General features: G+C 38.9%; 5 protein-coding genes, 2 long non-coding RNA genes and 4 other non-coding genes across 35 annotated transcripts in view; 8 read left to right on the top strand and 3 right to left on the bottom strand.

Moving 5' to 3' along the window:
• The window catches only part of MAGI2 (membrane associated guanylate kinase, WW and PDZ domain containing 2), a 1,406,842-nt gene extending 1,146,018 nt beyond the window's left edge, over positions 1-260,824 (top strand). For 5 of the 16 annotated variants that reach the window (XM_070469808.1, XM_070469807.1, XM_070469815.1 and 2 more), the window contains 14 exons: positions 6,088-6,726; positions 55,154-55,185; positions 62,406-62,595; positions 71,016-71,057; positions 77,976-78,067; positions 86,723-86,915; positions 93,773-94,033; positions 118,516-118,701; positions 120,555-120,729; positions 126,391-126,610; positions 127,013-127,156; positions 173,077-173,215; positions 187,802-187,954; positions 257,988-260,824. In XM_070469808.1, the coding sequence (XP_070325909.1) occupies positions 6,088-6,726; positions 55,154-55,185; positions 62,406-62,595; positions 71,016-71,057; positions 77,976-78,067; positions 86,723-86,915; positions 93,773-94,033; positions 118,516-118,701; positions 120,555-120,729; positions 126,391-126,610; positions 127,013-127,156; positions 173,077-173,215; positions 187,802-187,954; positions 257,988-258,637 (3,116 nt within the window). In that variant the 3' untranslated portion in view covers positions 258,638-260,824. Of the gene's footprint in view, positions 1-6,087; positions 6,727-55,153; positions 55,186-62,405; positions 62,596-71,015; positions 71,058-77,975; positions 78,068-86,722; positions 86,916-93,772; positions 94,034-118,515; positions 118,702-120,554; positions 120,730-126,390; positions 126,611-127,012; positions 127,157-173,076; positions 173,216-174,714; positions 174,890-182,697; positions 182,809-187,801; positions 187,955-257,987 lie in introns of those variants that run through there. The other 11 variants (XM_070469816.1, XM_020903164.2, XM_020903019.2 and 8 more) reach the window with 9 other exon arrangements.
• Positions 251,245-258,748, bottom strand: LOC139035894 (uncharacterized). 3 transcript variants are annotated; one of them, XR_011488547.1, is made up of 4 exons: positions 258,660-258,748; positions 257,394-257,558; positions 254,941-257,089; positions 251,245-254,410 (listed from the first exon to the last, which is right to left on the bottom strand). It is a non-coding gene; the product is annotated as an uncharacterized lncRNA (long non-coding RNA). The 3 variants fall into 3 exon arrangements; XR_011488550.1 differs by having other exon boundaries at positions 251,245-252,575; XR_011488548.1 differs by having other exon boundaries at positions 251,245-255,019; positions 255,495-257,089.
• Positions 260,825-308,162: 47,338 nt separating the features above from the next.
• PHTF2 (putative homeodomain transcription factor 2) lies at positions 308,163-439,793 on the bottom strand. 4 transcript variants are annotated; one of them, XM_070469825.1, is made up of 18 exons: positions 439,640-439,791; positions 398,964-399,043; positions 361,565-361,621; positions 354,943-355,012; positions 354,217-354,375; positions 350,621-350,786; positions 349,548-349,712; positions 339,356-339,542; positions 337,687-337,842; positions 332,047-332,265; positions 324,502-324,630; positions 322,772-323,044; positions 322,411-322,542; positions 320,120-320,206; positions 316,072-316,227; positions 314,757-314,852; positions 311,223-311,348; positions 308,163-310,556 (listed from the first exon to the last, which is right to left on the bottom strand). In XM_070469825.1, exons 2-18 carry the CDS (start codon positions 399,006-399,008, stop codon positions 310,536-310,538), a joined length of 2,244 nt encoding a protein of 747 aa, XP_070325926.1. In that variant the 5' UTR covers positions 399,009-399,043; positions 439,640-439,791; the 3' UTR covers positions 308,163-310,535. The 4 variants fall into 4 exon arrangements, with proteins under 4 accessions (XP_070325926.1, XP_070325933.1, XP_070325931.1 ...); XM_070469832.1 differs by lacking the exon at positions 349,548-349,712; XM_070469830.1 differs by lacking the exon at positions 361,565-361,621.
• On the top strand, positions 379,739-380,647 carry LOC110143913 (small ubiquitin-related modifier 1). Its single transcript, XM_020903716.2, has one exon. It carries the CDS (start codon positions 379,869-379,871, stop codon positions 380,166-380,168), a length of 300 nt encoding a protein of 99 aa, XP_020759375.2. The 5' UTR covers positions 379,739-379,868; the 3' UTR covers positions 380,169-380,647.
• On the top strand, positions 431,292-431,364 carry TRNAR-UCU (transfer RNA arginine (anticodon UCU)). The gene has a single exon. It is a non-coding gene; the product is annotated as a tRNA-Arg (tRNA).
• LOC139036687 (U6 spliceosomal RNA) lies at positions 433,015-433,121 on the top strand. Its single transcript, XR_011489517.1, has one exon. It is a non-coding gene; the product is annotated as a U6 spliceosomal RNA (small nuclear RNA).
• Positions 439,794-440,141: 348 nt separating the features above from the next.
• Positions 440,142-444,041, top strand: TMEM60 (transmembrane protein 60). Its single transcript, XM_020880320.2, has 2 exons — positions 440,142-440,356; positions 443,355-444,041. The coding sequence occupies exon 2, from the start codon at positions 443,405-443,407 to the stop codon at positions 443,804-443,806; it is 402 nt and encodes a 133-aa protein (XP_020735979.1). The 5' UTR covers positions 440,142-440,356; positions 443,355-443,404; the 3' UTR covers positions 443,807-444,041.
• A 7,779-nt stretch (positions 444,042-451,820) lies between these two features.
• Positions 451,821-530,187, bottom strand: RSBN1L (round spermatid basic protein 1 like). The gene is made up of 8 exons (XM_020880308.2): positions 529,571-530,187; positions 488,847-488,963; positions 481,545-482,185; positions 466,784-466,921; positions 462,903-463,045; positions 459,545-459,712; positions 453,942-454,050; positions 451,821-453,857 (listed from the first exon to the last, which is right to left on the bottom strand). The coding sequence occupies exons 1-8, from the start codon at positions 530,136-530,138 to the stop codon at positions 453,216-453,218; spliced, it is 2,526 nt and encodes an 841-aa protein (XP_020735967.1). The 5' UTR covers positions 530,139-530,187; the 3' UTR covers positions 451,821-453,215.
• TRNAG-UCC (transfer RNA glycine (anticodon UCC)) lies at positions 504,149-504,221 on the top strand. The gene has a single exon. It is a non-coding gene; the product is annotated as a tRNA-Gly (tRNA).
• A 38-nt stretch (positions 530,188-530,225) lies between the features above and the next one.
• On the top strand, positions 530,226-552,245 carry LOC110129144 (uncharacterized). 5 transcript variants are annotated; one of them, XR_011488436.1, is made up of 3 exons: positions 530,226-530,794; positions 541,734-551,672; positions 551,847-552,245. It is a non-coding gene; the product is annotated as an uncharacterized lncRNA (long non-coding RNA). The 5 variants fall into 5 exon arrangements; XR_011488431.1 differs by having other exon boundaries at positions 536,188-551,672; XR_011488432.1 differs by having other exon boundaries at positions 530,226-541,889; positions 542,714-551,672.
• Positions 552,246-564,845: 12,600 nt separating this feature from the next.
• LOC139036632 (small nucleolar RNA SNORA57) lies at positions 564,846-564,994 on the top strand. Its single transcript, XR_011489456.1, has one exon. It is a non-coding gene; the product is annotated as a small nucleolar RNA SNORA57 (small nucleolar RNA).
• The last annotated feature ends 11,722 nt before the right edge of the window (positions 564,995-576,716 follow it).

The raw sequence follows: 576,716 nt of genomic DNA, 5'->3' as shown, positions 1-576,716 counted from the left end.
CCAGACCTCCCTGTCCATCACCAACTCCTGGAGTTTGCCTAAACTCATGTCCATCGAGTCAGTGATGCCATTCAACCATACATCCTCTACCATCTCCTTCTCCTCCCACCTTCAATTTTTCCCATCATCAGGGTATTTTCCAATGAGTCAGTTCTTCACATCAGGTGGCCAAAGTATTGGAGTTTCACCTTCAACATCAGTCCTTCGAATGAACAACCAGGACTGATCTCCTTTAGGATGGACCGGTTGGATCTCCTTGCAGTCCAAGGGACTCTCAAGAGTCTTCTCCAACACCACAGTTGAAAAGCATCAATTCTTCTGCACTCAGCTTTCTTTATAATCCAATTCTCACATCCACACATGACTACTGGAAAAACCATAGCTTTGACTAGATGGACCTTTGTTGACAAAGTAATGTCTCTGGCTTTTTAATATGCTGTCTAGGTTGATCATAACTTTTCTTCCAAGGAGTAAGCATCTTTTAATTTCATGGCTGCAGTCACCATCTGCAGTGATTTTGGAGCCAAAACAAAATAAAGTCTGCCACTGTTTCCCCATCTATTTGCCATGAAGGGATGGGACCAGATGCCATGATCTTAGTTTTCAGAATGTTGAGTTTTAAACCAACTTTTTCACTCTCCTCTTTCACTTTCTTCAAGAGGCTCTTTAGTTCTTCTTCACTTTTTCCCATAAGGGTGATGTCATCTGTATATCTGAGGTTATTGATATTTCTCCAGGCAATCTTGATTCCAGCTTGTGCTTCCTCCAGCCCAGCGTTTCTTATAATGTACTCTGCATATAAGTTAAATAAGCAGGGTGACAATATACAGCATTGGCGTACTCCTTTTCCTATTTGGAACCAGTCTGTTGTTCCATGTCCAGTTCTAAGTGTTGTTTCCTGACCTGTGTACAGAGTTCTCAAGAGGCAGGTCAGGTGGTCTGGTATTCCCATCTCTTGAAGAATTTTCCACAGTTTGTGGTGATCCAACAGTCAAAGGCTTTAGCATAGTTAATAAAGCAGAAATAAATGTTTTTCTGGAACTCTCTTGCTTTTTTGATGATCCAGCGGATGTTGACAATTTGATCTCTGGTTCCTCTGCCTTTTCTAAAACCAGCTTGAACATCTGGAAGTTCATGGTTCACGTATCGCTGAAGCCTGGCTTGGAGAATTTTGAGCATTACTTTACGAACATGTGAGATGAGTGCAACTGTGCAGTAGTTTGGACATTCTTTGGCATCACCTTTCTTTGGGATTGGAATGAAAACTGACCTTTTCCAGTCCTGTGGCCACTGCTGAGTTTTCCAAATTTGCTGGCATATTGAATGCAGCACTTTCACAGCATCATCTTTTAGGATTTGAAATTGCTCAACTGGAATTCCATTACCTCCACTAGCTTTGTTCATAGTGATGCTTCCTAAGGCCCACTTGACTTCACATTCCAGGATGTCTGGCTCTAGGTGAGTGATCACACCGTTGTCATCATCTGGGTCATAAAGATCTTTTTTGTATAGTTCTTCTGTGTATTCTTGCCACCTCTTCTTAATATCTTCTGCTTCTGTTAGGTCCATACCGTTTCTGTCCTTTATTGAGCCCATCATTCCACTGACCATTGAGGAAGGTTTTCTTATATCTCCTTGCTATTCTTTGGAACTCTGCATTAAAATGGGTATATCTTTCTGTTTCTCCTTTGTTTTCCACTTCTTTCTTTTCACCGTATTTGTAAGGCCTCCTCAGAGAGCCATTTTGCTTTTTTGCCTTTCTTTTTCTTGAGGATGGCCTTGATCCCTGTCTCCTGTACAATGTCATTAACCTCCATCCGTAGTTCATCAGGCACTATAGCGCCTGACCTAGTCTCTTAAATCTTGTCCCTTAAATCTATTTCCCACTTCCATTGTATAATCATAAGGGATTTGATATAGGTCATACCTGAATGGTCTAATGGTTTTCCCTACTTTCTTCAGTTTAAGTCTGAATCTGGCAATAAGGAGTTCATGATCTGAGCCACAGTCAGCTCCCAGTCTTGTTTTGCTGACTGTATAGAGCTTCTCCATCTTTGGCTGCAAAGAATATAATCAGTCTGATTTCGGTGTTGACCCTCTGGTGATGTCCATGTGTAGAGTCTTCTCTTGTGTTGTTGGAAGAGGGTGTTTGCTATGACCAGTGTGTTCTCTTGGCAGAACTCTATGAGCCTTTGCCCTGCTTCATTCTGTACTCCAAGGCCAAATTTTCCTGTTACTCCAGGTGTTTCTCGACTTCCTACTTTTGCATTCTAGTCCCCTATAATGAAAAGGACATCCTTTGGGGGTGTTAGTTTAGAAGGTCTTGTAGGTCTTCATAGAACCATTCAACTTCAGCTTCTTCAGCATTACCAGTCGGGGCATAGACTTGGATTACCGTGATATTGAATGGTTTGCCTTGGAAACAAACAGATTATTCTGTTGTTTTTGAGATTCCATCCAATACTGCATTTCAGGCTCTTTTGTTGACTATGATGGCTACTCCATTTCTTCTAAGGGATTATTGCCCATAGTAGTAGATATGATGGTCATCTGAGTTAAATTCACCCATTCCAGGCCATTTTAGTTCGCTGATTTCCCAAAATGTCGACATTCACTCTTACCATCTCCTGTTTGACCGCTTCCAATTTGCCTTGATTCATGAACCTAACATTCCAGATTCCTATGCAATATTGCTCTTCACAGCATCAGACCTTGCTTCCATCAACAGTCCCATCCACAACTGGGTGTTGTTTTTGCTTTGGCTCCATCTCTGCATTCTTTCGGGAGTCATTTCTCCACTGATCTCCAGTAGCATGTTGGGCACCTACTGACATGGGGAGTTCATCTTTCAGTGTCCTATCTTTTTCCCTTTTCATACTGTTCATGGGGTTCTCAAGGCAAGAACACTGAAGTGGTTTGCCATCCCTTCTCCAGTGGACCATACTTTGTCAGAACTCTCCACCATGTCCTATCTGTTTTGGGTGGCCCTACATGGCATGGCTCATAGCTTCATTGATTTAGACCAGGCTGTGGTCCATGTGATTAGATTGGTTAGTTTTCTGTGATTGTGCTTTCTGTCTGTCTGCCCTCTGATGCCCTCTCTCAGTGCCGACTGTCTTACTGAGGTTCCTCTGACCTTGGACGTGGTGTATCTCCTTACAGACCCCGCTCCTGACCTTGGACGTGGGGTATCTCCTCACAGACCCCGCTCCTGACCTTGGACGTGGGGTATCTCCTCACAGCCCCCGCTCCTGACCTTGAACGTGGGGTATCTCCTCACAGCCCCCACTCCTGACCTTGGATGTGGGGTATCTCCTCATGGCCCCCTGCTCTAGAGATTAAACATTATGTAGGGATTTTTTTTATGGGTACCTAGATATAGCATAAAAATATAAAGATGTGTGAATAACAAACCTCAAATGCGGGACAATGGTTACCTTTGAAAAGGGCAGTAAGGAAAGGCAAGTGGAAAAAGATGCCACCGAGGGGGTCTTCAACTAATATGAGCGATGTTCTCATCATTAAGCTGGATGATAGTGCACAAGTATTTATATTCTTTCAACTTTCAGTATGTAAATATATATAACAGCTTTAAAAATAGAAGAGACAGGAGAAGATGAAAAAAATATCTGGTTCAAATACATCTCTGGGACTCTAGGATGACCCTAACCAGCGTAAAATGATGCCAAAGCATCCTCAGTGGCTCCAGTCTGTTGAGAAGTCATAGTAGCAGAGAGTGAATGTCCATCTCCGTTCAGTCCTAAGTCATGGCCCAGTGTCCCACTCATAACATCAGCACCTTCTGTGATAGATGTAGCTGAAGAATGAAGTGCCATCTGACCAGTCATATGGTCTGTGACATTTTCCAAAGTCAGACCTAAACTGGATCACTGAAAATACTATTTTGCTTTGTTTGGTTGGTTTTCCTTTTCTGTCTCTGTATCTTTTAACACTTTCAAGCAATTCTGTGGCATTTGGTAACTGTTAACTGAGTGTATATATAGTTAAGGGCATTTTACTGACTGTTCTATTCATAGAATTACTTATTTTTAAAATGTGTTTTGGGCTTCCCTGATGGTTCAAATGGTAAAGAATTCGCCTACAATGAAGGAATCCCAGGTTCGATCCCTGGATTAGAAAGATCCTTTGGAAAAGGAAATGGAAACCCACTCCTGTGTTCTTGCCTGGAGAATCCCCATGGATAGAGGAGCCTGGCAGAATACAGTATATGGGGTCACAAAGAGTCCTATGTGACTGAGCAACTAACACACACACAATATATTTAGTGGAGAAATCATTTTATAGCAGAGAGCTGAGAGAAACCAAAAAGTATTTAACTCTGAAAGTTCACCTTTTTCTTTATTTTTGATATTTGCAGTTTTGATGGGCAGTGATGTCTCAGAATGAGATTCCTAGCCATTTATACTACCCATTTTAGAATTATCCTGATAAACTGATATCTGTTGAATTATTCACTTGACATTCTGTGAAACTATGTCTTTTCATATCTCACGTACTCTTCAGCATCATCAGACACAGTCTCAGTGTGCAAGTTCACTTCTCAAATGTTATCTTTTTTGAGGATATAAATACCAATCCATGGTAGAACAGTGCTCCAAAAATAAAATTATTATTTATACATGATTGAATTGTTTTTAACAATGTTTACATTCAGGACAATTTTAATATCATAAAGTTACATTCTGACCAGTGGTCTTCAGTAACTCCATGATTAAATTCATTGGGGGAGATTCCTTGGCTGTCACATGGTTAAGACTCCACACTTTCACTGCTGAGGGCCTGGGTTCAATCCCTGGTCAGGGAACTAAGATGCCACAAGCAACATGGCACAGCCAAATACAATATTAAAAATTCATTGGAATGAAAAGACAAATGCCTTTTTTTTTAAAGATCTATAGAAATATCAATTTATCTGAGATCAGAGGTTGAATCTATGGCAGCTTCCTATTTTAGACCAGAGTCTGAAATCCTCTTCATCTTATTTTGAAAGTGAAAGTGAAAGTTGCTTAGTAGTGTCCTACTCTTTGCTACCCCATGATCTATACAGTCCATGGAATTCTCCAGGCCAGAATACTGGAGTGGGTAGCTATTCCCTTCTCCAGGGGATCATCCCAACCCAGGGACTGAACACAGGCCTCCCGTATTGCGGGTGGATTCTTTACCATCTGAGCCACCAGGAAAGGCCAAGAATACTAGAATGGGTAGCTGTTCCTTTCTCCAGCAGATCTTCCCGACCCAGGAATCTAACAAAGGTGTCCTGCATTGCAGGCAGATTCTTTACCAGCTGAGCTACCAGGGAAGCCCCATCTTATTTTAGCAACAATAATGTTAATAATGGTCCACACTTACTGAGCACTCCTGTGTGTCAGGCATTGCACCAAGCCCTTTTTCTGCATCATCTCACTTCATCCTCACAACAACTTTACAACTGTGGCTCAAAGCAGGTAAGTCACCTGCCCAGATCTTAGCACAGATCTGCTAAGTATAGAGCTGGGATATGGAGCCAGAATCCTGAGCCCAAAATCTATGCCCTAGACATCTACCTGTGTTCACATGGAACCTTTGCAGTTGCAGTTTACTATAGGAGAATAAAATAAATGGGGAAAAAAAGACCACTGACTCAGTAAAATGATGCTCAAAAACCCAAATACTGGGCTTTATCATCTGAAACTTGTTTCTACCACTTCTCAGTAACTTGAAAATTCTGTTAACTGAATTGCACTGAAAATGAAGATGAAAAAGAAACAAAGAATGTGTCCTTCTTCAAGGTACACATTCTTCTAAACGTTTCTGTAGCTTTATTCCTGTATATGAAGTTGTTTCTGAACTTCAGGAATAACCAAATAGCATTTTTTTTCAGCATTTCCTCACTATATTTGTTGTCAGACCTGTTGTAACCTTGACTCACTTACAGGGAATTTAGATACTATTATAATTGATTTTCTCACTGCTTACTAAGAAACAGAGCACCTCTTTCACTAGTCTCACAAATAATTCCATTTCTCTATGTCAATGTTAATTGAACTTACCTCATGTTGTCAATCTCTTTCTTTTTTTCCCTTGCAGGTGATGTCATTGTCTATATTAACGAAGTTTGTGTCCTTGGACACACTCATGCAGATGTAGTCAAACTTTTCCAGTCTGTTCCTATTGGTCAGAGTGTCAACTTGGTATTGTGTCGTGGCTACCCTTTGCCCTTTGATCCTGAAGATCCTGCTAACAGCATGGTGCCACCCCTTGCAATAATGGAGAGGCCACCTCCAGTGATGGTCAATGGAAGACATAACTATGAAACATATTTGGAATACATTTCTCGGACCTCACAGTCAGTTCCGGATATAACAGATCGGCCGCCTCATACTTTGCACTCAATGCCAGCTGATGGTCAGCTAGATGGCACGTATCCACCACCTGTCCATGACGACAATGTATCTATGGCTTCATCTGGGGCCACCCAAGCTGAACTTATGACCTTAACCATTGTGAAAGGTGCCCAGGGCTTTGGCTTCACCATTGCAGACAGTCCTACAGGACAGCGGGTGAAACAAATACTTGACATTCAGGGATGCCCTGGCCTGTGTGAAGGCGACCTCATTATTGAGATCAACCAGCAGAATGTACAGAACCTGAGCCATACGGAAGTAGTGGATATACTTAAGGACTGTCCCATTGGAAGCGAGACTTCTTTGATTATTCATCGAGGAGGTAAGATAAATGCTGGCTTAGCAATCAGTATACAGGTGAAATTGTAGAACCTTTATAATAATATTGAAAAAATGGAAGTTTCTTTGGGGCTGAATGAAATTGTACTTTTTAATTTTAATTTTTTATTGACTATAGTTGATTTATAATGTATTGATTTCTGCTATAAAGCAGTGATTCAGTTTTATATGTATATTCCTTTTCATGTTCCTTTCCATTATGCTTTATCACAGGATATTGAATATAGTTCCATGTGCTATACAGTAGGACCTCGTTATTTATCCTTTCTGTATATAATAGTTTGTCTGCTAATCCCAAATCCCCAGTCATTTCCTTCCCCACCCCTCGCCTTTGGCAACCACAAGCCTGTGAAATCATACTGTAAAAGTTGAAGGTAAGAGTAGTAGAGAAAAATATGAGTCCAGGAAGCTATGCTTTTGAATTTTGAGAACATTTCTCCTATTTTATATTAAACACAATAAAAATAGTGCTTTCAGTCTTACAAACATCTACTGCTATGGAGAATTCCCTAGCAGTCCACTGGTTAGAACTCCAAGCTTTCACTATCAAGGGTACAGTTTCAGTCCCTGGTCAAGGAACTGAGATCCCGCAAGCTGTAAAGTGAGGCCTATGTATGTGTGTATGTGTGTGTGTGTGTGTGTGTGTGAATATATATATATATATATATATTGCTGTGAACTGAGAGGGTAAAGATTGAATCCCCGAGTATGAATAGGTTATATTCCAAAACTTCATTAACATATCAGTTGTGGAGCTTCCAACTGGTTTCCATTGACTAAAGTAAGAAACTTGATTTTTCTCAAGGAAACAAGGCTCTGAACTGTCCATAGGCATGCATGCTAACAGGTAGAAGCTGGTTGAACTCCTTCCAAGCTCAAGTACAGTGTTGATAATCCCCATAAGGACCAATGGGAACAGTGTCCGAATAGAAAAATCTTTTCAGAGTGGTGAATAGGGTTGCTCAGGACACTTCTTCGGTACTTACAGGAGCACTTCATCAGTACTTACCTTAGCACCTTCTGTGACCTGGGAAGAAAGTTATGGAACAGGGTTGGGGCTGAAGTTCTGAGCTGGGTGTCCCACGTGAAGTATGGAACTGGAAGCAGCGAGGACTGTGGTAGGAGCTCTGAGCCCTGGAGGTGTCTTCCCTTCCCCTGCTCTGGGGGGAGGGAGTGGGGCTAAGTGGAGGGCCCCTCTGCTCTTGATTACCAGTGAAACTAGGAAGAAAAAGGAGGGGAGGGTCAGAGACAGAGAGGGTACTTGAAAACAGTATAAATGAAGGGGTTCCGGCAAGTCCTGGTTTTCTATTTACCAATTTGGGGACTTAAGACACTCAGTCCATGAGTCTGAGATGTCTCATCTGTTACATTCTGATGATAGTACTACCTATGCTTATGGTACTGTTCTTAATGAAATGGCCCACGATAGGTGCTCATTAAATGTCTGTTGTCTCTAGATTGCCATCAGAGCTACAGCAGGAATGGGTCAGAAGGGGCAGTACTGGGAGGAAATCTTGCGTGAAGAGCACACATGTGGCAAACATATGTGACTGTCTATTCAAAGCATTAAAAACAGCAGGAAGGCCCTGACAGTCTGAAATGCAAATGAAAGCAGTCAAAGCTGAAAGAAGCACCTTTTATGATGTTTTTTGCCCTTTCTGCAGGTGTTTCCCGGTATTTACATTATTGATTTTTGTTTAAAACCATGATATGAAATACTAGGCATAGTATTTCACAAATAGGCATAGAGTACAAAGTACTACGTTCCTATCTTAAACACAGAAATTAATATGATAGCAAAAGTCTTAAATATGACCTTAAAGCATTATTACAAAATAGCACTTGATAATGTGATAATTCAATATTGACAGTATATTTTGATTTTCCACTGCTTAAGATTAAAACAAATACCCTTAATTAAAAAGCCATACTTTTACAATGTGCAATCAAAATTAAATCTTTAAGACAGATTCTTGATATCAAATGGTATAGCTGAAAATCACTGCAATATCCTCTGTATGAGTCATAGAAATAAGTCTGGACACATTTTTGTATGTAATACCTTTTTAAAAGGCATGATATAGTAGGAAAAAAGTATTCTGCAATCATTTTTTCATTTATATATATATATATGCCCATATATATAATAAATGTTTGGGCTTCCCAGCTGGCGCTAGTGGTAAAGAAACTGCCTGCCAATGCAGGAAACATAAGCAAAGCGGGTTCAACCCTTGGGTTGAGAAGACCCCCTGGAGGAGGGCAAGGCAACCAACTAAGTATTCTTGCCTGGAGAATCCCCATGGTCAGAGGAGCCTAGTGGACTACAGTCTGTGGGGTCACAAAGAGTTGGACACAACTTAAGTTTAGCGTGCATGCATAATATATACTCATATTAGTGCTGTTTATACCTTTACTGAAAACATATCTGTGTGCCAGCTGTCAGCAGACCACCCTATTCTTGTTCGTTCTTTTCCTCTACTCTCCAGCATCTCCATTTAATCCTCACGTATTCAAAGTTTATGTTGTGTTTTTCTTTTTTTTTAATTGAGACATAGTTGATCTGCATTATTGTCTTAGCTTCAGAGGTACAGTGTGTGTGTGGTGGGGGGTGTGTGGGGGGTGTGCAGTCAGTCGTGTCTGACTCTTTGCAACCCTTTGGACTATAGTTCACCAGGTTCCTCTGTCCGTGGGACTCTCCAGGCAAGAATACTGGAGCAGGTTGCCATGCCCTCCTCCAGGGGATCTGCCCAGCCTGGGGAGACTGAACCTGTGTCTCGTGTGTCTCCTATATTGCAGGTGGATTCTTTACTCACTGAGCAGTACAGTATAGTGATTGAGTATTTTTGCAGATGAATATGGAAATTAAGTGTTCAAAGTTTTGTTTGCATTTTGTTTGTGTTTGGGATGAGGAATTTGTTTTTATTTTGTGGCTAGTGTAGAATTGCAGAATGTAGTACCCTGTGATGTTTAAAGTACTTCTGGTCAAAAAACCTGTCATGTTTTCCTCAGATTCCTACTGTTTGAACTCAACTGTCTGGAATTAATAGGAACTAACATGTTTTATGATGAAAATCACTTAGTCTTACCATAGGCTACTCATAAGTGCTTATAGCCTCACTCAGATAAGCATAAATTTTCAAGAGCAAATTCATGCACCTAGGTCTTTATATCAGGATCATCAATTGTTTTAAATTATTTACTAGGATTTTTTAATTTATAAAGTGGTTATGTGGTTTAATTTTCTCAAACAAATAGTGTCAGAAGGTATATAATGAAAAGTAATTCTCTTTTTCCAGGATTTTAGTCCTCTTCCTAGAGGTAACCATATCATTTATATATACACACTTCCAAAAATGTTGTGGTCTTAACTAACATGTATGTTAATATATGTAGTGTGTTTAACATAAATGGAATGATATTTATTATACATACACATGTCTGGCTCTGAATAACTTGACTATTAAGGTGTATTTTATTTTTTAACAAACATCATTGTGGTATTATTTACATACCATAGAATTCACCAATTATGTGTGTGCTCAGTGGCTCAGTCAACCCTGAGTTGTGAGTGGTCTGAGTGCTCTTGAGACCAACTCTGAGACCCCATGAATTGGAGTCCTCCAAGTTCCTCTGTCCATGTAATTTCCCAACCAATAATACCAGAGTGGGTTGCCATTTCCTACTCCAGGGGATTTTCCCAGTCCAGGAACTGAGCCCATGTCTGCTGCATCTCCTGCTTTGGCAAGTGAATTCTTTGCCACTGCACCACTAGGAAGCCTCAGTTATTAATGTAAGTATATATTTCAGTAGGTTTAGCTGTGCAGCAATCACCATAATTCTTAGAACATCCATCATCCCAGTTCCCTCAGCCCCTAGATAATCACTCTGGATAGTTTGCTTTTCTAGAAATTTTTGTATGTGGAATCTTACAGACTGTAGTTTTTATTTAAGATAACACTGTTGCAATCTACCCATGTAGGGAAAAGAACGAATACTTTGTTTCTTCTGATTCCTGAGTAGTATTACATTGTATGGGTATACATCTTTAAAAAATCTGTTCACCAGTAGATGGACATTTGAGTTATTTTCAAGTTTGGCATTTATAAGTAACACTGTTGTGAACATTTACGTATAAGTATTTGTGAGTGCATATATTTTCTCTTTCATTGAGTAAATACCTAGGGGTCTGTTGGGTTATTTGATAAGTATATATTTAAAGTATTCAGAAATAGCCAGAATGTTTTCCAAAATGGCTATACCATTTTACATTCCCACTACCAATGTGTAAGGTTTACATTCTGCCCATTGTTGCCCATGTTTGGTGTTGTTAGTCATTTTGACTATAGCCTTCTTTAGGTATAATGATGCCTTTTCTGATTTTAATTTATATTCCTCTAATTTTTTCATATGTTTACCATGGTATGTTTTCATATGTTTATTAACATTAATTATCTTCTTTGGTGACTTGCCTATTCAACATTTTGCTCATTTGTATATTTCTTGAGCTGTCTATCTTCATATTAAGTTGTAAAAGTCCTTTTTACACTCTGATTACATGTCTTTTCGAAGATGAATGATTTACAGATATTTTCTCCTAATCTGTGGCTTGTTTTTTCATTTTCTTAATGCTTCCTTTTGAAGAGCAAAAGTTTTTTTGATGAAATCCAATTTATCGTTATTTTCTTCTATGAATCTTTCTTTTGTGTTAGATCTAAGAAATCTTTGTGTAATCCAAGATCACAAAGTTTTCCCTGCTTTCTTCTAGAACTTTTGTAGTTTTAGCTCTTACATTTAAACCTGTAAACCATTTCAAGATAATTTTTGAGCATAGAATAAGGTAATATCTAAGGGCATTTTGCTATCTATAGATTTCCAATTGTTCTAGCACTATTTGTTTAAATTAAAAAAAAAAAAACTGTCCTTTCCCTTTGGATTTCTTTGGCACTTTTATCAAAAATGAATTGGCATAAATGTGGTTTGTTTCTAGACTCTATTCTATTTCACTGACCTATATGTCTATCCCCATGGGCATACCACACTCTCTAGACTAGCTTTATATATAGTCTTAAAATCAAGCAGTATGAGTCCTCCAACATCTGCCCCCTTTTTCAAAATTATTTTGGTTATTCTAGACCCTTTGTATTTCCATATAAATTTTAAGGTCGACTTTTAAAAAATTTTTTTTACTAAAAGACCTGCTGAGATTCTGATGTTGCATTGAATCTATAGAACAAGTTTTGAAGAATTGCCAGTGAATCTCTCCATTCATAAATATGGTACATCTCTTCATTTATTTGAATCTCCTTTAATTTCTCTTACAATGGTTTGTAGTCCTTAATGTACATATCTGTATAGTCCATGGAGTTGCAAAGAGTCAGACATGACTGAGCAACTAACCCATACACACATCCTTACCTCACTGCTGATTTTAGTGATAAGGCATTTGCTTTTCACCATTAAGTTTTTTTTTTTTTTAATGTGGTTTTTATATTTTGTGTGGTCAGAGCACTCAAGAGGATTATTCTCTTGTTCTCTGTCTATCCTTCTCCAGGGGATCTTCCCAACCAAGGAATCAAAACCAGCTCTCCTGCATTGCAGGAAATTCTTTACAATCTGAGCCACCAGGGAGCCCTAGATATCTCTAGAATCTTGCTTTAGGCATGTAAACTCCACCGTCCATTAAACCATTGATGTCTCTGTTGCTGACTCCTGTTTGTTTCCTAGGTCTTAAAGCTGGGTAAGCAACGGACTTGTAGGCCTGTGGGGTGCGTCTCGACATATGCCCTTTATCAGGTTGAGAAAATTCCAATCTTCTATTCGTAAATTATTGAGAATCTTTTTTTTTTATGAATGCATTAAAAATTTATTATAAGAAATTTATTGAGAATCTTAATAATCAACATGTCTTGACTTTCACCAAATATTTTTTCCACAACTAATTGAGATGATCATGTAGTATTGTTCTTCATTAATAAAGTGCTATACACTATATGATTATCTAAATCTTAAACTATTATCATTCCTGGGATAACCCCATTTGATTATGGTGCAGAATTCTTTTTGTATGTTGCTAGATTGTGTTTGCTTGTGTTTTATTAAGAATCTTTGAACCTACGGAGAGGAGATTTTCTGTAATTTTCCTTTGTCTGCTTTTTTTTTTTTTCAGGATAATGTTGGCCTTTCCCTCTGTTCTCTGAGTTTGTGTAGTATTAATATTATTTCCCCTTAAAAGTTTGGATAGAATTCACCAGTGAAGACATCTAGTCTGGGTTTTTACCCAGAAGATTTTCAATTACTAATTAAATTTATTTTATCAGTTTAGGTCTATTCTAAGTTTTGGATTCATTGTTTTTCTATTTTCTAGTTCAGTTATTTTCACTCTGATCTTTAACTTTCTCTGTTCTACTTATTTTATCTTTGATTTACTTTGCCTTTTCTGTCACCCTGAAGTGAAAGCTTAATGACTCTCATTCTCTCTAATAAAATTATTTAAAGCTATAAATTTCACTGTAAGCACTTCATTAGCTGAATTCCATAAATTTTTATATTTTGTGTTTTTTGTATTCAGCTCAAGAAATCTTCCTATTTCCTTTGTGATTTATTTTATAAACCATAGGTACTTAGAAATGTGTTGTTTATTTTTTAAGCATTTAGGATTTCCCAGTTTTCTGTTGATCTAATGATTTCTACTTGGAGGATAATATATTTTATATGATTTCAGTCCTTTTAAATGTGTTGAGACTTGTGTTATGGACTAGTGTCTTGCTTTTTTTTAACTTAACAATTTATCTTAGAGGGCTTTATATATTCAGAAATACACCTCATTATTTTTTATAGCTATTTAATCACCACTAATGGATATTACAGTTGCTTTCCATTTTTATCTGTTATTAAAAAGCGATGTACCTTTGCACATCTATCTCTACATGAAAGAGTAAATCTCTTATAGATCCATCTCTTCTCTCAACAAATATTTCTTGAGTGCCCACTATGTACTAGGCATTTTGGGGGGACTGGAGGTAGAGCAGTATACAAAGTCACTTCCTTTTTTCCATGTAGTTGGCATTCCTTTGGAGGGTGACAGATAAAAATAGATAAATAAATAAATATGTGTCCACATAAATCTCTCCTTTATTTGTCACATATCTCCTTACCCCATGGAGTTTTACTCTTGAATATTAATTTTATAATCAGTTATTTACCCCGAGTTATCTTCATGTTTCTTATATTTATTTCAGTTCATCTCATAGGATATGGGAGCATATAATCATACTGCCTACAAATAACAATCACTGTGCCTCCTCCTTTCCTATTTGCATACCTCTGCTTTGTCTTATTTAATACATCTGTTATTTCTTGAACATCGTTAGTTGACGAAGATGATTATAGAAATTCTTATCCCTGGCTTATATGAAAACTGTCTCATTTTACACAAACACACACTGACTTTGTTTATCATGTTAAGGAAGTACCCTTCAATTCTGATTTCATTAGGAATCTTTATCAAAATTGGATAATGAATGTTATCAAAAACCCAAAAGGCATCTATGGTTATGATCATTATTTTCTCCTTTGAATTATCATTGTGAATAAATTACATTAAGAAATTTATTAGTAATGACCTATCATTTCTAGAATAAAATGTATTATGCATATAACACATCCCTAAATTCTCTTTATGTGTAATTTTGCATCAACATTAGTAAATGAGATCTGTCACAAGTTTGGGGGATGGGGGCATTGTTTTGGTTTGTTCAGTTATACTGGTGTCATAAAAGCAATCGATAGTTTTCCTTCTCTCTCTGCCCTAAAACAATTTAAGTAACATTGAAGTTTTCTATTTCTTGAGGCGATAATATAATACACCTTTGAAATTATCTAGTTCTAGTGAGTTGGATTTTGGTTTTGGCTTGGCTTGATTTTGTAAGGAGAGGGATACCCTTTTACAACTTTCTCAATTTCTTCCATGGTAATTAATCTTCTTAGAGTTTCTGTCTTGGCTGGACTTGGTTTTTTATATAATATATATTATAGCCTACAAAATTGTTTCTTTTATTCATGTTTTCAAATGCATTTAAATAGAATTGAATCAAGTATCTTCTATTTTTTTTATTCCATTTTCCCCTTGACCTAAGACTATTTCTATTATTCTCATGTCTTACAGGTGCTGTTATCTTGATTATAGATTGGCTAATAGTTTTGCTGTTTCAGTGGTTCAGGAAACATATTAGTTTATTTATAAATAATTTGTTGACTGATACTCAGCCTAGTATTGTAGGGTATTGTTACATATTCTACCCAAGGAGGTTGTTATGTGGTGTCTGGGATAAAGCAACTCCAGAGTGATTACTAATTCCTCATCATGTATTTTACTCTTACTTATATTAAAATGCAACAAAGTTCCCTACTTAATTTGTGAGTCTCCCATAAACTGTAGTTGGTTAATATTTGAAAATTGCTCTTCTTTTTTTTAGAAAATATGATACCAGAAGTTTTCACTGTATCAGAATATTCCCTTCTCATGCTGACAATATAATAAATAGTATCAGCAATGCACATATTCCCATTGCTTTACATTCAATAGAATTCAGAGTATTTGAGAGGCAGCATAGATTATAACAAAATTTTGAGGGCAAAGCATAAAAATCATGAACACAGAATTATGTCTATGTAGAGAACCCCTGCTTTGAAATTTCAAAAAGCATGCTATCAAGAACATTGTAATAACAAGTTTTAAATTGCACAGAGAAAATGTTAAAAATAAAGCTATAAGAAGTATTGACATTTTTAACAATACTAACATTTTTATCTAAAACAAATGTGTTTGTCTAAAAATAGTTTCAAATTCACATGAAAATTTCAAGTATAGTACACAGAACATCATATACCACTTACCCACATTGTTGTTAACATTTTGCCCAGTTCTCTGAATGTGGGTGTGTGTGTGTGTGTTTATGCATTGGTGAATGTATGTTTCTGAACCATGTAAGACTAAGCTGTAAACATCATGCCCATGACCCCAGATATTTTAGTGTTTGTTTCACGTCACTATTTGGAAAAATGTATTAACAGCTAGTTAGTTAAAGTTATAAAAGATGCTTTTAAAAAACCACTTAGAAGTTTAAAACTATCATTACTACCACAGCAATGAAAGACTTAAGAGGTCATCAAAAGCTATTTTGACTAAAATAAGAGAAAGTCAGTACTCACCAATAATAAGGACCTGTCACTGGAATATTTCTGAGAGAGAGAAGCACTCATTATTTGAAAAGATTAAGTGATTTTCACCTCCAGAGATTAGGTGAAAAAGTGGATATTACACAATTAATATTATGTAATCCACCATTCCACTTGATGTCAGCAGAAAACAATAAACATGACACAACAAACAAAAAACAAATCCATGTCATGAGGTGTGAATGACCATGACTTACTGGCTGTTGTATTAACAAATATGCCCTGGGCCTCAAAAGCGCAATAAAAGTCTATTTCTCACTTATATGATTTCCAACACTGCACATTCCTGAATCACAGGTTTTCTAGGCAACTATCCTCCATACAGTGGCTCAGGAAACCAGGCTTCTTCTCCCTCGTTCATGCTTTAAGGCCTTGAAGGCCCCCACCGGGCCCTCTCTAACCCAGTGGCAGATAAAGCAGAAACGAAAGAACAGAGGATCATGCAGGAGGCTGTGGGCCCAGCCCCAGGAGGTGTGTGTATCACTTTCTCATATAATTAGTTGACCAGATCTCAGCTTTGGCCCCGTTAACCATCAGAAGCTGGGACATGTGGTGTTCCTGTGTGCCCAAGAATAAGGGAATGGTTTGGGGTCACACACATAGTAGACACTCTGCCCTTGATATTTCTAATATGCTGCCTACACCTTGACCTGCACATCAGGGATTATAACTACCGATTATGCCAAAGTGTGAGATGAAATCTTTTTTATAACATGATATTGTAATATGACTCACTCTAAGCTTTTCGGATACACTTAAGCAATTAGTATGTGTTTTAAAGTTCACAAGGTCTCCTCACATTTCCCTCTTTAAATCAACTTTCATAAGTAAAGAAACTTAGACTCAGTGTTAAGTAACTGGCTCAAGTTCAGTGAATGCATGTGTAGATAGAGGGGTGGACAATTTATAATCCCTAAATATAAGAAATATGAATAAACATCAATGACAGGGTACCTCATCATAATGTGGAAAATGTCATGGATGTCACAATCTATACACCAAACATGGACCTTGTTGCACAGATGACCCTTGGAGTGAGAGAGACAGGATGGTGAGAATATTTGTAGAGTTGTCACACCACTTACAAGTAGCAAAAATAGAACTCAAATCTTTGTTTTCTGACTGCTGTATCAGTGTGTTTTACATTATGTCAGCTTCCCAAAATTTTATGGACATCAAGCTTTGATGGCTCTTGCTTAGATAAGTAGGATTTATTTATTCACTTAAGTATTTATTGAGAACCTATTGTGTGCTCACTCTGGTCTAAGTGCTAGAAATATATCAGTAATCAAGACAAAGTCCCTGTCTCAAGAAGCTTATCTTCTTGCAGGGATCAGGTAATAAAGAAAAAAATATATGTTAGGGATAAGAATGAAGAGGAACTGAGGAGCAGAGTAAAAGAAAGAATGGTGGGGAAAGAAGAAACTTCTCTTTTAGAAACAGTAGTCAGGGAAAGACATCTGTGCAAAGACCTAAAGAAAGCAAGGGAGCCAGCCATGCGGACATCCAGGGAGAACATTCCAGGCAGAGGGAAGGCCCTGAGGCAAGACGTGCTTGGTGTAGAACATTCCAGGCAGAGGGAAGGCCCTGAGGCAAGACGTGCTTGGTGTAGACAGTAGCAAGGAAGCTCATGCCAGCTGAGTGCAGAAGAGACGCAGTGTTGGCTGAGGTCAGCAGATTGTTGGGTCTGTAGAGAGGCAGATAATGGAGAGCCTTATGTAGTCATGGCCCGTAGAGAGGACTTTAAGTTCTACTTCTGAGTGAAATGGAAAGCCTTTGGAGTGTTTGTGCAGAGGAGGGATGTGATATAAGATTTTAAAAGACTCACTCTGGCTGCTGCATTGAGAATAAACTGTCGGTAGACAAGGATGGAAACAGGCAAACAAGGGTGTTGGCTTTCACAGCAATCCAAGGAGAGATGAGGAGGTTGGAAAAGGATGGTAGGAGTGGAGGCAGTAAGAATGGATTCTGAATATATTTCAAAGGAAAAGTTATAGGGTTTGTGATGGATTGGATAGGGAATATTGAAGAAAGAGAGGAATAAAAGACTATAAGGTTTTTGACCTAACCAGCTGGACATGATGAGTATGATGGATGGAAATGCTCATGCAGGGCTGCAGGGAAATCAAGAATCCATTTGGGGGCATGCTAAACTTGAGATTCCTTTTAGCTTTCCAAGTGGTGATGGCTGGTGTGTAGAGGGTGTTTAAAGCTGGATACTGAATGAGAACACCTAGGGCTTGAATATGAGGAAAGAACAGAAACACTGAGGACTGAGGCCTGAGGCCTGGGACCTCCAACTTTAGAGTCATGAAGAGGAGGAGTGAGCAGCCAAATGTTAAGAAAGCATGACTTGTGAGATAGGGGTACTGGTTGTTTTATGAAGGAAAATTCTTCCAGATAGAAAGTGTGAACAATTGTACCAAGTGCCGAGTAAGATAGGGCTCAGAATTTAACATTGGATTGGCAACAGTATCAAATATTTTGAGTTTACATGACCTTTCAAGTAACCGGGAGAAAAAGGAAAAACTAAAAAAAAAATTGTTTTTTTCTTGATGTGTTGGGGAGAAATCAGCATCATTGTTTTGGTCTCATAGAAACAAAGCCTCTCGTATTCGAACCTGTAGAGTGCATTTATTTCATGTACTGTGAGATGGTAAATATTCCAAAAAAGGAAAGTATACATTTTTCTTTTATAATTACCCTGTGCTCAGTCTGTCGCTGTTTCCACTGATGCCCCATTTATTTGCCATGAAGTGCTGGGACCAGATGCCATGATCTTTAGTTTTCTGAAAGTTGAGTTTAAAGCCAAGTTCTTCACTCTCTTTCACTTTCATCAAGAGGCTTTTTAGTTCTTTTTCACTTTCTGCCATAAGGCTGGTGTCATCTGCATATCTGAGGTTATTGATGTTTCTCCCAGCAATCTTGATTCCAGCTCGTGCTTCATACAGCCCAGTGTTCCTCATGATGTACTCTGCATAAAAGTTAAATAAACAGGGTGACAATACACAGCCTTGACGTAATCCTTCTATTTGGAACCACGTTGTTCCATGTCCAGTTCTAACTGTTACTTCCTGACCTGCATACAGATTTCTCAAGAGGCAGGTCAGGTATTCTGGTATTCCCATTTCTTTGAGAATTTTCCAGAGTTTGTTGTGGTCCACATGGTCAAAGGCTTCAGCATAGTCAATAAAACAGAAGTATAAGTTTTTCTGGAGCTCTCATGCTTTTTCGATGATCCAACGGATGTTAGCAATTTGATCTCTGACTTTTCTAAATCCAGCTTGAACATCTGGAATTTCATGGTGGAAAGAGTGACAGACTTTATTTTGGGGGGCTCCAAAAATCACTGCAGATGGTGACTGAGGCAATGAAACTAAAAGACGCTTGCTCCTTGGAAGGAAAGTTATGACCAATCTAGACAGCATATTAAAAAACAGAGACATTACTTTGCCAACAAAGATCTGTCTAGTCTAAGCTATCATTTTTCCAGTAGTCATGTATGGATGTGAGAGTTGGACTATAAAGAAAGCGGAGTGCCAAGAATTGATGCTTTTGAACTGTGATGTTGGAGAAGGCTCTTGAGAGTCCCTTGGACAGAAAGGAGATCCAACCAGTCCATCCTAAAGGAGATCAGTTCTGAATATTCATTGGAAGGACTGATGTTGAAGCTGAAACTCCAATACTTTGGCCACCTGATCGAAAAACTGGCTCATTGAAAAGACCCTGATGCTGGGAAAGATTGAAGGCAGGAGGAGAAGGGGATGATAGAGGATGAGATGGTTGGATGGTGTCAGCAACTCAATGGACATGAGTCTAAGTAAACTCCGGGAGTTGGTAATGTAAAGGGAGGCCTGGAGCGCTGCAGTCCATGGGGTCGCAAAGAGTTGGACACAACTGAGCGACTGACCTGAACTGAACTGAACTGTGTTCAGTCACTCAGTCATGTCTGACTCTTTGTGGTCCCATGGACTGTAGCCCACCAGACTCCTGTGCCCATTGAATTTTCTTTTTTTTTTTTTTTTTTCATTTATTTTTATTAGTTGGAGGCTAATTACTTTACCATTGAATTTTCCAGGCAAGAATATACTGGAGTGGGGTGCCATTTCCTCCTCCAGGGGATCTCCCCAACCCAAGGATCCAACCCATGTCTCTTGCATCTCCTGCATTGGCAGGTGGATTCTTTACCACTAGCGCTACCTAGGAAGCCCCATAATTACCTTAAATTATCTTTATTTTCTGCCATTCAACTCATGTCAGATCATGTGTTTATCACCAAGAACTAGCATCCCTATTTGTGCTGTGTCCAAGTTAGTTCTTTGGTAGGTTCCAAAAGAGTCAGGGGGTGGGGGATGCTGCTATACTGCTTAATATTTTATATGTATGGGTTAGTTGCTCAGTCGTGTCTGACTCTTTGCAACCCATGGAGCCCACTGGGCTCCTCTGTCCATGGAATTCTCCAGGCAAGAATACTGGAATGGGTTGACAATCCCTTCTCCAGGGGATCTTCCAGACCTAGGAATTGCACTTGGGTCTCCCACATTGCAGGCAGATTCTTTACCATTGAGACAGCAAGGGAACATTTTATGCAAAGATGGGCTCAGTAAAGGACAGAAATGGTAGGGACCTAACAGAAGCAGAAGATATTAGGAAGAGGTGGCAAGAATACACAGACGAAAGGTACAAAAAAGATCTTCACAACCCAGATAATCATGATGGTGTGATCACTCACCTAGAGCCAGACATCCTGGAATGTGAAGTTAAGTGGGGCTTAGTAAGCATCATTATGAACAAAGCTAATGGAGGTGATGGAATTTCAGTTGAGCTACTTCAAATCCTGAAAGATGATGCTGTGAAAGTGCTGCAATCAGTATGCCAGCAAATTTGGAAAACTCAGCAGTGGCCACAGGACTGGAAAAGGTCAGTTTTCATTCCAATCCCTAAGAAAGGCAATGCCAAAGAATGCTCAAATGACCGCACAATTGCACTCATCTCACATGCTAGTAAAGTAATGCTCAAAGTTCTCCAAGCCAGGCTTCAGCAATATGTGAACCATGAACTTCCAGATGTCCAAGCTGGTTTTAGAAAAGACAGAGGAACCAGAGATCAAATTGCCAACATCCACTGGTTCATCGAAAAAACAAGAGAGTTCCAGAAAAACATCTATTTCTGCTTTATTGACTATGCCAAAGCCTTTGACTGTGTGGATCACAATAAACTGTGGAAAATTCTGAAAGAGGTGGGAATAGCAGACCACTTGACCTCCCTCTTGAGAAACCTGCATGCAGGTCAGGAAGCAATAGTTAGAACTGGACATGGAACAACAGACTGGTTCCAAATAGGAAAAGGAGTACATCAAGGCTGTATATTGTCACCCTGCTTATTTAACTTATATGCAGAGTACATCATGAGAAATGCTGGGCTGGATGAAGCACAAGTGGAATCAAGATTGCTGGGAGAAATATCAATAACCTCAGATATGCAGATGGAAAAAAGTGAAGAAGAACTAAAGAGCCTCTTGATGAAAGTGAAAGAGGAGAGTGAAACAGTTGACTTAAAGCTCAACATTCAGAAAACTAAGATCATGGCATCCGGTCCCATCCCTTCATGGCAAATAGATGGGGAAACAGTGGAAACAGCGGCTGAATTTATTTTTCTGGGCTCCAAAATCATTGCAGATGGTGACTTCAGCCATGAAATTAAAAGACGCTTACTCCTTGGAAGGAAAGTTATGACCAACCTAGACAGCATGTGAAAAAGCAGAGACATTACTTTGCCAACAAAGGTCCATCTAGTCAAGCCTATGGTTTTTCCAATGGTCATGTATGGATGTGAGAGTTGGACTCTAAAGAAAGCTGAGCACAGAAGAATTGATGCTTTTGAAACTGTGGTGTTGGAGAAGACTCTTGAGAGTCCCTTGGACTGCAAAGAGATCCAACCATCCATCCTAAAGGAGATCAGTCCTGGGTGTTCATTGGAAGGACTGATGCTGAAGCTGAAACTCCGATAATCTGCCCACCTGATGCAAAGAGTTGACTCACTGGAAAAGACCCTGATGCTGGGAAAGATTGAGGGCAGGAGGAAAAGGGGATGACAGAGGATGAGATGGTTGGGTGGCATCACTGACTCAATGAACATGGGTTTGGGTGGACTCCAGAAGTTAGTGATTGACAGGGAGGCCTGGTGTGCTGCAGTTCATGGGGTCGCAAAGAGTCGGACACAACTGAGTGACTGAGCTGAACTGAGCTCTTCATTTAGCGCTTATGAAGTAGGAGATGGCATTCAGTGTATCCAGAAGATTCTTGGAGCTGAATGACTTTTTCGACTTTTCATCCTAAAGCTCAAGTACTATAAAAATACAGATTTTAAAACTGCAGACTATTTCATACAAAAATTATCCAACCCCACCCTTACCCATATATACACATCAATTAATCAACAATATATCAATTAGTTTTCTTTAAAAATATATCTGGCCGTTTCTATATATAAATGGATAAATGGACAAAAGGTCTGTGGTTGGTGAATACAATCTACATGTGACAAGATATAATTTAGTTATTGTGACTTAGTATTTACCGTTTTTACCCCATTTTCTAATTCGAGGTACCCTACATGCACAGAAAGGGGCTTTCCAGGTGGTTCAGTGGTGAAGAATCCACCTGACAATACAAGAAGCTCAGGAGACACAGGTTGGATCCCGGCGTCAGGAAGATCCCTAGAGAGTGAAATGGCAACCCACTCCAGTATTCTTGCCTGGGAAATCCCATGGACGGAGGATCCTGGTGGGCTACAGTCCATGGGGTCACAAAATGGGACACGACTGAGCATGCTCATGCACATAAAGGGTATATTAAGATTTATAGTCCCACATTCACCAGTATAAATATAAATAATTGCACTAATGGAGATTTATGGAAATGTCAATTCAGGGAAACTACTCATTTTTTAAAAAATACTAGCTAATTTCCCTCAAAAGCAGGGACTGTATCTTTTGCCCTACTTTTTCCTCAGAGCTTGGCGAGTTTACATGTTAAGTTATTTTATTCTATTATGACACTAGGAAGAGAAGGACACTTATAAAACTAAATTAGGAACATGCATGTGTGAGTCAAATAATGTAGCTGAGTGGACTAAAATGGACAAAACTATTATTTTCTCCTGTCTAGGCTTTTAAACATCCTTAGCATCTCTCTTTTCTCTTTGGTCATACACCAAACCTTTACCTAAATTTTCTTTCTTCCCCTTCTTTATTTAGTTCACAAGTGTCACAGCTGCTGTTCTAAATATGGGGACATCCAGTAAACAAAATAAGTCCTTGATCTTAGAGAGCTTACTTAAAATCTAATGGGTAATAACAGGCGAACCTGTAAATTAATCCACCAGCTGTGAGAGTTATATGACTATAAAGCCTGTCATACAACATCTTCACTTAGAAAACAAAACAGGCTTACTGGCATTAAATGATGAAAAAAGCTCATGTAACTAGAATCAACATACCAGGTTTCTAGTATAATCTGTGCTACGAATTCACATGGCTACTTTGAATGTGTCACTTAAGTTCTTTGGGTACCAGCTCCCTGTTTACAAATTGAAAAGAATCTGTAATGTCCATATTTTCTCATAAACTCTACAATTCTCAGTGTTTCTGAACCATGAGCTTACTTGGCTATAACTGTGCATTCATTCATTAGCTGGGGACACCAGGAGGAAGGAGCTGTGAAAAATAGTTTTATTTTTAATGTGATATCTCTAAACATATCTCATGCTTCCTTCTAATCCACTATCATAATTCCCTTGAGTTTACAAACCAAACATTTTCTAACCTACAAAACTTGGCAATAGTAGAATTAGGAATTTTGAGAAATGTCAGAGGAAAGAAGGAAAAAAGTGAAGATGGCTATAGCCAAAAATTCAGAAGCTTCAGAAAAATGAGAACATTTACTATTATGTGGAATATGTTTGATCAGTTCATGCAAATTATTTTTGTGTGAGAGGAGAGAATATTAAAGTCTTTTCATTGAGACTTTAAAAAGTTATAAACTCAGATCTGAAAATGACCAGTATACAATAAGCTTACTTGAGTAAATTTCAAAGTCTCCTGATTTTATAAATCTTAAAATAAGTAACCAACACACATGCACACACACACATTCCTCACTCTTTGCCACTATATTGTAATATATATAGAAAATTATGCTGATCATGTCAAAATGTGCTCACTCCCTCGAGTGCTAGTTGCTAATGCATGAGAGCAGAAAGTTAACTGGACTGAGTGCAATTAAAGTTCTTGCACCTGTGCAAGAGAATTCCGGATGGTAAACTTAGAAAGTCTTGTCATGAAGACTGCTGAATCATAGCACCTGCGTGTAGGCTCTTACTTGTTGAATAAATTAATGAAATCACCTACAGCATTATCTTGCTATAAAACATTGTAATGTCATGTTCATTTTTTTCATATTTCAGAATACAAATATAGACTTTTAATGAATATATATCCTATCAAAAGTGCAAATGAAAATAATTATAGTTATTATACCATATTAATGGGAATTATGATAATTGCCCTAAAACTTAAAGAAAATGTATTATTTTGCCTCTCCTGCTAATTAACATTATTTCACAATGTGTGGTACATTAATGGAGAATTTTGTAGTGCATTAGATAAATCAGTTTTACATTTCCAGGAGAGTGAGTTTTAATGAGCATTAGAATACATTTCAGTTCAGAAACAGTTTTATGTTACAAAGCATCTTCTACTGGTAGACTGGGAAGAGTTGCACCAGACTGACACCCACTTAAAATATGGAATGATTTTAGTGAGGGAAGCATGTGCTGAGTGCTTCAGTCGTGTCCGATTCTGTGCAACCCTGTGGACTGTAGCCCGCCAGGCTTCTCTGTCCATGGGAATCTCCAGGCAAGAATACTGGAGTGTTTTGCCGTGCCCTCCTCCAGGGATCTTCCTGACCCAAGGACTGAACCTGCGTCTCCTGTCTCCTGCATTGGCAGTGGGTTCTTTACCACTGGCGCCACCTGGGAAGCCCAAGGAAAGCATAGATGAATCCAGTTCAACTAAATGGCTATAAACTTATGATGAATATTGCATTTTAGCTGTGTATATTTTCCCTATGTTTAAAACCTACCCAGACCACATATGCCAACAATCTAACATAAGTTTGAGGGTCTGCTAAATCCCATATGGAATACCTTGCCACTTGGCATATAAATCCCCACTCCTATATAAAGAAAATCAAATGAAAATGAAAACAGTTGTACCATTAAATACATTCTTTAGATCTACATTTAGCTGAACCTAATCTAATATTCATCATTCCAAGTGTGTATCGATAAGTTCCTCTCTCAGTTCTCAGAAACCAGCTTACATAGGCCCATCCTTTCTTCCTCAACTCTGGATTTTCCTTATAGATCTTCTATTCAAAGCCACCAGCTTCACCTTGGTCTTCAAAGAAGCCACCACTATTCACTCAGAGAATGGCTTCATTCACATTTTTTATCATGGCCATTATTACAACTTTTCTTTGGGCATCTTACCCTTAGCCTACATACCTGCTGGAATTTATCCCATACTTTAAGAACCTTTTCTTAATTCTGCATTACCCTTCAGCCATGGCTCTTTCTCTTTTCTTTAATTCTCAGATAATTTTTTTGAAATACCATCCCTATATGTGTCGACATACACCCCACCTTATTCCATAAGTCATTTAAGATCATTTTCCTGGAGGAATAGGCTTTACTTAACATCTGCACTTTCTCACTGTCCCAGTACCTTTGACCCGCTGTTTTCTGACTTCCCTCCCCATTGCACTACTGAAAATGCTCTAACGTTAACAGTGGCTTCCTATGTGTCCGTTGAATACTTCTCATTTCTTTCAGAATCTCGCCTCCCCAGTCTCTTCTAACTGTCTTCCAGTTCTCTGTTTCTTCTCAGACTCCTTTAATGAATCCTATGTCTTTGTTCATCCCTCAAAAACTGAGATTTCTCAGATTCTGTTCTTTTTAATACTTTTGTTCTTAACCTTATAGCTTTACCATCGCCACAGCCACCTACATGATCTTAGTGAATTTTATAGTTTTATGTTCCCTCTTAATGCCCTCCTGTGCTTCTCCATGATCTTGAGAGAACCAAGACCAGTTCTTTATCATACATACAAATCCTTCATCAATTGGTCCATACTAGCCTCTTTAGCTTCATGTCACATTCTTCATTCCACAAATAGCGTCTGCCATTTTTCAGACACCATTTGAAATTCTATCATATAGCAGTGTACAAAACAGATTTAAAACCCCTGCCTTCATGGACTTTATATCCTCCTAGCAACATAAAACTATTGTTTTATTATTCATTGTCATAGAAAATTATTTCTTTATACATGAAAGATACCTTCTGTTTTGGGGTTTGATTTTTTTCAAATTCTTGTTTACCCTTGAGAATTCAGATCAAATATTACATCTTCTAGGATGACTCTCCCAGCCTTCTGCACTTCCCCTGGAAGCTTTATAAATATATCAGGTCAAAATTTTCTGTTAAGTCATGGCATTATCCCTCTTCAGAATTTATCAGGAGAATCCCAGAAAGACACATTATTCCTTTCAGGTTGAAAGAGCCAGCGTGCCCTTTAATCAATTATAAGTGGACTGCTAGTCCACAGGTTGATCAGTTGAACTCTGTTAATAATCCATACGTCATTTTCCTGGCATAGTGAAGGGGATCATTTATTGCTTCAAACAGCCTTGCTTACATATATTGTGAAAAATGAATAAATTTAGTATATTATTCTTATGTATTAAAATTCTGCTGTTAGTCTAATTATAATACTATTCTAAAAATAGATACAAATCCAGCAACACAACCACACTTTTCCTTTTAACTTCTATTTTTTTCATAAACTAAGGATCATCCTTTTAACAGAAGATACAAGCAAGAAGACATAATTTCTACATATCCACCTATTTGCATTTAGCCAATAGCATTCAACTATTTAGCAGATATGCCCTTGGTTCAAAAAAGACTCTTAAGGTCATGAGTTTGCTTGCCAATATTGTTTGAAGCTACATGCTTTCCAACAGTATAATAACACATGATTTCTTGTTCCCTCCTTTTCTCCTGTGTGGATTTTCTCTTGTGGTTTTCTAACAGTGGTTCCCATTGCAGTCTGTCTCATCCACGCCTATCTCCAGGAGTGTATTGATACAGGGTAATTTTCAGATTATATTATGAAAAAAAGTCCTCAGGATCAGAGTTTGAAATAAAACTCAGTTTATATTTTATTTCTAAGACCTGCATTGCAGGCTCAAAGAAGACAAGTACTCGTCAGTCAACAGCTGGACTTCCATCACAGTGGTTCTCAACATAATCCAAATTATAGGTTTTCCTTAGCACATAGAATTGCTCTGTGTTCAACAAAGGGGAAAGGAGGTCTTATAATGTTACAGGGCAGCAGAAGGAGAGAGAACTTTGTCATCTAAGTGAGCAACTTGAGGAACACTATTTTGAAGAAAGTTATCAGTTACACCAGGGGAAGAAGTCATGAGATTTGTTCAATAAATCTTTAAGGATACATAACAGTGTTAGAGTGCTTGTCTGATGGAATAAGACATTAATTTTAGTTGCAATTTTAACTTCAAGAATACATGACTTGAATTTCTGTTTGTTATTAAGGCTACTTTTCTTCAGTTACCATAACGACTGGGCCCTTACTGCCATTTAGCACCCAGGGGCCAGGAATGCTAAAGCTACTGCTGTGAAGGATAGGCATACACGTCCAAAAATCTCATCCAAAACGCCAGTCCGTATTATTTCTGTTGAAGAATATCCTGACTGCCCTAACCAGGGATCTTCTCTGCACCTGTTGCCTTGGTTCTTTTAGCCACTGGCAGAGCCTGCTGACTTCTCAGGTAACCTGAAAGCAGCAAGCACCTTGCTCTTCAAAATGTGCTTGAGGACCACCATCCGCATTGCCTCTGAGACCCTGTAATTTCATCTTCCACCTCAAACCTCATATTCTGCATTTTAACAACATCTCCCAGGAGATTCATATTCAAATTAAAATTTGCTTCCTCAAATATGCAATTTTGTCTGTGGAATGGTTGATCCTGGCTTAGTGACAGCATCTCCTAAGAGATTTACGCCAAATTAATAAAGACCTCCCCAAAGGCTCCTAAGAAAAGTTCAACAAATGTCCCTGAACCACGGGAGTTTATGAAAATTGGTTAATGACCCTTGTGAGGCATGTGTCTTAACAACACTGAAAGATTGCCTGGGGGGAGCACGGAAAGAATCTCTGAGCAGGTAAACTCCTGAGACAGCCAGGCCCACGGGAGAGTCATGCTCTAGGGTTTTCGTTCAACCAAGAGATGCCCAGAATCTGAGCTGGTGTCAGATGAAGGGATCAGGGGCCTCCCAATTGTTCCTTTTTAAATCAAACTGCCCCTGAAAGTCTCACTGAATAAAAAGACACTTTTTGATATTTTTCTTGAGAACCTAGAATTTAAATTTACTCCAGAAAATTGTGAAATTATTTACTAAAAACAGGAATTTGATTGATAGATGGCAAATGTGAACTGTAGCTCACATATGTAACATAAAGTTTGTTTATAAATGGTACATTTGCTAAAAAAAAAAAAAAAGTACCAGCAAAAGAAACTCAGATCCACTTCTTATAAAATGCTTAAACAGGGAAAAAAAAAAATGCTTAAACAACATTAATTCTAACAGAGAAATAAAACCTTGTTGCCAAAAGAAGTGATCAGAAATTGTGCTTATCACTCCTGTCCTTTGAAAATCGTATGGTATAAAAATGGCTCTACATACCACATGTAGTTATACTTAAATCGTTATGGTTATATCAAAAAGTAGCGTGGTACTCTAAATCTGAAATGTCTGAAAATTCTTTAATTCAAAGCAGCAGTCCCAACTGTTAGGAAGAATGTAGCCATGCTACTTCTTCAGGCATGAGGAGATGTGCACAGGGTTTGGTCTCATTCATCCCAGTGCTGTTCCCCTGAACCAAACTTAAAGGCTTTCTTCAACTTGGGAAATTAATAAGGACCAAAGCGGAAAAAAAGAATGTGTTGATCTGAGCAGTTCTCAAACACATAATTTAGGCACATTAAACACTGCCACGTGCAAATAATTGTTTTTTCTGTGGATCACCAGTCCCTGTTCACTAGATGTTCGTGGACCCTCAGCTCAGAAAAATCTGTGTCTGGAATCCCAGCTTTCACCTAATGTCCTTGTCCATTTCTCCAGAGTCCAGTGCACACGTGCTAAGTCACTTAGGTCGTGTCCAACTCTTTGCGACCCTGTGGACTGTAGCCTACCAGGCTTCTCTGTCCATGGAATTATCCAGGCAAGAATTCTGGAGTGGGTTGCCATTTCCTCCTCTAGGGGATCTTCCTGACTCAGGGCTCCAGCCTGCATCTCTTACAATTCCTGCATTGGCAGGCAACTCCTGTGTCTCTTCACCATAGCGCCACCTGGGAAGCCTGCCAGAATCCAGGCTCCCTCTCCAAAGAAATATGCAGTGTGGCCCCTGTGGATGTCCTCCTCTTTGGGTACAGGTCTTGTAAGATAGATTTATTCCCAAGGAGCCTGCTTTGCTGTTATTGTCTCTTTCTATTAGAAACCTGGCTTGCTTGTTCTCAAACATGACATAAGAGGAAAAGACATTGTCCCCATCCTTGGCAGGGTGACACAGAGCTGTCCTAGCAAGACAATAGGGTTGCCTTCTCCTGACCCCTCACAAGGCCACACCAGAGTGATGGCTTCTTTGTCAGGTGGCTTAGCCATTTGTCCAGGCTACACACAGCTCTGCCTCTGGTTTCCATCCCATCTAGAGTGAAGGAAACCCCACCAAAGCCTGATTTCGTTTCAGTGTGATGGTGCTGGGAGGTGGTCCAGCATAGTTGTTAGGAGCACAGCCCTTGAGCACAAATCTAGATCTTAACTTGACCCATGGGATCTTGGACATATTCCTTTAGATCTACAAAACTCAGTTTTCTCACCTGTAAAATGTAGCAACTCATGTGTTTGTTGTGAGGATTAAACAAGAAAATCCACATAAAGTGCTTCTCACAGCACCTGACATAGAAGAGCTACTCACTAAATTTTGGCCAATGTTGGAAGTTAGAAGTCCTCAGTTTTCCCGTTCCACTCCTTACCTTTAGAATGTGGTGATAATTTGCAAAATACAGATGATGGTCTATGTCATAGATCAGAAACTACTAGACTTTTTCTTCTTACGTGGGTCATATTCTAGCCTCAATTGATTGGCACTGGCAAAGGGCCCCTGTGGGCACAGTTTTCCAGATAGTTCCTCCTTGAAGATGCTTTTTTGCTTAATTCAGTGTGTTGAGTTTATATAGAGCCTTGAGAAATACATTATATATGCCCTTCAGAACTGATTGCTGATAAAGAAAAAAATCGTCTCTCCTGAATTTGCCATCAATAGCAAAGGCCTGAGCAACAGAGGCTTTCTTTGGGGGCAGAAACATAAAAAATATTTTCTTTTTACATTTTAGTCGTGTACACATTATATTTAATAACGAGTGTGAATTTCTTTTCTTCCCCATGAATACATTTCTATTTTTACTGAGTTCAAGTTAAATAAAAATTTGCTGCATCTACTGATATTCTGAATAGCATGCATTTTGAATGCAAACACTCAGAATCCCCAGGTTTTTAATTTTCTGCATCTGTAAAGATTCTAAATGCTGATTAAAAGCATAGAGTTCCTGTTATTGGTATTCACCCCTTTGGTTCCAAGTCTTATAAAATTGATTCCTAAGGAGCCTGTTCTGTCACTCCCCACTTCCTGTTAGAATTTCACTCCTTGGCTGCCCAGTACTGACTCAAAAAGTTAAAACATCTTAGCCGTTGTAGATGTGGCAATTCATAGCTCTTTGTTAGTTTCTTTAATGTGATCAGAAATTCTGCTTCACTGGTTCCGGAATTTCTATTTTCCATAAACTCCAGGCCCAGGGCGACTCTGATTCTAGTGGTCTAAGAAGTGTAACTTTGGGAACAAAGATCCAGACCAGGAGTCAGCAAACTATGACCCACCAGCCAAATTTGGTCTACCACTTGAACTAAGAATAGTTTTTTTAATTTTTTCCAACTTTATTGAGATATAACTGACATATAGTGGGCTCCCCTGCTGGCTCAGATGGTAAAGAATCCGCCCACAATGCAGGACACCTGGGTTCTATCCCTGGGTCACGAAGATCTCCTGAAGAAGGGGATGGCTACCCATTCCAGTATTCTTGCCTGGAGAATTCCATAGACAGAGGAGCCTGGCAGGCTACAATCCATGGGGTCACAAAGAATCGGACACTACTGAGCAACTAACACTTTCACTTTCAATTGATATATAACATTGTGTAACTTTAAGATGTACAACACTGTGATTTTATATAGGTATCTATTGCAAAATGATCACTACAGTAAGTTTTGTTAAATCCAGTTTTTGCATTTTTAGCTGTTTAAATATGTCAAAATAAGAACACTATTTTTGACATGCAAAAATTATAGAGAATCCAGATTTCAATGTCCATAAAATTTTGTTAGAATACGGACACATCTGTTTGTTTCTGTACCGTCTTTGACCAGTTTCTTGCTGAAGTGGCAGAGTTGAATCATTGCAACAAAAACCACACAGCCTGCAGAGCCTGAAATGTTGATCTGGCCCTGGACCAGCAAAGTTGACCAGCCTCTGATCTAGGTATTCACAGTGACTAATGATGCTTGTTCTTGAGGATTTTTAAAGGCACCTGAGTAAGAAGTTGTTGCAATGCTTCTTTGGCACACCTTCAGAGGTGACAGGAAAGCAGCGGCAGTGCCGAGTCGGAGGGAGGGAGGAGGGTTAGCCGGGCTTTACACCCCATGGGAAAGAGAAAACAGAGTCTACCTGTGAAGTCTACCTCATTTCATTAAGGAGATGGAGCTAAAACACACAGAACAACCAAGAAAGGATAGAATATGGGCTATATTTACTTAAAATAGAAATCCTGGGATACAAATAAAAGCTAGAGGACTTAAGGAAAAGAATTACCTGAAGGTAAGACTGAAGATGGACAGGATTTAAGGCTAAATGGCAGAGAAAGAGGAAAGAGACTTCCCACATGGAATAGCTTTGTGAGCCATGAAAACTTAGATATGAGAAAACCTACAGCCAGTTAGAGGAACTTTGGGGGATCAGCCCAGCTCCAGTGAAAGTTCATGCTGAGAAGTCATCAGAGATAATGTTGGGTCAGTGAAACAGAGACGGAGCCTGCAGGGCTTTACTGACCCAGCAGGAGAGCTAAGACTTGTTCTGGTGGGAAATGATGAACAAATGTAGATGCTTCATCAAGGAACTATGTGATGAACATGTGTTAGGAAAATGGTTCTGGCAACAATGTGAAATTAGATTCAGAAAAAAGGGGGAAAAAAGTAGCTAAGAAGTCTATTTTTATTTTTCAATGAATATTCAGTTATACTTTTATAGCCCTTTTTACACCAACTGTACAAGAAAAGAATAAGACCAAAACTGTGCAGAGAGGTGGAAGCCTTAAATAAATAGACTTATGTCCTAAACTTTTCTAAAAGATCTTTTAAGTCTCCCTTTTTAATAATGGTGTCCCACAAAATATCTATAATCAAACTAAAGGCTTTTTAAACCAGTCCATTGGACCACGCCTCTCCAGGCCCTGCAGTTTTTGATATGTGCATGTCCTCATTTACAGGAGACTAGGTTCTCTGATCCTCCAGCCTCGCATGTAAACATCCAGTTAAATTCCTATTCTGATAGAAGTCTTAACTGTTCATTGAGTTAACAATTTTCCCCTTGAAAAGCCACTTTTATGTTTGTAAACCTCACAGAGGAAGATACATACACACAAGCTTTTTTTTTTTTTTTTACCTGGCAGAAAAAGGTAGTTACCTCTAAAGTTTATGATGGCAGCTATTCAAAGGCAGAATGTGATGTTACACAGTACTTTAGCAGTGAAAGTATAATTTCAGTAGTGGGAGACATTCATGTAAACAGACACAATTACCCAAATTGGACTTTGGCCAGAATATCTGAATTAACTGAAAAAAGTCTCGTTCCTTGGAAGTGGCATAAGATCACTAATAAGCATGGATGTGAAGTCCCAGCTTTAAGTTGGTGAAAGGCTCAGGTATAAAGTTGAAATAAGGACAGTGAAGCCTTGTGTTTTGTGTATCACCAATTAATTTGCCTACCATACCAAAGTCTCTGTGAGAAGTTGTTGCTACCCCCTTCTTTTTGTCTTTTTTGTATACATCTTACACTTCCTCTCCTTGTTCTCTGACAGACAGTTAAACTCACAATGCTGGAGGCCAGGCAGGACCTGGACAAGGCTAGGGGGCACCATTCACAGAATCCATGTCCTAGACCTGTGAGCGTTAGAATACACACCATGGACCAGTATCATCCAGAAGCTCAAAAAAAGATGCAAGGAAATGAAATAAGCATTTAAAACTTGTTAATAGCAAACTAACTCAAATCTTTTTATGTCTATTGAAGCAAATATTTTTACCAGGGCCTTGTATTTTTTAATTTTAATTTTCTAATAATTTTTGGAGGATTAAATTCTTTTTTTTAATGGTCATTTGTCAGACATGTTTGAGAAGCACTGTCTTATCTTAGACCTTCTATAATGTAAACAGTGTCCCCAGGATTTGTGCAGAAACCAAGGTCTGCCACTGGACACCCAAAGAACTAAAAGAATTTTAATTTCTCTAGAAATATTTTAGTCACATGGAGAAGAGTGGACTATGATGAAATGAAGCCATTGCCCAGAATGCTTTGTAGGTCAGGGTGTTTGAGAAGAAATTAGCCTCTCTGGTCAGCCCTCATCAAATATGGATTTGGTTTTGAAGCAGTCTTACCCCAACCAATTAGACTGTTCTGCTTTAGGAACTGTGCCCTAAAATAGCTCTACTTTAAAACTCTGAGGTGCAGAGAGATGAACGTTTGGATCCAGACACATAGTAAGTGCTCAACAAATATTTTTTAGTTAAGTATTCTTTTTATAAATGCTAAGAAAATTAGCATGGAAAGGGTCTTCACCAGACTGCTGTCTGGATTGAGTCTCTTGATAAGAGGCACAGTGGTCCTCCTGATGGACTGACAGGAAAGCCTGCTGGTGCAGGTAAACGAAAAGTTGAAATCTCAGAAAATAGAGGGGAAAGAATTCAAGCCAGAGGTCTGCTGTGTCCTGACAATTGGTTTTTGGGTGAGCAGTCAGGATTGTGTTTGGGGGGAGGTGTTGGGGGCTGCACTGGGTCTTAGTTGTAGCACACGGGATCTTCTGTCTTCATTGGGCACGCTGGATCTTTAGTTGTGGCACTTGAACTCATACTTGCAGTATGTGGGACCTAGTTCCCAGACTAGGGATTGAACCCAGGACCCCTGCATTGGGAGCTCAGAGTCTTAGCCACTGGACACCAGAGAAGTCCCAATATTGGGTCTTAGAGTAATAGTGGAACATCCCAAAAAGGGACTTGAGGGACACCATACTCAGAAACACAGACCAGTAGGTCATTTGTTTCCAGGACATGTGCTGGGCCAATGCCAGCTGAGCTCGTTCTTAGCAAGTGGGAAATGAGCAGAGAAGGAAAATAGACCTGTTACCCAGCTGGAGATGACAGACTAGGGTCCGGAGGACATTCTGGCATGACTTGCAGTGTGGTGACTTGAAACTGAGTCACACACAGAGAGCTACTAAATTTCCAGAAAATTATTCACCATGAGGCTTTGACTCTTTGGAATTGAGACTCTTGAAACAAGGCAAAAGAAGGAACACTATGCAATTACTTATTAATACACTTCTACCCAAAAAAACACACTGGATGAAATAAAGCCAAAAAGTGTATTTATTACTCCTTCTGTAAAATGAAAAGGATTATGAAGAATAATGAAGGGAGATCACTCTCTCTCACCCACACAAAATAACAACTCACATTAGAAGTTGTCTCTGGGTAAAAACTTTCCTTCTAACTATTTTAAGGAAAGAGTAATTATTTATTTTCCTCCTGTATAAATTGCTGTTTTTTGCTCCACCCCCTAGATGAAGCAGAACAATCCGAAACCATAAAAATACCAACCGAACAAGCGCTTCTGTTTCACAGGGAAATCTGTCTACTCTTTCTTCTTCAGTAATTGAGACTGAGAATCTCAGTGTTTGCATAACATTGCCTTTGACTCAAGCACTCTGGGGCTTTACATGAACTTAAATCAAGAGTTGGTAAACATACAGAGGGCAGTCGCTTCTGCACGTCAATTGTACCAAGTCTCTATCAGCTTAAAAGGTGTGGGGGCAATTTTGTTTTAAAATAGTATTCTAAATGCCTGGAAAAAGCAGTGGCTGTGATAAGAATAGACTTAATAATAATGGCGGGCATCCCCAGTGGCTGAGCGAGTAAAGAATCTGCCTGCAATGCAGGAGATGCAGGAGACATTGGTTTGATCCCTGGGTGGGAAGATCCCCTGGAGGAGGGCATGGCAACCCTGTCCAGTATTCTTGCCTGAAGAATCCCATGGACGGAGGAGCCTGGCAGGCTGTAGTCCATGGGGCCACAGAGTCGGACAACTGAACCAACTGAGCACAGACACAATAATAATGACACACACAGCAGTGATATTTTATACTCATCCAATCCCTTCCCAGTTATTGGATTCAAAAATGAACAAGTTCTGTGCTCAGCTTCTGCTGACTTTCACACCATAAATATATATATATATATATGCTCATCATAATGCAAAAAAAAAAGGAGAAGCAATATAAAATACTACTCATAAGTCATAAAAAAGAGAGGTTTGTGGCAGTCAGTGCTTTTGGTGAAGTTGGGTCTTTATCACACCCTTAATGGTGTTATTTGATTATACAGCATATTTATTAATATTTAATATTGCTTTTAAATTGTTGATTAATATTCCTTAAACTATTTGATAATATATTCCTTAAATTCTTTGTTACTATTTCTTCAAAGTCTCAGACCTCTTGAAAGTTATCTTCTCTTCTAAATCAGAATGTGATACCACCATTTATAACTTCCCTCTTTATAAGTACTTTAAGAAAAGAGTTCCTATTTCCAGAAATCTCAAAGCTGACTCTCTTTAAAAAGAAAGAAAGAAAGAAAACACACCTCTCTGCATGGTTCTCCAGACTTATAGGTCAAGTATGGGAAAGCATTTTTTTAAGTACAGAAGACTCTTGAAAGGGGAGAACATTTTACCTAAAGGTGACATAATGAATGGCCTAGGGATCAGAGTGAGAAAGCATACATGTTTTTCTAATCTTCCTAAAGAGAGAGTGATGTCATTAAAAAATATAGGTTGAGGACTCACAAACCCCAGGAGTGGCAGCTGCACACCCAGAGATGCTGGGAAGGGCGAGAGAAGGGGGCGGGCTACCTGCTTCACATCCTGGACTCTCCAGGCAGCAGCTGGATTATTGATGATCTGCAAAGCTTTCAACATTTGTGTTGTTCCTGATCATGTTTCATGGAGTAGGCTTTTTTCTGTCTGATTAGTTTCTGATTATTTCTTCAATCCAGGGTAAGAATATGACCCACGCCCTCAAGAGACTTATACTCTGATGTTCCAGTCAGCACAGCGTAGACTGTGGTATCTGACAGATCCAGGGCTCTGATTTCATCATAGCCTCTGTATGGACCTGAGGAAAACCTAGGAGTCCTTTCTCTGAGTTTGAATCATAAGCTTCTTATGAACTTTCTTATGTCCTTGTTCAATAGAGAGAATGGTTAGAGAGGACAAGAGTAAAGGAAAGGAATGACTGTTCTAGAGATAATTTACAGTAGTGTAGGCAGGAAGTTATGTGGCACCTTCAGGAATGATGAACTGTGGAGGAGGAAGGAAAAGGTTAATATGGGACAAGTCCAAGATTTCCGGCTTGGGTGATTGTCCGTGCCTTTTATAGATTCAGGGACTGTTGAAGGTAAAGCAGGCTTTACAGGAGAGAGACTAGCGTGTAGCATTGGAGTCCTATAGAATGGCCAGTGCAGATACAGATGGGACGCTTGGGCTTGGCCTCAGGGGAAGGATGGGCGAATTTAGAAGCAGATTAGAAATCTTAAACAACAGGAGAAGCCCTGGGGGTAAATAAGCTCACCTCAGGGGAGTGTGACAGTAAGAGGAGAAAGGGGGCAAGGACAGAGGAAACAGGGGTGACAGATTCAGTGGCATCAACTATTACCTTGTCTTAGCAAGTCAGCTGTCCAGACAGTCACTGTGCTGTTCCTGCAGCTTTCATCCAATAGCTGTTGGTTTAATGATGAGCAAGTGAATGAACGAGTGAGTAACAGTTGAGAGAGAAACAAGGGAGCCGTGGGGCTGAGAAGTGGAGATAGTAGAGGTCAGGGTAAGAAAGACAACACTACCAATTATCCTCATGCAGACAGAAACTAAAGCCAGGAGAGTGAAGGAGATCCCGAGGGAACAGGTGTAAAGGGAGAGAATGAGGACTTAGGAGTGAACGCTGATCTCATTAAAAGGTAGACACTGCAGGTTCTCCGCGCTTCTCTGTAAAACATTAGTCATCATTAGTCAGAGCAGCCCATCAGCAGGAGCAGCGGCTGTAGCCACAGTTTGACCTTCATCCGCACAGAGGGAAGATGATGTTCTGGTTCTCCTTCATGTGGGAGGCAGATGAAGATAGAGGAAGCATGAAATATCGGCTGTGATGAAGTACCAGGTTCAGCAGAAGCACGTTACCAGCCGGGGAGGGGTATCTTGTACAGTAAAACATGGTTCTCCACTGGTTAATTCCATTAGGAAAAATCTAGGTAAATCCTTTCCACTCCCCACTAAAGCAGGACCAGGGGTGAGCATGAGCCCACAGCACCAGTGAGTCTTCAGAAAGCAAACAAGATCCACCAAGTTCCTAAGTGGGTCCAGGTGACATCAACATGATTTATTTGTCCTCTGCAGGGGACAGAAGGTGGCTCAAGCTCTTTCAAACCCTATTTATCTTTACATAATGAGGTCATTAGAAATCTGAAAGCTTCCATTTTGGGGGCTAGGTATCTTTTTTTAAAGTGACTTAAAGATAATGGGAAATTACTCAAAAATAAGCTGACAGCTTAATGGAATTCTGTTCAACTGAAAAGTATTTATTGTGGGGTCACTAGGAATTAATCCTTAACAAATTCTTAACAATAATTCTTAGTTTTGCCAGTGAAAAATGTGATCCTTGCCTTCACTAATTTCCTTAAGATTAAAACCATAGCAGATCATGATTTTATTTGGCTCAGAGGTCATCTAGTGACAGAAGAATTTAAGAGCTGATTTACCTCCTTCTCTGAAAGATCTGTATCATTTCTGATGTTCATGCACAGCTAGCAGTTAAGTCATCAGCTCTGTGATGATCCAGTGAGACGCATTCTGTGTCCACATCTGTAAAATGAGAAATCAGGTGGCTAGAGGGTCCTCTATTCCCCACACACACATTGTGCTATCAACATATAACACAGCTGTCAGGAGTCAAGCATGGCAACCCGGAAGTCTTCGTTTCACCCTGTCGTCTCTGAAATAGGATGAAACGATGACATTTTGGAAAACGTTGGAGTTGTGAAAGGCTTTGTTCTCTGCCCAGCACCCCTGACTTCTTCAGTTCCAGATGTCTTTTTCTACCCTTTCCAGTTATTCCAACCTATCCTTGTAGGACTTCACAAGGTCTCTGAGTTAAATTCCTTCTCTAACTAGAACAGCACCTTGGGAGTATGCCCCTTCTAGCAGTGTCTCTAAGGCACAGATAAGAACATACTAAGTCAAGATGTATGTGGTAACTCTCAACCCTGACAGCCCCCAGTGTCATGTGCCCCCAGGTGGTCATTGCTGCTGGTTGCTTCTGTCCCATCAACTGTAAAACCAATAAATAATGCCCAAATAGATGCTGCAGATCTACTTGCTGATCTGGCAGATCTTAGGACAAGATCATAGCAATGAAAATTGCATAAAAATCTGTCATGGTTCTGTGATACACTGTTTGTTGGAAAAGAACTCTAGACTTGGAGTCAGAGAAGATGTGAGCTTGAACTGGTTCTGCCACCTCCCTCTTGCATGCCTGTAGGCAGAACACTGTCAGAACCTGCTTTTTCTGTAAGATGCATGTAATCATGCCTTCTCCCCAGGGATTTCATAAGGAATATATGACAGTATACCACAAAATGCCATTTAATTTATAAACTACTAGAGAAATAAACTTTTTCTCAGAAATTATTTTATTTTAGTATTAGTAAAAATTCATTTTGATTTTTCTTTTATTCATGCAACAGATATTTAGCGGGCACCTGCTATATGCTAGGTGCTGTGTTAGGAACTGGAGAATCAACAGGGAACAAAACTACAGCTACAACCCCAGTCATCAGGGAAATCTTAAACTCATGGGGAAGAGAATGCATTATCACAAGAAGCAATATTCTTACCAATTAGTGACCTTAGCTGTGGAAATGGGAGGAAAGAGGAGTGTTGAGAGGATCATGGAGCTGAAAGTCTTTAGTCATGGGATTTGCTTTAGAGAGGCCCTGCGTGCCCTCCCTAAGAAGTAACCCCAGGAACCAAGATCTAAACAATAAACAGGGGTTAACCGAGTGCTGAGAGAAGGGAAACAGGTTCAAAGACCTCATGGTGAGAGGGAGCCTGGACAGTCTGAGGGACTGAAAGAAGGGTCCTGACACTAGAGTAGAGAGAGCAAAGGAGGCGGGAGTCCAGACCAGGTCAAGTCTAAAAAGAGGGTTGGGAAACAACAGTCAGGTTCTGTAGCCAAATTCCACTTGGTTCTTTCCAGCACCAGGAAGCTGATTACAAAGTTTTAAATATAGGTGCAACATGGTAGGATTCAGGCTCTGAAAAAAGATCACTGTGAATATATTGTGTGTCACAGATGGAACCGAGTGGCAGTAGTTCAGGCAGTACTTAATGGTAGGTTGGTACGAGGCTTCCCGGGTGCTGCTAGTAGTAGAGAACCTTCCTACCGATGCAGGAGACCTAAGAGACCAGGATTGGGAAGATCCCTGGAGGAGGGCATGGCAACCTACTCCCCTATTCTTGCCTGGATAATCCCATGGACAGAGGAGCCAGGTGGGCTATGTAGCCCATAGCGTCGCGAAGAGTTGAACACAACTGAAGTGATTTAGCACACATGCGCAGATTCAGATGCATCATTGGAGGTGAGAACTGAGAAATAATGTGCTTCCCCGATGACAGAGGATAAGATGGCTGGATGGCATCAGCGACTCAATGGACATGAGTTTGAACAAGTCCGGAAGCTGATGATGGACAGGGAAGCCTGACGTGCTGCGGTCCATGGGGTCGCAAAGAGTCAGACACAACCGATAGACTGAACCGAACTGAACCGATGGCTCAGTGATAAGGAATCCACCTGCAATGCAGGAGGCACTGGTTCAACCCCTGCGTCGGGAAGATCCCCTGAAGGAGAAATTGGCAACCCCCTCCAGTATTCTTGCCTGAAAAATACTGTGGACAGAGGAGCCTGGCGGGCTACAGTCCATGGAGTCGCAAAGAGTTGGACATGACTGAGCACACAGAAACTAAAAACTCAAAAAAAGTAGGAAGTAATAACCACAGGACTTGAAAGTAAGTTGAATTGCAGTAGTACAAGTTGAGATATATTTAATACTGTACTTATTCTTTGAATCAACAGTTCAAATCATGACCCAGGGTAAATGGTGATATTTTCCTTGTCAAGACATTATGACAAAGTGCTTAAAAAATTTCCCTACTTGATTTAATGACTATTTATTTTTCTCTAAGGCACGTTTTTTTAGTTTTATTGAGGTATAGTTGACAAATGAAATTGTACATCATGGTGATTCGACATACATATACATTGTGAAAAGATTTCTCCCATCTAGTTAATTAACACATCCATAGTTGTTAATACTGTATTGTGTAATGAAATTTGCTAAGAGAATTTAAATATTCTCACTTCCCCCCCAAAAAAATTATACTTTTCTCAAAACTGACACTATGACCAAGCACTAATGCTATTGAACACTACCTGCCTTTGATCCCTTTTTCCAGTTAATATTATGATTCTTACACTTTTTTATGTATCAGTGAGAAAAAAATTAGCATGTTTACTTGAAACCTGTAGCAGAATAACAAGGCTAATGCCTGTAACTGCTGTGCCTTTGAAGTTTATCCCAGTCTTATTCATAACATTAATTGGAGAATTCTTTCATTAACCAAAGGCAGGCCACATGCTGTGCATTTTGAAAGGTCAAATCTCTGAAAGAATTGTATTTCATTAAGGAAATCTCAGCACTGATATGAATAAAAATAGTCTCCACTTTAAAGCAGGGTGGCAAATACATGCCCCACATGTATCGCATGCCACCCTTCTGTCCTCCCTTTCCATGTTTGGGATGCTAATTGATAAAGGTATGATTTTCTGCTGAGGCTTTTGAGAATCCTCCTCAACACGGCTCTCCAGGCAGTCAGTTGATCAGAGCTGGCATCAGAGTTGGAGCTTGTTTGTCATCCTTGTTTTAAGACTATGTAAATCCTCTGTTCCCCCAAAAGCAATTACTTTAAGGACATATTTATTCAGTTTTTCCTCCCACCACAGATAAGCTTTGCCAGTTTTCATCTCCATGGACTTTTGGTCCTTGTCTTCTTAACTCATCTGAGCTCACAGGCAGTGGTGGATGTTTCCAGTCAGCCGACTGTCCTGCCTCAAGCACCAGTGTCTCTTATTCTCCACCCCAGAACTTTCTGTGGCACTACAGGTGTTTCCTCAGCCTTACACAGGGAGAACCCCGAAATGCAGGAAAGTTAGCACCCCGGAAGAGCAATACTCAGTGAGGAGCACCCATTTCCCCAGAGGGAGAGGAGAGTCAGAGCACAAATGCCTTGGCCGCGCCACTCCACAGGAGCAGGTTCTGATGTGTGTTCCCCAGGGCTTCTCAGAAGAGCCACAGGGGGAGTCCCAAATTGGTCCCCAGTTCACTTTCCACATTATTTTTGCTTCCTGGGGTAACCCAAGTCCTCACATCAGGGCCTGCTTTTGGGAAAACCCAAACTAAAATGGGCATCTTCTGTCTTCATATTACATAAAACATTGATTCACAGACTGTAGTCAGTGAAGTACGTCCCAATGATCTTGGACTGAGATATGGACTCTGACCCTCCGCTCCACAGCAGACCCAGTCAAACCATGTGTCCTTTATGCAGAGACCCACAGGACAACCCGAAGAGTGAGAATGGGTGGAGGGGGAGAGAAAGAAACTAACTCAACTGCACCATCAATTCCCACCACAAGCAAACAAAATTTTTATCTGTTTTGTGATTGACTGAAAAATACATTCCAAGGACAGTCCTATTTGTACTTTTTCTCTGCCCACCTTGCTTAAGTGATGCTAATTAGGGATGCCAGAACTTTAAATGAAGATGGAGCCTTAGCTTGTAAAGTTAGAGCAGGAGATAAGCATCAGTTCTGTCTATATTTCAGATGTTAGTTTATAAATAATAATATATAAATACATAATACATAAGGTTATATTTGTATATATAACACATAGACAAATAGAGATAAAATTGTTCTTTTTAAGAAGTTCTATTTAAGATCACATCAGGGCAATGAATTGTCTATATGCTTTCTCTGAATTGCTCAGTAAAGTGCCAAGAATACATAGAAAAGAAAATGTCAGGGATTCACAGATTCTAGCACTTATAAGGCTGCTGAGATACTGCTCAGTTGTGCTTAAACTTCTTCCCTCCTGAACAATCATTCTCATTTCCCTACAACTCTCTTTCAACAAATTCTGAAGTCTCAAATACCAGAGTGCAGCATAACAGGAAGCAGAGAGGCAAGGGCGATGAAAAATTGCCTCCTGGGGCAGCGGTACAATTACATTAAGCACCAAAGATGGAGGTAGAACTATAAGAGTCCTTTGGGGTAGTAAATAGAGACCATCTCACAGTTTTACAGCACAAATGTTTCTTGCCAAACCATGCAAACAAAATTATGAAGTTGTGTCAAAGAGAACGCTCCGTACAGTCCAGAAAAGCTAAGCGACACCGTTGCCAGTGGAAGTCTGGCTACAAGCTGTGCACATGTGTTCACTGTTGTATGAACTCCAAAATGGGCATTATTTCACACAATTGAGTGAGCAGCAATAAGGCTATGAACCTGAATCTGGATAAATCTTCCCTTACAAAAAAAAAAAAAGAAAAGTAACACCCAGCATGGAACATACAACAAAAAGCTAAGCATGTAAGAAAGGGATAATTATAAGTAGACTTCAAGATCAAACTTCATGACACTGAAATAGATTTACTGTAGACAACAGAAGAAATTGAGAAAACATGCTTGGAATCCTCAGATGCTAGAAGGTATGACATTTTAAAAAAAAACAGAAATGGATAGAGCAGGATGAAATGCAAAAATCAAGCAAAGTGATGCTTAATGAAGTAAGAGGGTCATAATAAACAAACCCGGAGGATTGAAATTATCTCAGAAGATTATGTTCACTAGAATCAGTAAAATGTATAGCTGATCGTTGTTGTTTAGTTGCCCAGTTGTGTCTAACTCTTTTGGGACCCCATGGACTGTAGCCTATCAGGTTCCTCTGTCCATGGGATTTCCCCAGGAAAGGATACTGGCGTGGATTGCCATTTCCTTCCTAGGCGATCTTCCTGACTGAAGGATCAAACCTGCATCTCCTGCATTAGCAAGTGGATTTTTTACCACTAACCCACCAAGGAATCCTGTAGAACTGATACTGTAAGCAGTTAATGGTGTAGAGACCCAATTGAGCAGTTTCCCAGTTACAGAACAGTAGATCTTCAGCTTTGTTCCATCTTAACTGCAATCACATGTACAGTACTCTTCTACCAGTAATATTGGTCCTTATCTCAAGATCCTTAACTTTAATCACATCTGCAAAATCCCCTTAGCCATGTAAAGTAACACATGTGCCAATTTTAAAGACTAGACTGTAGGAGGCCATTATTGTACCTACAAAATCAAACATCATGCTGTTTCTGAAAAAATTGCATACATATACTGACAACCAAAATTCAAAACCCCAAGATGGTTTTATTAATCCTTTTATACCATTATAACCATGGTATAAAAGGAATTGTAGGAGGAGGAATCAAGATGGCAGAAGAGAAGTACATGGAACTAACCTTCCACAAATGCATCAAAAATACATCCACATGTGGAACAATTCTCACAGAATATCTTACTAAACACCGAGAAAAGGAATTGTGCTTAGTCGTATCCAACTCTTTGTGACCCTACAGACTGTATCCTGCCAGGTTTCTCTGCCCATGGAATTTTCTAGGCAAGAATACTGAAGTGGGATGCCATTTCCTACTCCAGGGGATCTCCCTGACCTGGGGATTAAACCCACATCTCTTGTGTCTCCTGCATTGGCAGGTGGATTCTTTACCACTAGCACCACCGGGGAAGCCCGAACAAAAGGAATAGGTGAGCGTTAAAAACAGGTTAGTTGATTAAGCCTGAATAATTATTATATAAATAGTTATAGGAAAATGTAAATCTAGGAACAATTTTAAACATTTTAAAAATCATGATATTGAATGTAATCATTGTAAACCAGGGATACAGTTTACATAGAGCACAAAGCCTGTAGAGTGAGGTAAAAGTGGGCCACCTTACTTCTCTAACCAGGATAGGAGGAACTTAATGGAGAATCATAGTAGGATGAAAATAACTATTTACTTTGTTTAGCAGAGCAAAATAAGCCATACTCCATATTTTGGGGCTTCCTTTGCAGCTCAGCTGGTGAAGAATCCCTGTAATGCAGAAGACCTGGGTTTGATCCCTGGGTTGGGAAGATCCCCTGGAGAAGGGAAAGGCTACCCACTCCAGTATTCTGGCCTGGAGAATTCCATGGACTGTATAATCCGAGGGGTCGCAAAGAGTCAGACACCACTGAGTGACTTTCACTTTCATACTTTCATATAGCAACAGGGAACTTGTAAGACCTTAAGAGTCAATTTAAAAGGCCTTAAAAAGGAATGTTAAAAGAGCAAAAAAGTAAAACAACTAAGAGGATAAAATAATAAATCCATTGTGACAATAAATTGTTGAACACCTTTCTGAAAAGTGGGCCTCTGTTTTGCAGAAAAAGAATTCAGAATACATCAAAGCCATTAAGTGGAACAATGCACCATTTTAAATTGATAAAATGTAAAGTGCACATTTATTTACTTATTTACTTCCCACTGCAATAGTCCCTGGGGAAGGCAATGGCACCCCACTTCAGTACTCTTGCCTGGAAAATCCCATGGACGGAGGAGCCTGGTAGGCTGCAGTCCATGGGGTCACTAAGAGTCGGACATGACTGAGCGACTTCACTTTCATTTTTCGCTTTCATTTTTCACTTTCATACATTGGAGAAGGAAATGGCAATGCACTCCAGTGTTCTTGCCTGGAGAATCCCAGGGACGGGGGAGCCTGGTGGGCTGCCGTCTATGGGGTCGCACAGAGTCAGACACGATTGAAGTGACTTAGCAGCAGCAGCAGCAGCAGCAGTAGTCCCTATTATTATCGTCTTTGTTACAGATAAGAAATCAGAACCTTGATCAGGGGGCTCACTTACGGCCACCCAGGCATAAGCCATAAAAGAAACCCAGAGTCTCACTCAGAGCCTGGAGCTTGATCCTGGGGGACACGCCCTGCCAAGTATGTGTGTGACCACACAGCTAGTGACGGGTGGAGCTGGGACTAGAGCCCAGGTCAGCGTTATCCCCGCTTCTGTGTACACCGCCTCTCCACTGTGCTGTGCCAGAAGTTGTTTTTCTGTTCCTATCTTTGTCTCATCCCCATGAACCAAACATTTTGACGCAGGTTAGTTGTATTCTCTGCTCCAGTGCCCCTGCATACTCAGAGCCCCTACAAACCCCCACCGCCTTTTACTCTCAGCCACCGTGAGTGAATTCTCCTGCTCAGTCCCATCCCTGCCCCATGAGGTAGATCCTGGAGGTTTTCCCCAAAGATCTGCTCTGGCCTCTTGATAAGGACTTGGATGCTGGCGCTCTCTCAATTAACATTAATTTCTCCCCTCGGCACTCTGGATCCTAGCTCTTATCTCCTCATGAAATAATTCCACCAGTTATCTCTTCTCCTCAGTCTTCAGACTCTGTCTCTGTTCAGGTACCATCTCATCTACATGCATGCTTCTTCAAAAGGAAGTCTTCCCTTTATTGGCAGCTTTATTCCTCCCATAGCCACTATGACACTTCTCGGTTCCACTTCCTCACTTCCCATCATTCAGACCCATTGAAATCTGATTTCTGCCTCTGTTCTAGCAATCAACTACCTCCACTGTGGCCGCCTGTGACCCTCCTGTTTGACAAACTTAAGGCCTTATTTTATGAGTATTTGTTTACTACTTCTTGAAACCTTTTTCTTACTTGACTTTCAGTTACGTCTCAGATACTTTCATTCATTCTACATACCTTGAAGTGGTCTCTTTTCATGCCACACAATTTTGGTGTCTTGTTTTAAGTTTAACCTAACATATTATGTCTCTAATCCTGATAATCTCTATTAAGCTCCAGACAAGAAAGCCAACTACTGCCTGACTTTACCTGAACCCAAATTCACTAAGGTTGAGACTTCAAAATGTAGTTCGATTACATTTAAATCCAAACTCCAGAAGTCACCTCAAACTCATTTTGCCTATAACCTAACTTTCTAGACTCCATTCAAAGAAACATTTTTCCTATATTTTTTATCTCGGCTAATGAAACCATCCAATTTCCCAAGTTAGAAGTCATCATGGATTTCATCTTCTCCTTTATACTCCTCCACGCCAAGCATATCATCCTGAGTACCTTGTGACTCTCTTGCTATCCTCCTCACTCTTCACTACTACTATTAATTCATTAAAATATGTCTATTGAAGTATATGCTATGTGTCAGGCATTGTGCTAAGTACTGGGAATATATTGTGAACAAAATAGATATGATCTCCCCTAGTGGAATTTATACTCTAGATGGAGAGATGATTATTAAACTAACAATCTTACAAATACAATTACATAAATATGATTTCATAAACATATTTCTAAATAGTGATTAAATTCCATATGAAGAAAAATAGAGAATGCAATGAAAAATTATTGTGAATGACTTAGATTTAAGATGAAAGGTCAGAGACATCTTCCCTGAGGAAGTAGTGTTTAAGCTGACACATAAAGAAGAAGCCAGAGGTGATTTGGTGGAGGGTTAAAAAGGATAGGTAAATGACGGAGATTATGCAGAGGCTCTGTGATTAGAGAAGCCTGGCTTATATTCAGTGAATTTCAGTGAGTGAAAGGAAATAACCCGTGAGGAAAAAACTCTGGGGAAAGTGTGTGTGTGCTAAGTTGTTCAGTCATGTCTGATTCTTTGTGACCCTATGAATGGTAGCCCACCAGTCTGCTCTGTCGAAGGGATTCTCCAGGCAAGACTACTGGAGTGGGTTGCCAAAACTTCTCCAGGAGAGTGGGCAGGGACAAACTTATATAAGTCCTTAGAGGTTTTGTGTTTTATCATAAATGTGTGGGAATCCATTTAAGGATTTTAAGCATGATCAGATTCTGTGACATCAGCAAATTTACTGTAGCTTCAGTTGAGGTAAAAATGATGGTGAGCGTGGGTTATAATGGTGACTGTAGAGATGGAGAGAAGTGGGTTTGAAATAGATTTTGGCGATAGAATAGACAGAAGTTGGTGATAAAGAAGTGAGGGGAAAGAGATTAAGAATGACTTCAGGTTCCTGCCTTTAAAATTTGGAAAGGCAGGTGAAATTTTCCCAAATATTGAACACATAAGACAAGAAGTAGAAGGGAAGGTCGAAGCTTCCATTTTGCTGTGTTGGGTCCGTGGTGCTTGTGACACACCCGCAACTTAACAAATATTTATTTAATGTTGGTGTAATTTAATGACTAAGGTGTTTAATCGCTCTTAAATTACTTAAAGATGTTTCTAGATGGGTTTCTCAATAAAAGAGAATTTAATGCTACATATCCATTATTATAAAGAAAATTGTTCTCAGAACTGGACTCTTCTGTTTGGGAGACTGATATCCTTCCACATTTCCGTTGCCAACTGTTTACAGCTCACCATACGCACATGGAGTGGTTTCTCTCTTCTTTGCCCTTGGTCTTGTTCAGAGCGTAAGCCTTTGTAGTTGCTAATATTTTCAGCAGGCCTCACCTCAGTCTGAGTTTTAGCCTTGCTGACACAATTTTTCCTCTTCCAGTGTGTTGCTTTATTCCTGTTCAAGGCTATTTACCTGGCCTGCTTTAATTTTGAACGTATCCTTTATGTAATTGAGTTTATCAGAAGACATGCGCAGGCTTACCCTTTTTCAATACCCACTGGGATTACTTGAAATGGTCAGATTGCTCTCTCCATAAAGAACAAAGCCCTGGGGGGAAATGGCCTTCTGAAAAACAGCTTTATAGTGTTTATAAGTAAAACACTTTTATTTAAAAGATGCAGAAAGGATCATTTTTAAAGCATTGCAGAGAACGCCTCAGCTCTCCACACAAAAATGGATTCTGTAGGCCAAAGATGGCAACTAATTTGAAATTTTCTTTGCAAATTGAATAATTTGCTTGACTGAAACATGGGGATGTTGAGGTTAGGGTACCACCAGCAGTATCTTAATGGAAAGGTTGTTTCTTAGCCTAGGTCAGTTTCATTAAGAAAAACTGCCCTTTTACTGATATGAAACAGCTTAAACAAATTTTCTAAGGTAACTGCAGGGTTTAACTCATTTAATGAATTTTAATAAGAAATACATGATCAGTCAAAAACCTGGGGAAAAAAATGAATAACACTGAACTAGTTTTAATGGAAATTAGCACATTACTCTGCTGGCTTACATTTACTAAAGGCTGAATTTTTGATGGAAATTTTGCCAGGCTGTAGGAAATTGGGAGGATCTTTAAATTAAAGATTAACTGTATTAGTGGTATTTTTCTCCCTTAAATTAGCCTTAACTGGAGGCTTTTTAAAACCTTGGGTCTTTCTCCCCTTTGGGAAACTTAAAAAAAAAAAAAAAAAGGATGATTTCCTCTATAGGAAGAATTTCTCACTGTCCCTGAAATATTTTCAGGAAGTAGTAGGGACATGAATCTCCATTATTAGTCACAATCTTTTATAAGAAATGATCTTTTAAGAGTTGGGAGGGTCTGTGCAAGTGGCCAGGTGAGTTTTCTGACCTCCAGCAGGGTACCAAAGGGACTGTGAAAAAAATTTATCGTTCTCACTTTCTCTTTTTTTTTCTCACATTCATGTGATATGTGTGTACTTTTATTCTCCCTTTCTTTTTCCACCTCTTTTTATTGCTTTACTTTTTTATTTTTTAAATAGTGATAAAATATATTATATGTGACATAACATTTGCCATATTAACCATATTTAAAGTGTATAGTTGTTGTTTAGTCACTCAGTCGTATCCAACTCTGCGACCCCACGGACTGCAGCACACTAGGCTCCTTTGTCCTCCACTATGTCCCAGAGTTTGCTCAAATTCATGTCCATTGAGTCGGTGATGCCATTCAACCATCTCATCCTCTGTTGTCCCCTTCTCCTGCCCTCAGTCTTTCCCAGCATCAAGGTCATTTTCAGTGAGTCAGCTCTTTGCATCAGGTGGCCAAAGTATTGGAGCTTCAGTTTCAGCATCAGTCCTTCCAATAAATATTCAGGGTTGGTTTCTTTTAGGATTGACTGGCTTGATCTCCTTGCAGTCCAAGGGACTCTCAGGAGTAGTGTTAGGTATATTTAATTGTTGTATCTTATTTTTCAAGCAAACCAGAACAAAGCTTTTAGTAACTCAGAGCATGGACATCTTTGTGCTACAGACCTTTAGTTCAAAATGGTTCCTAGTCCTTTTCTGTCACTTAAAGAAAAAGAGAAATAGAAAGTGTTTCTCCTACATCTCTGTCATCTGTAGTAAATGTGGATTTTTCTATAAAATGCATGAAATTAATAATAGTTTTCAAAGCCAGGGTCATATGTTGTAGCAAGTACTTCAGTTAAAGAAAAAATCATCTCACATTCTGCAAATGGTAGTTCAGTATATCAAACAGACTATAGAGGCATATTGAAAGATTTAGTCCTGTTTAGGAAATTAGTAGAAATCCCAAAAAGTTGCATTGGCCTAATTCCAAAGTGAAGATATCATGATGGCATTCTCTGATTAAGTTGGTCTTCATTGTATTTTGAACCCTTATTTGAAGTGGGGAGTTTTAAGAAAGTTCATCGTCTTGTGCCCTGTGAAAATAATTATTATATAATGATTTAAAAAAAAAAAACTCTTATCAAACAACTCACTAACGCATGCTAGAAAGTGACTCTCCCTTCAGAGCTGCAGTAAATATACTGATATTCTTTCATTTGGGGTATCGTGTCAGAAGTAGTTTCTGAAAAAAGCCACTTTGGGAACTTTCTTATGATAAGGCACTATTGCTAACCAGTCATCACACTGTTTGAAAATGTTCCTTTGCGGCACTGACATTGGCCACACAGAGTTTGTATCACCTGAGGTGAGACATTAGGTAGAAATTTCTCCTTATGAACAACCAACCAACGCAATCCAATGATGTGCATAGAATGTTTTCTGATTTCTCCTAAAACAAGGTTCCTAACAAAAAAACACTGGAGAGGGTGCAAAAATGGGAAATACTAAATATTTTCTGGATTTTTACTTAATTGAGTGGGTATTACCTACAATAGACATTGTTATTGTGTTTTTATTTTTAACTGGTTACCCAGGTCTTATATAAAATGTTCCCTATATAGGGTGTTCAAATTTAGAAAATGAAAATGTAGACTTCCCAATTAAATTGAGTTTCAGATAAACAAGTAATTTTTAATATAAGTATGTCCTATGCAGTATATGTCTCATGCACTCAGTATACAGGACATACCAAAAAGTTATTCATTGCTTATCTGAAATTCACATTTAACTGCGCAACCATAGTCCTATAATTTATTAAAATTGTATTTAGTTGATATGTAAAGTTGATTTAACTTTCAGTATGAAACTGGTTTTGTCTTTTCTCCTCTTCCATTTTTAAGCATCAGAATTTCTTGTTTAAGCTATTTGTACTGTGTTTCTGTTTCTCTGCCCATCTAATTGTGCTTTTACATGAGGAATTTAAAATATATTTTAACTTTATTTCTTGTTCTAAAGAAGACAAATTTTAGAGATCTAACTCAGTTTTGTGTTGTCATATTAAATGTATTGAAATTTCCATATTGGCTGCATCTAAATTTTCCCATTTATTCTCTTACTTTTTTCCTTTTTTAAAATGTCTCTACTCATGTTTCAGTTAGCTTATAACTATTTCTTGAGATCTTTCATTTCTATTGTCTTTAGAGTTAGAATTAAATAATGTTTGGATTCATACACAGACATATCAAACACACTTCAATAAATGATCAGTATGGAAAACAGGTCAAGTTGTTATAATAAATAAATAAATAAATAAATAAATTTTTATTCCATAAGAGAATTATAATATACCACATTCTATAGAAGTAGGGGAAATAAAGGCCAGAAATAAACTAAAATATAAAGCAAGTTTTATTAGTATTTTAAAGAAAAAGCTCTTTTTTATGAATTTGCCTTTGTAAAAAGGACTATCAGCTCTGAAAGGCTTGAGAAAAAGCTATCAATATTCCTCATCCTGTATCCCTGTGAGTGTAGGTGGTGAGACACCCAAAAGTAATTGTCTCAATAAACCAAGCCTGTCTTCCTTCTGTGACCTATTTTGGCCAGAATGATTTCAGAAAAATAAAAATTCCAGAAATAAGGATTTAAAAGTCCTTATTTTGTTTGGGGTATTTTATGTTAATTGCAATAGACTAGATTTCTTAGAGGTGTAATCCCTATGAAAATTTATTGTACATTTACAATCATTTGACCCACATTAGTATAGCATTTGACCTACATTATTTGACCCATGCTATTCACACATTGCAGAAGGAAATGGCAACCCACTCTAGTGTTCTTGCCTGGAGAATCCCAGGGACGGGGGAGCCTGGTGGGCTGCAGTCCATGGGGCCGCTAAGAGTTGGACACGACTGAGCGACTTCACTTTCACTTTTCACTTTCATGCATTGGAGAAGGAAATGGCAACCCACTCCAGTGTTCTTGCCTGGAGAATCCCAGGGATGGCGGAGGCCGGTGGGCTGCCATCTATGGGGTCGCACAGAGTCGGACACGACTGAAGTGACTTAGCAGCAGCAGCAGCATTATAGCATTTATGGAGCTCTTCCAATGAAGTCAAGCAGAAAACTGGAAATTAATCATGTAGAAAACATGCTTTTATCAATTAATTGGGCCAAATTGGGTATACCCAAAATAGATGTTTTCTTTTCTTTCATTATTCTTTTGAATTTTTATTTACACAATTATCAAAACAGCAAACTGCCAACCAATTAAATCTTTAAAGAAGAATTACATATCTTTTTATATAATTTATTTTTAATTGTAGGATAATTGCTTTACAGTGTTGTATTGCAAAATAGATGTTTTCTGTTCATCTTCATTTAAGTGTTTATAGCATGATTGCTAATTTGCCAAAGGAACTCTGAGACTCACGTAGGTCATTTGTTTTTAAGGAAATCCGTTGCGATACTATCTCTGCTACTGAAAATGACTTATTCTGAAGCAAGCAGCTTCTTTCTGACAGTGACTCAGAAAGTGAAGCTGCTGCTTCAGCGATCGAAGCCTCTTCCTCACACCTCAACGTTAGACATACTTCAGAAACTGCCATAATGGGCACAGTGGAGAAGTCCTGGGCCATGCCAGTAGTCTGAGGTCAGACTGAATAAAACAACCTCAAAAGAAGAGGAAGCCAACGTACCAGTGATGACAGGTGGTCAAATTAAATGGCCCTCTCTCCTTGTCTGATCTTAACCAATGTCCCTATTATGCCATTTCAGTTCTGGCACTGTAACTGCCGAGAGGACCCATGATTATACATTTTCCACAGGAGAGATAATCATCTTTTAAGATAATGCCCCATGTGGAGATGAGAGCTCCATAAAAAGAAACCATTTTCAATACATCTGTAAATCTAAGAAACTTCCAGCACCTAGCAAATGTAAAGCAGCAAATACTCAAAATCCATTCTGGCACGGCAGGAAGGAGAAAGAGGAGGAACACAGAGAAAGCAGAGGAAATCTCTGAATGCTTTAACACTGGAGAATGTATAAATGACATCTTTTCTCAAAAGAACCGTTGCTGGCAATTCCATGAAATAGCAAATAAATTTTATCCTTCAATGAAAATAATAGTTAATTGGTCAATAGGTCACAATGCTTTTCACTTTTATAATGATTGGTCAAATTGTTTTCATTGGCATTTTACAGAGTGAGTCACAGAGATATATTTATTTATCTGTAGTTTTACTCTCAGCTATTATCAAAAAGGATGTGATTAAATCCTTGCAATTAAATTGTAATCAAGCCACACATTGAATAGAACTTTTTTAATAGTTGGAAAGAGAAATAAGAACATACATACAGAGTATACAAGAAAGTAAACCAATTCCACCCATCTCCTTAGGTAAGATAGTTGTTATACTTCAGCATTAAATTTAACTCTGTTCCAAGGAAAATTGAGGAATATAATGGCTTACATGCTTTCACTCTTTTCATAAAATGCAGCATCAGCTATTTACAATGTTTGTGTTGAGGTGCAGTTAGTATTTAAATTAGTATTTATACTGTGCCTGAGTTGGATTGCTTCAGCATCTAGATAAGTGTGTGTCTAGTTTTCTATGGATATTTCCTATAAATGGAAATGGTTGAAAACCATGGCCCATTCTATGCCAGTCCAAGTTTTAAAGGTAATAAACATTACATGGCATATTTTCAACATTCCATTTTTTATTAGACATTTTATCAGACACCACCTAATATTAACATGAGTGAAGTCATGGAAAGAGGGGAGAGATGGTATGAGAAGAAAGTAATTTTGTTCTGTATGCTAGATTGTGTTTTGGCTTGCTGGGATCAGTATATGATAAAATAATAACAATAAAGGAAAAAGGAATTAATCTGTCCTTTACTTTTAATTATCTTAAAGGTCATTCAGATCAAACAAAGTCAGTCCAACTGTCACATCATTTGTGATCATTGAAAGAGCTCAATGAGTTGAAAAAATCCTGTCTTTGATGATACATGATTCACTCAATTAACAAACATTTTTAGCCACTTCATGAAAAACATTGTGCTGTCCCTAGAGCAGAGGGATAATAAAATAGATATCTGCTGTAGAGAAAAAGTCAGTGGGAGAAACAGCCATGTGCAATTATAGTAGACTCTGATTCATGATATGGGTATATACATTATTTATAAATTTAGGATTAATGAAGACTTGTTGATTGATTTCTAACCACATAAAGCAGGTACATAAAGCAGCTCAGAGGTTAAAGCGTCTGTCTGCAATGCTGGAGACCCAGGTTCGATCCCTGGGTCAGGAAGATCCCCTGGAGAAGGAAATGGCACCCCACTCCAGTATTCTTGCCTGGAAAATCCCATGGACAGAGGAGCCTGGTAGGCTACAGTCCACGGGGTCGCAGAGTCAGACACGACTGAGCGACTTCACTTTTCCTTTCAAAACAGGATTATTTGTTATACTAATCACAGGTGTTAACCTTTAAAAGTCTCAATTTCTATCTATATTCTGTATGTCCCTCTCTACCCTTCCTCACTATTTCTCATTCTCTCTCTCTCTCTCCCTCTCTCCCTCTCTTCCCACCCCACCCACCCACACCCACACCCACACCCACACCCAGCTAAGACTGTGCCACAGAAAGCCCGAAGGATGACTCAGCCTTAGCTCTTGTAAAGTGACTCATCTTTTGCCACACAGTTCCTCACCATCCCTGGGCTTCAGAATCCTCAGCTGCTGAATAAAGAAATGTTCCTAGAATCATTAATATGATTCCAATAAAATTGGTCCCTTTGAAAAAAAACTGTGCAGCCAGGCAGAATGTGGTGTTGTTGTTGTTTACTATTAACTTATATAAAGTACTTGCGGGAGTCTTAATATCATGCTAACTGTAAGTGGTAGTGGAATGTATTTTCAAAGTTCATATATTTTTTTTTTTTTATTGCAGGTTTCTTTTCTCCATGGAAAACCCCAAAGCCTGTAAGTTGAAATTCTTCTTTATTACTAGTTATGATTACAATTCCACTAAATAATATTTGAATTGGGTAACCTCAAAATTCCTTCCTCCTTTGAGATTTTTGATGTCAAAAGAACAAATTCTCTGTGAAAAACTAACTTATCTTACTTTCCTATATAGTTCTGGTTTTTTTTACATTTTTACAATACAAGCATTAACACTGTTCAGTATGGTGTGCTGAAAATTCTTTAGAAAGCTTTGTTTTTACCATCAGAAATACCAGAGTTTCTTACTGCATTGATTTTTTAAAACAATACAAATTATAGACCCAGATGTCTTGACCCACAAATTATATCTGATCCTCAAGAAATTTAGCTATATATATATTTGTGTTTATATTTACATTTTAATGCATACATGTATTTACATGTGTGTCTGTGAAAAAAAATTGTGTTTTTCCACCATACCTGACATCACTCAAAGTGGTGCTCTGAACTTTCAGAAACTGGTGATCTCTGCCGTCTCTCTGAGCCTAGTTTCTTTATCAGCTGTCCTGAAATGTTGATGCTAATGTAGGAGACTGGTATTTTATTAATCTTTTTGTGACACAAGTTTAGCCAAGTTGCCTTCCCAGCTGGGAGGATCTTTACTTGCCATTAGGTTAAACTAGTTTGTCCAAGTCCCAAGAGCTAGGACTAGCTTTCTGGGGTCCCATTCTATGTTGTGTTAGAATAGCTGACCCTAACTGAGATGCTAAAACCCACAAGTGGAAGACAGCTGTGGCAAAGTGATTCAAGTTAACAACAAAAAACAAAGCAATAACCCGATATGCAAAACAGAAAAAGAGACTCAGACGTATAGAACAGACTTGTGGACTCTGGGAGAAGGCGAGGGTGGGATGTTTCAAGAGAACAGCATCGAAACATGTATATTATCTAGGGTGAAACAGATCACCAGCCCAGGTTGGGTGCATGAGACAAGTGCTCGGGCCTGGTGCGCTGGGAAGACCCAGAGGGATCGGGTGGAGAGGGAGGTGGGAGGGGGGACTGGGATGGGGAATACCTGTAAATCCATGGCTAATTCATTTCAATGTATGACAAAAACTACTGCAATGATGTAAAGTAATTAGCCTCCAACTAATAAAAATAAATGGAAAAAATAATAATAATAAAATAAACATATGGCCCTTTCCAAAAATAAATAAATAAATAATTAAAAAAAAAACAAACCTCAAAATCTCAGGGAATCACATCTTCCACCTACTTTTCTTTCCACTCACAGTAAGTAGCTCTGACATCCGTGGCCCCTAGTTTCGCCAGTAGGTAGGGAATTCTTGGGTTAATTTTATGCTCCTTTTTACCCCCTTTTACTGAAGGTATATTTAAGTGCTTCATTTTCTCATTCTAGAAATGGACATAATTTGATTTTGCATATTTTTCAAGTGCAAAAACTGGCTTAGTTAAATAACATGGCTTTAAAATTATTTGAAGACATGTGAAAATAAAATATTATTGAGCCCTGGAGTATGCCTGAGGTCCAGGTTTCTCTCAAAGATGAGAAAACTAGGAGCTGGTGATGAGAGGCCCGTGCTCTCAGAACTTTCACACCACGCATGTCCTCATTTGGGATTCAGCTCATCTGGTCCACAGAGAATATCAGATGAGAAAACTAGTCTTCCTTGGGCCTAGTTAAACTATTTAGTGATACATGTGATTTTGAAAATAAGTATTTAAAAATATTTAAAATGAAATTTGTTTTGCCTTGACCAAAATCTGAATAATCCCTTCCTTTCACCACCAGAGTTAAATATCTGTGTTCTGTGGTTACACATATCTTTATCTAATTTAACAAGGAATCTTGCAACCTCATCATGGTGCTACAATTATGTAATCTACTTATTTCTTTGTAGGTACCACATTTATACAAATGATGCCATTTGGCATAATTATAGTATTTGCTGTCATAACACTAATTACATCCACACTCAATAATTCCAAAAATGGGTTTTCATAGAACTCAGTTTAAAATTAATTCTGAACCCAGGCATCCCTCCAAAAGGTAGGACTTGGACTTCCAGGTACTAAGCTAAATGAAGATAGAGGACTGTCAGTGTAATGTCCTCCATGCATCTTCCAGAAACTCTTCAGATTAGGGACTCTGGTGACAGGACATGTGTACAGTGGTTTAGGGTGCAGGCTCTGAAGGCTTACTGCCTGTGTTCAAACTGTGCTTCTCCTTACTAGCTAGGTTGCCTTCGACTAACTGCTTAAGCTTTCAGTATTTCAAGTTCATCTATAAAATGGGGATAATAGTAATACTCCTCTCATGGTTATTGTAAAGAGTCTATGACTTAATCCATGTAAGGTGCTTAAAGAAGAGCCTCTGACATGCTCAAAAATATAGAATACTGTCCTTCTAGAAAGTAGACCTTCCATGAATAAACTCTTAATTAATTAATCACTCAATGAATGAACATAGTTTGCAAAACTATTTACTTAAACAAATATATAAATACATACCCACAGTATTTGGATTTATACACTCTCTCCTTTGAAGAAGAATGATGACATTTTTAATCAAGATAAGGAAATGTTATCCCAAGTGAGATCACCCCTTCTCCTGGTCCTATGTCACTGCCTGACCTTCTTCTGTCCTACTGATCCACATCTAAAACTAATTCACATCAAGATAGTCACTTCTGTTTAACAAGTAATACACTAATTGTAGTGAGTTCTTGTTCTCTTCATCTGGAAGGAATCCAAGTTCATTCTTCAAGTACTGAATCAAGCCAGATGTCTTCATCTCCCAGCCCTGCCCTAAAATAGTAAGGAAGTTTGTTTAGACTCTCCCAGATTCTACAGGTAGCAAGCAGTTTCTAGTTTTCATGGGGAGGCCAATTTACCTTGTTCACAAGCTCTCTATTCTCAATGTGCATCCTAGAATCAGAAGGTGGGTTTAAAAAAATCGACCACGCCAAGATTGATTTTTTTTCTGTTTTACTCTTTGATATCCCATCATGGATTATATGTCCACTCTGCCCACTTCTATCTCAGTGACTATACTTTCATACAGTTAAAACATTCACTCACTCATCAAGGAGAATAGAAATACAGGTCTTCTCTCAGATAAAGAAAACAATTTTGTTTCCATTTTTCCTTACTCTAGTGAAGTGTTTATAAACATTGGCATAGGTAAGGACACAGCTAGGACTGGAAAGTTCCAAGCCTTGTTGACAGGTAAACACCTGGCAGGTAACACAGCTCTTCAGAGGTCAAGGCCAGGAAGACATTAGGTAGAATAAGGAGTTGGGGTAAGAATCTAGGTGGTTTATGAATATTGAGAGGAACTAGTTCGATCCCTGGGTTGGGAAAATGCCCTGGAGAAGGAAATGGCAACCCACTCCAGTACTCTTGCCTGGAAAATCCCATGGACAGAGAAGCCTGGTAGGCTACAGTCCATGGGGTTGCAAGGAGTCAGACACGACTGAGCGACTTTACTTACTTACTTACTTAGTGAGCACAAGGTAACCCAGCTGGAAAGCGAAAGTGCAGAGACCAAGGTAACTAAGAAAGTATTGGGAAGTCAATAGAGTTGCTCAGTCATGTTGGACTCTGCAACCCCGTGGACTGTAGCCTGCCAGGCTTCTCTGCCCATAGCATTCTCTAGGCAAGAATACTGGAGTGGGTTGCCATTCTCTTCTCCAGGAGATCTTCCCAACCCAGGAATGGAACCCACATCTCCTGCATTGCAGGCAGATTCTTTACTGTCTGAGTTACCAGGAAAACCCTTAGTACCTATGGCTGATTCATGTTGATGTTTGGCAGAAATCAACAAAACTCTGTAAAAGCAATTATCCTTCAATTAAAAATAAATTTTAAAAAAAAAGATAAGATGCTGTTAGATCAGCACATCAGCTCCAGTGAGCAGGGGTGGGGGGTAGGGGGGGTTTGATCCCACAGCGAGGGGTTTCCACCATGGTCTTCTAGGCCTGAACTTCAAATGACTTGATAAGAGGGTCGGGGAGTGAAGGACTATGAGTCTTCTTTTTCAGTAATTTCATGGGCACTGTGATAATCTGCTCTACAGTCTTACAATCCCTGACAGAGTGACTCGAGGGTTGATTAATGTCACAGCAAGACACTGTGAATGCTTTACTAAGCATGAACTGGACTCAACAAATTTCTCCATCTCCGTGCTGTGGACATTGTAGAATTTTTCTATCTGCCACAGAAACTTTCCTAAACAATGCCAAAAGCATTATTTATTTTGTAGATTTAAGAATGTTTTTTAGAATACTAATATTTCACCTGAAGCATGTTTGCTCCAGTGATTGTACATGAACAATATATATACTAGCAAGACTTATGGGAGAATCAGATAACCCTCCATGGAAGATAGGAGAAATAGACATTTGCTGAAGCCCTTTGATGACAAGTGGGATACTCAGTGATTCAGACCATATTTCTAATTTATTTACTTTTTAGAATTAAGTATCTTACGTTTGGAAACAGAAGGGAGAAAGTCATAGCCAAAATGCACCCACATGATACCTGAAGTCAGTTAAAATGAAAAATAAAAAAGAATATGCCTTTAGCCACAGTGTGGGTCTTCCTGTCAGAGCACAGGCACAGAGAATGAATGACCAAAGGAACCTACAATGGCTTCCCAGGGAAATTTTACTTTCAAGTGAATTATGAAGTGCGTCTTTAAAGATTTTTACTAACTGGGAGCGAAAGGGTCACTGAGCAGAAAATTAGCCAGAACTCTAAGCAAACTTACCAATTATTCCCCTCAATGTATTATTATGTTAGAAGAAAAAAGGACCCCCATTATAGTTATAGATTTGTTTTTGACCCAGAGTCGGGCGCTGACAGCTGCTGGGCCTCTCTGTGCTCCTAGGGATCATGTTTAATCTTAGGGAGTTGAACTCAGCTAGGGGTTTTCCGTCTTTGTTAGTTATAGAACCTTTGTTCAAATGAAATCTTGGTCAGTAGCCCATAAAGAAAACAAATTAAAATGAAGCCATTTGTCTTAGTTTCTTCTGAAAGCTATAATAAAATAGATTAGCGTCTTATAAAAACAGAAATATATTTCTTTTAGTTCTGCAAGCTCGAAGTCCAAGATGAAGGCACCAGAAGATTCAGTGTTGGTCAGAGCCTACCTCCTAGATGGCCATAACCTCACCTGGCACTTGGGACTACAGAGTTATCTGGGGTCTCCTCTATAAGGGCACCAATTCTATTCATGAAAGCTCCACCTTCATGACCTAATTGTCTCCCCAAAGCTCCACCTCCTAGTAGTGTCACCATGGGTGTTAGAATGTCAGTATATGAATTTCAAAAAAGCTCAAATATTCAGGCGTTATCACCAGCAGTACTGAGAGAAGGATCAGTGACCCATTTCCTGCCCAGTTTGCTGAATGGTCCAACCCCTGCCACAATCCTAGGTACATAAGTGGGTCACAGAGACCTTTGTTACATGCTATCTCACATCCTCTCCAACTTTAAAACATATATTGTTGATAGGTGACAGCTGGCATTGAAGCCCTAACCAAACAATAGCTGTTATAAAAACAAAAGCAGTGACAGTGCAGTAGAGACTAGAAAGTTATAATCCTGCCAAGCTCAAAATAGTGTGTATCAAAACTGGTCTTCAAGAAAGAACAGGTGACCATATTTTATTGATTTCATCCATTCACCAAATTTGCATTTTCTGAGTACTTGCTGTGTGTTGATGATGCCACAATGAGAGAGACTATATCCCCTGCAATCTCTGTCCCCAGCATCATCTAAGTGTGGAGACAAAGGTGGGCTTGCAATTACACTTGAGTGTGAGGGGTAGGTGGTGGGTACCATGGGAGCAGCCAGGAGGGACAAGTAACCAGATCAGGAATGGTCAGCAAAGGCCTTCTGGGGGAGGGGCCTCATCTGAATCTAGTAGCCAGATATAATGAAGATGAGAGTTGGAAGAGTGCAAAGTAGGTAAACTTTGCAAGCAGAAAAAGAAATAAAATATGCAAGGGAGAGAACCTGTAGGGTTCTAGGGAATGAGAGGAGGGACCATCAGTGGAGATGAGAAAGAGGATCAGCTGGAGAGCCGCCTGCCCCACTCAAAAGTGGCGTTTATCCTGAGGACTACACTCAGTGCGGAATTTCAGACAAGAGGGTACCCTAATCTCATTCTACACACAGCAGGTTTAGTCAAAACTGAAAAGCTGAAGTTGAGTTTGAAAGAGAAATCGATTGGTTGTTTAAGTTGGTTGTGTAAACAGGTGATCTTGGTGAACGTGGCTTTCTCCTTGATAAAAAGAAATGAATCCTCACTTTATCTCTTGGGGCTATAGTGATGATCAAAGAAGATAATGTAAATGAAAGAGTTTGGTGAACTAAAAAGTATTCTACAGACTGTTAATAAATCATGATGGTGGCAGCAGCAGCATTTTGGAGAAGAAACCACAAGATCAGCAGTAAATGAAGCTTCATAGAAGACTTTGAACAATTCAGAAACCCCAAAGGGTTGTATAATTATTTATCAACCTTGAGGAAAGTGATAGAATGTTCAAGTATAGGAAGTAGTTTGGATGTGTATAGGTGTCAAATGAATACCTGCAGACTATTTTCTTCTTCCGTAAAAATGGTGTCATGAATTGGAGTCATCTTAGAAAAGGAACAATACCATACAGTTATAAGCACTTACAGATAAATTATCTTGAAATACATACAGTGTCTTATTTTATACTGGACTTCCCTCGTGGCTCTGATGGTAAAGCATCTGCCTACAATGTGGGAGACCCAGGTTCAATACCTGGGTTGGGGAGATCTCCTGGAGAAGGAAATGGCAACCCACTCCAGTATTCTTGCCTGGAAAATCCCATGAACGCAAGATCCTGATAGGTAAGATAAATTATCTTGAAATACATACAGTGTTTTATGTTATAAGGAGAAAAAAAACAGATTCAGAGAGATTAAGTGATTTGCTGAAAATTACTAGCTGGTAGGTGACAAGGTTATGAAAGTTGGCATTCAAAAGTCAAGCAACACATGTATTTATAACCATCTATGGTGTTTATTATATAGCAATAGAATTTTTTCTTTCAAGGCACTTATACCAAAGTTTTGAATGTTTTGTAAAAGAAAAGTCTGCAGGACAAGGAAGTTGAACTTAAATGTGAGGGCTGTGATGTGTGACAAGGCAAACAGCAAGAAAGAGTTCATTGTCAGTCATCTTCTCTGTTCTCTTTCAGATAATGGACCGATGGGAGAACCAAGGCAGTCCTCAAACGAGTTTATCTGCTCCGGCCATACCACAGAACCTGCCCTTCCCGCCCGCCCTTCACAGGAGTTCCTTTCCTGACTCAACAGAGGCCTTTGACCCAAGGAAGCCTGACCCATATGAGCTCTACGAGAAATCGAGAGCCATTTATGAAAGTAGGCGTAAGTGAAAGCCACATAAAACAAGAGCGTATTACAAATAGCTGAAGCCCTGCCAGGGAATTTATTGAGGCTGGAATGATCTGGTGTGATTTTATATTTTGCGGTTCAAAACCTATCTCTAAAGTAAAGCCAGCTGATAAAAACTTTTCCTTAAAAAAGAAAAAAATCTATGTCAGCTCAAAAAGAGCTCATATCTTTTGGGTTTAAATTTTGTTTCCTCCTTTTTCTCCCTAAATCCTTTAAGAAAATCTGAAATGTGGGGGGAAAGGGGGGCAAAGGGTAGGCAGTAGGGAAAGAGATGACTAGCTTAAGCCACCAGATAATAAGAAGAAATAGTTAGGATTTTTATGTTTAATCTGATCTTAGTCTGAAGCATAGATTTTCTTAGAGCATGAATGCAGTCACTGAAGATTTTAGGAATGTGATTAAAGTGTCAACCAAGTCCTTCCAACTCATGATGGTGAAAGTAATGGCTCTAAAAGCAGGAAAGAGCAGGTGCCAATCGTTTCTACCTGAACTTTCTGTTTCTTGTTTAATGCACTGGGGCCCATTTGAAAGTTGAGTCATAAAATATCATGTAGGCACTTGTCAACCTATTTAAAAGTCTTCTAAAATAATTTCATTGCACTTTATAAATATTAGAAAACAAAGGTTTTTAATATTGCATATGCATTCACTGAGCCACTTTCTACCACCTAACAGGTCATCTCTTTTGAACATTAAAGAACAGGAATCAAAATGGCTTGAATGTATAATCTATGAAGGAAATGCACAGTATGAGATTAACTTGAGGAATGGCTTGAGAAAACTAGCCGAGAGAGCAGGGTTTGGTTCCTGGTGCTCCTGTTTACAGTCTGCTGATCTCCTCTGTTTGGTGTTCCACCAGTGTCTTCTTTCCACCTTTATCATCTGAAGCATGAATAGCAAGTTTTAAATTGTGTGTGATCTCAGAGGATCTCAAATCTGCTTACTCTTTGATGAGCTCAGGGGCTGAGAATTATATGCCCAGCTGGTAAGGGGGAAAGTAGACATAATACCCTTTCCCCATCCTCTACAACTCTCTGTAAAAGTAATTTTACTTGATGAACTAGTTAGGACAGCAGGCCATTGAGAAATCACTGTCATCAAAATGAACCTCCCCGCCGCCAGCACTACCCCTGCCACTCTTTTAAAAATAATTGGCTGTGTCAGGGCTAGTGTATTTCACTTTTCTCCTTCTGGCTGAACAACTAAAATGTTTTTAAAGGGCTCTGTAGTTAGAATGTCTTTGCTCTGATAGAATAAAGAATCTTTTTTCACTGTGTGATAGAGAGTATGAATTCATGGTGTTAACGGTCATTATTACTGAAAAAATAGGAACAATTTCAGCACGGTTCTTAATACCTGTACTACTTCAGTAATCAAGTATTTATTAAATACCTACTCGACCTTTAGCACCATGAGGAGACACCCAAGTTGAGTTCTATGTCCTGCTGTCACTAACTGGAAGATAAGAAAAATAAGTGTAAACGAGTAGACATCAGGATATAGGAGAAGTCCTAACTCAGAAGGTAGAACATATCCTCCTGTCCTTGCTTGCTGAATTTTGTGGTTACCTTTAGGGAACATCAAGAGATGCTTCCTCCTATTTTTGTCCCTTCATTAGTCATTTGCTTCCATCCTTTTGTGGTTTCCTGACCAATGCAAGCTTTATTATTCAAGACAAAGGCAGTGTTGCTGTTTATTCTGTCTTTTCTTTATGGTATCTAATGCTCTTTGTGGAAAGGAATGGTGTATGACCTTCTTTTAACCCTGAACAAATTCTGATTTCTTTATCTAGCCCCTGCAATGCTCCTTCTGTTCATTGCCTTTCCACTCCTCACCTGTGACAAACCTCGCAAACCAATCTGCCTTAACCTCCATGACTTTCTTTTTCAGTCCCCCTCTGGGAATTCTGTACACCTTTGTGTCTGCAGCCACTTGAACAGCAGACATCCTGACTGCCCGCCCCACGCCCCTGCGCGTCCATCAGAGCCCAGCCTGCGCCTCTGCTGGGACCTCTTTCATTGTTCCTCCCCGCCACCTCCCCGCGCTTCTATCTTGTTTTCTCAGCTCTCTCTAATGTTTCCAAGGACACAGTGATGTTTTCAGGGTCACAACTCTTAGGAGCCAAAAGAGCCATTTTCTTTCCCATCCTCTCTCTGTCCTGTTATTTTGTAACACTAAATGGAGTGTGAATGAAACACAGAAATCATGTCAAGGTAAGAAAAGCTCTGCTCTGAAGATTAAGGAAACAAACAAAAGAAAAACACATGGCACCACTTTCTCTAATCTCTGGATAGCTGATCAGTTCGCTTTGCTTTTCTCAGCTTCACATAGACCTTCGCCCCGTATCCATATCCTGTTTCCAAGTGTGAAAAAGTCTCATTATCTCTTTTAAATTTTTAGAAAAATGCCAAAAATACATTCTTTTAATGAACAGAGGAAAAGCTCAGTCTATTTCTCATCATCTTTTAATAGTTTTGCTGTTTTTTAAACCATTGTAAAATGTATGCATCCAAACAAAAGGCCCATATTGAGCCACTCTATTCTTTTGAATTACATGCGTAATATTTAGGTGTGAGTCCTTTTATTCTGTACCTCCGAACTGTTTCCTAGGAGAAAAATCAGTGGGACCAAGGAAAGTATGGAAGGGAATCCTAACCAGAGTGTCTAAACCAAGTCTTTTCACATTTTCCTTGACCTGTAATGACCTCATGGTATCCTCTTTTACAATGAAATCTAACGCTGAGCAGATTTTTTTTTATTTGTTTTTATTAGTTGGAGGCTAATTACTTTACAATATTGTGGTGGTTTTTGCCATACATTGACATGAATCTAAAAAGAATTCATTTGAATCAGTTCTAATGAGATGGATGAAACTGAGCAGATTTTTTTTTAATTCATGTTTAAAACTGAGTTGCAGTTACCTAATAAAAGAGTGTACCTGCACCCACAAGCTTCTGCTCTACAGAGCTACAGAATGTTTGTTACATCCAGTCTGTCAAGATGTATTTGGATTCAAATTACTCCTCTGCAAATGATGGAAACTTATCGAATGATGTAAATGGTGCTGTGCCTCATTTGGCTCATAATTAGATTATGCTGACATTTTAATGTGCGTGCACAGGACATCTTAATAAAGATGTATTCCTGGGAGGAAAAATACTGTGATTTTAAATAAATAAAGACAGCCGTAAGATACTAGAGCCACAGGAAACAGAACATGGCAGGTACATGCTTAAGAAAGGAAAAACTAGAAACACCTCGTGTCCTCATAAGATCTTCTTACGATGACATAGGACTTGAGAGAAAGAAGATTCTTCCATCTAGCAGGCCAGGAAATGCCTCTGTTTGCAGAGCATCAGGCAGAGTGCCCAGAGGTGGCAGCCCCAGGCTCTGCATCAATCAGCAAGACTGTATGAAGCACAGTGTGTGTCTGGAACTCTGCTGGGCACTTCACAAGAGAAAAATCACAAGACATAATCTCCACTCACATGAGGCTTACAGTGAAACTGGGGACACAAACATAGGAAAGCAGTTCCTGAATGGCATTTTATTATGTAACAGCGAATAACTATCAGTATTTTAACATGCAAAATGTTGCAATTGATACAGAAATAGTTTAAATATAATTAGACAACTAACCCTATCATTTTTCATTCCATGTTCAGAATTGATGTCTTCAATTAAACATCTTTTAATTATCAAAATCTCATTAGTTCTTACTGGCAAGCTCTATGCAAAAAGAAAAATTTTCCTGATTAACTTCATTCCACATAAGCTTATAAACATAGTAGAAGAACCATGCCTAAAAAGTCCCAAAAGAAATTTTGACCAGTGGGGTTTCTGGGTTTTCATGTTAGCTTTTCAAGTGCTGACACCCTATATTATTACTGGAAATTCCCAGAAAACAGCAAAAATCTACCCACCCTCATCTCCATCCAAGACTTTTAGATAAATATCAATTTCCTTTGTGTAACAGTCTCTGTTGATAATTGACTTCTTGCTGTTTCCATTACTTGGATTTTTTTAAATTGAAAGAGGAAAATACCCACCTTTGTGTAATGAGATAAGCCATGCTATTTTTAAGTTTTCCCTTCTCTGTCCTTTTCCCATAAATCTCATGAAAGAAGGACTTTAATTTTCTTTGCAGTCACAAGATGAAGGGCTTGAATTGTCTCGGTTTGTATGTGAACATTCTAAATGTTGGGCTCCGTACACCATTTCTGACTTTGAGGCGAAAAGACTATTTCTAAAGATCCTTGCTGCCTTCTGCCCTCCCACCTCCTCCTGCCATTTGTTCTCTATATGTGTTTACATCATTGTGTCAACCACGTATTTCTAATATGATAGGAGACAGTGTGTAATGCCCTGCTTACCTCAAGACCATCTGGGGTGACTCTGCATGCCATTTGCCTGGGAGAGCCCTGCTCTATGTTGCCTGGTATAATTAGTAGCTCCCTTTAACACTGCAGATTGTCCTCACTGAATGATAAATTATATGACTTTCCTTTACTACATAGTCCGTTAAAGAGATAGATATCATTACTGTCCAAGAAAAGCATATATCTAAATATACAGGCTGTGAATACAAATTTTAAAGCCTAATCAGATAAATAATTTCTTTCAAACTGATTTATTTGGCTCCCTGAATGTTTGTCCATACATCTTTTATCCCTAATTTGAGGTAAAGATGTGTGTAGTGATTTGTTTCAGTAGCCAAACACCCAGAGAACTCCTTCCATGCTCAGAAAACTATGCAAATGTGCAAGTCCAGAGCATACAGACTAAGTAGAAAAAGTAGGTGGTGAGGCTTCACTAATCTAAGTGGAGAGAAGTTCTCATTCTTATCACAGAGAATAAATCAGATTCATCATCGCAGTAATCACAGGACCAAAAAAGAGTTAACTTTGTCTGTCTTTCTACTCCTAAGACAGATTGTACTTACTTAACTGCAGGAAAGTGGCCATACTGGCTCCTCTTTTTAATGCAAGGGAATACAAAGTGCTTCCCAAAGAAATGAGTGTGGCTCACTTTGGAATCTTACAAAATAAGATTGTGATCATGCCAAGGAACTTGATAATTCAGGAATGAGGGCCGTGTCCTGCTGCTTCATTTTTCTATAATTCAGACTTATTTTAGAGCTTGTCCCCTCAGTTCATGGGGCCATTTCTTGAACACACTCCACACTGCAATCTCAGAAGCTAGAGCAGCCAAGCCAGTGAAAACAAAGAGAGACAGAGAGGAAAACCCCTTGTTCCCTGAAACACTTCCCTCATGATTCCATCCCTTAGTAGGAACCCAAGGTGGATTATGACTGAAGTTGTTCAAACTTCTCTTCACATTGAACCTTGGTTATTATAAACAAACAATTTATAAGGCACAACATGTCCATACTCCTTTGCAGTAAGATATCACTCAAATGTAGGATTGTAAAAGACTGAGGGATCCATATAGTACAATGTGCTTTCTGGTAGGACCTCCTTAGAACAGAAATTCCCCTGGAATTTCTTCAAAATAAGCTCACACAATCAATTTTTCTTTTGAGAAATAAGGAAGCATTAATCTGTAATAAGAAATGAGTTTTGTGCTGAAGGTAGCAATCAAGAGCAACCACAGGCCAGTTAAATAGCATAATGAAGGATGGCTACAAGACTGTTTTTAGTACTATGTTTGAAATGAAATTATAATTCATAGCTGATCAAAAATGGACCATTGTGTTTTTCACATCTATGGCTTTTATCCTGCACTTTTGTTGTTCATTGTGGAGTTCTTTCGGGATTGTAATGCACATGTAATTCATAACATCTTAAATGGGTGGTTGTATTTCTAAATCATCTTCTTTTTTTCTGCTGCTCTTTCCTTGTTATTAGTGAGCAAGGGTTGTAGTTAGCAGTGTCTCCCATCCTAATGGCAGAGCCATTTGGAAAGCTGGGGTAGTGTAAAAATATAATTCACTGCAGCTCGTCACTTGTAAAAATATAATTCACTGCAGCTCGTCACATGAGACCCCAAATGGAAACAACGGTGTGAACCACAGCCCACAAGGTAGATGCACAAGATGTACTGAGCTCAGAGCCAGAGCTCCACAGCCCGTGCACGTGCTTCTGCGTGAGCCTTCTTCTCTCCAGTCTCCTCTGCCCATGTGACTAAATATTCAATACAGTCAAACTGGAAACACCAATAGTTTAGGGAAGGTTTAGATAGAGTGGTGGCTTCCATAGCAGCAGGCAGCTGTTCAGTAATCATAAACAGCTACCTTGATTTCTAGAACATCCACATGTCTGAACACAGCTAGATCAAGCCCTGACCACATGTGCTTGGACATTGCTGATGTCCAGTGGCCTGTGGGTGGTCCAGTACCACCCGCAAATGTCCTCTGGAACACTACCTTATTTTAGTGAAAAATCAAAATAAGATGATATGCAAATGTTGAAGCACTTTTACAAGTGAGTTTAACATTAGAATCATAAAAAGACCAGAAAAATTTAATAACATCATCATTTAAAATATCCTCTATTGGGACTTTCTTGGCAATGCAGTGGTTAGCACTCTATGCTTCCAATGCAGGGCATGCAGGTTCAATCCCTGGTCAGGGAACTATGATCTCGTATGTCATACAGCACAGTCAGAAATAAAATTAAAAAAGAAAAAAAAACACTCCATGGGGCAAGTGAGCATTAAAAAAAGTCCACAAGTGTACAATGAAGGTTAATTTCCTATACCTTGTTCAGGAAAATCACTATTGCTGTCTTTAATATAATTTATGTTATGGTTTAATCTGTGAAAAAAAATTGCCTTTCAGCTGGAGTTTCTGATATATCACATTGTGCGTCACTTTGCAGTTAGAGTATGTTGGTAAAGGAGTCAGTAAATCCAGTTAAGTGTGCTTGCTGTTTTTCATATGTAAATTTTATTTTGAAAATCTAATTTCAAAAATAATATTTTTCAGTAACTTTGTAAATAACTATGGTATTATATTTCTAACAGGTTCCTTTCAATAGAGAAAGAAATAGCTAAGTAATAATGATAGTGAAATAAAAGTTAGGTTGGAGAGTTGTTTTTCCCCTGTATTTTAGAAATTAGATTCAATCTGATAGCTTATAAATTCATTTAATTCACTAGTTTAAAACTTGATGCTCTGGGACTCAGGCAGGGGATAAAAGGGGATGGAAATTCAAGAAGTAAATTCTAAAATCAGTCCTTGATTGGAAGTTAGTTTGTCAGAGCATTTTGGTGGTAGCACAAGTTGACAATGTAACCCAGAGTACTTTCATGATTAAAAATGAGACCATCGGGGCTGCAGTAAACTGAGTGTGATTGCTGAATGGCAAGCAGGTCCTAGTGAGATGATGATAGTATAAAGATTATGGTGTCACTGTTACAACTAATGGGGGTGTTTAAAAGGGCACAGTCTTCCATCCCTGTTATAGCTCCGTCTTTATGATAAAAGAATATTTCTCAATTCATAATCCTAAGCAGTTACACTAAACAGGGAGGTTTTTTAAACAATAACAGTTTTGCTGGAGAGCTAATTTCCTGTGAGAATGCAGATTGCCTAGCAGGGAGTTTCATTCTCCCCACAGCAGTGAGACTAGCTGCGCAGGGTACCCTGGGGAAGCCTTGTCATCGCCCTCAAGAGGCTTCTATTTCATTTTCAGTGTTGCATAGTGAAGCAAACAAAGCTCAGTAAGAAAGCAGTCAGAACTTGGTCTTCTAATTTTTTAAGTTTAATGATAAAATACCCATTTTTCCATAGTATTTCATATGCACATTATAGAATATATATAGTAATTTATACTCATGTCCATAAACGTTTATGTTATATGTAACATGTTATGGTATCATAGTTCTCATGAAGGATCCCTATTGCTAAAATAAACCAATTTTATTCAACTATTTATATATAACTTCAACTATCCAAATAATTATAAGGATCAAAATATTTGGACTGGTGTACCTAAATCAGCATAATCATTGATTGAACTTTTCACTTTCCATTTTGATATTTGGTGACACAATATCATAATGTGATTTCAAAGATCTTTATTTATTGTGTGCATATTTTGGGTTCTGGATTGACTTTACTTTCAAATCAGCATTCTTATCGTCAGAATCAAAGCTTAATCTTTGGAAATGGTGATTCTTTTTTTTCCATTCTGATCTAAAAGAATTCAGGCATTTGCCTGCATGTAAAAGAGATACATTTGTTGACATATTCTTATACATAAAACAGGGTAAATCTGTCCATTAACTCCATGGATTTCAGAGAAAAAAGTCATGAAACACAAGAAAAAGATTGGGGGTGAGTTCTAATTACAACCAAAAAAAAGAAAAAACGATGAATTTTTAAATGCCATAAATGAATTTCAATTTTAATTCCCCATTTTCCCATCCAGAACAAGTGCCACCAAGGACCAGTTTTCGAATGGATTCTTCTGGCAAGTATTCTTCAGTACTCACAGTCCTGTGAATGAAATGTCTTCCATTTTGTGTAACAAATCATTCTTCTGAGTAGTATCAGTTTTTTAGTATATAATCACCATGCTAATTTCACTCACCCACATAAGCATATATTTAAGGTAGAGGGCAAGTCTCACCAAATTTGACCTATGTGGCAGCCAAGGAAACAAACAAAAGTCAAAGGAAAACAACCATTTATTCATTAAGTTCTTTCATAAAATGCTTTAGTAAAAGACTAGATTAAAAAACCAGGTACCAAAGGAAGCTATCAGATTAACTAAATCATACTATCCAATTGAGAAGCTTCTAGACACTTGTGGCTACTAGGTGCTTGAAATGTGGCCCCTCTGAGTCTGGATGTCCTGTAAGAAGTGTGTAAGATCCACACTGAATTTCAAAAACTTAGTACCAAAAAAAAGAAAAAAAAAATGTATGATATCTCACTAATTATTTTTGTGTTAGTACTTAAATAGTATTTTGGATATGTTAGGTTAAGCATATTATTAAAACTGTATCTGTTTCTTTTTGCTTTCTAAAATATGGCTACTAGACTTAAATAACCTGTGTAGCTTGCATTTTGTTTATATTGAAAAGCACTGGACTAGATAATTAAAATAAGCTAGAGTATCTCAAAAGATTTGCAATTCAGACATTTCCATAAGACTTACTAGAAATTACTTTACTTAAAAACTACTAGAAATTTTGCTAATGTAGAATGAAATTATTTTCACATCAGTTAAATACTGATAACCATTTTTTTTAAACCATGCCAGTTATAAAGTGCTACATTTTGGAAGTATTTTAAGTTAGAATAGAATAGTTTGAAGCTTAAGAGCTTTTAGTAATAATTAAATTACTTAAATATTTTTGACCTAATCTGAAAAAATGTTTATTAATTTGGTTTAGGCTGAAATATTTTGTTTTATGGAAATAAAGGAAGAAAAGGAAGATTTAGATCTTCTTACTCTTAAGAAGTACTTTGTACAGCTGTTTAGACCGCTGGATTGAAAGCCAGAATACTGAAACAATTGTAGAAAATAATGTTTCATAATAATAGTACTATTTCAGGTCTGTGGGCTCACAATACACATCTCTAGAGTGTTTCCATGATGACAGCTCATTATCCATCTCAGCATGTTCTAACACCCCTTGGAGAATATATGTGCTTGAGATCATTTCATTCTGTAAGTTTCCATGTCATTTTTTTGGATTTGTAGAAAATATGGAAAATATTGCTCAGCATTTTGTCCTCAGATAATGTGTAAAGTATTTGGCTTAGCTTTGTCTGGAATTTTTAAAGACATAACTATATATATTATAAATTTAACATAATTTATATATATAATAATAATATATATTTTATACCAACTATAAAATCCTTGTAGTTTTTAAGAGTATCTTAGAACCAGAGGGAAAATGAGACCTAGTAATTACAGGTGCAAAATGAAGGCAAGATTTAATTTGAGATTCTGAATCTTAGCTTATGGCCACAACAAGCACATTTTATGCATTTCTCAGCTTCTGAATAATACCTTATTTAAAACCAAAAGAAGAAAGAGAAGAACTATGTTTATGTAATATCTTAGATAACCTTGATATATGGGCAAAATGATTCCAAAATATATATTACTTGAAAGAGGAAAGTTTTAATATAGTTTGAGTGTATTATGCTACCATGCAATCCAGATTTTCAGGTTAAGAACCAATCCAAATATTTTGTTAAGTGTCCACACAAGTTAGGAAACTATTCTGGAAAATTATGACTCCATCCAAAATAAATAGATCTTCTATACTACTTCTCATATTTATAAAAAGTTCTTTACCAAGCTATTTGTCATGATTTTGACTTGAATCTGTTTATTATAATTGTAAGTTATTTTGCTAACTTTAACTGAATAAGATGCCCTAGGCAAAATTAATGATAGGAAGTCCTAATGTAATTAGGAAGCTAAGTGAAATCTCAATAGTAGAATAGTGTGGTTTATCAGGTTCACTAGATTGGAAACAATTAAATTTAAGACACATTTATTTAGCAACTCGTGCAGGCTATTCATAATGGAATATTATAAACAAACAAAGATAATTATACCATCACCAGGGTAGAATGTTAAGAAGAAACAATGAATCCATAGTCAGGACCTTTGAGTGGACAGCTCCACCCAAAGACAAGAAAACCAAGGTATGGAATATCACAGAAACCAAGACTAGAAATCGCTTCTGGAAGGAGGTCTTTTTTCTTGTTTAGAAACAAAAGAAATCCAGGATCATAAAGGGTTTATTGACAGTATTAAATGAGACATAGAAATCAAGCAGAATGAACAAAGAAAAAATGGCCATTGGATTTGGTCGTTAGGATGTCATCAGTGACCTTAGAGCAGTTCAGTAATGCCAAGAGCACAGAAACCAGACTGGCAGGACTAAGTCAGAGAGGAAAGAGGGAAGGCTTGTGTCCAAGAGAGAAAAGGATGGGGAGAGCAGGGGAGTATTCAGGATAGGAAAATCTGACTTAATTTGAAAATTCTGGTTATCTGAAGAGAACCATATGCAGAGTGGGAGATGGCTTCTACTATGGCTAAACCATGTCTGGTCATGTTCATATCACCAAAGGTTATAAAGAGGAAAAAAAAGAGGAGAGAAGTGATTCTTTTAAGGCAGATATATACTAGTTATTGATCTGGTAATGTTAGATATGAGCAATAAAAGTTATTTAATTCCTGTTTAACTTATTCTGTATCTGGAGTTCTTTGGAAACAACCTTTGACCTTTGATTCCTTCCCAGTACTGTCTTTCCTAGATTTCTTTATGAGGAAAAGCAAAAAAAAAAAAAAAAATTTTCCAGTAGAAGAAAAATGGAATGAATTCATTCTCTGTGCCAGACTGTGGTAATAAGCCTGTGGTGCTTACATTTAATTAAAACATGAAAGGGGATTCAAGTACCAGAATTTAATTGACATGTTTACAACAGCATCCCATGTGCCAAATTAATCCATAAAAATGCCATTCTTTGCATTTTTGAAGCTTGAATACGTTAACAAAATTAATCAGTTGTGTTCAGTTGCCCATCCTTTTCCCTGAAACTGTGCATGAAGCCATGTCTTTCAGAAGCTAGACCAAGGGTACATATAGCATGTGAAGTCTTCCTGGAGTCTTAATGCAAAATAAGAATCTGCTTTTGGAATGCTGCTTTTCTTTATTATGACAGAGGTTGCCCTGCTACCTGGATGTAGTTTTTTCAATATTAGTGAGATCCCAGGATTAATCAGTACTTGAAAATTCCATCACCATAGCTTGTCGCAGGGGTCATGCAAAGTCCCACCTGGGACAAGGATCTTCAGATGTTTTATTTCATAATGCCTGAGGATCCCAAGACCCACCTCTAAAGAACCAGCAACACTGGCCATGGCTAGCCATTGAACACCAGTATCCAAAGAGTTTTCTGACTCTTTTAGTCCATTTCTTAACAACCACTGTCTCATCTTGAGTTACACCAAGCCATGCCTGAGAGCACCTCTCATGGTTTCGCAAACAGAAAGAATAGGAGGAAAAATAAGAGAAGAAAAAGAGTACAAATACAAAAAAATAAGGCAGAAAAGGAAAAAAAAAGAATGTTGGTGGGGGCATGACTGAGTGACATCGAGTGACTCAGGTCCCACTGAGTGTTCTCCCAACCCCCTCATCTAACAACCTGCTAGGTGCATGGTTTGTAAACCAACTGGAGAGAGAAGTGAGGATTGTGAAACAGTGGGATGAGGACTGGCCCTCGGATTTCTTTGCTTTAAGTCTTTACACTGACAGGGGAAGAGATAAAGCAGGTTACAGTCATTTTAAACATGTCATCACACCAGAAGAGCAACTGAAGAAAAGTATCAGAAACATCATAATCTTTCAAGAGAGCTAACAAAGTGGGGAGGAAGAGTAACGTTTCAAGCTTTGTGAAGGTAATTTTAGTTACTTTCTGAAGCCAGACTCAAATGGGTAGGGGAAGGAAGGAAAAACCAAAGAAAAAGTGTCTTTCTGAAAGCTCTTATTTTCCTTACACACACACAAAATACTACTGCCTTAGGCACAATCTATCATTTAAACTTTTTTATCCAGTTGACTATTTCTCTTAGGTTTCCATGCCCTGCAGCCTCTGAGTCTGTGTTCCAAAATTAACCAAAAAATAAAAACTAAATCACATCTGTGGCAGACTTCTCTAATGGGTCTCTCTTTGCCTCTCTCTGTGTGTACATGTACCATGAAACTAGCCATCTCAGCCTGGAAGAATGGAAGGTGAAGATGACATGGTTGGCGTGTTTTGCCCCAGGTTTGAAATCAGAGCAGTCAGAGCAATAGTCAAGAGAGCAGAATGTCACCAAAGTGCACACAGAGAACAGGGGAAAGAAAATATGTGCTCTGCTTACTTCTTCAGAGTTAAATAAAATGAACTAGCAAACATCTGTATTTTTCTCCTAATTAAAAAAGAGTCCTGAATCATTCATTAAGGAAAAACTTTCCAAATCTCCCAGGAATCACAGGATTCTCTGACACAAGACAACTCCCTTGTATGTTGGCACATCTCAAAATTCCATTACTGGGACTGTTACAATTTCAGCATTTCCTTGGGGGGAAGTTTCACTTAGCAAATAAAACAGATCACACAGTAAACTCCTTTTAGAGCTCCTCATGTGATATGGATTGGTGCTGAAGCCACTGGAGGAACAATTTCTCATCATACTCAGCAGCAATGCAAAAATGAGAATATCTATAATTAGATGGTGGGTTCTGGTTTAACATGCTAGCTCTGTCATTTTAAGTGACAAAAGTATATCATGCTTTCTTTGTAATTTTTTATATATGGTCTAGAGTCCACTAAGCCTAAAGTAACCTGGAGAAGAGATTGATGTAAGCAGTCATACCATAACCAAATTTTGGAGGTTTGAACAGTGATTGGGCATTGTCTGTCGTCTCCCTTTGCCTTTCTGCCTCCCTTTGGAGGAGTAATGATACCTGCTGTGGTTTTGTAGGGCTGCTCCACCTGCTCCAGAGCCCTGAAGTTTTAGCACACTCCCCAATATGTGATTCCATATATGATGTTCTAGACCTCAGGATAAACTGAGCTCAAAAGTCAATTGAGACTCGTAGAGTATAGGGCAAAGGTTTCATTTTCCTTTTACCACATGAGTCTAATTAACTGTTTAATAGGAACTTAATTCTGCTAAGTTGTCTTATCTTTCAAATATGAATGATTATACAATTCATAAAGGATGACTAATGGATGTGGAAATGCAGTTGGTTATTACTCTTTGATTTTTGTATTCATCATTGACTGAGAAAGCCTTTGGTTATACATGCATCTAGCCATAAAAGGACATGAAAGTCATAGTCTTGGGTGATATATACATATGTACATAGGTGCCTGATTCAGCTCTTTTTTTCCCCTTGAGAGCACTAGACACACACTTGTGCCTAAATTTCAGAAATAAGTGACTTGCCTTCCACGTATCACTGGGAAATCACAGCCAGGTGGGCGGGCACAAAGGCAAGCCCCATATCGTTGTACTTTGCTTACCATCTCACTTTAGCAGCTTCACTTACTATAGACTCTAGAAAAGATTGCCAGGCCATCACCAACTATTACTATGACCATATGTCCAAATGACTAAGACATAGCTTCCTGTCCCTTGAGGAGTCTCATCTGAAGTCGATCCCAATTTCCAGAACCATCCTGATTAAATAATAAGAATTTAACATTTAACTGAATAATTGCTTCTGTCAGTTTTAATACCTCCTTTAAACCATTAAGGCCCAGAGATCACAAATACTTCTTAAGCAAAGGATGGTATTAATAAGTATTCCCCAAAGTTGCTGATTATTGATTAACATCCTAACAGTGGTTTTGAAAGTATGCACAACCCAGTCGTGATTGAGACATTTGCCCTTGAAGAAGATTCAAAGGGCCAGGGGCAAGGGAGAAGCTTAAATCCTATTTAAATCACATGCTCCCTTAAAAGTCAAAAGATTTCTTATGGTTTTAGCTTGTTTTTTCTAGAATTGAAAATGACATTCAGAGGAATTTCTCATCTTATTTTTCAGTACATTTCTGTTCTTTCGGCTAACTACAGAAAAGTATCCCTCGTCAACTTTATTTTGAATGTGTTTCTGAAGTCAGCAGTCAATCTACTAGTGGCTTCCACATTTTAAAATGTTTGAGGGATAAGAGTTCACTTAGACTCAGTTAAATTTCTAGTAATAAGTTATGAGAAACCTGAAGGAGCTTTTCAGGAAATTAAAACTACACTCCGACCTCAATAGAGAACAGTTTCAATTTTATGTTTTCTAATTTTAATGATTTTAAAAGAGACAGCTTCTATTAGGTGTAAGTTTATACCCCTCAGCATGCACGTGCACGCGCACACACACACCCTCTAAATGGGGTACATCAAATCATAAACAGCTATTAGTAAATTACTAGATTATCCTTTACCAGGCAGTTCCAGGGCATCGCCGTCTGTTCTCTCATACTTCTAAAACAATCATCCTAGTCAGAGTAACATCCCCAAAGTGGCAGCCAATCTTCAAGGGCAATCTCAATGATTTCAGGAAAATAAAGAATTACAGAGGCATTGATTTTTTTTTTTCTGACTCAGAAAATGTGTGTGCTCTTTCCGCCTATGGAATACACTAGTAATGTCCTTGGCTGGTCACTGTTAATCCAGGGACTACCTAATTTTGGAATCTGTACTTTTTTGTCACCATATATATATATATCTTTTTATTTCTGTGCTCGTCACTGACTCTTAACAGCACTCTCATCAATCACATCCACAAAATTAATTTATCATTGGTGTGTCCAGTTCCCCAGGGGGTAGGGAAGAGGCAGGATTCATTACTCAATGGGATCTCCTTTATGCCAGGTCCAGATTATAAGGAGCTGGATGTTCACCTTCGCAGGATGGAGTCTGGATTTGGCTTTAGAATCCTCGGGGGAGATGAGCCTGGACAGCCTGTGAGTTGAATTATCTTTATTTCTACACTTTGGGTTATATTATATATGTATGGCTGAGGTGAAGTATCATTCAGTGTGATATGATAAAGGAAGTCTTTTAGGACTCACATAAAAATTTCTGAGGTTTGTGTTTCTTGCTATTTAAGTTTCCAAAACTTGCCAGTGTTTCCATGTCAGTAAATCATCATGCATCAATGCACATTTCATTGAGAGAGAGACATTACTGTTTCTTAGAAGGGATCGGATTCCTCTTGAATGTTTCAGTTATTTAATTGTATTGGATACCCAGTCTCTTTGGGCAGCAGCTCACAGATAAACATGCAATATGACAGAAGATGTATGTGAGGAGATGACTCAGAACCACAGGCCTGTGTATGTTTTCAATCAGAACTACAGGAAAGAGAAAATGTGGGGATCAACATAAGTAAAATCAAGTTCAACACTGCAGAGTCTCACCAGATTTGAATTAGGTGATTACAGTTAGAGGATGTTCACGAACTCAGCTTCAGTTGGCAAAACATTGGGAATTTGGAAAGGGCTCTGAAGAAATTCTGTATAAATACATCTGAGTGAAAATATTAAGTAACAGAGTTCATTAATATACAGAAAAAAAAAAACAGCAAAGCTAGACTTCTGACCACATATTAAAATAACAGCCATAAAACACTCATTGTGTTTTATGATACAAAGGCTGTACCTTAATCGTACCTAGTATGACTAAGTTGGGCTTCCCTAGAGACTCAGATGGTAAAGAATCTGCCTGCAATGAAGGAGATCTGGGTTCAAGCCCTGGATTGGGAAGATTCCTTGGAGAAGAGAATGCCTACCCACTCCAGTATTCTTGCCTGGAGAATTCCATGGACAGAGGAGCCTGGGGGGCTACAGTCCACGGGGTCACAAAGAGTCAGACATGAGCGAGCGACTAATACACACACACAAGACTGAGTCAGGTTCATAAAAAGTTCATAAATGGTCTTTAGGCCCTGAAATACAATCAAGTCCTTTCCTATATATAAATGCAAGTATAAGATTAAACTGCAAAATAAATGTAAGGGGAAATAACAGAGTTCCAGTTCTTCTCAAAATGCTTACTTCAATGCAGTCTTTGAGATACACAATTCTTACTTCTTACTCTGCTGGACACTCCTACCCCTATAGGCTCATGCTTGTCTGCTTTGTGGGTAAACTCGCACCATATTCACAGCACCGTTTTCCCTTCACACACCTCCCCCTCTTGAGAGGTAGAAGGGATTGCATGACTAAGTCACAGGGAAGGCATAGCATCAGCTGGTTCGAGAAGGGAAAGGCCTAGTTGAACTTAGCCTGGCGCAAAAGCAATAACAACAGAAGCGATGGAATTGTTACCCAAATGAAACACATATTGCTCAGAATGAAGCTCAGGTGTGTGAATGCAGTATGGTCACCATCCAGCCTCAGGACAGCTTTCTACTGGGTGAGAAGACAGGATCTCAGGTTCCCAACCCTTCCGAACATTGACTTTGTGCTCTCTGTCCTTTCTCCCCTCCAGTGGGCGGGCATCCAGTATTTATGATAAGCCTCCTCAGATTGCAGGTTTTGCTGATTATCCTTATTGCATTTATTTGGATTTACTCTGGTTTATTCTTTCATTTGAATAATTTAAAACACAATCAGGCTTCAAGTTACAATTTTACAGTTAAACCATAAAGTAGAAGCCTAAATCTCCCTGTTGCATTCAAAGCCAGAATGTACTGTCTTGAAGGCCGGAATGTTGCACCTCCGAAAGACCATGTCAGGAAAGGTGAGTCTACCATAAATCTCCCGTGTGCCTTTCCTTCCTGCTTTCCTCCGCTGTAAGTTCAGAGATAACATGCAAACAAAATGCACTAGCCTCATTTAGTTGCTATTGTGTTACAAAGGGAGAGGCGTGTGAGGTGACTTGGTCCCAAACCACAGGAGGTCTCATAAATTATATCAGATGGGTTTCTGCCTCCATGTAGATGAAATGATATTGACATCTCATGGTGCACATTAAACACGACAGCACGGCTTTCGGCAAATAATGAACAGCAGGACCCCAGCTCAAACAAAGTGTATGGGCATTTTTCCTGCAAGAGGAAATACTTTTCACAGTTAAATAACAATAGAAATAGAAAGAAATAAAAAATTGCCACAAAGGAATGAAAATGAGATTTCCAGCTGTGATCTGAAAAGAGATGGGAAGGCATCAAGATGAAAAGGCTTGGAAAACACTGCAGTGGAGAAAGGCCTGTGTGGAGAAAAACTGTGCATGGGAAGAGAGAGCTGATGATAGACATAGGCCTTGGCATGAGGGTCCAGTGCAAACTCGTGAAAGAGTTTCAGAAAGCAAGAGCCTGAAATCTGCTTGCCACCTTGTCAAGTTGCCCTGGGCTATAATTACTGCAGATCAGACTTGCTGGGTTTAGACTGACATTAGGTAGTATTGGGAAAGAATTAAAGCCTGATTCAAAGGACTGCAAAGGTGGTTTGGGTTTTCTTTGTTTCTTAGTTTTTGTTCTCTTTGTGTGTGTGTGTGTTAGTTTTCTCCCTGCCTTATGGGGATATCAGCCACTTGAATGTGAATTGCTATTATTTCATATCAAATACTTCATTTTGTTCTGTGCCCTTACAGCCTATAAGATAAAGTAGAGCTGTAGAGGTTTTGCTTTTCTTTCTTTTTTAGAGAAGACAGTTGAAAAGATAACGCCAGATCAGATGTTTGGAGAATGGGGGTGGTGGGGGGAAGGTTGGGGAAGAAGAGGGTCTTTCTTGATCTGTTTTTCCACAGAGTTGTTCCTTCAGGGCCAAAGCAAGAGAGGCAGGCTAAAGAACTCTCTCAAGACCAATGAGAAAGCTGATGAGTGGGGCTGAAGTGTCCTCAGAGGTTGAAGGATCCAGTGAGGTCAGAGGGAGGTGAGGAGTGGAGTGTTTGCTGGGAAGGCTCACTAACCAGTGGAGCCAGGGGTCACCAAGGGCAGAAGGAAAATATAGACCGATGGGTTAGGGAGCCCTGACCATGCCCTCAGCAGACCTGGAAAGTGACCAGTGCGATGGGGCAGGAGGCTCAAGCCAGGCACCAGAGGGAAGGCCCTTCGGTGAACACAGAGTATGACCAGTGAATCACTCTGTGGCCAGCAGACCAGATGAGAACACTCAGAACCTTGCTGCTCAGAGTGTGTCAGACTAGAGACCAGAGGCAGCCAGCACCTCTTGGGAGCTTGGGAGGCATGCTGAATCTCAGGTTCCACTCCAGGTTGTAGAATCAGGCTCTCGGGGTAAGTGCGGAATTCTAACAAGCTCATGGTGTGATTCATGTGCACTGTAAAGTTTGAGAACTACTGATTTAAAGGATCAGATATTCTGAGGTATGTTTTCAAGAACTTAGATGAACATAAGAATATATATATATATATATTTGTGGAAGTCAATATGAGTTACAGTGCAAGAAGGAATCATAGATTATCTAGTCCCTGAAGTTCCAGTGGCAGATAGGAAGTAAACCACTCAAATGTGTCAAGTGTACAAAGCATATTTGAATTAAAGGGGAAAAAGTGGGTTATTTTCTTTCCTGAATAGATGCACAGAGCTGGCTCTGTGTCAGCAGAGAAACACAGGGTGCGAAGGTGCACATTGGCCAAAGGCTAAAGGACACCACCGGTGAGAGCCAGAAGCAGAGACAGTGTAGGTGGTCAGCCTATTCCCAGCAAAGGCAGCAGCTCCTGAAAGAAGCAGCCAGTGTGGCTCATGTATGTGACTCATGGGCGAGCAGCCCTGACGCCACCCCAGTCCCCATGCTCAGTTCAACTCAAGCTTGTTTCTTAACCATAGCAACTTTTTTTTGAAACAAGTGAGGATGGATTATACAATCTAATTATACAATAATATATATATATACATATAATAATTATGCAATATATATAATAAGCTATGTTGAAGTGTTATATTGAATACATTATAAGTGAATTTGTAAGATTTGGTGGAACAAACTGAAGATTGAAGATTAAACCTTTAAGTTTAAAAAAAAAAAAATATGTCCAGTGAACTTCAGGCTTTGCTCAGATGTCAGCTTCTCAATGAGTCCTGCTCTAATCTGCCCTAACCCCACCTCAGCCACAAACTTGACACCCACCCAACATCCTACCTTGGTGTATTTTTTTCCACAGTACATGCTTACTAACACACAGCATATTTTTTTATGTTTCTTTTCTGTATGACTACTGGAATGACTCTTTAGGATGGGGATTTTTGTTTATTGTTCACTGAAGTGTTCCTAGCACCTAGAAGCATCCCTGGACTCCATGAATATCTGCTAGATAAATGAATTACTTAGTGAGGAGAGTACTTCATATCACAGCAAGCAAATAGAAAAAAACAGATGCTTTACTGGGATTCTCTGTTTAATGGATGCTATTAAACTAGTCATACAGAAGATAACTTCAAGAGTATTTCTTTGCTGTTTTCCCACAGCAGGAGAGGTGTGAGAATTTTCTGATCTGAAATTTTGTTTTTGCTATTTTTGTAGAGGGCCCAATTGCAATGTTAGCTCTTAGTTGTAACCTATTTTTTTACTCCTTTTCATGAGTTAGAATCAAAATTACAACTGAATGGTGATAATTAAGCTAAGAATTTCACTAGCCATTTTTTCTCTATGCCTAGCTGTAAGCTCTCCCACTGAGGCACACAGGAAAGTTAAAGGTTGAAGCCTTTTCTTTGGGCTAACCCAGCCAAATGCAGCTCTTCACAGGGCTGTGGAAAAACATAAACATTCATTTTAACTGGTTTTTGCACAAAGCACTTACTAAATCTTTGAAGTGCTCCATAGTGGGTTGAATCTTTTGAAGAATAGATTGGACCATCTTTGAAAGAATCTTGTAAATTCAGGCTGGCATAATGATAAGGGAAAATGGAAAATATCAGAAGCCTGCCTGACTGCTGGCCTACAGCAAATGGGCACAGCCCAGTCAATCCAAGGCCGGAAATGGGATTCCCATGACAGCTGTAATGAATCAGTCATCAGAGCACCAATATTGAACATGGGAGCAAACCTACTCCCCACTTCCCTATTCCCATCCCCCAGGAATAGGGGGAAATAGCCATGGTGAGAGGAGAGTGGATTTTCATTCCTATTCAGTGAACCAAGAATATGAAGTCCTCCGGAGAAAAAGAAAACTCTCCAGCCCATAATTTCGCATATTAACTGAGAAGGCCTGGACATTCCGATCTGCTGGCTCTGCCGACAGACCGCACTGAGCAGTGTGACCAAGTAGGAAGACGAACCTGAAGACATGTGAGCCTGCTGGGCACGATGGACCAGCTGCAAATTAACTGGAATCCACAGAGCTGAGATTTGAGAGAAATTAGTGCCTGAAAGAAATCAATCTGTGAACAAAGGCTCGTTTTATAAAGACTTAAAATACAACCTAGAATATAGCCTCTGTAATAGTATCAGACTAATGATAGCCACTGCTTTCAGATGCTGTGAACCTAAGCCGCCTGGCAAAAGAAAGTACTCCTTTGAACTCTATTGTCCATGAATTGGAAAAATTGTAGGTTTAAGAGCAAAACTAAAATACTTAGTGCTGTTGTCTTTCCTCTGTGACAGAAAAAAAAATAAAAGCCTTGCTAATGGACACTAATTGGAGTGTTTCTAATGGGAAATAAGAAAACTTACCTTGTTGTGCCTTTCATTGCAGTCCCCAGTTCAGGGATTTATGACAGTATGCACGTTTCCCAAATGTGTACCTCCAAACTTCCTGGTATAGTTGTCATTTAAACAGCAAGGCATTTCAGGCGGCAGGCAGAACTGGGGACATCCTTTGTGAAGGGATATGCTCCTAGAAAATGTTCAAAGAAACAGAGCAAAAATCTGGAGGAGATTTTTTTATTTTATTTTATTTTATTATTTATTTGGTTGCATTTCAGTATGCAGGATCTTCAGTCTGCATTGCAGCATATGAACGCTTAGTTGCAGCATGTGGGATCTAGTTCCCTGACCAGGTATGAATGCAGGCCCCCTGCACTGGGAGCTCAGTCTTAGCCACTGAATCACCAGGGAAGTCCCTGGAGAAGATTTGCCTGAGTTTTTAAAGTAGATAAACTGTTCAACTGAGAGACATTATTGGGGGGCTGGGGGGGCTCCAAAATCACTGCAGATGGTGACTTCAGCCATGAAATTAAAATATGCTTCCTCCTTGGAAGAAAATCTATGACCAACCTAGACAGCATATTAAAAAGCAGAAACATTATTTTGCCAACAAAGGTACATCTAGTCAAAGCTATGGTTTTTTCCTGTAGTCATGTATGAATGTGAGAGTTGCACTCTAAAGAAAGCAGAGTGCCAAAGAATTGATGCTTTTGAACTGTGGTTTTGGAGAAGATTCTTGAGAGTCCCTTGGACTGCAAGGAGATCCAACCAGTCAATCCTGAAGGAAATCAGTCCTGAACATTCATTGGAAGGACTGATGTTGAAGCTGAAACTCCAATACTTTGGCCAACTGATGTAGAGAACTGATTCATTTGACAAGACCCTGATGCTGGGAGAGATTGTAGGTGAGAGGAGAAGGGGACGACAGAGGATGAGATGGTTGGATGGCATCACCAACTCGATGGAAGTGAGTTTGAGTAACCTCCAGGAGCTGACGATGGACAGGGAAACCTGACGTGCTGCAGTCCATGGGGTTATAAAGAGTCGGACTTCATAAATCACAGCAGGATCCTCTATGACCCACATCCCAGAATTTTAGAAATAAAAGCAAAAATAAACAAATGGGACCTAATGAAACTTAAAAGCTTTTGCACAACAAAGGAAACTATAAGCAAGGTGAAAAGACAGCCCTCAGATTGGGAGAAAATAATAGCAAACGAAGCAACAGACAAAGGATTAATCTCAAAAATATACAAGCAACTCCTCCAGCTCAACTCCAGAAAAATAAATGACCCAATCAAAAAATGGGCCAAAGAACCCAACAGACATTTCTCCAAGGAAGACATACAGATGGCTAACAAACACATGAAAAGATGCTCAACATCACTCATTATCAGAGAAATGCAAATCAAAACCACAATGAGGTACCATTATACGCCAGTCAGGATGGCTGCTATCCAAAAGTCTACAAGCAATAAATGCTGGAGAGGGTGTGGAGAAAAGGGAACCCTCTTACACTGTTGGTGGGAATGCAAATTAGTACAGCCGCTATGGAGAACAGTGTGGAGATTTCTTAAAAAGCTGGAAATAGAACTGCCATATGACCCAGCAATCCCACTTCTGGGCATACACACCAAGGAAACCAGATCTGAAAGAGACACGTGCACCCCAATGTTCATCGCAGCACTGTTTATAATAGCCAGGACATGGAAGCAACCCAGATGCCCATCAGCAGACGAATGGATGAGGAAGCTGTGGTACATATACACCATGGAATATTACTCAGCCATTAAAAAGAATTCATTTGAATCAGTTCTAATGAGATGGATGAAACTGGAGCCCATTATACAGAGCGAAGTAAGCCAGAAAGATAAAGACCATTACAGTATACTAACACATATGTATGGACTTTAGAAAGATGGTAATGATAACCCTATATGCAAAACAGAAAAAGAGACTCAGATGTATAGAACAGACTTGTGGACTCTGGGAGAAGGCGAGGGTGGGATGTTTCAAGAGAACAGCATTGAAACATGTATATTATCTAGGGTGAAACAGATCACCAGCCCAGGTTGGGTGCATGAGACAAGTGCTCGGGCCTGGTGCACTGGGAAGACCCAGAGGGATCGGGTGGAGAGGGAGGTGGGAGGGGGGTCTGGGATGGGGAATACATGTAAATCCATGGCTAATTCATTTCAATGTATGACAAAAACTACTGTAATGATGTAAAGTAATTAGCCTCCAACTAATAAAAATAAATGGAAAAAATAAATAAATAAAAAAAAATAAAGAGTCGGACTTGACTGAGTGACTGAACTTAACTGAAATGAACTGTCCAGGGAAAGTCAGCCACAAATTCTGCTTTGTTTTGATTTGTTATCTCCTTATGTCCAGCTTTTCAAAGCAAGATAAAAACTAAAAGATGAAAAGCATTTTGAACCTTTTATCTGAATTTAATAATATACAGCAGCCAGTTTGCCCTGACACATTTCAAGAGCTCACTATGCGCCCTGAGCAAAGTTAAATGCTTCCCATGTGCTGTTTATTTCACATCTTCCAACAGTTCCGTAAAGTAGGTCCTATTATTTTATTTCCCCATTTTGCAGGTGAAGCAACTGAGGCTTCAGAGGTACAAAGGCCTTGCCCATGGCCACAAATAAAGAACTGGAGCTAGGATTTCATCCCCAGCTTGTTTCATTTTAGAGCCAGTGTGCAGTGCCAGTAGCATCAGACATTTGGAGTTAAGGGTGGTAACTTACAAGCCAGCTAGCAAGTATCCCCCAAACTTTATGGCCATGAAGAGCAAGTTCAAAACATCTGTTTTTCTAAGAGGAGTTAGCAACCTGGAAGAGTTAAAAGAGCATCCTTTCAGCCTCTCATTTTTCATTTTTCAAGTACATACTCAGCAGGTAGAGAGTATAAAATCTTCCACTAAATTACTACATGCATACATAGGAAGGAAAAAGAAAGTTTGAAACATAAATGTTCTTTTCTTCTCACTGCTTCTGTAGATTTTGATCGGAGCCGTCATCGCCATGGGCTCAGCTGACAGAGATGGCCGCCTGCACCCAGGAGATGAGCTCGTCTATGTGGATGGAATTCCAGTGGCTGGAAAGACCCACCGCTATGTCATTGACCTTATGCACCATGCAGCCCGAAATGGGCAAGTCAACCTCACTGTGAGAAGAAAGGTGCTATGTGGAGGTAGGTAGCTCGAACGAGCAGCAGGAGTTGGGTGTTAGGTGGTATAATGCTTTGTGAGTCGTGGTCAGAACACTGGAGACAACATTTTAAATCAGTTTCCATATTATGAGGGAAAAGACCAACCTAGATATTCCAAATGTAACAATGAAGTTGAAAGTGCAGATTTTCACCTCACTAGTATAATACATTTCTAAGCAGTCTTTGAGGCTGACATTTTTCATGGAGTCATTAAAAAATTCCTAGCAAAGCCTGGGGCTAATTTAAGATGTGTATACCCTTTGCTTTTTAGTAGGTGCTAGTTATAAGAAGAACATTATAGTAGTGAAAAATATAGCTTTTGAAAATGTTCTTCATTGTGTTTACAAGCCAAAAACCTCAGTGTTTTGATACCATAATAAGGCAACTAGGGTGGAAAACTAGCTTCATTTATAGAGTCTGATAAAAGGTAACAATAAAATGATTACCCTGATTTAGAAAAATACAGCTATATGTCACTCTGAGAAAACACAGTTCATATAACTCCAAAGTTACGAAACAGAGAAATTAGAAGTAATTATTCCCTTTGCAACCGTTTTCTCAGCTTCATAAAAGAATCCACAAAGACATACTTTTAAAAGTCAGCCCTCTTAGTCATATTATGATGATTCAGTTTCTCTCTCTTTACCATGTCTCAACTCCCTCAAAAAAGATTTATATTTGTAAGAATTATGTTCATTACAAGCATTATACTTTTTTTTATCATCTGAGCACTCAGTAACATTGGGAATATAGTTCCAAACCACAAGTGCGTTGCTCTGTGAACTATAGGAGTGACAGTGCCAAAGATGTTCTTGCTTAGCTACCTGCTGCTCCTCGTGCAGAATGATCAATGCTAGAATTAGGAGGGAACTTAGGAAGAGCAACATGAAATCCCTCACATAACAGATGACAAATCAAGGCCCAGGGGTTCAGTAAATCACCCTGTGTTCTGCAGTGAGTCAGTGATCATGCAGAGACCCATCTTTCCAGCCAGGGCTTCTTTATACCATTTCCGGTTCCCTTCGACACTCTACAACTAACCCCATGTCCAGTGAATTCAAGGACATTAGACCAACCTTTAGCAAATGTCACTGCCTAACATAAGGACTCTTCCACATGCGCTATTATCATAACACGTTTGAATTCTTTAAAAGGCCATCAGCTAATTACAGGCTCTGAACCACTCAAAAAAATAAGGTTTGCTAGTCAAATTAAAAATCCTTTTTGAGTCTTCTAGAAACTAGATTTAGAACAAGAGCCATCACTTAAAAGGCTAAGTCAGAAGTACTGTTAGCCCTTACCCATAGAGACTGCTGTAGATCTTATATCATACGGAGATTTTGCTAAGAGGTGCCATTTGTCTTCAGAAATTCATGGCAGACCACTTGACCCAGTGAAGTAAAGCACCTTGAATTATGCCTTAACCTTGGGCAAGGTGCCAGGAGGGAAGACAGTGTTTGCTTGGTTAACATTTAACTGTCTCTCACCCTCCAGAATGATTTTTAATAAAACGTTTGCTGTGGTATATGTTCTGTAACCCAAAGATAAATTAGGAAGATACTTGATTTACAAGGAAATATACTGGAAATTACAAAAACCAGTGCACCAACATAATTTCATGCTCTTCTTGCCACCAGCTGATCATTGCAAATTAAATTTTGTTCTAATCAACCCAAGCTATTGGAGTGTATGCCAAATACTGCAAAAATGTATTCTTGCAATTTCTGGATTGTGTGACTTCCATGAAGATGCTCTTTGATGCAGTTCTTACCAACTTTACTCATTTAGGCGTTCAAGTGCATTTCAAGTGCATTTAATTTTTGAAAATGTTCTACTGCAGACTGCTCATTCACACCAGAAGAGTTTCCAAGTTAGTTCAACCCACTCTTCCTTGAAAGCTTTATGAGTATTAAAAACGATTAAGTTCAGCAAAGGATACTTCGATGGTAAAGTCAATGCCTCGAAATAGGATGGGACAGATTTTAAAAATATGCACAGGAAGACAACCTTTCTTCATAGCTGCCATTTCTTCAACAGTGAGAAGAGATAGCTGCAAATGGATATGGGAATGGAGATGTTATTTCTAGGGTTCTTATTATGGTTAAAATTATTATGCATTCCTAAGCCAAGGCAGTGGGGTACAAGCCTGACTTATGATGAGATGGTTCAAACCCAAGGGAAAATGAGCAATTAAATAATGAAGAGACAGAAGATGAAAAAGAAGACAGGCGGTGTCACCGACTTCTTGCATAAAGGAGGACTGTAATGGAAAAAGAGCTGAAAGAAGGAAGGTCATAGAGATTATACCCTTTAGCCTTATGCTTGCTTCGGCTTGTTCACATGTCCTGCTTCACCTCAGAAGACCCTAGGCAGTGGTTTCCTAGCTGATGCTCAAGAGGGGGGAAGAAAAAGTTGATTATGAGAAATATAGACCAGTTAGTTACATTGGGAAAAATGAAAATAACAGAGAAACCTGCTTCAAATGTTAACATATACATTATGTATGTTACATACATAACACACTAAAGATAGAAAGGAGCAATTTTCAATTAGACAATGGCAAACTAGACACTCAAAAGTGAGAAATTGTGGAGTAAAGGATGAAAACATCCAATGATGTATCCAATTTTATCAGATAATTTTAGCACAGATCTTGCACCTTAAACTAGTTTTGAGATTTGTCTTATCCATGCCACTAGCTCCAATATTTAGCTGTTTTTTCCCCAAGGATAGTAGAAGAGTGGCTTTAATTGTTACACTGAAAGTATAAATATTTATATGTCTCAGCTTTGAGATGCTCAATATAGTGACACATTATTTCGAATACATACTATTCATCTGAGAGAAGAGTGTCTCTGAGGAGTTTCATAAAGTGTAAATCTAGAGGTGATGATGTACAAGAAAGTTTTATGATTCAATCAGAACTTGTTAGAGTCCATCTTAAAGCTATCAGCATCTTTTCGCTAACACCTAAGGGAAAGCTTCCCTTGTGGCTCAGCTGGTAAAGAATCCGCCTGCAGTGTGGGAGACCTGGGTTCGATCCCTGGGTTGGGAAGATCACCTGGAGACGGGAAAGACTATCCAGTCCAGAATCCTGACCTAGAGAATTCCATGGACTGTATAGGCCATGGGGTCACAAAGAGTTGGACACGACTAAGCGACTCTAACTTTCAAGGGAGAGTATGATTCTTGGCCCGATGCTGAGAAAGGGAAAAGTCTTCTTGACAACTGGGTGAAAAGTTCAGTCAGTGTTTAGGGTACTGGTGAATTTCCTGCTCCTGGCTGCTATACTTTTTGTCAGTTCTAGATGCAGTCCCTGATTCTTTGTCTGTAAGCATTTAAATAAGTTGTCTGCCCTGCTGAGCATAAAGCAGGAGTACATAAAATCAAATGCCTGTGGGTGGGCCGGCCCCTAACGTGGGGAGGGCCCCAGCCTGCCAGGCACCGCAGGGATGCTCTGTGCCTGCGGGCACTCCGGCGCACGTGTCTGAGCTCTACCACGCACAGACCCCATTGCCTCGGCCATGCCTCAAGACTCACACATCTGCAGTGCTGTCATACTTCCGGGGAACAGTCCTGAGAAGAGACCCAGGCACACCTGAAAGCAGGCAGGGTCTGCTTGGTTACAGAGTCTGAGAGTTCTGATACCCACCGGGTGATCTTGAAGGGAAACAAGGTCTCTGACTGAACAAGTCCCTTTGGCCCTGCATGCTCCTCACTCCTCGGGTAAATGAGTAAATCAGGAATGTACAGGAGACACTGGGGAGTGGTTGAGACTGTGGGGCCTTGCACATTTCATACTCAGTCACGGGGGCAGCAATTGCCCAACTCTGATTATTGGAAGCTTCCCAGGTGGCGCTAGTGGTAAAGAACCCACATGCCAATGCAGGAGACGTAAGAGACGCGGGTTTGATCCCAGGTCTGGAAGATCCCTTGGAGAAGGGCATGGCAACCCACTCCAGTATTCTTGCCTGGAGAATCCTATGGACAGATGAGCCAAATATTTCAAGAGAAACTAGAAATCCAGCTTTCTGTAAAATCTCCCTATTTAAAAATAATGACAATTAATTTTAATAATCAGTTAAACTCTAGGCCAGCACTGTGCAGGAATCATTAATAGGTCTGCAGACCAGGAGCAGCTCCTGGTCAGCACTTGACTGTTCTTGTCAAAACTACCTCAACCTGGAGGACGTTATCAATGACGCCTGCCTTCCCAAACAGACTCTCTCTCCCAGTCAGCACAGTGATGATTTCCAGTATATCTGGTGAGGACAAACAGAAGCTAAACCTAAAAATTAATTATTTGATTTGAGTAGATATTAAGTGAATGAATTTTGTATACTCATTTGGCTGTAAGCCAGAAGGATGAGTCAGGGATACTGGAAATTAGTGGTGTTGTTTTTTTTTTTTAATGCACATGGTATTTAGTCACTTTCTGACATTTTACTATATTATTCTAAAACAGTTATTCATGCTCCATACCAGGAAGTATTGTTGAAAAGAAGATAAGCTCATTTGGGTCTAGAGACAGCCAAGTATAAAAATGGTATGGAATCAGTTCTATTCCTCAAAGCCAACCGTCGGAAGTTTTCTTAACTCCCTGGTTTTAAATGTGCTCGTGGTGTTAAAGATAAAGAACATTGTTGGAGACGATGAAAGAGACATCCAGAAGCAATAGAAATGTATTCTGTTAATGTATTTGACTCCTTCACTCACCCAGGGACCACTTGCATTGACTTAGACAATGATTGTCTTTCTTGCTCGCTTTAGAACCAGTGGCAGAGCCACTGTGAGTCATTTACTGCAAAGACGGATAATTTTTCTTTGTTGCTGCCGTACTGACGATTGCAGCTCTCAACCCCCTAAAATATGACAGCCAGAAAATGAGATCTTTCTTGTCCCTGCCTATGACATTTAGTTACTGATTTGGTCCAGTAACTCGGGGAGCTTTTCAATTTAACGTTGCAGCATAATAATTGTTTGTTTTTCTTCTTCCTGACTATCTCTAATCACTTTATTTCCAACTTGTGCAAGGACTGATAAAGGACATGTGTGCTTCACCAAGACAATAGCAGCTTGTCTTTGGTTGATGTTTTCTAGTGGAGAGGGTTCATTTTACAGGCAGTTTGAAATTCTGGTAGAAAAGAGGAAAAAGCTTTGACATTGACATTTTTTGTTGTTTTTCTTTTATCACTTCAGTACATTTCTTACAGATGAATGGCATCTATTTGCTTTATTTTATTAAAACCTGATTAAGTAAATATCACAGAAAAATTCAAATGTATCAAGTGATAATAAGCAGCAGCCTGGATCTTCTTCATTTTGTACTTACAGATGAGAAATGAATACATTTTTGTAAAGATCATTTGTAAAACTGAGTATTTTAGCAAATGCAGTTCCATTTTCTGTAGGTATCAGTGTAACAAAACATCTCTTATAGTCAGTGTTCTTGCTCCCTGATTTTTGAACTGACTTTGATTTTTGAAATGAAATTATTTTTCATTTCAGAATGTAATTGCAGCTTAAGTAAGAAGCCCTCATTGGAACTTTGGCTAATTATTTTTAACTTGCCATATGAGACAACTTCCAGTATGCTAAATAGGAAACCATATCTAAAGACCCAAAAAGGAATCATTAATTATCATTATTTTCATCATTATTTTCTATCTTAATGTCCCTCTATTCCATAAATATCTTTTGAATACAGATGGACAGGGAGGCCTGGCATGCTGCAGTCCATGGAGTCGCAAAGAGTCAGACACGACAGGGCTACTATACTGAATCAAATTGTAAGATGGAGATGAAATGGTCATTTTTCTAATTACAGCATTCTACATGCCTGCTTAAGTTTTTTTCATCAGAATACCAGAACCTAGGTATTACTGTAAAATAACAAAATTCTTTCTTGGATGATAGATCAACTTTCAATTTAAAACCTAGCTTCTCTTGGCTGCCAACTTTCTGTCATTTCCCCCTGAAAATATCCTTGCTTTCTCATGGAAGTATTGGCTTGGTTTATCTGGTTGATATAAACTATATTTTGTAATAATACAGAATGTAAGTGAACAAGTCTTCTACCACCTCCCTTAGAGATTCAAAGTTCATCATTCCTTAGCCTGATATCATTGTTAGGTTTGATCCTAGAGTGAGCAAAGTAAGTGTTTCTCACCTATACAAAGTGAATTAACACTTCAAGGCTAACAGGGTCTCACAATATTAAATAAAACCATGGCTGTTTAGAAAATTGCAATAGATCCCTTATGTGGACCTCCCCTGTTAGCCCCAGCTATAATCAGCATTTCTCGAAGTGTAGCCTTAAAACCTCATCTAGATTCCTGGGCTCAGTTTTTCCTGTATCTACTGAAAAAACTCCTTGTGTAGACTTTGAAGATGCATATTTCGTACTAGTTCTTTAAGTAAGTTTTATGTGTAGTACAGTTTAGGATTCTGCCTACCTGTTTGATGGTCTTTTATGATCTGTCTTAAGATCAATTATTGTCATGAAACTAAGAAGCCCTATATTTCAAACTAGGTGTTATCTAGGGCGGTTGTGCTTTTACCAAGGATAATTTATAAACAAGTAATAGCACAGGGGGACTTGAGGAGGGGTTTTACTTGCATTTGCTGAGAAGGGTAGAAGGGGACAAGACCTAGGGGCCTCCATAACCAGGTTCGTAGCCTTTTAAATACTCATCACATCCAGAGACTGGGAGAACAGAAGCCAGTCAGCCAGTCTTGTAACAATACAGTGTGTGGAACCACGTCCAGTGCACAGAAGATGCTCGTGCGTTCAGACTCTGGCTAAATAACCGGGTACCTGTGTATGATGTGTGTTCCAGGGGAGCCCTGCCCAGAGAATGGGAGGAGTCCAGGCTCCGTGTCGACCCACCACAGTTCTCCTCGCAGTGACTACGCAGCCTACACCAACACCTACAACAACAGCAACCACGCCGTCCCCACCAGCAACGCCTCTCCCCCCGAAGGCTTCGCCTCCCACAGCCTGCAGACCAGCGACGTGGTTATTCACCGCAAAGAGAACGAGGGTTTCGGCTTTGTCATCATCAGCTCCCTGAACAGGCCAGAGTCTGGATCCACTATAAGTAAGTGACCACTCTGCCTGCTTTTGAATAAGAGGTCATTTTTTCATTGTCTGGTGGTGGGGATCCCAGACAAGCAGACCAGAGACCTGTTGTGTTCATAAATAAATGTGCAGCCTGAAAGTCACAGGCTATGGGTACAACTAAGGCGTCTTTAACACTTGATCAGTCAAACTGCTGACTTTGGCTTAGAAAGAATGCAAGACTACCACTGATGTCCCCCCAAACCCACAACTCCCATGAAAGCTCTTCATTCATTTAATACTGGGAAGAAGATAAAGCAGAGTGATGTAGGAGTCTTGATGTGAGGAAAGGGGCACTCCTGTTCCTTAGAATGACGGATATGAGACCAAGACATAGAGCTCGGCAGGATCCAGGCCATGTAGGGCCTCACACACCCTTGTGAAGGAGTGTAGATTATAGATTAAACCCTTGGGAGCCATTGAAAGATTTTAAATGGTAGACAGATATCTAACTTAATGTTTTTAAAAGATGAATCCAGCTACTTATTAAAAATGAAATCAGAGGAGAGAGAGCTGGAGTGGAAGTGTGAGACACAGCGAGGAGGCCTTTGAGTCCTGTGGATCGTGCCAATATTCTATAATGGATAAAATATCAAATCACCATGCTGTGCACCTGGAACTGATGTATTATTGTAGGTCAGCTACACTTTAGTAAAAAATAAAGAAATAAATTTTACAATAAGTAAATCACTTAATAAGACAGCCCTGGAGGGCCAGAGGTTCTAGTGCCTTTCTTTAGGGTAGAAGTTGTGGAATGGGGGAAGTGGATGATTTCACCTTCAGAGGTTCCTCCAAATCTCTGGTTCCAAGAGTCTGTACAACAGGTGACAGCCAGAGGTTATATTTCTCTTCTGATCAAGCATCTTTGCAGATTCTCAGCTTCTGCAGTGGTTTTCCTTTCAGCCACACTATTTCAAAAGTTACTTGTCAGCCAGCAAGCTATAGGACAGAAGTGATAGGAGAACTTGTTCAATTTTTATGTTGAAGTGATTTAGCCCAAAATGCTGTGAACAGAAACACCATAATAGAGAACAATAAGAGAAAGAAAAAAAAAAAAATTGAGTCATGTTGTGGTCCTAAGTTTCGTATGAATTGTAGTTGTTACCAGCACATGGCAGGGGGTGCAGATGTCAAACAATGCTCAAGAAATCAAATTGTTGAGCATGAATACGACCTTTTTAATGATAAAGTTAATGTTAGCAAAATACTACCAGCACTAAATGCCAGAGAATTGCCCTGTTTAGCTTTAGCTTTGATGAATTCACGAGTGGAAACTATAGAAGCATTAAACCTCATTGAATATGTACGGAAGCTAAATGCATACATCTGAAAGTACAATTTCACTTATCTTTTTCTTCACGATAAGCCAAAGAAATAAATCCAGTCCTTAAGCATAGAGTAAAAGCAGGATTCTGTCAGTGTGGTGGATTCACCAAGATTAAAAGGACACAAGCCTAAAGATTTTCATGAATTATATAAATAGTCTTCCAATAATTTATACTTGGGGAAAACATTCACAGAGAGCTTTTGTCGCTATTCCAGTCATTCAAGTTGTTTGTCGAGACAGGATACCTAAAGAACTGAAATAAAACAAAGTATACTGCCACAATGATAGTGTTAAGAATGTACATAAGGTCTCATTTTTATTTGAAGTGTGACAGCATAATTGCTAAATGTATAGGAGGATGTGTGTACATACACACAAGCACTTATTACGTAAAGAAGCCACAGATGATTTTTCTCTTGCAGAGAAGATCCGTGCATGGACAGATTTGGAAAACACCAGGTACCAATGCTTACAATTAAGTGGAGATTTGTCTTTCTGCCAAGTGACTTTAGACTGACCTCAAAAGAGTAGTTCTACCCCTTTTGGAAATGGTATTATTTTATATCACTCTGGAGAGTGGAAATAGATTCTAGAGTTCATGATACTTCTTAGCTTCTTTTTTTTTCACATATTTATTTCTTTTAAGAAAATTGAAACACACACTGTCCCTGTGTTCCATAGGAAGAATAGCTATTACACTGATAGCACATAGTGTTTACAGCCTATAATCTGCAACATGCAGCTAAAAGGTTCCTAGACCTAATACTGTTTTATACTTAACTTTCATAATAATTTTCAACTCTAATTTTGGAGAGAAAGGCTAAGCACCTCCTTCTTGTGCCACACAGCCACTGTTAGAGATCAAGGCTTCCTGGGCTCCGCGAGGCGGGGAGAATCTGATGCTCTCAGGAGTCACAATCATTCCCTGGCTGTGTCATGTTTCTCTTAGTTTCTTATCTGAGCACAAGAGCTTGAACACATTTGTAGTTTATTTTAAAGGCTACTGAAACGCTTTCCTTAATGGACAGGCGCTGTTACTTATGCCTTTGATAAGTGTACCATCACATTTAGGCGAGGAAGTGGTGTGGCTATCATCATACTGCCTGCATGTAAAGCCTGGCTCATCATTTACTAGTTGTGTGACCTTGAAGAAGTTTCACAACCTTTGTGGACTTTATAGTTTCCTTGAATGAAAAGAGAAAGTAATTCTAATACCTGTGTCATCAGGTTGCTATGAGGGTTGAGTGAATTAGTACATATGAGTGCTTAGAAAAACTCTGGCTCAGAGTAAGCACTAAGTATGCCCTTGCTGCTGCCTTGACCACCTTGCCTGCTAGGAATCATCACGTCATTCCATCAGCTCACTCTTCTCAGAGTGCAGTGTTCACGCTGGCTCTCAGTTCAGCCTGCCATTTGTCAGTGCCCCCCACTCTCCCAAAGCAGCTAGATCTGAGCCACAGATGAGCGTCTCTGGGGGCCAGCACCCCCTCTCCCATGCTGACCTTCTGGATGCAGTCTTCCCGATCCCCTGGGCCAGCAGGAGGGGCAGTAAGAGCAGCAGTGTCAACAGCCACAGCAGACCAGCAGAACTTGCTGAGGCTTCAGGCAGGAAGTCTCCCCAGACTTCACTAACCAATGGACTAGAAAAGGCATGGCAGACGTCAGAATTCAGACTCAAAGCTGTAGCTTTTAGAATATCCTGCAAGCCTGATGTCTCTATTGACTGTATCAGAGAAGAGCAGAGATATGGAGACCCCGTGTAAGCTTCCCTGCCCTCCAGACAAAGAAGGGAGGCCAGATGTTTAGCCAATTGGGAACTTTGAAAACCAGCAAGCTTCCTGAACATTTTTGTCCCATTATCCAAAATATTGTTTTTGTTTTTCAGACCTTAGAATTGAACTCAAGGGAAAACAAAGTGGTTTGCAAACCAGAACCTAGGGTAACAGCGAACTATAACAGGCATTTGCACTTAAAAGTGTTTGAAAGGATTAAAAAGAAATTTTATATAGAAAGCTGTTCATGGCCATGTTATTGATGAACATTGGAAGCTGGAAATAATGTTAGGAGTTTCTCCAGAACCAGAAACATTGGTATATTTGGAAAGTCAAGGCATTTGCTGCCCATGACTGACTTTCCTGTCATGCTTGCTGAGGTTTTGTACCCAGGATAAAGAAGGCTCAGGTAGGCTTCTGACCCAGAGTGGATCAAATGCCTGCTCTATAAAAATGCCCCAGTGGCCATGTGCAGTGGGGTTGACAGATCAGTCTTTGGGCCTCCCTAGTGGAAGGTCTGAGTGTGACATCCTGGTTTTATTACAGAGCTATAACCTGTCACCACAGATGCTTCTTGCTGTGACCCCAAAACCTCTTTTCCCACCAGAGGTTCCCAAGAAGGGCTTTGACGCAGCTGAGGAAATAAAGTGATGCTTAGTGTCCTGCTCTTATAAAACCTGTGAGGAAGGTTATGTTGAAATGTATGGAGTCAACATGCCCTGGCAGCTCGGATGCATATCAGTGGTGGAGGCCGGCAGCCTGTTGAGGGAATTCATAAACTTCGGTGCAAACAGACTGAAGGTCAGGCATGCTCAGGACAGCAACCATAACCCCCAGGCAGCATCAGTAGAGGAGCAAGCACTTCAGCCTTTCTTTCCCTTATTCACATTGTCCTAATGTGATCAACTGGTTTCCGTGTCTTTACTGGAAATACCTCACTGGCCAACATGATGCTGGCTCTTCATCTTTCAGCGCTGGGTGAGAGTCGGAAATCCTTTTTCCTCACATGAATTCTCTCTGGCACACGTGGGGAGTACAGACTAAGTCACTGTTGCCTTTTGCCCACTGCTGTCTATTCTAGGAAAAAGTTCTACCTTTGATAGAATGCCCTGAGGACTCGCAAAGTTCTTAATGATATCCATAGGCCCTAGTGTTGAAAAATTATTCTGGAAATTCAGAAGCTTATCCAGGGGGTTCTTTTGTGACATTTTAAGTGTAATTTACCAAAACGGATTAAATAAAACTGAAAAATCAGTAAAGAAATTTTTTTTCCACATAAACTCATCCCACCAACCATGCAGCCACTGAATAGTCATTTGAGTTTAGGAGAGGTACAAATTAAAACCTAAAACCAAGACTTCTGTAATTTTGCCCTAACACAGAGAGATTCAAAATAAATGAAAAGTGCATTGGACAAGTCTGAGCCTCTCTCCAGCTCATCCTCTGACTACTGTGTCCCTTGAGTGAGTCATTTGGTTTTCCTATGCCCATTCCTTGTGTACGTGATCAGGAACGATGGTCTTAATAGCCTCTTTCAGCTCTAAATTATATTATGCCATGAATCATCATGGAAATAAGGTATTTGGTTAGGTTTGTCTGTGTGTGAAAAGCCTTGGATTAGTTTGAGGCCTGGCTTGTATTTTTCATTGCCTTAAGTTATCACTTTAAACTTCTGTTACTTTCATTTTTGTTATATTTTTAGGGTGCTCCTCACACTTTCATTTATTTTGTTCACTTTATCCTTTGTCAGGAAATGATCTGAAACTTACCTTAAACATTAAACTCTTAAACATACCTAACTAGCTCCCCTTTTAAGGAATTTTAAGGCAAGATTTCCCTCCTTCTTTCACTTATAAAATGATAGCATTTGTATATTGCACTGAGGTGAAATGAATGAGGCTGATGGAGGCAAAAGCCAACCACGCCATGGGGCTCTGCCCCTCACCTCAGCCGGCCATCCTCGGGAAGCAGTGGCTCTCGGTGTACCTGGACCTTCAGTGGAACGCTTGTTTTCATGTCCCGTAGTCACAAAGGTCTGCCCTAAAGTGAAGTCTCTGAGGGGCTTCCCAGGCGGCATCGTAGCAAAGAATCCTCCTGCCAATACAGGAGACACAAGAGACGCCGTTTCAATCCCTGGGTCAGAAAGACCCCCTGGAGGAGGCCGGGCAACCCACTCCAGTATTCTTGCCTGGAGAATCCCATGGACAGAGGAGTCTGGTGGGCTACAGTCCACAAGGTCACAAAGAGTCAGACACGACTGAAGTGACTCAGCATGGACGCACAAACATCAGCTATCAGTAAGCGGCCCATCTTGCATTTTATTGCTTTGCGTTATAGCAGTGGGTTTTCTTCCAAACTCTATACTGAGGTTTGTTCGGTGATCACCTTAAAAATAGAGGCAATTGGTGCTATTCATGCTGCTGCTGGGACCCTGGACTTTTCTAAATCCACAGTACCCCAGAAGTCCTTGCCGGAAGGTTTCTGAAGTTATACCCGTGCAGTAGAATTACAAAGCGAATCCCGTTGGTTTCTCTGTTTGTCATTGGTTTGCAAAAGCAAGTTCCCTTTCAGAGTTCTCAGTCAGCTTTATAAATAAAACTAAATATAAATAAATACATATAAACTAATAATAAATAAATATATATAATAAATATATAAATATATAATAAATAAATAAATATAAACTAAAATATTCCCTTAATCCTTGAATGAATCTCTACTTTGAATTCCTTTAATGACATAGTGGCTTTTGCTTTGAGTTTTATGCTGAAAGTAGTTCGCTCAGAAGGTATGATGGTGTCACCCACACTGTTAATGTGGTGCTTTTGTAACAGAAGAAATATGGTGGAGCAGAGGACTAAATATAAAACACTAGTTTTCCTTCAAATATCCGCTTCTAAATGTAACTCATGAAACTATATGATAAGCAAATGTCTTCATAATCTTCTAGAAAATCTACATGTTAATACATAAAAAAGATAATAAGGTGTTCAGTCTGCACTGATGTACATATGTTTTAAGGCAAACCCAACCTTTTCGCATTTATATGTGTGACTTGATTTCTGCTTTAGGAAGTAGCCGGGGGCTAGGGTCTGAGTGGAGTGCAGTTTTGTTTGTTTGTTTGTTTTAATTTATTTATTTACTTTACTTTACAATATTGTGTTGGTTTTGCCATACATCGACTTGAATCCGCCATGGGTGTACATGTGTTTTTAATGAAGCAAAGTTCATCCAGAGAGGTAGCAATTTCTGTGTATGATCCAGTCTTCCCATAATAAGTCCTTGATCATAATACCCCTGATAAAAAATATCTACAGAATAAACGTCAAACACACCTCTCTTACATGCAAGACCCTAAGTAATGTAAGTGCAGCCCCTTTTTACCAGTAGCTCCTCACGGTTCCGCTCCATCAAAGCTGGTTTAGTTATCCCTCAAAGACAACTTTTGCTTTCCTGCCCCGTAGTCCATGTTTTGGCTGCTGCCACTTGAAATACCTTCTTTTATCCGCTAATAAATGTTATCAAGCTTTTCCCCAGGTACTGTACTAAGAATCTTCCACTGTATTTAATTTTCACATCAACCCTATGAGGTAGAAAAGTGAAAGTTGCTCAGTCATGTCCGACCCCATGGATTATACAGTCCATGGAATTCTCCAGGCCAGAATACTGGAGTGGGTAGCCTTTCCCTTCTACCAGGGGATCTTCCCAACCCAGGTATCGAACCTAGGTCTCTCGCATTGCAGGCGGATTCTTTACCAGCTGAGCCACAAGGGAAGCCCATGAGGTAAAGACTACTGCCCAAATAAACATCTCTTACAAGCAGCTCAAAAATCTCTTCTTAATTTCTGAATAAGAGTCTGCCTGAAGCCTCACCCTTCTTTCTTAAGTGTTTTCTGCAGTTCTTATATGAAATTCTTCTTCATTTTGGTTTTTTTTTTGTCTTGAAACCTCTTGATTGTTGTCTGCTCTGTGATTTCCTTTCTCTTATCATGACTTATTACTCTCACTGTCATTTTACTTTTCATATGTTTTGCTAACCCTAAATGGAAGTTCCTTAAGGGCAAGAAATTATGACATTTCTTTAAATCCCTTACAGTTCCTGGTAGTATGCTCTTCAGGGATTTGTCACATAATTTATGTTGGTGGGATAGGGTTGGATTGGACCCTCATACAGTGATCCAGCCCTGCCCTCATCAAAATATGAATGTTCTCTGCTCCAACTCTCTATACACCTAAACCTAGCCGTCCTGTCCCTTAAAGGCAGCAAGACATATCTCTGAGAATGATCATAGAACTCAGGGAAGGAAATGTTTGCAAGTTGGTCCTTGTGCAGCCTGAGAAATTATACCATAGGAGAGTGAGACTGTAACAAGGTCCCATATTCTATACAGATTTCCCATCAGTTGTACTTAGCCTAAGTAAATGATTCCACAGCAGCTAAGGGCCTGGTGAAGTCTTAGGTGAGAGAGCCCTCTAAGAAATCAGGCCCTGGTGAACCAGGGAAATGCCCCGGGAAGACCTCTAATCATGAGTGTCTGGGTCGCCAAACCCTTGTGCTCTGAAGGGCCAGGCTGCAGGCCTCAGTGTTCTCCCCGATCCCCCTTGTCCTGGCACCGACTGTTCTGGAAATGGCCATCCATCTGTATGAACACCATCTCAGTGATAATGATACCATCCTAAGCAGGATGGTTTGGATGGCAGCCCAAAATCCTTAGAAAAAAGTATGACTTCAAATTATTTATTCACTTCACAGTCCTCGTTAACAAAGTAACCCCTATCTGTTTCAAGTGAACGACCTCTGAATCACATTACTTCTTCATAGGATCATACCCAACTAAAACCAGATGACTAGAACCTATTGATTAAATTCAATTATTTTTTCAGTCCTGCACATGACTAGCTTTGTTCCCAAATTAAAACTCGGCTGCCTAGGTCTTAACAGTAAACAGACTGGCAAGCAACAACAAAACGAGAAAAGATTTTGCATCAAACTCTAAGTCCTCTGATATCCAAACATCTACACATGTATTGACTAAAATGCAAAAACAAATGTAAGCATTTTATTTTCTTAGCACTAACAAATTTAAAGATCATTAAACTGTAAAATAATAATAATAAATCCAGAGAGACACAGCATCATTATTATTTATTTTCAAGAAGAGGAACAGTGCAACCTATCAAAAAAGAAAAAAAATCTGTGAGTGCTCATATTGCATTTTTTAAAAATATTCTTGACCATTTTTCTTATCTGAATGGAGCTCATAAATCATAACTTTTCCCCACTAGGAGTTATTTTTCAGGAGGTTTTTATCATTACGTCCAAAGTCTCTCTCCAGGCAGCAGCAGAAGGTGAATGTCTTCTTAGCTATTGTTTCCTCTGGGCTTACATCCTGCAGGGCCTTGTTATTCCCTGGATGGTACAGGGAGATCACAGCTGTGAAAAGAGCCCAGACTAGGTGCACAGGAGCCGCCTCTACCAGCAGAAGATGCCCATGAGGTTGAAACAAATTCTGAGGCTACAGTTCACTTTTGCAAAAGGCATATTTTCTTTATAATCCATTCAGGGCCTCGTGTTGGATTAAATTCTCTGTGATTTTGTTTTTCTTCTTTTTTCCCAACAATCAGCTGTGTAAAAAAAGCTGATTCCACAAAGACAACTATTTTAAAAGCATGTTGTTAAGTGAACACAGTACTGTTATTTAATCCCCATTTTCTAGCTATGTTGAAAGAGTGTCATTAGGGAATATTTTCCCACTTAGGCTGGGATAAATAGCATTTCTCTTTGCGCCCCTGCTTTCACCAAGGACTCAGAGAGTGCCTATACCCAAATCCTCCATGCCATACCAAATCCTGGTAAGAGTTCTCTTTGTTTGTTCACTTGACCACCAATAATTTTGACATTTATGCTGGATTTTTTCCCAAACAAACCATTGGCAGTCTTTGGTTAGAATTATTCCTAAAGATTAATCAGTCAGCCTCCTCTGGGTTGATGATCACTAGGCATTCCAAATGTGTACACTGTGCCAAAGAAAATTAACTAAATAGTGGGGCCTGCTACTGGCATATTCATTTCCCAGTCTGATCTCTTCCAGATCCTCTTTCTCTAAGCCAGACAACAGTTTGCTCCACAAACATGCCCAGATGTTGGGCACCTGATGAACCCATCTGCTTTCTCAAGGCTGAGGTGCCCAAAACCTTCTGTTTGGAGACTGTTCACAATATAGGTATGTTTTTATGGACTCATCATAGAGAAGGGTCTCCCAGTAAACAAGAGCACATAGTTTAAAGGGTGTTCTGAGAGAGAACAGTTGAAGGAACATGAGGTAGAAGAATATTTCCACTTAGACATCTTCATTCATATGTGTTTTAGACGTGCTAGATGAACAGCAAGATGAAACTTAGCTTAAATTCCTGTAGACATTTGATAAAATTCAAATACAATAGGACCTTTATTGTATTGTTTGCCAAGTGTCTTAGCCTGTGCAGACTTCTCTAATAGAATGCCACACACTGGTAGCTTGTAAACACCAGCTTATAGAAATGTATTCCTTGCAGTTCTGGAGGTTGGGAAGTCACAGTCCTGGCACTGACAGATTCAGAGACTGGTGAGAGCTGGCTTCATAGACAGTGTCTTCTCACTGCCCCTCAGATGGTGGAAGGGATAAGGGAGCTCTGTGTGGTTCCTTTCATAAGGGCACTAATCCCATTCATGAGGGCTCCAATCTCATGACCTAATCACCTCCCAGGGCCCCATCTCCAAATAATTGTCACTTTGGGGACTAGGTTTCAACATATGAATTTGGAGAGGACACAAACATCCAGTTGCTAGTATAAAGTTAGCCACTGATAGTGATGCTTCCTGGGGCTTAGTGGTTAAGAGAAGGCTGATAGGTATACTTTCAGCTCCAATCAGTGTATATCCTCACAAGCTTTAAAGCAGGCCTCCTAGTACCTAAGTTCGTATCCTAGCTGAGTTTATACACAACTGCATCTTCCATACTTGAGAAACTAATGCAAGCTATTACCCAAACATGTTTTCCAAATAAAAGACCTTGGATACATCAGGATCTCCCTACTTCCACTGCCAAGGCTTAGAAGAGGCTCTAGATTAGCACGTTGCAGTAGAACTTTCTACAGTGATGCCAGTGTTCTGTCTTGCACTAAACAATACTGTAACCACTAGCCATGTTCATGTGGTTAGGGAGCACTGGAAATGAGACTACTGTGGCTGAGGAATTAGATTTTTAATTGTCTTTCAATTAATGGAAATGGCTGTTTGTGGCGAGTAGCTACCATGTTGGGCTGCACAGCTCTGAGCGTTGCAGTGGCCTTTAATGTCCTCCCTGCCTCCAGCCTTCTTCCCACCCTCCCACCCTTAGTCCAACCTTCATACCTCCACTCTGGTACGCCTTCTAAAACAAGTCTGATGATATCATGTCTCTCCTACATCATTAGTGACTTCTCATTTGGCCTTCAGATAAATTCCAAACCCTTGGCCACAACCACTAAGGCTTGCCATGATCTGTCCCCTCTCACCTTCTTCCTGAGGCTCAACTGTTTATGCTGGTGGCAGCCCTGTACCCACACTGCAGACTCACAGATCTGTGCCTTTGCGAGTCACATCACCTGGGACTGTGATGCTCTCCCCAGCCTTGCCCACCTGGAAGAGTCCTGTTCACCTTTCAAATGCACGCTAGGCAGCATTTCCTCCTCCTTTACTGTCCTCTTCCCACCTACTTTCTCCTGCTCATTTGACAGTACTTCTTTTAACTACTCTCTATTTATTTCCACCCAAAACCCTTTCTTTATCACTCCCTGATTTTTTTACTTTTCTCTCATTTTCAAGGTTTACTTGTAGATAGTAAACTGTACCATTTTTAGTCTATAGCCTGAATTTTGACAAATTCTGTGCCTGGTTTTGTAACTACGACCACAGGGAAGTCAAGCCCTCCACCCACTCCCAGCCCAGGCAGCCACGGATTTGTTTTCTGTTCTGTAATTTTGCTTTTTCCCATGTAAATGGAATCACTCAGTATGTAGCCACTTAGCAGAATGCATTTTAGATACACTCAGGTTGTTTCATGTGTCAATATCAGATCCTTTTAAATTGCTGAATAGTATTCCTTTGTGTGAATGTACCATAGCCTGCTTATCCATTCCCAGTTGAAAGATATTCTGGTTGTTTCTTGTTTGGGGTGATTATGAATAAAGCAACTACGTACCTTTTCATACAGGTTTTGTGTGAAAATAGGTTTTCGTTTTACTTGGGTAAATATCCAGGGGTGGAATTGCTGGTTCATGGGGTACCACTTTCCAGCATGACTGTTTTATTTTGTACTTCCCTGGATGAGGGCTCCAGATGAGCCACATCCTTGCCAGTACTTCTGTTTCCAGGCTTCGTTGATTTTTTTTTTTTTTTTTTTTTTTAGCTATTCCAATAGGTGTGTAGTGCTTTCAAGTTACATTTCTTCTCTAAAACTAATAATATCGAGGATCTTTTTATGCACACTTTTGCCATCCTTATACCTTCTTTTTCACTTTTGGTCTCTTCCCTGTAGACTGTAATTGGTGTTTCATTTTGGACAAGGGAACACATTTTGAGGTTCTTCAGCCTTTGTTTTTTCAATTCTCAATCATTTCTCCTGGTAGAGTAATAAAAATCATCCTATGATGATGACCTCAAGTGAAGTTATTATGAAGATGTATGTCTGCTTAGTAAAAATGAAAATACATATAATTGCTATACTTTAAAGTACAAGGGATTAGATAAAATACATATAAGCTGAAATTCAAATGAAGTTAAAATGTGTAATAGTTGGATAAGAAAGATAAGGGTAAGAAAGAAAAATTATATGCAGTAATGGTCTCACGTTTCAGATAAGGAAACTGACATGATTTATTTGGCCGTCCAGAGGTCACACTGAAAGTTGTTTTCAAATTAATGTATGATCAAGATCTTCTAGCTCTTGAACCCTTTGCTTGAGGGTCTATTCATGTTTTATCCAGTCATGCAAAATTTCATTATTTCAAGTTAAAACATGACATACCTGTTAGTGAAACTTTGACTTCTGTGAGAAACTAAGAAGCCAATAAATATTCATGTAATCTTCTGGATAACATATTGAAAAGGACAGCTGGCTCAGGAGGGATCATTTGCCTGGGTTAGTATCTGTTTCCGTTTACATTAAGAAAATATTGCAAGAAGTTATTATCTACCTGAGGGCTTAGGGGAATACAATGAAAAGCTGATATTGCACCTGATTGCTTTTGACATTTACCTATTGTAACAGGGAAACTGTGTGAAGATAGCCAAGTGACTTTTTACAAAACACAATTTCAGAAGCTATAAAAGGAAAACGGAGATGGCAGAGATAGAATACGCTGCATCTGTAAAAATGAGAAACATGACTTGTCAGCAACACCTGCTTGTAACTATCAACCATTTCTATTGGGCCTGCTGAGAAATTACTGAAAGCCAAGTACATTGATGGGTGTGAGTTCTCAAAGGCAGTTGAGACATATAGAGGAAAGAAAGTGTGGTTTCATTGAACATTTTTAACACAATACCTGGAGTCGATGAAATGTAATTTTATGGCATGTTCTGAACTCTTGAAAAGAAGTCAGCTATCTTTTATATTTTATCTGTCAGGGCTACAGGAAACAGCAGGACTTTTAAAGTTTGGGTCCATAAAATATTGATATTTTTTTCCCAAATAGATTCCAAGTCTTTAACTGGTATGCCAACATTGATTGCAAAAAATAAAATAAAATTTACAGAAGATATTTTCAAGTTCTAATTAATGATGTCATTAAGATTTATCTTTTCCCATTTCTTAGACACCAATAAAATGGTGGTAAATGAAGAAGAAAGGGATGGCTATGAATGGGGAAGATACTTTAAAGACAAAAATATGGCAACTCATTTAGTAAGACAAAGGAAACCAAAAAGAGAAATGAAAAGCACTGATCTGCCCATTTTCTCTTAGAAACTCAGACCAGCTCAGAACTTTGAAAACTGGGAAGAATGGAAAACAACAACCATGGCCACCGGACATGAAATTTGTATTTTTAAAACAGAAAAGCAAGCAAATTAATGAAAGAATAAAAGGAAAAATGGAACAATAGCAAACTTCAAAGATCACTCACATACACAGAGAATATTACCATCATAAAATAAGTATAGAATGCTATAAAAAAAAAAAAAGAATGATATGATTAAAGAAAGAATTCTTAGGAATCAGAAATATCTTGCCTAAAGTTAAAAATTCAACAGAAGGATTGAAAGTTAGAGTAAAGGAATCTCACCGGCAGTAGTACAAAAAGAAACAGAATGAAAGAGATGATAAAATTAGCAGGTCAATCCAGGAAGTCAATGTCTAACTACCAAGAGTTTCACAGAGAGAGAGCGGAGAAACAGAATAGAAGTTATCAAAGATTATTATAATAAAAGTTCCCTAAAGCAACACTAAAAGAAATGTCTCCATAATGAAATGAACCAAAATGCATCACTGCAAAACTTTAGAACACAAAATGTACAAGGACAATAGTAAACATTTCTGAAAGGAAACAGAAAAATAAGTAGGTTATATACAATTCCTAAGGAGTTCAGACATCTCAGTAGCAACATTGGATGTTAGAAGACAGCAGATTTCTAAGGGAAAAGGGGTTTTTCAACCTCAAATTTCATACAACCTAGAATTCAAAGCCAGAGTTTTATTTCAAATGAGAAAGTAAAGCTGAAGATGTTTTCAAACATTAAATACTGAACCATTACTTTCTCCATTGTATAGTTTCTACAGGAAGATACTATAGGATGTGCTTTAGCAAAAGGAAAGAGTGCATCAAAAAAAGACTCAGGATTTACTATGTATTCCACCTTGGAGAACAAAAGGGATTCACCTGGGGTTTGCTTGTGTTTTTTTGACAAAATAAATTCAAATTTTAATTTTTTTTAATTTTTATTGAAATATAAAATGTTGTGTTAGTTTCTGCTATATAGAAAGATGAATCTGTTACACATATACATATGTCCCCTCTTTTTTAGGCTTCCTCCCTATTTAGGTCACCCCAGAGAACTGAGTGGAGTTACCTGTGCTATTCAGCAGGTTCTCATCAGTTATCTCTTTTATACATAGTAGTATATATGTATCAATCCCAGTCTCCCAGTTCATCCCCCCACCTCTCTCCACCTCGGTATCTGTAAGTTTGTTCTCTACGTCTGTTGTCTCTATTTCTGCTTTGCAAGTAAGTTCATCTGTACCATTTTTTTAGATTCCACATGTAAGCAATAGTCTCTTCCTGACATACTTATTCTATATGATAGTTTCTGGGTCTGTCCACATCTCTGTAAATGACACAACAGTGTTTCTTTAATGGCTGAGTAATATTCCATTGTATATATGTAACACATCTTGTTTATCCATTTCTCTGTTGATAGTTTGGTTGCTTCCATATCCTAGCTATTGTAAATAGTGCTACAGTGAACTTTGGGGTACTTTTTTCTTTATAAATTATGGTTTTCTTCAGGTACATACCCAGGAGTGAGATATCTGGGTCATATAGCAGCTCTATTTTTAGTTTTTACTCCATAACGGGAAAATCTTGGGTCACTGATTTAACTCAGTGGTGGAAATATGTATCCTTTTCAGAATTTTTGGAGGAAAATACAAAAAATGTTGAGTAGAGTTGATATTTGACTTAAAAGGACACATTTTCTATGTCAATTTCAGGCCAAAACAGGTGATAAAAAGAAAGTCCCAGCTGCCTGGAAATTAGCAAGGGAAAAAAGGACTTCTTGGGATATACAGTAAAGTGAAATGTATTTCTACGGTAATATCTGGAAATGGAAGTGTTTCCCTATCTTCTCCCTCTCCAGCTCCACATACCCACATGCATGCCTTTCTGGCCACCTGCAGATTTGAGGGGCATGACTATTCTGAAGTTTCTTTAGCTCCTGCCACTCTCATGTCTAGATGTTTTGTCAGATGATGAGGGATATAAATAGTATGCAAAGAATACACAAACTCCTTCAAATGTGGTGTGTTAGTCACTTAGTCGTGTCCGACTCTTTGGGATCCCGTGGACTGTAGCCTACCAGGCTCCTCTGCCCATGAGCACCCGGGTCTCCTGCATTGAAGGCAGATTGTTTACTGTCTGAACCACCAGGGAAGCCCTGAAATGTCGTGCTAACAGTAAAAACCTACTTAAAGAAAGAGAAAGAAGGACATATGCTTAGTAGATGCTCAGTAATGAGTGACTTACATGAATATTTAATGAAATAAGAGAATTAAGGTAATTTTTAGGCCTCTTGAATCAACACGCAAAGAATCAAAGACCTTTAGGAATATAAATAGCAGCAATTATTTGGACTATCTCTTCTAATGATGTGCATGGGAATGAGAGATGCAGCGACCACTGGAGAAAAATTGTTTTTGCTCCTTCCTCCACCATCCTTTGTGATAATTTTTCTTGATAACATACCATATTCTCGTTTACACCTTCCATTGCAAACACTGAAATGATACCTAGTGGTATGAAGACAAAATATACTATGAGTATAGTCACGTTGTTGTTGTTACTGTTCAGTAGCCAAATTGTGTCTGATTCTTCGCAACCACATGGATTGCAGCACCCCAGGCTTCCCTGTCCCACACCAACTCCTGGAGTTTGCCCAGGTTCATGGCTATTTAATCGGTGATGCCATCCAACCAGCTCATCCTCTGTTGCCTTTCCCTCTGTCTTCTCTCTCTCCCAGCATCAGGATCTTTTCCAATGAGTCACCTCTTCGCATCAGGTGGCCAGAGTATTGGAGCTTCAGCTTCAGCATCACTCCTACTAATGTGTCTTCAGGGTTGATTTCCCTTAAGATTAACTAGTTTGATCACTTTGCCTTCCAAGGGACTCTCAAGAGTCTTCTCCAGCACCACAATTCAGAAGCATCAGTTCTTCAATGCTCTGCCTTCTTTTCTGTCCAGCTCTCACATCTGTACATGACTACTGGAAAGACCATAGCCTTGACCAATATGGACTTTTGTCAGCAAAGTGATATCTTTGCTTTTCAACACACCATCTAGGTTTGTCATAGCTTTCCTGCCAAGAAACAATTGTCTTCTAATTTCATGGCTGTAGTCACCATCTGCAGTGATTTTAGAACCCAAGAAGAAGAAATCTTACTGCTTCCTCCTTTTCCACTTCTATTTGCCTTGAGTGATGGGACTGGATGTCGTTATCTTAGTTTTTTTAATACTGAGTTTTAAGCCAGCTATTATTTCACTCTCTTCCTTCACCCTCATCAAGAGGCTCTTTAGTTCCTCTTTGCTTTCTGCCATTAAGGTGGTATCATCCACATATCAGAGGTTGTTGAGTTTCTCCTGGCAATCTTGAGTCCAGCTCGTTACTCACCCAGCCTGGCATTTCTCATGATGTGCTCTGTGTATATGTTAAATAAACAGGGTGACAATAAATAGCCTTGTTGTACTCCTTTCTCAATTCTAAACAATTCAGTTGTTCCATTCATGCTTTTAACTGTTACTTCTCAGATAAGATGGTCTGGTATCCCCCTTCCCCATCTCTTTAAGAGTTTTCCACATTTTGTTATGATCCATACAGTCAAAGGCGTTAGTGTAGTCAATGGAACAGAGGTAGATGTTTTTCTGGAATTCCCTTGCTTTCTCTATGATCCAACGAATGTTGGCAATTGGATCTCTGGTTCCTCTGTCTTTTCTACACCCAGCTTGAACATCTGGAAGTTCTTGGTTCACGAAATGCTGAAGCCTAGCTCAGAGGATTTTGTGCGTGACCTTACTAGCATGAGATGAACATGAGTGCAAGTGTTTTGAACATTCTTTAGTACTACACTTCTTGGGAATTAGGATGAGGATTGACCTTTTCCAGTCTTATGGCCACTGCTGGGTTTTCCAAATTTGCTGAGATATTGAATGCAACACTTTAATAACATCCTCTTTTAGAATTTTAAATAACTGCTGGAATTCCATCACCTTCACTAGTATTTTATTGCCAGTAGAGTTTTCCAAGGCTCAGTTGACTTCACACTCCAAAATGTCTGGCTCTGAGTGAGAGACTGCACCATCATGGTTATCAAGGTCAGTAGGAAGATCTTTTTTGTACTGTTCTTCTGTGTTTTCTCTCCATCTCTTCTTGATCTCATCAGCTCCTGTTAGGTCTTTACTGTTTCTGTCCTTTATTGTGCCCATCTTTGAATGAAATGTTCCTCTGATAACTCCAGTTTACTTGAAGAGATCTTCCAGAAGTCTAGAGATTTCTTGAAGCGATCTCTAGTCTTACCCTTCCTGTTGTTTTCTTCTATTTCTTTGTTCACTGAAGAAGGCCTCTTTGCTATTCTCTGGAACTGTGGGTTTAGTTTGGTATACCGTTCCCTTTCTCCCTTGCTTTTTGCTTTTCTTTCCTCGGCTATTTGTAAAGCCTCCTCAGACAACCATTTTGCCTTCTTGCATTTCTTTTCCTTGGGGATGGTTTTGTTTGCTACCCCCGAAGAATATTACGGACCTCTGCCCATAGTTCTTCAGGTACTCTGTTTACTAGATCTAATCCATTGAATCTACTTGTCACCTCCATTGTATATTCATAGCAGATTTGATCAATTATATAATTTTCAGCACCCATGTTCATTTTCAGTGGAAAATGAAAGCATGATGTCCTTATTTAGAAATTATTAAGAAGATGAGGATGTTGAAAGTACACCACTGAACCAAACACAAGACCCCTTTGAGTGTAGAAATCTATGTATAGGTCACACATGCAGGAAACTGGGCCTGTGCCTACAAGTTCACCAAATCTTTCCAAACAAGATGAGGTTGCTAACTCAACCTCGTGTTCCAGGATGGGATGGTCAAGTAATAGCTAATTACATTTCCTAATGCAGTGAGTTTTCTTTTGGTTACCAGTTCACTGTCAGGAAAATAATAGCATAAATGTAAGGTACAGTTGATGAGTGTCCACTCCTCTTCAGCCATGTGGTTAACTTTTTAAGTGGTCTTTCTGCCCCTTGAAACACGAGTTCAGCAGGCTTCCCAAAATGCCGGTGGTGGGGCCCTCTCTCCATTCTCTCATCTGACTGTCTTGCTTGTTACCAACTGCAGGGTAGCTAGACTGTTCAACCACAAGAGAATGACTGATGGGAGCTGGGGAGGGGAAAGTGTACTTTTGGAATCTGCAGTCCTTAAAACACCAGCTGCTCGGTTTTGGATTGCAAGTTATTTGGCTATGAAATTCAGAGAAGACGTTTTCATTTTTGGAAATCTGAATTTTACAGACTTCTAGAGGAAAACAAGTCATGCAGTCTGTTTTTTTCTTAATTTTACCACAATTTTTTTTAAATACCAAACACATGTTTTCCCCACATCTTCGCCCCCTAACAACCTAGAAAATCTCTTTCGAAGGACGTTGTGTCACACTGCAGGAAGGGAGAGAATCTAGCTGAATGGGCTTGTCACCATAGAACATTCTCATTCGGGACTTCTAGGAAGGAGAGAGATGGAAAATGAGCAAGATTAGCACTAGGCTTAGCTTTCTGAAGAATCCCCCCCCCCCAAAAAAAAAAATCAGAATCCATCATCATATATTAGAAATATCCTGTGACAATTACTCTTCTGTTGTTCTGTATATCTGGAGAAGCTGGGCAAAGGCATCATATTTAGGCTCTCGGGGAAACATGGAAGCATAATGATGGTTGGAGGGACCCCATCCACATAGCATCCTCTCTGTGCATCTCCCTGCATGGATATGACGGCACCCCCTTTACTGTCATGAGTTTTTCACTAAGGGAGCTGCCACTTAGCCTAGGGGCCATGTGCTCTGTCTTCCCCAGAGTGGCTTCCTTTTCCTTATCACTCTGTAAGTCCACACCTGGACGCAGTAATCCATCCCACCTTTCTACTCTTGTATGTTACCTGCACCACACATTTTCCACTTGTGTTTTGTTTTAAATATTTGATATGATTATCCCTGGTCTATGCAACTGGACTGGGAGTTTCTTGAGGGCAAATGCCATGCATTTATTTTATTATTGTCTTCCCCACTGTACCTAGCATTTTGCCTGCTACTCAGAAGATACTGTGCAGGAACATGTTATTGATAGAACTACTGATTTTCCTACCCTGACCCACAATTTTAAAACTAGGCAATAGATAATTTTCACAGGTGATTTTAAGAAAACCAACTGGAATCATCTAGTTAAAAAAAAATTCTTTTCGTGTCAGGTCATAGATTCTAGACCCAGACTAACTTCTGTCGCCTCTTTAAGCTAATGGCATGTTGTTTAACCTTCACAAATTAGTGGAATTGTGAGCTAATGAGAATTGATACTGTTGATTGCCTTTGAAGAATTTATTTTTCTCACTTTCATTTCAGAAACTTCTCCCTTGTAAGTTTGACATGAATGATGCAGAATTCACTTTCCCCATCTAATGCTTTCCTCAACATACAACTCTACTCCGTGGGGTCCGATAACAAGGAAATAATTAAAAATGTAAACATGAGTCACAGGTTCTTCCTTTTCTGAAATGAGATACATATAAAACAACAAGGAAATATTAGGGGAAAAGGTGGAGGAAGATCCACTATTCCCTTCAGTAGGATGATGCAGCTAAAAATTCCATGACTAACCCATCACCAAAAGATTCCAAAAATATACACCACCAGAGCAAGAAAAGTCCTCCCACCTTCTGATGGGAACTGACCCAAGGGAGAACACAAGAGCTCAGTGGTTGTCCAGTGACTGAAGGTGTCTGGATAGACCATAGTAGGTCCCAGAAGAGAAACCCACAGCCAGAAGGGAGGATCGTGGCTTCCTGTCGTGGTTATGGCTAGACACCCAAAGAATCCAGACCTTTAGTGCTAACTTAGAGACCATCTGGTCCAACTGATTATGTCTGAATTTTCTTACTAAAACAAGTTTGCGGTGTTGAGCATTGCCAGAGAGTCAATTCATCTACAGGAAAATACGAAACACATTGCAGTGTAAGTGCACGGTGGTGTTTTACCCAAAAACCAATAAAGAAGAAAAAGATTGGTTTCTTTTTCCCATAATTTATGTGATTTGCAATTAAAGGAAAATTTCTAACTAGTAATATGTTGTCTCCTTTCCAATGTCAGTATGCCCAAAGCCTCGTGACATATTGCAGCTTTTCCCAAATATCTGTGTATCTTAAGAACACTGTGTCAAGAGGCTTGATCCAAAGACTTGATTTATGTTGCTGCCTGACAGATGATGTCTGGGAGGCATGCCGTCTAAATGCACTGCACTCCAGCAGTTACCTTAATCATCAATTCTCAGAGAATTAATGACCATCATTCATCCCAATAATAGAAATCAAGGTCAGGGCCTTTTCCATGCTCTGTAATCTCATTAACTATGCACAGAAAGTCCTTAGGTCACAAGCTCTGTAGACCTCATGACTGAGTGAGTGGAGCTGCACCTTGTTTCCGGAGTGAGCCTCCTCTGAGCCTACCCCGTGTTGCACAGTAGCAGTTGATGTCCTCATGTATGGAGGGGAAATGCTGGTAAAGGGCAGTGAGGCTGTCTGCACCTGCCAAGAGTTTCAGGTACTGGTTTTATGACAGTAAATGCCAATAGCAAACTATTTGAATAAAGCCATTCCAGGCACTTCAGTGATGGGGCATCTATTTCTGCATTGTGTACTCATTCAGATATTATGTAAGTCACTCCATCATTCCAGGACATTGTCGTAGAATTTAGTTTTCATTCTTTTATCTTGGTTTTTAGTTTTTATGCTACCTGCCCTAATAAAGTGAAAATGACCTTGAAAGAATTATCACCATACAGATACTTAGAATGAAACTTTCATCTTAAAATCTCAAGCATGGTTTCCTAAGCTGTTTCACCAGGCAGTCCTTCGCTTCTAATAATTCAAATTGCTTTCAGCCTCTTGTGGCTCAGCTGGTAAAGAATTCACCCTCAAGGCAGGAGACCTGGATTCGATCCCTGGGTTTTCCCTTCTCTTCCCTGGAGAAGGGAAAGGCTACCCACTCCAGTATTCTGGCCTGGAGAATTCCGTGGGCTGTATAGTCCATGGGGTCGCAAAGAGTCGGCCACAACTGAGCGACTTTCACTTTCACTCTGTCACATATTTAAAAAAGAAGGGAGTAACCCCAAGTTTCCAAGTCATAGGCTTTGACATTTTTTGTTGTTGTTTTCTCAACAGTTAAATAAGCATGATTATTAAATTTTTACAGCTGTTTCACATTGAAGCTGTAAGGAGTTAAAATAAGTGCCTAATACAGTGCCTGGAAATTAATAAATAGTAGCATAGTGTGCCTGTGTGCGTGTATGTGAAATCTTGTTTTGAAACATTTGGAGTTTTATGCCCAGTAAATTCTAAATGATGCGCAGTAATGGTGGGGAGCAGAGGCATGAATAATTCAAAAGAGCAAGTCATCTAAATATCATTTGTATGTGTTTTGAAATGTATTTTTTAATTTCATTTCAAATGTGACTGTTTCTAATACCCAGAGAAATTGCCTCAAAAGAATGACACTGCGATGTGAAGTCCTTGCTAAATGGGATCTGAGGAGCTGTCCAATTTTCCTGTTTTCTCCTCTCCCTGCTGCCCTCTTCTCCCCTTCCTTTCTCCTCCTTCCTTGCCTTTCAAAAGAGCTGCCACAAAGAAACCGCTTCAAGCAAACCTCCTGCCTTTCACCCTCCTCTGGATCAGGGCCAGTGGTGAAGCATTTGTGACTCTCTCCTTAGGGGCAGCCTGCACTCCCCAAATTAAAGCCCCAGGTGCTCAGGGAGCACCCGAGCGGAGGGAGGAGTTGGTGATGGTGAGAGAGGCAGTGCTGGGCTCTGTTAAGGACACAGGCTGTGGCATCTGGCAGTCTGGAATTGTACACCCCAGTTAGCCTCTGTGACCTTGGGCAGACTGCAGACTGTTTAATGCCTCAGTTTCCTACGCTGTAAACATGCAGGGATAACACTGTCAGCTGTCTCATAATTTACTGAAGATAAAGTTGTATTTATCTTAGCGTAGTTAAAAGTGTGTGTATGTGTGTGTGAGAGGTTCAATGCAGATAATGCATCATATACAGAAGAGATCTGTATTATGCTCATTTTCCTTTGGATAATTAACGCTTAACTTGTGAGTTAGTGTTTTCCTGTAGAGATTGTTGCAACACCTTTTTTGTGAAACCTCAGAAAAGCGAACAGGACTCTTGACCTCAGCTGGTGTCTCTGTTTTCCATAAAACATACCTCTCTTTCCCAAATGAACTGTTTACCCCTGTTGGTACTTAGGGAATACTGCTCTGTAGTAAGCAGTATTCCTTCCATTTTAGCCGTGTTACAGGTTTGCCCCATGCAGACAGAATTTCATCTGGTGCCAATATCCAAACACACACATATCAATAGTGATGTCACTTTAAAATAACAGTAATAGAAAGAATGAATGAAGAGTTAATACTTACAGAGCAATTCTTAATGCCAAGGACTGTTTTAGTCATTTTATGTATGATAACTCATTTAATTCTCAGAATCATCCTGTGAGTTCAACTATATTACTATCCTAATTTTACTTTTGAAATACAGAAAGTCAGAGAGGTCAGATAGTTGTTTAAAGGTCAGGATAGATAACAATATTACATAATGTGACCAGGGAGATCTTATCATTTATTGACTGATCCAGGATACTCTTGGCCATGAAAGAATGCAAAAACAGGAATGAAAGTTCACTCTATTTATGATTGAAGGCCAGACACCTTGCAATACCCATATCATGTGACACAATTAGTAAATGAATGAGTTTTTATTACATTTCTGCTTGAGCAATGTATTGTCCTAAGATTCTCAGAGGATGATCATCAGTATGCTGTAAGTAAGTTTTTCCTAATTAAAGCCATTCATGCTTATGGTAAATAAAAATGTGTTTGAGCTTCCAACATGATGAGTTTCACTTCAGAGACACAGGCTCAGCCAATATTTTCATATGCTACCTATAACCTTTCACAACAGAAATATGATCAAGGTATTGGTTCATTAACTCTCTGATTGTCCTCCCTTACCATGGTCATTAGTTGATGTTCTGCCTTTCACTGTATCTCAGACACAAGATTGAAAGTTTAAGGAACAGACATCCCTGGGGCATAATGAATGGTGAAGTATGTCTTTGCCTCTTTATGCAGATGAAATCTGTCCCTGACTTCCACAGGGAGTGCAACAAGTCATTGACAGGCAGGTTCCCCACTGGGCTCCTGTCTTGAAGGGAAAAAGGAAAAGAAACAGGTTTCTATACGGTCAGCACCTTGAGGGCATGCATAAGGACACCATGCACTGTTGATATCTGACCCCAAAAATAGTTAACCTCTGGGAACTCAGACACTGACTTTGAACACAAATCAACCCATTAGAAAATCTGTATCCCCATACACCTGGCTCTCCCCATGCTTATAAATAAACAATGACAAAATGAGTTGTCATTGTTTTAAAGAGACATATACCATATTCCATTAATTGTAATACACATTTTTCATATTTTAACATTTCAAAAATCAGAGAACATGCTTTGTCAAATGGAGTTACTGTTTCAATGCTAGAAGTTTGTTTTTTTTTCCTATTTTTCTTTCTTGTGGTTCATAAAAGAAAAGTGTATCTTAGTGGAATTTTAAATTTGACGAACTACATTACATACCAGATATTAACAAGATCTTAGCACCACTTGCACTGACTCAGAAAGAATAAGTAATAGTTGAAAACTGCATCAGCCTTTAACCTTAATAGTTGGGTAGGAAGTTGATCATAACTTCTTCATCAGCTGGATAATTCCCATATAAGTAAGTATTTCTTCCCTTTCCTGTTTTCTCCTCTTAGTAAAATAGAAGAGGGTAGATATAAGTTCCCAGGTGTATTGTGTTTTTCTAAACTGTATTTTTGTCTCTAGAGTATGAGCTCTTTGGGTACTGTATTCTACGTCCCTGGTTCTAAATTTTTTGTATGTATTGGAATCTCTTGAGGAGCTTCTTAAAAATCCATTATCCTCCCCTTCTTCCTGAACATTCTGATTCACAAGGTCTAGGATGAGACTCAAAGAGATGTATTTTTAATCCTAGGGTGATTATAATTTGCCTCAAAGTTTGAGAATCTCTGGTGCATGTGTTTGGAATTGGCCCATCACAGAATTTAGTCTTGACTGTAGAAACTCTGGTCTCAGCTATATGCACAGGGCTGTATTTGATAGAAAAGATCATAGTCTCGAGAGACTGACAAAAGGCAGAATTCTGACATCATGTTGTTTCCTATGCGGCAGGCACTCAAAGGTAGAACTTATACTGGTAATGGCCCTCATACCTGTTTCTGTTTGGGATGTTTTTGTAGCTGTGCCACATAAAATCGGACGCATCATTGATGGGAGTCCCGCAGATCGCTGTGCAAAGCTAAAAGTGGGAGACCGGATCTTAGCGGTGAACGGTCAGTCTATCATCAACATGCCTCATGCAGACATCGTGAAGCTCATCAAGGATGCGGGTCTTAGTGTCACCCTTCGCATCATTCCTCAGGAGGGTGAGTGCCTGAACTGGGGTCCGGGAGCTCACCTGGCTGCAGTCAGGGATATCAGAATGTCCAAAGTTGTTATCCAGTTTTGCAAAAACTAACACTCTGAGGCAACTCATATCCTATTTACTCGTTACCAGTGATTCCAAGATCAAGCTATATGGTGTTGTAGATAACTAGTGTGAATCCCAAGACACCGGGTTATTCAGTCATTCCCTTTGGTCCCAGGAGTACTGTTTTTATGGTTATATTAAGCCAGAACCCGTTCAACAGAGATGATAGAGTTACAAATCTGAAGGAAAAAAATATTCATGTTAACACTTAAGCTCTGGAGGATTCTTCAAAGTCAGATTGATTTTGAAAAGCTTGAGGAAGTTTTGTGGTAAAAAGAGAGCTCATTTAGAAAATGTTGCATCTGATAAGAATTTTAAATTCCCACCTAGCCTTTTGAATTTCTCTGTACAAGGACTCCCCCCTGAGGCTTGAAGAGTCATAAGCATCACAACACACAGTCATGCCTTAAAGAGCAACGAAATTCTGAGCATCAATTTACCATCAGTTCACGATTTCCAGACACAGTGGGTTCATTACTAGTTTGAGGCTGCTGACTCAGTACTGTTACTTGAGGATTCAGTCTTTGGAGCTCACTGGTGATTGGACCACAGTGTCCCACATGGAGAGGGATGGGTACAGTCACCTTGGACACCTCTGGTTTCCTCCATCTCCTGATTTCATCTGGGGCTATCTAACAAGCAAGCATCAAGTAGCCACCTGACTTTAAATATAAAACAGCTGTCCTCAGCAGAGATGATCTTGTCCCACCAGGGGGCATTTGGAGATGCCTAGAGACCTTTTTGGTTGTCATGTCTGGGGTGGGGATGCTACTGCTCTCCAGTGGGGAAAGGACAAGAATGCTCCTCCATACTCACCCTACAGAGCACAAGACAGCTCACCACAGCGTGGAATCATCTGGCTCCAAGTGTCCATGGTGCTGAGGCTGATACAGGTGGAAAATAAAATTTTAAATGTAGGGTGGGAGCAAAGAAAGAGGAAAGTGGTTTATAAGGGAACACTAATATATCACTTTTTTGTCACCCAGGGAAAAAAATAACCATTTTAACCTGTTATATGCAATCAACATTATGTATAAAATATTCAACAGGAGTCAACTTCAAGCAAAATTGGTTGCAAAAACCTGATTTGCTTCTCCCTTTTCCTATATGAAATATGTCTCTCCTGCTCTTAGTCCAGTACAGAGAGATAATTTCAGATGAAAATTTGATGCTACAAGAAAGACCAAGAAGCAGTTTTAACAAAGAACAACTTACTAACTTTCCTCTGTCGAATGTTCTTTCTGGAGAAATGGAGTGCAGAGAGTGTTATTAGGAAATAAGACTAACAAGTAACTGAAGAAAGGATTGTGAAAAGCATTTTGTTTTCTTGCAGTTAATTCCTTATCCAAACTTTAGGATACTGGTAGGACTTCTCATTACAACCAAAATGTAATGGCTAAAACACTTTGCCTCAGCAAGTAATGCTAGAACAAGTAGAATATATTTTAGAGTCCTTTGAATTATTTTTCGTAGTTTTAATACTTTTTATCGTAATCTTTTCTTCTGACAAAGGACGAGAGGTTTTTGTTCATAACCTTGTTCAGCAGCCTTATTATTTATGAAAGAATACTAATTCCAGGAGGGTATTAGAACTTGCTAAGTTTAAGCTGTTATCTTAAAGCCTAACAGAAATTGCAAGAACCATAGCCTTGTGTCATGTGAGGAGGCAGAGGAACCATCTCTGGCCACCTCTTGCCCTTTATCAAATGCCAGCCTGACTTCATTTGCCTCTTTGGTTTCCCACTGCAGAACTCAACAGCCCCGCTTCAGCACCCGGCTCAGAAAAGCAGAGCCCCATGGCCCAGCAGCACAGCCCCCTGGCCCAGCAGAGTCCTCTGGCCCAGCCCAGCCCGGCCACCCCCAACAGTCCCATCGCCCAGCCAGCTCCGCCTCAGCCACTTCAGCCTCAAGGACATGAAAATAGGTAAAGTTTCCTCTGTTTTTTCTAATTTTGAATAGTGAGGGAAGTATAAGGAGAGAGTTTGGGACAGGGCAGAACGCAGGCAGGAGAGAGATTTTCAAAAAGTAAAAATTACCACGTGCACCTTTGTGTGATTTTGAGATTGTGTATGTGTTATAAACAGTTTCGTTAGCAAATGTAGATGTCCGTCCTTCACAATAAGAGAAGCTTTCCTGAGTAAACAGTGCATGATTGCAGATAAGTAAGGGGCTAACTAGCTGAAGAGCACATTAAAGAGAGTAATATATACAGTAGCCGGTAGCATATAGTAAGACCCTTTGGCAGGAGGGAGCGTGCAAGCATGAGGGAGGAAATAAGGCCAGTGTCGGGGGTGAGGGAGAGGGAGCATGGGTGGTGGGGACCCGTCCTAAAGGGTCCTGTAGGCATGTTATAGATTCTGATCTTTATCTTAAGTGTAGCAAAGAGGTTTTTGGAGGGTTTTAAACTGAGGACTGACATCTTTGGATTAGCTTTGCAAGACTATCTCTCAGTTGGCCCCTTAGAGAGCAGACTGGAGGCTGATCGAGATGAATGTGGTTAGATGTGGCCGCCATGTCCACCAAGTTGCTGATGGCCCAGAGAATAACGGTGGCATGGAGGGGGAAATGCTGAAGAATATGTGAGCATGAATATAGGTTAGTGTTTTCACTGCATTTTACTTTATGTCCACCTACCAACAGTCTAATGAGATCCTTCCATCTCACATCATGAACAAATGTGATCAGGTGCTATGAACCTCCAGAACAAAAGGATTCCATAGAAAATCAATGCTGTCGTCCTATTGAGACTTGTGTGTAACAGGGAGCCTGAATTAGGTGGAGCCATTAAAGGAAGAGATGAGGACATGTTACCATGTTGTTTTCACCCTTTCAAAGGAGAAAAACAGAACAACCCACAGGAATATCTCTGAAAATAAAACCCTCACTGGTCCTTTCGTGATTCTAATGTTTTCTGAACATCTGCTACCCATCTCTTGCCTCTCCTGTTAGTGAAGATGAAGTGAGACCCAGTTTTTGAGTCCCAGAACTCTCTAGGTTTATCACTCAGAATGTTGCAAAGCAAATATTTTCCCTGTGCCACAAGTGTTCTTTCCATGAAGCCCAGTCCTATTCTGATTTCTCCCATTTCCTTTCTTGGAGAAGTAAATGTCTGTGTCCTCTGCTGTTTATGGTTTTAATATGTTCCAGAGAAGAACAGACTAAGCCCCAAAGAGTAAATGATACAGAGGCAAGAATCCGAGAGTCCATGAGAGGAGTATGTCCTGGGTGCCTCAGTAATAAGTCCCCAGTGTGCTTGCTTTCACCATGTATGCTTTGGACAGATCACACTGACTTTCCCCAGGATTCATTTTAGACTTGGGAGGAGGGATCCAAGTGCTCCTGCAGTTCCTGAGCCAGCATCAGAGTCAGCTGCTTCTTGGCTCTGCCTCTGTCAATTAGCTTCCCAGACACCATTCCATCTTCCCTTTGTGGATTAGACTTTGCTGGAATCAGGCTCTTGCTTCTGGCCTGGAGGTGGGTAATCTCATCGCTGGAGTGTAATAGTTCAGAAGGGAGAATGGCGCTGGGGAGAGGCCTCTGCCCTATCCCCATCAGCTACTAGTTACAACACGGACTCAGCCCTTGTCACAGAAACAGCAGCCTTTGGATGTTTTTTTGTTTGTTTTTTTGCCTGACTTCAGGATAAAATATTTCCTAACTCTGGGATTAACAGATTGATCCAATTTGTTTTATAGATTACTAACAGATTTACCCAGGATTCTGAGCTGTTTTTGCTTCAGTAGTATTAAATGTCTGGAACGTGCCCATTCCAATTCCAGGGCCCTTTTCCTGAGACTCACGTTTCCTGGCTTAACTTTTTGATTGCCAGTGGGTGGATCTTTTCCAAATGAATGAAATAATTCTAAAATCTTACAGAACCGTTTTTCTAGAACCACTTTTCTAGCTTCATTTCAAGATGTTCATGGTGTCAGGGAGAAACTCTGCCTTTTTCTAGATCAGGCTACAGATGTCTGCAAGGCAGCTTGTATGCCAAGCACAGTATGAATTTCCTATTAGTTCGTTTGTACAAGTGCCCACCTACATGTCAAGTTGAGCTAGTTTCCTTGTTAAAGTGTGATAAAATAAAATGACAATCTGCTTGCAAATTTTCTTATATGAGTTAGAAGAAATGAATATTTTACCCTGTCTTATTTACTCTTGAATTGGCTTTCTCCTGACACGCTGCACACCTCTATTCACTTCTCTCTTAACATCCTTTTGGTGTGTGCTCAGGAAACAAAATAGTTTTGATATGAACATAAGCAAAACATTGCTCAAGGAGAAGCGTTTTTTGAAAACAATGAAGAGCCCTTGTGTAATCTATTCAAAAACAAAGTATAAATAGCACAGTTCACCTTCCCAACAAAAGCAGTCATTATTTACATGTCTTAAATATCAAGGTCAGTGGAAAGCATTAGAAATTGACTTCTTTCAGAGACTTTGTACACTCGATGCTGAAGACTGGAAGCAATTCTTGAAAGGCCCACATGAGGCAAAATCCCACCGTAATATCCCCTACCACATGAGCAGCATTTTTTTATTCTGGAACTTATACCATAAAATTCTCCTAGAATTTACCATTAGCAATCTGGTTTTATCATCTCTAAAGTCTCTTTAATAATGTAATTAGTAGCTACAAAGAGTTATACTAGTGTACAACCTACAAAAGTTATCCTTTCATAAGTAAGGGAACTACCATCAGTAAGAGAAATAGCAATAACCTCAGATATACAGATGACACCACCCTTATGGCGGAAATCAAAGAAGAACTAAAGAACCTCTTGATGAAAGTGAAAGAGGAGAGTGAAAAAGTTGACTTAAAGCTCAACATTCAGAAAACTAAGATCATGGCATTCGGTCCCATCACTTCATGGTAAATAGATGGGGAAACAATGGAAACAGTAACAGACTTTATTTTGGGGGGCTCCAAAATCACTGCAGATGGTGACAGCAGCCATGAAATTAAAAGACACTTGTTTCTTGGAAGAAAAGCTATGACCAACCTAGAGAGCATATTAAAAAGCAGAGACATTACTTGCCAACGAAGGTCTGTCTAGTCAAAGCTATGGTTTTTCCAGTAGTTGAATTGGACTATAAAGAAAGCTGAGTGCCAAAGAACTGATGCTTTTGAACTGTGGTGTTGGAGAAGACTCTTGAGAGTCCTTTGGACAGCAAGGAGATACAACCAGTCCATCCTAAAAGGAAATCAGTCCTGAATATTCATTGGAAGGACTGATGCTAAAGTTGAAACTCCAATACTTCAGCCACTGATGTGAAGAACTGACTCATTTGAAAAGACCCTGATGCTGGGAAAGATTGAAGGTGGGAGGAGAAGGGGACAGCAGAGGATGAGATGGTTGGATGGCATCACCGACTCAATGGACATGAGTTTGAATAAGCTCCAGGAACTGGTGATGGACAGGGAAGCCTGATGTACTGCAGTCCATGGTGTCGCAGAGTCAGACATGACTGGGCGACTGAACTGAACTGAAGTAAGGGAACTCTTAAGAGACTTTGAAAAATAATAATAACAATCCTGAATTTTCCTTAAAATAAACTGTTTCACAAATTCAGAGTAACAACTTTTGCCCTCACTAGTATGTTGTTCACTTAAAAGTTAGCAATACTCATAAAAATTTGTGTATTTTTCTTATTAGAGAATTCTTCAGTGTGTTGTTCAATGTAAAATCCCGATACATGGCACTGTCGAATGAAATTTGAATGCTGAGAGGCAGGCTTGGATGACAGCTGTTACAAGTTCTAACTGCCCCTATTTCTAGGCTCTGGGGAGACTCTTAACATTTCACCCTCTTTTGCTGTACTTCATGACACATCTGGTTGGAAAGGAAGCTCATAATGGATATTTCATACCAGCACCACAGAGATAATGAAAATAAAGTGACTGTGCTATAGCTTAAAACAATGTGACATCTAAACCACCAAGCAAACCATTTCTAGAAAGGAACCGACACCCGCCAACGAATGTCACCGTCTAATTCCTTTTGTTTAATTCATGCATTTGCATAGTTAAGTGTCTTTTTCAAAGCGTCTTTTAAATAATTATGTTCTCAGCATGCACACTCTCAGTAGGTGAGTGGACAGCTTGCTGAAGTATAAAGCAAAGCCTGAATTGTGCATCTTGCAAAAGGAAAGTGTCACTTCTGTTAGTTAAGTCACTAATGGGAACTACTTAACCCTTTATTAAAGTAACTGCATTGCTAACCCCCTTCGAAGCCCCAGATAAAAACACATCTACTGCCATTTACTGTCAGTGTGTCCTCAACAAATCTTGGATTACACTAAGGCAGTTGTTCAGGTGAGACATTCTTTAAAATGTTTAATACTCATCAGACCATAAGTCAGTAAAAAACAAATAAAACCAGAACTCATCTAGTCTTAGATGGTGAGAGGTAAAAATTCTGCTGGTTTGAACCCATTTCCCTGAGACATTTGAGTTTTTCCTTGTTGCTAAACATTTTCTCAAATCCTCCATATTAACTCTAGATAAAATTATTATTATACAGAATGTATTTTTTAATCGACCTATATCCCTAAGTAACTCATTATGTAGAACACTGTTCTGGCAATTGGCAATGAACTATAGAGTTCAGTAGCCTCTACACATGTTAATAATTTTTTTGCTTTATCTTATTAATGATCCCATAATGGTAGGCAGTGACTGCTTTAGCCCTTTTGGGACCTGGAAACTCCTCATTTTAGAGCAAGTTGGATCTACAAAACAGAACTAAAAAACTAGTTTTGGCCTCTTTTGCCAAAAAGTCGGACATGACTGAGCTGAACTGAAGAGTGACTTTCTCCCTGATTTGTAGTTAGTGATTATACTTTACTTTCACTCCCTTAACCTCTGTAAGATACTAAAAATTCTGCAAGCTAACAGGTTAAACTCACCTTAAATTAGATATTTGTAGGGCTTCACTGGTGTCTCAGATGGTAAAAAATCTACCTGCAGTGCACGAGACCTGGGTTCAATCCCTAAGTTGTGAAGATCCCCTGGAGGAGGGCATGGCAACCCTCTCCAGTATTCTTGCCTGGAGAATCCCCATGGACAGAGGAGCCTGGTGGGCTCCAATGGGGTCACAAAGAGTCAGACACGACTAAGAGACTAAGCACACAGCACAGGGTATTTAGAGATCACTTAAAGTGTGTTTTCATGAAGTAATGAATGCTGTGTATGTGTGAGAGAGAGAGAAAGAAAAATTCAAAGGGTTTACTGATATTAATTCAGACTGCTGTTGGGGTATGTTAAGTATGTGAGTTAAGCTGCAGTGGCACAGCTTTTAAATAGCCAAGTCAAAGAAGGTGATCCATGAGTCCTTTTTCACAAAGTTCTGATTGACCATCACTTTTACTTTGATTTCTTAAGCGGCCAAGTGAAAAGTATATAATATGGCATTTGTCAAAAATTTTAAAATAATGCTTATCATTTATTTAATCTTCTTGTAATCCTGAATATGCAAAAGAACCACCAAGAGGTATGGCCTGTACATGCTTGGAGGTCCTGAGATCATTCTAATCTCTTTAGAATCCTGAGATACCAAAGCAAGTATCATTTCCATTCATTTAGTTACAGGTCAGAAGTAAAAGCGAGGCAAGATGTGAAACCAGACATCCGGCAGCCTCCGTTCACGGACTATAGGCAGCCTCCACTGGACTACAGGCAGCCCCCAGGAGGGGACTACCCGCAGCCCCCACCCTCGGACTACAGGCAGCCTCCACTGCTGGACTACAGGCAGCACTCCCCAGACACCAGGCAGTTCCCGCTGTCAGACTACAGGCAGCCCCAGGTACCTCAAAGACCCCACTATGTTTATTTCATTTTTCTAATCAGCAGACCTATAATTCTCACCCAAATGCACACGACTCTGGTGCATTTATTTATGGTGCTCAGCAGCAGTGAATGAGAAAATTCAGAGAGATAACACCACTGAGGCCTATGTGCAATAGTTACATGTTTTCCACACAAATGGATAAGAACTAAAGTCCACAAGCTATGCAGCAGTTCTTTTAATGACCAAGGAAACTGTTCTGATCTGCTCAAACCTTTGGAATGTTGTCTTGAAGTCAGATTACTCCTCACGATATCTTGTCAGTTGGATCCCAGTAACTAAGAGAGAACAGAGGGACTGACCGCAGAAGCTTCTCTGATATTAAACAATTGTTTATTCCATTTCTCCCCAACCCCAAAGGATTTTGATTATTTCACTGTGGACATGGAGAAAGGAGCCAAAGGATTTGGATTCAGCATTCGTGGAGGAAGGGAGTACAAAATGGATTTGTATGTGCTGAGATTAGCAGAAGATGGGCCAGCAATAAGGAATGGAAGGATGAGGGTAAGAATGTTCTCTTTTTATAGAATTGCTTAATTCTGAAAGAAATGCCTATTGTGGTATTGATGCAGTGCTAAAGCCCACTATTATTCAAACTGACTTGATGTACATGTTGCCTTCTTTCCATTTCACAGTCCAGTATTCTAAAGGTTTGGCCAAACATTGTATAAGACTTATCTCTCATTTTCTTTCTAATGGCTTCTAATTGACAACTCTCAGTATGATGGTTTACATATATGTTTCTCTAAAAAGCAAATTAAAGAAAATGGACAAAGTAAGCAAATCTAAGAGATACCTTGAAATGCAAATGTGGCTCCATAATCTTTTGTGTGGTTTGAGGATTGAGTTTTCATCTGAGATTGAATCTTCTGAAATTTATTTTTAGCATCATGCTGTTTTCTTCACATGGTTTTGTTTTTCTTTGGAAATATTTCTTTTGAGTTGACTGACTTTGGGTTTGATATTGGGCAAAAAGAAGCAGGAGAAAGGGGGATGAAGCTTCTTGGATACGTGGTGCCCTTAAAATGGTAGCAGCCAAAAATTTTCCAATTAGAGTGTAAGTTAAGGGTAGATTTTTAATATAATAGTTACTTTGAGGCATCTAGTTGATGCATAACTAATTCTTCACCTACGGGTACAAAGCAACACTTGCTAGAAGTACAGCACATTAGTCAGTTTCTCTCTATAAAATGTCACCCAGGAAGCACACAATAAAGGTTAGTTATTATAAGTAAAATCTAGAATCATTCTTGTCCTCCCTCCTTGCCCTTTAAGTTAATACAGAAAAGCTGTGGTTCTTGGGTTCTAGAGACTCAGAGTCTTCTGCTGTTTTACCAACCAATTGCTCCTGGCAATGGAATGAACCTGTTATTCCTGCCACCAGGTCTGCCATTTCTGTAGTCTCATTTTCGAGTCAGTGAATCATCCACAGTGCAAAAGTAGAAAGAGCAAATGTGCCTATTTTTCTCCCTTCCTTCACAATCCTTTGACAACTGGCGAGGCTCCAGGGGATTTGAACCCAGGCAAGGCTGACTGCAGAGAATAACAGCCCCTGCCCTGATTTAGCCCCAACCTCCTCTTAACATCCTCTATGTGTGGTTTAGGATCAGTCTCTACCTGGTTTCTTGGCTCCCAGCTTCCCTGAACAGAAGGGCACTTCCTTAACATGCTGCAAAGCCAACTCACAAGTGGTTCAATAGAACGAAATCAATCTCTGCAGTGCAGGTGAACACAACACAGCGCAGAAGCCGTGAGTGAAATGACCGGAATTCCGTGAGAGAGGACCGCCCCACCACCAGCCCATGCGTGGATTTTAGAGTTGTGGGCTGCAAAAGGTGGCCACATTTTATAACAAATGGTCTAATTGACTTTTCAATATATTCAGTTCTCCCAAGGCATAGAAGCCTAAATATAGAAGCACTCTTACGTAAAATGAGTATTCTTTCTTGTAGAATTTAAACCAGAGCAGTAGTTCTCTGCTGTGTGGTCCCTGGCATCAGCTTCCCCGAGAGGGGGCAGGTTAGCTAGTAACACAACATGGAGCCGCGTCTCCTGGATGCGCATCTCAGAGCCACTGAATCAGAAACTCTAGGATTGAGGCCACCAGGCTGTGTTCGTGCGATCCATCTCCCGATGATTCTGGTACAAGGTGACGTTTGAGAACCGCTGAGCTAGAGGGAAGCTGTGGCGACATAGGTACGGCACAGCGAGGATGTGTGTGACCCAGGCTCTGTTCATTCCCCCTGGATCCTGTCCAGGGAGTTTTCCATTCTGTTCCCCTGGTTTACCTCAGGTCTCTAAATCCATGTAAACACAGATTTAGAATTCTGTAGACAGGTGCTCAATTTTATGAAAGCTGTTTTTCTTCTGGCAGGTGATAAAAATGAGTCTTCTACCTGGGTTTCAAAAAACGGTACTTTCACTCCTTGTCAACGATTATAAAAATCAGCAATATTTCCTCATTTTCGGTGTCATTTTTATATAGCAACGTATTCTTCCTGTGTACAAGCTGTCCAAAAAGAAGTTATCCGGCCAGTTTTAGATATTATGGGTATTTATTTTGGACTACTATATACATGTATATTTCTAACATTTAATTCTCAAGGAAAACAAGTCGCTTGAGAGTCATAGAAATTCTGTGCATCAGATTTTACTGGTTGATTTTATCTCTAATCTTTAAAACAAGGCTAGGACTTGTCAGGGATGAATGGATGACTTTTTTCTGCTGTTATGGTTATACTTAATATTCAGACATTGTGGGGTTTTTTTAACTCATGGATTCTTATGGCACCAACAGAGAACTTGTCTAGAGTGACCAGCTCCATGTCAGGGAAGGAAACTACTTCACCATATAAGTTCAGAAGTATTTGTGTTAGCTACTTTGAATTTGGTAAATATTTCGTATCTGCAAAATTAAAGGTCAGCAATTGCTCTTGATCATAGCACATAATTAATTCAGATTTTATTTTCATGTTTGGTATCAAATTTCATCACTTAAAACTAATCTTTTCTACCTTCATTAGTATTTACTAATTAGCAATAATGTTTATTCCACAGATATGTTTAAATTATTTCAGCAAGGAACAGGATAGATTAATATTTGCACAACTCAGTGGTTTGACTATTTATTTTGTTTGTTTGATTACTTTAAAATCATGCATAAACTGGATAACATATAGGTTACCAATGTGAGAATTTAATAATAAAAGTGATTAGGAATTCATTTTTCATCTTACTATAAAATCCCCCCTTTATATCATTGTTGCCCAGATCTATATGTGAATCTGGGCAACAGTGGTAAGATCTACATGTTTATATATATATATATATCTTAAAAATCTGTGCAGATGATCCTTATAATGCAGCTGCTCATTCCATGGGTATTATGGCCTAGTTTAGAAAGTTCCAAGACCTCTGAGAAAAGTAGGTGAACTAGACATGCAAGAGCTACATTAAAAATAAGTTCAAGACAAGAAGCTAGCACAAATTTTTCCCAACCTTTAAACCAGTCAGGCATGCTTCTCCTTGTGATTTCTTCACCTTCATTCTTAATGCATTGTTGACTAAACATGCTTTTTGTGGTCAAGTAATCTTGGAGGACTATAAAGCTGCCCCCACCTTTTTTGTGATCAGAAATAGAAGGGAAAGTCAGGAAGTATCTGATAATAGCAGGGTGTCTTAGATTAAACTTAGTACAGTAAAATTGCCCAACTCAGAATTACTACACAAGAGCCAGGTGATTCTGAAAAATCATTTCATGTAACAGTTAATGAATTTCTGTGCCTGAGAATTAGGGCCGTAACACTACTTTTGAACACTGAGTTAATGCACAGGTGTTAGCCTCTGAACCTGAGACTTTTCCTGGGTGTTTTATGTTAGTCTTGCTTGTAGGACAGTCGTCATTTGTGCCAGTTTAGTAGTACAGGACTTTGCTGAGATTACCGAGAAGCCAGGTAAAGTGAGAGTCAAAGAAGGTGTCTAGCACCGGTGTGAAAGCACCCCCTTACACCGGGGAGTCTAATAAATGATGGCACGGATATGGATTTGTAAAGAATGTCCTTAGGCATCTGAGTGACCTCCTGGGCATCCAAGAGAAATGCCAAAGATCTTCCCTCCTCAGGGGTTCTCTCATGGATTTGGTGAGAGACAGGTAGGCATATCCCAAAAGTGGGTCCCAGGTGAATTACTTCACTCTAGTCTTTCTGGGCATCTGCAGCAGAGACAGTTATCTGAGCAGAGACCTTTGGCAAATTAGACTGTCTGACTTTCAAATTGATTAAGAAGTACTCGCAAAGAACATGATTTTTTTTTCTTCCTTGAAAAGTATTATACGCTTACTCAACTTTTTGGTTAAATAAACTCTTTCTTTCCACTTGATGAAACAAGAGTCAGATCAGGCAAGCATCCTGATCGTACTTTTCCTGGTAAGGTCAATGGATTCTTTAATACCAAAAGCAAACCACACTCAGAAAGTAGTGAGGAAAATAGTGACTCTTTCTGAGGGTCAAATTTACAAAGCAAGTCTAGATACAGGGGAGAGGATAAGAAAATCTTTTTCAGAAGATCAATTTGATGCTTATTTAAAAAGTTTCTAAAAACCCCTTTATCAGAAACATATAAAGGTAACAATAAATGAATTTAAAGATTTATTAAAAATATAACTATTTTGATCCCTTCTAAACCCACAGCCCTGCTCTCAGTCTCCAAAATAAGCAAACATGATGTAAATGGCAACCCACTCCAATATTCTTGCCTAGAGAATCCCAGGGACAGAGGAGCCTGGCAGGCTACATACAGTTCATGGGGTCACAAGAGTCAGACACGGCTTAGTGACTAAACCACCACCAACAACCGTTTAACATCAGTACCTAAGAAACAGGACGGATTATATCTGTTAATGCCATATAGACTTGTTGGGAAAGTGTAAGCAGTGTTTCGGGAAGTAGAATTGATTTTTCTTATTAAGACAAAGAAGGGAGGTATTAATTTGTGAGTGACTTATGTTATTGAGAGACTTATACATGAGAATATGTCATGAAATGGAACTTGAATAGCATAGTGCAATTAGAATAAACACTAAGAAAAACAATGTGAAACATAATTACAAGAAACACTGATTTTATTTTAAAAAATTAGAGAGTAGCAAGTTTTGACTTTAATTACTAGCTAATGTTTTAACACTATGTAATAAAAATTAAACACACAAAACAATCTGTAAATGTAGAAAATACGGGGAATGGGAAATAGAAACATAATCATCTTGTCTGATTGCTCTTCCTCAGTCATTCAAGAAGGGTGACATCAGAAGAGAAACACAAATGACATTAAGATTTCAAGGAAAAGTTTAAGAAAGGATTAGAAAATATTAATAATCTGTTTTTAAAAGAAGACTTTTTAAGTTTATAAAAGAGTCTAATAAAGTTGAGAGGGATAAAATGTTCATAACTAATGAATAAATCTCTGGTACAAAGTTCTCAGGGACCCAATCTAATTAAAAACTGAGTATAAATAGAAAACACAGGCAAAGAATAATGAATGTATGAAGTAATTTACTGGTGAAGCTCAGTGAATCAGGAATCTAAGAAATCAAGAGACTTCTGGAGGGAAGAGATAGTGCTTAAATAAAAATCAGAGTCAAGTTAGAAGACATCTGAAAAGAGAACAAGTTTGAAAGGTAAAATGTTTCCTTGAATATTTACCTTGAAAAGGTAAACTATTTTCCTGTTTCCATAAAAGTATAATACATTTCCTAATCCAGAAAATACTTTTTTTATTTTAGAGAAATAACATCACTTTTAGCTTCGCCACCTTAATAACTGGGTAGTAGCTATCTGTGCCTACTTAGCATTGCATAAACTTATTTATAAAATGGTTTATCTTCTTCCTGAAACTCATATGTGACAAAGTCAGCCAGCAGTGGGCCTTGGGATCACCTACAAAAATTTGTAAGGCTGAACAATGTGTGAAAAAGATACTGCTTACCCATCATTTTCTTTCTTTTTTAATGAAAAAGCAACTTCCCTGTTAGCAGCTTCTCTGAAATTCATCACCTCTCCTGTTTACCAGACACGGCTAGCCTGTGACTACAGAAAGAAAGTATTCTACTTTATATTGTTTTAACTAAACATAAAACCAGAAGAACATTTCTAACATATGTAATAATATAGACACTAACAATGATTCAAGCGCCCATGAGCCCTTATCCCAGTTTAAACGAGCAGAACATCTCCCGTCTCCCATGATTCCATTCTCCTCCCACTTTCCAGCCCCCAGAGGTAACCAGCACCCTAAATGTTACCATCCCTTCTGGTCTTACCAAGCATGTGTGTACCTCCCAACTATATCATTGAGTCTTGTACACTTAGTGAGCTTTACATGAATGAGTCTTACTGTACGTGTTCTTCTCTGTGGTTTGCTATTTATACTTTATGTTCATAAACACTCATACAAGTTGATGCATGAAGATGTAAATTATTCCATGGTATAAATATGCTACAATCTCCATTAGTTATAAATGGAGAGTTGAAGTTTTCTGTATTAGTGGACACTGGATTTTTTCCAATTTTTTTTTTTTTGCACCTAATACTATCCTTGTATATACTTCCTGCTGCACATATGCACAACTTTCTCTAGACTAGACTATATACCTAGGAGAGTATATATTTAACTAAATAATACAAAGATATTTTCCTAGGCGGTTGTACAAATTTATACTCATACTGGCAATATGAAAGTTTCCCTTATTTTACATCTTCACAAGACTTATACTTCAGGCTTTTAAATTCTTATTCTGGTAGGTAGAAAATGATATATAAATGCAAATATAAACCTCTTTCTTGATTACAAATAATACTTATTTTCTTTTCTTAGGTTTATTGCGCTTTATTTCCTCCCAAATAAAGATGCCTATTCATATCTTTACCCCATCTTCTGTTAAATTATTCCTTCTTTTCATATTGATTTTGAACCAAGTGTTTATATGTTCCTGATGATGATTTTTCATTGATTGATGTGTTGGAAATATCTTATTCCACCTTATGGCTTTTAGTTTCACTTTCATTAAGATGCCCTTTCATAGACAGATCTTAATTTTAGTGTAATTGACTTAATCATCCTTTTCTTTTATAATTTCTGCTGTCTGTGTCATCTTTGAAAAATCACTCCCTAAGTCATATTCTTTTTTTTTTGATTACATAAGTCATATTCTTGAAGACCCCCTACATCTTCTTCTAAAAGTCTTATAATTTTGCTTTTTCATATCTGTCTTTAATTAGGTAGAATTTATTTCTGTGTGTGGTAAAAGGAAGAAATCCAATTTCAGTTTTTCAATATGGATAACCACCTGTCACAGCATCATTTATTGGGTATCCTCTCATTTCCCTGAAATCTGCAGTGACAGCTCCATAGTAAATACGATGGGCTGTTTATAGATTCCTTATACTGCTCTCCTGGTCTGTTTGTCTTTTACCTACATCAATACTATACTTATCTACCTTTTAATAAGTCTTGAGTTTTGATGGAGAAACTTCCTATCCCCTCATCCCCAGACATACATCTTAATTCTTCAGGAGTGTTTGAATGTTCTTGGATCTTAGCCCTTCCATATAAAATTTTAGCAGTTTCTTGTCCTATTGGGGTTTTTATTGGAATTGCTTGGAATCTATAAATAAAAGTGGAAAACCTTACATCTTTATAATATTGAGTCTTTCTATCTGTGAGCATGATATAATCTATTTATTTTGATTTTCTATAAAGTGCTTAAAGTTTCATAGTATTTTCCATAATTTTGATAGGTTGAGTCTAAGCATTTGTACATTTTCTTAATACTTTTACTCTTGTATTTTAATGTAATATTGAAATTAACTGTACCAATAAAAAGAAAAACAATTGATTTCTCTATATTGACCAGTTGTATCATACAAAATTACTAAATTCATATTAATTCAAATAACTTATCTGTAACTTCCTCTAGGTTTTCTACATAGATACTCAAATTTTCTGTGTCTTTCTTTTAAAGCCTTTTATTTATTTTTATTATTTTATATATTTATTTACTTAGTTTTCAGTATGATGCTAAATAGAAATGGTCAAATAAGCACTCATATTTTATTTCTAATCTTAAAGGGAATGCTTTCACCATTAAGCATAATGTTGAATGAATTTATATAAATAACCTTTATGAATTAAGAATGTTCCATTCTATAGATAAGGAAGTCTTGGTACATATACACAATGGAATATTACTCAGCCTTAAAAAGGAACAAATTTGTGTCCGTTGAACTGAGGTGGATGAACCTAGAGCTTGAGAGAAGTAAGTCAGGAGAAAAATATCATATATGAATGCATATATATGGAGTCTAGAGAAATGATACTGATAAACCTATTTACTGGACAGAAATAGAGACACAGAGCACAGACTTGTGAACACAACAGGACCAATTGAGAAAGGAGCATTAAAGCATGTACATTTCCATATTAAAATAGCGAGTGGGAAGCTGCTACATAGCACAGGCAGCTCAGCCCGGTGCTCTGTGACAATCTAGAAGGGTAGGATGGGGGGTGGGGAGGGGTGGAGGTTCAACAGGGAAGGGATGTATGTATACTCAAGGCTGATTCACACTGTTGTATGGCAGAGATCAACACAACATCTTAAAGCAATTATCTTCCAAGTAAAAATAAATTTAAAAAAAAGAATATTCCATTCTGTTACTAGTTTGCTAGATAGTTAATTATGAATACATGTTGAACTTTGTGAACTATTTGTACATCCACAGAAAGAATATACCCTTTCCCCTTTAATATGCTACTACTGATGCTGCTGCTAAGTTGCTTCAGTCGTGTCCGACTCTGTGCAACCCCATGGATGGCAGCCCATCAGGCTCCCCCGTCCCTGGGATTCTCCAGGCAAGAACACTGGAGTGGTTGCCATTTCCTTCTCCAATGCATGGAAGTGAAAAGTGAAAGTGAAGTCGCCCAGTCGTGTCTGACTCTTAGCGACCCCATGGACTGCAGCCCACCAGGCTCCTCCGTCCATGGGATTTTCCAGGCAAGAGTACTGGAGTGGGCTGCCATTTCCTTCTCCCTTTAATATGCTGATTAATATAATTAAGAATATTATTCATATATTAATGGAATTTTATGTTAAATCATTCTTGATTTCCTCAGATAAGCTATATTTATTAATGATAATCTTTTTGATGCATCATTCAATTCAATTTTCCGTTATTTCCTTTAAACTTTTTGCAGCTATATTCTTAGGTAAGATAAGACTGTAATTTTCTTTTCTTGAAGTGTTGGTGAATCATTTCAACATTAGTGTTATACTAGTCTTATTAAGTGAGAAAAATAATCCCTTTTGTTATTGTCATCATTGTTGTTATCTGAAAAAGCTTATGTAAGTTGAGAATTGTCCTTGAATGTTTGGTAGAACGAACCGGTAAATCCATCCAGGTCTAATATATTTTCTTTGTGTGAAAATTTTAAACTACATTACGTTTCTATAATAATTAGAATATTCTTCAGATTCTCTGTTTCTTCTTGGGTCAATTCTGATAATTTTTTTCTGATAATTTATTTCATCTTAGTTTTCAAATTTTCTATAATATTATCTTATTATATTTTTAATAACTAAAGATTTATGTTTATGTTCCTGTCTCATTTATCTGACTATTGCTTATGTGTGTATTCTTTCTGTTTTTCTTTGTTAATCATGTCAGGGGATTTGGCCAGTTTTTTATTCTTTTAAAGAACCAACTTACATATTTGTTCTCTGACTTATTCATTTATTTTTATATTTGGTATTTCCATGCCTCCGTTTTCTTCGGGTCAACTCTGTTCTTATTTTTCTTGTTCCTTAAGTTGAATGCTTAGATCAGTAGTTCTGAAGTTTTCTTTATTTCTATTAATAATGTACAGATTTAAGGCTGTAGTTTCAATATATAGTATGCTCATTTTTTTTTTTTAAGTTCTAAATATATTCTGATTTCCACTATGACTCATTCCACTGTTTCTTTCTTCGTGCATGGATTATTTAGAAGGTGTGTTTGGTTTTTATTCCTAAAAGTATGGGAATTTTTTGGTTAGTTGTCTCTTCTTGATTTCTAATGCAATTCCATTGCCATAAGAGAATATATTCTATACGATTTCAATCTTTCAAATTTGTTGTGGCTTACTCTTTGAGCTTATGTGTATTCAGGTTTTTTATATGATCCATACGTGCTTGAAAAGAATGTGCCTTCTGTAATTATTGAGTGCAATATTCTATAGCTGTGTTTATTGGATAAAGCTTAGGTATTGTGTTATTCAAATATTCTCTATTCTCAATAATTTCTGTCTATCTGATATGTTAAATATTAAACTAGGTGCTTTAAACTTTTTTTTGTTAAAAATCTTGTACATTTTTCTTTGATCTTTCAAGCTTTACTTTATGTTTACTCTGTTATTTGGTACTCAGATATTTGTTATATTTTCCAGATGAATTCAATCTTTTATCATATGCAACAACCTGTCACATCTCTGTCAGTGCTTTTTACTTTCAAGGCTGTTTTGTCTGATATTAGTAAGTACACCAGTTTTCCTTATCTAGGGTGTCTTCTATCCTTTGCTTTCAACTTTCTGTGTCCTTATATTTTATGTGTTTCTCTGGTCTATGTAGCTATTTTTGTGTTTTTTAAACAATATGTCTTCACTAAAACATTAGTAGTCAATTTACATTAATTTTGATTACTAATAATATTTGATCCTATTGTTTATTCTGTTCCTTTGCTGTCTCACTCTTTTTGTTCTTTTTAGCTTACTTTGAATAAGTCTTTGGGTGTCCAGTTTATGCAGGTATCTCCTATTTAACTCCACATTTATAGCCCCAAGCTGTATTTTCTATCCCTGATGCCCATCCACCAAAATAGAAACAGGTTTCCCAGGAAAGGTAAAACTCTGTTTGGCATTTGTTTGTCTCCTAAGAGTCCTACCTACATTCACTTTGTTTTTGTCATCAGAGGATTCTTTAGTTTCTTGCCTATTCAAGAATGGTAATTTGGGGTATCTAACCCAGCATTTTGCTAGAAGCAGGTTTATGTCACATATATCCTTAATGACCAAATTATGGTTGCTAAAACTATCTCCTGTCTTAGAACTGGCAATTAGTCTCCCTCTCAGTGTCTCTATGTAAGAACCCCTGGGGGTACCCCACGTGTGCCAGCTGCAGTCGTTCTGGAGCCTGTCTTCTCCAGCTCCAGTCCCACTGTCCTCTGCCCGTATAGCCACTGATGGGTTCTTGCTCCAGCCCTGCTGAGACCGCCACAGCGTGGCGCCTGAGTGGGTCCAAGGTGTCTGGCCCCTTTGATGTGCGCTCTGCTGGGTTCCGGGCAGAGAGAAGCATGGCTTCCTCCTCACCCCCAGCCACGTTTTGCCTCCTCAGCACTCCAGTAGCTCTGGTTGGCCCCCGGTCTCACAGAGCTTAGGGGTGGTCACAGACTCAGCGCCTGCAGGAACCAGGCAGGGAACAGAACCGGTGAAGAACACAGGGCCTGTGGCCTTCCTAAGGAGCCACTTCTACTGCCAAGGCCAACTGTGAATCTGTCGGAATGCTGTCTTCCTCCTTCTAAGTCTTCAAACTTTCAAGAGAGCAAAAATCTGTATTCTTAAGAATTAACTAGACTTGAAAAAATTTTTCATTTAAAACACCTGCGCAGGCCAAACAAGTCTCCAGAAGGTGGGGGGTTCACAGCTACCCCATTTCTGTCAGCTACTGTAAACAGATCCTGAAGCAGGGGGAGGCAGAATGGCTGAGGACAGGGATGGGGAAGCAGCTCCCATTCTGGGGAGCCAGTGCGGTCAGCCAGAAGTATGCTGCTGTAACAAGTACTCCTGTTGTTTCTTACTCCAGTAGTACTGCTGTAACTTTTAGGAGAAGCGAATGCAGGACTGCTCAAAATGTTTCAGCATTGTGCATGGTGAGGAAAATCTTGGGAAAATTTTGATCTTTTGCCTCCTCTTTGTACTTGAAATTTTAAAGATGGTTTTCACTCCTAGAAAACTTATTTTGATGGCCCAAAATGATTTTGTGTTTGTCATCTCCTGCCAGATCCTAGGGAAATCATTTCTGAGAGAGGCCATGTTTGGTAGGGTGCAGATTCCTGCTGACTGTGCAGAAGAACCCAACCTTGTCTCCCATGAACCAGTATTGTTTGTCTAGGCCATGAATGCATGGGCCTGCATAGCTGCCTGAATCTGGGGAGGAGCCCTTTTCATATCTAGCTTGAATCCTGCCGTTGAGTTTGAGTAGCATGACATACTGTCTTGAATTAATATGCCCTTGAGTCTAGAGAAACAAAGCAAAGAGTCTGTCTCCCTTAGCAACAAGAGACTCTCTCACACAGAATTTCCCTGCAGGAGGAAAAAGTTAGGTTAAAAACAGTGAGATACACCCATCCATGAGTCTTGAAGAGACTATCTCTGGTAATTGACATATGTCTGTGAAGAACTACATTCACTTCATTTATTTTTAATCATCTAATCTAAGATACTTTCATTGTCACTTAAATTCACTCAGTTTCTTCCTTACCTTGAAAGTTGGCTTAGAGGGAAGTTCTTATCTGTCTTAGTGATTTCTTAGGCCACTCCCTACGTTGGTTCATTTCCTTCTTCCTCTGTCTACTCCTCCCTTATCAGGAAATATGGGGTACTAAAAATGGTGGGAACCTGGGAGACCTGATATTCAAACATTGGCTCAACAACTCACTGCCTGTCTAGCTCTGACCTTGGACGACTTAGCCCATCATACAGCTGTTTCTATAGCTCCAACCAAATACCAGGCCTCTTGTGGGCAGCTTCAGGGGTACCCACATTGGGGGGAAAAGTGTCCTCCTAGCCCGCATGACCAGTTGAATCAACCCTAGCAACTCATAGAATGATAGCATGTCCACATATCCCATAAGTTATTTAATAGAATCAGTTTTATTCATCTGTAAAATGGGGAAATACTTTCCAGGAAGGGGAAAGTGTCTGCTTCAATACTCCTGAGTTTCTATCTGTTCTTTCTATTTCTCCTTCTCCTTCTCCTCAAGGCTTATGCTTCTATTAAAATACTCAGTAGTCCAAGCTGGAGATACAGAAAGCATTTTTTTAAAGTAAATGTAGAGATCAAGAGGCCATGAAAGCTTTGAAATAAAAATCAACCTGTATTTACCTCCCCACTCCCCCTGTCTATTAGATAAAGTGGCTCCTTTTGAAAATGCAAATCTGGTCTATCTGCCCAGCACTTAAAAACCTTCAGTGGCACCCCATTTCTTTCAGGGTAAAGATCAGACCTGCCCAAGGCTATCCATGCCCTGCATGTTCCAGCCCTGCCTCCCTCCACAGCCTGGCTCACCTGGGCTCCCCTACTTTCCATGCAGCTGACAACCAGACCCTCTCAGTCTCTGATAGTTCACATGCTTCCCTCTCCTCTTCACCAGATTGTCTCCTTGTCCTTCTCATCCCAGCTCAAGCATCTCATCCCCAGAGAAGGCTTCTCTTCTCCCCTCTCTGATCTGGTCACATCTGCCTGTCACAGGCGCTTCATAGCATCTTTCCTGCTGCTCGTTTTACATTTATGTGTGATTGTGTTATGTTTGTCTCTCTAGAATATAAGCTCTATGGGAGCAGGAGCCACGTTGCTCTCTGCTCCCCACTGTACCCCTGTGCCTGACACATGGTGAATGCTCAATAAATATTTACTGCTGAATGAATGCATGAACAGAAGCCTTTGAAGTGCAGGATACAAGCAAGCTCACTAAGTTTCGGGGGTTTGTAATTTCCTCGATTCTGTCTCGTTGCAACAAAAATTTGAAGCAATGGACGGACCAGTGTTACAGCTCAGTTTTATTTAGAAAGTAAAGGAAAATACATCCTTGAGGTATGAGGGCATGCCAACCCAAAAGACACGAAAAGAAGAGAGGCCTCCGGCCCAATTTTAGCTCCTCTTTTTATGTTTTTTTCTCCTCCCCCTGAGCCTGCCCTCTGTAAATTAGACTTGCCAAGAATGCTGTTTGTTTTACCTGTGGTCCTCACTCCGGTCCTCCTGGGGCCTTCCTTTGTTCTATTTTTGCAAGCGTTTCCCTTCCTTTTCTTTTAATCACTGCCATTCTGGGCTCCTTTTTCCTATTCTAACTACCTAACATTAAGTAAATGACCACAAAGGCACCTGATGGACCAGGCCATGGGATTTCATAGATAAGTAAGTTTATGAACACACAGGGCAAATTCAGTCTAACTCATGGTGAGCTTCTTATGCCCTAGTGCCTCATTGTAAAGGCACCATTGTTTTGAGGCTGTGTTTAATTATTACAGATTTTGAAGTGTCAGGGAGATAGTATATGTAAAACCTTACTGTGCCTAATATTATTTAAATACCCTTAATCTTAAATTACATGACAGTTCATGTCTTGCTTTCCTCATCTGTAAACTCCTTCTCACCAAATGTGAATGACAAGGTAAGAGTGGAAAATAAAGTAAAATAAGGTCAAACAGGAAATAATGAAGAACCTCAAAAGCATGAGGTATGCGAAACATGACAGAATAATGGGTTGCAAGACAGGTGTGCTGAAGCCTATTAGGAAAGGTCCACAGGAGAGCAGCGCAGTTGGCTGAATGATGGGAAAAACAGAGCTTGGCAGAATATTCCAACTCTGCAGAGCTGAGTTCCTATCAGGTCAATGCAGATAAATGAGGTAAGGAGTTGATAAAATCGAGAGCAGGAGAGAAGAGAGATAACAAGTGCTTAAGAGAGGAATAAAGCAGTCCAACTGGAGAATCAAAGCAGTTGTCTGGGCTCAGGTAGATCATTTCAGGATCACTGCCTTGCAAAGATCACCTACCCGATGTTTCATCACCTCTGGGTGCTGACACTCAGTAAACACAGAAGGCTTATCCTACATGAAGCGTGAGCCTTCACATGTCATCACAGCCCTTATCACTCAGCCGCCCATCGTCTCTCAGCCATCGCCCTGAATCACCCTTCAGCTCATCTGCAAACGTAAGGCTTTCCCTTTATTGTTTGATTCTGCTCTGTGCCTTTTACGAAGAAAAAGAAAAACCCCTCACAAATATCAAATCCATTACCTTTCTATTTTCAGAGTCTGACCTATGAACACTTAAATGTGCTATGCGAGTTCCTCTCAGGAATGAGGGAGAGCGTTGCCTTGATTAGAGAAGGAGCCATAGGCAGCAGGGCCTGCTCCCTGGCTCTAGACACCATCGTCAATTATCTAAGGCTCATTATCCCACGTGGGGAGGGCTCCAGTTTCTCTGCCCTGTTTCTTCTTCTATGGGATGCCCAACTTTAAACCATTTCAAAAGCAGCATCCCATGAGGGCTAGTTAAAGGTTTGATAAGGAATCAAAGGGTTAGCGTTAGGATTGCATCTTGGTGGGGAAAGACACAGAAGAAATTGAATAAATTGGAAGTTAGGAGAATCATTGCATTTTAATTATTCTTTTTTTTTTCCTGCCTATGGAAAAGAATGAGAACATTTACAAACCACTGCTGTGATCTCACAAACACATTTTACTTGCCTCTTCAGTGAGAGGAGGGTTTGTGAGTATAGATTCCTCTTTTCTACTAAATCATCATTTCTCCATCTGTATCTGAGAATAAATCAAGATTTCTTCCCTCTTCATTCTTACAAAGTGTCTTCCCAGTGTTTATGCAAATTGGTATTCTGCCTGAGATTTTTTTTTTTGGTCATCCCATCTTTACCGTAGACCTAAAGCTTTTCTTCTGAGTAGGTAGAGAATCACGTGGTTTGCTCTGTCTACTCCTCCACTTCTCTTTTAATCAGGAAAATGGACACAAAATACATCTTGAGCCTTATGCACACAGGACTTTGCACAGCAGAGCAAACAGTACCGCCCTTATCTTGACACAACACCATCTTAGTGTCTCATGTCTTTGTGTAATGATTTGCCACTAGTCTTTAGGACACTGTCAGCAATATTAGTCTCTTGCAGGATGTAAAGGAGATTCTTCAACCTATTAGCATGACTTTGCCTTGTTCTTCTTGAGAGAAGAACAATTGAGCCCAGAAAGGGAAGTTAAGGTCAAATGAACAGCAGAGCAATTCAGAAGCTATCAAGAGCCAGGCTCTCTGTCTTCAAATGTGAGTCCAGGTCATTCGTGCTTCTTATCTGGGGCGCCCTGGTGTGTTGCCCTTTGGCAAAACAGCATCCTCAGTCCACAGCCTGTTCATTCGCTGGGGCTCCTGCCTGGTGCATGCGCTATTGAACAAAGAAGTGGCCTCTGTTCCTGCCTGCAGAAGGTTGCTGCCTCCTTCTCTGGGATTAAAAGGTCATTATTGTGTCTGGCTCCTGACTGATTCAACTTGACAAGATATTGGTTCTTCAGTAAGTTCTTCTGTATATTGGAATCCAGCAGCTATTTTTGACCCTGTGTAAAACAGCAGAATCTCCTAGGCAGGCTTGTCTCATTACTGGCCAGCTTGAGGAGTTGTGGGCTGACATTCCTTCTAAATGCCTAACCTGAATTTCTGACTGCCTGTTGGATGTCCAAGGCACTCATTTTTCATTTCAAACCAGCCACCACTTCTTGACACGATGCCATCTTAGAGTCTCACTTCTTTGCGTAATGATATGCCAAAGCAGTGACTATACCACTAGTCTTTAGGACACTGTCAGCAGTATTAGTCTCTTGCAGGAAGTAAAGGAGACTCTTCAACCTGTTAGGATGACTTTGCCCTGTTCTTCTTGAGAGAAGAGTGATTGAGCCCAGGAGGGAAGTTAAGGTCAAATGTAAAGGAGCCTGGTGCACTGGGAAGAGCCAAAGGGATCGGGTCGAGAAGGAGGTGGGAGGGGGGACCGGGATGGGGAATACATGTAAATCCATGGCTGATTCATGTCAATGTCTGACAAAAACCACTACAATATTGTAAAGTAATTAGCCTCCAACTAATAAAAATAAGCGAAAAAAAAAATGTAAAGGAGCAAAGAGAGGCAATATTAATGACTACTGAAAAGTGGGTCATTTCCAAATATCATCTTCCTCGCTAAAGAGAGAACAAGCAAGGAAGACTGAGAGGTGTACCTGATACCAGAGGGACCTGGGGAGCAAACTGTTGAGCTAGTGCTTGGAAGTAGCTACTCAGAGCATGCTAGGTCCGAGCAGAGGCTGGCGTGAAGGAAGCCAAAGTACAGTGCCTCAATCTGTCTTTCTGGAAAGCGATATATACTTCAAGGATGTTATTGTTGTTTAGTCGCCCAGTCATCTCCAACTCTTTGCAACTCCATGGACTGCAGCATGCCAGGCCTCCCCACCCCTCACCATCTCCCAAGGTTTGCCCAAGTTCATGTTCATTGAATCCATCCAGCCATCTCATCCTCTGACACCCTCTTCTCCTTCTGCTCTCAATCCTTCCCAGCATCAGGGACTCTTCCATTGAATTGGTTGTTCTCATCAGTTGACCAGAATACTGGAGCTTCAGCTTCAGCATCAGTCCTTCCAATGAATATTCAGGGTTTATTTCTGATGGGTTTGATCTCCTTGCTGTCCGAGGGATTCTCAGCCTTTCTAGCACCACAGTTCAAAGGCATCAATTCTTTGGCACTCTGCCTTCTTTGAGGTCCAGTTCTCAGAACCATAAGTGACCACAGGGAAGACCATAGCCTTGACTATATGGACTTTTGTCAGGAGAGTAGTGTCTCTTCTTTTCAACACACTGTCTAGGTTTCTTACAACTTTCCTGCCAAGAAGCAATCATCTTCTAATTTCATGGCTTCAGTCATCATCCACATTGATTTTAGAGCCCAAGAAGAGGAAATCTGTCACAACTTCCACCTTTCCCCCTTCTATTTGCCATGAATTAATGGAGCCAGATGCCATGATCTTAGTGTTGTTTTTTTTTAATATTTAGTTTTAAGCCAGCTCTTTCACTCTCCTTCTTCTCATCAAGAGGCTCTTTAGTCCCTTTTCACTTTCTGCCATTAAGGTAGTATCATCCTCGTATCTGAGGTTGTTGATGTTTCTCCTGCCTATCTTAATTCCAGCTTGTAACCCATCCAGCCTGACCTTTCACAAGAAGTACTCAGCATGTAAGTTGAATAAAGAGGGTTGACAACACAGCCCTGTTATACTCCATTCTCAATCCTGAACCAAGCAGTTGTTCCATAGGGTCTAAATGTTGCTTCTTGTCCTGCACACAGTTTTCTCAGCAGTCAGGTAAGATGGTCTGGTATCCCCATCTCTTTAAGAGCTTTCTACAGTTTGTTATGATCCACACAGTCAAAGGCTTTAGCGTAGTCGATGAACCGGATGTAGATGTTTTTCTGGAATCCCCTTGCTTTCTCTATGATCCAGCAAATGTTGGCAATTTGATCTCTGGTTCCTCTGCTTTTTCTAAACCCAGCTTGTATGTCTGGAAGTTCTTGGTTCACGTAATGCTGAAGCCTAGCATACAAGATTTTAAGTATCCATTAGCATGGATAATGAGTGCAATTGTCCAAGTATTTAAAAATTCCTTGGTACTACCCTTCTTGGGAATTGGGGTGAGGATTGACCTTTTCCAGTCCTGTGGCCACTGCTGGGTCTTCCAGATTTGCTGACATATTGAGTGCAACACTTTGATGGCATCACCCTTTAGGGTTTTGAATAGCTCTACTGGAATTTCATCATGTCCACCAGCTTTATTGACTGCAGTGCTTCCTAAGGCCCACTTGATTTCACACTCCAGAATGTCTGGCTCTGGGTGATTGACCACACCATCATAGTTTTCCAGTTCATTAAGATATTTTTTTGGTACAGTTCTTTGTGTATTCTTTCCATCTCTTCTTGATCTCTTCTCTGTCTACTAGATCTCTACCACTTCTGTCCTTTATTGTGCCCATCTTTGGGCAAAATATTCCCTTTATATTTCTAACTTTCCTGAAAAGATCTCTGGTCTTTCCCCTTCTATTGTTTTCCTCTATTTTTATGCACTGTTCATTGAAAAAGGCCTTCTTGTCTCTCTATGTGATTCTTTGGAACTTTGCGTTTTGTTGGATGTGCCTTTCCATTTCTTCAAGGATCCTTATGTCAAATCCCAAATTATACATTCTCGTCTTTAATTTCACTGCCATTGTCACAATACAGACCCTCATCTTTGTTAGCTTGAAATGTCCCTGTAACCAGATCGGTCCCATTTGTCTCCCATTTCTCCTGTTCATTCTTCATACTACCACCCAAATGATATATTCCTAAATTGCAGGTATAATCAAATATCATGTCTCCTCAAAAGTTTTCAACAACTCCCCTTTGCTTGCAGCATTAGATCTAGGAGTGTTAAGACTTTTTGTTTTGTTTTTTTAGTTGTTTCATGTTTGGTCTCTCTCGCTCTTTCTCTCTCTTTGTCTCTTGGAAGGTCATTTTTTCCACTACAGTTTTCCATTTTAACATGCTACTCTATCCCCCCAGTTTATACTCCAGTCATTGCTAATTGTAGGACACGCTATGCCATTTCACACTTGCATGTCTTTCCTCATCTTTTCTTCCCAGGTGGAATTTCCTCTCTGTCTAATTCTGTCATTCAAACCCTATGAATCTTTCAGGAGCCAGCTCATGAAGCCTTCACTAAGTCCTGCTTCTCACTCTCTCATTCAGATAAAGTACTCCCATCACACACTTTTGAATACATTTTTATTGTGAAATGTAGTAAAATAGAAAAGAAATTATAGAATATATATGTGCAGTTTAACAACAAAGATAAAATAAGAACCTGCAAACCAATATCTAGCTTAAGAAATAGAGCATTGCTAATATATTTGAAGCCTTCTCTATCTCCTCTCCCTCCATGCCACCTTCTGCCTCAGGTAACTTCTATTCTGAAATCTGTGTTTATCATTCCTTTGCTTTTCTTTATAAGTTGCCATATGTGGACATAGCCCTCAACAATATACTGTTCAGTTTCACTTATTTTTGAACTTTATCAGCATAGAATTATATTTTTTATATTCTCTTGAAATTTTTAGCTCAACATTGTGAATGCCACCCATTGTCAATGTGTATTACTGTAGTTTATTCCTTTTCACTACTGTGTGCGGTTTCCTATAATATGAATATGAATTTATTTATTCATTTCCTATTGATGAGCATTGCAGTGGTTTCCAATTTTTTAGTATCAGAGCCATCACTATTATCAGCATTCATGTAAAGGTCTCCTGGTACACATGTGCAAGGTTTTCTATCAAGAAAAACTCCTGCATCTATTCCTAGGAGTAGATTTGCAGAGTCCTGGGATCTGAGCAACTTCAAATTGACTAAATAACCCCAGAAAAATTTCCTAAGTGTTGGTACCACTATATTTACTCCTATATACTGCGTATGATTCCCTGTTGCTTTATATCCTTGTCAAGATTTGATATAAAATCAATATTAAATTTTTGTTAGTGTAGTAGATGTGACATGCTATATCATCATGGTTTTAATTTTCTTCCAGATTACTAATGAACATCTTTTTATGTGTCTGAGTCATTCATTTTCCTCTTCTGTGATTTGTGTGTTGATATATCTTGCCCATATTTCTATTGTTATTGTTGTTTTTTCCTTATTGATTTTTATACATGTTGGATATTGTGTTTCTGTTGGTTATATGCATTGCACATATCTTTTCTCAGTTTGTGGCAGCTCCCTCTCCTTTATGGCCCATTTTAATGAAATCAGATTCTTAAATTTGGTATAATCAAATATATCAATATTCTGAATTATTTGCATTTTGGTTATTTAAGACATCCTTTCCTATCTCACAGTCATAGTTTTTTCTAGGAATTTAATCAGTTCTAATGAGATGGATGAAACTGGAGCCCATTATACAGAGAGAAGTAAGCCAGAAAGATAAAGACCATTACAGCATACTAACACATATATATGGACTTTAGAAAGATGGTAACGATAACCCTATATGCAAAACAGAAAAAGAGACACAGATGTATAGAACAGACTTTTGGACTCTGTAGGAGAAGGCGAGGGTGGGATGTTTCGAGAGAACAGCATCGAAACATGTATATTATCTAGGGTGAAACAGATCACCAGCCCAGGTTGGATGCGTGAGACAAGTGCTCAGGGCTGGTGCACTGGAAAGACCCAGAGGGATCGGGCAGAGACGGAGGTGGGAGGGGGGATCAAGATGGGGAACACATGTAAATCCATGGCTGATTCATGTCAATGTATGACAAAACCCACTACAATATTGTAAAGTAATTAGCCTCCAACTAACAAAAAAAAAAAAAAGAAGAAGACAGGAAAAATAAAAAAATAAATAAACTCAAAACCCCTAAGGGATTCATTTTCGTGTGTCATGAGGTAGAGATTCATCCTGAAAGATGTTTAACCACACTTAGTTCATTTTAGTGTACAGTTAAATTTAGTATGTGAGATTGTAAACACCTGGGGGTGCCGCATTTTATCATAGTCATCTCTCTGTCCTCCACTGTCTTAGCACAACTCTTTCTACTCAGTGGCCACTCAGGAGGGTCAGAATATCGTGGCCATTGGATGCCTTCCAGTGCCCCTGTCCTTACACTGTGCTTCTGATAACAAACTCTAGGAAGAAGACCCTATAGCAAGGAACATAATGGCTTTTTCTCCATCTTATCAGACACCTCCCCTTCTCCGTCCCATCCCCTGAAAATGTTCTTATAAGCTGCTCTCTTATTCTGTTCCACATGTGCACAGCCAAAGATTGGAGCTTCCAGATATCAGGGCACACAGTCAATGGCCAGCCAGTTTTATTTTGGCTACAGTAGCCTAATAGTGCACCTCCCAGGAGTATTGTAGGACTCCAGGGACAGGCCTCAGCACTGTGGAACTGATCCCAGCCTGCATTCAGATAATCCAGCATGGCTCAGACATCACAAATCATGGAGAAGTATCTGTTGTGTTTTGAGGTGCCAGTTTCCTTAACCATAGGCCAGCAGCAAAATGGAAATCCCAATGGATCTGCTTTGCTTTTCAACCACCAGAGTGGTTAACATGGAACTAAATACAAGTGTGAAGTTCTTTTCTGAATCATACAAGCATGAAAGGGAAATACTTCAATTCCCAGCCTCTATCCATGTATGATTTTTCCATGCTTTCATTTCTGAGCAGTTGAGCATATATTTATTCAGTATTTGTCAGAATAAACGTTTATGGAACATGCAGAGAAACACTCGGCAACACTGTGAGTGGCAGAGTAGTGTGAAAGAGAGAGCTTGGGTTTGGGCAGATCCCAGCTCAGTCACTTACTTAACTGAGTAACCTTAACTTCCTCATCACCAAACTGGAGATGAAGACATACCTACCTTGCAGAGTTTTTATAATAATTAAACAAGGTAATTAGTATAAGTGCACAACCCTGCCTGGTATGTTTCCAATAATGAATAAACTAAGGATGATGACAATGAAAACAAGAGGGAGGAGGAGGGATGATGATTAATTGTGATGAAATGACCCAATGCCTGCTCTTTGGAGATGCATACTTTATGACCACTACATGGATCAATAACTCAGAAACAAAGCCGACTGTGATAAGAGCTATAATTATAACCATATTTTCCAAGCCAAAAACTGAAGTGTGGTTTGACAAATAAATGGATCCAAGAGCATATTAGAATCTAGTATTAGAAATCAGGATTGTTTCAGAATATCTGAGACTGCTGCTGCTGCTGCTGCTAAGTCACTTCAGTCGTGTCTGACTCTGTGCGACCCCATAGACGGCAGCCCACCAGGCTCCGCCGCCCCTGGGATTCTCCAGGCAAGAACACTGGAGTGGGCTGCCATTCCCTTCTCCAATGCAGGAAAGTGAAAAGTGAAAGTGAAGTCACTCAAGAGACTAGCAGTCCCTAAAGCTGTAATAGAAGCACTGATCATTTGTGATAAGGAAGTTTTGTCTTAGAATTCCTTGGAAAGATGATATTTGAGTGGGGTTCTGATGTCCTTTCAACAGGTTCTATGAGGAAAGAGGAGGAATTCCAGATAGCAGAGAAAGTATCATGAAACAGGCTGGACAACGTGGCCATATTCCCCAGATGCCTTTTTATCATATAGAAAATATTGTAGATAATCCTCAGGACTCCAGAGACTCCTCTGGGGTGGGAAAGGAAGCTGGGTAAATATGCAGGGGTAAAGTGAGCAGGAACCTGAGTACCACCTCACACCTGCATCTCTGTTCCAACAAAGCAGCTTTGCTTTTTCTCAATTTGTTTTACAATGTTACAGGAGTATAGTTGATTTATAGTGTTATGTTAATTTCAGGTATACCGCAAATTGATTCAGTTATCCATATACCTATAGTAATTATTTTTCAGATTCTTTACCCATATAAGTTATTGCTGAGTATTGAGTAGAATTCACTATGCCATATAGTAGGTCCTTGTTGATTATCTATTTTATATATAGGAGTGTATGTGTGGGTTAATCCAAAAACTCCTGGTTTATCCCTCCCTGCCATTTCCCCTTTTGTAACCACAGTTTGTTTTCACAGTCTGTAGGGTGTTTCTCACAAATAAATAAGTAAATATGTTTATTTGTATCATTTTTAATTAGATTCCACATGTGAGTGATACCATATTTTTTTCTGGGTCTGACTTCACTCAGTATGATAATTTTTAGGTCCATCCATGTCACTGCAAATAGTGTTATTTTGTTCTTTCTTATGGCTGAGTAATATTTCATTGTATATATGTACCACACACCTGCTTTATCCATTCCTCTGTCAATGGACATTAAGGTTGCTTCCAAGTCTTGGCAGTTGTGAATAGTGCTGTGGTAAAACACTGAGGTGCATGCGTCATTTTGAATTATGGTTTTGTCCAGATATATGTCCAGGAGTGGGGTTGTTGGATCATATGATAGTTCTATTTTTAGTTTTTTAGGGAACTCCCATACCATTCTCCATAGTGGCTATACTAATGTACATCCCCACCACTAGTGTAGTAGGGCTCTCTTTTCTCCACACCATTTCCAGCATTTATTGTTTGTTGATTTTTTTTGTTGGTGGCCATTCAGAATAGTATGAGGCAATACCTCATTTAGTTTTGATTTACATTTCTCTTATAATTAGTGATATTGAGCATTTTTCATGTGCAAAGTAGCTTTGCTTTTATGTATGCCTTTCTGAAGTAAAATTTCATTTGTAAAAGACTTTCCATTGCTTATTGAAAAGAGGGGGAACCATAGTATTGGCAGCGTCCTTAGCCTTTGACTTGTTTTCTGTAACTAGTCAATGTGGCATTTTTGGTGATTCTTTGATGTCTTTTTCTCCAGTTACTTGTGTTGCAAAATTGTCTGAGTCCTACTTGGGACAGAGGTCGAGAGTATCATGGATATTTTTGAGGTACAGGATCAAACTTTGTTTTGAAGAGAGGGAGTGCAAGAAGAATGTAGAGCAAGTATAACCCAGCCCTGAATGCAGAGCTTTGTGTCCTGGGATGGAATGAATCCATGTAAATGTTCCATTTAGCTCATAGATATCAAGTGGTAATAAAACTCAATTTGGAAAAGGTAAACTAGAAAATAGAAATAAATTGCAAATGCTCAGATTGTGGCTTAGACTCTTTTTGTGGGGAAAAGAAGTCTTTCTGAATGTCACCTAGGAGTTTAGGTAATGACCTTGAACAGATACCCCAAGAGGAGTGCTGGTGGGAAATGTACGCAATACAACATGGCAGCCTCCTAGCCTGGCCCCAGAGGGATGCACTGAGTAGGCAAGTTCCTCATGTCTAAACTTCTTAAATTTCCGAAGGTAAATTTAGAGAAGCCTCTAGAGGGAAAAAAGCAATTCAGATGTGTCATATGTGAAACTACACAGAATGCCATCATCTAAGAATGTTGTCACTGTAAGAACAGCTTAGGAATCAGTGAATCCCAGAGTTTTTAAGCTCTTGGCTGTTTGCATCCACACTCATTTGTGCTGGCCCTTTTTTAAAGCTAGCCACACTGTTATCACTGGCACATCAAAGTGTCCTGGAATGGAATCAATCCATGTAAATGTTCCATTTAGCTCATAGATATCAAGTGGTAATAAAATTCAATTTGGAAAAGGTAAACTAGAAAATAGAAATAAATTGCAAATGTCCAAGAGAACATGGCCACAGTTAGAAAAATGAAACCAAAAAAAAGTATATTATAGCTTTCTGTGCTAACAAAAATAGTGCTTCTTGATGCAGCAAGGAGGCTTATGGAATAAGAGTTTAGAGAAACTCATACTTTATACAGTTCTTTATAGACCATATTAGATGACATAAATGTTCTATTAGAGAGACAAAATCCTACCTTTTTAATGGTATGTCATTGCTTTGAGAAATTATTGAGGATATCTAATTTGGAAAGGGGCAGATGGGCTTTAAAAAGTTCCCTAGGTAATTCTGATGCATACCCCTGAGTAAAACCCACTTTTAAATAGGCTGGAATAGCAATTGAGCATTAAATGGATCACTATTGTAAAATATACAATGTAAGTAAAAAAAAAAAAAAAGTTAATCCTTTATAACTCCTTTATAACTTAGTTGTTTCCTAAGTATTTCACTAAGAAAGTTACAATGGTTAAAATAATTCCACTTTTATTTATATGATTTAAGTCTTTCCAAAAATACTTTTAATGTTTTAAAGACCTCTTAAACAGCTATGGATTAACTTCTAGTAAAAACTTTGTCTGCAAATTACAATTAAAATGTTTGAGTTAGCAATTGGTTCCTAATGTATTTCATAATACTTTACAAGTGAGGTGAAAAGATTAAGTGTAGGTATTGCTCTCAAACCTGAAACTCTGATAATTATTCACTGTGTATAACCTAAAGATGTTAGGAATCATTTGTATATGAAAATGAGGGTGAGTGTAAGATTCTAAAAATATCCAGTCTTACAAGATTTCAAGATTTATGTCTATGGCTATAGGAATCAAAACAATGGGAATGTTGGCACTGATGAGGCCAGGTTAACTAGAGGACACTGTGAAAAGCTTAGAAAACCAACAGTGGAGAGCTGGAGACTCATATTTGACTGAGGCAGCATTGCAAACAGGAGGTAAAGGACAGATTCTCAGTAACCACAGCTAGGACAAATGGATACCCATGCCGATACAAATAAGTCTACTTCATACCCTACACAAAAGTCAACTCCTGGTAGATTAAAGATTAAGTGTGAAAAGCAAACGCCAAAAATTTTAAAAGAAAATATAGAAAAATCTATGTATTTTATCTGACTTGAAAAGGATTTTTTAAACAAATCACAAAAAGCCCAAACCACCATCAAGGAACATTACTGATAAATGTGATTCCATTAAAATTTTAAGCATCTCTCTGACAGAACACCATGAAACAAGTGAAAAGAAAAGCCTCACATTAAGGGAATATATTTGAAATACATGAAAGTGACAAAAGTATGCTCTCCTGAACATATAAATAACAAAGAGCTTTTATGATTAATAACAAAAGATAATGCAATGCAAAAATTGGACAAAGTACATGATGAATAATTTATGAAAGAAGAAATCAAAATGGCTAATAAACATCTGCAAAGATGTTCAACATCAGGAAAAAGCAAATTAAGCAGTATGAGCACTTTATCTCCATCAGATTGGCAAATGTTGAAAAGTCTGGCAATTCCAAACACTGGCAAGGATGTGGGGAACTGGGAACTCTTATTCACTACTGATGTTAAAGTAAATTGGTGCTGCCACTTTGCAGAGCAATTTGGCAACAACAAAGACATTTGAAGATGCTCAGATATGCTATATGTCAGCACTCCACTGACCTATGCATGTAACCTGTTCTTCCTCATACACACCAGGAGACGTTTACAACAATGTTTACTGCAGCATAGTTTTTAATTGCAAATATTGGGGGCTGTTGGAGGGACAAATTCTAATATGCATCTGTAGAACAACAACAAAAAGAACTAAAGAATGTTTATATGATGAAGTATCATATAGTAGTTGGAATGAATGAACTCCAAAGAATAGCAAGGACAGATAAGAAAGTCTTCTTAAGTAGACAATGCAAAGAGATAGAGAAAAACAATAGAATGGAAAAGACTAGAGATCTCTTCAGGAAAATTAGAGCTTCCAAGGGAATATTGCATGCAAAGATGGACACAATAAAGGACAGAAATGTCAAGGACTTAACAGAAGCAGAAGAGATTAAGAAGAGGTGGAAAGAATATACAGAGGAACTGTACAAAAAAGTTCTTAATGACCCAGATAATCATGATGGTGTGGTCACTCACGTAGAGCTAGACATCCTGGAATGTGAAGTCAAGTGGGCCTTACGAAACATTACTACAAAGCTAGTGGATGTGATGGGATTCCAGCTGAGCTATTTCAAATGCTAAAAGATGATGTTGTTAAACTGTTGCACTTAATATGCCAGCAAATTTGGAAAACTCAGCAGTGGCCACAAGGCCTGGAAAATGTCAGTTTTCATTACAATCCCAAACAAAGGTAATGCCAAAGAATGTTCAAATTACTGTATAATTACATGCATTTCACATGCTAGCAAGATCATGCTCAAAATCTTTCAGGCTTCAGCAGTATGTGAATTGAGAACTTCCAGGTGTACAAGCTGGATATGAAAAGGCAGAGGAACTGGTGATCAAATTGCCAACATCTGCTGGATCATAGAAAAAGCAAAGAAATTAAAAAAAAAAAATCTACTTCTGTGTCATTGACTACACTAAAGCTTTTGTGTGGATCACAGCAAACTGTGAAAAAATCTTAAAGAGATGGGACTATCAGACCACCTTACCTGACTTCTGAGAAACCTATGTGCAGGACAAGAAGCAACAGTTAGTACTAGACATGGAACAACAGAGTGGTTCAAAGTTGGGAAAGGAGTCAAAGGACAACGTGTGTCAAGGCTGTATATTGTCACCCTGCTTATTTAACTTATATGCAGAGTACATCATGAGAAATGCCGGACTGGATGAAGCACAAGCTGGAATCAAGATTTCTGGGAGAAATATCAGTAACCTCAGATATGCAAATGATGCCACTTTATGGTAGACAGTGAGGAGGAACGAAAGAGCCTCTTGAAAGGTGAAAGAGGAGAGTGAAAAACCTGACTTAAAACTCAACATTCAAAAAATTCAGATCATGGGATCCGGTCCTATCTCCTTATGGCAATTAGATGGAGAAACAGTGGAAACAGTGACAGACTTTATTTTCGGGGGCTCCAAAATCACTGCAGATGATGACTATAGCCATGAAATTAAAAGACACTTGCTCCTTGGAAGAAAAGCTATGACAGACCTAGACAGCATATTAAAAAGCAGAGACATTACTTTGCCAACAAAGGTCCGTCTAGTCAAAGCTATGGTTTTTCCAGTAGTCATGTATGGATGTGAGAGTTGGACCACAAAGAAGCCTGAGCGCTGAAGAATTTATGCTTTTGAACTGAGCTGATGAAGAAGTCTCGAGAGTCCCTTGAACTGCAAAGAGATCAACCAGTCAATCCTAAAGGAAATCAGCCCTGAATATTCTCTGGAAGGACTGATGCTGAAGCTGAAGCTCTAATACTTTGGCCACCTGATGGAAGAGCTGACTCATTAGAAAAGACCCTGATACAGGGAAAGATTGAGGGATAGAGGAGAAGGGGGTGACAGAGGATAAAATGGTTGGATGGCATCACTGACTCGATGGACATGAGTTTGAGCAAACTCCAGGAGATAGTGAAGGACAGGGAAGCCTGTCATGCTGCAGCTCATGGGGTTGCAGAGAATCAGACAACTTGGCAACTGAACAACAACAATATCCAGTACATGAATAAATTTCAACAACAAAATGATGTAAAACCAACTTGCAGAATTACATATGTAATGAGAAATATAAACATTTGCAATATAATGTATTGTTTATAGATCTATACATATGAAGTAAAAGTCCTAAAAAATGAGAAAAGAATGAGCATCAACTATAGAATAGGGGTTACCTTTGTGGGGAGGGGAATAAAATCAGAAACCATTCAGGGAACTTCAACTCTATCCATAAGGTTTTCTTTTTATACCAAAGAATTAGAAGCAAATGTCACACAGTATTAACTTGATTAAAATCTGGTTGGTGAGTGCAAGGGTAGAAATGTTATTACTCTCAACTCTTAAATGTTTTAAATAGTACATAATTTAAATAAAAACAAAAGAAAATGTTTATCCTAGATTCATTAATTAGAGAAGAATTCTCAAAAAGTCAAGTGTGAACTGACCCTATGCACAGATCTGTTAGTGTATAAACCATACAAATAGTTGTCTTTCCTAAATTTAAAGGTCCATTGGTGGTCAAACTTTTTCAATAAAGGGCCATGGAGTAAATATTTTTGGCTTTGTGGACCATATAGTCTCTGATACAACAGCTCAACCATATCATATTAGTATAAAAGCATCCATAGACAATAAATAGGTACATGAAAGAATATGACTGTGTTCCAATAAATTTTACATTAAAAAATAAAAAAGAAAAAAAAAGCAGTGGGCTGAATTTGACCTAAGGGCCATAGTTTACCAACCCCTACTCTAAATTCTTAGAGCCCAAAATCCCAAACGTTACCTTTCGGTACAGGCTGCTGCTGCTGCTAAGTCACTTCAGTCGTGCCCGACTCTGTGTGACCCCATAGACGGCAGCCCACCAGGCTCCTCTGTCCCTGGGATTCTCCAGGCAAGAATTCCGGAGTGGGTTGCCATTTCCTTCTCCTTTGGTACAGGATAACCCCAATCTTTAGTATTGTATACATTCAAGGTTAAACTAATGTTTATTGAATGCTTGCCATGGCTCAGGCACAGTACTAAGTTTGCATGTCTTTCTCATGTGAACTTCTCAACGATTCTAAGAGATAGTCACCATGAGATAGACACCATTATCATCCCCATTTTCAGATGAGGAAACTGGGACTTAACAGAGGTTGAATGACTTCTCTAACATTTCTGAGTTCATAAGTGATGTTAATCATAAAACACAAGCCCAGGGCTCCTAATCCCCCCAAAGCCTGTACCGTTAATCCCACTGTCACACCACTCCATCTCCAGTGTCCATCATGCCTTCACTACATAAATTATCTAATGGAAACAATCACAAATTAAAAATCGAAACATTGTGTCAGAATAAAACCTGGTATATTAGATTTTAATAATAATAAACATACACATTTAGTCAGTAACCTGTTTCTTTTCAGAAACTCTTATCTAATAAAGACTTTAAAAAAGAAATGAAAATAAGGTCACTTTTCAGTTATCCAGAATGTACCTGAATAAGTACAATTAATAGGCAATCCACAAGCTTCATCCAACCCCCTATTTTTATTCTGTTACTCATCTCCAAGTGGTATGATGATGTAAGATGCCAGCTTGGATCTTTCCAATTATCTAGGAAATGGTGACTCAGGCCATAGCTGAGGATAAAAGACTGAGTTCCCTGCATTCCATTTAGAGAATCACCAGGGGTGACTGATGGGGTCTGCTGTGGGAACTGCTGTCTCACAGGACCGGCCCTACTGATGCATCCTCCCCTGCACTCTTCCAGGGGAGAGTAAAAGCAAGAGCTCTTACTGCAGACAAAACAGGGTTTATGAAGCATCCATCTTTCTTCTCCCTATGCTGCTGCCCACCCCCCATGAGGGAAAGAGATATCAGACACATCCTGTTGCCTTCCTTCAGAGTTAGGGATGCTCAAACCATCTTGGCCTTCTACCCCATGGGAGACCCATGACTGTTTCTTGCTTTAAAGCAACCGAGCTTTCGAATCAGTAGATGACCTGGAAAAGGAAAAAAAAAAAAAGGAAAGATGAAATGTTAAAAGAGGGAACCTGCAGGTGGGTTAACCTTCACTTCCACCATTTCCTGTGGGTTGAGTGGACACAACAGAAGGTGATTGGAGGCATAAGCCATCTTTCTGGAGGAATATTTTCTGCACAGAGGGACCCATGCTGAAAGAGGCTATAGGTCGTATTATCCATAGTGGAGGAAAGGGATGCCAAGTGGAAAAGAAAGGAAGGAACCTCAACCGTGTCTCACAATGTGGGGATATATCAAGTCTTCCAAACAAGTGACCCAAAACATCCTCAAGAGAGAGGCAGCATTTGGATATCCTTGAATCAAAATTCCCTGAGGTCAGAAATCTTTTCTTCCTTGATTTCCACCATATCCCCAGCACCAAGAACAGTTTCTGACACAAAGTGAACACCCAGCTCAGATCTGCCACGTGGAAAACAGAAACAAAAACAGAGCCACCAGTAACTCTTGATCACTCAGGAGAATGTCTCCGCTCTTACGTAACCCGCCGTGGGAGCTTCTCTAGCAGCCTGGAGAGATGAGGAAGAGTGAGGAGTCTGGGAGAGAAGAGAACAAGATCCTTCCCTGCTAAGTCCCTCAAGCCTTCTGCTTAGTGGGGCAGGGGTGGTGAACTGAAGTGAGCTTGCAGTGCTAACTGTACTATACTTTTCAATAGCTAAAAGTGCTGAAAAATAATGGAAATGGAATACTACCCAGCAGGGAAGGGCAAGGGGAATTAACAGAGCACAGTTGGCAGCAGTTATTGGAAAAATAAACCAATCATACATCCATACCTCAGTGACCAGGAACACTTCAGCCAAACAAGTTGCATTAATAATGTGATATCCTTGGAAAATGTAAGTGATTAGAAAAGAAGGATTCTCCATCAGGACAACCCTACAGAATTGTTTTTCTAGGGATGATGATGAATTCGGATGTTTCCATTCACATGTTTATATTCAGTCCTTTTGGTGACAAGTGGCCCATATTTGTCAAATGACTAGATGGCCTCACATCAATAACAATGCAAGACTGAACAGAGATAACATAGGAAAGGTCAGCTTCCAAAAGCATCAGTATAATGATGACTTCAGATGCATTTGAGGGGCCATCACCAAGAGATAACCGAAGATTACTAGAAAGTGTAGGAAACCGAATTGGAGAGGTGACAAGGGTCATAGTCCAAGGCAGAAACCAAGGACAAAAACACAGAAAATTCACTCGAAATTGGAAGACAGGATCAGAGGAAGCATAATGAAGTAGATCCAAGTCATTCTTGAATGTCCAGCCACATGAACTATTAAAGGAACCTGGCCAACCCACATGAAGGGGCACTATTGATGACGTGGGACAGCTCAAGTAACTAACCATGTAGAGATCAACCTGCTGTCTTGGCATCAATGGCACTCAGTATGCAGTATTCATACGTTAAATCAGCTCCCAATTTTTAAAAAAAATTGTGATTTCATTCCCCAAAGTTAATTTGAATTTTTCTTTGTTTTCTCTAGCTCATGGAGAGTATCTTTGCTTTGTTTATTTGTTTGTTTTAGAATTAAATAATTCTTCTAATATGCCTAGAAAGTATCTTGCTAAAGCTTTGTTCAAAAAGTGTCAATTAACGTGAAGGGTCCAATTTTTCATCTGAGTGGTTCACAACTGTAACAAGATCTTGGACAATTAATTGAGAGTTTAGTGTACAGATAGAAATGTCAGTGTAAATACTCACACGGAGACCTGAAAATAATTTTGAGTCTAGTTAAGATGCATGATAGCATAATATCACTTTACTTCCCTTTTTCAAAATAATTAATTATGAGACTTAATTGTTATTAATTATGCTATATTTAGCACCAAGTGGTACCCTGAGCTCTGAAGATGGAGGGTTTCTCTTATATCAGATTCTCAAACACAGCTCTTATGACCTCACGTCAAATTGCATTTCTTTTCTCCACCCACTATTCTCTGCATTTCTTCCCATGTGGGGTCATTTTTTAGGAATTTGGTAAAGCAGTAGAGGGAGCAAAATGATCGTGACTCAGGATAGAGGTGGGAGAGTCTTTTTTGAAAACAGCTGATTTACCATGGGATGTCCATGGAATTCTGAGTACCACCACAGTTACACTAATCAGACAGTTATTAACTTAAACTGCAAAGGGGGTAGAGTTCAAAAAGTGCATGGCGAAGCTACAATGAACCAGAGGCTTTTTATTCTAGCAATTTACGAAAGCTTTACATTTTTATTTCCAATTAACCTATCAATACTGATATCACTTAAATACTCCTAAGGAATGTTATCTCCTTATTATTGCCAGAAAACATGCTGCCCAATTTCATAGCTCAGCTGTTCTCATGCATGGATGGACAATCTGAATTAACTTGAACAGGAACAAGATTTTTAGACACTCGGCTTCTTTCCTAGTAGTAAATTTTAAGTAATTAATATGTGACTTTAAGTAGTAAAGGAAATTGGATAATGTTTATTTTGTGCATCAAAATAATAGTAATACACTGCTATTCTTTCTATTTATTCAGTGTTAGCATATCAATAGAAAAATTATTGTAATCCACACATTCAGTGCCAGGATAATTGAATATGGTAGCGATGAGTAAAAACCCTCTGGAGAGCTGTCTTAAAATTAAGCTATTAAAGAAGATGGTGTTTTCAATATAACCAAACAAAGACAGTCGACCCCAGAGACATGAGTTTTTCTGCCTTGTTATACAGACTCTTTTTGCATATTAAAATCGGACCCAAGGACATCCATTATTCTGCTGATCTGAAACTTTGATGCTAAAAAACTAACTTTTATTCATGTAGAAAGTACCTGAAGTGATCAGGGAAGTTTAGAATGTTAAATACTAACTAGATCTATTTACAATTATAGGTTGTTCTCATTACACCATTAATCAGACCTTCTTTCTCATCCTACACATGCTTGAATGAACCTGGACTTCCAAACTGTTTATGACACATGATTGTGTGTATACTTTTAAAAAATAGCCCAAAGGTTAGTAATAAATCACAAACATCTTACATAGTGTCTTGTTCCTATAGAAGGAACCTTTGTGAACTAAATAAAAACCCACAGGTGAGTCACTCTCCCCTCCTCAGTGATGCTGAAGCAACTTGAGAAGAATAGGGAGCTGTGGGTTTGGGAATTAGGGAATCTATGTCTTGTCTTGTGACCTCTGCTTATGAGCCATGTGGCCTTTCACAAAGCCCTATTCTTCCCTCAAGTTCAGAGTCCTCACCTTAAAGTAAAGATAATAGAAAGCAGAGATGAAGGGACTAATAAGATGGGCCCTCACTGGCCCTGTATATGGTTTAGTGTGTGTAGTGGGTGTCTTGTTAGCAGCTGCTTCCTTGATTTACTTTACCCCCAAATCAATTAGCTGCTCATTTCTCTCTCTCTCTCTCTCTCACATACACGCACCAGTCAGTACTGCTAGATGCTACAAAGGATATTGTAGAAGTGTAAATCATGATCTCTGTACTCAAACGGTGTACTTTGGGAGGGTATAATTATGTCTCATATGAATTTACTGTCCAGTGCTTCTCACAGGACTCAGTAAACACAAAAATAATATGTCTGCTTTCAGCCAGCTTTTGCCCGCACAGGCATGGTTATATCAGAAAGAAAAGAGTTGCTTCCACCTTGTGGCTGGGTCTTCTTTAGCTGGTTCCTGGCAAAACCCTGCTATTGCTAAGCTTAATTCTCATGGCAAGTAGAAGACTGTATTATTTTTACTTTAAATACTTTTTCACCTTTATATTATAACAGAGATTACAAATTTCTCTTTAGTCCTTGTTATGGCATTCAAGGTTAGCCTTGGCCAAACTGTGGTAGGCAGCATTTATTCATTCACCTGAGAAATGCTGATGAAGCTCTTATCCTGTGCTCGTCACCTCAGCCAACAGTGGAAAAACGAGTAAGCACAGAACTGCCCTCAAAGGTTCTGACCCCAGAGCCACTCGCCCTCGAACTCCCCCACATCCCCAACTCCTCAAGGACTTTCCTCCTCCCACTAATCATCTTATATCTTACACAGTAATAACTTCTGTCCTCGCTGCAAGTTTTATTATCTGCTGTTTTTAAGGCAGTGTAGATGGAACAAAGATACGACCCCTCTTTCCAGGAGTCTATACTTCAGTAGGTGCAGACATGGTAGGAGAACAAATACACATATGATGAGAATAAGAGAGGCGTAGTCAGGGAGACATAACTATACCTTGTAAAAGAGGCATAGTCAGTATGCAGTGGACACCTAGAGAAAGGTGGTGACATCTCCCCTTGGAGGGACCAGAGGTGGCTTCATGGAGGAGTTGGGCAGAACCCAATTGCAAGATAAGACAGGAGGATTGGGGAGAACGGCAAGAAAAACTGGCAGAGGCGATGGCAAGAACAAATATGCAGAGCTGGGAGCACCCAGTGAAGAGTGGAGGAGGAAGCAGCCAGCCAGATTAAACCCAGAGAGTGGCAGGAATGAGCTGGAAGGCTGGGGACACCAGATCCTGGATGATCATCACACCGTGTTAAGGGTCTGGATTCTGTTCAGGAAGTTTGGGGAAGGAGGGTAGGTGTGTGTGAAGGAGAGAGACCACAGCAGAGGTGAGCTTCAAAACATGAAGGTGGCAGCCACGAGGACCAGAGGAGGAGGGAGAGGAGAGAAACGGAGAGTGGAGAATGGAGGCAGGAGAATTGACAGGCTGGAGACCTGGAGGGAGTAGGATGGATGAGGACTGGAAACTGACTAGATGCAAAGGCAACTCTGAAATCTTTAGCAGTTTGAAAAAGTAGGTATAATTCAGTAACCCTGATGCCACTTGTCTTTCTATAACATTATCTTAAGAGACTATCTATATAAAAATGGAATATTAAAACAATAAAGCCTTCCAAAAATAGCTTCTCCAATGTGGACAAAATTACCACCACATGATTTTTATTTCTTGTCCTTGAATTATTTTGTAAAGCCTTTGTCTTAGTCCCTTCAGGCTGCTATAACAAAATACCATTGAGTGAGTGGCTTCTTATAGACAACAGAATTTATTTCCCATAGTTCTGGAGGCCAGAAGTCCAAGATCAAGGTAGCAGCATATTTAATGTCTGGTGAAAGTCTACTTCCTGGTCCTGTGTCTTCACAAGGTGAAAGGACAAGGGACCTCTCATAGGTCTCTTTTATAAGAGCACTAATCCCGTTCATGAAGGCTCTCCTCTCAGGACCCAATCACCTCCCAAAGGCCCCACCTCCAGATGTTGTCACCTTGGAGGCTAGGATCTCAGTGTGTGAACCGGGTGGGGGATACAAGTGTTCAGATCATGGGAACCTTCATATGTCATGTCATATTCATCCATGGCTTTAAAATCTATCCCCATCCCACATGCACCCCACCCCAGTGTTGGTGCTTCTTTTGTTTTACCTCCTCCCAAATCTAGTCTCTTCCCTCCTATCCCTATTCTGCAATCTTGGGAATTGATCACTATATCTGCATCACCCAAACTGTCTTGCCCTCTGGTTTCCTGTTGGATTGAAGATAAGAAGCACTGATAAGAAGCACTAGTAGGAAATCAGAGGGCAGTGTGTTAGCTTTCTATTCCAGCTGTAACAAAGTACTGCATACTTATTGGCATAAGACAGCACACATTTTTTATCTTACAGTTTTAGAGGTCATAATTCCAAAGCATTTTCAGTGGGTTAAAAATCAAGTTGTCTTATCAGCAGGTCTGTTTCCTCCTGTAGGATCTCGGAAAGAATCCATTCCCTTGACTTTCCAGCTCCTGGAGCCACTTGTATTCCTTGGCTTGTAGCCCCTTCCTCCATCCTCAGCGCCAGCAGCAGATCATCTTCCCTTATCCCTGACCTCTGCTTCAGCCCCGACTCTCTTCTCTGTCAGACTTTGACCCCTGTGATTACATTGGGTCCACTTAGAGAAGCAGGATGGCCCTCCCATCTCAAGATCCTTAACTTATTCACATCTGCAAAGTCCCTTTTGCCAAGTAATATATTCACAGATTCCAGGGCCTAAATGTTGATGTCCTTGGGGGGATGTTACTCCGTCAGCCTCAGAAATGTTGATCCATTCTTACCCCTGTTGCTCCCTGCCGTGGTGCCCTGGGCCCAGCGGTGGCAGAGGAATAGATGCTGTTGGCATCTGCCCTCTTTGGTTGTCTTAACCCTGCTCACACCTCTGACATAGTCCCACCATTAAATTCTTTTTAAAAATCCCAGCTGACTGATACACCCATCTGGGTATACCTTTCACTGTAACTCACACTGTAAACATCAGGTCTGGAATTGGTATGTGCACATATGCACACACACACACACAGTAAATGCAAAGGCAATATGCAAATAGGTCAGCTTCAGGGAAACAAGAATTGGTTATCCTCTGCCTATATAGCAGTCACCACACAATGACCAACACTTGCATCTGAAAAATAAATCTGTCTGATTAGATAAGTATGCAGAATAATAATCCCTCATTTTCTCTCAATTACATCCATAGGTAAGGGAAATCACAGCCTATATTAGGGCCACAGTGGAAAGTTTTCTTTTTGATTTGCTTTTGTTTATTTTTCAATCAACCAGGGAAACTGACTTCATGACCTAACATAAGTGATTTCCAAGAAAATGAATAAGCCACTAGCTGAGCCACCAGTGATAGCTTTCTATTCTTGCTCAGGCAGATAATTTTAAGATATTTCCCCAGTCTCCTCTTCTTGCCTGAGCAGTCAAAACAGTGTATGAAAATGGAATGGTTGTGTTTATTTTTTGCTTCGTAGAAAATATTTTGCATCAACCAGCTTGTCTTTAAAATCTTCTTTGCATTTCTGTTTGTGGCCATATAGGCAGTTATCACCCTGTCCTGGCTTAGGGTTTGGATTAGCTGCTCAACATTCAAGGAGGTTTCTTTTTGTAAGAACTACTTGTCAAAATCATAGAATAAAAAATAGCATTAACATCCTATAGGAATTCCTAAAAGGCAGTACTTACCAAACCAACAGAAGATTTTGGGAGTCTTTAACCTCTCAGTGACATTTTCAGAAAACCACTTCCCTCATTTCTCCATGAAATACATTTCCAACCCCTCAGGGCTTCTCTCCTAGATTCATTGTGAAGAATCTACCATTGTGTTTCTTTTCTTTTTCTCTCTTCTACCATTATGAAGATGATGAAGATAGCTACTACAATTAATAATCAAGTTAATATTTAAATAGAGTTTACAAGGCGCTTATATACACTTTATATTATTTGATCACGGTCAAGTCTGGCTGATGCATATCACGAAATCAGATTTAAAACTTTTTATACATCTTGCTGAACTTGATTGAAACAATAAGGAATGTGGAGTCAGAACACAGCTTCTGAAGAACCCTTACTTTCAATTGTTCCTTCATCCACTGAAGCAAAATATATGGGTATTCCCCATGTGATGGAGTCTCCGCCCTTAAGGAGCCTACAGTGTTATGATAAGCAAAGGCCAACACCATCCCTTGGTGTCTATGGAGATTGGTTCGAGGACCCCCACAGACACCAAAATCCAAGAATGCTCAAGTCCATCATATAAAATGGTATCGTATTTGCATATAAACTACTTACATGCAATATGTTTCCTTATATTTTGCATGTAAAATATATAAACTACTTATATACATCAATGATCATACTTTATCACCTCTAGAGTACTCATTATACCTCATATAATATAAATGCTACATAAGCAGTTGTAAATACAATGTCAATGTTAAGTAAATAGTTGCCAGGCATGCCAATTTCAAGTTTTACTTTTTGGAACTTTCTGGAATTAAAAATGTATATATATTTGACACTAACACCTAGGGAAATGAAGAGCAAACTTTTAAAGAAATACTTAGGAAAGGTACCCAACCCGAACTATAAGATCATAGAAGGCTTCCTGTATGCAGGCATACCTGAGGTTTCTCCTAAGGATTGAGTAGGATTTAGTTGTTGTTTGAATGGGGAAGGGCAGATTCTAAAATGAAACCACATATGCAAAGGTACATAAAGAGAACCACTCCGCCTGGAAAGTATTTATAAGGCAGGAAATGGATGATCTGAGGAAGGAAGACATCAGCACCAATTAAAAGCCCTAGAAGAGTGAGATTTAGGGGCAGGGGGAAGCAATCTAATAATATCCCCTAATGAGATTAGTGTTAGTAATATTTGACAAAGGAAAAGGAAGTTTTGGTGATAAAGATACCAAATTATAATTTAGAATTGACTTCCGCAATTGGGCTACTGTGTCATCTTTAAATTTCACATACATTTCCATGTTTTAATTTAGAGAATTGTAAAAGTAAGAATGAGAAATGGAAACTGCTGAATAAGGAGCTCCCCCTGAATCTCCACCAAAGCGACCCCCTGAGTGAGCAGCGAGGGCACCACCCCTGCCCAAGTCAAAGACTGAACATTTTTTGAGTTGTTACTGAATCTTTTCTAAAGAGAAGATACACACATTAAGAAAATGTGGAGTAAGTTACCCCACTCACATCAAGGCTCTGCAGACTCATAACTTCTTTTTCCCCTCTGGTTCCTCTCTCCTTCATGACCCTTCCAAGCAGGTATGTGCTCAGGTAGGAACTACCCTTGTGGCTCAGAGGGTAAAGCGTCTGCCTACAATGCAGGAGACCGGGGTTTGATCCCTGGGTCGGGAAGATCCTCTGGAGAAGGAAATGGCAACCCACTCCAGTACTCTTACCTGGAAAATCCCATGGACAGAGGAGCGTGGTAGGCTACAGTCCATGGGGTCGCAAAGAGTTGGACACGACTGAGCGACTTCACTTCACTTCACTTCATAACCCTGGTGAAGAACTTTTCTGCAGATCCACCAGGGCTTTTTCACACTTCTCTTTGGACGAAATTTCGTAAGAAATGTTTTCTTTTTAAATGATTACAGTCAAAACATAGAGTCTCAGACAGACTTCAACGTATAAAATACTTGAAGCAAATAAAGTCCACAGAATTTTGGTGTTGTCAAAATTTCAATTTCAGTCTGTACTTCAATTTCCAAGGGTATAGAAATTTTTTCGGGAAAAGTGTGCTGACTTAATGGGCTCCTGTGCCTTGCTGAGGCAGTTGTGCAGCACAGTTTATAACCAGAGCCAGGTCCTGTAACAGACACTTGGGTCCTGTCTGATTCAATCAACAGTCTAATGGAAGACGTGGGAAAGTGAAACAAAGCACTCAGTGTAACCCCTTAGGAAAGATTTATACTGTAATAGTCATTAAATAATATCTAACAAAGGTTAATTGTGAAAAAAACCATAATCTAGTAAAGGTCACTGTTGAGGTGAAAATCAGCCTGTCCTTGGCCCAGCAGGGCCCTTACAGACCAGGTGTCCTGTTGTCATAGCACCAGTGACAATGCCTCTGGCAGAAGTGAAGACCCGAATTCTAATTTTGTTTTTCTGATTTTGTTTAGACTCAGCCTCCTTTCTTCTTTCTCTTGATCCTTTAGCATTTGTTTCCCATAACAATAACATATCTGTCTCTAGCAATTTCTATAGGTCACCTTTACCGAAACCTCATTCGGTCTCTTGTAATACTGTTGAAATTGTTGTGGTTTGGCTGCAAGTGCCTAAGGCAGTATTTCAAGAAGGCTTTATGGTATGCAGAGGTGCTCGAAAGCTGAGTTTTCTGTGTCATGAAAACGAAGACGGTTACTATAACTGAAAAGCAAACCTAAAATTCATTTACTCAAACATGATTAACTGAAGGCCTACTTGTTGGGAATTGCGACAGGTATAGATGACACGGAGGCAGTAGGCACTTTCCCTGCTCATGAGGGATCTAGAGTCAGTGGGAGAAACCAGCCTCTAAGGGAAGAATTATGGCAAAACTATCCTGTGACCTCGGACCATTAGCCACACAAATGGTCCACAACTAAGTCTTTCATGAAACAGTGAATAGAGGCATCAACTATTTTTTGGCATAAAATTCTAAAGGAGCTCAATTCCTCACACCTACTTATAATCTAGGATCACTTCAGTCATGCATAATCATATGAAATAGATTCTTGTGGTATAAAGGCAGTGAACTGATTGCAGCCAGTCAGGAATGTTTGTGGAGAAACCTGAGGAAGCCTTGAGTGGAAACTACCATGATTAGGGGCTACAGGAAGTCCAGAATTAATATAGTCCTTGTAAAGATTTAGTTGAGTCAAACCAAATACTATCTACAAAAATGTGTACAGCATAGAGCTTATTTTTTTTCTTACATCCTGGACTATTAATTGCTTAAGAAATACTAAAATACTGAAACTTCGGGAAATTTCCTGGTGGTTCAGTGGTTAGGACTTGGTGCTTTCATGGCTGGGGGCCCAGACTTGATCCCTGGTCAGGGAAGTAAGATCCTATATGGCATGGCCAATATATACATATATGCTGAAACTTTTACCTTTACCTGCCTTGGCTTTCCAATAAGAGAAGTTTTACCTGCAGAGCCTCAAGCCAGTTCAAGGACTTAGTAATAATTTTGTTAGGGAAAAAAACCTGCAAAGATGTGAATAGAAATGTGTGTGTAGAAATGCAGAACTTGTTAGTCTGGGCCAAGATGGCAGTCTTCTCTCACTCTGCCTTGCCCCTAAGACACCACTGTGAGGTTGTCAGTTTCCCAAGGGGATCGCAGATACAAGTATTTCTTCTACAGGAAAAAAAAAAGAATGCCTAGAATTCATGTTCTATCCTTTGGTTAGTTTCCTACATTTAACATCTCCTTGATCCCTATAAAACAATATGCACATTCCTGAATTATGTCTGTGGCTGTCTGTCCATCTGTCTGTTTCTTTGTCGTCCTCACCGCCTCCATTCTCTCTCTCCTCCGCCATCCCTCTCTCAACTCTTAACTCAAACTCAGTACTTTAAAAGTTCTCTAAGAACAAGTAGAGGAGATCTTCAAAGTTTCATTTTAGTACCACAACTCAGTTGAAGATGAAGATAGCTTCAAGTGGTGAAGCATGTAGAAAAAGAAGACTACATTAGAGTCACAGCTGGTCTTTTTCTTCATCCCTGAACAACCTACACATTTTCTATTGTTCCTTTTTTTTTTTTTCTCTTGTGTTGAAAACTGTTTTTTAAATTAATTTATTTATTTTAATTAGAGGCTAATTACTTTACACTATTGTAGTGGCTTTGCCATGCATTGACATGAATCAGCCATGGGTGTACATGTGTCCCCCATCCTGATTCCTCTCCCACCTCCCTCCCCATCCCATCCCTCAGGGTCATCCCACTGCACCAGCCCTGAGCGCCCTGTCTCATGCATTGAACCTGGACCGGTGATCTATTTCACATATGATAATATACATGTTTCAATGCTATTCTCTCAAATCATCCCACCCTCTCCTTCTCCCACAGAGTCCAAAAGTCTGTTCTTTATCTCTGTGTCTCTTTTGCTGTCTCGCGTATAGGGTCATCGTTACCATCTTTCTAAATTCCATATATATGCATTAGTATACTGTATTGGTGTTTTTCTTTCTGATTTACTTCACTCTCTATAATAGGCTCCAGTTTCATCCACCTCATTGGAACTGATTCAGATGAGTTCTTTTTAATAGCTGAATAATTATCATTTTATCACTTATCAAATTAACTCCCCCAAATAATTCACGTGCCATATAGGAAAAGAACCCTTCAACTGGCCACACCCAGCATCTGAATGAAAGTCAGAAGGTAATGAGAACCTCTTCTTTCCCTGGAAAATTCATTTTCTTATTCATCTGAATGCTCACAGGATGAAAGTGAAAAGAATCACTTCTCAAATTTGTTTATGGAGTTCCATGTCAAATAGCTGTGTATAAGACTGATATTGGACTGAAAGTGAAGAGTAAACCTTTTTAGCATTTGTGTCATTTCACAAGCATAGATGTGCATCTCCTGGCTGGGCCTGGACTGTTTGTTAAATCTCTGACACTAGGTCCAGATGAGTTTAACCACTTTTGCAATATGCCCGGAATACCTATAAGATTCACATCTTCAACAGTCGCAGCATTTCCATCTCATCACCCAACCAGCATCTATCCCACTACCACCACCACCAAGTTTTTTTTTCTGAATTTGCCAAGATCTTGGACTGTTTCAAACTTCCATTGCTCCCATTGAGGCAGGAAGACTGTCTCCCTGGCTCCCTGGAATGGTTAGAGGCTTGGGAAAATCTTAGACAAGGGGCTAAGGACCTTCAGTTCAACCAGCATCAGTTATTTTCTTCTTCTGAGGGGATCCCACATGGAGTGCTGCCAAGCCAAGAGGTCAGCTCAGACTTCCAAAATCTCAATAAAAATCTTTCCAGAGCCCAGTCCTGAAAATTCCACACCGGAGACACCACGCCCAGCCCCGTGAAACCCTTGAAACCTCTGTTCCTCCAACTCCTGCACAATCTTCCAACTCACCACCTCTCCCTGGCTATTTTTTCCTCCCTTAATTCTCATGGCTCTTAGTAAGGGAAAGGGAAAATAACAAATAGAAAAGAGAATGAAAGCATCAAACTTTCTAAGTGTGGCTATTTAATATTTCTATTACACCATAAGAATCCTTCTATACAATTCTTGTTGAAATGTCAGTCTTGAGAGAGAAGTGTCCTCAGGCAGTGGTGTCTGTCAAGGTTTGAGTTTTGGATCAAGAGTACATATAACCCCCTCCCGCCGTGGGTCTCAAGATGTGGCCTCATTCATTCATTCATTCATTCATTTACAAGTATGTACAGTGAACCCCATACAAGATAAATAGTCGAACAGGATTTAGTCCCTGCCCTCATTTACCCTGTGATTTTCTTCCCCACATCTCCCAGTTTCTCATCTGAATAAACAACATAACAGCCTCACAACTTCAACTCCTTTCCTCAATCTCCTACTTTCTCTCCAGTCCACTCTTCATACTGAAGTCTCAGGGAAATTTCTAAACACCGCTCTACCGGCAGTTCCCCCAAATATACCAAGCTTTCAGATCTCAGGCTCTTTGCAAATGCTGTCCTCTCAACCTAGAATGTTTTTTCTCTTCCTTTAGCAGGGGAACTCCTGCTGAAACTTCAGAATTCAGTTGAGATGTCACTAGCTGTAGGAAGCTCTCTCTGACTACCAGCCACATTTATTCTAATTTAGATGCCCCTCCCTTCTCTTCCCTTGGCACTTTTTGTATACCTCTGTCATAATAAATATGTATTGAATAGTAACTGTCTTATTTACCCACTTATATTACCCACTTACTCCCCAACTAGACTGAGAATGTGTTGTAAATAAAAACTATACTTTTTGTCACTGTTTATCCAATCTCCCAGTAGACTGTCCAAGACATAATAAGTGCTCAGAAATTGTTTGATGAGTGAAGAAGTTCAAAGTCTAGGAAGGAAGACAAAGAGGCATAATTCCATAATGAGGTGTGACAGATAACAGAGTGGGGTGCAGTGATGACTGAGCAGAGGGATTGCATACTTCTGCTTGAGGAGAAGACAGGGTCTAGGACGTCATCCCTGGGGAGAAGAGCGTGGGTTGGCCTTGAGGGAAGATTGGGAAGGCACCAGGCCTATAGGGAAGACAAGGCAAGGGAACAGTGGCATATGGAAGGCCCTAGCCACCTCAGTGAGTATGATGCATCTGGGGAGATTTCCCTCTGAAGAATGACGCTGGTGAGCACATGAAGATGTTGGTGGGAATAATCCTGATGGAAGCAGGAACTGAGCTAGGAGCTCATCAGGACCCCCAGGTTTCTACCTTGGGTGAATGGTGGTGCTGTTGTCCAGGATGAGGAATTGAGAGGACAGACTATCTGGGGAGAAAGATGGTGAGCCCAATCGACTGGTGTTGAGCTGGAGTGGCCTGCGGGACATCCCAGTGGAGGAGAGGTTTAGCAATCAGTTAGGTATGTGAACCTGGAGAGAGAAGCCAGGAATGAAGACTCTATTCTAACAGCTTCACTGAAACCTGTGCTTCACTTCTACAATGTGATGCTGTGCCTTGTGGTTTCAGTCACGGGCGAGGACTGCTGAGAGAGGGATAATTGGTTCCATACCTGACCTCAGGCTAGCTGCTGGACTTCAGGCTGTGCCTCGTGCCTCCTGGGAAAGCAGACCTGAGGAAAACTGGTGCAAACCTTGGCCTAAAACAAATTCATTTAGCCCTGTCTTTAGTGATTCTTCTATGCGGAGTTTGTGCCATTGAGCAGTACTTGAAACAGTGCTTCCAAAGGCCACCGAGCACACGAAGTGGGGAGCCTTTACCTTCATTACACGGACGTCCTCACCGCTTAGGGAGGCCTGTAGTAAAGAACCTACTTGCCTGCCTGCTGATGCAGAGACATGGACTGAGCCCTAAGTCAGGAAGATTCCCTGGAGGAGGGCATGACAACCCACTCCAGGATCCTTGCCTGGAGAATCCCGTGGACAGAGGAGCCTACAGTCAGCAGGGTCACACAGAGTCAGACATGACTGGAGTGACGTAGCACACGCACAAGCACATGCATCACTTCCTTGATATAATAAACACGTGTTTATTCTCCCCTCCCCCCCACTTTGTTCTATCCTTTGGCTGTTGTGACAGCAACTTTTTGTTCCTGTTCTGGTCCAGCCTATAGCACTCACTTTGATAGTGCTCCCTTAAAAGGGGCTTATTTGTAATTCTGTCTGCATTATCAAGTTCAGGGACCCACCTAAAATAGCATTTTTGCAAAGCAACTCATTGTGCTTTTTCCTGGCTAATTTGTCTTAAGTGACTTGCACTGAAATGAAACATATTTTAATTCAGAGGTTCCTGACAGTAATAGTACTGTGGGAGTTATATGATGTGCTCATGGTTGAACCTCTTTTATTCCAAATATCTATTCACAAAGGATAATGGGAGCTGCTTATGGAACCCATGCATGCTAAGTTGTTTCAGCTGAGTCCAACTCTTTGCAACCCCATGGACTGCAGCCCACCAGGCCCCCCTGTCCATGGGATTCTCCAGGCAAGATTAGTGAAGTGGGTTGACTTGCCTAGGTATTGTCAACAATTCAAGAGGAATTGGTATTTAACCAAAGAGTTTCTGACAGTCAGATGTGAGAATGGCAAAGATTTAGCAAGGGCATTAGTCATGTATGGAGGATGGAGTCATTTTTAATTCAAGCGACTGTGATAGAATATTCATCATCAAACTTGAATATCAACCAACCACTATTTACAAAGAAGGCAATATCACAACAGCACCCAGGGAAATGTAAATAAATGATGCATAACAAAAATTCTCAGAGAAGCCCAAAAACCAATCATTCCATCCAACACATTGAATTAGATCCTACCCTGTGTTCAATGAAAAGTCCTTAAAATATTTACTTCTTGATTCAAAGCGAAGATGCCAGCTTTTTTTGAACTGCAGCATCAAACACATCCCATAATTTTTTAAGAAACTCCTGAATAGTTTTATTATGACCTCTGTCATACTGGCTAAATATAAGTGGCATATCATCACAACCTTCATGGTCTAACATTTGAATTTCTACAAAGATAAATAAAGTTTGGTGGTCAGATTCAGAATGCAGCCAGGATTTAGCCTCTACTAAGAAGCAGCAGGCTACAACCAAGCCTTTCTTTTGCTCTCTGGAAACTGGTCTTCTATGGGTGCTTCTCTGTTGGAAATGCAACTTGAATAAAACCATCTTTGACTAACATGATGTTTCTTTAATTAACAGGTAGGAGATCAGATCATTGAAATCAATGGGGAGAGCACAAGAGACATGACCCATGCCAGAGCAATAGAGCTCATCAAATCAGGCGGAAGAAGAGTGAGGCTACTGCTGAAGCGCGGGACGGGACAGGTCCCGGAGTATGGTACGTTTCACATTTTGATTCATGTTTTTTCTGTTTCTTCTGTGTCCGTAAATGCCTATGCTTATTTATAAAGCTACATAAGTTCTCTAATTCTACCTAAATATATATTTAGTGATCAGAGGACATAGATCTATACACGTGTGTATATTTAAGGACAAGGTATATATTATATGTTTGTGAGCTCTTTCTTTTGCTCCCTTATTTAGGTAATGTTGAAAATAGCAAATGTAGGACCTTTCAAGGCATCTCTGAGTGTGCTGGGAGATCTGGCTAAATTTATATATTAGAACTTCTGTTATTTGACTGATAGTCCTCTGTTCATTTGAGTCCACAGTAATTTATCAATTATTTCCTAAAATGACTTGTGCATCAGACTGTCCTGTGGGATATGTAACCTGGGCCAAGGGACCAGCAAAACCAAATCTTCAGGCTATGAAGATTAAAATGGAAACTTCAGTTCAGGCAGTGGTTGCATTGCCTTGGAGTTCAGGGATATTCCAAAAGTTCACTCTTATGTTGTGTATCTAGATGCTTGTGAGGAAGGCTTTACAGTGCATTTTAATTTATAGATCTGCCTTCAGAAGTTTTTAATAGTGTTATTTCCCAAAAACCCATTTAAAGTACAGCCAATATCATTACCCTAGTATGTCAGAAAGTGTTATGTAATCTTTACATGAGAAACAGAGAAACCTTGGCTTGTCTTTAATCTCAGGGAGTGACAGAGAGACAGACAGACATCAGTCAAGAGTAGCACAGATAATAAGTGTCCCAATTAGGGAAATAAGATCTAACCACTGATCTGAATAAGTAGCTCAGGATGTTGATCTAGATTAAATTGATTCCCATTTTCACTCTTCCATTCTTAAAAATCTAAGTAGTACTTTTTCCTCTTAAATTGTGCTTTCTGCCTATGTTACCTAATAATTGACTGAACACTTATTTAGTAGGACAGATATAATTCTGAATTCAGTTTAAATATCTGAATTCAAAGGCCCTTAAATACTTTATATTTCCAGGATCTTGAACATACTGAAAGCCTACAAGAAGGGCTGGCAAGTTCTCGCATTAAGAGTAGGACAGCATTTAGATGTTTCTAGGGCTGGCCATATGCCCAGGGAAATATTTCATCCCAGCTTCCCATCCTTAATACTTGGATCTAATAAAATATTTTTGATTATTAATATTAGCAGTAAGCACAGACTTAAGCCTGTTCAATGGCATTGGCATTCTTCCCTTTATAAAGAATCTGAACTCTTGAAATAGAATCATTTTTTGTACCCTGGGGCATGAAGGCATTCAGTAATGCGAAACCAACCAGTGAAATTCTATCACTTCTACAGAAGGCCTTGCTTTCAAGGTGTGTTTCACTCCATGCCAAGACCTATTATCTATACCCAGGAATTCTCATAGAATTAATGTTATTCTTATTGTTCTAACAAATTAATATTTAAAAAGTTAATCTGAACTTGGCTGTCCTGAACTTTCTATTCTTTTTGTAGAATCACTGTTTGGTCCTTATTCTGAGCACCCACCACACCAGCTGCTGCTCTACAGAGAGCAGTTAAAACAGTCTGCCGACCAACATGTGGCATAACTCAGACTGTGATGCATCAGCACGAAGCTGCCTTGAGGCATAAAAATAAAAATATGTTTCTGAACAGCATGAAAATCCAAGACCATGTCAACATTATCCCATTAATTCTTAACATCATCTGAAAATATCTAGTTAAAGTTAAATTCTAAAATTAACCAATATTGTTAACTCTAATAGTATTGCAGAATTTCTTCTAAATATATTCTTCTAAAATGTAGTATAAAATCATACACACTGGTAGCAGTAGAGCTTATCAGCTACTTTTGATGTTAGATTTGACATGGATTGTGACTGTAATTTTAGAGATTATGTCATAAAAGAACAAATTTAATACAGTAAAGCAATCTCCTTTAGGGAAGTAAATGAACAGTTATAAACTAAGTAAACATTAGTTCTTTAGGAAATTCTAAGCCAAAATTATGTGTGAAAAACCAAGAGGGTAGGGATCAGATCAGCATTTTTGAGGATAATGCCATCAAATGATATTTCTGGAATCTCACAGTGCCTCATGAAGGGGCTGTTTTAGGGATCCCCAAGGCCATCCCACATTCAGGTATTTGCTTTTAAGACTCCTAGAACACAGAATATAGTTGTGGTCACAGCTCAGATTTATGACACTGATGTATTAATAGTAAGGGTACCCAATAGAATCATAAGGAAGAACAACACAGGTGGAATTGGAGGAATCCACATGCAGGCTTCCTTCTGCTTTCTCTGTCTCCCATGAGGGGTCACCCAGAGAGCATTCTTCATGCAGCAATAAGAATGCAGCAGCATATGTGTGATAATATTGCTGCCCTGATGGTATGGCTGCCCCGGGTAGCTCATAAGAGACTCAGTGCCCATGGTTTCTCCTGGGGGCCTGTCATGCTGGCATCCTCTGCCTGGCACATACCAGATTCCCAGACTCCCAGAAGGACAGCAGGTGCTGAGCATAAACCACATTGCTTGTGCAAACAGTTGAGATACAGTGAGAGACTTGTATCACTTAGGAAAGGTTTATATTAGTGAGGGAACGAATTACCAGTCACGTTCCCGGATGCCAGCCCAGGACCAGATTGGCGAGGAGGCCTTTCTGAGATATCAGTCACAGGCCTGCTCTGGAAATGCATTCTGACTGAGCAACTGAACTGATTGAACTGAACCATGAACAAACCACAAAGTGGCCACATTCACAGACTCTACAGAGGCCCCCAGTGTCTGAGGAGTTCTTGCAGCTAAGGAACATCGCAATTCCTCCAGCATCAGTTAAATCGACTATCTCACGACAAAGAAATTTTTTTTGTTGTTCAAGATAGACTGGAGTATATTTTTATTAAGGTACTTTTATGAAAATTTTTATTAAAATATACTCTAGTCTATCTTGGACATAAAAAAGTGGGAGAGTGGCTAGGGGTGCAGGTAATAAAACAAAATGATAGCAACAAGAGCAGTGAAAGAAAACGCTTGGACTTACAGTAGATGTAACCAAAAATATAATCCACTTTGTCCAAATGCACCCTAATAACAGGAAAACTGATTTCTCTGTCAACTATGAGTTTAATCCTATGTTTGTTTCCTTTGTTTGCCCTTTAAGATCCCAAATTTGGCATAAAATTCAATCTCAAAAGATTGTTAAAGGGAGTTTATCAGAATCTAGAGGAGACTTTACCTGTTAGGGAAGTGTTCAGGCTTAACCCCACCCCGGGGAGAGTGAACTCTGAAGGGGAAGAGACTGGCAAACAGCAGGCTAGGAAGGGGTTTAGGTGATAACCCTCTGATAAACCCTACCTCTGATACCTGCAGAATTCAGAATTCAGAGCAGCTCTGAAGCTGTCCCTTATCTGGACTTTTGGACATGTCAGGGGAAAGCTGATCTCAGTCAAGAGAAATACAAAAATTCTGGCTCAGAGTCCTTAAGGTGGTTTGTGACAGAGAGATAAGCACAGGTACAATGGGAAGAAAAAAAATACCCCAGGTAATCTGTCAGATTGTTGACTAAACAAAGTCAGTGTGACGCCAAGTGAGCTGAGGAAGGGAATAAATATGCTGCAAACATGCCATCCATAATTACCATGAGACTAATCGGCAGATACACCTCAGCCGATCCAGAGGCAAGAATAAGCAAAGGCAGCCAGTAGCAAGCATACTGGCTGCTCACAGAGGTGGCTGAGCAGCTGGGCCAGGGGAGGGGGGATAATAAGGGCTTCGAAGGAGAAGCTGCTTTCATAGTTAAGTCCTTGCAAGAGCAGCTCAGGAGATAGGCACTTCAACTGCACTCTAGTCCTCCGGATAAGAATCTGTTGATTGTAAACTCAGTAAGAGCTTGGGTACCCCCTCCCCTGACACATACATCTCAACACCTGGCAGGAAGAAGGCGATTTGACTCCACCATACGGAGGAAAGGATCAAAAATGGATGCAGCAGAAGCAGTGCTCTCCTTAACACGGACTGTTGCAGTTCCAATGAAATCTAAAAAGGCTAAGAGAAAAGAAAACAGGGATCCTGATTCTAAAGCTGCATAGGAATATATTATGCAAATTACCTCCTTCCTCAGCATTAAGGGACTGTAAGCAATGTTCACTTGAGGTACACACTGAGCCACAGAGCCAGGGCCTTGGTAAACAGAAGTGCCCCTGGAGGAAAAAGTGTCCTCCACCGGCAGTTCAGGCCAATGCAGCCTTCCCCTGGTAATACCTGCTGTTCAGATCTCATCCAAAAAAATTATGCCTTCCAGTCCTGGTGGTCTGGCCTGTTGATTCTCTTAAGCAGCATTGCAGGTCTTTATGACAAGAATGCTGAAGCAAGTTTGATTGTAAATGGCCTCAGTGGTCTTAGGAGGCCAGACAGGGTTCCCAGGAGGAAGCACGATTCTCAGAATGCCCAGGGACAATTAACACTAATGTCCACATCTCCCTTTGGGGAAAGAAATCATCAATCCATGAGTTAGACTTCTTCTTGCACTACCATTTTCAAAGTTAATTGCATCTTTGATAGGTGTTGACTGATATAAGGCCTATGATAAATGAAATTGTTTACATTTTATAAGTGTAATAAAACTGCATTAGGTAAGAAAAGATCTGTTTGAGCCATACTGTATTCATACTCTAGCTGAAGAAATGAATGGGCTAAATAGTTAAAGGCCTTCCTTTAATCAGTAAACGAAAATGATTTCTAGTAGTATCAGAGCAACAGATTAAGCAGTACCAGTCTCTACTTATATGGCAATTAACATTATTTTTTCATTTATTCTTCTTTAACAATGTGCATTGGCATGTGACTATTATAAGCATGCTCCTATAATCTTGTTAACAATTATTTGTTCAAGTCGTTTCTTCCTCTGATCACACAAAGGTCAACTCTAGACATTGTACTCCCACCAAATAAATATTCCATGTGAGGTGAGGCAGATCCTATAACTATTATCATTAACTAATATCATTACTATTTCCTCAACTAAATCAGGATTTTCCTGAGCACCTACTATGTTCAAGGCACTTTGCAGGCACTGAAAGGAAGACACAGTCCTGGCCTTCAGTGAGCTGACAGTCTGAAATGAGGATATGTGTAACAGTTGATTTTAATAGAGGGGTGACTGATTAAAATGTCTCTAAGGATCTACTCTAATGAAAAAATTATTAGGTTTTTATTAGTTTCACTAGGTATATGTGGCTTCAATAAATACATCTAGAGGGTTAAGGATCTTTGAAAAGTCCTTGGCTTCTTTTGTCTGTTAAGCATTTCCTTTGTAATATTTATCCTAATAATTGGTACTTTTCTGAAGAAAGAACTCACTGAGTATGGATAAATTTCTGCTTATACCTTGGCTGAATTATTCTCAGTTCCAAGTTAGTGAGACAGAATTCTCTTGAACAAACTTGCTAATCGTTGCTCTTGCCCTCCTGTGGCCCCCAGCGTGCAGCCTGGAGCGCTAACCTCGCAGCCGGAGGCGTCCACAGTGCAGACGTGGGGAGAGTTTCTGCTGCCTCTGCCTCTTCCGCAGAAACCACGTTTATGGGAACTTTAAGTGGGCCCATAGCCTTTGCACTATTTCACCTGCATTTTTAATAGGGCAAAGGGCGGCTGGCTTCAATAATAAATTCTGAAACTTGATTTCAGCTTCTGACATTCATGGTTGAGTGTATCTCCCTTTTCCATGAGTGGTTCCACAAATCACTCCAGTTCACCCTGACTGAGCCAGACCAGGGAAGAGGACAGGCTGTCAGGCAGTACTCTGGCTGCATCCTGCAAGAACAGAGTCCTTCCTTGGCTAGAAGGCTCCAGACTGCTCTCTTCAGAATTTAGGGAATCCCAGGAAATGTTCAAACCCTGAAACTTCCAATAGATTCCTGTTTCATGGAGTCAGACGCAGGGGCTTCCTTGAAGGATACCCAATTCTTTTCCCCACTGCTCAGCCAAAACCTCATTTATTAAGGTGCTTTAAGGATGAGAGTGAAATCCCATTTCTTCACATTGTTTTATTGGAAACCCTGGACTATGATGATATTCCTTCTTGATAGTTTTTCCAACATACACTCTTCTCTCTCAGGATATGTTAAGTGACCCACTTCCCCCAGTTGACACTTGTTAGGTATTTAAGACTCTGATAAAATATATTGGACAGAAGTAACCAAGAAATCAACCAAGAGAAACCAGTTTTGCTCTTGAGGTCTGACCTCCTTCAGTTCAGTACGTTGTTGGAGGAGACAAATGAGTGAACAGCTATCTTTCCCAAACCCCACTGAGAAGGACTCCACATGCATCTTGGAAAACCTAAAAAATCCAACTCCTCCAGTAAATCATGCTGGACAGTTGGATTTAGGTTCTGACAAAACTTTCTCTTGCCTCCCCTAATATGAAGCTGAGCTCTCCTGGGCAAGGGCTGGTTCTACCACAGTCCGGGGAGAAGACAGCCTCTTAGACAAAATGCTGATGAGTTCCATAAGAACATTGAAATGAATCTCAGAGAAGTCACAGAATCGAGAAACGGTTTGTTTGTTTGTTTTTTATATGGTGAGCAGAGAGTAGGTAGGAGTGGAGATCAAAGCATTAAGGTTAAGAGGAAAGAAAGCTCACACATCATGGTTTTACATCTGCACACACACACACACAGAGGATTGGGTCGATTTGGCCCAGCACTCTGTATTTTTCAAGTGTCATCCCAGGCAGTTTCATGCCATGGAGACAGCTGGCTTTGTCTCCTGTAGCTCTCCTGTAAAGACCCGAGGAGTTTCTACTTCTTGTCCTCTCTGTGTCTTTGTGGACCTCCCGCTGTATAAGCCTCACCCCTCAACCCAGCTACCCCTTGGCCCATCAAATCTGAATCACTCTCCATTGCAATTGTTAAAAGTCAAGAAAGGAGACAAGATTTTCCTCCCTTTTTTCAGTCTTAGACTTTTGTGACAATCTCGGCTCCGCTCCCACCCTCCTCACTGAGACAGTCTGACCTGTGTTCATAGCACGATGGTGTTGATTCAAGTCAACCTTGTGATCCCTCAACTACACCCGTTATGAAGCTGGTGCTAAATGCCAAAGCCATTTTCTCCACTGTCTTGATTGTTCTCTTGTCTCAAAATAGAAATGACACAGAAGATGTTGACCCCTGTGAGGGAGTCTGCTAACAACACCCTGTTATCCAGGTGCTCAGAGTGGAGTTTAACATCATAAGACAAATTCTTGGGTAGATCCAGCCAACCGCCACAACCAGCAAACACCAGGTCTCCAGAGCAGCCCTTAAGCTCTGGGGTCCTTAAGTCCTATCCCACTGTTCCCAAAGCAAGTGATTCATTTTAAACTAAAGTGCTAAAAACCCCTCATTTCTAGTGAAAGAAATAGTCCATAAGGTTGGATTTTTTTTTTTTGTTATTTGAGAATTCTGCCTACAACTTTGCTCACAGATAGGGTTACCCTGATGCCTTGTTCTGACAAAGACTTCCCAGGTTTTCTTTTCAACCGAACTCCCTCAGACAGGACCAAAATAAGATTACATAATGCCTTACTCCAGGCTTGAATTATATGCTCTAATTGTAGCAAAATCTCTATGAACAGTGAGAATCACACATTCTTCAACATGCTGTTTGGATTCAAAAAAAAATTTTAATAGAAACAACAAACAGACACTTAGCCTGGACTAAACAGCTGTTTACTCTAAGGTAGCTCAGACATTTGCTTAGAGAAGAGCCTGCATTTACACTCCCGTCCCGAGGTCTCCAACAAACAGTGATCCTCATCAGGATCCTGGGTTTTCAGACTGAACACGGGTCTTAGGACTCATGGCACATGCACTGAATATGCCGAGCACAGGATGCAACACTGTTTTTCACATTTCACTGTAATTTCTGTTAGAGTTTTCACAGCTATTTTCCCCACCATGTTCTGGGCTCTTTTGTTTGACCCTCTGGCCCCAACGTTTCCTAGCACATGTAACTTTCAAGCCCAGTAAAGGCCACGTTTAGAATTAAATGAGACCCTTTTGTGCTTGATCGTAAAACCGCTTGATGTATTTTGTACAAAATTACTTGCATCTTGGCAGGGCTAAGTGGTAAACTCAGTTAATAAATCCTGAGACTTCATTTCCCTCCTTACATTCATTGTTAAGCGGTAGTTTCCACACCACAGAGAGCCTCTGCTTTCCCTTTCACTTCAAATTGTTTGTCCAGGTGGCCCTAGTTGTAAAGAATCCGCCTGCCAATGTAGGAGATGTAACAGATGTGGGTTCGATCCCTGGGTTGGGAAGATCCCCTGGAGGAGGACATGGCAACCCACTCCAGTATTCTTGCCTGGAGAATCCCATAGACAGAGGAGCTTGGTGGGCTACAGTCCATAGGGTCCCAAAGAGTCAAACTAAAGCAACTTAGCACAGCACACCCCTGAACACAGCTGCGTGGTGAAAAACACCCCAGGAGGGGCATAATGAGACATCCATGTGGGGGCACTATCTGTTTTGTGTGTTGAAGCGCATGGAGCAAGTTAGGTGTTGACATGAGGGCTGGGAGAGGGGTAGTATCATAAGAATATACTGGCAAAGAGGGGATCAGGCTCCCAAATGTCTGAGTTATGTGGATTCAGTACTTCTGATCCAGTAGCCCCACACCACCCTCTACCTCGCACTGTATGGAGCTAAGACAACATGGCATTGAGTGCTGCAGGGACTGGTTATTACATCTCCCAGGGCCTGTCTGGTGGAGATCACTGACAGCCCAGGATTTCTAGTACCGTCTTTTTGTCGGTAAAGAACTGAAGCCCAGGAGCTGAGATAGGCCTAGACCAAGGCAGCCGCTAAGAGGCAGGTTTCAGAGTACAGTCCTTGGACAGGCGAATACAGCCACATAGAACAGGCAAAACCTGGCTGTGTTTTCTTCAGCTCTTTTTTTTTTTTTCCAGAAAACAATTACGGCCATCAAGTCAACTATGAAGTTTGAATCTAAATGAGCAAATTGTTACAGAAGAGAGGAGCTATAAGGAGTTATGAGATTATTAGAGAAAACATAAATATAAACATAGGCAAACCATGGCTTTAATTTGAGGGTTTTTCAAAATTTAGAAACATGATTACTGTGACTTCTCAAATGACAGCTGGTCTCACTGAAGCACTCTCATTATGAGAAAATTCTGCAAAAATTCTGATATGATTTCAAGATGTTTTAAACACTTGTGCCTCCTTAAAAGCACCTCAGGATGCCCTCAATATTTTGAGAAAAAAAATCTATTTTTGGAATACACACGTAGCTCAGTCTTTCACTAATTTCACTTGCTGCATGCTTGATAGGGTCAGCTTTACTTAAAGTCTTTATTCTTACTGCCTAGATAATTTTTATTCAGCTACTCTAAACGTACTAAGCAATCTTGATTCTAACAGTAATACTATATCTTTGTCACTGGTTCTGTTAATTCTAATGATTGGTCCTAGGCTATTCCTCCCCTTCCTTTAGGAATGGTACCTTCCAGTCTCTCCATGTGCATGAAAAGTGACAAGCATGGGTCCCCATATTTCTACTTATTGGGCCACCCTAAAGACACGGTTTGTAAACTCTGCATGAATATTATCTTTCTCTAATGAGCTTTGGTTTTGCATATGTTTTTAACTGATGTATAATGCTCTATCTTTCATAGTAGCTTGTCTAATTACTGCTAGAGCTCTGGAAAATATTTATAGCTGAGACCTTATAAGTGGTGAGGATAAGATTTGTGGATTCAGGAAAGTTAGAGATGCACTCATTCCTGGGTTCCAGCCCAGTGAGGTCCCAGCAGGAAGGAAGGGCTGGGAGGGGGCGTACAGCAGAGGCAGCACTGGGTGAGCTCCGCGCACGCAGTTCAGAAAGCAATCCCTGGGCATCAGTGCAGAAAAACAACATGTATTTTCTCTCAGCCCACGTTTGGTTTGGCCAGCTCCCACGAGGCCACCCTTTCTATGCCAGACGGAGGGAGCCACAGTCATCAGACATGTTAGCCCTAGGAACCCAGAACTCCCCGCAGTGTTGTGCTATCCCCCAGCCTGTATGTGCCAGTTATTCATTCAGGACTGGATCTTCTAACTCTCCCTCTGCATACTCAGTGATGCACCCAGTTTAAGGGGAAAAAACAGTTGTGATTTTTTTTTTAAAGTAGTCCTAAGTTTGTATCTAACGATTTCAAAGTGAACATTCTCATGCTATATTTTAGCATAACATTTGGTCAAAATTCTTAAGGAAATTAAGCATCCTGTACATACACACGCACACACACACACACACACACACACATACACACACACAAATAAAGCAAAATATAAATAGCAGCCTTGCAAATATGGTTCACGCAACTTTTCACCCCTCAACTACATCCCCAGAGCAGCCCCCATGTCCACTGTCAAATCTTGCAGTAGATCTGTGACTACCAGCACAGTTTTTAAAAACTGCAATTTTAAAATGTCAGTTTAACTTTTCAGAAGTAGTTTTCCCACAGTTTGCCATGGTAACAGGAGTCAGACTGACACACTTCTCAATTCTGACTTGATTCTACCCACCCTTACACTCTCTGAGCCATGGCTAAGCATCTCTCCAACAAAGGTTTTTAAGTTGGTCTTCTGAATGTTCTCTGAAATACATTTTTCAATTGTTAATAACCCTACTAGTTGCCATGTAGGACTGGTTTGAATTAAGAATGAAAGGAAATATTATTCTCTAAGTGAATTATTGAATTGGCCTATTGTGGAACATTTCCTTATCAAATACATTTATGTGGATATGTGCCTACACACCCACACACACACCCCATCACAATCATTCCCTGAAGATGTCTACAAAGACATAAGTTTTAAATGAATCATTTGTCTAAAGTGTCTCTCAAGGATAAGTTATTGATCAGGGGAAACCTAAATTAGGGCATAAAGAAGACCATTGCAATGTACTAGAAAAAATAAAAAACCATGGAATCATTATTGGGGACATCTAGTCCAGTGACCATGCTTTAAAGAGGTATAGATTCCTGTTTCTGACAAAAGAAGTATATATGCTTGTCATATAATTTACTTTAACTAGTTTGCAATCCATGCAGGTTAAGATGTCCTGAATCAATTCTCTAGAGTCACTAGCTAAAAACCAACAATGAAAGAACTGGAGGGCTTTTTGTGGTCTCAGTTCAGTTCCACCAACATCTATCAGGCACCTTGCTTGGTGCTAGGGAGATAAGGATTAATGAGAGAGTCTCTCCCTCTGTGCATTCGAAAGCAGGAAGGAGTGATGGGGAGAGAACGAGGTAAGGGGACAAGTAAGGACAGCATCAGCAAAGAGCCCAAGGGACACAGCACCTGGGATCTGCTGAGCAGAGTTGTAGAAGATTCTACTCCACCTAAGACGTGATATGTTAGCTGGGCCTCGAGTGACAAGTATGATTTCACTTGTGTGGGCACGAGGGACAGTGGCTCTTATACTGGAGAAGTAGGAAAAGGAGAGGGATGGACTGAAAGAACTTAAAATGGGGCTCAATGAAAAGGGCCTTCTATGCCACACAAGGGAATTTGAATTTTATATAATTATATGTCATCAAAAGAATTAAGTGGAAGGGTGAAACTATATGTATTTGGAATTGTGCCTCAATAGTATTTAAAATGGGTGTTTATAGGAAACTGGAGACAATTAAAATGTTATTGTAAAAGTTGAAGCAAATGATGTGAGGACCAGAATTAGGGAAGTGGTGATGGAAACAGCATATTGGAAACAGATTTCAGAGCTACCTCAGGCATTTATTGACGGAAATAAAGCTTGGTCAATAGTGAATACAAAGGTAGGGTGCAGGGAGCAGAGCTGTGGCCGGAGTTGAGTGGAAATGATGCCACATGGGTGAAGGAGCAAGTTTAGGAACAAAGATGACGAGGTTAGCTTCAGATTTGTGAATTTCTGGTGCCGGGAGGACCCTTTCCGGAAGAGCCCAGGCGCAGGGCACTAGGATGTGGTGCTCCAGGGCGGAGCATTTTGGGAGACCTGGAAGGGACCATCCTGGAATGGGACGAGCTCTCCCCAAGAGACCCTGCTGCGTAGAGAGGAGAGGAGAGTATAATCAGAGAGGAGAGGAGAATCCGCCAGGCGCAGTCACATCTGAGTGGCGAGTGAGGGAAGTCAGTGAAGAAGACCAGGAGAGGGCAGTCTGAGAGCCAGGGACCTCTTCCAGAAGAGAAGATGGAGGGCAGCCAGGGTGGGGGTTCAGGGAGGCCACAGGGAGAAAGACCTCTGCCTTGAAAGGGAATGCAGAGGCAGTTAGGGAGCAAAGGGGAGGGGCAGGGCCTAGAACCTGCGGGTTTAGCACAATGCAGGTGCACGGATCCACTAACGCCAACGTTGTGAGGACGGTGGGAAGGGGCCCTCGGCTGCTCCTCTGCAGGGATCTCCCCACAGGCCTTCCCCACACACTGCCCCATGGTCGGAGCCACACTGGGAACCCACCCAGCAAGACCATGGGTGCTCAGATCCAGCCCTGGGGCAAAGGCCTGGCTTTTCTGGTTTGGTTTTTCAGAGGGCAGGGGTAGGTAGGATACAAAGATGAATAAGACACCAATTCTACTCTAAAGGAACTCTGTATGTAGGGAATGTTTAAGAAAAACAGAGTGCTCATTGTTTACAAAAAATACTCTTTAATCACCATCTTGTTGAAACCATTCTCAAATGTACTGTGTTACATTCTTGGGTTGAGGCACACAGTATCCTGAAAATGGGCATGCTCTTGAGTTCCCCTTTTCCCCTAACACATTCGGCATTTGAAATCTGGATTTCATCATCAGGACTCCAGTGAAAAGCATCCCCTCAGTGGTCACCAGCCTCACCATAGTAACAACATCCAGTGATGGAGTCAGCCCTTCATCCCCTTGGGACGGCCTGTAAGCTGAGACTAGTGGTCAGTGTATTAGCTGAATTTTCTCCTTCCTCTTCGGTTGCTCCTCGGGGGTCTCCTTCAACTGTCTTCTCATGCAGTGACACCCCATCCCCAGCCCCTCCCTCGAGACCTCATCTGTTCTCATGGTTCCACCCGTCACCACCATGCAGATGACTCCGATGTCTGTTTTGCCATCTCTGACTTCATTCCCAAGACTTCCACCTGCCCTCTCAACATTTCTCTCCAGATGCCCCACACGTATGTGTTCAAAATTGCATACATGATGCCGCCTCCTAAACTCCTCCTCCTCTTGAATCACCTATTAATTAAGAAACCATCAACCCTCCTTGTTGCCCAGCTCAAAACCATCTGAGTGCCTTCACACTCATACATATGTATGTATGTATATATATATACACATATATATATATACAACCAGTTCCCCATTCAAGTGATTTTACTTCCGCGTTTCTCTTAAGGGCCCGCTCCTCCCTTCCTCCTGTCGTTCTGTTCCTGTTCAGGCTCATTCTACAGGGTGAAATAGCCTCTACTTGTTTCCCTGCTACTGTGGTGAATCCCTGATCACTGATGCCAGAGCAATTGATTGTCCTAAAGGACCGCCCGACTTGGGGACTTTTCTCACACACACACAAAATGTTAAATGAGTCCTCAGAGCAAACCTGATTCAGCCCCATTCAAATCTGTCTTCTCTCTCCTCTCCCACAGTATCCTCTTACCCAGATGTGCTGCTGAGACACTTGGCATTGTCCTGTGTTTCCACCTTGGTTAGGCTCATGCTGATCCCTTACCTTGGAAAACCCTTTCCCCAAGCCATGTCCTCCTTCAAAAACCAGGTTGAAGGCTGCCTTCTCCATGAATCCTTCCCCAAATTCATCAATCAGAAGTAATTTCTTAGTCCTTTGAAGTCCCATCGTTCCTAATACATCTTTTCTGTTCCCTCTGACTCTGTTTTGCAACAGGGTTATCAGTGTTCACATGTTCTCCCTTTTATGGAATTCAAATACTGGTTATTACCTTGGGTTCTTATAACAGTGCTTTGCAGAGAGAGTGAACAAGTATGTGAATGAGTAAATAAGTCTTGCAGCATCATTAAGTCATCATTCTATATCAAATTTCGGGTAGATTGCCTCTCTCTACATCACTTAGTTGTTCTTCTGGAGCTTTATCTTGTTCCACTGCCATCTCATTTGGTCTAAATTTCTACTGGTATTTTTATGTATATGGAAGATTTCTTACATTTTTTTACCTTGGAGAAGTGGTCCTCTGTAGGGGTGTGCTGCATGTCCTAGCACTTCCCTCCCCTCAATCACTCAAGGGCCCAGGGACCAGCCTGTCCCCAGTGTCTCCAGACTCAATTCCGGATGCTGCTGGGTTGTGGTTTTCTGGTTTCTGGTGTCTGCCGCCTTGTTGGAGAGTCGCCCTAGAGGCTTGTGAAAGGCTTCCTAGTGGGAGAGGCTGTGCTGGCCCACTGGTGGGTGGGGCTGGGTCTTAGCTCTCTGCTGGGCAGGGCCTTGTTAGGGGCGTGTCTACTCACTGGATTCTTAAAGAAGCCTGTCTGCCGCTGGGTTGGGGCTGTGTTCTGATCCTATTGGTTGTTTGGCCTGAGGAGTCCCAGCATGAGCCTAAACATTGTTCCATGGGGTCAGGTCTTGGTCCTAACTACTCCAGCTGGATGTCTGCCTCCACTAAGAGTTCAAGCAGAGGAACACTCCCTGATATTTCCACCACCAGCTTTTATGAACCCAGAGAGAGAGCCACAGCCGCACCCACCTCCCCAGGAGACCCTCCAAGACCAGCAGGTAGGCCTGGCCCAGGCGTGAGACCTTGTGTGCGCCCCCCCAGAGTGGGGTCTCTGGGACTCCTGCGCTCAAGCCCTACTCTGACGGCTCCTCTCCCCACTGCCAGACCCCCCGCTGCCCCAGGCTGGGGAGCATCGCGTGGGGCTCGGCGCGCTCTGCTATGGGAGACCTTCTGCAGCCTAATTGTTCTCCAGTTCGTGCGTCACCCACCTGTGGGGTATGAGATTTGATTATATCGCACATGTGCCCTGCCTACCATCTTGCAGTTTCTTCTTTATGTCTTTAGGTGTAGAATGTCATTTTTTGTAGATTCCAGTCTTTTTGATTGATGGTTCTTCAGCAGTTAGTTGTTATTTTGGTGCGCTCGTGAGAGGAAGTGAGCAAATTTCCATGCAGGCTTTTATTGGAGGCATAGGAGGATGGCCCAGATTTCGACTGACCATCTCAACCGAAATCAGAAGCAGATGTTTATTTGTTTGTTTAGAACTTTCTGATTATTTTGCTTATTTTCTTGTAATATATTGCTTTCTGTTCAGAGTTGAATGTAGAAAAACTGGCTAATTGAATGTTCCAAGTAATTGTCTCTGGTTAACCTAAGTTTGGGCTTCCCTGGTAGCTCAGACAGTAAAAGAATCCATCTGCAATATGGGGGACCTGGTTTGGGAAGACCCCCTGGAGAAGGGAAAGGCTACCCACTCCAGTATTCTGGCTTGGAGAATTCCATGGACTGTATAGTCCTTGGGGTTGCAGAGAGTCGGATACGACTGAGTGACTTTCACTTCACTTCACCCTAAGTTTTGTTTCTATAAGGTGTTTTCTTTCACATGGGTAGCTGTGACCTATGTTAACCCAGCTACTCATTAGAATCACCTGGGGGACTTCATTAAAAAATAGAGGCTCCTCCCCAACCAATTAAAACAGACTGCGCCAGGAGTGATGATAGTGCGAGGTATGCTGCTTTTTTTTTTTTTTTTTTTTTTGAAACATGCCCTCAGTCAGTGCACTGAGCAGCCTGAGTGGAGAATCACCAATCGATCAGATAAGTAGGAATATTATATAGGGAGGCTGTTACATTAAGTTAGGGAATTCAGGGAGGGGGTAATGAGGTGCTGAAAATAGCAGAAGTAAAATGCAGAAGTGACAATATCAAGAGTCTTGAAAGAATAATCATTAAGACTTGGTGACTGTTGACATAAAAAGAATGAGAATTAGGAGAACTCAAAAATTATCCCCGGACAAAATCCCAAGTATTTGGGAAGATGGCACAGCCTTTGTCAAGGGGGAAAATAAATGGGAAAATTCAGAAATGATGCCGTTGACAAACTGGGTGGCCTTTCAGGAATTACTCAACTTCTCAGGGCCTCCATTTTCTCACCTATACAAATGATAGGATTTGGGTTTTTTGATGTCTCAGTTCCTTTCAAGTTCTAGCATTGAAAGTAATGAATGAACTAATCTGGGATAAAAAGCCATATGGAATTTCAGGATGTGTGTGGACATTTAAATAGTGATTCACAACAAGCAAGTGAATCAGAGCACTGTGGCTTCAGCAGATGGGGTCTCCAGGGAAGAGCCCAGAAAATTGAGGTTGAAGGGTAGGTCAGGAGAGGACACTGAGAATTTAGAATTTGCCTCGTCACCTGCTCCAAGTTCTGTGTTATTGCCTTGCTTACGCTGTGACTGGTGAGCAGGGACACAGTGCCTGCTGCCCCTTATCACCTTACCATTAATGTGTGGACACAATCATTTTTCACAGGACTACTAGGAGTTGCTGTCATATACAAGGTTTTTCTGGAGAAAGATCGCCTCTTATTAACAGTGCCTTTGAAAACTGAATTGGGTCATTTTGTAATTCATTATGAAAATTTACTAACAGAAAAAAAAGTAGCAGGATATCTTAATAGCTCTTTTTTATATTTAAGATATCTCTGTGTTTTCATATCAAGTGCCAGGAGGGAGAAAAATTATATTTTACAAGTGAAATACATCTGTTCAGTTGGCCTTTTCCTATTATTTCTATCAATAGCTTATCACCCCTGGGCATACAGAAATCAATATCTTTAGCTTTTTTTCAAAGTGAAATTTTAGGCAATGTCCAGGGGAGGGGAAAAAAAAAAAAACCCTCACTGCTTATTCAGCATGGAAGTGAAATGTTGATTGCCTTTCAGCTATCAAATACAGTGAAACCAAGTCACAGTCTTTCCATACCCAAAGCTGTGGAGCCCACAGAAGCTCTAGCTAGAAACCCCTGGTTGTGTTAGGTTGGACCACAGAGATACACAAATAGCCAATAAGCATATGATGAGCTATTCAACATCACTAAGGATCAAGGAAATGCAAATCAAAACCATAATGAAATATCACCTCATATCTGTTTGGCCACTATTTGGGAAAAAAAACAAAAACAAAAATAGCAAGTTTTTGGCAAGGATGTAGAGAAATGAGAACCCTTGTGCAATGATGGTGGGAATGTAAAATGGTGCAGCCACTATGGAAATAGTATAGAGATTTCCAAAAGATTAAAGATAGAACTGCCATATGATTCAGCATTCTCACCTCTGGGTATATATCCAAAAGAATTGAAAACAGAATCTCAAAAATATTTGCACACTCATAGTTCATTGCAACATTATTTGCAATAGCTAAGAGGTAGTGGCAACATAAATGTCCATCTTTGGACAAATAGATAAAGAAGTAGAATATTATTCAGTCTTTTAAAAAAAAAGAAATCCTGACACATGCAACAACATGAATGAAACTTGAGGACATTATGCTCAGTGAAATAAGCAAATCATATAAACACAAATACTGCATGATTCCATTTATATGAGGTACTAAAGTAGTCAAGTCTTAGAATGTCAAATGGTGGTTAACCAGGTTCAGGGTAGTAAGGGGCATTGTTCAACAGGCACAGGGTAACAGTTTTATAAGATGAAACAAAAATTCTAGAGGACTGTGTATAAATAACAGTACTGTTGCTGTTGTTCAGTGGCTAAATTGTGTTCAACTATTTGTGACCCCATGGACTGCAGCATGCCAGTCTTCCCTGTCTCCCAGGGTTTGCTCAAATACATGTCCATTAAGTCAGTGATGCTATCTAATGATCTCATCCTCTGTCACCCCCTTCTCCTCCTGCCCTCAATCTTTCCAAAAATCAAGGTCTTTTCCAGTGAGTTGGGTCTTCACATCACATGGCCAAAGTATAAAAGCTTCAGCATCCATCCTTCCAGTGAATATTCAGGGTTGATTTCCTTTTGGATTGACTGGTTTGATCTCTTACAGTCCAAGGGCCTCAAGAGTATTCTCCAGCACAGTTCAGAAGCATCAGTTCTTTGGCACTCAGCGTTCTTTATGGTCCAACTCTCACATCCATAATTGATTACTGGAAAAACCACAACTTTGACCATATAGACCTTTGTCTGCAAAGTGATGTCTCTGCTTTTTAATACGCTGTTTAGGTTTATCATAGCTTTCCTTCCAAGGAGCAAGCGTCTTTAAATTTTATGGCTGCAGTCACCATCCGCAGTGATTTTGAGCCCAAGAAAATAAAATCTGTGTCTGCTTCTAATTTTTCCCTATCTATTTGCCATGAAGTGATGGGACTGGATGCATAATCTTAGTTTTCTGAATATTGAGTTTTAAGCCCACTTTTTTTTCTCTTCTCTTTCACCCTCATCAAGAGGCTCTTTAGTTCCTCTTCACTTTCTGCCATTACAGTAATGTCATCTGCATATCTGAGGTTGTTGATATTTCTCCTGGCAGTCTTGATTCCAAGGTGTGATTCATCTAGTGTGGTCTGGCTAGGTGGTCTGGTCTGTGATTCATCTAGTCTGGCATTTCTCATAATGTACTCTGCATATAAGTTAAGTAAATAGAATGACATTATACAGCCTTGTCTTATTCCTTTCCCAATTTTGAACCAGTCCATTGTTCCATGTAAGGTTCTAACTGTTGCTTCTTGACCCACAAACAGGTTTCTCAGAAGACAGGTAAAGTGGTCTGGTATTCCCGTCTCTTTAAGAATTTTCCACAGTTTATTATGATCCACACAGTCAAAGGCTTCTGAGTAGTCAATGCAGCAGAAATAGATGTTTTTCTGGAATTCTCTTTCTTTCTCAGTGATTCAACGGATGTTGGCAATTTGACCTCTGTTTCCTCTTCCTTTAAACAGCACACCTAGTTTCTTAAACCCAGCTTGTATATCTGGAATTTCTCAGTTCATGTACTGCTGAAGCCTAGCTTAAAGGATTTTGAGCATAACCTTAGAAAGTGAAAGTGAAGTAGCTCAGTCGTGTCCAACTCTTTGTGACCCCATGGACTGTAGCCTACCAGGTTCCTCCATCCATGGTATTTTCCAGGCAAGAATACTGGAGTGGGTTGCCATTTCCTTCTCCAGGAGATCTTCCCGACCCAGGGATTGAACCTGGGTCTCCCGCACTGTAGACAGATGCTTTACCGTCCGAACCACCAGGGAAGCTGGTTATGCACCGGGGAGCATAACCTTAGTAGCATGCAAAAGGAGCACAGCTATATGGTAGTATGAACATTCTTTGGCATTCCCTTCTTTTGGATTGGAATGAAAACTAAGCTTTTGTAGTCCTGTGGCCACTGCTGAGTTTTCCAAATTTGCTGACATATTGAGTGCAGACTTTAAACAGCATCATCTTTTAGGATTTGATATAGCCCAGCTGGAATTCCATCACCTCCACTAGCTTTGTTCGTAGTAATGCTTCCTAAGGCCCTCTTGACTTCACACGTCACGGTATCTGGCTCTGTGTCAGTGACCACACCATTGTGGTTTTCTGAGTCGTTAAGGCCTTTTTAGTGTAGGTCTTCTGTGTATCCTTGCCACCTCTTCTTAATCAAGTGTGCTTCTATTAGGTTCTTACCATTTCTGTCCTTCATCATGCCCATCCTTCCATGAAATGTTCCCTTGATCTCTCCAACTTTCTTGAGATCTCTCCATCTTTCTTGAAGAGATCTCAAGTCTTTCCCATTCTATAGTTTTCCTCTATCTCTTTACATTGTTCACTTAAATAAGACTTTCTTATCTCTCCTTGCTATTCTCTGGAACTCTGCATTTAGTTGGATGTATCTTCTCCTTTCTCCTTTGCCTTTCATTTATCTTCTTTTCTCACCTATTTGTAATGCCTCCTCAGATACCATTTTGCCTTCTTGCATTTATTTTTCTTGGGATGGTTTTGTATGATGTTACAAGCCTCTGCCCATGGTTCTTCGGACACTCTGTCTACCAGACCTAATCCCTTGAATCTGTTTGGCACCTCTACTGTCGAATCATAAAGGATTTGATTTCGGTCATACCTGAATGGCCTAGTGGTTTTTCCTACTTTCTTCAATTTAAGCCTGATTTTTGCAATAAGGAACTAATGATCTAAGCCACAGTCAACTCCAGGTCTTGTTTTTATTGACTATATAGAGCTTCTCCATGTTCAGCTGCAAAGAATATAATCAGTCTGATTTTAGTATTGATCATTTCGTGATATCCATGTGTAGAGTTGTCTCTTGTGTAGTTAGAAAGGGGTGTTTGCAATGACCAGTGTTTTCTTGACAAAATTCTGTTAGCCTTTGCCCTGCTTCATTTTGTACTCAAAGCTAAACTTGCCTGTTACTCCAGGTATCTCTTAACTTCTTACTTTTGCATTCCAACCCTCTATGATGAAAAGGACATCTTTTTTGGTTTTAGTTCTAGAAGGTCTTGTAGGTCTTCATAGAACTGGTCAACTTCAGCTTCTTCAGCATCAGTGTTTGGGACATACATAGCCTTGTATTACTATGATGTTAAATGGTTCACCTTGGAAACAAACTGAGATCATTCTGCCATTTTGAAGTTGCACCCAAGTACTGCATTTTGAAGTCTTTTGTTTGACTATGAATGCTACTCCATTTCTTCTAAGGGATTCTTGCCACAGTAGTAGATACTATGGTCATCTGAATTAAATTTGCCCATTCCCATCCATTTTAGTTCACTGATTCCTAAAACATCAGTGTTCACTCTTGCCATCTCCTGCTCGACCATGTCCAATTTACCTTGATTCGTTATTTTTACAGCATCGGACTTTACTTTCACCACCAGGCACATCCACAACTTGAGTGTCATTTCCACTTTGGCCCAGCCTCTTCATTTTTTCCGAAGCTATTAGCAATTGCCCTCCAATCTTCCCCAGTAGCATATTGGACACCTTCCAACCTGAGGGGCTCATCTTCCAGTGTCATATCTTTTTTTTTTTTTCCTGCCTTTTCATAGTGTTCATGGGGTTCTCATGTCAAGAATACTGGAGTGGTTTGCTATTCCCTCCTCTAGTGAGTCCCATTTTGTCAGAACTTTTCACTATGACCCATCTACCTTGGGTTCATGCCCTGAAGAGCATGGCTCATAGCTTTATTGAGTTACACAAGCCCTTTCACTACGACAGGCCTGTGATCCATGAAGAGGATGTACAATACCATAGTGTATGTTTAAAATTATTAAGATAATCAGTTTTACAAATTAAAAAAAAAACAGTGCCACATAGGGCTCTTATAAGAACCAGCATCTCTAAGGCTTAGTAATTCAAAACACAGAGGACTTCTCTTTGAGCTTTATTTCGTAAAATGTGCTGAAGTGTGCTTCCCTCCAGGCCGTTAGATGAAAAGCCTCAAGTTTCTTAAAGGAGCCGTCAGCTGGAGGGAGCAGCTTGTTGCAGAAGGATTGACATTAGTATCCATTTCCCCTCTAGAGAGTTTTCTGTCTTGCTTCTCTCATTGCTGCTGTTTCGGTTCTTGCTTTTGGGTGATTTTGGAAGAGGGTAGCATTGGGGTTCCACTGGGACAATGAGGAAGTAGGACTGCACCTGTAGAAAAGGAAATTCCAGAGTCTCGTGACATTTCAGAGATCATTTAAATATTTCCGTTCCTTTGCATTCCACCTCTTTTCACGAAGGCCTCTTTGAGGCAATATTCAGTTTCACTGAAGAAGAGGAATATCAATTGTCCTGCCAGCCGAGATATCAAAACAGACAAATGCTAATAGAACACACAGCCCTCATTCCCCACCCAGAAGCTCAGTGACTCAGTGACAAAGCGAAAGCATTCCCATCTGTCAGGAGCCTCCCGTGGCGGCTGCAGCCCTCGCCACAGTGACAGGTGATGGAAGTGGAAATGCCTTCCCAGGTTATTTAGTTATTGCAAAATGTGCTGTGAAGAGCATGGCATCCTTTGTGCCTTTCTGTGACCTTGTTTATGAAAGTTTTTGTGAGGCTATTATTTGTTCCATCAATTAGCAAGCCCAGAGCCCCACACGGGCCCCTGAGAGAACTGTTTGCCTCCTGAGGGCAGAAGCCACGACTGCTAGCGCAGTGGGTCTGAGCTTCATACCAAATGGTGCCTTGTGCTGCACTGTATGAATGAATGAGTGAATGAGTGAGTGACTAGAAAGGACATATAGCAGCAGTCAGGCCCTGCCCTCCAGGAGATTGTGGTCTATTAGGAAAAGATAAAAAAGAGAACAAACTTAAGAGAAGGAACTTAAAAGTAATGAGAACACACAGTACATACAGACACTGAAATGAGGAGGATGCCCAAAAAAGTAAGTTGAGTTTGTGGGAGACTTTTTTAAAGAGAATTCCTACCTTTCCAGTCTGTGAAAAAATACATTCTTTTAACTAACTGCAACAGCTTTTGCCTGTGTTTATACTGAACGTCTCTATTAAAATATGTGTGTGTGTGTGTGTGTGTGTAAGAGAAGGTGCAAAGGAAACTCAATTCATAAAGAACATAGTGTTGGATCCAGCTGATTCTGAGGCAGACCCCACAGGAGGATGTGTGCACTTGAAAACTCAAAAAGCCAGAACTTACCATCCTTTAACACCTCACAGCAGCTGGAAGTTCAGTTTGGACAGCTGAACAGAACACCGAAAAACCCGATCACCTCCGTTTCCTAGCAAAGGGTAAACAATTTCCAGCAGAAAGTTTCTTTCTCTCCTCTTGCTCACTTCTCATCACCCTCCTCCATCTGATCTGTCCTCAGTCCACCCACCCCAGAAAATGGATGCTTCCGCTTCAAAGGAGGAAAAGGACAGGGTGTAGGGGAAGTGAGTCACAAACCGCTGCCCAGGCCAAAGACCCGAGAGGAAAAAATACAGGGAGACATCAACTATGTTTTTCCAAACTCCTAGTTAATAGTTTTCTCCTGAGAGAAAACATTTAGCCTCACTTTCCCGTCTCCAAACAGAACATGTTCCTGCGGCAGGTACCTGGCCTGTCTGTCCTCTCAGGTCCTCCTCCACCTTTGGGACCAGTGTGACCAGGAAAGTCAGAGGAGGGAGAGAGGTGGGACCCTCACCTGGAAACTTGCTAGTTCAGAGGCGCCATACCCTGGGACTCTCTCTGTATTGGGTCTCTTCACCAAGTGTTCCAGGGCACCGCCTTCATGAACAGCTAACATTCAGAAATGAACTCAAGACAGAAATTTAAAAAAGGATGGATCTTAAATCTCAATTGTGAAACTGTTCCTATTGTCATTCTGTGGCTGCATTTATCCTCCAGTGATGCCACAAAGGGCATCATTGTTTAAGATAACTTTTACTGTTTTTAACACAATAATACATACTGGTTATAGAATATCTCAAAGAAATTATAAAAACGAGGAAAAACTTCTTCCTCTCTCTTGAAAATGTAACCATTTAGTTTGGAAACCTGCTTGATTCATTTCCCAATCTGCTTGCCTCTCCACAATAGAAAATACTCTTCTACACATCATTTTGCACAACTGCTTAGCACTTTGTTATAAAGGTTTATCGTTCAACCAACCTCCTATTTGAACTTCTCTTATTTTTTTTCTGATTTGTCCACTCTTGTGAAAATTACTGAAGAGTATCTTTGTAACTGTATCATCTGTCCATGGGACTTCCTAGGCAAGAATTCTGAGGTGGGTTGCCATTTTCTTCTCTAGGGAATCTTCTCAACCCAGAGATCAAATCCAAGTCTGCTACATTAGCAGGTGAATGCAAGAGACACAGTTTCAGTCCCTGAATCAAGAAGATCCCTGGAAAAGTATCTCCAGTATACTGGAAATACTGGAAAAATACTCCAGTATTCTTGCCTGGGAAATTCCATGGACAGAGGAGCCTGGCGGGCTACAGTCCAGGGGATTGCAAAGAGTCAGGCACATCTTAGTGACTAAACAGCAGCAGCAGCAGCTCCTTCTTCCCATGTATCTTTAGTTGCTCAGGATAACTTTGGAAACTAAAACCGCTGGGGCAGAGTGTCTGCATTCGCACAGGAGGGTACACGAAGTCAGAGAATCATGTGGACCCATGTGGGAGCTACTCCTGGGTGATGGAGTAAACTTTACAATAAAGTATCTTTTCCAACAGCCAAGCATTTATGAGCTCCAGCAGAAGCCTCGTGATCTAGTAAAAAGTGCCGAGAGCTAAGAGTCAAAGTTGGGCAGGAAGGCCAGGCTGCCCCACACGCCCCGCACAGCCCCTCAGGCCCCGGCCCCGCTCTCTGGGGCTCCCACAACTCATGGGTAACCTGGTGACTAGGCTGAACCACAGGTTCTCTGACCATCCCTCAGGCTGGAGCACAAGAAGGCTCCACTCAAAATTGGAAAACAGTGCAGCCCAACAATTGCTTCGTATTTATGTCTACCTACAGTTGGTTTTACTGTTATCGTCGCTTCCGTTTTGTTTAGTTTGTTTTTAAACAACACTGGCAATATTTCTCAGAGAAGCAGACGGCTGTGTGTTTGCAGTTTTATAATACACTTCCTTGACAGTTCAAAAAATCCTAGGCCTTCTCGGATAACTTCGAAGTTGTCTGCGTCTGTGTATCGTGTTATGTTGAGGAGGCGCAGTCAGTCAAGGGGAGGCCCCGGCCCAGGGCTCCGCTGCCATCGCTCTGGGTTCCTTCCAGAGGGTTCTGGGCAGTGAGAGCTCTGCAGGTACTCAGCGCGGGTGTTGGGCGGTTCGCTCACCTCGGCGGCCTGGCCTGTGGCGCTGGGCCTGCTGGGCCTGGAGCTCCCGGGGCAGTGACAGAGCAGCCTGACATCCTAGGGAGGGGCGGCGGGCAGCAGGAGCCTGTGGCTTCTGACTTCAGAGCTATCTGTCCTCTGGCACAGCAGATTCTGAGGCTCGTTCCTCTTGACTCAAGTGTGGAAATGCTTCCATTTGGGAAACCGACTGAGATGGTAATATTTAAGGGAACCCGTGGAGCCCATGGTATCTAACTATCACTCTTCCTGTGCCTTCACCTCTAAATATGTGCTGCTTCACTAAGAAAGTTCTTATGAGATGATGTTTTCAAGCAAGCAGGTCTCTGAGAATTCCTTAAATTAGATCAAGACATGGAGAAAGCAATGGCACCCCACTCCAGTACTCTTGCCTGGAAAATCCCATGGACGGAGGAGCCTGGTGGGCTGCAGTCCATGGGGCCGCTAAGAGTCGGACACGACCGAGCGACTTCACTTTCACTTTTCACTTTCATGCATTGGAGAAGGAAATGGCAACCCACTCCAGTGTTCTTGCCTGGAGAATCCCAGGGACGGAGGAGCCTGCTGGGCTGCCGTCTATGGGGTCGCACAGAGTCGGACACGACTGAAGTGACTTAGCAGCAGCAGCAGCAGCAGATCAAGACAGATCAGACCCCTGGGAGAATCATCTCCACATTGCAGTTCAGAAATCTAAGATGCAAGAGGAATTTCTGATCACACTAACCTACAAAGCCGGTGTAGAAATGAACATTTCCATTTCCTTGCCTTCTCCCCATTCATTCAGTAAAGTTTCCAGCTGAACAACAGTGACCGAGGGGAAATGCCCCTGTGTCATCTAGTTGCTGTCCAAAGCAGACACCCTTGGCACTTCCAAAAAGAGCTGTCTTATGGAGCACCTTGACTGAGCTGAGAATATTCATTCCTGTTCAGTCTTCACTTTAAATAGCCACTGTCTTGTTTTTAGCAAGATGGGCTTAATTTGAAGAGCCTATAGTGTGGGGGGAAGAAAACGAGTAACTAAGTGAATTGAATGCTGGTCAGTAACATTGGTCTAAAATCATCAGGCAGTTTAAGGTCCCTATTTCTTACATAAACAGATTTATGGCTAAGGGTAAAAACTATTCAAGGACAGAACGGAGTATGAGAATGTTATTATACACACAGAGCTCTAGCACTTAATAAATATGTAATAGCTAACAAAGAGAGCTGAGACAACTTCCTAATATAGAAAATTTGGACAACTTCTACCTGGTGATATAAGAAATTTTCTCCATTGTGAAAGATTTGTTGGCCTTTTACATAGGTATCAGGCAGCCTTCATTATCAGTACCAATGTATAAAGTGGTATTTAAAGAGAAAAATAGTGGCATATTTCAGAGGCCAAAAGATTCAAAGATCTTAGAGTGAGTTTTTCCAGGAGGACAAATGTGTGGAAAATTACAGATATAAATTCTGAAGCACATCGATGTTCAGTGAGACACTAAATACTTGAAGTTCTCATTTTCCCCTTCTGAAATGAATAAGAAAACATGGAGACATTCCTGCCATGTTATAATGAAAGCATCACATTGAGAGTTTTTCTCAGTCAGGGATATTGATAGAGGATGTCATCAGGCACAACCTGGCAGACTGTATCCTTGGAACCGATGGGTTTTGTTTATCATGTTCAAATGGATCCCCCAGCCGCCCACCTCCACGATCCGGGTGGAGAGGAGACGGTAATGGTTGTTAGGTGCTTGACTGCCAGCCACTAAAACATCATGAAATTGCAGTTCTGTCTGCAACCATTTGTTAGAAGCTAGAGCTGATTACAGGCGCGAGGACAGAGCCCCCACCATAATTTGTGGTGGAAGAACAGCTCAGAGAGGAATTCAGCCAAGCAGGAATGGCTAAGAAGCACTAGCCAAGAAGTGAGCACGAAGTGAAACTTCTAGAAGGAAGAAACTTTGGCTACGGGCCTTAGCCCTATGTGTTCTGAGCCAGAGATGAGTTTAACCTCCTCTCCTTCCTCATCTTTGACCTGCTTTGCAGTTGGCACTGACCATTCCCGGGAGAAGCCCTTTACAGATCAGACTGGCAACTGTGGCAGTGATGAGATTGTTGTGATTATGAGACTGCCTCACATCTTTTATTCCACAGGGTCTCTTTATCATCACATTGTGTCCTTAAAACAAACGCAGTGCATCATACGTTTGAAGCGGAGAGGACAGAATAAATTAAAAATTAATTTTGAAACCATTTTTTAAGAATTTCCCTGCCTTCTTTATGGCTATAAATTCCTCAGAATGCCTCATAACTAAGAGAAGAAATCAATGAAACTATTTATGTTTGAGATCCATTTTTGGGTGAATGGAGAACCCAGGATAAACCACTCCTCCAACACAAAATAGGTATGAAATGAAAATCTAGTTTACATAAATATGAGGCTATCAAGGAGAAATGTCATAGAAAGAAAAAAAAAAACTGGAAGGAAATTCAGATTTTAATAGTATCTTTTTTCTGAGTAGCAAGAAATACTGCCCAGATTATACACCTCTATATATTATCCAAAGTGTCTCTAATATATTTTAGTATTCAGAGAACAAGGAGAAGGAAGATGAGAGACTGACTCCTTCAGAGGGTGACTGATTCATTTCTCTAGATTATCATATGTAGATATATGTATGGGTGAGAACATGAGTTATATACACAGGACTTTCAGACAACTCCTGGGGGAATCACCATGTTCTCCACCCAGGCTTTCTTTCTGAAATACTATCCGTATAAAAAGCAAAGCAGTACCCCAATTTAACATACTGTGCATGGAGGAGACATTCCAGTGAGGACATCATAATATCCACATTGTTACCCATTGAATTGCAGAGCGCATTCCAAAATGTCACCTGGGTGAGGCTTTCTCCTGAATTGGTTCATTTCTTAAGTCGAAGTTTTTCGTGCAAGATACTTACCTTACCACTGAGAGGAACAGAAGATGAATGAGCCATGCTTCCTACGTAGTAGGCATGACCCGAAAAAGCCAATCAAAAAATAAATATCAGCCAACAGATGCTCAGAAGAGATGAGCAAAATGCATCTTTCCCTGTGAGGTTATCAAAGAAGACTTCCCAGAATGTGGTGGCATTTGACTGAGCCTTGAACGAATAGGCTGACTTTTTAGGAGGCAGAGAGGGAGTGGGCAGTCCAGTCATAGGCGAAATCAATCAAAGCGAGGGCTTGAGAGTTAATGCAGGGAAAACAATTTGACTGGAGGGTAAGGTGCATGCTGGAGAAGCAGCGGGAAGGAGGGAAAGCTGGAAAGCCTACCATTCAGCCTCAGGCCATGCCATGAAGATAGAGCAGCGGGGTAGCAAAGAGAGGCTGGAGGTGGAGGCGGCAGTGGCCACGTGCCAACCACCACAGCGCTGTAGAGAGAGCAGACTCCAGGCCTCAACTAGGGCAGGAGTGGAAAGGCAGGCAGAGACACGGGGAACTGCCAGGACTGTATTAAGGGCCGGTGGGAGAAGACCACCCTGAGGCTGGGCTCTTGAGTGACTGACTGGCAGAGGAAAGAAAGCAGGGAGTCAGATGGCGGCAGCTCATCCTTAGCAAATCCAGGGAGGCTCAGCAGCCTCCGAAAAGGCAGCATGCCGCCACGCAGGATCTGGGCTGGCGCTTTTATAGGCTCACCAGGAGATAATCCCGTTCATTTTCTTCTCTTCAGGCAGTTCCACGCCAGAGCTTCCCCAGACAGCTGAGCTAGACGTATACCTAGCAAAGAAAATTCTTCTCCCTCCAACCCCATTTTAAGTTTTCACAGGAGAATGTATTTGCAGATTATCTAATTCGTCCTGCCCCAATCTATTTTCCTTCCCTCTTAAGATGATACACACAGAGCTCATTCCTTGGTTCTTTATAAAAGGGCCCAGTCTCTGACTAGTCAGTATCCTAATTTTACATCCTGTCGATGGGGATGTGGTCTATATATTTTATAAACATGGATAAGCAGTTACCTGGCTATTTAGCTAGTGATGCACAATGTCATTAAACTACTTTATATTACCAGTTAATATATTTAATATTTAATGTTATAAACTAACATGCAGTAAGCAATTCCTAAATATTTTAGTCCATATACATTTTCATCTGGGAAGAACATTTTATTAGCATATTTGTGATACCATCTCAAAACTTAATATGGCTTAATTCTATTAATAAAAACTACTTTTAAAATCTTTATCTTTTTCTAATTATAGCTTTTGATTTCATTATCTCCTGCTTGGCAAATAAGGGTTGCTGTAGCTGTCTTGCAGTTGGTCCATAGCTAGCTTTGTTCTTTTTATATCTATCATAAGTTATTTGGTAAAGGAAGTTGATTGAAAGCAGCAGCTCCCCGTGTGGCCTCATGACTTGACTGTAGCCCAGTTTGTCAGAGCTCTGAGCAGATACTTAGCTTTTAGTTTATTCTCTTCCATGGTCATGACCTTTAGCCCACAGAAGCCATGTTGAAAGCAATTCAAACTGGATGGTCAGCAGCCTTACCTATGATGACCCAGGTCATCTCATCAACATCTTTACTGAACCTGATACTGGAGACATTCCTACTTCTGAACGTGAGATCCTTCGCTTGGTATTAAGTTCCTAGCTCCTCAGTTTCTCAACTGTGGACTCATCATCCAGGCTCTGCAGATACAAGACTGGCAGGACCAGGGCAGGAGGGATCATGTGGTTTTTTTACCTTGATGTTCACAACAAGGTTGCAGAACTGCTGAGTGTTCAGTAGAGCCAGTATCCTAAGACATATCAGAACTCATCATGGGAGGGCTGCTGGCAGGGAAGAACTAAGAAATAGGGAATGGAGATCTCATATCCCCCATATAGATGTTAAGTTCCATGGGATAAGGCTGCAAGGAGCCTGAATATTCCTGTAGAGGTTTGCTCCTTGCCTGAAAGCAAACCCCCAAAGGGGAAGAGAGAATGCCTGTCTGTTCACCAGGAAACAAGCTCTCCCAGACCTTGGTGGCTAATCAGGGAGTTGTCATAATCACCAAATGTTTTCAGTTACAGGTAAAGCCAACTTATTTCAGAGTTAAGTCAGAATGCATTGATTACAGAAAAGCTGTTCTTTGAGCTAACTCTGGTTCCTACTAGGAAAGTTTTTGAGCCAAAAAGAAAAGTGCAGTAGCCAAGGATGAATTGCTCAGAAAGCAACTGAGTTTTTCCCCTCACACTGTTTCATATATTAAAGTAAGCATAACATGACTGAGAAATAAGCATATGATGCTACTACAGCTTTTTTTTTTTTACTTTTTTAAGAGGAAACCTCAGGTCAGTCTGTCTTAAGGGAAGTTGGTCAAAGAAATGGTAAAGCAGGAAGGTCAAGTGATCTTGAAAAGTTAAAACATCTCTAATTCATCTAGGCTGATTAATTTTAATATTAAAGTGCTTTCACTGTATCCATGTTCTTTACTAAGAGAGTTGCATGTAACTGTAAAGGAAACAGGCTCATGTTAGATGAATCTTCCATCTCAGATGAAGGGAAAATTAACTTACCCCATGTATATACATAACCTTAAAATTGTTGACTGAAATTGAAAAGGCTCATGAAAGTGCCATCATTACTCAGGTACTTTCTCTCTAAAATACATTTCTAAGGAATTGTCCTATGTCTTCATATCAGTCAGTATATAACTCTATTGATGTGCTTAACAAATTGTACTGTACTCCTTTCTTTAGGTGCCCTCCCTTCATTAGAATGTGAGCTGCGTGAGGTCAGGAAGAACAGGTTTTAAATTCATTTTCCTATTTCTAGTTATGAGCACTTCACTCTGCCTTAGGGATATGAATAGGCTACTCAGCGTGTGGCTGAATGAATAGATGGATGAAAAGAAACTAAGGAGTATCAGACCCCCAACCAGAGATCTTTAAATGGCTGTTTCTGTTCCATATACCTAAATCTCTGCCACTAAGATACATCCTGAAGCATCTGAGGGGGGAGTTTCCCAAGCAAAATCTCTAGAGTCTTAAGTTTCCATCCACATTTGACATTTATCCCCACTTGTAGCAAATGATAACACTGAAGTTTTTTGAATGTCATATTGACTTTGCCACTGATTCTCGGACTCCATCTCTTGGTGGGAGCCTCTGTTTGCCAAATATACTGCCTCCCAAGTGATATGTTAGCTCCACAAGGGCACTGATGATGTCTTGTTGACCTCTGTATCCTGAGTGCTACCACTGATAGTTACTCCAAAGATATCTGTCAAATGAGAAATTAAAGATTTCTCATTCTGCTGCCATCTAACCAGTCCTCTATACTGCTGTGGAAGAAAAGACAGAAATAAAAAGCAATACTAGAGCCCTGCATTAAGAATGGGTGGTTCCCTTGTGTTCAGCAAAAGGTGGAACTAGAGTCTGAGGAGATACTAATACCACTTCATATGGCTCTGAAATTTTGTCATTCTGTCCCTGGAACGGCAGTGACAACAACCAACCTGTTTTCCTCATGGCTATGTTGAGAGAGGAGGAAAAAGTCTCTACTGTTCCCTGCACACAGACACTCACACTTCCTCTCTTTATACGCATGCATACACATGCCTGGAGGATTCCATGGATGGGGGAGCCTGGCGCACTACAGTCTGTGGGGTTCCAAAAGAGTCGGACACAACTGAGTAACTGAAGAACAACACATACACACAAAGACCTCCTACTTAAAAGAAGCAGTATTTCCACTTAGAAATAACTGTTGTCAGTCTTACTAAGAGAAAGAATGCCCAGGGAACTTTGGATCCTGAAAGGGAATAGTAACAGCGCTATAAATTTAGGGAGGAGAAATCATATTATTTTATTAAATATTTCTCATAAAATAATGGAATAAAAATGACCTCCTCATAATAGACGTACAAGTTATGACACAAATTACCTTTTTCTCCCCATTTACCTTTAATCAAGCTACCCCTGGGAAGATGAAAGAGCAAAGAGATTGAGCTTGAACTTGAAAGAGAGAAGATTTATACCTCAGTAATTGTCTTGATCCATTAATTGTCATTATTCTTTTTGCATTTGCTTTAGATTAGAGTTTGGCAAAAATCAAACTTGGTGAAGGTAATAGTTATACCAGAGTATATTGGTTCTCAGTTTCTAAGTTTTTGAGGCAAATTTACATCTCTTAAGGTTTATACTTACTTCTCAGTAAATTGAGGACACCTTTGTCCTAGGGAAAGGCACTGCCAAAAATAAAGTGCAAGGCTGATTAGCATTCACTCTTTCCTAAAACAGCAGTGTGGCAAGTTGTCCGTGAAGACGGTGGCCACACATCCAGTTAAAACATCTTTGACTCGCTTGACTCATTGAAACTTAGATGCTAAAAAAGAGGAAAGTGCTAACAGACCATCCTCTAGGGCTCTCTGAATCCATAAGCCTAATCTAGCTTTGCTGGTTATTTTAAGTGTCTATAAATGGAGAACTTGACCAATCCATTCTACCCCCAAAGGTCAATAGAGCATCTGTACTTTTACAACAAATTTTTCTAAAACTTCAGTTCCCCGTGCAAATTTCTCTTGGTCTTTAAGGCTGATAAGCAGCTCCAGAGAACAGGCTCCCACACAGATGCACCCCCTCTCAGACTCCACTGCCACACACAGAACCGGTAGGGGCCATGCAGCTTACTTGGCTATAGCCAAAGCCTTCTGTAGCAATTTCAGTTGCTAAAATGTAGCCCCCCAAATTTTTACTGTTTTTAAAAAGTTCTTGTCAGGTAATACAAATAAGAAAAATAATATATCCCACTCGATGTTTGTGTAGCGTCTTTACTTCATACAAGGCAACTTTAAAAAGGAAAGTAATTAATATTTAACAGTTAAGAAAACTGAGGCCCAGATAAGTTTGTCCAAGGTCACAGAGCGAGTAAGCAATAAACAGGGTACTTAAACCCATCTTCTAACTTCAAAGCATAGTGTTCTTTTCACTCAGCTGTGCCCTGCTGGCCTGATTCAGAGGCTTTACTCAGCTTAAGAGGATGCTGGTATATTCCTGCATATTGTATATATTGATGTATGGATGAAGTCCTGGTCTTGAGGGTCTGGCAGTTGTGTCATTTAGCTGCATTTGACATCTCCAGGGTTCACCCCCTGTAATACTGTAGATATGGATAAAGCTGACTCATTCAGAGTAATTCAAGGCAATTCAGTCCAGTCAGGCCTTCAGAGAGTCTCCAGAGAACAGGGTCTTTGTGGTCAACCAATAATAACAAGAACATTTAATTTACTTTGCATTTACTTTGTATCGACTATGTGTCTGGCACTCTAATGGGTGACGTGGTTATTGAGCTCCCTCAAACTTTATAACAGCTCTGGAGTTGGACACTACAACTCCTCATTTTTTTTTAACTCATTTATTTTTTGGCTGCATTGAATCTTCATTGCTGTGCCCGGGCTTTCTCTGGTTGTGGCGAGCAGGAGCTACTCTTCATTGTGGGGCATAGACTTCTCATTGCGATGGTTTCTCTTGTTGTGGAGCACAGGCTCTAGGGCACGCGGGCACAGTACTTGTGGCTCATGGGCTTAGCTGCCCCACAGCCTGTGGGATCTTACTTCCTGCACCAGGGATCGAACCCATGTCCCCTGCATTGTCAGGAGGATTCTTAACCACTCGACCACCAGGGAAGTCCAGTCCTCTCATTTTCCTAAGAAGAAAGTCAAGGAGTAGAGAGTGCTGGTTGGCCTTGACTGGGGAGGCTGATCAGAGAGTAGAATCAGGGCAGCTGGACTCCACAGTCCAGACTTCTAAAAGACGTGTTACAACAGCCCAGAGGAATCCATGCCCTCCTAATCAGCTCCAGCCCTCCAGAGACTCCTGAAATTTAACCAGACTTAAAGCCTTTATAAAGAATACTGTCCTAAAAAACAACAGCCAGCCCCCTTGGCTTATGGCCTGCAATGTTTGCCAGGACAGAGAAGAGCTGGCATTTTATTAGCACAGTGACACTACCCTCTCATTCTTCTTCGGGTCATTTATCGAGCCATGTAAATGTAGCCAAAGAACATATTCCTCAACCACTGGGAACCTGAACAAATGCCCCATGACCCTGACTTTGGAGTCAAGAGTCTAAAATCAAGTCTCTAAAATCCATATTAGAGGAAGAAAAGATAAAGACTTGAAATACATGTACTGATTTGAGATCAGACGGAGCCATTTAGGACCTGTGTCTTCTGTACTGCTTTGAGTATGCATTTTAACGGAATCACCCTTTGATTTGAAAACAGCCCCTGGCAAAAGGAGCAGAAGCACCTCCTCAGGCCTTCCGTGCATTTCATCCCCTCCAGACCTCCGCAGCTCCTCCGCACAGCAGCCTCACCCCTAGGAGCAGGGTTCTGTGAGGCCCTTTAAAGGAACCACTGAGGGGGGCAGCAGGGCATGGAGTCGGGCAGATTCTGACCTCAGCCAGCCAACTGGCATTCACAGGGCTGGGTTTCTAAGTTGACTGAAGGCTTCTTAAGCAGCTTTGCACACTGGTTACAGAGGTCTTCCACCACCAGCATTAGTTCCTAGTGACTGGCTCTGAGGGGTCATGGTGGGTGGATTTTTCTTTCCAAGGGCGCTTGTGTTAAAGCATGCAGGTTTCAGGTGAGGAGTGACATGGTCTCTGGTGCTAAAAGCAGCCTGAGATGGTTCTGTCTTCCCCCAACAACACACCCTGTGTGTTCAGCAAAGCAGCTGATGGTGGAATCAAATGATGCAGAGGAGGTGATGGGGTGGGGGAGGGTGGGGCACAGTGGCAGCCACAGGCATACCTTGAGGCTCTCCTCCAGTGTCCTTGATCCCTGTGACCTCCTAAAGACCCCTGAAAGATTAACACCCCACCCCACCCCATCAGTGCTTTAGTAGTTAAGCTGTTTGGAGGCAGGTCACCTGAGTCCAACCAGATTGAGCAGAGAGTGATGTAAATACAAAAGAGTGCTTAGTCTTCTCAGATGAAAAGGGATTCTTATTACCAACAAACCAAATGCTTCCTATCAGCATTTCTAAGACTGCAGGTCTTTGCCCTGTCTGCTGATTGGAATCACCTGCCACGCTTTACAAAGAACCCAAATTTGAGTCTCATCTCCAGAGCCCAGGGACTGGTCCATGGTGCCTCTGCTGGGGGAGAAACCCACCCACCATATTTCAAGTGCAGGTGAAGGAGGATCCCCTCATTCCCAGTGTAGGAACCACCGTATGAACTCGAGTGGGTGAGCTTGCCAACCCAGGGAAAGTTGAGCAAAGCGTAGAATGAGGCGCCCGGGTCCCACCCCAGGACTGAGCTGTGAGGAGGAACCGGCGGCTCAGCTGGGAGTTCGCCAGGATATGCCTGTCCTCCTCCAGTCCACGCCAGGCCACGCAGCACATTCTGTGTGGTGGCCTGCGGAGGGGATGGGAAAGAACTAGCATCGTGCTCTAACTCCTTCCTGCATGTGAGGTGACCCAAGGGAAGTCATTTGCTGTCTGGCACTTTCCTTTGGAAAATACATACAAAAATAACTGTTACCCACAAGCCCTAGACAAGTGCCCTAAGAGCAACAGTGGGATGGCTGGGGAAGGCACTGGCAAAAGCAGCCCATTTGCAGGAATTATTATCATTATGAATAATAACTTGCCTTTTGAAGTCTAGTGTCTGTTAGAATGTCTTCATGTGTGCTGGGAGCGGTCCTCTAAATGACTCGACACATTAGTGTGAAGATTAGTCCCCCAACCTGTGGAACAGTATTAGCAGATCACTATGAGGTTCATCTCTCAAAATCGCAGATTCAGGAAGCAAATCTCAGGTGGCAGGTATGCAGTTGGGTCCATTCCACCAAGGTTAAGGGCAAAGAATTAGCAGCATCTTAATTACTCATCCACCGGGGTACATACACTTCAAGGCTGAGCCAGAATGCAGGAAGCTGTTGCCCTGCAAGGACCTCCCTACATTTTTCAAGCAATTTCTCCAGTTCATTTGTTTCAAGCACCTTTGAATTTCTCTGGCATAATCACCCTACCCTTTGTCAACACAAAGTGATCGTTTAAACGACTCAATCAGATCATGCCATGGGCAACTATTTCCGTTTATTATGATTTATTGCCTGTTTAGCACCAGTGTGCCAGGCACATTCAACAGCAAAGGAAGCTTCGGAAATGATTTTTCCTTCTGCTCTGAAGGCCTACAAAATAAAAACAGCCTGCTCAGAGTAAAGGAAAGATTATCCTCACTGATGAGGATCAGTGACTAAGGACATTTTGGGAAGGAGGTTTAATTTTCCAGATGAAAAAGAACAAGATTTTCTCATTGCCATTGATCCTCCTGTTGACCTAGGGCACAGAGTAAATTGATTAAAGAGAGAGGGAATTCCCGGTTTTTCACCAGGCCAGGAAGAGATTTGTCTGGGTGAACTGAAGTCACATAATCCCATTGAAGGCAAGAATCTGGCTTTATTAGTCTTGATTCCCAGCACTGGCCCTACACTGGCACCTTTGGGCACTGAACAAATGCTTAATTAATCGATCAATTCAAGTGTGAGAGCTCAGACCACTTATTATCCCCATCACTGATCACATCTACCATTTAGAGAATTGAGGTTTTTTTGGTAACAGCTGTTATGCCCGATGTCCGAATCCCTGAGCGGGAAGAGAGAAGGCTTCCAAGACAATGCAACTCGCATAAAAGGGAAGTTTATTGCTGACTCGAGTCAGGGCTCCTGCTGCGCGTCCAACGCAGTGGTACGGGGTCAGAGAGCGCTGAGCCCAAGCTGTTACCCAATTTATAAGGTGTGCATAAGCAGTTGGTAGCTGACTTAAGCGGATTGGTTACGTGTTTGCAAAGTAATCTTATTGGCCCAAACCTTCACAGGCTCTTTTCAAACTTGGGCATTCGTGGGCTTTTCAGCTTTCCCCTGATAGGTTCCCTTTTTCTTACTAGGTGCATGTTGATTGGCTGGCTCCAGGTGGCCTGATAATCATGTTACCCTGGAAAACCAGGCCTACTCCTAATCTAGGCTGCCTGTCATGGCGCAGCCTCACATTCCCCCCTGTCTTGTTGTTTCTGTAGAGGAATCTTTCTCTTCATCCTGGGCTACCATCTGATGTTGTTGCCTCAATACCATAATCTGAATGGTATTTAGGCGTTCTTTAATAAAAGACATTAACCGGTTTAAAATGCAAGGGCCAATCGTTAGTGTCAATAACAGTACTATAAGTGGACCCAGGAGGGTGGAAACTAAAGTGGTCAGCCAGGGGGAGCGTTGAAACCAAGACTCAAACCATGATTGTTCATTTTCTCTTTCTTGTTTTCGCCTGCTTAGGCCTTCTCTAACTTTTTGAAGAGATTTCTGTACTACTCCTGAATGGTCAATATAAAAACAGCGTTCTTCTCCTAGGGCTGCACATAGTCCTCCTTGTTGTAAGAACAGCAGATCTAAACCCCTTCTATTTTGTAACACTACCTCAGCCAGAGAACTTAAGGATTCTTGGAGGTGGGAAATGGATTTCTCGAGTTGTTCAATATCTTCATCTATTGCAGCCCTTAACTGGTTATACTGTTTATCTTGGAGCGTTAAGGCTGCAATTCCACTTCCAGTTCCTATAGCCCCCAACCCCAACAAGACAGTTAAAGTGAGGGCAGTGCCGGGTTCTCTTTTTACCCTATACTGACCTGGTGTCTCTAGCCTTGGTTGCAGTTCTTCTTCTGGGTAATAGTTCAGCCGGGGGATTAGATGGACTAGGACACAGAAATCTTGGGAGGTTTTTAGTGCTGCCTGATGGACACATGGAGTTAGTCCGGCGGAGCAAGCCCACCACCCATTTTCTGGTGGGATGATCCACTGGTGAGTGGAATCAGTGAGGTTAGTCATAAAGACTGTGTGATTACATAGGTGTTGATAAGTCTCAGGGATAGCTCCTATGCAGGTGCCTATACCCATAATGGAGCTTACTGTCAGGCGGCCCGTACCAGGTTGTTGCTGCCATCTACAGGCTGAGACATCGGCTGTCACAATGAATCCTGAAGAAAAAGCAACTGCCTCATAATAAGGAGGCCTAATATTATAGCAGAGCCAGCAGCCATTTGTTAAGTCTGGACGAGAGGCATTAAGGGTAAGGTAAGCTGAGGAGATCATTTTTATAAGGGGGCCTGTAGCGGGGGACATGTCAACTATGGGGGGAGCTATGGGGTGTGGAGTGGATCCAGTATCCCGACTTTGGTTCTGGGAGGGAGGTTTTGGGGTTGTCCTCTGGGAAGAAGGTTTTGGGGCTGTCACCTGGTTTGGTCCCAAAGCTACCTTGGGGGCCAAATAGAGTGGTCCCAGTTGTAATTTGAGCTCAGACCGGAATCCATTATCGGATCCAGTCTGATAAAGACGTAGGCCCCAGGCTCTGCCTACGTCCCACCTGGTAAATCTTTTTCCCTCATCAGTGAACTTAATCTGTAATGGAAAACATTGTCCAGGTTTAGACAACAACATCTTACATGGTGGGAAATCTTGGGGTAATTTTACCTGAATGAGGTCTTTAACGGGATTGGTGAGCCAATGGACCGTTCCTGTAGTTTCACATCCCCAAGCAGTGCAATAAAAAGAATCAACTCCCCCACATCTTGCAATTTGGTTCCGATCCCTTCCTCCCCCCGGACAGACATATACGGGTGTTGGTTTTGTGCATGGTGTGTTTCCCTGGAAGGCCCAGTCAAAAAGGCCGAGGGTTTCAAACTGAGGGCTTCCGATGAAGTCATTCAGTTGACTGGGACCGTGGAAGCCATTAATGTCGGCTGCCAGGACACACAAATCAAAGGTCAATTCAGGCCACCATGTTCCTTTGGGGGCTACGTTGGAACTCGAATTAAGTAGTCCTCCGGTCTCAGGGTTGTAGACCACCCAAGTCATGTTAACCGGATGATGAGGGTTCTGGCTGGTCGCTCCTGGGTCGATGAGAGCCGCCATCAGCAGGAGAATTAGGAGGCCTCCCGTCGAACAAGTTTCAGTTTCAAAGGATTTGATGGGTGAGCACTCCGCTTCCATTCTGCTCGCTTTTTCCTGTTTTTCCGGAGTGGCTTGCCGCACGTGATTGCAGTGAACCCAGGGTCCAATCCCGTCGACCGTAACAGCAGTAGGAGTGGTAAGGAGAACAACATAAGGGCCTTTCCATCTAGGTTCTAATACTTTAGATTGGTGCCGTTTTACCCAAACCCAATCACCTGGTCCAATATTATGTGAGGGGATGGCCCCCTTATCTTTGACCCTCGTGTATCTCTCGAATCAATTTCCAAACATGGTTATGCATCTTACTTAATGCCATCAGAGTTTGCTGGAATTGTCCCCAAGTAGGGGGTGGCAGGCATTTTCCCTCGAAAATAGGACACACAGGAGGGGGTCTTCCATACAGAATCTCAAAAGGGGTAAGATTCAGCTTATAAGGGGTGTTATGCGCCCGAAAGAGTGCGAAGGGAAGGAGGGTCACCCAGTCCCCACCAGTCTCTTATTGCCGACTTTGTCCGATTCATTCTCTCAACCTGTCCTGAGCTCTGGGGATTATATTCACAATGTAACTTCCATTTTTTCCCTAGAGCTTGGGCCAGCCCTTGTACAATCTGGCTCACAAAGGCAGGTCCGTTATCAGAGCCCATAGTCACTGGCAGCCCGTGCCTAGGCACTATCTCCTCTAAGATCTTTTTAGCAACCACTATTGCTGTCTCTCCCTTAGTGGGGAAGGCTTCTACCCATCCCGAGAAGGTATCTACCAGAACCAACAGATAGCGGTACCCGTACTTGCCTGGTCTTACCTCAGTGAAATCTATCTCCCAGTGTTGCCCTGGCTCTTCCCCTCGGTACCTCATTCCTGTGTGCTGCCTTTTCTCTGTCCTCATCAGCTGGCACGCTGTGCAAGCCTAGATTATCTCTCGTACAGTTGCATTTTGTCGAGGGAACCTCAGGCAGGCCGTCTGGAGAAGTGTCAAGGTCTTTTTCTCTCCCAAGTGTGTAGTTGCGTGCAGGTGTCCACACAGGTGACGACCCAGGATGGCAGGCAATATCAGGCTGTTGTTTTGATCTCGGTACCATCCATCTTTGTCATCCTTCTGGAGGGTGGTATCCTCGTTGATCCAGGCGAAATCAGGGAGGGAATATTCGGGAACTGGTGGCAAGGCCCCCATACCAGGAGGTGGAAGTCCCACGGCTAATATGGGGGCAGCGTAGTCCCAGCTAGCTGCTTCTCGAGCGGCCGCATCAGCGGCACGATTGCCCCGCGCCTTAGGGTCTTCTCCTTTGTGGTGACCGGGGACATGTACTGTAGCTACTGCCCAGGGCAGTTGGACAGCTTTCAGGAGCCTGCGAATCTCGGGCAAATTTTTGACCTCCTTTCCCTCAGCTGTCCGAAATCCCCTTTCTTGGTATATTGGACCTTGAATATGGGCAGTGCTGAAAGCATATCGGCTGTCAGTAAAAATGGTGACTTCCCTTTGGCTTGCTCCAGAGCCTGTATTAGGCCAATCAGTTCTGCTTTTTGCGCAGAAGTGTTTGGGGGAAGTGTCTCAGCCCATATCATCTGTCCTGAATCATCAACTATGGCAGCTCCCGCCTTCCTTTGCCCATCTCTTACATAGCTGCTCCCATCGGTGAACCATACTAGCTTACTGTTGTTTAGCGGTACATCGGTTAAGTCTTTTCGTGCTGCCAGGGCCTCAGCCAGTATCTCACTGCAATCATGGAGAGGGTGGTCTTTCTCTGGGTTAGGTCGGAGCATGGCTGGATTCAGGAAGCAAGGGGTCTGAAAACGCACCCATGGGGCATCAAGCAGCAAGGCCTGGTAATGTGTCAAGTGGGCATTGGAGATCCACTTACCCGGCGGCTGCTTTAAAACCCCTTCGATGGCGTGGGGGGTGTAAACCCAGAGTTGCTGTCCATACCTCAACTTGTCGGCTTCACGGACGAGGAGGGCAGTGGCTGCAATGATGCGAAGGCAAGGGGGCCACCCAGCGGCCACCGGGTCTAATCGCTTTGAAAGGTATGCCACCGGCCGCTTCCACGGTCCCCATTGTTGCATCAAGACCCCCTTTCCTATTCCTTGCTTCTCATCTACAAACAGCTGGAATGGCTTATTTGGGTTAGGCAGGGCAAGGGCTGGGGCTTCTAGTAGGGCCCGTCTGAGTGTCTGGAAAGCCTGTTTCATTGACTCAGTCCAAGTCCAGTTTGGGGTCTCTTTACTTCCCTCATACAAGGGCCGGGCCTTCTCAGCAAACCCCATGATCCACAGTCTGCAATATCCAACAGTCCCCAGAAACTCTCTCACCTGGCGGGGGGTCTTGGGCTCTGGTATCTGCAATATTGTTTCCTTCATGGCCTGGGTTAACCACCTTTGCTCCTGCCTGATCTTATACCCCAAATAGGTGACCTCTTGCCGGGATATTTGTGCCTTCTTTGCGCTAGCGCAATACCCCAAGGTGCCTAGAGTCTGTAAGAGGTCCCCGGTGGCATGGCTGCATGCCTCCTCTGTGGTTACAGCCAACATAAGGTCATCTACATATTGCAGCAGGATGACCTCTGGGTGGCGAGTCCTATATTCATAGAGGTCCTCACTCAAAGCCTCATTAAACAAGGTAGGGGAGTTCTTGAACCCCTGTGGGAGGCGGGTCCAAGTTAATTGTACTACCAGTTGGCCTTCCCCCTCAGTCCACTCAAAGGCAAATATCTCCTGGCTCTGGGCCGCCAGGGGTAGGCTGAAAAAAGCATCTTTTAAGTCCAACACAGTGTACCAAGTGTACTCAGGTAGTAAACTGCTCAGGAGGGTATACGGGTTAGGGACAGTAGGGTGTATGTCACTCAACCATTTGTTGACTTCTCGCAGGTCTTGGACAGGTCTGTAATCTGTCCCCCTGGCTTCTTCACCAGCAGTAAGGGGGTGTTCCAAGGGGATTGGCACCGCTTGAGAATTCCGGCATCCATGAGCCGTTGAATGTGGGGAGTGATCCCCCGCCGAGCTTCCTGGCTCATGGGGTACTGTCTCACTCTCACAGGAATTGCCTCGGCCTTTAGCTCGATGACGACTGGATGTCTCTGTTTGGCCAGTCCCATTCCTGCTGTTTCTGCCCAGGCCAATGGGTATTTATGGACCCACGGTTGTACATCTGGTGCTATGACCTCTGAGGACTTAGGCGCAAAAAGTCTGTATTCATCTCTTAAGGCTAGGGATAAGACATGTATCAGCTGTCCAAGTCCATCCGTGACTGACATTCCCCCAGGGTCAAAATGGATCTGAGCATTAACTTTAGTCAACAAGTCTCTTCCAAGTAGAGGGGCTGGGCATTCTGGTATCACCAAAAACGAATGGGACACCTGGTGGGTCCCCAGATTTACTTTCCATTCTGTGGTCCAACAATATCTTTTTGTCCCCATGGCTCCCTGCACCAAGCTGGTTTTCTTAGACATTGGTCCCAGTTTTTGATTTAAAACAGAGTGTTGGGCGCCAGTATCTACCATGAAGCCAACGGATTTCCCCTCCACACGTATGGTTACCCAGGACTCGGGGAGGGGTGCCGAGTCTTGACTCCCCTAGTCACTGTCTTCCCCCGCATATAGAACTCGAGTTCCAGGGGAGATTCTCTCTGGGTTGTTCCTCTCTTCAGGTCCCTCTTAGGGCACTTGTTTTTCCAGTGTCCCCGTTCTTTGCAGTAAGCGCACTGATCTTTCTTTAGGGCCTGCCTTTTTGGTCTCTCTTTTTCTCCCGTCTGGGGGTCTCGAGGCTCCCTCAATTCTGTTCCGGCCTTCATCCCCGCAAAAAGAATCTGGGCTAGCTCCCTCTGGTTCTTCCGGCTTTCCTTCGCCCTATGTTCCCTATCTTCCTTCCTGATCTTCTCAGCTAATTCCCTTTCCTCTCATTGAATTCGCTCTTCCCTTTCTTCTGGGGTCTCTCTATTATTAAATACCTTTTCAGCTGCTTTCAGTAATTCTTGTATTGTCTGTTCTCCCAACCCCTCTATCTTTTGTAATTTCCTCCTAATATCTGGGGCTGCCGGATTCACAAACGCTAACAGAACTGCAGCGCATGACTCCTCAGCCTGGGGGTCCATAGGTGTATATTGCCTGAAAGCTTCCATCAGCCTCTCTAGGAAGGCTGCCGGGCTCTCAGTGGGCTCTTGCCTTACTAAATTTATTTTCGCCAAATTTGTCGGCTTTCTAGCTGCAGCCCACAGGCCAGCCATTAGAGTCTGGCGGTACACTCGGAGACGCTCCCTACCTTCCACCCTCTCAAAATCCCAGTTAGGCCACAACAGAGGAAACCCCTCATCTACTAGATGAGGCTGGGCGGTTGGTCTCCCATTGGTCCCCAGGACCTGCTTCCGTGCCTCTGCCAAAATTCACTCCCTTTCTTCCGTGGTGAAGAGTACCTGCAACAGCTGCTGACAGTCGTCCCAGGTGGGGTTGTGAGTGAACAAAATGGAATCTAAGTGGTCAATGAGGCCTTGGGGTTTCTCTGAGAAAGGAGGGTTCTGGGTTTTCCAATTATACAGGTCACTCGTGGAAAAGGGCCAGTACTGATAGGTTCGCTCTCCGTCCAGGTTAGCTGGTCCCACTCGGACGGGGAGCGCCTGAACAGTAGATGAAGGTAACTCTGGGTCCCCAGAGTCTTGTCCACCCCTAGTTCTCCCCCGGGTCCCCAATGCTGGTCCCCCCTCACGGTCGGTTCCTGTTGGCCCTCTTATTCCTCTCGGTTCACCTGTGGGAGCTTCTCTCCTCGGAGAGAATTGCAAGGGGGGGCACATATGGCGGAGGCCTTATCTCCGTCTCTAGATCTATCAGGTTTGGATAAGATGATTCCTGAAGGACTGGTTTTGGGTCCTCTTTCTTTTTGGTTTCTTCCGAGGGGGTCTCCATCACCAGGACCTGTGAATTGAAGAACTAGGAAATTTGTAAATGAAAGGTTTTAACCACTTATGCGGATTTTCCACTAGATCTTGCCAGACCATGATATAGGGGACCTGATCTGGATGGCCCCAGGGATCAGGAGCCATAGTCTTCTCCTTCATGGCCTGTATGATGGACGGTTGAAAGGTGCCTTCCGGAGGCCATCCAACCCGGAAGGCGGGCCACTCTACAGAGCAAAAGTTTATTAATTTACTTTTTTTGACTAGTAAAGACAAGTTATGGGCCCTGGCCCTGACATCCGAAAAATGGTCAGTCATGAGAGAAAGTGGGGTAGATTCCCCCTGACCCATGTTTCAAGAATAAATGGTAGGGGAGAGAGAGAGAGAAGTCACAGAACGACCACCAAAAAAATCCTACCGGGAGTGGTGGCAGCCAAGAGGTTGGACTTATGGTATGCTTTTGGAACTGTTTATGTGCCTGCGTCATTGCACGGAAGTTTTCTTGCTGGGGGCGGGCACCCTAGAGGTTTCTAGCCCGTTCTGTGGCCCCCTTATCCTCTCACGGGAGTCTTCAAGTGGCAGGCGCCCTAATGGCCTTTAAGTGCCTGACCCGTGCCCACACAAAGAATTTTAGGCCACGTCCTCAGTTAGGGATGTTAAAGGAGAGTTTCACCCGATCGGGCTCCCGTTACTGAGGCTCACTTATTGTAGGGCCTTCAGAGTCCACCAGAGTGTAGCCCTGGCCGGGACTCATCAATTGCCCCCACAACCGTTTGCCTGTTCACTGAAACTCCCAAAAATAAAAGGAGTTGAGGGCAGATCAGAGAAGAAGAGGAAAGGAGAGTAAGTCAGAAGAGAGAAGAGAACGATGCACCAGAAGAGAATGAGACCAGAGACAATGCCAGCACACACACACAAACACGGAGGGTTGTAGACAAACACACGGATAGACAAATGTCGGCCGACAACATAGCGCTGGGTTTTCGGGCCCCCTGAGTCCTCTCGCCTCCCAGTACAAGGTTTATCTTACCGAATGGCGTCCACTGTTCACCAGACTCGGGATCAGGAGAGGAACTCCCCTTCCCGCAGAGCCGGCAGCCTTCCAGCGCACTCGCTGGCCTCGGTCTTGCACCGGCTGGAACGTCCAATCCATTCCCCCTTTATAGAAAGCTTTCTCCTGTCCCAGATACCTTCCTGCTTCTCATCAGGGCCTCGGATTTACACTGGAATTTCCTGTCCTGCCTGAGCACCGGTGCTATATCTATCCTTCCCCTCTGCCCCGGAAGTGTTCTCTCTCCCCGGTCAAGGGATCCCGGACGAGTCCCCAAATGTTATGCCCAATGTCCGAATCCCCGAGTGGGAAGAGAGAAGGCTTCCAAGACAATGCAACTCGCATAAAAGGGAAGTTTATTGCTGACTCGAGTCAGGGCTCCTGCCGCGCGTCCAACGCAGTGGTACGGGGTCAGAGAGTGCTGAGCCCAAGCTGTTACCCAATTTATAAGGTGTGCATAAGCAGTTGGTAGCTGACTTAAGCGGATTGGTTACGTGTTTGCAAAGTAATCTTATTGGCCCAGACCTTCGCGGGCTTTTTTCAAACTTGGGCGTTTGTGGGCTTTTCAGCTTTCCCCTGATAGGTTCCCTTTTTCTTACTAGGCGCATGTTGATTGGCTGGCTCCACGTGGCCTGATAATCATGTTACCCTGGAAAACCAGGCCTACTCCTAATCTAGGCTGCCTGTCATGGCACAGCCTCACAACAGCTTTTCAGGGAAGAGCCTGTCACCATTTCCCCTCAAGTGGTTGCCAGAAAATGATAGGAGCCAGGTACTGAGAGGTGGGTTTTGAACAGCTGACAGCCTCAGGAATATACTAACAGGATTAACAGGCTCAAGTTCTTAATAACAACAGCCAGCTAACTTCCTTTTTAAAATGTCCTATTAGTATTAACCATCAAATCATTTATAAAAATTAAAAAGCACTGTCTATCAACACATCTTTCAGAGACCCTGTCTCCAGTCATACCTGGGGCAGACAGGCATGATTGCTGTCCTGTCCTGAATGAAACACTGAGAGTTAATACGCCAGTAACATGGCATGATTGTGCTTGGTTAAAACACCACTAACTTAGCCAATAGTCTCTTTAGCTTCACAAGCAAAAGCCTGCCTGGGAGGCGTAGACGTTCCGACTCATCCTTGAGCCACCCTTCACTCCAGCCTCTATTCACCGGTTACTTCTTTTCTCAACTTTGGGAAAGCGCCCCCTGCCATTCACAGAATGATCTCACAGGCTAAACTGGCTCTTTTAGAGCAGTTTCTCAAGCTAGGGAACTCATTAAAATGCAGATTCTTTTTCTTTTTTTAAATTTATTTTTCATTGGAGGATAATTGCTTATAGTATTATGTTTATTTCTGCCATACATCAACATGAGCTAGCAATAGGTATACCGATATCCTATCCCGCCTGAACCTACTTCCCACCCTATCCTACTCCTCTAGGTTGTCACAGAGCACTAGGTTTGAGTTCCCTGTGACATACAGCAGTTTCCTACTATCTATTTTACCTTAAGTAGTGTATATGTTTCCATACTACTCTCTCTCTCTTTGTCCCACCTTCTCCTTTCCCCACTGTGTCCACATGCCTGTTAATGTCTGTGTTTCCATTGACGCCTCGCAAATAGCTTCATCAGTACCATCTTTCTAGATTCCATATATATTCATTAATGTATGATATTTGTTTTTCTCTTTCTGACTTGCTTCCCTGTGTATAACAGGCTCTAGGTTAATCCACCTCTTTAGAACTGATTCAAGTTTATTCCTTGTTATGGTTAATAGTCTATTATATGTATATATACCACAACTTTTTGATCCAGTTATCTGTCAGTGGATATCTAGATTGCTTCTATGTCCTAGCTATTGTAAGTAGTGTTGCAATAAACATTGGGGTACATGTCTTTTTCACTTATGGTATCCCCAGGGTATATGCCCAGTAGTAGGATTATTGGGTCATATGGAAGTTTTAGTCCTTGCTTTTTAAAGGAATCTCCATACTTTTCTCCATAGTTTCTGTATCAGTTTACATTCCCACCATAGTGCAAGAGGGTTCTTTTCTCCACACCCTCTCCAGCATTTATTGTTTGTAGATTTTTTTGATGATAGCCATTCTCACTGGTGTGAGGTGATACCTCTTTGTAGTTTTGATTTGCATTTCTCTAATAATGAGCAATGTTGAGCATCTTTTCATGTGTTTGTTAGCCATGTGTATATCTTCTTAGGAGAAATGTCTGTTTAGGTCTTCTGCCCATATTTTGATTGGATTGCTTGTTTTTCTGGTATTAAGCTGCATGAGCTGAAAACATAGGCAGGACATTCCTTGACATAATCACAGCAAGATCCTCTATGACCTACCTCCTAGAATAATGCAAATAAAAACAAATAAATAAGTGTAATCTAACTAAACTTAAAAGCTTTTGCACAGCAAAGGAAACTATAAACAAGGTGAAAAGACACCCCTCAGAATGGGAGAAAATAATAGCAAATGAAACAACAGACAAAGGATTGATTTTCAAAATGCATGTTCTTATTCCTTGAATCTGAGATTGAGGCTTGAGATTCTGCATTTTCAACGAGCTCACAGGTGATGCCAATATTGCTGGTCCATGGAACAGCTTAAATAACAAAGTTTTAGCAATTCGTACAAAATTTTTCCTACATATTGTACATGGCATGGAATATCTTTACTTTTTTTTTCATTTAGCAAGACAGTAATGCGATAAAAGGTAACTAAATAAGAGTTGTGTAACATTGAGTGATATTACCTATAGATACAGACATTGACACATATACATTTATTTCAAGTATACCCGCTTTCCACATTTCTCTAAATCACCGTGGTTGGCTGCAGTCTCACCTTTAGGAGAGGAGAGTGAGTGATCTCTAAGTGATATTCATCTTTCATTCAAGTGCTATTTATTGAACACCCAATATGAGCCCACAGCTGTATTAGATACTGAAGTTGTAACAGTGGACAAGACAGATCACTGTCTAATAGGATTTGTATTGGAGGAAGAGAGACACACAAATTAGGGTAAACACTGTGAAAGAAGAAAAGGAGCCTAAATAAAGAAAATGGCCACTTTGGGCGAAGTGGTGAGAGAGGCCAGTGTGAGGAGATGACACTGAAGCTGAACGGTCTGCTCATGTGAAACAACAGCGGCCCGAGTGTTTGGGTTCCAGCTGTGTGCATGGCCGAGGGAGCCGCTCCTTCCTTGGCAGCAAGTGGGTATTGAATAGAAGAAGCCGCTGCACAAGTTTGGCCCTCAGCTCCGCGTCGGCATCACGGCCAGCGGTTCACCGCCCACCCCTCGAACTCAGCTGCGCCGTTCTTTCCCCAGCCAGCCTCTGGTCCCCTCCTGTCTGCAGCCCCATGCAGCCACTGCACTAGCGCCCCCTGCAAGCTTGCCGACACGGGTGGCATTTTCTCCTTGTGCACAGACCCGCGAAAATCTGGGGGCTGATCAACCATCCACCACAGTGATAGTCAAATAGAGTTTCTGGTATTTCTTCTCAGTTCAGTTTCATTTTTTAAAAAGAGACTCCAACAAAAGACCCTTATCTTTTGCTAAAACAAAATTAAACCTGCTGGAAATTGAACATTATGAGACCAAAATGCTGCAGAAATTGATACCTACTGTTTGTTTCTAGGAAGAGCAGGGACTTTGTGTGCGGAGGAAAAATTCCTAGGCAGTCTTTTTCAGAACCCAGTGAGAACTATCTTTTTTAAGGAAAGGCAAACTCACTGCGTGGATGGATGCCTTGTGGGCTCTGGTTCCTTCTCAGATGAATTATCCAGGAGATGGATCTACTAGGGTCTGTATTTGTTCATCCTTCTCTGGGGCCGTAGCTCTGCTCTCAGCATCTTCTGCAGGATGTGTGAGAAACAAGAGATAAAACTCACCTTGCCTTTTTGCTTCTCATGGGAACTGTGAAAGTTACAGAAAGGCTAAAAGAGTGGAAGAGGACAATCTCTGAACAAGCTAGCTAACCTCTCTGAGGCTCAGTTTTCTCATCTATATAATGGGGGTAATGCCAGTATCTACATCAAAGATATGCTGTGAAATTTGAATGACAGAATGCACATACAACATTTAGCACAATAGTAAGTGCACAGTGAATGTTAGCTGTTTTTTACCATTATTTTTATTATTTACAAGTGCTTGCTGCCACTGCTAAGTCACTTCAGTCATGTCCGACTCTGTGCAACCCCATAGATGGCAGCCCACCAGGCTTCCCTGTCCCTGGCATTCTCCAGGCAAGAATACTGGAGTGGGTTGCCATTTCCTTCTCCAATGCATGAAAGTGAAAAATGAAAGTGAAGTCTCTCAGTCGTGTCCAACTCTTGGCAACCCCATGGACTGCAACCTACCAGACTCCTCCATCCATTGGATTTTCCAGGCAAGAGTACTGGAGTGGGGTGCCATTGCCTTCTCCTTACAAGTGCTCACTGTGTGCCAAAAGCTGTGATAGATGCTTGTTTAATGTCTACAAAAGTTTGGGTAATTTTAAGTTTCATAGTAGATATCCAAGGAAGTTATTATATCACTTAGGCTCAGAGAAGTTGAGTACTTTTCCCAAAGTCACACAGCCAGTCAGTAGTAAAGCTAGGATTTAAGTCTACACCACCTCGATTCCATATCTCCATCCATGCTTTTTCATGGGTGTTCATGAACACTGACATTACAAAGTCAGGCTCAAACACTCCAGTGGCTCCCCGACACCTGGATAATGAATGAACTCCTTCACATGCCTGCAAATGAAAAAGCTCACCATCACCTCCTCTTCCATTACTTTACTCCTCACGTGCTTGGATAGTCTATTTGGAGCCACTCATACACTGTGCACATAGCACAAAACTTGAGCAAACAAATAAGTGTGTGCAAATATGAATGCCCAGGAGTCAGATTTGTGTGGCTGACTCTGAAAAACAGAGGAGCTTAGTTTGAGGTGTGTATGCATAAGAGATTTGTTTTTTCTTCCTTTTTCCAAGGTAGGCAAGAACTGAACATGATTGAAGGTGGAAGAGAAGCAACCACTTGAGAGAAAAAGGCTAATTATTAAGGAAATAGGGGATGATATTGCTGCTAATAATAAAACTATAATTAATCTAGTTTTCACTTGAAGACCATTTTGGCAGGGAGGCTTTCCTGAACCCCTAAATGAGGTCAGCTCCCCCATTAAATGCTTCTGTAGCAGCCTTTACTTTTTTATGCTTTTCTTTTGATAATGCATCATATTTGAAATCACTTGTTCTGTATCTGCCTCATATAACAAGTACGTAAGGGAAAGACCATCATCCTTGTTGATTGTGGATTCCCAGCAATGAACACAGTGCCTGGCACACAGCAGATGTTCAATTATTATTAATTAACTGCAAGATTAATAGTATTTGTCTTCCCTGAGAGCAGTAGTGTTTCTCCTTGCCAAAACCAGCAAGATAAAAAGAAATTTCATTTCATGCTATAGGACTCTAAAACAACTTGATACTCTAATTGAGGCAGCAGACAGTAAGTTTTAGTTCCAGCTTCAGTGAATTGATTCACTTGTTAGTGAAGGAGGGGGAACTGCCCTTATCACTCTCCTGCATTTAAACCCTCCCCACTGTCTTTAGGTTGAAGTTTTCACTCCTTAGTTGGTACCCACAGTTCCTAGGCACCCAGTCTGCCTCCCCAACCTCCTCCTCCATCATGAGCCCAGACGGGCACTTCTTACCGTTTCCACAACCCGCTGAGCTCTTGCTGATCCCACTTTCTTGAATATTCTTTACTACATTTATTTTTAATTTTTTTTAACAGCAAAAACATTTTGTATTGGGATATAGCTGACTAACAATGTTGTGGCAGTTTCAGGTGAGTAGCAAAGGAACTCAGCCAAACATATTCATGTATCCATTCTCCTCCAAACCACCCCCCTGAACCCGCCCTCACCATCCAGGCTGGCACATAGCATTGAACAGAGTTCCATGTGCTATACAGTAGGCCTTTGTTGGTTATCCATTTTAAATATACCAGTGTGTACATGACCGCCCCAACTTCCCTAACTATCCCTTCTCCCCAGCAACCATGAGTTAGTTTTCTGAGTCTGTGCATTTCTTTTTATTTTGTAAGTAAGTTAATTTGTATCATTTTTTTTACATATAAGGGATGTCATGTGATATTTCTCCTTCTCTGTCCGACTTCACTCAGTATGACACTCTCTAGGTCCAACCATGTTGCTGCAGATAGCATTGTTTCATTTTTTAAATGGCTAAGTATAAAAGAACATTTGTTTGTTTCTGGATTTTTTTGGTGATAGCTATTCTGACTAGTGTGAGGTGATCATAGTTTTGATTTGTATTACTCTAATAACTAGCGATGTTGAACATCTTTTCACATGCATATTGGCCGTATGTATACCCTCTTTGGAGAAATGACTATTCAGGTCTTCTGCCCATTTTTTTGAGTGGGTTATTTGTTTTAATGCTATTAAGAGTCATAAGCTGTTCATAAATTTTGGAGACTAATACCTTATTAGTCACATCATTTGCAAATATTTTCTCCCAATCTGAGTTGTCTTTTCATTTTGTTGTTTATTTCCTTTGTTGTGCAAAAGCTTTTGCATTTAACTAGGTCCCATTTGTTTACTTTTGCTTTTATCTCCATTTTTCTGGGAGATGGATTGAAAAAAGATGTTGCTGTGATTTATATCAGAGAGTATTCTGCCTATGTTTTCCCCTAGTAGTTTTATAGTGGCCAGTTTCAAATTTAGGTCTTTAATCTATTTTAAGCTTATTTTTGTGTATGGAGTTAAGGAATGATCTAATTTCATTATTTTACATATGGTTATCCAGTTTTACCAGTGCCATTTGTTGAAGAGACTGTCTTTCCAACATTGTGTAGTCTTGCCTATTTTGTCATAGATTAATTGACCATAGGTGTTGGGCTTATTTCTGAATTTTCTATCCTGACCCATTGATCTATATTTCTGTTTCTGTGCCAGTGCCGCACTATTTTGATGACTGTAGCTTTGTAGTATAGTCTGAAGTCAGGGAACATGATTCCTCCAGCTCCATTTTTCTTTTCCAAGATTGCTTTGGCTATTTGGAGTCTTTTGTGTCTGTACAGATTTTGAGATTTTCTCTTCTAGTTCTGTGGAAAATACCATTGGTAATTTAATAGGGATTGTATTGAATCTGTAGAATGCTTTGGGTAATATAGTCATTTTGACACTATTGATTCTTCCAATCCACAAACATGGTATATCTTTCCATCTAATTACATCTTCTTTGATATCTTTCACCAGCATCTTATAGTTTTTAGAGTACAGGTCTTTTGTCTCCTTAGGTAGGTTTACTCCAGATATTTCATTCTTTTTGATGCAGTGGTAAATGGAATTGCTTCTTGAATTTCTCTTTCTGATATTTTTTTTTGGTAGTGTATAGAAATACAACAGATTTCTATGTATTAATTTTGTAACCTGCAACTTTACCAAACTCATTGATGAGTTCTAGCAGTTTTCTGATAGTATCTTTAGGATTTTCTGTGTGTAGGATCATGTTATGTGCAAACAGTGACAGTTTAACTTCTTTTCCACTTTGGATTCCCTTCTTTTTCTTCTCTGATTGCTGTAGCTAGGACTTCCAAAACTATGTAGAATAAAAGTGGTGAAAAGAGGCATCCTTGTCTTGTTCCTGATCTTACAGGGAATGGTTTCAGCTTTTCACCATTGAATATGGTTTTTCATATAGGTTTTTCATATATGGCCTTTATTATGTTGAGGTATGTGGTACCCTCTATGCCCACTTTCTGGAAAGTTTTTATCATAAATGGGAGCTGAATTTTGTCAAAAGATTTTTCTGCATCTACTGAGATTATCATATGTTTTTTATTCTTCAGTTTGTTGATGTGGTCTATCATATTTATTTGTGGATGTTGAAAAATCCTCACATCCCTGGGATGAATCCCACTGGATCAAGATGTATGATCTTTTTAATGTATTGTAGAATACAGATTGCTAGTATTTTGGGGGGAATTTTGCATCTATGTTCATAAGTGATATTGGCTTGTAATTTTCTTTTTTTATGGCATCTTTGTCTGGTTTTGGTATCAGGGTGATGATTTCCTCATAAAATGAACTGAGATTTTTTTCTTCCTCTGTGACTCTTTTGCAGCAGTTTCAGAAGGATAGGTGTTAACTCTTCTCTAAACTTTGGATAAAATTTGCCTGTGAAGCCGTCAGGTCCTGGACTTTTGTTTGTTGGGAGATTTTTAATCATGGTTTCAGTTTCAGTGCTTGTTATTGGTCTGTTCATACTTTCTATTTCTTCCTGGTTCAGTCTGGGGACACTGTACCTTTCTGAGAATTTGTCCATTTCTTCCAGGTTGTACATTTTATTGGCATACAGTTGTCCATAGTAGTCTCTTAGGATCCTTTGTATTTCTGTGGAGTCAGTTGTAACTTCTTTTTCATTTCTTATTTTATTTATTTGAGTCCTCTCCACTTTTCTCTTGATGAGTCTGGCTAAAGGTTTATCAATTTTGTTCATCTTTTAAAAAAACCAGCTTTTAGTTTCATTGATCCTCACAATTGTTTTCTTTGTCTCAATTTCATTTATTTCTGCTCTGGTCTTTATGATTTCCTTCCTTCTACTAACTTTAGGTTTTGTTTGTTCTTCTCTCTCTAATTATCTTAGGTGTTGGGCTGTTTATTTGAGATTTTTCTTGTTTCTTGAGGTAAGATTGTATGGCTATAAACTTCCCTCTTAGAACTGCTTTTGCTGCATCCCATAAGTTTTGGACTATTATGCTTTTGTTTTCCTTTGTCTCTAGGTTTTTTTTTCTTTGATTTCTTCAGTGATCCAATGGTTGTTTAGCAGCATATTGTTTAGTCACTATGTGTTTGTGTTTTTTAGAGGTTTTTTTTTTTTTGTATTTTATTTCTAATTTCATAGCATTGTGATCAGAAAAGATACTTAATATGATTTCGATTTTCTTAAATTTACCAAGACTGATCTTGTGGCCCAGCACATGGTCAGTCCTAGAGAATGCTCCGAGTACACTTGAGACAAATGTGTAGGCTACTGCTTTTGTATGGAATACTCTACAAATACCAATTAGTCCAACTACAAAATCCAACTAGTCTAAAGTGTCATTTAAGGCCTGCATTTCCTTATTAATTTTCTGTCTGGATGATCTGTCCATTGATGAAAGTGGAGAATTAAATGTTCCCACTGTTATTATGTTACTGTTGATTTCTCCCTTTATGTGTGTTAGTATTTGCCTTACATATTGAGGTGCTCCTATGTTGGGTGCATATATATTTATAATTGTTATATCTCCTTGGATTGAACCCCTGATCATCATGTAGTGTTGAAACTGTTTACCTCCGGTTGAGATTTGAACGCATCTGCTGGAACTCAAACCCAGCCAAAACCCTGCTTGGAACTTGAACCCACGTGGCTGGGACCTGAACCCAGCCAAAATCCTGCTTGAGACTCAAACCCAAAACCCATGGTACCTGGTTTCGGAGCCTAATAAAGCTCAGATTCTTAATGTCTCATCGCAGAAAGAATTCAGTGAGACAAAGTGATAGGTAAGAAATGGATTTATTCAGATTCAGAGAGAAGCACGCTCCACAGACAGTGTGAGCCATGCAGAGGGTGAGTGTGGCTGCAAAATATGGTGTGGTCAGTTTGTATAGGCTGGGTGATTTCATATGCTAATGAGTAGGAGGATTATTCCAACTATTTTGGGGAAGAGACAGAGATTTCCAGGATTTGGACCACTGCCCACTCCTAGGTGTTTTGACAGTGCCTTGGAACTGTCCTTTCACTTGCTGATTGAGGATCAAGGTCTAGTCTTATCTGCCATCTTGCTCCCATTTGATTCTAATCTGTTTATGCTGCGTCCTTGGGCTATGTCATTCTTTCAAAAGTTGTGCCCTGCCATTTTCCCGCCTGTTACAGTGTCCTTCTTTGCCCTTTAAAGCAGTCTTTCTTTTAGAGTCTATTTTGTCTGATATGAGTATTGCTACTCCCAGCTTTCTTTGGATTTCCTTTTGTGTGAAATACCTTCTCCCACCACCTTACTTTCAGTCTGTAAGTGTCCATAGGTCTGAGGTGGGTCTCTTGTTCAGTTCAGTTCAGTTCAATTCAGTCGCTCAGTCGTGTCTGACTCTTTGCGACCCCATGAATCGCAGCACGCCAGGCTTCCCTGTCCATCGCCAACTCCCGGAGTTTACTCAAACTCATGCCCATCAAGTCGGTGATGCCATCCAGCTATCTCATCCTCTGTCGTCCCCTTCTCCTTCTGCCTCCAATCCCTCCCAGCATCAGGGTCTTTTCCAATGAGTCAACTCTTCACATGAGGTGGCCAAAGTATTGGGGCTTCAGCTTCAGCATCAGTCCTTACAGTGAACACCCAGGACTTATAGCATTCAGGATGGACTAGTTGGATCTCCTTGCAGTCCAAGGGACTCTCAAGAGTCTTCTCCAACACCACACTTCAAAAGCATCAATTCTTCGGCACTCAGCTTTCTTCACAGTCCAACTCTCACATCCATGCATGACCACTGGAAAAACCATAGCCTTGACCAGACATACCTTTGTTGGCAAAGTAATGTCTCTGCTTTTTAATATGCTGTCTAGGTTGGTCATAACTTTCCTTCCAAGGAGTAAGCGTCTTTTAATTTCATGATTGCAGTCACCATCTGCAGTGATTTTGGAGCCCCAAAAAATGAAGTCTGACACTGTTTCCACTGTCTTCCCATCTATTTCCCGTGAGGTGATGGGACCAGATGCCATGATCTTAGTTTTCTGAATGTTGAGCTTTAAGCCAACTTTTTCACTCTCCTCTTTCACTTTCATCAAGAGGCTCTTTAGTTCCTCTTCACTTTCTGCCATAAGAGTGGTGTCATCTGCATATTTGAGGTTATTGATATTTTTCCCGGCAATCTTAATTCCAGCTTGTGCTTCTTCCAGCCCAGCATTTCTCATGATGTTCTCTGCATATAAGTTAAATAAGCAGGGTGACAATATACAGCCTTAACATACTCCTTTTCCTATTTGGAACCAGTCTGTTGTTCCATGTCCAGTTCTAACTGTTGCTTCCTGACCTGCATACAGGTTTCTCAAGAGGCAGGTCAGGTGGTCTGGTATTCCCATCTCCTTCAGAATTTTCCATAGTTTATTGTGTTCCACACAGTCGAAGGCTCTGGCATAGTCAATAAAGCAGAAATAGATGTTTTTTCTGGAACTCTCTTGCTTTTTCGATGATCGAGCAGATATTGGCAATTTGATCTCTGGTTCCTCTGCCTTTTCTAAAACCAGCTTGAACACCTGGAAGTTCTCGGTTCACGTATTGCTGAAGCCTGGCTTGGAGAATTTTGAGCATTACTTTACTAGCAGGTGAGATGAGTGCAATTGTGTGGTAGTTTGAGCATTCTTTGGGATTGCCTTTCTTAAGGATTGGAATGAAAACGGACCTTTTCCAGTCCTGTGTCCACTGTTGAGTTTTCCAAATTTGCTGGCATATTGAGTGCAGCACTTTCACAGCATCATCTTTCAGGATTTGAAATAGCTCAACTGGAATTCCATCACATCCACTAGCTTTGTTCGTAGCGATGCCTTCTAAGGCCCACTTGACTTCACATTCCAGGATGTCTGGCTCTAGGTGAGTGATCACACCATTGTGATTATCTGGGTCATGAAGATCTTTTTTGTACAGTTCTTCTGTGTATTCTTGCCACCTCTTCTTAATATGTTCTGCTTCTGTTAGGTCCATACCATTTCTGTCCTTTATTGAGCCCATTTTTGCATGAAATGTTCCCTTGGTATCTCTAATTTTCTTGAAGAGATCTCTAGTCTTTCCCATTCTGTTGTTTTCCTCTGTTTCTTTGCATTGATCGCAGAGGAAGGCTTTCTTATCTCTCCTGGCCATTCTTTGGAACTCTGCATTCAAATGGGAATATCTTTACTTTTCTCCTCTGCTTTTCACTTCTCTTCATTTCACAGCTATTTGTAAGGCCTCCTCAGACAACCATTTTGCCTTTTTGCATTTCTTTTCCATGGGGATGGTCTTGATCCCTGTCTCCTGTACAATGTCACAAACCTCCGTCCATGTTCATCAGGCTCTCTGTCTATCAGATCTAGTCCCTTAAATCTATTTCTCACTTCCACTGTATAGTCATAAGGGATTCGATTTAGGTCATACCTGAATGGTATAGTGGTTATCCCTACTCTCTTCAGTTTAAGTCTGAATTTGGCAATAAGGAGTTCATGATCTGAGCCACAGTCAGCTCCAGGTCTTGTTTTTGCTGACTGTATAGAGCTTCCCCATCTTTGGCTGCAAAGAATATAATCAATCTGATTTCAATGTTGGCCATCTGGTGATGTCCATGGGTAGAGTCTTCTCTTGTGATGTCCATGTGTAGAGTCTTCTCTTGTTTTGTTGGAAGAGGGTGTTTGCTATAACGAGGTCTCTTGTAGACAACATATATATGGGTCTTGTTTTTGTACCCACCCCGCCAGTCTATGTCTTTTGGTTGGTGCACTTAATCCATTTACATTTAAAGTAATTAGAGCTATGTGTGATCCTATCACTGTTTTGTTAATGTTTTGGGTTTATTTTTGTAGCTCTTTTCCTTCTCTTGTGTTTCCTGCCTAGAGAAGTTCCTTTGTTGTAAAACTGGTTGAGTGGTGCTGAATTCTCTTTACTTTTGTTCGTCTGAAAAGCTTTGATTTCTCCATTAAATTTGATAAGATGTCTAGCTGGGTAGAGTATTCTTGGTTGTAGGTTCTTCCCTTTCATCACTTGGAATTTATTATGCCATTCCCCTTCTGGCTTGTAGAGTTTCTGTTGAGAAATAAGCTAGTATCCTATGGGATTCCCCTTGTGTGTCATTTGCCTTTCTTTTCCTTGTTGCTTTTAATATCTCACCTTTGTCTTTCGGGTTCTGTCAGTCTGATTCCAGCGTGTCTCAGTGCGTTCCTCCCTGGGTTTATCCTGCACGGGACTCCTGTGCACTGGCTGACTGTTTCCTTTCCTATGCTGAGGGAGCTTTCAGCTACCATCTGTTCAAATGTTCTCTCGGGTCCTTTCTCTCTTTTCCTTCTGGACCCCTATAATGCGAATATTGGTGCATTTAATGTTGTCCCAGAGGTCTCTTAGGCTGTCTTCATTTCTTTTCATTCTTCTTTCTGTATTCTGTTTTGCAGTATTAATTTCTACCATTCTGTCTTCCAGGTCACTTATCTGTTCTTCTGCCTCAGTTCTGCTATTGATTCCTTCTAGTGTATTGTTCATCTCTACTTGTTTGCTCTTTAGTTCTTTTAGGTCTTTGGTAAACATTTCTTGCATCTTTTCCATTGTTCTTCTGAGATCCTAGATCATCTTCACTATCATTATTCTGAATTCTTTTTCTGGAAGGTTGCCTATCTCCACTTCATTTAGTTGCTTTTCTAGGGATTTATCTTATTCCTTCATCTGGGACATAATCCTATTTCTTTCATTTTGGGTAGCTTTCTGTGATTGTGGTATTAATTCTGGAGGCTGATGGGGTTGTAGTTCTTATTTCTTCTGTCTGCCCTCTGGTGGATGAGGATAAGAGGCTTGTGCAAACTTCCTGATGGGAGGGACTGGTTGAGGGGTGGGGTGGGATCTGGGTCTTTCTTGGAGGGTAGGGCTGTGCTCAGTAAAACTGTAACTCAATTGTCTGCTGATGGGTGGGGCTGTGCTCACTCCCTGTTAGTCTGGCCTGAGATAACCCAGTCCTGGAGTCTGTTGGCTTCTATAGTAGGGATGTTGGTGACCTCCAAGAGGACTTAAGCCAAGACACATCTCTTAGGACTGCTGCTGCCAATGCCCCTGTCCCCATGGTGGGCCACTGTCAACTCATGCCTCTGAGGAGACCCTCAGACACTTACAGGTAAGTCTGTCTCAGTCTCCTTTTCCTTGGGTCCTGGTGCAGACAAGATTTTGTTTGTGCCCTCCGAGAGTGGAGTCTCTGTTTCCCCCAGTCCCATGAAGCTCCTGTAATCAAATCCCTCTGACCCTCAAAGTCAGATTCTCTGGGGATTTGCAGTCTCTAGGCCAGAACCCCAGCCTGGGGGTGGGGAGGGGCTAGAATCTTGACAATGGTGCAAGAACCTCTTTGGTATTATTGTTCTCCAATTTGTGGGTCACCCGTTTGGCAGCTATAGGATTTGATTTTGTTGTCATTGTGCTCCTCCTACCATCTTGTTACAGCTTCTCCTTTGTGCTTGGATGGGTTTATCTTTTTTTCAGTGGGTTCCAGTGTCTTCCTGTTGATGGTTATTCAACAGCTAGTTGCAATTTTGGTGCTCTGGCAGGAGAAGATGAGTGCACATCCTTCTACTCTGCCATCTTGAACCAATCCTCCTATTCTTTCCTACTTTCTGCATCTAGTGGACTTTTTTTTTTTTTTCCTAGTGGACTCTTATTCTGCCTTCAAGCTCAGACTAAAACCTCCCTTAAGTCCCAAGTACAGAACAAGCTGTTCTCATCCTGCCCACCTCATAGCACATTGTACTTGCCCCCCAAAGTCTAGAAATCTGAAACAAGGCACTGTGAGCTCCCTGAAGGCACTAATTGTGTCTTATCAATCTTTACCTCTCCAGTGCCTGCATAAAGGTCATTGCATTTTCTAATGAATAAATACAGAAGAAACCCTTGGGTCTTCCATGGCTCTTCTCTCCCTCACACCCAATATCCAACCCATCAGCAGGTCCAGTCTAATCTATCTTCAGAATTATCCAGAGTTCAGCCCCTTCTCTCTACCTCCATCACTACCACCCTAGTCCAAGCCCCATCATTTCCTGCCTGGGCCCCACAGTAGCCTCCTATCTGGTTATCTTGATTCCACTTATAATCCATTCCACACACAGAAGCCCCATTGGCCTTTTAAAATATCAGTCTCCTGCTTAAGACCAACCTCTGGTTTCTATCACACTTAGAATAAAATTCAGACTCCTCACTGAAGTCCCATGGATCCAGATTTTCTCTCTTCTGCCTCCCAACTCTCTTTATATGCCTCCAACATGCCAAACCCTCTCTCTGCTCTTGTTCTGTTTTTATCCACATGACTTGCTCTTCAGCATTTAAGCTCAGTGTCACCTCACCACAGAGGCCTCCTCTGACCGTGCCTGCTTACTTAGTCATGTCTGACTCTTTGTGACTCCATGGGCTGTAGCCCGCCTCCTGTGGAATTTTTCAGGCAAGAATAATGGAGTGGTTAGCCATATCCTACCCCAGGGGATCTTCCCAACCCAAGGGTTAAACCCATGTCTCCTGCATTGGCAGGCGGATTCTTTACCACTGTACCACCTGGGAAGTTCCTTCTCTGACCACCTTATCTCAAATAGCACCCAAATTTCTCTCCATCTCCTTGCCTAACCTTACTTCTCTGCATTGTACTGATTCATACCAGATTTATTACCATTGCCTATTTGTGTATTAATTTTCTGTCTTTTCAACTCTGAAAGTAAAGTTTATGAAGACAGGAATATTGCCTTTTTCACAGGTGTATTTTCAGTGCATAGATCTGCTTAACATAAACGTTTGTTTAATGAAAAGTTTCCTCCAGGCATCTGCTGAAGGTGGCAGTGGGGTAGGTCTGGTGCTTGATGACTGAGGCCATCTCCTGGGCCACAGGCACCCATCGTGGCCAAGCAGGTCCTCTGGGTGGGAAGGCATGGTCATGTGCTGAGTGGGCATGAGCATCATTTCTGGCAGTTTCTCAAAAGCAAGCTAAAGTGCCTGGCCCTCCTCTGCCAAGTGCATGAATACCCGCTGGTCCCGTGGCCCCTCCCTCCTCCAGCCCCATTCTCCTCCCTTGGTGGATGGAGGAGGCATGCCACCCACAAGACCAAGCGAGACCAGGGTGCCCTGACCTCCGCGGTGCTGGATGGGATCCCTCAAACCTTGACAAGAGGAAACAGGTGGTCATTCTGCTGCCCTCCAGACTGTGTGTCTGGCAGCTTTGTGGAAGTTTGTCCACACAGGGGGCCCGGGATCAGCAGCTTGACTGGGAGTATGGAGGTGATAGCACCTGGAGGAGAAGGGAAGGACAGCCAGGCTTCTTTACTGGAGGAAAGAACAGCTCATGAGTCTACAGAAAAAGGCTGAAAGGAACGTGGAGAAGAAAACCGGTCCATGCACAGAGATCCTCAAAGCGCAGGGACTCCCGGGCTGAGCGCAATAACGGCAGTCGTGCCTCTTGCCTGGTCTGCCCTTCGCCCAGCACCACCCTGGGACGTGGGGATCTACGGGCCGTCATCCAGGGACCACAGGCGGCCTGGGGTTCAGTAGGCTTGGGGGTCACAGCAGAGGCCTTGGTCATTGTTCCTGATGAAGAGAGACCTTTCCTAAGAAGTTACTTTAAATACCTCTAAGAGCTGTGCAGGCATACACTGTCTGTGACCTTGTTCATGAGGGAGTTTTAGAAAATCAGTGGTAGGAACTAGTTACTTCAGTTTTAGTATTTGCACAAGTGAGCTGTAAAACCATCAGTGGAGGGGAAACCTGCATTGTGAATGGGACGTCTGTTTGAAACTTCCCACATGGTGGCATACTGTCCTCAGCGGCTGCTAGAATGTAGGGAGATGCTTGTGGGGATGGAGCCTGGTGTGGTACCAAGGTGTGCCAAGATATACACCCAAGTGGCTATAGACATAGCCATTGCTTTTGCTCTGTATTCATGATCAGAAATGAATACATTATTTTTTAATTATTTTGATAATTTAATTTTATCTGTTAAAGAAAAAAGGGTGAATAGAGCAGCTGGCCTAGAGAGAGATGAGTGGGAGGGAGGACAGTGCTTTGTCTCTGGATAGTCTAGTGAAATATGATGACAGTGAAATTGGATGACTGGAGACACAGAGCTTTGCTTCCACAACTACATTTTCTTTTAAACAGCCAGAATTGTTAAGGGACTTTGTTCCCTGGGGACAAATTTATGAGGATACAGCTGCACATCACTTGTGGGGCCTCACAGTCTAGATGTGAGTTAATGTGATGCCTGAGTCTTTCCTGTGGATGGCGTAGGCAGAGGAAAGGATTATGGAGAAGAGCTCATTTTGGTACCACAGAGGTGTGGATTTAGCTAGAGTCCAAGAGCATCCTCTGAGTAGCTCATTTCCACTTCTTGCATCTTTGGTGAGAGGCAGCTATTATCCATTTCCATCATTTCTCCCATGAAATAGGTACATTATGATGGATCATTCTCATCCCTTATTTTCACTCTCTGCCACTTCAGACAGGGGATGTATTTCTGTGATGAAGAACATGACTCCAGAAAAGCTGGGATATTAAAGATGCCTTCTAAAGATTAAAGTAAAATCTCTTTCAGATTCTACTGTCTGAATTCGGAATTCATGATCCGTTTCATTGGGCTGAGAGTTAACTTAGTCAAGTGGTGAGGGAGGGAGGGAAGTTAACTAAGCAAATTAGTGGTGGAAACAGTATTTGCAAAAGGTGTAACCAGTTTAAAAAGATTTCACACAAGGTGTAAAAACAGTTTATCAACACTATTAATTTTTTAACATTTTTAAACTGAGGTTTAATCTGCATATAGTAAAAATCACCAGTTTAGGGTGCAATTCTACTAGTTTGAAAAACCCATACAGTTACATAGTCACTATCATAGTCAAGATACAGAACAGTTCCATAGTCTCCCCAAACGCTTTCATTCTCCACCCGGGTCAAGCCTCTTTAAACCCCCAACCCCTGGAAACCACTAATCAGTTTTCAGTCCCTTTAGTTTTGTGCCTTAGAACATGATATGAAACAGGAATCATACATACAATCAGCTTTTTGAAGCTGACTTATTTCACTTAAAATTCGAGATTAACTTTGTTATTGGGTATATAAGTATTAATGGTTTGTTCCATTGTATAGCTGAGTATTATCTCCCTGCAGCACAATGTGTTTACCCAGTGATTATTGATGGACACTTGGGTTGTTTCCAGTTTGGGGTGGATAAAAATACAGCTACAGTAAAAATTTACATTCAGCAGGAAATAGTTAATAACGGGCTTCTCTGTTGGCTCAGACAATAAAGAGTTCAATGCATGAGACCTGGGTTCAATCCCTGGGTCGGTAAAATCCCCTGAAAAAGGGAATGGTAACCCACTCAGTATTCTTGCCTGGAGAATTCCATGGACAGAGGAGCCTGGTGGGCTATAGTCCAGGGGCTCACAAAGAGTTGGACATGAATAATATTAAAATAACTTTCTATGGTGTGTTACCTATAAAAATATACAATCACTATGTTGTACATCTGAAGCTAATATAACATTCTAAGTCAACTATACTTGAATTTTTTAAAACATTTGCACTCAGATTTTTGTTTGAACATTAATTTGTGTAAATATATCAGAGTGAGATTGCCGAGTTATACAGGAACTACATGCTTAACTTTCTGAGAAACCTCCAAACTGACTTCTAAGGGGGCTGTTGCTCTTTTCTTTTCCAATAAAAACAGGTGAGAGTTCCAGTTGCTTCACATCCTTGCCAGTTATTTTCTATTTGGTTTTTTCAGTTTTAGCCATATTAGTAGATATGTCGTGGTATCTCATTGTAGTTTTAATTTGGATTTTGCCATTAATGATGTTGGCTATCTTTTTATCTGCTTATTTGCCATTTATATCATCTTTGATGAAGTGACAGTGCATATCTTTTGTCCATATATTTTATTTTTCTTAATTTCTAATTTTATATTGGAGTATGGTTGATTTCCAATGCTGTGTTAGTTTCAGGTGTGTAGCAAAGAGATTCACTTATGCATATACATATATCCATTTTTTTTCCCAAATTCTTTTCCAATGTAGGTTATAACATAATATTGAAAAGAATTTCCTGTGCAGTAGAGTAGGGCCTTGTTGATTATTTGTTTTATATATATTACTGGGTATATATTAAGCCTAACCTCCTACTTTGTTGTTATTGTTGTTCAGTCACTAAGTCATGTCCAACTCTTTGTGACCCCATGAACTGCAACACGCCAGGCTTCCTGTCCTTCACTATCTCCTGAAGCTTGCTCAGACTCACATCCGTTGAGTCAGTAATGTCATCCAACCATCTCATCCTCTGTTGTCCCCTTTTCCTCCTGCCCTCAAACTTTCCCAGCATCAGGGTCTTTTCCAATGAGCTGGCTCTTTGCATAAGGTGGTGAAAGTATTGGAGCTTCAGCTTCAGCATGAGTCTTTCCAATGAATATTCATGGTTGATTTCTTTTAGGATTGACTGATTTGATCTCCTTGCTGTCCAAGGGACTCTCAAGAGTCTTCTCCAACACCATGGTTAGAAAGCATCAATTCTTCAGCACTTAGCCTTCTTTACAGTACAACTCTCACATCCATACATGCCTACTGGAAAAATCATAGCTTTGACTAGATGGACCTTTGTCAGCAAAGTCAGATATCTCTGCTTTTTAATATGCTCTCTAGGTTTGTCATAGCTTTTCTTCCAAGGAGCAAGTGTCTTTTAATTTTGAGGCTGCAGTCACCATCTACAGTGATTTTGGAGCCCAAGAAAGTAGAGTCTGTCACTGTTTCCACTTTTTCCCCATCTATTTGCCATGAAGTGTTGAGACCAGATGCCATGATCTTCATTTTTTGAATGATCAGTTTTAAGCCAGCTTTTTCACTCTTCTCTTTCACCCTCATGAAGAGGCTTTAGTTCCTCTTCATTTTCTGCCGTAAGGGTGATGTCATCTGCATATCGGATGTTATTGATATTTCTCCCGGCAGTCTTGATTCCAGCTTATGCTTCATCCAGCCTGACATTTCACATAATGTACTCTGCATATAAATTAATTAAGCAGGGTGATAATATACAGCCTTGATGAACTCCTTTCCCTAATTTTGAACCAGTCCATTGTTCCATGTCTGGTTCTAACTGTTGCTTCTTGTCCTGCTTACAGGTTTCTCAGGAGGCAGGTGAGGTGGTCTAGTATTCCCATTTCTTTAAGAATTTTCCACATTTTGTTGTGATCCACACAGTCAAAGGCTTTAGTGTAGTCTCTGAAGCAGTAGATGCTTTTTGGAATACCCTTGCTTTTTCTATGATCCAGTGAATGTTGGAAATTTGACCTCAAGTTTCTCTGCCTTTTCTAAATCCAGTTTGTACATCTGGAAGTTCTCAGTCCACATACTGTTGAAGGATTTTGATCATTATCTTGCTAGCATGTGAAATGAGCACAGTTATATGGTAGTATGAACATTCTTTGGCATTGCCCTACTTTGGGATTGGGATGAAAACTGACCTTTTCCAGTCCTTTGGCCACTGCTGAGTTTTCCAAATTTGCTGGCATATTGAGTGCAGCACTTTAACAGCATCATCTTTTAGGATTTGAAATAGCTCAGCTAGAATTCCATCGCCTCCACTAGCTTTGTTCATACTAATGCTTCCTAAGGCCCACTTGACTTCACACTCCAGAATGTCTGGCCCTAGGTGAGTGACCACACCATCGTGGTTATCCAGGTCATTAAATAAGTCCTTTTTTGTATAGTTCTTCTGTGTATTGTTGCCATCTCTTCTTAATCTCTTCTGCTTCTGTTAAGTCCTTGCCATTTCTGTCCTTTATTATGCCCATCTTTGCATGCAGTGTTCTCTTGGCATCTCCAGTTTTCTTGAAGAGATCTCCTACTTTATCCTTTCCCAGAACTTATCCCCTTAAGTAACCATAACTTTGTTTTTGAAAGCTGTGAGTCCATTTCTGTTTTGTAATTAAGTTCATTTATATCTGTTATTGATGTTTAGTTTTTCAGTCTTGTCCACCTCTTTTGCACCCCCATGAACTGTAGCCTGCCAGCCTCCTCTGTCCATGGGATTTCCCAGGCAAGAATACTGGATGTGTTGCCATTTCCTTCTCCAAGGGGTCTTCCCGACCCAGGGATTGAACTCAGGTCTCCCACATTGCAGGTGGGTTCTTTACCACTGAGTCACCAGGGAAGCCATCTATTATTGGATTCCACCTATAATTTATATCATATGATATTTTTCTTTCTCTAACTTATTTCACTGAGTATGATCATCTCCAGGTCCAGCTATGTTGCTATAAATGGCATTATTTCATTCCTTTTATGGATGAATAATATTCACTTCCCTATATGTGCCACATCTTCTTTATCCACCTATCCATGGACACTTTCATTGCTTTTTTGTCCTATTTTTTTGTAAACAAATATTTACAACTATTTGTCCTATTGTAAATAGTGCTGGAATCAACATTGGGGTGCAGTTCAGTCACTCAGTCATGCCCGACTCTTTGTGATCCCATGAACCACAGCACACCAGGCCTCCCTGTCCATCACCAACTCCTGGAGTTCACCCAAACCCATGTCCATTGAGTCAGTGATGCCATCCAACCATCTCATCCTCTGTCGTCCCCTTCTCCTCCTGCCTTCAATCTTTCCCAGCATCAGGGTCTTTTCAAATGAGTCAGTTCTTTGCATCAGGTGGTCAAAGTATTGGAGTTTCAGCTTCAACATCAGTCCTATCAATGAACACCCAGGACTGATCTCCTTTAGGATGGACTGGTTGGATCTCCTTGCAGTCCAAGGGACTCTCAAGAGTCTTCTCCAACACCACAGTTCAAAAGCATCAGTTCTTCGGTGCTCAGCTTTCTTTATAATCCAACTCTCACATCCATACATGACCACTGGAACAATCATAGCCTTGACTAGACAGACTTTTGTGGACAAAGTAATGTCTCTGCTTTTCAATATGCTGTCTAGGTTGGTCATAACTTTCGTTTCAAGGAGTAAGTGTCTTTTAATTTGGTGCAATTAAATTGCTTGGCGATTGATGGCTGCAATCACCATCTGCAGTGATTTTGGAGCCCCCAAAAATAAAGTCTGATACTGTTTCCACTGTTTCCCCATCTATTTGCCATGAAGTGATGGGACCAGATGCCATGATCTTAGTTTTCTGAATGTTGAGCTTTAAGCCAACTTTTTCACTCTTCTCTTTCACTTTCATCAAGAGGCTCTTTAGTTCTTCTTCACTTTCTGCCATAAGGGTGGTGTTGTCTGCATATCTGAGGTTATTGATATTTCTCCTGGCAATCTTGATTCCAGCTTGTGCTTCCTCCAGCCCAGCATTTCTCATGATGTACTCTGCATATAAGTTAAATAAGCAGGGTGACAATATACAGCCTTGACTGTATACTCCTTTCCCGATTTGGAACCAGTCTGTTGTTCCATGTCCAGTTCTAACTGTTGCTTCCTGACCTGCATACAGGTTTCTCAAGAGGCAGGTCAGGTGGTCTGGTATTCCCATCTCTTGAAGAATTTTCCACAGTTTATTGTTATCCACACAGCCAACGCTGCTCTGTCCCTGGGATTCTCCAGGCAAGAATACTGGAGTGGGTTGCCATTTGTGAAGTTTCCAAAATCGCTGGTTTTAAAATTGTTTTTTTACCAGAAATGGCCACAAGGTGGCAGGATTTCTTCATGCCCAAATCTGGTTCTTCTGGCAACAGGAGCCTTCATGAAAGGTCTCTCCCTGGGTGTAAATGAGAGGGGAATGTTTGTTCCAGAAAAAAACACCCAAGAGCTGGTGTATTATTACTTCTTCCCCATTGCCCTTCACACCCAGAAAAATCCCAACCCATGCAAAAGCACACTACTGAGGGTGCTGTGGTCCAAAGCTGGGGCAGCTCTAAAGGAGACTGGAGGTGCAAACCCCAGCACTAGGACCCATGGAGAACAGGTGACTCTTCAAAGGACCTACAACCCAGAGGGCCCATCATCCTCTGGGTGCGCTGACCTTGGCTTGGTTGTCAGATGGCCCGCCTGGTCCTCTGGACTATGGTCCCATGCAGGAGAACCAGGAACTTCAGGTCCAAGAGGGTTCCTTTCCTGGCACATCCTTCCTAGCTTCCTCAGCCTTAGGACCCTAGCCAGCCCAGGCTCCAGGGATGTATCACCAACACCAAACACCCGTGTGTAAGGGGTATATTGTAGGCATTCTTCCTGTTCGTATACTTTCATTTTTAGTTAATATTGGAGTACAGTTGAATAACAGTGTTGCATTTCTTTTGGACATGAACCAGATTTATTCAGTTATACATAGGGGTACATCTACTCGTTTTTAGATTCTTTTCCTAGATAGCATCTTCCAGAGTGTTCAGTGGAGTTCCCTGCGCTGAATAATTCCTTCTTGTACTATGCTTAGTTGCTCAGTCATGTCCAACTCTTTGCAGTCCCATGGACTGTAGCCCACCAGCATCCTCTGTTCATGGGATTCTCAAAGCAAGAATACTGGAGTGGGTTCTCATGTCCTTCTCCCGGGGATCTTCCCAACCCAGGGATCAAACCCAGGTCCCCCACATTGCAGGCAGAATTTTCACCAGCTGAGCCACCGGGGAAGCCCTTTTTAATTATCTATTTCAGAGGTATCAGTGTTTATATGTTAATCCCAACGTGCTGATTTATCCTTCTTCCCCACTTTTCCCCTTTGGCAACCATAAGTTTCTTTTCTAAGACTATCAGTATGTTTCTGTTTTGTAAAATCATGTGTTTCTCTACATCTTTAGATTCCACCTGAGGGTGGTAGAATCATATGCTATTTGTCTTCATCTGACGTCCTTCCAGTAGTATGGTAATCTCTAGGTCCGCCAGTGTTGTTGCAAATGGGACTATATTCTTTTTTATGACTAAGCCACATTCCCTGTGTATAAGTGCCACATCTTCTTTATGATTTCAACTGCTGATAGAAAGTCTGGTGGCTTCCAGGTCTTGGTTAATGAAAGTAGTGTTGCAGTGACCTTAGGGTTCATCTGTCTTCTGCCTCAGGGTTTTTGTTAGGTGTATGCCCAGTGCTGGGATTGAGGATCCTGTGGTAGCTCTCATCTCATTTTTAAAAGAACCCGCACTCCACCATGTCCTTCATAGAGGCTCTTAGCAGGTTACATTCCCACCCACAGCACAGGTGAGCTCTCTCCACACCCTGCCCAACATTTACTGCTTGTAGACTTTTCTGTGATGGCTGCTTGGACTGATGCAAGGTGGTACCTTACTGTAGTCTTCATTTACATGTCTCCATTAATGAGCAATGCTGAGCATCTTTCCATGTCCTTTACATAAGGAAAAAAATTTTTTTTTTTTTTTAGGAAAATTGAAATGGCTTCTCTCTTGAAATGGGTTTCCTGAAAGTTAACTGTGTTTTGAATTTTTTTTCAATTACCTACCACAGCACATTTCTTGAGGGCAGTTTTCATTAAGAACCAGCAGACCTTGTGAATGCTATTCCCCTAACACTGGTTTTAAAGTGGCAGTTATAGGAAATGGCCACCAGGTGAATTTCACTTTCCCCCCAGCTGGTTACAGGGGTAAGAGGCAGATGAGGGAAAAGCCTGCTCCTGGGTTGTAAATGAGACCCGAATGTGCCAGAAAACACACACCCATGACTTCTGTCTCACCACTTCCACTCTCTTACACTCTGCCCTCCCCCCCAAAAAATATCCCATCACAGGGTTTTTGGGGAGTGCTGTCAAAAAAGCTAGGGGCAGGAACCCCAGCGCCAGGAGACATGGAGATCAGGTGACTCCTCAGTCTTAAAACCGGAGGCTCCATCATCCTTTGGGTGCAGCAGGCCTGGTTTAGTTGTCAGATAGCCCACCTGGATCTTCAGACCGTGGTCCCATGAGAGGGACCAGACACTGTGGGTCCAAGGGTGTTCCTTTCCTGGCATGTTGTGCCTGTTCCCTCAACTTTAAGACAGTCCGGTCTTAGAATGCTAACCAACTCAGGCTCCATGGAGGTCCCACCAGCCCAGGTCACTCAGGCATGAGGGGAATATAGCAGGCATCCTTCCGGTTTATATTTTCATCTCATTTTTGTATTTATTGGAATATACTTGATTAACAATGTGTTTGTTTTTGGTGCCAAGCAGCTCAATTTTACATATGGGTGCATCTGCTCACTTTTGGCCTCCTTTCGCAGATAGTTTCTTCCAGAGTGTTGAATCGAGTTCCCGGTGCTGGACAGGAAGTCCTTGTTGATTGTCTATTACAGTATCAGTGTTCATATATTTATCCCATGTGCTAATTTACCCCTCTCCAACACCCTTCCCCCTCTGGTCACTGTAAGTTTCTGCGTCTGAGTGTGTTTCTGTTTTGTAAATTTGTGTATTTCTATACATTTGTAGATTCCACCCCAAAGTGGTATCATATGCTCTCTGTCTTTAACTTGCTTCCCATAGTATGCTCATCTCCAGATCCATTTATGTGTAGGAAGTGACATTACTTTATTCTTTTTCTTGTCTGAGCAATATTCCCCTGTATACATGTACTATATCATCTTTATCCATTCATTTGCCAGTGGACAGTGTGGTGGCTTTCAGGTCTTGACTATTGAAGGTAGTGTTGCAATGACATTGGGGTACATGTGTCTTTTGACTTGGGATTTTCCTCAGGTATATGCCCAGGAGTAGAATTGTGGATCATGTGGTAGCTCTCATTTCATTTTCTAAGCAACCTCCATAGTATCCTTTGTAGTGGCTATTACCAGGTTACATTCCCACCCAGAGCACAGGAGAGTTTTTTTCCTACACACCCGCCCCAACATTTACTGCTTGTAGACTTTTCTTTGATGGCTGCTTGGACTGGTGCAAGGTGGTACCTCGTAGTTTTGATCTACATTTCTCTGATAATGAGCAATGTTGAGCATCTTTCCATGGCCTTTTTATATTAAAAAACAAAACAAAATATTTTTGAGAAAAATTGAAATGGCTTCTCTCTTGAAATGGGTTTCTTGAAAGTTGGCTGTGTTTTGAAATTTCTTTCCATTACCTACCTCAGCACATTTCTTGAGGGGAGTTTTCATTAGTAGCCTTGTGAATGCAATTCCCCTAAGCACTGATTTTACAGCTGTAGTTATGGGGAATGACGAGGTGGCAGGATCTCTTCCCCCTCACCTCTGGTTGCTCTGGCAAGGGGGAGGTGAGGGAAAGTCTTGGGTTATAGATGACAGCAATATGTGCCAACACCCACACCCAGGGCTTCTGTCTCACCGTTTCTACCCCGTATTCTTCATCCAGGGTAAATCCAAACCCCTGCAAATGTGCTGTGGTGAGAGAGCTGTCATCTGTAGACAAGATAACAGTAAGGAGTGAGGCTGGAGGTGGGAACCCCAGCACCAGGAGATGTGGAGGACTTGCAACCCAGAGGCTCCATCATCCTTTGGGTGCACTAGGCCTGGCTTTGATGTCAGATAACCTGCCTGGATATGGGGACTGTGGTCCCATGCAGAGGGACCAGGCACTGTGAATCTAAAGCAGTTCCTTTCCTGGCATATCATGCCTGCTTCCTCAGCCTTAGGACAGTCCAGCCTTAAGACCAAACCCAGCTGAGCCAGAAGGTATGTACCCCAGCTCTGAGCACTCAGGCATGAGGGGAATGTAGTGTAGGTATCCTTCCTATTTATATTTTCAGTTCATTTTTTATTTCTGTTGGAACACAGTTGATAAAGAGTGTTGTGTTTGTTTTCGGTGTCAAGCAGCTCAGTTCAGTCACATACAGGGCTCCGTCTCCTCGTTTTCGGCTTCATTTCCCACACAGCATCTTGCAGAGTGTTGGGTGGAGTTCTCTGCGTAGGACAGAAGGTGCTTGTTGATTATCTATTAACATATCAGTGTTCATATATTAATCCCGTGTATTACTTTTCCCCTCTTTTCCACCTTTCCTCTTTGGTAAATATAGCTTTCTAAGTCTCTGTATTCTCAATTAGGGTTTATCTATCCATTTTTTGATTCCAGCTGAACATGATATATATGCTATCTGTCTTTAACCGACGTCCCACAGTATGATCATCTCCAGGTCCACCTGAGTTGTTACAAGTGGCATTATTGTTTTCTTCTTTATGGCTTAGCGATGTTCCCTTGTGTACATGCACCGCATCTTCTTTATGCATTCATCTGCTGATGGACAATTTGTTGGCTTCTTGGCGATTGAAAGTATTACTGCAATGACATTTGGGTGCATGTGTCTTTTACCTTTGGGTTTTCTTCAAGTATGTTCCCAAGAGTTGGATCGCTGATCCTGTGGGCACTGTAATTTCATTTTTAAGAAACGTCCACAGTGTTCCCTGTAGTGACTCTTACCAGGTGCCATTCCCACCCACGGCTTAGGAGAATCCTTTTTTCCCTAGGTCCTCTGCAACACTTACTGCTTGTAGACATTTTGATGATGGCCCCTCAGACTAGTGCTAGGTGTTACCTTATTATAGTTTTGATTTACATTTTTATGATAATAAGTGATGTGAAGCATCTTTCTATGTCCTTTACAGGAAAAAAGAAAAAGTAAAATTTTTTTGAGTCACAATTTGAGTAAAATTGAAATGGCCTCTCTCTCGAAATGGGCTTCTTAAATTATGGCCTTGTTTTGAATTTTCTTTTGATTACCTACCACAGCACATTTCTTCAGGGCAGGCTGTTATTTACCTGAAGGGCCTTGTGAGCCAAAAGTTTACTTTTTTATGTCTGAGTATTTCTGTTTTTTCCGTTCATGTTTTTCCATCCATTTTAGTTTCCACATCAACCTGATATCATATGCTATCTGCCTTTCTCTGTCTGACCTGCTTCCCATGGTATGATCATCTCCAAATCCACCTGTGTTGTTCCAAGTGACATTACTTTATTCCTTTTTTTATGGCAGGCAATATTCCTTTGTATGTATGTACCACATCCTTATGCACTCATCTGCTAATGGACAGTTTGGTGGCTTCCATGTCTTGGCTATTGAAAGTAGTGTTGCAATGGCGTTGAGGTTCATGTGTCTTTCACCTTAGAGACTTCATCAGGTATATGCCCAGGCGCGGGATTACAGATCATGTGGTAGTTCTCGTTTCGTTTTTAAAGGAACCTCCATCGTGTCGTTTGCAGTGGCTCTTACAGGTTACATTCCCTCGCAGGGCACAGTAGAGATCTTTTTCACCATGCCGTCCCCAAAATCAGTGCTTGTAGACTTTTGAATGATGGCTTCTGGTAAATCCTTGTAGTTGTGATTTACATTTCTCTGGCAATGAGTGATGTCGCACATCTTTCCCTGTCCTTTTATAAAAACAAAAGCATTATTGAGTAAAATTAAAATGGCTTCTCTTTGGAAATGGACTTCTTAAAGATACATTTTTTAAATTTTCTTTTTCCCTGCCTCTGGTTACTATTCTGATAAGCTGCAGATGAGGGAAAGTCCTGCTGTGGGTTATAAATGAGAGCAGAATGTGGCAGAACCCACACCCAGGGCTTCTGCCTCACCACTTGCACCCCCTCACCCTTTACCCAGGAACAAACCCCAGCCTCTACAAAAGTGCCGTGATCTCTAGGTGGGGTCACTCGAAGGAAGGAGGCTGAAGGTGGAAACCCCAGCATTGGAGACATGGAGACCCGGTGACTCCTCAAAGTCCACAACTCACAGGGTCCATCATCCTCTGGGTGCACTAGGCTTGGCTTAGTTGGCCCACAGCCCACATGGCTCGTGAGACAGTGGTCTCATGAGAGGGACCAGCTGCACAGGTCAAAGGGTGGCTATCATTTTTTTTTAAGGAACATTCATAGTATCCTTCATGATAGCTCCTACCACCCACAGCATAGGTGTACTCCTTTCTCGCATGCAATCCCCAAGATTTATTGCTTGTAAGCTTTTCTACGATGGCCACTCAGACTGGTGCAGGGTGGTACCTCGTTTTAGTTTTGATTTCTATTTCTCTGATATTGAGCAGCGTTAAGCATCTTTCTGTGTCTTTTATGTTTTTTTTTCTCTTTTTAAAGATTTTTAAGGAAAATTGAATAGCTTCTCTCTTGAAAAGAGCTTCTTGAAAGTGGCTGTGTTTTGAATTTTCCTTTGATGACTTACCACAGCACATTTCTTGAGGGAAGATTTCATAGCATTGATTTTATAGCTGTGGTAATCATAAATGGCCACGAGGCAGCAGGATTTCTTTTTCCCCAGCCCTGGTTACTCAGGCAAGGGGGAAACGAGGGAAAGTCTGCTGTTGTAAATGAGAGCTGAATGTGCCAGAACACATACCCAGGGCTTCTGTTTCCCCACTTCCATCCCCTTACCCTTCATCCAGGATCAAATCCCAACCTCTACAGAAGTGTGATGGTGAGGGAGCTTTCATCTGTATGCGGGGTGACTCTAAGGAAGGAGAGTGGAGTGGGGGCCGCAGCACCGGGAGGCAGAGAGACCAGGTGACTCCTCAGTCTTGCAGCCCACAGGGCCCCTCACGTTTGGGAGCGCTGCACGCGACCTTCAGACGCCCCGCCTGGGTCTGGGGCCTGCGGTCCCATGCAGAGTGAGCGGGCACTGGGGGTCTAAGGGCTCCTTTCCTGCCCCAGGACAGACAGTCCAGCCTGAGGACCCCAGGGATGTCCCACCGGTACCAAACACCCATGCCTGAGGGGAGTAAGCAGACATCATTCCTGCTGACCGTTTTGTATCATTTTTATTTCTATTGGAGCAGAGATAAACAATGTGGCTTTTGTTTTCTCCATCAAGCACGTGCATCCAGTTACACATACCACTACATCTACTGGTTTTTGCCCCCTTTTCCCAGATGGCTTTTTCCAGTGTGTTGACTAGTGTTCCCTGTACAAAACAATAGGTCCTTGTTATCTATACAGATACCAGTTTTCATATAATAATTGCACATGCTGATTTATCCCTGTCCAGTATTTTCCCTCTCCAGTAACCATAGGTTTCTTTTCTAAGCCTCTGAGTGTATTTCTGTTTGGTCAATTCATGTATTTCTATCCATTTTTAGATTGTACCCCAGCATGATATGTATGCTGTTTTTCTCTTTATAACCAGCTACCCATAATATGATCATCTCTGAGTCCGCCTATGTTGTTGAAAGTAGCATTAGTTTATTCTATTTTATGGCTGCCCAATATTCCCTCGTATACATGCACCACATTTTCCTTATGCATTCGTCTGCTGATGGACAGGTCGTGTCTATTGAAGGTAGTGTTGAAATGACATCATGGCGCATGTTTCTTTTCCCTTATGGTTTTGTTGGGTATCTGTCCAGAGGTGAGATTGCAGATCATGTGGTAGCATCTACTTCATTTTTAAAGGAACCTCCATCGTTACCTCTTACCAGGTAGCGGAGTTCATTTCTCCATGACTTCCCAGCATTTACTGCTGTAGACTTTTTGATGATGCCTGCTCTAATTGGTGCAAGGATGCACCTCATTTTAATTTTGATTTACATTTCTCTGATAATGAGGGATGTTGACCATCTTTCCAAGTAGTTTACATAAAAATGAGTAACATTGAAAAGACTTTTCTCCTGAAATGAGGGTCTTGAAAGTTGGCATTTTAATAAAATATTTTTCAAGTATGACTTTACAATTCAAGGTCTTTTTTTTTTTTAATGAACCCAATAACCTTGTGATTCCTCAAAGCACTGATTTTAAGTTGTAGTTTATGAAACAGACACAAGGCGGCAGGAGTCCATCCTCTCCACCTCTGGTAACCAGGATGAGGGGACGATTAGGGACAGTCCTGCTCTTAGGTTGTAAAGGAGGGCAGAATGTGCCAGAATACAGACCCAGGGCTGTGTCTCATGACTTCCATCCCCTTGCCTTTCAATATGGGAAAAATCCCAACCCCTGCAAAAGCACTGTGTTGAGTGTGTTGTCTATACATGGGGTGACTGTAAGGAAGGAGACTGGAGGTGGGAACCCCAGCACCAGGGGACCTGGAGACCAGGTGACCCCTCAGAGTCCTGGCACCCGGAGGGCCCATCATCCTTTGAGTGCACTATGCTTGGCTTTACTGTCCAAGGACCCACCTTGATCCCACGTGGAGGGACCAGGCACTATGGGCCCAAGGGGCTTCCTTTTCTGGCAGATCCTTTCCATCCCCCTCGGTCCAGCTTTTCAACTCAATCTGGTTCAGGCTCTAGGGATGGTACCCCCAGCCCTGACCACACAGGCAAGAGGTGACTATAGTAGGCGTTATTCCTTTTATGATATCTTCATTTTAGTTTCTAGTGCAGTACAGCTGATTTACAAAGTTGCATGTTTTGGCATCAATTCAGTTACAGATAGGAGTACATCTACTTGTTTTTGGACTCTACTCCCAGATAGCTTCTTCCAGAGCATTGAGTCCAGTTCCCTATGTTGGACAGTAGGGCCTTGTTGACTATTTTAGAAATATCAGAAAAGAAAGTGAAGTCGCTCAGTCGTGTCCGACTCTTTGTGACCCCCATGGACTGTGGCCTGTCAGGCTCCCCTGTCCAAGAATACTGGAGTGGGTTGCCATTTCCTTCTCCAAGGGATCTTCCTGACCCAGGGATCAAACCCGGGTCTCTTGCACTGGAGGCAGACTCTTTACCATCTGAGCTACCAGGGAAGCCAAAGAAATATGTTACATGTTAATCCCAAAGTGCTAATCCACTTCTCTTCTGCATATTTCCTCTTTGGTAACCACAACTTTCTAAGTCTCTGAGCATTTCTAAGTCTCTCTTTTGTCAATTTGTGTATTTCTATCCATCTTTAGATTACACTTCAAACTAATATCATATAATGTCTATTTTTGTCTATCTGACCTGGTTCCATAGTATGGGCATCTCCAGTGCCAACATGAGATATAGCTGTAGTTCTGGAAAATGACCATGGGGCGGCAGGATTTCTTCCTCCCCACCTCTGGTTACTCAGGCAGGGAAAGTCTGCAGTTATAAATGAGAGTTGAATGTGCCAGAACACATATCCAGGGTTTCTGTCTCACCATTTTCACCCCCATACCCTTCATCCAGGAACAAATCCCAGCACCTGCAAAAGCACTGTGATGAGGGAAGTGTCGTCTGTTGGCAGGATGACTCTAAGGAAGGAGGCTGGAGGTGGGAACCGCAGGGTGCATCACCTTTGGGTGCACTAGACCTGGCTTTGCTGTCAGACGCCCCGCCTGGGTCTGGGGCCTGCAATCCCATGCAGAGTGACCAGGCAGTGCAGGTCTAAGGGCTCCTTTCCTGCCCCATCCTCGCTCCCTCAGCCTGAGGACCCTAGCTGCTCATGCTCCAGGGATGTCCCACCAGCCCTGTTCACCCAGGTGTGAGGAGGAGAATATACTAGGCATCATTCCTGTTTATATTTTTATTTCATTTTTATTTCTACTGAAATACAGTTGATAAACTTGGGTTTGTTTTCCTTGCCAAGCAGCTTGATTCAGTTATGCATAGGGCTATGTGTACTCATTTCCGGCCACTTTTCCCAGATAGCTTATTCCAGATTGTTGAGTGAATACCCTGTGCTGGACAGTAGGTCTTTGTTGAATATCTCTACAGATATGCTAATCCCAAAGTGCTAATTTATCCCTCTCTTGCACCTTTCTTTAGTAACCAGAAGTTTCTTATGTCTGTGTATTTTTGTTTTATTAATTTGTGTATTTCTATCCGTTTTTTTTCCACCTTGACCTGGCATCATATGCTATCTGTCTTTCTCTGTGTGACCTGTTACCCACAGTATGATCATCTCCAAATCCAGCGGTGTTTTCCCAAGCGGCATTACTTTATGACTGAGCAATATTCCATTGTATGTATGTACCACATCCTTATGCACTCATCTGCTAATAGACAGTTTGGTTGCTTCCAGGTCTTTGCTACTGAAAGTAGTGTTGCAATGACATTGGGAGGCATGTACTTTTACCTTATTGTTTTCTTCTGTACATTCCCAGGTGTGGGATTGTGGATCATATGATAGCTTTGATTTTTAGGAATCCTAATGTACTATGCTTAGTCATTCAGTCATGTCTGACTCTTTGAGACCCTATGGACTGTAGCCCACCAGGCTCCTCTGTCCATGGGTATTGTCCAGGCAAGAATACTGGAGCAGGCTGCCATGCCCTCCTCCAGGGGATCTCCAGGGATCTAACCTAGGTCTCTTACATTGCAGGCAGATTCTTTACCGTCTGAGCTACCATAGTGGCCTTCACAGTGGCCCTTACCTGGTTACATTCCCACCCACAGTGTAGGAGAATTCTTTCTCCATGCCCTCCTCCACATTTATTGCATACAGACATTTTAGTGAAGGCCATTCTACTTGTGGGAAGTGATATCTTGTAGTTTTATTTTGCATTTGTGATAGTAAGTGGTATTAAACATATTTTCATGTCCTTTTTGGCCATCTGTATATCTTCTTTGGAGAATATCTATTTAGACATCTACACATTTCAATTTTTCTTCATATTGAGCTGCATGATCTGTTTATTTGGGTTCAAACTATGAATGTTATGGCTGACACATATGTAAACATTCACATATATATTCTATGTGATCATCCATACTTCTGTGATGGAAGCAGAGCAAACATTCCCTAATTCTCAGTTGTCATTTTCTGTTGAGAAACTGAAGCTGGAAAGGGTTACGTAACCTGCCTGAGTTCACCCCCCCTCCCCCGCCCCCCAAGTGTTTGGTTAAAGTGAAGTGAGTCGCTCGGTCGTGTCCGACTCTTTGCAACCCCATGGACTATACGGTCCATGGAATTCTTCAGGCCAGAATACTGGAGTGGGTAGCTTTTCCCATCTCCAGGGGATCTTCCCAACCCAGGGATCAAACCCAGGTCTCCCGCATTGCAGGTGGATTCTTTACCAGCTGAGCCACAAGTGTTTGGGCTCAAGCCTGGCTGCTCGGGATACTCTTCTCTCCACAAGATGCTGACTGACTGACTGTAAGACAAATGGGGTCACTTACTACTTAGCAGAGCACTGAGGCTCTAGGTCAGCAGCCAGCCCAGGCAGAATTCTGGAAGGTGAAGTCTGTCCTTCCCAGGAGTGCTAGACATCTCCACCTGCTTTTCTTCTGTCAGTTATCTCCGATCTCTGAAGCCTAACTCCTGGCTACTAACACTTAGAAAATTTCCTCCTTGACTGTTTCCTCTTCCCACCCCTAATGAGCAGTGGTTTTCAGACTATTCTCTGAGAGCTTCCAGGTTCCTGAGAATGAGCAGAGGAGCCATTGCAGGGCTTGGGGGTGAATGGGAGAGAATGTGGCTCCACTCAGCCGACCAAAGATGCCCAGCTTTTATCTGTTTTACGTATTGGACTTGTAAGATTTTAATTTAGAAGAATGCATTACTTTCTAAAACATGCTTGGAATAAATAAACCAACATGGTTCTCTTCTATCTTGTAGATAGTTTACTAATTAAGACTGGTCCGTGGACATCGCCACACCCTTGGTTCAATCTGGATTATCAAGATATACATTGTTTAAAAAAAAAAAGCTTAATTTCATAATCTGTTCTCCATGACACCCCTCTGATGGGTTATCCCAGGATATGGACTCGCTCTAGCCCTCGGGACATACTTGGCTGCTATCTGTAGATCTTGACTGTCTTCTTCAGTTTACTCCAGTGCAAGATAAGCTCTTCTTCCATGTGTTTCCTGATGTGGAAAAAGTTAGGAAGAATTAAAGTACCAGAAGCACTAAAATATAAAATACTCAGGGCTCTGGAATTTTATGTAGTCAGTCATCTTGATTCTCACTAGCTGAGTGGTCCTGGCAAATTGCTTAACTAAGCCTCAGTTTTCTCATCTGTGAAATGGGGATGACAGCACCATTTCTTAGGAGCTGTGTGAGGATTAGAAGAGAATATATGTGACATGGCACAGTACCTGATATGATACTTAGGACACAGTAAACAGCAGATCCACTGTCGACAGCCGCACCTGCACTGAGATCCGCCCTCAACCACGGCAGTGACTTTGCCGTGGCTTTACTGCTGCTGCACGTTTGGTAACGCCTGCGGAATAGCGTAGATGTGAAACATCAGTGAACAAACATGCACACTGATGACTTTAAAAGCTGTGACTGTAACACCTAGTTTACACTCTCTGATAATAAAAGTGAAACAAATACATATTCGAAGGCTTTTAACCATGCCTCCAGACTGGAAACACTGCTTCAGAAAGAGCACGATCAAATACTTTTTTCTGAGATTTTTTTAAATGCACATTTTTATTTATAATTTGTTACAAAAACAATCATCTGCATGATGGTAGAACAAATCCTAATGAGCCATTATGGTTTGAACACATCTTAACAAGATTTTTCTTCTGAATACCAAAATGACTTCACATTACTGTCTTTTGATCTAATCATTTATATTTTCTTGTAATATTCTAAATTAGAAGAAAATATATTTCTGTATAACCATATCAGTATTCTTTAACTCAGTCAATTTATAAGAAATGACACTTACCAAATCCAGAAATCTCTTTGCAGAAATTTTATTCATTTCAGCAAAAGTACTTATGTAAAAGATGTTTCCAATATCTAGTTTGAATATTTTTTATATTACTATATATTTATCCTTTTAATATTTTATTGAAGTATAGTTGATTTACAATGTTGTGGTAACTTCTGTTCTACAGTAAAGTGAGTATATGCACATTCTTTGTTCTATATGCTTTTCTGTAATGTTTATCATAGGATACTGAATATCTCTGTGCTACAAAGTAGGACCTTGTTGTTTATCCATTCTATATATCAAAGCTTACATCTGCTAACCCCACCCCCCCCCCACCAGGCAGCCACCAGTATGTTCTCTATGTCCGTGTTTCTGTTTTATAGATCGATTCATTTGTGTCACTTTAGATTCCACGTGTAAGTGATATCATATGGTATCTGTCTTTCTCTTTCTGACTTACTCCACTTAGTATGATAATCTCTAGTTGCATCTAGGTTATTGCAAATGGCATTATTTTTTGGTGTGTAGTATTCCAATGTATATATGCACTAGATCTTTATCCATTCATCTGGATGGACATTCAGGTTGTGGGACTGCTGGATCATATAGTAATCCTATTTTTAGTTTTCTTAGCGGTTTCTGGAAAACCACTATTGTGTTTTCCACAGTGGCTATACCAACTTACATTCTCAACAACACTGTAGAAGAGTTTCCTTTTCTCCATGTCCTCTCCAGCATTTGTTATTTGCAGTTTTCATGATGGTCATTCTGACCACTGTGAGGTGGTACCTCACTGTAAGTTTTGATTTGCATTTCTCTAATATAATTAGCAATAAGGAACATCTTTTATAAGCTTCTAAGTTTGATTAGGTCCCATTTGTTTCCTTTTCTATGGCCTTGGGATACTGACCAAAGGAAACACTGGCAGTTTATGTCAGAGAATGTTCTGCCTGTGTTCTCTTCTAGGAGTTTTACAATGTTGTCTTATATTTAAGTCTTTAAAAGCGATTTTGAGTTTATTTTTGTGTATGGTGTGAGGGTATGTTCTGACTTCATTGATTTACATGCAGCTATCCAACTTTTCCAACACCACTTGAAGAGACCATTTCCACCGTAGATGAGATTTTCAATTCAATTCAGGTTCAAGGTGTGACAACGTGAGTGATATTTTTAAAGCATATTATCCCCAACCTTAAGACATCTAATCTCACTGTTCTGATTCCAGCTAATAATATGCCCAGCATTTCCACAGATCAACACAACACCCCAGCTCTGGTAACTGTTCCTCCGTGTCCAAGATTCAAACACAAATAGCATTTCAGACTATTTGGATTAATAACAACAGATCTTTCTCTGACAGTGCAGATGGGAGTTCCTGTCGAGCTGCCCTAGAAGAGATAAGCCCCAGTCAAGAGTTGATAGCAAAGGAGTCTAGTGACAGTATTCTAGCTGAGCTTGTAGAACTTCACCCCATTCAGAAAGTCATTCAACAACCCTGCTCTATTACCTTCTGCTATGTAGTCTTGAACAAGGTAAATTTTGTGCCTTGGTTTCCCCATCTGTCAATGTGCAAGTTTACAGGTGAGTAAATACATCTTAAGAGTTCAGAATAGTTCCTGGTACCTAGGAAGCACTTCAATCCGTGTTAGCTGTTGTCAGTATTAGTCATTCCAATGGTGGTGACAGTACTATTACTTTCCGGGACACCCTAATCCAAAAGGCAGCCATTAGGCTTCAGGCCCCAGACCTCACTGAAAGGAGGAGAGAAGTGCAGAAACTCTTTTTCAGGGTTTGGGGGACCAGTCAGCCCAAGCTGGAAGCCTGGAGGCCGTCAGGGAAGGGGTAGAGCAGAAGAACAGATCCTCTTTCCCTGCCACAATCCCTGGCTTCCTTCCTTCCTTTCAAGGGTCTCCCTTACCCTTCAGCACAGAAAAAATCAACTCATCCTTGACTTGTTTTCCTCTTCTATACAAATTTTTGCTGCCAATAAGAGCCACCTGGGAAAACCAATAAAAATATTTACTACAATAAGTAGTACAGTAAGTAAAGATATTTACTACAATAAGTAGTTTATTCCTAGCAGATCACCTCTCTGGTTATTGTCACTCTAGTGATATTCAATAAAATAAAAGAGTGGTCGAAGCACAGTTAGGTAAGGGTTTTTTTTCTTTTTAAAGCTTGGACATATGAAGTGAAAGAGGGCATTTTATTTTTTCAGTATTGCCAGGTTCCTACAAGATAATTTAAGAGGTCATACATCTTTTAACCCAGAGATAATGGTGTGTGTGTGAGGGTGTAATGTGTGTACACCATATACTAGTAATATGTAATGTGTATTCACTGGTTTGTTTTCTAGGAGAGATCCAAACTGGCTAGAGCTGGTAACAGCAAGGGGAAGGAAGCTGATCCTAACTTAGGAAAGGGGTTTGCTTCTCCCTCGAGGGCGCGTAAGATATGTCGGTTCTGTCTTACCTGTGGGCTAATCTGAACATTCACTGGCATGCTGCTTCATGCTTCCATAGGGATGGCGTTCCTTTAAGCAAAGGCATTATTATCGTTCTAACTGGGAAGATTACAGAGGGAAAGCACATCTGTTGAATCAGGTGGACTTGGATCGGGAACCTCTCTACACTCTGCCTCCGAGGAGCCGCCAGGGAAAGCCGAGGACTCTCCCCGTGGACTTCCTGTCACTGGTGTCCTCCGTCTGCTCTCTTTCCGCAGACTTCCTTCTTTCCTCTCACACTTCAAACAGACGTCATCATCATTTCATCACCATCCTCCCCTTGGAAAGTCTTTCATTTCTATTTGTGCAGTAGATTTAGTTTTCTTCAAATATACAGTGAACAGGTATTACTGTGTCAAGCACTATGCTAGATGTTAAGTCCACTGTGATACACAAGACCAGTGTCACTACCCTCATGACACTTACAGTCTATTAATTGAGACTTATGTTAATCAAAGAGGCAGCCAAGTATTAATTCCAAATGATAAGCACTATGAGGAAATAAAAGGGCAAGCAGCTCTCAAGGAGACCAGAGTACTTACTGTGGGTTGGGGTTCTCTTGGGTAATATTCAGGAATCCTAAAGAATGAAAAAGAACTCACCATGTGAATCACTGTGGGGTGCAGAGGAGCCGGCAATGATGTATGGTCCCAGAATACAGAATGAGCTTGTGTGTTTGAGTAACTGCACAAAGACCAGTGTGGATGAGGAAAGGGGGATGAACAGAGGTGAAGCTGGGGAGGTTGGCCGGGGCCAGATGAGGCATGCTTTTGTGGGCCTTGTTAATGATCTTAGTCTTAAGAGCAGTGAGAATTCACCAAAAGTTTTAAGCAAAGGAATGGCATGATCAAATTTATGTCTCAGAGACATTACTGTGGCTGCTGCATGGAGACCAGAGGAAGGCAAGAGGAGGAGTAAAGAGACGACTGGGTCATGGTAGGAGCCCAGGTGGGAAACCAAAGTTTGATAGGAACTGCACTTTGTCTGTAGATGGCCTTAGATAATATAGTCCATTTGGATAATATTGAGTCTTTCAATCCAGGGTGATGGTGGCCTCATAGAATGAGTTTGGAAGTTTTCCTTCGTCTGAAATAGTTTCAAGATAGATGTTAATTAACTCTTTTCTAAATGTTTGGTAGAATTCGCCTATGAAACCATCTGGTCCTGGACTTTTGTTTGTTGGGAGTTTTTAAATCACAGATTCAATTTTAGTACTTGTCATTGGGCTGTTCTTATTTTTTTTTTTACTTCTTTGGTTCAGTCGTGGGAGACTGTACCTTTCTAAGAATATGCCTATTTCTTCTAGGTTGTGGGAGGACTTTTGCAATGTAATTATTCTCCAGTTTGTGGGTCTCCCACCCGGGTGGTAAGGGATTTGATTATATCGTGAGTGTGCCCCTCCTACCGCTATCTCGTGGTTTCTTCTTGTGTCTTTGGATGCAGAATATCCTTTTCTGGTAGATTCCTGTCTCTTATCAATGGCTGTTCAGCAGTTAGTTGTGACCAGCATGCTCATGAAAGGTCCTTTTACTCTGCCATCTTGTCTCCAATCAACCTCAGGTTCCTGCAGAATAAAATAATTTGTGTTTTAACAATAAAGTTTGAACATCTAGTAGACAACTTTATATTACCTGTTTGAATCTTGGAACTCAGGTTGACAATATAATGCCAAAGGAAAGTTGGAAATTATACAATATATATATGTGTGTATATATATGTATATAGGAAAGAGTTCCTAAAGGGTGTCCATCCAGGAAGTCAAAGTTTCTGCAAAACTTTCTAACAATTTAAGGCAGAGCCTCATAGAAGGGTCCCTCCTTCCACACCAGCCTGGTCCCACTGCCCGCCCTGTCCTCAGAAAAACGAACCTTTTTAGGTGTCTTTATCCAAATTCTGTCTGGTGGTCGCTAAGAAATATGTCTTGAGTGACACTAAACTGCTGAGAAGGTCACTCCCCCAACTTCTTCCAGAGAATGCAGGCCAGTATTTCTCAAAAGCTGGTTCTCCAATCATTTTCTGAATTACCTGGATGCCTGTTAAAAATGCAGAGGACTTCTGTGGCCCTATCCTACTGGAAGCTCTGGGTCTGACCATCGAAGAATCTGTATTTTTCACAGCTGCCCTAGGTGATTTAGGTTCTGCCAAGTCACTGTCAGACCTGATGACACCCCAGGGAGTTAGAAGGGGCAGGGCAAAGGGATGGATTAGGCCTGGGCTTTGTAACAGCCTTCCTGAACCACCAAGGAGGGAAGGGGTGCGGCAGATGGGAACAGAGAGCCCCCCGGGGGGGGGGGGGGGGGTCAGCTGCCCTCTTGGCAGTGTGGGTGGGGGTGGCTGTGGCTTGGGGCGTCGAGAGCTGGGGGTCCCGGGCCACCTGCTCTCATTCCCAACGAGGAGGGAGGTGGCGGGACGTGGAAAGCGTGTGCGGCTAGCCCCTAATGCCTGCGCTTCCTGCCCCACAGACGAACCCGGCTCCTGGAGTTCTCCCGCTGCCGCCTCCCCAGGTCTGCCGGAAGTAGGCGTCTCCCTGGAGGACGTCCTCTCTCCATTCTCTCCATCACATCCAGCCCCACCCTCCGACCCTTCCCACCAGATAAGCCCAGACCCAACTTGGGATATCAAAAGGGAACACGACGTTAGGAAACCAAAGGAGCTTTCAGCCGGCAGCCAGAAGAAGCAGCGCCTTGGGGAGCAGAGCGAGCGCTCGGCCAGCCCGCAGAGGGCCGTGCAACCCTTGCTCGAGGAGGTGCCTGGCGGCCAGGGGCAGCCTGAGGCCGGCAGGCCCTCCTCGGAGACCACGGCGCCTGGGCCCGCAGTGGCCGACGCGGCGCGGGCCAGCAACAAGGAGGGGCTGCAGGCCATGGCGGGCTCCGAGCTCGGCCGGCACGGAGGCCCCGGCGCGGCACCTGCGTTCGTGGGCCCGGGCCGCGGCGGGGGCGCGCGGGAGGTCGAGGGCCGGGCCAGGGCGCGGGCGGGGTCCAGGCAGGGCGCGCGCCCCCCCGGGGGCGCCCCTGTGCGCAAGGCTGCCGTGGCGCCCGGGCCGTGGAAGGTGCCAGGCTCCGACAAGCTGCCGGGCGTCCTCAAACCCGGCGCCTCAGCCCCGGGGAGATGAGCCCGCCGCCCCGCCTCAATACCTGCAGGTCGTTCTTCTTAGGTTCCGTCTCTCGGCGTTTTAATTTATTTCCACTGTCACATGCATAAATCCACGAGGCACCAAGGCTTGGGAGTACCGACGTGAAGCCCCACGTGTCCAACAAGCATGGTCCGGACGGTGTCCGCAGTGCAGACCTAAACTGATCCTAAAGCCCCCTGTTACACAGTGGGGGCTTTGGCAGCTACGGAAGAACCAAAATAACATGAAGAACATCACAGAGAGTGCAGTGTAGCTTTAGTTAAAAAAAAAAAAAAAAAAGAAAGAAAGAAAAGAAAAAAAAATTTCCCCCACTGCATGAAGGATTTGGATGTCATCCAAACTTTGTTTCAAGAAACTGGACAAGTTAAGAGCAATCACAAACTGGAATATCGCCTTAAAAATCAAACTGCACGGAGCAAGCTGAAACTGAGACAAGATTATATCTTTTAATTGATCTGAAGAGTTGTAAATAAATTGTTCTTGACATATCTAGACAGGGGTTAAAAGGTTTCTTTGAAACATTCAGAACTGTTCGCCCATGACCTGTTTCCACGGCTCACTCGTGGCACCCATCACCAGTCTTAGAGCAGTGTTCCCTGCACACTTGCAGGGTGAGTTAGAAACCTAGTGAATTCACTGGTGTGATGCCATTTGTACTGCCATTTCTGTAATCACGTTTCTGTACATTTTCAGTGGTAGAAAAAAGGTTTTAAAAATTGTATTCTAGGGAACAGTTTGCCATAAGTCAGAATTTTGCAGTTTAGCTCATAGATCTTAATCAGTTTTCATCTACAATACGAACTTTATAATTGAAGGACCACAATTTGTTAAATTGAGATTGGCATTGTTGCAGTTCCTTTATGAGAAGGCTTTCCTCTCCTCTCAGGCTCAGAGATAGAAGTTTCCTTGACAGCAGTGTTATATTTCACTCATTTTGTTGTCTTTTTAAGAATCCTCTTTCCATTACATTTTCACCTTGACAGAACAAAGTATTCCTCCTACATTTCTCAGATTACAGTGAATCTCTAATATTAAAAAAATGACTATTATAGTCCATTTATTTTCATTAAAGAACACATCTTTTTAGCATTCTTTTCTGCTTATCTTTCTTATTATTTCTCCTTTTATTTCTATTTGGTTTGCTTTTTTGTCTAGATGTTTATTTTCCTTGTCCATGGTTGATAACCTAGGAAAATTCCAAGGCTTGCCTTTCTTCTCTGCCATTTTAATTTTTAATCTTTTTAAAGTTTTACCTTCAGCTAATTATCCATGCATTCTTATTTGTAGCTACACATACTGAAAGGCAAATGTTTCAGAGGGCAGCTTCTCTTTAATGTGACCTGAAATGATGAGGCTTCCCATAGTGTGCCCCTCACCGGAGTTCACAGTAAATAAGCCTTGCCTCCCCAGCCTGAAGTCAGAGCGTCCAGCGGGGCGGTCAGGTCCACAAGAGGGCACGTGTAAACCGCTTCCCTCTGTAAGTGCAGGCTCCTGAGCACCAGCTGTTTAATTCCCATCAGGCAGAGGTATAGTTAGTTGTTTGACAAGAGGACAATAGAGTTGAAAGCCTCCAGTGAAGAGTCTTGCAGCCTGTAAAAGCAATTTCCAAAAGATGAAACTTGGTCATCATAAACTGAAGCACAAACACATGTAGCAGTTTACAGCACTTCTGCTTAATCTCAATTAGTCTCTCCCTGGACCAGAAACCCAGTCTATTTTGCCATTAAATTATTGAATCTGGTTTTGGACAATGCTTCTGTAGTGTAGCTGCACGTCCGGGTACTGTATCCTCTGACCTTTATTTTCCATGTGTTACAAAAGGATCAAAAAAAAACTGAGATTACGCTTGCATAAACTCTAATTTGCACAGTTCACAGCTACTACTTGTGCAGTAATTGCTTTATGCGGCTGTAATCCATAACCTGTGAAGACAGCACATCATCTAAACCCCATTCCAGATAATATTTCTGTGTAGTGTTAGCGGTGAATTTACCCTGTACAGTGTATCTCTATAAATATAATTACATGTATTAATAGTCACAGAAAGACTGTAAGTGAGCAACTATTTTTATGAAACGCACCACTATGGATAAATTAACTTTTACAGAAATCTTGTTTACTGTATGATATTCTAAAACACTGTCAAATAAAATATATATCCAAAAATATTTTCTTTTTCCAACTATATAGGCTGTGTGTTGTCAACTCAAAACAAAACAAAACTCACAGCATGAGAGTTGTGAGTTAAGTCTTATTTGGGGCAAAATGAGGACTATAGCCCAGAAGACAGCATTTCAGAGAAACTGAGAAACTGCCTCAGAGAGGTGGGGAGAGGTCAGTATTATGTATGATTTTAGCGAAGGGGTGGGATGTGCAGTCAGGCACACATTCTGGTGGAGGCTTGCTGCTAGTCATGAGGAGCAGATGTCACCTTTAATGATTTGAGTGCTTTTCTAGGTGTGAGGAGATACAAGTACCGAGCTTGTAAACTCTCCAGAGAACACCTGACTATCCAAGGGCCTGTCCTCCCAGAGCACAGAGTGTCCCGTTCCTGATCTCTGCCCTGATCTCCATTCAGGAGGTGTTGAAGGTCAGTGACTGCAGTGGCGAGTGACCTCATCTGTGTAGAGGCAGATGGCAAGTGCCCATTTTTAGTTGGCAGGGTTCCCTCATGGTCATAAATGTGTGGACTGGGAGGCATTTTGTGACTATTTTGGCCCACGGTGGTAGGGATCCCTAGGTTAGGTGAGGATTTCATTGTTAGGCCACTCAGTGTGCTACTACTGGACTAGGCCTTATTAACAGTAGTCAAAAGTCTCTGGACAATACCAGTCTTACTAGTCTGTTATGGTCCAGGAGAAAAAATTCCCTCTTATTGCTTCTTCCCATATCTAGAGTTATACTATTAAAATCATTTCTCATATATATTTATATATATATTTTATATATATATATTTATAGGAGAACTATATATCTGGTCAAGTGCTTCCAATCATCATTTTATCAGAGGTTCAGTCACACATTTGATAATGCAAGAAACAATTTTGTAAAACAGGCAATATACAAGTAATACAGCTACCAGTATTGGTAAGGAGCAAGCCCAGGTTGTCTGTTTACCAATCCTGGCATTGTCCATAAGGCACCCAGCCCAACTTCCTAGTGTGACCAGGCTGGCTATCCTTGAGCGTGCGTGTTTGCTCGGTTGTATCTGTCTTGTGTTGTGAACCCATGGACTGCAGCCTGCCGGCATTATCCTGTCAAGAACACTGGAGTGGGTTGCCATCTCCTCCTCCAGGTGGACTGTTTACCTCTTTAGCCACCTGGGAAGCCCTGGCTATCCACAGTATGGTTTAATTCTACCCAACATAAGAGAGTCTTTAAACTTAAATGGACACAGCCTAGTGTTAACCACATAGTCTCAAAATTGTGTGAAGCTATATTCTTTGGCTAAAATTTTTTTGTCTGTTGCTCTGACTGAATTTGAAAATGTCTATTTATGGCCAGGGTCAGAGAAGGTATTATTAATCGGCCAGGTGAAGGGATATCACCTAATAATAGTGTCTGGAACAGAACTATAATTTCTTTCTTTCTTTTAGAATAAATTTCCTAAGAGCCAACCAAAAGGAGAGGAGAAATCCAAGGTAACAAGAAATACTAGACACAGGTAATTGGGCACAAACCCAACAACTGGACTGAATTTTAAAACCAGCTCAGGATCATGGCCATGATAGAAAAACATCTGATTTAAGTACAAAGGCCCAAGAAATCAAGGAAACACAATAAATGATCTTACGGGTCAGGTCCAGCATCTTCAGTCAGCTGTCTACTTCTGATGTTGTCTTTTTCTCATCCTGGTCTGAGTGTAGTTTCTCCTCTGTTTGAGCGTCGTTTGAAGGTGAATTTGAGATCAGCAGTCCTCTCTGTAGACCAACCCAGTGTAGGCGCCCTTTCTAAGTGGAAATATTAATCCAACAGTCAATTTCTTTCAATTTTGCAGTGCATGAGCTAGTGCAGAGTACCTGATAAGGATCTTTCTACCTAAGTGGGAGGTGGGCCTTTAAAAGATGTCATTTCCAGTACACACAATACTGCTTGCAGGTTGTGGGATACCTGATCTTCCTCTAAAGACAGACTATTGAGATAAGCTTCAGAAACAAACTTAGGCTGTCCTATTAATTATTCAATTAAACTTAATATAACAGCAAGGAACCATCTGAAAACTGAGTTTTCATAAATGCAGACCTCAACACAACTAGAATTTAGTACTCACTGAAAGGATCTTTTTCTAAAATTACTCTCATTTCTACCAAATTAAGACTAATTTGTTTCCAGAGTAAGTCTGATCTCAGTAAACTTGGCCTGATGATTTATATAAATATAGTTGATTGCATAGGCTTTTTTTTTTTAATAGCTTTGAGGGAACTTCTTTTATAAGGAGTCTCCGACTGAACCTATAAAAGGCCTCTCAGAAATAGGAAAGTCATACCCAAGGGCTTGTCACAGACAGTCTCACAGACAGGTGAATTCCTTTCCTTAAGATTCCTGTATCTGTTAGGAGGTGTCCTTCCTAATATATCAGACAAAGCTACTAGGAACCTAAGCATTTCCAATCTCTGGAGGGGTCAGATAGGTGAGATAAATGTTTCAATTCAGTTTACAAAAGCATAATTTACCAAACCAAGTCATAATTAGCTTGAGGAGGAAGGTTTCCTTGTATCTGGAAAACAGGTTAAAACCAGTTACTTTTCAGATAGAAACCATAAAAACTACAGCCAGAGTCATGAGTTCATTCACTTCTATTGTTAAGAGTTTTATGAAGCCATCAGGTTTCCTTTCAGAATTCCTTAATTTCTTACCCAGTTCAGCATTATTGTCTGAGAGTCAGAAACCTGTACTGGTCCTAATGTTCTTCCCATAAATCTTTCTGAAGAGGAGCATTTTTGTAAAAGCATCAGAATAAAACCATAAATGTCAACAATGACAAAAGACATATGGCACTTTTAAAATCTGACTACAATGCAATTGACAAATTTGGTTACTGCTATAACATATAACACTTTAATAACTAGAATTATGAGTGATAATTTTACTGGGAGTATCAGATTTTAAGAATTCCATGCAACTTCTGGAATATCTATGTTAATAACATTTCCCCTTATAACATAACCTAAGATTTATTACTCATTTGACAGTACTTACCATGAAATTTAACATACCAAATTAACCTAATTAGTTTAATATCTCTGAAGTTTTCCAGGGGCCCTTTGAAGCAACCCAAAATTAGCTAGGGGTCAAAAGAACTTCATTAGAATTTGATTTGGGAAGTTTTGTTAAAAAAAAAATTATCAAAAAGTTTGAAAACCCTTGGTCAGACAGGATCATAGGTCACTGCAGAATAACATTCTCTTAACAAAAGTGACTGAAACAACAATATTTTGGTCACCTGATGCAAAGAGCCGACTCATTGGAAAAGACCCTGATGCTTGGAAAGATTGAGGGCAGGAGGACAAGGGGATGACAGAAGAAGATGGGATAGCTGGATAGCATCACTGACTGAATGGACATGAGTTTGAGCGAACTCCAGGAGATACTGAAGGACAGGGAAGCCTGGTGTGCTACAGTCCATGGGATTGCGAACAGTAGGGCACAACTTAGCAACTGAACAACAGCAACAACAAAAATGACAGTAAAAGATTTCAAAGGCAAATACAAATCAGATCACTTAATAGGTAAAGAAACTTAAAAATATGTTATCAAAGGCAGCTCAACATTTTAAGAAAAATGTCTCTTAGAGATAAAAACCAAATTCAAGTCTTGTACCAGTTTACTTTTAAAATTCATTTACTCCACTAAATTTATTTTAAACTTAGCCAGTTCTAACCATGCACAAAACTCTTTTTTTTGGCAGTGTTAATTTGAAGTAAATAATTACCAGAAGTGGAGCTGATTTTTAAAAAACTGCAGTTGTCTTAGGTTTTTCAAAATATAAGTGTAATGCCCCAAATAGGACTTCTTTGAAAGTTGACTCATGCAGTGAAACTGCAAGGGGAGATAACTGTAGACCTTTTTCACCCTAATAAACAGTTTTCTTACAGACACTCTAGTTGGTATTTGCCTGTCAACTGACTACATCATTCATGAATTGGCACTGTTTCTGTTGCTTGCTATGCTGATTGATACTGAGACTTTTTTTCCCAAAAAGGTAGGTATCAATCACCAGTAAATTCCATCGCATTTTTTTACTTTTAATTCTGAATTTTTTTCATGCAAAATCCAAGCTTATGCAGAAGCCAAGATTTAGTGAAAAGCAGTGTGAAGGTACAAAATGAATGACCAGATAAACTGCTGGCAACATAAAGCAATACTTACACTACAGAGAAGAGAGTTCTAGGAAGTAACAGGAATAGGATAATGCCAACTGTGCCATCAAGATTACAATCCAAAGAAATAGTTCTCAACCCTAATCAAGACTTCCCACTGATATCAACAGGAGGCCTAAAATTCCCAACTGACCATTTTTACCCCAGTAGGCCTTTTTTTTTTAAAGATTTAAACCTACTGTGTATCACTCAGAAAAGGGAAGAAGCTGATACGAAGTGTTAAATCAAGCACACAAATTGAGATAATTACCATAAACGTATGTATGTCGTTCTTTATGGACTAACCAGAGAAAAGCCAAGTGCAAGTTGAAAAAAGCAAGATCTATAAAACAATGTGTTTAGTTTAAAAAATGAGGTGTCAATATTAATCATGCACAGGCAATTACATCTTTAAAAGGAAGAAAGTCATTAGGACATCAAAAAGATCACGAAGACCAGACACCAAAGGTATCAGGGCAGGGACAGAGCAGCACCAGGGCTGAGCAAGTGAGGAGCCTCAAAGAACAAGGCCTTAACCATGAATCAAGTTTCCAAGGTCAGGCAGAAAATAAACATGAAGATAGCCAAGGTGGGGGCTGGGTGGACCAATAAGCACATCCCTCCTCTAAAGCTGTCATCTGTCACTGTGGAACTATCTTTCAGTTCCTCATGAGAAGGGTGGGGGGAAAAAAGAAGAAAACAAAAAAAGAAATCAGCTTTTTATATGAAATTTATGGTTTTTAAAGTTTGACAAGTTTAATTCACATTTTTAAGAAACACTGAACAAGAAGACAAGACACTACCACAACCAACCATCTGCAGACCGAGTCTGGCCCACAGCCTACCAATCTGCAGCCTCTGTCTTGGAACAACAGCAAGGCTTTCAGCAGAGAACCCCTCGCCTTCATCAGGATCTGATTCCCCTTCCTAACAGTGGATCATACACACCCCAGACATGGTGAAGTGTGTGGCTCCTGGGGACCACACATGCCTGGAATAGCTTCAAGTGTGTACTACAAGCGCGAGGCACTCTGCCGGACACCTGACCCTTGTTCCTACAGTACAGGTGGGTTTGCTGTGAAGCTGGAGGAACTGAAGCGTGTATGAGCCCTCAAGCTCATAGGAAATTTTACATTTTCTTTCTTATTGAGTCTCTCCCAAACTGTGTAAGCTTGGGGCTCCCCTAGAATGAATCTGACCCTGCCCAACTGATATTTTTCAGGCCAAACTCACTGCAAAATCAAGTGACCTAACTGCTCAAGAATTTGAACTAAAAATATTTCTTTTTCAGATAACCATAGCGCCAGATGGGATGCCTACAAAATCTCCACAGTGCTTTCCAAGTCTTAACATAGTAAGGGCACTATGTCCAATGGTAGTGCATGATTCTGCATCATGTCAAGTTTATTTAGGGCACCAATTAAATGTGTGGAGATGATGGTTATGCTCACTGGTGGTAATAGCAGCTGTAGTGTGTAAACATTTGGGAATAAATGATGGAGCAACAATCTCAAATTACACTGACCTCCTGCTGGGCCACACTGGTGGCATATCACCCCGGCAGCCCAGCGATCCAGGAAAGCTGAAGTCTGTCCACCGCCCTGGGGGAGGGTTGCTGGCAACCGCAGATGAAGGCCGCATCTGTTTTAAAAGATTCCGAGAGTTTCATTGGATCTTTTCTTCTGATGTAACGGCGTCTTGGAGAATGAGTTCATCTGGAAATCTTGTGAAACAACAAAGTGACCTTTCTTCATTAAGTGGAAGGTAAATTTTCTAAAACTCTCACAAGGTGTATCCATGTGAAAGAAGATGCGATCTCCACTGTGCCTTCCTCCTGGGTCAAATGCCTTCACACCAAGAACACACAGTCCCTGGAGGGTACACAGAGACTTTCCAGGGCACACACAGGCAGAGGCCTGGTTTACCTGGAATCCACTTCCAGAACTTTATCTTCCATTTTTATGCGTTTCAAGGCCCGTGGCCTGCCCACTGCCCATTCCCACCTGCCCTACACAAGGACCCTCCACATTATGGAAGAAAGATGGACTTATCACGTAACCTAAATTTGACTCTGTTCATCCCCTTGAAGTGTAAAACCTCTAGGGCATTAAAGTGATAACTGGAGAAGGCAGCCTTTGGGAGTCAGGAGAGAAAACTAGAGAGCATCACTTACACGGGCAATGCCTTCCTTCAATTCAAGAGCCCCACAGGGTTCCTATGTAAGAATTAGCACCCACATTTATCTAAATTTTAAAATAAAGCCAGACTTCTTTTCTGATTGAATGTGTGGTTTGGCTGTTTGTCTGACTTGACCACAAGGACTAGTTTTGCCAGTTAAATTATATAGCAGGTATTTTCCATAAATAAGTTAAATGAGTCAAATCTACAAGGTTTAAATAAGATACTTTTAAACCATATATAAAAAAGTATATCCTTGGCAATATTTAAATTTGTTGAAAAAAACGGAGATGTCAACTTAAAAATGAAATCAGACCTAGAATTTTTATAAAATTATTTTACGGGCTACATGAAACAAAAGGAACATGAAGTTAAACCTACTTAACTCAGTGTAACAAACAATTCTGAATAGTGTTGAGTACGGTCTATAAAGCATTACAGATGTACAGAACACAGCCCCTGTTCTCAAGTTGCCTATAATCTGGTTAGAAGATCAAGACAGTTAACACAGCGGGAATGTCTGTTTCTACAGAACGCAGAAATGGGTGGAGGCAGGTAGAAGTGACCCTGGACAAGGGGTGGATCAGTGGGCTTTGGAGGATGGGTAGGATTTCAAAAGGTAAGGGAGGGATAAGGGGTAGAACAGCATGAGGGAAGTCAGAGTTAAGAAACCTGGAGGTACGTTAGAGAAACAATGAATTGTTTATTTTGGCTGAGACTGACAGAGAGAGACAGAGAGGCAGAAGAATAAACAGAGGTAAGGGAAAGCAGATCACAAATGCTATTATGAGGAGTCGAGCGCCATTAGAGCTTTCTGAGCAAAGATGAACTCAGCACTCAGCTCTGGGAGGAGGCCCTGGCAGCCCTGTCCAGGTGCAGTGGAGAGAGGAGACGCGCTGGCAGGCACTGACATCCTCCAGGTGAGAAATAAGGAGACCTGAGCACCTGTTAAGGGTGCCAAGAAATAGCCAGGGACTCTGACTCAAGCACAGAGTACATATACAATGACATGGACACACTTTTAAGCTGTTGCTCTTACCAGCTGAGAGATATGTAATGGTTTGCAGTGGTGCTCCGGAATTCTCGTTCAGCAGATATTTATCAGTGTCAGTCGTGTGGCAGATGCCATGCAGAGGGCCGAGACTATAACTTTAAGCCAGACAGGCACTACCCACCTGTCAGAGATGTGCAGGCTTTAAATATCAGGAAGCTAATTCCACAACTAGTTATGTTACTTGCAGTTGTAATAAGAGCTACAAAGGAGAAGTGAAGGAGCCAGAGTGGGCAAGCAGGAGGCCCCATGAGGCCAGGAGGGGTATACCCAGGGCTTCTCCTAAGAAAACAGCAGGGGACTGGTTCAATGTGTGCAGATGTCACTACAGGAACAGCGTGGGGGGTCCAGGCCTCGGGGAACAAGGTGACAACTTTCCCCAGTTTGACAAGGATGGTCCTAGTTTCGAAACTCTTGAGTGGGCATCCAAGCAACACCCTCCCCACCTTGAGTCCTGGGCAAACTGGAACGGTTCAGCCACCTGAGAAGAAAAAGGCCTGGGGGCCAAGCTACAAATCCTGAGACCTGATAGCAGCCCATCACCTGGGGGCAGAGGATATCAAAAACTGGCCTGCAGAAGGCTGGGGGGCCGTGGGGTGAAGACTTCACAGGCCTGACAGGCCCTGGCCAGGATGTGGGCCTCCACACCACAGCGAGGCACTGAAGGCTTTCATTGGAAGGATGGCCTGACACAATGTGGGTCCCCCTACAGAACCCGGAGCTGGGGTAGAGACCACCTTTATGCTTCCTGCCTCCCTTCCTTCCTCTCCATCCTCTGCTGGAGGTTGCCGCCCTCACAGGCTGCTGACCCGGAGCTCAGCCTCCCCCAGCCCCCAGATGAGGCAGTCGCCAGCCTTTCCGGAAGGACCCCGGAGGCCGTGCTAGTGTGTTTCAACTCTTCCAAGAGCTTTCCTGGACAGGCATCTAATCAGGACACAGATTCACTTTCTTACAATCTGCTCTCTTCTCTATCATCAAAGTATGAAAATTCATCTTGGATTTCTACAATTAATCTTCATGGTGCCTAACATACCATAGGTGCATGGTGCGTATTTAAATACATCAGATAATTAAAAAAAAAAAAGACTGGTCTCATGTCTAAATCCACTATAGTTTCCCTTGAAGAAAAATGGTTTTTAACATGGTAAGTGACCCTGACTAGTCAAAGTGGACAGTTAGCAATTCTCAGGTTTGCTGCTATTTCTACACAATTCTGACAGAAGGGCTTGATGTTACCTGAACACCGGATAGGATAAAGGCTATCTTCTGCAACCCACCCAGGTGCTTTATCCAAAACCAGTAATTATTTTCCCTTGACTTCCTCCTGTTCCTGCTCAGGCTCAGCTCTGTCTGAAATCCAGCAGGCCTTGAGAAGACCCAGCTCTGGCTTTATTTCAGGAAGGTAAGGTCAGGACCATACCAACAGTGATAGGGCAGGCCTTCTTGTTCCAGCCTTTCTTCCTCAGAACCTAGGGAGGGATTTCCCACTAGCATCCTTGGCTGAATTCTAGCACGCTGGGTCCAGCTGGTCAAGGTTCCTCAGATGAACTTGGCCTCCCCACTGTGAATGTTCACTGCAAGGAGGCAAAAGGCTCCTATGGGTTTTGACCTTGGAGCAGGTCTGGACTCTGCCTCTCTGCTCCAACTGCAACTTTCCCCAATAACACACACACTCAGATACCATGTATCCCATCTGCCTCCCTGCCCAGGCTTCGTCACTGGTGTCAAGCAGCCTTTGAGTGACCACACTTTTGGCTGGGCTCCTCCAGCCAACCTCTGCCCTGCAACCTGCACCAGGGCCCTGGCACTCACCCGCTGGTCCCTTGTTTAAGAGACTCTAACTCAACTCCCTGCACTGAGACTTCTCAGGGTCAAAGACCCTCATGGTCTGCTCTCCACTAACCTTCCCGCCAGGTGAGGCAGGTCATTCACAATCCATCCCAAACATTTTCACTCTCTGTTTTTAAACCAAGTCAACAAATACAGAATCCAGACTTTTGTCTTCCCCTTAACCACTGCTATTGTCAATGAGCTAATGGCATAAGGCTTTGGCAGGTTTTAAAATGGGCTTCCCTTGTGACTCAGCAGTAAATAACCTGCCTGCAATGCACGAGGCACAGGAGACGTGGGGTCGATCCCTGGGTCAGGAAGATCCCCTAAACAGCAACCAGTATTTTCCAGTATTGCTTGGAAAATTCCATGGACAGAGGAGCCTGGCAGGCTAGAGTCCATAGGGGTTGCAAAGAGTTGGACGTGACTGAGCATGCACACGCGCCCATACCCCTCTGCAAAGGCTTATTTCTCACTCAGGTAACAGATCAGGAGTTGCTGAGTAAAGGAGATTTTTCTTATTTAGTGATTCAGAGACAGGTTCCTTTCATTTTATGGCTCCACCACAGAATAAAGGTCTAAGCACCAACAGCACTGCCATCTCCTGGAAGCTTGTTAAAAATGCAAGATCTCAGACCCTGCCCTGGACCTACCTGCCCTGTGCTTTAAGATCTCCAGATACAGGTGACTGAAACACACACAAGTTTCAGAAGTCCTGCTGCAGAACCTCAGAGCCCTCTATATCCAGATAGCTGAAGGGGACAGAGGGCTTGCAAGTGAGCATTTCATTAAAAATCCCAGCCTGCAAATGACAGGTCACTCCCATTCCCAATCTGTTGGTCAGAACTAGTCACATGGGTACACTAGACTGAGTACACATGGGTACACAAAGGACAGTGGGAAATGCAGTTCCTGACTGGACAGCTATCAGGCAGCTACCACGCCACACTAAGAAACCAGGAGGACGGATTTTGGTAGGCAGACATTTCTGACTCACAGTACTTTTTGCATTTTTTTTCATGAGTAGAAAGAAATGTCTTCCTCTCTCCTAGAAACTGTCTTGGAATAAAGTGACAGGGGAATTTTCCCAGCTATCTTTTGGGTTTTTTTTATGGACTTTTGTGGTAAGAATACTTAGATCTACTTCCAACAAGTTTTAAGTAAACAATTCTGTATCATTAACTACAGTCACCATGCAGCCTCCAATGTGAAGGTGGCCCAGCCTGGTGCTAAGTGGACCAACGTACTGGACAAGAAGATGCCCCCGCAAGGCTTCGCGTCTATGAGAGTCTGTGACCACACGTGGTTCCATCAGTGCTGCTTCCCTCCTCACCCTTAACTCAGAGGACATCCCTGAGTGACCGTATCTTCTGAACACATCTAAGGTATCCAACCAGGGGTCAGCAAACTTTCCTATCACGTGTTACATAATAAATATTGTGAGCTATCTAGGCCATTCTGTGACTGCTGCAATCGCTCAGCTCTACCGTTCTAGCATCAAAGCAGCACAGACAAAATGTAAACTAATTCACATTATATGAACGATATGGAGGACTGACTATAGTTCATTTTACAAACTTTACTGAGTATTTATTAAGCTACTTAATGCCTCTTGTCCAAAGTGTAAACTCTGTGAGGACACGAACCATTTCTATCTCCTTCCTTATTATAATCCTTGAACACAGCACCATAAATGTCACATTTAAATGAAAGAATGAATAGTGAAATGAATGTCATGCATGGGGAAATGTTCAGATTGGAACAGGTGCAGCAAATGCTCTGAGGTCCCTCCTGGCCAAGGGCACTGCCCAGTCAGAGTTGCCATGCAGCACAGGATCAGCATAAGGCCAGAGAAAGTCATCAGCAAGGTCATTAATCTTCGGCAATCTGGCCCAGAAGGGCCCTCCCAGAACAGGATAGCCTGAGGCTTTCACCTTCTTGTCCAGTACATCAGACAGTTCAGCACCAGCATGAACCACCCTCACAAAGGAACCAAGGACAGCTGCTAATAGTGCACTGTACACTTGAAATCTGCCAGGAGAAGATCTTAAGCATGATCTCACCCTGACACCTCCGTAGTGAGCAGGTGGCCAAAGAGGAAGAGACACTGCTCTGACCACAAATACCAGGCCCTGCACCAGGGCACACACGACATGAGTGTGCAAGGGAGAAACAAGCAGGACTCTATTAACAGTGCCTGTCACAGTGAGAGTCTCAAAATCGAGTAAGTAGGCCCTGGACAAGTGCAGAAGTCACAGTGAAGGGACTGTAAAGAGAGAAAATTTGGTCAAGCTCAGGAGCAGTAACAAAAGATGAGGAAATTAGCATTTGATTAGCATTAAGCTGCGTGGCCAGCACTTTTACATACACTGTCCAGTTTCATCCTCACAGCATCCTCATATGTTCATATTATTCTCCTCACTCCTCCAAAACGGCTCTTGTTTGGGTCACAATATCTTATTTCAAGACTCACTGTAAAACTACACAGAGTCTCTCAACTCTACAAGACAAACATTTGGGCTTGGATACTTCTTTGCTGTGGGAGGCTGTCCTGTGGATTATATGATGATTAGTAACATCCCTGACCTCCACCCACCAATTATGACAACCAAAAGTGTCCCCATACATTGCCAGATAGCCTGGGGTGCAGGGTGAGGGAGAAGCAAAACTGTTCCCACTTGAGAACCATGGAGCTACAGTTATCAAGACTGTGAGGTCCTGGCAAATATACACAGATCAATGGAACAGATAAGAGCTCATAGACACAACCATACATAAGCCTAAATGGCAATTCAAAGAAGACAGAATAATCTTTTCAAGAAATATATGAAAAAAATTTAAAAAAAAAAGATATATATGTTCCTTGATGCATGCCTCACACTGCATAGGATTTAACTCAAAATAGATCACAGACCTAAATGTAAAACCTAAAATCTAATAACTGGACTTAAGTAAAAATTGGAAACATCTGCTATTCAAAAGACCCTATTTTAAAAAAAATGGGAAAAAAGAGAGTCAAAGACTGGTAGAAAATATCTTCAAAAGAAAAATTTGATAAAGAAGTTAATCCTAAATACTTTTTTAAAAACTCTGAAAATTCAACAGCAGTTATTCAAAGGCATGAAATAATTGTAAAGACATTTCATCAAAGAAGATATATATAGAAGGCAAATAATTACATAAAAATAATGCCCAGTGTTATTAGTCACTAGGGAAATGCTACTTACAACCACAAGAAGACATCACTACATGCCAACTAAAATGACTAAAATTTAAATAGTGACATGCATTGGTAGTGGGAGTGCAAAAGGAGACAAACACTTTGGAAAACAGTATGATAGTTTCTTATACGGTTAAAATACGCTTGCCATCTGACTCTGAAATCCCACTCTGAGGCAACTAAGTGAAATGAAAATCTATGTTCACACAAAAGCTAGTATGTCAATTTTTATAGTAGCTTTACTTTTTTATTCATCTAAAATTGGAAACAACTGGAATGTCCCTAAACTTGTGACTGGGTAAACACACAGAGGCACATGCACACACTGGACCACGAAGACTCGGGAATTCCCTAGCAGTCCAGTGGTTAGGACTCTGTACGTCCACTGCAGGGGGCATTCTGCATGCTCCAACGAAGACTGAAGATCCCGCCTGCTGCAACTAGGACCCAGTGCAGCCAAATAAATATACATACATACAGCACAGGCTACATGATATAGTTTCATTTATATGACGCCATACAGACATAACTCTGAAAAAAGTTTAAAGTGAAGTCACTCAGTCATGTCCCGACTCTTAGCAACTCCATGGACTGTAGCCCACCAGGCTCCTCCATCCATGGGATTTTCCAGTCAAGAGTACTGGAGTGGGGTGCCATTTCCTTCTCCAGGAGATCTTCCCAACCCAGGGGTTGAACTGGGGTCTCCTGCATTGTAGGCAGACGCTTTACCATCTGAGCCACCAGGGAAGTCCCCACATAACTCTGAAGACAAAGGTAAAAGGCCAGAAAAGAGAACAGTGGTATCAGGAACTGCAGGTGAGGGCCGTGTTGACCACAAAGGAGTCCCAGTGCACTCTGAGTGGGGAAACTGGTCTACATCTAGACTAGGGGGACAGTCACGTGACTACATGTGTTGTCAAAACTGTAGTCCATATCCTCAGGTTCCACATCCACAAATTCAACCAATCTCAGATTCAGGGGAAAAATTTCTTTGACAAAGTTCCAAAACAACAAAACTCCAATTCACAGCATCCCAGCAACTATTTACACAGCATTTACACTGTATTAGGTATTACAAGAAATCAGAGATGGTTTAAAGTACGTGAGAGGATTTGCGTAGGTTACATGTAAATATAAGGAACCTCAGCATCCATGGATTTTGTTCTCTGCAGGCACAGTGTTCCTGCAGATCCTATAAAGGGTGAATTTTACTGTATGTGAATTAAAAAAATTATATATGAATAGGATTTCTGTTTAGACTTTTAGAAAGAAAATTAATCACTTATGAACCTGAATAAAATTCTACGACTGTAAATAAAACAAGCCAGACTCTCACTCTTCGGCTCATGCTCAGCACCCACCACCCTCCCACCACATGCACACCTACGTGACTTCACTTCCTTCCACTCTCCCTGTCGCTTCACTCCGGCTACACTGACTTCCTTGTGCTTCCTGAAATAGTTTCTTTTTCCTCTGCTCATGATGCTCTTCCTGTTGTTTCCTGCATGCCTTCCTCCTTCACTTCCCTCAAGGCCTTAGCTCAAATGTCACTATCAGAGAGCTCTTTGCTGATCTCTCCCTCTCTCTCAGTATTCCTTCTCCTCCTTACTCTGTTTTATTTGTCTTCATAGCACTTCTCAGGCACTTTTAAGCTTTATCTGCTGTCATCACTGTAGTCTCCTAAAACAGTTTCTGAAACATACTAAAGTGAAAGAAAGTGTTAGTCACTCAATCGTGTCCGACTCTTTGTGACCCCATGGACTGTAGCTCGCCAGGCTCCTCTGTCCGTGGAATTCTCCAGGCAAGAGTACTGGAGTGGACTGCTATTCCCTTCTCCAGGGGATCTTCAAATGCTCCATAAATACCTGAGTTTTTTGTTTCTTGGAAGAAGTTTCTTTTTTTGAGGTGTAATTGACATATAGTATTATATTAGTTTGGGATGTTATAAATACTTGCTAAATGAAAGACTGGATGCACTGATGGGAGCAGGGATGGAAATCACAGGGATGGAGGAAGGCAGACAGAAAGAAAGGAATGGGTGGATTAGCTGGTGGAGATGACTGGATATCCTCTCAGAATTTGAATTTAAAACATGAGAATGAGCAACAACTAACAGTAAAAACAGAGGTATGAACAACTGTTTTACAAAAAGATTAAACACTAAAATTAGCAGTCACAAATGACTGCAATCTCACACATAATTAAAATCTCAGTCAGCATGGTCACAAATTTTAACACACGGTAAGTAAATGTATCACAGTCTTCTAACTAGCAAGTCTAGCTGCCTGTCTTCCTTACTTCCCTGAGTTTCTCTATAATAACCCTCTTTTGACTAAGGTTCCCCGCTCTTTCTGGGGGACAGGGATGGACTGTTTCCCCTGCTCAGGAAGAGTGCCCTCTGCAGGTTTCCATCAGCAGGAGTCACAGAGACTTGAGTACCCAGAGTGATGCTACTCTACCACCAGCCTCAATGTGGTGTGACAACAGAAATTCCGTGTGTCCCCAGGAGACCCCTACAACTTCTTTCTTGCAGCATGAGGACAACTTGCCCTAACTCATCATGCCCTTAACTTTGTTTTGGTTGGGTGTCCTTTAACCCTCAAACCCTTACCCCACCCCTTTCTGACACTCCTTTTTGTGATCCCCTTCCCTGAAGCTCTTCCACAGAGCCCTTTGAAAATCATCAGCAAAACGTCCACAGCCTTAATTTCTTCTCTGAACTTTCCTGAATCTTCGTGGTCACTGGAACCTACCTTCCCCTTGGGACTCTGCTTCCCTTGCAGGCTCTCAGGTGGTGGCAGTTTTCTCTCCCACTTCTCTTGTTCTTTGAAGGTTAAGTGTCTTTCTTACATCTCATGTCACTTTCAGCATCTGTCCATCCTCCTCTATAAAATGTTTAGTCTTAAAACTCATGTCAACTGACTCAATAATTCATTTCTAACATATGAATTAATTGCTACAAATTTCCTTCTAAGCCCTGCTTTTATTGCGTTCTGTAATTTTTCATGTTGTATTTTTATTTACTTGAAAATATTCTTTTAAAATTTTTCCCGTGGCTTCATTTTGACCCATGTTATTTATTTATTTATTTATTTATTTATTTATTTATTTTGGCCAAGCAGCATGCAGAATGTGGGATGGTTCCCTGACCAGGGATCGAACCTGGGCTTCACAGTGAAAGTTCCACATTTTAACCACTAGGCCACCAGGGAACCCCGACCCATGTTATTTAAAAGTGTGATGTTTAATCTCCAAAGATTTTGAGATTTTTCAGCTTTCTTTCTGTTACTGATTTCTAGTTTAATTCCATGTGGCTGAGAACAGACTTTGTAGGATTTCTACTCTTTTGAATTTGTTAAGGTATATTTTGTGACCCAGAATGTGTTTTATCATCCATATGAGCATGAAGAGAATGAATATTCTGCTGTTGTGAGGTAGAGAACTGGATAAACATGAACTAGATCCAGTTGATAACAGTGTTATTCAATTCAACCATCTCCTTACTGACTGCCTGCCAGCTGGGTCTGACTGAGCTCACACTCCATGGGCACTCACCATGGGCCTCCCTTGCACCTTGCCCCTCTCTGCTTCTGTGCATTCACTTGCCGAAACTACAACCCTGTTCAATCCAGCTTTCTGCATGTATCTTGCCTATCTCCACACATACTGACTGTGGTCAGTGAAAGACACCCCAGCATGGTGAATGGTCTCTCCTTAAATCCATAAGCACCAAGATCAGGCGGGCCTTGTTTGCTGTCAAGTGGACAGTCAGACACTCCCCATTCCCCGGAAGGATCCATTTCTAACCCCATTCTCATGGACGACTATTTCCTATCTTCTTATTCCCCCTCAGATGGTGAACACCTCCCTAATCCTCTCTCTCAGCAAATGTCTTTTGTTTCTTAGTTCAGTGAGAAAGCAGACGTTCCCATCACCATGTCTACACTTGTACATGTGCCCACTTACTCTGCCTTCAAGACTTTTACCAGGCATTTGTCTTTACTACTAGCAAATGTCAACCCCTTGACTTCTGCACTAGATTCCTCTTGCTTACTCATAGGTGATTCTCCAGCACTTCTTTTTCCCCTGCAGCATCCATTTGTCCCTCACTTTGATCTTTCTCACTGGCACACAGGCTATTTTGTCTCAGAATGGCAGGCATGTTCCTCGAAAATTTGCATTTGTTTTTTCTCTTGGGAAGATGCTCTTCCCCAAGATTGTTACATGACTTTCTTCCTCTCCTCCCCAGGTCCTAACCCAAATGATACTTCTCAGGAATGCCTTCTCTGGCCACCCTGTCTAAAACTGCAACCTCACTGGGTCTGGATATTCCCTAAGGTGACCTCTAATGAGCCACACCTAGAATCCCTCTCCCCTTGGCTGAGAGCAGAAACTGTTATTTGCTTCTAACTAATAAAACAGAGCAAAGGTACTGGGATGTCACTTCCCTGATTAGGTTACAATATAGAGCAAGGCGATGGGCTGTCACCCCATATTTATACTACATGATAAAAGACACCATCTTAGGAAACTAGAGCGAGAGCTCTTCCCTGCTGACATGAAGAAGTCAGCTGACATACAGTGAGAGGGCCAGTAGAACCGGGATGCCTCTAGGCTCTGAAAGTGGGCTCCAGTGGAGAGCCATCAAAAAGCTGGGGCCTTCAGTTATACAACTGTAAGGAATTAAGTTCTGCCAACAACCTGAATGAGGTTGCAAGAATATGATTCTCCAGTTAATTCTTCAAATGAGACTTCAGCCGAGGTGGCATGCTGATTGCAGTCCTATAAGACACTGGGCAGAGGATCCAGTGAAGCCGTGTCCAGACTCCTCAAACCATAGAAACTGTAAGGTAACAAACATATGCTGTTTTAACTGGCCAAGTTTGTAGTAATATGTTATGCAGAAAAACTGAGAATACATCCCCCAAATCCTCCCAAAGGAGGATTCACTTTTTTGCCCTGGCATTTATAACCATTTAACATTTTCTATTTCACTGATTTACTGTGCTTATAGTCTGCCTCGTCCTCTACTTTTGAATACAAGTTTCACTAAAGTAAGGATTCCTGCCCATTTTTCCCCCCATCATCATATTCTCAGTGCCTGGAACAGTCTCAGTAAATGTTTGTGGATGGAATGAATACTGAATAGATGCTAACTCTTGTTATCTGAACAGAGGAATTCACTAAGCTCACATATATATCAGAAAGGTAAAGGTATGAGAGGAAAGGTGTGCATTGTTTTAAACTTGTTATGGAAATGTTTAAGCACTCTTTCAGAGCCACTGTGATGTGTCTAAGCAACAGCTTTTTACTAGTCTAGCTTGCTCCAATGGTAAATTACACATTCTGAGAGGCAGCACTCTTCAAGACCTTTTGACTTGAATCACATTTAAAAATACATTTCACATTATGTCTCAGTACACACATATACCCACATAAATAATTGAAACAAAGCTTTCATAAGATAGTACTTATCTTTATCACATGCTCTGATGGTTTCCCATTCTATTTCATCCTGTTGCATTTCAATTTTTTAGAAACTAGGTAAGACCCACTGATAGGTCAGACAAACGCTCCAGGCAATTCTCTAGGAAGATCAATATTCTCAGTTGTCAAGCATCTCCGGGGTGCAGACTGCTACCAGTTATCCCTGGAGAGCACGGGGAAGGCTCCTCTGTGAGGCCTGGACAGCAGAGGCATCGCCTCAGCAGAGAGAAGAGCTGAGGGGCAGGGCTTGGAGCGAGTGAGCCGGGGCAGGGAGCCACAGCTTCTGGCTGCAGCAGAGCCACAGGACGGGCCTGGGGCTGATGCTCATCATCATTAGTAAAATATGCACTCATACATTTCAAAGATTCTAAAATATCATAATACTGTTACAACTAACCTTTAATCACAGTCATGTCTCAGATGTCTAAATGGTCCCTAAGTCACTGGCATGTGGTGCTTGAATTTCTTGGCTATAAAGGGTTTTGAAAACCACCAAAACATTAGCTACTTTACATGGTTCCAAATGACATAACCTGTGAACTAATGAAAAATTATGGTAAGGCACTTTCCATATTGCAAGAACTAATCAGTGAGCCCAGAAAAGCTCATGTTGATGAAGTGCCATTAAGTCATGGCATGAAATGCCACCTGTGGGTAAATCTAGGTATAATTTGCCTTTTTGCAAGTAGTTTTTTATTTATTTGAATGTGAAATGAATCCCAAGGATGGGAGATGATAAAGATGTTGCCCCTTCAAAACTGATTTGATTTTAAATGTATTTGTCTTCTTTCCCCTTAAAAAGCATGTGGTTCAAAAAAATAATTTTTTTCAAATCCCTTAAGTTTTAGCTCAACAGTGCAACCAGAATGAGGAAAATGCCCCTGACACCTTCCTCCCCTGCTGCCCCTGCCCTACCCCTCTGCCTGAGGGTTGAGGTGGCAGGGTGAGGAAGGGAAGGTGCTAGAAGACAAAGAACTAAGAAATCAGCAGCAGGCAAGGGTTATCTCCAGTGCTTCTCTTTGCAGATCCTCTGCTTTTCAGCCCTCACTTTCCTCACCTTCCCTGTGGGTTGTGCCCCTATTACTGCAATTCCTTTCTTTGGGTCAGATGACTCATTTTTCTTCCCTTCTGTTTTCATTAAAACATCCCTGACCTGTCTCATTCCTGTAGGATTAATTTCTAAGTTTAGTGGATTTCTGTTAGGTAATATTTTTTTGTCACCATGAGGTAGCAACAGCCAAATCCACAATGTGGGAAGGACAAAAGACCCAGTTGTTCTACCAGAGGAATAGCAAGGAGGGAGAAGTGGAGATAAGGTATGTAGGGGAGAAGAGAGGAGGAGCTGTTATAACAGACTACATTAATAAGATTACAGCCAAGAGTTCAATGAATCCCCAATTGCCCATCATCCAGCTTCAATATTTATCAGTATTTCACTCTTTTTGCTTCAATTATTCATTTCAACAGATTTTGTTTATTCCTTTGTTTTGTGGAGAATTTTAGAACAAATCCCAGAGTTCTTATGATTTCATCCACAAATACTTCAATAGTGTATCTTACAGAAATGCACTTTGGCATTTCTGGGACTCTCCCAGAAGTATTCCTTTGACTCTAAGTGAGGGTTTGCTTTAAGGATATTATTGATCTTTAGAAAAACACATAGTCCCTCTACACACACCCTCAGAGTAAAATTCCTTCCAGACTTAGCTTAGGAGAAACGCCACAATTTCTGACCCAAACACTGAAAAATTGGTACATGATCAAATTTCCCTTTATATATTAATAAGATGTGCTGGGAAGTTTAGAGGCAAACCTGCAGCCCACCATGCCCCATGTCTGCCCTCCATAATATGGAATTGTCTGTTAGCATCATCTCCAGCTCTAGTGAGGCCCCCTCCTTGCTGTTCCTTTTATCTTTCTCATCTACTTCAAATCTTACCTTAGTGTATCTATACGTGTCCCTGTAAGCAGAGGTGTGCTGGTGAATGTTCCACACCCGGCTCTCTGAAAACAATGTACATGTATATTACAAATGTGCTGCTATAAAAGATGTATAATACACAGCAAACGAATAATAGTAAAATACACAATACTTCTTGTCAATTCCAAGCAGCCAATTGATTCCCATACAATGCTTTTGTTCATTTTTGTCAAATCCTTTATCCACAGCCAACCTGTGGTTGCAATCAATAAATAAGAATAGTTCAGACATGAATGTTGGTTGATATTTCCATTTACTTTAACAAGGGAGACAAAAGTGAGACAACAAAGACCTATGTCATGTGTCAGAAATCCACTCACTCTTCCCCATGTAAGCAACTTTTTTGCTAAATTTGTTAACTGCTTCCAAACACTGGAAGAGTATTTCCTCAACTTTTTGTGCTATTCAGAATGTAACTGCTGTGGATATGACACACTAGTATTTACTCTGCACTGTTATCATTCTCTTCATCACTACATGAAATTTAGAGAATCAATAAAGAAATAAATAAAGGGTTGATTTGTAATGTGTGCCCATTTCCCTGGTGTAAATACTCCTACCATGGCCAATTTCAAGACACTAACGAGGCTGTCAAACGTGGATTCAGGAAGAGATGTGCAGCAGGACACCTTTCTGCAGCGTTTTCACCGTGCAGATGCGATGGGCATAAATAACCTCAACAGTATAACTAACACTGAAACATACTTAGAAAGTGATGCATTTGAGTATTTATTACATTTTTAATAATTTAATTGTAAGTTTATATAATTTAATTTTTAATGATGGCTGTGTTTAATAGATGGCTTGCAAGATGCTTAAAAGTTTAACAATAAATTTCTCATAAGCCAGTACAAGATGACTCCACCATACCACTACCTGTAGGCCACCTAAGATAATTTTGGAATTAGGTGGGGTAGGAAAAATGAATAGATCAATACACACGTGGGGGTTGCTCTTCTGGTAAGATTATGGATTGCAATTATGAAAAGCCTCGCCTGAGAATACTAAATTCTGGATTAATTATAAAAAACATACTCTTTAAAGTGTAGTTGAATTATTTACAATAGCCAAGAGATGGAAACAATTTAAGTGTTCATCAATGGATGAACGGATAAAGCAGACATGGTATATATGTGCAGTTGAGTATTATTCAACCATTAAAAAGAAGTGGGACTTGCCTGGTAGTCTAGTGATGAACACTATGCACTTCCACGGCAGGGGACATAGGTTCTATCCTTGGTCAGGGAACTAAGATCCTGCCGGCTGCATGGCATGGCAAAAAGAAAACAAGAAGGAAATTCTGTCAGTTTGTGACAATAAGGATGGACCTTGAAGGCGCTAAGTAAAATTAGTCAGGCAGAAAAAGACAAATACTCTGACCTCAATGATATGTGGAATCTAAAAACAACATAGAAACATAGAGACTATTAGTTGCCAGAGGAAGGGGCTGAGAGGGGGCAGAAATGGGTGAAGGTGGTCAAAAGGTACAAACTTTGAGTTATAAGTAAGTTCTGGGGATGTAATGTAAAACATGACTACAGCTAACAAAACTGTATTGTATATGTAAAAGATATATAATACAGTACTTGTATACTGCTAAGAGAGTAAATCTTAAGGGTTCTCATTACAAGGAAAAAAATCTCTAACTATATAAGGTGATGGATGTTAATTAAACTTAGCATGGCAATTGTTTCACAGTATATACATTATCAAATTATATTCTGCACCTTAAACTTATACAATATTACATGTCAATTATATCACAATAAAACTGGGAAAAATAAAGTACTGCTGAGCTCAAACGAAAATACGGGTTCAAGGGGCAAAAGAGGAGCAGTGAGCTAAAACCAGGTCTGCAGATAGTAAATGAAAAATAAAACCAAAAACAAACCAAAAAACAAGACCAAACAAACAAGCTTGGTTTGTCCTGAAGGTCAATGCTTCTATCACACAAAGAACCAGAGACCAACTTGGATCATGCAGGTGAGGAGGTGAACCTTGGACCCTCACACTGATTCAAGGACTCTCAAGAGGAGTATACCCTTTGTGAGACTTCAGGAAAGAAAAATAACTCACCTTCCAGCAGAGGAAACCCAGCCAGAATGTGGATTGTCTCCATCAAAATTCCAGGTGGAATTCTGTGGGAGCTCTGCTCTCTGCTCTTAACCCTGGAGCTGGTGGGGTCCAGTCCCCCCACCTGGGAACGCACACCCAGGTCCCAGGGCAGGCAGCAGTCACTTCTGAGGCTGCCAGGACCCCCTCCTCCTGAAGCTGTTGTACCTCCCTGGCCTCCCTTCACCCCTGGGCAAAACTAGGATCCAGAGACAGGCCGAGCGGAAACCACTGGGGACCTGGTCCACTCAGTCTTCAGGGGTCTGTGGGGAAGGGGTGCTATCCTAGAAGGCTTCCTGGAGGAGCGGGGCGCTGAAGATGGAAACAGCACTCCCTCCGGGCGGAGCTTAGTACCGACCTAATGACTTATTTTCTTACTGATCACGTGGACACCCTTTCCTACACCTCGTGTCATTTGGCAGTGACTCTCCTCTCCTCTAGAACCACCTGTGGCTCCTCGGGCCAGTACAACTACATCCAAAGCTCTGCTTTGCCATTCATGCTTCTTTCACAACCCCTCCATCTGCTGCAGGCACAGTGTACAGGCAGTTTCATCATGACCACCCGAACCCAGCAAACTGCATGAAGAACTGCTGAAAGAAGCAGCAGGAACATGTGGGGCCATTCCTACAGACCCACTCACTTCACTCTTTTGCAGCTCACAGTATTTCTATTCCAACACAACATTTAAGAGCTTCAGATTTCATTTGCTATTTTTCTGTTCTACCCTTCTTCCCTGAGCATCTGAAAGATCACTACTACTTAAATGGATAAATGCACATGGTGTGAACTGAGCTCTTAGAGCGCCAGAGGAACCCATCTAAGTATGCCCAGTGTTCCTGCTAGAATGGTCTCTTCTCTTTCTTAATTCTCTCTCTCTCCCCCTTAGGGTCTGTAAAAATAAGTAAAAATTATTTTAAAAAATAAAAATAAATTATAATAGAGTGGTGAAAGTGGTGTCAGGTTAGTAACACTACCTAATGCCCAAGCAGAAGCAAGCACAAATTCTCTGGAGAAACAAAGTAAGTTCCATCAAAAATGATCCCATCAAATATAGAAGGAAATAAAACAACATGGGTGGGAGTCAGGAGAAACAATACACAGCAGATTTACATCTCCAAGAACCCTAGATGTTAGAATCACTGGAAACAAAATTAGTATGTATAAAATATTTAAAGAGGAAGATATAATCAGAAAAGGATCAAGAAACAGAGAAGCAAAAGACTTGAAATGATTCATATGAAGGTTTTAGAAAGGAAAAATATTAAAACTAAAAATTACAAGTGGATTAAACAGCAGATTAGATATACTGTTTAAAGGCAGCAAACTGGAAGATAGATCCAAAGAAATTACCCACAATTTCATAGAGGCATGGAAATAGAAAATAAGAAAGTAAGGAGAAACAAGAGAGAATGAGGTTCAAAGGAAGTAGATTCAAAAGAAATAACAGAGAAAATGTTAAGAAATAGCAGTTTGTTTGTTTCCTTTTTAAATTCATGTTACTACAGACAAGAAGCACATAGATAAATGAAAAGAAAAAATATCCCCACCTATCCCTGCTAGAATAAAACCACAAAACAAGAAAAACAGATGATCACAAAAGCACCCAGAGAAGAAAGACATTTTGGTCACAAGTAATGACAATTAGATCAATAGTCAACTTGCCTACAGCTATACAGGAAGACAGGAAAGGGTAGGGAAATCTCTGCTGAGAGAAAATAACTGTCAGCATAGAATTATGCAGCCTTTCGAGAAGACAGATGAAATACCCAAACTGAGGGAGTTTACCACCAACAGTACCTGCACCTAAGGGGAGGGTATCCTACAGCAGAAAAGACAGGACTGAGAAAGGACCGTGAATAAGAAAATTGATCAATCTGTTAGTAAATATAAACAACTATGTAAAATAATAACAATGTCTAATTCTTAGGGGTTAAAAAGACATTAAAATACTCACCAATAGCTTGGAAGTAAGGAGAGGGGATCTGAGTTAAAAGTGGTCAAGTCTCCTTATTTTTATAGCAAAGGAATTAAGATATTGATTAATTTGTACTGGTGAGTGTGCATATTAAAGGTTCAAGGACAAACACTAATGCGGCAGAAGTAGAGGGTCTAACTTCCCAACCAGTGAAAATGGGGAGATGGAGTAAGAAAACAAGCAAAAAGCAAGGACAGGCAAGCCATTCAAAAGACAGTAAGGCAAGAAAACGGCGCAGGGCATTTGAATGATGAAATGACGATGGTCACCAGGAGGAAGGCACTGACTGGACAGGAATCTTCCCTGTAACTCACCGGCAGTGCACCCATCCCTTCACCCCCTTAAGCCAGACTGTCTCCAGGTTTAGTTGCCACCTGGGTGGGCAGGTGGAAGCAAAGGGTGAGCAGGCAGGTGCCAAAGACATTCTTTCTCAGAGAGGGAGGTTCCAAACCCAAAGCCTTTCAGGATCTCCTGAACAACCCTGGCTCAGTCTGACTCTTCCTCTCCCAGCTGCCTCCCTGAAGTCTGCTCAGTAGCAGCACAGAAGCATGAGGTGTCTGTTTTACAGTGAAGGCTCCTTCAGCACAGTTAACGATGAAGTGGATGGGCCTGGACAGAATGAAGTGGCCAGTACTAACACCTGTTATACTCCTTGTGACTGTGTAAGCTCAGGACTTTCAAGTCATCTCTGCATATTCCTCATCTGTGCAAATGTGCAACTAGACAACTGGCCAGGTCCTTTACAGCTCCAATATCCCTTGATTATGTTCTTCATTAAATACGCATCAGGTACATTGAATTGTAAGCCTCATTTTTTCTGATTAAAATATTAAAGTCTGCTCTTTGCACACAGCTTTTATAACTTGCAGCTTACATAACATGTCCAGTATGCTCACAAAACATGACAGCAATATTCCCTCTAATAACCTGTATTCAGTCACTGGCTTTCTTAATATCACTTTTTTAGGACCTCAAGTAAGATGTTAAAAAAATAAAAAGAAGCAAAACAAACAAGCCACCTTCAGTGACTCTGCTTCCTGTGATACATGTCCCTGTCTTTTCTCATCTATTCAGGTGCAGCAGGTCTGCCGAGTTGGCTCAGGTCTTAAGTCCTCTACTCTGGGGAGATAATGGGCCTTCACCTGCCTGGATTTAGAAGTCAAGTTCTCCTCACAGTACACTATTCAGAGCTTCAAATGTCCCTTGGTAGATAAATTAAACGGTCATTGTCCACTATGATCCCACTTGATTTAGCTGGTGTTCTGAAGTGATTAATCACAAGGTATTGCTTCACTAACTGTCCTCATTAAGCTCTCAAGGTTTTGGACTCCAGTCTCTGCTGCGTTTATTCCTGTCCACATCTCTTCCTGGGACAGCTTGAGTGACCATCATTACATGCAGAAAGTGAAAGTCAAAGTCACTTAGTCGTGTCCAACTCTTTGTGACCGCATGGACTATACAGTCCATGGAATTCTCCAGGCCAGAATACAGGAGTGGGTAGCCTTTCCCTTCTCCAGGGGATCTTCCTAACCAGGGATCAAACCCAGGTCTCCCACACTGCAGGTGGATTCTTTACCAACTGAGCTATCAGGAAAGCAGAAGATCATGCAGAAGGGACCCCAAAATCTAATGCTTCAAATTATTCTCCTCTTACCTCTCAGGCTCCAATCTGTCCACCTGTTTCACTAGAGTAACAGCTGAGAGAGCAGCCTCCTCCTTGACTTACCACTCAAACCCCACTCTGCCCCCTCTCGTGTGTGCAGGCGTTGTGCTCAGGGGGACAGTCCAGATGCAGGAGTCCTAGACCATGATGCCAGCCTCTTGCCCCATCATCCCCAGTTTCTGCTCTATGTGAAAGCATTCACTAAGGTCTTGAGGGTGTCCAAAGAATTCCCACCTCAGTCTGACCACTGGTACCCTGAGTAATGTCAGTCAAACTAGCAAGCTCTAGGCACCCAGGAGAACCTTTGCCACATGCCACTGCTGTGCCATTGCTATGCCAAGCTCATTTAATTCCTGCAATACTGTCAAGAGGGCTGATATTCAGCTGGTTGGCACGAGTTGGTCCTAACAAGTGATTTACAATCCTCACCCAGCACCACTGGTCTGTGCCTGTGCCATACTGGTTGGAAATGTACTAAACACAGCCTGGAGATAGACAGCACTCCCAGTTTATCAACGAGGAGACTGAAGCTCTGAGCTTCACAGGAACAGGGGCAGTAGGCCACAGCAGAGGTGCGGGGGGCCCTAGAGCTGCAGGGGTGCAGCTCCCTGCTCACGGACAGTTAAGACAGCAGCTCTTTGGCAGCGCAGTTCTATAATGTGGTCTGGAGGGTTGTTCCTGGAAGCCCGAGCTATAGGCCATTTCTTCAAACTCTCCTAATTCTACTTCAAATTCTCCTAATTCTATACAATACCCCCCTTAATAAATGCCTTGTGTAATACCTAAATGTCAGAACTGAAACTACAGAATTCTTAAAAGAGAACCTAGGCATAACTCTCCATGACCAGGATGGCTCCTTAGTACCCAAACAGTACCAAAAAGCACAAGCAAAAATGAAACAGATAAACTGGACACCACTGGGTCGTCAATAGTCAGAGCTTTGGTGACCTTGATAAGAGCAGTTTTGGAGGAAAGGAAAAGAAGACCGGTCAAAAGACTTGTACATGGAAATAGCACTGGGCATAGACAGACTGTAACAGATGAAGCAGGGGATGTGTCAGCAAGACCTGGCAAAAGAAAAGGTCTTTCCCTGTGGTACAAGAAAGAATGAAACATCAAATATGGCACAGGCATGTGTATGTGGGGATGTGCATGCTCAGTCGTGTCCAATTCTTTGTGACCCTGTGGATTGCAGCCCACCAGGATCCTCTGTCCATGGTATTTCCCAGACAAGAACACTTGAGCAGGTTGCCATTTGCTTCTCCAGGAGATCTTCCTGACCCAGGGATAGAACCCACGTCTCCTGCAATGGCAGGCAGATTCTTTACCACTGTGCCACCTGGGAAGCCCCAGTGTCACAGGTAGCTATTAAATCAGGAAAAGAAACCCTAAGACACAAAGTTAGAAGGTGTCATTGCACACTTTTCCGGGGGAGGTAAGACAGTGTAAGGGTTAAGAGCAAACCAAGAGATTCTGATCAGGCACAACTTCTTATCTGTGCCTAGAGCACATGTGAAATCTTCTTAGCTGTGTCTCCTTGGATGAAATGGGCTAATTCTATAAAGGTACTCTGAGATAAAATAAGCTAAAGCTCATAGTTGGTTTATGAGTTTGACAACATTCAAAGGGCAGCAAAATCTCTGAATGTTAAGAGTTTCTATGCACAGCGACACAGTACCAGAACTTAAAGAGTTTTAACAACATCCTGTGCTGACCTGACCTGAACTACAGAAGACTTATCAAGCCTGTCACATGTTACTCCCCGCCTGCTCTCTCCCTAACATCCACATCCCTTTAATTATCCAAAGTGATAGCAGATTTGATGATCAACATCTGGAATGAGGCTAGGGAGCTGAAATCACAGACTCTAAGATGACTCGAGATTTTAAACCTTGCAGTTTAAACAACTACTCAAATTTTTAAAATTCAAGCAATCCAGAGAAACAAAAAAGAATTTTAAAAAAATATACATATATATTAGCAAATGAGCGGAGATCTGCAAAACCCATGCCAAATGAGGCAGGGACTCCCCACCAATGACAGTTCGGGGGAGACTGAAGTATGGAAAGAAGGTATCCCAGGGAGGAGCAAGTTCAACTCCTTCACTTCACAGAAAGATCTGGGGTGTCTCCATCCAGCTACACGTGGCTTGTCGTCCACTGTCGACCCACATGGACAAGCAGCACCACTGTTACCGGGTGGTCAGACCTCAACCATGCAGGAAGCCTCTCTGCACAGCAAGCTTCCCGCCAGGGTCACTCTGGCTCCTCTGACTCCCGACAGTGGAAGTTTCCTGAGTTTATCCACAGCAGCAAACGTGGAAGGGGGAGAATCCAACAGCAACAGCAAGCCCCCTGGATTTTCATGAACTGAGCTCAACAACTGAAATGCAGAGAACAATTCCTACAGAAGTTTCAAGGATAGAAAAGAAACTAGGGTTTCCGTGCCCCAAACTTCTTCAGAACAACTCTGTTCTTTATTCAAGGGCCTCCACTGGGCAGCTCCACACTACTCTTCTCATCTTATTCCAAAGGACTCTCTTCCTGAATAAATACTACTGGAATCTCCCAGATACTTAACCCATTCTCCCCATTCCCCTGAAGTGCCTCTGTCCTATCCATTTCCACCTGTCAAAATCTCACTTATCCTTGAAAGCCCAGTTCAAACCACTGCTCTCTATGGATTTATCCCTGGTTACCATGACAGGAAGCAGTGACTTTCCTTTGAAATTCAAACAGAACCACTAGTTAAACATCTCCCATAGTCATCTGGTGAAGAAAACATATGACAAGTGGCACGATTCTTAAATACTGAAGGCCCTGAAGAGTAGGAGCTGTTTCTATGTTAATGTCCTTCCTCAGTACCAGGCAGTGAAGGAGCTTCATGATGAATAAATGAATTAATGAATAGAAGACAGAAAAATCAGACCTCCATGTTCCATCTCCTCAGCTCAAGAGATCATCAACCCCGTCAAATGAGATACCTCTTAAAAAAAGGTTATTTATTTATTTTTGGCTGTGCTGGGCCTTCACTGCAACGCGTGGCCTTCTTCAGTGGTGGAGAGCAGGGCTGCTCTGGCTGTGCTCGGGTTCAGGCTTCCCGCTGCGGTTGCTCCTGTTGCAGAGCACAGGCTTAGTTGCTCTGCAGCATGTGGGATCTCCCCGGACCAGGGATCGAGCTCGTGTCACCAGCATCGGCAGGCAAATTCTCAACCACTGGACTACCAGGGAAGTCCTGTAACTTCTGCCTTGTTTTGTGTTTGTGCCTGTGTCAGTCATGTCCAACTCTTTCCAACCCCATGGACTCTAGCCCAACAGGCTCCTCTGTCCATGGAATTTTCCAGGCAAGAATACTGGAGTGGATTGCCATTTCCTTCTCCAGGGGACCTTCCTGACCCAGAGACTGAACCCGCATCTTGCATCTCCTGTGTTGGCAGGCAGATTCCTTATCACTGTGCTACTGGGAAGCCCAACTCTCCTCTTAATGACAATTTACACCTAGGAGCAGCTCAGACAATATACTGATGGATTAGAGAGATGATCACCAAAAATCTGAAGCACATTTGTCATCAATACTATTAATAAGTACAAGTGATTTTATTATTCATTTTTCCCCTTACTCTTCAATAATGAAATAAACCCCAGTCCCAGCAAATCACAAATACCTATTCTTAAAGTACACTTGGATTTTATTAATTTACTTTGCTTATACATAATTTAAAGGGGGATTTTATTTCAGTGCTTTATTTGTGGCTTCTAGTTATTATTCCTTCTGGAAAAGGTCCTTCATGTATATTACGTGTAAAGCTCCACTAGAAGTTTTTGAGGTCTGTGTTTTTAACTTCATTTTCTTAAGCCTGTAAAGTGGAAGAATGAGTTCGGGTGTTTCATGGTGGCATTCAACTTCTAAGACTGTATGAACCCTAGTGAGGACTGGTGGCAGGATGAGGAATGAGATGTTGAAATACCAGAATATGGGCTCATGGTTTCTCGGAAAAGGTCTTGCTTGAGCCAAAGTCTCCAACTGCAGAGAAAAATGCCTTATTCAGAGTCAAATGGGCACCTTCTCTGAAGTGCCAGGAACTATATTCCCCAGTGCCTGAATAAGCATGGTTTAAAATAACAAAGAAAGAAATCCATCTTACCCCAGCACTGTGATAGAGGGCACTCTTTATACTGTGGGGAAACTTCAACAAAAATCTCAGAGACTTAAAGAGGTTTCTCTTGAAACCTCTTAGCAGGGCCAACAAAACAGCTGCCTTGTGCATCTCAGCTCCCTAGGCTGCCCCCATCAAGTGGGGTGTAACTAGTGTGTTGCCTGAGTTTCCTGCACCTCTGTGGGAGCAGAGATAACCTATAAGATGCTGAGATAAAACCTGATTTTAAAAACAGTACTTAATTGCATGCTTGGGGCACTGGGAAGGGTTTATAGACAGAGGGAACAAGGGTAAAAAGGCAGATGGTCAGACTTACTATCTATCAGGTAGGCCGACTCCTCCAGAAGAGCTTTCTAAGCTGCCAGGAGACATGACAATGCTTCAGATCCTTGCCTTCTGCCTTATTCAGCAGTGCCCTGCGGGCCACCGCTATGCTTAAGCCCTTATCTCCCTCGTTCCTGAGCTGAGTACAGACCTAACCTTGACAGAGATCAGGGAGTTAGGCAAAACAACAATCTCAGTCTGTAAGGTCCAGGAACCCAGAATCTCAGGTCCTATGGCAAAATCTGATGCCTAAAGTCCTTGGCACCATGACCTTTACTCAGTCCTAACGTCCTTTCACAGGGAAGTTGACCCCAGGCCTGCTTTTGCTGCTCAACGATGACCTCTGGCCAGACCACAACATCAAAGACTAAAAAACGGTGTGGAGACCATTAAGTCCAATAGCAGAGATAAGGAAACTGAGGCTTCCAAAGATCAAGCCCGTACCTCCTGTCCTCTGACTCCTGAAAGGCAGAGTGTGAATGCCCTGACTCTCAGTGGGAGTGTGCACCCTCTGGCTTTAACCTGCATGGTCACTGGCTATGAATCAGTCCAAACTTGAATGCATTAAAATGTAATGGCTTTACTATCTTCAAAATAGAAACCCAATTTCTCTCCTGACATTTTCCATCTACCATTTTCCTTGCTGAGCTTTTTCTTAGCCTTCTGCTAGCAAAGTCTCTTGCTGAAATAACTCTGCCTGTTATACCCTTGAGGGAAATATCATAACTGCCTGGGGTGAGCTGATTAGTATTAGCCAAAATCTGAGGCTCTTCTATAACTGGTTCTTTAAAAGGTGGGGAGTGGGGGAATCTGGTATTATCCCAAGGATTTGTTAAGAACAAGTGTGCAAGACAAAAGGAATGACAAAACAGCATTTCTGTTTATAAACCCTTTGAACACTGTAAGACCCAGCCAGTCCTCCCAGTGATGCCTGTCTCGATCTGCCTGATGACTGAGCCCTAGTATTATTTAATAGATTCAAGAAATATAAACTAGCTTCATTTCATTAGTACTTAAAATGTTATGATTAGGGCATCCAGCAGTGAAGGGTTGTATTTGTGTTGTATAAAGTGGAACATATATTTTAATTGTGATTAATTCTCTCAAACTGGTCAACTAATGTCTCTAAGTATTACTGTCAGCAAACAGACACAATAGATGTAAAAAAAGGACTCATCAAACATAGAAGGCTATACCATCTTTGACTGATTTCAAGACTCACATTTTCACATTTAACATCTCTCGATCTATGACGGTGCTTTTTTTTAGTAACACACAGAATAATGATGTATTTTACAATAGATGACATCTTAGATTCAAATAAAACACTGAACAAGCAGATTGCTAAGAAGAAATTACTGGGTGACTTAAGATTTTGGAAAAAATAGAATGTAGCCATTTCCTTATCCTAACATTTGCATGTGGAAAATAAGAGTATACATAATATGTATGAAGTAATGAAAACTGCAAAGGTTATGCTTTCTTTGTTCCAATCCACTGAGGCCCACATTATATTTAGTAAGACCAGATGCTCATAGACTTCTATCATATCTCACAAGTTTTACCCTATTAGAGAAACACACTGATTTGGTGACCAGTAACTTTGTCAATGACAGTTTTATTGAGAGAAAAGTAAAATATCAAAATTAACCTATATACATAAGAATATACAAAAAAGTGAGAACTTCCAATATAGGATTACTAGACTCAGTAGAGTTGCTTTCTCTTTTTCCCTTATTAAAACAAACAAATCCCCAAAAATCTGATACAATTTGAACATTAGCAATGACAGTTTGCTCTGTTAACAGCACTTCCTATGAATAACAGGCCTTAGCCTCCCAAAACTGATAAAGGTCATCCCAGGAATCTGAAAGATGGAAGCCAAGCTGTTTCAGGTTGTGCACTGTTAACTGAAGCACAATAAAGACAATTTATAGTTGGTTTAGAGATGAACAACAGATAGTTTCTGGTTTTACTAACAGATTCAATGGGAAACTTAAAGAATGGGGTCTTGAGTCTGATAAAAACTGCTGGAGGGGGACTGAATTTATTTTGTAAATATGATTTGGCATTAACGAGAACTGTCACTTATTAAGCAATTTCTATTGCCAACATTTCACCCTATCTTATTTCTGGTAAGCTTTCTAAAATACACTATCCACCTCTACATAAGAAAATCATCGGAGGGGCAAGTTCTGCCTCAAGATCTCAATGCTGCTGGCTGAGAGCCAGGACTTGCATCAAGCCTACCACCTTGAAGACCCATTCTCAGTCTTAACCTGGGCCTGGAGCTACCGGATGGTGGTTAGGTATCTCTAAGGCTTCTAACCGTGACTTTGTTCTTTAACAAGTGGTCTGCGAGTCAGAAGGAGCAGTTCCCACAGACTGGGTCAGAGATTTGACACTATGACACTGCACTCTTCACCAATGGGTCTGTGTGTGTGGGCAGACACCTGAGCTTACAGGCACTCAGAAGAGATGAGCCAGTGGTCCTGTCGATACGCTGTGAGTGTAGACCAGGTAAATGCTTGAAGGGAGGGCTTGGGGGTGAAGGCCTGCTCTCAGGGCAGTGTGCCTATGTCTCTGCCTCCCCACTTAAAGGGATATGCTCCCTATCCACTTGGGAGCTTACTCTCAGAAGTTGGGGGACATGTCTCTTCTTTGCAACGCAGTCATAAATGTTGGCAACTGGAGACCTGAACTTAAGCTCCAAAACTCTCTCTGGGGGTGCTTGGCAGACAGCTCTCCTGCAGCCCTAGCGGCACAACAAAGGGTCCTGAGGTGGGCATGCACCAGACCACACTGGGACGCCTTAGAGTTCGGGCAGAATCAGACTGCCCAGACTGGGGTTCAAGCCAAGAGTTTCCTGAGTGTCAGTGGGTCTCATTCAGTAGGTGTATCCTGCTTAGACATAATTTGGTGTATTCTAAGAATTTTCACAATTCAGCATAGATGCAATTTTTAAAAGTTACTTTTGTTAAAAAAAAGTCTTCTCATTAACATAGCAAAGATACCCTTATGGCTCTCAATACCTAAGAAACTCCAAAGGTTTAAGAGCTATGTGCTATGGAACTTCCCTATAAAGCGGCTAGGACTCCACGTTCCCAACAGAGGGGCCCCAGTTTGATCCCTGGTCAGGGAACTAGATCCACATGCCCCAACTAAAGGATCCTGTGTGCCACAACTAAGACCCAGCACAATCAAATAGATAATTCTCTTTGTTATAGACCTATGTGCTGGATGAAGACCAAACATATGTTTCTTATTATAAATCACCATATCACACCATCTAAAACATGCCTTTGTAAAACTTATTTCAGCTATTTGAGGACCTGATATTGACAGACTCAGTGTGAACTAATAATGTACGAAAGAGAAAAGGCAGGCAGTGAGAAGGGCAGTCAGTGCCACCCAGTGAGAGACTGAATCCACAGAGAGACAATTACCAAAGCGGGTATAAAAACAGAACTCTGACCCACAACTTGCAGCAATTTGCCCAGGAAACCAACCCTCTTATACTGTATACAATAATCAGCCCAGGAAGTCTCCTTGCAGGAGACTGGATTCCTATCTCTAATAATAATCCAAAAAGCCAAACAATAACTTCTATAATAACTGGCTCAAAGTGACAAGGACTTGACTAACAACTGATAGCTTCTCTAATTTGTATCCTCACTTCCAATTTAGGACCAGTCAGAGAAAGCCACATACGTACACCATAAAATACCCTGTTTTAGCCTTCTAGTTAGTCCACCTATGGCTTCCTCATGTAAACAGGTTCCAAACAGAGCACAACCAAGGCCTTCCCTTTTTTCCACTATAAAGCTATCCCACTTTTCTGCTTGTCTTTGAGTCTCCACTAAAATGCAAGTGACAGTAGTGGACCTCCTTGCTATATCAAAGATCTGAATTAATAGCCTTTACTTGTTCTTTATATCTATATATATGTAGTATTTTTTAATGTGAAAGTGGTATGTACTCATTGCAAAAACACTTGGACAGTAAAGAAAATTAATATCACACATATTTTCATCTTCAGAGACAACTTCCAATAACTTTTTGTAGCATTTCTTCCAGCACCCTACCCATTTAAACACAAGAGAATGCCAGATTCTTGTCTCTTATTGAACTGTGAGTTTGGCTGGATCTTATGGAAGATCAAGGACCTTATATTTAATTTCAAATGCATGAATATTCTAGAATATAATAACCAGCTGGCATGTTGCCTTTTCATTGTGATAGTACCAATCTAAATATAACATGTAGGTGATAAGTTACATTCCAAAACATAACTAAAATGACACTGTTAATCTTATTTTTTCTTGTTGTTGTTCAGTTGCTCACTCGTGTTCAACTCTTTGTGACCCTGTGGATCTTATTTGTACAAGTACACAAATTCAGACTCTATATTTTTGTTCAGTTCTTCTAGACTTAAAAACATAGGAATGAGATTCCAAAGTGGATTGGTAGAGAGAGCTTTTTACTAAAGGCTGCCGCTTCAGAAAAAAACAGAATGTCTTATATAATAAACATTCTGGCACTGTGAATAATCCTTCACCTTCACTCTATGTGTTTGCACTCCCAAAGAGGCTGGAGGTTATTACTCAACTAAACATTAAATCTGATGAGGATTCTGCATTAAGAGGTCATCCTCTTTGCCTTTTTATTGATCTGTACACTTTTAATACCAACTCTGACTCTATATGTCTGTTACCCATCAGGGTTAAAGAAAATATTCAAGTAGAAAAGATTTAGACTTGAAAAGAAGCATGAATGTGTTGGCGCAGGAAGGAAAATCACTGAGCAGGAATGCTCTGGGTGCAGCTGACTGTTTTTGATGTAACAAAAGTTAGTAAAAGGCTTCAGAGCGAAGATGATTTCTAAAGCATGCAGATAAACTACCTGAAAAGCAACGGGAAAAGAGGAAACTGTTCCTAAGAAGAGAATTAGGGTACCCAGAAGAAAATGCCAAATTCTCAACAATACTGTAATAGCCACATGATTGTATTTCTTTTTAAGTCATAAACACCTAATAGGCACAGTCTGCTTCACTTCATGACAGTTTGAAAATGCAGGCTGCAGTCTTCCCAGCACCATTCCAGTTACTAAGCTGCCTCTATCTTATTCCAGGTAGTTCTGATGGGACTACCAATACCAATTTATCCACCACTCCCTGCCAAAGGAGTGGACATATGACCCAGTCTGGTTAACCAAGGTTCTCCTTAGCTCTGTCTAAGGTCATTGGTTGAAAAGACAGGCATGTGGCCCAAGTCAAGTCAATGAAAGAGTCTCCAAAGGATTGGTCTGTGACTGCTGAGAGTGCATCTTTGTTTCTCTCTCTGAGCTCATGAGCTCAAAGGTCCATATGAGCTTAGAGCTTCTGAAGGCTATTCTGTGGCTGAATGGAGAACAAAGTAAACAGAGCCAAGTAGAGGGAATGGGCAGAAAATGGGAAGAAGTAAGAAGAGGGAAGAGAACGTAGAGTGAAGCCACAATGGCAGTTTGAACACTTGGATCCAACTGATCCAAGCCAGCACTAGCTCAGCCTGGTTTCCTAGTTACACAAGTTAATAAATGCTTTTTTGTGCTTAAGCTAGTTTGATGTAGGTTTCTGTAACTTAGATGAAGACCTAGAAAGGCTTCTGACTCCAACTTTGTAACTGCAGAGAAACTATAATAAGTCCCAGAGAAGTGTTGCCCAGATTGGACAGCAAGGTGAGGGAAAGTCCTCATTCTCCAGTGTATGCCAATGAACTACCAGCATACTGAAAATAACCACAGAATCACAAAACTAGAGATTTCCTTTTCTACACCTCAGACATGCAATCTGCTGGCCTCCCCATGAGCACTGTGAATAGCAAGAGCCTTTGTCATAGCAATGTAATTTCTGGACTCCAAAAGGACCCTGGATTCTCAAAATGTCTCCCTTTAAGTCTACCATAGTGTTTTATTTTCCCTTCCTGTTTCTTTTTCCTCCTTAAAGGAAAAAAAAAAAAAAAGATGGAATTTAGTTTTAGTACTGTCTCAAAAATCCTAAGAGCAGGAGGGATAAGTGGGCCTTACAAATGTCTATACAGCAGCTTAAAAGTGAAATATCTGTATTACCCTGGGTGTCTAGGGAGCTACGTGACTTAACTTTTGTTAGTTGTTCTTCTATCTGCTTACGGGTCTTCTTATGTTTATAAGAAGACATGTTTATACCTCCTCAGCACCAGGGTTACCCAACTTGTAGGTTCAAGCAACCCACTGTAACTACTTCAGACATTTAGATCACATGTTCTCAGATTACTCTTGTCTCAGAATCATTTTACACTCTGAAAATGACGTGAAAGTCCCTCAGTTGTGTCTGACTCTCTGCGACCCCACAGACTATACTGTCCATGGAATTCTCCAGGCCAGAATACTGGTGTGGGTAGCCTTTCCCTTCTCCAGGGGATCTTCCCAACCCAGGGATCGAACTCAAGTCCCCCGCATTGCAGGTGGATTCTTTACCAGCTGAGCCACCAGGGAAGCCCAAGAATACTGGAGTGGGCAGCCTCTCCCTTCTCCAGGGGATCTTCCCAACCTAGGAATCGAACTGGGGTCTCCTGCATTGCAGGTGGATTCTTTACCAACTGAGGTACTAAGGAAGCCCTTACACTCTTAAAAATTACTGACAAATCCAAAGACTTTTTGCTTGCGTGGCTTGTATCTATCATTATTTACCATGTTCAAAATTAAAACAGAAAAAGTTTAAACATTTATTTGCTAATTTATTTCAAGGTAATGATAATAAATCAATTACATGTCAATCTAAATATTTTTATAAAAAACACTTTCCATAACAAACAAAAAATAGCTTAAAGTGTAGAATTGTTTTGAATATATGGCTTCTAGAGAATGGACAGGATTTCTGCTTCCAAAATAGATGGGGAAAATAGCAATCAGATTTACCATCCTGCATGAATCATCTAAGAAACAGGAAAAAATATACAATGGCAGATTAGATGTGGAGAAAGAAAAGATTAGTAAACTTGCTATCATGATTGAAACCATAGAAAATGAAACACAGAGACAAAAAGCTGAAAAAAAGTGAACAGAACACCAGTGATCCTTGGGAAAACTCTAAGTAGCCTAATAAACATGTATTTGGAATCCCAAAAGCAGATGAGGGGCAGAAAACAATTTAAGAAATAATGGCCAAGATTTTATTGAAATCAAATTTGATAAAATTAATAAGCCCATTAGATCTAAGAATCTTAATCAGTTCCAAGAACAGGAAACAAATAAAGACACACCAAGTCACTTCATAAACAAACTGCTCGAAACTAGTTGTCTGAAAACAAAGGCAAAATAAAGACTGTTTCAGACATACAAAAGCTAAAGGAATCTGTCACCAGCAGATCTACACTAAAATAAATACTAAAGGAAATCCTTCAAGGGATAGGAAATCTAGATTTACACAAAGGGATAAAACAGATCAGAACTGGTAATTATGTCAATAAATATAAATACTTCTTTATATTGTTTAAATACATTTAAAAGACAGCCAATTATTCAAAGTAAAAACAACTACAGTGTACTGCGGAATTTAAAACATATGGAAACAAAATGTATGACACAACACGAATTTTCAGAGGGAAGAAATAAAAGTATATTACTATAGAATTCTTCTACTATATGTGAAGTGATATAACACCAATTGAAAGTAGAATATGGTAAGTTTAAGATGTATATTACAAACCCTAAGGCAACCACTGAAACAAAATAAATAGCTATAAGCCAACAAAAATGATAAAAAGTATCATAAAAAATGCTCAACCCAAAAGCAGGCAGAAAAAACATAAAACAAGAAACTGATGAAACAAATAGAAAACAAATGTCAACAGGGCAGACTTAAATCCAATCATTTCAATAATAGCATTTTATTTAGATGGTCTAAACTTCCCAATTAAAAGACAAGAGATAGGGCTTCTCTGGTGGCTCAGTGGTAAAAGAATCCACCTGCCAATGTAGCAGACACGGGTTTGATCCCTGATCTGGAAAGACCTCACTTGCTGTGGAGCAACTAAGCCTGTGCGCCACAACTACTGAGCCTGTGCTCTGGAGTCTGGGAACCAGATCTTCTGAGCCCTCACGCTGCAACTACTAGAAGCCCACACACCCTAGAACCTGTGCTCAGCAACAAAAGAAGCCACCACAATGAGAAGTTTGCACAACACAACTAGAGAGAGGCCCCCGCTGGCCACAGCTAGAAAAAAGTCCATGCAGCAACAAATACCCAACACAGTTGAAAATAAATAATAAATTAAAATTTTAAAAAAAGAGAGATTAGGAGACTGTATAATAAAGCAAGACCTAAATACATTCCGGATGCAAAAAAAACTCACTTTAAAAATGGAAATACAAATTGGCTGAAAGTAAAAGGGTGTGATAATATATGCCATGCTAATACTAACCAAAAGAAAGCCAAAGTGGCTATATATTAATATCAAAAAAGTAGATTTTGGAACAGAGAATATTAATAGGGATAAAGAGGGTCATTTCATAATGATAAAGAGATCAATTTATTGCAAGTTCATAACAAGGCTAAACACACATGTACCTAATAAGAGAACATCAAAATAAACAAAGCAAAAACTGACAGAAATAAAAAGAGAACTGTTATTCTCTTGAATAACAATTATATTTGGAGGACCTCCCTAGCCATCCAGTGACTAAGACTCTGTGCTAGCAATGAAGAGGACCTAAGTTCAATCTCTGGTAAGAGAACTAGATCCCACATGCTGCACCTAAGAGTTTGAATGCCACAACTAAAGATCCTGCATGCTATGATGAAGGCACAGCCAAATAAATCAACATTTTTAAAAACATAATTACATTTGGAGATTTCAACACCCCTTCCTCAATCACTGATAGAGAAAGTAGAGAATTTGTAAGTAAACAGAAAACTTGAACAATACTATCAACCAATCTGACCTAATATTTATCACACAGTCTAGGCTCAGCTGGTAAAGAATCTGTCTGCAATGTGGGAGACCTGGGTTTGATCCCTGGGTTGGGAAGATCCCCTGAAGAAGGGAAAGGCTACCCACTCCAGTATTCCAGCCTGGAGAATTCCATGGACTGTATGGGTCCATGGGGTCGCAAAGAGTCGGACACGACTCAGCAACTTTCACTTTTCACTGCCAAACAACAGCAGAATACAAGTTCAAGTGTACATGGATTATTTAAAGGTAACATCACTGGGTGGAATCTGAAACCATATTTTACATATTTTATGCTGCTACATTAAAATACATCGATCCATATTACACTTGGATGGATCTTTCACTCATTCATGAACGATCCATCGTCTTGCAGATCCCTGAAAGAGTCTTGGTAATCTCCAAAATGCCCTGAATCACACTTTTCAATGGCAGATCTAGGTTATTCAATCTTTTATCAACTGAAATGCAGGCAACTCCTGGGGTCTAGCTGACCCTAAAGAATCTGTGACAAAGTAAGGAAGGTAATCCTCATGCTGATTTAAAGACTAGATTTGGTGAGTAGTTTGGATCAGTTCAACAAATTACTATGCTTTCCTCTTTAAATATCCTCTTGAAACAAAGTATCTAAGAGACCTGCTGTGCCTCTGCCCCACAGATGAGCACTCTGGGAAGTAGAGATGGCTAAACATCACTGACAACACTCAGCTGACATATTCTGTCTGAACATATCAACATTAAGTCCTGATGCAGGAACAATGTTACTCACAGGTGCTGTCAGCCGCTAACGAGGATCACCAGGGTCTCCAGATATAAGAAGCACCAGGAAACTAATAAATAAAAGAGAAAACAGTGGTACATTATTTAGAGCACAAAATTTTCAGTTGTCAACATAGCAAACACATTTCTTCTAGCCTCTAAAATCATGAATCCACTGGCAATGTTTCAACACTGTCTAAATGTTTCTGATAATGAAGACCAACATTTTAATAATCACAATTCTGGTTCCCCAAGAGTAACTGATAAGAGTGGGCAGAGCTAAAAAATCCTCTTCTCAGAATCTCTGGAGTGGAACAAATACATCAGTTTTCTTAAGGGTCCAGGTCATTCTACTAGTCATCCAGGCTTGAGACGCTCATGAAGACACCACGCTCTTAAATAAACCTTATGGTCTCCCTCTGATACTCCCTCATTATCTTCCCCTCAGTGAGAAGGTTATGTTCAAAGATCTACATTAGATGTTTAGGAAGATATAAAAGAAAGACTTTGTTTCTTATAACCGACACACACAAAGATGTTACATTCTATTATGGTGGCAGAATCATGTGCCTACTTAATCTTTTAATAAGATGCTTAAAGAGGATAGAAAAAGTAAGTTGTAAACAGAAGGGCAAACTAAACAAAGAGTGAAGTGCAGAGGATCATCGCTTTCTGACGAGGTGGCATTCAGTTTAGTACCCTGCTGGGACTGGAGCATGGAGGGAAGGAGGAAATAGAAAACAGTCAAGGATCCCATCTCACGATTCTGAGATTCACCTATTCAGAATAAGACAAGCCCACAGAAAATAAGAGTTCGCCACCATGGGCTACACTTTAGGTATGGTGGAAAACCAATGGAGTAAGAAAGTTCTGTTTCCAGAGTCTTAAAATAAGGGCCTACTAATGAGATGTGATCTGATTAACTCTTTGGTCAGAGAGTAACATGGCTGAATCAAGGCAGACTGATTTCAAAAAAATCTGTAAAACCTAAAACTGAAGAAAATCTTGTCTTAACACCAAGGCTATGTTTTAAAGTGTGAATGCTTAATCCCACAACCCAAAAACAAATGCAAGTTCACTTGGGAGCAGTGAAAAGCTTACTTCGCTCACGAAATGAGCCATGGTAAGAAACAAAAGGGTTCCAAATTACCTGTCCATGAAGAACAGGTTCCCTTATATTAAAACAATTGGTTAAAACAGACTTCTGTTAGAATAGTGGAGCTGCTGAATTTCTCCACAAGAAAACCTTTTTAATTTCCTTTTAGAAACCAGATGCTTTTATGTATTTATATTAGGAAATTACAAGCACAGTCTACCTTCTGAAAATGAAATATTCTTAATTCTATTGCTTATTAGCAGTAGAGAGAGAAAATGTAAAGAAAAAGTCTCAGAATGGTAAAGTTCAATGGAAACAGACCAAGTTATTTTAATTCTGTCCCATCTTTATTCAGATAGAGTAAATGGCTACTATAGGTCACCAAGGAAATCAGCCTAAAAGAAAAGATAAAAATCTAGGTTCCTGATACTCAGAGCAAGACCTTCCTCCTATGCCACATCTCCTGCATATTCAACTGAGATGAAAAAATCTTCCACTGCAGATGAGAAAATATGATTTTCAGGATCACCTACTGAATGACAATGTACTCCACATGGTATCATTCTACACTAAGAGGAGGATTCAACGCACCAATTAAACCAGTTCCTATTTCCAAGCAGGTGAACCCCATAACTGCCTGAAGTGTCTCTAGAGTTGGGGTAGCCCTGGCTTCTAACATTCAGTGTTGAATAAGATGCTTTTTGTTTCATACTTTGTGTGGGTATGACAAGCTAAAGTCCCACAATACAATCCAAGGTACTACCTGTTGCTTTAAATTCTGAGGCGAATGAAGAGCAGCTGATTAGGGACTTCACTGTAAGCCATCACATGCCCAAAGACAAATGTGACCTTCCATTTTTTTTTTTTTCCATTTCCATATTGAGTAGTCCAAGTGCTTTCTCTCAAAGCCTGACTTCTCATCTCTTTAACAATTTAGACTTTTTTCTAGACAGCTTCAGTTTCTCTATCTCATTTTCCAATTGGATAATTTTTTTAACTTATGGAGATCACTGAATCTTTGCTTATTACTGGAAAAGGATGCTGATAAAAATAATAATGCTAATATTTAACAGTTATTGTGACATGACTGTATGTCAGGTGCCAAACTAAACACTTTTCTTAAGTGGCAGGATTCTTTGGAATATCTGATGCTGGAAAAGACTCCAAAAAAAAAAAGTGATGTCTTCCCTCCACTATTCTAAGAACAAAGTCCCACAAATCTATTTTGAGCTCAAGTCCCTCCCCTGCAAGGGTATCATTATCTTTGGAACCTCTGAACAGAAAATAGTAGTTCTCAAGGCTCGCAGGATGACAAATCAACCAGGCTTTGGCTCGGAAGTTTCATGGATTCAGAGCATCTAGTGGAAAATGAGGGGGTGCGGGTTACTCGAAGAGGGGCGCATCCCCAAGACAGGCTGCAGATGTGCAGTGGCCCACAGCTGTGGGGCATCTGTGGAAGGAGACGGGCACTGATAGCGGAAACCCTGAAGCAGAGATGAGGACCCTGAGGCTTATCCTGGCGTCAGGGTCGGGGAGGACCTCTGTGGGGAGTATCTCTGAGCTGGCTAGAGCATGCCTGCCCAATAGACACAGGACGCATTCGCCAGGCAGGAGCATCAGAATGGAGGGATAGCTACCACCAGAGAATAAGGACTGGGCCAGTTCTGTGTTTTCCAAGTACTAGGTGAATCCCCCCTGGGATTTTGTGTCACTCTAGGGAAGAGAGGCTCTTCCAAACATAACATACTATAATCTCAATAATCTTTTCAGTAAGTGCTCAATGCCGGATTTAGTTTGAGGACAAATAAATTGATGTTTTGTTGCACAGGAGGTTGGTGGAGCAGGACTACGCCCAGTACACGGACATTTTCTAATTTTATACTCACAAGAACCACTTCAGGCTCCAGCAGCAGCAGCTCCACACCTCATTTTAGGGAGTGTAAGGAACTTGCCCAAGGCCATACACATGCTGTAAAGTATCCCAGCTCTGTCCGACTTCAGAACCCATGGTCCTCATCACAGTGCAGATGAGCTGGGCTACTCTGTAATAAAAAAAAAAAAAAAGAGAGAGAGAGAGAGATGCAATTTTGCAAATATCAATAATTATACATTGACTCTATCATGCAAACATTGAGAAAGAAACTGCAGTCAATTTAATTTTACAATACTCTTGGATACAGATTTGTGCCATGTCATTTTTTTAATGACACAAAAATTCTAGCATAGATTTAACATGAACAAAAATTTTAAATTAAAAACCTTAATTCTCAGTCTGGAGCTGTTCACTAAATACTCAAGTGAAGAATGTGGTCCCTCAGTTTGGTATTTGCCAAGTAATTACGACATGCCAGAACTGAGCTAGGCAGTCCCAATCTTTGAGGGTAACATTCAAATCCCTGAACTTCACAAAATCATCTACTAGTGTTATCTTCCAACCCTTGTCTACAAATAACACCTTCTCCAGCCATAGTGAATGGCCTGCATGTGACACTTACACTGGCACCTCCACAGCACATACCCTTCACAAATTAAAATTTGTACCTCCTAGACGCCATGGTAAATGAAACAAGGGACTATATTTTAATTTCTATTTCCCTAGTATCTAGTTCAGTGCCTAGTATGTGACATTCAAATACTATCCATGGAATGGATGGAAAAAAAACAGAATAAAATTGCAATTTTAAAAGCACTTGGTCTGTTTCCCATATGCTAGACTAGCCTCTTACACCAATGTCTTTCCCCAGACAGTAGGCTCACATTTTGAGGCTCTTTCAGCACCACTAACCTGACACAGTAAGTTCTGGCTGAGAGCAAGAGTAAGGGTATAAATAGAAGGCCAGAAAGCTGCCAGGTCAGTCTGCATTTCCAGGCAAAAACAAGCAAATGCATTTACAAACACTGGGTATATATCCCAAGGGATGCAAACTGGTCACAGCCTTTGGCAACACGTCTATTTTGCTTTAAAGAACACTTCTCACTACAAGGTTAGGAAAACCAGAAATTCCTAAATATAAATAATTGATCAAAACTTGTAAGAGAGTTTGACAAAGACAACCCCAAATTCTTAAAAACCGGTCAAAGAGATTGCTAAATAACTGCATTAAGTAAATGATTACATTTGGCCCAAAGAGTCAGATTTTGCTTTAAAAGACAAAAAAGAAAGCAAGCTACTAATTTAAATTTCATATCATTGTTGAAAACACAGAATTGAGAAACATCATAAAAAGGAAGGAACAAGCAAAACTTTTAGTCCTGAGACTGTTAACTTGTAGACACAGGAGACATAAATATGTTGGAAGAGTAGACAGCACTGATAGGCACGCACTATCCTTAACAAGACAGGAGTAGAAAGATGCAGAGGGAAAGCCAATTAGGGGAGAAAAATGGCTTAAGATTATACAGTTAGTCAAATGTATGATGCTTATCCAGGTTGGCAGTCATCCTTTGGTTACTTGAGGTGATGAATTTATCATTATAATGGGGGCATCTGGCCTCACGGTTCAGGACACAAGATGAAGTTACCACTGCCTGAGACCAGCTCTAATGATTCAATGGCACAGCTGGTCAAGCTATCACTCCGTCTCTCTACCTCCGACAGCTTAGGGAAGTTTCTGCTAGTTTCTTCTCCCATGTTCACGTTCACCACTGTCTCTCTACTTCAAGGCTTTTTAATTCACAGCTTCTTTTGAGACGCTGCTATCCTACCAACTCTTCCTGTTAACACTGTGTCCTGCAGCATTAACAGAAATTCTGACTGGGTCAGCAAGTAACCGTTAAGGATGGAAAGCCTGTGCTGGACAAAACTCTCATGCCTGTTGGTTTCACAAGTTTCTCAAGGCCTGTAAAATGGCTGGCCGCTTTCGGGCCCAGCACCAATCACTGACCTGTTCAGCTATGGCTGAGAGAGAAAAGTGAAGAAGACCAAGCTTGACCAACTTCTTGCTTTGTTCAGATGAGGGTTTAGAGTGTAGCAAGCCCTTACAGGGCCATCTAGTAGATAATGGTCCCATCCAACCTATGACCAATAAATTCAATCTCATACTAAGGATCCAAGCACCTCTCATTGAAATATAAATGATTTACAACATAAAATTGCAAAGGGTTAAGACTAAAGATGATGATGGGGGAGAGCAGAAGAGGTATCCTACAGGAGGGCAGTGACAGAATCCTGAGCACTGGTAAGAGAGCTGGCCTCACAAAGCAATGTGTCCTTCACAGAACTGAAGAAGGGGGAAAAAGACAGAATTCATGCATGATGATTTTTCTCTCTCTGGTAAAGCTAGAGGAATAAAATACCAATAGTTATAAGATGAGAGGGATTAGGAGCTTCAGGATAACAAAGGAAGTTTGGAAAAGCCATCGTAGGCAACATCTAAGTGGACAAAAGACTGATTAAAGGAAAAGCACTGCCAAATACAGGGTTCAAAAGTTCTAGTAATACCCTGATAAGCACCATCTGTAGAAGGTGAAGTCAGATGTTCTCCAGCTAGTCAAAGCACAAATAGTGAGCAGAAACTTAAAGTTAAGAGGTGAGATCAGGTAGAAGACAAAGACTCTAGGCTGTTACTAGTAAGGGAATCTACCACATAAACAAAACAGAAATCTAATAATGAAAAGATATGAATGGAATCTGCACCTGAGAATTTAGTAAAGTCATTCACAATTGGATATAACACACACACTAACAAAAGAATGAGAATAATTCCCTTCCACAGTTTAGTGTGCCTACTTACGAAGTAAAGGAATTAGATGTCAACTCAAAAAAGAGCTCTTCATGTATAATTTATATGAAGCATGATACTTAGTTATGTCTCATATTTGGTAAGGATGTATACATCTTACGTAATGTGAATGCTTTAGCTTGGAACTTTTTGTTAATTGTCCTAGGCCATTACTTATTTGGAGGGGGAAGAGAACCAATCTTTCTGCACATTCAGTACATGTCAGTTCCAGTGTTGGTGTTTTACATATATTAATCTTACTAATCCCTCTAATAGTCCTATGAAATAACTGTCAGTAATTTATAGTTGAGAAAACCAAATTTCACAGAGGTTAAATAATTTGCCCAAGAATATAAAGTAAGTCTGACTCCAAAGTATGTGTTCTCTCCAGCAAGTCCCACTGCAGAGCTGAACAGGGAGCCATCAAATGACTTATCTTTCCTGCCGCCAAAAAGTTTCTTAGTTTACATATGATCTCACTACATATATGTATAGACTTAAAATATTTTTAAATATTCAAGAATTTTTTCCTATGATTAAGCATTTTGATTAGTTAAGAGGTGCTGTTACAGAATATACCTTCAAAGGGAATAAAGGAAAGTGTGGATTCTACTTGTGGAAATTTAGGCAAGCTTTTCAATCTCTTCTTTGGACTCATTTCTTTTTAAACCTATCAATAGTAAAATGAGGGCTTTGGACTAGGTGGTGTCTAGGTTCTATGTGACTCAAGTCATCATTCAAAATTCATTCATTCAATAGACTGAAATTAGGCACTATTTTATGTGCTGGGAAAATAGCGGTCAATGAAGTTAAAAATCTCATGTAATTTATATGCTCTAATCTTAATAAGACAGTAATTCTCAAGGTGGTGAGGAGTGATAAGTGGAACAAAATTTCAAAATCACTTATGGAATACTTTTTTCAGAGTATACATGTACCACATCCAAGATCCACAGTCTACTCCCCAGGAAGTAGGCCCTGTGGGGAGCCAGAGATATCGATAAGCATTTGTGGTATCTTTCTTATAAGGCTGGTAGAAAAATGCTTGAGAATGAGTGTTCTGTCATACAGTATAAAGAGATGCACGTCATACTGCTCTATCTGTAAGTGTGACGGGAAACTCATTAAGAGACCCAATTCTAAGCTTAAAGAAAGTTGTAATGTGCACTTGAATGAAGAGTCCCTGATTAACGCCTATGAACATTTGTACCAGTCAGAGAACAGAAATATTACAATGCTTACCCATGTTATTGGCCATAATCTCTCATGTTGAAATCATGTGTAAAATCACTTGGTTAAAAACACAATCCTCCTGATAATGAATTTTAATACCCCAGGTTACAGCCAGTTTTCTGTATTTAAATACAAACAAACAAGCAAACAAACATTAATGATGTCACAGCATTTTGGTGATGAAAAGCCTGTGCGCTGATTCTTTTTTCATGTTCTAAGAATCACAATGCAAAATCTGAAATGTTGGAAAGGTTTTAAAAATGTATTCCCACTCCCCTCAAATCTAACAGTTACACCTAAAGTTTATGCTATAGTAAATAACAAAATTACCATAGAAATGTGCATGACTTGAAAATTTGAAAAAACAAACAAAACCAAACCCACTCCAGGTTTAACACTGTCAGTTATAGAATGTTTTATTTTAAACTTGCCATTCAAACTTTCAAATACGATACATGTGGCAAAGAAACAACAGTTAACACACAACATCTGCCACAATTCTATCTTTGAACTGTCTTTTCTATATTATGTGCTATGTTACAATTTCTTTCAATTTCTTACATTCATTGTATTCTTAAAGGCAGCAATGTCAATTTTTCTGCTTTGAAAACAGTTCCATTAATGTTCTGAAATTACTTAAAATGACAACTTTTCCTCTTAGTATTCTACTGCTGCCATATTAGTGACATAATTCAACATATTATTAATACGATGTTGAGAGGTACACTGTACTTAATAAATCAACTCCCAACTCCAAGTTGAAATGAACTTCAATCAAAAAACAAGCATTTTCCTAAATCAGTTTACCCAGCTACTTTTCTCAAAAATATTTCCATTCTGAAATAAGGTTTTTTTTGTGAGATACAATAGTTTCATTTTTATTCCTAACAGAACTCATGCTGTACTTTTTTTTCTCAAAATATATTCAATATATTCTGTGCAAAATGTTAAGTTCTGTATAGGTATGTACCTTATCTTGAAAAAGTTTATAAAATATAATTCCTAAAAACAACCTCAACATTAGACAATAGAGGAAGAATAAACATATCAGACAAAGCCTAATTTTTCACAGGAGAAAATAAGTATGTTCTTAAAGCTCCAGTAATACATTCCTTGAAAAAACTCAGAATGCACTTTGGTCATTGTTAAACATATTAGAACATAGGCAAATAAAACAAAATGTTTTTGTTTTCTATACAAAGAAAATATACTATACAATGAGGCTGATTTGAGGCTGATCAAAAGGAATGGTGAGAACAAAGTGATATTATGATATGGCTCTGTTCTCCACACATTCCTGATCTTAAGATTATGATTTGGGGATTAAAACTGCACCAGTCAAATAAATCATTTACAATTAATTATTTTAAATTCCCTAAAACATGGTAAAAAAAGGTGAGGATATTCAACATGATACAACTTGCACCAAGAAAATTCTAGATTGTTTCAAATAAAGTCTTTTAAAAACTAGACACCCAGTTTAAAAAAAAAGTTTGCTAAAACATTTCATATTTCATATAACTCCTAAAATTTGATTGTACAAATATAACAACTTAAAATCAAGGCCCAATGTAAGATACCATCATATTTTCCCTATTTACCTAACATGCCAACAGATAAGTTCTCATTTGGACACTTGGCAAATTATTTGGAAGGGAGGGAGGGGGTTACTTTCTAGGTTAAAAGCATCTAAAATAGCCCTTATATAATTGCGAGTTGAGGAGGGAGATGTACGAGATAGCAGAATTTGCAAGCTGTCGCTATTTTTCCTGAAAACTCATATATAGTTTTACAGCTAGCAATCAGGAATATCTGATTAGTTCTTAATGTTATTCTTAAGTTGTTCATTTGAGTGTGGTATGAATAGCATACACTATAGTGTACCATGGGGAGAAATTATTTTACTTGAGTAAACATAACATACTTGAGTAATATCAATAGGCACTTCACTTGTGAGATGAGTATATACCTCACTCAAAAGGATACCATATCATGCCCTAGTACACTATAACATATCCCATATAAAGACACGCATTAAAAGTAACAATTTTAAAAAGTGCACATTTTGAGCATGCACAGTTGGAGCTGTGCAAACAGCCCAGTGTTTCAAATAAATACAATTATTACTAGTTAATTTTTATCAAAATATCTTACAGTATGGTAACCATTTACAATTATTGCTCTATTAAGAGTTTTATCATCAAAGAGCACTTGTTGACCTGTTGTGTAATACCATAGATATTAATACTGAAGGGTGCTTAAACTGCAGCTTAATCAGTTTAGATCCTGGCATTGTTCCAAAATAACTCAAAAGAAACCCGGACTGGATCTTGATTTACTGAAGAAAAATGCTTTATGTGTTTAGCTGAGTCTGATGCAAGATGACAAAGTTAAAGAAGTTTACTTCAAGTAAGGCAAGTCACGGCATTGATGGAGAAACAGTGTTTAGCAATGGCTTCTATTCTCACAATTTGTTGTCATTTTTATGAGCAATTACCAGGATCTCAAGTATCTGGACATCAGTTTCATCACCCTTTCAACAACTAAGTATATCAATGCTAAAAATAAAATATAAAGACTAAAATAAATGTAAAAAACAGTGAACAAGTGAAATAAATATAAGAATTGCACAGGACAGTCTGATGTAAACACTTCAATTTCTCAGCTGAGATTCCTGAAGCAAAGAGTCAGTGACTGCTTTCAGGCAGCTTAGTTGGTACTCTTATTCTGGAAAAGAGGCTATATCTTCTTTTCTCTGAATTGTCATGATTTAATCTTCCAGAGCTAGTGAAAAAATAATACAAATAGGGACCATTAGAGCCAGTTTTGATATTGCAACTTATTAAGTTACATCACATGATATTGTTTTTTACCTAAATTTCATTCATAAACAAGTGAAGGTTCTATTATTTTAAATTCTTTTATTCTTTTATTTTTAAGAATTCACCTCAAGCAAATGAAAAAGTGAGACTCCAATTTCTCTTGCTTTCTCTAACTGGAAAGTGACAATATACATTTACTATCGGTTAATATAAACATTCTACACCTTATTCACTAGCAGCATTGCACATGTTGGAGGATGCATATATTGCTATATAGATAAATAATATAGCCTTTGGCCAAAGCCAATAATAGGGCTCTTTTTTTAAAAATCATCTAAATTAGATTCATCTTATATATGAGGAAAAAAATAAGCACTTCCACTTATCTTATCCAAGAGTATCATTTGTAACAAATACTGTTCTGAATGAGAAGCTCCATCAATCAGTATTATAAGCCAAGAATATTTATCATTCTTTGAAAATAAATGTTATCTTCATTAACTGTATATAATATAATCAAAATGATCCATTCCTATACATGTGAGATCTCACAAGTGTAAGGGTGAAATAAACATCATGAAAATATAACAGGGTACTAAGAAATTTAAAAATACCTGCAAGCCCTTACCTTTAAATTAAATCCAAGCAAGTCACTGATAACACCAGAAACAGCTGACAGGATGACAACCTGGGTGATGTTATAAAGCAGTGGATTCATTGTAAGTCCATATAGTCTAAAGGGACTGTCCAATTCCTAGCAGAAGAGGAAAAAACCATGAACCCAGATTCATTAAGAATTATTAGTTAAACTAATTCAGGGCAATATGCAAAGAGAATTTTTACAAACACCATTTCAAAAGACAGTTACAAATCATGATAGTCTTAGAAAGAATAAACTTGGTTAAACCTGAGGTAAGTAAATATACTTTTAGGTTTTCTTAGGAAAAAGTGACTTTCATTTAAAAGAAATCTATAACCTAAATTTGTAACTCCAATTTCTGTCCCAAACAAATGACTGATAAACTATTGGTCTGGTAGCTGCAAGGTTAAAGAATATTTTTCACTATAACAACAGAAATTGAAAGAGAAAGAGAACAATATATTTTTGCATAAGAATTAGAAACTTAGCCAAATTTTCTGTCTATACACACACACACATATACATACATATATGCATATATATATATATATATATATATATATAAAATTCCCCTTTGAGATAATTTCTAATGCATAGATTCACTAATTGATTGACTGATTCAAACATGGCAGACTCTGGAAGTTAAGATTCAGTTCCCATGCTGAAGCACCGTGCAGTCTAATAGACAAGCAAAGAAACAATTCAACTACGAGTCCCATAAAAGAAATATGTATAAATGGCAGAGGACCAGAGTAGAAGGTGCTCCTGCAACTTGGTGCATGGGAGGAGAGAAGGTATTCCCCAAGACACAAGAACATGGCACCTTTGAATTGCTACAGGTTGTACAAGGCAAGTATAAATTTTATAAAACTGGCTACTTAGGTAAGGGTCATTCTTTAGGCAAACTGTGACAGGAGACTGGCACGAAAGGAATTTAATTTGGGCAGTAGTATATCAGATGTGCATGTGAGAAATACAGATTAGAGAGCAGCAAGACCAGAAGGAAGAAGCCCTCAGAGTTCAGTGTATCAGAAGCTCAAGTGAAAATGATGCAGGTCTGACTTAGAGCAGTACTGGCAGGAAAAAGAGGATGAACTGGACAATATTTGAGAGGGTAAGTCAATGGGCCCAAGAATTTCCTGGCTGTGAAGAAAGAGAAAGAAGGAGCAATCTCCCAGGTTCTGAATAGAAGACTATGTTTGAATCAAAAAGGATCACACTGATGTGCTTTGTATTTTGGTTAACTTTGTATTTCTATTTTGCAAATGTAGCTGCTCACATGAAGTCTCAACTTTATAGCCTCCTCCTAGCTAGCATAGTGCCTACACTTTCAAGATACTGGACATTTATGTGTCAAAAACCCACCCAGAGCTTCCTTGGTGGCTCAGTGGTAAAAAAAAAAAAAAATCTGTCTGCCAATGCAGGAGACATGGATTTGAGCTTTGGTCTGGGAAGATCCCACGTGCTGCAGAGCAACTAAGCTCATCTGCCACATCTACTGAGCCGGTGCTCCAGAGCGCAGGACTGGCAACTACTGAAGGCCATGCGCCTAGGAGCCTATACTCCACGAAGAGAAGCCACCGCAAAGAGAAGCCACCGCAAAGAGAAGACTGCTCACCACAACTAGAAAGCGGGCCCTGCTCACCACAACTAGAGAAAAGCCCACGCTGCAACAAAGACCCACAGAGCCAAAAATAAATAAACAAAAATAGAAAAGACAAAAACAAAACCCACCTAACTCTTCTGAACCCTTTCAGTGCCTAATATACTGTGAGGCACACTCTATTGTCAGTTAATGCATTTTAGCTAACTGAAGAAGTAACCATAGCATTGAGACACAACTAATTTCTTACTATTCTATGAACACTTTATAAACAATTCTAAAATTTCCATTTGTTACAGAAACAGAGATTTTAAAAAATAGTTTCAAGAAATAAAGGAATTACTAACACTGCAGTGATGATGATATTTTATTAAATTACCTCCAAAGTGGGAATACTGAACCACCTGACCTGCCTCTTGAGAAACCCGTATGCAGGTCAGGAAGCAACAGTTAGAACTGGACATGGAACAACAGACTGGTTCCAAATAGGAAAAGAAGTACGTCAAGGCTGTATATTGTCACCCTGCTTATTTAACTTATATGCAGAGTACATCATGAGAAATGCTGAGCTGGAGGAAGCACAAGTTGGAATCAAGATTGCCAGGAGAAATATCAATAACCTCAGATATGCAGATGACACCACCGTTAAGGCAGAAAAGTGAAGAAGAACTAAAGAGCCTCTTGATGAAAGTGAAAGAGGAGAGTGAAAAAGCTGGCTTAAAGCTCAACATTCAGAAAACTAACATCATGGCATCCGGTCCCATCACTTCATGGCAAATAGATGGGGAAACAGAGGAAACAGTGGCTGACTTTATTTTTTTTGGCTCCAAAATCACTGCAGATGGTGACTGTAGCCATGAAGTTACAAGATGCTTACTCCTTGGAAGGAAAGTTATGACCCACCTAGACAGCATATTAAAAAGCAGAGACATTATTTTGCCAACAAAGGTCCGTCTAGTCAAGGCTATGGTTGTTCCAGTGGTCATGTATGGATGTGAAAGTTGGACTATAAAGAAATCTGAGTGTTGAAAATTGATGCTTTTGAACTGTGATGTTGGAGAAAACTCTTGAGAATCCCTTGGACTGCAAGGAGATCCAACCAGTCCATCCTAAAGGAGATCAGTCCTGGGTGTTCATTGGAAGGACTGATGTTGAAGCTGAAACTCCAATCCGTTGGCCACCTGATGCAAAGAGCTGACTCACTGGAAAAGACCCTGATGCTGGGAAAGATTGGGGGCAGGAGGAGAAGGGGACAACAGAGGATGAGATAGTTGGAATGCATCACTGACTCAACGGACAAGGGTTTGGGTAAATTCCGGGAGATGGTGATGGACAGGGAGGCCTGGTGTGCTGCGGTTTATGGGCTCACAAAGAGTCGGACACAACTGAGCTACTGAACTGAAATGAAAGAGTTAATATGAGATCAGATATACTGAAATTATATTATTTTTGATTGCTACCAAAAAAGCTTTGAAAATTTATTTACTGGTGATATATAATTATTATTATAGTGATTACTATAATGTATTACTACTTTTTAAACCAACTCAGGCCAAGTAAACAGTATTACTGTTTTGAGAAATACAAAATGAAAAAAAAATAGCAAATTAACACCAAATCTTCCTTTTTAAAATCTATTTTAAGTTCTAGGATGCAAAAATTTCCAAAGATGCCAACTTCTACAATATTCTAAACATTATTAAGAGTCTTAAAATTTCAAAATGAAATGATCTGAATTACTTTGATTAGTTTTTCAATGAGAAATAAAATGTAAACAGCATGAATGTGCTCAAAAATAATTTGGAAAACAATTTCGATAATCCTGAAAACCAAACACAAAGTAGGATCTATAAACAAAAAAGTAAGAAAAGTTAGAACAGCATTTTCTACATGATGTCCATTTTCATTTTCACTCTTACCTTTAGCAATTTAGTAGCCAGTTTTAAAACATTGTTCACTAGTGTCAATTCCTCCTTCTTGTTAGGTTTCTTCTCCATTTTCAAGTAGAGGTTTATCTTTTATTAAAAAAAGAATTAACAAATATACTTAAAATTATAACAAATACTTATTTTTTTAAATTATAACAAATACTCATTTTTAAGAGGAGCTGAAAAACATTTGCTAAAATATCAGCAGTAATTCTCTATTATTAAGAGTATAGGTGATAGGTGAAAAACATCTTCTTCACACTTAACTATATATTCCTCACTTCTTACAGCAAATATTTTACAACAAGAAAATAATATTTTTTTAACTTTTCAAATGTAACTAAAAGCTGAAAGAAGGAAAACTGGATTTCATTATTTAAAGAGACTCAGATGTATAGAACAGACTTGTGGACTCTGGGAGAAGGCGAGGGTGGGATGTTTCAAGAGAACAGCATTGAAACATGTATATTATCTAGGGTGAAACAGATAACCAGCCCAGGTTGGGTACATGAGACAAGTGCTCGGGCCTGGTGCACTGGGAAGACCCAGAGGGATCGGGTGGAGAGGGAGGTGGGAGGGGGGACTGGGATGGGGAATACATGTAAATCCATGGCTAATTCATTTCAATGTATAACAAAAACTACTGTAATGTTGTAAAGTAATTAGCCTCCAACTAATAAAAAAAAAAAAAAAGTGAAACCCTTTAGTCCCAGATCCAAATCAACACAGAAAATAAACAATAACTAGAGTAAAGCAAATCAGTTGGTTTGTTTCCTACTTTCCGCTTTCCCTCTAAAACTGACTTGGTTTGACCGGGTTACCAATTTCTAAAAATCAAACTATTCCTGACAAAAATACTCAACAAGTTCACTAGAAATAGTTTGTTTAAATAATTCCTATGAAATAAGGAAAACGCTTTTTAAAAAATTCATACAAAATAAAGTTAAGCATCAAAATTATTAGGCTTTACACTTTCTATTGAATAAAAGTTTATGCTTATTCAAATATGGCTCTGCTACACTGCAATGCAAACCTATCCCAACAATGGGATTTCTACATTTCTACAAATGGTATTTCCTGCTTATCAAATTAAAATGGGACACAGAAACAGTAGCTTAAACTTGAAATCTGTATCAAGGCTGAACAATGAAGAAAGTTTTGTGCGCTACCAAATTTCAAGTTTTGCTCTGCAACGTAAATGGTCTTAATAGAGGTTCCTGAAAAATTCTGAAGTAAATGAAAACTTTTTATTTTAACATGTAGGTATCAGACATTAATTTATAACATAATAAACATGAATTCTCACCTGTTCAGTAAGTAATATTGAGGTATTGCTGTATTTTTTACTTGTTTCTGATCCAAGGGTAACAAATCTTAGGAGAAAAAGGGTTAACGAGATGCACCAGATTACCAGTTCCCAATTGTAGTGACAATCAAGGAAGATCTCATGTACATGAAGCAACTAAAAATGTAGGGAAAAGGCAATATGAAGAAGAATGTGATTCAAAAATTTCTTCTTCAAAAGAAAGTAAAATTTTACTTCATACAGATAGATCATGGATATAGTGTTACATTTTTCAAACATTCGACATTTCTTAGGAAATATTTCAAGCACATGAAAGGTATGGAGTATGATGTAATCAAAACCCATATATTTACTTTCATTAAATCTTAATATCTTGCAATATTTTTTAGATTTTCAAAAACAGAAGAGTAAAGATTCATATCTGTTTTCATTGATTTGTTGAAGTTATTTTTGTGAGTAACAAAGCTATGAGTAACAAAGCTATTTAAACCATGTATTTGGCAGTATTTTTTCACAGACTCTCTTTTGTCATTTATGGTGCTTTAATACTTAACAAATTTTAGGGAGAGGCAGGAGAGAAGAATAAGTAAGAGGCTGAATATATCAGGTAAAAGTCTTATTTTAGACTGGCCCTTTACAGAAGTTTGCTGATTTCTGACTTAGAGAAACAAAACTGATTCTTTTATATTGAGGTTATATCCATTTTTGTTGATCTTGCACTTCTAAAAAATGTGTCATGTTTTTAATAATTTGTCTGGAAAGTTACTAGAATATTATACATAGACATCCATACAGTCTATTTTTTTTTTCCAATCTTTATACAATTTCTTTCTTTCCCCTATCTTCACTGGTTAGTACCTTCCTTAACTAGAAGTGATAAAGAGAGCACCCATCTCGTTCCTGATTTTAAAATATCTCAAAGATAATAAATATATGTACAATGTTTGCTCCAGTTTTTGAAAGATTTTTATTTATCAAATTAAGAACAGTTACTTTTCAGTCACTCTATTATGAATCTCCCATTGAAATTTACCAATTTGTTTTCTGAATCTATTGAAATGATCAGATGATTTCTCCTTTAATCAACTAAAGGAGTTCAAACTAGATAACTGGATTTTCTAAAGTCGAAAACGTCTGCATCCAAGGGATAGGCTGTCTAGGTCATGGCATATTTACTGTTATTAACTGCTGGCTTCATCTTCTGAGTATTTCTGCATCTAAGCTAGTTCACTGCTTCCTGTGCTCATATTGTCTCTCTGGATTGGTAACAATGTTACATGAAGTACATTAAATGAGTTGGGGGAATATTCCCTTTTTCTACTCTCTAGATCTTTTGCATAGGATTAGGATTACTTGTTTATTAAAACATCTGGCAAAATTCATCTGTAAAAATCACAAGGGTCTTGGGGATTTTTGTTGGTAGCAGATTTTCAAACTACTGAATCAATACTGCTATATGGCTGCAGGGTCTTCTCAGCGCTTCAGTTACTTTCTGAGTCAGTTTTAATTAACATTTCTACAAAACTGTCCACAGAAGCTTTTAACTTTAATGACATTAATATATACTACTATTTTTTTTTAATTCTCAACTATTTGTTTAATACTGTGAGTTTTCTTTTTAAACACTGCCATCTATAAGTATGTTTTGAAATTTCCAAATGCATGGTTTTCTTTTTGCTGTCATTGTTTTCTACTTTAACTGTATATAACTAGAGGTCTGTATGGTATCAGTTGAGAATCATTTTGTCTCCCAATACATGGGAAAGGTTAATAAACTGCTCTGTGTCTGAAAAGAGTATGTATTGTCCAATCTCAGAATAAAATTTTAACTGTCTTGTTTAGATACATGTCTTCGTATTTTTGTCTGCTTCATCAATTATTAAAGAAATGTGTTCAAAGCTCCCAAAGTGGCATTTTGTCAATTCCTTACTACAGTGCTATTGATTTAGGCTGCATATAGATAGGAGTGAAGTTATGTGATAACACACACAATTTTAGAATTGTTAGATCTTCCTGACTAATTTTTCAAAATTTTTGTCAGGTTTGTCTTTATCCCAGTAACATATCTTAGATTACAGTCTATTTCATCTGCTATTAATGTTACTTTACCAGCTTTCTCTTGGCTAGTATTTATCTGCAATGTACTTTTCTATCTTTTTGCATTGAAAATGCAAAACTTGAAAAATGCAAAACTTGAAAATGTTATTATGTTCCATGTGTCTTTTGTTGACAGAAATAGATTTTATGTTCATTAGAGACAAAAATACTGCAGGATGTACTTCAGGAATATGGAAATAAAACCCTGAAGAAAAGACTGAAATGCAACAAGCAATTTTGAGTAAAGAAACCAGTCTTCCTTTCGATTGTGTTAGATTTTTCCGTTTTTGGTGTTCAGCAGTATCTCTACTGCAGTATCCAAAGTGTCAATTTGTTTTTATTGTGGCTTCTTGTTCTTCTTGTCCTTCCTAAACCTGAAAATTAATGTCTTCTACTAATTCAGAAAAACTCTTAAGTCATCATTTCTCCAAATATTGCTCTCTTCTTTCAATATGAAATTCTTATTAGACATATGTTGGATCTCCTTTTCGTATTTTCATCTCTTCATCTCTGTTCTATATTCTGGGTAATTTCTTCCATCTCCCAGCTCACCAGATATCTTTGTCTTCGATTTGCTGTTTCTTCTGTTTGTGTTTTTAATGTCAGTGACTTCTTTTTTTAACTTCTGTGAAGCAATGCTTGGGTATTTTTCAAATCTATCTGCTCTTTTTTTTTAATAGTGTTACCTATATTTTCAGTCATTTTAAACAAGCTTATAGTTTCTATCTGATCAGATCTGAAGTTGCTGGAGATGTACTCCTGCTGTGTGTTAATTTGTTGACTCACTCATCTAGAAAGTTTTTTCATGTGTTCTGAGACCTGAAGGGGCTTTAACTGTGCAAATTCTATGAGGATTAGGGTTGAAGTTACATCCCAAGAACAGTCTTGGTTTAGCTTCTTTCAGGTATCCAGGAATCTAGGACCTTGTTATATTAACTTCTTGACACAGCAGCTACAAGACAAGATCTGTAATGTACACTTATACCCTGAACCTGTATTAAAAGCTGACCTACATTTATATATTCTTAGGAGAGACTTTCTCTGCCTCCTTGGCCAGAACCCTGGCAAAACTGACCAAGCTTCCTTATTGTCTTCCTGTGCTGTTAGGCAGACTTTTTCTTATTGCACCTTTTCACTGAGACTGTAGGCCTTTGAGGATTCTGGCCCTGTAGTTTATGTATAAGGAAGTAGAGCAGATCAAGGCCTCATCTCCCGTTCTCAAATGGGCGTAAAATCTCAAGTCTCTCACATACTAACACCAACAAAGCACTTCAACCTAACATTAACACATATACTTAACTGCTCTGTTTTTCACTTTTATCCTCATTTTTGGCCCCTTACTGTGTTATAAACTGAAATATACAAGCAATATGTATATTTATAAAACAGCTCACTTATACATATTAAGATGCTGTTTATTTTCCCCCAGTATTGTATGTTTCAAACCAGAAGAATTTTCAGGTAATCTAGCATATCTTATTACTTGAAACGGAAGTTTAAATTTCATAGCATAGAATATATCCTGAGATGCTTTTGTACTTCCTGACTAATCTTGGTCAATGAGAATTCTTTTTTCAGAGATGAGGCAGTTAAGTCACAGTGATATTTCAGGTATAAAATAAAAGTTAATATTAAATGTGAATAAAGCAGAGATCATGGAAAATAGTCTGAAAAATTTCCTAACTCTAGACACTCATCAGTTTGTTTGGGGAAATAAAGGTGAATTGTAGACAAAAGCTAATTATTTTACGTTCAATTAACAGACACCTGAAAATAACTTAGTCATTGGTCATCATGTAAATAAGTAAGATGCATTTACTTACTCTACTGAAAAAAATAAACTGTAAAAATTCAATTTCAAATTACTTATTACTTTATTATTAGAAAGCCTTGGAGGTTGAATATTTATAGATCTGATTATCTAAGCTCTACACAGAATAAGTTAACTCACCTGGGCACAACAGATAAATACAACTGAGATAGTCAACAAGAAAGCAGATGAAACTATGACATCAACTGATCGCTGAGGACCTCGACGCTGGGGGGAAAAAGGTGAAAACACTTTTAAATATATTTACTAATTAGCAGCTTATTCCATGCTTTCAACTAAGGTACTGATCCATCACTGCACACTGACCATAGCTTATGACATTGAAAATATACCTAATTTGTGAGATGAATTTTAATTATAAACTGTTACTATTGCCTGAGGATTTGCAACACAATGAAAAATGGTGAATAGATAGCCTAGAATTTGTAGAAGGATAACTCCCAAATATTCCATTTTGTCAAACCCTAACCATTTATTCAACAGGTTTTTTGGACACCTGCTCAGAATGAGGGACAGTGCTAGATGCTAGAAATATAGTAGAGAACAAACCAGACAAGGAGTCAAACATCAAGTTCATAGAGACAGATATACTTGCAAGTTGTGATGAGAGCTATGAAGGAAAGGTATAGAATGCTTTCAGAACATTGGTGATAAGTTTGGTACAAATATCACTTCCTTAGAGAGATCTTCCCAGGCCCATTCTCCTAACTCTCAGAAAGATTGTGTAGGCCTGGGAAGATCTCTCCAAGGAAGTGATATTTACACCAAAGTAGGGTGCAGTAGCATGATGGCACACAGCACTGTTATTGGTAGACGGAAAAGCAAGTGCAAGAATGTAAAACAGAAAAGGTCACAGTACATTCAAAGCATTGAAGCAGTGTAGTCTGGCTGGAATGCAGGAAGGAAAGTATTTCAAAATGAGACAACAGGGACAAGCTATCTGCAGCAGCTGAGTCAAGAAGGGCATTAAAAGCCCTATTAAGATTTGGTTCTACATCCTAAGATCAATGGAGAATTTTCAGAAAGTTTTAAGAATATGGTCAAATCTACATTTTTAAGACATCTCTGGTAGCAAACTGAGAAAAATATTAAAAGGAGGAAACAGGAACGCTAGAGGCCATATAAGATGTAACTGCAGTAATCCAATACAGGAGATAATTGGTGGCTGCAATTAGGGTGGGGAAATAAAAAGAGAGAGAGAAGTAAATGGATTTCAGATACATTTTGGAAGCAGAAAGGGTGGGAACTGGTGATAAACTGAATGTTGGAAATCCAAGAGAGGAAGTCAGTACTCAGGATAATTCCTAGACCTCGGGTTACATGTTTCCCTCACTAAAGAATGAGCTAATGGCAGAGAGTTTCATCTCATCAATAGTGAATGGCACATGGTTAACATTAAATGAATGTTTATTGACTAAAATAATCAATGCATAAAAGAATGCAATACCTGCTCAAGGATGATAAGGAGAGCAAATTTTAGGTGGCTTCTCACTAAGACAGGTAACAAGGATCATATCTATCCTTCCAGTGGTGTCACAGTGAGAAAAAACAATCTACACTGATCTGTGGCATCGCCCAATGAAGACTAACTTAGCTGAATTTAACAAGTTAAATAAACAGCATAATGATTTTTTTTTCTTAAAAACAGAAGTGTAGACAAATAATGCAAAAGTTTTCTACTTTTTCCTTGTTACCTCAAAATAAAAGTCATTAAAGATCTAAGCATGTCAGAGGACAGTTGGCCTTTAGGTCAATTTTACTAAGCTATGATTACTCCATACACAATGAAATTTATTGCTATGCAACAAAGAAATAATCCTCAGAAGAAATGTTTCCTAAAACTAATTCAGATGTTTCCCATTTCCCTCCTGAGCTTTTATATCTTAATTCCATAATGAGGAAAGTTATTTTAAAAGATTAAAGGAAAAGAATGGCATAAGAAGGATGGCTTAGAATTAGAAGCTAAAGTTTTCAAATAGTAATAGGCCACCTCAGTGAGGTAGCTCATTGACAGATTTTTTTTTTTTAATTTCCTTTTTTAAGCAGTGGGCTCCCTCTGCTGGCTTGTGATATAATCATTCTATTGTAGAAACAAAATCTTTAATCTAGCTTTTGAATGAGTAGTAGTAGTTGGTGAGATTTAAGAACAAAGATAAATTTAGGACAACCTGATTTTGAATCATCTACCTAAAATGCATTTAAGCCTTTTGGAATTCAGATGTTTTACTGTAAAGAACCAGTTTAACATTTTGAATTTCTGCATATGGATCAAAATGAACACTAGACGTGGCCACATAGCACCATGTGAGTACAAATCTGACTATTAATCTAGACATACATACATACTGACAAAGAACTGGAACTATGAGGGAGCCAGCACGTTAAGGGTACTTTTATCACTACCATTCTACCTTAAGATAGGATCGGAGAGAGAGCCACATTTTTATATTCTGTACTTTCTTCAATCGGAAATGGGGAACCTCAGATTTTCGAGCCCTCCTTGCCGATGTTAAATGTCCAAAGAGTTTTGCAAAAAGTAATCGCTAAAAAAGATTAAAATAAAAATTAATTTTCAAGTAGATTACCACATAAAAACAAAAATTAACAAAATAGAAGTTATTAAGGTTTTATTTGGTTAACTATTATAAAAACAAAATGGGGAAACAATTAGCACATCAAAATGATTTAATGAAACACCAAAATACTTCAGGGATACCGTGAATATTATGAAAAGGATAAAATTCTCTATTGAGACGTCCATATTATACCCACCTGTTTATAAGTTCTTTCTGCTACACAGAGCAAAAAAAAGAAAATCCACACAAGAGACACACGAACCACAAAACTTATTATAACCATAGAAAGAACTATAACATCTTCATTAGAACCAAACGCAATCACATAAAGTTCTGAAGCAGAATGTGCTGTGAGTTGATCCAAGTCGGTAGCTTGGGAGAGTCGGAAAACAAATGGAGTTAAACCCAGGATTAGAGAGATTGCATTTCCAAAAATCTGGTAGCCTATTCCTGGTATATGGCTGTTTACCTTTATAGAGAGAGAGAAAAAAAAATGTACACAAATTTTATCTACAGTAAAATTAATTCCTAATGAAGCATTATTTTATTTATAGCAATATGAAATTACTATTAAAATATATCAGTTTCAATACCTGAATAATGAAATTTAAATTTACTCAAAGCTTGAGAACCTATTACACATAAAACGTAAGTCGATATTTTTCAGTTTTTAAAAATAGTTCATTATCAGATCTCTAATTCATTAAGTAGAGGCAAAAGGATTTACTTACCTGGTCTTACTTGGACTTGAAAAAAATATTCTACTTATCTCATTATTTAAAAATTTAGAAATATTTACAAATACTAGAATACTGAAAAGAATGAGGAGATCTTGTATCCACTTAAATCCAGTTAAAGAAAAAAAATCTAGAATTTATACTTTATGTTCTTCTTCAAAGAGTTCACAATACAAATGGATAATCTCCTTAAACTGCAAAACTACTTTCTTTTATGTATATATACATATATATATATATTATTTACTGAAACCATTTCACAAGAGAATATGCTAGAGGGGTAAAAATTAAATAAGAGTGAGGGAAAAGGGGGCAGGGAAATTATAAGAAAAAAAGGAATTTGGAAATTAAATAATGGAAAATATAAAATTGGCAGGACTGGGAGGGATTTTAAATATCATCTAGCTACCTTTTTTATCATCATATTGCATAGCATGCAAAAATTCACAAATAAGGTACAGAGTATTAACTAGATGCAAGTTTTTGGAGACTCCTTGTCAATAGCTTTTCATAGTTCACATGGAGATTTGTAATAGGAAGTAGCTCAGTTTCTGAAACCAGTTATTTTAATTCCTGTCCTATATAAAAGTATGCACAACAGTTTTAGTTAGCAACACATAAGAAATTTAAAATTGCAAGTTAAATCATGCTTAGCTGTCCATGGGAATTAGGCAAAATTTTAAAAGTAGTAATGATGTCATAAAAGAATAATAGAAACTGAAGCTTAAATCTGTAGGATTTGTATTCTACATCTTCAAGTGACTTAAGATTCTTTTACCATTAGTTGCATTACTCTTGTATATTTAAAGGCAAGCATCAATAGAAATTTTCCAGTGTGAATTCTCTTTTTTAATGTTTTGAGTAGTAATAAATAAACAAACTAGGATAAATGATACAGAAAAATGTTTTCATTAACACTTGGATACACCTAGCAGCTCCTAAATTTGGTCCACTGAAAGCAAAAAAAAGAATAACATAAAATAAAATTTTAAACCATCAAGGTCTATTCTTGATCAGAAAATGAAAAGCACCAAAAAATGAGAGTGTTTTGGTGACAAATCACTCAAATACAAGGAATTCTTTCTTTCAAGTTGAAGAAATGAGGTGAGTAGCTTGTAAATATAACACTCCAGTAATCATTTGCTATATTAATAATCACTAGCTAAACAAATAAAATTTAAAAACTCACTCTGTTCATTATCATTCCACTGATTTCAAGGACAGACATATCTGCTTTCTTGCAGTCATTGCCTTCCCATACGATAGCACTTATTTTTTCTAATCCCGGGTGGGAACTATGGAGCCAGGGCAAATGACTCTATAAAAAATAAACAGAAATTGGTGAGTATATTAACTGCATTTCAAAATAAAATCTTATCTACATACACTAAAAAACAGAAACTGGTGAACGCATTTATATTTATAGAACAGATATATTTATCTATACAAAGCTATCTCATGTACAATTTCAAGGACACTAAAATTCTATCTGAAAACTAGTTAGCATATACATTGAACATGTCGCAAAAGAAATTACAGTTATAAAAATGCATATAAGTTAAGAACTCTCAGAACCTGTACTAGGGCAACTGATTGTTCAAAAATACTCTAAAATTTGTCAGCAAAGGCACTTAGTTGTCAATCTGTTTACATAACTCCTAATATACTAGTGTTCAAAGACAAATGTGTATCAAATTCATATTACTAATTATTCATATTATTGACTGTTCAACTTATGCATGTCTGATACAAAAGAAAATGATCGCTGAGATTTGAACCTTTCTGAAAGACTAAACAATGATACAATCTCATTCAGAAAGACACACACTTACCCTTAATACTTGATTTAGTTACTTTTCTGATTTTTTTAAAATCTAGCATTTCTCCAAAGGATCCATTTAACTTTTCTCTTCGGAGCAAATATTACAAACTGAAGCACATAGAAAATAGAAGTATTCCCCCAGGTAAAATAAAGTATCTCTCGCAGTTTCACAGAACAGAAAATGGTAGAAAGAAAAGCTGAAAGCTTTACTACAAACAAAATCATATACTTAGTGTATGTTTGTTTTTTTTGTTTTGTTTCAGATCTATAATTAAAAGAATAAAACTTCAAAATAGGACAGTTGAGGGTTAAAGATAGAAACACAATAAAACACTAATCTTTACATTATCAGATATCAATAGAAATAACACAAAAAGACTGGTCCCTCCCCCAAAAAAAGGTTAGTTCCAGAATGAGATACAGTTGATATTTTTAATATTATATTATTTCTAAGTTATTTTAATAACATATTTCATTTAAAGAACTTCTAACAATGAACAAAAGAATCTACTTTAAAATATTCTTTGGCAGATAAAAATGTGATTGAAATATGATAAAAGATATGCTTCTGCAGACTAAGGAATCTATTTCCTCTGAAGGAAGTAAAGTTGCGCTGATTCATTTTAATTAAAGGTATAAAAAGTAACATAATAATATGCAAGAAAATAAATAGGGGAACTTATTATTCTGACCTCATACATTAATTTTCTTTATGTAAAGCCAATATACCACATTTATGTACACAGAGTAAAAAAAGTGATGAACAGTTATACAGGCAAACCATAATGCCAGTAGTCATGCTACTGGCAAAGCCCTTTTATGTGTAGCTATTTGGCTACCAAGACAGTTCCTCTGAAAATTTATCTATTCCAAAAACAGAGTATCTTAATATATATTAACCTTCATAGTATACATTTCATTACTGGAGAACCTTAAGAGCTATGTGATACTGACAGGAGTTATTAAACATCCACCTAATTCCTCAAATTGTATTTTATAATTTATCCCCAAACAAAACAGAAATAATTTACACTAAAATGTCAAAATTTCCCTGAAACTATAATAATTATGAAAAATGATGAAACAAAAAAGCCTGGAACAAGTATGAGAAGCTGAATGCAAAGAGTGTTAAACCACAGAGGTAGTAGATTAAAGCATCGATATACAGGCTCCTTTTTTTAAACTCTCAGTCTCTAACAGTGAATTATATGAAGCAAGATATACAATACCAAGAACATCCATCTAGAAAAAGAAATAGGAAATAAAAAAACTCTTCACTCTAATTCTAAAAGTACTCAGTTTGCTCAGGTACCTTCTATCTAGCATTTGATAGCATTTTCCTATTTCTAGAAAGGACAAAGGCAAGAGCATAGAAAGCAACTAAAACCTGGAGAATTTAAAAAGATATAGGAATGTGTGTGTACATGTGTAATGTACTCAAAAAAAAACAGTCTTATTGAAATATACACTGCCTTTGGTACATGAAAGATTTTTTAAAAGTCTCAAAGAAAACATTAAGAGCAAATCATTCCATTTTACAGCTTCATCAGATAACAGGTTCTTTTAGCTATGTTTTTCAAGCTAAAGTTTAGAACTCATTCAATATTTCTTATTATTCTTATCAAAATCTCAATTGCTTTGTTCCCTGTTCATTCAAAGCTTTCTTGAAGTTTCCACCTCTGGGAACTACAGCAGTAAGTATGGCTTTACCCACTGAAAAATGAACTTCACTCGAATGTGTCTTTGTCAATGCGTGGTCACTCACTAAGTTGTGCCAACTCTTTGCAACCCCATGGACTGTAGCCTGTCAGGCTCTTCTATCATGGCATTTCCCAGGCAAGAATTCTGGGGTGGGTTGCCATTTCCTTCTTCATGGGATCTTCCTGATACAAGGACCGAAACCATGTCTTCAGCATTGGCAGGTGAATTCTTTACTACTGAGCCACCAGGGAAGCCCCCGGAATGCGCCTTTATATTATATGCTCATCCATGGCTACAGAATAAAAATTTCCTTTTAGAAATATTTCAGTAACTATTTACCAAGAAAATAAAATAAAACTACATATTTGGTGACACACTGGCTAGAACACACTCATTGAAATGCTCAGTGCTTCATGGGGAGGAATTTTCCAGTCTTCACCATAGGCAGGAAAGGGTCTTCCAAACCTTACACAGATCTTAGCCAAACAAACAAACAAAAAAGGCAGCTTCTCATTAAAGGGAGCTAATTTCAGCTAAGACTGAAAATATGAGCTTGTCTTTAGAAGCCCAGAGAATACAAAATGCATGTGAAATCGTTCTAAATCAAAAAGCAAAACCACTGTAAACCTAGAATACTGTAATTAATATGTAGAGTAAAACAGTAAAAAAAAAAAAAAATTTTATCTTACAAAAAAAAAGGAAAAAAGAGATATAATTAGGACCAAAATTTATTCTATGGAGCATTCATTACAACAAAATTTTTAATCATTTAAGAAAGGTCTACTTAGCACCTTTTGAAAATTTTTGTTTCATTATTTCACTCAACTAACATTAAGCACCTACTATGTACCAAGCGCTGTGTGATACAACAATGAGCAAAGCAACGTGTGGTCCCTACCTCCGTGCCACTTATGCGGTTGCTGAGAAAAGAGCTCAGACATTTTCATAAACCTAAAATCCAGTTATTATCCTCATTGACTTAGATGAATATACAGGTGACTCATCCATCACCCTTTTCCCATGCATTATTCACTGTTTTTTTTTTCAGTTCTTAAATTCGAGGGATCTTCAGCTAGTCCCATGACCACACCCTGGACCCTGTCACCATACAGAAATGCCTACTTCTGAAATGAGCCTCTAACCACAATCTTTCATCTTACCAGAGAGGAAAGATAACTCAAACCTTCCAGTTAAAACACACTTTTCCTTGAACACACATATTCTTCAACCTATCAGTCTCTTCTTCATATTTCCTTCTCAACTTAACATGTCTAGCTTCTTGCCATATCCATTATTTTAACCAGCATAGCATCCCCTTTCCTGTCCCTTCAATAGCAACTACTTGGCACCTACACTGTGTGACTCTGGGTACATTATTTAATCCTGAGCCTTCATCTCATTTATGCAACAAAAAACAAACTACATTGACATAGATCATGGAGATTATATGAGGCAATGCATCTAGATTACTTTGTACAATGGATGATATATAGGGCCAATGCTTATTAAATCTTTATTATAATTATTAAAACTATATTCTAGAGAATATCATACAACTGTGTAAAACTGTTACTTTTCAGTTGCTAAGTCATGTCCAACTCTTTGTGACCCCATGGACTATGGCACACCAGGCTCCTCTGTCCTCCACTATAACCCAGAGTTTGCTCAAATTCAAGTCCAGTGAGTTGGTGATGCTATCTAATCACCTCATCCTATGCCACCTCCTTCTTCTTTTGCCTTCAATCATTCCCAGCATCAGGGTCTTTTCCAGTGAGTCAGCTCTTTGCATCACGTGGCCAAAGTATTGGAGGTTCAGCTTCAGCGCTAGTCCTTCCAATGAATATTCAGATTTCCTTTGGGATTGACTGGTTAGATCTCCTTGCAGTCCAAGGGACTCTCAAGAGTCTTCTCCAACACCACAGTTCAAAAGCATCAATTCTTTTCGCACAGCCTTCTTTATGGTCCAACTCTCACATCTGTACATGACTACTGGAAAACCCAAAGCTTTGACTATACATACCTTTGTCAGCAAAGTGATGTCTCTGCTTTTAATATGCTATCGAGGTTTGTCATAGCTCTCCTTCCAAGGAGCAAGTGTCTTTCTTAATTTCATGGCTGCAGTCATCATTGGCTGTGATTTTGGAGCTCAAGAAAATAAAATCCGTCACTGCTTCCACTTTTCCCCTTTCTATTTGCCATAAGTGATGGGACCAGATGCCATAATCTCGGTTTTATTTAATGTTGAATTTTAAGCCAGCTTTTTCACTATCCTCTTTCACCTTCATCAAGATGCTCTTTGGTTCTTCTTCCCTTTCTGCCATTAGGGTGGTATCATTTGCATATCTGAGGTTGTTGATATTTCTCCTTGCAATCTTGATTCCAGCTTGTGAGTTATTTAGCACGGCATTTTGCATGATGTACTCTGCATATAAATTAAATAAGCAGGTGACAATATACAATGTACTCCTTTTCCAATTTGGAAAATCGGATGTTCCATGTCCAGTTCTAACTGTTGATTCTTGACCCACATATAGGTTTCTCGGGAGGCAGGTAGGGTGGACTAGTATTCTCATCTGTTTAAGAATTTTCCATAGTTTGCTGAGATCTACACAAAGGCTTTAGCATAGTCAATGAAGCAGAAATTTCTGGAACTCCCTTGCTTTCTTCATGATCCAATGAATGCTGGCAATTTGATCTCTGGTTCATCTTCCTTTTCTAAATCCAGTTTGTACATCTAGAAGTTCTTGGTTCACATGCTATTGAACCCTAGCTTGAAGGATTTTGAGTATTTCCTTGCTAGCAAGTGAAATGAGTGCAACTGTATGGTAGTTTCAACATTCTTTGGCATTGCCCTTCTTTGGGAAATTGGAATGAAAACTGACTTTTCCACTCCTGTGGCCACTGCTGAGTTTTCCAGATTTGTTGGCATATTCAGTGTAGCACTTTAACAGCATCATCTTGTAGGATTTTAAACAGCTCACCTAGAAATCCAGCACGTCTACAAGCTTTGTTAGTAGTAATGCTTCCTAAGGCTCACTTGACTTCACACTCTAGGATATCCAGTTCTATGTGAGTGAACACACCATCGTGGTTATCTGGGCCATTAAGATCTTTTTTGTACAGTTCTTCTATGTACTCTCAATCTCTTCTGCTTCTGTTTGGTTCTTACCATTTCTGCCCTTTATGGTGCCCATCCTTGCATGAAATGTTACCTTGATATTTCCAATTTTCTTGAAGAGATCTCTAGGCTTTTCTATTCTATTGTCTTCCTCTATTTTTTTGCATTATTTAAGACTCTCTCTCTCCTTTCTATTCTCTGGAATTCTGCATTCAGTTTGGTATATCTTTCCCTTTCTCTCTTTTCTTTTGCTTCTCTTCTTTGCTCAACTATCTATAAAGCCTCCTCAGACAACCACTTTACATTTCTTTGGGATGGTTTTGGTTACTGCCTCCTGTATATTGTTATGAACTTCCATCCCTAGTTCTTCAGGCACTCTAACAGATCTAATCCCTTGAATCTATTCATTACCTTCACTGTATAATCAAAAGGGATTTGATTTAGGTCATACCTGAATGGTTTTCCCTACTTTCTGCAATTTAAGCCTAAATTATGCAATAAGGAGCTCATGATCGGAGCCACAGTCAGCTCCAGATCTTGCTTTTGCTGACTATATATAGTTTCTCCATCTTCAGGTACCAAGAACATAATCAATCTGACTTCGATATTGACCATCTGGTGGTGTCCATGTGTAGAATCATCTCTTGGGTTGTTGGAAAAGAGTGTTTGCTATGACCAGCAAGTTCTCTTGACAAAATCTGTCAGCCTTTGCCTTGTTTCATTTTATACTCCAAGGTAAAACTTGCTTCTCTGATTATCTCTTGACTTCCTACTTTTGTGTTCCAATCCCCTATGATAAAAAGGACATCTTTTTTTGGTGTTAGTTCTAGAAGGTGTTGTAAGTCTTCATAGAACTAGTCAACTTCAACTTCTTCAGCATCAGTGACTGGAGCACAGGCTTGAATTACTGTAATGTTGAATGGTTTGCTTTGGAAAATGTGTAGAATGGGCAGCTACAAATTCATAGTTTTAGATTCCAGCTAAACCAAGATTTCACTCAACCAAGTAGGACTGTGACTCTTTTAATGTGTTATATGGCTTGAACACAAACAAACATATACTCTCTCCTCACCATCTCCATTTCCCATAAATGATAATGCGAAGCCTTCACCACTATCCACAAGCCCCTTATCCTATTATCTCACTTCTTCACTATTAAGAGACCATATGGCCTCCAGCACTTCAAAGAATAGATATCATGCAGTAACTCTCATGGTCTGACTTGCTTCATGCACTCTTCCTCCCCTGCCTGTTTCAGCAGAGGATGTGTTCCTTGTCCTGTTGGAGGCTAGGCTTCCTAAGTATACCTTTTCTCCAGAACTCTAAGAAACCAAAACTGTACCGATTTTCCCACCTGTTTTTCTCCTATGCACATAAGAGCTCTCCCATCTTCACATCTAGCAGCTGGGGACCAATACATTCCTTCACTTTCTCCAACTTGTCAGAGTTATGCTTCTTTTTTTTTTTTTAAAGTATTTATTTATTTTATTTATTTATTTAGCTGCATCGGGTCTTAGTTGCAGTACACTGGATCTTCTCATAGTAGTTATATATTGAAATGATAATGTTTTAAATATACTGGGTTAAACAAAACATATTTAAACGAACTTTACCTTTTTAAATGTTTTTAAATGAGACTACCAGAAAATTTTAAATTATGTATGTAACTCATTTTATTTTTGTTGGATAGCATTACTATAGGCACTTTGAAATAGAAATCTGATATTCATGAGGTGTAGATTTGTGAATTATAATCGTATACGTGTGTGGAATTAAGGTCACAGGTATAGATGAATCTGACCATGAAGTATGCTTAGTAAGAAAAGGACTAATACATCTAAAGTACAATCTGACTTAGAAAATTCTATTTACCAACAATTTCTTAGGAACATATGTTTGCAAGGTGATTGACAATCACTATATAAATACTGAGATTCTATGTTCCTATGAAGCCAGATCACAGGTCACATAAAAATAAAAATATGGGAACACTATTTTAATTGAATGTAAGTTTTCTCTCACCTCTGTAAAATGTACATACATTCAAAGGAGCTGGACCAACAGCCCCACATAATCCAACACTGTAAACCAACCTGATGAAAAGGGTCGTCTCTATATTCTTTTTTCACACATGGATTAATTTGAGGATTTTCCACATCTGTCTCACTGGTACAAGATGATCGGCATTCTGCACAATGTAACAAGTCTTCCCATAATACATCTTCTGTTTCAGATTCTGGCCTTGTGCTCTCAGAATCCTGTCTGGAACTTGAACAGCGAGAGCTGCAACTAGTACCCGATTTAGGGGCATCCTGAAATCAAGATATTCTTTGACATTAATACAATTTATGTACCCTTTCCAACTCAATGGATTTTATCAGAAACATATAGCTACTTTTTACTAAAACAAAAAACACACTGCCCAATGACAGAGAAATAAACAGCAAAACATTAAAATACATATTATTTTTAAGGAGTAACAAAATTTTCTCATATCAAAATGTGATTTCACATCTTAGCTCCAGTGTTATTTTGCAGGCAAAAGCTGTACCTGTTTTCTCTTAAACTTTATACAAAGTTCAGAATTCAAAGACTAGCCTAAATCTATATGGACTGCATAGTCAGTGAATACTAACCCACTTTAACTGATATATTTAATGAAGTTCTTTTCTTACTCTAGTCTTTTTTTTTTAAGCAACAACAGGTTTCATATATCTACTGTTTTTGTTTTTCAAACAGAAGTTCAATAAATTGATATAAAATTAACAAATACTCTATACCAGGAAGATAACTGCCAATTTGTGTTTTTTAGATGTGTGCTGTGCTTAGTCATGTCTGACTCTTTGCGACCCCATGGACTATAGCCTGCCAGGCTCCTCTGTTCATGGGATTCTCCAATCAAGAATACAGGGGGGTAGGTTGCCATGCTCTGCTCCAGGGGATCTTCCCAACCCAGGGATGGAACCCAGGTTTCCCACACTGCAGGCAGATTCGTTACCATCTGAGCCACCACGAAAACCCAAGAATAATGGAGTGGGTAGCCTATCCCTTAGCCAGGGGAACTTTCTGAACCAGGAATCGAACCAGGGTCTCCTGAATTGCAGGTGGATTCTTTACCAGCTGAGCTACCCAGGAAGCCCCAGGTTTTTTAGATAATCTATGGTTTAAAAAAAAAAGTGAAAAACTAAAAGGTATAAGTTAAATAATTTCTCATCAATATACTTTTCCACTGGGAGTTTTTTCAAATACAAAATAAATACCTTTGAGTAAAATTTTAATTTAAATTAATTCAAAAGTGAAAGTGAAGTCGCTCAGTCGTGTCCGACTTTGTAGCCCCGCAGGCTCCTCGATCCATGGGATTTTCCAGGCATGAATACTGGAGTGGGTAGATATTTCCTTCTCCAGGGGATCTTCCCGACCCAGGGATTGAACCCAGGTCTCCCGCATTGTAGGCAGACGCTTTACTGTCTGAACTACCAGGGAAGTTGTTCTTTTTTTTTTTTTAATAACTTCCTAAATAAAGAATGGTAATAGCCATCCTTATAGTCAAGTACGCTGAAATTTTTGGATTTGTTTTTACCCATCCTATTGGTAAGATTGTCAATTTTACTTGCAAATGTTTTACACTTATTCCTCTGTATTTGCCATGTTGCCACAACAGTTCAGATTTCATCATTCACATTTTATTTGCTGTAAGGCCTTCCTTACTGACCCCTATCTGAAAGGACTTTCCCTATTTCTAGATTAACCTTTCCACAGTGCAGCTGCTCTTTCCTTCCTCAGACTAAAATCTTTCTGTGGCTTCTCACATTCCTTCAACCTGCATGCTTATCTTTGAATGTGCTACCTCGGACCCTGTTGTCTACTTCTACAGTGACACTGGGCTACTCCCTAGCCCCTCAACACCACTTTCTCTTTGCCACTCCAGCCTCTAATCATGTTCCTAGCACTTACTGCTAATCCTACTCTCCTTTAAAGTCTACTCTACAAAACTATCAGGAAAATACCATCTCTACCCTTTCTAGCTGTCTTACATTGTTACTGAATCATCTACCAATGGGGAATAAAATTACCTACCTTAAAGAAATACTGAAAATTAAATGAGCGCTGTGGCTTTTAATGCAAACCTAGTACAAAGCAGGGGCTCAACAAATGTTAGTTTAAAGCTACTCTCTACCCATGGCTGATTCATGTCAATGTATGTCAAAAACCACTACAATATTGTAAAGTAACTAGCCTCCCATTAAAATAAATAAATTTTAAAAAAAGAAAAAAGAAAGCTACTCTCTACTTAGAGCAATCATTCTGTCCCTAAAGCAAGTTATTACTTTTTATGTTCATTTAATGACAAATTTTGTGTTGTTTTCTGGCATCTGAAATTTATCTATGTTAATTAAATGCTCAATATAGTTCATATTCTCAAATATATCATATCTCTTAAATATACTATAAGTCCATGAAAGACAGAAACCAAACACTTTTTTTGGCCATCATTAGCACAAATAACAAAATATCTTAAATGAATTAGATATATTATTGATAATTAATTTATTGACACTAGGATGGGATAACATAAACATAAATTTAGTGTATTGATAAGAGTATTTATGGGAGGAGTATGGTTTGAGAGAGAAAAATTTTCCAGAAGAGCTGAGCAAGAAAATGAATAAAGAAAGAAAAAAGGGTAAAAATAAGTCAACTTTGTTTTAAGACATACACTCCCAAAATACTTCAGACTCAGTAATGTCAACCATATTTGAAACATAATCTGTTTTCATTAGATAGGAAGACACACTGTATTAAGTAATCAGTAATTGCTAAATCAAAATTTTTTATGAAACTAGATTATCTGTAACTAATTTCTGATGCAGACTTGCTAACCAGATACAAATATAAGTAATAAGATTAAAGGCCTGATAACTGTTTAAGTGAAACTAATGGGTGATTTCAGAGATTAAAAAAATGTTATGTAATTTTTAATAAACGTATTTCATCAAATATTCATTGATGAGTGGGCCATTTCACAAATGTAAAATCTAAAAATTATTACCTATAATTGCTTACATTTCAAACAGAATTTTACCTGAAATATTTAGGTGGTTAATGGCCACTTTAAATGTCACTGCAAATTGCTGAATTAAGCCTGAAAGTAGGAAATTTTAGAACTGAAGAAAATAGCTCAATAGGTCATTTAATATGGTTTCCTCTGCTTATCTCAAATCTCTAGACTGGTAGTTTCAATTGAGGATACAATCATATTAAGAAAGACTATTTATTTGAACTGAAATAGCTGAAGGGACGAAGCATTTATAACATAAATGCTTTGTGCCAGGCAATTATGCATAATCTTATTTAAACCTAACAATCTGATGAGGCTAGTGCCCTCCTCTCCCCACTGTACAGAAGCAGAAACTGAGACTCACGTAAGCTAAACAATTTTTCCAAAGTCACTTAAGTCGTCTGACTCCAAGCCCACTGTTTCTTCATTACACTTCCCATCATCAGATGAAAAGCTAATTCACAACAAGAAATAAAAACTGAGACACTTGCAGAGTTAAACAAAGCAAGACAGAGCTAAGAAATAGTACAAATGCTTAAAAGGAGCTACCAATTACCCAGGATATCTCCTATATCCCAGATAACCGAGTAATTCCACCACCACCTTCCCAATAGGAGACTGGAAGAAACCCATCAGAAGAAACCCAGCAGAAACAGCCAAGGAACCAGGGTAGGGAGTTGAGGGGTAAGAGGCAGGAGAGTTAAGTCAAAGTCCAAGATACTGAATGGCAAGATCACACCTCATCCCCAATCCCCTTGGTGCCAAACACCATGACAGCATAGTATAGTACCTACCACTCCCATACCAGTAGAAGATTGGATGATTTCTTCCTGAAAAACAAAATGCCCCTACAAGGTATATCTACAGATGCTAATATCTGGGAGGCTTACAACAAATGGCTGAGTTCCTGAAAAGTACTCTTCTGGTGAGGCCCATCAGTCCTGCTCCTGCACAAAGTGTTTCCCCAAATGATTTATTTGTGCCTCACCCTAAAAGAAAACAGTATCACTACTAATTTGAAAAGTACAGCAATAACTACATATAGATGCAAAACAACACTATAAATCCTGTTTGAATTTTACTTATTCAAAGGAGGTTTTGTTTTGCTTTTTTAATAAAAAATAAGAAAAACTTTTCAGTTGGTTTGACTTGAGAGTAAAAAATTTTGAAATACAGCCTTTAAATATCCTCTAGTCTCAAGTTCCTCACTTCACAGATGTAGAATCTGAAGATCTGGTTTTATTTTTAATGTAATCTTTTACATCACTTTTAAAAGATTTAAAACAACCAATGCCTACTCATTAATTATCAGCCTTACTTAGCTTGGAATCTGGAAGAGTTGAAGAAACATTTATTTAAAAGTTAAGATTAGCAGAATAATGTTCTGTCCTTCAAGAATCTCAGTATCAGGACTTCCCTGGTTGTCCAGTGGCTAAGACCCCTAGCTCCCAATCCAGGGGGCCCAGGTTCGATCCCTGACCAGGAAAATAGATCCCACACGCAGTAACTAAGACCTGGTGTAGCCAAATAAACTGTTTAAAAAAAAAAAAAGAATCTCAATATCTCAAAATACAGCTGCAACTCAAGAAAAGTAAAGATTATGGGTAAAGAAAAGTAACTTTAAAGCCAAATATTTTATTCTATAGGAGAGTGGAGACCTCTTTTTATAGAAGGTTCTGAATCCTTTCCAGGACCAACAGACTTTCACCTGTTTATAGACTATAAATCTCACAAGCATGGTTATCTGGCTTAGGAACAGGAGACGGAACATCAGTTGTGGGCGAAGAGGCAATGAGTAGACACACTGGCATTAAGTGTCTCTCTAATGGCAGCCACTGACAGAAGAAACAGCCACAGTTCACAAGAAAGATTAACCAGAAACAGAATCACAAAGAAAAGTATAGGAAAAACAAGTAACTCCTTTAATCTTAAAACTCTTAAGGTTTTCATATTACAACATAGAATAATATTAGATTTTTCAGAAGTTTGACTCTAAACCATCAAGAAAAAAAAAATTATACTCTAATATAGTACAAAAAGAGCAGAAGGTAACATTTATCAGAAAGTGACAAAAGGAGTAATTCATGTGCCCTGAAGAAAGACAATGTTCTATTCCTAAGAAAATGTGAAAATACAACTGAATGAAAAATTTTTTCTATTGAAATAGTTTCCAGAGATATGACAACATCAAGAGATGTAATAAAGCTGGAAAAAAGGTTTAAAGAAAAACACACATTAATAAAGAAATACAGAGTTATAGAAGAAAAAGGAATTGAATTTTATAGTCTGGGGCAATGTAACTAGTGACAGTGACATGAAGGAAGTCACTTAGAATAGTAACACTGCTATAATTTAGAAGTTATAAAGCCTTTTCAAATTGTGGAAGTCTAACATGGGAGTTCACGGACTGTCTCTCCAGAATGCTCTTTAAAAGAAAACAACAAACTGTATGAATCCTCAGAGATGATGCACAAAGTGAATAAAAATGTGTGGCTATTTATATGTGAAATATATAAATCTAAAAGTACTCTTCTATAAATCCAGATCATATTAACAGTAAGATATTGAGACTGATGGGAGATATTTATTTCAGTAATATATTCAACAGTTGAAAGAAGTTGTAAGTTAAAAACATATAGATACATATGCACAAATGTAAGGCCAAAGTAAATACCTCATTAGGGTAATGTTTCTTATAATGGTGTGACTTTCTATTCCGAAGAATGCTCTCAGAAGTCCTGTCTGCATGACGGCGCAATGGGTATCCTGTTTCTGGACCTTCTTCACTGGAGACTTCATCAGAGACATTTGTTACTGTCCTTTGGGGGTCCTAAGTTAGAAGTATGCAAAGAGGATCATTGGTAATTTGTGACTAAACCTGTAGCTTTAAAACTGCAAAACTTTAAATTATACATACATATATACACATACCTTCAAATACATCTAAAAATGTCAAAGTAACTGATTAATACCACCTGATTTTCTAAAAAACGTCTTAAATCAGTGATTTTGGTACTGTTCTTTTAAGAGTAACTCAACAGTCTTTTATCAAATATTGTCCTACAACGTTTCTGTTCAAAAGATTTGAAATAGCTTATAAAATTATGAGAACATAAAATAGTATAAAAGTAGAAAAGAGACCCTTTAAAAGAAGCTGAGAGACCTAAAATGAATTTACTATTTTCACAAACCAAAAATGACATAAAACCAGCCCTGATTTAATAATGGTTTACAAGGCAAGAGGAGGTGACTGGTAGCCAAATGAAACACATATCAGACAGACAACATCATGTACACATTAAGACACCCAGATTTCAGAAATTCTGAAACCAAGAGACTTCAGAACAGATACTTTATTGATACTTTCATGTTCCTCTTATAGAATGTTAGTAGGTAATACATACCTGGAAATATGTTTGAAAACTGCATGACTAAAAACTTCATTTGTTGAGACATGCTAGTGATGTTAGGTTCACATTACCAGAGAGTTAAATGCCTCAAAAATCTAAAATTACGGTAAGGGACTCTATTTTACTGCCACTCCATGATATTTATTATACAACTACAGGTACTGAAAATATATGTACTGTCAAGCAATAGCACATACTTTACTCAAATAGAGACTCCTCTTTTGTTCATTTACTATTCCTCAATACCCACATTCATGCTTATATTTCTAAATGTAACTAAGGTATTATCTTTTAATTTGACCACATTTTTTTCTCTGTAACAGCTTTTAAAGAAAAAAATTATTTAACCAAAAAATCTCAGGGAAATGAAGAAAGAAGATATTTATAATAGGCTATGTTACAATAAACCTAGGGTTTCTTTTAGAAAAGTAAATAAATAATTGTTATCCTTAAATATTTTCTCTGTAAGAATTTTAAAAAACAAAACAAATGTGCTGACACCAAAGGTCACAAAGGTAGGAAAAACAAAGTAAGATTTTCTTATAGAGAACATTAAAGGAAAACCAGGGTCCCAGGTTAAGCTTTTAGATTAACACAGATCTTCCATTTGAAACAAATTCATTTACACAAATGGAAATAGAGAAATAAAAAGTAAGGTTTAAGGAACATTAATTATAAATTTAAATCTAATTTAACATTTTAGAAAAATTGGAGTCAATCAATTAATTTAGAAGGTGCCAGGTTATAATGGAAATCAGGCTTATTCACACTACTTTATCTATTTTCAGTATTATCAGTGTGATTTGTAAAGGCTCACAGAATAAATTCCGGAGAATATATATACACTCAAGGGTAACTACTATGTCTAAGTCACTTTCCATTAACTAATGTAAAATCACACAAAGTATTATTATTTTTTTTAATCACACTCACTTTGCTGGGGATATTCCTCAGTGTTCCGGTGTTCCAGGTTGCCTCTTCTGGTCGAAGAGTTTCACACTCAGGTTCATGGCTTTGTATTCCATCTTCGCTGCTTTTAACAGTCTTTTTCCCATCAAGGGATACATAGCCATTGTCAGTCTCAGTTGATTTATCAATTGAATTCTTTGCTTTCTTTGATCTAAAAAGAAAGATGTGTGAAACATGTTATATGGACTTAGTTTATTCTGGATAGGTTACCAGTAGAAATTACAGTCTGCTAAAAATTAAACATGGTAGCTATTTCTCAGATTTTAATTGCTATCTTATATTTACAATAAGTAATTCAGAAATATAATATCTATCATAAAAAATAAATATGAAAATCAAGGTCCTATTTTACCTTACTTTATAAGTTTTAAGGTTTTACAAACAGCAATTCTAGGAGACATGCCCTAACTTACCAAACAATATTTGGTCAAAATCAACCGGTCTTTTAGCAAAACCTAGGATCAAAATTTTGCCCATTTTATTATGGTTAATAATATACTTTTAAAGACTAATTAAAAAAAAAAACCACCTCACTAATTACAAAATTAAGTTACAATTAGTGGTTTAACTTAATTTTAATACTGTCATTTACCCAAACACTTTATCATAAGTGTGGATACCTAAACACCTCTGACAAATTCATTTTAATACACAAGGGAGACACGGGACCTTTTGTAACATAAAAGCACATGGAAAAAGGGAAAACTTGGTACAAAACTTTACATAATGGAAGAGGTAAAAATGAAGAACACAAAGAGAAAGAAGTAACCTCTTTCACCCACTGAAATACTCCAAAAAAAAATATCAGTAATCATGTAGCTTACAAGTATCTAAAAGACTACACTTGAGGTTCTTCATTTACAGGAATTAAGTTTTTCTCAATACATAATATGTAACATGGAAAATAATAAATAATTTTTGATTAATAGGCAAATGCTTGAGGGATCCAGCGGGTGAAAGAATGGCTATCCAAAAGAAATGGTTAGTAGAAGAAATACAATGCAAATCCCACACAAACTTTAAATGTGCTCAATGCAGATTAAGTCTATCATAAAATATTATTAAAAAGCAATTGTGTCTAATTGTATTCAAAATAAATTCCCTTGAATTTTCTCCAGAGTATCCATTTTGTAAGACAGGAACAATAAAACTAGTACAATGCCTTCATGTAGGTCAAAAAACAGAAGAACTTTTAAATGGGGGGGGGGGGGGGGGAATGTTTCTTTGGGGAAAAATGTTCTTTAACACTACAGTTGCTCAGTTCTATTGGAATCTATCAGAACTGTACAGGACACTGTAACTCATCTATGCTAAATGCTCACTTTGGAAACAATACATCAGAAATAAAAAGAGGTCTAGATGATTAATTTAAGGTCACACAGCCAGTTAGAGCCAAAGTTGACATCAGAACACAGACCTTCTGACTGAGGTTTATTCTCTATATGATCTCCAACAGCCCACTCTTGGGGAAACCGCCTGTTAGGATTTCTTCTTAACACACTCAAAGCCTAGAAAGTTTGTCTTACACTTCCGACCTTCTCCTGCAAGATTACGAAAGGGGACAGACAGATCATCCCTCCCATGTGCTCTACAGAGCTCCAATACATCCTTCCTGGTCACAAAGAACAGATCTTCACAAAGGTGCAAGACCCAATGCCCAATCATCTCACCCTTTTCTTTCTGTATGACCCTAAGAGGCACAGAGAGACTAAGGGCATGCACTACAGAACAAAGATCATTTAAGCATGGCAGACGCAGGGAGGAAAATGAACTGTGGGAGAGAGGAGAGACAGGGCAAAAGAGAAAATAAAAGGTGAGAGAACACCTGTAACCTTCTCTGCCTAGAGAAATGTCATTTACTGTTCCCTTTACCTCTCCCTTGAACACTGTGCAACATGGAGATGTAGAAAAATACCAAAAGAAGTGAAATTACTTGACCTTATAAGAATGTGGGAAACTCAGACAGTGAAAGAGTGTGCTGGAAAGGTATTATGAAGTTTCACGGAAATTGTACTAGGTTGGAAAGGGAGGAGTAAGGCCATGAATAAGAGGAAAGAAGACTGGAAAGTTAGTAGAATAGAGTTATTAATCAGCCAGGATATGCAAGGAGAGAAATTTATTCGAGAAGAAAGATGAAAATGTTGGAGCTAAAGTCCCCAGGAACATCCTGAGAAAGATCAGTAGACAGTTGATAACATAGGCCTAGAAGACAATTGTCAAAGCGGAAAAAGTAGCTGTAACCTTGAAGAGTGACCCAGAACCCCAAAGGATCAAAAGATAGGAACCTAGGAAAAGGGCTTGAATCTGTAATAATGGCTGCTTTAAAAATATTTCTAAGGAGAATGCATTCTTTCTTTACCAGGACAAAGTAAAGACTGTATTAAACCAAGAGAAAGAGTTCTAGTAGCACTCATTCCATATACCTTTCAGCTATCTCCTACTTCCTCTCTTACCTCTGCCTCCTTCCAATTTTCTCTGGGCGGTTTCTCCCAACATCTCCTCAAATTATAAGTAATGCTGTCAGAAGGTATGAACAGTAATTTACTAAGCTACAGTAGCTATTTGATATTTCTCTCACACTAAATGCAGATAAGTTGAAAATCAAGCTGAAATAACAAAGAAAATACTAAATGTAAGTACAAACCTCAGGGTTTACAAAGCAGCTTAAAATACAAATTGAGGCATCCTGGTAGTGGCTGATAACAGCAGTGGTAATAAAAGAGTTGCAAGAGCATAGAGTAGTTGGAATGGAACAGCAGGAGTCGCCCAGCAACAGACAATAATGGCAACTAATTTGAAGGCAGTTTTAGGGCAGGGGGCAAGGTGCAGCCCAGAGGACTGGAGACGGGCTATCAATACACACAGAGGATTAATTAAATAAGTATATTAAGGACTGGAACCAGGTTTTTCAGTGACAGAGAATGAAAATATGAAGAGGAGAAAAGATACAATAAGCTTTGTGGTATTGCATCTGAACTGGAACTCTCTCTGAAAATCCATGGCTTATATCTAGACAAAGAAATAAATATAAATGTAAAAGGACACACACACACACACACTTTCTAGATCTTCCCACTGAGAAGGCTCCAGGGTGGCAACACCACAACAGCAATGAGTGTATCCAGCATTCAGAGCTTAGTTTCCACAAACTACTCTCCTTGAAGAAGCAGTTCATTCCAAGCCTGAGGAAGAGAAAGTACAAGTTGAACCTGGAAACATTTTGTTGTGCCAAAAAGTAAGGAAGGGTTCAGAAAATGACAAGGAAATCCCCAAAAGAAAAGAAACTCCTCTAAAGTATCCCCTGGCCAAACTGAAGTCAATCTAATCATCCAAATAAAAAATGACAATAACAAATTGAAAAAATAAAAATCCCTAAGTAAATGGTTAAGGGAAAGCTCTTCCTTAAAATGAATGCTAAATAATACATGTAGAAGGAAATGATGCAGTTAGAAAAATTACCATTCGGCAACTACCATAACTCAAGCAAGAACCATCAATGGATGCTAAAACTAGAAAGTGAAGGTGGGATGAGAAACGGGTCATTTTTATAGTTAATGTATCTCCACACAGGATATTTGTTGACTACAAAGGAGAAGTATATAAATTTACAGTGGAGAAATTTAGCTGCTGCTGCTATTGCTAAGTCGCTTCAGTCGTGTCCGACTCTGTGTGACCCCACAGACGGCAGCCCACCAGGCTCTGCCGTCCCTGGGATTCTCCAGGCAAGAACACGGAATGGGTTGCCATTTCCTTCTCCAGAAATTTAGCAGACACTATCTTAATCAAGTGATTCATATAAATATCACTAGTGAGGAACAAATCTACGCTGTTTGCCACCTGATAGTACACAATGATATTCCTACCAAAAATGTGGAACTGGGTTTAAATATGAAGAAATATCACACAGCTAACTCAGTGGTGCGCTGCTAACTGTTGAACAACCAGCTATCCAGGTGTAAAAAGTCCTTGTCTGTAGTGTCCTCTGATTTCTATGGTGGAGATAATCCTACCACGACCAATTTCAAGTACCAACTGATGATGCTGAAGACAGCATAGGGAAGAGATACACACTGAGCTCTCATGAGTCACCTGGAACTAGAAGCAGAAAACCACTGCATCAAATGCACAAACCCACACTAAGGGATATTCTACTAAGTGAATGCCCTGTATCTTCCAAACTGAAAAACATGAAACTTGAGGAAAGACTGAAGTCTGTCCCAGAGTGAAGGAGACTAAAAAGACATGACCCCTGAGTGTGGCATATGATCCCAGATTAGATCCTTTTGCTGTAAAAGATATTAATAGGGACAATTAACAGAACTGAACTGGGTCTCTGGGTGAAAAATATATGGGAGTTCTTTGCACTGTTCTCTCAACTTTTCTAATTATTAAATAACAATTGTTAAAATTGTTTCAAAGTAAAATTATGTATTTTTAAAAGTACAAACTGATTACTTTAGATTTTAACACAGGAGAAATGCAGGAAGGAGAAAATGTAGGAGAGCTAAGTTAAAAAAAAATGTAGATTAAAGAAGGTAAAAAATATAGGTTAAAGAGGTTAAACCTCCAGGCAAGGTTTAATTTTCCCACTGATTGCTATATCATTCATACTGTCATTAATAGTTGAAAGTAAGAACTTCAGAGAATAATAATTTCTCAAAAGGAACACAGATTACCAAGACTCAGATTTTAAGGAATTCCTCCCATTTCTTTACAAAAGATAATAAAACTGTTAGGGAAAGACAATGGGAGTGACATTCAGTTTTTAAAAAAAGATAACTATGAAATTCTACTTAGAATATATTTTTTAAAGGGAAGTTACTTCTACTTAAGACAACTTTAAAATATGTTAAAAAATAAACTGAAGGGAGTTAAATATCATTTTGATTTTCTTCCTTTTTCTTTTTTTGGGGTGATCATTTAATAGAAGTCCCTCTTTTACAGGAGATAATTTAGTCAGTTTACTGTTTTTTATCAATATTAATAGCACATTGATTTTAAAATAAACACATGTATATAAATCATCATTTCCTACCAAAAACAAAAAGCAGGGTAGAAAGAATCTAGCTAGGAATTAAAATCCTACAGTATAGAAAGAAATGGGAGCTTTTTACTATTATCTACAAAAAGATCTTACCTTTTGATAGCTACATTTAAATCATATAATACAATCACCTAATAAAATCAGAGTTAACAATGGGCAGTATGGTTAGTATCTTAAAAGAGGAGATATACAAGTCTTTACTGATTTTACTTACTCCACAATAGAAGTGGTATTTCTTGCATTTGGCCTTTTTTAACTGAAGTATTGTTGATGTACAATATTATTTTAGCATCAGCTGTACCAATATAGTGGTTCAGCATTTATACATTGCTGCACTGGATTCTGAACAAAAAGCATTTGCAATGACAGAATGTGCAATTTCGATGCCATGGTCATGGCTTATAAAGGTGCTAATAACTAATAAACACTTTCGGAAGGCATGACCTTTCTTTGAAGTATCATGCTTGACGTTCAAAGGAGGTAGCTCCATGTCAAAAATATCTTAGGAGGACATGACTTTAATTGCCTTAGTTCCTCCGTGAGACACAGTGGGAGACAATTTGGTTCTTTTCTGAAAAAAATGTAAATAAATTTTGTACATGTACGATTTACACCATAAATAAATGAGGAAACTAAATTTTTTCACATTAAAACTTTGGCCACAAAGTCAACACAACTTTTAAAGAACTACTTAGCTTATCAAATATCCAATCTACTATGCCAAACATGAAACTTACTATGTTTCTATATTAAAAAACCTAGTCAGATAATCAAGAACACTCAGAATACTCTGTACTGCTACGGAAAAAAAAATGTTGGAACTATTTTTTTGGTGCTCTCAAAACTATTCAGAGGTATATAAACTGAGCCAACTGAAGATCATGCTTTCGGTACTAAAGGACATTAGACATGCTAAGGAAAAAGTTAACAGCAGCAGGTAACTCTGCTCTAGGACACAGTATGAAATTCCTGGTCCTGCTCTCATTTGCACATGGTTAGGAATTAAGGGGAAGAGAAAGTTATAGAAACAAAAATGCATAAAACCTCAGATATAAGAGAATGACATAGGGGTCTATTATAACCATCACTGCTATCTGGATCTATGACTACACCTTGATTACATGCTAACATACCCCTTTCAAAGACTCTGGGGACCCTATGTTTCTCGAGGTATCCTCTATCACAAATAAGTTTGAGAGGTGTGCCAAATTATTTATAGTTTATTATTATAGCTTATTTATAGTACCTATAATCTTTCTAGGATCAATCCAACTCTAAAATACACTGACACTAGCAAATTTAATAAGTTATCTAGTTGTGTCCATAAGATAGTCTTAAAAATCTGGAAAAAGCCAGAATACACTGGCTTTTACATGGTCTTCATCCTTATCTGTGAAAGACATGCAACATAGCTTCACCCAATCGACAGCTTAAACAACTGAACTATTTAAACTACAGTCAGTAAAAGCCAAGTTTTAATCCTTGTATCTAAAATTTCTGGCGGGACTGCATACTACTTACACTATGCAGTATACTCCTTTATGTGAAGAAAATCAATTTATTAAACCTTTAATTTTCACTTTGGTGTTAAAAACAGTACATATGGAAGCTAACCAGAACAGAACACTTCAAGGTAGGTCAGTTATGCAGAGGAGTTAACATGTAACCTGGTTTTATTCTGCTGTCTCTAACTTACCAATTCAATTTATATAATTACTTTTTCTACTCAAAAGCAGAATTCCAAATGCTTTTGTTTTAATGATATTGTGATAGCCAAATGAAATCTTAAAAGACATGAAAGAGAACTTAGGGTCTATCTGAATTTTGAAACAGGTACCATGCTAAAGAGATGTACAACTTAGATGCAATTCTTCATATTTAATCTTTCTATAATTATGCCAATTTAAGACTATAACTAACTGATAGTAAACTGCTAAGTCCTTAGGAAATATGACTGATTTGTGTATCTTTCTAATTGATATTTTGTCTGGCTCAGTTTTCTCAGGTTTACAGAATCCCTTTACAATAATTCTCAATTCTTTTCAAATGAGAAATATTATGCCTTACTTTATTTTTTTATTTTATTTTGTTTTAGTCTTAATTTTTTTCCCAATTATTTTTATTAGTTGGAGGCTAATTACTTTACAATATTGTAGTGGTTTTTACCAAACATGAATCAGCCTATGCCTTTCTTTAAAAAGAAAAGTTTTATCTAGAAAATGAAATACACTTGCAAATGACATTAATAAGTAGTGCCTAACATAAATACAGGGTATTAAAAATACAGTTTTCATTGTAACATCCGGAAAACCATCAACTCACCAAACACAGGGCTTAGATATTTGTGTGATTATGCATTTATTTTTCCATCAGTTATGCTAATTCAACTTGTTATCACCAGAAACAACTTTAAATCTCGGTTGGTATTTCAGTTTAAGCACTCTGTGACTTACCAAAGCCTGAAAGACCAAGACATCATCAAGATTCCAGAACTCAGTTTAGAACTTTTGAAATTAACATTTTTCTTAAGATCTTTTTATACCCAGTATTTAAAACAGTCTCATTCATATGCTGGCAAATGATCCCAAATGAGACAGTTCAAAATAGTACTTCTTTAAAAACAGTCAGATTACAGTTGTCATGATTAAAGGGAATAAATCCAAAGGGATTTAGCCATTATAATATCAATAACTAGGAGTCAAAGTATGGTACAGCCCCAAAAAATGAAAATTAAAGTCTGAAACTCATTTGACTAGAGAAACATGGCAGAATTCTAAAGGCATGAACTAACTTAGGAGGATTCTGAATACTACATATTAATACAACACCAGTTTCAAATGACCAATATCTAAATGAGCCCCTCAAAGCAAAACATATCTATTATGCCATTGATACTTGCTTACAGAAAGTCTTGAGAAACATTTAAAAAATTGATTCTGCAGTGATAAAGCTATCATATTTTCACTGTCAGAAATTAGACATATTTATTTATATTCATAAAATTCTCCAAGCTAGGCTTCAACAATACATGAACTGAGAACTTCCAGATGTTCAAGCTGGATGTAGAAAAGGCAGAGGAACCAGATATCAAATTGTCAACATCCACTGGATCATGAAGAAAGCAAGAGTTCCAGAAAAACATCTGCTTCAGGGACTAAGCTAAAGCCTTTGATTATGTGGATCACAACAAACTGTGGAAAATTCTTAAGAGGATGGGAATACCAGACGACCTTACCTGCCTCCTAAGAAACCTGTATATGGGTCAAGAAGCAACAGTTAGAACCAAACATGCAACAACAGACTGGTTGCAAATTGGGAAAGGAGTATATCAAGGCTGTGTATTGTCACCCTGGTTATTTAACTTATATGCAGAGTACATCATAAGAAATGTCAGGCTGGCTGAAGCACAAGCTGGAATCAAGATTGCCAGAAGAAATATCAATAACCTCAGATATGCAGATGACACCACCTTTATGACAGAAAGCGAAGAAAAACTAAAGAGCCTCTAGATGAAATTGAGAGACAGTGAAAAAGCTGTCTCAAAACCCAACATTCAGAAAACTAAGATCATGGCATCCGGTCCCATCACTTCATGGCAAATAGATGGGGAAACAATGGAAACAGTGACAGACTTTATTTTGGGGGGCTCCAAAATCACTGCAGATGGTGACTGCAGTCATGAAATGAAAAGACACTTGCTCCTTGGAAGAAAAGCTATGACCAACCTAGATAGCATATTAAAAAGCAGAGACATTACTTTGCCAACAAAAGTCCATATAGTCAAAGCTATGGTTTTTCCAGGAGTCATGTATGGATGTGAGAGTTGGATTATAAAGAAGGCTAAGTGCTGAAGAATTGATGCTTTTGAACTGTGGTGTTGGAGAACTCTTGAGAGTCTCTTGAACTGCAAGGAGATCCAACTAGTCAATCCTAAAAGAAATCAATCCTGAACATTCATTGGAAGGACTGATACTGAAGCTGAAGCTCCAATACTTTCACCACCTGACGTGAAGCGCTGACTCATTAGAAAAGACCCTGATGTTGGGAAAGATTGAAGGCAGGAGGAGAAGGGGACAACAGAGGATGAGATGGTTGGATGGCATCACTGACTCGATGGACTTGAGTTTGAGTAAGCTCCAGGAGTTGGTGATGGACAGGGAAGCCTGGCATGCTACAGTCCATCGGGTGGCAAAGCGTCAGATGACTGAGCAACTGAAGTGAACTGATATAAAATATGTATTTTCTAGAAGACTAAGTGGTTGAAAAGTCAGAGAATCAACTTAATGCCACATTACTGAAAATTATTAAAATTTGTGAGAATTTCTCCCCAAATTACTATCAATGAGAATATGCCCAGGATATAAACTGATTAATTATATAATTAATTACATGCACTATAATTATATAGTGCATGATAAACTTTATCATAAGAACACAATCACAAATTGATAAAACAATGATACAAGCAGAGAAGTTACCAGAAGTGACTGAAAATAAGTTACTTGCAGTATCCCTTTTCTTGACTTATTAACTTAGCAATTTTCATCAGTTTTTATTATGGCATAAACTAAATAAAAAACCCAAACTACAAAAAACAGAATCTGGTATTATAGTATATATTTTATTCTTTCAAGTAACAGTACATATACCTATACCTGTATGTTTTATTTCAGATAATTTTAGGTAATTGAGGCAGATTTTTTAAAAAATGTCATACAACTCACATGCTATATTAACAAAGCCAATTTGTCCTATAGTGCTGATGAAGATTAAATAAGCAGCTTAATAGAAACAAAATAGTACTTGAGAAATCACAAAAGAAACTAAAATAAAAAAATACTAACTAAATATACTTTGATAGTATATATTCATTCTCATACAGATGTATTTATACATATATGTAAATATACATTTACATATATATGTGTTTATCTCAGAGTGAATTTTATGGTCTCTATTTTTTCCACTATATATAGCTTTATAATTTATAAAAATAAAATCCACAATAGGACTGTCATACTCAAAATCATTAGTATGCATTAATTAAGACTGTAGTGCCAAAAAAGGAACAGTGCATTTTTAAGCCATAGGAAGTCTTGAATAAATACAAACCCTGATAAAAAGAAAGCAGCATGCCAGAGATCTCTGAAGACAGCGCCAACGCTGTAAGAGGTGCTTGTACCGTGGCTCTGAGCTGCTCCCTCCTGTGTGTTATCTGTGGTACTAGAACCATCTCCTTCCCTATGTACTTCCAAATGGGCTGCTTTTCTTAATTTCCTTCATTAGAAGAGATTAAGAGTGGAAGGTAACTTTAAATTTTAATAACCACTTTCTCGACAGTACATTTAAAAATTCAGAAAACATAAACACAAGAACTCTAATACACAGTAAAATTCAGGTTGATGCATAAAAGTTATGCCAAATATTAAGTACATATTCAAGACCAGTTTCTATAAGTGTTAAGTTATTGTTTCTTGCTCATACTGACAAGTCAGTGGACACGAGGTTGTAAGGATAGCACTAGGCAGATTATTTACAAAAGTACCCCTTCCCTATTGGAATGCTACTTATTTGCAGATGAAGAAGAAAATTTAAATTGGAGAGACTTATAATCTATCTGTTCAGCAGTGCTACTTATCTAATTAGGTTGTGTTTTTTTTTTTTTTAAAAAGAGCTTAAATCGATATTCCAAAACGGCAAATGTCACAATCTCTTAGCAAGAACATTTAAAAGAGAAATTGTTCCCCAAGACCCTTAAAACAGAACTTCATTGTGCTAAGTGGCCAGTGAGACTTGCTATGCTTACTTAATCAAAGGGCAATATTAAACAGCTTCAAATGACATATAATAAATGGAATTTAGCTAAAAAATTTCCTTGACTTTTGTTTTTGCCAAAGCATCTTTTAAGTACAAGGTTCTGTAATAGTGGAAATTATTAGCAATTCCAACTAACATACATTCCCTATATTGATATCACGTGCCTCAGCAATGAGCTTCAAGAAAGAAAACAAAAACAAACAGGTATGGGGTCTCAAAATGGCTCTGAAGCAAATAAAAGAAACTAAATTATTCAACAGCTGATTCTGAAGCTCACTGTTTCAAGATAACATTTCATTCAAGTCAAGAACAATCCTTGATTCAAATTACAGAAATCTACAAAAAGATCACTTTTAAACAGACAGTACCTTCTTCTTTTACCCCCTGTACTTAGCGGAGGTTTGGGTGTTCTTGTTGAAACAATCTGACAGTGCACAGTACCTAGGAGCAGCATCAGCCATACTGGCTCAATCACTTCCGTCAGAGGTATGCTATGTGGGCTAGAAGCCGAACAGAATAATACTACTGCGGCAACTACAAAAAGGGAGAGAAATACATTTAATTATAGATTTGACAGTCATGTCCTCAAAACTTTAAAAAAACTTTAAAAAACTGTTCTAACATTGTTGTTTGCCAGATTATTTTTCTAAATTAAATGAGTATAAAAGTTACTTCAGACAAGCTCTTCAAGACTTGTTTGCCCCTGGCTAATCATGCCATTCAGAAATAAACTCTTGGAACAAAGTAACAGCCAAAATGGTCTCTAAAGTACACACCTTAACACTGCAATGAAAACTAGATCCATACAAATCTAAAGGCATTCCTAGTAAGATCACAGACACCCCCTCCTTAAAGGAAAAGGGGGACATAATAAAGAAATAATTAAAACCCCTGTAATGAACAGAATTGTGCCCTCCACCCTCATTCTGTAATGTTAAAGTCCTGACCCCCAACATGACTATCTTAACAGATAGGGCCTATATGATGCAATGAAGGTTGAATAAAATCATAAGGGTAGGACCTTAATCCAAAAGGACCAGTGCTCCTATAAGAGCTAGAGGTACCAGAAATCTCTTTCAGCTCATGCACAGAATAAAGGCCATGTGAGGATACTGCAAGAAGGCAGCCACCTACAAGACAGGAAAAGAAACCTCTAACAGACACCAACCCTAACAGCACCTTGATCTTAGACGTCCAGCTTCCATAACCATGAGAATATGAATTTGTGCTGTTTAAGCCACTCAGTCTGTAGTATTTTATTGTAGCAGTCTAACGGAATAGAGTAGACTAACAGAACAGAGTAGACTAACAGAATATCTATGACACATAAAAAAGATATGTAAACTGGAGAGGTATGAAGGAACTCTAATGCCTAATTCTCAAAAGTTAATAACTCACAGTGTAAGTAGTGGACTAACTAAACAAAAGGGGAAAGGGCTACACAGGCAAAAAAGAGTTACCCCCAAAACATACAGGTTACCAAAAAAGACACAGAATGTTTAAGAAACAGCACAGAACCAGTTTAGTTTGGTTAAAGTTGAGAAATTTAAGAGACTGACTGAGAAACTGGCTCTTTATCTTGAAGGCAATGACAATTAAAATTTAGAACTTGAGTGGCTGATTTATATTTGTAATGTAAAAGGTAAATGTGTGTGTGTGTATGTTCAGTCACTACGTCGTGTCTGACTCTTGTGACCCCATGGACTGTAGCCCCCCAGGCTCCTCTGTCCACGGGATTTCCCAGGCAAGAATACTGGGGTGGGTTGCCATTTCTTTCTCCAGGGGATCTTCCTGACCCAGAGATCAAAACCATGTCCCCTGAAAGGCAGGTGGATTCTTTACCACCAAGCCACCAGGGAAGCCCAAAAGGTAAATGGACAGAAAGTAAAAGACATTAAGGGCTCTTGGCAGTGATCCAGGAGAGAAATGACATAATAAGAAGGATGAAGCTGAAAATATATAGTTGATATACTTAAAAGGCATGTGACTGAAGTGAAAAACTGTAGTTATGTAAAACCCAGTCTGACTGCACACGATTCTTTCTACTCTCAGGACAAGAAGGTGGGATAGAGAACGAGGACACAATTAAGAGCACTACACTCTGCTCGATACGCAGAGGCAGAAGCACAGGGGCTTCTCCAGGCACTCAGACTGCTGGGGGTTTGTCTTATTGCGGCTTTGTCACTGGCTGCATGACTTGAAACACTTTAAACCAAGCTTTACCAGGGCAAATTTCAGTCGCAACGCTAAAAACACTAATAACATTAAACTTCAGTTTGGAACTGAAAAATATCTGTTTTTCATGCTTGATCTAAGCTATGCTCCTTATTTAATTTAGGCAAGCCAACATGTGAATTTCAGCCACAATATGCGACCTTCTAATTACACTGGAAACTTGTCTGTCCTCAAATACAATAAAGCAATAATATCAAAAAAGTACAAGGCACAGTGGTTACAATGAATGGTACTGATTAATTATTATTCTAATAAGCAATTGCAATTTCTGACCACTTTACAATAAAGTGTTCTCTAGGTAAACTAGAAAACATTGGAGGATAACTTCAAGTTCACTCCCTCTTAAGTATATAAGATATACACAAGCTTAAAGAAAGACTTCCTGGTGGCTCAGACAGTAAAGTGTCTGCCTACGACATGGGAGACCTGGGTTCGATCCCTGGGTCGGGAAGATCCTCTGGAGAAGGAAATGGCAACCCACTCCGTATTCTTGCCTGGAAAATCCTGTGGACGGAGGAGCCTGGTAGCCTATACTCCACGGGGTCACAAAGAGTCAGACACGACTGAGTGACTAAACTTAGAGAAATAACCTAAAAAAATCTTTCATTTTTATTGTTTTCATTTACTTAAAAGATATTATCTTTTACTTAGTATTTTTGATAGAAAGAAAGTGAAAGTCGCTCTTTGCGACCAACTGTCCAACTCTTTGTGACCCCATGGACTGTACAATCCATGGAATTCTCCAGGCCAGAATACTGGAGTGGGTAGCCGTTCCCTTCTCCAGGGGATCTTTCCAATCCAGGGACTGAACCCAGGTCTCCCGCACTGCGGGCGGATTCTCTACACACTGAGCCATGAGGGAAGCCCCTCAGGATTACAATTGTGTTAACAAAAAAATAAGATATTAAAAACACTAAAAGGGTATCAACCAAATTAAAATTGTTGTTCTGTGAGAGTGACAGAAATGTGAGCAATTTCTTCTTTTAGGCTGTAAATGCTCTAGAGTGTTGTGCATTTTGCACTGTATACTGTTGCTGTGACTGTGCCCTGGAACACTGCTGTGCTGGGGTGCAATGTTACAGAGGCGTGAAGCATGTGCTTCTGAAGTCAGACTGCTTAGACTTGAACCGGGACTGCCACACCTGCTGAGTATGTAACTTTGGACCTGCAGGTCCTTCAGGTCCCACGTCTATAGGCGAGGCATACTGACAGTACCCATGCTTCACTGGACGGTTGTATTAAATGAGCATCTGTGACAAGCTCTTAGAGCAGTACATGGTACACATAATTTTTTTTTTTTTTACACAGCATTTTAATACAGAATGAGGACAGTCTCAGAACACTGTGGTTAAGAGGGAAAAAAAAGAATACTGCTGAGAAAGGAAGAATTAACCTTAAGGCTTCATAAAAAAAGACTCATGTGTCCATATATGTAGGGGTACATTTGGAAGAGATTCTGTAATTTCTAAAAATCCTCTCAATTTGTATTTTTCTTTAGCAATACACATTCAAATTATAATAAAATTATTTTGGAAAATAACTACTTTGCTTTCTTAAACATTTTTAATCCCAAACTATTTGTGTCTTACTAAATCAAGTATCACTATAAATTTTTTTTCCATACTCGGAAGTAGTATATTTTAAAAATAACAAAGTCTTAGTAATCCTAACCAAAAAAAAAAAATGCTGAAAGTTAAAAGCAAAATGCATTTCTTTCATTTAGTTGTACCTTGAAGAAGATAAAGGACTAGAAGCCAGAAAAAGATGACTTTTGATGTTACTTGTAACCACCACCGGAAGAAAAAGGGAAAAAATACAACTCGAACAATTCCCTTTCTAGTCAAAGAAGTCCATGGACTTTCAGGTTTTGCCTTAGCAAATGCAGACCCTAAGAAAAGTAATGCAAAATGAAAGACAACATTTATTAGTTTTTAATTTCCTTAAAGAAAAAAATTTCAACATCTGAAGAACAATACAACATATTATTTCTTTTGTACTATGGGTGTCAACTGTCCAACTGTGGGTAGGAAACATTTTTAAAAACATCACACATGCCATTATATTGACTCAGGTACTTTGAAAAGAACTATTTTTAACTGAAATAACAGCAAAATTTCTCCTACATATTTTATAAATACAAGACAATTTTCAAACGTCAGTTTCAGTTAGGAATTAAAAATACCACTTTAATGTTTATAACAAGCTTTATAGTTTGCTAAGCAAATACAAGCTGCTTTTCTTTTACACTTATTACTTGGAATGATTTTTAGTGAGAGAAAAGACTAGTCAATGGTATTTAAAGGTCTCCACTCTCTCTTTTTTAATACTACTTCTAACTTCATTTAGCCTCACATTGCTTTTATTCCTACAAACATATATATCTAACCCATTTTGAACTCTGTTCCTTTGAGGACAATTTCTAATTTCATTAAATATTTGGTTATTCAAGACTCACCTCTTACAAGATCGACATCTATGAGGTCTGGTTTCACATGTGCTGTTTTCTTTGGTTTATTCCTTAACCCCTGTAATATATTAAAAGTAGTATTGATAAGAGACTGGATCTTAAAGTTCTTATCACAAGAAAAAAAATATGTAAGCATGTATGGGGATGATTATTTAAACTAGACTTACTGTTGGGATCATTTCTCAATATATACAAATATCTAATTACTATGTTTTACACCTGAAACTAGTATGTTATATGTCAATTTTAACTCAGCAAAAAAGTAGTATTGAAATTCAACACATGTACATTTTTAATACCCAAAACCAATGCCTAAAGATTTCGATTAAGAAGAAAAACTTTAAGCAATATAATGTACAAAAACTATCACATATATTTGTGACAAACGGAACACAACAGTAGTGTAATGAATTTTATTATTTCCAAAAGGATAACTTTAGGGATGTATGTAACACATGGGGTCTGTTTATTACGAAAAGCATAATTTTAAAACAAAGACTATCACCACCAATTCAGATGTACAGCCTGAGATGGTCCAGGAGACTGAGGTGGCCCTTGTTTTGCACAGGGAAGTTCTGAAGCTGGCTGGGACAACAGCGGCCCTAAAGGGCCTTTAAGGTGTGATGCCAGAGGCAGTGCTGAAGAGAGCAGTGGTCACAGAGTTGAGGACAGACAGGAATGCAGACTTCTTAGCAGATGCCAACATGTAGGGTGAGACCAGAGAGGACAATGCACATCTCAGGGCTGCCACTATCTTCACATGCCAACCACTAACCAGACCACAATGCTACCTTATCACCTCATAGCTTAGATGCCATGCCCAGGAGGAGGAAGGAGAAGGCAGAAATCATGAAATGAATTAGTTTCAACTTGAAATTACTGAACACTAAGATTAAGTTTCTGCATCAGTGTATCAAGTTAGAGTAGGAGTAGAGATCAAAATCAACGAAAAAAAAAATCAAAAAATAAATTACACTTTATAACTTAAGACTAGGATGTTAAGAACTGGAGGAGCCCAGGCTAAACTCCTTGGAATCCAAGTGCTGAGAGATGACCTAGTGTTTCAAAGATTTGTTTATTGTTCATTCAGTTAACCAAGTAACTATAAAGTAAATCCTTTGTTTAGTCCTGATCTAAGTAATAATGACTCCTTAAAATAAAAATTTAATCAAGTAACATTTTTATCTGAAACAGAGAATAGGACATTTGAGCTCAAAATTAACTGAGATGTTTAAACCTAAAATGTATCCTGAAATCAAGATGCAATTAAGCTCTGAACTCCTTCAAACAGTCTGTCCATGTGAAGTTGCAAACTACCCACAGATACAAAAACAAAAGAAAGAAGATCAGAGTTGAAGACACAGCCATGATCATCTTACATATAGTCAATCCTGATATTCATAGATTCCATACCTGCAAACTCACCTATATGCTAAGATTAATTTGTCCCTAAAATCAACATTTGCTGTGATCTTGCAGTCATTTGCAGACATGCACAGGGAGAGTGTTAACATTCCCAGCTGAGATAGAACAAGGCATCACTCTGCCTTCTTGCATAGCTCTCCTTTCAGTTCCTTTTCACAATCTATTCAGCGTCAAATCTTTTGCTTTCTGTTGGTAATTTTGTGTGGAAATGGTCCCTGAGATAGTGCTGACAAGTGGTCTAGTGTTCCTAAGTGCATGAAGGCTGTGACGTGGCTCACTGAGAAAATGTGTTAGATAAGCTGTGCTCAGGCATGAGATGTTTCCCGTTAGTTCAGTGTTAATGAATCAACACCATATATTAAATAAGATGTCATTTAAACAAGGTTATGTATTGATTAGCTGACAAGTGTTGTGACTAGGGGCTTGCAGGAACTTAATTCTGTATTTCTCCTAAAAACAACAGTCAGTATTCACTAAATCAGCATTCACGGTGAGCTGAAAGAATATTAACTACTGCACATCACAAAAAACAACTATCTGCATCCCATTTCCCACTTTAATGTCATGATAGTGTCACTCGTAGACTGTAAATCACTCCCAATATTTTGCAAATTGGAAAGGTAAACTAGTAAAACATATTTAAACAAAAAATTCACTGATCAAACACTATTTAAATTTGGCATGAAGTTTATTATGCTATTTTACCTTTATTAGTGCCAATAAATTTGAAAACAATAACATATTTTCATTTACTTCTATCTTTCATAAACTGTTTTTCTAGCACTTTGAAAATAACCTTACTGCCAATGTTTATAACAAATCTGAAGCCTAATTTACTGCTGTAAACCTAAACTTTTCCTCGACAGTTTTAAGAACTTTAAGTCCTTATAAGAGAAACAGTAAAGTATTTTGATTTATGCAATTATGCTGTTTTTCAACATGCTTTTTCTACTTGGCATTTTAAATATGTGTTTAATTTCCTATTTTATATTTTATTAAAACATTTTGAACTATCATACACTGTAAAGTCATAGCATAATTTTAAGCTACATTGTAAAGTCATAGCATTATAAAGTCACAGCAGAGTTGACAAAAACTTACCCTTCAAGGTAGCCTATCAGAGTATTTAAAGGGTTTTAAAAAAAAGGATATACAAGAGTATTATTAAAAAATAAAAATAAAAAAAATTAAAAAATTTTAAAAAGAGTATTATTGATAAATCTTCTACCATTAGTGATTTTATTCACAAAAACAAAAAATATTAGTACCAATGTGTCAGCATTTATAACATGTGATTTTAATTAAGTAGATATTTTAAGTTGGACAACTTTAAATTGGTTTTGAGTAAACTACACTTACACAAAACAGCATAGCTTTCAGTACTAAAAAAATTATGAGCCTTCAAAAAGTTTAAGTGAACAAACAAAAAACGAAAACTAACTTAGCTTCAGAAAGATTTTCTTAAACTACTGGTTTAACTAAAAAGTAGAAATAATCAAGTGCTATGAATATAACTGCCAAGAAATCAAATAATATATTCTTTATTGAGTGTGTATTATTGAAATAATACACTTTCTTTTTTTATTGAAATAAACCACTTTCTGGAAATCCTATTTAGTTTCCCCCATCCCTTCAATGACTTGAAACAACATAGCTTGTTTTGTTGAAACTTTACAGATCTGCTGCTGCTGCTAAGTCGCTTCAGTCGTGTCCGACTCTGTGCGACCCCATAGATGGCAGCCCACCAGGCTCCCCCGTCCCTGGGATTCTCCAGGCAAGAACACTGGAGTGGGTTCCCATTTCCTTCTCCAATGCATGAAAGTGAAAAGTGAAAGTGAAGTCGCTAAGTCGTGTCTGACTCAGAGACCCGATGGACCACAGCCTACCAGGCTCCCCCGTCCATGGGATGTTCCAGGCAAGAGTATTAGAGTGGGTTGCCATTGCCTTCTCCTACTAGTGGGTACTAAAACAGGGAAATTTCATATTTACTTTTAAATTTGGGTCAAAGGGAACAGAAAACTATACTTTTCAGTTATAATTTCTAAAATGCTTAAGAAAAAAATAAGCTGCAATTTACAAAAGACTTTACACTTTAGCAGTATTAGCTAGGGTCTTTATATAAAAACAATTATCAAGAAATAATTTTCATTGTTTCCTTTAATTGTTGCTCACTGCTTTGACAGATAATAAAAGAACTAATTATATAAAAGGACAAAGCCAATACATTTGTTATCGTATTCTCTAAGCACAACAGGTACAGTGTTCTTTTTTAATCAAATATCGACATTAATACACCACAGTTACCCAACTTCTCTACCTTCCATAGAATAAACACAAAATTATTTTACACTAAAAATAGCTTGCTTCCAATAGAACGTTTAATAAGAATGGAATGTGCTTTGAGGCTTGTCAAGAAATTGAGCCTTTTAATGCAAAATAACAAAAGTAAGTTTTAATTCTTCAGTTACTATTTCAAAGTATTATCTTTAAAAGGAGACATATTTCGGAAACAAGTTATGAGTCTTAGCCTTCCCTAAGTTCATCCTACCAGCACACAAGTACCAACTGATATAATCCTCCCTTACCTTAGACTCTATTTAGGCATTAAAATAGATCTATTAAAAATGAGATTACATTAGTAAAATAGTAATTGGTGATGAGCACTTAAAGCTAAAAAACTGCACACAGATACACAGATATATTTGGGGTGGGGAGTTAATTTCAAAAACATCCAAATGTGCCAACCGGTAACACAATCTCTTAAGGTAGTTAACATTTCCTGCCCAACAAGTTAAAGACTGTCAAAGAGCATTTTAAAGCATCTTAGTAGACCTCTCTGCTAATATTCTTGACTATTCCAGCTGTGATATTCTCAGACTACTGTTTCACGATCTCTCATTTCTCTTTCCTCCTTCACTTACATCTCTCTCTCTTTTTTAATAAACCTATCCGTTAAATCTTGTTTCCCAATGTTCTGTTCTCAGCCTTTTTCTCTCATCATTCAATGTAAATCCACTGAGTCCTATGGCCGTATCTGTATAATGTGTACCATATATAATATACATAACACCCAGGCACACAAATTAGCGACTGAACAATAAAAAACCACCCACACATAGGTAGCTCAGCTGACAATTGCAGGAGACCCCGGTTTGATTCCTGGGCCAGGAAGATCTGCTGGAGAAGGGACAGGCTGCCCACTCCAGTATGCTTGGGTTTCCCTTCTGGCTCAGCTGGTAAAGAATCTGCCTGCAATGCAGGAGACCTGGGTTTGATCCCTGGGTTGGGAAGATCCCCCGGAGAAGGGAAAGGCTACTCACTCCATTATTCTGGCCTGGAGAATTCCAAGGACCATTCCATGGGGGTCACAAAGGATCAGACACAACTGAGAGACTTTCACTTTCATATGTATACATGTGGAGAATCTGCCTGCAATGTGAGAAATCAGGTTCGATCCCTGGGTTGGAAAGATTCCCTGAAGAAGGAAATGACAACTCACTCCAGTATGCTAGCCTGGAGAATTCTATGAACAGATGACTCTGGCGGGCTACAGTCCATGAAGTCACACAGAGTTGGACACAACTGAGTGACTTAATGCACAGGTACATATGTATACATATTTATAGACACACATACTTTAAATACTGAGGACTCCCCAGTCTGCCAAGTACCACCTGAATATTTCTAAAACAGAATTATGTATCTACTCCTCTTCTAATATTTCCCGCCATACTTAGTGCTGCCTTAATGAAGTTGTTGAAATAGAAATCTAACCAGGTAACTTTTTCTGCTTAAAACTCATTCATGTCTCTTCTGTTGTTTTCTAAATTATGTCTAGACTCGGGTAAAGCAGTTAAACCTCTTCAAGATCTGACTTCATTTTCTTGTTTTTCTCCACATCACTCTAATTGCCTTCCTCCATCCAACCTATTACCCATCAAGTTCCTTGAGGATTCCTGAGTCAGTCATGCTCCTTCCATCATGTCTATTTTCATAAGCTCTTCATTCTGTCTGGAATGTTTTCCTCATTCTCCCTAATGTCTGTCAAACTCAACTCATGAGTCACTTCCTCTGTGAAGCTTTCCTAACCTCACTAGCAGTGCTTCCCAAATTTGTACCCTGACAGAGAACTACACATCCCTCTCTTAACTGAATTTATCTCATTTGTAATCATGTATCTCGTCTACATAATTATAGTATACTTTATCTTTTTTGTCCCCATGATTTAATCCTATACTTAAGACATAGCAAGTGCTCACTGCAACTTTGTTGGCTGTATTAACTTTTCATGACAACAGTTCAAAGATTAAAACTGACAAATGGTAGAGTCTTGCTCTTTAATATAGATGATTAAGTTGTCTAAACACTAGATTTTTTTTGACAGATTTTTTAAGCAAATATAGACATGGGTTTTCAATTTAATGTAAACTTTTTGTACAAAATATAAAGCAACTAAAGTATCATTCTCTGGGCCAGTATTAAGTTTAGCTCGTGCAGGAACACACTGATTAGTATCATCTATGCAAATGAAAAATATAAATCTTATTACTGAAAAGGTGTTGACTGCTGAGAAACAAAACCAAATTTAGTTAGAAAATAGTTTTCATGCTAGCAAGGTAGCCTATGAGGACATCTTATCACTGTAAATGATTACACGTCCAAAAAGAAATTGCGAACTATAGAAACATTTTAATTAATGTTTTACTTTCCTAAATTCCTTCCAAAAATGGCCAACTTTTCAGCGACTCTGTTTGCGTCCAAGTCATTGTTAGTAGCACCAAAAAGCAGATCTCGATTAAGCAGAGCAGCGTTTGCACAGTATCACTCAGGCGGGAAAAATCCTGAAACACTTACCAGTTTAATAAACTGTACAGAGCAATGACAGCATCAAAAGGGAGGAAAAGTAAACTAGAAGTATAAGGTGACAAGTGAAAGGGGAAAAGAGCTGACAAAAAATAATCATTAGAAATTAAATTAAAAAAAACAGAAAGATGCTAAAGATCCCAAAAAGAAAAATCAGAGGTAAAGACACATGAATATACCATCATAAAAGACTTTACTCCATTATATAAAAGTGTGGACAGAATGAGTAATATTAATTTGTACCTTAAAAGGTCTGCAGAAAGATATTAAATAAACTGTGGTTAATAATCAATTTATAGAATATACAAAATAAACTTGTTACCTTGATTTCTCTTTGTTCAACAGATTTTTCCCATATTTGTTGATCATATGCTCCAATCTATGAAAATAAAATAAAAACAGTACTACATTAAATGATCATTGTTGGAGCCCATCCAACAAATACAACTCTGTTGAATGACAAGTCACAAGTTATTCATTCAACACAGATTAGATCCCGCTCTGTCTCCTACTTCTGTACCCATGCTGTATGGCAGTGGTTCTCAAAGAATGCCTGTAGGAACAGCAGTTTTCGCACCATCTCAAAACTTGATAGAAATGCCAACTGTCTTCACCTCAGAATTACTGAATCAGAAATATGGATTGGATAATCAACAATCTGTTTTTACAATCCCTCGAGATGATTATGATACACTACTGAAGTTTAAAAGCCTAGGGCAATGACCCTAGGGAATCTTTTATTTTAAACTAACATAATTGTTAAAGCCCTGGTACATTCAAGAAAAAACTCCCAAGTGACACACTCTGTATGGAATTATTTTTAAAGAAAAAATATCAATGTTCTTTGGAAGTAAAAATTCGTAAGCAGGTAGACCACAATTACCCACTTAGAGTAAGGTTTAAGTTGAAAAATAAAGCAACTTAAGACACAGAGAAAGCATCAAGAAGCAGAATTCTTTGCAGCTTGTGCCTATTACTCTTACAAGCTGGCAAGTTCTCTGAATACACCTATACTTGGGCAGGATGAACAAACCATTCTTACTGTTCCTAACCAAGTTCTTTTCTTTTGCCTCCTATTATCTCCAATTTCCACTCAATTTCCTATATTCAAGAGGACACTGAAATGGGTCAAAAGCCTATAGTTTAAACTAAGAGTTTTCATTATGAGCATTAATTGAAAATTAGAATTCTGAGAAATTAAAATTACTTCAGATAATTACAATTTAGAGACTGGAGGCAGTGACCAGAGACAGGCAAAGACATCAGTAAACTCAAGAAAGAGTATTTTCTGACTCACAAGATCTTTCTACCCACAAGTCCTCTTTTCTACCCATTCTTTTTAAAATCTCATTTCAAGAAATAAAAAATTGATAAGCTGATAATGTTTTAAAGACAGACATAAAGGAGGTAAAAAAAATTGTTAAATCATTTTTTAAAGGTGTGATTTTTACAAAGACTTTTTAAGGGCGTACATGCTTTTACACATTTTCTAGCAGAGAAAGAAATGCCCAGGCATTTAGTGTGTATCTGGGGCTGTTCTGTAAGTACCCTTAATAACCCATTTCTGTTATTCTCTCCTACATGTTAATCTTATTTATTCTAATTTCTCTGTTCCTTGAAATACTGTCCTTTTTCATCACTTTCCTGTGACTTTTTTCTTATTTTGAAAACCACTTTATGATATACTAATACCCTGCAAATTAAAATCCTTCAACATGTAAGCCAAGTCACACATACTTAACTGAAACTGCCATCAGTCTCTAGAAAGCATGATTAAGTCCTAGGTAAGCAATAACCAAATGGTTAGTCCTAACGGTAGTACTGAACTGAGATGACTAGCTTCCCCTTACTCTCTTAAACTCTGAATTCAATCAATCATCTTTCTTAAAATCATAAAAGGTAAGTATCAGAATGACTGGGCTAATTCAATCAACATTTGTTTTTTTTAAATATGTAACTATTTCAATGTACTGTGTACTCTTCAGTGAAACAATCACCAAAACCAATCAATAGTAGGTTTTGTTGTTATTGCTTAGTAACTAGTGAGTGAGTGCTGAAAGTTGCTCAGTCGTGTCTGACTCTTTGCGACCCCATGGACTGTTTTATGTATGTAGCCTGCCAGGCTCCTCTGTCCATGGGATTCTCCAGGCAAGAATACTAGAGTGGGTAGCCGTTCCCTTCTCCAGGGGATCTTTCCAAGCCAGGGATCAAACCCAGGTCACCCACGCTGCAGGTGGATTCTTTACCAGCTGAGCCACCAGGGACACCCCAGTAGCCAAGTCACGTAAAACTCTCTTGTACTATATGCCACGGCCCACCAGGCCCCTCTGCCCGTGCGATTTCCCAGACACAGGTACCAATATATTTAATAATTATTTTGGCAGTATTTTGTTTTCAGGTACAAAACAATGCACTAGGTTTTCTTTAAAAAGAACTGTAGTGGTTTTCTGGGTTTTTTTTTAAGTAATCAATTTATTGGCTGTGCCATGAAGCATGAGAGATCTTAGTTCCCTGACTAGGGATGGATGTTAGTTCCCTGCAATGGAAGCATGGAGTCTGACCATGCTTAACTTGATCACAAGGGGATACAAGAACATCCAAGTGTTTTTATTTCAAGAATATGGACATGGGAATATATACCCTACAGTTCTAAAGTCAGGGAAAATAAAATAATGCATGTACAACAGACCAAATCAAAAAAGCATGCCAGTACAACCACAGTATGCTACTAAACGGCTCCAGATTTTAAAAGGTGTAGAAAGTCTAATAAACCTTGCAGAAGCAGTGGTTAAAAGTGGAAAAGTTTTTTGAAGGCTGAAATTCTTGCAAATAGCAGAATGATGATGCAGAATATTGACTGCTATAAAAATATAAAAAAGAAAATGATTACTTGTTTTACTGGGTAATCAACTTTTATTAAAGATTTCATGGATGACAAGAGGAACAACTTTTGCTGTAACAGAATACCTTGTGGGATTTTTTTTTTTTTTCAAACCAGGTTTAAGTGTCATTTTCAGTTACAAGCATTTAAATTTCTCCAAAGTGGAAACATCAGTTCTCTTTTGTTTAGTTTTCATTTTGCTTTGAAAATAATACCGGAGCAGACCCTTTAGTTACATAAGCAGACTGCCTAGTTTATTGAAGAAAACTGCGAGATAGAAGCCTTTAAAGCTAACCACAGGTGTTTCAGGAGATGCTCAGGGTTCTGCTTAGTGATATATAATGCTATTAACAAACTACCCTTAGGTATCAATTCAGACTTAATTGTCTCTGAAAACTGCATCCTGGAATACGTGTATAGGACCTCAGAAACATCATGAAATCAGGGTGGTAGCAGGGCACTAGAAGGGACAGGGAAGGAATTCAGAAGGGAAGACTCCTTTCTGACCTAAAGCCTCACTTCATTCCACCCTGAAATCTGGCAAGATAGAAGATTAGAACACATGCGGCTGGGGTCAAGCTTTTCCCTTGAAAGAAACATAATCTTACAGTCAATCGTAACAGAGCAAAAAGACAAGTGAAACAAACTGAAGAGAAGAACGATCTTCTCAAGACTTAAGGTCATAGATAAAGAATACTTTGCAGAGCTGTGTATATATATTAAAAAAAAAAAACTTGACAAGTTTTCCAAAGGTTATATGCTATTTCTGACTCACACATACTACACAGACTTGACTAAATCACCTAACCTCGATAGCTGTTTCTCTTGTGTATTTATTTCTTCTACAAAAAATTAAATGCCAAGTTCAAATACAGTTCTGTGAAAAATCATGAAGACAATAACTACATTGTATTTTAATGCCATACAAAATATTAAGAGAAGTTCAGTAGTAACATGTGTCTAACAGAGAAGGCATTTTAATCAGATAGTATGTTCTTTAACTGAGAAAAATATTATGTAATATTTTGGCCATTTTCAAATTTTAGCTACCAACTGCCTAACTGCTCTTCCCTGACCCACAAAATGCCTCCATTGTTTGGGTGTTTAGAAAAGTGTCTAATATTCTATAGGAACAAAAGGATATATATGCAAATAATGTTTTATTGGTAGACAAATACCTACATAATTAATGTATGAGTAGTTCCATGAATTTTGACCATATTCTCCATATGATGCTGTGCTTCAAGGAGGGAAAAACATTGCTTCTATTGTATTATAAGAGAGGACTCAAATTCTGATTAACATCTGATGTGCAGCCAATACTTTTATATACACGTTAAGAAAGTAACATTCATTCTCTGGTGCCTGGCTACAAATAGCAAATTTTATCAATGCTCTGATTATTCCTCCCACAGATGCCCCAAACACCTTAAGCCTCTAGTGTAATCTTACCCAACCAGAGCTAATCAGCAGTCAGTCTTTTTCACCAGGTCCCAGAAGACCAAACACTTTGCCCGCTATAGATGCATTCTGTATCTTCAACAACAGGTCTTTTAATCTTATATGGATCATTTACAATACTCCCCATAATGACAGCAAGCATAATTCTAAATTTTCTCCTCATAGGCTTTAATTTTTAATTACTCAGAACACAACACTCCTGGAAGCAGTTTTAATCAATTATTTCAACTGCATCAAAGTCGTACAATGGAAATGTTAAGACTGGTTTAAAAAAACAATTAAAAAATAAAGAAAATATTCAAGGGACCAGTATCCTGAAAGTGGTTAAAAAAATAATTTTAAGGAAAAAATGAGAAAAGAAATTGAGATACTATAATTTAGTAATATCAAGCACACTAAAATTGAACTAATATATGCTTTATGACATTCTGAAGATCTACTTATAAAAGGCAAATGGATGGAGCTAATTAACAACATTAAACATGTATGTAAATATATATATATATATAGCAGACATTTCAAAAAGATACATAAAAACCATTAATAATATCTCTGGAAAGTACGGAAAAAAACAGCACTTTTATTTTCTGCTTTATATTCACTGATACTGTATCACTTCTTCTCCCTACAATGGATATGTACTATCTTTATAAAGCAGGAGTCTAACCCAGGTCTAGTAAACCACAAAGTAATCTGAATTGGTTATCTGAGAAACTAATACATTTCTGTCAACGAATATTATCTTTGCAAGGAATCATCTGCCTCTACTTGTCATCATTCTAGTTTTTATTTTTCTATACACTGAGACAAAATGGAGAAGAGAAATAGAGGGGTGGGGCAAGGAGAGGGAGAGGTGGGAGGGACAGTCAGGGATGGAGGGAGAGAGAGGAATGAGAGGAGAGAATTGGTAGGTAAAAAAAAAAAAAAAAAAGACTGTCATTGTCCAGGTGTCTGCCATTTGGCTCTGGCTTCTCCGGAAAAGAAATAATAATGAAAATGAAGGTATCGAGAATACAAATACTAAAGACTACATAATTAAATGGTGAAGTGGGAAATATGTGTCAGTTATGATTCCAGAAAAGAAATACTTCTGAAAAACAATTTGAAAAGCTACTCTTGGGTGATCTGATTACTACCTAGGTCATCACATTTACAAGAACAGTGGGTCACATATCAGGAGGCTAAAAAGAAGGTGTTGCTTCAAAAATGTAGTTACCAACAGTTAATTAGATGAAGTGCTTAAATAAAAGATGTAGAGTTCACAAATAAATATAAGCAGGGCAAATGGAGGCCCAGATTTGCACACATACTTTAAACACTCAGCTCTTTCATTAATGAATGGGCATTCCATAATACTATGTTAGAGCCCTAATTTTTCCTACTACTTTCATGCTTAGTTTCATTTTTTTTGCAATATCATTTCAGAAACTCTGAAAAGTAGGCTATTAATTCTCACAAACACCAAATCAAGCTTAAAAAAGTAGGACTTCCTGGTGGTCCAGTGGCTATGACTCTCTACTCCCAATGCAAGGGGCCTGGGTTCAGGCCCTGGTTGAGGAACTGGATCCCACATGCTATAACTAAAAGATCCCACATGCCACAATACATAAAAATAAGTAAATATTTTAAAAGGTAACACAGAGCCCAATCCTCTCCAAGCTTGGTCTAATTCAACAAACATCAAAGCCCAATCACGTGCCGGGACAAACGAAGCCTGCCTTTGTCAGCAAGTCTGTTAAAAGCACAAGACAAGAGGCTAAAGAATCTCGAGACAATTGGCTTCCAGTACAACTCACGATAATTAGTTTTTATCTTTGAGTCTTTTTATAAAAATGAAAGTTATCAATCAGAAAATATCCTTTGTTATATTTATAAGTTTTGGCTTTTTAATCCTATGTTCCTGCACCGACTCGGTTGATCAGCTCTTAATGTTTGCTGACAGGAGTTAGAAGAGACGCTGGACTCTGCAAGAGAATTGGCTTTTCATCCTGCCTCCACCATGACTAGTCTTATGGGCCTTGGCAAGTTTCTTGACCTCTGAGATTCTTTAAAATGAGGAAAACAGAACATATTTCACAGAATTGGAATATAAAATGATTTTGTCTGGTATACAGCTGGTGCTCTGTGAATGTTAGTTCTTTCCTTTCTTGGGCAATCTCAATCTCTCCAGGCCTCAAATACCTCATTTTTAAATTGATGAAGTTAATTACATTTAAATTAAATCAGGACAACTTTTTCCAAGTTTTAATTGGAGGACAACTTTACAGCTTTACAGTGTTGTGTTGGTTTCTGCCATACAACAGCATAAGACAGCTGTAAGTATACAGATATCCCCTCCCTCCTGAGCCTCCCTTCCACTTTCCCCAACAACTCACCCCTCTAGGTTGTATGACAACATTTAGATTCACTAAAGATAATGTGGATGACCAGAGATTAATTTTCTTTATGTACCAGTATGGGGAGAGGAAAGACATAGTGTTATCATGGAAAAAAGCAGAATCAGAAGGATAGCTGGAAATGTCAAGGCAGAAGGTACTAAGAAAAAAAGCAAACAAGGATGTAAAGTTAAGTGTCCTTTTCTTAATTAATAACCAAGGTAAAATTTTTCTAGAATTACATACAGTTTTTTAGTGAAACCAGAACTGTCAACACCCAAAATCTCATTTACCCAGACAACTAAACTATATGGTTTCCACTCTCACAATGATCTATCTACAAGGATGATAAGAAACATGAGACTGAGGGAGGGGTTGAGCAAATCAACAAAAGTAAAGTTATTGAACAAAAGAGCAGGTTTGAGAATACAGATTACCAATGAAAGAAAACATATCTATAATTTAAAAAATTATGTTGTCATGGTAGACATTCTGAAATTTTATGGCACTTCTGTTCATATTACTAAAAACTCCTAAAGAAACAATTAGGGTCATTTAAAATTAGGATTATTAACTTCCAGATAAATCTCTCCCCAGAATTAGTGGAAACTATTTCTTTTGACTTTTTTAAACTTTAAAATTTAACTTTATAACCATTTTTAATTGAAGTATAGTTAATTTACAATCTTGTGTTACTTTAAGGTATACAAAAAAGTGATCCATTTATATATATGTGTGTGTATATATAGTATGTATATATACACACACATATTCTTTTAAAAGTTCTTTTGCATTATGAGTTATCACAAGATATTGAATATAATTCCCTGTGCTATACAGTAAGTCCTCGTTGTTTGTCTATTTTATGTAAAGTAGTGAGTGAGTGAGTGAGTGAATGAGTGAAGTTGCTCAGTTGTGTCCGACTCCTTGCAACCCCATGGACTGTAGCCTACCAGGCTTCTCCATTCATGGGATTTTCCAGGCAAGAATACTGAAGTGGGTTGTCATTTTCTTCTCCAGGAGATCTTCCCGACCCAGGGATTGAACCTGGGTCTCCTGCATTGTAGGCAGAAGCTTTACCATCTGACATGCTAATCCCAACCTACTAATGTATACCTTTGGTAACCATAAATTTGTTTTCTATGTCTACAAGTCTATTTCTCTTTTACAAAAAAGTTCATTTGTATCATTGTTTTAGATTCCATATTTAAGCGATATCATATGATATTTGTCTTTGTCTGACTTACTTCACTTAATATGATAATCATTAGATCCATCCATGTTGCTGAAATGGCATTGTTTCAATCTTTTTCATGGCTAATGACCCATTGTATAAATAAACACCACATCTTCTTTATCCATTCAACTGTCAACGGACATGTAGGTTAACTTTTTTAAACTATTTCAAGGAAAATTTCTCAATGCTTTGAATATCAAATAAGTTTTCACTCTTTTTTGCCCATAAATACTGCCTCTCAAACAAATTTAGCTACTGAGTGCCTAGGAATATCTGAGTCCTTAAAACTGCTCCTATGTAAAGCCTTGGTGCTAACCTGCTATGTATCTTCAATAGCAAATTCCCATTACGTCTCCAATTACATGCTCTCTAATCCTATTCTCTCGCTTTTCACAATGTCTTGTTTTAATCAACATATTGTCCAATGTTTCTGACTGTCCATTACATACATAATGCACACACACTCCTATAATTGTCAGACACTCAGGTAATGATGAGGATCAAATGAGGAAGTTAAATCATTTCATTACACAATATAAACTATGAGTGATGATAACGTCAGAAAAAAGGTGTGTTCTGAAGACACGGCATGAGTTAGTAACTCCTTTGAATGTGTAACAACTGCCAAATTACAAACTCTTTAACTCTTCTGAATCAGTTTTAGAACTCTAAAAATCACATGAGAAGCCAAATCATAGTGTGAAGTGCAGTAGCTCAGTCGTGTCTGACTCTTTGAGACGCCACAGACTGGAGCCTGCCAGGCTCCTTGGTCCACGTGATTCTCCAGGTAAGAATAATGGAGTGAGTATCCCTTTTCCTTCACCAGGGGATCTTCCCCACCCATGGATTGAACCCAGGTCTCCCGCATTGCAGGCAGATTCTTTACTGTCTGAGCCACGAGGGAAGCCCAAGCCAAATCACATAAGCCTTTTAATCCAATAATTAAAATACTGCCCTATAATTCTAGTTTGGGGGGCAAGAGACGGACCTAAAACGACTAAGTATTCAAAGTTAAGATCGGGTTTCTCCCCCTTTCTGAAAATAGAGCACTCCTATGAAACTGTTTATAGGTCAAAATGGCTTAAAATGAAAAATGAAGAATCAATTATCTTAGGACACATCTTGCTAACAAAGGCACAAAATAAATCGAGATAAAGCACAGATGCTCACAGACACAGTTCAAAGCAGTGGCAGCTGGGATGCTTCACGTTGTTCCTGGGGAAGGAGTTTCGCGGTGCATTCTTTCTGCTCAGGGTGTGTGCGGCCCCTTGAACAGCTCACTCACCGCAAAACAAACGCTGGATGCTATTTTCACTTTTCACCTTTTTTCATGAAAGTGAAAATACTCTCTGGATTATTTTTAGGGGGCAGGTAGCAACGAACCCAATGTAGGCCTTCTGTAAAAGCAAGTGGTGTACCACACTTTCAACAAGTGGGGGATACCTGTATCCTAACTGGGGAAAGAAGTTTAAGTCATAGAATAAACAGGAATAATCATAAGCAAAGAGGTTTCCTGGCAATCTCTCTGCTTCAACTGTCATTTATTTCTTTTGCTATCAATTACTACCAGAATCGTTTCATACCAAAAGTGTTACTTAAAGTGTTATTTAATCAAAGCTGCTTAAATAGAAGGCAAAGTAAAAAAAAATAAAACTTTTTTTTTAAGAGTAAAAAGTCTTTTTAGATGGAGAATAGAACTTTAAAGGAAGAAAACAAGATTTATGAAATTTAACCCACTTTAAATTACAACATATCTACCCAGCCTCTAGCATTTGGATTAAAACATCAAAGTTTGAAAACATATCTTCATCTACAGATATTAAAATCTGTTTAATTAGCAAAGATTCCATTCATTATTAGTAATAACAGCTAAGGCCATTTCACATCTTCCCACAGATTCTGTTAGGTTATACATCATCTAAAACCACTCTCTTACCTGGATTAATCCTAAGCATAGTGTATTACAGGCCACATACATACTATCGAATCATGAACCATGACCAAGTTTCTATTGCCTAACAAAAGCCAGTTAATGATATAGTAAAACACTGATTCAAGTTTAGAAAAAAGTCTTGAAGGGTATTCTTCAATTCAATAAAGAGAGATGATCATGGAAGAATGTGCTTCTAAGAAATTATAAATCCAAAGAAAAAATACTCAGAGTTCATTATAATTCAAAACAGAATGAAGTAAGGACTATCGCATTACACATCACTGAGAGCTGGTCTGAAAATGAGCAGTATTTGTGAGACAAAAGGTATAACAGGAAACTTGCTGAATATGGGGGCATGGGAAAGAGGTAACAAGACAATTTCTGGCTTAAGTACCTTGAATTGTAAAGGTATCATTAACCATGGCATGGAATTAAAAAAAAAAAAAAACCCACAGGTTTGAAAAAAGCTCTTGGAGCTCTAAGACAGCTAAGAATTACGTCTGAATTCAGAGAGTTGAAAAGGTAAAAAAAAAAGAAAAAAGAAAAAAATTGGAACTCAGAAGCTTAAACTAGGTGTTGTGACATTATGTGGTCAATTTGATAATCTACAGGAACAGAATAACTTAGTGAGATCAAGAACAAAATATTAAGAAGGGTAAATATTCAACTGGAGGGAAGAAGTATCAAAATCAAGTAAGGAGACTTAGAAAAATTAGATAGGTAGGAAGAGGCTATATGATATATTTATATATGACAATTAAACCATTATATTTACATATATAAAGGGAGTATAGTATACACATTAATATACTATAATAAATGGCAAACAGGAGTTTTAAGAAAGAAGGTAAAGAAAGCTAAAAATATTGAAATACTTTGAAGTTATTAGATAAACATATTCATGTCAAATAATCTCGATCACATTTAAATAGAGGCCAAGTCATTAGCTGAAACATGGAAGGTGGGAGTTTAGTAAATGGGGGATGATAAAATTCAGATATGCAGATGACACCACCCTTATGGCAGAAAGTGAAGAGGAACTAAAAAGCCTCTTGACAAAAGTGAAAGAGGAGAGTGAAAAAGTTGGCTTAAAGCTCAACATTCAGAAAACTTAAGATCATGGCATCCGGTCCCATCACTTCATGGGAATTAGACGGGGAAACTGGAAACAGTATCAGACTTTATTTTTTTGGGCTCCAAAATCACTGCAGATGGTGACTGCAATCATGAAATTAAAAGACGCTTACTCCTTGGAAGGAAAGTTATGACCCACCTAGACAGCATATTAAAAAGCAAAGACATTACTTTGCCAAGAAAGGTCCATCTAGTCAAGGCTATGGTTTTTCCAGTGGTCATGTATGGATATGAGAGCTGGACTGTGAAGAAAGCTGAGCGCCGAAGAATTGATGCTTTTGAACGGTGGTGTTGGAGAAGACTCTTGAGAGTCCCTTGGACTGCAAGGAGATCCAACCAGTCCATCCTGAATGCGGTAAGTCCTGAGTGTTCATTGGAAGGACTGATGCTGAAGCTGAAACTCCAATAACTTTGGACACCTCATGCGAAGAGTTGATTCACTGGAAAAGACCCTGATGCTGGGAGGGATTGGGGGCAGGAGGAGAAGAGGACGACAGAGGATGAGATGGCTAGATGGCATCACCGAATCCATGGACATGAGTTTGAGTAAACTCCGGGAGCTGGTGATGGACAGGGAGGCCTGGTGTGCTGCGATTCATGGGGTCGCAAAGAGTCAGACACGACGGAGCGGCTGAACTAACTAACTAAAGGTAGGAAATAACCAGTCAGGGAGACAACACAGAATCAACTAGAGTGAGTTAGATTAGGGTCACCAGGAAGAGCAAATGCAGATGAGATGGTATTAGAAACAGTCAGTTGGGAGTCAGCTGAGTTACATGTTTGTATTTTCTCTTTCACCACCAAATCTCAAGATCAGGAGGGAAGAATTAAATATACAAACAAACACGCACCCTGCCACCAAATATCTACAACATACCAGGCATGATGCTATGCCCTTGGCAAGGCCCTTCATTAAATCTTCTAACTGTATAGCTTCCTTTCTCTTTCTTCCTGCTTCTCCCGAACAATTCAGGAGTACAGCCATTAGATGGGTCAGAGTGCCCTGGGGGGCAAGGGGCTGAGCGCGCTTGCAAAGAAGGGTGTCAGAGACTCTGACACACAGGGGTAACCATGGTGGGTTATCAACCAAAGGCGGGTATAGAAGGGGACCTTGTGGGAAGGGTAAGGAGAGGACCACATGTTGGGGTGACCCAGCCTCGCAGCGTAAAGAGATCAACTACTTGGAGAACATGCTGATGTGGGGTATCAGAGCCCAAGAAACATAAAGAAGGTCTAGAATAAAGAGCTTGAAGGGATTAAGAGGGTATCCATATACAATATGGTATGACAAGAGAATGGTTACATTTATAAGGACTAATATCTCAAAAGCTTGAAAATGTTCCCCTGACTCAAAAACCTCTATAAAGCTATGAAAGAGATAGTTAGTTCAATGACATGAATGCTATATATAAGTTCAGTTCAGTTCAGTCGCTCATTCGTGTCTGAGTCTTTGCGACCCCATGAATCGCAGCACACCAGGCCTCCCTTTACATCACCAACTCTTGGAGTTTACTCAAACTCATGCCCATTGAGTCGGTGATGCCATCCAGTCATCTCACCCTCTGTCGTCCCCTTCTCCTCCTGCCCCCAGTCCCTCCCGGCATCAAGGTCTTTTCCAATGAGTCAACTCTTTGCATGAGGTGCCCAAAGTACCGGAGTTTCAGCTTCAGCATCAGTCCTTCCAATGAACACCCAGGACTGATCTCCTTGAGGATGGACTGGTTGGATCTCCTTGCAGTCCAAGGGACTCTCAGGAGTCTTCTCCAACACCACAGTTCAAAAGCATCAATTCTTCAGCACTTGGCTTTCTTCACAGTCCAATTCTCACATCCATACATGACTACTGGAAAAACCATAGCCTTGACTAAACGGACCTTGGTTGGCAAAGTTATGTCTCTACTTTTTAATATGCTCTCTAGGTTGGTCATAACTTTCCTTCCAAGGAGTAAGTGTCTTTTAATGTCTTGGCTGCAATCACCATCTGCAGTGATTTTAGAGCCCCCAAAACTAAAGTCTGACACTGTTTCCACTGTCTCCCCATCTATTTCCCATGAAGTGATGGGACCAGATGCTACGATCTTAGTTTTCTGAATGTTGAGCTTTAAGCCAACTTTTTCACTCTCCTCTTTCACTTTCATCAAGAGGCTTCTTAGTTCCTCTTTACTTTCTGCCATAAGGGTGGTGTCATCTGCATATCTGAGGTTATTGATATTTTTCCCGGCAATCTTGATTCCAGCTTGTGCTTCTTCCAGCCCAGCGTTTCTCATGATGTACTCTGCATATAAGTTAAATAAGCAGGGTTACAATATACAGCCTTGACGTACTCCTTTTCCTAGTTGGAACCAGTCTGTTGTTCCATGTCCAGTTCTAATTGTTGCTTCCTGACCTGCATACAGGTTTCTCAAGATGGTATTCCCATCTCCTTCAGAATTTTCCAAAGTTTACTGTGATCCACACAGTTGAAGGCTTTGGCATAGTCAGTAAAGCAGAAATAGATGTTTTTCTGTAACTCTCTTGCTTTTTCGATGATCCAGCGGATGTTGGCAATTTGATTTCTGGTTCCTCTGCCTTTTCTAAAACCAGCTTGAACATCTGGAAGTTCACAGTTCCCGTATTGCTGAAGCCTGGCTTGGAGAATTTTGAGCATTACTTTACTAGCATGTGAGATGACTGCAACTGTACAGTAGTTTGAGCATTCTTTGGGATTGCCTTTCTTGGGGATTGGAATGAAAACTGACCTTTTCCAGTCCTGTGGCCACTGCTGAGTTTTCCAAATTTGCTGGCATATTGAGTACAGCACTTTCACAGCATCATCTTTCAGGATTTGAAATAGCTCAACTGGAATTCCATCACATCCACTAGCTTTGTTCGTAGCGATGCCTTCTAAGGCCCACTTGACTTCATATTCCAGGATGTCTGGCTCTAGGTGAGTGATCACACCATTGTGATTATCTGGGTCGTGAAGATCTTTTTGTACAGTTCTGTGTATTCTTAATATGTTCTGCTTCTGTTAGGTCCATACCATTTCTGTCCTTTATCGAATCCATCTTTGCCTGAAATGTTCCCTTGGTATCTCTATTTTTCTTGAAGAGATCTCTAGTCTTTCCCATTCTGTTATTTTCCTCTATTTCTTTGCACTGATCACTGAGGAAGGCTTTCTTATCTCTCCTGGCTATTCTTTGGAACTCTGCATTCAAATGGGAATATCTTTCCTTTTCTCCTTTGCTTTTTGCTTCTCTTCTTTTCACAGCTATTTGTAAGGCCTTCTCAGACAGCCATTTTGCCTTTTTGCATTTCTTTTCCATGGGGATGGTCTTGATCCCTGTCTCCTGTACAATGTCACAAACCTCTGTCCATAGTTCATCAGGCTCTCTATCAGATCTAGTCCCTTAAATCTATTTCTCACTTCCACTGTATAGTCATAAGGGATTTGATTAAGGTCATACCTGAATGGTCTAGTGGTTCTCCCTACTTTATTCAGTTTAAGTCTGAATTTGGCAATAAGGAGTTCATGATCTGAGCCACAGTCAGCTCCCTTATATATAAGTAGAGGGGTTTAATTAATAAATTATAGCATATTTAGTCCAGAGGCTATTATACTCATTAAAATTATGTCACTAAAAGGATATTTAGTGTTGTGAAAAAGTAATATTTTTGCAAGAAAATAGGATATAAAAAACTAAATACAATATAATCCTAATTTTGTTGGGGTAAATTCACAATGTTAATTGTAGGGTAATTGTGTGACCTTATTATACTTACCTGCATTTTCCACTTTTTGTACTGGAGACATATATTACTTTTAAACTATGACTAAAACATTAAAAAAATCAAGAGGAAATAGCAGTCATATTATCCGAGTAGCATGAAGTATTGGGTTTCCCTTGTGGTTCTAACAGTAAAGAATCCGCCTGCAATGAGGAATACCTGGGTTCAATCCCTGGGTTGGGAAGATGCTCTGGAGAAGGGCATGGCAACCCAATCCAGTATTCTTGCCTGGAGAATCCCCGTGGACAGAGGAGCCTGGCATGCTACAGTCCATAGGGTCACAAAGAGTTGGACACGACTCAGAGACACAAGTATTTAGGTACTGGGCTAGATGGTTGTGAATACATTTTCTCACGGGAAAGTACTGTCAAGAAAGTAACTGTCATTTTTCAAAAGCAATTTAAGTTTCATTATGAAAATAAATAAGGCTTTTTCTATGAGTTATGTAACAGAAATTTTCAGCTGAGAAGTTATGCCATAATAACAAAACTGTCAAAGAAATTCTAGTACTGTAAAAGGGCACATAGAGATCTACATCCTAGAACATCAAGGGAAAAAAAGGAGTTAAAGAGGCAAAATGCTAAAATACTCAAAAGCCCAAGAAAACAACACTTCATACAGGACTCCTGTGGTAGAAGGGTAACTTAAATTGCATTAGGTGGTGATGGAAGGAATTTAACTGGTTCACACAGGAAAGGGAGGGGACAGAAGCAAGGCAGACTGGCAAACAGCCCCATGGCAGAACTGGGAGAACTCCAAGTTCTGGAAGAAGCCAAGGAGAAAAGGCCATCATCAGTTCTTTGGCCCCTGGAGCAACCAGTAGGGGCTGGACATAGAGGAGAAAGCAGTAGCCGTGGACTGTCTTGTCCGAATCCTCTCCTGGTGTCCCCTTCGATCCTCAAGAGGGTAAAAGTCTACCCTCAGAGCAAATGAGAGCTAGTGATGTACTGTTGTATCAGGGATCCTAAAGAGGTTAAAAATTCACCCTCAGAGCAAACTGAGAGCTAGTGATACAGTGTAGTATCAGGGATCCTCAAGAGATTAAAAGTATACCCTCAGAGCTAACGAGATCTAGTGATGCAGTGTAATATCAGGGGTCCTCAATAGCCCCTGAATGCCAAGTTCCCAACTTTAATATGGAGTTGTAATCTGTAACTTAAAAGCTTAAAAAGTATATAGTTGATTTAATGCCTTTCATACATACTTAAGTAAAATCACTCAACCACTAAAAACAAAGGACTGAAGTCCTAATACACTCTGAGGGAGATGTGAAAGGACCTGGTCTGTGTAATTTGATCCTGCACAGGCCCCTCCTCCAGTGATTTCAGGCGAGACAGCTGACTCAGATTGAACCAATCAGATTCTCCCTCCATTTCAATGTCAGGCAAACAGGAGAAACAGAGACGAATGGCGAACAGAGGGAAATAAAATTAATACAAGAGAGCCCTTAGGGGGGACCGGGATGGGGAACACATGTAAATCCATGGCTAATTCATTTCAATGTTTGACAAAAACCACTGCAATGTTGTAAAGTAATTAGCCTCCAACTAATAAAAATAAATGGAAAAAAAAAAAAAAAAAAAGAAAAAAAAAAGAGAGAGAGCCCTACAGAGAAGTTTCTAGAAATTCTGCTGCTGTGGGGCCTAACACAGTCTTGGTTTGTCTTTCCTTCCCAGCTCTTGGCTGTCTGCTGTTGGCGCAGTTTATATGTGTAGTAAAAGTAGAAGCAGAACACAGTGGTGTATTTTCCTGGTCCAACTTTAATGAGAACGTTACTGTTAATGCAAACCAACACCACTCTGAATAATTTACGAAGACTGTTTATTTTCCAATGTGCTAGTACATGGCTGTGTATTCTCAGTGGATTTATTAATCAAGGCACAATCCAATTAAAAACTTTCTCCAAGAAGTCATCTTGGCAAAGATAATTTTACTTCTACATTTTTACTTAACCAAACTTTGCACAGTAAATTGTGAAAAGACCCTGCTAGTGAGAAAAAAGGAAGCATTGGTTGCTATTATTAATCATAGGAAAATAATTCAAATATGCCTTACTTAATCAATCAGAGGGTCAAAAACACATTACCAAGGGTAAATACTAAAGTTCTGTTTAACAAATCTATAACATCAATTCCCAGGTGTTAAAGTTTTTACAACCAAGTCTATAAATTTTAACATTATGCAATTAATAGATACTCAAAACTTTCAGTAAATGTTATTTTAACAATAAGAATGGAAATTATTAATAGTTTAAATAATTAAACTATTTAGAATAGCTTTTTAAAAGCTATTCATTACTTAAACAGTTTTAAAAATTAAGAGTTCACTTCTTTAGTTTCTAAATCATCCAAACACAGTGAAAGACCAAATATAAACTTTACTTTGTCTTCATTTTACCATTTCCAGTGCTGCACAGTTTATGTATCAAGCTTAAGAAAGAAAACCTCCCCCCAAAAAACAAACTCCATCTTGTCTATGACAAGACATTCACCAACAACACATTATAATTCTCCTAGCCAAACATGAATTTATAAAAATTAACTTATTTAAATAACAAGTTGACCCAAACCAAGCTAGTCAGTATATGTACAAGACTTCCAATAGACTAAACAAGTACATTTAAGCTAAAATAACAGTGTATGAATAAACATAACTGCTGTTCTAGTTACTGAGCATTTGCTGTTTTGTCATAGATTATACAGTCCTGGCAGGAAACAAGACACACAGGATGGATTTAATCCCACCACTCACAACCACCTGAGAGCCCATAGCCAAGAAAATGTAAAGTGAAAGAAGAAATAGGTCAGATTTGGATATAAAGTTGGGAGTTGACTAGCTATTAGTTAAGGGGTGCAGATTATGAAGCCTACTACAACTGGGTTTAAATTTTGGCTTCATCACACCTTCTTTATGTGACTTTGAGGAAACCAATAGACTTCTTTGAATCTTAAGTTTCCTCACTTATAAATTCTGGATAATGGTAGTAATGTCTATTTCATGAAATTGCTGTGATAATTAAATACAAGTACAGTACTCAGGACAGTACTGTAGCACATACTAAGTATTCAATAAATGCTGTGGAAACTGCTATTTCTTAGTAGCTGAAACAATTTCAAATTACTTGTTTAGGTTAAGAATTAAGTAAACATACCAACTGTTTCAGATATATCCATTCTTTGATTTGCCAAGACTTGTTTTTAATCAATCACATTCCCAAGAATAACTATCACTTTTCCTTTGATTCATGATTGGAGTTTTTGAAAGTCCAATTTTATTACTTACTTTGCATACAAGAGGATTAACACCAACCGGGAAGAGTGAGAAAAGGGTCCACACCAAAGCACTTCATGTACATTGAGGAGAAAAAATAACTATTTATTAAAACATTAATGTATATACTTTCCTCTAAACTGTATTATTTAATTACTTTAGACGAGTTTTTTAATAAGAGTAAGTTTTTTTAGTTTTTTTTTTTTTTAATCAAAAGTAAATTCCCTGAACAGGGTTTCATTGGTCTAGTACTGAATAAAACCAAAAAAGCACATGAATAGGCTAATTCTATAGATGGTTTACTGCATCAGACTGTATATTACAATTATAATACCAAAATAATAAATTAAAAGAAACAACAGTGCAAATTAAGTCACCAAGAGATAGCACTTCACATCCACCAGAATGTCTATAATTAAAAAGACATCAGGGCAAGGGGTAGCGGAAGTCCCTCCAGCCGCGGTGTTGTGCTGTCGGGTACAGAGACGGATTTGTAAACCCCGGAGCGAGGTTCTACCTACCCGAGGCCGCTGGTGTGCGGAGACCCCGGGGGAAGCCACCGTCACCATGTCTGACCAGGAAGCAAAACCTTCAACCGAGGACTTGGGGGATAAGAAGGAAGGAGAATATATTAAAGTCATTGGACAGGATAGCAGTGAGATTCACTTCAAAGTGAAAATGACGACACATCTCAAGAAACTCAAAGAATCATACTGTCAAAGACAGGGAGTTCCCATGAATTCACTCAGGTTTCTCTTTGAAGGTCAGAGAATTGCTGATAATCACACTCCAAAAGAACTGGGAATGGAGGAAGAAGATGTGATTGAAGTTTATCAGGAACAAACAGGGGGTCATTCAACGGTTTAGATATTCTTTTTATTTTTTTTCTTTCCCCTTAATCCTTTTTTATTTTTAAAAATAGTTCTTTTGTAATGTGGTGTTCAAAACAGAATTGAAAACTGGCACCCCATCTCTTTAAAACATCTGGTAATTTGAATTCTAGTGCCCATTATTCATTATTGTTTCTTTTCATTGTGCTGATTTTTGGTGATCAAACCTCAGCCCCCTTCATATCACTCTCTCCTTTTTAAAAACTATATGTGTGCATAGAGAGCCCGCCTTTTCCAGGACTGTGCATTTGCAGGCTTGTGATAAATAAGATCAACTAATGCAAGTGTTCCTAATGACTTTCCAATTGGCCCTGAAGTTCTAGCATGTGATTGCTTCACTCCTGGACTATGACTTTCAGTGGGAGATGGAAGTTTTTTGGAAAACAGAACTGTGGGAAAATGACCTTTCCTTAACTTGAAGCTACTTTTAAAATCTGAGGGTCTGGACCAAAAGAAGAGGAATATCCAGTTGGAGTCAAAATGACAGAGAATAATGACTAACTCCAAAGATGGCTTCACTGAAGAGAAAGCATTTTAAGATGAAAGAAAAATCTTGTCAGAAGATCTCAGAAAAGATCTAATTTTCATTAGCAGTTAAAGTTATTCATGCAGAAGTGTATACAACAGAACACTGCTCTTTTTGACTTTATTTGTACTTTTTGGCCTGGGATATGGGTTTTAAATGGACAGTGTCTGTACCAGCTTCATTAAAATAAACAAAATATTTGTAAAAACTGTAAAAAAAAAAAAAAAAAGACATCAGGCAACTTCCCTGGTGGTCCAGAGGTTAAGACTCTGCACTTCCATTGCAGGGAGCACAGGACAGATCCCAGTTGGGAAACTAAGATGCTGCAGGCAGCATGGCCAAAAAAATAGAAAAGACAGGCAGTAACAGATGCTGGCAAGGATGAAGAGAAACTAAAATCCTCATACAATGCTTGTGGGAATGTAAAATGAAGAAGCCAGTTTGAGAAGAGTTTGACAGTTTTGACCTGGTAATTCCATTCCTAGTTATTATTCTAAGAAAAATGAAAACGTATGTCCGTATGAAGATGTGTATGTGAATGTTTGTACCTGCACCATTCATAATAGTCAAAAAGTGTAAACAACCCAGATGCCCACCAATGGTGAATAAACAAAACATGGCACAGCTATACAATGGTATTCTACTCAGCAATAAAAAGGAATGGAGTACTCACATAAGCTACAACAGGAGTAAAACTCATAAACAGCAGGTTAAGAAAAGAAGTCAGACACAAAAGATCACTCTTGTACAATCTTTTTACATGAATGATCAGTGGTTGTGTGCTGGTGGGAGTGGAAATGAGGAGTGACTACAAATGCTGTTGTTCAGTCACTAAGTCCTGCCTCACTCTTTGCAACTCCATGGACAGCAGCATGGCAGGCTACCCTGTCTACAAATAAGCAATACATTTTGGAGGTTAATGATCAAAATGTTTTGAAGTTAGATTGTGGTGATGGTTGTACACTTAAAACAAGTGAGTTTTATTACATTTAAGCTACATGTCAATAAAAGCTGTTTTGTAAAAAGGAATAGCTATGTTTCTGCAAAATTTCTTTAAAATAACATAACAAGAATTTAAAGGGAAAATATATATAAATAGATATAGATATATATATATAGGTAGATATGTCTATAATCAAAAAGACATCAGGCAACTTCCTTGGTGGTCCAGGGATTAAGACTCTGTACTTCCACTGCAGGGAATTTCAGGATTTCTCTGTAAATATGTATAAGAAACTTGTTTGCAACTATTAAATATGTAATTTTTGCTTGGATAATCAGATAACTGCTATGAAAGTAAATAATAATGAGTTTTGGGGTTTTTTCGTAAGCAGGGCTTTAACAGACAGAAGATCTGGACAAGCCAAGTTCTGCCATTTACTCAGTGAGTAGAGCAAAAAATGAAAAAAACCTCTGAACTTGTTTCTTCAGTGACATTTTTGAAACTGGACAGTGCAGCATTTAATATATATCAGGCATTTAAGTTTTATTTTAATGCCAGCTATGTCTAGCGTTATACAAAAATATCATATACAACTGGAGAAAATCTGCCGTAATTGGATTTCATCAAAATGCCCTCTCCAGAATTTTTGGATCAACACTGAAATAAAAGAATGAGTTATTTACTCCATGACATAATATTTTAAACATAACAGAAAGCTTAGTTTCTGATTTCGACATCTATGGCACTATGGTACGAACTTGTAAATAGAGATGACAAGTTAAACATTCATATTAACAGCAATTTAAGCTATGAAGAAATTCAATGCTCATATTTAACTTAGACAATAAGCAATTCTTAAACTGAAGTATTTATAGGAAAATCTAGCTTTTGTAGCTTTCAATTTTTGATATGTTCAACCTACCAAAAATATATCAAAACATTTCCATAAGCATCACAGGTAAAAAAAAAATTCAGTTAAATGTCAATTTCTCAAAGAACCAAAGCATCAGGAAATGGACTCACACACTGAGAACCAAAGCAAATCTGAGTAACTATATCTGAGCATTCTTCCATGTACTCTAAGAATTTCTCAGCTTCTTATTTCTCAATGGTCTGTACTCCTGTGTAGTCATTTTTTAATTAATTATTTATTTTATTATTTTTGTCTCCGCTTGGTCTCTGTTGCTGTGCACTTTCTCTAGTTGCAGTGAGCTGGGGATAGAGTTGTGAGGCAGAAGAATGCATGCGTTCTCTTTGCAGTGGCCTCCTTTCTCGCGTAGCATGAGCTCTAGGGCTTGCAGGCTTCAGTAGTTGTGGCACATGGGCTCAGTAGTTGTGATTCCCAGGTGTAGCGCACAGGATCAGCAGTTGTGGCCCGTGGCCTTAGCTGCTCTGTGGCACATGAGATCTTCCATGAGCACACAGAACCCATGTCTTCTGCACTGGCAGGGGGATTCTTTACCACTGAGACACCAGGGAAGCCCCTGTGTAGTCACTTCTGCTTAAGGGCAAATAAGGATTCCCTCTTTCATAGAAACTTCTAATAAACAGCCAAGTAAATGAAAAAGGAACCTTGTGCTACACAGACGTTAACCTAGGATACCGTACATTTTCATCTGATATTTTTTAACATCTAACGCTATCAGAGTGCAGTTTGTTGACAACAGTATTTGCTTTACTCTATCTCCAATTTGCTTTCAGGAAGAGTCCTTCTATACATAGACATGGAAGAAATTTCTAAAACAAACAAACAAACAAACAAAAAGGAACCTAGTTCTATTTAAGACCAATTTAAGACATTGCCTTGTTTACAAAGAGAAATTAAATCAGAAAATTTCTACTCAGTGTAAAATTATTTGCTTTATTTATTTTTAAAGCAGGGGACACAGAATTAAAATCCTAGACTTAAACTTCAGCCTTATCAGTTACTAACTCTATGAGTTCACTCAAATTACTTCAACCTCCTGATGTTTTCTCATTTACTGCAGTAGACAGACATTTCTGAAGAAATTCCCTTTTTTTTTTTTTTAAAGAAATCTCTCCCCCAATCCTTCCATTCAGGAAATCACGTAATGATAACATCAGTATCAGGAGTTTTGTCTGAAAAACAGAAAACTTGAAAGTAAAAGTAGAAAAAGTATTGGTGTTGAGTCATGTTCAGTGAAAATAACCTTTATATCACCCAAGATGTCAGTAAGAGGTGGTCTATCTCTCTCTTTTTTTTTGAGGTGGTCTATCTTTAAAATTTGTTATTTACCAAGTGCCAGACACAATTTCCACAAACTAATTTAATGAATCCTCACAATTCTATGAAGTAGATACTACTGCTATCCCTATTTTATAGTTACAAAAACTTAAGTTGTACAAAATTTAACAGTAAGTAGCAGAATATAGGAATTCAAATCCAGATGGACTGGCTCTACAACTGAGGTCTTACCCACCAGTAATTTCATTCACATCCTTACACAAACCATCTTATGTTCTTCTGCCTTGGCTCTGATCACTAAGAGGTATCTGAGAAGGGTGGTATTTAACCCCTAATCATTGTCAGATACTCTACTGACTCTCCATGGCTGCCTTGCCAGCTGGGAAGCTGTCAGACCTATTAAGAAAGCAAATGAGAATACACAAAACTCCTCCAGAAGTACAGTTGACTCAGTTCCAAAAATATGCAAAATATTTAATATTATTAGTAACCACAGGATAACCATAAGGATTAAATGTGCTAAATCATATTGAGCTAACAACAGTAATAGACACGTAACAGCTCAATAAATGTTAGCTATTATATCATTTTGATAAATTACTTAATGCTTCCCTTTCCTTAATTACACAGCATGAGACAAGGAAGGAAGGTATATATGCCTTTTTTGCATTCTTTTAATGTTTATCACACGATATACTCTGGTTTATTACTCGAAAACATAACCCTGACTAAACGATGCATACATATTATGAATCAAGACTACAGCACCTTCCTTGTTTACATATTTCTAACAGTTAACTATAAATAGCATGAAAAGCTGTATCATATTTATAAAGCAATTAAATGCCAAGAGTATTAAAATATCTTGGTTATTTAAGTACTGTTGTATTTCAGAAAATACCTAACATATTACTGCCACTAATTCAATCATATGAAATTAAAAATGAGATGATGAAACAGATCTAAGTTATTCAAAATCAAACACATTAAAGTGTTTAGTTTCCTTCCACTTACCTATGTGGAATTAATTAATTAATTAATACGGAGAAAAAGTTAAGATAAATTGCTCCTGGGTGCTTAGTCCAGATTCCTCAGAATTAGAATCTAAGGGACCTGGACCACTATTATTATTGGTTAAGAAAAGGTCTGCTTTAATTCAAGAATCCAGGTGGCTATAAAATTGCTGTTAAGAGTGACTACAGGAATGCCTTTAGAAAACAGACTGTTGTATCTTCCCTATGTAGAATTAGGAAAAACTTGGCAGAGGAAGGAATGAACTGTTTATCTAGATAGTAAGACTATGCTAAATTACTAATCTTTGTCAAGTGCTTTGTAAAGAATTTGTAATCTTAGGCTGTACATGGGCTTCCCTGACAGCTCAGTAGGTAAAGAATCGTCCCGCAATAACACAGGGGACCCCGGTTCGGTTCCTGGGTTGGGAAGATCTGCTGGACAAGGGACAGGCTAACCCACTCCAGTATTCTCGGGCTTCCCTTCTGGCTCAGCTGGTAGAGTCGGCCTGCAATGCAGGAGACCTGGGTTCGATCTCTAGATTGGGAAGATCCGCTGGAGAAGGGACAGGCTATACCCACTCCAGTATACCAGGCTCTACATACTGGTGCTATATATATTCTTACACTGATGAGACAACTGAGGCTGTCAGAAAGCTCTGCATCTAGTGTTTCAGGGAAGAAATTCAGTCCTGACTTACAACAACATGCCTTTCCCACTGAACTGCACTCTTTTATATAACTTGGCCAGCATATTCCTCAGTATGTTCCACAGATACTCAGCGGGGGTGGGGGGGGGGGAGTAATTAAACAAACTGAAAAATTAAACATGTTTCTTCTATTTGTCTTATAGGCAGTAACACTACATATAAACTATGAAATCCTATAATAAAGTTGTTAACCTCTATTTAACTCAATATTTTTCAAACTTATTTGACCATAAAAATACCTCTATTCTAGTAACACCTATTAACATCATACAGAAAATACTTGGGGAATGTTACTATAAGCTAAAGTATTATGTTTAATACTTAATGTAACAGATATTCAGCATACAAACTATTTCATTTTACTACTAAGTAAATTAAATCAAATTACTCAAAATAAGTGTCTGCCTTGGTATATGGCACATCATTGGCACTCAATATAACAGAGGACTACATAAACCAAAAGTTTAATGTAAGTATTGTCTGCTGAAAGCATTGTTATCAAAGCAGAAAAATTTACCAAGCACTAAATAAAAAGTAAAGCACTGAAATAAATAATACAAAGATACAAAGATGATTCCTTTCTTTATGGATTATCAGGGGGAATTAGTTATACTTCAAGTCAATCTGTGGTAAGTACTAGGATAACAAAATACCATTGTAACACAGAGGTAAAAAAATAACTGAATTTATACAAATACTACTAGTCATGCAGGCAGGAGGAGAAGAGAACAACAGAGGATGAGATGGTTGGATGGCATCACTGACTCAATGGACGTGAGTTTGAGTAAGCTCCGATAGCTGGTGATGGACAGGGAAGCCTGGCATGCAACAGTCCATGGGGTCACAGTCAGACACGACTGAGAGATTGAACTGACTGACTCACTAGTCATGCCAAAGAGACTTAAAAGCCAACCTGAATAATCTCCTATTGGCAACACAACAATCTGAGCATCAGTAACTGCGACAGGATGAAACATTATCAAGTATCTTTAAAGCCAAGATAAAAACAAAGAATGGTGTTGAATTCTGGAAGGTAGTAGGTAACTATCACATCAGTTTGTAAAATTGTAAAAAAAAAAAAAAAAACAACAACAACAAGGAAATAAAAATCGCCATATTCTTGCCTTACAGATAGCATGCATAAATGTCCTACATGAGCACTGGCGGGGAACACATAACCCATTCTCCATGCATTATGAAAGATGTCCTTTAGGGCAAGATGCCAGTTTGACCTATTAAGTAAGGGTCAACTGAGCTGGTTTACAAGGCGGGGGTGGGGGGGACAATGAAGTGGGCAACTCAAGCAGTAAGGTGAAAAACAGTATGGGGAGATGTCAAAGTTTTATTTGTTGGAAAGGTGGAATTAATTCAGTGAGAGCTGAAGGCTGGAAGAGGTTAGAAAGGTAACTGAAATTAATTTTTTTTAATCCTTATGGTTTGTGAAGAAATGTGAGTTTATATATGTGAGAAGTCTTTGAAGAGTGTTATTAAATATGTAAGTCCAAATTTTCATTTAAGATAAATCATTCTGGTGACTGTAAGGAAGAAATATTTAAGTGGAACAAGAATTAAGAAACAATGAAGGCAGGAAGATTACAGCAAATCTGAGAAATATTTAGGAAATGCAAATAGTAACAGAAGGGTGACTGAAAGAACAAATTTACATGAGTTCCCATAGTGCTTCTAGGGTAATTTTCTTGTAGCACTTATATAATCGCTTTTTGTTTGGATTTTGGTTCTCCCATGATGCAGAGTTGTTTAAGGTAATCCTCAGTGCCTAATACATAATAGGTCCATCATAAATGCTATTTAAATGTAATTGGGTGCAAATTCTAACAGGATATTATTTTTGGAGAGAGGGGGGAAATCTTGATTTTTTTTTTAAGGCTTTAATTCTGAAAGTCAAATTGTACTGATAAAACTTAAATGTATTCAGTTTTCCCTGTATGAAGTCAATGTAATGAGGTTTCACTAACAATTTTTCCTAGTTTTCTACCAGTAAATAAAAATGAACCACGTAAAGTGTTGTGGCCACAAATCAGTAATTAAAAATTACTTTTTAATTAAAAAATCTTTCTATCTACCATTTTGATATGGGAAAAATAATACCTCATTCTCTGACCCCTCAAAACTCTATTAAAAAGAATTAAATTTTAATAAGGCTACCTTTGGCTTGTCACGTGGTGCTAGTGGTAAAGAACCTGCTTGCCAGTGCAGGAGATGTAAGAGATGTAAGTTCAATCCCTGGGCTGGGAAGATCCCCTGAAGCAGGAAAAGGCAACCCACTCCAGTATTTCTTGCCTGGAGAATTCCATGGATAGAGGAGCCTGGCAAGATACAGTCCACGGGGTCACAAAGAATCGGACACTGAGGGCTACCTTACTTTCTTTTATATACTGTCTTTTACCTGTTTACAGTTATGCACCAACCCACTTCTTCACTAGATAAACTAGATAAATCAGAACTCTCTATCTGTAATTCTAATCCAATCACAGGGGGAGAAGGGAAAAGAGACCAAACGCAAAAAGCAAACTAAAGCAGCATTTCATTTTAAATGACCAAGTGTATCCTAAGGATGTTAATTTGGGGTAAAAATTCAAATAGGAAATTTTTAGGCAATATGCCCTCTCCAGCTTTTTATTCTTGTGAATCAATCCTTGATATTGAATTAATGGCCTTCTTTTGAATAAACTCCATGTGCCATTTGGCAAATGGCAATTTAGTTTGTAAGTTACCCTCCTAAATAGCATTTATAAATGTCATTCTTTGTGAACTATAAACACAGCAGGTTAACACCAGTGTTTTAGATACTTCAGGCCTTGTAAAAGCTGGTACATTTGCCTAATTTTAGGCTGTCAATGGCAACTTACCAACTATTTCACCACTTTGCCTGTTACCATGGTTAAAGATAAACTGACTGCAAGATATTTGGAATATAACTGGCAAACTTATATCCTTGACTAACATTTCTATTTTAAATCTATTCATCAGAAAATGAAAAAGATTAGAGACTACTATTCTAGTATGTCATAAAATATATTTTTCTTCCCAACTCCCTACAGGTATAAGCTTTAATCACTGAAAAACTTCAACTCTCTTCAAATAACATTGTTTCCTAGATCTCCTCATAATCTGTGTAAACAACTACTTTAATTTTTAGGCACTCTATCTCCAGAAACTGCTGTAGGCAAATGAATATTTCCTTTTAAAGGAATAAATATTTCACCTACCCCCCCAAAAAAAAGTCATAAGCAAATAAGAGAACTGCAGTATTTCAAAGAAGTTATGTATTTTGTAGATATTCCTAGTTCTGGCATACCAGAATATTTGCAAAACAAAACCAAAAACCTTCTATCGCCAAATACGCAACTTCTAAAGAGGACAAACATAAAATATTAAGCAATTGGTGTTTATGTATTCATAATATCTGAACACAGGGAAAGATACTTCAAAAACTTTAATAATAATAATCCTCTATTAATAGTGTTTTTGTGAACTTAGTACTTTAATACTAAGGAGAACTGAATATGGATCCCCTTGGAGTGTGTAAACATCACCATGCAGCGGCCCAGAAGGACTTGGCTAGGAAACAGTGCAAGGTTTTTTTTGTTTGTTTTTTGTTTTTTTTTTCATTTTTTTCCATTTGCTTCATCCATGGGAGCTGACTCTACTATTTCAATTAAGTACAGGTAAAGCTTGTACAAAAAGTGAAATTCAATAATTCATAGTATGGTTGACAGCTCTGTAGACTAGGTAAAGACAAACACATAAATAAAAGCAAGACCTTGCTGAGTTCTCTTATCTCTCAGTGTCTCAGTTTCCTCATCAGTGAAATACAGATACTAAAAAGGTTAATTTCGAAGGTACCTTTTTCCCTCTCTACATTTCTGATTCCTTAGAAACAAGGTTCTAACACAAGGCAACCTCAAAGAGTGACAGCCTCAGGCCAAAAAAAAAAAAAACCCAGAAAGAAGGGTTTCTGAGTCACTGAAAAAGCTGTTGGCAAAATCAGCTCACTGGAGTACTTGAATTTTTACCCAAGGAGAAACTTCCTTGGACATTCCCTCATGTTTTGCTTCTAAGACGTCCTCCTTCAGTATCCACAGGGCATTGGTTCTAGTTCCTTACGAAAAGAGCATAATATTTGCATTTAACTATGCACATCCTCTCATTTACTTTAAATCATCTCTAGATTACTTACAATAACTAATACAATGTAAAATGCAATGTAAGTAGTTGCTGGTGTTTGGTAAAATCATATTTTGCTTTTTGGAACTTTCTGATTTTTTTTTGTTTCTGAACATCTTTAACCTGAGTTTGGCTGAACTTGTGGATGCACAACCTGGGGATATGGAGAGCCCTGTGCAATGAATTTACCTACAATTTTACTAACTGATTAAACAAATGAGGGTAAGGCCAAAGAAGTGAAAATTCATGAGAAAAGAGCACAGGTAAACTACAATGTAGTATAGACCAAATCACAATGAACACAATTAAACCACAATTAACAACAACCACAATTCAAGAAAATATTAGAAAGTGATCATGTCTATACCATTTGCAGTAAAAGAATTTCTGGAAAAAGTAAATTTTTTAAAAACAACTTTGGCTACTTGAAGAAATGTACAGAAAATGTATCAAATAGTATGGTTCATTCTTCACAGTTACTATGTAAAATTAGGCTGTATTAAACTTAAGAAATTATCCTACCCCATCCACTTTTTAAACATCATTTGTTTTGTTCCTTCCTAAAACACCTCTCCTTAATCATGAAAAAAAGTATTTCAAATTATCTCAGATAAAGAATGACATTTTATGAGAAAAAGAAAAAAAAGAAACTATTTGTTCTAGAAATTAAAGCAAAGAGCAAAGGAGAGAGCAACTAAATGCAAATACAGAGCTATCGGAAATACAAAAGAAAATTGCCCCCTTCCTTTGATGATGTCTTTCTAACAGATAGAGAAATGTCCAATTTAAAAGTATTAACCAAAACATTTAAGTATCCAAATTTTTATTAATAACAACATTCCATTATTCTCAAGAAGGAACAGAAGAGAAAGTACAGAAAGTGAAGAAGCCAATGTGAAGTTGAAGGCATGTACTGAAACGATGCATCCACAAGCCAAAGAACATCAAGGACTGTGTTTGCACAAAAGCTACATGAGAGGCATGGGACAGTTTCTCCCCTAGAGCCTCCGGACAGAAGGAACCAACCATATTGATGTTGATTTTGAAATGCTGGCCACCTGAACCATGGGAAAAATACAACTCTGTGGATTTAAGCCATCAAGTTTGTGGTCAATTATGAAAGTCCTAGAAATCTTATACAACTTCTTATAGTATCTTGATATAGCCACCAAGTTAATCCATTTCATTATCACAGTCAATCAAACCATGAAAATATATAATATGGAAGCACTCTGAAAAACAGATGCTACTTAAATATGTGGCAGTGCTAAGCACCTTCATTATCATCATCATCATTCAATCATTAGTGTTAAATCAATATCTGTGTATATTAATTTTTATTTTTTTTAAAAAAGGTGACACCCTTTCAAATATTCTCACAAAAGAAATTACCTTAAAAAAAGCCCTGAATATCCATGTAAAGTGCAGACAGTAAACCATGTTCCTATAGGGGTCAGACAGGTGATATAAATGAGAGGTGAGGTAGGTCCAAGTGCACATATATTCACCATGCGGACTGTAGCAAACTGAACAGCATATTCCCTAAGTTCAGATTTTTATCTGAAATATTCTGCTCTTTCAATGTTGACTTGATTTTTAAAAATTTATCCAACTAAGCCAAAAACATCTGCAAGTCCTGCATGGCCTTATGATTCTTCAGGTTTCTTCCTTCAATGTAAACAAAGCACTGAGCCCAGTGTTTGACACCCAGCAAATCCACAAGAAGCACTAGGTGTTGTTATAATAATGGTTTATCACCACCACTGACCTTTGAGTACTTCCAGTAGAAGGGCAGAGGCAGAAGCCAGACTGCAGCAACTCGAGGACCAATGGCTTAGGAGGCAATAAAGACAATGTACTGCAAGGAGATCAAACCAGTAAACCCTAAAGGAAAGCAGTCCTGAATATTCACTGGAAGGACTGACGCTGAAGCTGAAACCCCAATACTTTGGCCACCTGATGCGAAGAACTGACTCACTGGAAAAGACCCTGATGCTGGGAAAGACTGAAGGCGGAAGGAGAAGGGGACAAGAGAGGATGAGATGGTTGGATGGCATCACTGACGATGGACATGAGTTTGAGCAAGCTCTGGGAGTTGGTAATGGACAGGGAAGCCTGGCGTGCTGCAGTCCATGGGGTCACAAAGAGTCGGACACGACTGAGAAACTGAACTGAACTGGAAGACAACGGCAACTGGAAGCCAAGGAACAGTAAGAGGGATGAGCAAGGACAGAAGATGGAAGGGGAGTCGGGGAACATAAAACATTCTTTATTAAGGTTTATCTACAGATTAAATGAAGCTTTTTTTAAAAGTTTTTTTAAAAAAGTTCACATTCAACAGATGAGTTTTATGAAAGTTTCTTCAGTGTGTTTTTCAAAGCAGCCTTAGTACAGGAGAAAAGAGTGGGCTGAAAGTCAGCAGACTTGCATTTTGGTTTTATCATTAATTCATGACTACGATAGTTATTAGATCTACAGGCATCAGGTTTCTTATCGGTAAAGCAAAAAGTTTAACAGGAACTAGATGATCTCTAAAGTCAAACTATTTTGACTACTGCATAGTTTCTTTCTTCCTTGTAAACAGAATTCAAACTCAAATTATTTACTTAGAAGTACCCAAACTGGAGAGACTATGAGAGTGGAAAATTTCAAGAACTTCATGACCAAAATAGGGGAGAAAAGTCCTAAGTGAAAAGGTAAATATTTCAGTAACTAAACTAACCAATCTATTTCTGCTAGGAAAAATCTTTGTTTTTGGCAAGAAAGTGACTTTGAAAAGGAAACGGTGGAAAAAATGAGCAGTGACTGAAGCAAAGAAAGTTGAGATTTATAAATTACACTTAATCATGTCTCTGTTGTATGAGTGTTAAATATCAACTAAATACCCACTGTTCTAATATTGGGTATCAGAAGACTGACATTTCAGGTTTCTTATTTACAAATAAGAATCTTTTTATAGCCTCATGAGAATTTCTAGAATCCATGAAATAAAGCACTCTGAAATAAGTTAGGGGAACTTCCTCTGATCAGTGCATAAATATGAAGTAATAACAACAGAAATAACCCTCATTCATTGAAGGTTTACCTGTGAAGAGCACTTTGCTAACACTTCACATTATGTCATCAATTAATCCTCAAGTAAATATAAAGGACACGACTGAAGCAATTCAGCATGCAAGCATGCAAATATAAAGGACAATGTTTATATATATATCATGAAAGTGAAATTCAGAGATGAAACTTCTCAAGAATCATACATGCTTTCAAGAACAAGGATTCAAAATCTTTTGCCAACCCCAAACCCGTGTTCTGGTTACCATGGAGACATACTGCCTCATACACTGGTCAAAAGGGTCAGGCTGTGACTAAAAAGGAGCCTGAAGGTTTTGGAAAGCTAGTAACATTCTCTTTCTTGATCTGAGTCCTATTTTGTAAACAGCATACACAGTCCTGAACACAAGCAGTTGCTCAGTTTGTAAACATATATATAAATATATAATATAATCAATTATAATCTGTGTGGTTCTGAGTATGTATCATACCTCAATAAAATTTATATATTCTCTATACATTAGTTGGAACTCTTTTACAAGTAACAGTCCAATTTGAACTAGCTTCAACAAAAAGGGGAAACATCAGCTAAACAATTCAAGGGTCAGGGCTGAAGCTAACCTCAGGATGGAGTGAACTGACCACTGCATAGCATAGTTTCTTTCTTCTTGTAAATAAAATTCAAACTCAAACCATTTTTAAGAATGATACTACATATTTACTGAACAATTTATAAACAAGTAATAAAAAGCTTTTTAAAAACTGTATTTAAAGTTGATTTACTGCTTCACAACCCTTTCAGGCACACAGAGGAAGCATAATCTCCTCAGACTAAAAGAAATTTAGGTTCACACAGATTAGGTAACACACTCAATAGTACAAGCTAACCAATGTCACAAAATCAAATACAAATGCTCTTTTAACCACATCATACTATAAGGCACAGTAGTTTAAAAATTACATTAAAGATTTAATGATTTCTGTAAGAATATGGTTCAAGGAAAAAAAAAACTTCAAAGAGAAAATCTGAAAAATCCATTGGTCTAAGGCTCAGGACTTCTATTTTGGTAGATGTTAATCTTCTATCTACTGCTACAACCATTCAAAGGAAAAAAAAAAAAGGGACTATACAGGAAACCACATACCATCAGAAAGCATTTTTTGGTAATTATTTAGCATGCCTTCAGCTGCAAGGAAATTAAACTTCAGGTAGCTGAAAAAAATGAGGGGATATTATCTCATACAATAAGAAGTTCCAAAGTAAGATATTTCCAGAGTTAGTTAATTCCGTGACTCAAAAAATCCTGAAAAATTCAGCTTCTTTCCATCTTTCAACTCTGCCTGTTGTCAAGCTCCCCTCTGGGGAGCAAGTTTGCTGCAACAGCTTCAGGCAGCAGAGCTTCACCCAAAGCGTCCGGAGACAGGAAGCAGACCCTCTATCTCGTTTCATTCATTTACGTTAAACTATACATATAATACATCACCGAGAAAATGCCCGGTACATAGTGAATCTTATATAGCTTTCGCTACTATTATTGTTGGGTCTCTTTTTAAGAGATGGAAGATTTTCCCCAGAAGTTTTCATATCTCATCAACCAGAATATGTGCCTCTTTCTAAGCCAATCACTGGCAAGGGAAATAGACTTCCATGACTGGCTTAGACTGATCAGGATTCATGCCCTCTGAGACTAGACACATGCTCCCAGGCCACAATGTTCTATAATGAATTCCCTAACAAAGTAGAGGCTCTTCCAACAGGGAAAAAGGTTGGGAATAGTTTTGGTAGGAAACCCACTGTATTCCGGTCCTCCACACATCCTCCTCAAGGAGTTAAAGAGAGTGTGGAGGTACCTCTGGGCATATTTCTACAGCAAGAAAAGTTTTTTTGCATGTACATGGCAGGATGAAACAAATCAGCTCAAGTAAAGCAGATAAGACACCTCTGATGAAGCTCTGGTCTTAGAATTCAGTCAACCCTGAGATGCATTTCACCACTTTTCATAGTTTAGCTTGAAAGACAAAATGTCCCTTGTTTTGCTAAATATAGGCTGAGTTGGATTTGTCCTACTTGCAAATAAAAGCACAGGTTTTTGGAAATGAAAGCTGAGACTTAATATTTCTCAACCATCTGTGTGACCCTGGGCAAGTTACTGCTCTGAAATGCCTTACATATGTACTTAGTACACACATATACACACAACTGAACTTCACTAAAATGGTAGAGAATTTAACGTTCCCAACTATCAATAGTTGACAGTAGTCATCAATCAAGTTCATGATACTAAGGCTGGTTTCTCACTTAAACTACTAAATAAATTCCACTGTTGGCTCATATTTAAAAGCTATTAAACATAATTCATTCAAATTTTCTTGCTGGCTACTGATTCCATAAAAGCAGTGACCAAGATGTATATAGTTCTTCCTCAGCTCTATAAAGTAAGTTCACTATTTTACTATTTCTATACAGTGTCACTAGTGCCTCCGTAAAATCTGGGGTTTTATCTGGGCCACTCTGCTCTTACATAGTCATCTCCTGAAAACACAACCTCATTCTCTCATAATACGACCTACACATTTACAACAGAACTCTACAGGGCATACTTTTTTAAAAGAAATACATAGTGTGTCAATTATCTTTGAACTCCTATAACTTAAGCCCCTGTTTAGGATGCCTTCTGAAAGATAAATAATCCCATCTACTCAGGAACAAGAAAGGAGATATGTGAAAGAAAAGTACTGTATTATTTTAAAAAAAAAAAGTTCAAAAGCCCAAAATTAATCGAGACCTCTTCTAGTTTATTCCATTACCATTCTTGAGGGTTAAATTAGTCTTCCAAATTAAGATTGAAAACCACTTTGCTTCAACAGGAACTTTCAAATTCATGACTATAGATGGCTATGACAGTACAAAATGAAGTTTAGAATTAGATACTAGTGAACTTTTAAAATCTCAAAATAAACCATGCAATTTATTAAAAGTTTTTTTAACAAGATATTTACCTAGATCGTCAACACACATTTTAATACTTAAAACCAATTTATTTGTACTTATTTTTCTTCTGGAAATTTCCCATCTGATATTAGAATTCATGTTCACAGCAGTCCATAAATCAAGTATTGGTCTTTGGGGGTGGCTCGTTTGCATTACTCAAAACAAAATTATGAAAATGTCATCATTTTCCAGTAAAAAAGGTGACTCTAAAGTGAGTTACAAGCAAAGAAATATTCAAGAAAATAAAGTTGAAATTTCTTGGTTTTTATTTATAGTGATACCTCCTAGTATATAACATGGATAACTACTGAATGACAGACACAAAATCAAAGAATGCTAAAATATTAAAACATTTAAAATCACCTAACCCAGGACTTCTTCATTTGGGTCTTGAATCAGATGTAAAATTTTGTTTGTTCCTTACATACACTTTTCTGAAAATAAGAACCTGGAAACTGGAAATTTCATCACAATTTCAAAGAGATACATGACTGAAAAGAGGTTGTGAATCATTATCTAGTTAATTCAGAGAAATGAGATTCAAAAAATCAAATTATCTGCCCATTGTCAAATAATCAGGAATGTCAAGCTTCAGTACTCAAGCCTTCTTTTTTCACTGAAACATGATCACCTCTGAAAGGACTTCTTTCTACTAGGATATATTTAAGAGGAAAACAAATCTGTATGATCTAAGTGCAGTGAAAGGAACGCTCAGGGTGATGATAAAAGAAAATACCAAGACGGCAGGTGACAGGCATGACTTGAGAACAATCCAGCAAAGAATGCAGCAGGTGGACAGAGGGTTCTAGGAAGGTCATGCCCAAGAAGGAAAAAAAAGAAATTGGTAGAACACCTGAATGTGATTGTCTATAGCAAAAGTTTTTCAGTTCTGTCAGAGACTTTCAAGATCTAGAAAAACCAAGCAAAAAATATAAACTGTTGTGCTCACTTCAGCAGCACATATACTAAAAAAAAAATATAAACTGTTGCACTGAAAGGAAATATTATCACAGTATATTACATTGTAGATGATTTCTTATTGATTTTTGACTGTATAATTAGACTTTCATTTTTTTATGATTTCTCCCCACTAACCCGCCTCCATCCTCCCAATGACTAAAAATTTTGGTTAAATAAGTATTCAGGGCATAGGAATTTAAAACAACTACCTCTGGGACACAGATGTATAGAACAGACTTTTGGACTCTGTGGGAGAAGGCGAGGGTGGGATGTTTCAAGAGAACAGCATCGAAACATGTATATTATCTAGGGTGAAACAGATCACCAGCCCAGGTTGGAGATGCATGAGACAAGTGCTCGGGCCTGGTGCGCTGGGAAGACCCAGAGGGATCGGGTGGAGAGGGAGGTGGGAGGGGGGACCGGGATGGGGAATACATGTATATCCATGGCTGATTCATGTCAATGTATGACAAAAACCACTACAATATTGTAAAGTAATTAGCCTCCAACTAATAAAAAAAAAAAAAACCAACTACCTCTAGGAACAGAACTCAGAGGTTGGATAAGGATGGGAAAGGGTACTTACAGGTACTTTTTTTTTTTTAAATAAGCCTTGAAAGACTAAGTGATGTTTCAAAGCATTCCTATGTATTCTTCAAGAAAATTAAATTTAAAAGCAAAATAAAGCAATCAAGCAGATCAAATCTGGTTAATGGTTCTGGTGATTCTGATGTGATTACGTTTGCTAGATATAATTTGTTATATCTGTTAGGGCTGCTCTGGAGAATTTTTTGGTTGCATATATCCAAAGCTTTTGGAGAAGGAAATGGCAACCCACTTTTCAGTGTTCTTGCCTGGAGAGTTCCATGAACAGGGGAGCCTAGTAGGCTGTGGTCCATGGGGTCGCAAGAGTCGGACACAGCTGAGCGACTAACACACATCCAAAGCTGTTAGACCCTCAGATAAGAAGGGTGTTACTGTGCTTACTGAATGTGAATACAATATTTCAAACTCTCTGATCTTAAAAGAGGTCAGTTAAGCTAATACATTCTACAAATAATCTTTAGTGAAGTTTGAAATGTTTGCACATAAAAAGTCAGATAAAATTTTTGATAAGCATTTCTCTCATAAGTACAAATTAACAGAAAAGCTTTCAAAGATCTATCTGCAAAAACAATTAGTTTCCTTTAATTCATCTTTAAGTTTATTGGAAATTTAAAAGTAACTTTAACACTAATATAGAAACATACAAGACTGAATAGTCTGATCAACACCAATACTTCCAACTCACTACTTCATGAGAAAAATGTGATACTGGATTATCTATGGTATGTTCTACCCAGAAAGAAATAAAATATTCAAAGACAGACTGTATTCTTAGGTTTGTCTAATCTTTAAAGTGTGCTAATTACCACTTATTTACTACTAAATTTTAAAATGGCCTGATTTTCCCATACAAAGGAAAAGCTTTAAATACTTAATTATCCTTTGTTAATCGGGACCTAATGAATAAGGCATAAAAATGTTTTAAATGTGAAAACAAACATAATTCACTACATAAGTTAAAAATCTAAGGTACCACATATATCAACAATACATTTTAAAGAGTATAAACAACACTCTTCAGGAGTAAACAGGAGTATCTTCAAAAAAAATAAAAAGGCACTGGAACTTATACTTTATAAAGAAAACATTAAACTGGTAAGGCTTATTTTGAAACATATAGGATGACAGAGCTAGTTAAGTAGTTACAACAACTATTCCTAAAATTTCAAAATAAACATTTTAATATTTCAGTCTGGAAAATACAGTCTCCAAAGGTTTATTTTACTGAAAAGATTCAGCTGTTGAATTGTAGCTTACAAGAAAGAGATTAAAACTATAGTTACCCTTGTAAAATAGTTATAAAATTGTAACAGCTCTGTTAACCTACCTCTTCTCAAAAGAAATTAATGCAAGAAAAAATGTAACACTTTCATAAAATGTGAACTGCATTCATAATCCTGGAAACATGGTTTATAACTGAAAATAATTTAGATACTCTGACAATGTGGAGTAGAGAAAAATATTTTTAAGCATTACCTTTCTTATTTTAGGTAATATCTGACACAAATTCATCAAATTTTAAAACTATGCATTTTAAAATAAAAATATTTAAAAGGTAAAAGCTCTGATTGTCAACTTACCTTCTTTTGATACCACACAATAGCATCTGTGACTTTGGACGCCATTTATTCCACTGAAATCACACATTTGTCATGTTAGGCTGTGCAAGAGAGAGAAAAACAAAGGACTTCTTGACTTCCACCTTCTAAAAGGAGACTGAACAACATGCATACATAGCACTCTGGTTACTTGCAGAGCAAGGGGTGTATGACTATACTTATATTACACCCTTCCTCATTACTATTTTAGCAACAGGTTCTCTTAGGTAAACAAAAAATCAGTTGCCATAATAAAAGAAGGATCTTTCTACACGAATAGAACATTTAAAATTTCTTATAAAGTAGTTGATTTTTTAAATGTCATTTAAATAAATTTCAGAATTTTCCAGGTCATATAAGAAATTTTTCATTTATAAATTCACATATGATAGGAATCAGTCCATTCACTCAGTAACAGATCAGTTGTGTTTTAGCTTCTACCTAGGAACTAGCATCAATTACTGCTGCTAATGGATAGCTTGACAGAGATGCCAAAATTTATAATCACATTTAATTTTCCCTGATACTTGGTTACAAAAAGTTGAAATGAAATCAAATAGCTGGAGAAACCTAATTAATGTATGTCAAATACTAAGCGAATATTAGAGTTAATTACACAGGAATAACTAATTTAAGGACTTTTCGGATATCAGTTTGCTACTATTTAAAAATTTATCACAGACAATTTTATAAGCATTTCCTGGATACTAAACTTAACGGTTCCTTACCCCTAGAGAAAATTAATTCCAGACTGATTCCAGTAACCTCTGAAATAGTTTTCTAGTTTTTAATACCACACTGGCACAGAAGGGTACCTCTGGCAGGTGTTAAGAATGAGCCTGCTGCTGCTGCTAAGTCATTTCAGTCGTGTCCGACTCTGATGAGCCTAGACAGGTTCAAATGCAGATACTGGCCCCAGAATTCATTTTACAAATTGGGATCATCCAAGGCCAAACAGGATCTCAAGGAAATTCTGAGTCGAGAGCACCCTCCTCAGCCAATCCTGGCACATGCAGATCTGCAATGGCCAAAGTTCACCCAGAGGAAACAAAATACCAGAGGTTTTATACTCCATTTTTAGCGGCGTATAATGATTCAAATATAATGACAATAATTACCAACAAGTTCAAATAATCAGATCAACTTCTAAAATTTAAGGCAGAATTTACTGCAATTTTTTTAACTTTTACTGAAATAGTTGATTTACGACGTTGTGACTGCCTATTATTTCTGATACTGTTAGAGACCAGATTACTTACTACCTTTCCTAAGATACTGACTGTATCTTTAATTGATCAAATTCAAGTAAACCATGTTGTGAAAACCTCAAAAATTCCCACATATCATGAGAAGAGGAGCACAGAATCAAAAGACAAGGATTCAAATGGCTCCACTAGCGAATACGTAATATTGAAGAGGTCATTCACCTCTATGACCTAGTTTCTTATATTTATAAAATAGGAACAACTATACCTATCTATCCTCTATAAGATTCTTGTGACTAATAAATAATACAATAACATAAAATGCTTTCTGATGTCTAATACATATAGATGCTCAATTATAATTATATTATATTTTAAAGTTCCCCAATTCAGTAACTAGGGAGTATTAATAGTTCATTTTTTTTAAACATGGCAATCAGTTTAAAGAAGGAAAACAAAGTTCAATCCCTTTTTATTGATATTTAAAATAAAATTCTTGCCTGGGAAATCCCATGGACAAAGGAGCCTGGCAGGCTATAGTCCATGGGGTTCCAAAACAGTCAGACACAACTGAGCAACTAAACACCACCACCACCTAATTATCTTAAGAGTGCAATGTCAAATCTCGACTATATACACACCAATTACTGAGAGACTTCAAAGTTCACATCCTTTGTTCACACAGTGAACTTCCTCAGTCAAATGTGACTACCTTCATTTCTCTTACCAAGGTTTTGGGAGGAAAATCTCCCCTTTGTTTTTTCCTGGAGGCCTCTAGGAATACTTCATTAATTGTAACCACATTTTGTCCCAGAGGTTTTCCCTTGATTCTGTCAGCAGACTATTCATTAAAACATTACACAGTCACTGCAACTGTCTGTTAAGATATGTGTATGTTTTCCCAACTGGTTTAACTCTCTTTTTCCCCGGCTTCTGTCCCCACCTTACCAAATGCAAATTACAAAAAATGCTACAAAAAGTATGACAATATCAATTTTTCACTTTACTGTCCTTTAATCTCAGCCAACCTTTACTGATGAAAATTCCACATTATCTACCAAAGTAAAAATCCTTTTTCCTAATGTCCCACAGGTATAAATAACATATATTTCATATACAAAATGTGAAAGAATTTTTTTATTCAATCTACTAAATATGAGATATTTAATACATTTGAAAAATATTTAAATTGTCACATATAAATAGTTTTGGTTTTTTTTTTTTTTTTTAAGAAAAATGCTTCAATGCAAGTTAGGAAAACAGTACCTGGTTCAAATAAAATTACGTGAAAAGTATTTTTTAATATGCTTTGGTTTATACCACACTATCCTTGGAAATAAATTTCAAAAATCAACTATAATATTACACTAGGTGTATAAAATGTTCTAAATACTTTAATTAAATTCATATGAACCTACGGAAATAAAATTTCAATTTTGTTTAAAAAAAAAAATGAAACACAACCATAATTCATGTAAAGGTAAGTTTTGCTCCGCAAATTCATTTAACAGGTTTTCCACTGTGTCAACAACCTTTCAGTGACTCTGAGTGGCTCATATCTATTTTTAAAACAGGTTTTACAACATGCTAAGATGCATTCCTGAATCAGACATCTGACAAAGCATAAAGACACATGAGTATAAACAAGAAATAAGTCAACAAATGGTTTCATTAATAATGAAGATTGTTTATAAAGCTTTTCCAACTTCCCTGATTCTGACTGTCCAGGAAGAGATCTCTTTTATCATGATAGTTCGTGCTAAATAACTTTATATGCTAAATTATGACACTAAGTTTAATTTACAGAAAAAAGGAGAATATTATACTTGTTGAGTACCTTAAACACAGGATTTTAAGAGGATTTTAATTTCTGATCAAATGACCTGATAGAAAGATGGTATTAAGATATAAAAATAATCCAATTATGAAAACAGAGCTAACCATAGGCATAACATTCAAATATTGCCACAGGCAATTACCCTGAGTTAATTCTATCCTTGAAGCTGCTTTAGTCACCATATCTTGTCATAGCATCTGAAATAACTCTTTACTATGTCAAAGTTATGACCAACCTAGACAGCTTATTAAAAAGCAGAGACATTACTTTGTCAACAAAGGTCCATCTAGTCAAAGCTATGGTTTTTCCAGCAGTCATGTATGGATGTGAGAGCTGGACTATAAAGAAAGCTAAGCACCAAAGAATTGATGCTTTTGAACTGTGGTGTTGGAGAAGACTCTTGAGAGTCCCGTAGACTGCAAGGAGATCCAACCAGTCCATCCTCAAGGAGATCAGTCCTGGGTGTTCATTGGAAGGACTGATGTTAACTCCAATACTTTGGCCACCTGATGCGAAGAGCTGACTCATTTGAAAAGACCCTGATGTGGGAAACATTAAGGGCAGGAGGAGAAGGGGACGACAGAGGATGAGATGGCTGGATGGTATCACCGACTCAATGGACATGTGTTTGGGTAAACTCCGGGAGTTGGTGATGGACAGGGAGGCCTGGTGTGCTGCAGTCCATGGGGTCACATGTATCTAAATCAATGATATATATTTGGGTCCTCATTGTTATGCTATTCAACAACCTACCATCACTCCCCACTGCACTTAGAACTGTATTTAGACCCTCTAAAATCTCACACTACCCTACTTATCCAACATTATTGCTCACCATCTTCTCACACATCTGTTTCAATCATACCATACTTCCTCCACTTTTCTACCTCTCTGCCAAAATTAACACTTCTTCTCTTTCCAAACAACGAAGATTTCAAGGTCTTCTAAATTCCTCTTTCTCTATAAGTTTCTCCCAAATTCCTCCATTTTAAATATTTCTCATCCTGTTCTGTATTCCTATCACACTTAATATGTTCTGTTTTGTATAGACTTTTGTATACTTGCCTATACATGCCCCTACCACTATCTGCAGTTTTTTTGTTTGTTTGTTTTAATATTTATTTATTAGTCTATGCCAGGTCTTAGCTGTGGCATGCAGGATCTTCAATAGTGTCATGTGGGATCTAGTTCCCTAACCAAGGATCAAACCCAGGCCCCTTGCTTTGGGAACATGGAGTCTTAGCCACTGGACCACCAGGGAAGTCCCTCGTAAGTTCTTTTAAAGCAAGTGTTTATTACTTCTGAACTCTCTCATACCCTTTTATATCTAATAAACACAAATGTTTACAAACCAGATTAAACAGATATCTGCCAACCAAAGTATCATCACAGATGAATGAATTTAAGGGCCTGTTGACTTAAAAAAAAAAAAAAGGAACAACATAAGAGCTGTCAGTTAGGTTTTATTTGGGTAAAATGAGGCCAACAACCGAAAGACAGCCTTTCAGGTTGCTCTGAAGAGGTAGGGGGCAAGGTTGGTATGTATGTAATTTTAGTGAAAGGGGATATGAGCAGTTAGTCACACATTTTGGCAGAAGGCTGCTGCTGGTCACAAGAAGACTGTTGCTAGTCACGAGGAGCAGATGTCTCTGCTAATGATTTTTTCCAGATGTGAGAATATAAAAGAAATTGGGCTCATAAAATCTTCTCAAAGTATCTAACTAGCTGAAGGCCTGTACTGCCAGTTTCTCCAAGAGCACAGAGTGCTTCATTCCAGAATCCCACCCTGAATTCCTCTCAGGGTGTGTTGAAGGTCAGTGGCTAACAACTTCATTCTTGTAGTGTCAGATGGAGAGGGACAATTTTTAGTAGACAGGCCAAAATTAAAAAATCTACCTGTCAAACTCCTACACTACCTCAACACACATATAAACAGAGAAACACTTTCCCTAATAGTAAAAGGTACAAAACTATAGTGAAGTATGATTAATATAGCTGGTTTATTAACTGATATATCAATCAACAAATAAATAATGATTTGCAAACCTATGAAGTATAATTCTATAGTTAAATATAATTCAGCTGCATCCTCCAAGGCTAAAATAGGTAAATTTTAGATTTCAGAAACTAGGAACAAGGCAGTTTTCTCTTTAAAAAAATAATAAACACTAATGTGCAAACCAAATTTTTTCATACTGATACTGAACTTAGGAAAAAAGTGAAATTCTGGTAGAAGGAATGTGGTATGGACAGAAGGAAAACTTCTACTAGTTTCAGGGTGGCTATGTTCTAATCATGTGACCTACACATTGCTACAGCTTCTTGAAAACTTACAAAATAATTCATCTGGAACAGAACTTTATTTCATGGAAATGTTGTGAAGAATAAACATCACAAACTATATTTTAAAAATTGTTTTCAATCTTAGGATAGAAAAAAAACAATGCAAAAAGAAGTCTAAAAGTTACACACTTTCTATTATATCAGTTCATAAAAGGAGTATTTGAAATTTTTATTTTCCTTCAAGGAAACACCACATAGTTCATGTTTTGGGGGCTAGCGGATAACACCCACACTAAGAAAAATTACAGTCTTTTCCAGCAAATCTGGAAGACCCAGCAGTGGCCACAGGTCGGGAAAAGGTCAATCCTCATCCCAGTTCCCAAGAAGGGCAGTACCGAAGAATGCTCAGAGCATCAGACAGCTGCACTCATCTCCCCTGCTAGCAGGTCATGCTTAAATCTCACATGCTGGGCTTCAGCGCTACAAGAACCAAGAATTTCCGAACGACCAAGTTGGGTTTAGAAAAGGCAGAGGAACCAGAGATCAAATCAAATTGTCAACATTCGCTGAATCATAGAGAAAGCAAGTGAATTTCAGAAAACCATCTACCTCTGTTTCACCAATTACACTAAAGCCTTTGACTGTGTTAAACATAACAAACTGTAGAAAGCTCTTAAAGTGATGGGAATACCAGACCACCTTACCTGATTCTGGGAAACCTGTATGTGGGTCAAGGAGCAACAGTTAGAACCCTGTATGGGACAACTAACTGGTTCAGGATTGAGAAAGGAATATGACAGGGCTGTCTGCCTGTCACCCTGTTTATTTAACTTACACGCTGAGTACATCTTGAGAAAGGTCAGGCTGGATGAGTTACAAGCTGGAATCAAGACAGGTGGGAGAAACAACAACCACCTCAGATAAATGGATGATACCATTCTAAGCAAAAAGCAAAGAGGAACTAAAGAACCTCTTTGTGACACGGGTGAAGGAGGAGAGTGGAAAAGCTGGCTTAAAACTCAACATTCAACAAACTAAGATCATAGCATCCAGCCCCATTATTTCATGGCAAATAGAAATGGAAAAGGCAGAAACAGTGACAGATTTCCTTTTCTTAGGCTTCAAAATCACTGGAGATGGTGACTGCAGCCATGAAATCAGAAGACAACTGCTTCTTGGCAGGAAAGCTATGACAAACCGAGACAGTGTGTTGAAAAGCAGAGACGTCACTTTGCTGACTGAAGTCCATACAGTCAAGGCCATGGTCTTACCAGCGGCCACATAGAGTTGTGAGACCTGGACCATAAAGAAGGAAGGCAGAGCGCCAAAGAACTGATGCCTTTGAACTGTGGTGCTAGAGAAGACTCCTGAGAGTTCCTTGGACAGCAAGGAGATCAGATCAGTCAACCTTAAAGGAAAACAACCCTGAACTCACTAGAAGGACTGAAGCTGAAGCTGAAGCTCCAGTATTTTGGTCACCTGATGTGAACAGCCAACTCACTGGAAAAGTCCCTGACGCTGGGAAAGACTGAGGGCACAAGGAGAAGAGGACGTCCAAGGATGAGATGGCTGGATGGCATCACTGATGCAATGAATATGAACTTGGGGCAAACTTTGGGCGATGGTGAGTGACAGAGAGGCCTGGCATGCTGCAGTTCTTGGGTCACAAAAAGTCGGGAGAAAACTGGGTGACTGAACAACTTCTAAATCTGTATTTACAAAAACATGTTGCACTATTGTGAAATCTAAGAGAATCCCTAGAGTTATAATCTTAATACCCAGAATACCTTCTGTAGAACTTTCTGATGTGTACAACCAACCCACCCTGCATGTCCTTTAAAGTAGCTTCTTAACTTTAGCACATACCTACGAAATCTCTACTGATAGCATTCCTTTGGGCTTTCTTTTTTTTTTTTAATACTTAGGAGGTCCTTTGAATACTCATTTGACAGTGTACTGGGTAAGTGATTGTCATTTTAAACTGTTGTGCCATTTGGAGAAGTCAACAATGAAATACGATCTAAATAGTTTAACTTCCTCATTTACTCACAAGAAACTTTTTTACATGAACTGTTCAGACTCCATTCAAATATGAATATGTTATTAGAGGTGTCTACTAAAATACTACCTAACTTAGTGTTCCAGGTACTCCATTATCAAAATGATAATGCATGAAATGATAATCCAATGTTTTAAGGATTTAATAGAACTTCAGAAAGTATTCAGAGATCAAAAATTACTCACTAAAAATACCATGAATAAAATCTGAAAAACACTACTTGAGAGATGTTTCAGCCAGTATCTGACTGACTAAGCACTAACATTGCACTGCTGCAGGAACTAAGAACAGAAGAGTAAACAGAAACCAAGGTCCCTGCCATGAAGCAAACTACAACGCGAAGAGAGAAGATAAAGTAACAGCAGGACAAGATAAATTAACATCAAGATAATTTTGTGTTTAGGTGGTACTATGAAGGAAATAAACAGGGAGATATAGTTGGGATGGAGTGCAGCACTTTTGGAAAAGATAGCCAAAGAAGTCCCCTCTAAGATGACCTGTAAATTGAGATCTGAAGGATGAGGACAGACAGGCTAAGAATGGAGGGAGGAAGTCCTGAGCAGAGGGAACAGTAGTAAGCACAAAGACCCTGAAGTAAGAAGGAGCTTAGAATTTTTAAGAAGCAGAAAGGAGGCCTGTGTGACACAAGCATAATGGACACAGATGACACTGGCTCAAGATGAAATATGAAAGGGAGATAAGAGCCTTTTCATAGGGTCTCAGACATCATAGCAAATAATTTTATTATAAAGATAGGAAGCCACTGAAGTGACTTCAGCAAAGCAGTGATAATCTAACTTGCAAAGACCAGTCAGAGCTGTGAAGAGAAAGGACTGGACTGAAGAACTCAGAGTAGAAACAGCAAGCCTAGTTAAGAAAGTCAGTCTCACACAGAAGCTACAGTATGCTGGGCTCACATGCAAGCAGTAGGGATGGCAATGGGTGTGCAGTTTTGAATTTTATTTATAGGTAAAATCAACAAGATATAGGAATGGACTAGTTTGGGGCAGAATGAAGGGAAGAATAAGGGAAAGAAATCTAAATATTTGGTTTGAATCATTTTTCTCAGTTGGACTCCCATTAAAAAAAAAAAAAGGTTTATGAGAGTAACACAAAAAATTTGATTTAGGCTTGTTAAGGGGACATTACCTAGTAGACAGAAAAATAAAGATGTCCAACAAGTAGTTAGATTCTTGAGTCTGAGCTCAAGATAAAGATGAGGGATAGAAATATGGGTATAAAAGTCACGAATACACAGCCAACATTTAAAATCGGGGCCGGGGGGGAGGTCTTCCCTGGTGGCTCAGTGGTAAAGAGTCCACTTGCCAATACAAGAGACATGGGTTCGCTCCCTGGTCCAGGAAGATCCCACATGTCGCAGGGCAACTAAGCCCATGTACCACAAACTACTGAGCAGAGGCGCCTGGCCTGGGCTCCACAGAGAGAGAATACTGCAGTGAGAAGCCCATGCACCACAATGGAGAGTAGCCCCTGCTCACCCCAACCAGAGAAAGGCCCGTCCTGCAACAAAGACCCAGTGCAACCAGAAATAAAGCTGCATAAAAAAGAAAAAGATCCACCTGATGAAAAATAAAAAGAAGCTTTAGCACTATTGGGGGAAAAAAAAAATCAGAGGTAGACTATACAGGTTTAGGTCAAAACTAAACAAAACTTAACACCTGTGCCTTTCAGAAATTATTTCAATAAAATCATGTGACTGCCATATCAACTAAGAAGATTATAATTAGAGAATGGTTCAGCCTCAAGTCTACTACTATTCAGAGAATTGAAAAAAGAGGGGCCAAGAGAGGAGGGTCTTTTACAGAAGAGTAGGCTGCTAAGAGATCACTGGATTAAACAAAACAGAAGTTAGAATTAATTCATAGAAGCAATTCAAATGGAGTGGAAGAGACAGAAATCAAGGTCAAATGAGAAGAAATAATAAAAATCACCAGAGACTGCTAGTTGACTCTCATTATTCCATCTTCCTCTTCCTTTGGCAAAATTTTGCTGAGCACATTGTTGCCCAAGATAAAGACCTTTCCTAAGCCAGGTGTGGCTATGATTGTGTTCTGGTCCAGACACAAGAGGTGTTAGGTACAACTTCCAAGTTAAGCCCCTTAAAGAAATCTCAGCTGGAGAAAGCCCTTTGTTCTTTTCCCCCTTTTTATTTCCTGCTCCTTGGAATGCTGTTCTAATGGCCAAAGCTACAGGAAGCACCATGGATTGTGACCCTGAGACAGAAGCTAGGTATATTCATTGACAAGAAGGAACCTAGGGTGCCTAGTGGAACCACCACACCAGTTCTGGACTGCCTACCTCCATACTTCTTGTATCTAATATTATAAATCCTTACAGCTTTAGCAACTATTATTAGCAGCCAAACCAAATCTAATACTGTTGTATATAATAGTTTTGATACACAATCATTTTTTCTATTTTTTTTGCCATCAAAACTTCATAAATGTTGGCTTGTCTTTTGGAACTGTATAACTGAGAAGTTTGCAGTCAGTTAGATCCCTGCGTCCCACCTCCCCATGTAAGTCAGATTTTCATTTTGGCCATGATTCCAAAATAATTCTCTGCTTATTTCTGAAGTTAATAACTACGAGGGTGTAGTCATTTTTCATTGTTTCATGAGATTTTCTCTGCTGTTTAGAGTCTTTCAACCTGCAAGTGTTTCTTTTTAATCTCATAAATTTTTTCCTTTTTTTTCCTTAAATCTTTTTCTGTTCCATTTGTTGGAGTTTCTATTTGAGGAATACAAGTTATGCTAATGTAGGATAGTCGTATTGTTTTGTTCATGGTCTTTTTTTTTTCCCCCTGTAGTGTATTTGTAGAGTTGCCATGTCATTAAAAATAAACTCTTGATTATGTTTAACATGGGGACTGCTACACTGAAGCTCTTACTTATTCTGTTATCCAATAGGTTCTGACAATTTCAACATCCTTCTTACCCAGGACCACTTTTATTTCTGTGCATACATGTGCATGCACACAGCACACACACACTTCAGTTTGAGAACTGGACAGTGCTGTTTTAATCGTTTTTTCTATAATCCATCAATGGTCAGGAAAAGTCTGAACTGAGAACAGCCACTGCTGAAAAGTCATTTAGTATCCTCTACCAGGATCCATGCCCCCATTGGGGACTGTCCTATCTATCTTCATGGGTTTTGGTTCTTATCCTTAACCAGAGTACATTTCAGAATGTCAATGGTCCTTGACAGTGTGAGGCTCAGAAACAGTATGTGAGGGTCTTTAGGGATTTTTTGTTGATTTTTTGCTCCCTAACTTATCCCTTAGATTTGCCTACCTGAAGAGAATTATTGAGAATACTTCATATTTTATAGACCTTATCTTTCCTTAGTCTGGCTTCTTGGATATGGGGCTGGAATTATAAACCTTGACAGATACATCTAGTATTTTCTCCTTCTTTTCTGGCCTCTATTTTCTGAAGTATTTGGCATAAGGTTGCACATACTTTTTCAGATTCTATTCCATTTTGTTGCCCTCTCCTCTCCCCACACCCACTTTTTCCTATTTTCATTTGGTTTCAGCAAAGGAAAATTATGTGATTCCATAGTCAAAGCTATGGTTTTTCCAGTAGTCATGTATGGATATGAGAGTTGGACCATAAAGAAAGCTGAGCACAGAAGAAATTTATGCTTTTGAACTGTGGTGTTGGAGAAGACTCTTGATAGTCCCTTGTTCAGCAAGGAGATCAAATCAGTCCATCCTAAAGGAAATCAGTCCTGAATATTCACTGGAAGGACTGATGCTGAAGCTTAAGCTCCAATATTTGGCCACCTGATGCGAAGACCTGACTCAATGGAAAAGATCCTGATGCTGCGAAAGACTGAAGGTAGGAGGAGAAGGAGACAAGAGAAGACAAGAGGGTTGGATGGCATTACCAACTCAATGGACGTGGGTTTGAGCAAGCTCCAGGAGTTGGTGATGAACAGAGAAGCCTGGTGTGCTTCAGGCCATGGGGTCACAAAGAGTCAGACACAACTGAGCAACCGAACTGAACTGACTGAACTTCATTTTTACTCACAAATCCCTAAATTTACTTTTTAGTACTTATTTTTTAGGTACTAATGACAATCTTTTAAGTTAATGACTCAACTGAAAAGCAAAATTTAAATATTCTAAAATAGGATGCTAAACTAACAACAGCTGCAATTTTACTTCTGTTATTTCTAACAAAGGGAAGTAAAGGGAAGACATTCAGTTTCAATTCTTTTCATAAAATCAAGATACTAAACAGAAAATATAGGACCAAGCTTAAGCTTTTCTGTGAATCTGTGACAACTACCTCCAGGGAAAAACAAAGCTAAAATGCATTTTCCCTCCTCTAATCTACTATTCATTTACTATCTACTCAACTTGGTACTTAAGCAAGGAACCCTGGCATCCTTGTCTTCTTCCCTTTCTCACCACCACCAATTCTATTCCTGGCACATGGAAACCATTCAATAAATATGAAGGAATAAATTAATATAGTCTATCTGTCACACGGGCAAAACATCTCTTATATAACCTGTCCCTGGCCCCACTACCACATACTTAGTGCAAGCTCATATCATCTATCACCAGGACTACTCTAACGGCCTCTTATTACTTCTTCACTTTCACCATTTATCTGTCTAAACTACTGACTTCATGTTTCTCTTCTTAAAAATCTCTATTAATTTCCTATTACCTAACAAAAGAGTTGTATCAGCATAGTATACAAAAGACCCTTCCTTTACAACCTGATCACAGATTCGTTGTTTTCATAACCAGATGCTGCTGCAGCAGCATCCATCATCTCTATCTTCTTCCACACATGACCTCTTAACTCCCCACTCCAATCTGCCATCCACATATACCCTACAGTCAAGCCATATGGATTATCAAATATATTTTCATGCTTGCCTTTTAGTTCTAGAGGTAATTTCTCACTCTAAAATGACTTTTTCCTTGTTCTGACGTATTTGACAAGTTACTTTGGACTCTTCTAGGACCAGATTATCACAGGAAATTAAATGGTGAGAATATATAAACAATGATGTTCAAATGACTTAATGAAGAACAACTTAAGATTTAAATATTTGAAACTACCAGGGAAAAGAACGGTGGGGACTTCTCTGGGTTCCAGTGGTTAAGACTCCATGCTTCCAGTGCAGAGGACATGAGTTTGATTCCTGGTCTGTGAACTAGGATTCCACATGCCACCCAGCACAGCCAAAAACCCCCAGAAAACAGAAAGAGTGGGCTAAACACAAGCATCTAACAACTTCACTCCCTTACAGTAAGTAATCGAAACTACAGCGGAAGCATACATATATAAGGAATGGACTTGGAATTAGTTTTAAGAAAGGAGATGCAGGATTAATGGTGAAGTAGTGGTAAGAATCAAATTGTGTCCCCTGGGTTTTCTCACCCCATAGTTAAAGTGGCCAATTTAAAATTAGGACATGTGGCTTAAAATATACCAGGTAACTTCTTATGGGACAAGTGAACTATTTTTGGAAACGGAGTCATTTTTAAAATGAACCTATGGTTGGTGATCAAACTTCATTATTTCATGTAATAATACCATTATTAATATGTCCAGACCATCAATTCAAGGTTAATGAAAATGAAATTTGGGGGTTTTGCTTCATATTACTACTAACTACCATGCCAACTGACTCAAGCTGCCTGAAATTCAGGAATGCAACAGTTTAATAGCCACTACACTCGTAACATCCTTGTGTCTGAGGGAGTTTTCTACAAATCAGGAAACCAACACTTCAATTTCTAGCCCATCCAAATCCATACCACAGAGCAAAGTACTTTCTAACATACTACAACTACGGTTTAACCAGAACCAATAGCTCAACTATGTATAACTCATTCTTTTCATTGGTGCCTAATCCCTCCAGCTATACAGTACAATGCCTTTTTATATAAAGGATTTGAGCACAAGTGAATCTTGGTATCCCTAGTAGGGAGTCTTGGAACCAATCCTTGTGAGTACCAACGGATGACTGTATACACAGAAGGTATGTGCTCCACAAAAGGAAATATTCCATTTCTGTTCTCCCCTTCATGGCAAAATTTTGCTATCTCCTCCAATTTCTCTACTTCCTCTCTTCAATCCAAGCATATCTTTGCTGCCCACACTCCAATGAAAGTTCTCTTTAAGGACACCAATGAATTCAGGTTGCCAAATCCAATGGTCAAGTCTCAGTTCCTCATCTAATCAGCAGTATACAACACAGCTGACTATGTTCCCTCCACTCAGAACAATAGTCACTTACCCTCCAGAAAACCGCTCTCTTGGGTTTGCCCCAAAATTTCTGGCTATTCCTCAAGTTTCTTTGCTGACTCCCATCTTCTCCCTTATCTCATTCCTTGACATCTGTCTTCATTTAGTCCCTTGGTAATCACTTCAAAACATCTCGGTTTAAATACCATGTGTATGTAATGACTACTTACATGAAGATTACATCTCTCGTCTCAACTATCCCCTAAACGCACTAGATTAGAAAAAGTCAAGCCGTCTCCTTGAGGACTGCCCAGAGCCTACTACTGTGCTGCTGCATCATAAACACACAAGGGAAAACCACAACCAGGTTGCTTCTCACACAGCAGAGCCTTTTCCTCAGGAGGCGCCTCATAACACATACAATTAACTAAATACGGCCAACACAATTAACTAACAAGCCACTAAATACGGCATTCTTAGACATCTTTCAAGTACTTCCAACTTCTCATGGTACAAATTAATTATATGAAAATGGGCAAACTTTTCTACCAGTTGAAAAGACAATAACTTAGTTTGAGGATTTCTCAAGGCAATTCACTCTATTAGAAGAGTTTGCCTCAAAAATTTCCTTATGCAAAGGTAAGTTGGCTGTCTTTCTTAAGTTACACTCACCTATATTATACTCTACATGAGCACATTTTCTTCTGCCTTCAAAGAAAATAATATAGCAAGTACATGCTGTTGTTAATCTTTCCTTTTTCTAGATTAAATATATCTACCTCCTTCAACTGTTCTTCACATAACATGCCTTTCAAACCTCTCTCCATCTAGTCATCTTCCTTGTCAGATAAGATCTAAATTCCTGGAATCTAGTTGGCCAACAAAACAATCTATTTGTCTAAAGAATGCAAAACAACTGTGTATTTATAATGAACATGATCACTTAGTAATGCAACCTAAGAGTATACTCACTTTTAAAATTTTTAACAACCATGACACTGGTTAACTCAATAACAGTTTCTAAAAGTAAAGGTATGTATCACATACATTCACACACATACATACTCACACATAATCAACACACTTAGCTATATTCACTAAGAGGGCTTAGATGCAACAATTTCTCAGTAGCAATAAGCACATCTAACAAGTAAATATTTAAATACTATTCTGGAGAAGGAAATGGCAACCCACTCCAGTACTCTTGCCTGGAAAATCCCATGGATGGAGGAGCCTAGCAGGCTTCAGTCCATGGGGTCGCAAAGAGTCAGACACACACACTAAGCGATTTCACTTTTCACTTTTTTCCCCCTACTACAGTAAAGAAACCAAGGCTCCTTAGAGCTATGTCTAATTTCAGGGCTGGCATAGAGACATGTCAAGGTGATCCTAGAACATCTTGTTGAGTCAGAAATTAAAGTGCTCAATATGCAATGCCCTCCCACTCTAAAGACTCCCCTGCTGCTCTGGCCCCTGTGGGCACGCCCATGGGAGCCAGCACCCCAGCTGGCCCCATGGACACGTGTCCTCCAGGCAAGCTACAAGAGCAGATGCTGGGGAAAGTAACGAGGCGGGGCTAACACACTGGGTGCAGAGACCTACCTAGAGGTCTTGGAGGCCCTCCTGGGGAGGAGAAGGTTGGATGTAGCTCACTGTAGGGGCAAGGACACCGACAGTGGAAACACCAGGAAGTTTTTAATTGCTTTAATTTTCTTAAAAATTAAAATAAAATTTTTAATATCTTTGTTCTTGTGCTTTTTAAATTTGTTTCATTTTGTTTTTATTTTACCTAATAAACTTTTCAGTTTTCTAATTTTATTTTTTATTCTTTCTTCTTGTTCTGCTCTTTTTTGTTTGTTGTATTTTTTTTTCTTTCATGCCCCACCATGTGGCTTTGCAGGTTCTTAGTTCATAGGCCAGGGTCAGGTCTGAGACTCTGTGGTGGGAGCGCTGAGATCAAGCTGCTGGACTAACAGAGAACTTCAGGGCTCAGGGAACAGTAACTGGTCTCAGGGACTAGTAACTGGTGTGAACCTTCCCAGAGGTCCTATCTCAGCACCACGACTTGGCTCCACCCAGCTGCCGGCAAACCCCAGTCCACCCAACTCCAGTGCTGGACGCCACAGGCCAAACCACCACTAAGACAGGAACACAGCCCCACGTATCAATAAAAATTACATAACAAAAAATTTGTTGCAGATGCAGAAGCCAAGCAAAAACCTACAAGATCAAACAAATGAAAAAAGAAATAGGTAATCTACCTGAAAAGAACTCAGAGAGAAATGATAGTAAAGATGATCCACAATCTCACAAATAGAACAGAGGTATGAATCCAAAAAATACAAGAAACGTTTAACAAGGACTTAGAAGAACTAAAGAACAGTCATAAGCAGCACAATAACTGAAATGAAAAATACACCAGAAAGAATCAATAGCAGAATAACTGAGGCAGAAGAACAAATAAGTGAACTGGAAGATACAATGGTGGAAATAACTGCCAAGGAGTAGAATAAAGACAAAAAGAATGAAAACAAATGAGGACAGTCTCAGAGAAGTCAGGTACAACATTAAACGCAGCAACATCCAAATTATAGGGATCCCAGAAGAAGAGAAACAGAAAGCGGCTGAGAAAAATTTGAAGAGGTAACAGTCAAAAACTTTCCTAACATGGGAAAGAAAACAGCCACCAGGTCCAAGAAGCAGAGTCCCACACAGGATAAACCCAGAAGAAACACACCAAGACACATATTAATCAACATAACAAAAGTTAAATTCAAAGAAAAAATACTAAAACAGCAAGAGAAAAACAACAAATAATATACCAGGGAAACCCCATAAGGTTATCAGCTAATCTTTCAACAGAAACTCTGCTGGCCAAAAGAGAGCAACAGGATATATTTAAAGTGATGAAAGGGAAAAGCCTACAACAAAGATAACTCTACTCAGCAATCACCTCATTCAGGTTCAGTGGAGAAATCAAAAGCTTTACAGATAGACAAAAGCTAAGAATTCAGGACTGCCAAATCAGCTTTACAACGAATTTTAAAGGAGCTTCTCTAAGAGGGAAACAAGAGGAGAGAGAGACCTGTAGACAACAAACCCGAAATGATTAAGAAAACGTTAACATATTGATAATAACCTCGAACATAAATGGATTAAACGCTGCCAGAGACAGACTGGCTGAATGGATACAAAAACATGAACCATGTATATTATCTACAAGATACCCACTTGAGACCTATTGACATACACAGGCTGAAAGTAAGGGAGCAGAAAAAGATATTCCATGCAAATGCAAATCAAAAGAGAGCCAGAGTAGTGATACTTACATCAAACAAAACAGCCTTTAAAACAAAGACTGTTACAAGAGACAAAAATATACTATATAACGATTAAGGGATCAATCCAAGAAGAAGATACAACAACTATAAATACTTATGCACCCAACATAGGAGCACCTCAATACATAAAGCAAACACTAACAGCCATGAAAGGGAAATCAACAGTAACACAATAGCAGTGGGAGATTTTAATACCCCACTTATACCAATGGACAGATCATCCAGATAGAAAATAAGGAAACACAAGTTTTACATGACACATTAGACCAGATAGAATTAATGGGATATTCTATCCAAAAGCAGCAGAATACACATTCTTCTCAAGCGCACATGGAACATTCTCCAGAATAAATCACATCATGGGTCACAAATCAAGCCCTGTTAAACTGAAGAAAACTGAAATTGTTTCAAGGACCTTTTTTTACCACAATGCTATGAGATTAGAATCAACTATAGAAAAAAAAAAAAAAAAACTATAAAAAACACAAACACATGAAGGCTAAACAATAAGCTTATAACCACAAGATCACTAGAGAAATCAGAGAACATATCAGAGAGTACATAGATGCAAATGACAATGAAAACACAATGACCCAAATCCTATAGGAGGCAGCAACAGCGGTTCTTAGAGGGAAATTCACAGGAATACAATCCTACCGCAAGAAACAAGAAAACTTTCAAACCTTTACAAATTTCAAAACTTTACAAGTTGCTTTACAAATAAAGCAACCAAAGAACAATGAATAAACAAAACTAAAAATTAGTAGGAGGAAAGAAATCATAAAAATCAGCAGAAATAAATGAAACAGAAATTAAGAAAACAATACCAAAGATCAATGAAACTAAAAGTTGATTCTTTGAGAGACAAAATTGATCAATTTTTTGAGTCAGATTCCTCAATTTAAAAAAAAAAAGGAGAGGATACAAATCAACATAATTAGAAATGAAAAAGGAGAAATCACAACTGATATAGCAGAAATTCAAAGGATCATAAGAGACTACTACAAGCAACTATATGTTAATAAAATGGATAATTTGGAAGAAATGGACAAATTCTTAGAAAGGTACAATCTTCTAAAACTGAACAAGGAAGAAACAGAAAGTATGAAGAGACCAATTATAAGTAATGAAATTGAAACTTCCAACAAACAGAAGTCAAGGACCAGATGGCTTCACGGGTAAATTCTAGCAAACATTTAGAAAGTGCTAACACCTACCCTTCTCAAACTGTTTCAAAAAAACTGCAGAGGAAGGATCACTCCCAAGCTCAATCTGTGAGGTCACTACCACCCGATAGCAAAATCAGACAAAGGATGCCACAAAAAAGAAAATTAAAGACTAGTTTCACTGATGAACACAGATACAGAAATCTTCAACAAAATACTAGCAAACAGAATCCAATAACACATTAAAAGGATCATACACCATGATCCAACTGTGATTTGTTCCAAGGATGCAAGTTTTCTTCCATATAGGCAAAATAATCTATGTGATACACCACATTAACAAATTGAAGAATAAAAACCATATGATCATCTCTACAGATGCAGAAAAAGTCATTTTTATAAAATATGTTGTTTTTTACTGAATCAGGAAGAAATAGAAGATCTTAACAAACCCATCACAAGCAAGGAAATCAAAACTGTAATCAGAAATCTTCCAGCAAACAAAAGCCCAGGACCAGATGGCTTCACAGCTGAATTCTACCAAAAATTTAGGGAAGAGCTAACACCTATCTTACACAAACTCTTCCAGAAAAGTGCAGAAGAAGGTAAACTTCCAAACTCATTCTATGAAGCCACCATCACCCTAATTCCAAAACCAGACAAAGATGCCACAAAAAAAGAGAACTACAGGCCAATATCACTGATGAACATAGATGCAAAAATCCTTAACAAAATTCTAGCAAACAGAATCCAACAACATATTAAAAAAATCATACACCATGACCAAGTGGGCTTTATCCCAGGAATGCAAGGATTCTTTAATATCCACAAATCAATCAATGTAATACACCACATTAACAAATTGAAAGATAAAAACCATATGATTATCTCAATAGATGCAGAAAAAGCCTTTGACAAAATTCAACACCCATTTATGATTAAAACTCTCCAGAAAGCAGGAATAGAAGGAACATACCTCAACATAATAAAAGCTATATATGACAAACCCACAGCAAGCATCACCCTCAATGGTGAAAAATTGAAAGCATTTCCCCTGAAATCAGGAACAAGACAAGGGTGCCCACTCTCACCACTACTATTCAACATAGTTTTGGAAGTGTTGGCCACAGCAATCAGGGCAGAAAAAGAAGTAAGAGGAATCCAGATAGGAAAAGAAGAAGTGAAACTCTCTCTGTTTGCAGATGACATGATCCTCTACATAGAAAACCCTAAAGACTCTACCAGAAAATTACTAGAGCTAATCAACGAATACAGTAAAGTTGCAGGATATAAAATTAACACACAGAAATCTCTTGCATTCCTATACATTAATAATGAGAAAACAGAAAGGGAAATTAAGGAAACGATACCATTCACCATTGCAACAAAAAGAATAAAATACTTAGGAGTATATCTACCTAAAGAAACAAAAGACCTATACATAGAAAACTATAAAACACTGATGAAAGAAATCAAAGAGGACACAAACAGATGGAGAAATATACCATGTTCATGGATTGGAAGAATCAATATTGTCAAAATGGCTATACTACCCAAAGCAATCTATAGATTCAATGCAATCCCTATCAAACTACCAACAGTATTTTGCACAGAACTAGAACAAATAATTTCACAATTTGTATGGAAATACAAAAAAACCTCGAATAGCCAAAGTAACCTTGAGAAAGAAGAATGGAACTGGAGGAATCAACCTGCCTGACTTCAGACTATACTACAAAGCCACAGTCATCAAGACAGTATGGTACTGGCACAAAGACAGAAATATAGATCAATGGAACAGAATAGAAAGCCCAGAGATAAATCCACGAACCTATGGTCACCTTATCTTCAACAAAGGAGGCAAGGATATACAATGGAAAAAAGACAACCTCTTTAACAAGTGGTGCTGGGAAAACTGGTCAACCACCTGTAAAAGAACGAAACTAGAACACTTTCTAACACCATACACAAAAATAAACTCAAAATGGATTAAAGATCTAAATGTAAGACCAGAAACTATCAAACTCCTAGAGGAGAACATAGGCAAAACACTCTCCAACATAAATCACAGCAGGATCCTCTATGACCACATCCCAGAATTTTAAAAACAAAAGCAAAAATAAACAAATGGGACCTAATGAAACTTAAAAGCTTTTGCACAACAAAGGAAACTATAAGCAAGGTGAAAAGACAGCCCTCAGATTGGGAGAAAATAATAGCAAATGAAGAAACAGACAAACGATTCATCTCAAAAATATACAAGCAACTCCTGCAGCTCAATTCCAGAAAAATAAATGACCCAATCAAAAAATGGGCCAAAGAACTAAACAGATATTTCTCCAAGGAAGACATACAGATGGCACAAAAACACATGAAAAGATGCTCAACATCACTCATTATCAGAGAAATGCAAATCAAAACCACAATGAGGTACCATTACACGCCAGTCAGGATGGCTGCTATCCAAAAGTCCACAAGCAATAAATGCTGGAGAGGGTGTGGAGAAAAGGGAACCCTCTTACACTGTTGGTGGGAATGCAAATTAGTACAGCCACTATGGAAAACAGTGTGGAGATTCCTTAAAAAGCTGGAAATAGATCTGCCATATGACCCAGCAATACCACTTCTAGGCATACACACCGAGGAAACCAGATCTGAAAGAGACACGTGCACCCCAATGTTCATCGCAGCACTGTTTATAATAGCCAGGACATGGAAGCAACCTAGATGCCCATCAGCAGACGAATGGATGAGGAAGCTGTGGTACATATACACCACGGAATATTACTCAGCCATTAAAAAGAATTCATTTGAATCAGTTCTAATGAGATGGATGAAACTGGAGCCCATTATACAGAGCGAAGTAAGCCAGAAAGATAAAGACCATTACAGTATACTAACACATATATATGGAATTTAGAAAGATGGTAACGATAATCCTATATGCAAATAAAGAAAAAGAGACTCAGATGTATAGAACAGACTTGTGGACTCTGTGGGAGAAGGTGAGGGTGGGATGTTTCAAGAGAACAGCATCGAAACATGGATATCTAGGGTGAAACAGATCACCAGCCCGGGTTGGATGCATGAGATAAGTGCTCGGGCCTGGTGCACTGGGAAGACCCAGAAGGATGGGGTGGAGAGGGAGGTGGGGGGGGGACCGGGATGGGGAATACATGTAAATCCATGGCTAATTCATTTCAATGTATGACAAAAACCACTGCAATGTTGTAAAGTAATTAGCCTCCAACTAATAAAAATAAATGGAAAAAAAAAATAATAAAATATGTTGTTTTTTTTTTTTAAGTATAGTTGACTGACAATGTTTCAGGTGCACAGCAAAGGGATTCAGTTACACAAGTACACGTACATTATTTTGAAATTAATTTTCACTATAGTTCCCTGTGCTATGCACTAAACCTCTGTTGCTTGTTGCACATCTATTTTTAAATTAGAAATCTAGCATTCTATTCAAACTAAGTCAAAAAGTAGAATCAAAATGTCCTAATTTTTTTATTTAGGCCAAAATTGGTTATGTTTTCTAAAACATATAATTATACATATACATATGTATACAAAAGCTTTTCTACTACACTTGATAAATGTTTGAGAAAGAACATAAAAAAAAATTAGAAGAGATGGAGAAACTAGAGAACATAAGCTAAATGAAATGGGAGCACTGAAAATGAAACAGAAAAAGTGAAACAAACTAGATAGAAATAAAAGATCATCATATAGTCCAGCTGTTTTTAAACATTGCTGGTTAGACACATATCTGCAACATATCACCACATATCAAGATAATTCTGATATGCATCTGGATTTTAAAAAGTGATTACAGGTCTTTCTACTAGATCTCGGTTTTGGTGATACAGAGTTCTATTATTTTTCTGTTAACAATGGTACTGAGTAATAGCTATTTAAAAACAATAGTAGAAGATGTTTATCAGTTTTCACAATCAATAGCCAGACCAAAAAAAAAAAAGATAGTTACAAATGCAAGCCATAATGGTAACATGATTAACCTAACAATATAAAAAAATCACATACAATTTGGGGGAGAGGGTCAAGCAGAGTGATGTGGTAAGTGGAAGTACATACATGCACATGTTTTCATCCACCCAGCCAGTCTATGTCTTTTGGTTGGTGCATTTAATCCATTTACATTTAAGAGAATTATTGATATGTATGATCCTATTATCATTCTCTTAACTGTTTTGGGTTTATTTTCTTTAGGCAGGGCTTTTTCCTCCTCCTGTTATCTGTCTAGAGAAGTGCGTTTAGCATTTTTGTAAAGCTAAGGTTTGGTGACACTGAATTCTCTTTACTTTTGCTTGTTTGGAAAACTTTTGTTTTCTCCATCAAATCCTAAGGAGAGTCTTGCTGGGTAGAGTATTCTTGGCTGGTATTCTTAGTATTCTAGGTTCTTCCCTTTCACCACTTTAAATACATCATCCCATCCCCTTCTGACTTGTAGAATTTCTGTTGAGAAATCAGCTGATAGCCTGATGGGAGTTCCTTTGTATGTTGTCATTTTTCCCTTGTTGCTTTTAATATTTTCTGTCTTCAGTTTATGTCAGTTTGATTTCCATGTGTCTCGGTGTGTCTCTCCTTGGGCTCATCCTTCCTGGGACTCTCTGTGCTTCCTGAACTTGGGTGACTATTTCCTTTTCCATGTTCAGGAAGTTTTCAGCTATTACCTCTTCAAATGATTTCTCAGGTCCCTTCTCTCTCTTTTCTCCTTCTGGGACCCCTACAATGCGAATGTTGGTGTGTTTCATGTTGTCCCAAAAGTCTCTTAGGCTGTCTTCATTTCTCTTAATTCTTTTTTCTATATTCTGTTCTGCAGAGGTGATTTCCACCATTCTGTCCTCCAGATCACTTATCTGTTCTTAAAAAAGCTTTTGACAAAAATCAACACCTATTTACAAAAAAAAAAAAACAAAAAAACGCAAACTCTCCAGAAAGTGGACACAGAGGGAACCTACCTGAACATAATAAAGGCCACATGTGACAAATCCACAGCAAACATCATTCTCAATGGTGAAAAACTGAAAGCATTTCCTCTAAGATCAGGAACAAGACAAGGATGTCCACTCTCACTACTATTATTCAACATAATTATGGAAGCCCTAGTCACAGCACTTAGAGAGGAAAAGAAATAAAATGAATGAATCCAAACTGGAAAAGAAGAAGTGAAAACTGTCACTGCAGATGACATGATACTATACATAGAAAATCCTAAATATTCTAACAGAAAACTACTAGAACTCATCAGTGAATCTGGTAAAGTGCAGGATACAAAATTAAGGCACAAAAATCTCTTGTATTCCTATACACTAACAATGAAAAGTCAGTAACAGAAAGTAAGCAAACAATCCCACTCACTACTGCAAAAAAAAAAATAAAATACTTAGGAATAAGCCTACCTAAGGAGATAAAAGATCTATATGCAGAAAACTGTAAGATACTGATGAAAGAAATCAAAGGCATCACAGAGAAATATATCATGTTCTTGGACTGCAAGAATCAATACTGTGAAAATGACTATAATACCAAAAGCAATCTATAGATTCAATGCAATCCTTATCAAATTACCAATGGCATTTTTCACAGAACAAAAATTTTTACAATCTGTATGAAACACAAAAGACCTTAAATAACCAAAGCAATCCTAAGAAAGAAAAACGGATCTGGAGGAATCAGGCTCCCTGACTTCAGACTATACTACAAAGCTACAGTAATTAAGACAGTATGGTACTGGCACAAAAACAGAAATATGTATCAACGGAACAGGAGAAAAAGCCCAGAGGTAAGCTAACATACCTACAGTCACCTAATCTATGACAAAGGAGACAAGAATGTACAGTGTAGAAAAGACAGCCTTTTCAATAACTGGTGCTGGGAAAAGTGGACAGCTACAGGTAAAAAGATAAAATTAGAACACTCCCTAACACCATACACAAAAATAAACTCAAAATGGATTAAAGATCTAAATGTAAGGCCAGACACTATAAACCTATGAGAGGAAAAACACAGGCAGAAGACTGACATAAATCACAGCAAAATTACTCTTTTTGACCTATCAAGGCTGAATACTGTCACCCTGCTTATTTAACTTATATGCAGAGTACATCATGAGAAACGCTAGGTTGGAGGAAGCACAAGCTAGAATCAAGATTGCCAGGAGAAGATCAATAACCTCAGATATGCAGATGACACCACCCTTATGGCAGAAAGTGAAGAGGAACTAAAGAGCCTCTTGATGAAAGTGAAAGAGGAGAGTGAAAAACCTGGCTTAAAGCTCAACATTCAGAAAACTAAGATCATGGCATCTGGTCCCATCACCGCATGGGAAATAGATGGGGAAACATTGGAAACAGTGTCAGATTCTATTTTTTGGGGCTCCAAAATCACTGCAGATGGTGATTGCAGCCATGAAATTAAAAGACACTTACTTCTTGGAAGGAAAGTTATGACCAACCTAGACAGCATATTAAAAAGCAGAGACACTACTTTGTCCACAAAGGTCCATCCAGTCAAGGCTATGGTTTTTCCAGTGGTCATGTATGGACGTGAGAGTTGAACTATAAAGAAAGCTGAGCACCAAAGAATTGATGCTTTTGAACTGTGGTGTTGGAGAAGACTCTTGAAAGTCCCTTGGACTGCAAGGAGATCCAACCAGTCCATCATAAAGAAGATCAGTCCTGCGTGTTCACTGGTAGGACCGATGTTGAAGCTGAAACTCCAATACTTTGGCCACCTGATGCAAAGAGGTGACTCATTTGAAAAGACCCTGATGCTGGGAAAGATTGAGGGCAGGAGGAGAAGGGGACGACAGAGGATAAGCTGGCTGGATGGCATCACTGGCTCAATGGACATGGGTTTGGGTGGACTCCGGGAGTTGGTGATGGACACGTGCTGTGGTTCATGGGGTCGCAAAGAGTCAGACACGACTGAGGGACTGAACTGGAGTAATGAAAAAAAAGGGGGGCCTAATTAAACTTAGACACCTTTGCACAGCAAAGCAAACTATAAACAAGATGAAAAGACAACCCTGAGAATGGGAGAAAATAACTGCAAACAAAGCAGTTGACAAAGGGTTAATCTCCAAAATATACAGGCAGCTCATACAGTTCAATATCAGAAAAATGACCCAATCAAAAAGTGGGCAGAAGACCTAAACAGCAATTTCTCCAAAGATGACATACACATGACCAATAAACACATGAAAAGATGCTCAACATTGCACATTATTAGAGAAGAGCCAATGAAAACAACGAGGTATCCCCTCACACCAGGCAGAATGACCATCACCAAAAAAATCTACAAAGAAATGCTGGCGAGTGTGTAGAGAAAAGGGAACTCTCTAACACTGTTGGTGGGAACATAAACTGATACAGTCACTGTGGAGAACAGTAAGAAGGTTTCTTAAACTAAAAGCAGAACTACCATATGATCCAGCAATCCTACTCCTGGGCATATACCAGCAGAAAACCATAATTCCAGAAGACACATGCACCCCAATATTCATAGTGGCACTACTTACAACAGCCAGGACATGGAAGCAACTGAAATGCCCATCAACAGAGGAATGGATTAAGAAGATGTGGTACATATATAACAGTGGAATATTAGTCATAAAAATGAATGAAATTGTGCCATTTACATAGCCGTGGATGGACTTAGAGACTGTCATACAGAGTGAAGTCTGTCAGAAAGAGGAAAACAAATATTGTATATAACTCACTTATGTGGAATCTATAAAAAATAGTACAGATGAACTTGTTCGCAAAGCAGAAATTGAGACACAGACACAGAGAAGAAAGGCATGGACACAAAGTTCGGGGGTGGGGGATTGGGACTGACATCACACTACTGTGTATAAAATAACAGATAATTAATGAGAACCTACTGTATAGCACTAAAGAAGGAAATGGCAACCCACTCCAGTACTCTTGCCTGGAAAATTTCATGGACAGAGGAGCTTGGTAGGCTACAGTCCATAGGGTTGCAAAGAGTCTGACACAACTGGGGGACTTCACTTTCTTTCTTTCTCTGTGTAGCACAAGGGGAAAACGAAGATACAATATGTTTGCAAGACGTATATTAACTTTAAAAACACATTACAGAGTAGGTGCAAGCAAACACTACTTGATTTCACTTACACAAGGTGCCTAGAACAGTCAAATTCATAAACTCAGAAAGTACACTAGTAGATGCCAGGGGCCAGGGATGGGGGTCAGAATGGGGAATAGGGACTTAGTGTTTAATAAAGACAGTGTTTCAGTTTAAGAAAGTGGAAAATTCAGTAGATGGATGATGTTGAGAGCTGCACAGCAATGTGAATGTACTTAGTGCCACTGAAATGTTAAATATGGTTAAAATAGTATATTTTATACTATGTGACTTTTACCGCAATAAAAAACATTTAAAAAATTAAAGTGCTCAAAGAATAATAGAAACACTGTCAAAAGAATAAAATAAGAAACAATGAGTCTATACTAGCATGAATGAATGGGCAAATATATAAGAGAATGAAGTTTTTTCTGCAGCAGAAAGCCAGCTAATAAACACAGAAGAAATTAGTGAACTGGGGAAAAAGAAAATCACCAATTTTCAACCATCTTCCCCCCCCAATTTTAGTGAGATATAATTGCCCTAACATTGCATAAGCTTAAGTTGTACAACATAATGGTATGATACATGTATACAGAGCAAAATGATTAGCACACTAAGTTAACCATCACCTCACACACACATCAGAAAGAAATGCATGTTCACAGATTAGAAGACTTAATATTAACATATCCATACCCAAAATAATCTATAGATTCAATGCAATCTCTATCAAAATTTCAAAGGCATTTTTCCCCAGAAATAGAAAAATCCATCCTGAAATTCACATTGAATCTTGAGGGATCCCAGGTGCCCAAAATAATTTTGTAGAAACAAAAACTGGAGGAGTCACACTTTCTGATTTCCAAAACACACTACAAAGCTATGGTGTTCAAAACAGTGTACTACTGGCATAAAGACAAACAAACTACTGGACCAGAACAGAGCCCAGAAATAAAACTCCTGCATATGTGGTCAAATAATCTTTGATAAAATCATTCAATGGTGAAAGGACAGCCTCTTCAACAACGTGTATGCAGAAAAATGGATATACACACACAAATGAATGAAGGTGGGCCCTTAACTCACACCACATACAAAAATTAACTCAAAGTGGATTAAAGACCTAAAAATAAAACCTAAAGCTATAAAACTCCTATAAGAAAATTTATGGTTAAACTCCATGACACTGTACTTGGCAGTGATTTACTTGGTTGTGACACCTAAGGCGCAATCTAAGACAGTAAAAGTAAAACTACACAAATGAGACTATATAAAACTTAAAAGTTTTGTGCATCAATGCCAATAATCAATAGAGTGAAAGGCAACTTATGGATGAACGAGAATACTTGCAAACTATATACATGATAGTGGGTTAATATCCAGAACATATAAAGAACTACAACTTAAGAGCAAAAAATCAAATATCTCAATTTACAAATGGCAAAGGACTTGAATAGACATTTCTCCAATGATACAGAAACAGCCACCAGGCATATGAAAAGATGCTCAACATCACCAATCATTAGGTAAATGCAAATTAAAACCATAAGGAGATATTACTTTTATATCCATTATACCTAGTATCAACAAAATGGAAAATAACAAGTGTTGACAAAGATGTGAAAAAATCAGAAACCGTGTGTACTACTGGTGCAATGCTGAAGTGGCACAGAAAATAGTCTACACTACAGAAAATCACTACAGAAAACAGTATGGAGGTTCCTCAAAAAAGTTGAAAATAGAACTAACATATGATCCAGCAATTCTGCTTTTGGAAAGTACAAGTGTTAGTTGCTCTGTCATGCCTAACTCTTTGCAACCCCACAGACTGCACACTAGGCTCCTTTGCCCACGGGATTTTCCAGGCAAGGACACTGGAATGGTTTGCCATTTCCTTCTCCAGGGGTCTTCCCAACCCAGGGATTGAACCTGGGTCTCCTGCAATGCAGGCAAATTCTTGACTGACTGAGCTTTGCTTTTGGGGATATATTCAAAAGAAGCGTGGTCTTGAAGACGTATTCGCATATCCATGTTCACAGCAGCACTATTCACAACACCCAAGCAATGAAAATAACCCACATGTCCACCAATGGATGAATGAATAAAGAAAATTATACAACAGAGTATTATTTAGCCTTAAAGGAAATCCTGCCACACATCACAAAATGGATGAATCCTGAGGACGTTAAACTAAGCCTGACTTAGTTTAACTGAAATAAGTTAAACTGACTTAAATAAGCCTGACTGAAATAAGTCAGTCACAAAAAGACCAATGCTGTGTTATCCCATTCATTTGAGGTACCTAGCATAGCCAAATTCATAGAAACAGAAAACAGAAGAATGGCTGCCTGGGACTGGAGGAAAGAGTAAATAGTAGTTGTTTTTAAGTTTAATGGTTACAGAGTTTCAGATTTGCAAGACGAGAAGTTCCGGAAAGCTATTTCAAGACAACATTAATGTAATTAACACTACTGAACTGTACACCAAAATGACTGAGATGGTAAATTTTACGTACTTTTTAATTACAATTAAAAAAAAAAACACCTCAGTATAAACTCCATATATACAGCTGGCCCTCAAAAAACATAGTTTGAACTGTGCAGTTTCTCTTACACACAATTTAAAAACAAAAACATACTACATTACTACATGATCTGTGATTGGTTGAATCTGCAGATGCAGAACCATGACATGGAGTGTTATAAAGTTATACAAAGATTTTTGACTGTGTGAACAGTCACCACCACTAACCCCCACATCCTGCAAAGATCAACTGTATTCAAGAAAGGAGAAGAAAGCCTGAACATATAAAGGAACAACATTTAAAATGTTGTTTGATTCAAATCAAACTTCTAGAAACGAAAATGTCTATTAAGAAAAATACCATGGGGCTTCGGTGGTGCTTCAGTGGTAAAGAATCCACTGGCCGACACAGGAGACTCAGGTTCAATCCCTGATCCAGGGAGATCCCAAATGCTGTGAAGCAAGTAAGTCTGTGCTCCACGACTATTCAGCCTGTGCTCTAGAGCCTGGGAGCTGCAACTACTGAGGCCCCCAAGTCCTAGAACCCATGCTGCACAACAAGTGATGCCACCACAATGAGAAGCCCACACACTCCAAATAAAGAGTAGCCGCTGCTTGCTGCAACTAGAGAAAAGCCCAACACAGCAGCAAAGACCCAGTGTGGCCAAAAATAAAAAAAAACTTAAAAAGAAAAATACACTGAATGAGATAACAGCAAATCAGAAAGTGAAAAGATTAGTAATCTTGAGGACAGAGCAAGAGATATTGTCCAAGTTGAAACAAGGAGAGAAAAAAAAAAAAGGAAGAGAGCAGCAGTTAGCTGTGGGACATTGTCAAGAAGCATAACATATGAATAACTAGAGTACCAGAATGAAGAAACAAAGAAAATATATCTGAAGAAATAATGGACAAATTTCTTCTACATTTGCTAAAAATGGTAAAGCTTCAAACCAAGAAGTTCAACAAACCCCAAGCCTAAGAAACATAAAACACCTAGGCACACCTTACTACAAGTGCATAAAGCAAATGATAAAGAGATCTTGAAAGCAGCCAGAGGAAAGAAAACATTTTCAGTACAGTGAGGTAAGGATAACAGGAGATTTCACACTGGAAAAATGCATGAGATGACAGGGGTTCAGTATTGTTATACTCCTGGGAAAAAAAGAAAAAAAAAAAAAAAGGTGTTGATCTAAATTTCTATTCTTGGCAAATATATATTTCAAAAAAGTATTTTTTCAGACATACAAAAGCTGAAAAAAATTTCATCAGTAATACAGCATTACAACTGTTACAATAAATACTAAAGTAAGTACTTCAGGAAAAAGGAAAATACCAGATGGAAAAAGAATTCCAAAGGAAAGAAGGGCCCTGAAAATGGTAAATATGTGGGTAAATGTAAGAGCTATAAAAAAAAAAGTTCACTGTACTTAATTGGTCAGTCATGTCCAACTCTTTGTGATGCCATGGACTGCAGCCCACCAGGATCCTCTGTCCATGGGGATTCTCCAGGCAAGAATACTCAAGGGTCTTGCCACGCCCTCCTCCAGGGAATCTTCCCAACCCAGGGATCAAACCCAGGTTTCCAGCATTGCAGTGGATTCTTTACCATCTGAGCCACCAATCCCCTTAAAAAACAACTGACTATGTAAAGCTGAAAATGTAGAAGTACACTGTGGAATTTTTAACACATGTAAAACCAAAATGTATGACAACAGCACACAAGCTGAAAAGAGAAAATGGAAGTATGCTGTTACAAGGCACTTATATGAAATGAAAAGTGGTGTTTTACTCAAAGTAGATGTGATAAGCTAAAGATGTATATAGCCACTACAAACAAGCAGTAAAATTTTAAAAAAAAAAAGCTACAGAGAATTAATTCTCCAATAAAATATTTGTTGAGTATCATAAAAATACTCAAATACAAAAGAAGGCAAAGAAAAAAAGGAACAAAGAACAGATGTAACAAATAAGAAACACATACCAAGAAGGAAGATTTAAACCCAACAAAACAATCACATTAAATGTAAATGGTCTAAATTAAGAGCAGAGATTAGAAAGTTGGATTACAAAGACAGAAAAGAAAAGGCAAGGTCCAACTATATGCCATGTACCAGAAATCCAGCTTAAATATAAATAGGTAAAAAGTTTTCAAATAGAAAAAGAGAAATAACACTAACACTACTCAAAACAAAGCTAGAGTGGTAATACAAACAAAGTAGACTTCAGAGAAAAGCATATTACCAAAGGTCCATTTCACAATGACAAAACGATCCAGTTCATCAAAAGATAACAACACTAAATATGCATGTATCAAGTAACAGAACTTCAAACTACCAATATATGAAGCCAGACTGATCAAACTACAAGGAGAAATTGGCAAGGCCACAATTACAGTCAGAGATATCAACACCCTTCTCTCAAAAATGGAGAGAACAAGCAGACAAAAAATATGTAAGGATGCAAAAGGCTTGAAAATTTTGTCAGTCAACTTGATCTGACTAGTATTTATAGAACACTCCACCCAACATTCTTTTCAAGCACACATGAATCATTTACCAAGAGAGATGATACTCTGTGCCATAAAACAAGTCTCAATAAATGTTAAATGACTCAAATCATGCCATGTATGTTCTCTGACCACAGAAAAATTAAATCAGAAGTCAACATCTGAAAAATACCTCAATATTGGGAAACTTGTCTACATACCTTTAAGTAACCAACAGGTTCAATGAAGAAATCACAAACAAAATCAACAAGGATTTCTGAATTGAACAAAAATAAAAACACAAATATCAACATTTGTGAGATGCAGTACAATTACTATTTAGAGGGGAATTTTATAGCATTAAACATTTATATTAGAGGACAATAACAGAATAAGTTTACATTTTAAGATTCTAACAAATCAAAAGCTAATAAAATACAAAGTAAACAACAAAATGGAAATAACAGAAATCACTGAAACTGAAAACAAAATCAATTAAAAAAAAAAAAAAACCTGGCTCTTGGAGAATATCAACAAAACAGACAAATCTGTAGCCAGACTGAACAGGAAAAAAGTGAGAAAATACACAAATTAACAGTCAGGAACGAGAAAGAAGACATTACTACAAATCTTAGAGATATTAAAAAGATAATAAAGGAATGTTATAAAAAAATACAGGAATGTTATGAACATGTATGCCCCTGAATTTAACAATTTAGATTAAATTAACAACTTCCTTGAAAGATACAAATGACTCATGCTTACTCAAAAAGAAATAAAAAGAAATAATAAATTAAATAAATAGAATTTGAAGCTAAAATCTTTCCCATAAAGAAAACTCCAGATATGAGTATGCCAGCCATTTAAATTCATCTTAAGTTTAAGATATCAATACACGGAGAGATCAGGTATTTATTAACTATCGTGTACAAGCATTACAGATAGAATTTTGATATGGTTATGTTAGTAGTTCAGTAAAATCATTCTGGAAGGAAGCTGTATAGAGAATTGGTTAATATGAGGTTAAATTAAAATCAAAGAGACCTGGGACTTCTTTGGTGGTTCAGTGGTTAAGACTCTGCACTTCTACTGCAGGGGGCCCAGGTTTGATCCCTGATCAGAGAATTAAGATCCTGAATGCCTCAAGGTCAAAAAAAAAAAAAAGGTAAAGAGATTAGAGACAATAATGAAATGATAAGGACATGATATAAGTCAGTGGCAACAAGCACTTTTATTAACTCAGAGTAGGTGTTGGGATAGGGCATTAATAAAATAGATAACTAGTAGAGAGAATAACCAGATGCAGTGACTGATTGGACATGAAACATATGGGGAATAAAAGAGTAAAGGTATTCCATGATTCCCGGCTTGAACATTAGAAGAGCCATTCACGAGAATAGGCAATACAAGAGGAGAAAAGACAATATGTTTATTCTTCAACAGATGGCACATTTATGACAGCGAGATCACTCACATACAGCCAGGCATCTTGGGAGTGCGAAGTCAAGTTGGCCTTAGGAAGCATCACTATGAACAAAGCTAGTGGAGGTGATGGGATTCCAGCTGAGCTATTTCAAATCCTACAAGATGATGCTGTGAAAGTGCTGCACTCAATATGCCAGCAAATTTGGAAAACTCAGCAGTGGCCACAGGACTGGAAAAGGTCAGTTTTCACTCCAATCTCAAAGAAAGGCAATGCCAAAGAATGCTCAAACTACTACACAATTGCATTTATTTCACATGCTAGCAAAGTAACGCACAAAATTCTCCAACCTAGGCTTCAACAATACATGAACCCAAAACTTCCAGATGTTCAAGTTGATTTAGAAAAGGCAGAGGAACCAGATAAATTGCCAACATCCACTGGATCATAGAAAAAGCAAGAGAATTCCACAAGAGTATTTACTTCTGCTTCACTGACTAGGCTAAAGCCTCTGCCTGTGTGGATGACAACAAATTGGAAAATTCTTAAAGAGATGGGAATACCAGACCACCTTATCTGTCTCCTGAGAAACATGTATGCAAGTCAAGAAGCAACAGAAATGGACATGGGACAACAGACTGGTTCCAAATCGGGAAAGGAGCATGTTAAGGCTGTATACTGCCACCTGGCTTATTTAACTTATACGCAGAGTGTATCATGAGAAACACTGGGCTGGATGAAGCACAAGCTGGAATCAAGATTGCCGGGAGAGATATCAATAACCTCAGATATGCAGATGACACCACACTTATGGCAGAAAGTGAAGAGAAACTAAAGATCCTCTTGATGAAGGTGAAAGAGAGTGAAAAAGCTGGCTTAAAGCTCAACATTCAAAAAACAAAGATCATGGCATCCAGTCCCATCACAAACAGGCAAGCACACAATGGAAATAGTGACAGACTTTATTTTCTTGGGCTCCAAAATCACTGCAGATGGTGACTATAGCCATGAAATTAAAAGACGCTTACTCCTTGGAAGAAAAGCTATGACCAACCTGGACAGCATATGAAAAAGCAGAGACATTAATTTGCTGACAAAGGTCCATCTAGTCAAAGCTATGGTTTTTCCGGTAATCATGTATGGATGTGAGAGTTGCACTATAAAGAAGGCTGAGCGCCACAGAATTGATGCTCTTGAGCCGCGGTGTGGAGAAGACTCTTGAGGGTCCCCTGTACTGCAAGAGAATCAAAGCAGCCAATGCTCAAGGAAATCAGTCCAAAATATTCACTACAAGGACTGATGCTGAAGCTCCAATACTTGGGCCACCTGATGCAAAGAACTGACTCATTTGAGTGCTCGCTTCAGCAGCACATATACTAAAATTGGAACGATACAGAGAAGATTAGCATGGCCCCTGCACAAGGATGACATGCAAATTCGTGAAGCGTTCCATATTTTTAGAATGGGAGAAAATAATAGCAAATGAAGAAACAGACAAACGATTCATCTCAAAAATATACAAGCAACTCCTCCAGCTCAACTCCAGAAAAATAAATGACCCAATCAAAAAATGGGCCAAAGATCTAAACAGACATTTCTCCAAAGAAGACATACAGATGGCTAACAAACACATGAAAAGATGCTCAACATCACTCATTATCAGAGAAATGCAAATCAAAACCACAATGAGGTACCATTACACGCCAGTCAGGATGGCTGCTATCCAAAAGTCTACAAGCAATAAATGCTGGAGAGGGTGTGGAGAAAAGGGAACCCTCTTACACTGTTGGTGGGAATGCAAACTAGTATAGCCACTATGGAGAACAGTGTGGAGATTCCTTAAAAAACTGGAAATAGAACTGCCATGTGACCCAGCAATCCCACTCCTGGGCATACACACTGAGGAAACCAGATCTGAAAGAGACACGTGCACCCCAGTGTTCATCGCAGCACTGTTTATAATTGCCAGGACATGGAAGCAACCTAGATGCCCATCAGCAGACGAATGGATAAGGAAGCTGTGGTACATATACACCATGGAATATTACTCAGCCGTTAAAAAGAATTCATTTGAATCAGTTCTAATGAGATGGATGAAACTGGAGCCCACTATACAGAGTGAAGTAAGCCAAAAAGACAAAGACCAATACAGTATACTAACACATATATATGGAATTTAGAAAGATGGTAATGATAACCCTATATGCAAAACAGAAAAAGAGACACAGATGTACAGAACAGACTTGTGGACTCTGTGGGAGAAGGCGAGGGTGGGATGTTCTGAGAGAATAGAATTGAAACAAGTATACTATCAAGGGTGAAACAGATCACCAGCCCAGGTTGGATGCATGAGACATGTGCTCAGGGCTGGTGCACTGGGGAGACCCAAAGAGATGGGATGGGGAGTGAGGCGGGAGGGGGGTTCAGGATGGGGAACACATGTAAATCCATGGCTGATTCATGTCAATGTATGGCAAAAACCACTACAATACTGTAAAGTAATTAGCCTCCAAATAATAAAAATAAATGGAAAAAAAAATTAAGAGGGAAAATTAAAAACAAAAAAAAAGAACTGACTCATTTGAAAAGACCCTGATGTGGGAAAGATTGAAGGCAGCAGGAGAAGGGGACGACAGAGGATGAGATGGTTGGATGGCATCATCGACTCAATGGACAAGAGCTTGAGCAAGCTCTGGGATATGGTGAAGGACAGGGAAGCCTGGTGTGCAGTTCACTGGATCGCAAAGAATTGGACATGACTGAACAACTGAGCAACAACAATGGTACACTTACACACTCAGAGGCCAAAAGGCAGACTCTGTGTGTGTACTCAACTGCTCAGTCTTGTCCAATTCTTTGTGGTCCCATGGACTGTAGGCCTCCAAGCTCCTCTGTCCCTGGCAAGAACACTGAAGTGGGTTAGCATTTTCTCCTCCAGGGGATCTTCCCAACTCAGGGATCAAACCCACATGTCCTGCAGTTTCTGCATTAGCAGGTGGGTTCTTACTGAGATACCTGGGAAGCCCACCCTATTTATTTGCTCTATCTGGTTTAATGAGTCTCTCCTCCTTTCTTCAGGAAAAAATTAGGGAATGTGAAGCTCTCTCCCTACCTTTTCCCTTTTTTGTCGTATGCGGCTGTAATCATTCAATTCTTTACTGAATTCTGCTTATTACCTATGAAACATCATTTGCCTCCTTTTAAAGTTTTCACTGTTTGCCATTTTCTGGCTTTCCTGACTCTACTTGAGAATTGTATTTTTTTTACATTTTTAATATTTATTTTTATTATTTTATTTGGCTGTGCTAACTCTTCTTTGCAGTATGCAGGATCTACTTGGGCATGTGGGATCTACTTCCCTGACCAGAGACTGAACTTGAGACCCTTACTTTGGGACTTCAGAGTCCTAGCCATTGGACTACCAGGGAAATCCCAAGAATTGTATTTTTCTTTTAAAGTATACCTTTTCAACTTGGTTGAATTACAGCAACTTTTTTTTTTTGGCAAGTCTTATAAGCCAGGCCATGTATCAAGTGCTTCACATATATTCGTTCATCTAATTTTCAAAATTTTGCAAGTATCTCCATTTTATGATTAAATAAAGCTAAACCTGAAAAAGATGGCATAATCAGCCAAAAATTAAGACAACTGGTGGACTGCAGACCTGAAACTTGAACCTAGATCTGTAGAGCACTAAAACTTGTGACACATATAACTTTCATGATGTTTTTGCTGCCTTTTGCTGAATGCCTGACCAAGGTGATTTCATTCATGCAACAAGTGTGCCTACTACATGTCTTCACAACTTCTGTAGATCACTTTTAAAGCCCCTTTCCCTACTGTTTCTAAAACTGGAAAGCTGCATACAGTGCACCTTTTCTCCTTTACTTCCTCTCATTAAATGTCAAATTTAATCATGTTATGATTATTATCAGGTAGTGGTTCAGCCACAGCCATTTCCTGCCCCGGTTTCTGTTCAAAATGAAGTCCAACATATTTTCTTTCCTAGTCTTCTAAAATTACCTGTTTTAGGAAGCAATTTTTTTCATCCGAAAGCTCACCTCTATTACTTTGTGTCATTTACACATCTACATGACACTTAACAAGTTGGACTAAAAAGGCAGCTTTCCTAAATGTCATTTGGTATTTTCAACTTAGTCATGTGATTTTGGTTATCAAGTGATCCACATTTATAAATCCAATGTGAGTATTTATGGTTCTGTGCTCTCCTGAGGGGAAGACATAAGCATGGGACTTTTTCTCAGGTTTTCAAGGACAGTCTCAATTTAAAACATTCTGTCTGTCAATTTAAACATCTCAATTTTGGGGTCAGAAATGATGGTAACATATATGCCAAGTGTAATGTGCAATATTGACTATGTGGCAAAGGGGTAGGTCAGGTTAAGGAAAGGCAATCACTTAATTAAGACTATTTTACTTTAATTTGTTTGGTGGCACCCCACATCCTACAGAATCTTAGTTCCTGACTAGGGATCCAACATGCACCTCCTGCAGTGGAAGTGTACCACTGGACATCCACGGAATTCTCAAGATTATTTTTCTTTTTAAAATAATCCCAAAATATTCCCTTGAATTAGGCACAGTTGCCTTAGTCTTCTTTTACTGGTTAGGATGAAATATTGTAATGAAATAATGAAATAGTTGCTTGTCTGAACACATTTGGAAATCAATTTTAGTAAGTATTAAAAAGTAAATATTAAATAAAAATGTAACAATTCACACTCTTGAGATATTCTTATAAAGTATATCATTTCTAACTACTAAATTTGCCCAGCAACATTTCTACACAATTACCATTTAAATTTGGCCTCCACAAATACTTTGCATACAGAACCACAATTACTTGCCATCCTCTCAACAATCCATATTCCTCTTCTGAGACCCTGACCCCTGCTCTGTGTGTTCTGTCTGAGATGATGCCCTCCCTCCCCACTAATAAAAATTATCAGTCACCTTTCAAGGCTCCAGAGATAGTGCCCTGGTAAACCTCAGGCCCATCTCAACTCTGTTCAATTTATTTGTTTCTTATTCTTCATTCAGGACTTTATATTCATTCACATACCAATAAGCCAGTACTTTACATATTTTGCTTAATATTAATACTCCCCTTTGAAGTATTAGTCTTTCCACTTAGCAGATAAGGAAACTAAAGATGAACGAAATTTGAGATCATGTTTCAGGTCACAAAGCAAAACAGGAATTCAAATGCTGGTCGGAACTTTAACTCAATTCTCGTTCCATGAAACCACAGACTCTATGGCACTCTCTTACAGTATAATATACACTGTATTGTATTACCATTATTTGTTCTAATCTCTCTCTCTCACTAAAGGGATGTTCCTCAAAGACAGGGAAGGACTCCATCCTTACATTCCAGCAATAGTCAACAGTGCTTACTACACAGTGATCTCAAAGTGTTACCGAATATTAAGTTTATGGTTCTGCGGCATAATTTTCCACTGATTAGTTGCCTTCAACCAAATCTGTATGAAGCCATTTTTACTGCGATGGTAAAACACAACAGTTTGGAATACAGGCTTTGTAATTAGATTGCTTAGAAGTGAATTCCACCTCTAAACTTATTATCTGAGAAATCTTGAACACATGTGTTAACTACATTAACTCATCAGAGGACAGTAATCACTGTAGCTACCTCTTAGGATTATAATGATTAAATGAGGTAATACAGAGGCAACTGAACTATTTTTTTTGATCCTCATTTTTTTCTATATGCCACCCTAAATTTTCTTCAGCTCAGTCTAGGGTATCCTTTTTCATTATAAATTCTTGAAATGTTGGTATTACTCAAGTCATAAAAAAAGAAATAAATAATTCCATTTGCAGCAACATGGATGGACCTACAGAGTGTCATACTGAGTGAAGTCAGAGAAAAACAAATACCACATGATATCACTTATATGTGGAATATTTAAAAATGGTACAAATGAACTTAAATACAGAACAGAAATAGTTACAGATGTAGAAACAAACTTATGGTTATTGGGTGTAAAGGGGAGGGATAAATTGGAAAATCGGAACTGACATAGAGACACTACTACATATAAAATAGATAATAAGGGTTTACAGTATACCACAGGAAACTCTACTCAATACTTATAATAGCCTACGTGGGAAAAGCGTCTAAAAAAGAGTGGATATATGTATAACTGATTCACTTTGCTGCACACCTGAAATTAACAACATTGTAAATCAACTATATCCAATAAAAACTTAAAAAAAAACCATTCCTTGAAATTTTGAATGAAATGGACTAGCCAAAAAGGTTCATGGCTTAAAAATTGGTCAGGTCACTTACTTGACTTTTACAGCCAACTGGCCAGCGCCAATTTGGATTCAAAAAAAAGTTTATTCTTGGAAGCCTGACCATGCAAGAGTGTCCCCATTGTACATTTTATTTGCTCACCTCATTTTCAAGCCCTACCAGAAAGTTTGAAAATTAGAACACGGGCACTTTATTACCACCTAACTTAATACTACTTACGATGCACACAGACAACTCAATTGTGAGGGAGGCATGCTACTATTTTCCCAACAGGAAAACGCTCCTGGAACCACCTGTGTTCTGGTCTCAGGCAAAACTCATTCTCCCCACACCTCCAAGATTTCTCTGGAATCTAGAGGATCACTGCACCGGCCAGGGACTATCCACTGCCATCTCTTAAACTGAGCAGCGGTTACTCCAAAAAGTTAGGATTTTATATTGTTATGCTATTTCTATGGATCTTTAGGCTAAAGTGTGTAATTTCCAAATTTTTAGAATTCCCCCTTAAAACTTTAAAAAGCTATGAAAAAGCCCAGTTTGGGGGGAAAAAAAGTTTTTAAAAATACATAACCCCTTGAAACAAGAGCAAATACTAAAGCTACAGCCACAATCTCCAAGGGGGCGGGGGTCAGATCTTCAAAAGTCTAGTTGGCTAAAGCTAACCAAAAACTATAAAATCAAAGTACCACAGATAACAGACTAACCTCAAAGTAAGCAGGATATACCATTAACAAAGTAAGCAAGTGTAAATGACAAAACACTTAATACATTCACACGAATTTTAAAATTACTTAGTACATGTCAACAGATACTGAGATTAAGAAATTGTCCCAGATTCTGTAGTTCCCTACTCAGTAGATGTTGTGATAAAGCAGGTCCTTTTTTGAGGGGGAGGGGGACCACGCTAAAAATTAAAAGGGCATCAGATTACCGACAGAATACTCTCCAAAGTTCTACAAAGAGGCGCTCCATTAGAAAGCCATGACCTGAAGGAACAATACCAAAACACTGGCTGTCAACATGAGACAGATAAAAATAAGAAAATGTGAAGCACTTCGATGGACCGCGGCATTGTTTCCAGACAAGAAATACCCCTTTAAGGCCCACGCCAGGGATTTCAGCACCCGCTCCGCAGTGAGTCCTGCAATCCGAAAACTGTTGCCCTCAGTGAGGGCAGGGCAGCGACCCCCGCCAGCCGGCTTTCACCGTGCAGTCGCCTCCTCCTTCCGAGCTCGCTCCTCCGGCCGCTAGCTGGCCGCTCCCCTCTGGCCGGGACTCGGCCACCCGCTGGCCGCACATGCCCTCGGACCCGACGCGCCCCCAACAGAACGCCACGGGAAGGAAGCGAAGGAGAGGGGCCTTGAGAAGGGGCGGGAGGGGCAAGAGGCGGCGCTGGGATTCGGGCCGTCACCAGCCATGCTCGAGAACTGCCCGGGTTCGGGAGGAGGGCAACTGAGCCTCCGCCGCCGGCCAAATGATGGGATCCCGGAGCGCAGGTGCCGGCGGCCGCCCGACGAAGTCACGGGCCGGGAGGACGACGCGTTGACCCCAGAGCCCCCACCTCCATCCCACTCGCCGCTCTCCTCCCTCATCCACCGTCATCTTCGGCTTATGTCAGAACCTAACGACCTCCACACGGCCCTCCCGAGCGTGGAGGTGATGCCGGCTCTTACCTTAGGAAAGGGCGCCGCGCCGCTAGAGGCGGCTAGGGTGCGCGCGGGAGACACCGAGGCGAGCGCCGCCGCTGCCGCGGGAGCCTGAGGAGTCACAACGAAGCTGCCCGCGGGCGCGCCGCCTCCAGATCCACCGCCCCACCCCCTCTCCCGCAGGATTTTGCGCCGGAGCCTGCAGTCTCCGCGCTCTGACTGGTAGAGCCAGAGGAGGGGCGGGGCGCCCCGCGGGGGCGGGGCCGAGCGCTACAAAGTCTAATTGGCATCTGTAGGCCCAATGGGACCACGGATGCTCCCGGCTTTGCTTAGACTGACTTTCCTGCTAGCCCGTAGCAGTCAAGAGGCGGGCCCAGTGCCTTCTTTTATAGCCATCTTTTTGACAAACCGGATTGTACGAAAAAGTCGGTTGGTTTGCACTGGCGGCTGAATAGTCCAATTAATTCAGGGGAGGTAGCTTCTGCGCTCTCTGATTGGCATTCTCTCTACCTATGGGAGAGGCCCAGGGCGGTTAGACCCTGCCCCGGATGTGGGCGCGGCTACCTGAGAGATCCTGCACTGTGGTCGTTTGAAGCGGCGGAATTGAGGTCTCTTTTTCTTGACTATCATGTGATGGCTTCTGGATTTAATGGGGGAAGAAGTGTGGAAAAGGCCAAGGATCCAAACTGGCGAATTTCCTGATCTTCGAGCCCCTCTCCGCTCTCCAGACAGCGGAACTGCCGGGTGAGTCCAGGGCCCCGACGAGCCGGTATCCCCCGAAGTGCACTCGGCCCCCGCCACCTACCCTGTGTCTGCCTCCCTAGTCGCCGCCCCCATCCCCTCACCCTCCAGCCCCAAATACACCGGATTGGCACCAGGCTTCTGTTTGCATTGTGGATCATATCGTACAAGAAATGCGTTCAACTCTTAAAATGTACTGGGCCCACAGTGCAGAATGGGGGGAGTTCGGATAGGGCGCCGCTGTCACATCGTCGGCGTTTGAAGTTGAAGGGTATGGATAGTTTAGAAACGCCCTTAGGAACGCCCTGAAGTTCTATAGACAAGTAGGCCCGAAAACCAGGCAAATGTAAGCAGAACGCTGTTCCTTTGAAGGATGGTCAGTTTGGCCAAGGCTGTTGAAGTAGGTACCTTTCGAAGGTGACTCATTATCTGGAGGAATTCTTTGTTGTGGGCTCATTAAGCAAAACTGTCTTTGGGATAGGACGTGTTCATATGGAAGTGTACTACCAGTCGCGAGAGAAGGGAAATGGAGATGGTGTGGCAAGCACCACGGACAAGTTATCGGGTCCACACACACCTGATACCGAGATGCTGGACCTGTGTGGGCGCAGGGCCCTTTAGATTTCCATTTAGGAGCAGCGCAGGTGTTAGGCGGATAGGCGGTATATACTTAACTGTCTTCAGGTGCAAAACATAATCACTTCAAATGAAAAATACTTTAAAATTTTTTGGAGTATGCAGCTCCCCAACCCTCCTTAAAAGAGAAAGAAGAGAAGTAGTAGGAAACAAAATATAATAAATTAATGGAGATTTATGAATAAATTGGGAGTTGTATGTCATCATTGTACCCCAGCACCCATGATCCTTCAAGCATCATTTAAATATCAATAGAGTGCTTTTAGTGAAAGTGCACACAAAACTTTGTTGCATCCCACATAAAAAAACTTGCAGCCACAAGGTTGTGGGTTTTTTTTGCATTCTTTTGACCTACAGCCTTAAAGCACCTGTTTTGAATGCAGTTACCCTTCTTATTGAGTTACTACTCAGACCTATGTGGGGGAAACAAACAAAAAAAAAGCTTGACTCATTTAATGGCTGGCTGATAGAAGCTATGTTTAAGCAAATGTATTATCATAAACTTCTTTTTAAAGTTAACAAAAACAGCCAGAGGGATTGGAAACTGGAATTGAGCAAATTCAATTTACACTACGAAACCCATCTGTAGTTACTAATCAGTACACACCTCTCCACCTCTTTTTCCAAGTTTGGTTCCACATCCCATTGTGGCAGCTCTGGCCAGGAAGGGAGACTGGCACAGAAAAAGCCTTCCTGAGAGCAAAAGCATCTTGCTTTTCATGCTGCCGTATGAAGTATCTTCAGATTGAGTGCAAGCAGATGGGTAGTGTAAGGGAAAGATGGGAGCTCGAGACTCAGATCATTACTGAAATGAAACAGATACATACTCTTGCACCATGATAGCTACCCACTGTTTAAAGTAGTAAAGATGTAACAATCAAAGTTAGTCCTAAAATATAATTATTTAAAGGTGATAGTCTAGGACATTTATCTAGCCAGTTTCCTCCCCTTTTCCTTATTTTTTATCTTCCTGAATTTTTACTCCTGTCACCGATACTTTTGTTACCTTCCCCATTACCTGCCTATCTTTTCCTCTTGCCATCTAGTATCCTCTCTCATCCTCAGTCTGTCATTCCCCAGTGGCTTATTTCCTTTTGTTTATCATTTCTCTCCTTTACTGAAAATTTCTTCTTGATCCTTCATATCCTCATTTTAAGTCTTATCTTTCATTTTCTCTTCTCCCACTGTTTCAAAGGAATAAAATGTTGTCACCTGTTTGCATTTCATTATCTTCTGTTAGCTCCTCACCCAACTTCATGCAACCTGGCTTCTGACTTGCCATTCTGTTTACCCTTTTTCCAGATGGTCACAAGGCTGATATAAAAACTTGAATAAATATGGAACATACTGTAAACCTGTATGTGAAGATTAAATGTGTTTATACTTAAGTATTACAGATTGATGGATTCCTATCAAAATTCCAAGGTTTTTAAATTTCATGGTTTTAGCATTGAAAAACTGGAAGGGCCAAATAACAAAATATTTTGGAGAAGAAAATAGTAAATAGATACTAGGCCTTCCAGATACTAAAACCTATCTAGTAACAGTGATACAGTACTAGTGCAAAACAGACATCGATCAGTAAGACAGGATAGGACTGTAAGAAATAGCCCCAATTATAAAACAATTTAGCACCTAATAATCCCAAAACAAGTTTTTTAAGTGGTTTTGATTATTGGGTAGAAAGTAGTAAAAAAGCTATATACCACAAACCAAAAAAAATGGGTATTGCTAAAAATAGTTTTAGACTAAGAAAATAGGTATTTATAAGAACTTTGAGAAAATTTGATTAAAAAATGTTAGACCCATAGATTAAGCTATGTGAAAATCCAGTGTTACCAATGTGTTCTATGTTACTTAGCCCAATGACCTCTGTACAATCATAGTTCTACTTAATGTTGTAACTTTTTTTAACTGTTCCCTCCTTATTAAAACTCCTCTCCTGGCTTTATACCACCCTTTCTTTGATTTTGAATGCTTTTTCTTAGTATTCCTTGATACTGAATGAAAATTAATAGTGTGCAAATGTACAAAAAAGGTTAATTAAGGTACAGGAAAAAGATCCTGAGTGCCTGGATTTGTGTGACAACAATGAAGAGAAACAGGCTGTTTTTAAAACATCTTGAATAGAACTTATACCCAGTGGATATACTAGAAATTGTATTTTGTCACAGCTGTATGGATGATGGATGTGATGTTGTCAAAGATGGCTGCAAATTTGATGGATTATGAAAGGGAGATGGTAAATGTTTTCAAAGTTAGGAAATCTGAGAGAGAGAGAGCCAGCTTTGTAAACCAGGAATAGAAATAATTTTTTTTTCTGGTACCAAAATTTAAGATCTTGACTTTTTTTTCCTTCTCTTAGGGTATATTTTCCTTTTTTCGACCCTGCAACAGCTTCCGTAAACTGTGTAAATGAGAATGTCCCTGGCTCAGAGAGTACTGCTCACCTGGCTCTTCACACTACTCTTCTTGATCATGCTGGTGTTGAAACTGGATGAGAAGGCGCCTTGGAACTGGTTCCTCATATTTATTCCAGTATGGATATTTGATACTATCCTTCTTGTCATGCTGATTGTGAAAATGGCTGGGCGATGTAAGTCTGGCTTTGACCCTCGACATGGATCACACAATATTAAAAAAAAAGCCTGGTACCTCATTGCAATGTTACTTAAATTAGCCTTCTGTCTTGCACTCTGTGCTAAACTGGAACAGTTTACTACCATGAATCTGTCCTATGTCTTCATTCCTTTATGGGCCTTGCTGGCTGGGGCTTTGATAGAGCTTGGATATAACGTCTTTTTTGTGAGAGACTGACTTCTAAGGACATCAGATCATTTTATTGCTGATCAGCAAGCTATTACTAAAGTGTACTGAATCTTTGCAAGCTTGAAGAATGCCAGAGAACTGAGAAAAATACCAAATGTAATTTTATACTGCTTCCATTAAAATAATCTTGGTGACTTCTAGTTGACCCAAAACCTGATTATTCTGTATTTGAGTTATTAATACCCTTAATGTCCTATATGAATAAAGTTTGTTTTGGATCTTATGTTTCTACTTGACTCTTGAATAATCTGTTTTAAGTATGTGGTCAATATTAAAAGTAAGTAAACATAAAGTAAAAGCCTTTAGTAAGTTAAGTAAAGTAAACATAAAAAAGTAAAAGTAAGTAAAAGCCTTTAAAGTAAGTAAAGTCTTTACATATTTGAATAGACATTTAGTATATCATGGCCCCATTATGACCAATGTAAATAATCATTTGTGCTTCTCAATTATGAAGGATAAAACCTAGTTACTGAAATAATTAGGGGTGCCACTTAAGGTTATATTCAAAAAGAATCTAAGAGTTTTGAGTTTTTTTCATTTGTTTTTTATCTAGGCTACCTTCATTGTTATCTTCACCTTCCATTTGGAACAAATAAATTAAGAGGTAGCATTAAAAACTGAGCAGAAGCTTGCCTCTTCCTAACGTTAGGGGAACCATCCATCCCATTTATGTCAGGACAGTCCAGATTATGCCTATTGGTCTGGGGTCTCAGGGAGGCAGTTCCCCTTTAATTCTTACAGGTGTCCTGGTGTGAAAAATTGCAGATGCCCCTCCCAATCCCAGTGAAACATAGGTGGCAGCAGGGCATCCCCAGTGGCTCAGCCACGAAGAATCTGCCCGCAGTGTAAGAGCTGCAAGAGACGCAGGGTTGGACTCCTGGGTCAGCGAATATCCCCTGGAGAAGGAAATGGCAATTCACTCCAGTATTCGTGCCTGGAGAATCCCATGGAAGCGACTTAACAGGCACATAGGTGGCAGTACTTAAAAGAATTCCAGAGTCTTAAGTGTCTTACAACCCTAAAGCAGGGTCAGGGTGATTGTTTTTGCCCTATAGAGCCCTCTTAGCTTTGGGAGTCTCTAAAGTAGATTGTGTTCATTTTAAAAATACCTAAAATGATTTCTGGCTGCTAGTACTTGAGTGTGTTACCAGCTCAGTCGTGCCCAACTCTTTGTGACCCCATGGACGGTAGCCTGCCAGGCTCCTCTGTCCATGGAGTTGTCCAGGCAAGGATACTGGATTGGGCTGCCATTCCCTTCTCCGGGGGATCTTCCTGACCCAGGGATCAATCCCAGGTCTCCTGTGTTGCAGGCAGATTGTTTACCATCTGAGCCACCAAAGAAGCTTGAGAAGATTGCCTAAATAGAGCGTTGTGATCTAGTTCTCCCTGCTGGCTTAAAGGGCAAAGTGTGTGTCTGCGTGCAGTGCAGAAGACCCGGGCTCAATCCCTGAGTCAGGAAAAGCCCCTGGAGAAGGAAATAGCTAACCCACTCCAGTACTCTGGCCTGGAAAATACCATGCACCGAATAGCCTGGGAGGCTGCAGTCCATAGGGGTCGCCAAGAGTCAGACATGACTGAGCAGCTTCACTTTCCTTTCTTCTTTGTACAAAGTTTCAGACACAACACTACAAATTAATACTGCTTAACTCTTCATTTGAAACCACAGAGCTAGGTTAAATGAAAAAAAAAAAAACTACAAATGTTTTCCTATCTTATAATTGGTATGTATTAGTATTTTGGATATGTAAAAATAGGATTAAGAAGGATAGTTAATATGGGGAACATAATGTTCCAAGACTTGACTAGGTATTCCTAATTCAGATGAGAAATCTAAACTATTTGTCCCTGGAATCTATTATTGGGTATATTCGAAGTAGAAGAAAGTTTTTGCGTCTGAGAAACCAGATAAGGTTTTGTAGTTTAGGAAAACCTGTATTTGTGAAAGTATCACTAAGTATAATCTCTCATAGAGAAAAGGAGAAGGAACAGCATCACATGCAAAGAATCAGCTAGGCCAGGAGTCAGTAAAGTTATTTTGTAAAGGGCTGTATAGTAAATACTTAAACCTTTTGTATGCCATATGGGTTTGTCACAACTATTCAGCTTAGCTCATATGATAAGAAAGCAGCCACAGACCCTAGCTATGTTCCAATAAAAGTTGATGGACAATGAAATTTAACATTGTATGATTGCCACATATCAAAATATTCTTTTGATTTTTGTTTCAAGTATTTAAAACTGTTAAAACCATTCTTGCCTTACAGGCTATACAAAAAACAGGTAGTGGTCTAGATATGGCCCAGGGGCAAAGTAGTTTGCTGACCCCTGAGCTATAGGCCATAAAATAAGCAAAAGTAGAAAATTTTATGACACTACTAACAGGAGAGGTGGGGCTGGTCTCCAAGAAAAGGGAAAGGGGTTTAGGTTAAGAATTGCATGTCAAAGGCAGCACAATAAACAACTTGTTTACACGTTAAGGATCAACCAATCTTAAGTGTCTGAAAGAGTCCCAGAAAGTAGAATTCCTCCTTCTTAATTTTGGTGTACTGCCACACTAAATAAGCAACTTCACGCAGCAGTATTATTGATGTGTGCCTCCCTAATCTGGACACCAGGTATTTTTGTTTTTTCCCCACACCACCAAGGAATTAACTCAGTTCCGACACTATGTGGAGGTAGAAGATAAGAGTCACATCCCATAAGCAGTCTCAGAAGACAGCACCTTTTCCTTCCCCTCGCAACTTCAGATGCCAATCACAAATTCAGGTTGTCACCTCGCTTCTGACCTACCTGCTCTAGATGGCAGGTTCCCGTGACCCTCTCGAGTTTAATATGCCAGAACAGCTCACGTTAACTCAGAGAAACATTTTACTTACTAGAGCACCAGTTTATTATAGGATATTAACTCGGGAACAGCCAGATGGAAGAGATTCACAGGGCAAGGTATGGGGAAGAGGTGCAGAGTTTCCATGCTCTCTGTGCACACCACTCTTCCCCATCTCCTCATGCTGACCAACCTAGAAGCATTCTGAACCCTGTACTTTTGGGATGTTATCGAAGCTTGATTACATAGGTGTGATTAATTAAATCATTAGCCACTGGTGACTGAAATCATCTCCAGCCCTGGGGGAGAGAAGGTAACTGAGAGTTTCAACTCTTAATCACCAGGTTGGTTCCCTTGGCAACTGGCCTCAAACCTAGGACCTTACCAAAAGTCTCCCCATTAACATAAATTCAAAAGACACCTTATTCACAGTTATCACTTGGGAAATTACAGGGGTGTCCAATTCCTGTGCAAGGAACAGGGATGAAGACTAGATATATATTTTAACTTCTTAAAAGTCACAATATCACAGTCTCAGTAACTGGGATATACTTTAAGAAATGAAATGAAATTATACTTAAAGTCAGGAAAAGCAAAACTAATGTAATAATACATAAATAGTAAGTACTGCAGAAAATTATCTTCTAGATTTTAGCTACAGGATACTTCCTTAGTAGAGATGTTTACTGATGGTATTTATAAAAAGAACACACTTTGCTTTGAGAAAGAAAACTTGAAATATTTTAGTGAAGCCATTAATTACCAGGTGGTAATGTAACAGGTTGGAATAAGGGTAGAGGCAGAGGACTGCAGGCAGCCTAGAACAGTTTATGCTATTTTAAGAATCTAGAGGAGATGAAGATCTATGACTGTGAACGTCTACTATAACAAGAGGAATAGACAAATTATAAACATTTTTGGGGTCAACACAAGAAAATATTTAACGATACATTGTAGAACTGATCCTTGAACAATGTGTGGTTTGGAGCACTGACCTCCATGCTGGCAAATCCACCAATAACTTACAGTTGGCTCTCTGGCCCTCCACATCCGAGGTTCCACATTCCTGGATTCAATCAGTAACAGGTTGTGTAGGAATATGGTGCAGGTTGAAAAATGTGTTATTAGTGGACCCTTGCAATTCAAACCTGTACTGTCCATGAGTCAACTGCACACAGAGGAAAAGATACAGAAATCAGATTACCATGAGATGACTGTGTAGAGTGATACAACAGCAAAATTAGGAGGGAATGAAACAGCTAATTCTTGGGGGCAAGGGTAAAGAGAAGAATTTAGATTTGATAGCATGGATCATTAGAGGTTAAGTAAGAAACCAAGGCTGACTGAAGTCATGGTGTCATGAAGATAGTTCAGGGACATAACCTAAAGCCCTAAAGGGAAGAATCAGAGAGACTGCCTTAAATGGTGGTGGTGGTGGTTTAGTTGCTCAGTTGTGTCTGACTCTTGCAACCTCATGGGCTATAGCCCACCAGGCTCCTCTGTCCATGGGGTTCTCCATGCAAGAATACTGCAGAGGGTTGCCATTTCCTTCTCCAGGGGTCTTAAATAGTAGTGGATGGGTAAAAGACGCCATTCAAAGAAACCGAAAACAATGAAAAAACCCCCAACAGGTCATGTAGAGTTTTACTGAGTAAATGACCAATAACAAGTGTTACAGGGGTTAAATGGAAGTATTAAGACATGGAGTCACTGGAGTCTATAGTGAACAGTTGGGAGAATCACTTCGGTTGAACAATTAAATTTGCGAATTAAAATGAAATTTTAGTGAGATGAAGTGAAGCAGACAGATTTCCAAGAACTTTGTTAGGAAGACAGAGGGAACAAGAGCATAAAGTCAGACTCAAGGTTTTTTTGTTTTTGTTTTTTAGACAGACTTGAGATTTTTGACATAAAAATCAATCAATTCAGTTAAGAAACAAAATTTCGGGATTTCCCTGCCGTTCCAGTGGTTGAGAATCTGCCTTGCAACGCAGAGGACATGGGTTCAGCCCCTGATCAGGTAACTAAGATCCCACATGCCTTGGGGCAACTAAGCCTGTGCACCACAACTACTGACCACAACTAAGACTGATGTAGTCAAATAAATGTTAAAAAAATTTTTTTCAGAGTGGAGTGGGGATTGAACTGTCTAAAAGTTTTAAAACACTGTTAACGTAAAGTATTTGCAAGTGCCTCTGAGTCTGCACACTTAGTATTCAGCAGCACAGCAGCAATGAACTTTATAGGGAAGGGTAAAGATTTAACATTTTAGGGACTCCCGTGGTGGTCCAGTGACTAAGACCTCACATTCCCAATGCAGGGGCCCCAGGTTTGATCCCTGGTCAGGGAACTAGATCCAACATGCTGCAACTAAGAGTTCACAGTCTGCAACTGAAAAAAAACAAACAACAATTCATACATGCCACAGCTAAAAGATCCTGCATGCCCTGCAATGAAGACTGACTGCAACTAAAAGCTGGGGCAGCCAAATAAACATAAAAATATTTTTTAATTAACATTTTAAAAACATAAATGCATAAAATCTAAACTTCAAACTGTGTTGAATTTCAGAGTTTCATATTTTAATCGTACAGTTCTTAGAAGGTAGAGAATAGTAACAGAGCATACAAGTAGTACAAATTCTACTTTTAATTTCTAGTTAACATAATCCAGTTTCCTACATTTTGTTCTCAGGTCATTCACATTCCCTGTTTGGGTCTGAAGTCCTGAAGGGAAGATAAATGCAAAATTTTTAGAAAGATGTATTCCCCTTCCTTTCCCTGTTCTCCCAGTAGAGATGATATACATCTGTAAACTTAAAAAAGGAAAGACATCACTGCTTTTAGGTTCCTTGTGCTTAACATTCTAAAAAACTCACTCCCATCTGCAGCATGTAGTGGGTTACATGAAGAGTTGAACAGAAAAGCCAGGACAGAGATAGGATTTTATAGCTCTCTTGAGCTGTCCTCCGAACTTTCTTATTTAAGGTATACTGTCAGAACCAAATCTTACCAACAAAACTCTTTCTATGCACATTCTAATATAACTCTTTCATAGCACATTCTAAAACCAGTAAAATTTTGTTTACATATCAACAGTAGTTAAACAAGAGGAAGGAAGATTAAGAATGAGCTACATATAAAACCCATCAAGTAACATTTTACCAGGCTAAAAGTATTTTGAAAACAATGGCACTTTTGTCCTTCCGCCTCAAGATTAAAACAGTCATATCTAGAGGAAAGGGAGGCAATTTACCATTATGCCCTGGCACCCATACCTTCCTAGTTTAGCAACATTTTTTAAAGTGAGCTTTACTATTCTTCTGTTGACAGAAGTCAACTCTGTTTCATAGTTTTTAGGAGAAAAAACAGTTTTCAGATGGGAATCACCTTCAAGATCTTATGGTTTCTGTTGAAGATAAACAAGAACTTCAAATATGTAAGATGAAAATAAAATGTCAAATGTAAGAAAATAATTACAAAACAAATTTAAATTATCACAATTATCAATTTTAGTATTTATTGAAAGGTGAAAGACAAGGAAAATTCCTCTCCAAAAATAAATCCTGCACCTTTGCTAAATGCAAAATAAACTGATATTTGCTTTACATGACAATGAAATTACCCCCAAAAATAATTAATCCAAATATACCAAAAGAGTGCTAATCTATTATTTACAAAGATGATCTTACCTGCCATAAGTATTCAGGAAAAACCTGTTTTACATTCAGGAACACTAATGAAATAACCTTGAATACTTAACCCAAGAAATAAAATATTTCCTACCTTCCATGACCACCCCCCCACCCGCCAGTTACAGAATGGATAAAAAAATGAATATATGTGGAAACAGTATTTCCAATAACTTTATAACACATGCATGCATGCACACATGTGCACGCACGCGCACACACACAGCCACACACACACAGTGCTGTGCTAGGTCAACCTAATCTTTAAGGTCAATAGCTGTAGCGACAAAGAAGATAATAAATATGGCTTTAGTAAAAGTTTTCAACCAAATATCACAAATGCTTAATTCTTTTGATAGCTAACCTGAGTATGGAATATATCTTACTTACCAAAGAGGATATGACCAAAAATAATTAAAAAGAAAAAAAAAAATATCTGTAGCAGACACCACTGAGGTACCTTAGTTTTGCTTTTTTTTTGTAAAGGTCTGTATAGCAATTTAGTAATTTACATAATAACATTTATTCCCTATAGTATAAGTTCATATTATTTGTATGTAGCAAATGGAGCCAATCAGCTCTCAGGTTGCATCTGGAGAGAATTTTAAAACTATAATCTGTAAGACAGGAAGACAAGCATGACTCAAGGGAACAAGGCTGAATCTTGAAAATCTGGGTTCCCTGACTTGTATTTCTCCTCTACGGGGATGTATGCATTTTACAACACAATTAAATTTTCAAAATATGGAGAAGTTTGACAATAGGTTAAACGGGAAACTACACTTGAAAAGTAACCACTCTGGTTGTTTTAGGTATGTCTTTAAAAGTTTAAGGCTCATGTATTTTGGAGGGATATCCTAAAGACATTTTCTTACAGTATGGTCTCATGCATCTATGTGTGTGACACTGGAAAAATGGAGCTAAAGCAAACCATGTTAAATATACCACCCTTCACTTAAAAAAATAAAAAACTAAACATTTTAATCACATTCTCTCTCAATTTTCAATACTGGTTTATTATAAACTTCTGTCTCTCCCCAAAGTAGGTGTAAATACATAAATTTAGCTTAAAATTGAAGATAAAGGTAGTGAGAAGAAAGATAAGAAAGTTATAAAACAAAAACCCTATTTACATTTTGATGATTTATACTTTCCTTACTCCATGAAAATTCATATGCTGCAAATTGATTGATTTCTTACAAACCAATGATATTTCTGTATAATATTTGCCTGCCCTTTTAAATTGGAGGTCAGAAATGACACCATTGCTACAGTTTATTATTTCTAGCGAAATGCCTTCAAGTGGCTTCTCCCTCATCAGAGAGATAAAGCAGCTTTATGGGCCACCGCAGAAGCCACTGAATGGGAACAGCTACACAAGCTCAAAAGGCAGCAGCACAGAGAACTCCAGCTGAAAGTATCAACCAAAGCATGAGCCCAGAAAAATACCAAATTCAGGTTAAAGAAAATAAATTGCAAATGCAGAGTTCTTAACATCAAAGCAAACATTAGAGACATTTGCTTGACTTTTATTACAATAATGAAAGCAATCTGAAACAGCGCTAAAGTCCATCATTGAAGAGATCTGTTTTAATCATCTTTGGCGAGGCACTGGCAATCCTGTTTCCTATGCCAGTTTCCCAGAGCTTCTTTTCAAAGAAAAAAATCTAAGTTGTTTACTTTAGTAAGGGAGGGAGAGGGATGCTTAGAAAGATCAAGTAACAAATTTTATTTTGTTAATTATACTTCTGTATATGGCAGTTAAGTCACTGCTCTTATTTTAATATGCTGTATTTGCCATCTTTTTCTCCTGTTCCTCAAGAAATATGCAATAAAATATTTTAACTGCACGCAATTAAGCTTTCTGTAACTGAACATTTTTTTCCCAGCTACTATTAGATACAGTATAGGTGCTGATTAATAAGAAAATTTTCTCAACTTCTTATTCCACACACTACAAAGAAAATTCACGTAATAGGGCTATATAATCTGGCCACGTTACTTCATTAGTTAGAAGGGTTAGATACCACTAAAATACCTTTTTTTCTCCCAACTTATAACATTTTTCTATTACCTAAACTGCTTTCTTAACATTGAAATATTTTAAAATATATTCCAGGGAGTATAGGAAGTTTCACATACTCATTCAGCAATTTATGAAGTTATGCAAAATATGATAACATATATATATATTCCCATACATACACACACACATAAATATGCTTTCATAACTGAATCTTGGTTTTAAAAATGCTTGCACAGTGTGGGGAACTTAAATATTAACTAGATTTGAATACATACAGTTGCACTCCATTAGCACTTGATATACCAGCAGAAACATAACAGATGAAATAAATGATTTAAATGAATGTTGCTTTTTGTTTTTGGCAGACCCGACAGAAAACATGTTTATTGTTATGAACCTTTATTAAGTGGCTCACATTTCAGTATAAATCACACTAAAAAGATTTTTTAAAAGCTATTTACACTACAGTGCTGACACATTTAAAATGGAAAAAAAAACTGGTATAAATAAACTCTATGGAAAAGCCTTAATTGTCAAAAAAGAATTCTGGCTCATATTACAAAATATATATATATATATATATGGTAATGTCAGCTCTATTCTAAAACCTACAACTCCAACTCAAAGGATTTTTTTAAAGACTGCTTTCTTTAAACCTGCAGTGTTGACAGTGCTTCTGGCCCTAAGTGCTTTGCTACTTCACAGTTATGGACAGGCACTGAGGAATGTTACAAAGCTACTTAAACTATATTTTGTAACAGACTTGGGAGCAAGTCCTCGGCTTGCTTTCAGAATTCATGAATCTTTATTACACTATTAAGTTTAGGGGAAAAAAATTTAAATGGTATGTACAAATTTAACACAAAATGTCATCATCTTTTCTCTCTTGATTTGAATGTGTTGAACTATGTTGCCTTGTATCAACTAGACTTATGAGACTTCCAGGACACAATTCTTCCTTTAAATCTTTGTTGCTATTTTCAAATTTAGAGTCCACTTCAATCTTAAATTCTGTAAACTGAACATGATCCAATTTTGCTTTAACATTCTTGCTATCCATATTATTCGGTGCTCCAGTCTTTTCAGGAATATAAACATTCACAGGTTCTTCCTTGATTCTTACAGATGCAACAGGTTCATGTTTAATCTGCTGTAATTCATATTTAGAATGAAGTTTGTCTGAAAAAATAGAATCCAAGGAGGTTTTGCTTACAGCACAAATCGTGCTGTCAGTGTGAGGTCCCAGAACTGATGATGTGGAATCTGGTGATGTCCCTGTTTCATGAGTAACTGTATTCTGAGCAGTGCCCTCCTCTGAATGATACAACTTGAGCCGAACATGCCATGCTAAACTGCATACGGCTGAAACTGTCTTGAACTGATGAACAACATTCCTTGGAATAAAATAAATGTCATTATCATACAGCTGAATCCTGGCATAGCGAATGCCTTCCCTCCTCAGTTGATTAAGTTTTGCATCATCAACCCACTGGACACACTAAAACAAAACAAAACACAAAATACCAGTAAGCCTTTTCCACAAGAAAAATTAAACTGAGGATAATACTAGTTTTAAATATACCTGGGACAGTGGAGGTTCATGTAAATCTAACTGCATTCGTTGAACTACTTCTAAGAAATCTTCAGCATGAAAACAAATTACATCTTTGGTTATTCGGGGTTGATCAGGCCTAAAAAAAAGAACAAGAGATAATGAAGAGTCTGCCATTAATGTTTTACTCTGCTAAGTCTTTATTAAATTCAAAGCAGAAGGGACTTCCATGGTGGTCCACTGCTTAAGAAGAATCCACATTGCAATGCAGGAGGTGTGAGTTCCACTCACAGTCAGGATCCCACATGCCATGGAGCAACTAAGCCTGGGTACCACAGCTACTGGGCTCACACACCCCGGAGCCTATGTGCCACAACGACTGAGCCCGTGCACCGCAACTAGAGTCCATGTGCTGAAATGAAAGATCCCACATGATCCAAGAGACCCTGCTCGCTGCAACTAAGACTCAGTACAGCCAAATATATATATATATATGTCCATACACACACACACACACACACACACACATATATTAATTCAAAGCAAAACTAGTTTATGGTCAAAATCAAAGTATTATCTTAGAAATAAATTGTAATTAGAAGACCACTTTACATATTTAAACAAAGGATAACATTATGAGATTTAACCTAAATATGGATAAAAGAACTCATTTTATTATTTATATAAATATATAGGCATAGCAGAGCAGAAACTTTATCCATTGATCAAGGAAGGGAGAAGAACAAAGGAAATTTTAAGGAGTAGAAGACATGTCATCAGGACTCTTGGAAAGAGGCGGGGATTTCCAGAAGCAGCCACATCTCATTTTATTATGGCTATATTTAACGATGTTTTGAAAAATTAAATTGACTTGACTTGGTTAAATTATGCAAATCAAAAAACTAAGTGTTTATAGTTAAGGTCAGTACTTCAAAAAATTAACTATGTAATTAAAAATACAACATAGAAGTCAGAGGTAAATATGGAGAGGAAGGGAATACATTCTTTCAATCTAGGTGTATATAACTGCAATGATACAGTAAATCCCTAAAAGTTAAAAAAGTTAAGAGGCATTTATTAGGAAAGTGCTTATAAAGTAAACTGTTACCATTCTACTTGTGGAGGTTAATAGTATCTTTAATTATACTTCTAAACACCCCCAAACTCTTCAATTAATTAATAATATACACATACATGTTTACAAAAGATGCTCAAAATGGATTCTGGAATAAAATTCCAAGCAAAATAAATACCACCCCCCCCAATCATATTGAGGCAAATCATAACCAATTTATTTTAATAAACTAGTGATAAAGAGAAAATCTAAAACTTATGCATCATATTAATATACAGGGAAAGAGTGTAAGAATGATTGCACGCTACATTAGTGACAATGCAAGCCAGAAGAAAGCAGACTATCTTTAAAGTATTTGAAATAAAAAGTAAATCTAGAATTTCGTATCCCAAAAAATATCCTTAAGAAAGTGTGAGATAAATCATTTTCAGACAAAAACTGAGAGAACCTGTCACCAGAAGATTGCACAATAAAGAATGTTAAAGAACTTCTTCAGGCTGAAGGAAAATGATATTTCAATGCAAATGCATATCTATTCAAAGCAATGTGGAATGCAAGTAATAGTAAATATGAAAGTTATTTTATTCTTATTTTTAAAATATTTTCAGAAATATATCCTTAATGCCAAAGGAAGCAACATATGGTGGGGGGGTGATGTTATAGAATATAGAAGGCAAAATGTATAATAATTAACACAGAGGCCATAAATGGGGGCATGGAAAGATGGCAGTACACTGTTGAAAATTCTTACCCATTACATTAAAGACACACTATGACAACTTTAGGGCAACCACTACTAAACAAATAGTGGAGGTATAACAGTGCATGCTCAGTTGCGTCTGACTCTTCGCAGCTCCATGGACTGAAGCCCGCAAGGTTCCTCTGTCTATGGAATTTTCCAGGCAAGAATACTGGAGCAGGTTGCCATTTCCTACTCCAAGAGATCTTCTCAACCCAGGGATGGAACCCATGCCTCTTGTGTCTCCTGCCTTGGCAGGTGGATTCTTTACCACTGTACCACCTGGGAAGTCAGTGGAGGTATAATGAAACACTAAAAAAGGTAAGAAAGAAAAGTGGGGAAAAGGAATGAACTGACATATAATATGGAGTCTTTCAATCCATAAACAAGGTATATCTCTAACATTTCTGTAAATCTTATTTTTCTCATTGGTGTTTTGTAGTCTTTAGTGTAAGTCACTTATGTAAAAAAACTAAGTATTTCATAATTTTTATTTTACTACAAGCTGGCATTATTTTTTTTTCATTTTCAAAATGTTTCAAAGTATTTACTGCTAAAATATAGTTATATACAACTAACTTTTCAATATTGCCTTATCTGTGACTTAGATAAATTCTAGTACTTCTTTTGTAGACTTAGAATTATCTCTACACACAATTATTGTACCTTATTCTAAGACCCTGTAATTCCATATCTATGTATTTACTGAAATGAAATTATATGTGCACACAAAGTCTTGTAAGGAAATGTTCACAAGAGCTTTATTCATAAAAACCCCAAACTGGAAACAATTCAAATGTCTATCATCAAGTGGATGGATAAATCAATTGTGATATATCCATACAATGATATACCACTCAGCAACAAGAAGGAATGAACTACTAAGACACCTAACACTAAATTTTAGATAAACCTAAAAACTATCATACTGAGTGAAAGAAGTCAGACAATATATGATTCTATTTACATGAGATTCTAGACTAGGCAATGCTAACCTATAAAGACAGAAAATAGGTTAATAGATGTCTCGAGTTAGAGTAAGAATGGGGGAGAGATTAACTGTCAAGGGATACAAGAAAAACAAAATGGTCTATATTTTAGTTGTGGTAGTGGTTAACATGGCTGTATATATTAGTCAAAACACATCTAACTGTATACTTATAACAAGTTTTGTATTATTGAATACGAATTATATTCCATTAGTTGATTTTTCAAAAAACTGAATTCCAAGAGGCAACCTTGAATATATAAATCTATGTGAATTCTGTCTTCCTAATACTAAAGTGATAGAAAATTGACCAACACTTCACAAGTCTTATCTAGTTTAAGATCTCTTTATAGTCTAAATCAATTTAAGTCTTGTATCTTAAATTCGTGTTAAGCCAGGCTCTAAGATAAAATCAATCATCTAATACCTAATGTCTCCTTGAGAAAAAGAGGAGAACTCAAAATGCTAAGATAAGAACACTAAGACAGCGCTCCAATTTCCTTAGCACAGCTTAGGTTAACAGCAAGAAACAATAATAAAGCGATCATAAACCATGTTTGCATCAGAGCCATGAAACCATCTTAAAAAAGTATCAACCAAATTATTTTCTTACTATCTTTAGTATAACACTAAGAGATCAAAGTGGTCATGTATGGATGTGAGAGTTGGACTGTGAAGAAAGCTGAGTGCCGAGAAATTGATGCTTTTGAATTGTGGTGTTGGAGAAGACTCTTGAGAGTCCCTTGGACTGCAAGGAGATGCAACCAGTCCATCCTGAAGGCGATCAAGTCCTGAATATTCATTGGAAGGACTGGTGCTCGAGCTGAAACTCCAGTACCTTGGCCACCTCATGCAAAGAGCTGACTCATTGGAAAAGACCCTGATGCTGGGAGGGACTGGGGGCAGGTGGAGAAGGGGACGATAGAGGATGAGATGGCTGGATGGCATCACAGACTCGATGGGCATGAGTTTGAGTAGACTCCGGGGGGTTGTGATGGACAGGGAGGACTGGCGTGCTGCAATTCATGGGGTTGCAAAGAGTCAGACACGACTGAGTGACTGAACTGAACTGAAGAGATCAAAGCATTACTGGTAGATAAAGTAAACTGTATTTTACAAAAGTGAGAAAATTCATAACTAGCAACATCTCATTCCAAAATCTATCTCAGGAATATTCTTAAATCTGGCCCCTAATATAATTTGACAATAGTCTTTTTCACTATGAAATTGCTAGCTTCAAGCACTTTTTAATTCAGTAACTATAGTGAACTATGATGGACCTGTGAAGGCCAGGAAACAATCTCTAACATCAAATCACATATAAAGTGGAGAAAAAGCAAACAAGAACAATAATTAAAAGAAACTTGAAAGAGATTTAAATAAAGTTAAGGCCAAGGAACAAGAATATTTATCTCTGAGGAAAAATATAAACATGTGGCTAACATTATTGAATACTATCTGTAAATCAGATTTCACTCTAATAAATTTTGATGCCATTCTTAAATCTTTTTACCAAACATTCACGAAAAATCCCATTAATCTGAAATGGGTTTGTTTTACTGATTTCCACAGACAAATCTGCCTTTAGTCTTTGACAAAATTAGCATTTTAAACCAGATTATAGTAAGAACTTTGAAACTGTATGGGAATCACCACAGATATTACCATTTAACTTAAACACAATTATTATTATTATTGAATCATAAATGACTAAATTATTAACATCATTTTCCTAAAGAACTCATAGGGTTAGCTTGGTACTAGCTACTTTGCATATCTGAAATCATAAAGCTTCATTTATGTTAAGGAAGAAAGTCAGTTTACACTGGCTTCCCCATTCAGTATTAATCTATAAAATATTACTTTAAATTTTCTTTTTTAAATAGGGTCAATTTTGTATTCACAACTCTTGAAAATACAATTTCCTCATGTAGAAAATACAGGCCATATTATTCAAAACATCTTATAAATTTATGCAACAATACTGACATTTTATATTTTCAGAATTAAAGTTTTTTTTTACTTAGAAAACTTTCTTACATGCTAAGTATTTAATTCAACTGCTTTAATAAGTAAAATAGCATATTTCAACTTAAGTTTCATACCCAAACAATACCCAATTTGAAAACAAAACCTAACTGACCAAAGTTACGTTACAGTATAAATATAGCTTTGCTCTACAGGTTTTGTCAATTTAGTAAATGGAAATTCTCTTAATGTATGAGACAACCACCTTAAGTATATTATCCATTTTCCTTAAGAAAATTATCAATTTTTTCTAATCTATCAAAAGATTTAGTGAAACTTGCAAGCATAGCTGGAAAAATCTAATATACTAAGGTAAACAAACACTTAATAGATACCAAACCTTAAAAAGACAGCAAGTTAAAACAGTATAAAGGACAAGAAGCTGGAGTCAGTTCTGAAATCAGACTGAGCTCTACCACTTATTAGCTATATGACTATGATAATACTATTTGATAGTCCTGAATCTTAGTCTCCTTGTGTAAAAACTATGAGTCAAAAAGCAGAGAAAATTAACTGAATATTTGTAAATGAACATACAGTAAGCATCAAGTGAACCTTGGGTTTTCCATTACTGTATGTAAGACAACTGTTTTCAACTCCAGTCACGTACAAAACCAAACTATTTCAGTCAAATCCAAAAGATAAAATCTAGATTCTATCAGGTGAAAATCTTTAGTGCAATTACACAAAAACAATATCCAAAACAGGAAACTGAAACCTTTTCCTCCACATGAAGAAGAATTACTGAAAACCTTCCCAAGAAGAAGTTTAGGGGCCACTACGGAGCAGCAGTGAACACGTACCACTCTCCGCAGTGCACAGCCTTCAACACTCCAACGGCAGCGGTAGTCTGTCGCTCAAACCCTTGTCCTATGTGATCCGCATGAGCTCTTGTTCTGTCTTCAAAGAGCATTTCACGGGGCTCGCTAGTTCGAGGTAGGTACTGCAGGTTTTTTATTTCATTGGTAGTTCTGTTTTTAAAAAAACATTTACATATATATATGTATATAAAGAGACAGAGGTAGGCTTAAATATTAAGGCTTAACTGCCTTCAAACATTTGTATTAAGGCATTCACAGGTTTAACTTTTTAAAATGCATTAATATTTACAAATATTTACCTACTGTAAGTCAGGTACTACACCTGGGCACTAGAGCTAGTCAACAAGACAGCAGGGAATAAGAGAAATTCCTTATTCTCGAGGGAGTTTATATTCTTGTGGGAGAAATACCAAAATATAAACAGCAAGAAAACACTTGGCAATAAGTGCTTCCATAAAACACACATAGTTTACTGGAAGTAGGAGGGAAAAAAAAACACTGTAGCTCCACTGTGGAGGACAGACATCTCCCACTGGCCCTCTCCTCCACCACTCATCTTCTAGAATCCTTACACATACAGAAACTGCTTGCCACCTAGCCTCCCTCACTGCAGAAACCCTCTCAAATCTTGCTGCAGAAGGGGAACAGGGTGAGAATTTACTTTAGGAGTCATCATCTTATTTATCACCCTGTATGATTTTTCTTTTGCTTACAGAGACAAATCAGGATTGCCCCCATTATTTTCTTATCTCATCCTAGTTTATCCCCTAGGGTCACTCTTCCTTTTGGTTCTCTTTATCTCCCACCCTCAATCTCTACTACTTCACCGCTCTTTGTGCACTCTTGTCTTAAAGTTTTATACAAACATTCACAGAGACACAAAGACACATACACAATGCTTTAATATCCTTTTTTCCTTTTTGTGATTAATGTTTTACAGATATCAGAAAGCTAGAAGATGATGTTGCTTTCTGTGAAAAGCTAACAGGTTTTCAAACAAGCAAGGCTGGTCTCATTATACCACATTATAATAAACTGAGACTTGATTAAAAGCATTGGCCCCCCCCCAAAAAAAAACACGCATTTGGCACAGTGCCTAGGGCAATGTTCTCATTAGTTGGTAAGACTATAACATGATGGGAAATGACCATATATACCATGGATTTTAATCCTTGAGCTCCTCAAGGGGTTGGTGAACTCCCTTAAATTACATGTTAACAATATACATTGTTCTGGGGAGAGGCTTTTGGATTCTCTAAATGATTTATAAATTTAAATTAATCATTGAGATACATACCAAGTTTACCATTTACTCCCAACTTAAAAATCAACTTGTAAAAATTTCATTCAACAAAAATTTATTTATTAAGCACCAGGCATTCTGTCTAGGTGCTAGAGAAATTTGTAACAAGCATAACATTGTCCATGCTCTCATGTAATCTACATTTTACTCTATCACCATTTTCCTTATTCTTTTTTTTTTTAATAATAAAAAGAGAGACCATCTTTACCTATCTAAAAAAAAAACATATTACCTCCCCCCAAGATCACCTACTCCATTCCCAACAATGTTAACCTAATGTACATTTTTCTACACTTTTCTCTGTGTGTACACATACTCTTATACACATGCTTTTTATTTTTTTTCATAAAAACAGAATCATACTTAGCATATATTTTACATTTAGCTCTTTTCATCAGATATTCTTTCAGCTCAACAGACAAAATTCATACTATGAAATTAACTATTTCACCGCATTCTTCTGTAAGTGAAAGTTACTCAGTTGTGTCCAACTCTTTGCGACCCCATGGACTATATATAGTCCATGGAATTCTCCAGGCCAGAATACCAGAATGGGTAGCTGTTCCCTTCTCCAGGGGAATCTTCCCAACGCAGGAATCGAACCCAGGTCTCCCACATTGCAGGCAAATTATTTACCAGCTGAGCCACCAGGGAAGCCCCATTCTTTCATAGGAATATAACAAAATGAATTCAACCATTCTAATAATGGACAATGAGATCATTTTATACTTGATCTCACTATAATAAATGCTGCAATTAACATTCTTATGCATTTACCTTTAGTGCTTTTGTTTTGGGGGAAAGATTCCGAAAACTAGGGATCCTAGTTCAAAGAGAGAGAGAGAGAAAGAGAGAGTGTGTGTGTGTGTGTGTGTGTGTGAAGTTTTATGAGCTATTTTAGATTACTTTAAAAAAATGATTACAGAAGCTCACCCATCAACCAATAATATATATGAGCCTGTTTTCTCATGTACCTACCACCCTGTAATATAATCACTGTATTAAAAATAATATCCCATAATTGTTTTAACATACACTTAATATACAATTGACTGCCTAGGGCCTATTTATCTATTGGGTTTTTTTTTTTTCTCACATTTTCTCATTTAGAAAGGCTCTTTGTATGTTAACTTTAGTCTGTCACGTTACAAGTCCAGTTTTGAGCTTTGCTGTGTTGATGTCTTTTTTCTCACAATAGTATCACCATTATGTTTTTGCATCTTTGTTTAGGAAGGTTTCTCTTAAGCTTAAGTATTTATTCTGATATTTTTATTCTTTTTTTACTTATTATGTTCAAATCCCTTATTTCTTATATAACACTGGGGTTATGGCTTTGTTTCCCTTCAAATGGACTTCCAATTATGCCAGCATTATTCATTAAATAAACTTTTTTTCCCCATTTATCTTATTATTAAGTTCCCATTATAATTTGATCTATTTGTGTACTCTATCCTATTCCAGTGATCTTTTTGACCTTTATGGTAATTTTTAATGTTGAGTAAGATGAGGTTCCCCCCTCACATGTATCTTCTCTTTCACAGCTTTTTAGACTATCTGCTGACTTTATTATTCCATATGAATTTTGAAATTATTTTATCCAGTGCTGGAAGTGTGAGTCCAAATGAATTCTAAAGGACTACCATTTGTATTCAATCCAGAGTATAGATCTAAACATTTGCTTAAATCTTTCTTTATATACTCCATAGATGTTTCAGTTTTCTTAAAATATTATTTAAATTTGTTTCTGAATATTTATTCAATTTATTCCAATACAGTTTATAATGTCCCTGTTGTGAATAACATTTTTTTCCCATCTCTGGTTACAATTTGTCATCTGCCTGCCATTTTTCATGTTTTATTTATATCTTATATTTATAAGAAATTATATCAGCATGTGTAACCATTTTTGAATTTACATTTCAATTATGCTCTAAACTTTCCCTACCTTCTTCCTCCAACTTTCTCATTCTCAACAAATGCATACATACCAATGTACAAACACTCATTCCCAGCAATAAACATTTATATCCAACATACCTTTTCCTTTTGAAAGGTGACTTTGGCATGTCAGCCACAGGGATCATCTGTTCTCCTGGGCGCACCCACATGATGGGACCATCATCACTATCTTTCCGACTCTCTAATTTTAAACTAGATAGTGTCCCCCAGGGCAGTGTACACTAGAGGCAAATAATGACATAGAAATCGATTACTTTTTAAAACAAATCTTCAAATATACATTAAAGACTACTGTGTCCTTCACAAAATTTCATATATACATTTGAATTATGTACCTGTTTTAAATATATTTCTAAGTTTCTAATATATTCATAAGTTTGCCTTCAAAATATTCTATTTCAGACACATCAAGAGGATAATTATTCTTGGATGGCTTCCTCCACTTCTCCAATTCTGCCAGAGGTATGATTCACTGTATTCATCATTTGTTAATCTTTCTACCAAATATATGGATCATATTGTTAAGTAGGAAGTTAGGAATGAGCAACAAGGGGTGGCCTGGCTGAAAGGGATGCAAGCTGATCTCTAAAACCCATCCAGACACACACAGGAGACTGCACAGATTATGCTACAAAAATAACCACAGAGACTTTTCCAACTTCCCCACATGTACCCTAGGCCCACAGTGGATACAAAATAACCACAGGGTCTTCCCCAAGTAATCTTAGGCAGCTAGGGGCCCATTAAGGGTTCATAAATATACTACATCTGATTATAACAGACTGAATTTTGGAAATATATAAACAACACAGTCTACTGTTATATGACTTGGAATTGTCAATCGGGCTTGCGTGTATGCCCATTGGCATTCCCTTTCATTGACTGGTGGTGAGTACAAGCCCTATTTTGCACAGAGCATAACCAAAGGAAGAAACTGGAAGTATAAAAAGGGGAACCCAGATGGAAAAGGAAGACTCCTTTGGGGTGGGCCTGCTCTCATATTTTGGGGGTGTCTATCTAATAAAAGATCTGCCTGCTTGAGCTGAACTGAGCTGTAACTTGTCAGTTGTCTTAAACCCTTTAGTCAGTCATTCCAAATTTTTGTTGTGATGAGGCAAGAGCTGAGAAAGAAAATAAACCAACCCGACAATATAATGTTAACAAATTGGCAAAATAAGCAAGTTTTATCTTCCATGACAATCTATAAAAATGACCAACTGAGTTGTAAAAAATGGATACCTCAAATAAAAGGGGGCCACCTCTTTGAGTAGTTATAATTAAAACCTAACAGAACAAAGAGGAAAACTAAACCAAAATTAAAATTTATTTCTGTGTAGTAATTCCTTGAAGAGGTTGCTGGTCTAAAGCCAGGCATTAAAATATTTGAAAAGAAAACAGGAACAACAGGGAATGACCAAGAGTCCCCATCCATAGAACAGTGAGAAAATGGGTATTTATAAACTACACCCCCCTTTTCAAAAAGGGGAGGTTGTCAAATTACATTACTCCAGGAAGAATGCGTTTATATTTGGCTCATTTACTTTTAAGATTAAAATCTGAAATATAAATATTTTAATGATTTTTTATTTTTTTCTTTAGTTCTTCAATTATGAAAGTATGATAACATTTACAGGAGTACTTGGAAAATACAGAACAAAGTTACATATAGTTCCAGTATATTACAACTTTTTAAATAAATAAATTAAGATTGTTAGTTGTAGTTTCAATATCAAACTCTCAAAAATTAATAAAATGAAGACAGAGAAGTAGGAGGATAAGAGAGACCTGAAAAGCACCATAAACCAATTCAACATAATTAAGATTTATAGAATTTTCACACAACAGGATACAAACCCTATTCAAGTTCCCACAGACTATATAAACCAGGAGAAACTGGAACATATCCAGGGACATAAAACAGTGCAAAAATTTCATTATCTGAAAGTATTTAAATCATACATAATCTGTTGTCTTATCACTATGGAATTATTTTAGAAATCAATACCAAATCTATCTGAAAATAACTCACATATTTTCAAGTACAATGTGACATTTACCAAGAGAAATCTTTGACTTACCATTGGAAAAGCCTCAATAAAGTCAAAAGACTAAAAAAGCACAGAGGGTGATTACAGAAAAAAAAGCAGTTAGGTGAGAAATTAAAATTAACATCAAAGATACTTTTAAAAACCCATCTATTTGGAAATTAAGCATCCACTTTTAAATGATAGGTGTATCTAAGAAGCCATAACAAGGAAAATTAGAAAATATCTGTAACAGAATAAAAATGAAAAAAATAATTTATCAGAATTTGCTGCATGCAGCTGAAGCTGCTCAATGCAACTAAATATGATGTGGACTCTTAAAAATAATGCATGAAAACAAATAATGGACACTAGCTTAAAATGTTGTGAAATCTGAACAAAATGTGTACTTTAGTTAATAAAACTTTATCGCATGTTGATTTCCTGTTTTCCAGATGCACATTCGCATTATCTTGGAATTTTTTGACAAATATAAATGCCTAGGCTTTTTTATTTTTCCCTCCTTCTCCACAGCTCCAAATGTGATTCTAAGGAAGCAGCCATATTTAAAAACAATAGGGCTGTATGACGATCTTTAACTTTTATTTAGCTTGTTTCACTATTCCATATTCAGTGCTCCCATTTCAGTTTATGTTTCTGAGATATGTATATATATTTAAGAAAACTTATGAATTTTTGCTTAACTATAAATGTTATGACATTTTGGTTCCACTTGTTTGACTAAGTATGAATAGAATGTTAGGTCTAATTTACAGTCACTCAAAACTCTGATATAGTTCCATTTATTCTGGCATCTAGCATTACAGCTAAAAGTCTAGAAAGCTTATGATCTTAGCAATTTTTTAAAAATAAATTTGAATGAGGCTTGAAACTTCTAATTCAATTCTGAGTATATAAAGGAAATGCTATGTTGTAAAAGAAATGATGGTATTTTTAAAATGCCACTCAAAATAAATGCAACCAAATTCCATGTCACTAGCTGGGAGAAACAGACAAGGAACCAATGGTTTAAAAAGGAACAAAAAAAGGAAATAAAAGGAAAATGGAGTAGGATGAAAAAGGAAAAGATATATATATACACATAGGCTAGAAAATTGAGTGAGAAGTAAAAAAAAAATAGATGTTTTACAGAATATGTACCAAGTATTAGAGATAAACTAATCTTGTCACACTTTGACCTTTGAATTACTGATTAAATAACTGACCTAACTACATAGTTCAGAGATTTTTCTCTCAACAGGATAGTGCTAGCAGCCCATAAGAAGAAATATTTTCTGGAATGCAGAAACCACTGGGAAAAGAAAGAAAACGGAAGAAAGGGAAAAAAAAAGAGAGGAGGAAGGAAAACAAGGAAGGGAGGAAAGGAAGAAAGAAAACAGAATCCAGCTCAAAATCATTTAAAGAATTTAAAAGGGCCTTAAAGCTGCATTGTTTAAATACCTTATTTTATTGATGAGGACACTGAAGCCCAGAAAGGTTAACTGGTTTGCCCAACCCAGCTAGGATCTCCAAAGCTGAAATACAGCTATACAACTTGCCAGGCCAGTTTTCCACACACCCAAACTGTCACTCCCCAGTCACAAACACTGTGGTAAGCACCCATCCTATACTTCTTAAATCCTCTGGCACTCAAGTTTATAAAAAGGTGATAAACCAATGAAACTTATTTTCCTAATGGCAGCTACAGGCAAGTATCATTTTCTGATCTACCACTCAGCTTTGCCATTAGAATTAGTACCTGAGAAGTTACACACACACACAACACAAGAATTACTTTTAGTTTCTCACCTCTTCCCTTCCTGCCAAATCAACTGAAATAAAAAATTTTATAATTCTGAAAAGCCATGATTTGTATCACTTGTAGCATGAAAGTAACACCCACAACTTAGATTGCTTCACATTGTTTTCTCTTACTTTTAAAAATGGTGAATCTTCCAACATGTCAAGGAACTCAGGGAAGTAATCTCCCACTTCTTCATCAACTGCTCCCACCAAGCTGATTTGTCTCATTGGGCCAGCTCTATAAGTACCGTGAGAATATGTTCTTTTTACCTGAAGGATACGGAGTTAATTACATTAAACATAAGACAATTCCTATTACCACTGCATAATTCTAAATTATTCTGTCTCAGATTTTTAAAACAAAATGTGAGGCAAGTGAAACAAGGCAAAAAAGCCTTTTACAAACAGTAAAACAAACCAAAAAAATCGGCACAAAATCCAGGTATTTTACCTTCTCTGGCTATTTATTACTACACACTGCTTATGAAAACAGAGTTGAGATAAACAGCATACTTCTTGATAATACAGTTTCTCCTTTCAACACAGTTTATTATTTGATCTATAATGCTACTGAAATTATATTTAAAAGTTCCTATACCTATATTTTCCTAAATGGTTCATACCTTTACATCAGAATTTTCAGAAACAGACCCTCTGAAAACAGTGCATTTAACCATCATCAGTACTTTGTATGCCAAAAAGGCCACCACGAATTATGTTCCTTTCCAGATCTTAGCATGTTAACCTAAGATTCAGCTTGTATTTCTCTGATGAAAACCTACTAGAGCTGGAGAACCAAAAGTCCTAGTTCCAAATCTACATTTGCTATCTACCAGTTATACTGGTAGAAATCAGTTAAATTCCTTCAGTTTTAGTTTCTTTAACTGGAAAAATTGATCTCAGATTTCTAAAGAAAACAGTTGGGACTTCCCTGCTGGCCCAGTGGTTAAGACTCTGAGCTCCCAATGCAGGGGGCCCAGGTTCGATCCCTGGTCAGGGAACTAGATCCCACATGCTGCAACTAAGACCTGGTACAGCCAAGTAAATGAATAAATCTTAAAAAAAAAAAGAAAGAAAGAAAACAGTTAATTATGTAAAGCCACCTGTACAGTGTGAGCAAATGGTTATCATTCGAATTTAAACCAAAATAAAAGAGGCTATACCTCAAGAATCATCGGTCCTAAATTTCAAAAATACGTCTAAACGTTACAGAGAAACCTCATATGCTAATACTAGTAAACACAAGCATCTTTAAAGCAAAACAAATTCTTTTCATAAACAAACATCTTTTTCTCTGGATTAGCCTTTCTGGCCACTAACTTTATAGGAAAATAACATTGTCTCAGTTTGCCTGGGCCTATCCCAGTTTTAAAATGGGAAGTCCAATAATACCAGGTAAATCTAAATGGGTAAATTTTCATCACATCAGGGACACAGACTCTAAAATACATTCAGATCACAAGCTGAATCCCTACAACCACAGTTGGTAAACACAGTATTATGTATCAAAGAATCTAAGCCCCCAACCACATCAAAAACAGGACAAAGAAGTTCTATCTTAACAGAATATTTGACTAAAACACTGCTGCTGCTGCTAAGTCGCTTCAGTCATGTCCGACTCTGTGCAACCCCATAGACGGCAGCCCACCAGGCTCTCCGTCCCTGGGATTCTCCAGGCAAGAATCCTGGAGTGGGTTGCCATTTCCTTCTCCAATGCATGAAAGTGAAAAGTGAAAGTGAAGTCGCTCAATCATGTCCGACTCTTAGCGACCCCATGGACTGCAGCTTACCAGGCTCCACGGTCCATGGGATTTTCCAGGCAAGAGTACTGGAGTGGGGTGCCATTGCCTTCTCCAGACTAAAACACTAGATAATTTTATTTTTTAGAATAATAAGTAAAGCATTGTTAACAGTGATACATCATTGTCTTAATAAATTCATTTACCAGAATTTCAAAGTTTTCATGAACTGCCTGCCAAAAATTCACTTCTCAGAAACATAAAACCTTACCCCAATTCTTCAAGTTACAAAAAAAGAAAAAAAAAAAAGGTGGGGTCTGTGTCACCATTTTGTACGCATGGTCTGATCTTTTTCCTGTCTCCCAAAAGTTCCTAGCATCTTCAATACTGAGAGAACAGAAAGTGAGTATCTGACTTTACAACAATATTTAGGCTCTAGATGTTTAGATATACTAACAGTACCACAACAGTAAAATTAATCATTGTTATGCATTTCTGTAATGCAATCTAACAAAGCTAAAAATATCAACTTAAAATTTAACAAAATTATCAGGACTGATATCAATTTTGTTAGCTGACTCTGAGATTGTGGCCTCAGTACTAGATCTGCAAATGATCATGACTTTCTGAGAGACTTCATTAAAATTAAGACTTCTATTACAATTCATAAATATCTCAGTGAAATCAAATACCTTTTGTTGTTAAACACAAGTTTACAAGTGCTTTGAAATGTATCATTTGATTACAAGTCATATTTGAGAGGCAGGATTTCCACTTCACACAAATAAGTAAATTTTCTGTGCTTCAAACTTCTTTGTCTTGTGTAAACTTCAATAACTGTCTAAACTATTAACCAGTTCTAACCAAGCCAGAATCCAGTCTTTGCCATCCAGCTGGTTCATTCTACTGTATCACAATATCAATAATGATCAACTTAATGATTTGGGCAGTGACTCAATTATCAACGAATTAACTTGAGGAAGGAGGAATTTCCAGTGAGAGAATCCTTCTGAAATGCTAAGCACAAGGGAATGTAAAGAAATGAGTACTTAAAACATACTTTTAAAGCAAAAGTCAAATGAATGGATGGTGCTGGACTCTCTTCTTTCCAAGAGAGTATATGTAAGAATACACACATTCAGACCTAGAATACACACACTAGACCATTCAGGTATGACCTAAATCAAATCCCTTATGACTATACAGTGAAAGTGAGAAATAGATTTAAGGGACTAGATCTGATAGACAGAGTGCCTGATGCACTATGGACAGAGGTTCGTGACATTGTACAGGAGTCAGGGATCAAGACCACCTATCTCCAAGAAAAAGAAATGCAAAACAGCAAAATGGCTGTCTGAGGAGGCCTTACAAATAGCTATGAAAAGAAGAGAAGCAAAAGGCAAAGGAGAAAAGTAAAGATATACCCATTCGAAGGCAGAGTTCCAAAGAATAGCAAGGAGAGATAAGAAAGCCTTCCTCAGTGATCACTGCAAAGAAATCAAGGAAAACAACAGAATGGGAAAGACTAGAGATCTCTTCAAGAAAGTTAGAGATACCAAGGGAACATTTCATGCAAAGATGGGCTCAATAAAGGGCAGAAATGGTACGGACCTAACAGAAGAAAAAGATATTAAGAAGAGGTGGCAAAAATACACAGAGGAACTGTACAAAAGGGATCTTCATGACCCGGATGATCACGATGGTGTGATCACTCACCTAGAGCCAGACATCCTGGAATGTGAAGTCAAGTGGGCCTTAGAAAGCATCACTACAAACAAAGCTAGTGGAGGTGATGGAATTCCAGTTGAGCTATTTCAAGCCCTAAAAGATGATGCTGTGAAAGTGCTGCACTCAATATGCCAGCAAATTTGAAAAACTCGGCAGTGGCCACAGGACTGGAAAAGGTCAGTCTTCATTCCAATCCCAAAAAAGGCAATGCCAAAGAATGCTCAAACTATCGCACAATTGCACTCATCTCACACACTAGCAAACTAATCCTATGTTTGACGCTCCTTAAACAATGCTATATTTGTTGATGATTTTTTTGAAGTATGTCCTATTAAAATTCATAAATATTTCAAAGGATATATGGAAAAAACTAAATTTTAAAGAATAAAGTAAACACAGACTCTACATGTTGGATTATAATGTTAAATATGGTACTTGAATCTTCATAGTTCTTGTCATCTCATGGCAAAATACATATATATGTAAAATTCTTTTACGCATATAACTTGCTATAATAAAAGCACAAGTCCCTTCCCTTCTCACCAAAATGTGCTAACACTGTGAAGTACATTTTGTTTGTCCACTACTAAAACCACAGATAAGTAGTTCTCTGCTGGTCCAGGGGTTAGACTCCAGGATTTCTCACTGCCAAGGGTCCAGGCTCAGTCCCTGATAGGGGAACCAAGATACCTCAAGTGAAATGGTTCACAGCAAAACCAAACAAACAAAAAGCAATCCACACATATATTCCACTAGAAAGTATGGTCTCTATATAAATTACATATACTTAGCTATCAGGTTTAAAAGAAGAAAGAATTTTCTTCTAAACATTCATTCTCCAAATATTAAAGATAATAATCTGATGACTCAATAGAATGGATATAAATATACTTAAATTTAAAACTAAATTTTAAAAATTAAATTCATTACAATCTTAGCTTGAGAAAGTAATCTGAATTTTAAAATACAGTGTAACTCAATTAAAATATGGCCAGACCTGAACATTCTTCCAAAAAAGATATATACATGGCCAACAGGTGCAAGAAAAGATGTTCAACATCACTAATCATCAGGGAAATGGAAATCAAAACTATAGTGAAACATCACTTCACACCTGTCAAAAGGACTATCATCAAAAAGATCAAAAATAACAAATGTTGGAGAGGATGTAAAGAAAAAGGAACCTTTGTACACTGTTGATGTGAATGTAAACTTGTGTAGCCACTGTGGAAAACAGCCAAGGTTCCTCAAAAAACTAAAAAATAGAATTACACAAAATCTAGCAATTTCATTCATGGGTATATATCCAAAAAAAAACTGAAAATGCTAATTCAAAAAAATAAATGCATCCCAAGGTTCAAAGCAGCATTATTCATAACAGCCAAGATATGAATGCAACCCAAGTGTCCAACAACAGATGAATGGATAACAAAGACATGGTGTGTGTGTGTATATACACACATACACAGACACACACAGACAGACAGACACACACACACACACACACACACACACACACAGAGTGGAATGCTATTCAGCCATAAAAAAGAATGCATTTTTTTTCTATTTGCAACAACATGGATAGACTTGAGAGAGTATTATGCTAAGTAAAATAAGTCAGAGAAAGATAAATACTATGTATATTATTACTTACATAAGGATAAATACTATGTATGTTGTTGGTTATATAAGGAATCTAAAAAATTAATGAATATAACAAAAAAGAAACAGACTCACAGATATAGAAAACTAGTGGTTACCTGTGGGAAGAGGGGTCGAGGGGAGGGGGACAAGGAAGACTGAGGCAGGGAGTTAAGTACAAACTACCACGTACAAAATAAATAAGCTACAAGGAAATAATGTACAGAATGTGAAATAATGACAATATTTTATAAGAGCTTTAAATGGAGTATAATCTAAAGAAACTGGGAAGCACTATTTTGTCACTTGAAACTAATAATAATAAATCAACTATACCCCAATTAGGGCTTCCAGGTTGGCACTAGTGGTAAAGAAACCAGCTGCCAATGCAGGAGACATTAAGAGATGCGAGTTCAATCCCTGGGTCAGGAAGATCCCCTGGAGGAGGGCATGGCAACTTACTCCAGTATTCTTGCCTGGAGAATCCCATGGACAGAGAAGCCTGGCAGGCCACAGTCCATAGGATCACAAACAGACACGACTGAAGTGACTTAGCATGCATACACGCACACCCCCAATTAAAATAAATAAACACACTGTAATGTAACTTTTAATTATATACCATTCAATGCATATCATTTAATTCCTTCCTGGAGAAGGAAATGGCAACCCACTCCAGTACTCTTGCCTGCAAAATGCCACGGACAAAGGAGCTTGATAGGCTACAGTCCATGGGTTCAGATCGCAAGGAGTCACACACGACTGAGCAACTTCATATTAATACAACTTCTAAAGGCTCAGTGGGTAAAGAATCTGCCTACAGAGCCGGAGACACAGGTTCGATCCCTGGGTTGGGAAGATGCCCTCGACAGGGAAATGGCAGCTCACTCCAATGTTCTTGTGGCTCCCCCGGTGGCTCAGGTGGTAAAGAATTTGCAATGCAGGAGACCCGGGGTTTGATTCCTGGGTCGGGAAGAACCCCTGGAGAAGGGCATGGCAACTCACTCCAGTATTCTTGCCTGGAGAATTCCATAGACAGAGCGGTCTGGTGGGCTACAGTCCACGGGGTCTCAAGGAGTCGGACATGACTGAGCAACTAACGCTTTCACGTTCTAGATTAATAACCCAATACTTCAAACATATGCTAAATCTGCTTGAACAATTAATGTTTCAAACATGGAAAACTACACATATTCAAATTCAAAAAGTATATATTTCTTGATGAAATCTGAGATAGAAGAATATAATCCACACACCGCTCACACACACAAAAAAATAGTATGCCTTGATTTACATGACATCTGCAATAATGAAATTTATACAGCAAATAAAAGTTTCCTCTGTAGCATGGAACAAAAAGAAATCTACAATAATCACTAGGAAAAAAGTCCCAATTATCCAAAAATAATTTATCCAACAATTACAATTCAAGAGCAGTGGGATGGGAAAAGGAAAAAGGTAAGAGCTGAAACAATATCTAAATAGTTAAAATAAATGTCACAAAGGCCATGATTCATATAAGGATACTCTTCTTACATGTATGTTTCTACACCTGGCATAATTCCAGCTAATATAAAAAATCATAAAGGATAAGAAACCACAATTACAAGGGAAAGGAGTGGCAAGAGGCATACACAATTGCAGCTGCCAGCTCATCGGAATTATAACACCATAATGACAAATCTAGATGGAAATAAAAACACAAATTATGTTGAATATGCTCAGTCATGAAATTCAAAGACACTTGCTCCTTGGAAGAAAATGACAAACCTAGACAGTGTATTAAAAAGCGGAGACATCACTTTGCTGACAAAGGGCTGCACAGTCAAAGCTATGGTTTTCCCAGTAGTCATGTACGGATGTGGGAGTTGGACCATAAAGAAGGCTGAACACCAAAGAATGGACACTTTTAGACTATGGTGCTGGAGGGGACTCTTGAGAGTCCTTTGGAAAGCAAGGAGATCAAACCAGTCAATCCTAAAGGAAATCAACCCTGAATATTCACTGGAAGGACTGATGCTGAAGTTGAAGCTCCAAGACTTTGGCCACCTGATGTGAAGAACCGACTCATTGGAAGACCCTGATGCTGGAAAAGATTGAAGGCAGGAGGAGAAGGGGGCGACAGAGGATGAGATGGTTGGATGACATCACTGACTCAAAGAGTTTGAGCAAGCTCCAGGAGACAGTGAAGGACACAGAAGCCTAGCATGCTGCAGTCTATAGGGTCACAAAGAGTCAGACACGACTTAGTGACTGAATAACAACTGCTAAGTCACTTCAGTCGTGTCAGACTCTGTGCGACCCCACAGGCAGCAGCCCATCAGGCTCCACCATCCCTGGGATTCTCTAGGCAAGAACACTGGAGTGGGTTGCCATTTCCTTTTCCAATGCATGAAAGTGAAAAATGAAAGTGAAGTCAGTCGCTCAGTTGTGTCCGACTCTTCACGACCCCATGGACTGCAGGCCACCAGGCTCTTCCGTCCATGGGATTTTCCAGGCAAGAGTACTGGAGTGGGGTGCCATTGCCTTCTCCGGAACAACAACAATCCTTAAAAAGGATATCTTCAATAAAATCTTGGCCCTTAAAACTGTATGCTTCCATTATTCAGAAAAACCACTTATCTGGAAAACCTCACATCCTAATGACATTTTGCCTAAGATCACTGTATTTGCTTCAGTGAACATTAATCAAATTATTAGTTTTCTGATGCAGTTAAAAAATTGAAAATATCAATATATATCACTGCATTAAAACATATCCTATATGCTTCCTTAGAAGGTATACCTTAAAAGGTATATATTCCTTAAAGGGTATACCTCTCAGAAGACAACATAATAAAAGGCAGAAAGGATACTTATATTTGTAAAAGCTATCAACAGATGTAACATTTGTAACCTAAACCTCCCCTAGAGTCCTCCACTCCACAAAAAACCTGCCACCATCATGACTACACTTTCACATTTCCCTTTACTTATTCCATTTATTCTCTGTAAATGTTATGAAGGGGAGTAAGGGGAATGAGACAGGAGGAAATAGAAGACTTTTTGTACCCACCGTCAGTAACTGTAAGTTCTGGTTAATGGGAAAGGGACTGTTCAATTAGATTATGTTTAAACTAAAACCCTATTCATTATTCCTCACATAATCTTTAAAAACAAAAACACATTTGGCTTGCTACTAAAGAAAAAAGTAGCCTTTATGACAGGTAATACATTGCCAAAAATATACTGCTTTCTCTTATTTTAGTTATAAAAATTTCTGCAACAAGGGAAGCAAATTGGACACATGTAATTAAAAAAAACACTAGGAATGACTCACTTGAAATAATGCTGTATCCTAAAATGTGCTCCCTGATATGCCAGTCCCTGAAGAGAAGACTCTATAGTCCAATAAGTTTGGAAAGCTCTTCTGGTTGGGAGATTCACGACACACTATTAAATACTATAAAGGTTCTGAGAAGACTCAAAATAAATAAATTTATTTCACCCAGCAATAAACAAATTGTTTTGATTTCAAAATCTGTTTTTCTTATTTACCTGCTTTCTTTTAGTGTACTTATCAACATCCCAAGGTATTAAAAATTCCACAGAATACTGTATAGTATACAGTGCGTGCTTATTCGCTCAGCTGTCTATGACTCTCTGCAACCCTTCGGGCTGCAGCCCGCCAGGCGACCTGTCCGTGGAATTCTCCAGGCAAGAATACTGGAGTGCACTGTCATGTCCTTCTCCAGGGGACAGTATATATTACAGTTAACTCATGATAAATAGAAAAGATATTATAGATGCTTCTAGCAAGTATTATCAATACAAAAAAAAATACAAAAAACAGGATAGTTACTACAGTAAAAAAAAAATGTGGCAATGAGAGCAGAAGAAGCTACTGGTCCAATTCTGGTGAGTTTTTATTAAAAACAAGTCAAGCTCACCACATTCTACTGAGGCATCTAAGCATCTAACAAAAATAAACGTGCCACAAGGGGGAGCTATTCCCCATCACATCTAGCATACCCTTCCAAAGTAAAATATGTAACAGGTTACAACATTTAATCAATATTTTATTTCAAAAATATCCATATAACTAAAATAAGAATAAACATGTTACTATTCATTATTTAAATTAGTATAATAAAGGAAAAAGTCTCTGTTCTCAATTAGAACATCTGATTCCTGCCATAGCAGATCAGGTCAACCATTTAAGTTGTATATGTCAAGCACAATTGGTCAAAATGAAAATTCAGTACAAAGGAAGGCAATGGTCAAAGACACCATGTTGAATCATTTTCATTGGCCTAGCACGATGAATGAATGACCCCAGGTGAAATCAATAACTGTTAGTCTTCTCCCCTCATTTTGCAGAGCCAGGGCTAAGATTCAAATCAGATTTAATAACTGTTGACTTCCAGATGTTCAAGCTGGTTTTAGAAAAGGCAGAGAGGAACCAGAGATCAAAATGCCAACATCCGCTGCATCATTGAAAAAGCAAGAGAGTTCCAGAAAAACATCTATTTCTGCTTTATTGACTATGCCAAAGCCTTCGACTGTGTGGATCACAATAAACTGTGGAAAATTCTGAAAGAGATGGGAATACCAAACCACCTGACCTGCCTTTTAAGAAATCTGTATGCAGGTCAGGAAGCAACAGTCAGAACTGGATATGGAACAACAGTCTGGTTCCATATAGGAAAAGGAGTACGTCAAGGCTGCATATTGTCAGCCTGCTTATTTAACTTACATGCAGAGTACATCATGAGAAACGCTGGGCTGGAGGAAGCACAAGCTGGAGTTAAGATTACCGGGAGAAATATCAATAACCTCAGATATGCAGATGACACCACCCTTATGGCAGAAAGTGAAGAACTGAAGAGCCTCTTGACGAAAGTGAAAGAGGAGAGTGAAAAAAGTTGGCTTAAAGCTCAACATTCACAAAACTAAGATCATGGCATCTGGTCCCATCACTTCATGGCAAATAGATGGGGAAACAGTGTCAGACTTTAGTTTTGGGGGCTCCAAAATCACTGCAGATGGTGACTGCAGCCATGAAATTAAAAGATGCTTGCTCCTTGGAAGAAAAGTTATGACCAACCTAGACAGCATATTAAAAAGCAGAGACATTACTTTGCCAACAAAGGTCCATATAGTTAAGGCTATGGTTTTTCCAATAGTCATGTGTGGATGTGAAAGTTGGACTATAAAGAAAGCTTAGTGCCAAAGAATTGATGCTTTTGACTGTGGTGTTGGAGAAGACCCTTGAGAGTCCCTTGGACTGCAAGGAGATCCAACCAGTTCATGCTAAAGGAAATCAATGCTGAATGTTCACTGGAAGGACTGATGCTGAAGCTGAAACTCTAATACTTTGGCCACCTGATGCAAAGAGGTGACTCATTTGAAAAGACCCTGATGCTGGCAAAGATTGAAGGAGGGAGGAGAAGGGGATGACAGAGGATGAGATGGTTGGATGGCGTCACTGACTCAATGGAAATGAACTTGAGTAAACTCCGGGAGCTGGTGATGGACAGGGAGGCCTGGCGTGCTGCAGTCCATGGGGTCGCAAAGAGTCGGACATGACTGAGCGACTGAACTGAACTGAACTCGCTATTAAAATATTGGTAGATTTAATCCTAAGTTAACACTTGATGTAAGTTATTTGCCAGCAGTAATTCAGAACAAGGTTGGAGGGCGGGAAAAAGGTGACTGGAAGATAACTGCCCCAGTTTTCATATCCTCACGGTAGTAGTTAAGTTCTTACTTACTACAGGGTTTGGAATGCACACTCATTAAATACTGTGTGTCAAGACAATAATCTCAATTATTCCTTGACAGATAAAAATCCTGTCTTACTTGCCTTTCTGTTCCCATACCATGAAAGACATAGGAGAATGACAAATGTCCAAATGATTATTTGAACAAAATAAAGACAGTAGACTAAGACAGATGTGAAAAAGTAAAAGTGTTAGCACTCAGTTGTGTCTTACTCTTTGTGACCCCACAGACTGTAGTACTCCAGGCTCCTCACCGTGGAATTCTCCAGTCAAGAATACTGGAGTGGGTAGCCATTCCCTTCTTTAGGGGATCTTTTTGACCCAGGCATCAAACCCAGGTCTCCTGCATTGCAGACAGATTCTTTACTGTCTGAGACACAGGGGAAGCCCAAGAGAGATGTGGACGATTGCACATGGCCAAAATCTCTTCCCAAGCATGTATACTCACTTCTGAGCAATATGATTGTGCCACTCCTACTATCAAGAAGTGAATCTGGGTTTGGCCTCATGACTTCCTTTGGCCAGTGGGACATTAGCAAACACAACACAAGCAGAGGCTCACTCTTTCTGCTCTATAAATCCTGCAACTACCACCATGTGTACAAGCCCAAGTTAACCTGCAAGAAGATGAGAAAAATGTGATCATCACCCCAACTGATACTGCATCAAACCACCAGACATATAAGCAAGGTCTCCTAAGAACAACTGATCTGAAAACCGCAAGACATGAATGAAGCTATCCAGTCACCAACTGAGCCGACAAAAGACTGTCCAGAGAGGCCAACAAATTGTGAGAAATACCTCTAAGCCACTTAGTTTTGAGTTTTTTTTATTTGATCTATAGCCAAATATCTGATATAGATAGGTTACAAGCTTTCCACAAAAATCCATTTTTATTCTCAAACAGAATTTTATCATACAGTTTGACTGATATTATATCACTAACCTCAGAGTCACAACATCAGAAAAATGACATAACCTATAAGACAATACATAATTCCACCATGTCTTCAAATTTTTCAGGCCATCTGCAGGGATATAGAGGAAGATGAAACACAGAATTATACAAGTAAAAAGAATTCCAAAACCAATGACCAAAGAACAGGACGTCTGTGCCTTGGTCCTTTTTGTTAGTGCCGCGCGCGCGCGCGTGTGTGTGTGTGTGTGTGTGTGTGTGTGTACACAGATATACACTGATACATACACCAAAAAATCTTTAACATGATTCAAGGATAAAAGCTAAAAAGATATAAAATGAATTTTTGTGAAAACTACAGAGTAATATTACAAAGATAAACCTTATCACTATAAAGATCATAGAAATAGCTACATCTTACTTATATTGTCATCCTTTAGTGTCTACAGATATAGGGCAAATGATTTTTGCTGCTCTGATTTTAATTAAACAAATATTCAGACAACTAGTCTAAGGAAAACAACTTCCTCAGTCTTCTAAGCTCTTAAAAAAACAAAGAATCTGGTTTGGAGAAACATCCAATGAGCAGCTCAGGGAAGCTTTTCGTGAGGTATTGCTTCTCACATGATGGGAATGGCTGGATCTGGAGGACCACGGGGGTAAAGGCACATGAATGCTGCACAGGCAATCTCCTGCCACCACATCTAAAGCTACAGAGGTAAAAGCAGTCCCTGTAGCTGCCAAATCACACAGATACAGGGCCAGAGCCACAACTGGTAACAAAGGTTGCAAATGTATGTGTTATCCAAGAATTCTTTAACAGGTAATGGCAATAGGGTAGGTGGCTCTACAAGGACTGGAGACTCACTACCTAGTCACACACCGGCCTGATTAACAAGTCCCAGCAAAATATTGTATTTAACAACAGAAGTATGGTTTTCATGTTGTGTATATTACACGTTAGGATGAAAATGCTTATCATTTAATAAACATTAATAAAAAAATTAATACTTCCTAACCTTAAAAGCTATCTGAAAAGCAAATGTGTATTGTGACATTTAAAAGATGACTGAAATAATTTGCATTGTATGGCAAGAGAAAGTTTATGATACAGTGGAAACAAACTACATTGGAAGCCAAGGGGTCTACCATAAAACCTAACACTTAGCAGACATAAAATAAATGAAAAACAAATCAATGATCTAATACCAAAGGTTTCTGGGCAATTATTTCTTCTCTCTCCTCACTGCTAAAATTAAATGGTGATGGAGATTAAATGGGTTATTACATATAAAGTACTTAAAGCAGTTCCTGGTAGTCAATAGGTAGTACTCAATAAATAGTAGACACTATTACTAGATGCCAGTCTAACTACTAACCATTCTGAAATTAATAAAATGACAGAGCAAGTGACAAATGCTCTACAGCTCCCTTTCAGCTCTAAAAAATATTTAAATTCTAATTCTCCAACAGTAATCCCTCCCCCCACACACACATATTAAAATGCTAAATACAAGCACATTATCCAGACTTCAGTATATTACAGAAAACACACCAAACATACTGTGGGGTGGGGAGGTTGGTATGTGTGGGTGTGACTGAATGTCCAGACGATCATTTAAAGTGGAAACTATAACTTGAACAGATATTAAACAAACACAAAAAAAGATATATACTCAAAATAAGGAAAGGGGTCTTGGGTGTAAGAAGAATGCGTTCTGCTTCTGGCACTGCTGCCAACCTTAAAACCTTAGATGACTCCTACCTGTGTTTAAGTTGAGAAAGATTGAAACAGATGATCACTAAGATCTCTCTGAAACTTTCTTCACTTTTTTTCCTCTTTTCAAACCAGAATATCAATTATTACTTAGAATACTGGAAACTTTAGCGCAGATAAACATGAAAATTGCTAATCTTCAGCCTAAGCAGTCTCTGATCTGAGAATGAATAATGATGCACCAGCCTTTAGATGGGGCCTACATTCACTTCCAATTAAAGCCAGTGGACTGGATTCTGCCTCTGCGTTCTAAAATAAGGTATATTCAGCATGAGACAAGTGCTCGGGGCTGGTGCACTGGGAAGACCCAGAGGGATCGGGTGGAGAGGGAGGTGGGAGGGGGACCGGGATGGGGAATACATGTAAATCCATGGCTAATTCATTTCAATGTATGACAAAAACCACTGCAATGATGTAAAGTAATTAGCCTCCAACTAATAAAAATAAATGGAAAAAAAAAATAAAAAAATAAAATAAAATAAAATAAGGTATATTCAGGAATTCTCTGGCGGTCCAATGGTTAGCATTCAAGTCTTTCACTGTTCAATCCTAGTCAGGGAACTAAGATCCCACAAGTTTCATGAAGCAGCCAAAATTAATTCTTTTTTTTTTTTCTTTTTTTTTTTTTCATTTATTTTTATTAGTTGGAGGCTAATTACTTCACAACATTTCAGTGGGTTTTGTCATACATTGACATGAATCAGCCATGGAGTTACATGTATTCCCCATCCCGATTACATGTATTCCCCATCCCGACAAAATTAATTAATTAATTAATTTAAAATAATGTATATTCTACAATGAGAAGGGTAGGAAATAGAAATTAGCTCAATATATGCAGATATGCTAATATTCTCACATAATCACATATTTAACTAATGATTCCTTTGTACCACAATATGTTGAATACCCAACATTTATTCAGCACCTTCCATATGACGAATACAATGCTAAAGCACCTTTAAAGCACTACTGCATAAAGCAAGAAGACAATTTTAAGTGATGTTCAGGGAGGAGAACTATTGTATGGACTGGAATAATAAATAGGTAAATTCATTTCACTCCCAAAATAAATCCAAGGAAAAAAGGACAACAGAATCTTAATTATTTCACTATGTTTAAGAAAAGACAGACAAATAGAAGCTGAAATTTAAACTCTAGTGTTCACATCAAGAGAGTAATTTATTCTTAATATCCCCAAGAGGTTTCATTATATCCTTACCTTTTTTATTGCAAACCTGTAAGAAAATGAGGATCAAAGAGCATAATTAACTTGTCTAAAACATATAATTAAAAGTTTAAAAAAAAAAACACAACTAAAACCTCTTACCTGAGCATGAAAATTGGACATAGTCGTTGTCTCTATATCCTTCTTTCCCAATATCTCCATTTTCACTGGTGAATTGGGAAAATTAAATGAAAAGTAGTCTAAAAAATCAGGTAAATAAGTAGCTGCCCCATGAACAATACCCATTACATAGAAAGCTGCAGAGTTCTCATTTTCACTGAACACCAGATCCACAAACTCTTCTGCAAACCTCTCCATCTCCACAGGAGACAGATGGGAGAGTTCATTGCTGTAGGCATGGATAACTGATGCACCTCCATTAGGCTGGTGCTCAATATGAATGAGCTGTTTGAACCGCAAAGTGTCCAGCCTTCTGAGGTTGTTCTGAACCCGTGGCTCCTTTAATGAGACAAATGGAAACTCACTGTTCTCTGGAATTTTGGAATCATAATTCTTGGTATCCAAACTCTTTCCACTGTAATCCTTTATGTTATCATTTAGGATACCTTTGGCTTCTTGATCTTCAACATCAGATAGCAATCCTGAGCAGATAGTTTGAATAGATTTGCTATACATTTTTGGACGCTTCCGTTTTTCATTCTCTTTATGTTTCTTTTTCTTTTTCTTCTTTACCTTCTTAATTTGTAAGTCTTCTACACTTGTTTTTGGTTTCTCCTTCCCACCTGTTGGGAAAAATTTTTTTTTGAAACTACATATTTTACTTTCTTTAAATATCATGCTTCAGGAACTGTTCTATAAAAATAAGTAAAGTTTACACAAAATGAAGTTTATATTTGGGACTTGTTTTACACAATATTGATAACCATAATTTAGTCAGGTTCTTTCCTTCTCTCCACACACATAGGCACACACACACACAGAGGAAGGCTTAAGACAGTTATGCTTACAGTGAATGGTACCATTCTGACATTAGATGCTCAATCAGTATTTAATGAAGTAATGAAATTAATGTTTTAGAAATCATAGTCTTCAAATTTTAAATACAGAAAATCAGAAATGGAAAGCTGAACAAAAGTCAATGTGAACAATGAATGCCCTGCAGATATTTTCCATTGATATGTATCTTTTTTACTTTTAAGTTCTTAAAAATTACATACAGGTGTCAAGATATACAAATCAGCAAGGGAGAAAAACACTTGCATAGAATACAAGAAACAAACACAGAAATTCCTTAGCTCTTTACCATACTTCCTTCTCTGTAAACTACTTTTTAATCTAAAACAGGCTATTCTAGATCTACTAGAGTCTACAAAATTCCCACTGAAAACTCAGCAAGGTACCATAAAGAGATGACAAAATCAGAATAATTTCTCATGTCCTAAGTACAAATGATATCCATTTACTGGTAAAGAGAGAAATTAAAGAAAAAGAAATGGGTCAATAAGTTGAAATATTAATGAACCTCTGTAACCAAAGGTAAGTAGACACTAGGCTCAGAAATTTAGAAATCCAAAGAATAAAATATTAATCTTCAGTGGCTGTATAACTATAGAATTTAAGTGTACATATTAAATACAACATTATCACAGTATATTTATTTCTAGACAATAAGAAACACAGAGAGGAACAAACATCCTAACAAGAAAATATTGTGGTTCCTAGGACAAAATAAAAAAGTTATTCAGATGACAATTGAGAAAAAAAAAAAGCATTCACTGTTTCCATCTTTTATTTCACTTTTACAGATAACCAGTCATGAATTAAATCTTCGCAACCTGCTTCTTTATCTAAATTTTTCCATCTTCACATATCTCTGCTATTCTTTTCTGTCTCTGGTGATTGAGATGTCCTGCCTACTTTCCAAGAACAAGTCCCTCCCACCAACTCCAAAACCCTGCTTAAAGTTCTCTCCTTTTCTTTTGACCACCAAACTTCTCATAAAGAACCACTATACCCACCAGTGTCTTATCTTTATTACATGACTATTTCTATCCTTTAAATTCTGGGTCTGTTTCCAGTCTACTCAAATTTACTTTCCCAGATTGTTCAAATATCAAATCCAATGATATTCTCTCAAGTCATTTTTCCTGATCTCTCCAAGGTTCTATGTAATCACCCACCTCATCCTTAAAGATTATTTTTAACTTCCATGATACGACTACTGCCTTAGCATCTAATCAAAAAGCCTCATGACTAACTCTCATCCTTAATACTAGAGCCATAACACTAATTCTATAAGTTTTATATACTGTTTTGATCATGATCATACTTTCATTCAACTGTTTTCAAGGGTTCTCAATGATTACCAAATAAAATACAATCTCTTCAGTCTAGAATCCAAACTCAGTGTCCTCAAGTACCACGATGCTCTGGTCAATTACACTACTTAACAATTTCTTATGAAACATACCTAATCCTACTTTATCTTTCTACTACTGGTAAAGTTATTTCCTTTGACCAAAACATCTTTGCCTTGTCCCAGTACTGACTACAGGACTTTCTTACCCATCCTATAAAGGCAACTCTTAGGTTATTTTCATTATTTTTCTTCGGAACTGAAACATTTTTGCTCTAAATTCATAAACTGTTATTATATATTCTATATATATGAATACATATGATATAGTCAAACAAAGTTATTATTTTTTTCATTCACAAGATGCCTGTGTAACATATATCCTTCAGGATAATGTCTGAGTTAAACAAATAACTTTAATGAATTCATAGTAAAACACTTTTTTCCACCAATCACTGAATCCTTCCTGGCTTTTCTGGCATCTAGTACATTGTTATATGTGAACATTTAATGAATCCATGAATACAAAGATTTCTCTCACCAACAGACTACCTGACGTTTATAGGGTTACCCCGTTTCCAGTTCAGTCAGTTTTTCACCATAACCTAACCTTGAAACAAAAAGCATAAAAATTCTCTCAAGTTCACAGCAATTCTTAAAAATGGAAAGTTTAATGTAAATAATTAACCATCTCGTCTAAAAATTCATAAGTATGAAATGAAGGCCAAATTGGTATCACTGTGAAAAGCAAAACTAAAAATCTGCCAACATTATTGATTACACAAGTTTTCAAATTCATAAAATGCAAAGTGTTAATTTTCTCGTGTCTACATGTAAGTAAGTTAAAAATATATTAACAAATTCATACTTGCTACCCAGGTATAAATGATCAAAACATCATATTCAGTTAATATCTTAGGAACAAAATTAGTAATGAAAAGTTAAAATAGGGAGTTAATCAAAATGAAAGATAAGTGAAATCCAAATGAGTCGAGGAAAAAAGACAGTAGTGAATTAAAAAAGAGAAATAAAATCAATAATAAAAAGGCTGGCCCTTGGTTGGCACCTGAGAACTTGTATTTTGGGAAGGTTACTACTATTCTCTGATAAAAGTGGTTCACTGTGCCTAAACTGTTTTTGCAAATAATATGGTTTACATTGAACACCTGTTTTCCTTCTGGGAGCCTTGGATTTTGCTACAACTAGACAGAGGTTGCCTACGTGACCAGTGCCCAACAGAAACCCCAGCTACTGAGTTTCTACTGAGCTTCCCTGGTAGACAACATTTCATATATGCTGTCACAATTCACTGCTGGAAGAACTAAGTGCATCTTGTGTGACTCCACTAAGAGAGGACTCTTGGAAGCTTGCACCTAGCTTCCTCCAGAAATTGCCACATTTGCCTTTTGTCCTTGCTGACTGTACTCTGTATCCTCTACCGTAAGTCATGGCCATGAGTACAAACTTATGCCCAGTCCTGTGAGTCCTCCTAGCAAATCATCAAACCTGGGGGTAGTCTTTGGGACCCCTCCCCTCCAAGGGATACAGATAAAAATGTATCTGTAAATCAAATGCTAGCCTTTACTAGGTAGATTTTTAAGTTTTATATAATGCATTTCCTGTCTTGGAATGATGCATGAAATGCAATAGATATATATGTAGGAAATTTTTAAATACTTAAGCCGGTAAGACTATTTTGAATATTAATGTTCTTCTCTTATACTAAATGATATTTAAAGTATATATTTACTCTAAATTCATAATTCTTCAAACAGAGCCCAATACATCAGAACTGTAGTGTTTTATTAGAGAATCCTGGTAAATACCCATAACAGAAAGAAATGCTAAGTAATTTGGACCCTCAAAAAGTATAGAAGTATAGTTGATGGGAGACTCTCCCCTTGAAGATCCGTACACGTATGAACAGTAGATCTCAAACACACATACCCCACCCCCTCCCCACATGCACAGATAGTCAAAGAGAGAATCAAACACAAAGATAAATGGAGATATACACACAGCCAGAAGAGACACTCTGATAGAGACAGGAAAAAAAGTCACAAACACAGATAAAAAAGAAAATCCAGTATGTGTTACTAATGGCAAGTTATTTTTTAAAAATCTTTAAAAATTACAAAATCACTAGAATTAATTCCCATTCCTAACCCTAGTATATTTTTAGTGTTAATAAAGGTTGCCAGAAACACTGCATCTGATTTCATATTTAATATGGAAAGTAATATACATAATTTCATTATCATACACAGAAACAAAGTAGTAATTAGCTTAGCTATTTTCAGCCTGTGGTCTCTGGGAATGACTTTCCTTTTATGCACAGCAATATTTTCACTCTTCCTTTCAAGAATTACCTACCCCTGACCTTTAGTACACTACCAATAACCTTGAACATTGGCTTCTTTTAATGCCCTTTTCACCTGCTCACCATCAAGCCCCTTGATAAGCTATAAGGACAAAATTTACTCTCAAAACTATTATTACTGGTAATATCCATGTTCTTACACCTTTATCAATAAAGAACATAAAATGACTGGAACATAAAGTATATTCAGAAAAAGTAACTGGTAGACATTAGAAATAAAAAATGAGCTAAATAAGCTTATGTTTCAAATTTATTTGTTCCTTTAAACTGTTTCTAATAAAGCAAACTCCTATTTTATCAGTGAAAAAAATTTATAAGATTTCTCCATTAATAACACCTTTCTGCTATGTATGTAATCGTATCATATATACATCTCTAGTCATACTCGATGCAGCTTTAATGAAAATCTGGAGGAAATAAGATTGGTGTGGAGAAAGAGTTAGCATCTATTTCAGATACTCAAGGGTCATCACCACTCCATGCCTGTGTCTGCCCTGCAATGTTGGCATCATCAGAAAGAGAAACTTATAAAGAGAAGAAAAGTAAAAAACCATAAAATGGGGCACAAGGCAGTAAAGAATAGCATACTTAACTCCCCCAACCTAACTGATTTTCTTGTTGCTTCAGGACACCAATAACGAAGGATGCCTTTCCCTGATCATAAGGCTCACTCGGTAAATGTCTGGCCACACAAGCAGGACAAACTGCTTGTGCTGGATAATAACAACAGGTAGTACTTACTCACTGCTTACCATGGGACAGGCACAATCTCACAAGTTAATCATGTTTTTATTCATTTAATTATCTACATACTACCTGTGGCTCGGCTGGTAAAGAATCCGCCTGCAGTGTGGGAGACCTGGGTTCGATCCCTGGGTTGGGAAGATCCCCTGGAGAAGGGAACGGCTACCCACTCCAGTATTCTGGCCTGGAGAATCCCATGGACTATATAGACCATGGGGTCGCAGAGTCAGACACAACTGAGTGACTTTCAGTTTTTTTTTACCCTCCAAGGAGAGATAAGTTTTCTCATTGTTTTTAATCACAAGAGTTCATCTTTTGTACATGTTAACAAGAAAGATTAATATCTATTTATTGAATATCTGTGGACTAGACACTGTACTTGGTACTTCCCCTATACTTAACATCAATTAATCTCTACAACCCTGAAAGGCAGTAATTATTATTTACCTCCATTTCACAGTAAGTATATTTTCCTATGTCATCCTAGAGATCAATTTATTTCCAAATCTCTTTTATCCCCCTCTATCATCACTAGGGTTCAGTTTAGCTTAATTATCTCTTAAGCTTTTCATTTATTTTAAAATCAAGGTTACCACAGTATATTACTAGAAAAATCTCCACTTTTTAGGTTATTTAAAATTCTGTTTGCATATGTAATTTCGAGGTTCCCATACTTTACATTAATGGTATGCAAGGAATTTAACATTCAACCAAGTGATAGGAATTTACAACATTGGACACTCAAATGAATAATAAAATGACTGTGTGACTAAAGCAATTTAAAAAATGACCAACCAATATGGTAAAGAAAAAAAACATTTCAAGTGTTAATCATAAGCTGCTGTATAGCCCTAGCGTGATTATATTCAACTTCTGCCTCAGAGCCTTACAATCTGTTTGGACAACACATATCAAACACACTGGCAAAGAAACAAAACGAAAGGACCATGAGCGTTAATCAAGTAGTCACCAACTTTAGCTGTGATGTTTCTTCAGGGTCAAAAGAATTTTTAGAAAACAAAGTTCTGACAAGTAGGAAATAAAAGCTTAACCAAAGTACACCAAAGAACGTGGAAACAGGACAAAGAGTTAAATGAAATCATAGAATCTAAAAGTCTATGTACCTTAAATTATGTAATTAACCAGTTATTTCATTGCACCTACAGTGCTATGGACTTCTTTCCCTTATGTAGACAGAATTGCTTATTATGCACATGCAAATTCAATATGAAATTAATAAAAGTCAACATGTTATGATCAACAAATTGCTGACTTGATGAGGCAGTTAATGAATTTGCTAGCTATCAAGCAAGCAAATGCCATTGATTCTTCTTACCTTCGTATCTGAGTGAATTTAAAACTATCTTTCTATCACAAATTCTCTCTCGAAGAGTTCATATTTATTGATAGGATCTATATTACTACCTAACCATCTACCCCCACATAATAAATAACTACAACAGTTATAATGAGAAAAAAATAGGAAACAAAAAGAGGATATTCTTAAGCATGCGAGAAACATAGAGTAAAACAGAACATCTTGTTATTTAGCTCAAAGTAAAATGCTCCCTCTAAACTATACATAGTGATTATCATCAAATATTGGTAAGATCACCGCCTCTGCCATACTTCTCTATCATGGTAAATATTGCTTTAGTCTTTTCTTTTAGATTATCCAAGTATCGATAAATTAGTAATGTAAACACAGAAACCTATTTTTAAATAATTCAAGGAACCTAATAATTACCTTTACTACTTCCAATAACTCACTAAACAAATATGGTAAAGACATATTACTATACAGATTAGAAAAGTCCACTATTAACTTTTAATATCTTGACCACAAATGTTTATTCTCAGTGAAATTCAGCACCAAGTAACATTTCTTATTTTAATCACTAAGCCAACAAATATACTGAACAATGTAACATCGTACAAATGAAATCACTTAATATAAACTTACTTTTCAGCAAAATCTTTACTTCTCCATTTTCTTTCTTGATCTCATTCATTACTTTATGCTTCTTTTTCTCTCTCTCCTTTTCTTTATCTCTCTCTTTAATTTTGTCTTTGATTTTATCTAAAATCAAATAATACAAAAAATAAATACTTCAAAACATCTTACAACTTTATTTTTTTCATGAACTACAATGCAATTTCTCAAATTACAATACACCAAGGAAATCAGAAAGAACAACAATAACACCTTTTTTTCTTTCTCCAAGTTTTTAGAAGTATTTTTAAATTTTCTTTCATATATTAAACACTGGAATATATACATCATAAGCTGTCAAAATGTATCATTACAAATTTTATTCTACAGATTATTCTTCACCTACTTCATTTCCAACACAACATCAGCCTAGCTTCAAATCACTTAAAATAATTGGCTAACTTTAATCAGGAGGGTAAACTACAGTGTAAAAAGGGCTAGTTTTGAAGTTGGGCAAATTGGTTAACACAACACTGGAAAAAATACTCATTCTCAATGGCCTAATGTTTAAAATGATGATTGATAAATTTTCATAGGTTACACCAGGGCTAAATGAAGGAAGATATAAAAAGACTACCCAGAGTCTGATATATATACGTAGATATATATATATATACACACACATACATATAAGACTAGATGTTAAGTTTCCTTACCCTTGTATCTTTTAAAAAAGACGATTGACTTGGCTAACTAGCGATACTAAGATATTAAAATAAAGCATATAGGAACTCAAAGAATCACTGGTCCACATTCTAAAATTCAAACTTTGTGTCTGCAAAATTATTTGATGTCCTTTTATAATTCTTGTTTATTCAATCAAGCTCCTATGCACTTAGCAAAAACAATGTAGAGGATTTGAAAATAGTGAAGTCCTCATCCTCAAAAAGCTCACTACAATTACAAAGTTACAACACAAAACTTCACACAAAACTGCAAAACATCCTGTAGCAGCCAAGATTATACACCACATATGCCAATGGCATAATTTCTTCAAATCCCTTCATACTTCTCTTTCTATAAATACTACCCTAAATTCAGGTCTTAGTCATCTAATGTTTATTTAGATTGTCTAGATCAGTTTTGTTAAATAGACATATAAGGGTTACCACATAAGTAAATTCACATTTTTAGCAGTCACATTAGAAATAAAAGGAAGCTAGTGAAATTAATTGTAATAACATATTTTTCAACAGGGAACCAATACTAAAAAACTGTTATTGAGATATTTCACATTCTTTTACTCATAATAAGATTACAAAATTCAGTCTACAGTTTACATTCACGGCACATGTCAGTACAAAGTAGCTCAAATTTAACTGTTCAATAGCCATGTGAGACTAAGGGCTGCCATACTGAACCACTCACTGGACTACTAAAACAGATAATTCCTAAAAAACATTAAATCTATGCACTTAACAAATATTTTAAAATGTATTAATTTAAAAAATACAGATTTGAGGACTTCCCTGGTGGCTCACTGGTAAAGAATCCACTTGTCAATCCAGGAGATAACAAGTTTGATCCCTCATCTGGGAAGATCCCACACGCCACGGAGCAACTAAGTCCAACTGCCACAGCCATGGAGCCTCTCTCTATTCTAGAGTCTGGGAGAGCAGCCCCTGAAGCCTGTGCACCCTGGGGCCCCCGCTCCGCAACAAGAGAAGCCACGGCAATTAGAAGCCTGTGTGCCGCAACTACAGAAAGCCTGCACACAGCAACAAAGACCCAACATGGCCAAAAATAAATAAATAAAACCATTTTTTAAAAAGAACCAATGTCTTTTCCAGTGAGTCGGCTCTTTGCATCTGGTGGCCGAAGTATTGGAGTTTCACCTTCTGCATCTGGTGGCCGAAGTATTGGAGCTTCACCTTCAGCATCAGTCCGTCCAGTGAATATTCTGGGTTGATTTCCTTTAAGATGGATTGGTCTGATCTCCTTGCAGTCTTTGATGAGTCTTTTCCAGCATCACAGTTGGCAGGTATCAATTCTTCAGCACTCAGCCTTCTTTATGGACCAACTCTCACATCCATTAAACGACTACTGGGAAGATCATAGCTTTGACTATATGGACATTTGTGGGCAAAGTGATGTCTTTACTTTTTAATACACTAAGTCTGCCATAGTTTTTTTTTTCTAAAGAGCAAGTGTCTTTTAATTTCATGACTGCAGTCACCGTCAGCTTTATTGTGGAGTCCAAGAAAATAAAGTCTGACACTGTTTTCATTATTTCCCCATTTATTTGCAAAGAAGTGACAGGACCAGATGCCGTGATCTTCGTTTTCTGAATGCTGAGTTTTAAGTCAAGTTTTTCACTCTCCTCTTTCACCTTCATCAAGAGGCTCCTTAGTTCCTCTTTGCTTTCTGCCATTAGGGTGGTTTCATCTGTGTATCTGAGCTTGTTGACATTTCTCCCTGAAATCTTCATTCCAGCTTGTGATTTACCCAGCCCGGTATTTCAGTTGATATACTCTGTACATAAGTTAAATAAACAGGGTGACAATGTACAGCCTTGACATAACTCCTTTCCCAATTTTGAACCAGTCCATTGTTACATGTCTGGTCCTAACTGTTGCTTCTTGACTTGCATACAGTTTTCTCAGGAGGCAGGTAGTTGGTGTGGTATTCCCATCTCTTGAAGAATTTTCCAGTTTGTTGTGATTTACAGTCAAAGGCTTTAGCATATAGTCAATGAAAACAGATATTTTTTCTGGAATTCCCTTGCTTTTTCTATGATCAAATGGTTGTTGGCAATTTGATCTCTGGTTCCTCTGCCTTGTCTAAATCCAGCTTGAAGGATCTTGAGTATTACTTTACTAGCATATGAAATGAGTGCAATTATGCGGTAGTTTGAGCATTCTTTGTCATTGCCCTTCCTTAGGTTTGGAATGAAAACTGACCTTTCCCAGTTATGATATATGCTCATATACAACTTATTCTAAAATTCTAGAGTTGATTAAATTGTTCTCATACTTCAGATTACCTCACTATTCTTACTTTTGATGTTTTAAAATCCTTGAAATCATATAACAGACTGTCTTTCAGCCATAAAATGTCAGCACAAATAGCTGGAGCCTAGACACATATATAAGTTAATATTGCGTAAGTAATCACACTTTTTAAAAATGAACTAGTTACATATCATTTAAAATCACAACTGAAGAAAACAGTTATCTGAAATGTCTCCACATTTCTTTTTCCAATTATCCCTAAATATTTATTAACCTAAATGTATTATTTCAATAACTATTAAACTTTTAAGTTTATTAAAGTATAATATACATACAGAAAAAAAAGCATTAAGTACCATAAACCACTCAATTTTCACAAAAATAAACAGCACCCAGTACCCCTCTGTGTTCCCTTCAGTCTTTATGCAGTGCTAAGGGTAACCATGATCCTGACTTCTAACCCCAAAGATTAAAACAACTATAGAATTTTAATGGCAAATAAAGAATATGAGCTATAAATCTACAACAGAATATATTTTTGCAGAATAAAATTAAACTAGTTTCTCAGGAAATAAAACTGTAATATAGCATGATCCAAATTTTATAGGCTTTATTTATGAATATATTTATTTACAGATTTTCTTTTTCTTTTTTTTTTAAGTAGTTTTAGGTTCAAAGAAAAATGGAACAGAAGGCAAAGAGATTTCTCTACCTGCCTCCTGCCTCTACAAACCACAATTTTTAAGAATTTATAATTAATATACACACATTCAAAAAACAGACTGAAAGATGATAATGCAAATCATTAACAGTTATTACTTTAAAGTGGCAAAAAGTTTCTAAGTTTCTGCAGTAGGAGTATATCAGTTGTGTAATACAGGAGATAGCAAGAGTGAACAGTGACATTTTAGCAATCAGTGAACTAAAATGGACTGGAAAGGGCGAATTTAATTGAAATGACAATTATATCTACTACTGTGGGCAAGAATCCCTTAGAAGAAATGGAGTAGCCCTCACTGTCAACAAAAGAGTCCGAAACGCAGTATTTGGGTGCAATGTCAAAAATGACAGAATGATCTGTTTGTTTCCAAGGCTAACCATTCAATATCACAGTAATCCAAGTCTATGCCCCAACCAGTAATGCTGAAGAAGCTTAAGTTGAAAGGTTCTATGAAGACCTACAAGACCTTCTAGGACTAACACCTAAAAAAGATGTTGTTTTCATCATAGGGGACTGGAATGCAAAAGTAGGAAGTCAAGAGATACGTGGAGTAACAGGGAAATTTAGCCTTGGAATACAAAATGAAGCAGGGCAAAGGCAAACAGGGTTTTTGCCAAGAGAATGCACTGGTCATAGCAAACACCCTCTTCCAACAATACAAGAGAAGACTCTACATGTGGACAACACCAGGCGGTCAATACTGAAATCAGATTGATTATATTCTCTGCAGCTAAAGAGGGAGAAGCTCTATACTGTCAGCAAAAACAAGACTGGGAGCGGACTGTGGCTCAAATCATGAACTCCTTATTCCCAAATTCAGACTTAAATTGAAGAAAGTAGGGAAAACCACGAGACCATTCAGGTATGACTAAATCAAAATCCTTACAATTATACATTGGAAGTGACAAATAGATTCAAGGGATTAGATCTGATAGACACAGTGCCTGAAGAACTATGGACGGAGGTTCGTGACACTGTACAGGAGACAGTGATTAAGACCATCCCCAAGAAAAGGAAATATAAAAAGGCAATATGGTTGTCTGAGGAGGCCTTACAAATGGCTGACAAGAGAAGCAAAAGGCAAAGGAGAAAAGGAAAGATATTCCCATTTGAATGCAGAGTTCCAAAGAAGAGCAAGGAGAGATAAGAAAGCCTTCCTCAGTGATCAATGCGAAGAAATCGAGGAAAACAATAGAATGGGAAAGACTAGAGATCTCTTCAAGAAAATTAGAGATACCAAGGGAATATTTCATGCAAAGATGGGCACAATAAAGGACAGAAATGGTATGGACCTAACAGAAACAGAAGATGTTAAGAAGAGGTGGCATGAATACACAGTAAAACTATTAAAAAAAAATCTTCATGACCCAGATAAGCACGATGCTGTGATCACTAACCTAGAGCTAGACATCCTGGAATGTGAAGTCAAGTGGGCCTTAGGAAGCGTCACTACGAACAGAGCTAGTGGAGGTGACAGAATTCCAGTTGAGCTATTTCAAATCCTAAAAGATGACGGTGTGAAAATGCTGCACTCAATATGCCACCAAATTTGGAAAACTCAGCAGTGGCCACAGGACTGGAAAAGGTCAGTTTTCATTCCAAACCTAAATAATGACAATGCCAAAGAATGTTCAAACTACCACACAACTGCACTCATCTCACACGCTAGCAAAGTTAATGTTCAAAATTCTCCAAGCCCGGCTTCAACAGTACGTGAAACATGAGCTTCCAGATGTTCAAGCTAGATTTAGAAAAGGCATAGGAACTAGAGACCAAATTGTCAACATCCGCTGGATCATCTAAAAAGCAAGAGAGTTCCAGAAAAACAACTACTTCTGCTTTATTGATTATTCCAAAGCCTTTGATAGTGTAGATCACAATAAACTGTGAAAAATTCTGAAAGAGATGGGTATACCAGACCACCTGACCTGCCTCTTCAGAAATCTGTTTCCAGGTCAAGAAGCAACAGTTAGAACCAGACATGGAACAACAGCCTGTTCTCAAATTAAGGAAGGAGAATGTCAAGGATGCATATTGTCACCCTGCTTATTTAACTTATATGCAGAGTATATCATGTGAAATCCCGGGGCTGGATGAGGCACAAGCTGGAATCAAAATTGCCAGGAGAAATATCAATAATTTCAGATACGCAGATGACACCACTCTTATAGCAGAAAGTGAAGAGGAACTAAAGAGTTTCTTGATGAAAGTAAAAGAGGAGAGTGAAAAACCCGGTTTAAAACTCAACATTCATAAAACTAAATCATGGCATGTAGTCCCATCACTTCATGGCAAATAGATGGGGAAACAATGGAAACAATGACAGACTATTTTTTGGGCTCCAATATCACTTCAGATGGGGACTGCAGCCATGAAATTAAAAGATGATTGCTTCCTGGACGAAAAGTTATGATCAACCTAGACAGAATATTAAAAAGCAGACATTACTTTGCTAACAATAGTCCATCCAGTCAAAGCTATGGTTTTTCCAGTAGTCACGTATGGATGTGAGAGTTGGACTATAAAGAAAGCTGAGTGCCAAAGAACTGATGCTTTTGAACTGTGGTGTTGGAGAGGACTCTTTGAGAGTCCCTTTGACTTCAAGGAGAGCAAACCAGTCAATGCTCAAGGAAATCAGTGCTGAATATTCAGTGGAAGGACTGGTGCTGAAGCTGAAGTTCCAATACTTTGGCCACCTGATGCGAAGAACTGACTCATTAGAAAGACCCTGATGCTGGGAAAGACTTAAGGCAGGAGAAGGGGGTGACGGAGGATGAGATGGTTGATTGGCATCACCAATATGATGGACATGAGTTTGAACAAGCTCTGGGAGTTGGTGATAGACAGAGAAGCCTGGCGTGCTGCAGTCCATGGGGTTACAAAGAGTTGGACACGACTGAGTGACTGAACTGAACTGAATACACAAAAAGGGGTCTTGAAATATGCCCTCAAGTACAGTATTAAATAGTTAAGAAAAAGTAAGGTGTGAAGTCATTATATGAAAGACACCTATGGAAACGAAACAATGGCAAAGCCAAGACATTAAGAGTGACTGACAACATAACTGCATTTACTGCCTATCCTATACCCTCAAAACAAAGGAAGCAAAAACAAATAAGCCTATATATACATAGCAGAAAAGCATTTTTGTGGCATAACTGTTGTCCGTACATACACATCTATCTTAGTCTCGACCCCACTCACTCTTCGGAGAAATTTCTGCTTCCTCTCAGAGCACATCCTTTTTCAAAATCCAACTTAAAGTACATTCATTAAATTTTCTGTAGTCGTGTTCCAGATAGTATAAAGATGTTATGTTAGGTATTTGCTTGTTACAGGCAAACATGTAAGAGCTATGATTAAGTGGGAAATTCACAAGTTCAGAAGACCCAAGTTCAAGTTTAAGCTCTATAACCCTGATAACTAACATACTTTCAGATCTCAAGTTTCAGCTGTAAAATGGAGTATAGGTAAGATTAAATAGAAGTCTATACAAAAACATTTTATAAAATATGCCTCATAAATATAGACTATTATCTATCTACCCATACTACTGAGGTATAATAAATATTTTGGGCCATAACAATTGAGAACTCCACCATCTAAACAACCTCAAGTCTGCTGCTACTACACAGTAATGCATTTTTATTTATAAAGGCCACTTCTAGGTCTTTCCACACACACACAAAAATACTCCCTGGCATCTAGTTTACTGAATAGGTTGTTCTTTTTTTTTTTCCATTTATTTTTATTAGTTGGAGGCTAATTACAATATTGTAGTGGTTCTTGCCATACATTGACATGAATCAGCCATGAATTTACATGTGTTCCCCATCCCGATCCCCCCTCCCATGAATAGGTTGTTATTTAATGATCATCATTCTTAAGTTTTTATTTCTTTCCATGACCAAGAATTTGTACAGTTTTAACATTCAGGGTTTAATCTAAGGTTTGGAAAGAATTTCTAGCTCAACTTCCTGTCACAATTCTTAGAATAAAAGTAAGAATTATTCCATCATAAGAACAACAGAAGTATGTGTTTTGAAAAGTCCAATTTAACATAAGGACAAGTTTTATTTTAAAATAAAAAGGGGGATACAGGACAGATGGAACACAGATGCTAAAAGACCCACGAAAACAATTTAAATCTAAAGAGGCCAAAGGAATATAAGAATGAAGGAAAAAAGAAGGAATAAGTAAGTCATTACAACTCACAACATACTATAAATTATGTATGTGGGAAAACACACATGGGCTAAAGACAGATCTCATATGGAAAAGTTAAGACATGAAAAGGAAAGCTAATGAAAATAGTTTCAAACAAAATATAAATGGAATTCATCAAACATATGGTCAACTTATGATTTAGTGTAAACCATATATATAATAACAATATATAATAACAATAGCAATAATAGCAATGTATAATAACATACATTTCATTCACCCAATACATTTCTATTAAGCACTTACGTGTAAGAGGCAAAACTCTAGTGCTTGACTAAAGAACCTTAAAACTGGTAAGGTATCAGTTGATTCTTATGTTAAGCACCACTCTGGAAATGAGTCTTTTTTTCAAGCTTTTATTGAATTTGTCACAATATTGTTTCTGTTCTACAGTTTTTGGCCACAAGACATATGGGAACCCAGCTCCCCAATCAGGGATCAAACCCACCCCCACCCCACCCCCCGCAATGGAAGGTGAGGTCTCAACCACTTGACCTCTAGGGAAGTCCCCTGGAAACCAGTTCTTAAATAATAAAATAACTGTTTTCATCTGGTTATAATAAAACTCAGTAGTCTCCACAAGTATTGATATTATTATAATAATGTAGGGATGAAAATGCACACATATACACACACAAATATTACATGAACTGCTCCAGTAAGAAAGCCAAACTTAGAAAAAGCACTGTGAATACCTTTAAGAAACTGATCAAATATATCAACAAGCCATTCACCTGGAATCTTCAGAACTAATTCACAGATTTCTAGATAACACACGACTGCCACCTGTTTTAACAGTTCTAATTACATTTCTACATATATCACTGCTTTCAAAAATACAAGACATTTTAACTTTCGCTGTCATATTCATACTGCCTTCAAAAACAGAAGAAAAAATTAAATGTTCAACTAAACAGCAACTGAGAATCATTTCATTGTTATTGTTTCACCTGTCATTTACCACCCAGGTAGAAGAGGTGAGAGGTCTAACTTCTGGCAGTCACTGACAGGCTCGTTCTCATTTGATCTGTACTAAGAAATCAGACCAGGTGCACTGACACTACACTGTACAATGCAGCAAGCAGGTTCTCTATCTCATACCGTATTCTAGTTAGCTACAAACATATCTTTCTTCTTAGCATCATTCCTGCTCCCACCAGTGTACATTCCTTGAGGCAGAGATGGTTCTCCCTCAATAAATGCTTGTTCGATCCATGAAAGAAGTCCTGCCATAAAGTAGGACATTACTGTTATTTTCTATAGTTCATCACGACTTTCTCTCCAGTAATACTCTAGATTGATCTTTCTTAATTCTTCCTTCTTTTCCACGGCAAGAAAGGAAATTCTTAGTCCTGAAAACCTTTCAGGATTAGTTCTTCAAATGTATATATATATATATATATATATATCCCTTTTCTAAGTGACCTGATCATTTTTGACAAACAAGATTTAATGAAGCTATTCTTCAACAACAGTAGGAATCCAAAACTTTTCTGGATTAGCCTCAATAAAGACAAATAATATTTCCCAAATGACAATGGGGTAATTTCTACAAAGAGTTGCTTTTACACAAAGAACACTTACAATTTAACACCAAGAAACAAAAAAATTATAAACAGAAAAACAAAAATCTTAAAAAGAAAGTAAAAAATAGTAAATAGAAAAAGGTACAAAGCACATAAAACAAGGACATTTCAAATAATGTTAATGTCTCATAAACATGGAAAAAAACTCAATTAAAATAATGTAAAATCATTTTTTTCACCTATCAAACTGACCGGTTTTATTGGGATACTCATATATCACTGAATAAATTTTAAGGTGTATATAGCATAATGATTTGACTTACATGTATCACAAACTGTCCATCATCTTCTATAGACACAAAATTTTTTCTTAACAATAACTAGTGCTGCTTGGCAAAGGTGAAGTAAATAGGTACTTCTATATAACGATAATGAGTATAAACTGATAGCCTTACTGGAGGGCAATTTAACAACACATTGAAAAAATATTAAAACCCATCATTCCTTTTATCCCACAATTCCACAACTAGGATTTAATACAAAGAAAACCAAGTCTGCACAAAAATGCTCGTGCAAGGGTCTACATCCCATATTATTCTTTTTCTATATTATTTTTAATAATAAAAAACTGTAAATAACAAATGTTTAATAATGGAAATTAGTTAAATTTGGGTATGTTGAGAAATGGAAGATTATGAAGTCATTAAAACTTATGTTTGTGAGCATACATGCTTTAGTCATGTGTGACTCTGCAACTCCATGGGCTGTGGCCTGCCAGGCTCCTCTGTCCATGGGATTGTCCAGGCAAGAATACTGGAGTGAGTTGCCATGCCCTCCTCCAGGGAGTCTTGCCAAACCAAGGACTGAACCCGTCTCTTACATCTCCTACGTTGGCAAGTGGGTTCTTTACCACTAGCGCCACCTGGGAAGCCCCCCCAATATCATATTTAAGTAATAGTTAACTTCACAGGGAAAATTTTCATGATATGTTAGAGGAAAATCACAAGTTGATATATATAAGTGTAAACCTATAAAAGAATCCCAAGTTTGACATATAATGTATACTGTGTATATATATGTAAACACACACACATTTATGTGTATACATCTGTATATGTATGTATGTTCAGTTCAGTTGCTCAGTCGTGTCCGACTCTTTGCGACCCCATGAATCACAGCACGCCAGGCCTCCCTGTCCGTCACCAACTCCCGGAGGTTACTCAAATCCATATCCATCGAGTCAGTGATGCCATGCAACCATCTCATCCTCTGTCGTCCCCTTCTCCTCCTGCTCCCAATCCATCCCAGCATCAGGGTCTTTTCCAATGAGTCAACTCTTCGCATGAGGTGGTCAAAGTACTGGAGTTTCAGCTCCAGCATCAGTCCTTCCAATGAACACCCAGGACTGATCTCCTTTAGGATGGACTGGTTGGATCTCCTTGCAGTCCAAGGGACTCTCAAGGGTCTTCTCCAACCACATAGTTCAAAAGCATCAATTTTTCGGCGCTCAGCTTTCTTCACAGTCCAACTCTCACATCCATACATGACCACTGGAAAAACCACTGCTCTGACTAGATGGACCTTTGTTGGCAAAGTAATGTCTCTGCTTTTTAATATGCTGTCTAGGTTGGTCACAACTTTCCTTCCAAGGAGTAAGCGTCTTCTAATTTCATGGCTGCAATCACCATCTGCAGTGATTTTGGAGCCCAAAAAATTAAAGTCTGACACTGTTTCCACTATCTCCCCATCTACATATATACACATACAAGGATCTTAAAACAAGAGAAATTGTTTAAAAGTTTATATAAGCAAGAGCTTGATTTCCCAGTTCTCTTACCCTCACCACAAACATTCAAGTGATCATTTCAATCCTGCCCCTTAAGGCAAACACTGAACATTCATCTTGCGAAGAAAGTGAAGAGGCCTCAAGATTCAGGTGCCCTAGGCAAGGCAAATACAAGCTGATTGTACTTCCCTAAAATACTTAAGCTGAACTGCATCAGAAAATTTTTAAAAAGAAAACTTTTGAAAATTAAAAATACAACAACAAAACTGATAGGCTTAATTAAAAGGTTAGAAGAGATCAAGTTCAGATAATCTTCCAGAAAGCAAAGCAATAGAAAAAGAAGTGAAAAATAGCAGAAAATACAGCAACCCAAAGGATCTATTCAGGAGCTCCAATATCAAATGAACTGAAATTTCACAAGAAAGAAACAACTGTATAAGGAAGAAAATACCAATCAATCAATAAATCCCCCCAAAAGATAGGTCTACAAAATGCAGAGTCTTTAACGGATGAGTACAAAGAACGGCACTCAGCACTGGAGCCTCCTTATTCCCACACCGCAGCCCACTTGCACCAGCACACCCTCATGAAATTTCAGTACACTGGGGATAAAGAAAGACTCTAGAAGCCTCCAGAGGAGGAGAAGAGGGAAAAAAAAAATATATATATATATATATCAGGTAACAACGTGTAACTGGACTCTTTAACGTAACAGTAGATGCTAGAAAGTAGCACAGCAGCAGTGCCTTCACAGTTCAGAATGAAAATGTTTTTTAATCTAGAACTCTAGAATCTGACAAACTGTGAATCAAGTATGTAGGAAGGCATTTTCAGACAAGCAAAAGTTCAAAATTTTCATCACACATGCATCCTTTCTTAGGAAGCTACCTGAGGGTACGCTGAAGTAAAGGAGCACACAAAGAGGGAGGGAGACCTGAGACACAGCAAACAGGACCCAGAGCCCAGAGAGCAACTCGAGGAAGCAGCAGTGTGAAAGCCACGCAGCTGGCTCAGAGGGTGACAGGACGGGCCAGAAATAAGAAAGGAGAACTGCAGAAAAAAATACCCCCAGGAATAAAGGAGAATCACCACACTATCTCTTCACAGAACAAAGAATAAGACAGAAAATGAAGTAATAAGTTTGTATGTAAATGAAAAAGAGGCAATTTTTAGCTTTCTGAAAACCAAGAAAGGACTTCTGATCTGCACTGAACAGTATTTGCAAAGTCAATAATGCCTGATTACTGCTTAATAGTCTTAATAACCCTAGTTAGGTTATGAAATTATTAGAGATAAGAAGGAAGCTAAATTATAGAAGTGATCAATTCTTATTTATCCTAACAAGAATAACCTCAGATATGCTGATGACACCACCCTTATGGTAGAAAGTGAAGAGGAACTAAAAAGCCTTTTGATGAAAGTGAAAGAGGAGAGTGAAAAAGTTGGCTTAAAGCTCAACATTCAGAAAACTAAGATCATGGCATCAGTCCCATCACTTCATGGCAAATAGATAGGGAAACAGTGGAAACAGTGGCTGACTTTATTTTCCTGGGCTCCAAAATCACTGCAGATGGTGATTGCAGCCATGAAATTAAAAGGCGCTTACTCCTTGGAAGAAAAGTTATGACCAACCTAGACAGCATATTAAAAAGCAGAGACATTACTTTGCCAACAAAGGTCCATCTAGTCAGAGCAGTGGTTTTTCCAGTGGTCATGTATGGAGTGAGAGTTGGACTATAAAGAAACCTGAGGACGGAAGAATTGATGCTTTTGAACTGTGGTGTTGGAGAAGACCCTTGAGAGTCCCTTGGACTGCAAGGAGATCCAACCAGTCCATCCTAAAGGAGATCAGTCCTGGGTGTTCACTGGAGGGAATGATGTTGAAGCTGAAACTCCAATACTTTGGCCACCTGATGCGGAGAGCTGACTCATTAGAAATGACCCTGATGCTGGGAAAGATTGAGGACAGGAGGAGAAGGGGACGACAGAGGATGAGTCAGTTGGATGGCATCACCGACTCAATGGACATAGGTTTGGGTGGACTCTGGGAGTTGGTGACGGACAGGGAGGCCTGGCGTGCTGCGGTTCATGGGGTCACAGTCAGACATGACTGAGCCACTGAACTGAACTGAACTGAACTGAATGCAATATATATCTAAAACTGGTCAATTTAAAAATAAAAGGTAATGAGCATTTTATTCAGAAGTTTGAAATTAAAAGGAGATGAGAATTAAGAATTACATCTGTGGGAGAGATGAATCAGGAGTTTGAATTAGTAGATGCAAATTATTATGGATAGAATGGATAAACAACAAGGTCCCACCATATAACACAGGGAACTATATTCAACATCTTATAATAAGCAGCAATGGAAAGAATATGAAAAAGTATATATATTTATATCTGATTCACACACCTGTACAGCAGAAATTAACAGAACATTGTAAATCAGCTATACGGCAATAAAACAAATTTTTTAAAAGAGTTACAGCTGGATGGAGACAATGGAGAGAGTCCTGGCCATTTTTTATTATAAACTTTTCAGTACTGTTTTTTTTTTTTTTTTAACTGGAGGATAATTCTTTTACAAAATACTGTGCTGGTTTCTTCCATATATCAACATTATTTGATTTTTTAAATTAAACTTTATTTTTAAAACTTACAAGTCATGATCTTCCTCCCAAATACCCATTGTTGTTGCTGTTCATTCGCTAAGTTGTGTCCAACTCTTTGTGACCCCATGGACTGCAGAGCGCCAGGTTTCCCTGTCCTTCACTATCTCCTAGAGTTTGCGCACACTCATGTCCATTGAGTCAGTGATGCTATTCAACCATCTCATTCTCTGTTGTCCCCTTCTCCTCCTGCCCTCAATCTTTTCAGATCAGGGTCTTTTCCAATGAGTCAGGCAAATACCTTAGTCGAGCTATGAGGAAGACATCAGACAAATCCCAACTGAGGGACATTTTAAAAATACCTAACCAATATTCCTCAAACTGTCAAGGTCATCAAAAGCAATAAAAGTCTAAGAAACTATCATAGCCAAGAGGAACCTAAGTAGCCATGACAACTAAATATAATGTGGTATCTTCAAGCACTCCAATGTTCACTGCAGTGCTGTTTACCACAGCCAAGACATGGAAGCAACCTAAATATCCATCAACAGAGGAATGGATAAAGAAGATGTGGTACAGATAAACAATGGAATATCAGCCATAAAAGGGATGAAACTGCCATTTGCAGAGACTTGTATGGACCTAGAGAATTTCACACAGTGAAATCAGAAAGAGAAAAACAAATATCATATATTAACTTAAATATATGGAATCTAAGGAAAACCAGAAACAGACACAGATGTATGAATACCAAAGCGGAAGAGGGGGGTTGGATGAATTAGGACAGCAGAGTTCACATAAATACACTATTGATATTATGTATGAAAAAGATAACTAATGAGAACCTACTATACAGCACAGGAACTCTACTCAATGCTCTATGATGACCTAAATGGGAAGGAAATCTAAAAGAGGAGATATACGTAAAGAGAGAGAATACTGGCAAAAAGAGAATGAAGTAATGCCACCTGCAGCAACATGGACGAACCTGGAGATTATTAAATGAAGTAAGTCAGACAAAGACAAACGTCATGATACTGTTTATATGAGGATCTAAAAAACAAAACGATACAAAAAACTTATTTACAAAACAAACAGACACAGACTTAGAGAAGGAATTTATGGTTATGGTGGGGGGGAGAGTGGGAGGGAGGATTAGATTGGGAGTTTAGGACTGACATGAACACACTGCTATATTTAAAATAAATAATCAAAAAGGACCTGCTGTATAGCACAGAAAACCCTGCTCAATAAATTATGTGGGAAAAGAATTCTGGGGGACAAAAAAAGGTATATGTATAACAAAAAAAAAAAAAAAAAAAACAGTAAAATTTTAAAAATAAAGATCTCTAGATAGCAAATATTAATTAATATTTAAAATGTAATATCCTAAATAGGATCCTTGAACAGAAAATGGAAATTAGGTAAAAAATAAGGAAATCTGGGATTTCCCTGGTAGTCCAGTGGTTAAGATTCTGCACTTCCAATGCAGGGGGCCCAGGTTTGATTCCTGGACAAGGAACTAGATTCCACACATTGCAGCGAAGATTCTGTGTGCCACAACTAACACCAGATGCAGCCAAATAAACAAATATTAAAAAAAAAAAAACTAAGGAAATCTGAATAAAATATGGACTTAAGTTAATGTATTGATAGTGTTTCGTTAATTAAGACAAATATACTACACAAGTATAAGATTTTAATAATATAAGAAAGTGATACAGCACATATGGGAACTCTATACGAAGTCCCCAACATGCCTGTACATCTAATACTGCTCTAAAATTAAAAGCTTATTGAAATTTAGACTTCATATAAGTATATAACAACAAAACCTAGTTAATTAAAAGAAAAACACACAGTCACACAAAGTTGTGTACATAAGCTTAACACTATGTAATGGACAGAGCTCGAAGACACACTGTTAGGTTAAAAAGTGCAAGTTACATTGGGGAAGGGAATGGCAACCCACTCCAGTATTCTTGCCTGGGAAGTCCCATGGACAGAGGAGCCTGGTGGGATATGTAAATATACATTGTTTGTAAGTAAAAAAAAAAAGTGCAAGTTACAGAAAAATGTAGATAGGATGTTTAGGCTTTTAAAAATAAACTACATATTCTTTTCTGTGAGTGTGTATGTATGTAAAAATGTATACATGTAAATGAATAGAAAAAGGTCTGAAGGACAGACACAGACACCTGAGGAACAAGGGCACTCCTGGTTTTATCTCAAGCATGTCTAAAGTATTTAACATTCCTGCAACAGAAACAGATTCATATCTATGCATTACATGTGTAAGCTGTTAAGCCTAAACCATGTCTCCCTGAAAGAAGAACTGATAATTAGTTTTTTTTTATAATTATTGTCAAATTATTTCTTAAGAAAAATTTAGAATCACTTCGGGCATGTTAGAAGGAAAGAGAAAAGAGAAAAGGACACTTCAAAATAAAACAATGAATTAATATGTGATGAAGTAATAAACATACATACAAATAATCTTACTTTTTTCAAAGTCCTCCCTTCATTATAACTATTCAAATGTATTTCTGTCTTACTTTACACACATTACCTCAAAATTACATTATACTTCCAAGAGAGAACAAAAGAAAGATGAAAACACAATACAATTATATTTTTATATATTTATATATATATATATATTCTGAATATGTAAACATATATACATAATTTGTTAAATTTAAGGTTTTAACAAAAAGAAATGCCATTCATTATGACTCATTAAGACATGCTTTTTGGTATAAAGAAGGATCTTCATACAGGCTCATTAGCTTTTTTTGTTTTTTTTTTTAATAGAAAAGTCATAAGAATCCACCAGAGCAGTTCTTAAGAAATGTTGGGAGAAATTCATGCTAAAGCTATCAGCCACATTACATTCTTGTAGCGCAAACCTCCAACAAGCTTCATGTAATGTTTTACTTGCTCTTCATACGTGGCATAATTCACAGCGCAATGATGCAGTCCATGAGACCGACTGGTCTGAGCAAGAACTGTCACCTCCTCCCCATGACCATCCCCCACCCAGGAATAAGTGCAGCCGGAAATAAGATCTGAGAAGCAGGGAGCAGGAGAAAAATGACACAGAACTGAAGTGGGGAAGCAGAAGGGAAAGTAAATTACAAAAATTATAAGAACATAAAGGGAAAGAAAAAGATAAAAGGATACAATAAAGAGAAAATACCGTACATACAGTGGGATGGGGAAAGAGGACATTTATCACACCCCTCCCCAACAAAGTCAATCAAGACCACAGAATCCAATGTCTTCTCGGCCCTTTTCCCTTAGTACTTACTGCAACAGACATTATTAACCTCCTCATCAAAAACTGTACTGAAGTTTCAGTGAAATTGAACTAGCCTATCTGATGACTCACTAATTCACAATTCATCATCCCAAATCTGCACACTCCCCTAGGGACTACCCTAGGCATGCTTTCTCTCTTGGTTCTCTGTGTTTCCTCTAAAATGCAATCCTATAATTTAAACTATAACTTTAGGTAAATGAAACCCCAAATTAATCTCTCAATCCAACTCTTCTACCAAGCCCCTCGTGCCTTCATCTCTATAAGAAATACTTAACAACAAAATTATCATCTTTCTCATATAAGTAAAGCTCAACCTCTCCTTTTAATTCTCTCTTTATACTAATGGCACAACATCCTCCAACATTCAAATTCAAAAAATTCTCAGAAACCTTTATTATGTGTCCTTCTTCCATTTCCCCTTAACATTAAGTCACCTGCTCAGTTCAGTCTATTTTTCTATTAAAACATGTCTATCTTTCTTCCCTTTCCATAGCTACCACAAACACTGATTCATTACCTTCCGAAAAAAGTGACCTTCCTACCTAGAGTTTCTCTCCACTCCACCAATCCACTGAACACACAATGACCAAATATTCTTTGAAACGACAGTTTTTCATGTCACTCTCTTCTGCTTTAAACAAACAAATCCTACCAAAAAAAGAAAATTTCCAATCTATGGCATTCCATAACCTTAGTCAAAGCTCATTTTATTTTTTAATAACTTATTCTACTACTCAACTACATGCGTATATATGCAAGATTCCAGAATGTCTGACTCATTATTCAAATGTCTTACTCCAATATTTTTGCTAATACCATTTAGCTGGAATGTCCTCGCCCACTCCATCTCTGCCTAAAAATCCTGTATGTCCTGTAAGATCTATATGAAATTCAGCTTCTTTCATTAAGCCCTCCTACATCCCTACAACTATTAATAAAAATTATCACTGCCTCTCTGTCTTATGATTCAAATTCTGATTATGTAGCTACTCCATCTGCCCTACTGGATTATAAACTTTTTTGTAGTTATCACATGTTACTCATCTTTGTTATTTTCTATAGAACCTAGAAATGTTTTGCACACAATGTTCAATATGAATGAAGTTTCCAGCGGGCAAAAGAAAAAAACGGTTCAAGTAAATAGAAACAAATTACTAGTGATAAGCATCTAAAGGATCAGCAGTCACAGAAGACAAAAAAAAAGGTCAATATGCAGAAAAAGAAATAAACAAGATGAATAACAAATGCAGAGTGTCATTTCATTACAGCTAATTATCTCTCCAATTAAATTATAAATACTCTAATAAAAACAAGAAATATAAACAGTTTTCCTCTTTGCATTCCCCACACTGGGCCAAGGGTACAGCAGGCAGTAAATGCTTGTTGAATGCACATAAGAAAGAAGTAGAGGACAAATTAGAAAAATAATGATGTAATATAAGAACATATATAAATTATTTTATAAAAAACAATAAATATAAACAGATTTACCACAAATTTTTTTTGGGTACTTAAGGGATAGTTTCCAACTTATAGCCTGCACATATAAAAGCACTAGTTCTAGTTCTTCTGCATCAAGTTTTCCCCAGTAGATAGAGTTGTATGACAAGGGAAGAAATGTATAAATAGGCTTCAGAAACTTGGAAGGAAAAGAAGCAAATATTTCCTTCCTGATTAAGGGATGACTGAGATCTGACAGACATGAGGCAGATGGTAAACACCTGACTCCCCTAGAGTTGTTTACCCGTCCACACGGAGGGAAATTCCTGAAATCAGGGTGAATTGTCCTTGTGGGTGTAACTGTAAAAACTGATACATTAAAAATCCTGAGATTTGAAAGAAACACGCAGACCCAGTCAACTAAGAACGCAGGGGATTGTGAACTGCTGAATTGAGGGAGAGTTGTGGAGCTTCTGCTGCTTCTTACATAATCAGGGTCAATAAAAACTGATCTCTGAAGACTCCTCCTTTTCTAGTATTCCTTAATTGTATGTTTCTTTTTTTTTTCCCATAAAGGGGAAATATTTAGTACAATACTTATACAGTAACAACATCCTATGTTTTATACAGTAATGCAAAAAATGTTTCTACATGAAGATATTAAGAGGAAGTTCAAAGTGCAATTCTTATGTCTCCTTCAAGAGGGGATTAAGAAACTTTAAATAGATTGTCATACAGTAGTCTCCCCATATCCTGGGGGCTATGGTACAAAACCAGTTGGATATCTGAAACCACAAATCGTACTGAACTCTACGTATACAATGTTTTTCCTATGTGTACATACATATCTACAATAAAGTTTAATATATAAATTAGGCACAGCAAGAGAGCATGTGAATTGCCAGCATCACAACTCTTACACTTCGGGGCCATTGTTAAGTAAAGTTAAGGGCTACTTGAATACAAGTACTGTGAAACCAGGACAGTAGATCTGACAAATGAGATGGCTGCTAAGTGACTGACAGGTGGGTAGTGTGTGTGGTGTGTGGATATGCTGGACAAAAGCATGATTCACCACCTGGGAGGGATGGAGAAGGATGTTCATCACACCACTCAGAACAGCACACAATTTAAAACTTATCAATTGTTTACTTCTGGGATTTTCCATTTAATATTTTCAGACGGTGGTTGGCCACAAGTAGCTGAAACTGCAGAAAATGAAATTTCAAATAGAGTGGTCTACTGTACCGTCAAAACAGCTCAGGCTTTGCCGTTAGACATATTAAGTTCAAATTCCAGCTCTGCCACCAACTGACCAACACATATAAAACAAACTACGGAATTGTGTTGTGCCACAGCATTCTCACCTGTCAAAGGCAACAGCACTTACCTTTTAGATTGCTTTTAGAAGAATTAAAGGCAACATGTGCTTATTTCCAACACTATGCCCAGTATATTAAAGGCACTTGATAAATTTAGCTATTATTATTAAAGGCAAATAGTGGGATTTTATTAGGGAAGCATCTAGTAACATGCGTGTGTGTGTGTGTGTGTGTGTGTGTGAAGTCGCTTCAGTTGTGTCCGACTCTTTGCGACCTTAGGATTATAGCCCACCAGGCTCCTCTGTCCATGGGATTCTTCAGGCACTGGAGAATTCTGGTATTCTCCAGAATACTGGAGTGGCTGCCATGCCTTCCTCTAGGGGATCTTCCCAACCTAGGGATCAAACTCGTCTCTCTTCTGTCTCCTGCATTGGCAGCAAGTTCTTTATCACTAGTGCTACCTGGGAAGCCAGGAGCACATACAGAATGACAAATCAGTACAGCAACTGTAGTCCCAAGAACACCAAAAGAAAAGTAACAGGAAAGACAAATAAATACTTACATACCTACATGAAAGCCAAGCCAGGCATACCATGGAAAAGAAATTTGGGCCCCCTTTTCTTCCATTAAAAAAAAAAAAATTCAGGTCAAGGTTTCTTCAATGAGCTAGCAGGAAAAATTTGCTTCTAAAGCAGAAGTACAGTTCTTTTTTCCAATATATTGTAAAACAAAGATATGAAGCAGTGAGATATTATAATTGGTACTTAGGTGACAGAATTAAATCACTCTAGTCACTGAATCTTATACTATAGCTGTCATATAAAATGTGACACACAGAACCTGGGACATTCAAGACCTCTTAAGTCAACATTATACAATCATTTAATAAAAAATATATAATACAAACAGTAAATCATACAGTTCTTTCTCGTTAATGTAATACCATGTGGGAATAACTGCTCTTATTATATACTAATTATATTTTTTCATACAACCAACCAATTAATGCTCTAAATTTTCAAAGTTATATATTTAGCTAATACCACTAAATACTCTCCTACAGGTAATTTATGTATTTCAGTTCAATGTAGGAAATTTTACAAAACAAATTTATCTATTAAGGTCCTAATAAGTACACAGGGAGGAACTGTTTCAGACTTCCAAAGCTATGTTAGAAAAGCTTTCTGTTTCTACCCAGATGTCTTGGTCTCTTTCTGCCATGTAAAAATCCTACTATCGTGATGCGGAGAAGATCATGTAAAACGGCTCTGACAGGACAAGAGCGAGGGTGCCCAGCTCCGCATCTCATTATCTCTCACAAAGCAATGAGCACATTAGCAAATCATCTTGGGCTCACCAGATGACTACCTACCAAATAAACACCACCAACAACCCCACCCCAGTGCTCTTGCCTGGAGAATCCCGTGGACGGAGGAGCCTGATAGGCTACAGTCCATCCATGAGGTCGCAAAGAGTCGGCCATGACCGAGCGACTTCACTCATTCACTCACTCACTCAAACAACCCCAGTCAGCCCTGAAGGTAACAAAATTAGCCAATCCTGCTGAATTCCTGACCCACAACATCATTAGACACACTAAAACAATTGTTCTTTTACGCCTCCAAGTTTTAGGTTTGTTACACAGCAATAGCTACTGCAGCCTTCACAAAATCTTATGGTCAAAAAAGTTGGGGTAAGTTATATATATACAAGACATGCACTGACTTCACAGAAATGCTAAAGCAGAGTGTCATAAAAACACACTGATATTTTAAAATCTAAATGAAGGGCTAGAATATAAAGATGCTTAGCAGTATACAATGTCAAAGCTATAGAGAGAATCAAACATCTAGAGATTATCTCCTGCTTCAGTATCTGTGACACTGCACAGTTCAGTTTTCCTACAGAGCTCCATGAACATTATACTTCATATAATGCTCTACCGAGAGCTCCTTTCTCTCCTTACTGAAATCCTACCACTTTGTCTTCCAAGTTTCTCTCAAACACCCTCCCTCCCTCCTGCATCTTCTTTCCCTTTCTTAATATCTACCTGCCCCCACTCCCACTAGGTACCATCATTACTTTTCATATGTCTCATGGTATTTAACTTATTGTACTAAATACTATAATTACTTTTTCTAGTACCCTGATAGTTTAAGTTACTTGAAGGCAGAGAGTACGTGTTACTGATTTAGTCATTTTTCTTAATACCTGCCATAGCATATAAATACTAAAAATGTTTAAGCTGAAGAGTTATAATCTGCTACTAGAGATCTCAGATTTTAAAGACAAACACAATGCTTGATGGACCACAAAGAAATCATTCTGAACATTACAAAGTAATCTTACTGTAATTCAATCTGTTCCTAATTATAAATAGTTGATAACCTTTCACTGCTACAAAATTATATACCCAGTTATCAAGTACATGTAGAAAAATCAAGTTTTCTATATATACCAGTAATAATCTGGAAAAAAAAACTCCCCAAAATAAAGCAAAATACAAGAAAATTCATAGACTGTATTAACTATCAATAAATTTTACAGAGACGGAAAAGAATATAATAGGTAAAAATACACATACAGCTTTAAAAAAAAAATTATTTGGCTGCTCTGGGTCTTAGCTGCAACAGCATGTGGGATCTATCTAGTTCCCTGAACAAGGACTGAACCTGAGACCCCTGCATTGGGAGCGCAGACTCTCAGCCACTGGACCACCAGGGAAGTCCCCACATGTAGCTTTGAAGTATAAAGGTAGTTCTGTAATAATTATAATTTGCCCTTATTTGATCAATATATTTGATTAAAATCTCTATGAGATTAGGGTGGGAGGAAGGATTCTTAACAAAATAATTCTCTAGTTAATCAAAAAGGAAAATAAGAGTAAAGGACCCTTGATCCAGACCTCACATACAAAAATTTTTCAACTGCATCACAGACCCAAATGTACAATCTAAAATTATAAAGTTTCTAAAAGAAAACACAAGAGAAAGCCTGGATGACCTTGAGTTAGGCAAAGCTCCCTTAGTTAAGACATAAAAAGCACAAAACATAAAAAAATAAATTATAAAGTGAACCTCATCAAAATTATCATGTTTTGCTGTGAAAAAGTGTAAAGGACAATATTAAGAGAATGAAAAGCCATAGAACTGGAGAATATATTTGTAAAAATATATCTCTCATAAGGAACTTGTTCACAGAATATGCAGAGAACTTTCACAATTCAATAAGAAGAGAATACCCAGTAACAGACAATTTGAACAGACAGTGCACCAAAAAAGAGATAGGGATGGAAAATAAGCACATGAAAAGATGTTCATCAGGAACTGCAAATTAAAACCACAATGAAATACCACTACATGTCCAGTAGGATGACTAAAATTTAGTAAAGTGACAATATCAAAGGGCTGTGGGAATGAAAAATGGTACAACCACTTTACAAAAGTCTGACAGTTCCTTATGAAGCTAAACATACACCAAGCCGTGTGTGTGTATGCTCAGTCATGTCTGACTCTCTGAGATCCCACGGACTGTAGGCCACCAGGTTCTTCTGTCCATGGGATTTCCCAGGCAAGAATACTGGAGTGGGTTGCCACTTCCTTTTCCAGTAGATTTTCCTGACCTGGGGATCCAACTTGTGCCTCTTGTGTTTCCTGCATTGACAGGTGGATTCTTCACCACTGCACCACCTGGGAAGCCTGCACTTAGCCATACAAACCAGAAATTCTACCTCTTAGGTATTTACTGAAGAAAAATGAAAACATATATCCATTCCAAGATTTGAATGTGAATGTTTATAGCAGGCTTATTCATAATTATCAAAAACCAGGAACAATCCAAATGTTCATTAACTGGCAAATGGAAAAAAAAAGTGCAGTGTATCCATTCAATGGACTACTAGAAACAGATAGTTCCATTTAAATGACATTCTGGAAAAGGCAAAACCATTGGAACATAAAACAGATGGGTCCCAGGCTGGAAGAAGTGGGAGAGAACTGAGGTGCAACAGGGAGCTTTTCCCCTGACTGAGGTGGAGCTGCTCTACAATGCTGTGTTAACTTCACAACCTTTGTGTACAGCAAAGAGACTCAATTTTATACACATGTACACGTATATATGTTTTCATATTCTTTCCCATTATGGTTTAGTCACAGAATACTGAATATAGTTCCCTATGCTATACAGTAGGACCTTGCTTATCCATCTTATATAGAACAGTTTGTTTCTGCTAATCCCAAACTCATCCCTTCTCCTAGGCAATCACAAGTTTGTTCTCGATGTCTGTAAGTCTGTTTCTCTTTTGCAGATATTCATTTGTGTCATGTGTTAGATTCTACATATAAGTGATGTCATATGCTATTTGTCTTTCTGATTTACTTCGCTTAGTATAATCTTTAGGTCCACCCATGTTGCTGCAAATAGCATTATCTCATTATTTTTAATGGCTGAGTAATATTCCACTGTGGTTACATACCATGTCTTCTTTATCTAATCATCTGCTGACGGACATTTAAGTTGTTTCCAATCCTTAGCTACTGTAAATAGTGCTTCTATGAACATAAGGGTGCATGTATCTTTTCTAATTACAATTTTGTGTTATAATACAGTAATTGTGATAATTCAAGATTAGTCAAACATTAAATCAGCATTACCCACTCACTTCATTTTCTTTCTATTTCTCACGCCACTAACACCTGCCTCTTGCGCTCATCTGACAACCTGCCTGTTGCTGATCAGCAGCTCGTCAGCTGCTCATCTCTTTATCACTTTTCTGCTGTCTTCACACTTAAAATAACCTGCCAAAACTCTCCTAAACTACGATCAAACATCTCTTCTCAACAGGCAAAAACCCGCTGAAATATAGTGCAACTCATTCCTTCCCCAAATTACAGAGTATCCAGAGGTTGAAGGCCTGACCTGAAATAAGATAATCACAGCCCCAGATTCCGGAGAGCTTACAGTTCAGTGAAGGAGACAATTAAACAAGTGAAGAAACTGAAAACGCAACCCTCAGAATGGGAAAAAAAAATATTTGCAAATGAAGTAACTGACAAGGAATTAATCTACAAAATACATAAACATCCCACGCAGCTCAGTATCACAAAAAGAAACAATCCAATCCAAAAAATGGATGAAAGATCTAAACAGACATTTCTCCAGAGAAGACATACAGATGATTAAAAAGCATATGAAAAGATGCTCAACGTCACTATTACAGAAATGCAAATCAAAACTGCAATGAAGTATTAATACTACCTTACATTGGTCAGAATGTCCATCACCAAAAAATCTAAAAACAATAAACACTGGAGAGGGTCTGGAGAAAAGGTGACCATCCTACACTGTTGGTGGGAATGTACAGTGATACAAGCAGTACGGAGAATAGTATGGAGGTTCCTCAAAAAGCTAAAAATAGGGCTACCACAGGATCTAGCAATCCCACTCCTGGGCATATATTGGGAGAAAACCGTAATTTGCAAATCTGAAAAGATACAAGCACCCCAGTGTTCACAGTACCCAGGACATGGAAGCAACATTTAAATGTGCATCAAAAGAGGAATGGATAAAGAAGACATGGTACATATATACAATGGAATATTATTCATACACTAAAAAAGAATGAAAGAATGCCATTTGCAGCATCATGGATAGATCTAGAGATTATCACAGTAAGTGAAGTTAGACAGAGAAAAACAAATATCATATGATATTGCTTAATGTAGAATCTAAAGGCTGCAAATGAACTTACCTACAAAACAGAAACAGATACAATTACAGAAAATAAACTTATGGTTATCAGGAGGTAAGTGGGGTGGGGGGAGGAATAAATTGGAAAACGGACTAACATACACACACTACTATATGTAAAACAGATAACTAATGAGGACCCACTGTACAGCACTGCGAACTCCATTTAATACTTCCCTTAATGGTCTATATGGGAAAAAAACCTAAGAAAGTGGATATACATAAAACAGATTCACTTTCTATACACCTGAAATTAACACCAAACTGTAAGCCAACTATACTCCAATAAAAATTTGAAAAAAAAAATGAAGTGAAGAAACTCAGGACAGGATGCAAAGAGATATGAGAAGAGGCAGCAAGGAAACCTAACGTAGCAAAGTAGCAAAGGCATCTCTTTCAAGCTGAGTCTGAAAAGATGAGTAAGTTCAGTGGAGTAGAAGTGTGGAACTAGGGATGGAAGGATAATGGATGGAGAAAGTTCTAGGTAGCAAGGAGCACAGAGCAGAAGCTAAAGAGTTAAACGAGAATATAAATTATCCAGAACCTTAGAAGACATTTTAAAGAATTTTAACATTATCTTATAAACAAGAAAGTAACATGATCAAACACGCATTTAGATCCCTAGTTATCACTTAGGCTGTAGAATGAAGAATGAATTCAAAGATCATAGATGTGAAGCAGAGAACCCAATGAGGAAGGAGTTACACAATAATTTAGGTTAGAGCTAATTAGGCTTGAGATTAATTAGCCTTCAACTAATACTAACAGAAAGGAAGGAGTAAAATAGATGTGAAAGAGTGGCTAGAAGCGAAAAGACTTATCTTCAAGTCTGATAAAGGACAAATGTAGAATCAAGTTTTCACACTTGAGCACTAAAATAAGGTGCAGACACAGAAAGACAAATGTGGGTAAGGAAAACAACTGAGGTGTGAACATATTACTCTTACAGTTCTATAGAACATCTAATAGTGGTTATGTCAAGAAGACAACTGAATACACAGATCTAAAACTCTGGACTAAGCTCTGGACTTTGAGAAGTGCCAACAAGAGACACTAGAAAACTAACAGGGTCATTAACAAAGCCAGAGAGATTACTGTAAAATGGTTTTACATTAAGTAAAAAAAATAACTAAAAACTAAAGCAAATGTGAAAACGGCTACAGCAGAGATGAGGAAAATGGCAGGGGAGGCTAAAAGAGGAAGGACAAACGGAAAGTAAATGGTTAAACGGAGGAACAGAGTAAAGGTGAAGGGACCATGTCTAATCTTGGGGTCTTCAGAGGTCTTTTCAAAACTGAACAGCTGGTTACCTGAAATCTAATGATCTTAGATTATTTGCTCCTCATAGAAAAAGCCCTCCATATACATATATAAAAGCACTTTCATGCTAACTGGGCAGAATCTCCAATCCCCATTAACAACAATTTTAAACCTTATTCATGGACTCACTACTAATTTGAGATGCATCTGATAACAGAACTCTAACAGGGTACTTTCCTGAATCTCAAACTTACATCCATCTTTTTTAACCAGTTCTGTTACAGGTGTACCCAACATTTTTCAATAAATGCTCATTCTCTTCATCTGAAACCATAAAATAACATATAAATCCTCCTTTCTTGCTATATATTTGAAAACCATGATGTCCTATCATACATTCCCTCTTAAACTTTTTTTTCCCTTTTCATGTCCAGGAGTACCAATCATTTTACCACTTAAGTCACTTCAATTCTCTACTACAATTGTCTCAAATATTCCTGACTCTAATTTTCCCAGGTGACTCATCCTATACAATGCTACCAAATTAATGTCCCTAAAATACCAATTAGAATATACTATCCTCCTACTTAAAAACCAATTTTTCATCAAAACTCAGTTCATTTACCTGGCAAACTATCTCACAATGCAAAGTACAATTCTGGATGAAGGAAATACTAAAAACATTAACACAGTTTACACAGCAGTTCAGAGCTACAGCTTTTAAGTCAAACTATCTAAAGACCTTTTTTATTTTATATCCCTCAGCAAGTTACTTAAATTATTCTGAGCTTCTGTAAAGCACTTTCAAAAGGCTACTATCTAACTAAAGACATAAAAATTAAATCTATATAAAGTATAGTACAGTTCTAAGTTGCTAAGTATAGTTCTATAAATGTTAACTCTTGTTCTTAAGAAGTTCTAAAGAACTTCTTATCCTCAAGAAGTTTATATTCTAAAAAAAAAAAAGAAGTTTATATTCTAGCTCAAATTGCACCTAAGTACTCATTGCATCAGCTTGCAGCCCATCTCAAAAAAGGTAGACAGAATTTACTAATTCTGACATTTTCATTATCCTCAAAAGAGAAAAATGAAAAATGCTATTTATTCCCTTAAGATAAAAAGTTCATCAGCAAATTATGCCAGAAAATACATCAAGGACATGTGCTTTCCAGAACATTGCTTCACATGCCAAACCAGACAAAGTGGCTCTGAATTAAATAATATGTAAAGTATATATATCTGTTCTTTAAAAAAGCTGGCAAGAGCAGCTACTGAAATTGACACTGCAAAGAGGACCGATAAAATTAATTTTTTAATGAAAAAGTACTATTCACTTTCTTTAATCAGATACAAGGCAAAGATCATAAAATGGTTAAAACAATACCTGTGTGTAACAACTAACATAATCAAATTAATAAATAGGGGTTCATATAGGCATATACTCAATTCATATTAGCCCAAAGAGGGCATAATGGAATGGAGATTATAATTTTGAAATATATATAATATTTAACACTATTAATGTTACAGTTATTATGTTTTAAAAGAGAGGGCTTTTCTACTATACTTGATAAAGGCGTGAAAAGAACAAAAAAAGAGAAATTGGAAAACATAAAATAAATGAAATGGAAGCACTAAATATGAAACAGAAAAAGGCAAACAAACTATGCTCACCCTATAGTCTAATTGCTTTTAAGTATGGTTGTTAATTAGAAATCACATCTAGAGCTTTGGAGGAAAAAACACCACCACCACCAGCTGGGCATTTGTTATTTTCTAGAAAATTCCAAGATAACTCTAACGTGCATCTGGAAAATAGGAAATTAACATGTATACAGTATTATTAACTAAACTCCAGACTTGTTTGAATTTCACAACATTTTATGCTACTGTCCATTATTTTGTTTTCATAACTTAACCAAGTTTCCACATCTTATTTAGTTGCACTGAGCAGCTTCAGTGGCATGCAACAAATTCTGATAAAACTCTTTTCATTTTTATCCTGTTACAAATATTCTCTGATTTTCTTTGTTATGGCTTCTTAGACACAGACATCATTTAAAGGTAGACATTTAATTTCCAAACACATGGGGTTTTTTAAACATCTTTGATGTTAATTTCACATTTAAAGGCTTTTTTTAATAATTACCCTCTGTGCTTTTTGGTCTTTTAACTTTACTGAGGTTTTTTCCAACAGCTAAGTCAAAGATCTCTCTTGGTAAACGTCACATTGCACCTGAAAATATGTGGGTTATTTTCAAATATCTTTGATACTGATTTCTAACATAATTCCACAGTGATATGAGAAGCAGACTTTGTATGATTTCAATACCTTTAGACCATGAAATTTTTGCACCTTGTTTTACGTCCCTGGATATATTCCAGTGTCTCCTGGTTTACAGTCTATGGGAACTTGAATAGAATTTGTATCCTGCTGTTGTGTGAAAATTATATAAATCTTAATTATGTTGAATTGGTTCCTAGTGCTTTTCAGGTTTACTATATCCTTCTACTTTTCTATTCATTCTATTACTTTTTGAGAGTCTGATATTGAAACTCCGACTAAAAATCTTAATTTGTCTACTTAAAAACATCATAATATATATTGGAACTATATGTAACTTTGTTCTGTATGTTCCAAGTTTCCTGTAAATGTGTTATCAAACTTTCATAATTTAAAAAATAATTTTAAAAAAGTAAATAGGGCTTTTTATTTTTGGTCCATTTACCAATACTATAATAGATTACCAGTTACAGTAACCAGACTATAACAATCTTTAAATAAAAGCATTCTGAAACGCATCTTTACAAAATTTAAATTATTATGAATTAAGAATTCAAGAAAGGTATTAACCATAAGATTCTATTCATATCAACGGATTTATAGTATTTACCTTGGCACACAAAGTGCCCAAAGTAAATAACAACAGACAGCCAAATTTTAACCTAAATATAAGAGTAGCGATTTACTCTGAATTTTCCACCCCCAAAACTAATTTATTTTTTATTTAGAAATAGTTTGGCATCATTTTAACCTCCAGTGAAATGGCTAGGAAAGAGGAAAATAATAGAATGGGAAACACTAGAGATTTCTTCAAGAAAATTAGAGATACCAAGGAATCTTTTCATGCAAAGATGGGCTCAATAAAGGACAGAATGGTATGAACTTCACAGGAGCAGAAGATATTAAGAAGAGGTGGCAAGAATACACATAAGAACTGTACAAAAAAGATCTTCAGGACCCAGATATTCACAATGGTGTGATCACTCACCTAGAGTTAGATACCCTGGAATGTGAAGTCAAGTGGACCTTAGGAAGCATCACTACTAACAAAGCTAGTGGAGGTGATGGAATTCCAGTTGAGCTATTTCAAACCCTACAATGATGCTGTTAAAGTGCTGCACTCAATATGCTACCAAATTTGGAAAACTCAGCAGTGGCCACAGGACTGGAAAAGGTCAGTTTTCATTCCAATCTCAAAGAAAGGCAATGCCAAAGAATGTTCAAACTACTGCACAATTGCACTCATCTCACACGGTAGTAAAGTAATGCTCAAAATTCTCAAGCCAGGCTTCAGCAATACAGTGAACTTCCAGATGTTCAAGCTGATTTTAGAAAAGGCAGAGGAACCAGAGATCAAATTGCCAACATCCGCTTGATCATCGAAAAAGCAAGAGAGTTCCAGAAAGACATCTACTCCTGCTTTATTGGCTCTGCCAAAGCCTTTGACTGTGTGGTTCACAATAAACTGTGGAAAATTCAAGAGATGGGAATACCAGACCACCTTACCTGCCTCGTGAGAAACCTGTATGCAGGTCAGGAAGCAACAGTTAGAACTGGACATGGACCAACAGACTGGTTCCAAATAGGAAAAGGAGTACATCAAGGCTGTATATTGTCAGCCTGCTTATTTAACTTATATGCAGAGTACATCATGAGAAACGCTGGGCTGGATGAAGCACAAGCTGGAATCAAGATTGCCGGGAGAAATATCAATAACCTCAGATATGCAGATGACACCACCCTTATGGTAGAAAGTGAAGAACTAAAGAGCCTCTTGATGAAAGTGAAAGAGAAGAGTTAAAAAGTTGGCAAAAGTTCAACATTCAGAAAACTAAGATAATGGCATCCAGTCCCATCCCTTCATGGCAAATAGATGGGGAAACAGTGGAAACAGTGTCAGACTTTTTTTTTTGGGGGGGGGGGGCTCCAAAATCACTGCAGACGGTGATTGCAACCATGAAATTTAAAAGACGCTTACTCCTTGGAAGGAAAGTTATGACCAACCTAGACAGCATATTAAAAAGCAGAGACATTACTTTGTCAACAAAGGTCCGTCTAGTCAAGGCTACGGTTTTTCCCGTAGTCGTGTATGGATGTAAGAGTTGGACTGTGAAGAAAGCTGAGCGCTGAAGAACTGATGTTTTGAACTGTGGTGTTGAAAAAAACTCGAGAGACCCTTGGACTGCAAGGAGATCCAACCAGTCCATCCTAAAGGAAATCAGTCCTGAGTGTTCATTGGAAGGACTGACATTGAAGCTGAAACTCCAATATTTTAGCCATCTAATGCAAAGAGCTAACTCATTTTGAAAAGAACCTGATGCTGGGAAAGATTGAGGGCAAGAGGAGTAGGGGACAACAGAGGATGAGATGGTTGGAATGCATCACCGACTCAATGGACATGAGTTTGGGTAAACTCTGTGAGCTGGTGATGGACAGGGAAGCCTGGCATGCTGCGATTCATGGGGTCGCAAAGAGTCGGACACGACTGAGCAACTGAACTGAATTGAAATGGCTAATTCAAGCAGGGATCATGAAGTAATGCTAAAGTCATTAGGTAAAAGACAACTGGCAAAGTAGATATTCACAAAGTTTCACCCCACAGATTATAAACTAAATACAAGGTGAAAAATAAACTATTAAAATTGTGACACTGGTCATCTCAACCAAGTGATCAAATGTAACATGACTACTTATAGCAAAATCTGAATATTGCAGGCCTCCTGATGGGCTATAATATGAAGCACATCTGTAAAATATTCTTACCAAATCTATTTAATCTGAAATCAATCATGCCTTTAAACCTAACTTTCAGTTTATAAGAAATACAAAGAAACAAATTCAATACTACCACAATAAAGCAAACTGTTTAAAAATCATAAGAATAGAAAAATCTATAAGATAACAAATATCTTAAACTGGTATTTTCAAAAAGTCAACTTATCATATTGAAAAAGTAACCAGAATAATTTTAGATTAAAAAAAAAAAACAGAAAATGTTGTTTCAGTACAGTGAGGGGTTTGAGGGAAACTGGAAGAATTTGTATATGGACTGGCTGTATTAAGTTTCTTAAGTGTTCTGTTATTATGGTTATATAGTTAATTGTAGGACATGATGGCTGAAATATTTAAGAACGAAGTGTCATGATGTCTACAATTCAGTTTCAAATGATTCAGTGAAAATATATGATAAAATATTAAAATAGAAGGAATGCAGTAAGGAAAATCTACACAAGATCATCATGTTGTTCTTTCAACTTCTCTGAATTCTAAATTTTTTCATAATAAAAGGTTAGGGGAAAAATAATTTGTAAAAATAAAGTTCATCTTGACTCTCTTCCTGTTATCACAGTCTAAGAGGAAAAAAGTCAAGTTAACTGAAGTACTGTGTAAAAAAGTAGGCTCAGAACTCAGCAGAGATAGGGTTGATCCAAATTCTTCACACATTAGCTATGCAATTCTGTAAAAGATAAACAATTCTCCAAGTTTTAATGGAAAAATATTGAGCTAACACCATGGCACCTGACAAGCACTCAATGAAAGCCTTTTCTTTCTCCCACCAAACCCCTCATTTTTTCCCCCCTATACTGACATGGTTGAATGCACAATGACTTTGCAAATACCTGCATCAATTAGCTGTTATGGAGGTGTGTCTGCTTACTTAGATTATTTAGTTTTCAGATACTAAAGAGTTAACCTTTAAAAAACAACAACAAAACGAGACAGCTAACCTAACCCCTGGGGACTGCTGGTGGGAATGTAAAATGGTGCAACTGCTATAGAAAATAGTTATGGGCGAACTATAAATTTAACAATAACAATAATAATTAAAAAATTATTATAGGATTCAACAATTCTACTTCTGAGGTATACACCCAAAAGAATTGAAAGCAGGGATTCAGTTGGGTATCTGTACACCCTGTTCATAGCAGCATTATTCATTACACCAAAAAAATAGAAGAACTCAGGCATCTATCAAAGAATGAATGCATAAACAAAATGTGGTATATACATATAATGGAATATTACTCAGCCTTCAGAAAGGAAATTTTGACACATGCTGCAACATGGATGAACTCTGAAGACATTATGGTAAATGAAATAAGTCTGTCACAAAGAACAAATACTTTGATTCCACTCATACAAGGTACTTAACAGTCATCAAATTCAGACAGAAAGTAGAATGGTGGTGGGCTAGGGCTGGGATGAGCAGGGGGGAAGAAAAAGAGGAGTAATTCTTTAATGGGAATGGAGTTTCATTTGGGGAAGAAGAAAAAAGTTCTGAAAATGGATGGTGCAGTGGTGGTGGCTGCATAACAATTTGAATGTACTTAATGCCAGTAAACTATACACTTGCTGCTGCTGCTAAGTCGCTTCAGTCGTGTCCGACTCTGCGACCCCACAGACGGCAGCCCACTAGGCTCCTCTGTCCCTGGGATTCTCCAAGCAAGAACACTGGAGTGGGTTGCCGTTTCCTTCTCCAACGCATGAAAGTGAAAAGTGAAAGTGAAGTTGCTCAGTTGTGCCCGACTCTTAGCGACCCCATAGACTGCAGCCCACCAGACTCCTCCATCCATGGGATTTTCTAGGCAAGAGTACTGGAGTGGGGTGCCATTGCCTTCTCCAACTATACACTTAAGAATGACTAAAACTGTAAATTTCATGTTGTGTGTATTTTACTAGAATTTTAAAAAATAATTTCTGAAAAAGAATCTAAAAAATACATAAGCATATTTATTTCAGGACATACTGAAATACTGTTTCTGATAGTCTGGGAGTAGAAGAAAACTGCAGTCTTTAAAGTATCTGTTCAGTCACTCAATCGTGTCCAACTCTTTGCAGCCCCGGGGAATGTAACCCACCAGGCTCCTCTGCCTATGGGTTTTTCCAGGCAAGAATACTGGAGTGGCATGCCATTTCCTACTCCAGGGGATCTTCCTGACCCAGAGATCCAATCCAATCCAATCCAATGACTCCTGCATTGGCAAGCAGATTCTTTACCACTAGCGCCACCTGGGAAGCCCCTCTTTAAAGTACCAATATAATATACTGAATTATTGAAATGTTATAAGCATTATTCTATAATGAAAAAAAAAATTCAATGCTAATTATTTGGGGGTCAATGATATATACTCAGCATATGTTTTAAAATACTTGAGCAAAAAACAAAAGTAAATAGAGAAGAAACAAAACATGAATTGTAAATTATTGGTAATTGTTGAAAACAGGATGATGCATAGACCCAGAAGTCCTATGGCTCTGGTTTTCTTAGTATTAAATTTTTTCATGATAAAAAGTTAAATATTTTCAACCTAAATTCAAAAAAAAATAATATGCATAAAGTTTAATGTATTCAGAAATAATAATGTTTAAAGAGATAAAAAAATTACTTTAGTTGGTAAGAATGTACTTTTATTATTAATTCTCTTTAATCACACACACACACAAATTTTACATAAGCCACAATTATTTCATCAGAATTCTTTTTACTCTAGTTCAGTCGTTGAGTCGTGTCTGACTCTTTGTGACCCCATGGACTACAGCAAATCAGGCCTCCCTGTCCATCACCAACTCCTGGAGCTTACTCAAACTCATGTCCATTGAGTCGGTGATGCCATCCAACCATCTCATCCTCTGTCGTCCCCTCCTTCTGCCTTCAATCATCCCCTACTCCTCCTGCCTTCAACCTTTCCCAGCATCAGGGTCTTTTCCAACAAATCAGTTCTTCACATCAGGGGGCCAAAGTATTGGAGTTTCAGCTTCAGCATTAGTCCTTCCAATGAATATTCAGGACTGACCTCTTTTAGATGGATTGGTTGGATCTCCTTGCAGTCTAAGGGACTCTCAAGAGTCTTCTCCAACACCACAGTTCAAAAGCATCAACTGTTCTGCACTCAGCTTTCTTTATAGCCCAACTCTCACATCCATACATGACCACTGGAAAAACCATAGTTTTGACTAGACGGACCTTTGTTGGCAAAGTAATGTCTCTGCTTTTTAATATGCTGTCTAAGTTGGTCATAGTTTTTCTTCCAAGGAGCAAGCGTCTTTAATTTCATGGCTGCGGTCACCATCTGTAGTAATTTTGGAGCCCAAAAAAATAGTCTCTCACTGTTTCCATTGTTAGCCCACCTATTTGCCATGAAGTGATGGGACCAGATGCCATGATCTTAGTTTTCCGAATGTTGAGCTTTAAGCCAACTTTTTCACTCTCCTCTTTCACTTTCATCAAGAGGCTCTTCAGTTCTTCTTTGCTTTTTGCCATAAGGGTGGTTCTATCTGCATATCTGAGGTTATTGATATTTCTCCCAGCAATCTTGATTTACTCTAAAACCAAGTACTATTTTTTCAATATACTATTTATATAGTTTATCTATAATTTGAAATGTTTAATTCATTTGAGGATGGTGAAAAATTATTGAGTTTCTGTTAACTGTAAACCTCTGAAATATAAACTTCTTTGAACAAGTTAGTATGGCTCAAACTAATAACAGAAATTCTCAGAAACCTGAATACCAATGGGAAAACTATACAGGTTATACCTACCCATGAATTAAGTGAAACTAAATGTCTCCAATTCCTATAGAATATAGGAAAGGAGAGTTAGGGACTAACATGCCCATAAATGCCTACAATATTCCAGGTTCATGTAATTTCATGCTGTGAAAAAGGATACCTATAATAACAGATGAGTATGAGCTCAAAAAGATTAAGTCATTTCACCAGTGTCCCACAAATAGGCACAAATCAAAATAAGGCTAAAATTTACGATCTCTTCCTGAAAAACAGACCCTACCAATAAAGAGAAGGAAAAAAAAAATTTAAAAACATAAATTCCATTTTTAATATAACTATGTGAAATTATAATTGTAACCTGAAATACAACTTATAAAGACAGAAAGCTGATGGTGGAATAGGAAATGACCTGGCATAATGAAAGAAGGTTAATATAAATCTCCATAGAAAGAAATAATAAGAAACAACTCTGTTTACTCCACAGTACCTCAGAAAGGCTTAGAAATCTGAGGTGCTGGGAGAGGCAAGATGACAGAGCCACACTGCTCCACCCTCCCCACCTCTCCACACGACCCCCCACCCCCCTACACACACTCCTAAGGGAATGAGAGGTATTCCGCAAAACCGAATCAGAGTGTGGCTCGTCTCAGGGATGACACACACAGAAAAAGGGAGAAATAATGTGCTGGTATGAAAACAGGAGACAAACTGAAAATTTATAAATCAGTGAGATTTGCAGCTTTCTTCTCATAGCCAGCATTAGAGCCTGACATCAAAACTCATTACTTCTGCCAATCCTCTCCTCTCTCCATTATTCCGTTTATACAGAGGAACAGAAAAATGAAGGAAGAAACTGAAAGCCTTCTTGCCCACCACCTAGAGGAAAGCAAACAAACAAAGATAAAAAAGAAAGTTCATCAGTCACTAAGCTTTGAGACGGCTTCCCAGGTGGCTCAACAGTGAAGAATCCAACTGCTAATCTAGAGACACAGGTTCAATCCCTGGATCGGGAAAAACCCCTGCAGAAGCAAATGGCAACTCACTCCAGTATTCTTGCCTGGAAAATCCCATGGACAGAGAAGCCTGGAGGGCTATCCAGTCTGTGGGTTGCAAAGAGTCAGACAGGACTTGGTGACTGGGCACTCACACATGCTCATGCATGCCCAGTGAGCTTTCAATCAGCTTTGTAACATTCTCTTGATTATAAAGGAACTGCTAAGGATCACACAGATCTGAAGAAAGCTTTGAGCAAAAAGAAAGAGACCCAAACAAACAGAAAAAAAGTTAGAGGAAGCAGATACAATGCAAGGCATGGAAGAACATGCCAAAGAAACTATAATTAATATCCTTGAAGAGATAACAGAAGATGACGTACCTGTGAAAAAGAAATAAAATGCTATAATACGGAAACAGAGAAGAGTTCATAAAAATATTTTTTTAAAAAGACATCTGAAATTTTAAAACTTGGTTAAAGGATTGAAATCTCCCAAATAGAACAGAAGACAGCTGTTTGGAGATCAAAATTCTCAACATCAACACTGGAAGCCAGGCAATAAGGTAACACTTCCAAACTTTTAAGGGAAAATAATTTCCAATACAGAAATCTCTCAACAGCCCAACAGTCAAGCGTGAGGCTAGAAGAAATAAACCTTCCCAAGCCAAAATGAAGGAACAAACCAAAAGGAAGGCATGGGATCCAGGAAAAAAGGACTCAACAAAAGTGAAACAAATTCCCAGAATGTCCCAAGATGACAGCTTTGAGGCAGGCTTAAACAGAGAACAAATCAGAATAAAGCGGGAAGACAGACAGCTATAGAAGGGATGACTATAGGAATAAATGGAACTGCTAAGTTTATCTGACAGATTTGACCATGTGGAAAATTGTACTGAGAAGCATTTTATAGAGCTGCTAGAGGGCAGAGAAAGACAAAACTTAGCAAATGAAAAAACAAAGCATAAAAAACAAAAGGTTACACAATAAAATAAAATCACAGTAAACTACTATCTCACCAGTGACAAATATTTGGTCAGAATGATGAATACTCAACCTGAATTTAATCTAAAATTGCAGAATAACAGTATTAGAAAGACGAAGAAAAAGCCTAGCTTGAAAAATCTTTGAACATCTATCCCTTTAAAATCACTGATATTTACATATACCAAATTATTCAATTCTAAGGAAAGCCTCTATTTTCATTAAATTCTTTAACTACACTTTCAAGGCAAAAAATTAGTGAAATGCCCTGGTTTTGTCTTGGTATCCTTTGCAGGGTCATTCTAAGTAACTTAATAAAGGCAAAACAAAAATGCTAACAAAAATCAGAAAATCGATACAAGTTTTATCGGTTACTAGATGCAGTTAAGGCAGCTTACTATCTAGTAATATATCTGTTCTATTTTTTGCTATAAGTTAAATGGTGGACACCAGCAAATATTCACTTTTATCTTCTACACTTAACAGTTAATAATTCATTCTGTCTTACAGGAAAATGGGGTGTGAACTCTTTAGTAGATTACCTCTTTATACAGCAGAACTTGGTTATTCATAGTTTTAAAAATCTAAGATGTTTTCCACTTTCTCTTTTTATAAGAAAGAAATTTAACTTTTACTTGATGACTCAGGTTATCATGCAAGTCAGCTCCAGCACTATGACAAGATGGCCTCAGAGGTTTTAGGTGTGTAAGGCATCAGTCCTTATACTTAATGAATCTAGACTGCTAAATTTTTATAATCCCCCTGTCCATCACTTTTAAGTTTCAGATATGCAGTCAACAGATCTGTCCTCAATCTGGATTGACCCATCTTTTAAAAGGGGTTTAAAAAAAAAAAATCATGCTTCTGACTCAAGTAACATTCACTAAATGCCCTACTTTTCACAAACACACACTTTCATTTAATCTAAATAACTTCTGCTGGAAAGGTAGCCAATGTAAAAATGCAGCAGTTCTGACTGAAAACTTATAAAAAAAAAATTCTACTAAATAAATACAGGAGCTTAATTGTTTAATGGAGTTTGGGGGCTGGATCAGATTTTCACCATGAAATTTACCATCAAGACACTGCAAGCAGTCCTCCTCACTGAGGTTTAGTTTTTTCTCTATAAAAGTAGCATTTCCATTCAAGAAAGAGAAGAAAATTTTACCACAGTGTTACTATCTAGTCACTACTTAAAAAACCTATCAATCATGGAAAAACATGTTAATGTAAAAGCTATCATTGCTTACACTCAGGCTTAATAATGTAAGCTGTTGCCTTCAAACAGAGGACTCTACATAAAATTTTAAATTAGAAAACTTTTTCTTTAACAGCCATTTCACTTTATTTATTTATTTATTTATTTATTTTTTTGCCATTTCACTTTAAAAGTGATTTATGTGCTCCATTTTTTGAGTTAGAATTGTTAAAGAATGCCTATTTATTTTCAGCCATTCCAATACACTGACAATGCTATACCCATATTCACTTCCTCAAAGAACTTAGACTTCCTCAAAGAACTTAGAAGTGCAAATACACCGTTTACACATGACAAGTAAGACTAATATTGAGCTGTAAATGCGGACTTCCAGGCACTTTCAACTTTTAAATGTAATTATTCGAACAAAATTGCTTTAAAACAAAAATCACCTAAAATCTCAGGCTAAACGTAGTATAAATCCCATCCTCAAAACCACTTTTCTAGAAACAACACTCTCCAAAGCTGTGAGATCCTTTACCTTGTGCCAGAGTACCTGATGGCTATGCTTAGATATCAAAAATTTGCTACAGGCAGACCATCGAAGTAACACTGTTGTTACACTCATGTGCAGCATTTTTTAAAACTGGGAAAAAATACAGAATTTTTCACGATCTAAGGTACCATTAAGTCAGTAATGCTGAAAGTGCTTGACATTTCATTTTTTTCCTAAAACATACTGTGACAACACCGTGTACCAATGTACATTTATAATAAAGATCATTACGTGCTTTCAGCTTTTGATCACATAAAAATCTAATTTTCAACCAGTCTCCACGTGTACCACTCTCAAAACATTGTGCATGAAATAGCTAAATAGGGCTACCTATTTTACAAAAACACTTTCTGAAAATTATATATGCTTAGCCTACATTTTAAAAGAAGATCGGGTAGTCCTATCTGCAAAGAGTGCTTAAGAATTTGCCTTTCTCACAAGAGTGTAAAGCAATCATCCTCCAATTAAAAATAAATTAAAAAAAATAAAGAGTAAAGAATTTGCCATACTCTGATGCTAAAACATTCTGCAGCCAAATATTTGGTCAGGCCAAAAAAAAAGTCAATGTTCCTGATTTCATCATTTGCTGCAAGAAAGAAAAAATATATATATATGGCTGAAAATTCTTTTTGAAGGGTGGTATTTCAAACAGGACCACTCAAAATACTTAAGAGAAAGGAGTGTGAAGGGAGGGTACCTTATGAAAACAGCACACTCCAGGCCCTGCACACTACCTCATTTCCCTAATAGGGATGAAAAGCTCAGGCCTCTGGTAGCTTCCAGCTGACGCCAATGCTCTCCACACCCCTTTTCTTGATAGGATTTTCTGGCGTTGGAGCCAGTGTCACAAATATAAATTCGTGATCACGTCTAAACGGTCTAATAATCAAGCACATCTTTTACAAGACCAAACCTTTCCCGATCCCGTTCCCTCAAATCTCCCTCCATAGCCAAACACACCCAGGCGGGTCCTCTAGATCGAATTCTACAAACCCTGCCGCGCATTAACTAGGAGGCAGAAACGATACAGAAAATGAGTTTCGGCCATTCCCCACTCTGCGACCGAAATTACAGGCTTCATTTCCTGTCCCCACGGGGACCGCAAAATCGCCTGCAGTGAACGGGAAGCCTCGCGACCGCTCCCGGTCGGCGCACGCGGCCCCCGCACGCCCCCAGCCCGCGCCCCGCGGGCGCGAGCGTGTGCCTAGGACCCCGGGCGCCCTCCCCTCCCCCCTGCCGGCTTCGGCACCCACCTCGCGGCAGCGGCTTCATCTCCCCGTTCTCCTCGCGGGAGGCCCCGCCAGCTTCGCCCGCCCCGCCGAGACCGTGCCTCCTTCTTTCCTTCTCTCGCTTCTCCTTGGGTCTGCGCGGCTTGGCGCTGGCCGTGGCGGCGGCGGCGGCGGGCAGCAGGAGATGGTGAGGCTGAGCGTGCAGCAGCGTAGGAGGCACCAGCAGTTTGCGCGGCACCGGCTGAGGGGAGGAAGCAGAAACAGAGGAGGGGACGGCCGTGCCAGCGGAGAAAGAGAAATTGCTCCGAGCAGACGACGGGGAGGGGGCAGCGGACAGAGCGGCAAAGCTCCAAGACCCAGGGCTGCCATAGCTCTGAGACGAAGGTGCGGCGGGAGACTGCAGCTGCCTGCTGTTGCCGCTGCTGGATCCTTCTCCGTTCAGTCTACGCGGAGCCTTCTTCTCCTCAGTGCGGATCTTCTTGGCGGACAGAGGACCCGGCGGGTCCCGGGATGGGGCTTGCAGTTTGCCAAACGATTCTTTCTCCGAGACGGCAGCGGGGGCGCCTTGCATTAGGCTCGGCGGTTCCGCCATTTTGCGCTCCTGTTGTATTTACTCTCCTCGGCTCCCGGGCGCGGGGCAGGGGCGGGCTCTCCTTGGGGGGCGGGGAAGGGGCGGAGCGGTCTGGCCCTCCATTGGTCGAGCCACGCTGAGGGATATCTCCAAGAACCAATCAAAAGCGCGAGTCTCCAGCCGAAGTTGTGTGGGGAATCGCCTAGCATACCCATTTTGGAGGTCACAGGTTCCCCGGGCGTAGTTAGTGGCGGAGCAAGCTGTGAGGGGAGGGTCTTCGAGTTGCCGCCCGCGTGAACTCGGGGGCCCAGTGAATGTCTGAGAGGAACCTTAACTCCAGACCCTGAGTCAGTCCGAACCCAGGTCTCGCTCGTCTCTGCCTCGACGACTTTGTCTTGTACCACTTTCCCCTCTTTTTCCTCTGGGGTCGTTTTGGTCCCTCCCTCTCTCTTCCCCCTCAAAAAGCCGAATTTCGCAGATTCTCAGCTCTGAGGAGAAAATTTTGCCGGAAATTAAATCCTTCCTTCTGTTAGGCAGTAGTCGGTTGATGGGAGGGGCTAAAGGTCGCTTGGTGTCCTGACAAGATGCTTTACCGTCTTGCTATGATCATCTTTAATGCTTTGAGGGAAATAACTTCCTGCAAACCTAGAACTTTCGGATTACTATCCAGCTTGAAGGTAAGACTCTCCTAGAGAAATTTCTCTGTTAACTATTATAACTCAGATACTCCTAAGAAAAATTCAATAGCGATGTTTATAGATGTTTGAAAAGAGATTTTGTGTATGTGTGTGTCTGTATTTTAGCGTTTAGTTAGCAGTCTGAGTGATGTTTTGTAAATGTGTGCTTTCATTTGTAGCTTAGAAGATAAAGAATTTGAGGAGATGGGTTACAGTAATTGCAACCAAAGTGAAGAGTGCGATTATAATTTTATTCCAAGGTCTTACATGAGACCAAAAAGTCAAAGAAATAGATATATAAAAATAAAAGTAGTCAAACGAGTAGGTGACCAGATAAGAGAATATTTTGAGTCCCAAAAGGTGCCCTAAGTTGCCTGTGACTTTGTAGAAAACAATTAACTTTCCAGAATTACCACTTCTTGTGAGTTCATGAAGTTGGAATTCTTAATTTTGTGTTCACTTTTGAGGGGTCAAGGGGGTTGATTTTAAGAATATTTTGGAGTCAAAACTTAATATTGCTTTATAGACTTTTTTGAGGTACCTCGAATTTTTAAAGTAATGAAAAGTATTTACTGTACTTTTTAAAATGCAAAACAATAAAAGCATATGTAAACTTTTGGAATTGACTGGCAGTAGATATCTACCTGAAAAGTGACATTGGTTCAAGAGTGGACAAAGAGTATGGGGCTGGTAATTATGTGGTATTGACTAGCTTTGTGATTTCTGTCAGGGTGCTCGTTTTCTGTCAGAACTTCTGGTTTATTTATTATGTGAGTAAATTTTATTACATGACCACCAAGATCCCTTCTGCACTCCACACTTCTGCAGTATATAAGAAGCTTTTCAAAATCACATTGAAATCACTACAATTAAAATAACTGCTGGCCCTCCAGAAATAGGAAAGGGTCTCCAAATATAGGAAAGAGTCTCTTATATGCATTAATATAGCACCTAGAAATTTACACCATTTATACCCATGCAAAAGTCTGGAAAATTTTATCTCTTAAAGGGTCCAGCTAAAGTGAACTATCATCTAAATATGTTACTACTTGCACTATACTCTTTTATACTGTTACACTCTCTTATCAGGCCTTGACCCTAAATTTAGAGCCTGAGCAAGAGTATGGTTACAGAGGCTCAAAGACCATGTGTCTAAATATTTAAGTTATGAATCATCAAAGTATTATTAAAAATATATTCTATTCTACTAACTTCACAAATCTCCATAAATAATAATCTGGAAGGCCAAGTTTACATTTAGAATTCTCAGACTTATACATTCCTCAGACCTACACTATTCTTTTCCCATCCCAAGCATCTTCACCCACCTCACTCAACATGTTCAAGCCATGTCCACATCCCTAAACCCCCTGCTAATAGTGATGGGTAATCAGCTGCTCCATCTGCCCTCAAATCTAGCCACTCTGAAAGAGGTGTGCATGCTCCTGGCAGACATGGCCCCTTGACCTCATGGACTCCCTGCCCTTTGTAGCAGGAGGAGGGTCCTTACCCAAGTCTAAGGGTAGAACTGGTATAAAACATGCTCAGTTATCTCTCTTCTCTCCCCTGGAGTCAGCCATTCCCTCAAAACTAGATAATTCCTAACAACACTGAACTAGGAGAGAATTCCTACTATAATCACCAAGTCCTACTGGCTTAATCTCTACTAGCACTAAGTGTTAAGTGTTAGTTGCTCAGTCGTGTCCAACTCTTTGTGACCCCATGGACCATTGCCCGCCAGGCTCCCCTGTCCATGGAATTCTCCAGGCAACAATACTGGAGTAGGTAGCCATTCCCTTCTCCAGGGGATCTTCCCGACCCAGGGATCGAACCCGGATCTCCTACATTGCAGGTGGATTCTTTACTGTTTGAGCCACCAGGTCTTAGCAACTAGCGCTGAAACCATCCACTTCTCTCCATGTCCAGTGTTGGTACCCTGTTTCAAGTACCACCCCCTCACCTGGATAATTGCACTTGCCTTTTATCTGGTGGTCTTCTTTTCTAATTTTCTTAAATCTGCCAGCCATTCTACCCAGAATACACTTTCCAAAACATAAATCTGATCATGACACTTTCCTGCTTCAGACCCATGTATGGCTTCCATTGATCTTAAACAGCAAAATCCTTAATTGACCTACAAAACCCATCATGATCTAGCCACTTCCTCTTCTATTTCAAAGTAAATGGTCTTTAATTTCCAGAATGCACCATACTATCTTTCAGTTTAGGAATATTGCATATGCTGTTTCCTCTACATAGAATGCTTTTCTCTTTGCCTGATGCTTATGTGATGGTTTGGATAATGGATGTAATGGAGGCAGATATCATGAATACCTCCTATATTTATAACCTGCATGGCTTGACAGACAGTGGAACCATTCATTGAACTAGGAAACACTGAAAATGTGACAAGTTTGCGATGCTCTTTGATCTTACACCTGATGAATATGAGATACCTGCAAGACATCACATCCTTTGGATCTCAGCTCAAGCTACGCTTCATTTACTTAGAGAAGCCTTCTCTATCGGTCAGGACTAGATTACTAACTTGTTTGTTCCTTTTCTTCTCATCCCCACTTCTTTCTGCTTGTTGTTTTTTACTCACGTCTCTCCCATCTCTTTTCACTCCTCCTCTGTAACAGCAGTGCTATGAAAACATACTCCCCTTCACCCTGTTTCTCCATCTTCTTGTCTGACACCTGGCTGTCATGTGTCAGACAAGAATACAGACACTATATATATATTTTTTAATCTCTCCCATATTCTACTTTATTATTAAAGACTTTGATACATATGCACCCCCTTTACCCTCCAACCATCATTTTAACTGAAGTCAGTGTCCGTACTAACGAACCATGTACTATTCTTCTTGTCTCAGTGTTTCTCTTTGGATTTACATTTCCATTCTGTTTCAGCCACAAATTCCAATGGACCCCTTCTTGATCCTTTTCATCACTCTTCCATCTCTGAAATTCTGAACTGCAGTGCTTTAATATTCAGCTTTCTTACTTTTCTACAATATGCCCTTGCCTTGTAACCTCAGAGAACTCCCGTCTCTACATCTTTCCTTTTCAATTAATTATGATTGCCAGATAAAATATAGGACACTCAGTTAAATTTTCAGATACCCAGCAAGCAGTTAATCCCCTGCCCCCAGTTAATTTTGAATTCAAATAAACAGTGAATAAATGTTTAGTATAAGTATGCATTATACAATATTTGGGATAAGTTTATACTTGAAAAAGTATTCTTTGTTTATCTAAAATTCAAATCTAGCCGAATGTCCCTTTTTAGTTTCCAGTAAATCTGGCAACCCTACACAAATTTATCCTTTCTTTACTTTCTTCTCTATCCAGCCTAGAATCTGTGTATATAATCTGCACCACACATTTGCCATCACCTCAATTCCTGGTACTCTGATTCTCTTCATCTTTATACTGCTACCCCTGCCCCACATCTACCTGCTTCTCTGCTAAGCATTGCTCCCTCTCTTCCATTTAAGTGTCGGGGATTCTTAGGAATATATAGTTGCTCTTTATCTAATTGTGCATACCCCTCTGTGATACTATGCATCTTGGTGTCTTCTGATTTATCATAAATGCTGACAGTGTCCTAGTCTTTGTCTCCTGCCTTGGCCTGCCACACGATTCCTGACTCTTATCCAGATGCCAAATGGATATCGCCACGTTTGTAGCCACTTACACCTCAGATTTAATACCACCCATTTTCATCCTCCCATGCATTAATTCTCCTGCATTTTTTTATACACCTCATCATTCAAGTACAAGCTTGCGAGTAGTCTTTATTGACATTTTTTTCCCCTCATCTCCCTTGTTGGTCAGTCACTGTCTCTAGCCAGTTTCTCTTTTCCATTCCTATTGCTGCCTCTTGCCTTCAGGCCTCAAACCAGTTTGGATTTTGTCATTGATACCTTCCCAACCGGAAGTCTTCCTTCAGAAACCATCCTCCATGCTGTTTCCAAAATCATATTTCTAAAATATAAACCTGATTATGCCACAGTCTCTTCATTAATTCCCTTTGGCATATGGGATAAAAGTCACACTTTCTAGTGTAAATACAAGCCATTCTTGATATAACCTTAGCAGTCCTATCGCTCTCACCCTCCTGCATCTTTCCACATTTTCATCTATTCTGAATTATGTGTAATTGCCAAAAGAGTGGCATTCCTTGTTGCTCTGTCTATTCTGCCTGGAATACCCCTCCAAGGTTGGGTTCAAGCATCTCCCTAGTACTGTGCTTCCTGACCTGCCAGAGTAGAGCTGATTGTTCCTTTGTGCTGTCATCATTCTGCCTAGGACCACTTAACGCATTGGTCTCAGCTTCTAGCCTGAGAGCTCCTCAAGGGCAGGGATGATGTGTTATTTGTATTTGGATGCATAGTATCTTGGACATGGTTAGAAAATAAATGTTGAAAAGAAGTATAGAAAGGACAGATTTGTGGTCTTTATGATAAGATGAAGACCAGAGATTACAAACAAATGTTCTTGATAGGTTAAAAAAATAATAAGGCAGGCTGAATGTAATATAATAGGAAGTGGTGAAGACTGGAAACTGAGAATTATATGCCTTATCTATATCTACAAGGTACATTGCTGAGCATTCCCATATACAAATGAAGCAAGCCTACTTGCTAAATATCTAGATTTTTTTTCAAAATGTTTTAATGAATGGGAGTGTGCATTTATTTTTTATTCATTTATATATATTTTTGGCCACACCATGCAGCATGTGGGATCTTAGTTCCTTAACCAGGGATCAAACCTGCACTCCCTGTGTTGGGAGCACAGAATCTACCACTGGACCACCAGGAAAGTCCCTTGATTTTTTTTTTTTTTAATATGAGGTATCCTAAGAAACTACTCAAAACAAGACAAACATATCTGTGGGTCAGATAGCCTAGTCTGACTTCCAATCTAAAAAAAAGTTGCTTTGGTTAAGGTAGCTTCTAAGAGTTTTATTCATTTGTTAACTCACAACCATACCTTTGTCAGTTTCTAGAAATAATAGATGCTAAGCAAATATATGGGCTTCTCGGGTGGCTCAGTGGGTAAAGAATCTGCCTGTAATGAAGGAGATACTGGGGCTGTGGCTTCAATCCCAGGTCCGGAAGATGCATAGCAGGAAACCTACTCCAGTATACTTGGCTGGAGAATCCCATGGACAGAGGAGCCTGGCGGGCTGTAGTTTAGGGGGTCACAAAGAGTTAGACACAACTGAAGCGACTGAGCACATAGTCATGCAAAGAAATACATGCAAACTTCTAGCTGTAATAAATGTATGTTAGCAGTGCTTAGTGTATCTTTCTAGACTGTTTTTTTCTTTATATAATGTCCTTGAGTACTCCTGAGCCTAACTGCATTTTTACTTTGCAGGTATACAATCCTCGGGCCTTGTCCAGGTTCTTGACCCCCTTGAATAAAAAGTCCTTGTGCTTTATGAAACCCTGTATTAACCTTTAAGACATCTCTTCTACCCTTCTGAAATGGACATCTTAAAGCCCTACCTCTATAACATTGACCTGCTCATCCTTATGTGTCTTTCTTATGTGAATCAGCATTGACCAGTTATAAAGAGTGGTTCTATGCTTTAGGAAAGCCTGACCTTTTCAACTTTCATATTGTCAGTTCTAATTTACTCCACACTTAGTACAGGAGGCAGCAGACTTGTTCTGTAAAGAGCCAGATAGTAAATATTTTAGGCTTTGCTTACTGTATGTCTCTGTAGCAACTACTGCTTATTGTACAAAAGCACCGTAGACGATATATAAATGAATGGGCAGGGCAGTGTTCCAGTAAAACTATAAAGACAGGCAGGATAGATTTGACCTACAATATATAGTTTTCTGACTCTTGCTTTAGAATGTTGTTTATCCCTTTATACCATGTGAAAGGGTAAACATCTCTTCCACACTGACCTTTGCTCCTGCTGCATCAGTCACACGACTTTGTGATCCCTGATCATTCCCAGTCCTGCCTCAGACCCTTGGCCGAGGCTGTTTGCTTCCCTGGAATGCTTCCTCCCTCCCACCCCAACTCTCTTCTTTCAGATGTCATGACAGGCCTTCCTCTTTTCATTATTCTCTGACAAAGCATTCTCTTTTTTTCTATCACAGATTATAATTATTTTACAATTGTTACCTTTTTATCATCTGTCTCCTTCAGTAAACAGTAAGCTCTCTGGGAACAAGGACCATGTCTTTCTTATTCACTTTTATTCACCAGTGTTTCTCTGTCATTTAGCAATATCATGATCATATAGTGTTTAGTACTCTGGGTTGTGACTCTAGCAAAATGCCTTATATGCATTAGACACTCACCAAATGTTTATTGAATGGATAAATCAATTAATGACTCAGCCTGAATTTTGATTAACCAACTTAGTTGTTCGCCAGGAACTGATAGAATAGTTCTATGATGATGCAATGGTATATACACAAAGAAGTAAAAAATTTTAGCTTTCTGATGAATCTGGGTATACCTACATTGCATTTCAGTCATAGTGAGTTTCTTAGTAAATGTTTCACTCTTTCTCAGTGTATTAGCACACTGATGCATTGAAAATTTATACAACTCAGAATACCTTTCTGTAACTCATTTCCAAAAGTGCAGAATAGCTCTAGCTGCAGATCTGAATAGGTCAAACAATGCCAAGCTTATACCATGAGATTTTATGGATGTTTACCTCATATAAGGACGGTCAGGACTCTGAAGAAAAATACTGACATAGTTTTGTCTTTTAGGAGAAAAGGTCTATTTGGATAATAGAGTAGTAACCAGGACTATGAGGGTCAATTTTGATCCTTCTGTAGCTATCTTCAGAATCTTCAGAGTTAAGCAACTCTGAATAAACTTCAAAAAGTTTTTTGAACTGGAACAAAATAAAATATCTAAGACCAGTTTCTTTGTATTCATCTGAAAGCCTTCCGTTATACTACTGACGTAAAAAAAAAAAAAAAAAAACAACTATTGACAAGCATTGCATCCATCCACACCTAACCTGTTAAAAGAACTATTGGAATTAACTACAGAACAGGGAACTTGTTAAGCTGTATAGCATTACATTATTGCCTTTTCCATTGACAAATAAGATTGTTACCAAGTTTGCATCCATATAAATATATGACAAGAGAACACATTGAACTACAGATTCACTATTAATTTCTCAGGCATCCATCAACACTAGGCTCTGTGATGATTATGTAAATCCTTTCCCTCACCCTGATTATAATCATTCTTAAATTTAAGAAGTAGGAAAGAACCTATTTGAGGTCCCAGGGTTGAGATATACCATATGTTATAAGTAGAGTTGTTGCATATATAAATAAAATAACTGTTTAAAAAAAAAAGACAATTATTATGAGATTGGATTACATGAAAAAGTTAAAATACCCAAACAGCATTTGTTTAGCTGGATAATATACAACTCCCTGGTGGCTTAGACGCTAAAGAATTTTCCTGTGATGCAGGAGACCTGGGTTCGATCACTGGATTGGGAAGATCCCCTGGAGGAGGGAATGGCTATCCACTTCAGTATTCTTGCCTAGAGAATTCCTTGGACAGAGGAGCCTGGAGGGCTATAGTCTATGAGGTCTCAGATACGATTGAGTGACTAACACTTTCACAAGTTTCACTTTCTTAGTATCCACAATAAAATTTTTTAATAAATAGAGAATGGGTATGGGGACATCAGGAGAGAATTACCATTCAAACTCAGTTCAGTTCAGTTCAGTAACTCAGCCGTGTCCGACTCTGCAACCCCATGGACTGCAGCACACCAGGCCTCCCTGTCCGTCACCAACTCCCAGAGTTTACTCAAACTCATGTCCATTGAGTCGGTGATGCCATTCAACCATCTCATCCTCTGTCATCCCCTGCTCCTCCCGCCTTCAATCTTTCCCAGCATCAGGGTCTTTTCAAATGAGTCAGCTCTTCGCATCAGGTGGCCAAAGTATTGGAGCTTCAGCTTCAGCATCAGTCCTTCCAATGAACATTCAGGATTGATTTCCTTTAGGATGGACTGGTTGGGTCTCTTTGCAGTCCGAGGGACTCTCAAGACTCTTCTCCAACACCACAGTTCAAAAGCATCAGTTCTTTGGCACTCAGCTTTCTTTATAGTCCAACTCTCACATCTATACATAACTACTGGAAAAACCATAGCTTTGACTAGACAGACCTTTGTTGGCAAAGTAATGTCTCTGCTTTTTAATATGCTGTCTGGGTTGGTCGTAACTTTTCTTCCAAGGAGCAAGCATCTTTTAATTTCATGGCTACAGTCACCATCTGCAGTGATTTTGGAGCCCCCCAAAATAAAGTCTGTCACTATTTGCACTGTTTCCCCATCTATTTCCCATGAAGTGATGGGACCAGATGCCATGATCTTAGTTTCATTCAAATTGAACTGCCACTATTCACTTGTGTTTCTCAAGAACATTTTAGGCTCATTATATCAGCTCCTTCTCATGATAGTGTATAGGTGCCTCTTCTAGAGAGTCTCAAGTTTCAATTTGAGGGTCTTTTTTTCCTCACATTGTTCCTCTTCCTTCTTGTTGTTTAGTCACTCAGTCGTGTCCGACTCTTTGAGACCCCATGAAGTGGATCATGCCAGGCTTCCCTGTCCTTCACCATCTCCTGGAGCTTGCTCAAACTCAGGTCCATTGAGTCGGTGATGCCATCCAACCATCCTGCCCCTGTCGTCCCCTTCTCCTCCTGCTTTCAGTCTTTCCCAGTGTCATGGTCTTTTCTAATTAGTGGGCTCTTCGCATCAGGTGGCCAAAATATTGGAGCTTCAGCTTCAGCCTCAGTCTTTCCAATGAATTTTCAGGGGTAATTTCCTTTAGGATGGACTGATCTGATCTCTTTGCAGTCCAAGGGACAAAAACAGCCATAATGTTGATAAATTATTTTTATAGTAACAGCTTCCCAATGTATATCTGTAAACCTCCTGGTCCTCTTGTGTTTGTGACCTAACCACTTCAGCATCTTCCACAGGTATGTCAAAAGCACCTCAAATTCAGTATGTCTGTAGTAGAGATGGCTAGTATTTGTTCCCCCTTTTTCCTTTCTACCCTAACCTCATTTCATTCAGGTGCAATGTGCCTAGTTTGGGGGAAAAAAAGCATAGACTGCCCAACCTTCCTTATTCCTAGGGATACAGTGATGTTTTGGAAGTCTGGACAAGGCTTTCAGGACAGCTATTTAAGAGTATGAGAGGGCATTTAGCCTCTTTCCCCTTCCCCCTTTCTCTCCTGCCTGAAACTTGGATGTGAGGAAAAAGAAAGACCCTTAACTATCAAAATGTAAAACTTTCAGCCCATAGTTTACTAACTCAACATTGTAGGCGAGTTGAACTCTTAACCATGAATATCATTTTATAACAAATATGGCTTAACTGCTTGCCCAATCATAGTCTTTCCAGTTTGAGTATGTTCTTACATTTGGGGGAAGCTGATAATTGTAGATGAGAGAGTGCCCTCTGTTTAAAGGCTTCATTGGGAGAGCCAGCAGCCACCACCAAGCAGGAAGAATGTAGAAAGAATAAAAGGGGCCAAATAGAGTAACAAAACCATCCATAACGTCTCTTGGGAGATTAATTTTGTTGCCAGAATTTTTGTTTGGAAAGACATCAGATCATTTTGGTGCTTATTTTTAAGAAAAGGGTAGGAAGCTTGTAAAATGTATGACAGGAGCCTTACTCAGTGTTGTAAATCTCTGAAAAGAAAAGCATAAGTTTTGTAGTACTAGTCAGTTTTCTGAAAAGCGGGAACTTTTTAGCTAAGAATTAGTGGGTAGAGCATTAGGTATATATTATAATCTTGAAAACTAAGTGTGGCAAAGAGGTGTAAAGAAAGTTGATAAACTCAGAATTTCTAGATTGGAAACCCAACCCTGTATCCAGTTCTTGAGTTTCCTTTGCCACTTATCCTTTACTTTGCTCTTGAACAGGAAAACCTCACCTCTAGAGTAACTGCTCTGCTTCATAAGTTTCAGCCATACTTTCAGACCATCACTGTAGGTAGGGAGATGATGTTTATTTAGTATCTTGTGTAAGCCTCATGTTTGTGAACATTTCATGTCAGCCTGTGTTTTGAAAATCCTTACAAGGTGTTTTTGAAAACTGAACTGGAATTCCCCATTCATTCTGACACTGAACTGATTTTCTAATGTATCCTCTTATAAGAGGAAACAGAAGTCTTAAAACATCTTTTTAAAAGTCTATTAAATCTAAAGATTGGTCATGCCATTTTAGAAATTTCAGTTACTTAAATGTTTAGGAAATAACGCATTCGGGGAAGATGCAGTGTTTTTTTGGTTGCTGGTAGACACAAGTGCTTTTATCTCATACTAGGCCAAGAATATTTATAGGAGAAGGAGTGAGAGTGGGAGAGGGTGTGGACAAACAGATTTATAAAAACAGTGACTTGAACTCTCAAGACACTTTATGATTCAGTAACAGAGTCTGGGTGACCCAAACATCCTGAAGCAGGTCTAACAGATTCCCAGAACAGATGACCCACAGCAGAGCAGTTTTGTGCTAATACTGCATATGTCAGTAGAGCTAGAAAATTGCAAAACTTTGACTGCCATAAAGTGATTTTACTTTTTAGTTTCACAGATTCTAATTTGAAAACCTTTTCTGAATATTTAATGAACAGAGCCATGAAGCAACAGGTATATTGCCTCAGATGCCACTGCTGGCTTTTCTTGATTCCCGTCAGATGAACTATTGCTTCTGTGCACCATTAGACTGAAAAATAGATGCATAACTAAAACAACTAAAATAAAAATAAAAAAACATAAAATGCCCACTTTAATGTTAACTTTTAAATCCAACACAAGCTTTAATTAAGTCTAGTATAATTGCTATTTTTAGGATTTTAATCCTAGTCTTTCACATGTTTCATCCCTGTGTTTGATTCCAGTAAGTAGAAAACACTTAAGTTCTAAAATAATGTCACTGGGAGTTAGTGAAAGAGGACAGAAAAAGAAGGTACAAACCAGGTACCTGGAAACCCTGAATACCAAGGCATGAAACCTTGTCAACATAAATGAACAAGTCCACGTGCCAAGCAAAGAGGGTAAGCTTTCCATGTGTATAATTCTTGTAACCTTGGGTGGAGTTTGTCCTGTAGTCTTTATCTTGCCATCTGAGTTTACAAACTCTACCAGCATAGCTTGCCCATTACCTTGATATGTGAAAAGTTTAGTGATAAAGACATTCAGTGACTTCTGTTTCTTCACAGTGGACTGTCAGTACATGGGCTTCAGTATTAGAGGTACACCGGTCCTCTTAAATATTGTTTGATGATGATACCAAGTTAAGTACTTCAGTATATCTTAGGAAAGCAAGCCTAAAATAATGCAGCACCAGTATAAAGTACAGGTAGGCTGTCATGGGCTTCCTTGGTGGCTGAGATAGTAAAGAATCAGCCCACAGTGTGGGAGACCTGGATTCAATCCCTGGGTTGGGAAGATCCCCTGGAGAAGGGAATGGCTACCCACTCCAGTGTTCATGCCTAGAGAATTCCATGGACAGAGGAGCCTGGTGGGCTACAGTCCCTGGGTTGCAAAGAGTCAGACATGAGTGGTATGGTAGGCTTGTAAATGAACAACCAACTCCGTTTGGAGATTAAGTACCACTTTTGATGCCTAAAGTAGAGGCATTAAGCAGGAAAACATAAATGCATTAATGGCAAAAGATACGGAATTTTTTGCAGATGTAAAGAACAGTGTTATTTTTATTTATGTGGGCATTCTGATGTTTTTGACCACTCTAATTGAAAGCATAAATCATATTTACATGAACTTATATTGACTCTTTCCCCAGTATTTGTTCATATTTATATTTAGTAATTTTTTTAAAAAAATTTTTGCTAACCAATGATCTTATTATTTTTTACAGCTTCTTTATTCCTTGATATAACTATCTCTTAAACTAGAGGTGCTTCTCTTACTACTTGTTTATGGATGCCTTTCTTCAATTATCTTCCATTATTAGTCTGCTTTTTCTTATTTTCCATGTATATTAAGTATTTAGTTAGTGAATACTTACAGGCTCTGAAGGCAGTCTGGCTGCAACATCTGTCACTCCTTTAATTGCCAAGGTTGTTTCAGCTGATCTGACTAGCTAGGCAAGTGTCCACTTCCCACCTCACCTCTCCATGTGTGTCCCTCCCAAAGCTGCACACTCAGTCAAAGAGGACAACCTTCCCTAGTAAGGAAGACTGTTCTTTGGTCAGGGGTATGTGAGTAGTTACAGTCCCCTGCTAGAACCTCCAAAGCACCCACATGGTACCAAGCAGTAGACTTAAATGCTAGGAATATAGCAATAGACAAGGCAGACTTCACTCTGTAGTCACAATTTCTGTTTCCAAATAAGCTTTTCATCAGTGCTTTGTTATTCCAGACTCTCACTTCATTTCTTACTAGTTTATTTATGTAACAAATGGCAGTAAGTATCTAGTGTACCCAGCACTGTGTGATAATATAATTGAGAAAATAGATGTCAACAGTTAAATTATCACACTGTGGTTAGAATAATGCAATGATGGCATGCACTAGATACAGTGAAAATGCAAAAGACAGATCATCAACTCTAGCTGGAGAAGTGAGGGAGAAAATCCAGAGATGATGATATTTGAGCTGAATTTTTAAAAACTAGAAGGCAAAAGGATGGAAAAAGACTTGAGGCTGAGGAAAGAGCACTTAGAAGACATGAAATAATGACATGTTTAATGTGGTTTTCTCTGCAACAAGTTTTTTGTAATATGAGTATAAGGAACATGAAGTGCCATAAAAGGAGAAGAGTCTCTACAGTGGATGAGAGCCAGACTCTGAACTGTGTTGCTCTTGACTGCCTTGGCATGCTGAAGACTCACTGCATGCATTTTGTTAACTTAAGTGCTTAATGAGGAAGCATGGAAAATGTTCATCTGTGTCTCACACTTCCTGCTAGTTTCTCCCAGGCTTCACCATGTCTTGCTTCCTAACTGTAGCTGAACACTTCTCCATACCTTGCCTTTTAACTCTCCATGTAATACTTAAATGTTATTTCAGTTATCACAGCTTTTCTATAAACCAAATAATATTATGAAAAATTTGACATTCTAAAATTAGATTTATATTAGCTTTTACTAAAATATTGTTGGATTAAAAATACCACACTTACTTTATACAACTGATATCTTTATATAGCTCTCCTGTTTATATTCCTTTTTATAATTAAATATTTTTTCAAAAGCATAAAAATATTTTGTAAGTAAAACAGTAAAGTTGTGAAATGTTTTTATATTGGTTGCAAACAAAACTTATATAGCTTCTTCTGTTTTTAAAAAATGAGTGTCTGTTTTGAAGAGATTTCTCCATATACAGAGATACAAAAGCAAGGGGAAGTAATTTAAAATACTGTTAAACTAAATAAAGCCAATGAAACCTATAGGAAGGATCAAGTCAATATCTACCCATTCTTGAACAGGAAAATCTGAAAATGGAAGGTGTGTGTAAGCCTTTCCTTAATTTCGAGAAGCATGTACTAAGGATATATATGCTTTTGTCAAACTCCATTATAGTCACTGGAAATATAAAAATGAAAAATACATTCCATACTCTCAGTGGATTTGTTGTCAAGTATTAAGTTGAACCACATGAAATTACATCTTTTTTTAGGTCAAAATGTTCAAATATCAGTTCAATCTAAATATATGTGTGTGTGTGTTACATGTATATCAAATAGGAATTTACAATAATAGAGATTTGAACAACGTGCCCTGAAAAAGTGCTTTGTGCTGCCCAGAACAGTCTGTGAAAGCTTTCCAGAGATGACATTTGAGCTGAATTTCAGAAAATGATTGGGAGTTCACTGTGTGTTCATGTGAAGTGAAGAGAATGAGCACATTTCAACAATAGGAAACAGCGTGTACAGAGTTGTTGAACAGAGAAAGGGCCTAGCTCATGCAAATACTTCAGATTGGTTGGAATGCCATGTATGTGGTAGGTGACAGAAGAGACAGGCTAAGTAAGCAGAGGGAAGATGTTAGAAGGTAGGATGTACCAAGCCACGATGATACTGTTCTTGTAATTGGTGAGCTGTGTATAGTCCACAGATTGTGCAACACAACATGTTAGGGTTCATAAAGGAAATGTTACTACTAATATGTATATTTTATCTTTGTCTTGTCTTTTTAAATTTTCTAACTGTATAGGGACTACAGTGTCTATAATTCTTACTGCAGTACTGAATGTAAATAATTTCTAAATACATAAATATATATGTATTACAGTGTGTTAGAGGCTGAATTGTGTCCCTCCCCCCACACACACACAGAATTTATATTGAAATCCTAACCTCTAGTATTTCAGAATGTGACCTCAATTGAAAATAGAGTCATTACTGATGTAACTAGTCAAGATGAGGTCATATTAGAGTAGTGATAGTGTTAGTCACGCAGTCGTGCGACTTTGCAACCCGGTGGACTGTAGCCATCACGCTTCTCTGTCCATGGAATTCTCCAGGCAAGAATACTAGTGTGGATGGCCATTGCCTTCTCCAGGGAATTTTCCCTACCCAGGGATTGAACCCGAGTCTCCTGCATTGCCGGCAGATTCTTTACCATATGAGTCACCAGGAAAGCCTCCGTATTAGAACAGAGTGGGCCCCTACTTCACTTTGTTACAGCAACCCTAGAACATGAGTACATGCTATGTGATCAGGAAGTTGAGGGGCTCTATACACTACTGCGTGTAAAACAGATAACTAATAACAACTTACTATGTAGAACTTTCTCAGTGTTCTCTGTGGTGCACTGAATGGGAAGGAAATCCAAAAAAGGGCGGATATACATATACATGTAGCTGGTTCACTTTGTTGGACAGCAGAAACTAACACTTTGTGAAACAGCTGTCCTCCAATAAAAGTTTATTTTAAAAACATTTAGAGGCCCTGATTAGATTATGAGAAGCAATAGAAGAGTTGGTTTATATTTAAGATTTCAAATTATTTATATCCTATAATTATTCAGCCTCAGGATTCAATAATTTCTTATGTTGAATTGATTTATTGACTTCCAGTACTTCTTTAAAACATTAAACTTTGCAAATAAATTTTTTTCATTTGTGTTTGGTATAGTTTATGTTAAAGGCAGAAGGACTTAGGAAGTACTTACCTGTAGCTCAGAACAGATAGGGTGATAATTTTGCAGCAGTTTTAGGGGGAAAAATTACATTTAAGAAAAGTATTTAATCCCATTAGGCAGAAGTGGAACTAAAATCAGAAACAGGATCCTACCAAAAGAAGTCATAACTGTGAAGAGTTTAATAGTATATCATAATTGCAAGGAGTACAACAGGTAAAACATGCCTCATTCTAGCTACATAATCTTCAACTATTAAGGACAACCAGTCCTTTTGATATATGACATGTGTTAGTCACTTGCTTGAGGTTCCAAAACACAGTTTTTAAGGTCAGGAATGATACCCTAAATTCAAATTATGCGTTTGAAGCCTGTTTATAGGTCGGCAAGATCCAAAAGTCAGCAATACGTTGATTAATGTTATGTCAGTACAAAGTATATTATGTATATTATATTTGGGGCATTTTAGGTCTTTATAGGACATGGAAAATTTGGCAATTTTTGGCCTTATTTATGCAAATCAATAATAGCACTTTGAAATGCTAATTTTTTAAAAAATCTGTATTATTGTAATAGTTCTACTGTCCTTTAGACAAGTAGTTTTCAGACTTTCTAAAAGAATTCTTTCTTCAAATGAATTCTTATGTGAAAGCCCATTATACAATAATTATGCAGTTTACTCCATCAAAGAATATAGAACTTTGATTTTATTTTTTTTTTAAGATTAGTGGGGTGTGGTGGATCTTTGTTGTTGCACTAGTTTTATCAAGTTTTCCCTAGTTGCTAGGAGCAGGGTCTACTCTTTGTTGTGGTGTGCGAGCTTATTGTGGTGACCTCTCCTGTCGGGGAGCACAGGCTCTAAGCCCACGGGCTTCAGTAGTTGCGGGCGTGGGCTCTAGAGTGCAGGCTCAGTAGTTGTAACTTAGGGACTTAGTTGCTTCCTGGCATGTGGGATCTTCCCGTGCCAGGGATTGAACCAATGTTCCTTGCATTGCAAGGCGAATTCTTAACCACTGGACCACCAGGGTAGCCTGACTTTTGATGTTTTAAATCTCTGATTCTTATGTCTAGCCTGGAAGTTCTGTATTTTGTGAATGTATATTTTATATTCACTGTGTAACGTTAGCAGGATGAAAAGGAATTTACGTGATAGGAATAAAAAAATATGCTACTGACCTATGATCATAGGGCCTATACCTGAACTTGCTTTCCCACAGGGTAATTGGAATCTAAGACTATATCTATCGTCTCTAATGTGGTCCCCTCGTTTGTGACTAGCACAGCAGTCTGCAACCTGTATCTACTTGGTGAAAGATATAATGTCCTCTGGTCTCATTAAGAGACTTCCCTTTCTCTGCTTTTACCCCAGTTCTTTTAACAATTTTTGGTCTTGCTCTCTTTTCATTTAATTACACTTTTGCTACCTTTGGACTCAAAAACCTGTTTGTCCAGTTTAGTATCTGGTTATTTTTTCTCTCACCTGTGACTTATAATCATATTGCTGTAAGCTGATAAATATTTGAAACTATGTATACCTTTTATATGCTTACCTTGTTATAAAAATTAGCACCATATAGAAAGGGGATAGCATTGGATCCCCTTTGGGATAAAGTCACAACTGGAATAAAGTCACAATTTATTCTTTTAGCCAGTGCTTATTGAACCCCTATGATATGCTGATAGTCATTATGAAAAGTTTTAAGTGTATTTGTTATTTAGTCGCTAAGTCATGTCCGACTCCTTTTGCTACCCCACGGACTGTAGCCCACCAGGCTCTTCTGCCTGGCAAAGTAGGTGAACGTGATCCAGCTTTTCAGAATAGATGTATTACACACAAAGAAACCTCTTTATACACACGCGCGCGCGCACTCCCTGGTATGAGCTATGAAAGAAGCAAATGGAGTTCCACGGCACAAGTAGAGAAACTACTTTAAATAGAACAGTCAGAAAAGGAACGGGAAGTGAAAAGAAAAGCATTCTAGGCAGGGAAGAACTTGGGCAAAAGCCCTTGAGATGGGCTCAGGAGGGAGCTGGGCTTGTTCAAGGAACAAAAGGACATTAAGTTCCATGAGGAAAAGATCTTTCTCTTTTGTCTAAAACAGTGTATTTTAGGACTTCTCTGGTATAGCAGTGGGTTAAGAAGCTGCCTGCCAGTGCAGGGGACATGAATTCAGTCCCGGGTATGAGAAGATTCCACAGACCACGAAGCAGCTAAGCCCGTGTGCCTGTGTGCCTCAACTATGGAAACCCACACACCCTAGAGCCCACACACCACAGCTGCAGAGCCCACGTGCCTAGAGCCTGTGCTCTGCAACAAGAAAAGCCCCTGCAGTGAGAAGGCTGCACGCTACAACAAAGAGTAGCCTCCACTCACCACAACTAGAGAAAGCCCAAGTGCAGCAACAAAGAAAATAAAGTTTTAAAAAAATGATATAGAACAATGTATTTTAAATTAAATAATAGGCACTGCAGAAATATTTGTGTGACTGAATAAATATAATGAGGACAGGCTGAGGTTCGAAAAGTAGTTAAGGACTAGACCTCACAAACCCTGTTTAAAAAAAAAACTGGGGGATCTAATTTCGTAACGCCTCACTCACAACTGTGTGAGAAATTGTTTACTGGGGTTTAAAAATGGAAGAAGGGAAACCCAGATTGATGAGTGCAGTAGAGGTGGAGAAAATAGACCACAGAAATCACTGAATGTATGTTAAAGCCAGGTCACTGGGCCGATCTTACTTCATCAGCATCTTAGAAAAGTGAATGTATCTGGTTTATCTTTTTATCCCTAGAACTACCATAGCCCCTGAACCCCCAGACCAGGCCTGGAAAGAAATTAATCTTTTAAGAATTTAATCAAACCCTTGAGGAAAGTAATTTCAGAGTTTCTCCTAGGTCTTATTGAGGAAGTGACCATCTTAAATGAAGTCACAAAGAAAATTTTAAAATGCAGATTATTCTACAAGATAACAGACTTGGTCTTGTAAAAAAAAAAAAAAAAGTCAATGCCATGGAGAAAAAAGGCAGAGAGGCATTCTGGTTGTGTACTACACTATAGCAACTTACTCCCAGAGAATATCCCTTTTGAAGGCATTTTACCACACATACAGAAGCACAAACAAGGGAAAATTTTTTTTAAAATATTGTTATGCTCAATAAAACCATTCAACTTAAACTAAAAAAAACTTTTTTTTTTTTCTTTTAAGAAAGCTTGCCCCTCTCATACCTCCTCTGGCATGATTGTGAGGGGATAGCTTCTATTGTGAGGACTCTACCCCCGGTTCTAGGGGATGACCAGCAAAGTTGAGTCTAGGTACTAGCAGAGAAGTCTTTGGGAAACTAAAGAGTGATTGCTTGGTAGAGAACTCAGAAGGACATTAAGACAAAACAAAAACTTTTCCCCAGCATATACTGAAAATAACCTTGAGTGGAGCTTCGAGTCTTAATGGTGGTTTTATATAATAACATCAGTCAGTACATAGGTTCTCAATGAATGGAGATTTGTTACCTCACAGAGTAGTCTGTTCTCCTTTTGAATTCCCCCAATGGTTAGGAAGTTATTTCTTTTAACTGAACCAAACATTTTCCCCATGTTATTCCCACCCATTGTATGTAGTTTTACCATCTAGAAACTTGACAAATAAGGCTAATTTCTTTTGTTGGAATTTTAAAATTTAATTTGGCATGGCTGCCTGGACCTCTTTTAATCTGTAAAAGAAAATGAAACTGTAGCAAGACTTAAATTTATTTGATGCAGTAGACCAAAAAAAATAAAAAAATTAAAAAATTTATTTGATGCAGTAGACCAAGTTTTCCATGTGAAGGCAAATTTTGTCTTGGGATGTGCCAGTCACTAAAACCTTTTTAATGAGGCAGCTCAGTCTGTTCCTATAAACTGCCGATTTATTCTCCTGGATCTTAAAGGAACACTAGCTCCAGGTGGACAGGCCTCTTCTGCAATAATAATAGTAACCAAAATAATTAAAAACCAGATTACTGCCCTAGTCTCTCCCTCCTCCCGCATTCCTAAACCATCTACATAGCTTGTAGAGGAGTATCAAGATCATCCTTCTGAGTTCCTGGCTACTTATATTCACTGGGCTTCCCTGCTGGCTCAATTGGTAAAGAATCTGCCTGCAATGCAAGAGACAGAGGTTCAGTCCCTGGGTCAGGAAGATCCCCTGGAGAAGGAAATGGCAACCCACTCCAGCATTCTTACCTGAGAAATCCTATGGACAGAGGAGCTTGGCGGGCTACAGTCCATGGGTTCACAAGAGCAGGACATGACTTAGTGATTAAACTACCACATACTGAGATACTTCCAGGTTCTGCAGAAAGGAGTGGCTGTCTCCTCGATGACACTCTGCTTTTCTCTGCTGCACTGTTCCCTGCTCTCTTGTTTCAGTAGCTAAGGTCTCCACAAGTTTTCCTTTTTCTAGAAATTTTACTCTCTCAGGCATGTATGACCTCCACCATTCTCTTCATGTTGTGGTTTATAAATTTTTATTGTCATTGTGTTATGGCCTCTTGAGGGGAAAGAGATAAATATGCATTATCAGTCAGCTAATTTGAATCAGAATTGTGGTTAAAGTCATATTTTAATATAAATAAATCATACTCTAGAGATTTTTAGCATATTAACAATTCAGTGATTTTTAGCCTACTCACAAAGTGTGTAACCATCCCAACAATCTAATTGCAGAACATTTTCATCACCCCAGAGAAACCACATACCATTAGCAGTCACCTCCTATTTCTCCCACTCTGCTGCCAACCCTAATCAATCACTAATCTACCTTCTGTCCATAGATTTGTCATTATCGCTGTAGGTAGAGGGGACGGTACAGACAGGGAGGAAGGTAAGCTCTGGTCTGGGGAGGCTTCTACTTCTGATCTCTGCTTATAGGCCATCCCAAAATTTGAAGTTAAAAATCCCTGATTCTTTGAAGATTAATTTTATTACAAGAATTTCCATCCGATCTCCAAAGGTATTCACATGCAATACCCATAAACATAGGTAGGTAGGTAGATAGATACCTCATTTAATCTTACTTTATAACTTTAATCTTATTTTGGGGGAATGAGTGACCCTAGTGTGCACACACATGCACACACACCCATCTTGTCCTGAGTTGTATTTCAAAGCCTTCTTGTCTGGACTGACAATGAAGGACACCAGGCTTCAAACACTTTCCTCCAATTCCCTAATTCCTAGGTGTTTCACATCAGGCTGCCATACCTATATCTTGCTAGTTTTAGGTAAGATATCCAAATGCTAGTTGACAGTAAAGGGTGGGAGTCGGTAGAATGAACCATGGGGAATGACTTAGAGAAAACACCCTCTCTGCCTTGTGTACAACCAGGACATGCAGAGATAAGGAGGGGCAGCAGGTCAGTGAGGAATGGGTCTTTACTGGGTACTTTTTCTAGCCAGGGCATCTGGGCCTCCCCAGCACTCTGTCCCTCAGGAGTGGTCCTTTATGATGTATCAGCTCCCCAGAGCCACCATTGGCTGTCAGGCGTGTCCTGATGACCAAACAGAGCAGAGCAGGTGTGACTCCTCATTGTCCTGGGGAGAGGTATATATACAGAGGGCAGCCCTGGCAGACAGGTAGACAACTGAGTGGCTTCAACATGGCAAAAGTGACCGATAAATCTTGGGAGCCAAAAACTACAAGCACCAAGCGGTGGAAGAAAAGGAAGGCCCTCTCTCAGCCTGGATCAGGAGGCAAGGTGAGATGACCCTACCCAAGCTCCTCCTCTTCTTTCCCATTTATACCCTCTGCTCCTCCTCCACCCCGAGATAATCCTGCCCCAGCCTGGCACACGCCGCCTCCTTAGTCCCCCACCCTTTCCACCCACCCTTCTCCCAACCAATGACCTCTGGGCTCACCATTGCCTTAACAGGTGGTGAAGATATATAAGAAGGTAAAAAGACCACTTCATGTGTGTTCAAGAAAAAAGTACTCCTCAAAAGTTATAACTATGAGAAGACAAAAGAGAACAAGAAGGGCCAAGCTTCAGCCAGTCCCATAGACTGAGAGCCAAAAGCAGCCAGGCCAGGCCTAACAGCCCCTGTAGAACGACACCACTCCGAGATAAGACCTAAGCAAACAGCGCCTGCAGAGCAAGCTTCAGAGACCTGAGAACAATCTGCTACATCTAGAGTCCTGGCTGCGGAGAAATGGCCAACTGCGTAGACACTGACGTGAAACATGGGACACAAATGCTGGTTATTAAAATCAGCAGGGTGTGAGAAGCCCCTCAAAAAAAGGCAATAAAAGCAGGCACTCTGCACAGAAATGAGTCGTGTCACTTTGGTGGTGTCTGAGATTATTTCTTAAAGTGAGAGAGTGAGATGACGAAGTTTAGCATCTTTGGTTCCCCCCATATCTACCTGAGGAGAAAATGTACATACAGCTCACCAAGAGTGGGAAATACCCTTTCTGCCAGGTTCTCCGGCTCTGGCAGACCAGTTTTTACCATTTCTGTACTTGGTAGTCAACACTCATTTTCAAGTGTGTGTGGAGTCAGCAGAACACAGCAGTGCCAGGTACACTCTAGTAGGTTTAAAGGCAGTGTACAGGGGGAGGGGGAGAAACAACAGGGACAAAGCTCTGACTTTCTCAGTCATAACACAGAACTGAACTGCGCTGGTCACCTGGGATGATTCGGTTGTGAGTTGAAGGCCCCTGATCCTCAGAGCTCCCTCATCCTTTGCTGACCTGGTGGTGAGTTTGGTAACAAAGGACAGGATAGCAGCAGTTCCAGCCACCAGGAACAAGGCCACATTGAGCAGAGGCCTCAGCAGATACTCATTGCGGGTTCGATTCTGCCTACCTTCCTTCGTCTCACCCTCCCATCAGTCGTTCCCCCCGCCCTCACCTCCCACTTTAAGCCCAGATTGGAGTGCTCACTCAAAGTCGCCCACAGGGGTGGAGATGATTGGGAGTCCAGTATTTATAGATTAGAACAGTGATCCTCAGGCGTGTGTGTGTGTCTAAAAGAATTTGAAAAACGATTCCCCTCCTTACATAATTTTAAGTTGAAATTCAAAATTTCTAGTTTAATAAATTTAAATATTTACTAAGGATATAATTTGTCATTTGTTGTAAATGTTGCTATTGAAAATAAAACATATCAGCCTTTTTTTTTCTTTTTAAAATTTTTATCTTCATAAATTCCACCCCATAATTTATGCTATAGAATTAGACTAGAAAAGTGCCACCAGACAGGGTTATTATTTGGCCTGTATTTTTTCTCTCAAAAGCTTTGAATCTGAACCAACACATGGTTGCGACTCAGTTCTTTGCCGTGCCATATGAATGAGATGATTTTTCTTCTGTACATTTTTACAGGCCACTGTCATGTGAAATTGGCCTGAACTGTAAGGACAAGTGCCTGTCTGACCCCTCTTTGCTCTGTGGCTGTGGACACATTAGCTACAGGCTATACCCCAGCAGTGGAGCCAGTGAGCTGATTGGAGGCGGTTGTTCACGAGTGTTCACTTAAAAACCAGATGTCCAGCACTGCACAGCTTCTTTTGTGAACAGGAATGTCCTGACCACATTTTGGTAGTGAAATATACAACGCAGGTATATCTCTCTGGATTTGCTGAAATTTGAAATGTTTACAGCATAACACTGAAAACAGTCTCGTAAATTACCTTTTGGCTCTTCCTATATCCTTTTATTAAATTTAAAACAAGTACTTTTGTCCCTGGGAAGTTGATCCAAAGAAAATGATAGCATTAACTGTCTCTGGGAGGAGGAACTGAATAGCCAGGACCAGCATGAAAGGGAAACTTCTGTTGTATGTTCTCTTGTATCTGTTGAATGTTAAGCCATGTAAATGTTCTGCATGTTCATATTTAAAGTCTTAATTTTAAAAATGAGTCAACTATTTGCTTGCCTAAATTGTAATAAGATGTATTTATTTTTATTTTCAATCATTAAAACATTTCTCTAGTTCCTAAAGATTTATTTATCCAATATGCATACATAGTAATAACATAATAGCAACAAGAAAATTACTGTCAGGGAGACATCAAAATGGTATAATGTAGCCAGATTAGGGGGGAAATGGGGCCCAGTAGGAAATTAAGATTCAGTACCCCAGCTTTTTTTTTTCTGAACAAAGGGAATTCCACTGGTTAGGACTGCACACTTTGACTGATGGCTGCCCAGGTTCAATTCATGGTCGGGTAAGATCCTGTAAGCCATGCTGCTCCTGCTAAGTCACTTCAGTTGTATCCGACTCTGCGACCCCATAGACAGCAGCCCACCAGGCTCCCCAGCCCCTGGGATTCTCCAGGCAAGAACACTGAAGTGGGTTGCCATTTCCTTCTCCAATGCAGGAAAGTGAAAAGTGGAAGTGAAGTCGCTCAGTCATGTCCGACTCTGCGACCCCATGGACTGCAGCCTACCAGGCTCCTCCATCCGTGGGATTTTCCAGGCAAGAGCACTGGAGTGGGGTGCCATTGCCTTCTCTGTGCAGGCCATAAGGTGTGGTCAAATAAAATAAAAACTAAAAGATTAATACAATGAAATTCATATTAGCACTCTTAACCTCGATGTCATGAATTAAATAATGTTACAGATACCAGGTTTTCTTTTTACCACTGATCAGTGTTAGTCTTCCACACTCCAGTGCTATATGGAACCTTTTTGATCTTGTTAACAGCTTCATCAGACTGTCCTGTCAGGACTTTGCCCTGTGAAACTAGATAGCATATTCTATTACCAGAGCCGCTGGTCTTGTATTTTCAAAGATACTACAGACCTGAGGATGCTACCTAATTTTACAACTTGAATCTAGGCTCATTTATGTCTAAGAGAATCATGAGAACGTGGCATTAATTAATCATTAACTTTTGTCAGGTGCGTTGTAAGTAGGTACTGTGGAACAGACGTAAGGCGAGGAAAGAATTGGCACTCTTTGAAGGAGTTAAATCCTTTCATGATAGACCAGAGACCTAGTAGTAAAATGTTTCCGTGGGTACTATGAACAAATTAATCAAACCCTGGGAAGGGGTTGTGGGAACCTTTTGTTTATAGCCAGTCAGTTAGAAGCATAGATAACCACTGGGATCTCTGATTGGTGTCTGAAGTAGAGGGTGTCCTGATGGGACTGAACCCTAACCTGTGGGATCTGTTGCTATCTCCTGGTAGATAGTGTCAGAACTGAATTAAGCAGTAGGACACCCAACTGGTAACTGAGAATTGACTGATGAGGGGGAGAAAACCGACACACTGTAATTGGTGTCAAAATTGTAGTAAACAAATAGGTGCAGGATTCAGGTGCCAAACCTAAAGAGGGAACAAGAACACTTAAATGAGATTACTGTTAGAATGTCTACATCTAAGTTTAAAACTAAATTATGAGGCTAGTAAAACAACTTTAAAAGAAAGTGGTGCAAACTTCCCAGTTTCATCTCCCTCTGTATTTAAGAAGTAAAGAGTACAATGGGGTTTATATGTGTCCTTTTGAATTATGATTTTCTCAGGGAATATGCCCAGTAGTGGGATTGCTGTGTCATACAATAGTTCTGTTTATAGTTTTTTAAGGAACCTCCATGCTGTTCCCAACAGTCAGTTCAGTTCAGTCGCTCAGTCATATCCGACTCTTTGTGACCCCAGGGACTGCAGCACACCAAGCTTCCCTGTCCATCACCAGCTCCCGGTAGCTGTATCAGTTTACATTCCCAACAGTACAAGACTCTCGCTTTTTCTCCATGTCCTCTGTAGCATTTATTATTTATAGATTTTTTGGTGATGGCCATTCTGACCAGTGTAAGGTGATACCTCATTGTAGTTTTGATTTACATTTCTCTAGTAATTAGTGATGTTGAGCATCTTTTCAGGTGGCTCTTGGCCATCTATGTGTCTTCTTTGGATAGATGTCTATTTAGGTCTTCCATCCATTTTTGGATTGAGTGGATTGTTTTCTTTGATTTTGAGTTCCATCAGTTCAGTTCAGTTCAGTTGCTCAGTCATGTCCAACTCTGCGACCCCATCAACCACAGCACGCCAGGCCTCCCTGTCCATCACCAACTCCCGGAGTCCACCCAAACTCATGTCCCTTGAGTTGGTGATGCCATCCAACCATCTCATCCTCTGTCATCCCCTTCTCCTCCTGCCCTCAGTCTTTCCCAGCATCAGGGTCTTTTCAAATGAGTCAGCTCTTCGCATCAGGTGGCCAAAGTATTGGAGTTTCAGCTTCAACATCAGTCCTACCAATGAACACCCAGGACTGATCTCCTTTAGGATGGACTGGTTGGATCTCCTTGCAGTCCAAGGGACTCTTCCAGAGTCTTCTCCAACACCACAGTTCAAAAGTATCAATTCTTCTGCACTCAGTTTTCCTTATAGTCCAACTCTCACATCCATACATGACCACTGGAAAAACCATAGCCTTAATAGACAGACCTTTGTTGGCAAAGTAATGTCTCTGCTCTTCAGTATGCTGTCTAGGTTGGTCATAACTTTCCTTCCAAGGAGTAAGTGTCTTTTAATTTCATGGCTTCAGTCACCATCTGCAGTGATTTTGGAGCCCCAAAAAATAAAGTCTGACACTTTCTACTGTTTCCCCATCTCTTTGCCATGAAGTGATGGGACTGATGCCATGATCTTAGTTTTCTGAATGTTGAGCTTTAAGCCAGATTTTTTGCTTTCCTCTTTCACTTTCATCAAGAGGCTCTTTAGTTCTTCACTTTCTGCCATAAGGGTGGTGTCATCTGCTTATCTGAGGTTATTGATATATCTCCCAGCAATCTTGATTCCAGCTTGCGCTTCCTCCAGCCCAGCGTTTCTCATGATGTACTCTGCATAAAAGTTAAATAAGCAGGGTGACAATATACAGCCTTGACGTACACCTTTTCCTATTTGGAACCAGTCTGTTGTTCCATGTCCGGTTCTAACTGTTGCTTCCTGACCTGCATACAGGTTTCTCAAGAGGCAAGTCAGCTCAGTTGTTTGTATATTCTGGAGAATCCTTTGTCCAGTGCTTCATTTGCAAATGTTTTCTCCCATTCTGAGGGTTGTCTTTTTGGAGGGAGGTCCAAGAGGGAGGCAACATATGTAGGCATATGGCTGATGCACTTCTGCAGAAACGAACACAATATTGTAAAGCAATTATATTCTAATTTTTTTTAAAGCGGTAAAGGGTATAAACTGGAGAGCAAATAGTTTTCTACTTGCTTTGCCCAACAAGACCTCCAAATAGCAGAAGTTACTTCAGAGAAGGAACTGTTTCCATTTGACAAAGAGAAAGGATAATTAACAGGGACCATCTGGAGAGAATCATGTATCTTGGTGGGAGTTTCTGGGAGTCTCTTTTTATACCCTGTTCTTTTTTTTTTTAAAGTACTTATTTGCCTGCACCGGGTCTTAGTTGCAGCATGCAGGATCTGGTTCCCTGGCCAGGGATCAAACCCTGGCCTCCTGCATTGGGTGTGTGGAGTGGGAGAGCAGAGTCTCAGCCACTGGACCCCCAGGGAAGTCCATGGGGAGTCTTTAATGACAGTTGAACCCCTAGAAACCAGACAAACTGCTCACTACACTGCCCCCATTCCCAAAAAAAACACACACAAGGAAATTATCCTTATTCAGGAGCTGAGACACTTAGTATCAGGGATTATCTCTCTTCTGATAAACCTGGGTCCTAAAGAAGGCTCCCAGGTAGATTTTTTTTTTTCTTATAAAAATTCTTCATATTTGATCTGAAAATTTTCACTTTTTAAATGCAATCCATCTAAAGATGTTGTTGGTTTTTTTTTCCATTTTCTAGGTTATTTCTATTTAAGGATAAAATTGAATTTGTTTTAATAATGGTATGTGAAGAATTATGACAGATACATCCATTCATCACTTTCTTAAAAGCTTTTTAGTTTGTTTTCACAATATTTACTCCACACTTAACATTGATTTATTTTGTTTTATGTTCTTAATCCCATGATTTTCAACTTTCTGTTTAACCTATACCTCAGACTTGGGAACCATCTCTTCATATATACTTGTACTTAATTATTCATCCTGCCCAAATGTTTTGCATTTGACTGAACATGCCCAGTTCTTTTGACAATTTCTCATAGGTCTAATTGAGCAAACCTTTAATCAGTCGCTGTTCTCTGAACACTTTCCAAGTTGTTTAGTTTTGTTCCTACAGCCTGGCATGTAAAATTGAGTATAGCTTGACCCAACTGAGGCCTGGCCAATGCCAAATCGAACAAAAATAGTTGCCTTTATCTTTTTTTCTCATAAATGTCTTCATATAGTCCTATGAAGTGTATCTTTCTCGTTTAAGTACAGAGTCTCATTCACTTGACACCCATCATAATCATCTGTGGCTGTCTTAGCTGGTATTTCTATGTTTGTTGCAACTTAGTAAAAGTTGGCATTAAAAGCTAAATGTTAAATATTAAATCCATAGAAGGATTTCTTGTATTTTTCTTTCTAAGATTGTTCCATGAACATTTGGTATAAATGTGAATTATTTATAATTCACTAAAGCTTGTATAATTCTGAATCTTTCTGTTATACAAACCGGAAAGGATTCAGATGGCTAGGTACCAGGAAAGGTTACTGAAAACTGCAGAAAGAATAGGCTGCTTTTGCGTTCTCCTGTCAGAGTTCATCTGTAAGCATTATAAACCAATTTCAGCCAACTTAAGCAAAAGGGAAAGATACCAGTATTTTCAGTAGGCTGGAAAATCATGCTTAGAAACTAGCAAACATCATGAGTGCTCCAAAAAGCAAAACTCTCAGCCATGCTCTGAAGAAGAGCATTAGCATCCCCTTGAGATTGCTGTTTGGTTCTTACCTAGTCCTTCAGCATTCTAAACCCTGTAGTTGCAGGAAAAATGGGATGTGAGAGGGTAGTCACATCCCAGGTCTCGGGTGAATTGCTGGGATGGGCCACTATGTGGGGATCCTTGGCTTTACTAAAGGAAGAATTTGAAAGCCAGCCACAGTAAAATGAAAGCAGTTTTATTTAGAGAGCTATATATGCCACAGACAGAGTGCAGTCAATCTCAGAAGAGAGAGTTACCCCAAAATATGGGGTGGTTGGTTTTCATGGGTTGTGTATTTTCATAGGCTAAGAAGTAAGAGTATATTCCAGCTGTTTGGGGGAAGAGATGGGGATTTCCAGGAACTGGCTCACTACCCACTTTTTTGACAGCCTCAGAACAGTCCTATTGCTGGTGGGTGTGTCTTTAGCATGCTTAATGTATTATAGTGAGGCTCAAGGTCTCCTGAAGTCAGCTTCTCTACCATCTTGGGCCTAATTGGTTCCAACTACCTTATGTCTTATCCTTAATGGATATATCATTCCTTTAAAGATTGTGTCCTACCCTCTGTTTTATTGGGCCCTGATCTTAGACACTGTGAGGATCCTGAAAGCAACAAGACTCAATCAGTGTCCTTTGGGACATTACAGACTAGAGAGAAAGATACACAAATAGTGAAGTATAAAACCAAGTGTTTAATTTGATATATGAAAAGTATAATGTGCTAAAATTGAAGTCGTGGAAGGTCCTGGACACAGCTTTCACGCCCTCTATCTGTAGAATCAGGGCATGTCATCCTTCCAGAGTATCGGTATGTTCACCAACCAGGAAACTCCACTTAGCTTTAGTTTCCAGAGTTTTTACCACAGTTTCATTATTTAGGAACTAACATTGGTCGTATGATTGAACTCTTATCTCCAGCCTTCCTTCCTTTTCTGAAGGTCTAGATGACTCAGAGCTCAACCCTGTTAACACTTGGTTGGTCCTTCTTGTAACTAGATCCCATTCTGAGCCATGTCATTAGATAAAATCAGGTGTGATCCAAGACACTTATGAATAACAAAGATACTCTTATCATTCAGAAAATTCCCCTAGAGGCCAAGTGACAGGAACTCAGAACAAAGATCAAAGAAATTCTTCATTATTACAACAGAGTTGAATAAGAAAATAGACATTTTTTCATAATAGTGAGTTAGCCAGTGGCAAGTTAAATAGCATGATAGTGAGATATTACTTAATCCCTAAGAAGTTGTATAATGGTCAAGTTACTTTCCCCTTGAACTTCATACGATCTTTGCAGCCCTTATGCTAGTAATTACATCCCTCACTTCTGTCTACAGAGATGAGAGAACTGAATGTACCTTCATTTAACTGATTATTGCTTTTCACAATGAAGCAGAGATGTGTGATATTCCTCATGCTAGTACTATTATTTTTAACATTTTTAGGACACCGCTTCATTCATCCTTTAGCTCTTGCCATTCTTCAAAAAAATTTTTTTTTAATTTTTGGGTGATGATATACAGTTGTTATTTGTTGAAGACACAATCTAAGACTCACTTTCTTCACATTTTTTTTATCCTTCCCCTTTTCTTTTTCCCCTTTCCATGGTCCTGTTTATCCAGCTTTAATACCAGAAATCAGTCTAGTGTTATAATTCTCTTTGGAAGTTAAGATTGATCTCTGCCACTTAGGATGCTTTCAGCTACAAGTGATATGATTAAACACCAATTGGTCTAAACCATAATGAATTTTATTGGCTAACATGAGTTTCCTGGAGCTGGGAGTCTGGCTAGCATCTATAAATCTCATGGGCAATAAGGACAAGAGGTAGGTATTTGAACAGCGGAGCAGTTAGGAAGGAGAAGGAACAAAATGGACATTGATTGGGCAGCCAGCATTATTCATTATACCTGAAGTATTGAACTGACAAACTGATAGATAATAACAAAAACAGTGTTTATATTGTATAGTATTTAAATTCATGTAGTACTTATAACGTGGATACTTTTATTGTTCTTCCTGCTAGGTTAAGACTCAGTGTTTTCACTGTGATAGCTGGGATTCAATCCCTGTTTGGGGAACTAAGAGCCTGCAAGCTGCAAGGTGTGGCCAAAAACAAAACAACATAATTCACCCATTTTTTTCACTTCCCACCCCCTACCTCTGGCAACCACCAATCTGTTCTCTGTATCTATAAACTTGGCTTTGTATACATATTTTAAATTCCACATTTAAGAGAGCTCATACAGTCTTTGTCTTTCTCTGACTTATTATTTCACTTACCATGATACCCTTGAGGTTGTAAATGGCAAGATTTCATTTTTTTATGGCTGAATAATATCCCATTGTGCATGTGTATATATGTATGTATCACAGTTTCTTAATCCATTCATCCATCAGTGGAACTTAGGTTGTTTTCACATCTCAGTTGCTGTAACAAAAGGCTCTCTTGATTGGGGTGCATTCATCTTTTTCAATTAATGGATAAATACCCAGAAGTAGAATTGTTAGAGGAACCACACTGACTAAAACTGCCCACCCTGTCCAGGCACCATAGTAACAATTTGTGTGAGTTATTTTACAACAGAAGGGCCTGGTAAGGAACACGGCACTAACAAGCCACCACCAACTGGAAGAAATTTGAGAAAAGAGACGCCATGTGGCCATGTGTCCTGTGTCCTACCACCCCCACAGATCCTTCTCGTTGGCATCCATCTTGGCTGAGCAATGCACGCGCCACCCCGAGATTGCAAGCCACGTGACAGAGCCGTCTTGCTGGGTTCCCCACCCTCCTGCTCTCTGCCCAGGCGCCCCTTCCCGATAGAGCCTCATGCTTTGTCAGCATGTGTGTCTCCTCAGACAGTTGATTTCTGAGTGTTATACAAGCGCCCACTTGGGCCCTGGAAAGGGTCCCCCTGACTGCAACAGAATTCCTGGATCATTCGGTAGTTTTATTCTCAATTTTTTAAGGAATCTAAGTACTGTTTCCCATAGTTGTTGCACCAATTGACATTTCCACCAACAATGCAGAAGGGTTCCCTTGTTCTGCATCCTTTTCAACACTTATTTCTAGTCTTTTTGATAACAGCCATTCTAACAGATAGGAGGTGATATCTCATTGTGATTTTGATTTGCATTTTCCTGATGATTATTGACATAGAGCATCTTTTCATGTACCTGCTAACCAGTTATCTGTATGTCTTTGGGAAAAAGCTTGTGCTGTCATCTGTGCTGTGCTGTGCTTAGTCACTCAGTCATGTCCAACTCTTGCGACCCATTGAACTGTAGCCCGCCAGGCTCCTCTGTCCCTCGGGGAATTCTCCAGACAAGAATACTGGAGTGGGTTGTCATGCCCTCCTCCAGGGGATCTTCCCAACCCAGGGATCGAACCCAGGTCTCTGCATTGCAAGCAGATCCTTTACCATCTGAGCCACCAGGGAAGCCCAAGAATACTGGAGTGGGGAGCCTATGCCTTCTCCATGGGATCTTCCTGACCCAGGAATCGAACTGGGGTCTCCTGCATTGCAGGCAGATTCTTTACCAGCTGAGCTTCCAGGGAAGCCTATTCAGGGAAAACTGTTCTATGCAGTTTTTAATCCAGTTATTTGTTTTCTGATATTGAATTATAGAGTTAATTATATTTTTGGATATTAACCACTTATCAGGTATATGATTCACAAATATTTTCTCCCATTTGAGTAGATTGCCCTTTCATTTTATTGATGGTTTCCTTTGCTGTGCAGAAGTTTTTAAATTTGATATAGCCTGACTTGTTTATTTTTGCTTTTGTTGCTTTTGGTGTCTATTATTCTTATTCTACAAATGATGAAATTGAGAGAGCTTAAGTGACTTGCAATGATATTGCAGAAAGATGAACTACCTACTACATGTGTGTGCTTAGTCACCCAGTCATGTCCACCCCTTTGTGACCCCATGGACTATATACCTTGCCAGGCTCCTCTGTCCATGGGGATTGTCCAAGCAAAAATACTGGAATGGGTTTCCATGCCCTCCTCCAGGGGATCTTCCCAACCCAGGGATCGAACCCAGGTCTCCCACATTGCAGGCAGGTTCTTTACCACTTGAGCCACAAGGGAAGCCTATCACAGTAATTTTATCAACACAGTCCAAGTATCTGGTGGTGATGAGATATGAAACTCAGAGTAAATTCTTGTTTGATTTTGTGTCTTGTATATAAGATTCTCTCAAAAGTAGTAAGTTTTATTTTAAAGTATAATTCAAGTAATTTGTTAAGGATATGTAATATGACAGTAGCCAAAAGGTGGAGACAACCTAACTCTTTATTGATAAATGCATGGATGGACAAAATGTGGTATATCCATAGAGGTGAGTATTATTAACCTTAAAAAGTTCTGATACATACTACAACATGAGTAAACCTTGGAAACTTTATGCTAACTGAAGTAAGGAAGACATAGAAGGCAAATATTGTATGACTTCACTTATTTAAGGTGCCTGGATTAGTCAAATTCATAGAGATGAAAAGTAGAATGGTGTTTACCAAGCGGCTGGGGGATGGGGTTGTTGTTGTTTACTTGGTAAGTTGTGTCCAACTCTTTGCGACCTATGGACTGTAACCCTCCTGGCTCTTCTATCCATGGGATTTCCCCGGCAAGAATACTGGAATGGATTGCCATTTCCTTATCCAGGGGATCTTTCCGACTCAGGGGTCGAGCCTGTGAACCCATGTCTCCTGCATTGGCAGGTGGATTCTTTATCATTGAGCCACTAGGGAAGCCCAGGGAATGAGGTAATGGGTAGTTATTGTATGGAGTTTCAGTTTATGATGATGAAAAAGTGATGATGAAATCTTTAGATAGGTTACCTGATTTAATATTCACAACAGCCCTATGATGTAGGTACTATTATTATCTTCATTCTATGAATAAGGAAATTGAGGCACAAAGTGGATTAAGTAGTTTGACCAAGATAATGCAGTTGGTGAATGTCAGAGCTTAGGCAGTTGACTTCAGAAACTGTGGTGTATCAGTTAATTTTATTACATTCCTTGAGGGGATTTCAGATGCTTTAGGGGGCTGAAAATGGAGGAACTCCTGTCCTAACAACCAATAGTTTTCGATTTATTCCGTGTCATGTCCAGTACTTGAATAGGGAGAATGAATTCATAGAGTTGTTGATTATTTTATTTTTTGCATTACAGAATCTTAATTTGGAAGAGACTTTTTGACTTTTCCAGACATTGGACTTTCATGTACAATTAAATTTTCAAAATAATTTTGGAGACTAACATGGAGTTTTTTACTTTCATTTTTACTAAGGTAAATACAGTGAAAGCATGAAACTATCTTTCATTACCACTATTAACAAAAAAGATATCTTAACACCAAAATAAATAGGAAGGTCGTAAAGACAGAAAAAAAAGGAATCCAATTCAGTTGGATGAATTTACTTTTATGAAAATGATACTTGCTGCTTGTTTCTTATTTCACTGAATGTACCTGTGGTTAGTGTAAACCTTGACATAGAGAAGCAACATTCTGAGAAAGAACAAATGGATATTTGGTCTCAGTCAACCACCTCCCACCAATATACAGTTGCTTGGATTCTGTCACATTATACCAAGTGGCAGGGAGCCTCTGATGGCTCACTTGGAAGAATGTGGTTTCTCTAAGGTATGTTTTAATGACCATCTTCACTGGGGTATTTGAAAGTCTGTAGGGGCCTGCAGATCTTACCTTCCTTTAGTGAGAGGGTAGCACTCGCTCTAGCAGATTACTTTGGACATTTAACCTTTTATAGCTTATGCCATGAAATTTCTATAAATACCTATTTTGAGTATAAAATACAAGGTGATTTTATGGATTTTAAATCTCGTTTCCCTGTCCTTGATTCCCATCTAGGTAGGCCACCAATTGTGATCTCTAACAGGAAAATGGATAGATCTGAAATTATTATTCATGTTGTTCTCTATATAGACACATTAAAAAACAATTTGTCTCTCATTCTCTTAAGGAGACAAAAATATATGTTTTTTAAAATATCATAGTAGCGGGGGGCGGCGACTGAGCGAGTGTGGCCTAGTAACCATGGGCGTCAGACTGGGGATCTCGGGGAGGGAGACGGTGCCTGTGGACCATCCTTTTCTTGGCAGGGGTCGGGCGTGCAGTCCCGATGCGCATAATGTACAGAGGTAGAGGGGATGGGCTCTGGCCCCCTCGGTGTCCTGTCTTCAGTACCAGCGGTCACCAGTCTGCCGGTTCTATCCTCAAGCGCTGGGACACAGAGAAAAAAAAAGGCGGGGCGGGGGGCGGGGTGGGGGGAGGAAAAAAAAGAAAAAGAGAAAGAAAAAAAAAGGAAGGAAAAAAAAATCACAGTAGCTGTTGAGATGTGTGCTAGCTTGATGAACTTGTGCTGAATATGGAAATACTCTTCCAGGCCAAGGAAATCTCAAAGAAAATGATCACCTTAACAAGGTAATTTTAAAGTTGCAGCACACTTGAATTTCCTCCGGTATCACCAGTTTAAAAACCCTAAAGGAGAATAACATCAATAGCAATAATTCAGATTCCACGGACTCATCCCTGCTGGTTCACAGACAGACTTCATATTTGTTTCTAGGAAGTCCCAGTGTGTGTTTGAAAAGTACTCTAACAATTCTGTGAAGCTTTCCTGTGGTCTCCATCAAAAGGCAGTGCGGGAGAAGGAAATGCAACCCACTCCAGTATTCTTGCCTGGAAAAGTCCATGGACAGAGGAGCCTGGCGGGCTGCAGTCCATAGGGTTGCATGACTGAGCATGTGTGCATGAGGGTGGAGGGAGATGGGTTGGTAGCAATAAAGTAGTAGAACTAAAAAAAAAAAAAGGCAGTGCAGCTTCTGCCCAGCCAGGGGCTTCGGCAAAACCTGCTCACCAGTGAGGTGAGCCTCAGAGGTGGATACACTATAGACTTGCACTGAAGTTCCCACTGCGTATGGAAAACGTGTCATTTCTGTATAATTGCAGCTCTAGCTCTAGATAATCAACCTATGTGCTTATTTTTAAGTTGAGGCTTATTTTTATTTTAGAAAAACCTCGTTGATTAGTAATGACAGGAAATATGTGAATATTATATTTCGAATTAAGCACTTGAATGCACCAATCCTTCAGTGAATATTAATTGAGCACTAGTATGTACTAGGCAGTGTTCTACATGCTAGGGATAAATGATAAACTAAGCTCCTGCCCTCATGGAAAGTTAACATTGAGTTCATGATGCCAGCTCATTTCTGCAAATATACCATCTTGATTTCCATCAAGTTTTCTGAGATTCTGATTTAAAGAGTTTCTACCTTCAATAGCACAAATCATTTGAATGGGAGAGAGACCAGTTATGTGTTTTCTCTTTTATAATTGAAGTAGCTGTAAAAGGAGGAGGAGAGGTATGAGGGTAAAAATTAAAAATGTTGCAATTTTGCTGGATTTCAGATTGGGTCTCTCTGTCTGATTGATGCCCTTTACACTCCGTGCAACTTCTTGCCTAGACCTTCCCCAGGACTTGACAACTTAGACACTCTAGACTGGTTTGGACTTCCCTGATAGCTCAGTTGGTAAAGAGTCTGCCAGCAATGCAGGAGGGCCCAGTTCGATTCCTGGGTCGGGAAGATACCCTGGAGAAGGGAAAGGCTACCCACTCCTGTATTCTGGCCTAGAGAATTCCATGGACTGTATAGTTCATGGGGTTGCAGAGTCGGACACAACTGAGAGACTTTCACTTCTATAGACTAGTTTACTTTCTAATGCATTTTACGGCATTTGGAAACCCTCCAGTGGCCATATACTATACTTGAAAAAAAAATTTTTTTTTGCTATTCTGAAGTATTTAGGCTTGAAGTGTACTCATGTTTCAGGCTTCCTAGGTGACACAGTTGGTAAAGAATCTGCCTGCCATGCAGGAGACTTAAGAATGCAGGCTTGATCCTGGGTTGGGAAGATCCCCTGGAGTAGGAAATGGCAACCCACTCTAGTATTCTTGCCTGGGAAATTCCATGGATAGAGGAGCCTGACAGGCTACAGTCTATGGGATCACAAAGTCAGACAGGGCATGACTGAGCGTGCATGCACTGTACTCATGCTTGCAACTTACTTTGAAATGTATCAAAAAATAAGATGGATTAATGTGTGATAGGGAGATGTATTGATGGTTAGATGTGTGGTAAAACAAATATAACAGTGTTAATTTTAGAGTTCAAGTGACAGGTGTAAGTATAATTTGGTCACTGGATAGGTCATGGTATAGTTTCTTTCAACTTCTCTGTTTTACATTTATGTAATAAAATATTGAATAAAAATCTCTGCCAGACTCTGAAGATTTATACCTATTACTTCATATTATAGAATTAAAATTTTGTGAAGATAATATTTAAATTACTTTTCAATAAAATTGTCTTCATTAATGGATGTGGATTAATTTTTCTTAACATGGATTAATTTTTAAATGTTTGAAAAACACTGGGAGGAGGGGTAATGAAGGAAGGTGGGCAAATGGTACAAGTTTTCCATTATAAATATGTACTAAGGATGTAATGTATAATGTATAATATGGTGACTGTAGCTAACATTGCTGTCTGACATGGGAAAGTTATTAGAGTAAATCCTAAGAGCTCGCGTCACAGGAAAAAGTTTTTTTCTTTTCTTTTTATTGCATCTACAAGATAATAGATGTTAACTGAACCTATTGTGATAATCATTTCACAATATATGTAAATCAAGCCATCATACTGTATGCCTTAACCTTGTATAGTGATTCATGTCGGTTATTTCTCAATAAAACTGGTAGGGAAGGTACTTCTTTGTTTCTTTTAGAAGGTTTATACAATGTTAATGTGAAATTGCTATATGATTTTTTTCTTTTAAAAAGGCTTACCTTCCTAAGATATTTTTACATACTCAGGTAATTGTTAACAAGCTTAACTAAATTCACTGTTTTAAAAAAGTGAGAGGCAACTGTTTGACAATTGCTGAAAATATTTTTTCTTAGTGGAGCTATATTAGTTAGGATTCAAAGCAGAGAAAAAAATCCACTTTAGTAACTTAAGCCAAAAGGGATGTATTGCATGATCTTATCACAAATGGTTGGCAGGGTTGAAGAAACAGCCAATGGGTTGAGCTTCAGGAGTAACTCACAAATCCAGGCTAAAGAACTGAGCTGTCAAAGGACTGTTGATCTGGCCATGCTCAGGAGGTTACCTGCTGAATGGGGAAGACACCCCTACAACCACTGTTTCCACAGCCACGTGTCTTTCACTATAATACACCCTGTCATGAAGGTGCCTCACAAACCAACCCTCCACAACTCAGTTCACTAAACACAACTGCCTATAGTTGATGGAATTCAAATCACATCAGTAACTCTAGCTGCAAGAGAGTTTGAGAAATGCATTTTTAGCCTTCTAGATACCAAAGCCCAGGAAGGCATAGTAAGAGGAGGAAGGCATATTAAGAGGAGGGTGGCATTATATGAAAGGTTGAACGCTTTTTGATGAATAAATCAGCCTGACAGCACTCACTGTTCACACTATGACTGGGAATGATGAGTAGATGACAGCATATATGAGGCCTTCTCGCCCCAAACATCAAACCTGAATCTGAGAAGCTCACTAGATCCAGCTATTAAGTTTACAAGAATTAGAAGGATAGAAGCACATGTTTTAAAACACCACAGTGATGCAGTTAGCAAAATCGTGTGGGAAACTATATAGGAAAAGTGACACAATTCAACAAATAGATGGCAAGGGGAAAAAGGGAGGGGAACCTAAAATTAAGAAATTTAAAAGATGGATCAAGTAAATGCAGTGTGTGAATCTTGTATGTATCTTCATTGAAACAAAACAATTGTCAAAAACATCTTATGAGACTCTCAGGGAAATTTGAACATGTAAACTTGGAAAACTAATATTAATAATTATTTTTAATTTTTTAGATTTGATAATAGTATTGTGGTTATGTCAACAATCATTTTATTCACTTACACAGTAAGATCTTTGCTTTTTCAGTTGATTATATGTTGTTTCTTTCATAATTTATGGCTTTGTGTTTTATACTAAGAATAAACTATATTATGCTAGGCATTTTATGTATATTAAATAATTTAATCCTTGTAGCAGTCCTTTGGTAAAGGGAAATTATAGTGTTCATTGAGGGAAACACACCTATTACAGCCTTTCTGGATGTGGATGAAAACAAATGGCTATTTTAAAGTATAGTTGTCAATAGTATGTTTAGGAAGGAACAAGGAAGCAGAGTCAGGGAAGGAATACCATTAGCATTTTAGCTAATTAATGAATGGTTAAGGCACATTATCAGATATCTCCATTCAAGAGAACAGATTTGTTAGATTCCATAAAATAAATAGTAGATTCAGTGTTTAAAATATTTTCAGATTGTTCCCTTGTCCCTGAAACTATAAGAGAACATGAAACTACTGTCTCATTTTAAAGATGGAGACAAACCTGAAACATCATCCCAGCTGGGTGATAGAAGGGTGAGTAGCACATTGAGAGTCTTAATATTATCAGACACAGCCAAGGGGATGACTCCTGGACCACCAGTGACTCTAAGACTAGTTGGCTGTAATCTTTTTTTTTTTTTTTTGGCTGTAATCTCAAGTTTGCAGTTTTCTGTTAATGGGCTTACACTATGCATTCTGAAACTTTCTTAAAGGCAAAAAGACTCTTGGATATAATAATGGTTTGTGTCCCTTGAAAGCTCAACTCTACCCAACAAAATCTTATTCCTTATCACTCTCACTAGGGAGAATTTAAATTTAATTTAAATATTCTCCTGTAGGAGTAGAGCAATAATGGAAAAAAGTTTCAGAAACACTGGCTTAGACCAAAAGGCTTTATTTAGAATACAGTAATTTTTTTAAAGTATAGTTGATTTTAAAAGTTTCATGTACATAGCACAGTGACTCATTTGTGTGTGTATACACACACACACACACACACACACACACATATATAAAATGGAAAATAATATATATAGGAAAATACATATATAATGGAAAATAATCCAGAGTATACAACTATATACATGTATGTTCTTTTTTCAGATTATTTTCCATTATTGGTTATTACAAGATACTGAATATAGTTCTTTCTGCTATATAGTAGATCCTTGTTTATCTATTTATATATAGTATTGTTTCGGTTCATCCCAAATTCCTAATTATCCCTCCACTACTTTCCCTTTTGATAACTTTAAGTTTGTTTTCTATGTCTGAGTCCATTTTTGTTTTATAAATAACTTCACTTGCATCATTTTTTTTAGATTCTGCATACAAGTGATGTCATATATATGTCTTTCTCTGTCTGACTTCATTTAGGAGGGTAATCTCTACATCTATCCATGTTGCTGCAAATGACATTATTTCATTCTTTTTTGTGACTGAGTAATATTCCATAGCAGAATACAGTGATTTTGAAATCATGGTTTCATGTTCTTAGAAATGGATATCATTATATTTATTTTTAATTAATTTTAAAAGCAAATACTCAAGCACATATAGGTGTTTTCCCCTCAGATTCCAAGTGACTTATGAAATCAAAGCACTACCTTGTCTTCCTAAAAATGATTCACCAAAATTGTAGCTTCTGTAATGGAAAATTGGTATTAATTGATTAAAAGAATGACTGGATAGCTCCTTGAAGGAACTGCAGCCCCATTTGACTTAGGCTTTCTGTCAGTGAGCTTATCTATCAGTGAAAGTAGTAGTAAATGCTAGTTTCCACTAAACTTTGTGCTTCATAAACAATCTAAAACTTGTTGGTGGGTTGACTGTTTAGTTAGTGTCCTCTGCTTCTAGATTTTGTCCCCGAAAGTGAAAGTTGCTCAATCATATCCGACTCTTTGTGACCCCATGAACTATACAGTCCGTGGAATTCTCCAAGCCAGAATACTGGAGTAGGTAGCCTTTCCCTTCTCCAGGGGATCTTCCCAACCCAGGGATTGAACCCAGGTCTCCTGCACTGCAGGCAGATTCTTTACCAGCTGAGTAAGCAAGGAATCCCCGATTTCGCCTGCTACTCTTGCTTATATGAAATTACTGTGGAATTTTCTAACTTGAACTAAAAATAAGAGATTGCTATTCTTTACCCTGAAACTGACAGTGCCTTGAGGCAGTATCAGAAATGTCACCTCTACTTGTCTCTAAAGTTTATATTACACTGAGTCTGGAAAAGATGCCCTCTTCACTCTGACTGAATGCCATCTCTATTCAGATGATATCATTACAACGAATGTTTTCAAATACACACTGTAAGCAGAAAACTGGGTTAGGCTCAAGAAAATCGCAGGTTGCTATGGAAGATATATTTTATGAACAACTAATTAAGGTGGTGTAGGAGGAACTTCCCTGGTCTGGTATTTAGGATTTGGTGCTTCTACTGCAGGGGGCATGGGTTTGATCCCTGGGCAGGAAACTGTAAGATCCCACATCCTGCAGAGCACAGCCACAGAATTTAAAAAAATAAATTTAAGAAAGTGATGTGAAAAAATTGCTTAGAATCCTAGAGCTAAAGAAACATGATGGAAGGAGCAGTTGATTCTGTTGGAAGTCTAGAGAATTATATTAACATATTGAGAATCTGGAAGGCTTTGTGGGGAAAGTATGACTGGTGGACTTTGAAAGGTATGTGACTCCACTTATACATTTGAAGAAGGTTCTGTGTAGTGGGTGGCTGTTGGAAGGAGCCAAATGAGCAAAACAGAGGAGAAAAATTCCAAGTTATATTTAGGGGCTGTTTTCTATAGCGAGAGGGTAGAGGGGGCCATGGTGATGGACAAAAGCTGGAAATACTGGAGACACATCATGGATCTCAAATGACATGCAACAGCCTCCTTGCTCTCATGGTTACTTCCCTGGGGAAGAATTACTTACACAGAGCTGTCACTTGAATACATAATACCATCTAACTCCATTTCTGCTTTCTACCCTTCCCCCTTCTTCCCTCAGAGAGAGCAAAATTTCCCTGCATTGTAACCTTGAACAATTTACTTAACTTCTCTCTGTACCCTGATTTCCTCATCTATAAATGGATATTAAAGATAGTGCCTTATTAAGTGAGTCACTGCAATATATGGACATAGTAAGTGTTTATTACATAAATAATGTATATAGTTCTACTTAGTAGAAAGTCTCAATTGTTCTGAAGCATATAAGGAAAGGAAAGGGTTTCAGATCTGTTTGGATCTCTACTAACTTGCAACCTTGAGCTTAAGACCTTTCACATTACAGATTACTTATGTATATCATTATAGCCTTAAAGAATGTAATTGCTAAAAGAACTACTAGTGTGCCCTTTTATTTTAGAACTCAGAGAAATGCTTTTCCAGCCCTTGGAGCTGCTTACAGAGTTTCTTTTTGGGTACATTTCTAATTATGTAAGGCATTATTTAAGATTTTGGAAAGTCCTTGGCTTTTAGCTACAGCCTTTTGACATTTTCAGTTCATTACCAATTGTATATTATAAAAAGGAAGAGAAAGAATACATAGGACTATTTTATACCTTGATGAAAAGTGGAAAAGTGATAGTAAATAGGAAAAAAGTAGAATCCACATTAAATATTTTGAGATTTAACTTACGCATTTTTTTGTTCCCTATTTTTGTTTTGGTCGTATACTGCATAATAAACTTTATGGTAAAATTTAATGTCTTTAAAACATCACTTTGTTTCTCACAGTTCTGGTGATTAGGAAGTCCGCCTAGACGCTCCTCCATGTGGTGTCGGCGGTATTAGCTCTCCATATAGTTTCTCATCATTCTCTCATTGTTTAATGTTTTAGCCTGAGTGTCTATACATGCCAGCAGGACCCCAAGAGATTGAAGTAGCCTGCCCTCTCAAGGTCTAGACAAAGAGTCAGCCGAGAAAACACATATGCTGCATTTTATGGGTCAAAGCAAAGCACAAGTCCAGCCCAGATACTCGGGGTGGGAAAACAAACTTCACTTTGATGTGAGGAGCTGGAAATATCATGGCCATGATTTCCAACCTGCCACAGTATCTGACCAAGTTAACTATAAAGTTAAAATTGACCAAGTTGGTAAAACTCCAGATTCTGACTTCTGTCCCATACTTTTGCCTTAGAATTACTCTACTGCAGGATAGGAAATAAACAGAGACACCAAGGAAAAGCATGCAAATGGACTTCATCTGGTTTTTAACTGCCCCCCCCCCGCTTTTGGGATCTTAGCTCCTGGATGCCCCCTGCCATGGCAGCTGAAGTCTTAACCACTGGACCACCATCAGTATTCAAGCCATGTATTTTAAAGCCTATTAGTGACATTTGACTTAAGAAACTAATCCCTTTTCTAGTCAACTAACATATCCACATTTCTTGCCTGCTAAAGCCTACACTCCTAGCTTCTCTGAAAACTAGGGCATATAGTAGTGTCAGTAGTTAAAGTGCAAGGACTTTGTAATAGGAGCTAGGCTTAAATCCTGGCTATGCTACTTTTTGTGACTTTGTGTTCTCCAGATTAACAGGAATGTCCATCTGGCAAGGTTTTTGTGAAGATTAGGAAAGATAGTGTATTCAGAGATTAGCAGGTCTGGAACTTGGTAAGCATTCTGCAAGGTTAATAATTTTTATTAGATAGGCCTGAGTCTGCATGAACGTGTATTGATGCCTTAAGATTTGCTTATGTGGGGGGCGGGCACTTGGCTTTAGGGACTTTACACTCTCAAACAGTGAAGCCACCCCAAGAAGCTTTGGGGCTATACCTGTCTGAATTTTGAGTGCCTTTCCTTTTTTTCTCAGGGGGGCGGGGCAAAGTTTTCCTATTAATTTCCTTTGCTTGCTAGGCTTGCCCCCTTCTGGCAGAATGGGGAAGAGTTCAATGATGTCGCACCCCTGCAAGCACTGAAACTTCAGTGCTGCTAAAAGCTATTAAGGTTAAATAATCCAACTTTCAAAAACCTCTAGTCCTAAATTCAAGTGAATTCACATGAAAGCAAAGTCTAGATGTAAAATCTCTACATATAGATTTTTATCTGCTACATGGAAATTGATAATGATAGATGAAATAATATGAAAATGGACAACTCATTTTAAGTTGAAAAAATGTTGAGACTATTTTGTTCTTCTAAATGGCAATAGTAAATTTCCTATAAACTTCATTTTACCTTTTTGACACAACAAAATGTTTACCATATGTAATTTTAATTTAAAAAAATTTTTCCTAGGGAATTCCCTGGCAGTCCAGTGGTTAGGCCTCAGTACTTTCACTGTTGACCAGGGTTCGACACCTGGTCAGGGAACTAAGATCCTGGAAGCCAAATGGTGCAGTGCCAGTGCCAAAAAAAAAATTAAAAATAACAAAAAAAGATTTTCTTTTTTAATGTTAATGTTTTAATGTTAACCTCAGCTAATCACTATATCCTTCAAATTACACAACATATGTAGCATCCACAGATTGGTATTTAAAAGTGTTTGTATAGAAGCTGCATGAAAATGTTTTTGTGTACTTATTTCAAATACAATGAGAAATCTAAATGTTGATTTTTATATTTAATATAGCAAATTCTTTCTCACATTTTAGTTTTAGAAAGTATTGAAAATACTCTAACAAGTTTACATACAAGTAGATAAAGATAAAATTTAAAAGCCACAATATTTTAAAACATCACCAATGTATTGCATGTTTGTATACTTATATGTTCTGGCTGAAATGTTGGCAAGAGATTTAAGTCACAACTGCTATTACATTAAATCATGATTTTAGTACATAAGGCATTTTATCTCTAAGAAATGAAAAGTGGCTGGAATCTGTGGAATTCTCTTCCCCCACTAACTCAACAAAGCCCAGATTTGTTGTAGTTTAGAACACTGAGACACATCTTGAGCTACTCAAGCATAGCTGCTTTTTCAGTGGTTAAATTGTTCACGATCTAATTGGTCATTTGCCTATCACACAATACTTGTGCACCTTAAAGACAAATAGCAAGGGAAACAGAATGCAGCAAATCTGTTAAGAAAACAGGTTGGATGCATGAGACAAGTGCTCAGGGCTGGTGCACTGGGAAGACCCAGAGGGATGGGATGGAGAGGGAGGTGGGAGGGGGATCAGGATGGGGAACACATGGATGGGATGGAGAGGGAGGTGGGAGGGGGATCAGGATGGGGAACACATGTAAATCCATAGCTGATTCATGTCAGTGTATGGCAAAAACCACTACAATACTGTAAAGTAATTAGCCTCCAACTAATAAAAATAAATGGAAAAAAAAAGTGAAAAAAGAAAACACAGTTTGTATTAAAAACTAGAGCTACTTTTAGCTATTATTGAATGGATATGTACAAAAATCTTTTTTCAATATCTAAAATAACATTACTGAAAGCAGGAAGGCTTCCCTGGTGGCTCAATGGGTAAAGAAACCACCTGCAATGCACGAGATCCAGGTTTGATCCCTGGGTTGGGAAGATCCCCTGGAGAAGGGAATGGCAACCTGCTCCAGTATTCTTGCCTGGAGAATCCCATGGACAGAGGAGTGTGGTAGATTATAGTAGCCCATGGGATCGCAGAGAGTTGAACACAAATGAGTGACTAACACACTTACTTTCACTTTCAAAAGTAGGTAATTAGAGGAGATAGCTGTGTAAGAAAACAAAAACAGCAAAAATGTTTCCAAAACTAGCACAAGAGTGATTTACTTAAACTTTATTCTATATTTAAGATTAAACTAGAATGACTTCATGGATTGCAATCAAGACTACCAAATATGTACTTCAACAAAAATATTACAATCAGAACACATTTTTTAAGATTTTTAAGATTAAATATAATTAAGATGTAACTCTTCACTTGAATTTCTCTCAAACCTTCAGATTGCATTATTTTTATTGCTCCCTGTCACGGGTAGCACAAAACTGTCTCTTTTTAGTTAACTAATTATGTGCCCATCAATAGACAAATGGATAAACATGTGGTGTATATATACAATGAATATGTTACCGAGCCCTGAAAAAGAATGAAATTTTGCCACTTGCAACCAAAAGAATGGAACTGGAGTGTATTATGCTAAGTCAGACAAAGGAAGACAGATACTGTACAATTTCACTTATATTTGGAACTTAAAAAACAGAACAAGTGAATCTGAAAAAAAAAAAACCAGAAATAGATTCATAGATGATAAAACTGGTTGTTTTGAGGGAAAAGGTGTGGGGAAATGAGTGAAATAGGTGATAAAGATTAAGAAGTACAAACTTCTAGTTATAAACAAGTCACAGGCATGTAATGTACAACATAGGAAATATAGTCACTATTTTAGTAACTCTGTCTGGTTACAGATAGTAACTATAGTTATGATGGTGATAATTTTGTAATGTATAAAAATACTGGATCACTATGTTGTACACCTAAAGCTAATACTATATGTCAATTATACTTCAGTTTAAAAAAATGACACAGGCCATAGCATTAAGAAATGTTTTAAACAATTAAAAAAGAAAGAATTTCATAGATTCAGCTGTTTTAAATGACCACAGGAGTTTAGGATATACAATTATATAAATTTGCTCAGGCAAAAACATAAGCACATGTCCTACGAGGCTGTTACCTGTGAGGGAGTCATTTAACTATTGTCTGAGCCTAGCTCACCACTCACATACAACTATGGTTTTATTGCTGTGTTTATCAATATAAGGAAAAAATGTCCATAAAGTAAAAATTACTATTTGTGAAAAATTGCTTCCAAAAGAAAGGTAACTGATAGTTACAATGGAAAAGGAAAGATTAAGTGTAGTATGAGCTACAAGGTAGAGGTTTCAGATAAAGTAGCAGGATGAATTTGGCAATAATTTATCTCAGATACAAATAAACTTCTTATATGCTTTATATAGGAAGTTAAAATGAATAATAACTTTATGGACTGTCTAGGCAATATAAAAATCACTGGGAGAAAGCTAAAGGTGGAAAAAGGCAGAATTTAAAACATAAAGATAGGCAAAGGAATAGAAAGAAAAATCTA

The sequence above is a fragment of the Odocoileus virginianus genome, chromosome 1 (genome assembly GCF_023699985.2).
Source record: "Odocoileus virginianus isolate 20LAN1187 ecotype Illinois chromosome 1, Ovbor_1.2, whole genome shotgun sequence".
Classification (NCBI taxonomy): domain Eukaryota; kingdom Metazoa; phylum Chordata; class Mammalia; order Artiodactyla; family Cervidae; genus Odocoileus; species Odocoileus virginianus.
This window is presented reverse-complemented; position numbering and strand designations above follow the sequence as displayed.

Coding starts and splice junctions, on each gene's coding strand:
- RSBN1L (XM_020880308.2), bottom strand. CDS start 530,138: ATGGCGGAACCGCCGAGCCTAATGCAAGGCGCCCCCGCTGCCGTCTCG. Junction 459,713..462,902: donor TCACCTTTCAAAAGGAAAAG/GTATGTTGGATA, acceptor TTTTAAAAACAG/AACTACCAATGAAATAAAAA. Junction 453,858..453,941: donor ATGAACCTCCACTGTCCCAG/GTATATTTAAAA, acceptor GTTTTGTTTTAG/TGTGTCCAGTGGGTTGATGA.
- LOC110143913 (XM_020903716.2), top strand. CDS start 379,869: ATGTCTGACCAGGAAGCAAAACCTTCAACCGAGGACTTGGGGGATAAG.
- PHTF2 (XM_070469825.1), bottom strand. CDS start 399,008: ATGGCGTCCAAAGTCACAGATGCTATTGTGTGGTATCAAAAGAAG. Junction 349,713..350,620: donor ACAGGGGGTAAAAGAAGAAG/GTACTGTCTGTT, acceptor CTTCTAATGAAG/GAAATTAAGAAAAGCAGCCC. Junction 332,266..337,686: donor AGAAACATTACCCTAATGAG/GTATTTACTTTG, acceptor TCTTGATTTCAG/GATGCCCCTAAATCGGGTAC.
- TMEM60 (XM_020880320.2), top strand. CDS start 443,405: ATGAGAATGTCCCTGGCTCAGAGAGTACTGCTCACCTGGCTCTTCACA.